The sequence below is a fragment of the Urocampus carinirostris genome, chromosome 11 (genome assembly GCF_059441175.1).
Source record: "Urocampus carinirostris isolate Australia breed hairy pipefish chromosome 11, RoL_Ucar_1.0, whole genome shotgun sequence".
NCBI lineage: Eukaryota > Metazoa > Chordata > Actinopteri > Syngnathiformes > Syngnathidae > Urocampus > Urocampus carinirostris.
Genome location: NC_142359.1, coordinates 27816327 through 28393042, shown reverse-complemented (window position 1 = coordinate 28393042; position 576716 = coordinate 27816327). Strand labels below are relative to the sequence as shown.

At 39.9% G+C, this 576716-nt stretch overlaps 4 protein-coding genes across 5 annotated transcripts; 1 reads left to right on the top strand and 3 right to left on the bottom strand.

Moving 5' to 3' along the window:
• Positions 1-5621: 5621 nt before the first annotated feature.
• Positions 5622-187385, bottom strand: LOC148356998 (phospholipid-transporting ATPase ABCA1). The gene is made up of 51 exons (XM_088347477.1): positions 187341-187385; positions 179764-179893; positions 169427-169520; positions 169210-169351; positions 169007-169134; positions 168254-168381; positions 167659-167856; positions 162113-162199; positions 161847-162036; positions 157513-157652; positions 156330-156446; positions 153422-153619; positions 151079-151284; positions 149594-149770; positions 135582-135804; positions 125693-125914; positions 109528-109732; positions 109324-109440; positions 107370-107541; positions 105140-105271; positions 97073-97212; positions 95387-95524; positions 87412-87588; positions 86406-86485; positions 86280-86364; positions 85385-85587; positions 75536-75587; positions 75366-75428; positions 75219-75251; positions 73192-73331; positions 63734-63861; positions 57098-57196; positions 52508-52697; positions 40849-40943; positions 40675-40780; positions 39305-39379; positions 35832-36001; positions 35596-35773; positions 35409-35524; positions 33944-34088; positions 30502-30625; positions 28969-29098; positions 28777-28897; positions 26942-27004; positions 25447-25553; positions 22780-22921; positions 22472-22606; positions 20062-20165; positions 19892-19984; positions 14682-14925; positions 5622-6038 (listed from the first exon to the last, which is right to left on the bottom strand). Exons 2-51 carry the CDS (start codon positions 179827-179829, stop codon positions 5928-5930), a joined length of 6729 nt encoding a protein of 2242 aa, XP_088203603.1. The 5' UTR covers positions 179830-179893; positions 187341-187385; the 3' UTR covers positions 5622-5927.
• On the bottom strand, positions 80836-82564 carry LOC148356999 (uncharacterized). The gene has a single exon (XM_088347283.1). It carries the CDS (start codon positions 82204-82206, stop codon positions 80836-80838), a length of 1371 nt encoding a protein of 456 aa, XP_088203409.1. The 5' UTR covers positions 82207-82564.
• A 40452-nt stretch (positions 187386-227837) lies between the features above and the next one.
• Positions 227838-510408, bottom strand: LOC148356997 (adhesion G protein-coupled receptor L3-like). The gene is made up of 28 exons (XM_088348691.1): positions 510216-510408; positions 462377-462442; positions 439971-440036; positions 417508-417682; positions 404618-404831; positions 374716-374825; positions 366680-366694; positions 362391-363191; positions 339578-339928; positions 336145-336248; positions 334094-334279; positions 332504-332542; positions 308857-309040; positions 305924-306046; positions 302612-302817; positions 300621-300797; positions 285866-286075; positions 276983-277203; positions 263609-263675; positions 258591-258682; positions 256120-256161; positions 251978-252004; positions 248027-248195; positions 247836-247958; positions 242531-242627; positions 234119-234244; positions 232108-232125; positions 227838-229554 (listed from the first exon to the last, which is right to left on the bottom strand). The coding sequence occupies exons 4-28, from the start codon at positions 417560-417562 to the stop codon at positions 228728-228730; spliced, it is 4584 nt and encodes a 1527-aa protein (XP_088204817.1). The 5' UTR covers positions 417563-417682; positions 439971-440036; positions 462377-462442; positions 510216-510408; the 3' UTR covers positions 227838-228727.
• A 9805-nt stretch (positions 510409-520213) lies between these two features.
• Positions 520214-574742, top strand: mpdz (multiple PDZ domain crumbs cell polarity complex component). 2 transcript variants are annotated; one of them, XM_088348689.1, is made up of 44 exons: positions 520214-520360; positions 523218-523304; positions 525624-525790; positions 530348-530461; positions 532062-532201; positions 532279-532429; positions 532498-532620; positions 534209-534400; positions 535484-535595; positions 535695-535783; positions 538309-538519; positions 540090-540161; positions 540227-540306; positions 540368-540514; positions 541426-541593; positions 541760-541927; positions 543059-543268; positions 545406-545540; positions 546167-546367; positions 550014-550119; positions 550230-550428; positions 552100-552141; positions 552341-552445; positions 555111-555191; positions 555260-555437; positions 555495-555605; positions 558552-558617; positions 558745-558816; positions 560407-560566; positions 561173-561369; positions 561426-561517; positions 562420-562498; positions 562755-562860; positions 563661-563806; positions 566266-566349; positions 566419-566612; positions 566706-566720; positions 568759-568906; positions 569808-569894; positions 569960-570032; positions 570101-570264; positions 573045-573149; positions 573225-573322; positions 574225-574742. In XM_088348689.1, exons 2-44 carry the CDS (start codon positions 523289-523291, stop codon positions 574493-574495), a joined length of 5475 nt encoding a protein of 1824 aa, XP_088204815.1. In that variant the 5' UTR covers positions 520214-520360; positions 523218-523288; the 3' UTR covers positions 574496-574742. The 2 variants fall into 2 exon arrangements, with proteins under 2 accessions (XP_088204815.1, XP_088204816.1); XM_088348690.1 differs by lacking the exon at positions 566706-566720.
• The last annotated feature ends 1974 nt before the right edge of the window (positions 574743-576716 follow it).

Below are 576716 nucleotides of genomic sequence, written 5' to 3'. Positions count from 1 at the left end.
TCAGTGGAAAAAAGATGCACCTGAGCTCAATTTTGAGCTTCATGGCAAAGGCTGTGAATACTTATGTAAATGTGATTTCTTAGTTTTTTTATTTTTAATAAATTCCAAAAAAGTTTAAAAAAAAACTTTTTCATATTGTCATAATGGTGTATTTTGTGTCGAATTTTGAGATAAGATTAAATTAATACAATTTGGAATGAGGCTGTAACATAACAAAATGTGGAAAAAGTGAAGCGCTGTGAATACTTTCCGGATGCACTGTATTTCAACGTGCAGCTTGTTTTTCTCTTTCGCTTCTCTGAGCGTTGTCTCGTGGGATTTAATCCCTCAGCGGGCCTGAATCGGCCCGCCTGTTTGACACTCCTGGTTTACAACATTGTCGCTATCGGCCAATCATGTTGCTGTTCTTTGATTGGTGGAGTACAAAAAGTGCTTCTACTACAGGTTGGAATATCTCGCCTGAGGTTTGGGTCCTCCTCTGTTCTCCTTGCAAGGTCAAAAATCCATTGATGTCTTTTCTCCTTATTTTGAGTGTCTACTTAACTATAAACTCATCCATTACACATAAGTATTTACGATTTGGTTTTTTGTTTTATTTGGGGCACCGGGCATTCTGAGCAAATCACCATGGGCTCCTGTCCCCTGCTGTAGGACAATTTCACTCGGCGACCTCCTCCTCAGAACCTATTATTGTCCTATCCCGGGGCTTCGACTGTACGGCAACTCGGAATTAGGTTCGCCGTCTCTCATCTGAGCGCAAAATCTCCGATTCAGTCAGACAAGTGGAGAGTCGCGAGGCGGATGGCGAGTGCATCCAAAAGTCTGTGCTTGGCCCGACTCCTGATTCGCACGGAAGGGTTAGGGCAGGCCTTTGCCAGGATGGATCTGATCTCAGAAATCTCTCAGGCGGACATTTTCTCAGCGCTTACATCAAACTCTAAGACTGTCACTCAACAGAATCTCGGCACTATAGACACTAATAGACGGAAAATCACTGGCGGAAATCGAACCAAACAAAAGGTCTGACTGTGTAGTGATTTTTTTTTTTAGAAAACTGCCTCTTTCGGCTCAGCTTTTCCGATATTTTTTAATAACATTACCGATAATAATCATGAAGTATTATGCACCAAAGTGATTAATAAATCATTTTCTCGTAAAACAGTAGTTGGCACATTTGCCTAACACGCGAAAGGTCTCTGTTTCAAGGCCAGGTGGAAACATTTGTTGGCCTAGAGAAAGATAGGCGCCACCGGGCTCTAAGATACATCAGAGGAAATAGTGCCCCTAAGAACTTAAAGGTTAAGGGGTCCAACCGCGCACCCCATTATGCTACTATATCAGTCACAAGTGCCGTCAGAGTGAGGGAGGGAGGGGTGCACAAAAAAAATAAGAGATAGAGTAGAAAAACATAAAAAGATGGATGGAAAAAACAGAGGGGGGAAGAATTAAATTGTCAAATAAAAAGAAGGGGCGAAAGAGAGAAACAATGAGTGAGAAAAAGAGATAAAGATAGGGCAAGAGAAAGAGAAAGTAGGAGTAAAAAGTGAGAAAAGAAGAGATAAAGAGGGACAGAGAGAGAGAGAAAGAAAACTAGATAAAGAAGGAGAATAAAGGAGAAAGTAAGAGTACAGAGAAAAAAAGTCATAGAGAGAAAAGGACAGAGAGAAAGACATAGGGTGCAAGATATATATATATATATATATATATATATATATATATATGTGTGTAGAGGGAGAGAGAGAGAAAGAGAAAGAAAAAAGAGAGAAAGAAAGAGAAAACAAGAGGGATAAAGAAGGAGAAATGGGATTACTGAGAAAAGGAGAAGAAAACAAGGACAGAGAGAAATAGAGAGAGGGGGAGATAAAGACAGAGGGTGCAAGAGAGAGAAAGAGAAAAAGAAGAAAAGAGAAAGAGGGAAAGAGAAGATAAAGAGAAAACGAGACAGATAAAATAGGAGAAAGAGAAAGAAGGAGAACATGGGAGTATGGAGAAAAAGAAGAAGAAAGAGACAGAGAAAAAGAGAGGGGGGGAAGAGAGAGAGAGAGATATTTAGAAAAAACAAAAGGGCTAAGGGAGCGAAAGAAAGAGAGTAGGATATAGTAAAAGAGGAAGAGAGAAATCACTTCACTTCACAGAGCCGCTTCTCGCCGTCGAGCCGTTTGGTTCACTATATCCGTGGCATGGGTTCAATTTCAATTACAGTACAGCATCACCCGATGTTTACCCGTGTTGGTTCCCTCACCACATGGTGGCGCAGCAGCTGGCAGCTGTGCCGTGCCCTCACCTACCTGCTATGGCAGAGCTGGCCAGGGCGGCCATTATTCATTTGGACAGGCTTTTTATGAGGCAGCAGGCTGCTCGCGGGAGGCCCAACAGATGCGTTCGTCCGTCATTGTTAAGAGCTCCACCTGTAAATAGAGACTGAGCAATATCCCCCCAAAATGTACTCGATTTTTGACCGCCCATTACTCTCGTACCTTTCGATTTTGCTTCAGGGTTAAAAAAATGAAAAAACGGCGATTAACTTTAGCCCTTCAATGCCACTGGGAGTCAAAAGAGGGTCACTAAGTGCAAAAGCAAACAATAAAGTCAATAAAAAGAGGAGTAAAATCTGAAGGAAAATGAAAGGGTCCTTGCTTGCTGGGAGCACGGCTGCAGAAAGAAAACATTATCATCAACACAGCCCAGACAATCTTTAGCAGCTCTCTGCCCAGTCTGGAGGACATTGCTGACAACATTATTTAAAACCATTTTGACTTTGGCCACCACCTCTTGGATCAGCTGCCCTCAGTCAGACTGAAATGTCCCTTAAGATAAACACTCACAGGGTCTAGAGACAGTTTCTTCCCCATGGCCATTACCACCCTAAACAAGTTCACAAGACTGAAAAAGTATATACTGTATCTTGCCAATGTATAGAATAAAAATGTCAATGTAAGCTATTAATTTGCTTCACAGCATCATGAGGAAATCAGATAAACGATTGGCTGAACTATCTCCCATTATGCCCTCATCTTTATTCAGTTCAGATCGTCATTTGCATCGTTTGCGCATAGGTGATACAATAGTGCACTTTTTTGTGCTGTTTATGTTCACAATGGATCTTAAGTCTAGCGGTAATGCTAAATGGAGAAGCAAAAACATGATATCATTAGAATTTAGGCTTAAAATAATCGAAGAGGGCACATGCGTCCTTACCCTCGCTAAGGGTTTTATCTCTTACCATTTAATGATGGATGATAATATTAAAAAGAAGCGAGAACATCGTTTTGAGGCATGACGATACCCTCAAGTAAAAGTTTTAAAATCATTATTGATTTGAATCTGCCGTCATCTGCATCCACCCGCCACTCCAATCAACCAGCTCTACACACGTCACACAAAAGGTAAATGAAGTCTGTATTTTTTTACAATGCTTTTTATTCATATGTACATATATCACAAGAATATAGTGCTTACCCTGTACTATTTTGTTATTTTAATGTTTTGATCTTGGGTCCAGGGGTTTAGAAAGCGTGAGCTAATTACCATAGGTTTCTATACCCTGCTAAACAGCAATTTCACTTTGCGAACTCCACCATCTCTGGGGTCTACTGTATTTTAGTACAGTGAAAAAAAATAACAACCACAGTACCGCTTAACCTCAACTGCAGTAAAATGGAATTCGACCTAAGCGTGAGCGGAATACAGAACAAGACGAAATCACATGGAATCCAGCAATGGCGTTGAGCACACGCAAAAAAAACCTCTTTGCTGAATCATTGGGAACTAAACGCACTTGACCTAAAGCAGGGGCTTCAAACCCATGTTAACTTGGGGCCCACACGATAGAAAAAAACAATCTTTCAGGTTCCGGACTAGTTCAGTAGAGAGAAAGAAAAAAAAGAGGGAGAGAAAAGGAGAGGGTGTGGGACAAGGAAAGAGAAAGGGGGAAAGAGAGAGAAAAAACGTGAGAAACAAAAAAGATGAATGGAGGGACGAGGAAAGAAAGAGAAAAAGAAAGAAATCCAAAGAGAAATAGAGAGAGAAGAGCAGAGAAAGAGAAAAGAGAGAGAAAACGAAAAAAGGAAGAGAGAGCAAAATAAGGTAAAAGACATACAGCGGAAGAGAAATAAGAACAAAGAAAGAGAAAAAGAGAGAGAGACAGTGAGAGATAAATAGGGAAAAGGGGAGGAAGAGAGAGAGAGAGAAAAAAGAGAGAGAGAACATGAGAAACAAAAGAAATAAATAGAGAAATAGTGAGAAAGGGGGAGAGAAAAAAGAATGAAATCCAAGAGGAATGGAGAGAAAGAGAGAAAAAAGGAAGAGAGTGCAAAAGAAGGTAAAAGACACAGAGAAAGAGACAAAGAGGAACAAAGAAAGAGAAAAAGAGAGACAGCGTGAGATAAAAAGGGACGAAGAGATAGAAAAAGCGAGAAATAAACAAATACAACTACAGCGTCTTTGTGAGAGGCACCTGGCTTTGAGTCATCAACACAGCCCGGTCAGATGAATAGTGAGGGAAAAACGGAGGAAGAGAGAAAGAGAAAAAAGAGAGAGAACATGAGAAACTAAAGAAATAAATAGAGAAATGGTGAGAGAGGGGGAAAGAGAGAAAAAAGAATGAAATCCAAAGAGAAAGAGAGAGAAGGATGGAAAGAGAAAAAAAGGAAGAGAGAGCAAATAAGGTAAAAGACACAGAGAGAGAAAGAGACAAAGGGGAACAAAGAAAGAGAAAAAGAAAGACAGAGTGAGCGAAAAAGGGATGAAGGGATAGAGAGAGTGAGAGAGAAATGAATATAACTACAGCGTCTTTGTGAGAGGCACCTGGCTTTGGTAACATCAAGCATACATGTTTCACCCTACAGCTCTTTTTTCTCTTGCGCTTCTCTGCACGTTGTCTGGCGGGCCGGATTCAATCCCCGAGCGGGCCTGGTCCGGTCTGTTCGACACCCCTGACCTAAAAGAATAAAGGCCGACCAGGCTGTCTCAACCTCCTCCGAAAGATGCGCTTTCTTAATTGGGCTTGCACAAAATGTATGCATCACCCGCTTTGTTGCATCACAGTGCCAATCCATCAGCGAGGGTCTTAACAGCCACGGGAGCACCATTGGGAATTTTCATTTTCTTTTAACATTCTCCAGTTCTTCAATCTTTTTGGCTTCCCTTTGTTAGGAATTAAATATTAAAAGGTACCGTTTACCAAATTGTTCGGATTAGTTATCTAACTCCATTAACCAAACACAACCTACATTCACCTAGCAATGCGTGCTCGTTTCTTGATGGAAAAGATGACCAAGAGACCGGCATTTCCACATGGGGTCAGATTTAATTTCTTAAACAATTTAGCTAAGTGAACTCCATCAAATATGGCCAAATTAGCCGAATTAGTGGTGCTCGAGTCACTGTCAAGCCTCCTCTCTTGTTCTCTCGCTCTCTTCTCTCGGCCCACGTTTTTCCGCAAGCTGGTGTGCCCGCTCCTCCCACGGGCGTACCACGGAAGCCTTCACGTGGGCTCCACCACCTCGCCTCGATGTCTCGAAAAACTCAAAACAACACGGAGCGTCTCTACGTCATCAGGGCCTTGTTCTCAAAACATCGCCTGCCGTCCTCCGTCAGAGTCCGGTTATCAAAATTCCCTAGTCAAAATATTCTGCATTTGGAACTGCGTGTCCTGTCATTGAACTATAATTTACTCTGAAAATCTTCATTGCACTCAATAAATGTAACTTGTATTCAATCGTATAAAATCCCTTATAGTCAAATGTATAAAATCCAGGAAGCATGACCCTGACGAGCAGTTAACTGAAATACACTGATTCGAAAAGGCACGTTTAATCGGGTGATAGTCATCAAAAAAATAAACAAAAAACAGATTCGTACTTAAAAATAAAATCATGGTACTGTCGGCCTACAACAAAGTGCAAGAAGTTTGGATTCACAGCGTGCTAGATCTTGTAGGCGGGCTTCATGGGGAGCTCATCGGAGGTGTCCACCGGGTTTTTGTAGACCCGAGAGTCGTCCTCGCCGTGCTGGTGGCGGGCAAAATTCACAAAGACCTGCAGGAAAGTACAAAGAAAACAGGAACTTGAGTGTAAATTAGGTTTTTGCTTTTACACTGACGAGGAATAATCCAATTGGAAACCGACTGTTAAGAGTAATGCAATGATGTAAAGCCATGTAAAAACACACAATAATCTAATTGAAGTCTTATTCCGAGTACTCTGATTGCAACGGTTGGGTTAGTGCTTTCATTTTTTGTTCATTAGTACACAAATTCAAACAGTGGCGGGCCCTGCATTTCACATCTAGGCCTTCATCCAGGCCTTAGTGATGTGGGTCTATGAGCCGGTTCTTGAGAGTGAACACCTTTGAGACACTTTTTTTTCTCTTGTGATTGGTAGATAACGTTGGTAACGTTTTTTTTCAGGGATTCTGTTGTTCACTTTAAATTTGTTGAATATATAAAAGTTTTTTTTTCTTCATGTGCAAATATGTTAATTTATGGTTGCTGTGATTTGAGGGATCATGTGTTTTACATAGAAAATGTAAATTGTGTATTTCATAGATTATTTTGTGTTGTTCTTGAAGGATTTTATACATTTTACTATAAAGGATTTTATACGATTGAATACAAGTTACATTTATCCAGTGCAATGAAGATTTTCACTGAGTGGGCTTCAGGTCACGCTGTTCCAAATGCAGGATGTTTTGGCTGGGGAAATTTGATAACAGGACTCTGACGAAGGACGGCAGGCATTGTTTTGATGAACCCTCTGCTGTTTCTCCATACATCGAGGTGGGGGGGTGGACCCCACGTGGGGGCTTTCCTGACACACCCATGGGAGGAACCGGCACACCAGCTTGCAGAAACGTGGGCCGAGAGAGAGAAGCAGAAGACCGAGAGAGGAGGCTTGACGGAGACTCGAGCGACACTAATTCGGCTATATATTCGATGGAGTTCACTTAGCTAAATTATTTAAGAAATTAAATAAGCCCCAGTGTGGAAATGCCGGTCTCTTGTTCATTTTTCCATCAAGAAACAAGCGTGCATTGTTAGGTGAATGTAGGTTGTGTTTGGTTAATGGAGTCAGATAACTAATTTGAACAATTTGGTAAACGGTACATTTTAATATTTAATTCCTAACACTCTGAAAAGTCAATATTTAAAATGAACATTTTATTGTGTATGAGTTGCTTGACTATAAAGTTGCTTAGTAGAAAAAAGTTCCAAGTTTGAATGAGTTTGACGTTCACCGTAGAGTGAAAATAGATTAAAAAAATACTGTAATAATTTAGTAGAATGATTTAGTTTAGACTTTGGTCCTTAAGCCTGCAAAAAAGACCCCCGATGTCGCCAACTCAAAATCTGATTGGCTAAACCAACAGCTTTATCGGACACTGATGTGATTGAACAGGGCCTTCGAAAGTCTTTGTGAAGGCCTCCAGGTAGATTACTGACCCTGGCAGCAAGTCATTGCTGACATGTAATTGGTTAAATATGGGCCTGCAACAAAGAATCACCAAGATAGATCAAAATCGATGATTCACATATTCAGATATTTTTAGCCCAGCATAGAAGGCTTTGCAGGCCCTGACGGCCCACCACTGCATTTAAATAGCCCAATTGTTTCTGCACTCATGCAGTTTACCGCATCAAGGATGTCTTAATGTCCCAAACCACAATGGGATGCATGCAAACTCCAGCTCACTCGCTACAAAGTCCTTTGTGTTTTGGTTGATCTCTCTGAGACATTTTAATTCTGTTTTCTTGAACAAAACTTGGGGTATTGAATCATGCCCATGATTCAACCGAAATCTCCTTGAACTGTAAAAAAATGATTAGTCATATATAATAAACGAAAAGTCCTTGTGTCTTAAATCTTAGTCATCGTTTTCTTGTTTATTGAAATACAGTCTTGGTTTTTATTGAGCATGTATGGGTTTTGTGCCATGTTTTCTGTTGCTAGTAGTTATTTTAGCTTAATGACATGGCACGGCGGTTGGGTTGTTAGCGCGCAGCCCCACGGTGCAGAGATTAAGGGTTCAAGTCGGGCTACCGCAACATCCAAGTATGGAGTTTGCATGTACTCCCCCCATATTCCCAAAACATGCATGTCAGGTTATTTGGCCGGTTTAAATTGGCCCTAGGTGTGAATAAACGAGAGAGTTGTCTGTATCTATGTGCCCTGCGACTGGCTGGCAACCAGTTCAGGGTGTCCCAGGCCCACTGCCCAAAGATAACTAGGATGGGCCCGCGACCCTACCAGGATAAGAGGTGCAGATAACAGATGCATGGACATTATATGCATATTCAGGAAGTGCTAGCAAGAAAGTTTTCAGTATTTTTCTTTCTCTTGTTTTCTCTTTAAGGCCTGAATACAACTTTAGCTGTACGTTTACAGTATTATTTGGTGTTTAAGAGCTGTACAATATTGATTTTATCATGTTATGGATCATTACATTTCCCTGCCCCCAAAAAACTTGTAGGCTAGTTGTTTTATTAGTAAATGTTTTGATGCTAATGTAGTAAAAACGGACCTCACGTGTTTTTTGGATTCAAACAGTTGATTGGTTTAGCTTTATCACATAACACAGGGAGTGCTAGTAAGAAAACTTTCAGCATTTTCGACAGATCACTCTTTTTTGACTTCTCTTTAGGCCCTGGTACTATGATAATATGAGCTTAATATTACGTAAACTGTACACCTTGATAAAGAAGAGCAAAACATTATCAACATTCTGTTCTTTTTATCAAAACAGTGCAGGATTTTAATTCTGTTGGGTGAAAACCTTTTAAAGAACACTGCACAGGTGAATTAACAGGTGGTAAGGTCTTTGACTCAATTTTTCATTGCAAAATTGAACACAAATGAGAAAAGAAACTAATTTCAACACACGCACTTAAGATGAATACAGCAGGCGACCAGATAAAGGTCTCTGCTGTGCTTCAAGTTTTAAGATTTCCACACATTTAAGTGAATGCAGCCAGCAACAAAAGACAAATGTCTCAATAATTTACTTCAAGCTCTTAGCCTCTGAAAACAGAGAATGGTACACAGTAAATGGAGGTATGTATGAAAAAAGACAAATCACGAATATGAAAAATATTCATCAGTATTATATTAAAATATTTGCACTTAGACAGATATGTCATATGTTTGACAGCCCTAGGTGAGGATGCTTATACCTACCCATAAAATACAACTGAATACAGTTACAGTGACGGTGACTCAAGCAAGGACAAGAACACGTAATTTCTCCCTACTGATATTCTGGTACTCTTCCTCATTCCTGTCAACCTCAACGGCTCCATGCCCTTACAAACTGTCGTACTTTCCCTTACAAAATAGAAAAAAATCTTACACCATATTTTTTTTTTCTGTACATATTCTTAATGATTAAAAAAAAATCAAAAAAACTTGTTATCAGCGTAACTAAAATATCCATTAATAAAACAAAGATATTTTTGGAGGTAAAAATTAGTTGGCATTTCTATTTTGTAAACCAAACTACAATATCAACCATTGATGTGTAGTGCCTAATTTCAACTCCCCTGCAAAATCCTCCCCCCTCACGTGAACGCGCATTCTGCTGCGCTTCCGACATTAGCTTTATTGTCTTAATAAGCTTATTATATAGAATACGAATGCTATTGTCGGAAGCGCAGCAGAATGCGCGTTCACGCGAGGGGGGAGGATTTTGCAGGGGAGTTGAAATTAGGCACACAGTAGCATCAAACGCTCACTTCGTTTGCAACGAAAAAAACCATACCAAGATAGAGGCTTCCGCGGCGAACTCGTTTTACTTGATTGATTTGCCGATTCGTGATAGTCGGTGTATACCGGATGGTACCCATAATTGACAAGTTTTTTGGTACAGATTTTTTTGTACGTCGTACACGTCTTAAGATGCATAATAGACGTACTTTGTACGGCAAAAACGTACAGGTTGACAGGTATGCTTCCTACCTTTTATACTGACATCTAAGTTGCATTTACAACTATCGAATAAAATACTAAAATCAGGGCTTTTATATGCGTATATTTGGTCAAGCGTCATTGTTTACGGTTGTTCGGCAGCGTGTGGTGAAGGGGTGAGGCTTATACTGAAACAACAAAATCGAATAGTGCGGATTATTGATCCTTTTTTTTTGTAAAATTATTTGTGCAATACACCATGCCTGGAAAAAAAAAGAAAACGTCTTGGACATGATCCTTTAACGGAGAAGGAAATATATTACTATTTAGCTGGTTTTAAGCAGTTTTAGGGGGTCTGCTTAACTCGATACATTCGTAGTAACACACTACTTTCGGGTGTCCGTAGCCTGGGGGGGTAACGCAATTAAATGAAGTAACTACTAGCTGTAACTAATTTTTTTTTCACCCCAGTAACCCATCTGATACGGTTCGCATACACCGTATAAACTAAAACATCCGTCTCACAAACGCGTCCTCATACAAAGCTTTAGCTTCGACTGGACGAGGAGAAGCCCTAAAGGTGTCAAAGAGCTCGCCATTTTCCTTTCAAACGGTCACTTTGCTCTTTGCTGCTGGAGCCTCAGTCCCAAGGATCGATTTTAATTGCGCCGTCAACTTGGCATTCTACATCAGGTCAAGGATCGCCGCTATCAATCATCGGCTGAGAGGTGACTTTTGGGTCCTCCAAACGTCATCAGGTCTTACTTGCGTTTACAAACCACGTCGACGGTGAAAGGAGGAGCTTGGTAACGTTAATTACATTTCAAAAATGACAACATTGGGAGTGAAACTATGTCAATACTTAAAATAGAAAAATCTTATAAGCCTATATTCATAAGGGACACCTATGTCAAAGACAAGGGCCGAGGTTTTCTTCAGCCCTTTAAATGATCTTGATTCAATCTTGTATTAAACACTAGAGCAGGGGTCAGGAACCTTTTTTAATGGAAAAGATATGAAAGCAAACATATTTAAAAACATTTTGAGGAGCCACACCATATATTTTTGAGACAAAACTCAACAAAACCGCCAAACCCTCTCTAGCCAAAAGCTAATTCTTTTGCTCATTTTATTTCACTGTGTGTCATTTGATGAAATCTATAAAATAATAATAAGATAGCCAGAGCTTGTGTCCCAAATCCATCCATCCATCCATTATCTGCACCGCTTATCCTCAGTATGGTCATGGGGGTGCTGGGGCCCATTACAGCAATCATCGGGCAGTGGGCAGGGGACACCCTGAACTGGTTGCCAGCCAGCCGCAGGGCACACAGGGACAGAAAAATTGCTTGCTCATTCACACCTAAGGACAATTTGCACCGGCCAATTAACCTGACATGCAATGTTTTTGGAAGGTGGGAGGAAACCGGAGTGCCTGGAGGAAACCCACGCAAGCACGAGGAGAACATGCAAACTCCACACAAGAGGTTCGATCTCATGACCTCAGAACTGTGCCGCACACGCGCTAACCACTGTTGCGCCGTGCTGCCTGTGTCCCAAATCAATATTCTCACAATGTGTCACCCTGCCTGAATTACTTGAGTATTGAGGCAAATTTTTGTCCTAAATAATGGTCTCAAAACAAGATGCAAGCAAATTTATTTTGTAAGAATGTCACAGAATACTCCAAGCGATATCCTCGTATTTACCTGGACCTAGCGAGAGAGTGAAGGTAGTTCCTTACACTGTGCAGGGATCCGACTACCTCCAACCCAATCAAACTGCTCTCAGTGGTTTTGGGGTGTTTACAATTTGTTGCGTGGGTTTTCATCATTAAATATCTCAACAATGAAAATACATTGTTTAATGAGTTTCCATTTATAGGATTTATCAGCGACCTACTGCCAAAACGGGGTATGTTGGTTTGGCACCCTGACTGTAAACACTAGTTAAGAATGCGCGCTATAAATACTGGACTGTAACTAGTGTTAACTTACTGTTGCCTCGGCTTCGAATGTACCAAAATCTTCATCTAACGATCTGACTTTGGATCGTTGTGGAGAATTGTTTTATGAGTCAAACATTGTCCCTAAACGTATTTGTGTACCAAAGCCATACGCCCCATGTGGGGGGGTGTCTTGAGTCCAAAACACACATTCACCCAACATGCATTCCCCTTTGCTCTTCCCAACCTAACACCGAACATTAAGGCCACAGCACAAGGGGTGAGTTGCTCTGCCAGTCACGAAAAGGGCCATAAATGGCTCGCGAGCCATATGTTTTCATGGAAAGAGCCTTAGGTTCCCAGAGCCTTGTACTAGAGGTAAGATCTGGCCAAAACAATCCAGCTCGGCTTGACCTGAGCCCGCAGGTATTAAAGCCCGACCTAACCCAAGTGTGACCAAATTACTTGATTTGCAGTGACAAACCCAAAACAAATCCAAAAGTTTAAGTTTTATTCACAAGGACCTGAGAAAAAGAGCTGTGAATTATTATAGCAATACAATTATTTGTTTTTAAGTCAGAAAGAGAGACCATCCCAACCCAAACATAATGATTAACACTTTAAGTTTGAATTGTAAGTTATTTCTTTTTACAGTTTATTTCATTGAAGTTTGGTCAATGATAGATAGTTATTCTTTAAAAAGAATCTAAAAAAAACTTGCTAAACTTAAAAATATAAGCTACTAATGGTTTTCTGAATAATACCAACTTTCATTTAATGTTCAGGTTTTGGTTATTTTTTTAAACAAAATATGTACATTTTTTGCTAGTTGAAATGTAAATGATTACTGACAGCACAGCAAGAAAATATTGCTTGAATTTATGTGCCAGCTTTTCAATAAGTTTAATTGGAATCAAAATACTATAGAGTATGCGTCATTTAAAAAAATATATACTTAGTCGGTCCGTCCGGCCCTTGTCTTGGAGGTTAATTTCTATCTATTTGACTTTCGGGAGGTGTTACGGGCATGTCCCACCGGCAGGAGGCCCCGAGGGCGACCCAGGACACGCTGGAGAGACTCTCTCAGCTGGCTTGGGAACGCCTCGGGATCCAGTCGGATGAGCTGGAGGAGGTGGTTGGGGATAGGGACGTCTGGGCTTCCCTTTTAAGGCTGTTGACCCCGCGACCTGACCTCGGATAAGCGGAAGATAATGGATGGATGGATGACTTTTTAATATAGAAAGTACGTATGTATTATATTAGAATAAAATCCCAAATATTATGATAAGAGTGGAGAAATAAGACTAAGATTATCTTAAAGAAGAGTTTAAAGCATGCCATACTCTTTTTAAGTTTAACCTTTTTTGAGAGGCAAACGTGTGTATTGTTGTATGCATAAAGTCATTGCAATTTTTTTTTCCAATTTTTTAAATTTTGAGACTTGAATAGATCTGTTTTTTGTTCTATTGTGTTAAAAGGAATTGTCTTTCATTCAGTACACATTGCTACGTGATACTTTTTTTTTATTACGGGTTGTACAAATACATATGACTTGACTTGATAAATAATATGTGCCTGGAGAGGGATGGGCGCAACCAGGCTGTACTTGCCCAAGACTAACCACAGAAAATGCTGCCCTATGACCCTAGTGGTTAAGGGATCCACCCATCCACCCAGGAAGGTTAGAACTGTTGTAATATTCAGATATGTCACTTAGTCAGGAGTAGATAATTTTTTCATCTACTCAGTCGTGATTATGCAACTTGAGCTGTGGTTTACTTTATGAATTGTACATTGCACATCTGGTTAGCTACTCTTCTTGCACTATCGGCACTATGGTAAAATACTATACGTAGCCATAATACAATACAACTTTATTTATATCTGTACATTCAAGGAAACTGTGGGGGTCAGATGCATCGACATTTCGTTCTGTATACACGTGTACTAGAATGACAATAAAGTAGATCTGAATCTGAATCTGAATCTGAATAGAAAATGCCTTGAATTCCATAGTTTTGACTATCACCTTACTTTTTTTAATAGAATACAGCAGTGTCTGAAACTCATGAAAAAAAGTTACCAGACACCAGGTCAGACAACTCTGAAAAGTTCCCTGCCCAGCCATAAGTTTGCCTGCCCCATTTTTCCCAACTTGAAACACAATAAGACAACTAATCGCAAAAAAAAATAAAATAAACCAAAAACAAAAAAACATTGTTGCAAAATATTATTATTATTAACAGAACGACACTTCAAAATAATTCATTCATTGGATGTATATGACATTGCTGTTTTCCATCTGCCATCAGTATGTACCTGTATTTACTCATCTTCATTTATGCAATGTTTCCATTGCATCGTCTGCGACAAGCCACGTGTACGTTTTGTAGCATCATACATTTTGTTAGCCTCTTTTGAATCTTTCTTCTGGAGCTGAGGTTTTTGCTTGATTCCCAACCACTTATACATTTAACTTGTGTTTTCTGTGCAGCTAATTTGGAAAATGATATGCAAATGCACGACCTTATAACACTCAGGAAAGTCCGAATGCACGAAGTTATTTGATGCAGGCTTCTGATTGGCTGCCGAGTATGCAAATTACCAAACAAATCGAAATTCCAAAATTTCCAAACCGAACGAAGATTTCAAAATCGAAACGTTTGATTTGAAGACAAATCTTTCGTTTTTGTTTTTTTCTCCTTGAAAAAGTTGTCGGACACCCGGGCGGAGACATTTCGTAAGTTGTGCGCCGTGACGCAAAAGATGCAAGCCCCGGGTGTCCGGGCATATGTTATTTCAGACACTGAATACACACAGTCAGGAAAGATTCTTGCCTGGTCTAGTGTCGTCTGTGACACGGAGTAGTCTTCCACATTGAGTGTCTGCCGCTGATCAGCGAATTGTTGGAAGATGTGTGCTAGTGCTCCCTGGCCAGCTGGGAGCTGGTACTGCAGAGTGTTGTGATGTTTCTCCTTCAGGACGCTACCTGGAAAAGTCCGTTCCACAAAGTCCTCCACGGGCTTCAAGAGAGGAGGGCAACCACCTATCCGGACTGTTACTGTGTAGCCGTCGCCGAACCTGCAATGGAAATTTGTGTCAGTGCAATAGACCGCCAGGATACAGCCTCCTTCCTTATGACGTTTTAACATTTTGGTGTGGAATAAGATGTTTTTTAGCCCCTCCCTATTGGATTTGCGCCACTATTAACATCAATAAAAAATATTTTGCGGTGTCTGTGTGTATGTTCAATAACATCCATACGATGCTTTTGTTTTAGTGGTTAAAGTCATATAAAATACTGGTCCACTAGTGAATCACGGCATCATGAAAACCCAGATATGCTATTGCCTAAAATACCTTCCACAATGCCTTTCTGTCTCTTTTTTCAATTCAGAATCCTGTATTCTTCATAAATACTTTGCAAGTCAGTGTATCATATTGATACGCTATGTGTCCTAAGGCTTGCAGTTCTACCCCTACATTGACCGTGATAACCGAGAGATTACTTTATGATATTCTTATATTTTGGTTACGTAGGCCGGTTAAAAAAGTTGCCCACGGTCTCTAGTTTGTCCACCCCAGTTCTAAACTATAAACTTCTAACCAACGCATGGGTGATAGCCCGAAGTTTGCACCAACTGTGTAACGTGGCCAGCAAAAACAGACACGACCTCGTCCTTAATTGCCTTTTCCGCTCATTAGCGGGCTGCCACGCCTCATGAAACATTAATCTCTGCGAGGATACGGCGACGCTTAATCGAGAATTATTCGACGTGGCGGCCTCAAATAAATAAATAAATACGTAAAACTGCTAAATGGATAGCGATGACGGGGCTTCAAGGATGGCACGGTAACAAAAGATGCATTAAGGAACACGTTTACAACCACGTGTAAAAAGTGAGCAAAATTGCAGCCGCCTCGTAAATGCACTTTACGGCTCCAAATGGACGAGATGATGCAAGGCTGAGCCGCTAAAACGTTTGCCCGTTGCCACTTTGGCAAACTCAGTCGAGATGTCTGACCAAATAGGAACGTTTATTGTAAGGTGAATGTTATGGAGCTTGTATTTATTTTCAAGACAGCATGTCCAAACTGTTTCTATTTATTGCAATATTCTCTTTTGGGGGGGGCTCCAAAAAAGGACAGAGAAGATGTTTTTGTTGAATTTTCAAGCAAATTCTTATGTTATAAAAAAGTATCACTCTGGGATACGCCAACCCCAGCTTACAACATTTTCAGTTGGTGTGGGATAAGATTTTTTTGGACCCTCTCTACCACATTACCCTATATTTTTCTGGTTCTCAACTGGTCCGACTTAATGACATACGATCCGCCTTTAATAGAAGCTGCGTCCTCAATCAACAAGTTTCCACTGCTCAAACGAAAGTAAATGTAAATGGTCCATGGTATGCATTTATATAACGCTTTTCAAGTCAGTGAAGACCTCATGGATTCAGTGTTTTGCCCAAGTACACTTCGACATATAACACGGAGAAGCCGAAAATCGAACCTGTCACCTCTTAATCCCAAGACGAACACTTTACTTCTGAACTAATGCCGCGCCCTGATGCCGAAAAGGATTGTGTTGTTTAAAACGGAGATCGTAGAATATATTCAACTTTTTTTCCAAAAACAAAATGACCAGCAAAACCAAAACGGCAGTATATACTCACATAAAGGCCTGTATTGCATATATGCTACCCCCTCAAATTGCTTTAAAAAGCCACATACTCAAATGAAATCTAAATATTAATAAAGTGTGTACCTAAACATCAGTAATTACAGTATATAATTGTGTTGTTAATAAAGATATACTGGTAAAAACTGAAAATGTACAACTTTCAACCATTGACTGTACCCTTTAACAGCGCTTGTACACCAGTTCCGTATTTTGCAAATGTTTCCTTCTTCGACTTGATCGTTGTGTCACTTTTTTTTCACTTTTCCTTCCCCTTATCCCTAACTTTCTTGGGACCCATTATTATGGATAGCAAAATGAAATAAAACCAACAAAATCAAAATAAGATGAGATGTGGTCCTTTTCAAATGGGCCGAATGACTGAACAGGTAAAAAAGATTGCTGGGCATTATCGCCTTCTACTGTTAAGGAGTGTATTTGACCCTCTGTTTTTTTCTTCACCTAGTTCTTATTTTACCAAGGCAAAGGCCTGCGACCCACTTCGAATGGGTCAGTGGCGATCTTTTCGGGTCCTAACCAACCAGTTGAGAAATACTGCTCTATGTGACATCAACAATTTCGGCTCCTATTCACAGCATAGGTCTGTTACCTAAAGAAAAGGGCCCACCAGTTGAGAAAAAACTGATTTAAGGTTCCTTAAACAAGTTGAAAGTAAAACTATTCCTCCACTAAGTATGACTTACTGAGTTGAAATAACCATCATGATTTTTTTTCCCCACTGCACCTATCCGTTTTTATCTTACGTTTATCTAAGCTGTTCAAGGTGGGACAGATTAGGTAGGAGGGATAGGGAACAGGGAATGGATAGTGACATACTCTTCCCCGCATTTTTTGTTGTTTTTTATTTATATTTGCTAGTGAACAGGGGAATGGTGAAAGTAAGACAAGGCCTGCCTCAAACGCTACCTGGAATCCCAAGAAAGATGAAATCAAATGTGTATTTTAGCACGCCAAAGAAATGCTCATCATGAACAAGACTACAGAGGCTGGAATGATGACGAAATCCAGAGGTGGTGGCCACGAGTAAAATAGCATAATTCCAAATTCTGTACGGCGCCTTTATTCATATGCACGTTACATTAGTCATCCAGTAATTTCTGGACTGGAAGCCGCAACTTTCGTCACACAATTTCAAACCTGCAGTTTAGGCAGGGATGCAATTTTAATGTTTTTTATCTGGAGTGTGCATAACCAAAGGCCCTTTCACGATGCATTCTCCAACTGAGAATAGATAATTGTCGTAACTCAAGGCTTCATATCTCTCTCTTTCTCTACGTATTATTTCATATTATACATACATACATATACATATATATATATATATATATATATATATATATATATATATATATATAATTTACAGGGTTGGGTAGGGTTACTTTAACTGGATTACTTTCAATTACTTTTGGATTACTCCAATACCAAATATGCTAATACAAGACAAAAGAAACTAAATATGAATAAAATTACAAAATTTTGTGCAGGCTTGGGGAGTAACGGAACACATGGAATGGCAAAAATGATGTTGGCAAGCTATTTGGATTTATTTTCATTTTGTTTCTGCCGCATTTAATGTTAGTTTTGTCGGAGATCAAAGAGATCAAAGCCAGGAGAGAAAGCTTACCACGCGTTGTAAGTGATAATTTTATCCCTCGGTTATCGCGGTTATGGGGACCGAGACCACCCGCGAAAACTGAAAATCCGCGAAGTAGCGGCGCCCCTCCAAAAATGCTTAAAAAACTGTATACAGGTATACAGTATATCCCCCTGCCATTAAACCGAAGTGATCGCTGGCATGATGGCAAGGAGTTATTGGGTGACTCATTCAGAACTCTTCACACTGGAACTGAATGTACCAAAACATGACCCATAAGTGTAGCCATGTCTTACATAATCAATTTACACGGAATAGGACTGCAGCGAAACCACTACGAACCATTCAGTATGATTGTATTAACCGCTCTCAACCACATGCAGCCATCGCAGCTTATTTTGCTTGTTAACACTACCGGTTACATATTGAAAATAAAAACAGTGAAAATGTGATATTTGATGAGTGTTTGTGAAGCGTTTAGGGAAACAACAGTTAAAAAAATGGTCTGTGTTCATTTTAATGAAACTGAAAGAGCTACCTTCTAACAATAACAACATACTTTAGCTAGTGGCATCGAACGGCTTTTACAACAAATACACGAAACCACACACAATTAGCCGTGTTTAAGTAGGACAAACAAGCACTCGCTTTTGGTATAATAAAGTCAAACCTGAGATGAAATGTGACAGAAGAGAATATACTTACGTCGCGTCGCCGAATTCCTCAATGATAAACAGCGCCACATAAGAAGGGGGTGAGGTGGGAAGAGTTGAAGGAGGGGGGGTGAGCGAAGCAGTAACTCACCATGACTATGCATTGTGTCAGGGCCTCCCCCTACCTTTCACAATAAGAGTGTCCACACCGTGTCCTCAGTTGACATAAGCTTGCGCTTGCTCAAGTCAATAAATGCTTTTATTGAGAAGGTATTTTTTAGACCCGCGAAGCTCTGAACCCGCAAAAGTGGAACCGGGAACTAGCGAGGTTCCACTGTATATATATGAAACCATGGATCCATTAACCACATGGGTCGTCAGGGGATGAACGAGAACGCAACACTGGACGGCCTTCTCCACTGACGGTCTTGGCAAATTCGGCGTCAGCCCAGTTCTGTTTTGGTCTTCCTCTCCTCGTTCCCCCTTGGACTGTGCACTGAAAAATATCTTGGTCAGTCCTGATGATCTTGTGATGTGACCATACTACTGAAGTCTCCGTCTGTGCACAGTTGACAACAGTTCTTCGTAGGGTCCATTGTGCCTTCTGATTGTGTTGTGCACCGTTTCGTTTGTCACATGGGCTAAGTAGGTGCTGCCTTAAAAATTCCTATAACATCGCATCTCCATGGCCTGGATTCACTTTTCCAGTTTTGCTGCAAGAGTGCATGTCTCGCAAGAAGATGGTAGTAATCAGCGCTTGCATGAATTTGATCTTTTTTCAAATCTGTGGTGTGACTGTGGTTTGAGTTATCCTGGCCATGATATCTGGTTCCAACCACTCTTCTGATATGACAGATCCCAGATATTTAAAGTTGGTGACAGGGTCTTGCTCTCCGTGATATATTTATAAATAGATTATATATATATATATATATATATATATATATATATATATATATATGTATATATATATATATATATGTTTGTATATATCTGTATATCATTATCTTTTTCTAGATGGGTAGAGATAGATAGATATACATCTTTTTTCCCAAAGATACATCTATTGGATAGGAGCCACAACAAAAGGTCACAAACCTGCTCTTGAGATGCTGGATGCTGCCGAGGCATTTGAAGTGTCCATTCACCATGATGGCCATGCGTGTGCACAGCGCCTCACACTCTTCCATACTTTGTACGCGACATAAAGATAACATTAATTTATCTTTTCTTCTCGGATGTCCTTCGCGTGATAATGGGTTGTGTACCTGTGTGAGGTAAGAACGACGGAGCGTCCTTCCTTTACCACGCTCAGGATGCAGTCCCACAAGAAGCGCCGGGCTTTGGGGTCCATCCCAGTGGTGGGCTCGTCCTGCCAAATAAATATTTGTTTTCACTTTCCAGATGATATTTTGGTTTGAAAGAGCTCTTTTTGCCGGATAATCACGGAAGACCGGTCCTTCCAAACGTAGAAATAAATGTATAAATAAATGAACGGAAAAAAAATACATGACACGTAAATAAATAAACGTATAAATAAAATATCTTACTAGAGTGCTTAGCAAAAGTATAGGCCCTCAAGAACATTTTGTCATATGGCCACATTTCAGGCTTCATACTTAAAGCTAAAAAAAATGAAACTATTTCCTAAGAATCAATAACGTGTTATACACAATTGTAAAGTGGAACCAAATTTCTTTCACATTTTTTATTAAATTTACAATGAAAAAACTCAAAAGTATCATGTGGAACAAGGTGCTCTGGTTAGATGAGACCACAATTGAATGCAAATCTTTATGTTTGGTGAAACAGTACCACTGCAAATTCCCATGAAAACACCCTCCCTACTGCCAAACATGGTAATGGCAGTATCATGCCCTGTGGTTTCTCCTCTTCGGTGGGTACTGGGAAGATCATTAGATTTGACCATAAGATGGATAGAGTCTAATAAAGGGCGATTCTAGCGGAAAATCTGTTCAACATCTGCAAACAACCTAAAATTGGGGCTCAGGTTCACCTTCCAACAGGACAGCGACCCTAAACATAAAGCAGAATCTACAATGGAATGGTTTAAAACAGGGCTGGGGAACACTCGGCTCTAGAGCTGCATGCGGCCCTTGGCCAATAAGAATGCGGCTCTTTGCCTCAGCATATTTTCTATATACTGTGGCTCTTTGCCTGGTTTCATGTTTAGTTTCCCCCCCCTCTTAAAACACACTCGAATCCATCAAAGTTAATAATAAATAATATTTTTAAAGTAATTTGGCAGATTTGTTGTTTTTACGCCGCTCCCGACACATAACTGACTGCCAATCATCTGCGTAGGTTACATCTAATGCTGGTCAGTGTGTTGTGTGGCTCTTTGACTCTCACAGTTAAAAATTTCGGCTCTTTGTGTCAAACTTGTTCGCCACCCCTGGTTTAAAACTATCAATATAAAAGTGCTGGAATGGCCAAGCCAAAGTCCAGGCCTCCATCTTATTTGCACGTTTGTGGAAAGATCTGAAAAATGCTGTGTACAAGCAATCATCATGAAACCCTAGGGAACTTGATTTGTTTTTTTGGGAAGAACTGGCAAATATTTAAACCTGTAGAGACATACCCGAAAAGAGGTTGTTTAAAGTATTGACTCAGGTGGGGCAATATTTTTACATTGCCTACTTTTTTTTAAGTGTGTTAGCACAATATAAAATTATTTTTATTAATAAGCCTGAAACATCGCAATATGTCGAAAACATCTGGGGGCCAATACTTTTGCAAAGCACCGTACATAACAAAAATGCAATTCATTGATTTATTTATCCAATATTTTATTTATTTTGTCAATTATTTGGAATTTTGTCATGTATATTGACATGTATTTTAAAGTGTAGTTTGTAGTGTTTTTTTCTATTTTTTTTTTTGTCCTGTAGTTTGTCCTGTGTTTTATCATGGTTTCTGTCATGTACAGTATACCGTCAGTTATTTTGTCACAAAAATGAATCTACAAAAAAGGAGGCAGCGCAGTTGACTGAGCTTCTCACTCATTGGTCGATCTATAATGAAGAAATAGTATTTGATTGTTGCACTCGTCGATCAACCAATTGGTGAATAGCTCAGCCAGTTTGACCTTCCCCACTCATTAGAATAACATTTAGTTGTGACAAAATACATGAGAAAATACACATCATAATAAATGACCAATACATAAAAAGATAAATAACAAAATACGGGACAAAATACACATCCAAATACATCACAAAATAAATACAAACATAAATAGATAAGAAAATACATGACAACATGCACGACAAAATACACGACTGAATACACATAAAAATAAATGACAATATAAATGATAAAACACCTTACTCAAAACGACAAACTACGTACTAGAATAAAGAAATGTCATCATAAATAACAAAAATGTATAAATAATATGAACTGCATTTATGTCATAATTGGATATACTGTGATTTTATACCTTTATTTATACATTTATTCCTACATATATCAGGATCTCCTCCATAGATAGTCTTCAAGTTCTGTGGTTCTGAAAGGACAGTACTAGTACCTACCAAGTAGGTACTTCATTTTGGCTTGAACTTTCAATTTCAGCATTATTTTTCCATTTAAAAGACATAAAATAGCAATGTTTAAAGATGTTGCGGCTTACTCATAGATTACAAACAAGCTTACCAGGAAAACGATAGGAGGGCAGCCAATCAGCGCCATGGCAGTGGAGAGCTTGCGCTTGTTGCCGCCACTGTAGGTACCTGCTGGCTTGTTGGCATACTTGATCAGGCCCAGTTTTTGAATCCCCCACTCGGCCACCTTTATGACATATAAACACCTGGGCATTAAACCCTGCGAAGACCTAACCACCCGTAAACGGCGCTACTGGCAATTGACATTTTGCTTTTGGCGTTGAATGTGCAGGGACACTTTTGGGAGGAAAATCTATACATTTCACCTTTCCCGAAACCAGTTATTACGTGTGCTGTTACCGTGGCGACCTCCTTTTCCGGTACCCCTCGCAGCCTGGCGTAGAACTCCAGATGTTCTCGGCCCGTCAGCTGGTCGTTGATAGCGTCGAACTGGGGGCAGTAGCCCATGTTCCGGTGAACCGCCCTCATTTCTGTTCTTATGCTGTGAGGAGAGAAAACTACTTTGGATGACATCCTACATGATCGGAAATCGTTTTAAATACTAAGGTCTGCAGCCTTTTAGAAAATGTTCTTGTATGTATTTAATAGACTCGAGATATGCCATTATTCCTTTTAGAGTGGGCATTGCAAAGTGAAATGGACCTTTATTGTTATAGTCATACAATTTAGTAAGGTTAGTGATTTGTGTGCTTTCTTATTTTTATTTATAATAGCAAGCTTCGTTTCAATGGTTATCATGTCTTTGCTTCCACCTTTAGCGTTAGCTTTGTTTCAATGGTTATCATGTTTTTGCTTCCACCTTTAGCATTAGCTTTGTTTCAATGGTTATCATGTTTTTGCTTCCACCTTTAACATTACTGCAAGCTTTAGGATCAATAACAAATACAGTACAAAAGTACTGTTTTGACCTGCAAAGTCTTTATAAGGCACATGCGATTTTGAGCTGAATGAAAAAAAAAGACATTGTGGGAAGTAACCATTTAGACATACATATATGGCCTGCATTTATATCACTGAAGACCTCCCTAAGCGCTTTACAATGTGCTTCACACTTACCATTCACGCACACTCACACACACAACATTAGCAGGGTCAGCAAGGCAATTACCTCCTTATCGAGGGCAGTGTCTTGCCCAAGGACACTTCAACATACAACACGGAGGAGCCAGGAATCAAACCTGCGATCTCTTAATCTCTGGACGAGTGCTCTACCTGCTGAGCTACTTCCAGCCCAATAGCAACAATAGCAAGTAGGCATCTTAGATGACATTAATGTAGTATGGTGGTGGAAATGCCTTAAGAAGGGGCTGTACACTATATTCTACATTAAAGAGTGAACATGTCGTAGGGCACGACCGGTGTATCCTGGAGTTCCATTTTACTTCACTTGATATTTTTCTGTTTATTTTAAAGGTGAGGTCCAGAATTTGAAAATTGTATACTCGCCTATGCCATCTTCTGGCTTAAGTCATGATTGCAGCCTCTGTCAAGCTCCTTATTGGGCACATGCAAGTATGTTTATTTTTTTTTTATTTTTTTTTTTTTGATGAGCTCAAATGAACTCTCCTATTTTAATCTTTTTGGGAATTTGGGTAAGCATAAGGAGTGTATTTGAAAATCTGGAAAAGAGCATGAAATCATTCTTCCCCTCTCATCACTCCATTCCTGCTTCCTTGCACATCCCAAACCGGGAAATCTGTAACGACGCACCCCAGCTTTAAACAGCTATTAAGATGGGAAAATAAAAATGAAAATATATCTCCTAACAGAACAAGAACACTCTATATTTAAATGTTTTTCTTTATTTTAACGGGAAGCACGGAGGTCGAACGAAGTTGAGTAAAGTTAGTAGAGTATGTCGAGAACCGGCTTCTTCGGCTCGGCTCACTAAAAAGGAACCGGCTCTTTCGGGTCCTAAACGGCTCTTCAGGTTGTTTTTGCTTCTTTAATCCCAACATGACCAAATATTATGTAAAATTACGCACAAAATGACTTAAAGGAAGGGGGGAATAGAACAAAAAAGTAAAAAAATACCAAAATGAAAAATTAGTGAAAAGCTGAGAAAAAAAGAAACAAAAGGAAGAGAAAAAAAAGAAGGAAACATTTAGAAAAAAGCCAGAAAAAAAGAAAATCAAAGAAATGTAGGAAAAAAAATAAAATACAGAACAAAAAGAAAAAAGTAACAGCTCGAAAAAAATAAACAAAATAAGATTTTTTTAAAGGAATTTTTTAAAAAGTAGAAAAAAACACGGAAAAAAGAAGAAAAAGTCTGTGTTGCATTCAGATAATTTCCAATTATATCAAGTAAATCTTGTTGCCAACATTGTACTTCCACTAAAAATGTGATTAAGTACAGTTCTGTATCGTACAACCGACTAAATAAGCCCCCAAAAATGTTAATATTATGCGACAAAATATATCAGGAAATAAAAAGAAATGGACATCTTGTGAAAGAATTGTAAGAACAAACGACGTTTGTAGGCCGTACAACCTTTGCAATAGTACATGAGTCAATTCATTCAAAAGAGAAAAATAATTTTGCATTGCCGGAAAATCAGCAAAATGTCACTTGATGTCAAGTTTTGGACATGTTTGATAATTAATTACCTTGCCACACTTGGGATTATGGTGGCTCACTGTTGTTTCAAGCGTTGCTCACCGACTTTGTGTGAACGCTCAGACCCGTGGAAAATTAGAGGGAACATTGGTGAAGAGGGTCCAAAAAACATCTTATTCCACACCATTAAGTAGAAATATCAGATGGCAGGGTCGCTGTATCCACGTTGTATACTGTATATATTTTTAAAGACCAATATTTGTGACGTTTTTGTAAATGTCCTACCCTAATGAACACCTCGCTTTGGTGTCAGGTGTAAGGGGGGAACATATTCAGTACCATGATGCGAGGGCACGAACAATGGACGCTGAGAAAATGCACTCTATAAATATGAACAATATCTTGAATTTTCCTCACACAAAAGATTTCCCAGTTATGCGTCGCCTCACCTGTATCCGTTGAGAAAGGCCTCGCCGCCGGAGGGCGGGATGTCGCCAGTCAGCATTTTGAAGGTGGTCGTCTTCCCGGCCCCGTTGATCCCCAGCAAGCCAAAGCACTGGCAAAACAAGACAAAAAGGGAATAAACTGCCTTAAAATTTTCAGATTCTCGCTAGAAGAAAGCAATTTTAGCACAATTTTGATAATGTTTAAAATCAGTGATTGCATTAAAGAAATACTATCAATCGCAAATGTTTAGGCCAAGGACGTCGATTAAGACGTAGAAGGCGACTAGGAAAAGGATGTCAAACAATATAGCACCCGTTATAAACAATACACATTGCACATATTGGTGGAAATACAATAACGGGAAAAAAAGGAGGCCGCCAGGTCCGTCGAAAGTGCACTCTGTGCGGCTCTGTTTGCAGCAATTTGCGATCAGGGACAATGGATCGCTGCTGGACGAGTGCAGTTCAGTTTTTGGCCGACAGAAAAGCTAACAAGAACTGAGAGGTCCAAGAAAGGCTTTCTGTCGGCAATATGCGATTGGAGATAACAGATTGCATGTTTTTCAACCTAGAGGCCGGCAATTACAAAATAGCGATAGATTACAGGACTCCAAATCAACATGGCCGACAAGAGCGGGGGGGCTCTTGCAGCTGTTTGGACGGGGTCTTAGCACCCGCCCAGCATGAATATTTGATCACTGCCATTCATGGATTGCACGACGGGGTCCTCTGGAATGTGCTAAGCGCCGTGTAAATAATGCATTGAAATGCGCGGCGGCCCGCCGTGAATCCCAATACCAATCTGGCATTTACACGGCAGCGCTCAGTAAACAGCGGCGGCGTGGATTGATGCGTCCAATCATGGCCGCCTGTCAGCGTCGGAGATGAAAGCTAGCAAGCGGTCGCACAATGTGTAATCAGGGCTGACGTGATCCCGATTTCCACGAACAGATTTCCCTTCCAAAGTTATTCATGACAGAGACTTCTAAAATCTTTTGTCTGGAAAGTGTGCCGGTCAGAACAAAGGAGTTGGACTTATAATATTAGATTAGGCCTCTCAGATACGAATTAGAAGAGTTGAGCTACATCGCCAGGTTGCTGTGACATGCTTTGTCGTCGTCCTATCTAAAAACACTCTTGCACACATTATCCAGTTTGAAGCAGTTAAGATTATTGGGTGTCACATTGAATTGGTGAGGTTGCGTTTCCCCCCATATAGCAACACCAACCCCCCTCAGCAAGGGATAGTTTCTAAGAAAGGATAAAACAAGGAACTATCTTAGATAAGACAGACTTCTTCTTTGTCATGTTAAAAAAGGTTCCAAAGCTGTGTATTCAATCTTTCTGACATCAAGTAAATATGAGAATATACAGTCTACTGATTCTTTTTTCTTGTATGGCAAGCATTCAAACTAAAAGGACCGGGCTGAAGTTCATGCCGAACCTTGCATGGAGTAATTTAAAAGAAAAAAAAACGTTGCAGCAGCATTTGGCTCACCTCTGCTGCAGGTATGCCCACACTTAGCCGGTCCACGGCAGGGATGCGCTTCCCCGGATACACCTGTGGGGAACACAGCCGGCAAACGGATGAGTTCATCAACAATATGAGCGTTAAAAAAAAATAATCACAGCAGCAGGGAAGAACGGAGGCGGGAAAACAGCGAAGAGTGTTTGGAACAATTAATGGTAACTCAGTGGGGGTAAAGGGGATTATTCAAGGACACTTTCATCACATATTTGATTCAATAATATTTAAAATATGAGCACTAAGTGAGAGTATTTTTTATAACATTAAAATAGAATGAATTAATGTAGGATATGACATTAATCCCATTTTGCACATGACAGCTACGATATTTTGTAACACGCCATTGGGGAAATGAATTATTTTTAACTCTTATTAAAGTTTTAAAGCTGTTCTTATTGTTAAAAGGACAGTGGGTATTATTTAGCACCTCCTGGTGGTAAGAAAAACATACAGTAATGAGTAATACAGTAATCCTTTGTGTAACAAGGTTAATGGGGGGGCAGAATGGGGCAGTCATGTGCTTGAACATAAACGCCAGGGATGCGGCGTTCGCTGGGTGGAAAAAGTGAGACAGAGAAGTCAGAGGCAGATGAGATCGAGGCCGGACAGAACAGATGGGATCGATACAGGACACATGGGTAGGTACCGGACGGGACAGACAGGATCGATACCGGAGCAAGATGAGACAAACGTGATCGATACCGGATACCGAAGACTGGAGCAAGTTACCGGACAGGACGAGGCCGACGGGATCGATACCCGATACTGGAGCAAGCTACCGAACAGGACGAGACAGGCAGTAACGATATCAAATACTGGAGACTGGAGCAAAATACCGGACAGGACGATACAGACGGCACCGATACCGGATACTGTAGGATGGAGCAAGACACTGGACATGATGAGACAGGCGGGATCTCTATCGGCTACTGGGGACTGGAGCAAGATACCGGGCAGGAGGAGACAGACGAGATCGGCACCGGATACTGGAGACGAGCGCCAGATACCAGACAGGACGAGACAGACGGGGTCGATACCGGACACTGGAGCAAGATACCAGACAGGACGAGACAGGCAGGATCGATACCGGATACTGGATACACAAGCAGGATACCGGAGAGAGTCAAAATACAAGTCTTGCGAGTGCTGAGGTTTTTTGACGGACTGACAAGGAGTGAATGAGAGCACTGTAGGAGGGAAGCCAATCAGGGCGCCAAACGGGCGGGGCCAAGTGAGGGCAATGAGCAACCGTGACACAAACCCAACAAAAATGTGCACTGCCAGCCCTAACTCACAGCAATTTGCAGTACGACGCGCAAATAATAACAGCATTGATTTAATAAACAAAAACGTATGAGCCGTAATATATATATTTTTTTTTAAATACTCAATGGTTGTGAAATTTATATTTATTTTACATAACATGAGGATCATCAATAGGGAGCTGGCATGCTTGTCAGCCATTTTACTCCTGCGGGTACCCAGAAACCTCAGAAAGGCTGCCCCCCCCAAAAAAAAACAGAAGTAAAAGGGTGTGGTGTTGTCACTTTGAGTCTGTTGTTTGTAATCTTCCTTTTGCTTTGAAGCACTTGTTTAGGGTGACACAACACCGCGACATCTAGTGGTCAAATAGTACACACTGTAGCTTTAGAATAATGTTCTTTGTAGAAATATAGGGATTGAAGTAATTTGGTCCAGTTAATCAACAGAATAATCCACGAAATAATCAGTTATTAAAATAACTATTGCATCCTCAGAGCAAACCTCTAAAATTGTTTAAACTTATGATTAAAATAAGAAAACACCTTAGTAAGATCGTAGATCCTCAAAAGGTCGTTCTGGGCCTTTCCAGCATATACCCGCTCCCTTTCATGGGCCACGTCAACATCTTCCTCCTCCCTGGAGAACGACTTTGGTAAAACGGACCTGGCAAAGGAGGGCAGAATAACATCAGAATTTTGCGCAGTCTCGGACGTTAAAGCCGAGCGAACCGTCACCTGGGTTTGCAAAAGAACTTGTACTGAATGAGAAGAGTGAAAACAAACATGACAGCTCCTTGGATGGACATGGCGCACAAATTCTTGCCAACCATGTCCCAGCTGAGCGGCTGCTTGAAGCGATCCTCGCCTTGTGAGAACACAAATAAACAATAGCTGATGGAGGGGAACACGAATCACAATGCCACTCAATTTCAAGATTTTTTCAAAATCTTTTAACATTCAGTTTAAACACACTCAAAAAAAGGGTAGAAGACATCATTGAATTTTCAACCCGAGACCAGGGAGAAAAGCCCGTTCTGGCACCCTCCCCTAAGCCTCTCATAATTAAATTTTCAAGGTACCAACACCATTGTTCGTTGCACTATTCTTCATTGAAATATTATTATTACAACTCAGGTCAGTTTTTCTAAGCACTATGTTGTAATTATTTTTTGGCCTGTTTATCCTGACAGTCTTTTATCTCTTTTCTCTTCAAAGTCTCAAATTAACATGTTTCACCTTAGAGTGCCATGTCTAATCTCGTGCATACGATGTTTGACAGCGTCGACATCAATGAAGATATTTCTAATTAAAAAAACAGATCAACCCTAAAAGGTGTGTTAATCAAAGAACAGCAACCTGATTGGCCGATAGTGATAATGAATAGTCAAAACAACAAAGGACAATGCGCAATAATAATCAAAATAAGGAATTGGCATTCTATGAAACTTCATATGCATTTGTCCAATATTAAAAACAGAATAAACTTATCACATGAGCTTTTCGGCCCTGCGCTCGCTGCAATTGTCGACGCGGTGCTGTTTATTTGAGGTGGAACAAATGGAAAAACACACATTTCACGTGACACAAACTCACCCTCTCAGCCCTTGTTCTAAGCAAGTCGACCTGGGATAATGGAACACAGCCAAAACAGTGAAGTGAATCAGGCGGTGTACAATGACACACTTCTGTCAGGTCTGGGAGCTTTTTTCTGCTGTTATGTCCACCAAAAAGTGAACAGCACTCGCATTGCTGCTATCTATTATCCCTGAATGCATATTGTTGTGAGCAGGGTCCGGCAAAAGGCAATTTTTCGGACCTGGTGGTTCTTTTTTGTCGTGTCTTTCTGTCTCTAATGGACTGCACTTATGTGATTACTATCCATAGTTCCCAATCTCATTTTGTTGCGAGCAGGGGAGTGAGAAGTCACTTTTCGAGATGCACGTCATTCCGGCCTGGCTAAAACGAAATGCATTATTATGGCCGTGATCTATTGTCCCCAGTTGACTATTTCTGTGAGCAGGAACTGAGAGAGCAGATTTGTGTCATGCGTGGTGGCTGTTTCTTCCGTTCGTTACGGCTAAATTTTACAGCACCTGTGCGGCCGCCATCCATTATCCCAGGTCGATGATTGCTAGGAGCGGGGGCCAGCAGAGTCCATATTAAAAATGCTTTAGGGTTATGGTTCCCATTTACAGCGATAAAAGGGGAATACAGAACTCCATTTCAAAATGTTTGATAGCCAGCATGGAAAAATGTTGTAAACCTCACCAAAATTGCTGAAGAGGTTAGCCATGGCCTGGTTCTTAGCCATGTCAATCAATCCTCGACCCAAGCAGAAATGAGGGAAGATGAGGAGCACTTGTTTCACAATGTCGTTGATGTAGGATACATTCTGCGGAGTCGGAAAAAAATGACACAGAGGTAAGATTCTTTTGTTGTGTTTTTGTACTTTTCAGAACCTACAACGGACAAACATTAAAACAAAGTCAACGGAACACGGTTGCCGTAGCTAATGCGAGATCAATAGGTGTAATTACGGATCTTCTTTCCGGTGTTTCATCTCGAGATTTCTCCTCAACGATGATGAAACACTCAACACCTCCCCTTCACGGCCATAAATCATTCACCGAATCTTTTCAAGTCGCAGGGGCTCTTATCTGACCTGCCGCTCGCCGCTTTCCTGTTCATGTTTTCGCAGATTTGAAAGTGGGGCGGGGAGGGATGGTAGGACTGGAATGGCTTCTGCAAATGTCTGATGGATCACATTTACGTAACTTAAATGTTCTCCAATTGGATCAAACAGAAAATGAGGTACAATACATGTACCAATCGATGACTTGGATAAATTGAATCAAAATATGTTTTGTACAAAAACAACACTATTTTTAAGAATTTTGCTGATAAAATGATACTGTTTGAGTTGTTTTCTAAATCCAATTTTAGGGGGTGGCTGTTAGAATGAATGAACAATCTCACTTATTTTTACAAGACCGGATTTCTTTTGTTTATTGCTCCCTTTTTGTCAGATTGATGTAATTTTGGGGAGTACGGTCCAGAAAAAAATAAAATGATTACTGAGTACTTTTACTAGGGAGTTTATTTTTTTCTAACATGTATTTTTTGTTTTTTTTTGCTTTGGTCGAACTATCATCAATTTGGAGTGCATCGTACAGAAAAAAAATGACAATACAACCATTTTGGGGGGGCTTTTAAAAACAAATGAACAAGCTTTAAGTAAAAAATTCACAATACATGGCCCCAGTTGTCCTCTCTTTAATGCAGTGCACTTGTCCTGTCCCATGTGCAGAAAAACACCCCCAAAGCACACCCATGCTACAAAGTAAGGATGGTGTTCTTCGGATTGTACTCTTACTTCTTCTTCTTCCAAACACACTTAGTAGAACTATGACAAAAAAGTTATATTTTGGTCCCATCCGACCCAAAAAAACCTTCTCCCATGACTCCTCTGTATCATACAAATGGTCATATGCCAACTTAAGACGGGCCTTGACATGTGCTGGTTTAAGCAGGGGAACCTTTCGTGCCATGCATGATTTCAAATCATGACGTCTCAGTCTATCACCTACAGTAACCTTGGAAATGGTGGTCAGGTCACCGACCAACTCCTGTTGTGTAGTTCTGGGCTGATTCCTCACCTTTCTTAGAATCATTGAGACCCCACAAGGTAATATCTTGCATGAGGCTCCTCTCCGATTGAGATTGGCCCTCATGTTAAGCTCCTTCCATTTTCTAATGATTGTACCAACAGTGGACTCTTTTTCACCAAACTGCTTGGCAATTGCTCCGTAGCCCTTTCCGGCCTAGTGGAGATGTACAATTTTGTCTCTGGTGTCTTTGGTCTTCGCCATATTACAAGTTAAAGTCTTACTGATTGTGTGGAGTGGACATGTGTCTTTATGCAGCTAACGACATTAAACTGGTGCATCATACTCAGGATGATACATGGAGTGCAGGTGGACATCTAATGGGCAAACTAACAGCTCTTTCAGGATCAGAATTCTAGATAATACACAGTTGTTCAAAGACTTATTTGCAGCAGTATCACACAATTAAATTGTTAAAAAAATCATTCATTGTGATTGATGGATTTTTCTTTTTAGTTTATCTCTCTCACAGTGGACATCCACATATGAAAATTTCCGACCCCTTCATGATTTCTAAGTGGGAAAAATAGCAAAATAGCAGGGTGTTCAAATACTTATATGAATATATATTAAAAAAGTTATATATTATATGTATATATATATATATATATATATATATATATATATATATATATATATATATATATATATATATATATATATATATATATATATATATTCTGTGTGTGTCTAAATATATTATACATTTTATAAAACCTATGCATAACTTTGATAAATGGTAAGTGACACTTTTATAGATACCACGCTCCGCATATAATTGCACAACGTATTCAGGTGCCAAGTTTCATTTAAAATGTCTAAAAAGCACTTCAGAAGCTAAAAGCGTGTGAACTGATTGACAGACATCCTTGAGACTGTGGACGCCAACGGTTTGCAACGAGCACCGATCTAGAGATGAATAATGACGCGGCTTTCAAAGAGAATGCTGGATGAAAAACTGGCGCCTTTGAGGAGGAAAGAAGTCTGTTACGATGCCCCCTGCTGGGCTGGCGCCTTTGTTTTCCGCTAACTTACAATTAAGCTTCAAACAAAAGCGCCTAGCAGCCTAGCAACAGTCCATATCGGGACTTTCTTCTTCAAAAGTTGTACTCATAAGCTATGCGCCATACAATATACCAGGGAATCAATGCTATTTATATGTGATATGCTGCGGATGCTAGCAGGTAAATTTTTATGTGCGCAGCAATGTATACTTTATAAGAGCGCTAGGGCACATTTTATAAGGCAACATTATTCATTATATACACTATGCGGATGCTATGCAGCAAACACTAAACAGAATTTTATATGTCGCTGCTATGCAGTGGATTTTGCGTTTCGGATTTAAAATACATTTTATACGTGGTATGTTGGCCATTGTCATCATGCTTTGGTATTTGTTTCATTTTATGTAATGTAATCCCTTGTTATTGCAGTTAATGAGATCCAGAACGAGCCACCATGGCACGCCTTTGGAGCCCCAAGAAAAAAAATGCAGCAGTAAAGGACTGGGGATAATGGATCATGGCTGCCCACGTGCGAGTTATTTGAGGCGGGAACAATGTAAAAACGAACTTCCACGCACGACCCAAATTTGGTTTCTCGGCCACCGCTCTCAGTCGACTGGGGATAATAGATAGCGGCGCAAACAGTTTAGAAGATTCTTGGCATGCCACAATGGCATGTTTCAAAATATGTGCTCTGCCAACCACTGCTCTCAGCAATATTCACCTAGGGAAAATGAATTGCTTTTAATTTTCGCGGAAATAATGCTGGTCTCTATTTGCAGATATCTGCTATTAGGGATAATAGATTGCAGCTGCATAAGTGCAGTTCACTTTTTGGTGTCAGATCTGCAAAAAAAGAGCCGCCGGGCCCGACAGAAATGCATTCTGCCAGCCCCCGCTCAAAGCAATATGCAATCAGGGATAATTGATCACCTCATATTTTTCAACCCGCCAAGTACGGAGTATGAGGAAGGGAGGGATCATTGTAAAGTCCGTACGATGCTGTGGCCATTTGTAACTTGGCTTTGCAGTACTCACCGGGTCATCAAAGAGCTCCATGACAAACGTGGCCACGCTTCCATTGATGCCAATGAAGAGGTTGATGCAGGTGAGGACAACATAGGCCGTGCTGGGCACACTAAAGACAAATGATGCCGGGTACATCATGGGTGTGATGGACAACCTGCGGCCAATGCAAACAAGTCACTGATTATGTGCAGAATAGTTTTAAAACTATTTGGTGCATTTTTTAGGTGATCTCTGTCATGTAAAAAATACTTATTAAAATTAAAAAAAAAAAAGTAAATACTCCATTTGTGTAGAATATCATTTATATATATATATATATATATATATATATATATATATATACTGTATATATATATATACTGTATATATATATATATATATACTGTATATATATATATATATATATATATATATGTATATATATATATATATATATATATATATATATATATATATATATATATATATATATATATATATATATATATATATATATATATATATATATATATATATATATATATATATATATATATAAATAAAGTGTTTTCCCATTTTTGGGAATTGTGAATTGTTTATGAATTTTGAAAAATACTAAATATTGAGATTTGTTTTTTCTTGTTTCACATTGCAAATATTCTTTAAATGTAAAATATGAAACCGACAAAAAATTTAGATACATAGGTAATACTATGAATGAATGAAAACTTTATTCGAACATTCAAATAAAAACAGAGCAAAAACAATAACAACAAAATAATACTACATTATATGTTCGAAAAGGGGTTGTCAGAAGCAAATGCTTATATTCCTCACACCTTCATCTTCCCTATTAAACACACCAATTATATAACAACAATTGTAATACTATTAACAATAACACTTTTGATATAACAACAGCAACAATAATACAAGTTAATCATAGTTCTAGATGCACTATTCCCAATCTCTCGCATTACTCTCGCATACTCCATAAAAGCTAACCGTTAAACACTAGTAAAAGTGAAATATTTTTAAATGTTTATATTGCAGACTCCATAGATGCAAAATACAAGTAGAAAATTTATTTTTTTTGCACTTATTAAAATGCATATGTTCCATACATGCAAATAATAGATCTATTTGCATTTTTACATTGCAAAAAGTTAAAAATCCTTGAAATTAAAGATTGTTTTTGCACTTTTTGAATTGCCTATCATTTCATTAATACAATATAAATAAATTCTATTTTTTTTACATTTTCTTTTATAAATGAAAAATAAAAAAAATGTTTTATTGTTTATTTTACATTTTTACATTGCTAACATTTCACGAAGCAAAATAAACCATAAATAAAAAATTAGGGTTTTTTTCTTTTATTATTTACATCGCAAACATTCGCAAAAGTGCAAAACAAGCCCCCTAAAAACATAAGAGATTGAGATTGTTTTTCTTTTTTTAAATTGCAAAAAAAAAAAAAAAGCATGTTTCATACCCGTAAAAAAGGAGCAGCAGTATCAGAGCGGGCAGGTTGGGTGGCGAGACATATGCCTCTTGTTGGAAGCACAAAAAGATGACTACCACGATGACACAAGGGATGGCGTAGTTACACTGAAAAAAAGCACACGTTTAAGTCCACTCCTTTGATCATCACCCAACTTTTTCGCGGAGCTTCTACCTACCGCGTCCCAGGCAAAATTGGCCAACCAATACACTGTTGGGTTGACACCGCTCACAAATTGCAGGTGTTTGGTTTTGCTCACTCGCTCCTGTATGAGGAAGAGGACGAAGCTGGCTGGGATGAAGGACATGGCGAAGATGACGCAGATGGACACCACCACGTCTGTGGAGCTCGAGGCCCTGAAGGAGAACCATAGTGTCAAGCTACGATTAAGGAAGCGACTCGTGCACCACTCACATGGCCGCCAAGGAGAGCTGTTCCTCGGTCCGGTTGAGAGGGTGGTTAGAAACGGAGATTCCGTAATGCCGTGCGTCCTCTCCATCAGGCAGAGAAGCTCTCAGGATAGCGTTGTTGGCCACGTTGAGGAAGGACACTGGGCTGTGCCAGGCCTTGTTGTAGAACCAAACCTATAGCAAGTCGTAGATCATGGGTTAACAACATGTTTGAAGCTGGGAGCTCCTTTTTGTTGCAAGATGGCTACCAGTTAGATATGTTTTTTTCAAACAACTCATGTTATTACAATGTTGTTACTATGTGAGGCAAAGCAAACTGGCCCATTTGGGTTTTGAATCCGGCCTGCCGAAAGAAAAAAGTATCAATACTAGAATGGATGTGTGCCATTAGAGTATTAGCCGCGTTTAGACGTGAAACCATTTTTGGATGGCATTTCCCTTTTTTGCAGGGTCTTTGGCATTTTTACTTCTAAAATGACCTACATGATTGCTTGTAAAGGCAAAGGACTTCGTGCCACGCGGACGTGCGACACGTTAAGCATGTCTTTTGTACAAAAACTAAGTTAAATAAGACTGTATAAACAGACCCAAAGAACTCCAATGAATGCATAATTTAAAAAAAGGTCAGCGAAAGAGAAGCTTAGTCCAACCCGCAAGTAATGATTGACATTTGAGACCCTACCCTGCCTAAATTTTGGATCGGGTCAGGTTGGGCTTGGGCTTAAGGATGGGGTGTGGGATTTGAAAATGTTGGTACTTTCTGCCGCCATCTCCTGGCTTAAAGTCATGATTGCAGCCTTAGGCAGCCTGCTCATGATTTGCATGCAAGTCCAAGCAATTTTTAGACGCTCATCTTCTTTTAGGTTTGGCTCGGGGTTTGGGTTAGTATTTGGGTTGGCGTTTAGAATGTACTTAAGTGCTCTTCTCACTTTCACCATTTTTAGGCTACACTGACTTTATAGAAATTGAAGAAATAACCTGCAGTGACAAGCATGGCGTCATGCTCCAGCACTACCACGAGTCCCCATTCCTTGAACCTAATGTATTCAACACCAAACAGATAAGCACAATGGAAAGGGAAGTATAAGGGCTCTTTGAACTCTGTTGGGCTTTGTTAACGTTGTTAAGAACACTTCAAACGACGCACCCCATCTTTAAGATCTTGTCTCTAGGTTGAAAGTGGCCCAATTATTTTTCCGCTCAAGAAGGGCTTGCTTGCTTCGGAGGTGTCAGATCTTTCGCTTTAAAATTCACGCAACAATATATTTTCTTGTGCTCATCGGTCTCTTCAAGTTAAAACGGTTTCTGGCGCAATAGCTTTGGTGCATTACCACCCCTTAGCCAATTATCGTCTCTGAAACCAGTGAGCTTTCCTAAGGCCCACTAGCAGGCGCTCAGACGCAAACTCGGAATCTGATTCGCTAAACCAACGGCTTCCTCAAAGACTGATGTTATGATAAACGGACTTCAGGATTTTTTGGTAAGGGGCCAAAGTACATTTCTGAGCCTAGCAAGCCTAATTTTTTGCCCAGGCTTTTACAAGGTTCCTGGATTTTCAGGTACCTGTACCAGTAGGATAGCAGACATTTGTATCAGCTCCCTTTGGCTAAGGCTCGTGTTACCTAAAATATAAATATCTTGACAAGTCGTTAAAAAAATGCATGTTTATGACAGTTCATGAAATTTCACTTATTATTCAAATTTATGTTGTTAGGCTTGGAAGTGCACAAAATAATACACACCGTCCCTCTGAGAAGGTTATATTAGTGAATGTAGCTGGGCCTTAGTTGTAAGGAAACCAGAAAATAGTACAATAACAAGTGGCAGCAACACTGTGCGAAATAAGTATGAGCAATACAATATGTATGTACGGTTTTGTGTGCTTGTTTAGGGTGGTGTTCAATGTTCCCTCTAAGCTTCCACGGGTCTGAGCAATCACACAAAGTCTGTGAGCGTCGCTTGGAATAATGGTGATTAACGTCAATCCTGCATGTGGCGACCAGTTCATTATTAAAAATGTCTAAAACCTGATATCAAATCAGGTTCTGCTGTCTTCTGTCTTTCCGGCTACAGTACGTAGTTTTTTAAATTGTAATGAATTGGCTAATGTAATATTGGAAAGGTTGCATGACCCACAAAACGGTTGTTTTTAAAATAACTTTTACCTGAGATTTCTGTTTTTAGAAAAGTATATTTTGTTGCATGATACTTTCTTTTTGTGGATTTATTTACTTAGTTGCACAATACAGAACTGTATTTAATCACATTTTTGTGGAAGTACAATGTTGGCAAAAAGATTAACTGTAATCTTTAAATTATTTGAATGGAACACAAGAACGATCAAAGAGATCCCCAAAAACATTGCTCCTGTTGTTTTCTTTCCTTTTTTAATGTATACCCGTTTTTCATTTTTCTCATTTTTCCTAGCCTTTTCCTATTTTTTCCTGCTTTTTTACTGTTTTTTCTTTGTTTTTATATATATATATATATATATATATATATATATATATTTGTGTGAGGACTCTGTAATGTTCTCCTGATGTTCCTGTTAGTCATTGTTCTAAGGAAACTGCAGTGTCTGCCAGAGTGCAACAGGTTAAAGAGGTGGGAAACAAAGTTAGAGTTTGTCTTCCACACTCTGCAGAGCAGCCGATGATTTTCTAGGCTGTTTTGATGACTGTGGAGTGCCCAGTCCATTCTTGTTGGAAAAAAAAAAATCACTACGTTGCTATCAATAACAAAGACAATTTCAGGATCTGTCTCGCAACATTTCCCCACAGGACGTCAACCGTGTTTGGAACTGGACACTCCTGTACCCAATCCCCCCCATACCTGTTCCTAATTTTCCCCAGACTTAATATCGACTGCTCGGCCAGCATACTGCATCGGGTCATTGCTATTGTCATCCTGGTTGCCATATCAATGTAATTTCTGCTGTTTTCCATTATCAGGTCAGATTTTTTTTGTTTGGACATTTTGTTGTTTTGTTACCACTTTTTTTTTTTACTTTGTACTTCTTCTTGTAATCAAACACCATCCCTCCATATGAGCTCGACTACCTCTGCTCTGCCTTCCCTGCTTTTGGGTCCACCCTCAAAACGCGACAGAAATTCAAATTGCAATTCCAAATAAGGAATCTATTATTAAATGTTCACATTTTGCACCTTTGGTCAAGAAAATACCGCATTCTTCCATGCTCCCATCTCGCGTCCATTCATGATAAAAAGTGCCTTTAAAAAGTGGGTCGAGAATCTGATGAGATTCTGTGATCCGGCGTGGCGCTCGGGGTGCAAAGAAACGGGAAAAAAAAGGGAGAGAATGGATGAAAGACAAGAGGCGGGGGGAGCAGGCGCCCCGCTGGTGCCACCACACTAATTAGGAGCATGCGGTGCTTGGAGTGTCGACTACAAACACTTGCCGCCTGACTTTTGCCAGCTCGCTATCTCACTTTCAGTCGACTTTTTTTCCGCAAGATACCTTTAGATTGTATTTGGTTCCCAGGTTCATCAGCAGCGTCTCAGCCATTTGCAGGAGCTCGTCCGTTACGTTGGCCTAACGAAGAAAAGAAAATACGATTTAATTGGATACGCTTTGCACACTCTTGTCTGATCCGGCAGGAAGGAAGTGGCTAGGTTCAAAGTGATCTCGCCTCCCTGGCGAGTACGAGAGTGGGTAAAATGAGTGGTTTTTGACTGGGCGCCGTTAACACGACACACTGGGTGTGTTTACATGCAGGCAATAATCAGATTGTAAACAAAATCCGATATTTCAAAGCCCTGTAAAGATGCACAATAGTCCGATGAGGGTTTTAGTCTGATTTCATCTGAAGTTTTTCAAATGCCATGGTTCGGTTAGTCATTTTACTTAGCGATTACAAAAGCATGTACTATAAAATTTGGACTGTAGCACCTGGGTATAAGACACACCCAGTACATTTTGAAAGGAAAAAAACATTTTGTACACACATATTTTGCACCTGGATATAAGCCACATTTGCTCATATTAAAACTTGAGATATTTACAAAGAAAAACGGTAAACAGAAAGAGTTTTAATAATATACGGCACCTTAAGCGCTTAACATTCCGCCGGCCCCCCCAGCGGGCAACCAGACCTTTTGATTAACAAATACTCTCTGTGCGATGTCACCAATCGCTGAAATATGTCATGGCACAAATCATTGGAAAGCTTAAACAACCCAAATGTTGAAAGAGCCATGTTGGACCAAAAAAAAACAAACTATTTTGTCAGGAGCCACAAAAAACAAAAATCCTCATTCAAGCTTTATCAGGAACACATTACATGCTGTATGTATCAATATTCGTCAACAATCTGAGATACAAAAACTGCCATTCGTGAAGAGGGATTACCTCATGTGTGGTCCCCTTCTTAAGGTTTCTTTATTTTCATCAATCTGAGGTTTTTGAGTTTTTCCTTGTCCTCATGTAGGTTTTAGATCAGGGGATGGTGTAATAATAGTCTGTAGTTTGCAAAAGTCTGTGGTCTGTGCAGCCCTTTGAGATTAAGGGCTATTCAAAGTAACATGACTTGACTTGTATTTGTAATGAAAATACACACAAATGTGTATGAAAGAAGTATTCTATTGTGGCATACCAAAAAGTAGCCAAAAGTTACCTGTGGAAAGATGAGATTCTACATTTTTAAACAATTTCTTATTTAAAAGGTATCTGAACCAATCATTTCTCATAAATATAGTTGCAGATAAATACGGTAATTAAGGACTGGTCTATGAAAGGATCAGTTGATGTTGAAAATAATTGAAGTTCAAGCTGTTTTTTTTTCTTCTTACAAACTGAGCGGTAAATGGTCGCCTGAAGGGTTTTCTTACCTGAGAATAATTGAAAAACCCTTTTAGGTCTTGGAACAAAGCTTCAATTGTTTCTTCGCTCAGACGGACTTGGGAGTTGACAGCTCCAACCGAGATCCCGCCATACCTTTTCCACGGAGATATTATATAACAAGCATTCATATCAAAAAACTATGTTTAGCAAGGTCATCTTACCTTGTTTTGCCAGACTTCTCAAAAGTCTTGACCAGGAAGTCAGTTATATTCCGGCCCGTTAAATCCAGGAGTGTGTCAGTTGTGTTCTGAATCCTCTGTTGAAAGATAAAAAAATATTGTTGAAAAAATAAAATAAAAAAAATAAAGCATTTTCATTACAGTCAATTAGGGTTGGTTGTGAGGGGATACAAATGCTGGCTAATGTCAAAGGAAGCTAATTAGATGCCCTTCTGCTAATAAATGGGTACATTGAAACCTCCAATTAGGAAGACACTGCGATGTGGATTCGCTACGCTGCATGAACCTGTTCATGTTTAGAGAGCGCTGGCACAATACTAATTAAAGTTTCGGCTGACTGGCTGAGGTGCACCGGACAGAGCAAAATGCTTCCACTTTGCTAGTTTACCAAACCTGTCTTGGTGGTGAGCTCAGATCGAACTAAAGATAAAGCTATTTTTCAAAATGAAGCATAGTGGTAGCACAATGTCAAGACTTTGTGTTTGAACAAATCGGTGTTTAACTCAGACATTTGACTGCAGTAGTCAAGGGGCTAGGAGAGGTCAGCTACTACAAACTGTAGTGGCTAAAAACATCAGATAGCATACATTTGTTTGAGTGGCTAGCAGGAAGTAGTTAATGTGGCTGACAAGTGTGTCTAACCGGAAATACATGGTTAAGCTAACATGAACATATGAAAAATGTCTCGAGCAGCTAACAAAAACAGATAGAAATAATTACAGTGATACCTCGGTGCTGAAAATAACATGAGAGGCGAGAAATAGCCATATCAGTTAACAAGAACAGATAGCAAAAACTAGCTAGGGCAGCTAACAAGACCCAGGCTAGCAAGACCAAGTCGGTGTGGCAAACAACAGTGTCTAACATGAGTTATCTTGAGACATGCTAGCAAGAACTATGTAAAATATCTAACAGTAACTTTCAGCATGAATTAGCCTAAGTTGCAAGCAAGAACTACCTGGAGCAGCTAACAAGAGTGGCTAGCGAGAAATAGCCAGATCAGCTGACAAGAACAGATAACAAAACTTTTGAGTGGCTAACCAAGGAGGCTAGAAAGCACTGGGTGGATAAGTTGACGAGCATAGATGGAAATACCTAGCTAGAGTGGCTAAAAAGACCTGATTAAGGTGTTGAAAACCCATGACCAGCAGTCTTTCTCAAGAGACTAATAGGAGTTGATGGCAAGAAGTCTCCAAAATGGCTAACAACGGTAACAGTTTACGTCGTAAGATATAACTCTCTAGAGCAGGTAACAAGAGTGGCCACCAAGACTCAGTTGATGTGGCCAAAAACAGAGCATGGATTGTGTTAGGGCCCGGGCACACAGCCGTTTGCGGCTGAATCACGGCCAGAAATTTCTGCCTGTGAGGCGGACGCTTTTGGACGCTTTGAGATCGCTATACAGACGAGATACAGCAGTGCTTAACACGTGGTCGGAAATTCACGCGCGGTTGGCAGCGCGAAAATGTTTTACGCTGCTCAATACTTTAGAGCACGGGTACACATCCTTTCACGGGCGTATCGAGGCTGAATCACGGCCAGAAATTTCTGGCCGTGAAGCAGACGCTGTTGGGCGCTGTTGGACGCTTTGAGACCGCCATATAGACGAGATACAGCAGTGCTTTACTCGCGGTCGGAAATTCACACGCGGTTGGCCGCGCGAAAAAGTTTTGAGCTGCTCAAAACTTTGAGCACGTGTTAACCGCGGGCGACACACGAGGTAATGACGCGGAAATGACGCGGAACAACGTGCTCTGGCCGCGGCCAGGGCGTGGTTACACATGGGTAGGACGGGAAATTTCAGCGGGTAATCGTGGGTGGAGCATGGTAATAGCATGTTCTGCGCCTGTATCGCGGTGTTATTACGTGAAATTAGCGTGTTACCCGTGTGACGGTCAAACGCCTTGCTCCGCGTATATACAGCGCAATTTGCCGAGCACACGTCAGTTGTGCTCGAGACGTCAAGGGGTGAACATGGATCCCAGTCACCGTAGTGACCTCGTCTTAATCCATTTTTATTTCTTGACATTTCTTTACATTTCATAACAAGATAATAAAATAAAAATGAAAAACTATTACAATAATAACATATTGGCTTCTTCGGTGCCATAGCTTGAAATCTTGATCTTCACGGGACTGTGTCTTGAGCGGTTATGATTTCTACAGCCCGGTGTTATGCCGAGAAATGCATTCCTCCCGAGATTTGCATCCCCTCGCTACTACAACCACTTTTACCTCGTTTTATCTCACTTTTATATCACTTTTAGGGAATGTAATGGCGAACATATAACCAAAACCACTTCGTCTTGCATTTGTTGGGAATGTAATACAATTTAAACCATTCCGTCTTTGTTTTTGTTGTGAACGTAATGCACACCGTATATAAAATCCTCTCCCCCTCGCGTGAACGCGCATTCTGCTGCGCTTCCAACAAAAGCGATCGTATTCTATATAAAACGCTTATTAAAACAATAAAGTGAGCTAATTATAACAATTGGGAGATCCTAGTCTATATAACGCGTTTATTTAAACAATAAAGTGCGATCGTATTCTACAAAATGCGTTTGTTATCGCGGATGAAAAAGTCACCAACGACAATGCACGCTTCCAACAAAAGCGAGGGGGGGGGATTTTGCGTAGGAGTCGGATTTGGGCACAACACCGGCTCGGGAGCTTTTATACCCGTGTTCCACACGAGAAAATGACGGCGGAAATGACGCGATGAGGAAGTGGAACGGTCGCCAGCGTCTGTTTTGCGGGCATACCACCGATGAACAGCGGGTTGGCCAATTTTGCGCATTTTCCATCGCGGGAAACCACGGGCAAAAAAAAAAAGGCAAAATTTTACCCGCGATACAGACGCAAACGGCTGTGTGACCAGGCCCTTATCTAGAGACAAACAGAGTAGCAAGAACTACCTGGTAAAGCTAACAAGAATAGCTAGCAAGACACACGCTGCATTCATGAAAAGTGGAAAGTCAGAATATTCCAACCTTATAATAGGAGAAAATATATGTACCATAATTTCCGCGACTAGGACCTTCCACTTCAAGTGTCATTCAAATGATCTTTTCCTAGTTGGAGGTTGGAAAACCCCGACTTCCTAATTTGAGGTCAGATCTGGTACCATCTGAGTAAGATAATCCGACCTACCAATTTAATGTAATGTAGCACTTAGGACTAAGAAGGCTACATGATCTAAAAGATCTGAGAACCACTGATTGAATGAAATAGCTTGAGAAGGAAGGGAGAGTTAGCTTAAACGGCTCAAATTGAGGTTATCAATAGTTACGAGTATGAATTAGCTAGAAAAAATTGGGCTGGCTAGAATTGCTATTAGCAAGAACCATTTGTACGGATCAGGCGGGAATAGCTAGCAATAACCAGCTAAAGATAATGGAATAGAATAGAATAGAATAGAATAGAATAGAATAGAATAGAATAGAATAGAATAGAATAGAATAGAATAGAATAGAACAGTCTCTATTGTCAGTGATTTCAACGTTGTGAAACATTATAGGCACTGAGATTAGACATGGCACTCCAGGGTGAAACATGTAATAAAGACTTTGAAGTGAAGAAAGATAAAAGACCATCAGGATAAATAGGCAAAAGGAAAAAATACCAGTAATTACAATCTTGTACTTAGAAAATTGTAATGATAGTTATATCAAATACAATGAAGAAGAACAGAGCATTTTGGGTATAGTGCAATGAAAATAGGTGAAATAACATTTAAAATGAAAAAAGAAATGCCCCAAAAGTGGATCTTTTTTCACCAAGGTGATTGGCAATTGCTCCGTAGCCCTTTCCAGCCTTGTGGAGGTGTCTTGTCTCTGGTCTTTGGACAGCTCTTTGGTCTTCACCATGTTACAAGGTAAAGTCTTACTGATTGTATGGGGTGTATGGGGTCTTAATGCAGCTAACGACTTCAAACAGGTGCGTCTGATTCAGGATGAAACATGGACTGCAGGTGGATTTCAAAAGGACGGACTAACAGGTCTTTCAGAGTCAAAATTCTAGATTATACACAGGTGTTCAAATACTTATTTGCAGCTGTATGTTAAAAAATCATGCATTTTGATTTCTGTATTTTTCTTTTTAGTTTATCTCTCACAGTGGACATGCACCTATGATGCAAATTTCAGACCCCTCCATAATTTCTAAGTGGGAGAAATAGCAAAAAAGCAGGGTGTTCAAATACTTATTTTCTTCACTGTATATATATTTCACAGTTTCATTCAGCAATAAGAAAAAGAGAAAAAAAAAACAAAGATACATGTTTACAGTCTTTAAAAAGGCTAGCAACATCAGACACCAAAACTTAGTTTGAGCTGCTAAACAAATTAGCCAGTGTGGCTGACAAAAGCAACTAGCAAGAACTACTTAGAGCAGTGAACAAGAGACTAGACACTTATAGAGGCTTTTTGAAATGCTTGAATGTTTTTTTTTTCACGACTAGAAAACGCTCGAGTACACGCATGTTGCCACTTTTGTATTGAACAAAATACCATCGGCCAAGCGGTGGTCTTTTATCTGTCAGGGGAAGAAGACATCGTACGACAAGACAAAGAAGAAAAAGGCAACTAGCCATCTGCTTCAGCAATCAGGCGACAAAGCAACCTTGGCTTATCTGTGAACACATACGCCAGCGAATGCAGCGTGCCTCTAATTATATTGGCTGGGCTCCATATGATGACATCTGTTGTTACAAAACGACTTCACATTCCATCCCCGGAAAATGCCAGGTATTTCTAATTCCGCATGTTTGTTTAATTCCGGGTAGAGAAGTGAAAGGTTACAAAAAAAAAAAAAAGCTAGGACGATGAAGAAATCCTCCGAAAGTTTTCTTTACAGAATATTCTGGGCATAAATCAGTCACAGACAATAGTTGAAAACCAGGGGTAACGAAGTGATTCTCACTGAGGGCCACATCAGCGTAAGCAGGGAGGAGGAGGGGGGGGATTATTTTTACATTATGCTCACATGAAAAAACAGAAATTATTGTGGAGGGCGGTACCAAAACAATTAATATTTCAACAAATGTATTTCATGTGTGAAGACATTTAGTATATCCCTTATTTCTAAGCACTCAATCCTACATTATGCATTGGAATACTCAAAAAGTAATATGGTGTATTTGTTTGCATTAAATATCTTGATAAATAAAATGACTATTTGCTATTTTTCTTTTATTATTTAGGGAAAAGGGTGCCCACACCAGGGAACAGAGTAGCACCATAGCGCTTTTCAAGTCAATGAAGACTTCCCAAAGCGCTTTACAATGTGCACATTTACCCATTCACACACACTCACACACCAATGGCGGTCATGCAAGGCGCCAACCTGCTTATTGGGTGCATTAGGGATTCAGTGTCTTACCCAAGGACACTTTGACATGTAAGCGGGGATTCGAACCTGCGATCGCTTGATCCCAAGACGAGTGCTCTACTTACTGAGCTAATGCCGCCCCATGCTACACATGTATGCTATATTATAAATATTATATACAAACTAATTTTAAACTATATTGTAGACTAATTATATCAAAATAACAAGTCTTTGACATTTTTGTGATCGCTAATTTCTAATTTCCACTTATTGGCTTTAATGTGGAATTAGTGCCGTGACATGTGCTGAACCATCACTTTGTTTTCATCATGACCACAGGCATCGTGGATTCATAGTTTTTAATATTGGACAAGTGCACAAGGAGATTGCATAGGATGTCCGTTCTTTATTTTTACAATTACCCCTCCACAGTTGTTTTGGACTGTTATGCTCTGTTCACATTATTATCACTATCGTCCAATGACGTTACTGTTGTTTGATTTTCACTCCCTGTCGGGCAGATCTACTTCTGTAATCTAGGAACTTTAACAAAAAGAAAGGGCTCAGGGGGGACTTTTAGAACAGGTTGGAATTTCTTGACTGAGGTCTGGATCATCTCCTGATCTCCTTGCGAGTTCAAAATGCATTGATATACATACATCCATCCATCCGTTATCTGCACCGCTTATCCTCAGTAGGGTTGCGGGGGTACTGGAACCAATCTTTGGGCAGTGGTCAGGTGACAACCTGAAACGGTTGCGAGCCAATCACAGGGCACACAGGAAAAGACAACTTACTTGCTCTTTCACACCTAAGGACAATTTAGACCAGCCAATTAACCTGACATGCATGTTTTTGGAGTGTAGGAGAAAATCGTAGTGCCCGGAGGAAACCCACGCAAGCACAAGGAGAACATGTTAACTTTGCAGAGGAAGGCTGGTAGCTGGATTTGATTACCTCAAAACTGTGCGGCCATCCTGCCCTCCACTGACACTTTTCCAACTTATTTTGAGTGTCTAGTAAACTATAAACTAATCAGTAGTTTTTAGTCAAAAAGCTGAATGTATAGCTAAATCGTATTTGCTACATAGCATTTTATATTATTTAGCGGCCCCTAGAGGTGAAAAACATTAATCATTAAAAGAAAACAATATTGATATAAATAATAAGCAGAAACCATCGAATAAACATGCATTCAAAACAAAACAAAATACTTATAGGTCAGGAAATTTGCATCCGGGGCGGCACTAGCTCAGGAGGTAGAGCGATCATTTTAGGATTAAGGGATCCCAGTTCGAATCCCGGCTTGTCCGTGTTACATGCCGAAGTGTCCTTGGGTAAGACATTGAACCCCCAATTACCCCCAATAAGCAGGTTAGCGCCTTACATGGCTGCACAGATCATGGCCGCTATTGGGAAATGTGAAGCACAATGTAAAGCGCTTTGGCAAGTCATTGACTTGAAAAGCGCGATATAAATGCAGATCATTTCATTTTGTTTCATTTGACATGACATGAGCCTCACCGAGAGGCAGCTGACATAACTGTCTGCCATCTTGCTGCTAAGGGTACAAAAAAACATATAAAAGGCTGGGCAAAAAAATAAGAAAAATAGAGCATTTTGGTCACTTTGAGTATCTGTAGTTTGTACTCTTCCATATGCTTTGTAGCACTCATTTTCGGTTGCATGACACAATACCACAGCATCTAGTGGTTAGAGCACTGTCATACTGAAGACGGCCTAGTCACCTTTGAAGGGCATCTTGCTTAAGCAGCTCATCCTTTGCCTGAGGGAATCGATTGTATTTTATTTAACAGCGATAAGAGTTGGAGTATGCTTGATGTGAACTTTCAGCCCCGTGCTGGTATGTGCTAGTTCAGAAATCCCATTTGGGATTGTGTCCCGTCAATGTGTTCAAAACTGTCATTCAATTGTTTGGATAAAAAGGAAATATGTCTAAACAAAGGGCAGATAAAATTCAGAACTTGAGAAAATCACATCTGCTAATGAGCTGAAATTGTGTTTCCTGTCTCCCATTGTGTTTTCTATTCGAAGAAGTAAGATGAAACACCATACAATGGCACCCAAAGGCCACGTCTTCCTAGTAACCAATACTATAACCCTACAACCCCAGAGTCTACAACTGGATTTATAGAATTAGAATGAAAAAATTGAAAAACGTATAGACATGTTTTACATTGAGAATCGCAAGTACAATATCAGCTTCCATTGCTATGCAGACGACACTCAACTATATCTTCCGTTGGAGGAATCTTCCACACTAAACTGTGGAAATTTGGAGGCCTGTCTCACTGAGATAAAAGAGTGGATGTCACTCAATTTCTTGCGTCTTAACTCTGAAAAGACTGAAATGTTAGTCATTGGTCCTTCTAAATGCCGGGACTTATTCTCAAAAACTGCTGTGAACATTGACAAATGTCACATCACACAGAGTGACTCAGTTAAAAATTTAGGTGTCATATTTGACCCTGATCTATCCTTTGAGATGCATGTAAAGCAAATTACTAGAACTGCCTTCTTCCATCTTCGCAACATTGCTAAAATCCGTTCAATACTGTCTCAGTCTGATGCGGAAACAATAATTCATGCATTTGTTACCTCCCGTCTCGATTACTGCAATGCACTACTCTCCGGTCTCCCGAAGTCCAGAATCAAGTCTCTTCAGCTAGTACAAAATGCCGCAGCGAGGCTCTTAACCAGGACAAAAAAGTACGATCACATAACACCGATTTTGGCTAACCTGCATTGGCTCCCAGTTAGCCAAAGATGTGACTTCAAAGTTCTCTTAGTATTGTACAAAATCATACATGGACTTGCTCCCTCTTATCTTTCAGATCTGATCTGCCACTATGTCCCGGTCCGAAGCCTACGATCTGAGAGTGCTGGTCTTCTGATGATCCCGAGAGCAAAAAAGTCTTCTGCTGGTTCGAGAGCGTTCTCCATCCGGGCACCGGTGCTGTGGAATGCTCTTCCCCCTGAGATTCGATCTGCAACCTCAGTGGAAATGTTTAAATCTAAACTTAAAACTCACTTCTACTCCATTGCATATGAATAACCTACTCCTCTTGTCGGTTGAAAATAGTTTGTGTAATACAGTGTAACAATCTGTGAAGCCCTTTGAGACTCTTCGTGATACAGGGCTATACAAATAAAAATGACTTGACTTGACTTGACTTGACAATTGTGACTAAATATATTTCAATAGAGGGAATTTGAACTTGCAAGGAGAACAGGAGAGGACCCAAACCTCAGATAAGAAATTCCAACCTGCTAAAAAAGTCTTACCATGAGAAATTTCATTTGATTAACCCCTTAGCGTTGCTGTAAAATTCGCCTAAATTCCCACTCTAAGACGCACCCAAAATAAATTGAATGCTGTTCTTTAACCAAATGGAGAATATGGACGGTCTCTTTTGAAAAGTAAGGCAGAAAAATGTTCCCAAACTAAAATGATTGCTAAAAGTGCTTCTCACATTGAGTAATCTAAATTAGAACACAAATAGGTTTTTATTCTTGCATGACATTTTATCTTTGCAATTAAATGCCTGCGGATGAGTGTAGCCGGTGTCTTAGGTGGAAAATAGGTGAGACAATAGCTTGAAGCCTTACCTGATACCTTGTGATCACAATCTGAAAAACTAAACATTGTATTTTAAACATTTTTCCTAGGGTAGGTTTAGGCGTTTAAAAGTGGCCATTTGGAGGCAACCACTTTACTACACTAAAAGGTTTGCAAATCTATATTTTACGCTGGCCAATTTTTTAGAAATCGTGAAAGAGTTTTAAATGTTTGAATTTTCTTTCCAGAAAAAAATCACGCTTGTGCGTGAAAATGTGGCACAAAAACGAATTACTCATGAGGTTACGCACACTTATTCCAGGGTGAATACAATCGGGACATCTTCATATCGATTTATTTAGAATTTCATTGGATGACTAATATGTCAATTATATTTAAATTTAAATAGGTCAAAGTTATTCCGAGGTAAAGAAGGTGATAAAGGCCCGTATAGGCTGATGCAGGTTGTGGACCGTAAAACAAAGCCTGCGATTGGCTAAAAAAAAAATGTGTCAATCACAAGTTCTGATCCCAACAGCCTATAAAAATATTGTTACTAGTCTGTTCATTTAATAAATAGCAATTATAGGGCTAAACAGATAGCTAGCAACAAGGAACGTTCATCCATGCAAGAATGCTTTTCTACTGATTTTTATTATCTGTCAGCGTAATCATGTGTTTTGGAGTAAATGTTTTACGCGCTTGGATTCACGAGACTCTCGCAGATGTAAACAGTCCACTGTTGCCTACCATCATCGAATGTGATGGTTGCGAGACGATGTCTTTTGTGAGCTATAACATTAAGGGGTTAAATAATATTTTTGAAATGAGATCCACCCGCCACAGGGTTTGGACATCAAAGAACAGTAACATAATTTGCCGATAGTGGCAACAATGTAAACAGTGCAGATTGGGCAAAACACCGAACAACAGTGAGATATAATAATCAAAGTAACAAATTGGCATCCTATGCAATCTCCTCAATCTCTGTGTCCTCTGAGTTTTCCGTCTCATTTTTACACAAAATAACGCCACTTATTCTTGGAACAGAATATTCCAAGTTCTCGCACTGCATATTCCTATATGTCTATGTGCGGGGCAAATGCAAAGAAGCCACCAGTAATCACATCTACCAGAACCAGATAAGAGCACGTTGTATTCTCGGCAGCACTTCTTTCGATTGCTCCGAGGCAAAATCCAAATGTTATCAGAAAAACGTCTTTAACATTTAAACATTCCGTGCATGGGCTTTGTGGTCAAGAGTTTCTCCGCAGATAAGATTTGTCTCGCGTGTTTACCAAATTGCTTACAGGCTTCAGCGCTTCACCGAAGCGTGAAGCTTGAGATGGGCTTTCAGTGGTACCGCAAAACGCTCGACACTCCCGACAAAAGACTGTTTCTGATTAAACTGACATTTTGAAGGAAAATGTCAAGAAGTTTCAAACACGTTTGGAACATGCACAAAATTCGCAAAAGGACGCTGGATCCGAGTAACCCTGGTAGCCCCTGGAGAACTTCACTCACACCGTTTGCTTAGACTCGGTTCGGAAATTCGCAAACAAATTCTGTCGCAGAGTCTTCATCTACGCCGGGTAGAGTCAATACCTGGCAATTGATGGTGGGCTTAGTGCCGCCTGCCATTTCCATGGAAACGATGATTTCACACCTCCCGGTGTGTGCGTGCCTTTTTTTCTCATCTTCAGAGTTCTCAAGGACGCCGTAGCGAGGACGGGTGGGATTAAAGGAGCCAGTGAAGAAGTGGGCACACTTTGTCATGATTAATTCAACAGGGGAAGGTTTGGGAGAAGGGAGGAGTGGGTCAAAAGATATTCATCCTGGCGATGTGCTTGGCTTTGCGTGGGTGGTCTCTGTCACTGACATCAGTCATGCCCACACGCTTCCCCCTAATCTATTCCTCCTCATTGACTGTCTAGTGGAAAAGATTATGTCGAAGCCTTCGTCCAATTCAATTATCAATCAGACCGAGATTCATTGGACCTTGTTTGCAACTAGTAAAGATTACTCCTGCCGCAAAACTGCCACTGAATAGGACAAATGATGAGTTATGACCTTCAAATCAACCCACGGCTGCACAGTGGATCACAGATCCTTTGCAGGTTCCGATTACAGAATATTTTGGGCACAAGCGAGTCACAGATAATCTTTGGAAGATGCAATATTTAAAATATTTGTTGAATAATCAGCCTGTTTTGGGGATGAGAAACCCAGATAGAAACACTAACCTTACACAATCTACATCACTTTTTTTAAGGACAGGTGCTGAAAAGTCCTTGCCGCACTAATTGCTATATGTCTATGTGTGATGCAGAGAAAAAAAAAATCATTGAATGCTTATTTGAACATTTGCTGTTTTCTGCTAACTTACAAGAACGGATGTGGTTCTATTTTGACAATTGAAGACCTTGGTACACCTACCTTACTATTAAAAGGTCCCAGGTTCAATTTCAGCTATCAGTTTATGCTGTTCTTCCTGTGGGTAAGTATTTTTTTTTTTCCAGAAACTCAGGTTACCTCCCACGTCCCAAAAAGACGTATGCTAGATTGAGTGGCAGGCCTACATCCCATGTATGAGTCTGTCTGTTTCCGAGTGCCCTGATTCTGGATGGTAACCAGTCCAGAGTGTCCCATACCCTGTACCTGAAAACAGCCTGGATGGGCTCCAGGACCCTTGCAGACAAATGGCTGGAAGAAAGAACTAAATCAACCTACCTGTGGAGGCGGTAGCCCCCCGGCAGCAGGTGGGCAGTCGGGCAACATGATTTGGCGTTGAGAAGTGCTGCACTGGCAGGAGGGGGAGGGGTTAGACATGCTCCAGTTACCCTCCAGGAAGACGTCGACCACTGACTGGTCCACAGATGGTGTAAGCCAATGGGAGGCACTGGAGACACAAGGTAGTCCCCTACGAGGATGGAAGGAATTCTTGTACTTATATCACGTCATTGTCAAGTGGTGTATTGCGAGCACGGCTGCAGACAAAAAACATTATCGAGTCATTTATGCAGCCCAAAAAATCATCAGGCTGAGCTCTGCCCTCAATGCTGACAACAGTATTAAGGGTTTCTCTCACCCAGGCTACAACTTTTTTCACCGTCTGCCATAAGTTAAAAATCCCTTAAAATGAGTACTAACAGGCTTGAGTTTCTTTGCCAAAAGCATCACTCCATAAACAAGCACACAAGCATAACGTAACTTGCTTAAGTATAGAATCGTTTTCCTCTTTCAAGTCTTTTATATGTTTACTCTGGAGTGCCACGTCAAGTCTCATTGTAAACAATGTTCACTTTATCAATGACAACAAAGACAATTCTAATTCATTAACCTGTAATTTGCAATTCAGGCACATTATTTCTCGGTTGCAGACGCTTGAAGGGAGTGGACCTTTCTATAACCAGACTGATGTTAGGTATTATACAGTATAATGTGAAATGAAATGTTTATTGAAGGTATTGTTGGATACATTAATCAAAACATGACACAAAGAAAAAAAACTAATGCTGAGAGTGAGCATGGCCAAATATGGTCACCTTACGCCCCCTCCCCTAAGGAAATTTGACATCTGTTTCTGCCAACCTTTGCTTAAAGGTTTGCACCGTATTTGCACTAATAACCCGGTCAGGCAAAAAATTCCAAATTTTTGGTATCCTGAAAGAAATAAAGTTTCCATGCAAGTTGCTGGTAGGTCTAGGCACCCGTAACTCATATCTGTGACCACGTAAACCATCAACACGACAGAACTCAAAAAATTGATCAAAAGACACATCGATCATTCCGTGCAGTACTTTGAACACAAAAACTAAATCAAATCGAATTCTACGGAGCTCCAAAAAGTCCAAGTTCAGTCTTTGTAGTCTTTCTGGATATGACAAGCTGTGCATCCCAGGTATCCGCTTCGTATACCGTCGTTGAACTCCTTCCAGTAGGTTAATGTCCTTGAGTAAGTAAGGGTTCCACACAACGCTGTTATATTCTAACCCGGGTCTAACATAAACGCAAAACATTCGAACTGAGAATGCTGGGTTCTTGTTGTAAAAGTGTCTGTAAATGTTTGATGCTATGTTATTGGCTTTGTTGGTAATTTTGGCGATATGCGTGATAAACTTTAAGTTTGAAGTAAGAATGACACCTAGATCCTTATGTTCAGTAACAACATGCAAATCATGATCATTAATGTTATACAGCGGAACAGAACCATGTAAAAACGACTGTGCTAAGCATTTATGAGATGACAATTGCAGTTGCCACTTTTCGGACCACAGAAAAACTGATTTAATGTCATTTTGAAGAGAATCAATTGTTCCTGTAACCTGGGTTTTTGGTAAGAAAGCCGACAGTTTAGCATCATCGGCAAAAATTGAGATGTCACTACTTTGAATGGCCTCAGGTAGGTCGTTCACAAAAAACAGAAATAATAATGGTCCTAGTACTGAGCCCTGCTGTACCCCACTACAAACTTCCGACCACGCTGAAAGAACATCATCAATTTTTACGCATTGTTTACGATTTGACAAATATGCTGTTATCCATTCAAGCAGTTTTCCACTAATACCATAGCATTTCAGTTTTTGTAAAAGCTTGTTATGAGACACTTTATCAAAAGCCTTGCAAAAGTCTAAGTAAACAACATGACCAGCCATATTGTGAACAAAAAACATACTGGTAATATTATTCAAATGAGCTATTAAGTTAGTCATGGTAGAATGTCCGGACCTAAACCCATGTTGTTTAAACGTAAAAAGATTGTGCTCCTGTATAAATTTCCATATGGCATCTGAGATAATTTTCTCAAACACTTTACAGACGCAGCTAGTCAAGCTAACTGGTCTATAGTTGGCTGCACTTGTTGTGCTGCCCCCTTTAAAAATCGGTATGACAATAGCACTAAGCCAGTCCTCAGGCAGCTGTGAATCCTCAAAAGATCTAGAGAACAGGTAAAATAATGGTTCACATAAAAAGTCAGCTAGCTTTTTAAGCAAGAAATTTGGAATTTTGTCAGGGCCGGCTGAAAATTTGCTGGGAAGTTTTATCAAGTATCTATGAATTAACTCCTTTGAAAGGTCCACAGAATTTAGAACAGCTAAAGTTCTGCTGGGAAAGTCGGGTGAAACACCATTGTCACGACCAAAAACACTGGCATACTGATCATTTAATATACGGACATTGTCAGCATTTTCTGTAGCAACGGTACCGTCAGATGCCTTCAGGTTGGGAATAGATGCCCTAGAAATTAGTTTACGGTTGATGTATGAAAATAATTTACGAGTATTATTAGCCTCTAAAACTTTATTTTCCTCAGCCACCCTTTCCCGCCTGATGGCCCTCCGCAGTTCCCTTGAAGCATCTTGATAACTTTCCAAGTATGCCAACTGATCACGTTTATAAAGCTTGTGAATAAACTGCTTTCGCCTATGCAATTCAGCTATATCACGGTTGACGTGATGTGTAACAGCAACTGAGGGTACGTATACAGATATCAAAGTGTAAACAACAGATTTAAATATTCCCCACATTTCTTCAATATTCCCACAATTATCAAATAAGAGATACCAGTTGACACTAGACAGAAAGTATCTCATGCCATGTAGATCACAGTCTTTAAAATTTATGTAATTCTGAGCAGCGGTGTCTTTTTTAAGAGCCAGGTTAAGTTGGAAAGTAACAGAATTGTGATCACTGGTAGAGAAACTCGGCCCAACGTCAATGCTTTTAATCAGATATCTGTCAGTGGAAAACACAAGGTCTAATACGTTGGACCCCCTGGTTGGTTTATCGACATGCTGAAAGAAACCTGCATTTGAAACCAAGTTTTTGAACATTGAAGTTAGATTAGTATCAGAATTTTGAAGAAAACTGTGGTGAAGGTCAGGAAAGTTAAAATCACCCATAAGTAGAATTTGCAATTTAGTATTAAAAATAGAATTCAGATGTTCGAACATAGCGACGTTGGCCTGAAAAAAGCTCAGACCAGAGCGATATACAAGCACTATTCTCAGCTTCACCCCAGAAATAAGAATATCCCATCTCAATAACTCAATTCTATCGAATTGATAATTAGCGACAGAAAACAGTTATACCATGAGAAACCATGAGCAAAACTCCTCCATGTTGAGCATTTTTACCGTCAGTTCTAATGGTATGATATTTCTCTATAGTTGGCCCTGTGTCACCAGCGGAGTACCAAGTTTCTGTAATTGCCAAAATATCAGGGGTGTAGAAATTGATGTACGAGACCAAGTCATCTGCCTTAGAAGTCAAACATTGGGCATTAATGAGATGAATCAAGGGGCTGTTCAATAAAGGCGAAGGCGACCTTAGGCATTTTCCGGCTTGACAATAATTTTCCCGTCCCGTATAATGATGTTTACTTCACCTTCGTCCCGACGGCGCTTAAGTTCGTCCTGTAGTTCCCTGTCGCGTTCCCTTTCTTTTGGTGTCATATCTGGACGAACAAATCCAGAAGACAACGTCGGAATGGTACTTTTCACCCGATTGAATCCACGGAGAAACGCCAGCCTTGATCTTGTATTCCGGGATCGGATATTCACAATCCTGGGTTTACCATCATTCTTCAGCCTTCCATCACGAAAAACTTCCAGAATGTCCTGTTTCTCTACTCCCGGGACTGCTTCGGCGACTTCCTGAAAGAGCTGGGTATCCTGGACAGCTTCACCATTTTCTCGATGTGTCTTTGCTCCAACCACCACGAGATTATGCTTCCTAGCCTCCTTTGCTAGCATTTCCTCCATTAGGCTAGTCGACATTCTGGCAACTTCTGGCATCATCTGCGTCATAATCTCTCGGACCAAAGTTGGTACCATGGCCTTCACGGTTTCACGGACAGTGGAGACCAAATCAGCAGAGTTCAGGGCACTGCACGGCCCAGACGACCCGGATAAAGGCACTGGAGTGCTATCCACGTAGGTGAACACTGTTCCAGAGCTACTCAGAGAGGCGTAAGAATCCTTATCATCAGCGGATAAGCCGGGGACGCAGGACTTGCAGATGTAAGTAGCTTGCTTATCTTGTATCGCGAGGCTTAGGTCCTGAACTGACAATCCAGAGCACTCGTAATGTATGTAGTGCTTGCAGTGACTGCACTGGATCATTGCTCCATGGTCCACGGCACCGCAAAAACATGGTTTAGAAACTGCCTTCCGAGGCGCCATATCGAATAAATCAAAAACTCAGTTCAATTATTGAGTAAAACAAAACAAAAACTTCGACTCGACTTCAAAATGCGGCATTTAGGACCCGCCGCTTGCGTGCCACTTCCCTATTAGCCACAGTCAAAAACATACTTACAGAATCGGGTCACTTTCCATGCAACGTGTTCCAAAGCCTGGATTGTTAACCAAGGTTTCCACCACTTTGGACATCGCTGCATTTTCGGTTGCATCATTACTGTGAAAAGAAAATGAAGACGTAATCACGAAAACATCTAGAAAAACCTAGGTAGATGCGTAGTATTTTCAAGGACTACGTAGTAAAAGCATCCAGAGCGGGATTGAACAACCATAACATGTATCAAGACTCGCATGTAAATTTGCTCTTTAGCCTTAGGTTTTCTCTGGTCAGCCTCCAGTTTGGTGACCACGTTTTGGAACAGTCCAGAGTAAGGCACCACGCCACAGGGTGGTACCACTTTTTGTTTTTGTGGTGGCACACTTTTCCCCTGGACTTTTAAATGAGTCCTCCAGCTATCGACCAAAGGGTCACTTGTATGCGACTGTAAAACCCTAATAGTAAATTATTTGGTCTTAACCATCATAAAATTGTCCAGACCAGCTTGGTTCTCAGCTTTCAATATGTGTCAGTTTTTGCTAAAGGCTAAACCCACCACCTGGTATCATTTAAGATTCCCTGAAAATGCATGTTTATAGAGACAATGGTATTTCAGTTGGACTTCAAGAAAGACGTAGAATGTGTCATCTACTGATTTTCCAGGGGCCTTGGAACCTAAGGTGATGAATTGAAGCTCTTAGAACTTACAAAACTAGAATTGCCTCGACTACAGAACTAAAGCGGGTTTTTCCAAGGACCATCTATCTCCGAGAGCAGGGATATTTTTGGGGCCTTTGACTTTTTCAGGATCCACAAAAGCAGACGAGCATTCTCTCCGAGCAATTTCTTCCTTTACGTTGGGTGAATATTTTTCCAGGCCATGCCAAATGCATGTTCTGTTGGATCTTTTAAATACATTTAAGAAAGAGCTGTTAGCTGAAGGAGTTTCATTAGGGGGTTTTCTTGGCGAAAAATGAGTTCAATATAAGTTCTTACGAGCATCAAATGTGGTTACACCAAGGTCGTACTTTTTCTCTGACCTAAACTGGAGGACATTGCCGACAACATTAGAAAAGACCCCTCTTAGACTTTTTCGACCTGCTACCCTGTGGCAGACACTACAGATTCATTGAAACAAAGACCATCCAAAACAAGCACAAGACTTTGAGAGAAATATATACTACCTATGTATAGAAAAAATATTTCAATGTTTTATCATTTTTCTATTTTTATTATTATTTTTTTTTTTATTACACTATTGTTTTGATACACTTACAACGTAGGCCAATCTCCAAGCACTATCTTGTAAACATTGCCCATCCATCCCAATATTGTTTGTTATTGTTTTTTTTTTCAAGTCTTTAATTTCTTTCATCCTGGAGTACCATGTGTAATCTTGTGAACAATGTACACTAAGTTGTAATCAATTACAATAAATATTTATATTGTATTTTGGCTTTAGACTGCGCTTGGTACTCTGTATCAACTCACCTGAAAAAAAGCAGCATTTCAAAAAACCTAGTTACACATCTTGTTCATTCAATGCCCGTCAATTATGACGAAAATACTCATTACCTATGCCACTTGGCTCGAGATCACACACGCTAAGCACATACGGCAGGTCTATAAAGACCACAGATCCGGTTCTCGGCCAACAATGACCACGAGCAAGTCGGCCGTGTGGATTATTATCGTAGCCGTTGTCTCATTTTGAGGCATCTCCATGAAGGTCGCACGGCCGTTTCCTTAGCCACCAGCGAGCGTAATCGAAGTGGTCTAGTTGTAAAAACGGATTATGTGCAGCCATCTGTTCTGCAATTAACAATGGCTGGGTTGCCACAGTGTTCCGAGGTAATAAAAAGCAGACTCGGGCAATGCATATATACACCGAAAAGGCGGAACTAATGAATCTGGGCACCAAGCAAGTGCTAGGCCATTAGGGAGAAGCTTTAGAAAAGCACAAGGCTGACGGACTCAGAGACTCAAAGGGTTCAGAACCTCTTCCATCATAATCGCTCATCGGTGAGAGGTAAACGGGACGGTTTATGAGGCACGCCTCCACGGAGGGACGTGGCCCGTGTAGTCGCTTTTAAGTCGGCACTTTCAAGGTCACTCGAGCAAAAAGACAATATTCGGTAATTGCTTGGAGCGAAGGTCGATTGGAATGGAGTTTGAAAACCACAGGTATGGAAAAAGTTGTGTTAAAACGGGCTCCACTACCATATCGAGGACAAAATGGGGGGACGTTAGCCTTGACTAAAAATTAATGTTACGGAGTACACCGTTACAGTGTTTTGAGTTTTTCTGCAGCACATTGATTAACGAATATTTTTCTATTCAACTTTACTACATTTGAGAGCATTTATATACAGAATAGATCCTCAAGGTACGGCGGCCCCACATTAAGAGTTCTGCACTTTATTGGTGTTGAATACAATGTTTCACTCCAACTTATGGCATTTCCCTGGCTTTATTACATCAATATCAAATTATTTTGTGTGCCCAAAAACTTCATGAGTGTTGATGCGTGTTCATGCGTATTCATGCACGTTCATGCGTGTTCATGACTATGACGCATTTCGTTGTTGGTCGAGGTCGGATGAAATGCTGGTCTTCTATTGATTTGCATCAGAGCAAAAACTGTTGTGTTATTGGCTAAACTACCTCACATAATGACTTTCTCTTCTTTATGTGTTTTGCAAAGATCCAACACTGTACATTTTATACTGTACTGTATACAAACTGTAGCTAGTGATGCTAAAGGAAGAAGCAAATAACATATTCATGGAAAATAAGCACACAATTATTCAAAAAATTAAAAAATAGAATAGAGTTGTCTTTATTGTCATTGACAAATGGAAAAAGAAAGTTAAAAAAAAGGAATGTTGGATGAATAGGAAAATACCTTGCTAAAGAATACGACTCTAACCAATTGACAATAATAATCTTTTTAGCATTATTCAACCCGCAGCTGTTCGGAGCAGACACATTAATGACTGCACAGGTATGTTGTTTATGAAATTGATTAGCTCTGAAAACGCCTCCTGCTCTAATGTTGATCTGGTGAACTCATACTCTTCTTGTGCTCTGAATGTTCTGGACACCATTGCTCCTGTTAAGGTCAAAATGGTAACAAATAGGCAGAAGACGCCATGGAGAAATGATGGCTCAGTCAGGGCACAGAAGATGGAGTGTCGGAGAGCCGAACGGAGATGGCGGAAGTCTAAGCTTCAGATTCATTGTGAGATTTACGAAGAACAGTTGTGTGTGTTCAACCAGATTTTACGTAGAGCTAGAGAGAGGTATTTTTCAGAAATGATTGCAAAGTGCAGTCACAACTCTCGTGTCCTCTTTGCGACAGTTAACAGGTTAACAAACCCTCTTGTTCCATTACCATCAGAACTAGTTTCCACATCTAAGTGCAATGAATTTGCAATATTCTTTAATGACAAGATTCAGGGCACTCAGTAGCCTAGATGGTAAGGCGCCCGCTTTGAGACTGGGAGGTCGGTGGTTCGCGCCCCGGCCGAGTCATTCCTAAGACTTAAAAAGTGGTCGGCGGCGCCCTCTGTTGGCTGCGGCTGCATCGGCTCGCTACAACGGGTCAGGTGCAATCGACATTTCGTTCTGTGTACATTGTTACACAGAATGACAATACAAGGAAATTATTATTATTATTATTATTATTAAACATTCAATAAATCCTACAACGCAGTTAACACTGCAGCCCTCCACACACCTAGAGCTGACACATTTCACACCTGTCACTGAAAAAAAACAGTCCAAGAGACCGTCTCCAGTCTGAGTTCAGCTACATGTTGCCTCGATGAGTTGCCCACTAAATTTCTAAAATCTGTGCTGAGCAGTTTGTTACCAAAACTCACTCATTAAATGAACATTTCACTCTGGTCTGGAACATTTCCAAGGGCCTTGAAAACTTCTGTCATTAGGCCTCTCCTAAAATAGAGTAGTCTGGATGCCACAGTACTGAATACCTATCGGCCCATATCAAACCTGCCGTTTTTAGGGAAAGTTCTTGAGAGAGTTGTTTTCCAATAGCTCAGTGATCTTCTTCTAATAAACAACTGCTTTGATGATTTCCAGTCAGGCTTTGGGCCCCATCACAGCACTGAGAACGCTCTGATCAAGGTGACAAACGACATCCGTCTTAACACTGATGCAGGTAAAGTCTCAGTCTTAGTCCCGCTGGATCTGAGTGCTACATTTGACACAGTCGATAAAGTGAACTTGTCGCAGAGGTTAGAGGACTGGGTAGGCATCTCCGGTCCTGCCCTGAAATGGTTCCAGTCCTACTTCGAGGACAGGAAGTATTTTGTTCAGATCGAAGACTATGTGTCAGACCAATTGGCAGTGACCTGTGGGGTCCCCCAGGGATCCATCCTGGGACCCCTCTTGTTCAATCTTTACATGCTGCCCCTGGGCCAGTTAATACGCAGTAATAACGTGTCCTACCATAACTATGCAGATGACACTCAGATTTACATCTCGCTGACAGCAGGTGAACATGGGCCCGTGAATTCACTCTGTCACTGCCTCCAACAGATCACTGTGTGGATGCAAAACAACTCTCTCCAACTAAAATCAGACAAGACTGAAGTCATTGTCTTTGGCCCACAAAAACCCAGAGAAAGTGTCATTAGTCATCTGGAATCACTTAGTTTAAAAGCGAAAAATAGGGTTAGAAATCTCGGGGTAATTATGGACTCAGACCTAAACTTTAACACCCACATTAAATCCATAACATCATCAGCCTTTTTCCATCTCAAAAGCATTGCCAGAATCAAAGGTTTACTGTCCAAACCAGACTTAAAGAGACTTATTCATGCATTTATCTCTAGCAGGTTAGACTACTGTAACGGCCTTCTGACTGGACTTTCTAAACGAGCTGTAAGACAGCTGCAGAACATCCAGAACGCTGCTGCTCGGGTCCTGACTAGAACCAGGAAGTATGACCATATTAGTCCTGTGCTCAGGTCTCTGCACTGGCTTCCTGACGTTTAGAGAATAGACTTTAAAACAGCTCTGCTGGTGTATAAGTCTCTCCATGGTCTAGCACCAAAGTACATCTATGACATGTTGGTCCCATATGAACCATCTTGGGCCCTGAGAACCACAGGGGCAGGCCTTCTGCTGGTGCCCAGAGCCAGGACTAAACAGGGTGAAGCTGCGTTTCAGTTCCATGCAGCTTAACTCTGGAATAGTCTTCCTGATGAAGTCAGACAGGCGTCTACTCTGACAGTGTTTAAGTCCAGGCTGAAAACAGCTCTGTTCAACTGTGCATGCAATTGAAAGGGTTCTATCTGCACTCTTCACTTTTACTTTATTTTAATTCATTGATTTTATTATGTTTTATCTGTGGTTTTAATGCATTTTAAAAACCATATTTTAAATTTTCAATGTCTTTTCTTCGATGTTTTAATTGAAATTATGTGTTTTTAACCTGTCTCTTTGCCATTTCTGGAAAGCACTTTGAATTGTCTTGTGTATGAATTGTGCTACACAAATAAACTTGCCTTGCCTTATTCCCGACTGTGGGTTAAGGAACATTTAGAAACAGTACCAAATAATGAGCCCCCCCCTTGTTGGTGCAGAGTCGGTGATAACATTTTGTATTATTTTTAATTGTATTTAATGACTTGGTTCAATTCAATGATGATGAAGGGAAAAGCAACCATTGACACAAAGCTTGCCATTATGAAAGAATACAAAATAATCCAATATTTTCTTCTTTACTTTGTTTTTCCATTTCTCATGACAATAAAAACAACTCTATTCTATTTTTTTTTTTTTTGTATTTCTTTATACTCGCGAGCTTCATTTCCATGGTTATCAAGTTGTTGTTTCTCCAATTAGCATCACTAGCTATTTTATAGATACATAACAAAACAGACAGCATTGTATCTTTCCGAAGTACACGAGATTCTGAACTGAATGAAAATACATTGTTGAAGGTACTTGAGCAAATAGCATATTAGCTTTTTTCATGATCCCATGACCCAAACCAATAGCAGACCAGATTTTTTATGGCGTCAACCAATAGCAGAAGGGGATATAGGAATGTAACTTCTTTCAAAGCACAGTTAGAGCAAAATCATTTGTATAGTAGGGAAAATGCTATTCCATATCAGTAAAGTGAACATGTTGTAAGGCGGGGTTTATCGTATCCCAGGGGTTTACCATACTTCAGTTGAGAAAGAGAGTACCTTTCAAGTCGCTATTAATCTGAAATGTGTCACTGCTGCTATCTTGTTTAGCAACTTTTGGCTTCGGCATAGTAGAACAGAATGATGTGCCAGACAGCTCCAATAGAATCACACTATACAAGCCAAAGCTAAAATTAATTGTGTTACAGTAACAACAGGGGAAATAAAATACCTGCAGGGTTGGCTAAATTATCTTTTAGATAAGACGTATTCTTTTAAACAAGTGATTGGCACTGAGTAATATGAAAATCCTTTGAGGTTCCACCCCGGAGAGAAGTGAGCGATCAGGCGACAGCAATATGCTAATCTGGTCCTGGAAGGATAGCGATGTTGGTGGTGAGAACTGATTGAGATGTCAACTCCTGTCTCCCGAGGCATCGACACTTATTATGAGACTGTTGGTGCGGGTTAAGAAACGGGAATGAAAAAACACCTGAAGAAGGTAGTCTGAGGCAAGCCATACATCCAGGGTTGAAGCTCCAGACTGGGATATTCTGAGAACGGCGGAACGATGAGCGAAAAGATCAGGGAGAGGCACACAAAAACGGCAGGTAACACCACCTGAGAACAAATAAATACAAACAGTGATACCTCCGCGATTGGAAGGGTTATTTTAAATATGAAATCCGATACAGTTACTAGTTATTGAAAAAATGTAATCAGTTAGGTAATACGACTAGGATAATATTAGAGTAATGTGAGTTACATTACTTTTGATTATTATTGGATTACTCCAATACTAAATATGCAAATAAAAGACAAAATAAATGAAATATAAATATAATTACTAAATTGTCTCTAAGATAAACGAACATGGTGACTTTGAATAAGAATTGGAATAAACCAATCCCAGGTAGTTTCTTGTGGTCCTAAAAATGAGCTTACATTTTAACCAATTTGCATAGTTTGTTAAGCAGAAATAACACTTTTTCTTTCACATGCCAGACAAGATAAGCTCCATTTACATTAAATGGATGCTGGGAAAACCAATCTTTTTTGAAAATCACACCAAATCTTCTTTTTCTAACTTTCCCACTAACTCTGGAATGTCTTATGTCCAGGTTTTGTTCATTTGAAATGGGAATGCTTAACCTCTCCACAATATTCAGATGGGCAGGATGGGCAGGGCATCCGTATGATGTGGCAGGGGTAAACCAGTGAAAGCTGTCGGGCCCTGCTGTTGAACAGAAGATTGTGTTGTGTCACCCTGACCCGAGTGACATGGCCGCTTTCTTGTGTCCCGTTTCTTCTAGTGGGATGAAAGCATGACCAACTTAGGCGCCAAAGTGCCTAACTTGTTTGGGTGTTTAGGTTGGCCATGGTCCAAAAAGGTTTTGTGTGTATTTTTTTTGCCATTTTTTTCCCCTTTTTATTTTCTTAATTTTTGTATGTGTTTGTCTTGCTGTCGGTCACCCCTCTCGAGGGACATGACCAGGGTAGATAGATGGAATAGAAAACATTCTCACAATATAACAACAGAGTGAGAGTTATATAATGATTTTCAACAACAATTAACTGCAAAAAAAGACAATCAATCATATTCACTAAATGTCCGTGAACGCATCACCATAGGGCAACTGCGCTGTCCTCACAAAACTGCAGGCTTACGCCAATTCAACAAAATGAGTTTTACCTAGAAGGAGAACTAAAATTCGGACGAATTTTTTATATTTTTATCTGCAACACAGTGTGACAAACATGCAATCTGCGCAACATCTCATCTCTCTGTTTCTCGAGTGTCAATGATTGAAATTATGATGGACACAATGCGTCAACTGGGAAATACAAATATAGTTTAAACAAAATTGTTATGCCGCGAAGTAATCGTTTTTTTTTTTAATTGAATTTACCTGTAATTCTATGATGTATTTTTTTTTGTAAGTGTAATTAAATAGTTACATTCTTTTGTAGAAGACTAAAGCCGTTACACGGCTTCCGTTGTTCCCCTAACTGTCATGATTTGTCAATTGCCCTGACTTCCCCGATCCCTCAATATAGCATTGTGTGAAAGGTTACGCATTTGGGTCCACTGCTCGTACTGGCCGTGACCCTAATACTAAATATCTTGGTCCTAGAACGGCGCTTCATTCAAATGAATGGGCATTTGGTATGTTGTGGAAAAAAATTAACAACAGTGGCGTGCAGTCCGGGGAGGAAGGTGAAGCACAACTGATTAAAATGGTTATGTTTATTCAGGGTTAAATTATTTTTTTTCGTACAATTGATGGTAGCTTCAGCAAGCTAATAGCAAGTCAAGCAACCCTGTTATTTGTTTCCCGCTGCATGGAGTTTTTTTAATGGAGTATTAATTACTTATCTATATAAGGAGCAGCACATCTACTTCATTTAGAAGTTACGACAATATATTTTTTCTAAATCATCAAAGAGGGAACTATTTGAAGAATAAACACCAGAGAGATGATCGTCCTTTGTCTGTAGTATCCAATTTTGACGAGAAAAAAAAAATCTCCGACATGAGCTCAAGTCAACAAAGCCAGCATGTGCCTGAAAGCATCTGACCAACTTTTTCCACGCCACACTATAGACCTATACTACAGAAGAAAAAAACAAAAAAATCCAATTCTCTCAGACATAATTCGTTTTCTCTCATTCAGTTGTTAAGAGCCGGACTTAAAGGTCAGATATCTTCAAAGCTTAATCACATTTGAGGGAGGGATGTTGGTTGGAAACGTGCACAATTAATTGGCCTGGCGCGTGAGTTTGCAAAATTCCCACAGTTGAAATTCTAAAACTCAGGGAGACGCAGAGGAGCGAGATAAAGAGTGGTCGATGAGACTGAAAAGCTAATGACAGACGCTAGCGCCTCTCTTTCGTTGGCTCTTGTTCTCCCTTATTCTCCTATTTGACAGTAATTACAGGTGACAGCTGGTAGTTCTCCTATTGAGAGCATAGCGAAAAACAAAGTCATTAAGTCTTCGTAAAAGCCAAAGCACTCGCTATGAACAATGCATGAGTTTATCAGGGATTTCAGGACGCAGGGGGGTGTGGATATGGAATGGCTTTGAACACAAAACCAGATTCGTTTTATGACATGCTTAAGTGTATTCCCATGACACATTTGCAAATGTTAGCATTGCACCGCCACTGGTCGCTAACTCGAGTGCGACCTTATTTACCAATTGTTGTTTTTTTTGTAATAGCCACTTACAAAACAGCGACATCTGCTCACAGAAGGATTTAGACGCCAGGATATGCCTCAGGGCTCCTATTTTTTTTTACGTGTGTGAATCAAAGACTGCATATGGTCTCATCATAGAAAAAGTCTAGCCAAAATAGTTTATATCCAATTTAAGCAACTGCAGACCTACCAATAATTGAAAATGGCATTTCAGGAAAAGTAAAGAGAATTTTGCGATTTTTCATTAAAGAAAAATCAGAGTAAGATTTTTTTTTTATTATTATTCAGCCATCTTTGTTTGAAGTTACTTCCTAGACAATGCTACCACTGAAAAACAGCAAACAGCAAATTAGTGACCAATGTAAAAGTTATCGTAACAATAAGTTATTAATATAACAATTTAATATTCATACCTGTCAACTAATTTAGTAATTAAATGTAAAAAGTTATGGACAACTGGAATTATAAAACACATATGATATTGATTCCTCAAGATCAGGGGTAGGGAACCAATGGCTCGCAGGCCATACATACGTACGCATGGAAAGAGTCACATGGCTTGGGGATAAATTGCTGCTAATGCAATTTTGCTTTGTAGGATTCCAATTCAGCATGGCTCAAAGTCAAGTTTGGTGCAAGCACAGCCAAAGCACTACTAACAAATTGTGCTGTTCAGGACATTACTTAAAGAGCACAGCCTCAAAACTAGAGTTTACAGCCAAGGTGCCACACCAACAGACCTCTTTTTAGCTCTATGTTGCTAAGGAATCCTTTAAATAGAACTGTTGAGACAGTTTATGATAAAAACCTACAGAGAAAAAAATTAAACACCCAAATACGCCAGCCAAGCACATAGACTAATTTTATTGGGCGAGTGATAGGCGTGGCCAGATCTCTGCACACAAAGCACACACCCGTCTCACCCGTGCTTCCAATGCGCTGAATGGAAATACATCAGAGAACTTTTAGTTAGCTTTTTTTCACAAAAAAGATGCGTTTACCTTGTTTTAAAACAATTATTTATGAAAAAAAGAAGATCAAAATCAGCCTCAAAGATCTTAAGTAATCGCGGGAGGGAGACATGTTTTAAGTTGTACATTTATATTGATATGGGACAGGCTCTGGCATTACTATTATTATATAATACATTTATTTTGTATTATGGCTCTTGTGATCAAAAGGTTCCTGACCCGGCTCTAGATGACACTCTTTGTCCAAAGATGGACTGGAAAATATATTGAACTAGCTATTTTGTTTAAACTAAGAGCGCCATCTAGATCGGTAATTTTCAGAGAGTGGGGCGGGCCCCCCTGGGAAGGCGCAAGGCTTCATCAAGGTGGTCACATTTGACCTTCCCATAATAAAGTGCAATTGCACTTCCACTACATAAGAAGGCAGTGAGGTTCTCAGTGGCAGAGCCATTTGTTTACATTTATTTTACATGCAGTGCATTAAGCACAGAGTATAAGTATTGAGTATGAAGTGTAGCCTCAAAGTGACCCCATGAAAAAATTTAATGCGGAGACAGCAGAAGAGAGACGGGTTAAAGAGATGTACAAAACCCAAAGCAAAGACCAGTGTGCTTGCTATATTAAATATGTAGGCAGCGGACTGCACAAAGCCAAATATATAAGCTGTTACTTAAATAACAACCCAATCATGCTGATAAGACGCTTGAGTTTTTTTTAAAGCAAATATGGATGGATGGAGATGATGTGTTTCCATATATTGAGCAACCTTTTGTCCCAACCAAAAATATGTGATCACTTAATAAAAAAAATTGTTCTGGGGGGCGTAAGAGGATGACTTCAGCTGGGGGGCGCATGAAGGAAAACAACTGAGAAGCACTGAGCTAGAGGTATAAAATGAACAGTGCTTATTTTTTTTCAATTTTTGTAGTTTTCATAGAAAATGCATATTTCATATTTTGCTCTAAGCTGGCATGGTAGACCACATGAGATTCCTCGTATTTGGTAACTTTGCAACAGTACGAAATTTGAATATTGTGATAAAGTTCTTTATTGTCTATAACACAAAAAACTACATACATTATAAATTCAAATCAACTGAAATAAATGAAGATCTTTCATTATTTTAATATAGCTTAAATGTCACGGTTTCCCATGGCGCCCAATTGGCCCCGCCCATTTGGCGCCAGCTGCGGCTCGTTGACTGATTGGCTTCTCTCCCATTTAAGCTCAGTGCTCTCACTCACCCTTTGTCAGTCTGTCAATGAACCTCTGCACCCACATGACGTGTGGTTTGACTCTGTCCGGTATTGATCCCGTCTATTTCGTCCTGTTTTATATATTGGTCTCCGGTCTCCAGTGTCTGGTATCGTTCCCGTCTATCTCGTTCTGTCTGACCTTTGTCTCCAGTCTCCTATATCTGTTATCAATCCTTCTCAGTCCCATTTTGTCTGGTATCAATACCATCTGTCTGGTATCGGCTCGTGTAACTGGTATCGATCTCGTTGGTCTCTGGCTTCCTGTTGTTCGACGCCAGACTTCTGTCTTTCTTCTTCCGCCCAGCGATCGCCGAATCACTGGCGTTTGTGTTAATGACTGCCCCATTCCAATAAAATAAAGCTTGTGTGAGAAACGTTACGCATGTGGGTCCTCCTCCTTTTCCGTTTCATGACACTTACAGGTTAATAGAATACTTTGTTTCATATTCTAATAATTTCAAGATGGGATATTTGAGTTTTGCCATGATGAGCATTTCTAAAGTAGTAAACGATTTACAATATTTCAGTGAATTTCTAATATATCTAGAACAGGGATTTCCCACAATTTTCAAGGTTAGAGCTACTTTTTGTTACTATTTAGCGCAAAGGGCACATAGTTTTGTATGCATTTCTAAAATAACAATGAATCATGTTATTACTGTGTTACTATGTTATTACCAGGTTAATTATTGGAAGTGGGGCTAAATAGATTCAATCAACCACTGAAAAAATCATTTTACTAGACAATCAAAATGACCCAGCTCTGGTGAGCTATTTTCAGAACAGGTCCGTGGGAACCTCAGCTCTCCTTAGGGGGCATTACGTTGGCTACCCCTGATCGAGAATGTCTGAATTGTCTGTCTATTCTTATTTGTATTACAGACAATAGAAAAGAACTGGTCACAATATTCAAATTTTCTAAGACAGTCCTGTATGTATACATATTTTTAACATTCTTGTGTGCTTGTATTCATTTTTTTCATACATAGGCAAGGTATATCTTTTTTAAGTCTTGTGTGCTTTTTTAAGGTGGCGATGGGAAGAAACGGTCTCTGAGCCATATAGTGCTTATTTCAAGGGATCTTTACTGTCTGAGAGAGTGCAGCAGGTCAAAGAGGTTGTGGCTGGGGTTTGGGAAGTCCTTCATAATATTTTCAGCAATGTCCTCTCGACTTAGCAGAGAGCTGACGATGATTTTCAGAGCTCTGCTGATGACTATTCTTAAGCTTCTTCTGTCTTCTGCTGTGTTCACAGCACACCACACTATATCACGACAAATGCAATTCTTCCATACTCAGGCAAGATTTTTTTCTCAGTCGTAGTGAAGCCTGTTAATCCTTGTTTCAGGGGAATAGTAGCACCAGAGGGCAGTAAGTCAAAGAGGTGGTAGTCAGGGTGAAAGGAGTATGTAATAATTTTGTAACAAATATCCTTCAGACAGGGCAGAGAACAGCCAATGATTTTCTGGTCTTTGTTTTTGAGTCTATGTAAAGTTATACTAGGATACCACACCGTGAAGCCAGTATATTCTCCACCGTGGCTTTGTAGGACACCAGCAGCTTCTGTTCTCAGAGTCGCTACCAGGCTTTTATCCAATGTCACATCCCCCGATTGGCAAAGTCAAACTTTTTTCCCCCTTTTATGTTGCATGCTAATCATGTGTTTTCATTAGTCGCATATTAAATACAACCAGGCCGTAATGGCACAGATGACAGGCAGCAATTAGCCCATTAAGTGGACCTCTGTATTGCTTCTCTTCTCTATAATTTCCGAAGTCAAAACCAATAAACAGCTTGCATTTCAAGAGCGTCAAAATTAATTTCGAGAGAGGTATCCGAGTCAACAAGGTACTGCAATTACTTCAAATGTTTTGATAAGTGCCATTGGATGTCACATATTCTGACAACTGCTTTGTGATGGTTTAATTGTAATCCAATATGTTGGGCAATTTTGCAAACATTGATTATTCTAATTATTTTTGGACTATTGAACTATGCAATTTCCCAGTTTCTCAGTTATATATATATATATATATATATATATATATATATATATATATATATATATATATATATATATATATATATATATATATATATATATATATATATATATATATATATATGTATATATATATATATATATATATATATATATATATATATATATATATATATATATATACAAACAAGACCCAGCATTCATATTCCGCACACTCCAAAGGCTGTGCAATTGGGCAAATAGTTCAAAAGGGTGTGTCCAGAAAAAATGCAGTGCCTGCTGTTGACTGTACAAACTTCAAAATATGTTGTACTTCCAAAAAAAGGTATAATTTAGCAATCCTCATATTTAGTCTGTGTGTCATAGAGTCAACCAACTTGTGGCACCTTTTCAGTTATTGCACTCCATGATTGCTTAACATCCATCCATCCATTATCTGTACCGCTTATACTCAGCAGGGTCTCGGGGGTGCTGGAGCCCATCCCAGCTATCTCCGGGCAGTGGGCAGGGGACACCCTGAACTGGTTGCCAGCCAGTCCAAGGGCACACAGAGTCAGACAACTCAATCACACCTAGGGGCAATCTGGACCGGCCAATTCACCTGAAATGCATGTTTTTGGAATGTGGGAGGAAACCGGAGTGCCCGGAGGAAACCCACGCAAGCACGGGGAGAACATACAAACCCCGCACAGGAAGTCCGGTAGCTGGATTTTAACCCATGACCTCAGAACTGTGCCGCAACAATATTCCACAATTCATTTGCATTACTTGTTTTTTCTTCACAAACAGCATTTTTGATATCACCCCACACGTTCTCGATTACATTGAGATATGGGGATTTGGCTGGCCACTCCATCACATTGATTTTATTGGCTTTGAACCATGACTGTGCTCATCTACTGGTGTGTTTGGGGTCTTGTTGAAACATGCATTCCAAGGGCATGTCTTCTTTGGCATAAGGCAACTTTTATTTATTATTATTCAGCCAGTATCAACCATCAACATGATATCTACCGGAAATCATTTTGTCACGCGAAGCTATCGACGTGACTCGTCGCCTTCGATCGGCGCCGGGTTTTTAGACCCAACTGCTGTGTTGGGAGTCATTAGGTGACCAAACCCCCCAATTCCAACCCTTAATGCCGAGCGCCAAGCAGGGAGGCAATGGCTACCAATGTTGTAAGTCTTAGGTATGACTCGGCCGAGGCTTGAACCAGCGTCCTCCCAGTCTCGGAGCAGGCGCCCTACCATCTAGGCTACCGAGCTGGTCTATAGGCCGGTCCAGATTGCAACATAATCTCTTCAAGTATTCTGACCTATGCAAACTGATCCATTATCCCTGGTATGCAATAGGTGAACCCAACACCGGAGTAAAAGAAACATGCCCAGACAATGATACTTGCACCACCATGCTTCACTGTCTTCAATTTGTCCTGAGGTTTGAACTCAGAGTTTGGGGGTCATCTCACACACAGTCTGTGGTCCCTGGATCCAAAAAGGAGAATTTTACTTTCATCGCTACCCTACAGAGGATAAGTGATATATATATATATATATATATATATATATATATATATATATATATATATATATATATATATATATATATATATCACGGTTGCCATGGCGCCCAATTGGTCCCCGCCGTGTGGCACCAGGTTCTGTCACGGTTACCACAGTGCCCAATCCGCCCCGCCCATGGACACCAGCTGAAACGCGTTGACAGATTGCTCCCTGACTACTTAAACGATGTCTGTGAGTCGCCTGGTGTCGGAGCGTCTGCGAAACTCCTACTAGACTCTATTGTGATATGTCAAGCTCTGTGTTTTTGCTCTAGTTTTGCCAAGCCCTGTGAATCCCCATTTTGCCTGTGTTTTTGCTCTAGTTTTGCCAAGCCCTATGAATCTCCCTTTTGCCTGTTTTTTATCCTGTTTTGTTCTCGGCCCGATCTGTTTGATTTTGATCACTTCCTCGTTCCGATCAATCTCCTTCCGCGACTAACGATCTCCGGATAGAGTGTGCACTCATTCTTCTTCTCCCCAATAAACCGTGAGTAACGTTACGCGATTGGGTTCTGCTACATATTTTACATATTAAATATTTTGCCCATGTAAAGAACAATATATGTTCATATTTAATTTCTTTACTCTTATCTTGGAATAGGAAATGGTATTGAACTGTATTTGAATTAACAATTGTTCGGGTGCACTTACTAGTTTGTAAATATTTGCCTATTTATCCTCATATTACTTTTAAGTCTGATATAACATGTTTATCCTGGGATGCCAAATTAAATCTTGTTCTAGAAAATGTTTAATATGATTTTGTCAAACATTAAAGACAATATACGTACATCATCATCACTTCTGGGAGAGGGGAAGGGGGGCACGAGTACGGCTTATAGACGAAATCTGCTCTCTCCATCACAAGAGCCATATTTTTCAGACAACACACACAAGATCCTCTAAAGCATCCCTCTCGCGTTCCCCTTCATTTCATCAACATGACAGACGGAGGCCATTACCTGGGCAATGAGTCCCTTGCGGCTCCTCCTGGCGTGATGCAAGCGCTTGATGAAGAGAGCCAAGAACTGCCTCATGATCAGTTCCCAACCGCCGACCATTGTGGAGCCTCTGCCGCCAATGCCGCCGTCCCTTTGTAAACCTGTGGACACGGACCCCCGACCGGGTTGTTTATCAAGCCCACGCGACCAGTAATGAGATGCTCGCGTTGTGCGTTAAACCACATATGTCTGCAATTTAAATAGTCTTGATATTGCTTTTTGTTACATTTGGACTATGTTTACTTTCAACAACACAGTAAAAATAATATGCTATAGTAATCCCTTGTTTACCGTGGCTGACGGGGCCAGAACCTCCCTCAATATGCAAAACTTTGTAAAGTAGTCCCCCTATTGTAAAAATGCGCTCTGGCAGCAATAGTCGACCAAGGGTATTTGATCGGGGCTTCTGCGGGTGCTGTTCATTTAAGCCACCACACATGACACGAATGTTCTGCACCCGCTCTCAGTATTAGTCCACTGGAGTTAATGAATTGTGGCCAAAACATTGCAGTTTGTTTGGACGTTCACAATATTGAGCAACCCCAAAACGAAATAAAACTCTGCCGGCCCATGCTCTCAGAGATAGTTGATAATGGATCTGGGCTACAACTGTGCCTTTCATTTTATGCAATCCAGAGACACTTCCTGACAAAAATGTCTTCTGCCGGTATCTACTCGCAACAATATAGGGTTCGAAGGAATGGGTTATGGCCTCAAACGTAGTTTGCTTTTTGGTGAACAGAATGGCCAAAAGAATCTCAGGTTGTGACAAAAAAAGTGCTTCGTTGGCCCTCAAACAGCAATAATCACTGGCTAAAATGGATTGCGGTTGGACAAGTTCTGCTCATTTCATGAGAAAAGAATGGAAAAAATAGCTGCTATGCATAGGCAACAATTGCAGAGCAATTTAGGTGGGCCACACTGGCACGCTTCAGGGGCCCTAAACGGAAAAACATGCGCTCTGCCAGCAACTTCTCCAAGCTATAATCCTCTGTAAATAAAGGAATCTCGCCCACAACTTTGCATTTCATTTTTGGTGCGCTCAAACAGCACACTTCCCGACAAAAAGTTCTTCTGTCTGTGCCAGCTCAAAGCAATATGCGATCGTGGATAGTAGATTGTAGCTCCACGGGTGCATTTCACTTTTTGGTGGACCAGTGCCGAAAAATCTGCGTTTTGCTTGCTCCAGCTCGCAGTAATAAGCAATTTTGGATAACATACCATAGAATATTTTTCAACCCAAGTTGCACTGAGGCCAGAAAGTAACAAGGAATTACATTATTTCATTTACATTGAAGTTGGTTAGAATTGATATAGGTAGAGCACTCGTCTTGGGATCAAGAGATCGCAGTTCGAAACCCGGCTCCTCTGTGTTTCATGTTGAAGTGTCCTTGGGTAAGACACTGAACCCCTAATGCCCCCAATAAGCAGGTTGGCGCCTTCCATGGCTGCAGGGCCGCTATTGGTGTGTGTGTGAATGGGTAAATGTGAAGCACATGGTAAAGCGCTTTGGGAAGTCTTCATTGACTTGAAAAGCGCTATATAATTGCAGATTATTTCATTTCATATCATATATTTAAATTCTATATTTACAATTTGGGGTCGTCTATAATTGATTTTAACAACCCCAAAAAATCTTACCTGATTGGCAACAAATGTTGCTTTTTCCAAGTTTTTTTTTTAGTTTGAAGGTATTTTGACTTGTTTTTAATGTAATTGGGGAAAATGTATACTTTGGTCTTACCAAGCAGCTGGTGGATCATTTTCAAAATCTTAAGAAATATAAAACCTCCATATTGGGCAGAGAGCAAGCAATGATTTTTTGGGCTGTGTTGATAACCATCTACACATGTACTGCAGGCTGCTAAAAAATAAATGCATACACTAACCGCTGCCATGTCTGCATTTATTCAGTTCGTATCGTTGTTGATTTCTAGTCAGTGTTAGCTATTTAAAGTAATAAAACATTTTTGGGGGAGCAAACTTACCTTCCACTTGACTGGCGAACATCTCCATCTCACCTGCACGGAAGCACGGAAAAGTAAAAGCATGCAGAGTGGACTAGCTGCATTATTGAATGCTTTTGCAGCCATTTTTTTTTAGCAATATTCTGAAATAGATGCAATAAGACATGCCTCTCGCCTGCTGTTCAGTTTGGGGATGGATGGCGGCAGCCGTGAAGCTGTTCCGCTTTGTCGCTGTGGGAATTAAAAATAAAAGATGCTGTTTTGGCCTGACACCATTAGAATTTAAAAATAACATTTAAAAAGTACACTAAAACTGTTGCCTGTGAAAAACGGCTTACTTGGAATGTCTGCTGCGTCCACTCCTGTGTCTTCAGCAACCTTTAAAAAAATCTGTACAAAGAAAGTTTGTCAGTGGAATCAGGCCTAACCACGTTTCCCCCTCAGGTTTGATTTATTTTATTTTTACAGATCTGAGTTAGTAAAATCCCTATCATAGACTTATAGAATCAGACACAGCAAGAACCCCAAAGCTTGATTATGTCATTGTAGGCTGCGGTGGACACCAAGTTTCTCCCAGAGATATGTACGACATTCACGTCACAGTTTACGGGTGCCAAATGATAATACCAGTAATGGTGGTGCCAGGCCAGACAGAACAGATGATCCTTGGCAGCAATGCCATCAAATATATTTTGACTCAATTGAAAAGTACCGATGGCTATTGGAGATTAGTTTCCACTCCTGACAACGGTCTGTCCGATAACCACAGTCAATTCCTGTCAATGCTTTCCAACACAGAGAGATGGAGAGGTGATTGCATTCCAGACAAGGTAGGGACAGTAAAGATCAAGAGTTGCGTGACGCTGAATCCACGGACCGAGTACGTTATTTGGGGCAAGTTACCTGAGTTGGCCGGGGCATCAGCGGGCAGCACAGTGGTCGTTGAGCCAACCCAATCTAAGGCTGCGCCCAGACAAGTCCTTGTCGGACGAGTTGTTACTCCACTCTGGGGAGATGGATGGGTGCCTGTTAAAGTCTTTAATCCCACGGACAGAGTTGTGGTGCCGAGAAGAAACAGGAAAATTGCAGATGTGTCTCCTTGTATCGCAGCGGAAGACCTGCCCAATGCAGAGGAGGTCAAGTGCAACGTGCAGAGTGTACAGAGCAAAGAGGTCCGACCCAGGTCAGAAGAGGACATGATGCGTGCATTGGAAGCTCTGGGACTGCAAGACATTGACCTGAAGTCATGTGAGGTTTCGCTGCAGTGTAAAGACAAGCTCCTTCATATCATCGAACAATTCGAGTCAATCTTTTCTCGCCATAAGATGGACTGTGGAGAGGCCAAAGAGTTTGTACATCGTATCCACCTTGTTGATGATAAGCCGTTCCGTCTACCCTACAGACGTATACCACCAAGTCAGTATGAAAAACTGAGGACGACTCTGAACGAGATGGAAGAGAAAGGAATTATTCAGAAGTCGACTAGCGACTATGCATCTGCGCTTGTTCTCATATGGAAGCGGAATGGAGAACTAAGGGTATGTACTGATGGTGTTTACTCGCCTTAAGGAACACAACCTCAAGCTCGCACCCAAAAAGTGTTTTTTCCTCAGACGGACTGTGAAATTTCTTGGGCATGTCATCAGTGAGGATGGAATTCGGACTGACCCCGAGAAAGTGAGAGCGATAAATGACGTACAAGTCGCTGATCTAATGGAGTCGGATGGCAAGACGCCATGCCCTAGTAAAATCAGATCTTTTCTAGGCATGGTGATGTATTTCCAAAGCTTCATTGAAGCATGTTCTGCGAAGGCAAAACCTCTGTTCAGGCTCACATCTGAATCTGGTGACAAGCATAAGCGCAAGAGAGACCGCAAGAAAGGTCAAGTGAAGCTGACGCCTGCAGATTGGTCCGATGCATGCCAGAACGCCTTTGAAACACTGAAGCACGACCTCGTGACAGGTGTCACTCTGGCGCACCCAGATTTTGATGCGCCGTTTATTCTGGCTGTCGACGCATCCTTTGATGGGATTGGAGCAGTCCTGTCACAGCTGCCACCTGGTGGAAAAGTAGCCAGACCAGTCGCCTTTGCAAGTAAGACGCTCTCTCGCTCCCAGCTCAACTACCCTGCACACAGGCTCGAATTTCTTGCCTTGAAATGGGCGGTATGTGATAAATTCAGCCATTGGTTGAAAGGAAGACACTTTACCACGTGGACCGACAATAACCCACTTACATACATTTTGACCAAACCAAGACTTGATGCGTGTGAACAGCGGTGGGTAGCGAAGCTAGCTGCATACAATTTTGACCTGAAGTACATTCCCGGCCCAAAGAACATCGTAGCCGACGCTCTGAGCCGTGAGCCATTTGTACGGTCATGTGTGGGTCATCGCCTTGTTACCGAGCCCTATACTTCGCTCTTGGACCAAGTCAACAGGGTGAACAACAGTACTGTGCAAGAGGTGTTCAGAGTATCCAACAATTGTCACGCTGTTGTAGACGAGAGTGCTGGGACATCAGACGAGTCAGTAAAAAGGGCAATTCCATCAGGCTCCAATGGTTCTGTGACATCAGAAGAGGTTGCTGCTGTCTTCAGTGCTCAGTCCACTGGTGGCGTGGGTCAAGTGATGGGAACAGACGCCAACTTCAATCTTCTGCAGAAGGGAGATCAGTCAACGGCACTCCCACAGAGTCAGCTTGTTGGTTTACAAGAACAGGACAACACAATAAGCAGGACCATGTACTTTGTGCATAGACACAAGAGACCTACCAGGCGTGAGAGAGCTGTCGAGTCGCCTAGTGTGATGAAACTACTGAAGCATTGGAGCAGACTCACCATACAGAATGGCATGCTCTACAAAATAAGGAAAGATCCTCACATGGCCAAGAAAATCTTCCAGTTTGTGGTGCCTGATTCATTGAAACAGAAAGTCCTTCAAGGTTTACATGACTCAGCAGGTCACCAAGGCCAGAACCGTACTTTGTCTCTGGTGAGGCAACGATTCTTCTGGAATGGCATGGAACGTGATGTTGTGAATTATGTCAAATCCTGTCAGCGCTGTGTAGTAGGGAAAACACCGGAACCACACAACCGTGCACCACTCGTGAACATAGTCACCTCTGAGCCTATGGAGTTGGTCTGTATAGACTTTTGGACTGCTGAGCAAGAGAACAAGTCTGTAGATGTCCTGGTCGTAACTGATCATTTCTCCAAGATGGCGCACGCCTTCCCTTGCAGAAATCAAACCGCCAAACAAGTTGCTCGCCGTCTGTGGCAGGATTTCTTCCTTGTCTATGGTTTCCCACGGCGTATCCACTCTGATCAGGGAGCTAATTTTGAGAGCAAACTGATCAAAGAGCTTCTAGAGATGGCAGGGGTGCAGAAATCCCATACCACTCCGTACCACCCCATGGGAAATGGCATCGCAGAACGATTCAACCGAACATTGGGAGATATGATCAGAACCCTTCCCCCTCAGCCCAAAGCAAAGTGGCCACAAATGCTGCAGCAGCTCACATTCTGCTATAACTGCACAGAGCATGAGACAACAGGGTTTGCACCGTTTTACCTAGTGTTTGGTAGGATCCCTCGTCTCCCTGTCGATGTCATGTTTCAACATGCTAATACCAATGATGCTGTTGTCAGCTACTCTGACTTTGTACGCCATCTGAAGAAAGATCTACATGAAGCTGCTCAAATTGTACAGAGGAATACTCTCAGAGAACAGACTCGTCATGCCAAGCTGTACAACCGTAGGGCCAAAGGATCACCTCTCGTCGTGGGAGACCGGGTGTTGATCGCCAACAGAGGTGTCCCGGGGAAACGCAAAGTTGCAGACAAGTGGGAGTCGACCCCGTATGAAGTCATATCACTCAAGCCTGATCTCAATGTCTATAGAGTCAAGGATTGTCTGACGGGCAAAGAAAAGGTAGTTCACAGGAATTTGCTGCTCTCTGTTAGCTTCTTGCCCTTAGAGGATGATCTGGCCAGCGAATCTGAACACTCAGAGTCTGACGCTGCTATGCATGGAAGTGATGTATGCCCTGATTTACCTGACGCGGTTGAAGACACTGATGTCCGTACAGTAAACTGGGTGATACAGGCAGGTGAAGAGCAAGTTCATCCAGAGGTAGAGGATAACTCACTAGACAGCAGATCTGATGCCCAGTCCGACTCTCGCAGTGTTGATACATCCAGTCGAGGAAGTCAGCACATCCCCGAACAAGATGTTGACCATACTTCAAGTGACAATACGGAAAGCCCATCACAGTGCTCTGAAAACATGATCCCTTTGGGTATGGGTCTCCCAGACGAGACCCCATTGAACCCTGACCATCCGGACGCAGACTCCCCTGATACTGACTGTTTAGACTTGACTGTCCCAGACCTTCAAGCTCAGGTTAATTGTGCTCAACCTGACCGTTATGGTCTTAGGGTCCGCCAGTCCATCAGGCCTCCTAGTCGTCTAATTTGTCAGATGAATGACCAGTTGGTAGGTGACAATCCTCTGTCTGCAATATCTGCTAGTTCCTAATTTAAGTTCAGTAGAGATACACTTTCAGTTTAAGTAACAAAGCTTGAGTAAGAAACAAGAATTGTGCCTATGTGAGCACTTACAACTACAGGAACAATGTTTGATATTTCAGAGATGTAACAGGCATCTTTGAGTCTGTGCTTAGATAGGAGTTTGATCGCCTCCTTTCTTTTCACACTCCTTTTTTGGGAGAGTTTTAGAACTGACATGCACTTCAGTTTGTTCCTTGTAATACTGTACCAGTTTTCGTGTCTTTTTCATCAGTATTTGCCGTTTTGGCTGTGATTTTTTTTTCTGTTTAGTGTAGCACTCCCATATTTAGCAGAATTTCAGGGGGGTGTATGTAACGGGTGTAATAATAACTTTTATTTTATTGAAATTCCTGCTAAAATATGTGTATAGTTTTTGGTAAATGTCCTGCAATGCTGAGTCCAACAGTGCCATCTGCTGGTATGGGGTGGGGTTTGGTTTTGGCTTCTAACATGTGACCAGGAGGCGGGGTTTTGTCAGTTTAACCAGAGTACTACAAAGGTAAGACATATCTTTTGGTGCTCCACAAAATAAGTTAATTTTAAACTTTATAACCCCAGCTGACAAATCTCTCACCATGCATAGTAATGTGATTGATATTGTCAAGCTGTTTAGGTTTATTTTCGTTTTGTTTCTGTTTTACTAAATCTTAATTCCCCTTGTAGAGATCAAAGAGATCAGACTCAGCAGAAAAAGCTAATGTTGTGACTCATCCATTTGCAGGTAAATTGTACCCATTTTTATACTCATTATTGTTTTTATTCCTATTTTTCATATACATTAAAAAAAAAGGATGATGTTGGTTAAAATTCAGAGTAAAGAAAAACATGTTGAATTCATTGTAAACGTTAAAAATCCACTATACGATCTCTTGTTAAAATGCAAAGATTTATAAATGTATTGTGATATTCTAAAATGTATTTTCTGTAAAGTGAAAAGACAGCTCTTTGATATGCTTTGTTGTCAGTTTAACCAGAGTACTACAAAGAGATCAAAGAGATCAGACTCAGCAGAAAAAGCTAATGTTGTGACTCATCCATTTGCAGAAACTGTAATAATAAAAACCTCATCATCCAGTCCAGCGTGAATGTGGATCTTTGGTGGGACACGTACACCGCGGATTCTCCATGTTGCTCTGTGGGTCACTGTTTTCTGGATGTTCAGGTGAAGGGTACAATAAGGGAGGAGTAGAATGTCCCCAGGCTGCCGAACGGCGAGGCTTTGGTGGCGCTTGGTGATCAATTGCTCCCATTTCGCTCTGTCGGTGGTTTTCGACTTCATCAGCTTTCTTTGACAGACGACTTATAGCAGGCCTACCTTCCAGTTCTTGCATCCGACTGCTAACCTTCCAATCCAATCCCTTCATTTTGTTACCAGAATCTGGATCTGTAGGATCTTTCCCATATATTGAACCACTTTCAGTTCTTGAAGTACTGTTGGTGAGGGTACTATAGTGGGAAACTGTGTCATCTGTCTCAAGATCGGATTCAAGGCTGTGGCTGAGTTCAGAGCTCGAGTCCTGAAGAACCTGACTGTCACCAGTGCTGCTGCTTGGAGTAGGTGAGGTTCTGATTGGGAGAACTGTAAAAACAGCTTGAGGTTTAGAATTGATCCCCATTGACTGTGGTTTCACTGTGTTTTTTACAGTGCTGGAAGAGTTTGTGGTTGATTGGGAGCTCTTTGTACGCAAAGCTAGAGAATATTTGTCCCTTTCTTGGCTATCTCGGATAGATGGAGCAGAAGGAGCAACATTGGAGCCCGGAGTGATGGAATCTGGATTCGAAGGAGGGGCTGGAGCCTTTCTTTTCTTCTGCTTACTTTCTGAACCGGTGCCCATCTCATAGCTCTCCAAATTACTGTGTGCCATGGAAGAGGTTATACGTCGTGACGGTGGTACCGGTGGTGCCGGTGCCCGCCTCTTCTTTGATTCACATTTGGGGGAATTGGTGAGTGAATTGTACTGGCCCAAGCCACTTGGTGGATCCTCTTTGTTGGAGAGATCTTGGACTGCGGATTGTACAGATCTCTGGTCTTCATTATGACTGATGTTATCATGAGTGTCATCCATGCTTAAAGATGAAATTTCTCCCTTGGATTTCCTCCTGCCAAACTGGAAAAAACCTAAAAGGCCTTTCTTAGACCCCCTGTCCAAACTGTTGGAGCTAGAGTAGATGCTGTCTGAATGGTTGAGGGATGGCGTAGAAGAAGTCCTTTTAGGTTGCAGAACTAGACTTCGACCATGAACGTAGAGCTCCTTGATTCCCAACTGTGTTAAAGATTGATCCAAAGGTAACTTTTGTCGGCTGACACCATCTGAAAGGAGCTGCACGCATGTAGGGTCAAACTCGCACTTTTCACAGATGGCTGGTATCAGTGCTTGCAGCGGTAGCAATGGGTTGACCCGAAGCACCGCTTTCTGAGTGCCGTGAAAGTTCACCATCAAACGCACTGTTTTCTCCCATCTTCAGTTACATATGTCCGGTATCCGTGTGGTAAAGTTAACTCAAAATCCACAGTGGGTCTCAGGATGTTCTCTTTTGATTCCATGACCAGTGCCCTACTTGTATCAGGCACATTGGTTGTAAAAATGTGACGAGGAGCCGGAAGAGGAGGTGGTGGTGCACGAGCCTTCAATCTCCTTCCCGCCATCAGTTCTGTGCGTTCGGTCATTGCGGTTAAATCCAATTTGAGGCGGAGGTTGCGGGTTCAACGATCCGCTACTTGACCCAACCTTTCCGACAATCCACCATTCTTGCACTTGCTCATTACTGTTTTTCCGAACATTGCTCGTCCCTGTCAAATCCACTTGATTTAATCTGAACACTGCCAGCGTTCAAGGAAGCCTCCCCTGGACAAGGTCTTGCCTCTGCTGGCATCGCTACAGAGAATCAGGGTCCGACTCCCCGAGGGGGACGCGTTGCGCTTCCTCATTGAGCGGACGGTACAGTGGCAGAACAGAGTTCAGCAGGCCTGTACAGATGGGCTACTGGAGGGACTGTCCAGGATGGGTAAAAACAGATCAAGAATATTGCAAAATAATGCCTACTACACGGAACACCAATGTGTACCAGTCCAAGCACTTGGCCCCGAGCTGGAGGATCTAATGGTGGAGGGGTTCTTACTTCAAGTCACGCTCCCTGAGACTGAGCAACTTTACAAATACCTGCTGTACAAACTGGCTCCCCTGCCAGCTCAGAAATCACCCTGTAGAAAAAGCAAAGATGACAACAAGCTACAGAGAGAGCACAGGAAACACCACAAAAAGAGCGGAGGGTCAAGTCACAACAAAGAGGCGGTGAGCATCCAGAGCAAACGGACCAAGCGGCGTAAGGAAAGCTCAGATTCACAGCACTCTGAGAAAGCCAAGAGGCATTGCAAAAAGAAGTCCAAGAGGAGACGAGAGCGGGGTGAAGAAAACCGGAGGAGCTGCTCCCCCGAAAACAGAGCGACAGAACCTGCCGCCACCGCGTCCACTTCTGACTCTGATGAGGACTACTCTTTGTGCGCCGCTCCCTGGTGCAGAGAGCCGGAAGGAGATGAGTTAAATTGGGTCCAATGTGATGGGAGCTGCAATCTGTGGTTCCACCAAGTGTGCGTGGGACTGTCCGCTGAGCGTGCAGAGACGGAAGACTATATTTGCATAAGCTGCACACAGCCAGACTTTGAAAGAGGGGACTGAAGACCAAAAAGTGACTTTTTGAAGGATCAGCACTCAATTTCCAGCACGCAGTACTTATCAGTGCACACCTGGACTCTGCCCTCTTTACTTTGCGGCTTGCACTCTGTGAACACGGTGCTAAACACCTGCAAAAAGATAGACTTCTGTCACAGTTTTCTTTTTCACTCGATCTTTCCGAAACTTTTCAGAAAAGAGGGTGCAGGGAGTTTTCATCCAGAAATCAATTGGAATCTCATCCTAATAGTAATTTTCGCATCACGGACTTCAAATTGAACCAGTAGAGTCAAAAACATTCAACACAGCAATAACTGGTTTCATTGAGTTCCATTTCGGTTTCAAGCGGTGTAAGGAGTTCCATTATTGTCCAGGTCATTTACTGTTAAGAAATTCATGAATTGAATTTGACGGTTACGATAAGCTTCAGGTAAAAGTTATGAGCAAAAATGTAAGGTCGTAAATGTGATTTGGTTTTGGAGAGTAAGGCTGATGAAATGTTCACTGGCGTCCCTTTACAGTTCTGACATGATTTTAGGTCAGTATCACTTTTCTTTTAGGTGACTGGGATAAATACGTCATTTTGTGCAGCATGTTGAATAACATGGCGGTTGCTAAGGAAAAGGTATGTGTTTCTGCCTGCATTTCTTATTCCAAAAACCGGGTCGATTATTCATAATTATTTCAAAAACTTGAAGTTCTAAAACTCAAAATTGTTGTCGGCAATTTATTCATAGTATGCCAAGGGTTTATATCACATTGTCATACATATTTCTATGATTGTTGAAGGATAGTAGGTCTGGTCTTTCATGGTTATTTTACTCGATTGTCAATCATACGAGCGTTTCTTGGTAACTAATAAACTGGCCCTAAGAACCTTGTTTTAGAAAAGATTCACCCATGTTTATTGTGAAGGAAAACAATATTGTTTTAACAGTTTTGACCACTTTGAATGCTATGTTTACAATTCACAGGCCAAAATATGTACCAGGTTTATTAAGGATTACTAGCTGTGAGATTTTATGACTAAAATTTCTGTGATAAAAAGCTCACCTTCCCAGATTTTTGGTCATATATGATTGCTAGCTTGCAGTGAAGCTATTATTTTATGTTGTTTATTGCAAGTTTCAAGTCCCAGTCAAGATCTAGTACATCTCCATCCCACAAGGGCACCAACAAATAGAAATACCTGAAACCTGTTAATTATTTCCTCAACTGACTCATCAGGAGAAGGGAATTTAAGGTCCGTGCCAATGGCAGAATCTGTCGGATTGTTGCTTGCCTTTTTTATGTTCCTGACTGCATATCTTTCTCGACCACTTGATACTGTTTTTGATCAATCCTGGTTTTCTCAAGTTGTCTAATGGTAAGTTTTCTCTGGATTCTATTTTGTGTTTTTTTCCTTCCTCGCATGTGCTGCGCGCTTTTTGTTGATTACCTTTGCACCCAATAATTTCTTAGCACTCAGCTCGTGTACGCTTGTGTCCGCCTCCCCAAAACGTAATACCCATTGTCTGTCCATCCTATAATTTAAATTCCATAGGTTCTTGTCTGCAATACCTTTCGATACATTGCCCAAAAATATTGCCTTCAAGATTATCTGGATGGAGAAGAATATATTACAATCGTAATTTTGAGTTCTTAACAGCTGTGAACCATATTTGAAGATTGATGGCATTCCCAAGAATATCCCATCAGTGAACGTCTGTTTGAAGTTGTGCACTCTTCCGGACAGAAAACAAAATCTGTGAAACCGTGAATATTTCAGCCTGAATACCTAGCATCAACATTGCTTGAGCCCAGTATTACAACACGCCAGTATCATAGCGCACCCATTACACAGAATATATCTATTACTATATGCCCCATCGACAACTTAGTGGTGTAGCATCTAAATCCTTATTAACATTGTGCATTGATTCACAAATCACAAAATTGGCCATACCTCTTCCAGTGTAGTGTCCGAGATGCCGTAGCTTGCTAGACCCAAATCTCCCATGGCCTGATCAAGTTCGCAGAAGAGCCGGGCAAATGTGCCGTCATGGGCGCCGTCATAGGGTAGGACATAAGTGATCTCCTGCCCCATGCGCTCCAGGAAGAGCGCTTGTGGGACGTTGCGGCGCACCAATTTGCTCAACCCAGTCAAATCTGCTCAAACATGAAACAAAAGTCTCCAAAATCTATTGATACATTTTTATCAAGGTTTATTACTATTAATTATTATTGCTGTTGAGCTTAGAACTATATCTTAGTCACTACTGTAATCCCTCGTTCATCCCAACTAATGGGATACTGTTACTACTGTTCACTCACCATTTTTAACATGTACACTGCTGGCTCCGCAATAGTCAACGGGGGATAATTGGTCGTGGCTACACAGATATTGCTCATTTTAGGTAGAAAGAAAGGAAAAAAAGACCTATGATGCATGACATGAATTTGCGTCCAAAACAGTGCGGTTTGTCTTCGGTGAGCAAAAATTTCATGTTGGATCGTGGCTGCACAAGAGCAGTTCATTTAGGCAGAAATAACAGCGAAAAAACAAATCACCAGGCCTAACAAAAATGCTCTCTGCCGGTCCCTACTTGCAGCATTACGGGATTGGGGAAAATAGATATGGGCCAGACAGGTGAAGTTAATTTTAGGTAGCAATACAGTAATGGATAAAAGGAGCCACAAGTCCCGATAAAAATGTGCTCGGCGCTACCAAACTCACAGTAATACCCAATATTGGATAAAGGTTTGCAGAATATTATTCAACAATGAGGCCGCAAAATACAAAAACGTGAAGTAGTGAAGGATTACAGAATAAGGAACAATAAATAATGCTGATCTTCTACCTGTAGCACGGACTTCCTCATAAGTGGAACTTTCCATGTTGGCATGCTGTGGGATGCTACGGTTCTTCGACGGACGGCGGCGCTCCTACCGGAGAAGCAATCGGATTAGAGGCAGAGAGTACTCGCCCACTTAGAATGATGAACGGCGACTCCTCCAAGACAAGTCTGAACTTTAGCTAACTGAGTAACTGCGGCCACGTTTTCCACTTAATGGCAGTAATTAAAGTTGAACGTGCCAAATGCGATCACTTTGATCTGGATTAATGATGGCCACGATATACCGGTCAAAAGTATCCAGATTTTTAAAGATTATATATATATATATATATATATATATATATATATATATACATCCATCCATTATCTGCATCGCTTATTCTCAGTAGGGCCGCGGGGGTGCTGGAGCCCATCCCAGCCATCTCCGGGCAGTGGGCAGGGGACACCCTGAACCGGTTGCCAGCCAGTCGCAGGGCACACAGGGACAGACAACTCGCTGGCTCATTCACACCTAGGGACAATTTTGACCAGCCAATTAACCTGACATGCATGTTTTTGCATGTGGGAGGAGACCGTAGTGCCTGGAGGAAACCCACGCAAGCACGGAGAGAACATGCAAACTCCGCACAGGAAAGTTGGTAGCTGGATTTGAACCCATGATCTGTGCCGCACACGCGCTAACCACCGCTCCACCGTGCTGCCCTATATATATATATATATATATATATATACATGCATCTAAATATATATACATACACACACATTTTTTATATATATATATATATATATATATATATATGATTATATAATATATTATCTGCACCACTTATCCTCAGGAGCGTCGTGATGAAAGTAAAATCGTCCTTTTTGGGTCCAGTGGCCACAGACTGTGTGTGAGATGACCCCCAAACTCTGAATTCAAACTTCAGTACACATTGAAAACAGTGAAGCATGGTGGTGCCAGTATCATTGTCTGGCCATGTTTCTTTTACTCCGATGTTGGGCCCATGTATCGCATACTCTATTCTATTCTGAATTCTGTATATGCATGAACAATCGGAAATAACTTGCAGTCGGATTTAGGTCCTAAATGTATTAATATGCTTGTTTGAAATACTTTTTCTCATCAGAATACTGATGTTTTTAGAGTGGTGTACCTTGACCAGCGTTAGGTAGTAACCAGTACCGAAGCGTTTCTTAAGGAACAGCGAAGAGCCGCAGCAGCACATTCTGCCGTGAGCAATAATGGCGATGCGATCCCCCAAGATGTCGGCTTCGTCCATGTGGTGCGTTGACAGAATGATGGTGCGACCTGAGGAGAGTATTGTTGTTTAATACAACAGCTTATCTTCATGGCAACAAAGCAGGCCGCTGCGCGTTGGCGTGAATTAAACATTTGAACGGAGACTGAGGTTACCATGCAACAGGCATTTTATTTTTGGCTCCACTTCTACTTGGAGAGAGAGAGGCATCAGACGGAGGGAGCAACATCATTTTATTAGCATTGCAGGGTTGAAGACTTATTGATGAGTCATTTGATGGAAAATTATTCCGGCACCGTACTGGAAAATGACTTCAATCACGAAATTGAGAAAAAAGTCATGATGCTTTTTACCTGAACTATCCATATAACCCCCTTCTCTCCCTCACTTATACAACATAGGTAATCAATACCTACATGTATACAATAAATTTGAGATATCTTTATTGTTTGTGATTAAGGTCATCTGAAATCGACTGCTGATGTCTTAAAGCAGGGGTGGCCAACCTGGTCCTCAAGAGCCACATGTCCTGCATGTTTTGGAGGTTTCTCTTCCCCAACTCAAGTGATGCAAATTTGAAGTTTGTTATCACGCGGTGTGGGACCTTGATAATGACCCAGGTGATTGGACTCACCTGTAATGAGCAGAGCAACTCCAAAAACATGCAGGACATGCGGCTCTTGAGGACCGGGTTCGCCACCCCTGTCTTAAAGGATCTTTGGGTCATAGAAAGTGTAACGCTCAGAAATTCTCAGGTTCCATTGCCCTCCGACCACACACATTTACCTTCACTCTCTTCTCTGTTTGTGATTGAGCAATCTGTGATTGATTGCTCATGTCCCTAAGGGCCCTTTGGCCAGAGCAAGTGTAACACTCGGTATTAGTATATCGACGTTGCTTTATTTGATCATACATTTGTTTATCCATCTCACAAATGTATTTTAAATCTTATTAGAGTTTGTCAGAAGTTCTAAGCTGTCATTGTTTAATTCTACTATCCATTTGCTCATTCCTCTCACAAATGTACAGGATCCTTTAGTTTTCACGGTTAATGGGGACCAGGACCTCTCATGAAAAATGAAAATCCGTCAAATATTGTCGCACCTTCTTTCCTTTTTTTGGTGGCCTTCATTAGAGCAGACTTGCTGACTTACTGAATGAGAGAGGGAGAGCGAGAGAGAGAGAGAGAAAGAGAAAGAGGAAGAAAAAGAGAAAGGGAAAGAGAGAAAGAGAAAGAGAAAGAGAGAGAGAGAGAGAGAGAGAGAGAGAGAGAGAGAGAGAGAGAGAGAGAGAGAGAGAGAGAGAGAAAGAGAGAAATAGTCCTCTTGGGTGGAGTGCGATTTGATCAATGCTTTGCCGACTGGCAGGACTGAGAGAGCAAACCAGAAAGAGAGATTGATGTATCGCTCATGTGAAACGACTACTGTGCTACTGTGTGGGAAACAAATTCTCAGCGAGATGCAGCGAACGCAGAGCAGGTGTCCTCTCACACAAAATACAGGATGAAAGACGCTATGATATGAATTGGCATCGGAGATCTCGTGGCGTGAATCTTTGCTGCAAATGCATCCGTTGTTTTTTCATCCAACTTTTTCTTTTAATTTGATACTTTTTCCTAATTATTATTCCTTTTCCTGTTAAGGAGTGAGCCGGTGATAATTGAAACGCAAATTAGAGGAGGTGTCTGTATTTTTAATCTCTTTACTGTTTGGGATCTAACAAACTAAGATTGATTGCTTATATCTCCAAGCGCCTTTGGGCCAGAGCAAGTGTAACATTTAAAAATTGTTGAATCGTCATAGATTTACTTTTAATGTCTATTTGATTATCTACCCCGTTCATAATAATGTATCTAGAGTCCCCTTGCATTTTTTGATTGAGCAATCTAGGATCGATTCCACACAGTTATCTGAAATATAAACGGTAGCCTATAATCCAAAATTGACTGTGTGACGAAGTTCTAAGACATAAGCAATCAGCCAGACCAGTAAAAAAGTAAGGAGATAAATTGGCACTTGTGAGATAGAAGAGCAAATGGATACTTAAAAAAACAATGGTAACATTTAAACTATACTGAATTTAATTACTATAATGGAGTTGTTCTTGCATAAGAGAATGAAGAAGAACTTTTTTCTTCACAACAAATTTATATTTTTAGCAGAAATGTCACAGTCTTATGTTGGAGAAATGTGTTAATGAACTCAAGGTGTGCTACGGTGTGAAAGGAAACTCCTGCCGCCTTTGTCATTGCACTCACTGTCGCGCCTTTGTATTGCTCCATTACGTGTCAAAAACAGGAGCAGAAAAATATAATTTGAAATCTTATTCCCGATAGCATGAAAAGAAAAAGAATAATTATAGCTTTGTTTTCACAGGGTTCCATTGGTGCTAAAACATTGCCAACGTGTAGTTTGACTGTGTCACGTGTCATCTGTTATTCTCGCTTGTCGTTGCTTTGTGCGTATATCAAATGTCGTTACTTGTGTTAAGGTCAGGTCCCGCGATATATGTGCACTTGTAAAGGACACACATACTAAATTCTGCTGATATGTAGTTTGAGGATCTGTTGTGGCATTTGTTTGTGTTGTATTCATTGCTGTTTGCATATGTCAAGTATCATTTCTCATGTCAATGCCAGCTGTTGTTGTGTATGTTCAAGTATGTTCTTTATAATGCTGTCATAATGCTTGATAATGCTGTTTGTTCAGGTGCATATTTTCGCTAGCCACTGTACAACTGCAAATTAAATCGACACAAGCAACGACACTTAACACATGCACACAGCAATAAATGACAACACTAACGGGCACCTTGTGTGTAGAGTAGTGCCCTTTTGCTACTTGGATGCATGGATAAGTTACAGACAGAATACCAAAAAAAGGACTGAGGCCCCTGGGAGCATTGGAGTACCAATACAAGCTACATACAGTACAAAAAAGAAGAAATATACCCCTTGTTTATTGCAGTAACAATGTCTTCTTATGGACAGAACTACACTTGTCTCTCTATACCCCCCTAATACACAGAACTAAGTCCGTTTCTCTTCAAGTTTGATGGACAAAACTACACCTATCCCTATGATTATTTAATTGACAACGTATCCTGATGGACAGCTTAAAAATTGTTTATCAATGGTTCACGAATTCAGATCCGAACGACGTTTATGAAAGATTATGAAAACACAAAGCAAGCCGTACGTCATTTTTAGGCAGCCCGGAGAAATGTGCGGACTTTCACAAGAACTCTGGCCCTACCGTACGGACAAAACCTGGAGAAAGAGGAAAATATGATAGCAGATGGATAAAACCCCCCAAAAAAATCTGAAAATGTGTGTTGGTGCAAAAAAAAACAAAAAAACAAATATTACTTTTTACATAACACATAAAACCATGGGCAGCACAGCGGCGCAGTGGTTAGTGCGTGTGCGGCACAGTTCTGAGGCAATGAGATTGAACCTCCCGTGTGGAGTTTGCATGTTCTCCCCGTTTTTTCGTGGTTTTCGCCTGGGCGCTCCGGTTTCCTCCCACATTCCAAAAACATGCATGTCAGGTTAATTGGCCGGTCCAAATTGTCACTAGGTGTGAATGAGCGAGCAAATTGTCTGTCCCTGTGTGTCCTGCGACTGCCTGGCAATCAGTTCAGGGTGTCCCTTGCCCACTTCCCAAAGATAGCTGGGATGGGCGCCAGCGCCACCGCGACCCTACTGAGGATAAGCGGTGCAGATAATGGATGGATGGATAAAACCATCAACCTCCTGCAACTTTACACCACTAAACAAAATCTGTAATCCACCTACCTCACCACCGTTCGAAACACCTAATTACCTTACAATTGTCTGCATTCACCTTCAGCTTCCTTCTCTTACACACTCTATCAAACTCCACTACCAAATCACTCAGTCCTGCAGAGTCAGCCACCAAAGCAATGTAATCTGCAAAGAACAGCTGATTTACATGCAACCTACCCTCAAACACTATACCTGCTCATCCTGCTCTTACATGCACCACTTCAACCGTATATAGATTGAACAGCCAAGGTGACATTACACACCCTGGCCTCAAAGCCACTCTTACCGGAAACCACTTGCTGACTTCACTACCCACTCTCATACAAGCTCTACTATCCTCATATAAGCTTTGCACAGCAAGCAGCAACCTGCTACCAACCCCGTATATCCTCACCTCACGCCACAATGCCTCGCAATCTATCCTGTCATATGTTTTTTCTACACACCAGCCTGTCACTTTTCCCTTGGTATCAGGAAACCACACATGCACTACGCCAGTCCCCTGGTACCACTCCAAGCACGAAACATACATTCAACAACCTTACAAGCCACACTATCACAGATTCAACACATCTTCTGATATGCTCTACCATAGATCCATCCAACCAAGCAGCCTTCTCTTCATCTGCATGTAATTACAGCGTTATTGTTACAGTGTTAATGTTACTGTGTACCTGACTTGTTAACCTGACTGCCCATTTTGCACATCTGGTTAGCTACTCTTCTTGCACTATCGGCACTATGGTAAAATACTATACGTAGCCAAAATACAATACAACATTATTTATATCTGTACATTCAAGGAAACTGTGGGGGTCAGATGCATCGACATTTCGTTCTGTATACACGTGTACTAGAATGACAATAAAGTAGATCTGAATCTGAATCTGAATCTGAATCTTCATTCATTGACCCAACTGCTGCTTCCACCTCCTTCCTCACAATCTTCCTACCATTTGATTCACCAAACTATCACAAGGAGTCTCAAAGGGCTGCAGAGACCACATATTTCTGCAAATAGCAGATTACATCATCCCTGGAGCTAAAACCTACATGAGGGCAAGGAAAAAATCCAAACCTCAACATGAGGTAAATGAAGAAACCTTGAGAAAGGATCACACATAAGGTAATACCCCTTCCATAATGACCAGGCAGCAACAGACGTTGCAGTAAAAAATAATACACGGATATTGTTAACGTGAAATGTAGGTCATTCATAAGCCATAGAAAAGAAGTAAACATGCCATTCTTATCTTTCACACTCTCCTCCCTACCTGTCTCCCCCTTCTTAGCATCTTCACTTTCGTCCAAAACATCCCTGTTATCCTCAAAACTCTCAGTCAACTTCCTGCCCATCTGTCATTTGCTGCCTTTTTCGCATCTTTACCACTCACAATTTCTTGTCATTTTATAATTATCATATATTTCCTGATCATCACCCTGCAACCATTCCTAAAATTCCTTTCTATTTTCCACAACTGCTGCTATCACAATCTCATTCCACCACTCACTACCCTTCTTACACCTCCGACAACCTTGAGCATTCTACATGCCTCAACTGTGCTTCAAGCTAACTTCAGACATTTTAGTTTCCATTTCTAGATAACTCTCCCTCGCCATCTGAAAACACTCCCTAACTCTTCCCTCATACTCACCCATCTTCGCATGCTTTTTCAACTCACTTATCTTCACTTCTTCTCTCGCATGCACTTTCTTTTCATAACGCTGCCACTTACCACACCCTCTCAATTTTAACTCCACTAGATAGTGGACAGACATTCTACCACTTTACCCATCAGTACATTCACATCCAAAAATCTTCCATACACATTCCTACTGATCAACAAAAAAATCCATCAATGCTCTCTTCACCATTCATCCATCTGCTACTCTAATCCATGTGTACTAATTGACATTCTTCTTCCTAAACATGCTATTTCCTACCATTAACTTCCGCTCCAGACACAGTCATTCGCCACTCTCATTCTCTCCAGGGACACCAAATCTTCCAATCACGCCTTCTATCATCACATCACCAGCTCTGGCATTCAAATCTCCCAGCACAACCACATGACAATTCACCCCAAACTCTGCAACACACATTGAAACATCACTCAATAAAACTATTCCATTCTTTTTCACATATCTAAAGATCCGGGCGATACACACACTTACATCTTCCTTCCCCAAATCATCTTAACCCACATTACATTGTAGTACTTTCTCTTTCACTATCTCACTCACCAATAAAGCTAAACCTTGCCAGCACTACTTGCACTCGCAACTGAGACTCTGCCCACCATATCGCCAAAACACACCTCACCACTCCCTCTCAACTTAGTTTTACTCAATGCAAATACATCCAAATTTAAAAAAAAACAACAACTTCCAATCTCACCTCTCATACTGTTAATCATACTACACCCTTCCACATTCAGCACCTCAAGTCTTCCATCCTCTGCACGATCTTGACTCTTTCTGGGAGATCGATACAGAGGAGGGGATTCCCAGCCCCCTCACTTTGCCCCTTATAGATGCCTCCTATGTCATGCAGTAGATACAATGGCAGAATTCTAGTTTTCTGCAGAAGCACATGAATATATGCATATGTACGCTGATCAGCCCTTCTCCTACAAACGAGGACATTTTAGTGATGTTTGTGTGAGGGGGGACATTTGAGGTAGAAAGTGCATTTTTCAACAAAACACTGCCTTTTTAAGACCCCCAAATAAAAATGATTTCCAAAAATCCACCTCACCCACAAGAACCTCTTTAAGGGCTCTTTTTGGTACTTTTCTCAAATCATGCCATCTTTTCGCCATCCTTCTCGCTTGCCCTTGTCTTTTTTGGTCTCTTGCTTCCTGGTTCTAAGTCCAACCTCACTCCTCATCTCACTTATCCTGATTACTCTCGAATCACACCTCTCCCGTCTCACTATTTGAACACTCCATTTTCTCGGCTATGTGCTAGTTTGTTGCCTATATTGTACCATGCTAAAGCCTTCTTGTCACAATCTTGTTTATCACAGTGTACCAAACCCTTGCCTGCCCTTCTGGATCTCGATTATTGCATGCTGCATTCTTGGACTGCCACCATAGTTCCCTGCTTTATCACCGACCCCTCGTCTGCCTCTTGAGCCACAACTGCTTCCTGTGGGATTGTAGATACTTTTGCCTCGATACCTGACTCCACGTGTACCGGACCCTGTCCGTGGTAAAAACAATGATACTTATCTGTATTTTGCATTGTGCTTCTGCACCTCCTGAGTGGTGTCGCTGCCTGTGTGGATGCTAAATGCCATTATATGTATGTTCTGTTCCGTTGTTCCTGTAAAACACGGCTTAAGGAAATATTTCCCTCTCTCCAAGACAAGGCAGACATACAAAATGGCAACTAATATCAACACTTAACATAATCATAGAGCAAGTCACATCATATTAAACTAAACTGCTGCTGCTAAACTGTACATCTGTTGGTTTTGTTTGACTTTTTGCACTACTGGCAGTTCTTTATAGCTAGCCACTCCTTGCACATCTGTTTCTCTGCACTATTGTACTTACAGCGTTATTGTTACAGTGTTATTGTTACTGTTTACCTGACTGCCCTTTTTGGACATCTGGTTAGCTGCTCCTCTTGCACTATTTGCGCTACTGTAAAATACTATACATAGCCATAATTATTTAGTATATTATTAGTACTCAATACTCCAAATCAATACAACATTTTATTTATATCTGTACATTCAAGGAAACTGTGCGGGTCAGATGTATCGACATTTCGTTCTGTATACACGTGTACTAGAATGACAATAAAGTATATCTGAATCTGAATCTGAATCTGAATATTAGAAATGTCATTGGGGCATGGATACAATGTTGGCACTGATGGGCCCCCAGCTATTTTCTAATGTGTAACCCAACAATATGGGATTGATTATAAAGACTGCATAGATTCTACCAAGATTCTACCAGAAAACGAGCGAGCGTTTGAGATCGGAAGAGCTTCACAGTCACGGCTTGAAAGGTGTAAGTTGAAAGGGCCGCAAGCTTCTGGCGGCATACCTTGTTTGTACTTGAGGAGCAGCTCCCAGATCCCCCTGCGGGCGTAGGGGTCCACCCCCGCTGTGGGCTCGTCTAAGATGACGACTTTTGATCCTCCTACAAAGGCGATGGCCACCGACAGCTTCCTCTGCATGCCGCCTGGAAACAAAAATATGCATGTCTGAGTCTGTCTGTGTCTGTGAGTGTTTGCATGTCAACACCGAGTTTCCCTTCATAATCAGAATGGTGGTCCGCCATCACCCGCTGCGAGTTATTTTAGTCGCCGTTGGTAACGGCAGATTTAATCAAATTCAAAAGTCAGACTGCTTATGGGCAAGTCAATGACTTGTCTTCCTGTATGTAATGATGTAAATTAAAATGTTAACATTCGATTGTATTGTATTGTCATACTCAAATTTAAACCTTAATCATGAGAGCATCGCCACTAAAGTAAACCTCCAGTTTCAACATTATTTTTGTTCTGGAGTGAAATTGCTGTGGATAATGCTTAGGTAATGCTTTCCGAACCCCTGGTTTCCCTGATAAGAATGTTAAAATAACAAAATGTCATATTCTAAAGCGGCAGTGTGTAGGATTTGACCACAAGACTGTATGGAGTAGTGAAAGCACAAAAAACACAAAAGCAGAGGGAATAAGACATATTACGGAGACTCAAAGTGACCATTTTAACTTCTCAATTTTTGGGTCAGCCTTTTTGACATTTTTGGGTACTTTTAGCACTAAAATTGCAGACAATTGCGGTATTTCCCTTTAGGAAAGGCTAATGTTATATAAAATAAATGCTAATTTCTTCACCTAAAAGTATTTTAAAAATGTATTTGTACGCGTTTTGCTTCTTGCAAAATTGTTTTTTAATGACTTTTTTTATTTTTAACGGGAGGTGCAAAATAATACACACTGATCTTTTTACATCCTATTTATGTGGACTATACGTACATATGATTAAATTCCATCATGAATATATATACAAGCAGAGCTATCAAAATTGAAAATGGTATTTCAGAATCAAATTTTTTTTAGTAGCATTAGAAATTGCTTCATCAGGATTGCACTCTTTGTTTGAAGCTACATAGATTATATACTGAACCAATATTGTATTTAAGTCAATAACACTATCTAGAGAAGTCAAAATTAACATTGCTAGATTTTTTTTTTTAAATTTTCCTAGTTTTCATACAAAATGTGTATAATGTAATTCGCTCGGAAATGGTGTGGCAAAATATGGAAGATTCTTAGTATTAGGTAGCTCTGTACGTGTAGCAAAAAAACAAAGTATTTACCTTTGGTGTAATGTGACCAGGCAAGTAGATTGGTGGGTCGATTCAGCGGGATGCAATCTATTTGCGAGGATTGTCATGCTCTCAGAAGATATCCTTGTTTTAATCGCCTCCCTACTTTTAAGATTATTATTCTTCGGTTTTGAGTCACTATCGTCGCCTGGTTACTACTACTAGATAACCGCAAGCTTGTTTCCATGGTCATCACATTTTTGCTTCTCCTTTCACTGCAAGCCTTGGAACTCATAGCAAATAAATACAGTACAAAAAACACGCTATCGTAAATGTTTACGAATTTCTTAAACGAGGGGGGCAGAAAAATACCTTATTCCACAACATAAAGTGAAAGTGTCAGTGGTCTACTCTATGATTTGAAATCAAAGTGCTGTTGTTTTGGTTAGCATCCCACCTGACAGGTTCTTAGCCAGCTCCCGTCTCTTGTGAGGCAGGCCGACGTCTAGGATCATCTGTTCCATCTCGGCGTCCATCTCTGCACGACTTCGCCCCTTCAGACGACCGTAAAAGTAGATGTGTTCCTCCACAGTCAGCCTGTGAATAGAAAAGGACAAAAAAAGTACTGTAATCTGTCGATACTTAATTCTTTGTACGTCACGGTTTCAGTGCATCGTGGGTTGAACAATATTCTGAGATTTATCATCTCCAACCACATGTTGCTGTGAGCAGGGAAAGACAGAGCTGGTTTTTGTTGGGCCTGGTGGCTATTTTTTCTATATTGTCCACTAAAAAAAGAACTGCACATGTAGGGCCATTATCCCAAAGTCCACATTGCTGCTAGCGGGGACCAGGAGAGGGCACATTTATCAGGCAGTGTGCCATTCTGCCCGGCCCAAATGGAAATGTACATTGTGGTTGCGATCCATTACCCCTGTTCGCCTATCACTGTAAATTGGGCTTGGAAGAGTGCAATATGCATTTCAGTTTTTGCCCACCAAAATTTGAACTGCACTCATGCAGCCTCGATCCATTAACCCCCAGTGTTGTTGCGAATTGGGACCAACAGAAGGCACTTTTGTCAAGAAGCATGCCGTTGCAGCCGGCCTAGAATGCACAGTTGTGACCATGATCCTATATCTCCGTTCTACTGCTGTTGGGAGCGAGCCTCGCGGAGCACATTTCTTTCAGGCCTGGAGGCTCATTTTTGCCGTTCTGCCCACCAAAAAGTGAACTGCACTTGTGCGACCGCGATCCTATATTCCCGATCCCATATTGCTGCTAGCGAGGACCAGCAAAAAGCACTTTTATTAAGAGGCGGGCGGAATGGGGAAATGGCAAAATAAAATACACGATTGTGGCCACAATCTATAATCCACAGTCGACTAAGAACATGTTGTGCAGCATATTAGTAATTTTAGGGAAAACGTAGCCTAACTATTATATAAATAACTGCAAAATATTATTTTTTATCTTGGCCTACTTGCCATTAGCACATAAAAACATTTAACAATACTACCACAATCAAGTCAAGATCTTGAGGGTACATATGTCAGGTTCTGCACGGTTGCCATGGCGCCCAGCTTGCACCGCCCCTTGACACCGGCTGACTCGCATTTACCGATTATTTCGGATGGGTCTGGCCTTGATGCGGCGAGGGGGCTTGCGTGTTCCAGTGACCCTGGAGAGCTATACCGTCGGGAGTTTGCTCCTGGTAGGGTCACCCATGGCGGGCCGGTCTCTGGGGTAGGTTCCAGACAAACAAAGACCCCAGCGTGTCGGTACGCTGTGAGGTGGCAGCCCCACCAACCAACTATCCTGCGGAGGGCTAACAACTCACCCAGGAGAAACCCCCTTTGTTATGAAACTGACCAGAGAAAGAAACCGGACTGACCAACACGGTAACGGACCCCAGCCTGCCCCCGACCAACGAGTACGGATCGACCTCCGTCATAAGACCCGTGTCGCCACCTGGAATGTCCAGACACTCCTTCGCCCCGGAGCTGCCACCCTGCTGTCCCGAGAGCTCTGTCGCTATAACATCACCCTGGCAGGGCTCTGTGAAGTACGATGGCAAGGCAATGGTGAAACAACAGCTGGCAACCATTGCTACATCTGGAGTGGCCCAGAGAGTCGGACCGGCCTTTACGGTGTGGCTCTTGCCATTCCAAAAGCCCTCCGGAGGTCCCTCATCAGCTGGACACCCATAAGCGACAGAATAATGTCTGCTCGCTTCCTCCACCATCACGGCAAGATGACAGTGATCGTCGCCTACGCCCCCACCGATGTCGCTGATGAGGATGCGAAGGACGCGTTCTTTGACCAACTGCACCAGGCTGTCGACCAAGCCCCACCACACGACGTCACCATCATCCTCACTGATGCCAACGCCACTCTATCGAGCAATGATTGGTCCCACCTGTGGGCACCACCTTCGTTGACAGCATAACAAACGACAATGGCAATCGCCTCCTCCTCCTCTGCCACCAAAACAACCTCTGTGTTGTTGACACCTGGTTTCCCCGGAAACGCATCCATCACTGGACGTGGTACAGCCCAGATGGGAGAACCAGGAAGGCATTGGACCACATCCTGATATCACGACGCTGGAAGTCGTTTGTAACCAACTGCTGGGTGTTCAGAGGAGCACAGCTTGGCAACACAGACCATCGTCTGCTGGTGGCCCAGCTCAAGCTAAAGCTCCGAGCCAACCAGCACAAGACTCTGCCTCGCCCCGACTCCTCCCGACTCAGTGACCCCAACATCGCCAGAAACTTCAGTTGCTCCATCCGCCGCACTCTCGATGCCCTGGCTCCTGACAAGCTGACAGACTGGGCGGCCTTCAAGGAAAGTGTCCTCCAGTCTGCTCACAATGTCCTCGGACGCCCACGATCCTCCCCGAGAAAGCCCTGGATGTCAGAGAGGACACTCAACATCATAATAATAATAATAATAATGCATTTTATTTAAAAGCGCCTTTCAGGCCACCCAAGGACACTGTACAAACAATGAAAGAAAAAAAAATACAATTTAAAAAGTTGTAAACGAAATAATAAATAAAAACAAGACATAAAATCATAAAAACATAAGAAATGGAGAAGCTATGTGTTGTAGGCAGTCCTGAACAGGTGTGTTTTTAGACGGGACTTAAAAGTGGAGAGAGGTGTGCAGTTTTGGAGGTCCGGAGGTAGATTGTTCCAAAGCTTGGGAGCAGCGCGACTGAAGGCTCTGGCTCCCATGGTGCTCAGATGGGCAGGGGGCACTGACAGTCGGAGGAAGGACGAGGATCTGAGGGAGCGAGTGGGGACGTGCACCTGGAGAAGGTCGGACAGGTAAGGAGGAGCCAGGTTGTGAATGGCCATATATGTATATAAGATGAGTTTGTAGCTGATGCGATGCTGAACAGGAAGCCAGTGTAGCTGTTGGAGAACGGGGGTGATGTGCTGCTGGGAAGATGTTTTTGTGATGATGCGAGCAGAGGCGTTTTGAACCAGCTGAATTTTATGGAGGGACTTTTGGGGAAGGCCGAAGAGGAGAGCATTGCAGTAGTCAAGGCGGGATGTGACAAGACTGTGGACGAGAATAGCAGTAGTGCGGGGGGTGAGGGAAGGGCGGAGTCTGGTAATATTGCGGAGGTGGAAATAAGCAGTGCGGGTGATGGTGTTGATATGTGAGTGGAAGGTAAGCATGCTATCCAGGATGACACCCAGACTCTTGACCTGGGGGGAGGGGGACACTAAGGAGCTGTCGATGTTGAGAGAGAAGTTGTTTACTTTGGATAAAGTGGATTTGGTGCCAAGAAGGAGGAATTCTGTTTTATTGGCATTTAATTTAAGAAAGTTTGTTGTGAACCATGTTTTGAGTTCGGAAAGGCAAGAGGTGAGGGAGGGAGGTGGGAGTATGGAGTTTGGTTTGCAGGAGAGGTAGAGTTGGGTGTCATCAGCAAAGCAGTGAAAGTGGATATTAAATTTGCGGAGGATATGACCAAGAGGCAAGAGGTAGACGATGAAGAGAAGAGGACCTAAGACAGATCCCTGGGGTACACCTGTGGTGACTAGGGAGGGCTTTGAGGTGAAGGATTTCAGCTGGACAAACTGAGTGCGGCCAGTGAGATAGGAATGGAACCAACTGAGGGGAGTATGGGTGAGACCAATGGAGGAGAGTCTATTGAGGAGGATAGGGTGAGAGATTGTGTCGAAGGCGGCGCTCAAGTCTAGGAGGATGAGGATGGAGACTAAACCGGAGTCGGATGCTATGAGGAGATCATTTACAATACGGATTAGGGCAGTCTCTGTGCTGTGGCGGGGGCGGAAACCAGACTGAAAGGGCTCATACAGAGAGAGTGGAGGGACAGGTGCGAGTGGAGTTGAGCAGCAACAGTTTTTTCAAGGATTTTTGAAATAAATGGAAGGTTGGAGATGGGGCGGAGGTTGTCGAAGTTGTTGGGGTCAGCACCATGTTTTTTAAGTGTAGGAGTAACAGCAGCGGTTTTGAAAAGTGATGGGACAATACCAGAAGAGAGTGAGGAGTGAATAATGGCAGATATGAGAGGAAGCAGGGAAGGGAGGCAGGATTTAACAAGGGATGAAGGGAGGGGATCGAGCTGGCAAGTGGTGGGCTTGGATTTGAGTATGAGGTTGGATAATTCAGCAGTCGTGGGTGGAGCAAAACTGGAGAAGAAGTGACAAGGAGAAGGAAATTCAGATGGGGAGGGAGCAGACAGGTTTTGACGGAGTTGGTGATGAATCTTAAGGATTTTGTGATTGAAGTACTCCATTATGGAGTTGCAGGTTGCTGTGGAGTACAGGTGGAGGGGGAGAGAATTTGGTGGCTGGAGGATTTTGTTCATGAAAGAGAAGAGAGTTCTTGAATTTCCTTCGTTGGAAAGGATGAGGCCGGAGTAGTAGCTGGATTTGGTTTGTGCAATTTGGTCCTTGTATTTAGCAGTATGGGTAGTATACATGTCCTTATGGATGGTGAGGCCGGTTTTCTTATAGAGTCGCTCAAGTTGGCGGTTCTTTGATTTCATTGACCGAAGAGCGGGTGTAAACCAGGGGGCAGATGTGGAGAATGAGGCAGTCCTGGTTTTCAGGGGGGCAAGAGAATTTAGAATATTTGTGAGGCAGGTATTGTAGTGAGTGGTAAGCTCATCCGGGCTTGAAAGAGCTTCTGGGGGTGGGGAACGGTCAATAATGGAGCAGAGGGTGTCAATGTTGATATTTTTGGTATTACGAAAAGAAATGAGACGGGAGGTTTTGACAGTAGAGAGACAGAGTACGGTGTTAAAAGTGAGGAGGACATGATCAGATTCAGGAAAAACGTTGGAAGTGGGCTTGGAAGTAGAGAGGCCAGAGCAGCAAACCAAGTCCAATGTGTGGCCTTTAATGTGGGTGGGGAAGTCAATAAGGCTGTGTATCCCGAGACTCTCCAGGCAGGATGTGAAGTCTCTAGTGAGTGGCAGGTTGGGGTTGTCCATGTGAATATTGAAATCTCCTAATAAAATTAAATTTGGCGAGAGAGTGGATAAATGTGTAATTAAGCTGGAGAATTCATTGATAAAATCACTATGTGGCTTTGGGGGGCGATAAATTGAAGCAATAATGGTTGGCGTGGGTCCGGGGAGCTTAAACACCAGGCATTCAAAGGAAGTCGATGAAGTGACGGAGACAGGCAAGACTTTCCACTTCTCGCGGTGAATTACCGCGAGACCACCTCCACGGCCGTTGCCACGGGGACGGCAGATGTAAACAAAGCCGGGAGGAGTGGAGTCATTCAGAGCAGCGAAGTCGTTTGTTTGTTGCCAAGTTTCTGTTAAAACGAGGAAGTCGAGTTTTCGTTCGGCGAGGACGTCTTGGATGAGGTGGCCCTTGTTCCTGAGTGAGCGGACGTTCAGCAATCCAAAGTTGACGGCGGAGGTGTCTTGTTTGACGGCGGCATTGCTGTTAGCCGACCTAGCTAGGCGGGCTAATGTATGGCAGTTAGCCCTACGGCCGCAGTTTATGGGAGGGCGTCGAGATGTGGACCAGGTCGAGGTGATTGAACCAGGGTTTTTATACTCGACGTGCCTGCGCGATCCGCGGTGAATGTAGCGGCGTCGAGGCGGGCGAGTTATGTCAGGATGGTGGAGCAGCTCCGGTGGCGGAGGCCCCCGCGCAATCCACCGGATCCGGAGAAGATCCGCGATAGAATACTGGAGCAATCCTGTCGCTGGATGGTGGCAGAACGTCAGGAGTATCAGGAATAATCCAAAAACGGCGAGGTTTTGGCACGCCATGACGAGGGAGAGAAGCCGAAAAAGTTTGGAAAAGTTTTTGGAGTGAGAAGCGGCGACATACACGCCAGCGTCCTCTCATAGACCAGCGGCGTGAGGCCCGGCTCCGAGGCGACCTCACGGAGTATCATAGACTGAACCGCCTGCGCAATGTGGCCATCGCTGAAGATAGGGAGAGGTTTTGGCAGGCAGAAGCCCAACAGCTTGAGTCCGCGGCCAACAACAACAACATGAGCCGCGTATTCAGTCTACTACGCCAAGCCCGTAGCGGCCCACACATAAAGACAGCCCTGGTAAAAGACTCAGACGGCAACCTCATCATGATAGAAGCCAACTGCCTCGCGCACTGGAAGGAGCACTTTAGCCTCCTCTTGCAGCACAGCACCATCCCGGCTGATCCCACCCCCCTAGTGGCTGCAAACACGGCAGCTCCTAGCGACGCCTGCTGCACAGACCCTGTAACACCCGAGGAAGTAAGAGCTGCTTCTGAAAAAGCTGAACACCAAGAAAGCCCCCGGCATCTGTGCCATTACCGGTGAGATGCTCAAGGCTGGCGGTGATGGCATGGTGGAGTGGCTAACCTGCCTATTCAACCAGATGTGGGAATCGGACCAGCTGCCCAACGACTGGACCAGAGGAGTCATCATGCCCTTCTGGAAATGCAAGGGTGACAGGCTTGTCTGTGGAAACCACAGAAGTATAACCTTACTCTCCATCCCATGCAAGGTCTTTACCAGGATCTTGCTCAGCTGTGCCCTTCCCGCCCGCACGTGCCAGCCCCGAGCATCTTCCTTGGTCGCACAACGCCGCACCCGCTGGTTTGGCCATGTCCTTCGTCCACCACCAGACCATCCGACACGAGCCATTCTCCAGTTTGACCCAAATGCCGCAGGCTGGAGATGACCACGAGGGAAACCCCGCACTCGATGGCTCGACGTCGTTGCGGGCGACCTCCAACAACACGGAGTTGCTGTAGAGGATGCAGAACAGCTGGCACAAAACCGCCAGCATTGGAAAAACCTGGTTCATCAACGAGCAATAATCAATCAATCAATCAATCAATCTGTGGGTACTTAAACGCGCTATTTTAAACTGCGTTATGCCAGATCGTTGTTGAAAACTTGTCATACTTGTTGATACCCATTTATACTTGTTGTGCTTGTTGGACTTTGGTGCACTTCGGTGTAACATTCTGAGAGATTCCTACAAGTTCTGATTAATTCTGGAGATGCCTAGTTTGTAGTTTTGCCTGTGTTTGACCCGTTTTGTTTTTTGGTCTGGTCCGTTTGTGTTTTGGACAACTTTTCTTTCTCAATTAAAGTGTGAGGACGTCTACGCAAATGAGTTCCTACTTCCTGCTTCCCGTTCCGTTTCATGACAACATAAATTCCATTGGATTACAACGTTGCCATTTTAAAATATGTATTTTTTATTGGAGTTGACAAATTAAGCCCGAAGGACTGTAGGATAAAAATGCACATTTGCATGAAAATACATCTGTTTCAAGTTATACATTAAGTGATATAGTAATTCCCATATATTATAATCACTGTCATGTGAAAGAAATCTTCAGAAATTTGCTTGTTTATGCATTGTTGTCCCTCAATTGTTGGTTAAAAAGTAGTTGTTGATATTGATCGTCTCATTGTTTGCATACGTCATGGTTCAGCGCCCGCAGTCCCTACTCTTCTCCAAGAGATGGCAGCATCACCCCTTTTTGCAATCACCTTCTCAACGATCCTGTCCAGGTATTTCCCATTAACTAATTAACCAACTTTTACCATTAACACTCTGGGCTCCCACCTTACGTTGCTGATACGATTTGAATTCTGCTCAAGTTATCCACTCGCCAAGACGACAAGCTTTTTCTGCCAGACATTCTTCTTCGGTTCCCTCCTTGTCCCAAGATTTGCACTCCAACCATATTTTTAAGGGGTACTTTCAAATTTCCTTTTCAAGATTTTCGCCGCCCAAAGTACCTCGCTAAAGTTTCCCTCTGAAGTCTCCCTCTCAATTTTTCTCAGCAGTCTCGGTTCAGCACTAGCTTCACTCGAGTGAAACTTGTTTTTTCTTGTTAAATGAACGTCTTGCTGTTTGGTTTGATCACATCCCTTGTTTTATGTCTCCTTGTGTCCTGCATTTGGGTCTGTCAGACACCTCAGGACAACATATATGATGCTGTTTCTGGGATTTTGGAGATAAATACTATTCACATGACAGTGACATTGTTAAGTGTATCTGGTTTTTGCATACTCATTGAAGAGGACGTTATGTTGGGGGCACATGCCCAAGTCCTTTCGGACAGCGTCCACGTCCGTGCGGATGTCGTGTCCATTGACCAGGGCTGTGCCCGACGTGGGCGGGAAAAGGCCTGTCAGAATTGACCTGAAATAAAGGATGCCTTTAGTAAAATATTCTCTACTATCAAATACACGAGTGCCTCTTTTAAAATATAATGAATATTATCGTAAATACACATATTACCAACTCTCCTTATACAAAATTCTCGCAACCCCAAAACCCCCTCTCAAGTTTTCTTCTCAAGTCTCCCTGTCAAGTTTTCCCTCCTCGTTCCAAAAGCTGCCGTTCCAGCCATTGTTTTAAAGGTATTCCCAAATCTCCTTTTTTGAGATTCTCACCAACCCAAGACCCCCTCAAGTTATCCCTCCTTAGCAGTCCTGTTTCCACCCTCTTATCCATAGTGAAGTCCCTTTTTGTTTATTGAATAAACGCCCCATATTGGGGTTTGATCAGGGTTGGGTAAAGTTACTTTAACTTGATTACTTTCAATTACTTTTGGATTACTCCAAAACCAAATATGCTAATGTAAGACAAAAGAAACTAAATATGGATTAAATCACTAAATTTTGTGCAGGCTTGGCGAGTAACGGAATACATGGAACGGCAAAAATGATGTTGGCAAGCTGTTTGGATTTATTTTCATTTTGTTTCTGTCGCATTTTATGTTAGTTTTGCCGGAGATCAAAGCCAGGAGAGAAAGCTTACCACGTGTTGTGAGTCATCATTTTATTCATATTTTGTTTCTTTTGTTTTTTATGAGCATATTTGGTATTGGAGTAATCCAAAAGTAATTGAAAGTAGTCCAGTTAAAGTAACCCTACCCAACCCTGGGTTTGATCAAAGCATCTTTTTATGTCTCCTTGTGTCCTGCATTTGGGTCTGTCTGACATCTCTTGACAAATAACTTAAACACAATAAAGATTAAAATATTGAACAACTTTAAAGTATTTACTGCTCTATTTAGCTTAACAAAGATAAAGCATAGAGAACAATTTTAAAGCATTAACTTTAATTTTGCAGCCTTAGGGCCCGGTCACACAGCCTTTCACGGGCGTATCGAGGCTGAATCACGGCCAGAAATTTCTGCCCGTGAAGCAGACGCTGTTGGACGTTTTGAGATCGCGATACAGACGAGATACAGCCGTGCTTTACACGCGGCAAGAAATTCACACGCGGTTGGCCGCGCGAAAAAGTTTTGCGCTGCTCAAAACTTTAGACCACGGGTAACCGCGGGCGGCACACGTGGTACACACGAGGTAATGACGCGGTACAGACGCGGAACGACGTGCTACGGCCGCGGCCAGGGCGTGGTCACACGCGGGTAGGACGCGAAATTTTAGCGGGTAATCGCGGGTGGAGCACTGTCATAGCACGTTTGTTCTGCGCCTGTATCGTGGTGTTATCACGTGAATTAGCGTGTGTAACGAGTGTGACGGTCAAACGCCTTTCTCCGCGTATATACAGCGCGATTTGCCGAGCACACGTCAGTTGTGCTCGAGACGTCAAGGGGTGAACATGGATCCCCGTCACCGTAGTGACCTGGTCTTAATCCATTTTTATTTCTTGACATTTCTTTTCATTTCATAACAAGATAATAAAATAAAAATGAAAAACTATTACAATAATAACATATTGGCTTCTTCTTCGGTGCCATAGCTTGAAATCTTGATCTTCACGGGACTGTGTCTTGAGCGGTTATGATTTCTACAGCCCGGCTCGGCAGCTTTTATACCCGTGGTCCACACGCGGAAAGGACGTGGAACTGACGCGATGAGGAAGCGGAACAGTCGCCGGCGTCTGTTTTGCGGGCATATCACGGATGAACAGCGGGTTGTGTGACCGGGCCCTTGAGTAGACTCTCGAACACCATTCTCATGTTTCACGATAATCTGTTTCTTCAACTTTTCATTTCAATTACTCTTTATCTGTGATCCATTATCACTGGAAAAAAGGGCCATAAAGTAGACAAAATCACAATGCTCAACACATGTTGATGAACTAGCTCTTGAAATTATGTTAGAGAACTGGGCAAGAGTAGCCAAGATGGCCGCTCACCTCACTTGGGCCACATATTTGGCTGTGTTTAAATATTTGAGTTCAGATATGGCACATGCGTCATCCAAAAACTAAAAACCGTAACCACTATTCCCCCCTTTTTAGAAATGCTTCTAAAAGGACATACATGGTTGTGGTTTTTCCAGCTCCGTTGTGGCCCAGGAAGGAAGTGATTTGGTTCTGGTAGAAGTTTATACTCAGCCCGTCCACAGCCAACTTTTTACCAGTCTTGTAGATTTTCACCAGGTTGCGAACCGACACACCCACTTTTAGACTCGGGTCTGATTTCTCAAGGTTTTCTTTGGACGGAGGAAGTACAAATATTATTTGAAATTATATATATATATATATATATATATATATATATATATATATATATATATATATATATATATATATATATATATATATATATATATATATATATATATATATATATATATATATATATATATATATGTATATATGAGAGAGAGAGAGAAAGAGAGAGAAAGAGAGAGAGAGAGAGTAAGAGAAAGGAATGACAGAAAAATAACAGAATAACAAAATAAATATATGAGAAAATGTATACAAAAAATCTTGTGCCACAGGCAAACTATTTTAAATATTATTTATATTTGTACTGCATTTTAAAATTGTCCTTAAAGTAAAATAAGATAATAACTAAAATGAGAAATCTGATACAACAGCTTTAGGAATTTTTAATCATGATTTGTCTTGTGCTTTTTACTCAAAAATAATGCTTGAATAAAAACCATATCTATGTATTTTCCCATTCAATAGATCATTTGCCCCTATTAATGGTTGTTTTTGTTATTTTATAGTTTTCTAAATAATCATTTAAATTAAAAAAGTCAATTATTAAAATTATCTGATAAATGGGCATACAATCTTTTGGTATTTGTATTCCTCGTTTTATAATTTTCTAAATAATTTTGAAAAAATAGTATTGAAATGAGCGAAATGACCTGATAAAGCTGAAACCGATAATTTTGGTATTTTGATGTTTATTCCTCATATTTTATTATTTAAAAATATATTCTTAATCCAACAATATAACTTTTTCACATTTAAAGACAATTCGGATTGTTTTATTTTGCTTATTTTCATAAGAATACAATTTTAAATGAGCAAAATAAACATATATGTCAGTTAAGCATCTTCATGTGTTTCAATGTGTTTTTTTTTTGCATACTAGAGAAATAATAAAAACAATGAGGGAATATCTTTTCTTTTTGTACGGATAATATTGCCTATCTCAATTTTTATTATTTTATAATTAAATAAAAAAATCACAACATTTTAATCATGATACTCTTCATCCCCTATTATGGATAATTCTGTCAAATGTAAATTATTTGTTTTAGTTCCACAATTTTCTATTTTATTCTTGAAATAAGAAAATTAAAATCTAAATGAGCCAAATGACCTGTTGTAGTAGAGGTAGATAACTTTGACAATCATGATGTTAATTTTATTTTCATTTTCATAATAGAAAAAATAAATATTCAAATTAGATGATAACACATAAATACAACCCCATTTCATGCGGCGGTATTTATATAATTATAAAAGTTCATCATAAAATAAGTAATTCATTTCAAAAATAATAATACTTTTCTTATTTTGTGGAGAATGTTAACTTTTTTATCAATATTATCTTATTTTTACAATGTTATAAATCATTCTAAAAGTGACAAACAAAAAATGCTACGTATTTCTATTTTTAGGTAATTATGCTTGTTTTATTGGTTTTTTTTTTTTATATATTTTTATTACTTTGATAAACGTTTTTTTTTTTTAAACAAGCAGAATTATTTGCAATTGGACATTATAATGTTGACTAAAATAATTATTTGAATTGTCTTCATGTTTCTCTACATTTTCTGAGTGCACTCTTGGTAACCTATGTCTCTAATGGGTAAAACGTTATTGGATGTAACACCATTGAAACACCAAGATAAAAAAAGACTGCAATAAATTTTGCAACTAAAGTGCCATTGCCACTTAGCTCTCGTATGTAAGGCGCTAATGTCAGTCACGTGCACGCCTTACAGTACAGTGTTTTTTTTTCTTCTTACCGTTGTCGAAGCTGACGTTCGTGTCCTTCTGCAAATAGTCGTCAGGCACAAAGGAGCTACCACACCAATAAGATGCCGTGAACGGGAAGTACCAGGGTCTGGGGATCCCATACTGACCTGAGACCAGGTCCAACATACATGGACAGTTGGCCGATTGTCAAAAAGCTGATCGTAAATTTAAGCATCGGATTCCAATCAGTGTACCTGGGAAGACGTTTTCGATGTACCAGGTGAGCGTCCAGTAAAGGGCAGCATCGAACAGCATCATGGCAATGGAGACGGCAAAAGTGTAACGCTCGCCCTCGTCCGGACTCCGGCCTATGTTGGACCACTGGATGCCGACGCCTTGTTCTTCATATTTCGAGAAGCTCTCGCAGCCGAAGCCGAATGCCACGCAGGACAATAAACTCTGAAAGGGATAAGGGTGGAGGTTGTCAACTATGAGGGTTGTTAGATTTTTAGTCAGTGTAATTGGAAATTGTCATGATTGCACAAGTTTTCCAGCTATTACATTCATTATTTTTTCATCACATCATTACTTTGATATTGGTGTTATTCATTGTTATAAATGCACCTTATGCCCCATATCTTTTAATGAAGTATTTACCTGGTTTATTCATTTGATGTTTCAATGTATACTCTCATTCAGTACTTTCCGAGCAATTCTTCTTACCATACCAGATGTGACTTCCTTACTTTCTGAAAAATCCCATCTCAGTAAGTTTAATTTCTCATTTTAAGATCACAGTTGTCAATTCACACCTATCTCCTATCAATGCTTGTTTTAGGGAGGACTTTGCCCTAATCAAAAGCCCAGAATATTCAGTTTGTTTCTTTGTATTACAAGTCCTGGAAAGAACTACTCTCTTTACTTCTTGTTCCTTTGTCCAAATACTTGGTCACAATCCCAGAAGTTGAATTGTACATGCGGCAGGACACTAGCGAACAAATTGTGCCCATAAGCTCAAATACATGTCGTACGAGCGTGTTGTGACACTTGCTGTGTGCATATGTCAAACATTCGTTGTTCATGACGAGTTTTCAATGTTTGCATACACAAGATACGTGATACCTAAAGGAACAACGAAACATAATATGTGCACACATACAATAGGAGTTAGCATCTAATCAAGCAACGACACACAACACTAACCAATGCCGCATGAAATGGGGGGTGTATTTATGCGTCCAAATAGCAAAAGGGTACCACTCTACTCATTAAGCGTACGTTAGTGTTGCGTGTCATTGCTGTGTGCATATATCAAGTGTCGTTGCTGACATAAGAAACAACAAATGACACTTGCACACAGCAATGAATACAACAATAGCGGATGTCGCACGACATCGTCAAACTACACTCTGACAGAATTTTGGAACTAATGGTACCTCATTTTATACATAACCAAAATTTTGGCACTAGACAAAACCCATTGTCATTGGCCGCATAGACAAAATTGTGGCACTAATGAAACCCAAAAGTACAAGTTTTTTATGCTGATATACAACGGCAGCTGACTTAGAAACAAGCAACGACACCCAGCATGACATTGGCAAACAACACATCGGCCACATTCTGGCGCTTATCAAAAACGGGCACATATACAACAGCAAATGCAGGACAAAGACTAGGAACCTTCCCGTGGTGTCGTGCGAAGGGCTCTCTCCCGGGGGAGCCTTACGAATCCAACTCAATCATCTCAGACTCGCTTTCTCTTTCTTTCTTGGTCCTCTCTCCTTCTTTGTCTCTCCTTTTCTCTCTTCCCCCTTTACACTCTTGTCTCTCATTTTCTCTATCCCTCTCTTTCCTACTCTCCCCCCACCTCTCTCACTCTCTTTTCCCCCTTTTTGCATTTTACTCTGTCTGTCTTTCTCTCTTTCTATCTGTCCCTCTCTTTCTCTCTCTTCTACTCTCCTCTCTCTGTTCTTCTTAGGGCGGGCGACTTCGAGAGCAACCCTGGCCCCCAGTCCAAATGCCAGTGGTGCTTTCGAACCATTCGCTGCGACCACACCCCAATCACCTGTACTACCTGCCCACGGGGCTTCCATAAATCATGCACCGGCCTGTCCGAACGTACTAAGGACTTTAGAGGCTTCGTCTGCTTGGTTTGCTTGGGTCGCACCCCGTCAGGCCTGGCGGCACAGGACAGTCGCAGCCCCCTCTCCTTCGGAGAACTACGGAGCCTCCCACGAGCGAGTCTGGCGCTACTATGGATTACCTTAGGCGCCTTGAGTGACTCAACGACGACGACGACAACAGCAAATACCATTTATATGAGCAGCGACACTTATATGCAAACAGCAGTGACGTACAGTCAAGGGTGGCAGGTGAAGCTGTGCTTCACCAGTCATCATGCAAACATAAAATTAAAAATATATTACATTGTTATATTTATTCATGTTAAAATTATTTCTAATCAACTTCACAATTGTGTGATTTTGTTTTTCAAAATGGCTGAATGGTCTCATAATTCTAAAAATACAATTACTACTTAACGTATTACTGTGCTAAACGTCTGCAGGGGCAGAGACACACAGTTATCTTATCTCATTGCAGAGGGCTATATAGTGAGAGCAAGGATCCTGTTTCAGTGCACATTCTCGCTCTAAACAATAGAAATACCATAAATTCCGGGCAACATTGCGGACCTGATTAAAATCTGCATCCTCAAAATTAAAAATGAACTAATTCAGATCCACTTTTTACAGTTTAGGCTAGGCGCTCCTGCACCTGATGCTGTTTTCCCCAGCATTGTTTTACAATTTAGCGCCATGTAATATAACTTGTTTTCGGTCCATTTGACCATTCAAGATGGCGATTACAAAAACAAGCACATATTTACTTCAGCGTTAAAAGAAAACGCCAATGTGGGCTGCGACTCATAATATGAGAGCCCCTATATTTATAGATGATAGTGCCAGGACAAGCACACTGTGGAGAATATGTGGTTTTTGTGCTATTGTCATTGGTGGTTGCCGCAGTGAAAGACCAAATTGCATTTGCTCGATCTTCAAGGATTAAAGGAAATATAACGACCTGACACTGTTGATTCATAAAGAAAAGTGTAGTGTTATTGAAAATTAACTTCCACTTCTGTTCAATTTGGATGTAAAAAATAAAAACTTGATATCTGGGTGAAAAAGTTTAAATATCTTGAGCAAGTTGTAAATATTGAATGGAGTACAGTCCTGTTGTTTCACGTTGTGTATTATATGAAAAATGTTGGCAATAAAATGGACGAAAGTCTCTTGAAGGGCGTCATAAATGTTCACAGACATCATAGCGATGTTTTGTATTTACTGTGCACACGTTGTGGAAAAAAGCTCACCGTCTTAAAATAAGCCACACTGTATTTAAAGCCTTAATGTTTAAAATGTTGCAAAAAAAGTCGCGGCTTGTGGTTAGGAATTTACATTACTGATATTTTTTAGCCATCCAAGTGATAACAGCACAATGGACAACAAAAGCACCGACACTTGACATATGCACACAGCAACAACACGCAACACTAGGGGACACGTATTTAACATCGTCAAACTACATATCGGCATAATTTTGATACCATTTGAATGTCATTTTGTACATAGCCAAAATTTTGACATAAATTGAACCCTATAGTCCTTGACTGTTTACAGACAGCGGAGCGCACAGGTACACCGCTTGTTCGATGAGGTGGCACATTCGGGAACCAATAAAAAGCGCCTTTGCATACTCATTGAAAACAAATCATAAATCCTACACGGAGGGGAAATTGGGAGTGACGCTTTTGCCCGTGAAACATTAGCCAGTGCCGCCTATCGCTCTGCATCATCGTGTAGCTTGCCAGCTGCCGCCTCACGCCTCATTTGCTGGCAGCATTGGTGCTCCGGAAGAAATATTTCCTGCAGCTTCCGAGGCCAACCGTCACAGAGTCTGACTGAGAGCATTAAATGGCTTGTCTCTTGCGCTGACAAACCTTTAACCCATCGGTTACGTTTATCTGGTTGTTGGACAAGAACAAAAAGAAAAAGTGCTAAGTGGCTCTGTTTTCTCATGAGACTGAAGTAATCCCTTGTGTTAGAACATGATATAAGGAAATTGTGAATGTTAAAAGTGTCGATAATAACTCTGAAATTGTTTAATTGATGTTGAATGAAAAAAAAATGTTAAAACGTCATATTGTCACGTTATATTGTCAGATATAACAAAATTGTGAATATGCTTGATTGCTGTTGAGATTGTCGAGAGGGGTTGTCCGAACCTCACATTGTTTGTTTGCTGCTGTTGGTGTCGGTGGATTTGTTCAGACCAAAAAACAATTGACTTTGGCCTGGACGGACCTATTGACACTAACAAAGATGTTACATAACGAAATTGTGATTATGCTTGATTGCTGTTAAGATTGTCGAGAAGGGTTGTTCGAACCTCACATTGTTTGTTTGCTGTTATTAGTGTCAATAAATTTGTTCAAAACAAAAAAAAAATCCCGATTTAGCTTTCACGGTTTTGATACTTCACGGATTTTCGATGTGCATTGTGTTCTGTATTTGGAGTGGCTAAACAGTTGCCATGCCTCTTCTCTGCCTGTGTCTGCCTGTGCCTCAATATCGCTGCGGTTTAAGTTGTACACGTACGTAAAACAGCTCAATGAAGCAAAATGTTTGTCAATTTCGAGTTATTTGAAATGCTACCATGTCAACAAAATAATCTGGACCACCAAAAGCACCAAAAAGGCAAAGAAAATGTGGACTTCACCACATGCTAAGGAAGGTAAAAGCATTTTTAGACCATATTTTAGTTTTCCCATTGACGTCTACATATCGACACAATATCATATAGTCAAGACAATTCATTTATTTTGTATAGCCCTTAATCACAAGAAGTCTCAAAGCGTTCTACAGACAACAGACTATCACAGACTACTATCACAAAATCCCCTGATCTAAAACCTACATGAGGGCCGTAAATATAAGTGTGTTTTTCAGTTTATATTTAATCACTTCCACTGAGATGGCGGATTGAATTTCGAAGAGCAGAGCATTTGACAGCACCGGGCTTAAATTTAGAGTGCTCTCGAACCTGCAGATTTCTTCTTGACTCTTTAGATCACTAGTTGACCATCTAAGGTAAAAACGTGGATTTTACGTAGCGCAATATAGTAGCAAGATGTTTTGAATCATAATTTGTCAGTAGAGAAGTTGATTGTAAAAAAAAAAAAAAGTTTGTAAAGTACGGTTTTTATTTTTTAATAGGTTTGTTTCGTTGGTTTCTATGTAATAGAATATTTAATGAAAAAACAAATAGAGCTTTCCATTTGGCAGATTTTGACTATCACTGGTCCTTTTTGGAATGCAAACCCCTGCGAAAAACTCTACAACCAACAAATGTAAAAGAATAATATATATATATATATATATATATATATATATATATATATACCGGAGCCATATCCCCCTAGTGGGAGGTGGCTAGAATCAAGAACACATTCACTATTCTGACTCTTTCTGGGAGATTCATACAGAGGAGAGGATTCCCAGCCCCCTCGCTCAACCCAACTGATGTGTTGGGTGTCGTTAGGTGACCAAACCTCCCCGATTCCAACCCCTAATGCTGAGTGCCAAGCAGGGAAGCAACGAGTACAAATGTTGTAAGTCTTAGATATGACCCGACCGAGGCTTGAACGGGCAACCTCCCAATCTCGGGGCGGGCGCCCAACCCCCAAGGTCACCGAGCTGCTCATAAATCATAAAATAAACATGAAAATTAAAATGAACCAAATAATCATACAGGGCACACGTAGTTAAATTGCATTGTATTTTTTTTCTCATTTTGTCAATTGCAAAATAATAATTGAAATGAAAAAATCTTTTTTATTTCATTCATAATTTTGCTTATCCTAAAGTGGATTTTCCTTGTTTTTACAATACTCTAAATACAAAAGTCAATTCCATTGAAGTTGGGAAAAAGTTTAAAATGTCAGTAAAATTAGAATAGAATGACTTGCAAACCTTTTCTAACCCATATTTAAATGAATACACCACAAAGACAAGATTATCCATGTTCAAACTCATAAACTTTATTTCCATAAGCAAATAATGATAAACTTAGAATTTTATAATTGCAACAAGTGCCAAAGTAGTTGGGAAAGGGGCTTCTTCACCATTGTGTTACATCACCTTTCCTTTTAATAACACTCAATAAACGTTTAGGAAGTGAGGAGACTAGTTGTTGAATCGTTGATAGTGGAATCCTTTCCCATTCTTGCTTTATGTACAGCTTCAGCTGTTCAACAGTCCGGGGTCTCCTTTGTCTTATTCTGCGCTTTATAATGCGCCACACATTTTCAATGGGAGACAGGTCAGGACTGCAGGCAGGCCAGTCAAGCACCCGCACCCTCTTACTACGAAGCCACGCTGTCGTGAGACGTGCAGTGTGTGGCTTGGCATTATCCTGCTGGAAGAAGCAAGGGCGCCCATGGTAAAGATTCTGTTTGGATGGCAACATACTTTGTTCCAAAACCTGAATGTACTTTTCTGCATTAATGGTGCCTTCACAGATGTGCAGGTTACCCATTCCTTGGCCACTCATGCACCCCCATACCATCACAGATGCTGGCTTTTGCACTTTGCGTGCATAACAGTCTGGGTGGTTCTGTTCTTCTTTGGACCGGAGGACACGACGTCCACAATTTCCAAACACAATTTGGAAAACTGACTCATCAGACCACAGAACACTTTTCCACTTTGTATCAGTCCATTTTAGATGGGCTCGGGCCCAGAGAACCCTGCGGCGTTTCTGGATGTTGTTGATGAATGGCTTACGCTTTGCAACATAAAGTTTTAACCCACACTTACGGATATAGCGTCGAACTGTATTGACTGACAGTGGTTTTCCAAAGTGTTCCTGAGCCCATGTGGTGATGTCCTTTACACATTGATGTCGGTTCTTAATGCAGTACCGCTTGAGGGCTCGGAGGTCACGGGCATTCAATAATGGTTTACGGCCATGCCGTTTACGCACAGTGATTTCTCCAGATTCCCTGAACCTTTTCACAATATTATGGACTGTAGATGATGATATCCCTAAATTCCTTGCAATTGTACTTTGAGGAATGTTGTTTTTAAACTGTTCAACAATTTGCTCACGCAGTTGTTCACAAAGAGGTGAACCTCGCCCCATCCTTGCATGTGAATGACTTAGCTTGTTCGGGTCTCCCTTTTTTATACCCAGTAACAACTCTCACCTGTTGCTAATTCATCTGTTCACCTGCAAATAGTTGGTTGATTTCCATTCATCCACTTTCTGAGTAGTTATTGACACCTGTCCCAACTATTTTGGCACGTGTTGCTGTCATCAAATTACAGAGTTGATGATTTTCTCCCAAAACAATAAAGTTTATGAGTGAAGACAATAAATATGTTGTCTTTGCTGTGCATTCATTTAAATATGGGTTGAAAAGAATTTGCAATTTACTTGGATCAATTTTTATTTGCAATTAACACACTTTCCCAACTTCATTGGAATTGAGTTTTGTAATTCTGAAAAGGAAAACAATTTGTATTCCTCTCTATAAATATTTTTTTCCCTTGTAAATTTCTAGTTTATTGTTACCTTAAGAATGATACAATTCCAAAAAGCTGATGATTTGATGTAGCAGAAGTATATATGTAACTGAGTATTCTATGGTTGATTTATTACTCATTTTTGTAAAAGAAAAATTAAAATGAATACTTTTTCAATTTTATAGATCGTTTTACCCATTTAATTGTTTGGGTTTTCTTTATGTCTACAAACGTCAGAATATTTACGGAAACAAAAAAATGTATTCCTTTTTGCAGATTTTCTTTCATGAATTTGATGTTAACTTTTCTTATTTCCACAATTTTCTAGATCATTGTTATTTTAAGAATATTAAAAATTAAAAATAGGCTCAGTGATCTAATGTAGCAGTATTTAACTTTGAGCATTTGAATTTATTTTTTATTATAGAAATATCATTAATAAAATAAGAAAACAATACCTTTTGTTATTATATTTTCTTATTTATTTTTGCTTATTTTTCAAATTTGTACAATTTTCTAATAATTCTCAAAATGATAAAAATCTTAGTAGTTCTTTTAAAGAATACTTTTCTTATTCTAATGTTTTTTTTTAATTTGTATAATATTTTAGATGAGTCCTACATTAAAAATACAGTAATACATTGTAAAATAAGTCGAATGATCTGCTAAGCAGAGGTAAGTAACTGAGCATTTTATAATCGAAAAAGCGTCATTAAAACGAGAAAATAATTATCTTGCTTTTGTTAATGAATATGTTTTGGATTTCTATATTTTCTAAAATATTCTGAAAATGAGAAAAATATAGCTAAAAAGAGCAGACTAATAAGATTAGCAGTTAGTTAATATTGAACCTTTGAAAATACATTGTATTTTACCTAAGTCTTTCTAAAAATAAGAAAAAAGATATTTAAAACAAGAAATTTGTGAATATATTCATTTAAAAATCATTTTGCAAAAATGCATACAGAATTGATTTAAATTATATAAGTTGTGAACAAATTAACGCTGAGAACGATTGATAAGAGACATAAAGGAAAAAACTATTACTGTACCGGTTTTACCCGGAAAAACCTTCGTCTCAATGTGAATAGTTTCCCTTTCACACAAAAAAACTAACCTGAGGTGTTTTGAATAATTGGGTAGAACTTTCCATATGAAGCGTTGCGAGTATTCTTAGACATAAAAAGATTGCTACCTCTGTAGGAGTACGAGCAAAATGCAAATACGCCTGAAGCTCTGGTTTTGGCAAGCAGCAGCCATCTGGTCGGCGGGAAAAAAAGAGAATCTACGCCGATTAAAGACTTCATTATCAGGGACAATGTAAGGGGAGAACGTGCATCCCTTGACACGGTGTAATATCCTCCACACTAGCAGAGAGAAGAAAAACCTCCGGCCTGATAAAGTACACGGATGGTCTGGATAGCAGCTCGGTCAGGGAAACATTGCTTATGCTAATTAGCGGGCTAAAAGGCTATCCGTCTTGGAGGAAATAAGATCTCAGCACTTTCTGGTGCTAGGGGTATTATTTATTAAGTGACTTTTTCGCTAAAGGCTAATAGTGAGGGAGTCGACCTCCCTTTAGATGCTGCCATTAATTGCGATTTAAAGCTTATTGGGCTTGATAACTGAATGAATCGAGGGCTGGGAAATGTTATAGATACTGAAAAGCACATTGCTAGAGAGTAAATATTAACTTTGACAGCTTACAAATTAACTACAGAAAAATTTCGGTACTGGACCACAATATGTTCGGGATCGGAGTTTGGCTAACGAATTGTTTGAATATTGAAACCTTTTCCTTTGTAAAGTAATGGTATGCATTGTTATACGTTCCGACACGTTCCGAAATACCAAAAATATTAAGACAACCATAAATACCCTAAATGTTAATAAAACATGTCCTTAAACAATGATTGTTATTTAAATGTGTAGGTAATACCAATTAAACATAATAAAGAGAAAAATATTGGAAAAAAAAGTTTCAAAACATTTACTGTGATGTGAACAACTGTTCAATGGTGGATACTTCTCTTGTGATGCGAATCACTTCCTTCTTCAGCTTAATAGTTGTTTACACTGTTTCTGTCCCATATCACAAATATTCTTGGACACATTATGATCAGAAAACAGGCAATCAAACACAATAAATCACAATACATTTTTAACGTTTGTTGGAATGATAATCTCTCTCTAAATTATTTCACCCAACCAGACTAAGTAGCAAAGATGACCACTGATCTCACTCGACCACTCGTTTTGCTGTTTTGAGTTGTCCGGGTTTGTTCTAATTCAGATTTTTCTTCCAAATACTACAGCAAAAATACGTTTTCAAAATTTTTCAAAAGGATGCTATCTGACTGGGCTAAAGTAGCCAAGGTGGCTGCTCATCATCTAGCCCTATGATTGACAGCGCTGAATACCATAAACCCCAGGAAGGCAACTGGCCCGGATGGAGTACCAGGGAGGGTACTCAGGGACTGTTCCAATCCGCTGGCTGGGGTCTTCACCACCATCTTCAACCGGTCCCTGTCACAGGCGACCGTCCCACCTTGCCTCAAAACCTCCACCATCATTCCCGTCCCCAAAAAGTCAGCAGTGGAAAGCCTCAACGACTACAGGCCTGTAGCTCTCACGCCTGTGGTCATGAAGTGCTTCGAGAGGTTAGTGTCCCGGCACATCAAAAACTCCCTGCCACTCACACTGGACCCCCACCAGTTTGCCTACAGGGCAAACCGCTCCACTGACGACGCCATAAACACAGCACTTCACACCGTGCTGAAACACCTGGACCACCGGGGGAGCTACGTCAGAATGCTCTTCCTGGACTTCAGCTCAGCCTTCAACACCATTATCCCGGAGATCCTGGTGGAGAAACTTGCACACCTAGGACTCTCTCCCTCCATCTGCCACTGGATAATGGACTTCCTCTCCAACCACCCACAGTCGGTGAAACTCGGTACCCACGTCTCTCCCACCCTAACACTGAACACTGGCTCCCCCCAAGGTTGTGCACTGAGCCCCCTGCTTTTCACCCTCTACAGCTCCGACTGCTCACCGACCCACCCCACAAACACTATTATTAAGTTTGCTGACGATACCACCTTGATCGGCCTCATCTCTGAAGGGGACGAGGCGGCATACAGGGATGAGGTTGAGTCACTTTCAACGTGGTGCTCGGAAAACCACCTCATATTGAACACAACAAAAACAAAAGAACTGATTCTGGATTTCAGAAGGAATGGCAGGAATCCAGCACCACTCATCATAAAAGGAGACTGCGTAGAGAGAGTCCACTCGTTCAAATTTCTGGGCGTGCACATCTCCGACGACCTCTCCTGGTCTGCAAACACCAGAGCGGTGGTAGGGAAGGCCCAGCAGCGACTGCACTTCCTGAGATTGCTCAGGAAAAATAACCTAAAACAGCAGCTGCAGGTGTCTTTCTACAAAGCCACAGTGGAGAGCATCCTAACATACTGCATCACGGTGTGGTATGCGGGGTGCACAGCAGCAGACAGGAAAAAGCTCCAGAGGATCATAAAAACAGCCCAGAGAATCGTCGGCTGCTCTCTGCCCAGTCTGGAGGACATTGCCTGCTCTCGCTACCTCAGCAGAGCAGAAAACATCGTCAAGGACTTTTCTCACCCCGGCCACCATCTCTTCGACCTGCTGCCTTCCGGCAAGCGCTACAGGTCACACAAAGCAAAAACGAACAGACTCAGAGACAGTTTCTTCCCCACAGCCATTACCACCCTAAACAGACACCGCACAAACAACTGAAAACTGTTGCAAAAAAAAAAAAAAATACCTCACACGTATGTAAAATGGTACTCGCGTACATGCTGTCTGCACTATGTTTGTTCACTGCTCAACAGACACCGCACAAAAACTGAAAACTCGTGCCAACACTACCTCATACGAATATAATGTTACTCAAGTCTTGTTCTTGCACATGTCGACTGCACTACGTTTAATGCTCAAATTGCACAATGTCTGACCATTTCCTTTTTTTGCACTATGATGTCTATGCTTGCACCAATGTATATGCGGACTATTTTTGCACCATGATGACTTTGCACCAAATGCAATATTGCACAACCGTTACGATACAACGTTATCACGACAACCCTGTATGTAACATCCCACATGCTGACATTGCTGTGTAAATACCATGTAAATTATAACTATAGCCTTATTCCCCTTGTTTTATAACATTATCTTCTCTGTTCCTTTATCTTCTTGCTCATACCCTCACTATGTGTAAAACTGGAGTGTCATGCTCAATTTCGTTGTCACAATATGTTAGCCCATTTGTAACAATGACAATAAAGGTATATTCTATTCTATTCTATTCTAAATGTTCTACATTTATATAGCGCTTTTCAAGTCAATGAAGACCTCCACAAAGCGCTCTACAATGTGCTTCACATTTTTCCCTTTTACACACTAACTAACCGATAGCAGCGTTAGCCATGCAAGGCAACTACCAGCTATTGGGGGCATTGGGGATTCAGTGTCTTGCCCAAGGACACTTCGACATATAACACGGAGGAGCCGGGAATCGACCTTGAACTTGCGACCTCTAGATCCCTACCTTGTCCTAAAACACGGATTGACCATCTTTCTTGATACAATGCTGCCCAACCTGGCTGGGGTATAGCCAATATGGCTCACTCAAGTTTACTCAAGTTCTGATTTTTCGTTTGAGGGTCCGCATTTATATATGTCATGTCCTGCTGGCCCCGCCCCTTGACACCGGCTGACCTGCATTTTCCCGATTACTCCTACGGGTACTTAAACGGCCCTTTTGGAACTGCCCGCTGCCAGATCATTGTTTAACCTTGTTGAAAACCTGTTCATGCTTGTTTGATCTGAGTAATGCCTAAATTGTAATTTTGCCTGCCTTTGAGCCTGCTTTGTTTTGTTTTTGGTCAGTTTTTGTGTTGGACAACTTTTCTTTCTCAATTAAAGTGACAGATCGTCCACGCAAATGAGTTCCAACTTCCTGGTTCCTGGTCCGTTTCATGACAGAATGATCTGGCCATCAAATCAGAACTCAGCGAACGATCCCAGCACAATTTGGGGAGAAGCTGGAGACTCCCTACGCTCTCCAGCAGTTGGACCGGACAGAGGACGCTGTCCGGCGATAGTCCAGTGGCGTCGCCACCCTTCAACTGCTGTTCCAGAAAAATCTACAAAGCATGCAGGAGCAATTAAATCAGCTGACTGAGCTCCAGTCGCGTCCGCTGTCGGCAACGGCCCCGCCTCCCGGGACTCTTTCTCCGGCTGCGTTGTCGTCTTTCCTGTCCACTCGAACCACGGCTCCGCCCGTCGTGGCAATTGCTGTGCCTCGAGTGGGGTTTCCGGAAAGACTTGGCGCCGCGCTGTCCGAGGTCCTCGTCGACATCAACGCCAGCCTGTCTCGACGTCCGTCCGTCCGCCTGCCTTCCCACCGGTCTCGAGGTCCGTCCTTCCGCCTGTCTCGACGTCCGCCCGTCCGCCTGCCTTCCCACCAGTCTCGAGATCCGTCCGTCCGCCTGTCCCGATGTCCGCCTGCCATGCCTGCTTGTCGACCTGTCCGCCTGCCTGATTCACCCGTCCCCACGTCTGATTCTTCTGCTCGCCACTCCGACTTGTCTGCCTGCCTTTCCGACTCTTCGACTCTCCTGCAACGCCCGATCTGTCTGTGGTTCCTGCCTCCTTGCCTGATTCAACCATTTGCCTGTCTGATTCTTCTACCCACCGGTCCGACTCGTCTGCTCGCCACCCCGATTCGTCTGCCTGCCATTCCGACTCTTCGACTCGCCCGTTCGATTCTCCTGCAACACCCGACCCGTCTGAGTCCTACTCGTCTGCTCGCCGCTCCGATTCGTCCGCCCCTGCCTCTCCCCGTTCCTGCGTTTTCGGAAGAGGGAGTGGGGTTGCCCTAATCGGGAGCGTCGACCCATTCTGGGGGACGAGGTATTTGTTTCCTTTTGGGACCTCGGGAGCTGTCCCTTTAAGGGGGGGTTCTGTCATGTCCTGCACGGTTGTCATGGGGCCCAGCTGGCCCCGCCCCTTGACACCGGCTGACCTGCATTTTCCAGATTACTCCTATGGGTACTTAAACGCGACTTTTGCAACTGCCTGCTGCCAGATCATTCTTTAACCTTGTTGAAAACCTGTTCATGCCTGTTTGAGTTCCAACTTCCTGACTTCTGGTCCGTTTGAAGACAACATAGCGCTTTTCAATTTGCTTCACAGTTACCCATTTACACACATTCACACCCCGATAGCAGTGACAGCCATGCGAGTCAACTACCTGCTTATCGGGGGCAATCTGCAAACTCATGATCCCAAAATGAGTGCTTTACCTCCTGAGCAACAGCCACTCAGTTTTATTATGAAGCAGACCTCACTTGAATTTCCTATCCCAATCCAATTTGTTCAAATACAGAGTCGTCCAACTACGGAGGTATATCTCTGAATCTAACATATCATGTTTTATTGTTGCTGTTCATATATAATCATTTTAATGCCTATTACGTAGAATGAAAGGGCTTATAACCTACAGATACTGTCTTTTAATGTTCACCTTACAGTGTGTCGCTGACTCGAAAATACGATTTAATAAAAATTCTCTCAATCGTTAATTTAAATTATTTTAGAGTAACTGTAATTTCTTTCTAAATCTCTCAATATCAAATTCATCATTGTGTAGTGAACCCGCTGCATGAAAACCAAACTCTTTGTACCCGCTTCAGACAGTACGTTAAAGACTGCTTCACTACTGTCTCTTGGGAGTTTTGGAGTAACAAAACACCCTGATGCAAATTGGCTGCACCAAAACAAGATCAAACAATAACGCCCCGAACAACAGAATCTCAGGTTTAATCAGGAAAAAACACTGTAATATAACGATATACAGTGTTATATAGGTATGGTCTAATCATTTGTACATTACGATATATGTAATGCCTGCCTCACCATACTTTATGATTATAAAATTCCTTAATCCTGGGTGTTTTAAATTAGGAAAAACTAACAATTTTTACCCTTTAGCTTTGAGAATGTAACTGTTTTATACTTAATAAGCTGTACGATAAATTTTCAAAGAACAATCAAGCTGAAGAAGCCTATAATTTTCACCCAACCTTACAACTTTACCATCCAACTTTTAGAGTAGATCCTTATTCTCAACTTGAAAAGTGGTATTATTGGCATTAGTTAGAATAAACACTGTTTATTGTAGCACTTAAATTAATGCGTGTCTTCCTGACCCAATTAATAATTCTACCACCAAATCATCGAACCACAAATGGGCATCACAACCTTTAGGATTATAAGATTGATTGTTCGTTGACTTTTATTATTACCCCAAAAAACAACATCGCCCTCTTCCCTCTACTATTTGTAAAAACGAAATAAACATGCTAACGTTGCTTTCATGTTAAAAATAATCCAATCCGTCAAATTCATTTTTTTTTCAATTTACCCAACGACTACAAATGAAGGATGAAAGCGTCGTCAGGTGCCAATAAAAATATTACCGCTTGTCAAATTTGATTCGGGCTATTTATTTGACTTATGAGAAAAATGTCCAAGCTAGTTGTCGGAAGGAAAAAAGACCCGGCTGACAACCTCTCCCCAACGACGGTAAGAATCGTCAAAGTCGTATGTCTTTGCCATCGGAAAGGACAGCTCGAGGATAAACGGTTGCGGTGCAGTCGCAAAGGTCACAGAAGAAAGCCTGAAAGGTGATCAATGGTTTAGCTCACAGGACGAGCACCACGAGGTTTTCCAAGGTATCGGCCAAAAGACCAAATTTGAAGGGACAGCGTATGTTTTAGCACCACTTAGTGGTAAAACAAACTGTATTAGATGTATATTAGATGTATTAGAACATTCTTTAATGGCCATCTTCCCTCAAATAAGTCAGAACACGTTTTAAGTTGACAATCGTATTTCAAAATGGGTACATGTGACTTCACTTGATTAAGAGAATTTTCAGATTTGGAATTATTTTTACAAGTAGCATTTTTAGGACCTTTTCTAGGTCAAAAGTGCTCTGTGGAGAATGTTATCACTTAAAAAATGCATGATTGATTCCTTCAGATGGGACTTTTTTGTAAGTGATATCTTGAACTAGATTGTTTAATTTTGGTTTTCTATGTTCGTAATTTTCACAGCAAATGTTTGTTTTGTCATTTGCTACAAACCGGCAGAGAAAACTACAAAATATGTTGGAACTATACATGCGAAGAAAAAAAACTGCATTTATTTACATTTGGTGTGATTGTCATGATTACTGATATGCTTCACCTGTGCCCGCTCTTTTGGCGCCAACTGCCTCGGACTCTGATTGGCTCTCTTTTCCTTTTAAATCCACTCCTATCTGTCCCCTGTTGTCAGTCCGTCTGCGAACCTCAGTTTACACTAGGCAAGCCTTTTTCTCGACCCTAACTCCAATCTGTTTTTGCTCCTGTCTGTCCCCCGGCTTCGACCCATTTTTGATCCTGACCACTTCTACTCTCCCGTCCCGTATCAGCATTTTCATGATTCCCATACGCAAACTAATTGCATTTTAAAAGAAAGTGCGTATTTTTAAATATAATGCAAACAGGCATAGTCAACTACTGAATATTCATAGCAATTGGTAGCACTGGGTACATATTTACATGATACCTTTAGTTTTTTCCTTCGAAGATCCTGAGGGACTCAATGTGGTCCGTAAGGCAGTAGTCTCCCGCCTACGGCCTTAAAAGTTTCGACCTTTTCTATTTTGGTGTCAAACATTTCTATATTTTTCACGTGGAAATCCTTAAGGTATGAGGATACAACCCTGGAGCCTTACCACTGCGACCTTGGTTCCGAAACCAAGGACATCTCTCCAGGCGTAGCAAAGAAGGTGCGGGAGGTAGAGGACAAAGTAGATGAGGCCGCCGCACGCCGCCGCTAAGTTGGCTTTGGAGAAGAAGACACTGATGAAGAAGCACTGGGTGATGGTGCTCAGGCAGAAAACCAAAAGGAAGATGAAAATGACACTCGGGTCACTGTACTGCAACACTTTGCCATACTGGGGGGAAAATAAAGAGACGTGGTTGGACAGCAGAGGACGTTGTGGATGAGTAGTAAACTTGAGGTAAATGGTAAATTGGTCTGCATTTATATAGCACTTTTCAAGTCAATGAAGACCTCCCAAAGCGCTTTACAATGTGCTTCACACTTACCCATTCACACACAAACTCACGCACTCTTGTCTGGGGAATCGAAAGGAGTTCCCAATCAGAGGTAAGATCAGGCCTAAAAAAAAAATCCAGCCCGACCCGAAACAGGCCAAAGGATACTAAAGCCCGAGCCCAACCATTTTACTTAATATGCAGGACCAGGCCTGAAGCATACCAGAAATGTTGTATTTTATTTGTGAGGATTCAAGAGGAAAAAATAAAGCCGGTCTTTTGTTACAAAAGTTAAACTGTATAAATATTTACATCTTTCATATTTCAGGTCAGCAGAGGTAACAATAACTGACAGTTTTTCATCATCAATGGATTTCTTTTTAAAGGGTGGCGGGGAAATTTTAAGCCTGTCTGTCATTTTGATGGGTTTGAAAATGGGTCATAAACTACAGCAGCAGTATATCCTTAAAGGTATGGTGTGTCATATTTCTTGCCTTCCAGTGGTACAAAAAACTTTTATTCAGTAAAAAAAAAAAAACATTGACTTGAATACCAGGCAAAATACATGAACCATCAAACCAATGTTATTTTTTTTTTTTTTTAATTCACAGATTGAGATATTCTTATTTATTCTACATAAGTGGAATCCCTACTTAATTTGTTGCCATTTTTGTTTTCCATGTTGTTGCTTACTGTGGCACTGGTTTTAGACAACAGTGCCATCTAGTGGTCAAATATTACACAGTAGGACTTTAAGAAGTGTGGCCCTTTAAAAGAGGCAGAGAGACAAAAAAGAAGAGTGATGGGTAGATAATAGACAGAGACAGGAAGGAGTTCCTTGAACTGACATTGCAAGAGTTTAGTACAGTACGTGCTGTGATGAGGCGACTTCTGTTTTTATTTTAAGTTTCATATCCCCCGCATTGTTTTAGTAAGTATTTTTATAAACATATTTGTTTTAAAAAGTCATCTAGAGAGACTCCCAGTGTTCTGAAATCCATTTCTATCCATTGAGATGTCTACCAACGCACACATTACAGTGCTAATAGTAATTTCTCGGTAAATAGGTTTTTGTCCGACCTATCAAATGTGCCTTTGACAACTTTGATACATTTATTTGGAAGTGGTTGGTACTTACAATTTTTGTTTTGGTTTAATCTTATTGAACTCTTTCACTGCTCAAAATACTGTTTTCTAACATACTTTTCAAGCCTAGCCTGGTTCTCTATGGTAGCTTTTTAGCATGGTGTCTGTGATCACACTGTGTATGTATGTAACACTCATTTTATATCATCAGTAGTTTGGAGTTCAGGTGTTTTTACTTGATTATAAAGAAAACAAGGAAACACCAGCCCAACCTGAATGTAATGATTGACATTTTAGCGCTAAAAATTCGGGTCTGGTCGGACTATTGCTTGGCTTAAGATCTTACCTCTGATTCCAATGGACTTTGTGCACAGATTGATTGCACATTCATGACTGGTAAGGGTGTACCGTCCCTCCTATGTGTAATAATTTCTTCCCCAGGGCTATCACCACCCTAATCAGGAGCGCAAAACTGTGGAAAAATAAATCATTTGCCAGGTGTATTGAAAATTTGGGGACTCGTTTCTTTTGTAATGACTTATTTGGGATTTTGTATTGATGCTAAATGTCATTGCACCACTTTTCATTGCATTATTACAGCGTATGCCATTCTACAAGCGCCACCATGTAAATATTTTTGCCTATTTATCCCGACGTAATTATTATTATCATTATTATTGTTATTATTCATTACTCTTTTTTGACTTTTGAGATTGTATTATATGTTTATCCTGGAGTTCCATTTCTAATCTCATTTGATACAAATTTCAATTGATGTTGACTCTCTTTTAGTATATGACCTACTTTGAAAAAGTATTTCTCATGCTTTATTAAGGCAAGGCACACTCTTTTTCAATTCAAAAATTGACGTTCAAAAATATTTTCAAACTGTCCGGCACCAGTTTTGTTTTTGGTCCGTTTGTGTGTTGGACAACTTTTCTTTCTCAATTAAAGTGACAGATGATCTACGCAAATGAGTTCCAACTTCCTGATTCCTGGTCCGTTTTCTTTTAAATTATGTTGACTAAAATGATTATTTGAAATGTTTCTTATCATTTTTGGTCACCTCTGCTTGAGATAATACAGGTTATTCTTTTAGTTGGTTTGAATTCTACAATATTTAATGCATTTTTCATGTTTCTACTATCTTTGTATCTTGTTTTTCTTGTAAGCCAATATATAATAAATGAAATTAATAAACGTTCTGTGCAAGATTATTACTGTATTTGATGTATTTTTTCAGTGCAATCTTAGACAGGCTCATCGAACTAAACATTTTTACCAAATACAAGTTAAAAATGCATATGAATCTGTTAAAGTATCTATCTATCTATCTATCTATCTATCTATCTATCTATCTATCTATCTATCTATCTATCTATCTATCTATCAGACATGGGACCAAGTCACACATGTGCAAGTCTCAAGTAAGTCTCAAGTCTTCACCTTCAAGTCCCAAGTAAGTCCCAAGTATTTTTTTCTTGGGCAAGTCAAGTCACAAGTCAAGTCCCGAGTCTTAGATTGCCAAGTCCAAGTCAAGTCACAAGTCATAAAAACAGCGACTCGAGTCGACTCGAGTCCAAGTCACTAAGTCTCAAGTCCCCATGTCTGCTATCTATCTATCTATCTATCTATCTATCTATCTATCTATCTATCTATCTATCTATCTATCTATCTATCTATCTATCTATCTATCTATCTATCTATCTATCTATCTATCTATCTATCTATCTATCTATCTATCTATCTATCTATCTATCTATCTATCTATCTATCTATCTATCTATCTATCTATCTATCTATCTATCTATCTATCTATCTATCTATCTATCTATCTATCTATCTATCTATCTATCTATCTATCTATCTATCTATCTATCTATCTATCTATCTATCTATCTATCTATCTATCTACAAACTGGTTTAAAAACACTGACCTAGAAAATAACTTAGTCAAGGTGATTGAGCATTAGAAGAAAAAAAATAATATTTTAGAGCAGTGAATCATTCAAAATACAGATATAAAAAATCTTAATTTGCTTGTTTTGTTTGCTGACAATATTTGTCAATTCGAGTTTTAATTAACGAAATACATTGTGTAAAAATGAAAGTATGTTATACGGAAGTCAAATTTGAATAAGTGTTAACACCATGACACAATTTTAATCTTTTATGTTGTAGTTTTTGCCAAAAGCTTTTTTCCATTGCATCAATTGCAACAGATAATCCCCGTAACATAATTTTAGCGGACATCCTGTGCATAAATTCCAGCTGTATTTTTGGACTCATTCCAACCAGCCCAGCAAAATCCACCATTAATCTCAGTGAATGATTGAATTGGAAGGAAGACGAAATGTCTGATTTGGAAAGAACAAATTATGGGGAGCATTCATCAAATTGGGTCATATTTGGTCCAATATTTGAGTAGCCTATTTTCATGACCATAAGGCGCACATAACAGTCTTGGAATTTTTTCAAATTGTGCGGCTCGTCCTATCCTGCAGTGCGCCCTGTGTCTCAGTCAGAAACCAACTTGGTGTTGTTTGGATTGGGCACCTGCCCCCGAGATCGGGAGATCACAGGTTCGAACCTCATCCGCATCATGATCTACAACATTTTAGGGTGAAATCTGATGTTTTTGTGAGATCCTTCACATTTTCAATTAAATGCGTAATGTATGCGATCTCCTGTGACTTTTATACTTTCTCCGATGTAAACGCCATACGTTTCCCACACCGAGAAGACGCAGTGTGATGTTTGCGGAATAGTAGCATATCTAGCAATTTAAAATTTATTGTTATTGTCTTGGTGGTTTGTTTCATGTCAATTTTCCACCCAGACCAGGACTATGGTGGCAGATTATAATGAAAAGAATGGATTGTTGACGCTTGGGCCAATGTGTCTACAGGGACTGTTGCTTCAGAAAGTGACTCTGAAAGTGAATAAAGTGGACCTTGTAATGGAGATTTCTGGTCAGAAACAGAGGATGAGGATTTTGACGGTTATGTTATGGATTACAGGTAAAAAATGTGAGTTCCAAACTGTTTTGCATCAGTTGTTTCTTTACATTTTATTTTATCTGTGTGTTTTACCTTGTAATCAAAACTGAAATAAACCACAATGAAACTCAGTTTCACTTCCGTTGCATTTTTAAATACGCATGTTGTATGCTTCTGTGTTTTAACATGGCCGCAGAGGGCACCAGTGCCTGACTGGGTGGTTTGGCCTTTGTATTTGTTACATGCAAAAATAGAACCAGCTACGAAACCTTCGCATTTTAATACCGTGCGCCCTGGAGCCATAAAAATCGGTAAATCAAATACAATGATACCCCTGTACTCAAACAACTCTGTATTCAAACAAATTGTTGTTCAACCCCCCAAAAATAGTTTTTTTGGCTTCTTTGAAAAATCGGAACTTCAACGAACCCAAACTTAACCAAACATAGCCACACGATATGGCCAAGTGAGATAAGTTGCCATCTCCGCTACTTTTCCCAAGTTGTATCAAGTATCATATCGAAAAAGATTGTCAGTCAGACAACCCGTTTTGAAAATGTAATCTAATTTAGTGCATTTTAATGCCTTTTTTAGCAGATAATATTAGGTGCCAAGAATGTTAGTGATAAGGTGAGGAATAAGGAAAACAGTTGATTCAAAGAACACATTTGTTGCAAAATATATAAACTAGTCTAACTGTGTATACAGTCAGTCAGTTGATCAAAGGTGTGGAAAATGCTTTCAAATGCATTTTTATTTTATTCTTTATTGTGTTTAATCTTTCTTATTGAATAGTTATTATTGTTTAGGTACACATTTAAAACTATTTCAGGTATTTATGGTTGTTTAGTTACACGTTTTATTTATATTTCTGGTATTTTGGAAAATGTAGGAACTTATAAAACAGATCATGTTCAAGTACAGAGGTATCACTGTTTTATCAATTTCGTCAATAGGTAATATTAATAAGTGTCTTTCCAAACCAAGACAAAAAAGACCCATATCATTACCAAAGATCACCTTGAGTATAAGAGCAAGTAGCAGCGAGCTGAAGGCTAATGGCAGGCTGCTGGAGACACCCCAGCTCAGCCAATAGATGGCGCTTCTGAGACCCATCATCTTCACCGTTTCTTTAACTCTGGCTTCTTTCTCTCCAACAATACTCTTAACCACCATGGCCACAGAGAAAATCCAGGCCAGGGTCATGTATAAGGGCAGTGAGCCCGCCAGCGACCGAAGGAACCTGAAGGAGCCACACCAAGACCCGACAATAACTTTGTTTATGCTTGCCATACTCCAGGTTTGAAGCTTTATAGTTTTAAAACAGGGATGTCAAACACACGGCCCGCCAACAGATGTTATGCGGCCTGCAAGGCATTGCTGAGAGATGCACAAAAGAAAAAGGGTAAAAACCGAGCTTTAGTTTTAAATACGTCCACTGGATGTCACAAAATCGACACTCCACTCCAAACCACCCACTGTAGCTGTATCTGCTGACTACCATTTACCAAACAGAGAACATTTGAGGAAACACTCATTCAAATGTTATTTGACTTATAATAGACACGCTGTTTAAGGCAGTGTTATTCAACCTTTTTTGAGCCAAAGCATATTTCTTTCTTAAAAAGATCCAGGGGGATACCAACAGATGGTTCCGTTGAATCTCCGGTAAAAGTAAATGCAAATTAAACATAGCTTTCGCTAGACTACAAAGGCACATGAATTGGAGAATATCCCATGGCACAGTCCAACAGTTAATTACTGTGCCACGACACTGGATCAGAGGTTGAAAAACAATGGTTTAAGGCAATTCAATTGCATGTCTGTCTTAACTAAAATAGTTGCTACTAAACTTTGCCTTAAACCTTTCTATGTTCGTAATTGATTGAAACCCGTTATCAACTGGATTACAAAATACCAAATCAAAAAATAGTACCTGGGATTCTTTACAGAAGTTTAAGCACACTTTAGCTCCTGTTTATAATATATGTGAATCCCAGCAGCAACATTCCAAAATTCAAGTCAACATTTTGATAAAAATAAATTACAAGCAGAAAAAGATGTTTAAATCATGAAAACAATCCTTTAAATTGGTTCCACTCAAATGTGTGTTTGTGTGCTATTTTACCCACTTTCCAGTTTGCATCAGTTTTTAACTAAACTGGAGTGGAAATAAACTCAACTATTGTTGTGTTTTTTTTTTTCAATCGCCTAGTTAATTATCATAACTAGGCATCAAATCTTAGTGAAGGAAAGAATCAACCTCAATCTTCTTACAATCCAGTCTTACACCTGGGAATCATTATTGTAGGCCTAATTCAATTGTAACCCTAAGAAAGATCCCCGGCCCTACAACTAAGGGATATTTTATGCCATTAATTATATCATATATATATAACATATATTTGAATAAACAATTACTAGTCCGGCCCCCATGAGAGTGCTTTTTTCCATCATGTGGCCCCCAAGCTAAAATTAGTTTGACACCCCTGGTTTAAAACAAAAAAACCTGATCCAAAAACTCTCTTTATGGCAATCACCATTTAATCTGCCATTATTATTAATGTGCTTAACCAAGCAGTCGGGATGCTCATTTAGAACTTGTGTTTTCCAATATTCATCTCTCCTCCAAGGCCCTTGGCTACATGTATTTATTGTTATTAATGTTGACACATTAGATAGTCGGCATCGGAATAATCTATTGGGGAAGTAACCATCATCTTTAAATCATGAACAATGGCGGCGCAAGGAAGGAGTCTCTTTTTCAAATCCATATAATAAGGCCTGCCGGAATTTTGCACATCGTCTCAATTTTTAAGACCAAAAGAGCCTTGCCGCCGCTGTTGTTGTTGTTGTTTCCACCAAGGTTCCTGAGGATTATCCTCAGAAGCGCTTGACTGGCATGTGGGAGGCTGAGAAGTTCGATTGTCCGACTTGACGATGATACCGCTCCAACTGCACCACACGGCACTGAAGGCAAAGGTGGTCGGGCATCTCTTTATCCTCGTCACACAGGCGGCACCACCTTTGTAGATCTGGGTGATGTCCATAACGGAAACGTATCGGATCGACGAGGTCTTTCTTCGTCAGCTCGGCAGTGTTGGGCAATGGGAATGAAGGGTGATAAGACAGGGATGTTGGGGATTAGAAAGGGGTGCAGGATCTGCTGATGATTGCATGTCTTGTTGATCTGTTCAGAGGTTACTCGGGTTGGGACAGAGTTTTGGTTGTTACCAAGGTCAATGCTTGGGAGGTCGCAGTGGCCAGGGACCCAGATGCCTTAGGTGGCCTTTTGGAGGAGAAGACTTTGGATTGACTGCTGGACTTCAATAATTGAGGGCCAGGCGGGTTTGGATTGCTGATTGTTTCAACCAGGGATTTACAATCAGTGCCGATGATGGCAGTAAAACCAGTTGCTGTTAGAGTGAAGCCAGGATACAGTCTCCTTCAAGGCGACCTTCTCACCATGGAAAGAGCTACTGACAGTTCCTATCTGTTCACGCCAGCTGTGAATCCTTTCTTCTCCAGGGTATGAAAAAACCCACATCTTCGTTCTGGATGCCATTGAGTGTGGAGCCATCGGTGTAGTGAGATCAGTCGGAGCGTGCATGTAATAGCGTATTAGAAACTGCCTTCAACTGTTGGGATGAGGATTTAAGAATTGGAGTAAAATTAGTCTAAGGAGAAGTTGGAAGAGGCAACGGGATGTTAGGAGTATGTGCATTTGCCATGGGCTTGGTTAAAATATTTAGGTGGGGTAGAACAGAATTGGTGGTGCTCGACCAATTGGATCATTGCAGTCTTTTGTCAACTCTTTTGTGGATAAGGGAAAATCATTATTATTAAGGGTTGCATTGCCGATATAAATAGAGGGTGACCAATTTGCTTCTGTGCTGTACATTATGAAGAAATCAACTTCCGTGTTTGCCGTGTTAAGCTTAAGGCTGGCCTCTACAACCCCAGCTGAAAACCTTTAAAAATGAGTCAAAATCCGAATCGCCGCCCTTGTTGCTCTACAAACGCCACGGGGAGATTGTACCACTGGCCTTCAGATAATCAAGCCTAAATGCAATCACCAAACACACGCAGTGCCAAATATCCACAGCTCTAATTGCATAAGGAAAACGCTGCTTGAAAGCCATGGTGATGCAACCGTGGGAAATAAACTGCTGCCGCTGTGATCTTATTTTTAATAAACTGCACTTCAGGTTGCAAGGGAGAAAAAAAAGATCATTTCCGAAAGTGGAGTTATCAGCGGTAATTATTTGACAGAGTAGCCCAATAATTTGTTGATTACCCAAACGCACGGCACACTCAAAAAACAGTTGGGGTAAATGTAACTTGTAATTTGGATCAAGCATGGGCCGATCCTTTACCTATGAATAAAAATGTCACTCAACTAAAGAAAATGAAAATGTTTTTATAAAAAAATTACAGAATGATAAGACGTATTTTTACGATAATAAGGGATATTTAACCTTTTTTTTTTTTATGTGCGCAGTGCACACTGTGTGTGGGTGTGTGTATGTGTGTGTTGTAAGGCGGACGTAGTAAAGGACACCATGGAATGGGGAAGTGTGGGCATTTCTTGTACATGAAAGAAGAGGTTAAAGGGGGAATACTGAGTGTTGATTATTAATGAAAGAACAAGTATGAGGGTAACACGGAACATTGTGGGCGTAGAGAGTGCACCATGAGAATGCTAAAGGGTGCAGATTGTTAAGGAAGCCCGCGCTCTATTTTCAGATCCACCTTGCGTTTATGTAAATTACAACAATGACACAAGTAACTGAGACTGTGCCTTTTAGTACGGTGCGCCACATGGTTGTAAAAATACAATTTTGTTAAAAAAATATTTGTATGTAATGTCGCATAAAAACAACCCTCAGAAATGAATTATTATTTACTATTTTGAGTCCACGATTCGACAGACCCAATTCAGGTGAAGCATTGACTTTACTTGGATTAATTTGATCCACCCTCATAGGTTGAACTGAAAAAAATTGTCTATTTGCTGTAAAAAATTAAATGAATTGAGTCAAAAATAAGGAAAAGAATCAAGACAGGATCCTTTAGCTATACTGTATTTTTTCTGAAAGTTATGACAATTTGTGTTAAACAACCCCAAAAAAGTGAGTCATGTTGCAAAAACATGGGTCAGGTTGCAAAAGTCAACAGAAAAATTGTCTCTCTTTATTTAAAAAAATCCAATAATAAGGGTAAATTCATACAAAATAACCCAGAAAGTCTATTTCTTTTATTCGAGTAATAGATCGGTCCATTTTTTTAACCAATTTTGGGTTTAAGTATTGACTGACCAATTACTTGGGTTTATTGGATCCAACCTCCAGGGTTATGGAAAAAAAAGGCTCATTTTTTTTACCCAACTGAATTTTAAGGTGCACAACCGACCAGATCAAATTTCGGGCGGCGGATGATTCGAAAACAGTCCCGGTCTTCATGCCTCGTTTGGACTGACCTTGACCATGACACTAAGTAGAGCGCACGGGACGGCGAGCAGAAGTATGTTCTCAGCAAACCTTGCCAACCAGAGGGCGGTTTCACACACCCCAACCGCCCTCAAGACCTCTTTGAGCCGAAGCTCCTTTTCCAAGACCAGGTCTTTGATGGTCATGCATGTGGTGTACATGAAGGCCAGGACCAGGAACATGGGGAGGATTCCACCAATGGCTCCGATAAAGCTGCAATAAATTGTTATCCATTGGGGACCACAGAGGCATGACTTTAATGTGCCTCTTTGGATCACAACATTGCGGAGTGGCCAAAATGTGAGAAAGATCCAACTGTGTGCTGCTGTTTTGGTTAGTGAAGACCCTTATATAGGAAGTTAACTGATCTACTGGAAGTAAGTTGAGTTCTGTAATTGTACTCATAATAGATGAGTGATAAATTCAAATACATTGGTCCTTCTACATATGAGATTAATTCGGACCTGGATCGAATTCGTATCTTGAAATTTTTGTATCTCGAAAACATCTTCCCCATAAGCAATAACCAAGAAAAGATTAATCCGTTCCTGACCACCCAGAATTATCCATGTTAACCCTTAAATAGCTATAAAACACATTTCCATTATCACTAGAACCATATTTGAAAATTAATTAAACATAGTAATACAGTTATAAGATAATTAAGCTAACATTAACAAAATATATGTGTCTTTATTGTAAGCACTTACCATGGAGCAAATCACTGGAAGCTAATGGAGGTGGTAGAGGAATGAGAGAGAACGAAAAACTGTTGATGATACTTTTACACTGCACACTTAAAAAATTATGTTACTGTAACTTCAGATTAACTTATTTTTTATTTAAATGCACTAGTCATACTTTAATCTTTTTCCCCGTAAAGTAAGATTAATTTGACTATATATATATATATATATATATACATATATATATATATATATATATATATATATATATATATATATATATATATATATATATATATATATATATATATATATATATATATATATATATATATGTATATATATATATATATATATATATATATATATATGTATAGATACATATACCTGTATATAAGGCAGCACAGTGCTTAGCGCGTGTGCAGCACAGTTCTGAGTTTGCATGTTCTCCCCATGCTTGCATGGGTTTCCTCCGGGCAATCCGGTATCCTCCCACTTTCCAAAAACCTGCATGTCAGGTTAATTGGCCGGTCCAAATTGTCCCTAGGTGTGAATGAGCGAGCGAATTGTCTGTCCCTGTGTGCCCTGCGACTGGCTGGCAACCAGTTCAGGGTGTCCCCTGCCCACTGCTAGATCATTTATATACTGGCCAATTTTTCCAGGACATTTCCGTTTTATTTATTATTTCCCCACTGCAAAAATTGCAAAGTTTTATCCACTCATGTATAGTGGATGTATCCATCCATATGTAGTGCAATTCTATTCTTTTTACTATTCATGTACAAGCACATTGTGTAAACACATGAGACGCAGTATTGGAGCTCACTTGTGGAGCATGGAGGAAATATGCACAGTACTTCGTGAATTTGGTACATAAAGAAAATGGTACAACAGTTACCTTACGTCGGGAGACGTGAGGATTTTATTGAAGAATTAATTCCATTTTGTACAGATCAAACATTGTCGTATTTTTCCAGAAATCAAATCCTATTTATCGGAATCACTCTGACGTCTCAGTCAGAGTAATAAAGAGATGGGAGCACTTTGTTATATTGGCAGTAGCCAGGAATATTGACATGGCATTTTGGTGGCATTACCAACGACCTTATTGCTGTTGTAACAGCGTAGTCGCTCGCTAACATGAGCTCACTTGCGAAAGGATTTGATTGACTTTACAAATGTTGGATCAGTACATCTTGTAAATAAGTACAGTGGCATTAATAGCAGCATTTCCGTCTATGGAGCAATGTCTTCGTCTTATTGCTTGAGTCAAAAACAGACAGAATAACATTGAGTCTTACAAGAGACATGAGCAGTGGTATCAACTTTTGGGAGACTTCGCCACTCCTTAAAATTATATTTTCTTCAGCAATGCACGTATAATAGTAATCCAATTAGTGTTTGTGTATACTTTTCAGTAACTTAATTTTAGGTAAGGACTTGGACGTCAAACGACTGGGACATTACTGGACAAAAAAACATTCCGAATACAGAGACTTTTTTATAATAATCCATCTCTGTACTACAAGACCCACAAAGCTTTTGGTCAGAAAAACACCTGGATAAGAAAAACTGTACGTGTACAAGCAATCGGATTAACTGAATGCTTATGCATATGTAATCAGAAAATGAAAGGACTACTGTAAATAATCCATCGATTGGACCACTTACAGAAAAAATTACAACCTTAATCAAATTATTGTAGTTGTTTACTTAGTTATAAGCTCCTTATGGTTTTATTAATTCATAACGTCTTCATTTATTCAGTCTAGGGGTCAGCAACAAGTATATCTGAAGCCGCATGTGGCTTTTTGGCACTCCCTATTGGCTCCTTGGCACTTTTTATATATTTTTTGAAAACTATATGGTTTCTGTAGGAGGACAAACATGACACAAACATTCTTAATGCTTTCCAAAGAATATATGCAGTATCTGTTGCCTTCCTTATAAGGCTTATATAAAGCTTTTAATTTTTGAGGCTACAAACATACTTTATTTTGTTTTTCAACCAATTTGGCTTTTACAAAATTTTATTCGGTCGTTATTAGCTCTGCGACTGGGAAGGGCTCCAGCACCTCCGCGACCCTACTGAGTATAAGCGTTGCAGATAATGGATGGATGGTCGTTATTTTTCAGGTTCTCCATTATTCTATTTCAGCGTTTTATTTTGTATCCAGAAAGTGGCCGTGGATGATATCAAAACTTATAACTGGTTTGAACAAATACTCTTGTTTGGGGTGATTTTCTACTTAAGGTTTTGTGTTTACTCATGGGCTGCCCTTCTAGGATAAAATTAATTGTCAGCCGCTTGTAAGCTCGTACAGCCATTGTTCTGTAGCTCATTTGTGTCAGAATATTCTGTAATAAAACCTTTGAAGGAACTGCTAATGGTTCTGCTTTTATTTTGACTAACCTACCGCGTTACAACTAGATGTTAAACAAACATGCGGGGGAATAAAATTCGCTTTTCCCCTTCACTTTTTTGTACCACTTTCCTCGACAAAAAACATATCTAACTTTACTCAGTTATTATTTTCAAATATCTTAATGAACCCCATAAAGTTTGAATCTTCAATGAAGCCAAGACCATTTCTAAAACAAAGGCGAGAAGAGGCAGTGTGAATGCTAATGCTTGGAGGGTCTCTAGAACAGCTGACGGCCTTCTCATTGCGTTAACTCCTTCGGCAGCGATTCCTCCATGCAAGACGCGTCCGACACCGCCAACCTTGCCACCAGATGCTCTTGAATTATGCATCGGGGGATCGATCAAAGGTGCTTAAGTAATAGAACTCCGCGGCCAGCGGGTTAGCGATGCGTTGCTCCTGTTACATTGGCGGCCTGACCTAAATTTAGGAATGCTGAGAAACTGCTTGTTGTTTTATTATATTATCTCATCGAATATAGAAAATTAATTAAAGAACTGCATTTAATTAGTTGTACGTCATTTGTCATGAAATCTCTTTTAAACTCACTTAAACGTTTTAATCTCAAACAACGTAGCGATCTGGCTTACTTTATTAGTTTCCTCCAGTCCCTGAATCTTGGTAAATATCACCAGTTTGCTAGTTGGCTTTGATGTAGAATGTAGGTCACTTTTAGAGTTAACCTGAAAAGATTTAGCAGATATTGCTTGTGTCACATATCTTAATTACTAAGAATTAGAATAGTCTCTGTGGTCATGAATAAAAACATAAAAAAATAAATCAAAAACTGCATAAATTGTATGTAATAAAACTATCGCTTGTAATTTAATCTCTTTTGAAGGTTACAACTAATCTTCCTTTGTTTTATTCACGAAACAATCCACAGCTGGAATGGGCAAAATTATGATATTAGTAAAAGACTTAAGCAACATGGTGATATCAAAAAAGATTGTATGATCATTATTGGGCTTATTTTATTCTGTTCCAACAGTCCCTGACCTGCATTTAGCTCATTTAATCACAAACTGCATCGGCAAATAGCATAACTTTGCTATTGCTGTTTTAGCAGCTAAGTCACTTTAGGCGTTAACACTTGATGATTTAGCAGCTATTGCTTGTGTCACAGACCTCAACTACTAAAAATGACAATTGTCTTTATTGAAATTTTTAACTACGTATTGTAAATTTTTTACAGATATTAGGAATGGCACTCCAGAATAAACATGTAGAAAAAGACTTTAAAGAAGACTTAAGAATAATATAAATATTAGGACCGGCAATATGTACAAGTTAGTGCTTTTAGACTGAGCAAATTTGTAATTGCATCAGACATTAGTGCAATAATACGTAGCAGAAATATTTTGCAACAAAAAAAGTAGTGACATAAAATCAGACTTTTCTTTGTTCTATACATAGTCAAGTTATTTTTCCTCACTTTTGTATGCTTGTTTGGGCTGGTGATAGTCCTGGGGAAGAATCTGTCTCTGAGCATGTTTGTCGTTGTTGTAAGGGGCCTGTAGTGTCTCTTAGAGGGCAGCAGGGTCAAAGAGGTGGTTGCCGGAGTGACAGAAGCCGTTTTTAAATTTATCCTCTGACAAGGCAGGGCGGACCCGATTATTTTCCTGGCTGTGATGATGAATTTCAGCAAACTTCTTCTGTCTGCTGCTTGGTTTCCAGCATACCACAACATGAATCTAGCATTGTGGGAACAGTTAAAGCTGCTACTGCTAGTGTCTGGATGCATTAATACCCAATGCTAGAGCATGGACATTTTGAATAAGAAAACAGTGTTGTGTTTCATTGCATTATTCTTATTATGCACTTATACCTTTTGCCAGTCTCCAAGATCTCTTTATCCTGACATTTTTTTAAATCTTATTTTTCTCTGTTAAATCAAATGTTTATACTGGAGCGCCTTGTCTAATCTCAATGTAAACACTTTTTCACTACAGTGTTTTCAATGACGATAGAGACAATTTCAATTCTATTTGAATTATACCCTGTCCAAAATCTTGACACATTTCTTTAAAAAAATATTCTAGTTTTTATTTCAGTATATTCTAAAAGGTGCCCAATGATTGGCTGGCAACCAGTCCAGGGTCTCTTTTGCACATTCCAAATGTCAGAGCTGAGATAAGCTACATCACCCTGTAATAAGGATAAGCGGTTTGAAAATTGAATGAATAAATTAAAACCTGGAAGGAAAATGGTCAAATGTACTGATTAGTCGCCCCATCATTTTATTTTCAAATGGACAGTGTGTGCTATTCAGCACCTACTTATGGTAAAAAAAAAAACACTTCATCATTTAAAAATATACTTTTGATCTAAACAATAAGCAAAATGAACTATCATATAAATCTGCATTTTCTACGAAGGGTACCCAAAAAACTCAAAAAGGCTGGCTAAGAAATGAAAAGTAAAATGGAACGTTTTGACCATTTTCAGTAGATTGTATTCTTCGTTGTGCTTTCTAGCACTCATTTTTGGTTGCACTACACCTTTCAGCGACATCTAATGGTCAGATAATACACAATGTCCTTTAAAGAAAGTTTTGAGAAAAACATTATATCATATAATATTTTGGCCCTTTCACCACTATTCTGCAGTCAATGTTATTTCATTACTGTATTTGCAATTGATTTAATTCTTAATACAGTGCATGCGGATGGGGAATTTGCAGTGGTAAAGAAAAGCTTGCTCTGCAATAAACGCCACCATAAATGTAAACAAGAACGCATAGCTCGCACTCTGACAGCACTACAACTCCCCTGCCCTCACCACGCCCCGGAATTTAATCACCAAAGCAAAAAAAACCCATCCATCAGAAAGAGCCAACCCAGCATATAATGGAGAACATCGTCAGATGTGAGAATGTTAAAGGCCCATTGATGGAGATGGCAGCCCCAGGATCCAAACAAGAGATGCCTGTGATTCCCGAGCGTGAGGAGGCACGGGGGCCACTGATAAAAGATGTGTTTATGTGCTATCAGGCCCCATGGGGGTCAACATTTATCCCGCCACATCATCACAGGCGCGGCCGTGTGCCGGTTCAATGGGAAGACAGCAGGAGCCGATGCACTTTGGTCATGTTCGGTGCAAAATGCCACCATGGGGGATACACGTGTGTGAAAGTGAGCGTGAGAGTGAGTTTGTGTAGAACTGTGGGATGCAGAGGGGTCAATTTTGGTTAAAACAAACATTCGTTTAGACCAGGGTTGGGCAAACTTTTTGAACCATTGTGCAATTTAAAGCAGAGATAATAAAATATATTCACCTTTAGAAAAAAAAAAAAAGACCAGAAAAAACAATATAACTTCAAGTACCGTATATACTCTCATATGAACCTACATCGCATATACAACACTCCCTGAAACTGCTTTAAAATCGCCACATATTTCAAAAAAATCAAAACCACAATAACTATTCAATTATCTAGATAATAAAGATTACTATGCCAGTAAAAAGCTAAAACCATAACATTTTCCTTCCCCTTATCACTAACTTTTTTCGGGCCAATTATTATAGCCAGAAAAAGGAAAGAAAACCTACAAAATCCACAAAAATGAGATGAGGTTCATCTCAAACACAATTGGGACGATACTGATTGACTAAACAGGAAGAATAGATAAATCAGGACATCATCACCATCTGCTGTTAAGGAGTATAACCGACCCTCTGTTTTTTCTTCTTAGCAAAGGCCCATGACCCGTTGAAAACGGGTCCAAGACCCACTTCTGGATCCCGACGGATTAGAAAAAAAACACTGCCATTGTCACGGTCGCCTTGGTGACCAGTCTGCCCCGCCCTCTGGGCAACAGCTGAAAGCAGTTCCACTAATTGTGGGTCTGTATTTAAGGCTACATTGTGGGCTCTGCGGTTGCTGGTTCATTATACTCTTATACACAATCCCGGTCTGTTATGCTTGTCCTGTTTTAGTCTATTATGCCTTGTCATGTTTTAGTCTGTTATGCCATGTCCTGTTGAGTTCGTGCCGGAGGAACTCTGTATTATTCTGTTTTGCCCCGGAGTATTGGGCGACTTTTATTTTATTAAATAAAACTTATGGATCGTCAACGCATTTGAGTTCTCCCTTCATGCCTCCTGCCTCCGTTCTGGTCCGGTCACCTTCCACGCCACCACGCCTCGTGACAGCCATAGACTGCGTAACATCAAAGACTTCAATTTTTTTTACACAGGAATTTTCGCATCTGGAACAATACAAGGAGGCAACCGCTGAAATATGTCATCGAGAGCTTACGATTGTTCCCCTCCGTTTGACTAGAGACTGCAGTTAAAATAATTACCGCCACGGTCCTTTCCCATCTCTCTGTTTCAGCCCATCTTCTTTTGTCTGATTTCTCTTTTAATTATTCATGAATGAAATAGCAATTTCAAGGGTTAATAATTTATCGGATTGCCCGTGTGGCAGCACGGGTGAGGGAGTAAATGGTGTTGGGACTGTGGGTATTGCACTACTTTATGGCTTCCATTTATCTTCTGTAATTATTAATCGGTCCACTCGGGAAGATGGAACGCAGTGACCGAAGCGGCCGGGGACTGACCGATTTGCTAACGTTACAGGACCGTCACCCAAATGCCTTCCGAATCAAAATCCTGCTGTGATTGGGCTATCAATTGAGTTAATCTGTCATGTAAACATGGTCAAAGATTGTTGGGGTTGGAAAAACGCTGTAAAAAAATACAGTGACTATGATTATGGATATAGAAATTCTTGAACAGCATCTTTTTGACCTACGGATTTGAAAATTGTTAAATACATTGCCAGTGGCTGACCGAGTCCATTTTAGACTCAACCTCCATCTATTACATAGTATGAATAAAATGGATGTATAGAACCAGAAATTGTAGCATGCTGAGAAACTAAAGTACCCTTTTTTAGTATTAATTATTCCCAATTGTATGCACTTTCCCCAAAAGAGGTGCATTGTTATTAAACAGCAGAACAAAGTCATGGTTTTTATGGTAGCTTCCCAAACATTCCATTAGGACGGCTTTATTGAAAAACTCTGCAATATAAAGCACATAATGCTCTGAAATTAGATCCCTAATCTCTGGAAATGGCAGCCCCAGCGGAGCTGAATTTTCTGCGTCGGGTTGTGGAGTAAGGGCACGGTGCTGTTAAATCTCCCCAGTAATTATCTTCAGGGTTTTTGCTTTATTAGGGAAGATCGTAATGTTGTGAGGTTGTGAGTCGGAAGATTTTTTTCTCCCTGTCGATACAGCGTTTAAGAGATGAAATGGGATTAAGAAAGGCTATGTTATGTAAACCGAGCGTCTCGATTTTTAAAATGCCCACCCAATGTAGGGACCAAAATAAATAATTCAACATCCTTTAGTTATTTGGGAATGTCCTGTGGTTTGTCAAAAATTGATCGTTTGGACTGACTGTATTCCTGGTCCCCTACTAGCTTGATTGAGTGGTCCTTTGTTTCTGTTGTTGCCTCATTCAGTGCCGCAACATTTTAAGAAGCAAAATTCCAAAACAAAAAAATATATATTTTTTAAAACTATTGTAAACGTGTCATAATTATCAGGCCTCATGGGATTATTTTGAATTAAAAATCACAATTAGACTGCAGGAGTGGCTTTGATCAAATCTTTGTCCACACATCTAGGGATCCCCAATTCCTTATTATTGCCCGCATGTGAGTAGGTGTAGTAAAGTGTGTTGAGAGAACAAGGTTTATTCCTTTAAAAGATAGTAAATGTTTTGTGCTCGCGGAAGGGAATGCAATTGCATCAAAATAAATGGATCACTTCACTAGAAATATCAAGCGCTGAAAAGTTCATGCATCGCTCATACATTAAGTTTAGTGTTCTTGCAATGAAATGCATTTTCCAAGCAAAGTGCCCTTGAGTTTATAGAAAGCATATATTAGACATTGGGAGTATTACAAATTTTAAAAAAAGGAATGAAATGAAAGATCTACTTGAACTGCATTCTTTGACAAACAGCCTTTTTTCTTCAACAGGTTTATTTTCCTTTATTCCTGGGTTTATGGTTAATAGTTTGGTGCCCACTTGTCCATTTTAAACTTTGTTCCTTGCATCTTCTGTTTCCGAGTTCGGTCTTTGTTTTTTGTTTGGACTGTTAGGTTGGAATTTTTTGACATGTCATTTGGTTTGTACCTCTATTTCATTTGTTACTTTAATATTTGTTTTGTTTTTGGTTTTGTTCATAAACACCATCCCTATTTTGAGCACACCTGCCTCAGTTCCTGCTTCCCCTTACTTTGGGTCCACCCATAAAAAACTAATATCTGTATTACGGAAAAAAGGAAAAAATAATTTGAAAATGCACAAACACAGCCGAATGCGTCACCGAGTGAAATTGGCCTCTATCTTGGCAACTCTAGTCTGGTCAGCTAGTAACATTTGGAAAGAGATCGACAGTTCAACCATTGGTCTTACAAATTCATTGTGATTTAGTGATTTTTTTTCCCTTTTTTGTCTAAAAATATAGGTCCTAAGAAATATTACTAGAACAGCTTTTTTTCCATCTTAGCAACATTGCTAAAATTCACCCATTGCTGTCTCAGTGGGAACAAGAGCCTTCAGCTGGTACAAAATACTGCAGCGAGGCTATTAACTAAGACAAGAAAGTTTGATTGCATTACCCCAACTTTAGCTAACCTGCATTGGCTCCTTGTTAGCTTAAGATGCGATTTTAAGGTTCTGTTGGTAAGTATACAAAATCATGCATGGGCTTGCTCCCTCATATCTTTCAGATTTATTTTCGCCCTTTGTCCCGGTCCAGAGCCTTCTCTCTGAAAATGCTAGTCTACTAGTGATCCCAAGAGCCAAGAAGAGATTTGCAGGTTCGAGAGCGTTCTCCATTTGGACCCTGGTGCTGTGGAATGCTCTTCCCCCTGAGATTTGATCTGCAACCTCAGTGGAAATTTTTAATCTAAGCTTAAAACACACTTCTATTCTATAGCATATGAATAACCTATATTTTATGTTGACAATTTGTGTTTATTATTTGTTATTGCAACATCCATTGCAGCCTGGTCAGCCTGGAAGGGGAATTACCTCATGTGCAGTCCCTTCTCAAGGTTTTTTCATTTTCCTCATGTTGAGGATTTTGAGTTTTTCCTTGCCCTCATGTAGGTTTTAGATCAGGGGATGGTGTAACAATAGTCTGTGTTTTGCAATAATCTGTGGTCTGTGCAGCCCTCTGAGACTCTTTGTGATTAAGGGCTGTACAAATAAACATGACTTGACTTGAATACAGAAAACTCAACGTTCGAAGACAATTGCAAAATATGTGAATGGTGCAGGAGTGTCAGCAATTGATTTGCTACTCAAAATTATTTTTCTTATATTTATCATGTTTAATCTTTACTATTGACACATTTAAATTATTGTTGAAGTTTAGGTACCCATTTTCTTAATATTTCAGGTATTTTGGAATGCGAAGACACATAGAAAAATATATACACATTATTTCTTAAAGAAATATTAGGGAGTAGTACTACAAATCGGTAGACAAACTGTCACGGTCGCCTTGGTGACCAGTCTGCCCCGCCCTCTGGGCAACAGCTGAAAGCAGTTCCACTAATTGTGGATCTGCTACTTAAGGCTGCATTGTGGGTTCTGCGGTTGCGGGTTCATTACTTATTATGCACAATCCCGGTCTGTTATGCCTTGTCCTGTTTTAGTCTGTTATGCCTTGTCCTGTTTTAGTCTGTTATGCCTTGTCCTGTTGAGTTCGTGCCGGAGGAACTCTGTATTGTTCTGTTTTGCCCCGGAGTTTTGGGTGACTTTTGTTTTATTAAATTAAACTTATGGATCGTTAACGCATTTTAGTTCTCCCTTCATGCCTCCTGCTTCCGTTCTGGTCCGGTCTTCCCTTCCACGCCACCACGCCTCGTGACAGAATGAACCCGCCAACAATTGAACTCAGCGAACGATCCCAGCGCGACTTGGGGAGAGCTGGAGAGCGCAGTTTGGCAGGCGCCTACTGAGTTGGCCTTCCCTGCCCGTTCGAACCACGGCCCCGCCCGTCGTGGCCCTTGCTGTGCCTCGAATGGGGTCCCAGGAAGAATTGACGCCTGCCTGCCCGACTCCCGTGCCGATTGCCTGCTATTCCCTCTCCCCTGCGTGCAAATCCGACTCCGACTCCGCTGCCTGCGTGCCAGTCCGACTCCGCTGCCTGCGTGCCAGTCCGACTCCGCTGCCCCTGTTTTGCCGGTTCTGATTTTGACTCTCTCATGCCTGGTCTGTTTTGATTTTGACCCTCTCATGTTTACCTGCCCTGATTTTGCCTGTCCTGTTCTCGTCGGTTCTGCCTGTCTGTTATCCCCTGTCCAGTTGCCCACCAGAACCCCTCCCTGCCGAGCGCCGATTCCGATCCGCCCGACGCAGATGGCGCCTGCCTCTCCCCGTTCCTGCGTGTTCGGAGGAGGGAGCGGGGTTGCCCCAATCGCGAGCGTCAACATTCCGGGGCGTGAGGTTGTAATTTTTTCTTTTTGGGACCTCGGGAGCTGTCCCTTAAGAGGGGGGCTCTGTCACGGTCGCCTTGGTGACCAGTCTGCCCCGCCCTCTGGGCAACAGCTGAAAGCAGTTCCACTAATTGTGGATCTGCTACTTAAGGCTGCATTGTGGGTTCTGCGGTTGCGGGTTCATTACTTATTATGCACAATCCCGGTCTGTTATGCCTTGTCCTGTTTTAGTCTGTTATGCCTTGTCCTGTTTTAGTCTGTTATGCCTTGTCCTGTTGAGTTCGTGCCGGAGGAACTCTGTATTGTTCTGTTTTGCCCCGGAGTTTTGGGCGACTTTTGTTTTATTAAATTAAACTTATGGATCGTCGACGCATTTGAGTTCTCCCTTCATGCCTCCTGCTTCCGTTCTGGTCCGGTCTTCCCTTCCACGCCACCACGCCTCGTGACACAAACAGCGATTTCAAATGGATTTTGGTTGAGTACCGAGGTATGAGTGTTAATATGATGTACATTTAACAATTACGAAGCAGACAAAGGATGATGGTAAATTGGCTGCACTACAGACAAAGTCGCTAGCGTTCCCGACTAGCAATGCACAATAGTTGAGGCAGTAACGGCTAATGTGGCTAGCCTCGCTGATGTGTCTGATACATTATCATTTTTTTCTGGTTTAAAATCCATCCATCTATCCATTATCTGCACCGCTTATCCTAAGTAGGGTCGCGGGGGTACTGGTGCCCATCCCAGCTGAACCCTGAACTGGTTGCTAGCTAGTCGCAGTGCACACAGGGACAAATAATTTGCTCGCTCATTCACACCTAGGGACAATTTGGACCACATTTCAAAAACCTGACATGCATGTTTTTGAAATGTGGGAGGAAACCGAAGTGGCCGCTGGAAACCCACGCAAGCACAGGGAGAACATGCAAACTCTACACAGGAAGGTTTGATCTCATGACCTCAGAACTGTGGCGCACACGCGCAAACCACTGCGCTGACTTGCTGCCCTCACTACACATATAATATATAAAATAAAATACAATTATAAATTAAAGTTATACCTCTCAATACGAGATATTTTAGATGAAAGTTGTCTTAAGAACAAAGATTTTGCCCGCCATACATGAATAAATAAATTATTACATAAAAAATGAAAAATAAATAGTTAAAGTTAGGAATATGGTTTCAAGGTTCCACCTTTATTATGTATGCCGGTAAAAAATATCATCTTTTAAGTACACTTTGTAATAATAATCTGGGTGATTTGGAATGCGTACAAATTGATAAAATGAATACTGTTTTTTTCCCCTCTTTCTTTTTTCTTGTTTTTTTTCCCTTATTCTCTAATTCCCTTTTTTGCTATTCCTCTCCATGTGATTCTATTTTCTTGCTTTTTTTTCTCTTCTATCCTTTATTTACCTTTTATTTTATTTTTTCCCTATTTTAATTACTGTATTTCTCATAATTTTCACAGTTTTTCTTTCCTTTTTTCTCTTTTATATTTGTAGTTTAGTTTTCTCATTGTTATTTTTCTGTCCAGCTCAGTGGCCCTGAGGTTATGGTGCCCGCCCCGAGACTGGGAGGTTGTGGTTCAAGCCTCGGCCGAGTCATACCTAAGACTTAAACATTGGTACCCGTTGCCTCCCTGCTTGGCGTTCAGTATTAGGGGGGTTTGGTCACCTAATGACTCCCAACACCTCAGTTGGGTTGAGCGAGGGGGCTGGGAATCCCCTCCTCTGTATCAATCTCCCAAAAAGAGTCAGAAATGACTCTAGCCACCTCCCAATAGGGGGATATGGCTGCTATATATATATATATTTTTTTTTTTTTTTTTTCTGTCCCTTTCTTTTTTTCCCTTTTTCATTTTCCCTACAGTTTCCTGTTTTCTTTGAAGATTTACTTTTTTCTTTATTTTTCTTTCTTGATATTTATTCTTTTCTTTTTATCTTTCTTAACAAAGGGTTAGGCAATAAAATGACACAGTAAATGTTGCATTTTGGTGACTTTGTGCCTCTGCAGTTTTTATTCTTACTTGTTCTTTGTAGCACCCTTTTTTCTGGTGCACCATACAATACAGCGACATCTTGTGGTCAAATATTACACACTGTCAGTTGAACACCAATCCTTCACACATATTGGTCACCTACAGAGGTATCACTGTAATGCTATAGTCCATTATATCCTAAGCTTATGCATTTAAATCATTATAAAATGATTTAGCTCATCAAAACAGCAGCACTAACCAGGTCACATATGATTCTGTCACAGTGGTCACTCCTCAATTTTGTTTCAGTCATTTTAGATACAATCTGTTTTTGTTCCATAATAGGTTTGGACAAATGAAGGACATTTTGTTGAAGGTCCCCCGTGTGGGGAGATGTTTTTTACTTTGTACTACCAGAAAAAATAAAATAAGAGCACTCACCTGTCATCCACGTAGCAAGGGTACGGCATTTGCTGAGCGTAAACGCCGAGGAGTCGGTCGGGCGACGTTTGCGCTCGTATGACGCCATGCTCCATCATGTCCTGCAGGTAAGCGAAGCCTCCCCGGATATAGCGAAGGTCATTAAAAGAGTTGTCCCGGGCCCCCGGAGACCATGACCTTATTAAAAGCAGACACATTGTCATCGGTGCTGGCAAAGGCCAAGTCGATGTCGGGTGAGCCGCCTCAGGGCTTTTTTTCGGCCCGACAAAAAGTGACAGTAGCACTCAAATTTACGATTTTGTTTTACGTATTGAGCTTTTTTTAACACTGGAGATCGTAAACGCCGTACGGCCGAAGATAATATGGGGAATTGTTTGGGTGTAAACTTTTTCCTATTTCTCCCCCTCATTAATGATTCCAGTTTCCCTTTTAAGTGATAATAAACCTTACAAACACAACACGGCACTTCCTTACTCACAGAAAGACAGACTATGTAGAATATCGTAACAAAATTGTTCTTTCTACGATGATGTTGTCATCTGCTATTAGTGACAGAAGATGATCTAGATTAGAGCACTAAACATTAGAAAGCAGTAGATTCTGTACTCTATTTGTAAGCGTGAATCACAATCAGTCGCCAGAAAATCTGCTTGATTAAAACCAGAAGTGTCAAATTATAACCTAAACAGAAATCTCATGCGATCTGTGGAGCAGTTTATTCACACACAGGAACCTAGTGTTACTTCAAGATAATGCAGCCATAGACGATAATACTCATCCAGAGTCAAGATTTTTCTTAAAAAAAAAAAATCTAGATATTTTTTTAAATAAAATAAAATAAAGTGGTAGTATAACACATCAAAATGGTGGTGTTGGTGATTATGGAAATGGACAAGACAAGCTTGGTCTATTTTTTTTTTACCTCGTACAAAATTTGATGTACAAACCATGTCAATCAATGCAAATGTAAGCACAAAATTTACTGTAGAAGTGTGTTATGTTTGTAAAAGTATTTTTAATACACACCATTCCTGGATAAAACAAAGAAATGTGTTGGGCAGTACCCAGAAATAGAAAAGGAAATCTTTGAGTGGTTTGGGTTTGATACCCTGAGACAAAATGGATATGGAGTATCTCTTTTAAGTTCTTCCTTTGCAAACTCTGAATATTGCACAAGCCAAGCAATATGAAGGTTTCCTTGCTTCCACGGGTTGATAAAGAAGTTGTTTTTCATTTCATTCATAATTTGGCTTTTGTGAAGCAGTTTTAGGGGGTCGACTTCAATGTAAGTTTAAACGGTAATTTGTTACTATATAGTTACGTTCGAAGTAACGTGCTACATTTTGGCATAAGTAATCTTAGGGGTGGAGTGCGGTTAACCGAGTTACTATCTAGTGGAGTAACTAGTGACTGTAACTAATTACTGTTTTTTAATCAATACGCTCAACACTGCAAACAATACGATTATAGTGCCGCAATACGTACCGTTCTTTTTTTTTGTTGGTGCGCTCCACCTCTTCGATGTCCATGCGGATTTTGTATTGGATGTGGGAAGGAAGTCGGCTTGCGTTGTGTGGAATATTTTCAAAAACTACACCGGCCCAAAAAGTGTTGTTCTCTAGGAGCGCCAGTGCTTTGCTCACAAGGTTGTTTTCGCTGGGGGCAGCTTGAAACTTGTTAAGGTCCAGGCACTGTAAGAAAAGAATAGTGTAGTACCTTGGTTGCCGAACGACTCTACATTCGAACAAAATGGGTGCTTGAATGAAAAAAAGAGAACCCAGACAAAGGTAAGTATAGATGAAGTCAGATAAGCGGCCATCTTGGCTACTTATCCCATTCAGTTAGCATCATTTCAAGAGGTTGTCAATACTTTTTGAGAATTTATTGTGAATTAGTTGTATTTATCACATTTTTTGTGAAAATAATGGTTCCCATGAAATTTAGTGATAAGGGGAAGGTAAAAAAACAATTTATTAATTATTTTAATGAAAAGAGTGTCAGTTACATAAATGGTGTAGCGAGTCTGCTAACTAACCTTTGCCTGGAGGTACAGTAGGACTGTTATTGGATAATTGTGTTTATTTTAAAGATTCTTATTTACTTATAAAATAACACAAACATTAGCTATTTTAGCCACGGTATTTGAACAAAAAAATTAGAACTTGAAACCTCGAAGCTGGCAACAAGAGATTGGCTGCCATCTCGGCTCCAACAGCTTGGTTGAGAATTGCTTTATGATTTTGTGTGGTTTACTGGAGATTTTTAGCTAATAATAGGGCTCAGAAAAAGTTAGTAATTAGGGGAAAGAAAAGAATAAACCTTTAAGAAAATATGTTTCTTTTGTAGAAAAAAAAGATTAACTGGATTATACTTTAACATATAATCCTCCAAAATAGATTATAATCCACTCAAAAACTAGGTCATTATTATTTTAAGTAAAATATTGAGTCACAAAACGAAACAAACTCAAAAGGGGCTTTTCAAGTCCAATTTTGTTCACAAAATCCTCAAAACGTTATTTTGCATACAGAGAAAGTATGATTAATTAATTCCAAGTAATAGAATTCTATTTTGGCCTCTCTTTGGGTTATTTTGACTTATGTTTTTTGAGTGTATACTGTTTTGAAAATGTATCTTGAAAGTGGCTGACCCAAATCCACAAAAACATAAATAAAAGACGTCGCGAATGAAATGCAATTATTTGCACGCGCATAATAAATGAGCTAACCGAAGCTACAATGATGACACAAGTCAGGAGATGGCGGCAGCGAGTAAAAAAATGCAAATTTCTGTATAGCTCCTTTAAAGACTTTCATCAGCCTACCTACCTCACAACTCACTACTCCATACTAGAACAACTATTTGACTGAATCCGTGCTGAACCAAATAATTCGAGTCACTTTTGCTGTGGTATTTTAATGAAAAATCTAAGCTCGATTAAAAACCCCGACACGGCTTAACGCATGGCCAGGTGATATGAGCGGCCATCTTGGCTACTCTCCCCTGGCTGAGAAGCATCATTTCAAGAAAGATCTTCAGTCTAACAACACATGTTGAGAATTGATTGCGATTTAGTGCATTTATTGCCTTTTTAGGGCCCCAAGAAAGTTAGTGATAATGGCTTGGAAAAGAGGAATACAGAAAGAACAAGGAACAGGTAGAAGGAGGAAATTATTGCTGAATATGAGATTTGCCTACAGGTGTCTGCCATCGATCAGCTGTTAAAAATTACAGTCAATGCTTTAAAATTGTTTAAACATTTTGTTTTTACTGTTTATTTAATATTATTTACACATGTAAATAATTATTGTTGTCTAGGTGCAAGTTTCTTTTACTTTTGGGGATATTTTGGAATGCAAAGGAACATATGAAAATAAATATGATTGAAAAGGGTTTGGTACTCTAACAAATTGGTCATCAAGAATCAATCCTGAGTGGATGATGGTCAAGTACCAATGTATTCCAGTGCAAGTTAAGGTGTTTTTCCAATAGTTTTCAGAAATTTCCCATTGACAAACTTTTGAAGGTTGAGTAAATAAATCCAGGAAAAGCAGCAATCGACACACCTGACTTTGAATTGTGAGCAAGATTCATCTTCCTCACGTGTTTGATCACACCGAGTCGAGAAAATGGTTCCCCGCCGCAAACTGTGCCATGGATCAATACGTCAACTGCGAGAGTGTGTTCGCACTTTACTCTACGCCATTAAAACTTGACAAACAGCGAGGATTCTCACCACAAAGAAATGAGTGAAAAGAGCTTTCTAGAGATCTGAATAAACAGCATCTGTAGTACCTAAATAAAAGCCACTGCATGATAGGTACGTACACCGAGAAAATCTGAAAGGAGGCGAAGAATCTGGGTGGTGGTGTTAAAGAGGTCACGCCAATCTCGATTGGGCATCCCAGCAGGTCGATCCTCCGGCAGGCCGTTGTAGAGAAAGTTGGAGAGCAGAGTGGCTGTCCAGTCGGTGCCGTTGAGTTGCTGGTCCAGGACGGTGGAAAAAATCGGACTGGACAACAAAGTCTGAGGACCAAAAGTATGTTTACAGTCGACTTCTTATCGTACTTATAGCCCCACGTACACCTGGTGCCACTGGCAATCGACATTTTTCCCTTGGCATTAGATGTGCGGCGTGACAAAATTTGGAGTGGACTCGCGTGAGGCCAAGGATATAGAGTATCGAATATGTTTCATAATTTTGGTACTTCTTTGCCAAATTGTGTCACATGTGTGGCTGCGAGTTGCTAAATTATACACATTGTCCAAAACAGATAACGGCGAGCTGCTCTTTTCTACAACGCATCGCTCTAAATACAAAATACCGCAGTGAGGTCTGAGTACATTTCAAACACCCTTAAGGGTGGATAAATAAGTTTTCTTATGCCAACGTTATTCATACAATTTATAACAGGGGTGACATTACTATATTCAATATTTACCGTATTTTTTAAAGTGTAGCGTACGCAAGGCCATATTGCGCATATTACCCCAGACGGTGTCAACCAGTTTTGGAGCACAATCCCCACCCACCTGACCCTAATCCTCCCAAGACGTTACATTGACTGCGTGGACAGAACACTGGAACGGATCACTGCATTTGTGACTTTCATTGTCAATTCTACTGTGTCTTCTGTTATCATTTTAGGTTTCATCTTGAAGTAAGACTGTGTCTTTGTGCGTGCATAAAGTCCTCCATCAAATGCATTAGATTTACATTTTGGTAAAGTTTGTCACTTCCGACTTCAAACAAGCACGTTTATTTGTTTGTTTTTTTAATATTCTTGTGACAGATTCTGTTTTGCTGGTAGAATTAGAGTGCGTGATAACAACTACCCAAATTTTGAATTCCTTTTTTAGGTAAAAAGAAATGCGCCAAATACTCTTATGAATACGGAAATATGTACTCACGATATTTATCTTTTTTCACTCACAAATCCAGCAGAATCGTAACTGAATAGTGGGGAAAGTTATCTAGCGAACACGCTACAGTTCCCTTTCGGTATCATTGGAGTAATTGTTCAGTCCCTAGGAGTTCCCTATAATGGTCGAGGCAGCCCTGATTTTATCTCCCCCTTCTGCACGATAGTAAAAGGCACAATATGGGCTTGTCTTTGTAGTTGGTATCTATATCTGTGATAGTAGCCATTTTGAATGGCCCCATGATCCAAAACTACTTTCTTTAGAAAAACTAGTCTCACCTTGTTCCGATAATTTCACGAACGTTTAACCGACAAGGCCCAGTCAATGGATTGTCAGGATCACAACTGTTTAAGAACGTCAGCTTTTTCAGTTATGATATGTACACATTGCCCGGGAGAGTTTTCAAGCCTCCTGTTCAGTATGGCAACAGAGTGATGGAAGTAATTATGGATAAGTACGGGATAATTTTCATCCTGGCAGAGGGGATTATCTATAGAAGTAAAGGACATGGACACTTTGCCTCCACCTCTATCCCTTTCCCTCCCTCCCCTTCTCTCTCTTGCAGTATTTCCTTGACACCGACATTACTCTAGTGTCACTCCAAATGAGCTTATAGGCAGCTGGAAGAAAGCAGACATGGGCCGCTCCGCATAGCCGCGGTATTCATTACCCTAGCCCTAACCTTTACACAAATGGGCCGGTATTCCTCCTTTGTCTTCATTTTCTTCGCCAGCACCGCCACCAGCAGGTGCTACCAGGCCACCGGCTCGGAGTGTGTTTTCGTCATCGCCGGTCGAGGTCTTTCAAGGTCGCAGACATGTTTTAGTTTTGATGGACCAATTACCGGGGCCGGCAGGTCCATCTAAGATCCGGAGCTGGACAAAGAGATACCGTAAAATAGAGGCACTAAAAAAACTGAGTGAACACAGGTCGGGAAGTTGTTTCCCTGTTCGAGTGACATCCAAATTGTCTTTCTGGTGGTGGCATAACCCGACCTGCCGCAGTTATTAATACACAAACCCTTACTTGCGGTTATTGTGACTTGACCCTAAGCAAATCTCAGTCAATTGATGTTGCCATTGGTTGCCATGATTTTTTAGCAAATTTTCCCTTCTAATTATTATAAAAGATTCCTTGCAACTGGACAATGAATCAAATGATACCGAAAGGGAACTGTAGTGTGTTTGATAATTTTCTAAATGGTCAAATTTAGATTTAGAGGTTTTGCTCCTGTTATAAATTACTTCAATCCCAGGCTATTGCGACTTCAGTTCACGACTTCAGTGCATCTTGGGTTGAAAAATATTCAGTGATTCATTAACCCCAGTAATATGCGATTGGGGATAGCAGCGCACATTTTTGTCAGGCCAGGCAGCTCGTTTTTGTCATTCTTTCATCCAAAAAGTGAATTGCACTTGTGCGCCCGCACTCTATTTCTTCCAATGCCATATTTCTGCAAGCATAGACCAACAGAAGGCCTTTTAGTCAGGAAGTGTGCTGCTCTGGTGCAACGCACAGTTGTGGCGGAGATCCATTACCCCTAGTTAACTATTGATGGCAGTGGGATTCCTGTCCTGCATGCATGCCCTATTTTTAAAGTTATTTTTACTTAAAAGAACAGCATCTGTGCGGCCGTGATCCATTATACCGAGTCAACGATTGCTACAAGCAAAATATCCAACAAGATTATGTGTTACCCTTAATGTTGGGCGTCTGTTATTTTCTGTCGACTGTCAATAAAAAGCTCTGTCCAAATGTTCTCACTGGTGATTGATTGAAATAAACATCCGGTGTCAACATAAATCAATCTTACCCGTATAGCGTTGACTTGCGGGCTGCCCTGAAGAAAATCCCAAACTTGTGGACCCAGTTGGTCCCAAGCATTGACTATTTCTTTGAGCATCGCTAGGGTGCTGAAGGTGCTGTTAGCCTGATAAACAAAACAACAACAACAAAGCTACACTGAACAGGTCGGTCACGATTATTAATTTTTTAAATATAAATTCAAACTTTATTTCTTCTCATTTTACAAAGTTCATCAGCATTACATTGATTGTGTCAAACTGGGGCCAGCAAAATCAGAAGTCATCTTTACCTATTAACTGCCCTTTGAGATGACGGTGTGTAATATTTAGCGCCGGCTTGTAGTGAAATCAATTGAATCGTTTAAAAAAACAAAATTGTTTTAAAACAACAAAATTACATGAACTATCAAATTAACGTGCATTTTTTTTTTCAAATACACATGGGTTGAGAAATTTGCATTTATATTATATTACATGGACCTCACCTAGAGGGAGCTGACCTAATTGTCCACCATCTTGCTGCTACAGGTGTCCCAAAAGAAAAAAAAGAGAAAAAAACTGCAGTTTGGTGACTGAGTTTCCATAGTTTGTATTCTTCTTTTTACTTTTTAAGCATTCATTTTCGGTTGCACTACACAATAAACTAACTTCCACTGTCCCTTTATCTATTTTTAATGGTGCTTTGCAACCTTCGGTTTTTCCTTACTAGGCGGCTTTGTCAGCTGCAAAAAAATAGCTCATAGTAGTAGCATCCTTAAAAACATCCTTAATTAGTAATGGAATGTAATTTTAAAGGGACTGTGTGAACTATTTGAAAATTAGATGTTGCTTTTTGTACTGCAACGGAAATAGCGATCCTACTAAGGATAAGCGGTGCAGATAATCAATGGATGGATGGACATATATATGATAACGTTTGTAATAATAAATGAAGTTTTAAATTACTACTGCGAGTTGCTAAATTATACACACCGTCCTTTTAAGAAAGTGTTCCCTAGATATTAGTGGTGAGTATTAGTCAATTCATCTGCACCAGGAATAACTTGTTATCTCACTAGCTTGAGCTGTTGTTGGTGCAAAACAGTTGACTGTCTCCCAATAAAAAGATCAAAGAAAAAAACAAATCCCTTTTCTCCTTTTGCTATCACACTACTCCGTGACTCGTTTCACCGCTACACGCATGTTTCTCACCTCTTTGACTATGAGTCGTGTTGCCGGGCTATCAGGTGTGAAAAGGACTTTTCCTTGAAAAAAAAACTTGAAGGTCCGCCAGATGTAGCGGAGCTCAGAAGTTGTCTCCAACATCTCGATTAAAGTCTGACAAAAAGAACCTACAAAAGCCAAGGTGAGACAAAATTTAATTTTTTTCATTTATTTTAAATTTCTTGCAACTTTATAGTTTCATCAGGCACCTGAAAAGAATAAGGGCTGATGGACTGAAGCCAAATAAAATGAAATTAAGTCCATACAAGGAAACCTGGAGATCAACGCGACACAATGCAGGAGGACATCACCATAGCACTTCACTCTGCGCTGAGCCACATGAAGCACCAAGGGAGTTATGTGCTGCTCTTCTTGGACTTCAGCTCAGCCTCTAAAAACATCATCCCATGGATCCTGATGCAAAAACTGCTGCATCTAAGCCTCTCCACATTCATCTCTCAGTGGATAAAGGACTTCCTAACAGATCCTCCACAATCGGTCAAGCTTGAAAACCATTGCTCCTTCACAATCACACTACAGTAGGCACCGGTTCTCCTTAACAGTGGTTATTGAGTCCCCTGCTCTTCACTCTCTATACATCCACCTGAACCCCGACCCATGCCTCCAATAGTTTGCTGAAGACACCACCTTGGTCGGACTTATGTCAGGGGAAAAAAAAGAGTCAGACTACAGGGATAAGGTAAAAAGAAACAACAACAGCGTGGTGTTTGTTGGACAACCTCCCAATGAGCACCAGAAAAACAAAAGAGATAATTCTAAACTTTAGGAAGGGCAGAAGAGACCCAGTCCCGCTTCACATCAACGGAGACAGCGAGGAAAGGGTCCACATCAACCGATTTCTTGGGGTGCGGATCTCCAACACCGCTGCGGCGATAAAGAAGGCCCAGCAGTGACTGCCCTTGCTGACAGTGCTCAGGAGAACCAACCTGGGTTATACGCGGGGTGCTTTGCAGCGGAGAGGAAAGCATTGCAAGATCATAAACACCACCCAAAAGATTTACGAGCTGCCCCCTGCCCAGCCTAGAAGACATTGCCAGCTCTTGCTATATCAGCACAGCTGAGCATGGCGATGCGGGTGCGGGTAGAAGGATTGAATCCAAAAAGAAAAAGAAAGAAAGAACGAAAGAAATAAGTAAGTCAGCAAAAAAGAAGCCTGGCCAAAACCAGAATGTAATGATTGACTTTTTAGGCCCGGACCGACTTTCTAGTGGGGCTCGGACTAAATATCTTACCTCTAGACTATATCCATAATTTCAACATTCTATCATTCCTGCTCTCGGCACATAGCTTCATTTTCTTATTTGGCCCTTCCTTCCATTTTGACTTTTATACAACTCACTTCTACTCTATAGCATTCGAATAACCTAAACTTCTTATTTGTAATAACTTGTGAAGCCCTTTGAGACTATTTGTGATTAAGGGCTATACAAATAAAAATGACTTGACTTGACTTGACTTGGTTTAGCTAATGCAATAAACAATCCAAATCATTTAGGTAGCCAGTGAAAAGTAAAGTGCATTAAAGTAAAGGTTCACTGAATACATTTTTCACGTATAAATACACATTTTTAAAAGTGAATATACTGTGAGAATAGCAAGCAGCAGTATCTGAGTCATTATTAATTTAACTCAACTGCCTGCAGTATATAAAAAAAAAAACAGGTTGGGTAAGCCGCGAGCGTGTGAAGCGAAAAGCAGCTGCTGCACTTCAATGATCTCCAGCATCAAGTGCCTCCAGGTCCACGCTTACCCTACTTGCTCTACAAGCTCGCCATTCCAAAACGCTAGCGCTTTCTCGAGTGCTCATCTTCACCAGCTTACAAAGTAATTCGTTCTCACCAGCCAGCAATCTCCGCAGGATCGATCTTCGTGTGTCAAACACATCACTAGTAGCATTTCTTGATGATTTTTGTTTCATGTGCTTAAAACAAGATTTTGTAGTGATTTTAAGATTTGCTGCTGGCAAAGAAAAAATAAGTTTAAAAATAAAGTAAAATAAGAAGACTCATTCTTAAAATGTGTGATTTTACTTAAGTAATTATTAACACGTTTTAGCTCGTTTGATGTTTCCTGTTTGACAAGAAAATAAGTTTGAATAATATAGCTAAATAACAAGAATAATTATTAGAATGTGTGATTTGAATTGAGTAATTGTTTTTACAGCGGTATCACTGTATTTTGAAACATAAATAGGATTGCATTCCAATCGGAGAGAACTTCTCCAAAGTACAATCTTTTTTTTTCCGTGGGTTGATTTTTTTTTCCTACTGACTTTTTGCCGCCATGCCCCTCAAGGGGAGATGTTAGCAGGCCTTTTTAGCGCAATTAAACGCAAGCCCTCCTGCTCGCCTCCCGCTCAACGCCTCTCCCAGGTGCTGCTGGGAGGTCGGCTCAAAAGAAGAGCTAATGGCCGCCCTCTAACCGGACCCCGGCCAGCTGTTCCCATCAAAGGCGGGGAACAGATGCCACTTTGTGGAATTGCGGCCCACCAAGATGAGCTTCTAATTATTAGCTGGCCATGGCCGTGCATGATACATTTTTGGATGAGAAGCTTCAAGCAAACCCATTTGATACGCTAAATCTTCACGGTGCCAAATCGTTCGGCACCGACAAAAATATTTTTTGCATGATACCGTCGATCTTTTGTGTATCTTTGATGAAAAGGAATCCCGACGAGCTACATAAATCCCCAAAGAGAAATACCCCCAGGAGATCCTGGGTGGGGGGATGGGAATATGATATACAATCAGAAGGACACAAGGATATGCCCTGCAAACTGACAGACTACTATTGATATGTATCTGCGGCAAGCCGTGCAAAATCAACCGCTACCTAAAAATCCATGAGGCCAGAAGGAAATGTTTGGAGCAGGAGAATGAGTTACAATGCACAGGTCCTGGACCTGGTGTGACACAGAAGAAACAAGCGTTGGCAGAACTGTACATCATCCTGCGGCTAATTGACAACTCCACTCAAAACAGAATGGCACAGGAGACGGGTAAGTGAGTGAGCAGGGAAGCGGGCCGCCTTCATTGCCAATCCCCTTCCATTTTTAAGCGGTTGCTTGGGGACAAGCACAGTGGCCGGCTTGAATGCTCAGGAGAAATGGTGAATCACTTCCTTCGCAATACAATAACCAGAAAACTGAGAGAATAAGAGCTAGGTTCCAACAAAGCTCTTATCAGCCCTGACCCACCAACAATTCAAGGTGTTAAAGTCAAACCTGAAGGAAGTTGAGGGAGTCATTAAAGCAGCCCGAGGGGTCCAAGTAGCAGAGAGATGGCTCATGTTAGATAAAAGTAATATGAATTTCTTGATTGACGATTATTTGAACACAATTTAATATTGTCTTGCTGTGGAATGTTTTGTCAATAAAACACTGCTGCAATAATTCTATTCTTCAAGAGATGGAATTACAAAAGATAGCTGTATAATGCCCTAATTATTATAGTTTCCAGTTACTTTTCTAAGTTCTTATCAATGACAAAAAGAAGAATACTAATTCAGAGCGACAAATGAGGCAAAATTCATTAGCATGCTAACAGATATGCTAGTAATTATTTTGTCTGTGCTTATTTGCTGTTTATCTCCTTTGCCAAGCAACTTTGATTTCTCAGGGAATGACAGCATCTTATTAAAATCTAATTGCGCAGCGCTCTTTCGTAGTGAAAAGGTTTAATGAAACATCCGATGGTAGATCTAATTCGGGATCTTATGGAATTAAACTGGCCGACTACAACGCCGATGGCACATTTAGTGCTCTGACGTTAGGATGAGGTAGAAAAAAATGTGTCTGAAATATAGAACGAGGCTTCATCCGCCTCAGGCAATTGCTGTAGAGTGCGAGGCTTTTGTTGAACAAAAATCCAGTTTGTATAGATAGATAGATAGATAGATAGATAGATAGATAGATAGATAGATAGATAGATAGATAGATAGATAGATAGATAGATAGATAGATAGATAGATAGATAGATAGATAGATAGATAGATAGATAGATAGATAGATAGATAGATAGATAGATAGATAGATAGATAGATAGAAAGATAGATAGATAGATAGATAGATAGATAGATAGATAGATAGATAGATAGATAGATAGATAGATAGATAGATAGATAGATAGATAGATAGATAGATATCATATAATATCATACATAAAGTAATGATTTTTTTTTTGCTCATCTAAATGTAATTTGGAAAAATCCTCAAAGTTAAACTTTAAAACATAGTGCTCCTGTTGACTGGTCAGGCTAAAAAATGCTGATGATATTTTTCAAATATTACGGAGGAGGCTTACTGGAAGTATTGCGCCTTCCGAAGATTGACTGCTCGCTAAACACTCCTTTGAGCGACAGGGAAGCCAGGGTCACATTTGTGGAATTGGAGTCAAGCCGCTTTCCGCACAGAAACATATTGACGCTGCCAATCACGTCCCTTTGGAAATCCAGCGACCCGGCCGAAATCATGGACTCTTGCAAACGGCTCACCTGCTTGCAAAAGGGGTGAAAAAACTCAGATACGACGGTATGAATAAGAGATCTCCTATGTGAGGGGAAGACTCACCCCTTGGATGAGTGGGAGAGCGTTTGCTGTGGTTCTTGCTAACAGCGTCGTCACTTTGACAGTGTCCGGATTCAAAGCTGACGGCAGCTGGAGAAATATAATATATGTATGTTGTTGAGTATTAAAGAACTGAAAAATGATCTGAAACAGAACCCTTGAGGACACTCAGGTTTATAATGCCGATATTGGGTATCGATGCTGGTAGCAGACTTTTCAAACGCTGCCTACTAGTGGCCATTTATTAATAAAGATCTGAAATGATGGTAAAATGCCAACAAGTGAATGCAATAATAAGGAAACATTTTTGTTCAGATGTTACAGACTTTCTTTAAAAACTTCAGTGATACTTTTTTCAGAGTCGAGGGTTGTTTATTTGTTTTTGTTTTGTGTTCATGTGTGTCTTTGAGTTGTTAAGTTTTAGCTTGTCCACCTCTGTTTTCTTCTACGCCTATTTGGTTTTGGCCTCAATCGACATTGTGTGCATTGACCATTTTTCTTGTTGGTCAAGTTTGTATTTGGTTGAAGGTTTTTTTCAGGTCTTGTCAGCCCATTGTTTTGTCTTGTTGTGTTTGAGCCCTTGTCTTGATGGGCAAATCTTGTCCGGCCGTTGTCTTGTCAGGCCATTTCTTGTAATTTCTTCTCGTGCCAACAGTTTGTCTTGTTAGGTCTTGGCCTTTGTATTGTTGTGTTGGGCCATTGCCTTGTTGGGCCTATGTCTTGTCTTATGAGCACACAGTTTTGTTTTGTCTCGTAGGGACATTGCTTTATCTTGTCGAGGCATTGTCTTGTCTTGTGGGGTGCCGTCTTGCTTGGCCCTTTATTGGCAGATGTGTCGTCCAGCCATTCTATTGTCTTGTGTGACCCTTTTTGGGCCCATGTCTCGGATTATGGTCTTGTGTTCTCCGGTCAGGCCATTGTATTGTTGAGGCAAAAGTCTTGTCAGGCGATTATTTGGTCTTGTCTTGTCCGGCCATTGTCTGGTCTTGTTATGCCCTAAGTGTCCCAATGTTTTATCGAGCCTTTGTCCTGTCGGGCTTTTGTCTTTTCGGGCCATTGTAAAGTCTTGTTTGGACTTTTTGGAGCACTGTCTTGTCGGCCATGATCTTGTCAGGCAAGTATTTTGTTTTTAGGCAATTGACTTGTCTGGCCATTTATAGGCCAATGTCTTGTCGGGCCTTTGTCTTATTGGGCTTTTGTCTTATTGGGGTTTGGTCTTGTTGGGCCATTGGTTTATTTTGTCTGGCAACTGTCTTGTGTTGTTGGCCGATTGTCTTGTCAGGGCATTGTTTTGTCTTGTCGGACCATTTTTTTTGTCTTTTCTTGGCCATTGACTTGCCAAGGTCATTGCCTTTCCTGTCAGGCAATTGTCTTATCTTACTTGGTTGTTTTTTCGTCTGCTTCCATGTTTCTTTCAGTGCCAAGGGACTTTTTTGAGACCAGGTCTTTAGGTGTTTCTTGTTTTAATACTTTGTCACTTAATTTTGGAAATAGGGTTTTTTAGAGTTGTGTTTGTTATTTTGCACTACATATTTGTGCCAATATCGGTATTGATGAATACTTGAGATTTGAATGTTACTACTAGTGCACAATTATTTGGTAACATCCATATTGATAACTATAAACAATTTTTCCGTGTTAAGTCTAACATTTAACGAAAAAAAACTGCCCAAAGTCAACCCTCAAATGCAAACTTGTCATTACAAGTCTGGGGGCGACCCCCAGCAGTTGAGCAAATTGCTGAAACTTTTGAGAAAAGACAAGGGCTACAAAACAAAAAAGCCAATTTGATAACGTTTGCTTGCTCCAGCCAGCTCGGTGATAAAGTCTGACCCACGCTCGCTTGTCCTTTTATTCAGGCTGTGGTTGTTAATTGCCATCATTCGATCGTCTTGTATTTTTGAACAACTGTCTTGTCAGGCCCTTACTTGACCTGTCTTGTTGGACCATTGTCTTGTCTTGTGTTGCCCTTTTTGGGCCAAGGTCTTGTCGGGCCATTGTCTTGTCTTTTCTTGTCGAGCCATTCACTGTCCTAGTCATTGTCTTGTCCCTTAAGCAATTGTCTTGCTGGACCCTTTTCTTATCTTGTCTGACCATTGTCTTGTCTGGCTCTATTTTAGGACAATATCTTGTCAGACAATTGTTTAGTCTTGTTTCTCCTTGCAAGTGTTGGCAATGCCATATTGTTTTTTTTAGACCGGATCCATACACCAGGTAATGTGTTTGCTTTAGTACTTCGTCAATTGATTTGGGATACATGTTTTGTTTAACTTTAAGTGTTACTTTTCACTATGATTTTGCAACTGAAATGGGTGTTATGTAATTACACTATCCCTATCAATGAATACGCAAGATTTGGTCTAAAATGATCGAGTCACATCCCCAATCATAACAGTTTAGTGATTTCTGTGTTCAATAGAACAGTTAACGAAAAACATACTGGAAAGTCAAATTTCACATGTGGACTCGTCATCACAAGTCTGGCAGGCAACTTCTGGCTGTCGAGGCAATTGCTAAAACCTCTGAGAAAGGACAAGGGCTACAAAACGGAAAAAAAATGCCCCTTTGATAACGTAGGCTTAGTCCATCCAGCTCCGTGATAAACTCTGACTCACGTTCGCTTCATCTTTCCTGTGGTTGTTAATTGCCATCATTCCGTCGTCGTTTTGGACAACTGTCTTGCCAGGCCTTGATTTGTCTTGTTGGACCATTTTCTTATCTTGTTTTGCCCTTTTTGGTCCAATGTCTTGTCGGGCCATTGTCTTGTCTTTTCTTGTTGGGACATTCACTGTCCTAGGCCATTCTCTTGTACCGTCAGCTATTGTCTTGTTGGACCCTTTTCTTATCTCGTCTAACCATTGTCTTGTCTGGCTCCTTTTGGGACAATATCTTGTCAGGCCATTGACTTGTCATTGTTTAGTCTTTTTTTCCTTTTTGTACCTGCTTCCATGTTGTGTCATTGCCAGATGTTTTTCGAGACCAGGTCCATACACTGGGTAATTTTCTTGCTTTAGTACTTTGTCAATTGATTTTTGAAAAGTTTTTTTGTTCAACTTAGTTTTGTTTGTTACTTTGCACAAGTTTTTTGCAACCAAAAAGGGGTTTAATGTACTAATACTATCCGTTATCTCTGAAAACTCAAGATTTGTGTGTCACTATTGGTCTGAAATGATATGGCAACATCCCTAATCATAATGGTTTATTGATTTTTGCATTAAATGTAAATGGTCTGCATTTATATAGAGCTTTCAAGTCACTGAAGACCTCCCAAAGCAATTTTCAACTCAACCATTCTCACACTCTCACACACCGATGGCAGGGTCAGCCCTGCAAGGCCACTACCTGCTTATTGGGGGCATTAGGGATTTAGCCCTGGCTCAAGGACGCTTTAACATATAAACCGGGGGAGCCGAGAATTGAACCTGTGACCTCTTGATCTCAAGCGCTTTACCTCCTGTGCTACTGCCGCCCCAGAACAGTTAACAAAAAACATTGGTTGAAAGTCAAGATTCACATGTGGCCTCGCCATTACAAGTCTGGTAGGGGACTTCTGGCCGTTAAGCCAATCGCTAAAACCTCTGAGGAAGGACAAGGGCTACAAAACGGGAAGAAAAAGTCAATTTGATAACATGTGCTCAGTCCATCCAGCTCCGTGATAAACTCTGACTCACGTTCGCTTGTCCTTTCATTCACGCTGTTGTTGTTATCGTCTTCATTCCGAATGCGGTCCTTTAAGCGTGATGGCTTGATGTACCGCTCTGTCCATTTGCTGACAGCACCGGGAGCTTTTTTTTTCCTCCTGCGCACTATTTTGTCCCAGGCTTTTCTTTTTATGGCGCCTGTAGGCTGAAATTGTTCAAATAATCTCCCCAACAAACTTCCTGGCCTTTTCACTTATTTATTGGATTTGCTAGGCCATATATTTTTGCTTTGTGATAAACTCAAGAGAAAACATAGGAGGAAGAAAAGCATGGGTTTGCATAATCCCAGCAGGAACTCTGGGATTTAAAAAGTGTTAAGGAGAACATCGGTTCTAATAAATATTTCTTGTGATGGCGTGTGTTTTTATAACATCACAGGGAGTCACAGAGGTGAGGCGTGTGGAAAAGAACACGGCAAGAAAATGTACGCAAAGCTTGTTTTAGTGCTTTGACCTTTCAATAATAATAATAATGAAGTAGTTGGGGCAGCACGGCGGCGCAGTGTGGTTAGCGTGTGTGCGGCACAGTTTTAAGGTCTTGGGAGCCTCCTGTGTGGGTTCAAATCCAGCTACCGGACTTCCTGTGCGGAGTTTCCTCCCACATTCCAAAGACATGCATTTCAGGTGGATTGGCCGGTCCAAATTGTCCCTAGGTGTGAATGAGCGAGCGTTTTATCTGTCCCTGTGTGCCCTGCGATTGGCTGGCAACCAGTTCAGGGTGTCCCCTGCCCACTGCCCGATGATTGCTGGGATGGGCTCCAGCAACCCTACTGAGGATAAACGGTGCAGCTAAATGAGATGAGATGAGATGCAGTAGTTGAAGTATTCATAATGGTAAGCACATTGGCCTTTTGGTGCTTTTATAAAAGGGGGGAAATATATATTTATTGTGTAAGTAGAGGGATTGTAGCAAAGTAAGATTTTTATAATTCTCTCTATAGTAAATAAATTAATAAACAAATAAATACATAATTGAATTAATAAATAAATAAATAAATGTTAAGGTGGCCATTATTCTTCAAACACTCCTTTTTTTATTTTGTACTATTTTAATAAAAATGTGTTTTATACTTTATTTAAATTTTTCCAGTCGAATAAAAGGCTCGATTTAGAATGTATTTTTCCAGTTTCATCACATTTTTTTGAATAATGAGAAATAGAATAATCCTTAAAAAGTATTCCTTAAAACAATATTTCTTTACTCATTTAAAAAAAACTACACATTTTTAATTAGATGCTAAACTTCCATTTTTACCATTTAAAAATATTTTTTTTAAAAATCATCATTCTTTAAACGAGTGCTTTATTTATGTTTTTCTGTCCTTAAAGCGGGAAGTTTTTTGATAGTTGTAGTTATTTATTTATTTTACAATTTTTTTTACAAAAGTTCATTTCAAGAGGTATTTTTCCGATGTGACTAGAAGAAAAAAGTTTGAAAATGTAGTAAAATAAGGAAAATAATTATTTAAATTCCTGTCTGATTTCTTATTTAATCATTAAAAAAATATAACTTTACTCATTTTAAATAATATTCTAAATTTATTAAGTTTTTAACACATTTTAAGATTTAATTTGTTTATTTATCTGACCAGAAAAAGAAGTTGGAAAAATACAGTAAAACAAGAAAAATAACTCTTAGAATTAGTGTGTCATTTTCCTCAAATTATATTTAAAACAAGCTTTTCTATTATTAATTTTTTTTCACAGTAAAATTTAACAAAGGTTTTTTTTAATTTATTGTTCCAACCCAAAAACAAAGTTTGAAAAATATAGCTCAAAAAACCTCCAAGACCCACAATTACAAAAAAAATCTTGAGAAATATTTTCATCAACTTTAAATAAGTCTGACCTGAGCAAAGACTTTACTCAGGTCCAGATTTTGCAGGAAGATTTGCAGGGTTTCGCTGATTTGCTGAGAGTCCAGAGTGCAGCTGGTGTTCTGGAATGCTTCCCTGGCTGAGATGTTGCTAAACTGGATATATCGGTCTAAGTCTTGGCTGGTGCAGAGTACATTCCCCAGGCGATCTGGTGCAGGGATGCCTGTGGCCTTTTGGTGGGAAAAGGCAATTTCCATGACAATTTTGATAAAATTGGAATTACAGGTAAAATAATTGGTCAATAAAAGTTTAAAGATAATTAGGTTAGCAAATAGCTCGGAAACACATATCTTATTATCTTCAAAACTGTAAAACACAAAATATATTCTAGTAACTCAGTGGGAAACTCAGTCTACTTGAAACCGTTGCAGGCTCTGTTAATCATTTACTGAGGATAACATCTTACAAAATTCAAATGAGAAGAATTTTCTGACACCCTTATTTGAGCAATATAAAATAATCAGCAGATTATTCAAATACTAAGACAATTGTTAGTTCCAGCCGTCCTTATAACAAATTGATCGTAAACTTTGTGAAGTGCCATTAAATTGTTATTACAGTACACACCAGGTTGAAAGGAATCCTGGCAGCCATGACGCTCTCAACCACCGGAAGCGGGACTGACAAGCGCTCCCTCAAGTGTTGCGAGAACGTTTGGTCGTTCCTTAGAATAGTCGACAGCTGGACTGGATGTCCTTGGAAGAAAGGAGCGACTGTTATGTGGAGTATTTCAGGGTGAGTGCGAATAAGATTATGATACTTTGGTGGAGTACTTTTCCATCCCAAACTTTTGCTTGCACCCGTTCCGTCGTTCTTGCTAATGACCTTTTTCGTAGTATCACCTCAGAAGACGCCTCCCATTAATTATTCTCCTTCTTGGATATTTGATGGATTTAATCTTGTATATTACAAGCCGCTGACCCCCGAAATGCAAATGTCCCCAAATGGTTGTTTGTTGCAAGACACGCCTCCCCTCTTTGCCTATTTGTAAATTAGATAGCGTAGGGGGCGGGTAGGAGTGGGTAGAAATCTGAATAGCGTCGGGCCAAACGGGCCTAAATGCAAAGCAGCAACTTATCAAGACAAATGATCTGTCAGTCGGAATGCAAAATGGCGTCGTAAATAATCACGCCACGTTGTTTTTGAGGGATAAAGGAGAACAACAAATCCTCTCAGGTGTCATCCCAACAACAGCAATACTTCTCCCAGCTGTCAAATACTTGACAAAGACGTAAGAGGCGGAATTGTGGCGGTTTTCCGTGACTCAATTCGTAGCTGATTATCTCGTTTGGATCGCCCGTGACATTCAAAAGCTCCTACCGTTGCTTGCGTTGGCTCTCGATATCACCGTGGCCCATTGGGCGACGTCGTCGGCTAGTTGCCAGGCTTTGTCGAGGAGAGATTGGTTACCAAGGAGGCGTTGGAGCTCAATCAGAGCCTTGGTAATTCTGGCGGACAAGGTCATTGTTGTTAGCTTCGGCGCTCTTAATGTGTCCTGTTATCAAGGACGTCATTTGGCTTACATTGAGTTGTTAAAATTGTTGACTTGTCCCGGCGTTTCCCCGGGTGTCGGACAACTCAGGCAAGGATTGTCAATGTTGCACACCAGACCTTGAATCCATGGAAGCACCCCGGCTGACGGCATAGCCTTATTTGGATAGTGGCCTGAAGAAACAGAGAGCCCGGTTATAAACTATCAAGACTTGTGTTTATCTGGGCCACGAGTGGACTTGGACTCACATTGGCCTTTGTAAGTTGGTTCGTTAGTAAAGCGAACCCAGACCAGAATGAAGAAAAGGAACAAAGGCCAAAGTATTTCCACCATCAAGCGTACCTGCAGGAGAGATTTGGATGGTTATTTTAATGTTGGTTGAGAATAAGAGAAAAACTTTTGATTTAATTTCAAGAACTAATGTCCATCAAACGTTCTAGATAATTGTTTGTGCAACGCTGCTCCTCCAAAATGCTGCCGGCTTTTTGGCAAGCTTGATCAGTGCCAGAAGACACGTTAGCCCAAGCATCTACAATCCTCCCAAAATTATAGCAAGCTCAGAGTCAATTGACTTCCCCTGTCTGCATACAGGGCGCCATTAGCAAGACGCCAATAAGAGTAGGTGCTGTCCAGAAACCAGAAGTAAGATCTTAAGCAAGAGCCTGGCCCAAAATTTAGGTCAGGTCGGGCCTATAATGTCAATCATTACGTTCGGGTTCAAGACTTGGTAGTCTTTTCTCCCGCTTACTTTAAAAAAAAATATCCACCCGTCGTTGTGCTTTTCTTTGTTTGTGTGTCACAAAGTGGATGATCGGTGTGGTGGATTCAGTCGCCCTTTCGTGCAGCACAGCCCGCATCCGTGCGCTTGACTAGTTTGGGGACACGCTCAACGAAGTCCGTGACAAGGAACTCGGCGAGGCACTTGGTGAGGCTCTCAGATCTTCTTCAGGCTTGGTCTCTCAAAAAAAAAAAATGGCCGGGCAAGGGCAGAGTAGGGCTTGAAACCCAGGGGCTCGGGTCAGGTCGGGTTGGAAGTTTTAGGGCTGATCTTTCCTCCACCCAGCACACAACACGCGATCATCAGAGATGCTTCAAGTTGTAATGATCACGTCTTGGATCATGTTACCAAGCATATTTTTTTCTGAAAATATGTACATGAGAGGTAATGGACACTAAAAGAAGACAGCATACCAATATGGCGTGGAATAGTAATGTCGTGATCGCAACACTAACTGTTGGCTATTGAGATGAACATGCATAAATGCAGTTAAAAATAGATGCTGATGTTTTACATAATGAACATACCCGTTCTTTTTTTTCGACCCCATTTTCATGGGATCCTTTACTCCAGGGGTCGGGAACCTATGGCTCGCGAGCCATATATGGCTCTTTCTATGAATATCTATGGCTCAGAGACAAATTTGATTGCATGCAAAATTTCTCCATCTTGTTCGAAAATTGAGTTGTTCATCCAATTCAGGTACACGCAAATCCAATCCAAAGCTAAGTATCCGACGTTACTTCGCAGTATATATAGGGCACGTTTTTCACTACAATTTACAGTCAAGGTGTCACACAAAAAAGGGGGGAAAAAACTCGTTTTGGCTGTACAACGCTAAAGAATCCTTTATATAAAAGTTCACTATATGATCCGTGTTCAGTGTTCAGATACCTTATGATGAATCCACAGAACACACTGTAAATACGCCAAAACACCGGAAGAGAACTTAGTCTTTTGATTGGGTGAGTGGGAGGGATGGGTGGAGCCATGCAAAAAGCGCAAGCACTCCTCCCATCTCTCGCCCTACGCCATCTGCGCCAAAAGTGAGCTCATCAGGCTCCCTATTTGCAGAATGTTGTGACGTTCTTACACAATAACTGCTTGCATCTGGTTTTGAAACCAATATGTATGAAAAAAAAAGGGTCAAAAGGAGTTTAACCGATCTTGAGTCATTGCAAGAAAGAGACAAGTTTAAAGTGGTATGTTTGTTGATTTTGGGACAGGGGCTCTGGCATTATTCTCTTTTCATATTTTTTATCAAATCATCAAAAATAAATGTGCTGAAGACTAAGCTTTTGTCTGGGGTGCGGGTTTAGCAATTTTGTAAATTTGTCTCATAATATATGGTGTGGCTCTTTCCCAAAATAAAATTAATATTTTTTGCTTTTATGGCTCTTTGAGTCAAAAAGGTTCCCGACCCCTGCTTTACTCCGTCCGCCTATCAACAACAACGGGCATATTTTAAATAAAATCCAATACTTTTAGGTGAGCCTTTTAGTAGTGATCGTCATGTATTGATTCTTAGCAATTTCTTTGTAATAATTTTCTATTTTGAATTAATACCTATATTTTTGTGAGACAATATTTCTTTAAATATGTTTACAAAAATAAAAACTGATTCAATGTTTTAAAAGTATAGCATTAATAATCCACAAATTAACCCCCTTAGGAAAAGCACACTTTTGCTTTATATTTGTTCTTATTCCTGTTCTTTTTTTTTTAATCACATCTGTTTTGTATTACCTGGTCTTTTTGTAAATAGTGCCTTCATACAATTATTAAGGGCTACAGCTGAAGCTCTAGCTATCTTATGTTTTGCTATTCAGTTATTTATTCAAATTGTTCATGACCGATCAACCAATAGGTGAAAAGTTTTTGTGCAGCTTTTGCAGAAGTCGCCGCTAATGTTAATGTTCCAACAGCAATTGAAACTCACCAGGGCAGTGCTAAGGTTTGTTTGTTAGGCTTGAATGTCAAAATTCCGCCAAAGCTGAAGTGGGTGGGGAAATACATTTAACATTTATGAAGTTTTCGCTAATGAAAACAGTACAATGAAAATATACATCCAGTAAATCCTAACCTTAACACTCATAATAACATACAAAACATAGCTCAACCATAAACCACACAACTTGACTAACTTAGGTGATATTAAAAGAGTACCTCCCCCTCAAAAATTTATGATTGGGTTTTATCAGTTCCAAAAAATATACCGGTATGCGGCGCACATAATCATTCATTGCTGTGTGCATGTTCCATGAAATCTACTCCAACACAACCCTATGTACATTTTGCATACATACAACGAAAGTTAACTTACTAACTATTGGTGAGGAATTTCTCTTTTTATATCTTTATTTAATTCAGAATCTAATTTTGTGGTTTATTATTCGGCCAGCAGGTAGTGCTCACGGTTTCCCACCCGAATTCGTTTGAAATCTTATTTGCCCAGCACCAAACAGTTTGTTGTGAAATCCTTTCTTGAACTACCCTTGAGTCAGACAAAGCATCATATCGGGGGAAGAAAAAAGATGTGTGTTTGTAGACAATCAGCATGAACAAAACTAACAAATGCCACATGAAATGACTACACATCAGCAGAATTGGGAACGTAATTTTATACAAAGACCAAATAGTAGCACTTAAAAAAATAAAATAAACATTGGCATGCACTAATGCATGTATAACTTCAGCTGACGTCAACACAAGCAACAACACCTATATACACACAGCGAGTCATGTTACATGTGCAAATGAGACGTCATTGGATGCTGTTAAGTTTAAAGTTTAGTGAACAGTTCACAGATCCCTTAACCGCATCTGTTGTCGGGGCACCACTGAGGATGGAACTCCGGACAACCTTCTCCACTGCTGACGGTTCCTAGCCTGTTTTGGGGTCATGGCAAAGTTGGCACCAGTCCTTTCCTTGATGTTGTTGGCCCAATTATATCTCGGTCTTCCTATCATTTTGTGCAGCTCCGGTTTGAGCTTTATTTCTATTGAGACTCCTCTTTTGATGTGTCCAACATATCTACATTTGCAGACAGGTTTAAGCTCTTGGTGGTCGATGGTATTATTGTTAACTTAGTTTTTTTTCTGTGCTGATTGCCATCCCATACCCGATTGATGCTTTTTCCAGGCAATAGAGCAGACCTCTGAGTTCCTGTTCTTTTCCTGCCAGTCCAGCAATATCTTCAGAAAATGGATAACGTTTAGTTGTAACTCAAAATCAGGAGTGACAACATCAATGGATTTTAAAGTTACAGGGACAATAGGGAGAGGGCCTAAACATCAGAAAAAAAGTTCCAACCTGTTCCAAAAGTCATCACCTGGGCTCTTTCTTTTTATTAAATCTCCTAGGCTACAAAAGTACATCGCCCCTTAGGGATGTGAGGATTAAAGAACAGCAACATGGTTGGCCGATAGCAGTGTCTTAAACTCATGACAAAAATTTACTAGGCACCAGGGCAGACAACGCTTAAAAGTTGCCTACCCAGCCATAAAGTTGGCTGCCCCATTTTTCACAACTTCAAACACAATAAGACGACTTATCGTAAAAAAAACCCCATTGTTGCAAAGTATTAAGGATTGATAGAATATATAACAGAACCACACTTTAAAATTAAGTTTATTATAAATGTACTTATAACATTCATTGCATGCATATGACATCGCTGTTTTCCATCTGTCATCAGTATATACCTGTCTTTACTCATCTTCATTCATGCAATGTTTGCGTTGCTTTGTCTGTTACAAGCCTCGTGAATTCCTCTTTCCATGGTGCTTTTAATGTACTTTTGCGTTTTGTAATGTCATACATTTTGTTAGCCTCTTTCAAATCTTTCTTCTAGGGCTGAGGTATTGGCTTGATTCCTAATCACTTATACATTTTTTTTTCGTTCTCTGTGCGTCTACTTTGGAAAATTATATGCAAATGCACGACCTTATAACGCTTGGGAAAGTCTGGAAGCATGAAGTTATTCGATGCAGGCTTCTGATTGGCTGCAGAGTACGCAAATAAAACGAAATTCCGAAATTTACAAACCGAACGAAGATTTTGAAATCGGAATGATTTGAAAAAAAAAAAAAAAAAAAAAAAAAGAAAACTAAATATATTCTTTTTTCTTTCTTGAAAAGGTTGTCGGCCACCCGGGCGGAGATTATTTCAGACACTGCCGATAGTGACAATGACGTAAGCAGGTTATAAGAGTCAAACCAACAAACAACAGTCAACGTTACACTAATGAACTGGCACCGTATGCAATTTTCTTAGCCAAGGTCTAATATTCCAAACAGAATTACATTATCAAGTGCATAAACATATTTTTTGTACTAATGGAACCCCTTTCTTGTGAGGAACAATTTTGGACTAAATGGGCCAATGCGAACAAACCAAGTGCATTTAAACGGTTGTGACACACATACCGCAATCTTTCCATCTTGATTGCGCTCGACTGGGTGCCCTTCTAGTTCACTTATTTATCGATGAAGCATCCAGCTGGATAGTAGACGTTGGGGAAAAAAATAGCAGGGAGGAGGAATTATATGAACTTCCTGAAAGTCTTTGGGAATTCGTCACCAGACAACCGCGCCTTTGTTGAATAGATAATCTCCTCCTTTGGAATTATGTGAAAGAGCGGACCATAAAATCAGCGCCGTGCCCGTTATAAAATGTTAAAATGCTTGGCGAGGCATTCATATAATTGGTCATTAACCTCTACAAGCCCTCCGCAAGCACTGTTGTCCTTGCCAACTCCCACCGCTTTCATCTAATAGTCGTTTTTCATGTTGACGTGGCGCAAATATACCGTCTGAGCACAAAACTCTCACTGTTTCCACGAAAAAGGACGGCGGCGTATTTATTTCCGCTATGGATTTGTAAAAGCGGAATTTTGCCTTAGGTTATTCCTGAAAAAAGTGTTTAGTCGAGGCGATGGGTTAGGCCCTATAGAGGACTGATCCTGTCATATGTAGGAAAGCATGTATGATTTAATAAATCCCAACAAATAAATGAGATATAAATAAACAAATAAATAAATCAAGTAATATCTAGATGTAACATGAATATAATCTGCTCATTTATGTGTGCCCTGTGACTGGTTGGCAACCAGTTCAGGGTGTCCCTGACCCACTGCCCACACCCCCGCGACCCTACTGAGGATAAGCGGTGCAGATAATGGATGGATTTTTATTTTTTTTCCATTTTGAAGTGTATATTTTTTACTTCTATAGGTATTTATTTACAAATTTTGTCTTAGATTTTGTCATGTATTTTGTAATTTATTTTATCCTTTTTTGTCCTAAATTTTGTTGGGTATTTGTCAAGTATTTTGTTATGTATTATATCATTTCTTTTGTGGTCTATTTTGTCATTTGTTGTCATTTATTTATTTCAGTATCTATTTTGTCATGTATTTTGTTGTGTGTTTTATCTATTGTGTCAGGTTTTTTGTTGTGTAACTTATTGTGTCTCACACAATTTGTTTTTGTAGAGTATTTCGTCATTTTTTAATTCGAGTATCTATTATGTATTCTATTTTCTCATTCATTTTTTCACAATAAAATGTTATTCAAACAAGGAAATGTCAGATTTGACAATTTTAGTGGGGATAAGGGAATCCAACAAAAAGTGCTCCCAAGAGGAAGTGAAATGGAAAAATAGAGACAAAAACCCAGTCCATTAAAAGGCATGGCTTGAACAAATACAAAATCAGCAGTGAAAAGAAGAGGGATTTTCTGAAAGTGGTGCAGATAGGCATCAATATCAGACAAATCAATGTAGAAAATCAGTCAAAGCTGTCCTTATACACACACTAGCATTCTAATGAAAACTAGGTGTGGCCAGTCAGTCAATTAGTCACCTTGGCGCACAGGAACCCAACAGAGGCACCACAGTCGCCTGAACTTTTCACCTATTGGTTTATCTTTAATGAACAAATCACCTACTAATGTCTTGCTTCCCTTATCCTTGGGGATAAAAGGCATTGGAGTCGATGGGTACACTCAACAATCAACCAATAGTTTAAAACTCATCCAGTTTGCCCTAATTTAAATAACATTTTGATACGATTGAATGCAACAAAACACACGACCAAATAAATGACAAAATATGGAATTAAGTATGTGAAAACATAAATGATCAAATGCATACAAGAAATAATTTTATTTATGTCATTTATTTAGGTATTACATAATTTACGTGGCAGCACGGCGGCGCAGTGGTTAGCGCATGTGCGGCACAGTTCATGACTTGGGAACCTCCTGCGTGGGTTCAAATCCAGCTCCAGACTTCCTGTGCAGAGTTTGTATGTTCTCCCCGTGCTTGCGTGAGTTTCCTCCGGGCATTCCGGTTTCCTCCCACATTCCAAAAACATGCATTTCAGGTGAATTGGCCGGTCCAAATTGTCCCTAGGTGTGAATGAGCGAGTGAGTTGTCTGTCCCTGTGCGCCCTGCGATTGGCTGGCAACCAGTTCAGGGTGCCCGATGATTGCTGGGATGGGCTCCAGCACCCCCGCGACCCTACTGAGGATAAGCGGTGTAGCTAATGAGATGAGATAATTTACGTGTTAGTGTGGCAGATAAGTGGTTAGTGTACAGCTAAGGTCCAGGGTTCAAAACTAGCTACTGCAGCCTCCCCATGCAGACTTTGCATGTTCTCCCTGTGCCTGCATAGGTTTCTTCCCATATTCCAAAAACACGCATATCAGGCTTATCAGCCAGTTCAAGTTGTCCCTAGGTGTGAATGAGTTGTCTGTCTCTGTATGCCCTGCGACTGGCTGGCAACCGGTTTAGGGTGTCCCCTGCCCACTGCCTGCAACCCTAGTGAGAATCAGCAACACACAAAATGGATGGATGATTTATGTGTTCATATATTTGTAGGTGTTTATTTATTTCTACACATGGCAAAATTGGTCCTCCGGAACAAAATAAATGTAGGCGGCGGCGACTCCAAGGTTACAGAGAGAAAAAAAAACACAAGACCCAAAAATGACTCTGACAAATGACCCTTGCAATTTGCTGGGGGATACGGGATGTTATCACCCGACGGTGCGTGACCTCTCATCCAATTGTGCTGATAATAGAGTGGCAATAAAATCTTTAATAGAACACTTGCTGATCATGTGACTTGACTAGCGCACATGGCGTGTCACGTTCTATCTCAAAGCTCCCACCGGATCTTTTTACATGCTGTAACTTTGCCTTTCCTCTAGCTTTTATTACTTGCTACTTTGCCCGACCAATAATGACAGAAGTGTCTCACTCCAATACACTAGACCCCCAGGATAAGGCTACTCCGCCTTACCATATTTTCACTTCACGACTTGAAATGGGATGGGATATTTCACACTGAACCAGATCAGCAGCACATTTTGCAAGCCTAAAAAAACAAAATAATTTCAACTTTGCGGTGTTCATGTGTATGATGCCCATGAAATGGCTGTCTGCTATTGGTCAATGCCATATAAAACTTTGGTATGCTATTGGTTTGTGTCACAGCAAACATGAAAATGTCAACATGGACAAGTGTCGATAGAGTATTACATTTTTTAACTTATTCATTCGCTATTCTAAGGTATGTACTTATGCTAAAGGTAGAAGCAAAAAAACATGATAACCATAAAAAAGAGTTCGTAATTATCGAGAAAGACATGGCATGCAAATGGTTAGATTGCATGGCCGTAAACCTTTCCTCTGGTAAAAGACAGACTAGCAATCCAGGGGAAGGCCTCATGCATGCCAAACGCACCAAATCTACCCTATTCCTCAATTATTTTGTGTTTATTTTAGTGTTTTGTTTTGTTTTATTCATTTTTGTGTGTATCTTTTTCACAACGCTGAGTTGTCGAGGATGGAATCAGTAAGTATCACTCTGCTACATATGACTTTCACCTCCGCTGGTCCCCTGACTACTTGAGTCAGCTAGGAGGCGAAAAATTGCAGGAATGGCCAAGATAAAGAAATAGGAGCTAGGATAAACAATCAGGGATCAGATACACTGATGTCCCTCAAAAAGAAAAAATGTGCAACTTTTTACAAAACCACGTTGCAGCAGTGATGCGGCCATAGTTACAGAACAGTCTTTTGAATCAGTGTGTGATTGCTTCGTTTCTTAGAGTTGAAGTAAAAAGAAGTGAAAGAAAATGATCGGATCGGTATCCAATCAGAAAAAGCATGCCACCCAAAAGGATAGGTCAACTTCTTTCCCGAGGAATTATTTTGAACTTTTCTTAGCCTGTGCTCCGAGAGCACAGTGTCACAATCGGAATTCCGTCCCTTTTAAGAGAAGTGTCTCTTTTTGCTCGGCTCACTAAAAAGAGTCAAAGTTAAAGTAAGATGTTTTTATTGTTGATTTAATTAGTGTATTACCAATAATAATGTAAAATTGTGCATGAAATGCTTCTTTAAACGCGTATTATACTACTATATTATTATGGTCTTTATTTTCCACTCTACAGTGACTTTTTTTTACTAAGTAACTTAAAGGTCAGGCAAACTAATAAATATTTTTCAGTGCAAAAACAAATAAATTATACATCCATCTATTATCTGCACCTCTTATCCTCCGTAGGGTCACGGGGGTGCTGGAACCCATCCCAGCTATCTTCCGGCAGTGGGCAGGGGACACCCTGAACTGGTTGCCAGCCAATCGCAGGGCACACAGACAATTCACTCGCTCACTCACGCCTAGGGACCATTTGGACCGGCCAATTAACCTTACATGCATGTTTTTTGAGGAGAGGTATAACTTTAATTTCTGATTGTATTTTATTATACATATTATATATGTGGGCAGCACGGCGGCGCAGTGGTTAGCACATGTGCGGCACAGTTCTGAGGTCATGAGATCGAACTTTCCTGTTTGGAGTTTGCATGTTCTCACCGTGTTTGCGTGGGTTTCCTCCGGGCACTCCTGTTTCCTCCCACATTCCAAAAACAAGCATGTTAGGTTTGAATGGCCGGTCCAAATTGTCCCTAGATGTGAATGAGAGAGTGAGTTGTCTGTCTCTGTTTAGGGTGTCCCCTGCCCACTGCTCAAACATAGCTAGGACTCCAGCACCCACGCAACCCTCCTGAGGATAAGCGGTGCAGATAATGGATGGATGGACATGTGTAGTGAAACTGTTTTCAATGCAACTGTTATGTTTGTGGCTTAAACAATTGATACATTCAGAGTAATTTTACATGAAGAAGAAGTTACATTTATTTTACATACCGATTTTATTTAGTCACATTTATAAGTTACATCAGGAGCTTTGAGGGTGGCAATTACGCTGATTTGGCCCTCTGTAAAAATGAGTTCTACACCCATGCTGTAGAGGTTTTCATCTATTTTATCATGCGGCTATTTTAAAGCAGTTTGAGGGGGTCGGTCTCCATAGGAGTATATACGGTAATTTGTAACTAGATAGTTACTTTTGGAGTAACGCCTATTCTCTGGTGTCATTAATCTCAAGGTATTTTTTCAATAAAGTTTCTAGTAATTCTAACTGTTTTTCAGTAACGCGCCCAACACTGCGCATGACTAACTGAAAGTTGGCAAGAACCGCAAAGTTACTGTGACCTTCAAATCAAATACGTCTCTCTGTCCATTAAGCCAAAGACAGACTTTGCTAAAACTACAATCAAGACGATCGCTCTCCACACCAACCACGTGTCTCCAAATTAAAGGTGACACTTTCAATTGGTCGGCATTAAGGTGAGATTGCTCTTGTTAAGGGCGGATTCCCTTTCTTTTGTCCTTGCATTACTTAAAAAGAAAAAAACTCAACAAAAGAAGGACGAACAGACGACACGGGGAGTACCTTTTGTCTTTTCCGAAGGGTGAAGTTCTTCCACAGGAGCAAAGCAAACTGCGTCAGGAGACCCATTACGCTTTATCCTGGCAATATCCTGCCAACACGTCTCTATGGCAACAGGTCCACTTAATAAACCCTGCAGGGGATGAAAGCCAGAGTTTTGGTTTTTAATACAAGACCAGTGCCGCATCTTGGCCTGGGGGGCTTTGGTTTTGCCACGAATCACTCACTTCTTCAGGCTTTAGGGCTTACTGTCATTATTATTGTCGTTGTTATCACATTACACTCCGAAAAACGATGGGTTTTAGTTCACTAGCACATTAAATGAAAACCTTGTTTGATTTATATTAACACAGATGCGCCAAATCATTTTTCGCCAATGTGTTTCAGATGACACCTCGATATGTAAATGAGTCCATACTCAAGCAAAATGATATCGGACACAAAAATTCAACTATTTTTTGCTGTGGTGTTTGGACGAAAAATCTGGAGGCGAACTAAGCCAAACACAAGGCAGATTAAGATGAGCGGACATTTTTGCGACTTTAGTCTAATTACGAGAGAGATTGTCCATCGATAATACGTGTTGAGAAATGATCAGTGTGCTTTATGCCTTTTCACTTTGATAATAATGGGTCCCAAGAAAGTCAGTGAAAAGGGGAAGGTAAAGTGAAAACATCTTAAGAAATTATAGCAATGTAGTGTGTTTTATTGCCTTTTTTTATGAGAATAATGGGTCCTGAGGAGGTTAGTGATAAGAGGGAGGAAAAGTTAGAACAACTTTTTAAAAAATAAAATAAGAAACAATGTTTGGAAAAATCGACATATATGTACAAGGAAGTGCTTGTGAAGTGATACCTCGATACTCGAACGGCTCTGCTTTCGACAAAATCAGTATTAGACCAAAGAATTTTGGTAATTTCAGTATTGGAAGGTAAAAAAATCGGAACTCGAACACACCTGAACACAGTTGAATTTGTAGCCGAGTGAGATGACAGCCATCTTGGCAACTCGGGTAGTATCATTTCAAAAGACATCGTCAGTCCGACAACACATATTGAAAACTATTCTTAATTTAATGCGTTTTATTGCCTTTTTTGACGATAAAAATGGGTCTCAAGGAAGTCAGTGAAAAAGTGTAGGAAAAGGGAGAAAAACTTAAAAGAGAAAAATATCTCATCTCATCTCATTAGCTGCACCGCTTATCCTCAGTAGGGTCGCGGGGGTGCTGGAGCCCATCCCAGCAATCATCGGGCAGTGGGCAGGGGACACCCTGAACTGTTGCCAGCCAATCCCAGGGCACACAGAGACAGACCACTCGCTCGCTCATTCACACCTAGGGACAATTTGGACCGGCCAATCCACCTGAAATGCATGTCTTTGGAATGTGGGAGAAAACCCATGCAAGAACGGGGAGAACATACAAACTCCGCACAGTAAGTCCGGTATCTACATTTAAACCCACACAGGAGGTTCCCAAGACCTTAGAACTGTGCCGCACACGCGCTAACCACTGCGCTGTGCTGCCCAGAGAAAAAAATGTTTTAGGAAAACATGGCAATTACTTATAGGCTAATGCATGTAAAGTGATACCTCGAACGACTCTGCTGTTGACAAAATCGGTATTTGACCCAAAAACTTATTAATTTCTGTATTGGGATGTGAGATCACAACTGTTTTAGCTAGTCGGTTAGTATAATTTCGAGACAGATGATCAGTCCTAAAACACGTGTTGAGAAATTATTGCAATTTAGAGTGTTTTATTGCCTTTTTCTATGAGAATAAAGGGTCCTGAAAAAGTTAGTGATTTGTGGAAGGAAAAGTTAGAACAACTTTTGAAAAAATAAAATAAAAAAGAATGTTGGAAAAAATAGACAAATATGTACAAGGGAATTCTTGTAAAGTGATGGCTCGGCAATCAAACAACTCTGTGTTCAAACGAATCTGTATTTAACCAGCAAATTACGGTAATTTCAGTTTGGGAATAAAAAAATCGAACTCGAACAAACCCGAACACAGCTGAATGCGTGGCCGAGTGCCATCTTGGCTACTCGAATAGTATCATTTCGAGAGAGATTGTCAGTCCGACGACACCTATTAAGAACTCATTGTGATTTATTGTGTTTTATTGCCTTTTTGACGATAATAATGGATCCCAAAAAATTGAGTGAGAGGAACAGATAAAAGATAAAAGTAAAAATAAGATAAAAAAAGAATGTTTGTAAAGTGATAAAGTCAACTGATTCTGTATTTAAACAAATAAGTATTCGACCAACAAATTTGAGGTATTGGAATGGATAATCGAAACGTAAAAACACCCATACACAGATGAACGCGTGGTTGGGGATAAAGCAGCCATCTTGGCTACTCGGGTAGTATCGTTTTGAGAGAGATAGTCCGTCCAACAAAACATATTAAAAATTTAGTGTGATTTATTGTGTTTTATTGCCTTTTTTGATGAGAATAAAGGGCCCCAAGAAAGTTAGTGATAAGGGGAAGGAAATAAAGGAAACCAGCGAGAAAAATGATCGAGTTGAAAAAGGAAATGATCGCCAAATACAAGAATGGTCTGCCATTGAAGAGCTGCTTGTGTATTTTGTACTCACGTTTGTTGCACCAAGGATGAAAAAAAGCCATTGTTGTCCCAAAATGAATATAAAAAATTTTGGTTACATGAAAGCAACTACATATTTAATCTTGACGCATATTAAAAGTTATAAAAATTTAATCAATGCTTTAGTAAATAATTAATTAAGGGTTTAGGTAATGAACACACAAAAACAACTTTGTGAAATACAGTTCCCCGGTAGTCGAATATTTGAAAAAAATCAGTGTTCAACTCAAAAATTTGCATAGTTATTGCTGCAGTGTTTGAAAATCTGAATTTGAACACACAAGCCAAACACAGCAGAAGGAGTGACCGAGTGTGATGAGAAGCTCACTTGACTACTTTTGCCCTGTTGGGTAGCATCATTTATAGAAAGAACATCAATCTGACAACACGTGATGGGAATTGTGATTTTATGTGTTTATTACCTTTTTCGCCAATAATAACGGTTCCAGAGAATGTTAGCAATAACTAAAAATACTGTTTAACGTAAACAATTCTTAAAATGGGCACAAATTAGTGTAGGTGGGTGCTGGTTTAAGGAGAATTAATTCATTTGGAAATAGTTAAAAATACAGTAAAGTAAAAACAATAAATACAATGTAAAAAATGACTTGACAGTAGAATTCTTTATAGACATATAGTAATACTTTGGTACCCAAACGACTCTACAGAAATTCCATATTTTAAACTTCCTTAGTTTACCAGTGCATAGCAAATTACATAATATGGAACTTGCATACAAAAATAAGTACATTTTTGTATTGAAAATGTTGATTGTTACAAATATGTTGATTTATTTTCCAACAAAACGTGTATCATAAAGTTATCAACGATGGCTACTATGATTTTACATTCTTTTACATTGCCCAAGAACAAATTTCAATTTAAAAACGGCGCTCTTAAATGCTAGTAGGAAAAAAATATCTTTATCCATTCTGAAATTTGATTTTAAATATTTGGGTGCTCCTCCATAGGGCCATCACCACCTTAAACAAGCACACAAGACTTGAAAAATATCTGTTGTTTATTGTTGATTTTTGAGTGGCGTCTAATTTTGATCCAAAAAATGTTCACTACGTTGTTATGAATGACAATAAAGACATTTCAAATTCCATTATCTGTCTTGACTACTACAGTCATGTTGCTTTTTATTGATTGTCATACTCTTGCAGGCAGGCGTCAACCTGAAAGATGTAATTTGAAAAAAATAAAAGGCTCAGGGATGGCCTTCAGAACAGGTCTGAATTTCTTATCCAAAGACTTCTTTTCTGTCATCCTTGTAAGTTGAAAATCCATTGCCGCCTTTTCTTATTTTGAGTGTCTACTAACTTTAAACTTTGAGTGTTTATCATTTCATTAAATGTTTGGGTATTTTGGATGTTTAAGTAGACGTTTCATGATTATTTCGGGAATTTCAGAATGCGTAGGAACGTATAGGAAAGAACACCTTCTGCTGGAATTTTTTAAAAGTTATTTCGACAAATTGATGGCTGAACAACTATCCTGAAGAGACTATAATCTAGTACAGAATTTTCAAAGTATTTCCAAGTATTAAATAATATTCAATTTCAGGACAGTTGCAAACTACTGCAAATATGACTTTGTTGAAGTGTTTTAACTATAGCTGAAATGATATTGAAATTATTTGTTTTGATTTTACTTTCCCAATATTTTATGAGGGAGTCTGGTTTATGATGTAAAAAAAAGTGTTTCTGAGTGGTGCAAAGTTGTAGGGGGACACTTCAGAATTGTACTGATATTTTATATGCGACAATCTAATAATTTATTTGAACATTTTATTTGAACGTGCTTTTGTCAAGCTTTACTTGAGGGTTGTAAATGTCTTGTAACGTCATCCTTTATATTTGATAGGTATTTATTGTTCACAGGCCAAAGGTTTATTCCCATATTTCACATGACAGTGAAAAGTCTGTGGAGTGTGGACACAAGGTGATGCCGATCAGACATTTTTTTTTTTTTTTTTTTTTTTTTTTTGGGGGGGGGGTGTTGGGGGGGTGGATGTAGCAGAACCACACCACTTAACGCTCCATTTCCTCTTCCTGTGGCCCCTTTCCCTCAGTGCATTTTTTTATTTACCGCAATGCCAGCCAATGTTTTATTTACCGTCATTTAGCCCTGTGACACTCTTGGTTCCCAAATGGGCAAATTATCACAGCGCTAGCCTACAGCGCCAATGGCTTTCTTATTGTTTGCATGTTGTCTGTGCACTTGTTTTTCTGTCCTCCGGGGAACTGGTATAAGACAGGGACAATAGGAAGATGTGACTTTTGTTGCAGTTGCATTGGAAACATGACACACCCCCCTCGGTGTGGGAATAAATTACTGCTACCGTATTATCGCTGTTATTTTAAAAATAGTCGTATCTCCATTTTATTTTTGCATCAATTTATGCAAACACAAAAATGACAAATTTGGAGATTAGTCTTAATTGATAGATAGATAGATAGATAGATAGATAGATAGATATCTATCTATCTATCTATCTATCTATCTATCTATCTATCTATCTATCTATCTATCTATCTATCTATCTATCTATCTATCTATCTATCTATCTATCTATCTATCTATCTATCTATCTATCTATCTATCTATCTATCTATCTATCTATCTATCTATCTATCTATCTATCTATCTATCTATCTATCTATCTATCTATCTATCTATCTATCTATCTATCTATCTATCTATCTATCTATCTATCCTACCCTGGTCATATCCCTCGACCAACAGCAAGACAAACATACAAAAACAAAGACAAAAAAATGGGAAAAGTAGCAAAAAATACACACAAACATTTTTGGACCATGGCCAACCCAAATGCCCAAACACCCAAACAAGTTAAGCACCTCGTCACCCGAGTTGGTCATGCTTTGTCCCTCCAGATGAAACGGGACACAAGAAAGCGGCCATGTCACTTGGGTCAGGGTGAAACAACACTCTTCTGTTCAACAGCAGGGCCCGACAGCTTTCACTGGTTTACCCCTGCTGCATCATACAGATGCGCTGCCCATCCCTTAGAACACGTACAACACTGCTACACTCATTCCTATCACCAACAAGAGCTCTATATCTCTACTCCCTAACAGACAGCAAGGCTTAATGGTAGAGCAGCAAAAAATATATTATACTATAATATCCTATATAATATGTCACAGCACATTATAGAATGTAACACTACATCACTTAACATCACATATACCACGTAACATCACAAACTCAACAGATTGAAATGATTTCATTGATCATAAATTAGATATATGATCTGGTATCCCACGATATATATAGAAATAAATGTGTAAATACATACGTATCTCGATATAGAACATTAATTCACTTTATTCATTTAGTTAAGCATTTGTCATTTATCCATTTTGGTATTTATTTTGTCATCAATTTTGTCGTGCCCTATTGTCCTGCGTTCTGTCACGTAGTTTGTAGCTGACCTTGGAGTGTTTTTTGTCCACTATTCAGTCATGCATTTTATCGTGAATTTTGTCAAGTATTTGGGCTTTTGCGAGCAAGGACCTGTGCCTCAAAGCACAGCGTGGCGGCATCCTGCAAGACAAATATGGAGGGGACCTAAGTGTATCCTTGTATTTTTTTTACAGAATGAAAGTTTTTTTTGTAACACTAGGAGGCAGTAAATATTACACACTGTCCCTTTCAGCTGCCCACCTATCAGTTAATCGGTGATGATCATTGGCTATAGGTGGAAAGCTCAGCCAGTTCGACATCACCCTCTCCCACATTTTAATAACATGTTGTTTTTACAAATACATGGCAAAACAAGATACAAGACAAAATAAATGACGAAATGCTGATAAATTAATACAATTCATCAATGTCATATATTTAGGTATTATGCTTTTTCCGTCCATCTGGAAGCGGATCGAAGGTCAACAGGCATCCAAAAGGAAAAGTGATGGGGAGTAGAGAACACATATATACGGTACAGATATATATATGTTTATTGACTCATATGGCATATAATTTTAGGTATTTATCTATACATTCATTTCTACAATAAAGCAGAATTGGTTCTTCATAAATATAAGAAACATAACATGATTTAACATCCCTTGAGAGTAATAATTAATAGAAGTATTGGACATAATACATTTATTATATTAATACAGCTTTTCTAAATTTGATTTATTATATCTTAAACTGACACATACACGTATACACACACACACACACACACACACATGGACTTATGAGTGTGTGTATATATATATATATATATATATATATATATATATATATATATATATATATAGATAGATAGATAGATAGATAGATAGATAGATAGATAGATAGATAGATAGATAGATAGATAGATAGATAGATAGATAGATAGATACTTTATTCATCCCCGAAGGGAAATTCACTTTTCCAGCAGCATCCCTAAGCTGAGAACAATCGAAAATAACTGAGAACAATCGAAAAATAACACGGGAGCTGCTGGAGTGGCTGCCATTCGTGACGGCGCCGGAGAAACGATTCAATTTGAATCATGTACAAACAAACAAACAATTGAATCATGTACAAGAAACGATTCAATCTGAATCATGTACAAACAAACAAACAATTGAATCATGTACAACAAACAAACAAAATATTTATGTTTCAATAAGTGGAGTGTATATATATATATATATATATGTGTGTGTTTATTGTACTGCATTACTATAATAATTATAGAAATGTTGAATACATATTAAATAGTGTATATTGTTCAACTTAAAATTTCTAAATATACGTCACCACGTGATGTGTAAATGATTAACAAGGAATCTAAAGTTCACCATGACTCAACATACACGTGTAACACGTTGGCAAATACAAGGGGCAAACATGACAAATTTCTTTGAAACATCTCCAAAATAAGAAGCCCAACAAAGCAAATGCTAAAAAGACAGATGGGGAATACCTGGATGGGGCTTACCTTTGGCCGCTTGTCTGTCCAGGCATCTCCGTTTGTCTCTTGAAGTCTTTTGCTTTTGTGCGGCTGGCCCCACTACTGTTCTGTCCTTTTCCCTGCACTCATAAAGTATTCAAATGAGCTTGGATGAAGGGAGACGCTGATGAGCATACAGGTAGCTTCTAGGGTTTCTGTGGCAACAACAGGTGGGGTTTATTTTCAACTGAGCTCTGTTCTATTAACCCCGCATGGCCCAAATATAGAAGATAACTTACAATAAATGTGAGTTTTAAAAAAACGCTGCATGGCATCATTGGTCTTTGAGGTGAGCAGGATTTTTGTACCTGTACTCACTTTGTCTGAATAAATATAGGATTGATTGAATACTTAGCCTCATAACAGTATAATATATATTATAGATATCAACCACACACCATGTTGTATTTTTTATGAATGAGTAATTTATTAGTCAAAAAAAATATCCAAAAGGTGACAAACTTTTTAGTGCCCTTGTTTGTCCATGTTCTGGCCTCCTCTCTGCTCCTTTTACTTCATTTATTTTAAGTGATCTTTCAGAAAACAGCTCTGTTCCATTGTGAGACAAAGGCAAGCATTGGATTTGCTACACTGCAGGATGGTGTACCCTTTAGCACAATGCATGCAGCGTCTTTTATTTGTGTTCAGTGGAAAATGTCCTATTAGGTGATTGCAGACATCCAATGGAGGGTCTTCACATAACTTTTTGGGTCGTGCACATAGCTTTTTGGCTGGTCTACAACTCCCATCACCAGAGGATGGCCTTCCTCTCTTTGTTATTTTGGTCAGCTCATCGGAACAGGCACAATCAATAAACATACAAAAATACATAAAGATTTATGTCAGAAATCATAGAAACCAACAAATATACAGAAATACTACGAACAAAAATGGATTTTCATCACTCTCATCACTGTATATCCCCATCATAAAGACAATGTCGCTATCTTGGATGGCAGAAATCGCATCCTGAACACTGAATCGATGACCTCTCTCTGCTCGTGGCATTCTGAAACAGAAGCAGTAAAACATATATTAACATAACAACGTACCAATCTTATTTGCATACCCCACATTCTAACAGTTGGTTACATCTTCCCCACCCTAACAATTAAAATCGCATCTCGGAAGCATTCCACTCGTTGGGCCATTCGATTCTCTCATCTGCACATTTTGACTACCACAAAAGCTCAACGATGCTATCTGGCAACATAATAGGCAGAAAATAACATTCGATGAATGTCGTTCATGGAAATTAAATGTGTACATTCTCTAGACATTGTAATAAAAACAGCAACACAATATCTAAGTCTTTTCACCTACCTGAATATGACAAATCTAGTCCAATGATCAAAGGCAAATTGAGGTCCAGACAGCTTGACACAACCACCATCCACTTGATTCGTCCATCTCTGTCTGTCCCTCACCCCCTCATACATCCCCCCTCCAGAGGAAAACAAAGCCCATACAACAAAGACAGTTAAAACATCTTCTTTGTTCCCTTATCTCTTTGTTTTCCTTATCCTCACTGTAAAATGTGGAACTGGAGTGCCACTTCCAATTTCGTTGTCACAATATATCCCATGCTGTAACAATGACAATAAAGGTATATTCTATTCTATTTTATAAACCTTTCCAGTTTGTGCATGCAAACTACAACAGGCAAAACAAATGTGCTGTACATTTTTGTGTGTGTACGTTGATTTAAAGTTACAGTGACTTACATTTTAAGTGTAAATATTCACAAATATTGTTTTATATATACTGTTCAACTGCTGCTAATAACATACCTATCAACCTGTAAGTTTTTGCCGCAAATTTGTCAATTATGGGTACCATCCCGCCTGGGGATTTCCCATCATGCACCATTCCGAAAAAAAAAAGTGGTGTAAAATTATTTTGTATTTTGTAAGGGAAAATACAACAGTTTGTACGGGCATGAAGCCGTGTAGGTTGACAGGTATGTAATAAGTATGTTCTTGGTTTACAGGTGTAAAATAAATGTTTACTTTTTTCAATGATTTATTTATTTGCCAGTGCCAGAAAATTTAACAAAGGTATATCGATGGATTTTTACACAATGACCGAGCACCGTGTTTACTTAAAATACGCTTAGCTGTCCTATTGAGCGAATGGTGGATTGCTTTGTAAAAGTTTTTTTGTCCAGTGTGTTTGGAAAATATTTCTTAAAATACCCTTCCAAGAAGACTGAATCTTCAAAAAAAAAATATTTTCTGACTACAAGGCCCACTGGATTATAAGGCGCACTTTCAAATTACTGGCAATTCCTTTTTTTTTGGGTGCATCTTATAGCCTGGGAATAGGGTAAGATATTCCTAATGATTTCAAAGGAGAAACTTCAATAGAGCGTCAGGACCAGAACGGAGACAGGACCCAATTGCGTGCGTTTCTGTGGGGAGCAGGTTGCTCAGACGCAGAAGTGGTATTTCCGTTGCGAGCGATTGCGGTGTCGAGAGCAGGGAAAAACAGATCAGTAGCCCGGACGCGGGAGCAAAATTGTAGACGGGATCAGAAAAGGGGTCGGAGCCGGGAACAGACCGGAATCAGAACAAGAGAGAGTCAGGGTCGAAGAGCTTGCCTAGCGCAAGCTGAGGTTCGCAGACTGACTGACAACCGCTGACAGAAAGACTGGGGTTTAAAAAGTGACAGGGAGCCAATCAGCGTCCGAGGCAGTTGGCGCCAAAGAAGCGGGCACAAGTGCCTCGCATCAGAAATCATGACATAGAGAACTGCAAGCTTGTGCTGTCCCTCGAGATGTAGTGCGACACACGTAGATGCTGTTTCAATCCAACAAGGTCACGGCTAGGATTTCTGTTCCGTGCCACCTGTCGCGAAAAAAAAGAAAGGAAAGATGACGGAGGAACTGAGGAAAAGCAAACGTCAGCCTCCCCTGTCAGATTCTTTTCACTTTGGCCAAACGCACGGATTGTGCACAGGCGGATCTGATCTTCTTTGCTTTAAAACCGCCCACTTTTGCAGGTATATGTTCCTATATCCCCTTTTTCATAGTTTGACACAGTCACTCCCAGAGAAAAACAACACCTCGATATTTGGACGCGCTCCATTCAACTCGACGGTGCCAGACACTTTTTTTAAATCATACACCCCCTGTCAACATTACTCTAAAAAAAACCAGAAGGAAAAAACGACAGGATCAAATAGAGAACGAAAAGTAAAAATACTTTTGTGTGCTGGGAAAGGGGGTGGACACCACAAAAACTCTTTTTAGGATAGGCATGCTCACCAATGGTAATACTGACTTGGCGTACGTTCACAAGCACTCCTTTGAAAATTCAAAACAAAGCGATGCTAGCGTCGGGATGAATTCAAAGATTTTCCCCACTTTGAGGGTAAATGGGTGCACCGCCTGGAAAACAGGTAGAAAATAATCGTGAGAAATAAACCAAAAAAGGCATGCTTGATTTTTAAAAATGAGCATTTTCAAAGCTTTCAATGCTGGAAGATCACAATGTATTTGGTGCACCCCTAAACTTCTGTACACCTTTTAAAAACAGTGCTGCTTTATTGATCCAAAGAAATTGTGCTTTGTAGAAAAACAATCCAAGAACGTTGGTGCTCCCTCTTCCTGTTTTGACTTGCACACCCCTGCAAAAAAAATGAAAAAACAACATACCAATAATATTAGTAAACATTTTGTTAAGTCTGGCACGTCCCTGCACACAAGCAAGCCCCTTAAAAGGTCGGGGACCACTGAAAAGCAGTATTGTATTGCCGGCTCGCAAAGTCTTTGAAAAGTTCATAAGATTTTGATGTGAATGAAGAGAAAAGTATTGCGGGAAGTCATTCAGTCACCCTGAAAGATACAAATAAACGCATGGCCACACATATTCAAAAATATTTGTCACGATGTTTAGTTTGAGCTTAGAAAAAGTGAAACAAAATTGTATACCGATTTTTAGTTCCTTTCTGTTTTATCATTTCTTGTACATTTATATCTATTACCGTGACTAAAAATAGTGTTATCATGAAAGAAGACCTATTAACTTTTCCTATGTCCTCTATGTCTTTGGTGGCCTGGTGGTCAGAAATCTACCCTCTGTTTCGAAAACACACTCCTGCAGATAAAAAACGGATCAAAAAATAACCTGAAAACATTTTAATATTCATGTTGAAAAATCTCCATTAAAGGGCCCCTATTTATAATTTCTCTCCAGACGTGACACAACGCTCCCGAGGGGGGCTGATTGAACGCCTCCCTGGCGCGGTTGACCTTTTAGCAACGCGCCAACGACGCACCGTTTGAGCGCTTTCAAACGACGGCGTTTATTTGAAGGGACGGCGAGGTCAGCGAGCTGTGTTCGCCATTCAGGCGGCATGAATAGTTTCACTCGGGCGCACAATGGCGGCCTCGTTCAGGAGTAATGGCGCACGCTGAATGGCCGCGCCAGGATGCGGGAAGATTTTTGTGATGGAATACTCGCAATGGAAGCGAGCCGTTGCCATGGAGACGCCGTACTGTCTAGCTCGACCTGCCCGGGGACAAACGCCGGTGGGGTCCTCTATTTGGACGCTTCAATTTCAACCGCAATGCACCCCCAATCTATTTTTTCTTTTCAGAAATATTGTGCCGTATTTTCACGACTAGAATGTGCACAAAAAGGTATTCGATTTTCTTCAAAATGTGCAGTGTTTTCTAGTGTGCGATGTGTCCTCTGTGTGCTGTTGTAAGCCGGACAAAGTAGAGGACACCATGAAAATGTTGTGTGGGTGTGGTTTGTGTATGGAAAAATCCTCTTACACTTATCTCCACTGACACAGATATTTAAATAAAGCATAACCAATGACTCTTTTGCTTTAGCTCTATTTCTAAATATTCACACTTTTTGTACGGCGGACATGGTAGAGGACACCATGAGAACATTAAAGGGTGACGTGTGGGTAACCTGTGCCACTATCATTAGGTGAGCTTTATGATTGTTTTAAAGACAGAAAATGGCACATATAACTGAAAAGTTATATGTGGTTCACTCTCTTTATGGTCATGAAAACACAGTGGTGATGACTTAGATAAACTCAATTTTGCTCCTGCTCTAATTTTAAATCACACATATGCAGACTTGTCTATGCTATAATGAAAGACGTAGTAAAGGAAACTATGAGAGTGGCCAGGTCAAAGTCTAGATTTTAATCCAAATGGGATGCTGTGGTATAACCCTAAAAGGGTAGTTCATGCTAGAATACTATACAATATGGCAGATCTGAAACAATTTTCCGAATAAGAGTGGGCCAATAATCCTCCAGAGCGTTGTGAAAGACTCATTACCAATTATCGTAAATGTTTGATTTCTGTTATTGCTGCCAACTGTGGCCACAAAGGTTCAGGGGGCTATTAGTTTTTCACATCGGGCCAGATAACTTTTCTCTTTTTGTGTGCCTTAATAAATTGAATCAACATTTAAAAACTGCATTTTGTACTTCCTTAGGTTGTCTCTGAGTGATATAAAAGTTGATCTGAAAACCTTTTGAGTGATGAATATACAAAAAAAAAACAGAAATCAGGAAGAGGGCAGATACCTTTTCACGGCAGTCGTGACTCTAAATGACAGTAAATGAAAATGTAAATGTTATTTTTAGAATGTATTTTTGACCTTTTTATTTTTTTCTAATCAATTGATACTTTATTTTACTATGAAATATGTATCATTTATTTGTTTCCTTTGTTTATATGAGCTCAATTTTGCTGTACTGCTTTGCTTTAGAAAACAAGGGTAAGAAATGGATTGTTTCGATTCTTTGCATATATATAATGTACATTTTTACATATTATAATGCGGTGCCTCTGCCGTGGGGATTTTCTGCACGAAGCAATATCATCCCTCAAAGAAGCAAAAACAAAAACAGCAGCAGCAATAAAATAAATAGTTGATGTGGCTGGAAATAAGGTAATATATGAAAGTGTCTTCATAATATATCAGTGCGGCCTTTGTGTATGCAAGCGAGAGTAATGCCACCGATCGTCTTCCACACGATACGACAACACCTTATTTAGGAAACCTCGAATGGGAGAAACAATAAATACAGCATTATTTTTCTCCCATAAAGCCAATTTTTCCAGGTAACGTTATTTCGGTGTAACAATGAAGGTATAATGCACAAACTCTTTAGATTTACAAGATACTAAAATTACAAATTCTGTCGGGGTACAAGCTATTTTGTCATTTGGACAGGGTGCGCCGCCATGCAAATAATCCACAAATGCACTCACTTGCATTTGCTGTGTGCCCTTCGTCTCGTCTAAATTGTCTGCCTATGAAGATAAAAAATAATTAAAAAAATCACACTCTTATTCTGTTTTTGTAGCTGGGTGAACTTCAATGCCCATTGACTCTTCTTTGATAGAATAGTGTATGTTGGTCATTAAAAACAAGTCTAAAAACACTTGATTTTGCTGTAGAATGTCCCTATTATTCCCTCGGATTAAAGAACACTGTACTGATATTGATTAAAAACCAAAACAACCAGACACTGATATGAATTTTCTTTTGGGCCAATATTGTAATTCACTATTCTGCACATTCTATATATTACCACAAAGTGCCCCAAGTCGTGTATGGATGATATTTTTGGTTTATAATTGCAGTAAAATGGGTTAAAAAAGAATACATGAATACATGAATCAATGAATACAAAAAAAATTTAACCAACAGATGTACTGCAAGAATTACATATCATGTTGCCATGTATTGGACTGAAGTCTCCTCTTTCTTTTAGAATTGCAGGAAAATGAGTTGAAATAATAAATAGACAAATAAACAAATTAATTCTGACTGTCAGGACCGGAACAGGAAACAGGACCCACTCGCGTAACATTTCTCAAAGTTTTATTGGGAAGAAGGGAAAAAAGTGCACACACGATCCGAAAATCGCTGGTCGCCGGGTGTAGGTTGCTCGGACACGGAAGTGGGGTGGAAGAGCAAAAACGTGGTCGATAAAAATGGGTCGTTATTCGGGATGGGAGAACAAACGTGGTCGAGATTAAACAGGTCGTAGCGAGAGAAAAACTAGGAGCAAAAATACATGACATATATAAAGATATATATAATAATAATAATAATAATTTCCTTTGTATTGTCATTCTGTGTAACAATGTACACAGAACGAAATGTCGATACACCTGACCCGTTGTAGCGAGCCGATGCAGCCGCAGCCAACAGAGGGCGCCGCCATTTTACCAATGCTATAAGTCTTTGGTATGACTCGGCCGAGGCGCGAACCAGCGACCTCCCAGTCTCAAAGCCTTACCATCTAGGCTACTGAGCTGGTATATAGGGCTTGCCGTGTAAAAACAGAGATTTGCAGACGGACCAACAAAAGGGGACTGACTGGACAGAGTTTAAATACTGACAGGGAGCCAAACTGCCAACAAGCTCCACCTGGCGCCACCCGGGCGGGGCCAATTGGGCGCCATGGCAACCGTGACACACGAGCGGGGAGAATCAGGCACCATGGCAACCGTGACCGACATACATATAGCTTGTTGCCATGCTTAAGACTGAAGTATTGGAATACACCCCACAGTCTCCACTTGACTGCAAAGTGCTCCTATTATCCCCTTGAATTTAGAAAAAACTTGTCTACTGATAATAATAATAATAATAATAATAATAATAATAATAAAAAACAATAACAACCATACACTGATATTATTTTACCTTAGACTGATACTGTATTTTACTATTCTGCACAGTCAATACTTTACTGTAAAGTGCCACGACTTTTCATTTGAATAGAAAGGTTTCTTTTAGAATAGCAGTAAAAGTTTTAAAAACAAAAATGAATAAATAAAATGAACAAACTTACACCAAGATGAATAAATCCAGTTAGTATGCTTCAGCTTCAAGCATTGGAATATACTCCACAGTCACCAATTTGCTGCAAAATAAATCTCCATTATCCTCTTGGATTAAGATAACCAATCTGATGACGCTAAATAAAAAACAATAATAACCATAAACAGATATTATTATACTTTAGTCTGATACGGCATTTTAGCATTCTGCTTATGTTATATATCCTAGCAAAGTGTCCCATGTCTTTGATGAAAGTGTTTCTTTAACAATTGCAGTAAAGTCAGTATACCTTGTTTTATAGCCTTTGCTCATTATGCAGTAGTTTCAATTACGCTTGGCTTTTTTTTTGTCTTGGACACTCGGATTGTTTTAATCTTTTGCCATTCTTTAGGAAAATATGCTAGTTGTGCAAGGTCCACAGTCCCTCATTTGCTGTAAAGTGCCTCTTGAATGGAAGATCTTTATTCGTAATTACAAAAATACACTAAACTTAGTTTGCATTGTTGTGCTTTAGCTGACAACCTAGATGTTTTGGCAAAACACATAGCAGCCCTTAATCTCTTAAAGGGATTACAAAATACAAAAATACTTTTGTATAAATAAGGCACAGAACATGACGTGTTCTTCTCTACAATCATGCAGATATGTTCCATAACATACCACGCGCTTTGTATCTAGAGAAAACAATACTCAACGTAAACAGTTTGACTTCATATAGCCTAGAGCTGTGACTTCACCGGAAGACAACAAGGAATCGAAATAAAGGCGGTCCTGTTGAAAAACATGGCAACTGTAGTAATCATTGATTGCATAGCGCTCATTTCTGCTTGGAGTAATTGGAACTTTGCTAACACTGTCGTTTGGGGACTTCTGACTATTTTGTCCGATCATCAAAAGCTGCATGAGGTGAATTTATCGGGGTGCGTTCCTTTTTTGCCTTCGCCACCTTTTAGGTATGTGATTGTGACTTTTCTTTTTGTGTTTTTCGCCGTGTGTCGTGCAATTAATAAAATATCTTGTAAATTTTGCATAGTGTCCATATTTTTATTGCAGATTAGATATTTTCTCAAACACTAGGACTGTTTCAATGTTTTATCGTGCTTTAGGATAAAATCATGTCTGTGCATGCTCCACAGTCTGTCCTTTGCTGTATTGCCTCTTGGATTGAAAAAATCTTTCCCTGTAATTACAAAAATATACTAAACTTAGTTTGCCTTGTTTTTTTTCCTTAGTTCACAGCACTAAAGTGTTGGTAATACACATATCTAAAGAGTTCTGTTATTGTCTTAAGGAATAGCATAAAGAAATATTTACAGTAGTTTATCCTGTTGAAGAAATGTTTCAGTAGCATAGTTTCCAGTCTCCTCTGTTCTGCACTGTGTCCTCTTTGATAATAGGTTCCAGTCCATAATGACAAAAAAAAAAAAAAAAACTAATGACACACCCCGGTCACCACTAATCCGCTTAGGTTCTTTTTGGATTAAAAAAACCCTTTATCCCGCCAATGTGGGTGCTTTTGAGCAAGTTTTCTCTTTTTTTGTTGTTGTCGTTACACAGAGAGCTTTGGTGTCAGATGAGACAAGGCAATTTGATGGAAAAAAAACTTCCACCCGGCGTACGTGGAGGCGTCTGGTACCAATTCATGAGCTCAAATAGAGTCCCGAAATCCCAGAGAAGCCGAGCGTGCACGGCGGGCGAGGTTAGGGGACGCGACGCGTCGGTGGTGACTGATGTGAGCGATGACGGTTGGGACTACTGATGATTAAGTTACACTGTAGGAGGTTGGACACTGTGGGCAGCCTGAATATTTTATCGTTCTCATTATTATGATGATAATGCAATAGAATTTTTAAATGGATACATTTTTTTACAGAAGCAAGGAAAACATGGCCAAATTCTACATCAAATGCCATCAAAGAGCCCTTAAAAAATAAGCAACAACTCTATATTTGAACAAATCGGTGTTGGAATTCCAGGCTTTTTTGATGCAGTATTTAGGCGTCCATCTTGGCTAATCTTGCCCAATCGGGAAGAATTATTCCAAGAGCGATCGTCAATCCAACAACATGTTTTGAGAATATATTGTGATTACGTGCAATTTATTGCTTTTTTGCCAATAATATGAGTCTCAAGAAAGTTAGTGAGAAGGGAAAAGGAAATTATTGACAGGAATGGTGTGCCACAATTGCAAGCTTCAGAAGCTCAGCTTTGCCAGCCCATTTCAGCAGTAGTCAACCCGTGATAATGGCTCACGGCCTCAATAATGCATTTCATTTTAGTCGGCCAGGACAGAAAATATCCTGAGAAAAAGTGGATGGTGTTGGATTGCAGCCAAAATAGTTTGTTTAAGGTGGGCTACAAAGGCATGTCAAGTCAAGTCAATTAATTTTTATTTGTATAGCCCTTAATCACAAATAGTCTCAAAGGGCTTCACAAGTTATTACATATAAAGTTTAGGTTATTCGTATGCTATAGAGTAGAAGTGAGTTTTAAGCTTAGATTTAAACATTTCCACTGAGGTTGCAGATCGGATCTCAGGGGGAAGAGCATTCCACAACACCGGTGCCCGGATGGAGAACGCTCTCGAACCAGCGGAACACTTCTTGGCTCTTGGGATCACCAGGAGACCGGCGCTCTCGGAACGAAGGCTTCGGGCCGGGACATAGGGGGAAATCAGATCTGAAAGATATGAGGGGCAAAGTCCATGTATGATTTTGTATAGTAATAGGAGAACCTTAAAATCGCATCTTAGGCTAACAGGGAGCCAATGCAGGTTAGCCAAAATCGTACTTTTTTGTCCTTGTTAAAAGCCTCGCTGCGGCATTTTGTACCAGCTGAAGACTCTTGAGTCTGGTCATCGGAAGACCGGAGAGCAGTGCATTACAGTAATCGAGACGGGAAGTAACAAACGCGTGAATTCTGATTTCCGCATCCGACTGAGAAAGTATAGGACGAATTTGAGCAATGTTACGGAGATGGAAGAAAGCGGTTCTAGTCATTTTCTTCACATGTGTTTGAAAGGACAGATCGGGGTCGAAAATGACACCTAAATTTTTAAGTGAGTCGCTCTGTGTGATGTGGCAATTGTCTATGTTCACAGCGGTTTTAGAGAATAAGTCACGGGACTTAGATGGACCAATAACTAACATTTCAGTCTTTTCAGAGTTAAGACGCAGGAAATTGAGTGACATCCACTCTTTTATCTCAGTGAGGCAGGCCTCCAAATTTCCACAGTTTAGTGTGGCAGATTCCTCCATCGGGAGATAGAGTTGAGTGTCATCTGCGTAGCAATGGAAACTGATATTACACTTGCGAATAATATCACCTAGTGGAAGCATATAAATGCTGAAGAGAAGGGGGCCAAGCACTGAACCCTGCGGAACACCACAAGTAACACTAAATGGCTCAGATGTCAATTCGCCATATTTAACGCAGTGTGTCCTATCTGAGAGGTAGGATCTGAACCATAAGAGGACGTTTCCTGAGAGACCAATCCATTTTTCCAACCGTTCTGGCAAGATATTATGGTCCACTGTGTCAAATGCAGCACTAAGGTCCAGCAGCAGCAAAAGTGATGATGCGCCAGAGTCTATTGCCCGTAGGAGATCATTGGTAACCTTAATCAGAGCCGTCTCAGTAGAGTGGTTAGCCCTGAATCCTGATTGCATTGATTCAAAGAGATTGTTCTTGGACTTGAAATCATTCAGCTGCTGTGCCACTACTTTTTCAAGTATTTTAGAAAGAAACGGTAGGTTTGACACAGGTCTATAATTACATAAGTTTTCTGGATCAAGGTTGGGTCGTTTCAGTGTGGGTTTAATGACGGCGGACTTAAAAGTCGCTGGAACTACACCTGAGGAGAGTGATATGTTTAAAATATTTAGAACTGAAGGTGCAAGAACGCCAAAGAGACCTTTAATAAGTGAACCTGGAAGCGGGTCGAACTGGCAAGTCGTCGGTTTGGCCGTATTCACCATCTGTTTAAGATTATCGAGTGACAGTTCACTAAAACGGGACAAAATCCCTGGACAGCCACCATGTCGTGCATCAATAGATTTGAGTGCTTTAGTATGTGTTGAATTAATACTGTCTTTAGCGATTTTTTCCTGTATGCTTTGGATCTTCTGAGTAAAGAAAACCATTATGTCGTGGGCAGAATGAGCGGAGCCATCTGGGATAGTCTGTTGCCTTGTAAGCGATGCTACAGTGTCGAAAAGGACCTTGGGATTGTTCTTTTGTGACGCAATCACCTTCGAAAGGTAGGCTGATTTTGCAGAGGCCAGGGCCGCTTTATACTTCAACAAAATGGCCCCTGCCTTCAGTAATAGTCAACCTGAGAGAATATATTGCAGCCAAAACTGTGCATTTCATTTCAAGTTGGCCAGAGATGCAAATCTCTCGAAAACAAGGCCTATTTTCGCCCCCTGGCTCTAAACAGTATTCGACCGGGGAAATTGGATCACGGACAAAACAGTGCAGTTGATTTTAGTCATGCAATAATGCCGCGCTTTAGCGACTCAAACTTAAAAATAATGAGCTCTGCCGGCCTCTGCGCTCAGCCATAGTTTAACTGAGAATAATAGATTGTGCCTGAAATCTGCATATAGGGCCTTTTGGCAGTCCTCGCTCGCAGCAATATGGAATATCCAACACTTGTCTGTGTTATAATAGAAATGTAAATGACGTTCATTTTAGGCGGAAATACAGCAAGAGCAAAAAATGCTGAAAAGCCAGACAAAAGTGTGCTCTGCTGGTCCTGGTCCTTAGCAATGTGCAATTAGGGACAGTGGATTGTGGCTATATAAGTGCAGTTCAGTTTTTGTTGGACAGACCGGCACAAAGAGCCCCCAGGCCTGACAAAATTGCACTCTGTAGGACCTTGCCCCCAGCAATATGCGATCAGGGATAATGGGTCGCGGAATATTTTTTTGACCCGCAATGCTCTGAGGCCGGAAAGAACGAAACCTGAAGGAGCAAGGGATGTTGTATATATTTTTTTTAAATCTTTGGAACGTTTGATCTTGACTATCTACACAACAAATAATAGAATTACCATTAATGTGTTTGGTATTTTGCTATACGTAGTAACATTTAAAAATAAATACTCTTCGGTGTATGACGCTCAACTACAGAGATATCACAGTATATACAGTGCGTACAGTTTATATAAAGCACTAAAATGTATTAAGAAAACACAATAAGAATAATTTTCTTTGTGCAGTGCAGCGAGCACTTGAGACAAACGCTGATTTTTTTTTCCTTCGGAAATTCTCCAAAAATTACTCCTATGAGTGTTCTGCCTCCACTACCTTTTTGGGAAGACAGTGATTTATTTATTTGATTGTGTCACTCACATTCTATTGAAAAAAAGGTCTGCTGCTTTTCATATCACTCAGCCTGATGGAATGCACCACTTGTACCTCCTTGGAGATTAAGCACCGTGAAATGTCAATTTTGAATAAAGCGGGCGGAGGGAACGAGGGGGGATAACGGAGAGTGGGGGTGTTGGGGAGATGAGTGCTTCTTTGTGCTCGCTGCCTCGGGAAAGACAGGAAGGGCTGGAGACAATATTTGCTGTTCACATTCAAAAGTATTAGAAGCAGCGGGGGCAATACACAAAGAGATACTGCGACTAGATATTTGTACTTGTTGAACTTGGACATTTAATGGTAATTATAGTGGTGGTCATGTTAGTATTATTTAGTATTAACAGAATGATACCGCTGCACTTGAATAACTTTATATGATGAGCAGCCATCTTGGCTACTCTAGCCCGGTCAAGTAACACAATTTTAGTGATTATAGTTGGGGTCACATTAGAATCATTGTTAAAAGTATTTATAGGAGTCATATACAGTTTACAATTCACTCTCCATTCAAAAGAACCTGTTTTTCAACCAAAATATTTGAGTAATTTTTTCACTGATTATTCGAACGAATAATCGGAACTTGAACCAACCTAAACACAGCCGAACGTGTGGGAGAGAGATAGCGTCCATCTTGACTACTCTTGCACGGTCAGGTACTATCATTTCAGTACCTATAATTGTGGTCACGTGCGTATCTTTGATAATAGTATTTATTGGAGTCATACAGTGATAACTCGGCACTTGAGCGATTATAATCCAACAAATCTGTATTCGACCAAAAAATTCGAGTCATTGTTGCTGTGATATTTTACGCAAAAAAACAGAACTTGACCAAACCGGAGTCAAACGACTGGACGGCCGAGTGATGTGAGCAGCCATCTTGGGTCCTCTGGCCTGATTGTGTAGCACAATCTCAATAATTTTAGTGGTGGTCCATATACAGTGATACCTCGGTACCCGAACAACTCGAAATAATCGGTGTCTGGCACAAAAACCTGATTTATTGTGACTGCATTTTTTGACCAAAAAACGGAAAAAAAGATATTAGAACACAGCCGAAAGTGGGGCCAAGGGAGATGAGCGGCCATCTTGGCTACTCTTCCCTGGTTGGGTAGCATTGTTACTGTAGCGATAGTCAAGTAAGAATTATTATTTACAGTTTTTATTGGAATCAAATACCGTACTACCTTGGTACTCCAACAACTCAATATCCGAACAAATCTGTGGTTGCCCCAAATATTTCAGTAATTTTTGCAGCAGTATTGAAAACTAATTGTTGGAACTTGAATACAGATGCCATTTGTTTAATTGAATAAATATTTAATTAAAAAGGAGGTTTTGTTGACTCAGCTTTTTTTCCCAGAAAGACATTTCACTCTCCTAGTTTGGATCAATGTTGAATATCTACACCATATTTTACTAGTGATCCGGTAGATTACCTGAGATGGAAAAACAGCCTAAAAAGGGGACTGCATAGTTGGCTTTGCTTACTGATGCTTTCTACTCGGTCAGGCCAGAGCAAGTTTGACCAGGATCACAATATTTTACGAGTAATCAGTTAGGTCACTCTAGAGGTGAATAACCGTGCTAAAAAGGTAAAAGCTGCCCAAAATTGGTTTCATGTCTCAACGCTGGTTATGCTCTAATGACGCAGAGCCATTCTAGTTTATATTGCCCTTCAGTGTTCGAACACTAACATTAGGGTAAAATACCGAGGTATCGCTGTACATTGATGTCATAAGAGTGTTACAAGTACTGCTTTGTTGTCTTAGCAGTAGAAGTTCAGGCGTTAATCAAAGTTGCAATATGACAGGTAGAAGTGGAGGCGTATTTATGTAATTTTATATGCTAGTCTACAGTATTTATCATCACTGCCTTGGCGGGGGTCCCCTTCAGTTGTTTTGTGAGTGGGGCGATAGATGGCAAAATCCTAGCGGCCGGCGCAGGAGGTTAATGATGCCACCTTTTCCCATCATCCCGCCCGCCCGTCGGGTGTTTTTACGGCACGCGAATTAATTACTTGTGACAAATACGACTCGGACGAGCTTGCCTGCCAGCCGGCCCATGAAGAAAAACATTTTCTCAGCCAGCGCCGATATATTAGCCGTGAAGTCGCCACCAGATCGCAAACTATCAGTGTGCCGAAACGCGGGTGAGAGGCAAATGGTTTCTCGTGATTACCATTTTTATTGAGGTTATATTAATGCTTTAACTCAGGGATGATTATGACTTTTCGGTCATACAACCCAATGTTTTTTAAGTTACGCATTTTTGGGGAGAACTTCCCCTTAAAAATTCTGAAAACCGTTTTTTTTTTTTTTACCCCAGTCACAGATCGCTGAACGAGGCTCCATCGCCTATGTTTTTTTTATACCAGTCTTTTATTATGTTACACAGTGATCTCTTACTACTTCATGGCCAAAACGCATCCCGGGTTGAAAAATATCTCCAATTGCATATTGCTGTGAGTGGGGATCGACACAAGGCACTATTGTTGGGCTTTTGTTTTGCTATTCTGTCCTTCAAAAGGTGAACTGCACTCAAGCGGTGGCAATCCATTTTACCTTATAGCGTTTTGCTGCACGCAGGAACCGACGGAGTGCGATTTTGATGGACGTGTCAGCTCTTTTCTGCCGTTCATGCATATTAACTCCATTCATGCAGCTGCGATCCATGATCCCCAATCCCATATTGAAGCAACCAGGGACTGTCAGAAAGGACTTTTGGTAGGCTTGATCTTCTGACACCCTACTAAAAAAATCATTTGCGGCTGTGATCCGTTATCACTGGTTGACTATTGCTGAGCGCGGTTGCCGAGACAGCAAATTCTTGTCAGCATGGCAGGTCTTTTTTCCAACATGGCGGCGCGACTACACGCAGCGGCTTTTGTCCCTCCAGTAAATCTTTTTACTTTAAGTGTTCTTTTTTCTCTCATCTTTTCTTTTATAAATACCTGTTCGGCAACTATCACCTTAAGTCGCCAGGAACTTATTAACCTGGGTCAAAGATTAGATTTCGACTCATTTCACGATTACAACACCAACAACAACATCCCAAAGGACATACGAAGACCACCGGGATCTCCCTGGGTTACCTGCCCGCCCATCAAGCGACGGAGACGGCGGAGGGAACGTAAACAAAAACGAGGCTCTCGGGGAGGCCTAGCGAAGAAGCTAAAAAGACGACCACACCGACAAGCGCTTCCGAGTATCTTCCTGACCAACGCCAGATCCATCGTACACAAAATCAGTGAGCTTGAGCTGCGGATAGCTACCAACAACTTCGTACGGAATAGCAACATTTTTGTGATTACGGAGTCATGGCTTGACCCGCGGATCCCCGACGCTGCAGTTCAGCTAGCAGGACGCACGCTACACCGATACGACCGCAACGAAGACTCCGGCAAAAAAAGAGGTGGGGGACTATGCATTTACGTACATAATGCGTGGTGCAATAACAGCAGAATTATTGATGCACACTGCTCGCCCGATCTAGAGTTTCTGGCGGTATCGTGTAGACCGTCTATATACCGCGAGAGCTAACTGTGCTCATTGTGATAGCTGTTTACATTCCTCCGGATGCTAACGCTAGCACAGCGCTAAACCTTCTACTCGCCGCTATAAACATCCAACAGCTTGCACACCCCGACGGAGCTTTCATTATCGCTGGCGACTTTAATAAGGCATGTTTAAGGACTGTTCTTCCAAAATTCTATCAATATGTGAACTGTGCAACAAGGGGTGAAAAAACTTTGGACCGCGTTTACAGCAACCTCAGAAACGCATACAAAGCTTCCCCCCTCCCCCACCTAGTAAATTCGGATCACCTATGCCTATCCCTTACCCCCTCATACACCCCCATCCGAAGGAAAACAAAACCTGTAACGAGGACAATACAAACGTGGCCTGAGGGAGCCCTCTCCAAGCTGCAGGACTGTTTTGATCAAACTTGCTGGGAGGTATTTGAACACCATGACCTCCAGAAATTCACTGACACGGTTTTATCCTACATCCGTTACTGCACGGATGAAGTCACAGTATATAAAAAAATCAAAAACTACCCAAATCAAAAACCCTGGATGTCCAGCGAGGTGCGCACCCTCCTCAAACACCGCAACACCGCCTTCAGGTCTGGAGACAAGGCTCTTTACGGGGTGGCCAGGGCTGACCTGAAGAGAGGCATCAAGGAAGCAAAAGCAGCCTACACAAGGAGGATCGAGCACCTCTTCGCTGGAAATGACCCGAGGAGGATGTGGCAGGGCCTCCAACACATCACCAACTTCAGAGGCCACAACCTGGCAGCTGTTGAGGCTGAGGCTTCACTAGCTGAGGACCTTAATCAGTTCTTCGCTCGCTTTGAAGCTGGTAGGCCACAAACAGCCACATCACACCTACCAACAACCAGCAGCAACTCTCTCACATTTCAGGAGCACGAAGTTAGGCGTGCGCTGAATACCATAAACCCCAGGAAGGCAACTGGCCCGGATGGAGTACCAGGGAGGGTACTCAGGGACTGTTCCAATCCGCTGGCTGGGGTCTTCACCACCATCTTCAACCGGTCCCTGTCACAGGCGACCGTCCCACCTTGCCTCAAAACCTCCACCATCATTCCCATCCCCAAAAAGTCAGCAGTGGAAAGCCTCAACGACTACAGGCCTGTAGCTCTTACGCCTGTGGTCATGAAGTGCTTCGAGAGGTTAGTGTCCCGGCACATCAAAAACTCCCTGCCACTCACACTGGACCCCCACCAGTTTGCCTACAGGGCAAACCGCTCCACTGACGACGCCATAAACACAGCACTTCACACCGTGCTGAAACACCTGGACCACCGGGGGAGCTACGTCAGAATGCTCTTTCTGGACTTCAGCTCAGCCTTCAACACCATTATCCCGGAGATCCTGGTGGAGAAACTTGCACACCTAGGACTCTCTCCCTCCATCTGCCACTGGATAATGGACTTCCTCTCCAACCGCCCACAGTCGGTGAAACTCGGTACCCACGTCTCTCCCACCCTAACACTGAACACTGGCTCCCCCCAAGGTTGTGCACTGAGCCCCCTGCTTTTCACCCTCTACAGCTCCGACTGCTCACCGACCCACCCCACAAACACTATAATTAAGTTCGCTGACGATACCACCTTGATCGGCCTCATCTCTGAAGGGGACGAGGCGGCATACAGGGATGAGGTGGAGTCACTTTCAACGTGGTGTTCGGAAAACCACCTCATATTGAACACCACAAAAACAAAAGAACTGATTCTGGATTTCAGAAGGAATGGCAGGAATCCAGCACCACTCACCATAAAAGGAGACTGTGTAGAGAGAGTCCACTCTTTCAAATTTCTGGGTGTGCACATATCCGACGACCTCTCCTGGTCTGCAAACACCAGAGCGGTGGTAGGGAAGGCCCAGCAGCGACTGCACTTCCTGAGATTGCTCAGGAAAAATAACCTAAAACAGCAGCTGCAGGTGTCCTTCTACAAAGCCACAGTGGAGAGCATCCTAACATACTGCATCACGGTGTGGTATGCTGGGTGCACAGCAGCAGACAGGAAAAAGCTCCAGAGGATCATCAAAACAGCCCAGAGAATCGTCGGCTGCTCTCTGCCCAGTCTGGAGGACATTGCCTGCTCTCGCTACCTCAGCAGAGCAGAAAACATCATCATGGACTTTTCTCACCCCGGCCACCACCTCTTCGACCTGCTGCCTTCCGGCAAGCGCTACAGGTCACACAAAGCAAAAACAAACAGACTCAGAGACAGCTTCTTCCCCACAGCCATTACCACCCTAAACAGACACCGCACAAAAAACTGAAAACTGTTGCAAAAAACTACCTCACACGAATGTAAAATGGTACTCACGTACATGCTGTCTGCACTATGTTTGTTCACTGCTCAAAACAGACACAGCACAAAAAACCTGAAAACTTGTGCCAACACTACCTCATACGAATATAATGGTACTAATGTCTATGTTCTTGCACATGTCGACTGCACTACGTTTACTGCTCACCTTGCACAATGTCTGACCATTTCCTTTTTTCTGCACTATGTTGTCTATGTTGCACCAATGCATATGCTGACTATTTTTTGCACTATGATGACTTTGCACCAAATGCAATATTGCACAACCCTTACGATACCAACGGTATCACGACAACACTGTATGTAACATCCCACATGCCGACATTTCTTGTGTAAATATCATGTAAATTATAACTATAGCCTTATCCCCCTTGTTTTATAACCTTATCTTCTCTGTTCCTTTATCTTCTTGGCTCATACCTCATTGTGAATGTGTAAAACTGGAGTGTCATGCCCAATTTCGTTGTCACAATATGTTAACCCATTTTGTAACAATGACAATAAAGGTATATTCTATTCTATTCTATTCTATTCTATTCTATTCTACAGGGAGTGCAGAATTATTAGGCAAATGAGTATTTTGACCACATCATCCTCTTTATGCATGTTGTCTTACTCCAAGCTGTATAGGCTCGAAAGCCTACTACCAATTAAGCATATCAGGTGATGTGCATCTCTGTAATGAGAAGGGGTGTGGTCTAATGACATCAACACCCTATATCAGGTGTGCATAATTATTAGGCAACTTCCTTTCCTTTGGCAAAATGGGTCAGAAGAGGGACTTGACAGGCTCTGAAAAGTCAAAAATAGTGAGATATCTTGCAGAGGGATGCAGCACTCTTAAAATTGCCAAGCTTCTGAAGCGTGATCATCGAACAATCAAGCGTTACATTCAAAATAGTCAACAGGGTCGCAAGAAGCGTGTAGAAAAACCAAGGCGCAAAATAACTGCCCGTGAACTGAGAAAAGTCAAGCGTACAGCTGCCAAGATGCCACTTGCCACCAGTTTTGCCATATTTCAGAGCTGCAACATTACTGGAGTGCCCAAAAGCACAAGGTGTGCAATACTCAGAGACATGGCCAAGGTAAGAAAGGCTGAAAAACGACCACCACTGAACAAGACACACAAGCTGAAACGTCAAGACTGGGCCAAGAAAAATCTCAAGACGGATTTTTCTAAGGTTTTATGGACTGATGAAATGAGAGTGAGTCTTGATGGGCCAGATGGATGGGCCCGTGGCTGGATCGGTAAAGGGCAGAGAGCTCCAGTCCGCCTCAGACGCCAGCAAGGTGGAGGTGGGGTACTGGTATGGGCTGGTATCATCAAAGATGAGCTTGTGGGGCCTTTTCGGGTTGAGGATGGACTCAAGCTCAACTCCCAGTCCTACTGCCAGTTTCTGGAAGACACCTTCTTCAAGCAGTGGTACAGGAAGAAGTCCGCATCCTTCAAGAAAAACATGATTTTCATGCAGGACAACGCTCCATCACACGCATCCAAGTACTCCACAGCGTGGCTGGCAAGAAAGGGTCTAAAAGAAAAACTAATGACATAGCCTCCTTGTTCACCTGATCTGAACCCCATAGAGAACCTGTGGTCCCTCATCAAATGTGAGATTTACAAGGAGGGAAAACAGTACACCTCTCTGAACAGTGTCTGGGAGGCTGTGGTTGCTGCTGCACGCAATGTTGATCGTGAACAGATCAAAGCACTGACAGAATCCATGGATGGCAGGCTTTTGAGTGTCCTTGCAAAGAAAGGTGGCTATATTGGTCCCTGATTTGTTTTTGTTTTGTTTTTGAATGTCAGAAATATATATTTGTGAATGTTGAGCTGTTATATTGGTTTCCCTGATGAAAATAAATAATTGAAATGGGTATACATTTGTTTTTTGTTAAGTTGCCTAATAATTATGCACAGTAAAAGTCACCTGCACACACAGATATGCTCCTAAAATAGCTAAAACTAAAAAAGCCCCACTCCAACTTCCAAAATATTCAGCTTTGATATTAATGAGACTTTTGGGTTCATTAAGAACATGGTTGTTGTTCAATAATAAAATTAATCCTCAAAAATACAACTTGCCTAATAATTCTGCACTCCCTGTATTTCTTCCTTTGCTGGGAGCCAGGGCGGGCAGAGTGCATTTTTGTCTGGCCTGGAAGCTCTTTTTTTGCAGGTTTTGTCCAACAAAAAGAGAATTGCACTCAAGCGGCCAAAATTCATTAAGCCCAATCATTGATGTGAGAAAGACTGGCAGAGCAAACTTTTGTTGGGGGTTTTGTTGAGGCCTGGCGGCTCTTTTTTTTTTAGCTGTTATTGTATTCCCGCCTAAACAAATTGCACCAGAGTGGCTGCGATGCATTATGTCCAATTCTATATTGCTTTGAGTAGGGACTGGCAGAGAGGATGTTTGCAAGGTTTTCTCTTTTGACCCAACTTAAATTAAATGCATGGTCAACTAATGCTGGGGGCTGGCAGAGTGCAGTTTTGTCTGGCCTGGCACTTTTTTTCCCATTCTGTCCACCAAAAAGTTAATTGCACTCAAGTGGCCACTATCCTTTGTTCCTAATTATGCATTGCCCCAACCGCAGACTGGCAGATATCTATTTTGTCCGTAGGCATGCCAATCTTGCCCGTCTAAAATTAAATGTATGGGTGTGTCCATGATTCATTATTCCCGGTCAACTATTGCTTCAAGAGGGGACCTGCATAGGGCATTCATGTCAGGCCTGGCGGCTTTTTTGCTGCTTTCTCTGCCCTAAATGTACTGTACTGTGTTGGTCAGGATCCAAAGCAGGGACCAGGAGAGCACATTTTTTCAGCTTGGTACCTGCCCACCATACTATTATACAAGTTTGACATTACTGTATGTTATACTTGTCTGCAATTTTGTTACTCATATTTTTCTTAACAGACAAAATTATATAACGAGAAACGAGTTGAGGAAAAATATAAGAAGATTAACAGAGTATGCTATATAGATCAATCAATTGTACTTTTATACAAAATGTATATGCAGCGTTATCGTTCATTCAAATAAAAGGCGACGTTTTGGACTTTGAAATATTGAGTTTTGGCTTAGCTGATGTGCCTCTATTATGTGCAAGTGTCAAAAAACGAGCAAGGATGTTTCTGACCCTACCATTTGTTCTCTGAAATTGCACTCGAGACAAGGCCATTTTGGAGGCGCGCCATGTGATGTGCTCTGAGGGGGGTTCGTCGCTAAAACGATACTCGTCTTGTTTAGATCCTCATGGGAGAAGAGAGAAGCACAAATGTGCACATCATAGAGAAAAAAAAATGAAGAGTGGAGCTTGTCAGTGGAAATAGGTCTCGACCATCAGGGGGCTCATTGCTTCGAGTTAGGATGGGGAGGTAGGGGGGGTTTGGGCTGAAAGACAAACGTTAAGAGATGCTTGAAGGTCAGGGCGATGTCTTGTCAGGGGACTTAACGCACGAGACCTTCGAAATGTCTGTTGAGATTAAAGTGCAATTTGAAAATATGTTCCCAGGAAGACGGGCATATTTTGTCACGCTGTCTTGAAGAATGCGACCCTTGGGATACGGTGACCCCGCCCTGTGATGTTTTCATTTTACAGCGTGGAATACGATGTCTCGAAATCATTCTACGCTATACCCCCTCCATACGGCGACCCGGGCTTAAGATATTTTACTTTCATCTCATTTTACAGTGTGGAATAAAATATTATTTTCGGCCCCTCTTTATAGAATTTTCCAAACTATACGTCATCAACAACAATTTTTTTCACATACCCAAAAATATATTGAATATTTAATTTTCATTGATAGCAACATAGTGAAACATTGTATGCAAATAAATTGGCCATGTCACTCCAGGGTAAATATGCCATCAAAAAAAAATAAAAAATAAAGACTATCAAGAAAAAAAAGGCAATCTATCATTTTAGGAAAAAAGAAAACATTTATGAGATGATATACAATAGTTTTACTTTATTTTATTTTTTCTCAGTGCAAAATAAAACAAAATAATGTCATGATTACTGATGTGAAACACCTGTTCCCGCTCATTTGGCGCCAACTGCCGCAGGTTCTGATTGGCTGCCTGTCAGTATTTGAACCGAGTCCTGTCAATCCCCTGTTGTCAGTCCGTCTGCAAATCTCCATCTATACAAGGCAAGTCTTTTACGACGCTGACCCCCGCCTGTCCCGTTTTTGCTCCCGTTTGTCTCCGGCTACAACCCGTTTTGATCCCGATCATGTCTGCTTTCCCGTCCCGGCGTACGACCCCTTTTTGTTCTTGACTACGTCTACTCTCCCGTTCTCGTTTATGACTCGTTTCCGACCCCTACCACGTCTTGCTCTCCCAGTCCCGGCTACCGACCAGCTTTCCGCCCCTGAGACCGCCATCGCTCGCTACGGAAGATCCACTTCTGTTGCGCTGTACCTTCTCCTGGTTAGCAACATGCTATTGTTGATGTCCCCTGTTTTGAAGAGCTATGTCAATAAAGCTCCCGTTTGCTCCGACATTTGTTACTCCGCCTCAGTCTCCCGTTCTTACACGCTACAAATCTAATTTTTTCCGTGTGAATATAAACGTGTGAATTCATGTTCAATCGAAACCGGATAAGTTATTGATGTATTTTCGACTAAACATCATTTTGACGTCAGGGGGTCTGCGAATACCAGACATCGGCTAATCCGATTATGCGGATAATTTTCCCGGTCCATTTAAATCTGGATTAACTGAGTATTACTGTTTAAAGAGAAAGGTAATCTGCTGCCATCTACTGATATGAATTAACATTACAGTTAATCAGCTGATCACTGGAAGAGAGCGAACATACTGAGTAATGAAATGCTTTTTTGCAAAGATAAAATTGCACAATTTCCTGCGGCACAAGGGCTAATGACACACTAGTGTGTCCTGGCACGCTGGTTGAAAAACACTGCAATAGATGACTATCATAAAAACAAGGAGCTGATTACAGCAATAACCTCTTCTAAAGGCTTAGCAAGTGGAAGGTTTAAAATCACTTTTATTTTTTAATCCGCCGTCCCTAGCCCTCCTCTGCCTCCACCTGCTACTCCACTTGACCAGCTGAAGTCACCTTACATCATATTTTATGTTTGTTATTTTACATGTATATTTAGAATGTTATTAAACTATTTACATGTATAATACACATAAGTTGCACGTTTGACATACTATTTGGATATTTTCACGTTTTAATGTCCGTGGCTTTGGAACGCATACGCTTATTAACATAAGTTTCTATCTCCTTCTATGCAGCTTTTCCAACACCCATCTCAGAACAGATTTATGTTGCATCCTGGGGTGTGGACTGTATAATTTTGTACATGAAAGTGACTTATACAAAATTGAAAAAAAAAACTTAGGTCAAAAACCGGATTAAAACAAACAAGCAAGCCCGCTGAAGACAGCTTGTCCTGCCGCATCCCAACATTTCACGGAGACAAACGGCCATTAAGGCTGACATTTGCACAAGCAGACACTTGACTTGGAAAATCAACACTATTACATTATATTGTATTTTTTTTTTTACCCTCTCAATCTGGCTGACAGTTCAATTTCCTGCGCAAAGCTTTTTCCGTCCATCTGGAGGCGGATCCAAGGTCAACAGGCATCCAAAAGGAAAAGTGATAGGGAGTAGAGAATAATATATATATATATAATATATTAAATGTAAACCAAGTGCTCTCTACGGCCAGTTTGTTCATGTGTAAAAAAGTATTCACTCAACTCTTAAAAAAACAACGTGAACAAATTTAATGCCAAACATGAAAATCTTTTCCCCCATAGTTTGTAAATTAATGTGTTGTTTTAAGAAAAGGTCCCTTGTCATCCATAATTATAATAGGAAAGGTAGGTTACTAATGCAGGCTGAATGATAAAGCATAATACTAAAAAACAAAGCTAAACATTTGGAAAATACATTATTTTACTGATCTGGCCCGCCTGAGAACTGAAAGTCTGGATCCTGCCCCAGAGCCAAACTGAGCTGGACATCCCTGCACTAATCCCTAAACCTAACTTCCTAACTTTAACCTTACCCCCTAATCTTAATTCCGACCACAACCCCTAAACCCCAACTCTAAATCCAAAACCTAACCCTAATCCCAACATAAGTACCAACTTTAACTCTAAAACCTAGCCCCTCACCCTCACCCTCAACCTTAAACCTAAAACCTAAAACCTAACCCCAAGTCTAAACCCCTATTCTAAAATCTATTCCTTAAACCCCTAAATGTGACATCAAAGCTCATACCATAACCAATAACACTAAAGGTCTTTCAGGTTTAATTCTCTAACCGGAAGTGAAACGCAAATGTCAACTATTGATTCAGATTACTCCAATCAGCGCCCAGAAATCAGAAGGCAGATCCCTGATTGGCTAGAGTGTACTGATGCTCTTAAATTGACACCGAAACATTGTGATGTACGCCAAAAAAAACGCTAAATAAATAAAGGAAAAAATATCTGCGATGCATCGAGGACACGAAAGTCGAACCGTGCTATGGCGACAGGAAAACTGTTTGATGAATAAGGTTGAATAAACACTGAAGAATTGTTTTCATTTTTCAGCATGGTTATCTATCACGGCGCACGTATTGATTGACAATTGCGCTTCAGGTAATAGCTTAAGGTCAATGGAGTGTTTTCTTGCTTCATTAAGGGAGAGGACAACTTTTCTCGTGTCGTCGTTTTGCGAGAGTTATTGACTGGCGAGTCGGCGATGACATTTCCCGACAGTGTGAGGCCACATTTCAGATCAACTGTTGTTCTGATTGCTTCCTGCCCTTTCGCGTCTTCCTGTAGCTTTGCCGCTTATTATGCGCTAGCACACGCTCACTTATTATTCCATTTTAATAGGTTTGACCATAAATATAGCTCAGATGTTAAGAATGATTTCCAACTCTGTTTGGAAATTGCGGGCACTGTGTGTCGCAGGTGAAAAGGGGTTGGCGTCAAGAGGTGGTTGAAAACTATCGTCAGGGGCAGAAAGGAATTGGTGGTACAAAGGGTGCGAGAAGTAGCTGAAGAAGCTTGTCGAATAAAGCAGCAGGGTTAAGCTCCCAGGAACGCTGGATGCAGTGGAAGGGGGCACTCGAGAGACCATTGTCTTGGAAGGAGCTCTGGGATATCGACCAAGGAAAACTAAACTTCCTTTTGCGTGTTGTGGCTGATTTCCTACCCACACCAAGCAGTTTGAAGATCTGGGGCGAGGAACAAAAGACATCCTTTAGTCAGTGTGGGACCAGCCTCCTCACACTGAACCACAAAGACACGACGAAGTCCTAAGCAAGGTGGCCAACAGGGTTGGGTAGGGTTACTTTAACTTGATTACTTTCAATTACTTTTCGATTACTCCAATACCAAATATGCTAATAAAAGACAAAAAGAACTAAATATGAATGAAATTACTAAATTTTGTGCAGGCTTGGGGAGTAACGGAATACATGGAACAGCAAAAATGATGTTGGCAAGCTGATTGGATTTATTTTCATTTTGTTTCTGTTGCATTTTATGTTAGTTTTGCCAGAGATCAAAGAGATCAAAGCCAGAAGAGAAAGCTTACCACGTGTTGAGAGTCATAATTTTTTTCATCTTTAGTTTCTTTTGTCTTTTATTAGCATATTTGGTATTGAAGTAATCCAAAAGTAATTGAAAGTAATCCAGTTAAAGTAACCCTACCCAACCCTGGTAGCCAAGTGGGTCGAACGACAGAGAGGCTACGCCAACAAGTAGCCACTAGTACCACGAGGCTCACGAGATCCCCACCAGCGGACAGTAAAGTCCCTAAGGGAAAACGGTCCGACCACCTACCATCAATACTCCACCACGCATTAGAATCGTAGCCGCGGGGATATCTCAAGAAGAAGCTGGTATTCCTTCAGGAGGTAGTGGCAACTAACCTTCGACCGGATATGATTTTGCTTCTTTTGAGCTCAAAGTCCATCATTTTAGCTGAACTCACTGTTCCCTGGGAAGACAGGCTAGCCATATCTCATCAGGCAAAGAGGGCTAAGTACCAGGACATTGTGGATGAGGCAACCATTGCAAGGTGGCATGCCACCCTCCACCCAATTAAAGTTAGCGCTCAGGGTTTCCCCGCCACATCAATGCACAGTTTCCTGCAGAAGATCAGACTTGATCCCAAACAAGTGTAGAAGGCTATCAGGTAGATAACCACACTAGCCGAAAGCAGTTCCAGGTGGCTGTGGCTGTAAAGAGGTTGTAGCTGTACTCCTTCTGCAGGTGAAGGCAAACTCCGCCCTTGATGCCCCACTCAGGAGAGTTTCACAGGTTAATGGTCGAAACACCTGTTACCCTGAGATACCTGCTAGTCTTTTATTACGTGTTCATTCTGCAGCGCTACGTCTAATTGTGTTGTAAACATTATTCACGTTCAATGACCATGAGGACAATTCTAATTAGAAAGAATATGTTACTGTAATTCCCTGCTCACGGATTCCCCCAAAACCAATAAAATACATTTTTCTTGCCTTTGTTTAGGAAAGTATAAATTTATATTTTGTTTCTTGACTTTTATTTTGAAAAACAAGTTGCTTGTAAAGTGATATTTTATCCGTTGAGACCAAATCGTACTTTCAACTTAGGCATTGCTGGCAAAAAAATTGTTTTTTTTGGCTATCATCCCGTATTCCAAAATGTATGGCATTTTCAAAGAATGCATATTGTGCCTGTGACATTTAAACGCGAGCGCTGGTTTTCCAAAGCGTCGTTTCCTGGCTTCAGTTCATGTAATTGTCATCAAATTCCGTCGTCGATTTATCACGCTCTAAAAATATGAAGTCTGCGGCGAGAACGCCATAACTCATTGCCCGATGCCGACGAGATTCCGCCGTCGCCTCGCTGCGTCCCTGCTCGTATTTCTTCTTGGCTGAGCCTAATCATTTTTACTGCTGTGTTTTTTGACGTGCCTGAACTAATCACGATAGGTGAGTAACAAGCTTTTTGTATATATATATATATATATATATATATATATATATATATATATATATATATATATATATATATATATATATATATATATATATATATATATATATATATACATACATACATATATATGTAGTGAACCAGTTTGCAGCAATATTAAACGTGGCACTCCATGATAAACCTGAAATAAAACACATTCAAGACAAAAAACTAAGAAATAAATAAATACATAGGCAACCTCTACACTAGGTAGTGCATGTACACTGGCCAACATGGTCCGTGCATGTAAGAATAGAGCAATAAAAAAAATTGTAATGACATTAGCTGCAAAATCTTTCAAAAATAATAGTCAATAAACAAAAGATGAATACTCATTCTCTTTACATAAACAAGATTTTTTCAGTCTTGTATTCTTATTTAGGGTGGTGAGGGCTCTGGGAAAGAAAATATATCTGAGCCTATCACTCTGTTGGATCAACAATTATGGAAAAGTACAAATAATACTCATTAAATATTGAAAATTACAAAGCACTGAAAGTATGAGAAAGTACTAAAGTGTATTAAAAAGTTCTGAAAAAGTACCAAAAAGTAATGGAAAGTAGTGAAAACGATGAAAAATTACTGAAAGTTGTGCAGAAAAATTGAAAAGTACAACAACTAATGAAAAAAAAGAAAAGTATGCAAACGTACTGAAAATTGTAAAGATATTAAAGGAGTAACATGTGTACAAAAAGTACTGAAAAGTTAGAAAAGTACAGCAAAGTAAGAGAATTACTGAAACATACTGTAAAGAACTGAAAAGTATGAAAAAAAGTAGGAAGAATACTGAAACATGCTGTTCAGTACTGAAACATATTGTACAATACTGAAAATTTCAGAAAAGCACAGAAAAGTATCCAAACCTATTGAAAACTAAGCAAAGTACAGAAACGTGCTGTGACAGTATGTATTGAAAGTATAAAAATCTACTGAGAAGAATAAAACTGTAAAGAAGAGTAGAAAACGCCCCGATGAGTACGCAAAAGTACTGAAAAGCAAAGGAAAGTCGCAAAAAGTGTAAATATGTACAGTACTGAAAAGTATAAATGATATACTGAAAAGTACTCAAACATAAGTACTAGAATGTATGAAAGAGGTACTGAAAAGTACAAAATGTCCTGAAGAGTACAAACAAGTAATGAAATGTACTGAAAAGTGGAAAAAATCTACAGAAAATTGTGTACTAAAACATGCTAGAAAGTAGAAAAGTACTGAAACTTACTCTTATCTGCTGAAAAGTATTGAAAAGTAATGAGAAGTATGAACATGTACTGGACATTATTACATGTCCCGGAGAGTACAAAACATACTGAAACATGCAAGATATAAAGAGTACTGAAAAGTATAAAAAAGTACAGAAAAGTACTGAACACCATAAAAAGTATTGATAAGTGTAAAACTGTACAGCAACTATATGATCAGTAATAAAGAGTACATAAGAAGAACTGAAAAGTACTAACAATTATAAAAAAGTTACTAGAAAGTACTAAAAGTAAGAGGGTGAGTAAAAAAACGTCTGAAACTATAGGAACTGGCATAAAGAGAACAGAAAAGTAGTAAAACATAATAACAAAAGACTAAAAAGTACAAGAGTAATGAAAAGGAGTAAAGTGTGTGAAAATATCAGCGTACTGAAAAGTACAAAACTGAAATTTCAGCATTCGAACAGCCTGTGTCCAATCGAAAGTGTGTTTGACCTTTAAAAAAAGTGGTCCAGAACGAATTAATGGTTTTACCATTATTTCTTGTGGGGAAAATAATTCAGATCTTGTCTGAAACAGTCAAGTATGAAAGCATATGAATAATGAAAGAGAGCAGACTGTAAAGAGGCAAGGTCAAGGGATGAAAAGCTCATCTGTGACCCATCAAAATAAAAGAAGGGCAGCTTACATTGTCCGCAAAGTATACGTTCGTTTTAACATTCTGCCAGTCCTGCTGCTACGCTATCGCCGCTTCCATCTGCAATATGCTGATTCTATCATAATAAAGAAAATTGGCTAGATCCCAGAGGAGAGGGGCCCTAATAGAAAATAATTCTGCCCTTGAAACAGTCCGGGGGCCGTGCGGGGGGTTGGCTCGCTTCAATGCGAGGGAAAAAGGTGGGGGGGTGGGGTTCCCGTGTCTTTGATGAGATGATGCTATCTTTATTTAGACGCCGGCATCTGGGGCCATGGCCGTGTGTTCTTATATTTAATTAAAATAACATCGCCTTTGTGGACAAAAAGGTTGCTTATCACGTCAAAAGTGTTTGCCTTGCCTTTGTTGCCTTTCCTTTTAATTCAAAAGATTATCTTTGTTGATTGGCTGCCGACGGGGACTCCAGAGACTCGTCAGACTGCAGGTCGGATGTCCGTTTTGCGAAAGTGTGACGGTCACAATGGGTAAAAGAACAAACGGACGAACACATCATGCGAGATAAACATTGCATTAAAAACACGAAGGTGAAAATGCCACACGAAATGCCAAGACCCAATTCTGTGCTTGATTTAAAAAGGTACTCAAACAATCAAATTCGAATGAACCAGTATTCAACAAAAAAAAACTATAGTTTTTGTTTCAGTATTTAAATGAAAAATGTGTTGCCGAGTGAGATGACTCACCTCTCCCGGTTGGTTAGCATGATCTAAGTGATTATAATCATGGTTATTATTATAAGGGGTGAACAGTGTTTATCGGAGTCATACACAGTACTCGAAAGACTCAACAGTTCAGGGGTTCCTGAGTACATATAGCTCAAAAATAAAAGAGAACTCGCACCATATTTTAATAGATTTTTGTATATGGTACAGATTATCACATGTGCGAAGCAGATCTAAACTTAAAGGGTTAGGTCTAAGGTATAAAGGACACAATTTTAGATACAGTTTACAGTCAAGGTGTCATTTGTAACTTGCTAAAACATTTTCTATATGGAATCTAATTACCGTAAATTCCGGACTATATGCTGCTACTTTTTTCCCAAATTTTCAGCCCTTCAGTGCAGCGGCTAATTTAACTTCAATGAAGCGGCTAATTTATGGAATTTTTCTAACGGCCACCAGCAGCGGAGGAATTTAAAAGGTAAAATTAAGACCAGTTGAATATGTGCGCCAAGAAAGACTGCAATCTCTAAGTTTTAGCATATAATTTCTGTAAAAATAAGGTACATTCCGATGCTGAGGATGATGCCCTCGATGACGATAGTTGTAAGAAGGAAGTTCAGGACAATTTGCCGTGGATTACACATTTACGGGGTGCCTTTATTTCACAGGAGTGTTTGATACTTGCGAGCGTGATCCTACTAGCGTGTTGGTACCTTTCAAAGGCACGGTTTGGGATGAAAGTTATATTATTATTATTATTAAAGCTTTGAAAACTCTCTCGGTGTACCGTCTTTCTTCGTAAATATGTGTAACCATGTATAATATGTATTTGCAACTGTATAGTTTTGTAATGTATTTATTTTAGAGATTTATTCTTTTATCTGTTCTACGGTCGAACAAACATAAGGGGCGAAGAAAACGCGGCCTGATGGGAAATGTGGTAAAGCTGAGTTACCGGTAGATCTGTCTGTTGTTGCAGCGGACAATAGTGGATATATATTTTTCCCACCCTTAACTTTGGAAATATACATTTTGTTTCCTTGAATTACTTTTAACGGGACCCCGACTTTAGAAGTCTGCATCATACCTTAATTACGGGTATCATTTATTATTTGTGATGTCAAATGTTTTTCTGAATTTGTATACCATCTATGAAGTTACAATTGTGGAATTTACAGCGTGGCCCAGCTTAAAATTATGACTGTGTCGCAAGTTTACAACGGGCGCCCGCGGCCTGTACATGGGTGCGGCTTGTATAAGTACAAAAGCGCCAAATCACGCTAAAAGTGGTGGGTGCGGCTTATAGTCAGGTGTGCTCTATAGTCCGGAACTTATGGTAAACCATGTTAGTTGTGGTGACACTTTATGATGAAAAGCCACAGAAGGCATTTCAAACACCTAGGAGCTCTACCAAAGCACATAGAGCAACATGTTCGTGTGAGCAGTAAGAATGGGGAGAGCTATACACATGGCACGCACACGCCTTCTCGCCCATCGCCGTCTGCACTGAGGGTAAATCTGTTGCTATCCACGTTTGCAGTATTTTGTGACCTTTTTGCAAAATAACTCTCACCTTGTTTTAAAAACATTATTTAGGACAAAAATAAAGGTAGAAATGAGCCTCAACCCCCTCAAGTAACTGCAGGAAGAAGACATTTTTTAGGTGGTTTATTCACATTCATAGATTTTATCAAACATCACAATGTGAAATAAAATGCGCTGAAGAATTAGCTTTTGTCTGGAAAGCGGGTTTGGTGCTTTTGTTGTATTTTGTCTTAAAATATATGATGTGGCTCTAAATATTAAAGAATAATACATAATAAATAAGAAATACATGTTTTGCTTTAATGTCTCTTTGGGTGAAAACGGTTCCCGGTCCCTGCTATAGTCGAACAAATCTGTTTTTGACCGAAAACATACAATAATTTTTGCTGTAGTGTTTGAACAAAAAAGACTTAAATACAGCACAAAGCACAGTGGATTTAGATAAGCGGCCATCTTTGTGAGTCTTTCCAGCTCGTGTAGTATAAATTCAAGAGATTTGGGTCTTTGGCGCCTCCTAGTGGCTTCCTAGAGCTCTTTCAAAAATCTTTGTTATGGAAAATGATATGGAAGACGATAATCAGACAAACATTATAATGTTTTCTAATATATATAGATATATAAACATAAATATTATATTATACATTGTGTAGTATGTGTTGCCTTCTTTATAAGGCTCATATAAAGCTTTTAAGGTTTTGCATCTCAAACTTTTTTTTTTTGCTTTAGGGTAAATTAAATTATTTCAAATGTTTCTATATTTTTATTTTTATGATGTTTCATCTTTATTATATTCACATTGAATTAATTATTTTTGTTTAAAGTCATGTTTAATCATTTTTTTCAGATTTTAGTTTAAATGTACGGTATTTTATGTTGCGTAGGAACATTAATACTGAAATAAAAACAGTATAATGGCCTAGTATGGCAAAAAAATTGTTTCAGTACACAGTATAATCCGGCGTCTGAACAACGTTCACGAACAATTATGGTTATCAGTGCATTTATATTTTAGAAATGCTTCAGTGTATTGCAAATAATCTTCAAATGTTTAATAATAACAGATCACTTGTCAACAAGATTTCAATTTTAAAAACTCTGAACATTCCGATTCCAGTCATCGTCAAATACCCTTTCGAATCGACATTTTCGTAACCCGATTTTCTTTCCCCCGTGTGCGTCCAGCAATCCCCATGTTTCGTATTGTTTTCCTTGACCTTGCAGGAAAACATCGCTAACTCCAAATCAATGTTATCCTGCCCGTGCCGCCCTTAAAAAAAAAGAAAAGAAACAAAAACGTATTTAATGTTGTTTTCCAGGTTGTCACAATTCACATAGGGCAAGATGACATTGATTCACCTTTGCTTTGGAATTCTGCCAGACATTCTCGGGGATCGATCCCTCTCCCACTAACCGTCGGCCCCCCACTACCCCCTTTTCCACCGCGGACAATATGACATATGTCATTTAATTTTTTGCTACAGTGTGGCCTCGCAACAAGCAGGTGTTGCTGGAGATAACGGCTCCAATCGAAACCAAGATAATGGTTGTTGCAGAGTTATTATTTTTTCACATCATATTAACAAATGAAATGAAATGGTGAATATTTTTACCATCGGGCCGTGTCCAAATGTAAGACGTAACTTTTTGCGATCAAGGTGTCACGTGTACATTCTGGCTAAAAGAAGGCCTTTGTTAGTGCTCTCATATCATATTTTAGTATTTACTAATTAAAAACAGAACATGTAATAAATAGTATACAGACATCTCATGTCCATTTCATATACAGTCCAGTATTTCAGTGGTCAGGAACCAATGGCTCGCGAGCATCTGGCTCTTAGTCATAATTCAACTTATGCAAATCGTCCCTCCATTGTTATAATTTAAAAACATGGAATCCAAAGTATTGGCAGCACGGCGGGGCAGTGGTTAGTGCGTGTGTGGCATAGTTCTGAGGTCATGAGATCACACCTTCCTGTGTGGAGTTAGCATGTTCTCCCCGTGCTTGCGTGGGTTTCCTCCCACATTTCAAAAACATGCATGTAAGGTTAATTGGCTGGTCCAAATTGTCCCTAGGTGTGAATGGGCAAGTGAGATGTCTGTTTCCGTGTGCCCTGCAAATGGCTGGCAACCAGTTCGGGGTGTCTCCTGCCCACTGCCCGAAGATAGCTGGGAGAGGCTTCAGTACCCCCGCGAACCTACTGAGGATAAGTGGTGCAGATAACGGATGGATACAAAGTATTGCATAGGCGCAGCTAAAGCAATGTTTGGTTAAGAGGTTCGGCTCACAATGTACAGAGCAGATTATCAACTACAATTGATAATCAGGATCTCACATCAGCAGATCCCATTTTGGCTGCACATCGCTAAGAATCTTCTGTATGGAAGCTCATTAAACAATGTGTGTTCACTAGTAAGACAGTTTATGACGAAAACCAACAGAACAAACTGTAAACACCATAAAATGCCAGGGCAGAGCAATGAACACAGAATGGTAACTTCCTTTTCTCTGCACTAAATGTAAATATGTAAGTATCCTTCTTGTTTGCAGTATTTTGTGACATTTACGTTATTTACGCCAGAAATGACAGTCAGATGAGTGTTAAGTAACTCCATGAGGGAGACATATTTTAAATGGTGTATTTGTTTATCGATACGGGACACAGGCTTTAGCATTATTATTATTTCATAAATTTCATATAACCATCAAACGTCACACAGTTAAATAAAATGCGCTGAAAGTTAAGCTTTTTTCTCAAGTGCGGGTTTGGCTGTTTTGTTAATTTTTGTGTTAACATATATAGTGTGTCTCTCTTAAAAAATAACAAATCAAAATATTTTGCTTTGTATCAAAAAGGATCCCAGCCACTGCTGTAATCCCTTGTTTATCATGGTGATTAGGAATCAGAACCCCACCACACACCGATTCTCGCGCTTGCATTAATAATCGACCAGAGAAAATGGGTGCAGTTCATTCTAGGCGAGAACAAAAAAAAAACTCTTTAGGCAAACACCATCTGCAATAGTTGACAGGGGATGATGGATCGGGGTTGTAACCATGCATTTAATTTTTAAGCCAGAACGGTACGCCAACTGAAAAAAAATCTGCTAGTACCCACTCGCAGCAAAATACAATTGGGGATAACAGATCGCAGCCACAACAGTGCATTTCATTTTACGCAGGCTAGAAGGGTACCCCAGTAATATGGGATTTTGGATAATGGATCGCAGCTGCATTAGTGTATTACATTCTAGGCAAGGCTGCAAAGTAGTGAGGGGGGAATTATAGAAAAATCTACATTTCGATATTCTCCATCGGGTGCAAAAAGATCTCCGTAAAGATCATTGGAGGAGAATTGGAGGTGAAGGAGAAAGAAGAAAAGGATGTCTACAAGACACACCACAGAAATGGTGCCCCTACGATCCAAACACCCACCCATCCACTACAACAACAAAAAAGGTAACGATCGTCCGACTCTAATATTTCTCCTGTGAGCTCATTTGATTTAGTGATGAAGATTGCTGAGCTGGTGGCCATTGCTCTTGTCTGCACGACCTTTGGATCAATGGGGCCATAAATCCACATTGTTCTGTACAGAAAACTACGAAAGAGAACTTGATTCTTTTCACTGACAGATGTTGCTTCAAAGGTAACGATAGCTAACAGTCTTTGCAGTGACCCGACCCACAGAAACAAGGTTTGAAAAGACCCATGCAGAAAGGATTTTGGGCCTAGGTGGATGGGTCCTTTATTGGTCACGGCTGTGCAAATGACGAGATGAAGGAGGGACGTGGTTTCACTTATTGTCCACACGGCCTGCAAAACCGCCTCTGGCTTTGCACTTCCACTGCGCTTTCGTCGACGGACTGAAAAAAGGTATCTCTGGATCAAGCCTCATCTGCTGCTTGTCTAGGACATCATTCAACAGAGGTTGATTCCACAAGTCAACCTGGGACCAGCAGACTTTTTTGGCCTCTCATCGCATCTAGAATCGATTCATCCATGACCCTGCTCTCGTGAACATCTGAAGTCCCGTGTACAAAACGTAACCATTATTAAAGTACTTTGCAAACGTAAAATTCCACAGCAGAGCCATATTATGAAAATAATTGTGATGAATCATTTAATGCTACATGAGCAACACATAACATCATTTAGTAATAATCAGATATTTTACATCTGTCGAAGTTTTTTAGTCTATCAGTAGTTCTATTGTTTCTATTCCATTTTGATAATGTCTGTGTGTTACGTGGATTACCTCATGTGCGATCGCTTCTCATGGTTTCTTCATTTTCCTCATGCTGAGGTTTTGAAGTTTTTCCTTGCCTTCATGGAGTTTGAAGATTAGTGAATGGATGGATGGTGCAATAGTGGTCTGTGTAGCCCTAATGTTTGTATTATACCTTGTTAAATTGGTAGGATGATAATGTAGGATTTCCTTTTAAATTTTATTGGTTCAGAGTGATATCCCTAATATAATGTTCAGATTTAATTGCGGTTCTTTAAATTCAACTCTTGAAGACAGGGAAATACATTTTTTCCAAAGTTTTCGTTTGAAGATATTAAGCATGCGCAGTTTATATTTTGAAAAGTCGAGCTCTTTGAAGAGCCCGAGAGAGGGAATTAAGATTATTAAAATAGACCACTGAGTATGTTGTCACCATAACATGAGTTGTCCAGCTATATTTGGTTTGTTATTTATTCATAGCAGCATTGCTTCAATAATATCATTACTCCTGTAGTAATTATAAATACAATTATGTTCATCCACGTATTTGAACGAAGTATTTACTTGCTGTATCCTTTCATGTCAGTACTTTCCCAGCAATGGCCTCTGCCCTTAACTTATCATACAACCTTCAAAATACAGCTGCGACCATTTTTAACAAAGGGCTCTTGAATAAGATGTGAGTTTTTTTCTTTGCCTGTTGAAGTTTCATTTTCTATTTTGCAAACCTACACCCCTTTTTTCCAATAAAAACTGTAGTTAACAGTTTCCGATACCTTTTTTTGACGGTTGGAACTGTCTCCTGATCAGACAGGCCCAGAGTACTGTGTTTTATCCTTATTCTGAAACGTTGCAATAAATGTCCTCAACAAAGATGCTTCTCTCCAGCTCTTTTTTTTAAAGTGTGAATACTCGGTCTGGTCCCGCAAAAGAACTCGTGGCGAGACATCAGAATGTCGTTTGCCTTCATTTGTGATAACAAGGTTCCTACAGCTTAAGGCAGGTTCAATATAAGAGTTTTAAAGACTTTTTAATGCCTTTTGAAATCAAGTTTAAGGCCAAGTAGACAAAAACACCACGATTAAAAAAAAACTAACCCCAAAACAATCACAAACATTACTTGCACACAATACATCGTGCCTCGGACACATTACCTGGCACAGCTTTCTGCTATCTCTTGATCCCAAGACGATCGCTCTACCTCCTGAGCTCATGCCGCGAAAAAACAACAACAACAACAACAATAAAACTCACCTACAAAATGAGGTCAGCCTCTGACCATTGAGTGATTTTCATAAAGCCTCCAGGGTGGAGTTGTTGCTTTTACACCAACCAAATCCATGACGATAAAGGAAAAGAAGTAAAAAATTCAGTAGCAGTTCCATGTGGCTAAAGCTAGCGGCTAATACTACGCTAATGATTCAATCAAAAACAGTGACTCTTCGGTATCAATATCTAACGATCAAACTGACTAAAATATTTAATAATCACTATTTCATTAGATATTTCCCATCATGAATATTTTTTTGTCGAGAGCAGCTAGTGCTATGCTAATGTTTCAATTGAAAACCTTATGGAATCAATTTTAAATGACTAGTCTTACACAATATACAATATATTCCTTGATAATACCTATTCAATAATATAATACACATTCTACGCAATTATTTTAGTCATTAGCTGTGCAATGTGGAAGAATATCAGGTAATAGGAAGCTAACGTTGCAATGGCAATATGAAATTATGGGATCAATCCAACGTTCTACAATAAAACACTCCATATAATATTCACTTATCAAGACTGCAAGTATAATCAATACTCACACAATTTCTTGACGTCTCTGTAGGTTCTTCAAATAGCCTTTAGGCTAGCAGCCATAGCAGCCTTTAAAACTGAAGAATAGGAAAATCAAATAATGACGCACATCAAGCACAGTTTGGTGCAGTTAAACAACAGAAAAGATGGAAAAAATTATTTAAGCTCTAAAACCCCAAATCCACATACACACCAGGAATAAATTCCAGCAGGTTTTACCAGTATTGTTGACTACTCAAAAATATTGACTTTTTTCTTAATATTCAGACTATCACCCATTTATACTTCCAAGAAAGGAATTAAACCTTTTATGTTATTTCCACAAATAAAAAACAATTTAAAAAATGTTGGAACTGAACTTTAATCGAGCATCAGATATTTTCTTGGTTTCGTTCAAATTAAAATTATGATCAGAAATATATTAATATTTTAGTAGTGGGAGATTCTCTGTTTGGAGCAACATTTCATGTCCGCATCGTTCTCTCACCCTAGTTATTCTCTAAAATCTGCAAAATCTTTATGAAAAGTACTTTAATTGTTCTTTTTAAGTGTTTGCAACAATTTAACCCTAAATACAACGCATTTCAAATATGATTTTGTATTTTAGAACGTCTTGGTGACACATTATTTCATTGTGTCGGCAGTCAACTTTGTAGGCCATACAATTATGAAATATTTTCTTCTTTTAATAATTTGATAAAGTAAAAAAAAAATGTTATAAATTTGTATTTATATTTGCTATTTTGTTTGAATTCTACATGTCCCAGGAGTAATTATCCACCCTGTTAGAATGTGGTAAATTTCCCAACGAAAAGACTACAATTCCATAAGAGCCATTTGCAGGAAGTGACATCATCTGATTTTGGTGGGCGTTCAACCATGGGAAAAGATGTAAGCTTCAACTTTTACTATCCTTATTTCATTCTAGTGTTATGTCTATTTTTTAAATATTAGATTTGGTTATTCAAGTTTTTGTTAATTAGTTCAAAGTTAGGTAGCTAAAAGTGGACCAGCTAAAGAGCTACATTAGCTAAAAAAGTCCCACCCTGTTAGGTCTACGATGAGTTGGGACATAAGAGGAGGGAATTTATTTTTAAAGAATACACATTTTCAGTAAAATGTTTGTAAGGAAATGGAAGGTTGATAAACATTCAGATACACTGTTTAGGGAAAAAACCTCTGATTATAAATGTATCCATCCCTGAGCTTAACCAGTGGTATCTCCTAGTTTTAAACATATTAGTGATGCAATAAAAATCATCAAAAATAAAACTTTGGATTTTTTTAAATGTTATGACACACAATGTTGCAACAAAAACAAAACCACCAGAGTATAAAAATAAATACTATAAAAGTGATACTTCGATACTTTCTTTTCTATAGCGTATGAATAACAATATCTATGTATTATTTATTATTGCAACATCCATTGCAGCCTGGTCATCCCGGAAGGGGATTACTTCATGTGTGGTCCCTACTCAAAGTTTCCTTTTTTTACGGATGCTCATGTTGAGGTTTTTGAGTTTATCCTTGCTCTCATGTAGGTTTCCGATCAGGGGATGGTGTAATAATAGTCTGTGGTTTACAATAATCTGTGGTCTGTGCAGCCCTTTGAGACAATTGTGATTAAGGGGTATACAAATAAACATGACTTGAGTTGACTATGATTGCACACTGTTCAATTCACAATACATTTTTAACAGCCATTTGGAATGACAATCTTCCTCAGAATTGTGCTTACCAACTAGGCTCGAGTAGCCTCACTCATCTCAATCAGCCAAGGTTTGGCTGTATTTTGGTTGGTTCACATTCTGATTTTTTTTTAAAATATCGAAGCAAGAATGACTAAAATGTTTAGGTCTAATACCAATTTGTTCGAATACAGAGTGGTTTGAATACCACTGAATTTTGTATGGAAAAAAATGTTTCGGTCCTCGGACAAAGTGGTGGTTGAACACCAATCCTGAACAGATTATGTTTGAGTACAGAGCTATTGTTTGATATATTCTTTTTTAAAATTCTTCATTACTCAAAAAAAATAGTGAACACCAATCCTATATAAATTATCGAGGTATTACTTCATTCATTCGAAAAAATGTTTAGGTATTAAACAAATGGTGATCAGACCTGAACGGATTATGGTCGAGTACCAGGCATCACAGTATAAGACGTATGTACTGTACACGAATCCCACTGACTATCTAAACTAGAACGATTTAATGGTCTCGATGAGGAAAGCAGTCATATCAAGTTTACGCCAACTTTATTCGTAAACAAAGAGAAGAGATAAAAGAAAACATCTTTTTGTATCACTCCAAAAGCTTTTTCTTTAATCAGTACAACAGATACTATTGTACAACAAGTGCCAAGTGCTCATCAGTGCTCAATTGTTGATTTTTTTTTACTCCCAGCACCGTGAACCTTTTTCGAGGGACACCTTCATGACAACCACTGGGACAGATTTCGTATCTACACCGAGAAGGAGCAAACAAACCAAAACCGGACCTGAAAACAGAGATTTCACAAATAACGATATGGTTTTTTTTTTTGTTTATGAGAACAGGGGAATGAAAATTGCTCACAGATACAGAGACATGGGCTCGGTCGTCCCAAATAAAAGATATTAGACTTATTTGTACATTTACAATATGAGTTTCTTATCGTCCCTTCTAAGAATCGACCGAAAAAAGGGCAGCAATACGTTGGTGTTTTTAGTCTTCTTCAGCCCCCCAAAAAAAAAAAAAAAAAATTGTGCCACATAAATCCTTGGAAAGAAAAAGTCAAGGTTTATAATAAAATAGTTCTTGCTTATAGTTTGGATTTGTTTGGGTCCGACTACGTTTTTGCACAGGTGGTACGCCGTGGGTGTGTGGGGGGATGACATTTTTAGCATGGGCCTCCTGGTTTGAACGTCTTTAGCTGGGCTTCCCCTGGTCCAGTGTCTTTAGCAAGGGACACCCTGGTTTGAACATCATTAGCAAGGACCTCCCTTGGTTATAATGTCTTAAGGGGCCTCCCGGGTTCAATCGTCTTTTGGTGGGGCCTCCCCTGGTCAAAGGTCTTCAGATAGTCTCTCTCCGGTTGCAATTTTTCCTCGGCATCAAATGAAGAAAAAAAATCGGTTAGGCTCAACCCACTATAGGCTGGTCACAAGGTGCGATGGATCCGGAAGGGGTTCCTCCTGGGAGAGAGTGTCTTTGTTGGGGGGTACAATGAAGCCGTCGCTGCTCCCTCGTCCCAGCTGGTAGTACGATTGGAGCTGGTGGAGGTGGTTCCCAGAGCCCAGGTTGGGCATGCTCTTGTAGTAAACGTCGTCCGAGCTGGCCCCAGGACTCTTGGCCTCGCCCCCTTCCCTGGGGGTGGCAGGTAGCCCCGGCAGCATCGGCATGCTGGTGTAAAGCGAGTCCCTTTTGCGTTGAACGGAGGGCAACGGTGGCGGGGAAGGCGAACCCTCGTCCTCCTGGGTGTGGTCATCATCCAGAAGCGGAAAGAAGCTTTCGCTGTTCTCCTGTGGGATTCTCCGCCGGCAGGACGAGGGTGGTGCAGCGGAATAGGGGCGGTGGGGCAACGGGAGAGGCGGGCGATCTGAAGGGGGAAGTGCTCTCTGGGGTAAGAGCGGCACGCTGGACTCCAGGGCCAGGACCTCGTCCGGGTCGCCAAAGTCCGATCTTAAACCAAAAGCGTAGCCGCTCTCCTTGGAACCGTTGCTGACGTTGTTGACCAACTTGTTTACCAGGTTTCGGTTGTGCTCCGCTGAATTGTTGAGGTAGGATGGGATGTAATTGGAGGCCAACTCTTTGAGGATCTTCTTCTCCAGGGTGGTCTCCTTGTGGTTGTAGCCCCGTTGGAGGATCTGGACGCAATCGCTCATGTAGTCGGCGCTGGCGATGCTGTAGCCGTGGTTACCATTCAGTGGTAGTGTATCCATGACACTTGTATCCCGGGCATTGTTCAGGATTCCCTCTGGAATGACAGACGGGGAGGGGGATTTGTGGGGGGCAAAGTGAGCATATTAAAAGCTGATAGAACGTAATTGGCGGGCAAAAAGCAGCCATCAAATTCCCCCGAGCTTTTAGTCTGAAATCTGTCCTGAACGAAAGAGCTTTTTGTCTGCAATTGGATGGAGTGCACTTTTGCAAAACAACGAGTCTACCAACATGCAAGTGACATCCTGAAAAAAAGGAAAGAAAAAAAAGACAGTTTTGATGCCCAATTCTATACAGTGGAACCTTTGATATTTGCCAATTGACCAAATAGAGCACCCAAAATACCCAGTGAGAGGGATGGATACATAAATACATACTGGACTGTCTCAGAAAATTAGAATATTGTGATAAAGTTCTTTATTTTCTGTAATGCAATTAAAAAAACAAAAATGTCATACATTCTGGATTCATTACACATCAACTGAACTATTTCAAGCCTTTTATTATTTTAATATTGCTGAATTTGGCTTACAGCTTAAGAAAACTCAAAAATCCCATCTCAAAATATTAGAATATCATGAAAAAGTATACAAGTAGGCTATTCAACTAATCACCTGAATCATCTAATTAACTCGAAACACCTTGCGAGGGTTTCCTGATCCTTAAAAACACTCAGCTTGGTTCAGTAAACTAAATCACAAGTATGGGGAAGACTGCTGATCTTACTGCTGTCCAGAGGACCATCATTGATACCCTCCATCAGGAGGGTAAGACACAAAAAGAAATTTCTCAAAGAGCAGGCTGTTCACAGAGTGTAGTTTCAAAGCATATCCACAAAAAGTCTGTTGGAAGGGAAAAATCTGGCCGGAAACGCTGCACAACCAAGAGAGATGACCGCAGCCTTAACAAAATTGTGAAGAAGAGCCGCTTCCAGAATTTGGGGGAGCTTCAAAGACAGTGGGCTGAAGCTGGAGTCCAGGTATCAAAAGCCACAGTTCACAGACGTGTCCGGGAAATGGGCTACAATAGCCGTATTCCCATGGTCAAGCCACTTCTGAACTCAAGACAACGGAAGAAGCGTCTGACTTGGGCTATGGAGAAGAAGCACTGGACAGTTGCAGAGTGGTCCAAAGTCCTCTTTTCAGACGAAAGCAAGTTTTGCATTTCATTTGGAAGTCAAGGCGCCAGAGTCTGGAGAGAGGCTGGAGAGGAGCAAAATCCAAGTTGCTTGAAATCCAGTGTGAAGTTCCCACAGTCAGCAATGGTTTGGGGAGCCATGTTAGCTGCTGGTGTTGGTCCACTGTGTTTCATCAAGTCCAGAGTAAATGCAACTGTGTACCAAGAGATTTTAGAGCACTACATGCTTCCATCTGCTGAAAATCTCTATGGAGATGAGGATTTCATTTTCCAGCATGATCTGGCACCTGCCCACAGTGCCAAAACCACCAGTAACTGGTGCACTGACCATGGCATCACTGTCCTTGATTGGCCTGCTAATTCCCCTGACCTAAACCCCATTGAGAATTTGTGGGGTATAGTTAAGAAGAAGATGAAAGACACCAGACCTACAAATGCAAATGAGCTGAAGGCCGCTATCGAAGCATCCTGGGCATCAATAACATCTCAGCAATGCCACAGGCTGATTGCCTCCATGCCACGCCGGATTGATGCAGTGATCCGTGCAAAAGGATTCCCAACCAAGTACTGAGTGCATCAATGGACATTTTCAAATGTTTGATTTAGTTTTGCTGTTTTAAAATTATTTTTTTACTTGGTCTGTGGAGGTATTCTAATATTTTGAGATAGGATTTTTGAGTTTTTTTCAGCTGTAAGCCAAAATCAGCAATATTCAAATAATAAAAGGCTTGAAATAGTTCAGTTGATGTGTAATGAATCCAGAATGTATGACATTTTTGTTTTTTTAATTGCATTACAGAAAATAAAGAACTTTATCACAATATTCTAATTTTCTGAGAAAGTCCAGTATATATATATACATCTCCATCCATCCATTATCTTCACCGCTTATCGTCAGTAGAGTTGCGGGGGTGCTGGAGCCCATCTCAGCTGTCTTCGAGCAGGGGGGAGAATTGGTTGCAGCCATTTGCAGGGCACACAGAGACAGACGACTGACTCGCTCATTCACACCTAAGGACAATTTCAAAATGCTAACTACAGCAGTTCCACTGTATTCCATATGGTTGTGATCATGTTTGTATGAATGGGAACAAAGAAACACAAAGCACAGCACAACAGCACAAACACACCACAAAAATAAAAATCAATCTAAACCCAGCCATATTGTCCCATACAAGCATTTAAACAACATTGTTCACCCAAAGTGCACCAACAAAGGCAGTGTGTTCAATATCCAGTGTCCAAAAACGTAAATCGACTCATATTGACATTTTTTGTGTTTTTTTGAAGATGTGTCAAAATAGCAACTGCTATTTTGAACGTGCAGACGGGCATAACACGATTGCTTTGAAGAACTGCCTTTGTTGTGTGACTTTGTCGGTGGTGCGTGAAAAGTAAGTATAAGCCAAAGTCAATTACATTTGATAAGCAATGTTTAGTTTGACTCCCATACTTGTCTCTCTGTAGGGCTCTTAAAGGGACAGCATGAGGGGAAGAAGAGAACACAATAAGCAACACGGTTCAATACAAATGCACAAAGCCAGAAAAAGAAAAAGAAAACACTAACACTGCATGGATAGTGCGCCTAATTCAGGGGTCACCAAACTTTTAGAAGCTAGGTACTACTTTTTGTTCCTAATTAGTGTGAAGGACTACTGCAATCCCTTGTTTATCGCGGTTAATCGGGACCAGAACACGCCCGCGGTGTGCAAAAATCCGCAAAATAGCCCTGAACCCCTATTATTAATAAGTCCCGCCAGCCCCTGCTCAAAGTAAATATTTGATCGGGGATAATGGATTGCAGCCGGTTAGGTTCTGTTTATTTCAGGTGGCAAAAATGCAAAAGAAGGGCCGCATCACATGAAACTAATTTGCTCTCCTAGGCCCCTCTCTCAGCAATAGTCGACTGGGGATAATACATCACAGCCAAGACTGGGCGGCTCATTTCAGACATAAAATGTAGCAAAAAACGACCCAGCAAGTCCAACATAACGGCATTATGCAGGTACCCGATTCAGTAAGAGTCGAACAGGGAAAATGGTTCGCTGCTGCACTGGTCAAGTTTATTCAGGCAGAAAGGAAGGGACAAAGAGTCGCGATGCAGCGCAAGATTTGCTCTTTCAATCTACGCTCTCAGCAAAAGTTGACTGGGGACATAAGAATGGCGGCCAAAACAGTGCAGTTCATCTTAGGCAGGCCACAATGGGTAAATTCAGCGGCCTGGAAAAAAAGCGCTCTGCACTCAGCAATGGTCGAGGAGGAATAACGAATTGGGCCAGAACCGTGAATTTAATTTTAGGTTAACCAGAAAGGCACACCTCACAAAAATAAAGGGGTTGTGAATAATAGATCCCGGCCGCACCAGTGCAATTTATTGTATGCAGAAATAAGGCAATGGCAAAAGAGCCAAGACCCAACAAAAATACACTCAGCTTATCCCAGCTTGCATTACTATGCGATTTGGGAAAATGGATCACATAAAATGTTTCAACCCGCGATGCAGTGATGCAGCAAAGTACAAAGTGCAAATTAGCAAGGGATTACAGGTTTATCTTATTACCAGGTTATAATAATAAAGGAGGGTTTAAGTAGTTGGTGACCTCTGGCATTGTAAATGGATGCTAAGCTAGCGCTAACACGACATCAGAGGTGTCCTGGTTGATATGCACTCACAATTACACTATTTTTTTTGTAATATGATAAATTGCAGAAACGTTCTTGTTGGACACCAGTGCTGGAGCTAGCGCCAAAGCATCCTTTTTTGTGTTTAAAAACATGCTAAGCTAGCGCTAGCACATCACCAGAGGTGTCCTGATTGCGATACACTCAAAATGACACTTTTGTTTGTATGTAATACGATGCATCGTAACCATTGAGAAATTCTTGTTCTTCTTGTTGGACACTGATGCTAAGCTCGCGCTGATGAATGAAATCTGCTTCTATGACCATTCTAAGCTAGTGCTAACACTACACCTGAGGAGTCATAGTAGCCATGCAATAAAAAACTCATTTTTTGATTGTATAAAATAAAATACATTTCAACGAATTGGAGAAATTTGCTCTTGTTGGACACCGGTGCTAGGCTAGCGCTAATCATGATTTGATTTGATTTTAAAAACGTGCTAAGCTACTGCCAACACAACACCAGATGTGTCCTGGTCACTAACCAGTCAAAATAACAATACTTTCTTGGTTTTCAATACAATAAATTGTAAATATTTGGAGAATCTTGATATTGCTGTACACTGGTCCTAAAATAGCGCTAACACATCACATTTATGTTTAAATAAATGCTAATGTAGTGCTTCCACATCACATTTCCTTTCGAGAACAATTAGACATGAAATACATTGATTGTCTCTAGCATTTCAATTTCAAGGCAGAATAAAAAAATGGAATTATATGAAAAGGTATTTTCATTGCATTTCTTCAACTGAAAGAAACAAAAATAAAAGCAAGCACACCTTGTGTGTTGTACATGCCCAGCGGGTTGTTATAGACTGCCGACTCCCCGAGCAATGTATTATACGGATTGTTAGTGCCATGAGGACGTAGAAGTGCATTAGGTATAAGATGGTTAGCCATAGCCCCTGCAGCAGCAACACAAGACAAGGGAGAAAGGAAGGGGTGGGGGCAGGAACAGGTACGGGTGGGTGGATAGATTAAGACAGAAGAGGAAAAAGAAAGAAAACACATATCAGTTGGGCAGATGTAACCGAGAGCCATTAACATCGTAACGATCACCAGATCATTAATGTCGAGGGAACATGGGGAGAGAGGGGGTAGAGGAGAAGGGGTAGGGGGCGGTTGGGGCGTCAAGAACTGGCCTGACAAAAGCTAATTCGACTGATGATACCCAGGCGCTAATGTTGCCCATTAGCGCGTCTGTGCAGCGGAAAAAAAGCAACAGCGCGGTTAGGGTATGCGCTAATCTAATGTAGCGTTTTAAAATACAAAATAACGAAAGAAATAGCATTTTTAGTTTTTCTTAAAAAATACATGCTTCAGTGGCCTTCGTTTTAGCCTTCGTTTCTTTGATAGCCTGTAGGAGGAGGCTACTCTTGTTGAAGTCCTCAGAACCAACTGTCTTTAAACCATGGGTACACAATATATCATCTCATCTCATCTCATTAGCTACACCGCTTATCCTCAGTAGGGTCGCGGGGTGCAGAAGCCAATCCCAGCTATCTTCAGGCAGTGGGCAGGGGACACCCTGAACCGGTTGCCAGCCAGTCGCAGGGCACACAGGGACAGACAATTCGCTCGCTCATTCACACCTAGGGACAATTTGAACCGGCCAATTAACCTAACATGCATGTTTTTGGAATGTGGGAGGAAACCGGAGTGCACGGGGGAAACCCACACAAGCACGGGAAGAACATTCAAACTCCACACAGGAAGGTTCGATCTCATGACCTCAGTTTATATTATATAACCCCTTATGCTGCTTTATGTTATGTTGAATGCTTTGGTCTATCAACAAAAAAAATACAAAAGCAAACAAAAAAATAAAAAATAAAACTGCCAGGCATGACACAAATTTGTTCTTTTGTCCCCCGCTTTCAGTGATAGTCGACTGGGGATAATACATCGCAAATAAAACACTGCTGTTCATTTAAGGAGGGCCAGAATGGCACACGTTTGCTGCCGGACCCAAAACAAAAAGTGCTTTGCCGTCCTCAGCTCTCAGCAATAGTGGACAAGGGATAATAGATCACAGCCATGACAGTGCAGTTTAGATGGGATGGAATGGCTCCCCACAAAAATGGCTTATGCTGGTCTGCGGTATATGAGATTGGTGATATTGACACAGGGTTATGTGAGTGTAGTTCATTTTGATAGTTAACAGGCCTTGGAAAAACTGCATTCTGCTGGACCCCGCTTGTAGCAAAATGCAGTTGGCGATAATGGATTGAGGAAACACAGGTTCAGTTTACATTTTGGTGGACGAATAGGCAAAAAGCAGAGAAGTGGTCTGACAATAGCTAATTCGACTGATGAAACTCAATGTTGCCCATTAGCGTGACCGTCTAGCGGAAAAAAGCAGCGACACGATTAGAGCATATGCTAAAGTAGCATTTTAAATTGCAAAATGACACAAAAGAAAAAATGAAAACCATAAACTTCAAATTAAGATTTGCAACTACAGATTTTGTCTCCTCCAGATAGCGCGGGGTCAAATTGGTGTACTCTAAGCACCTCAAAACTCCCTTAGCAACAACATTACAAAAGGGCTCCATTTCTAAAATCGGGCAAATTTTCATTTAAAAGGTTAATGCGTATCATTTAGTACCTACTTGTGGTAAAAAATTAAAAAAAAACTTTATTCATTTAAAAAAATATTGATTTAAATATATATTTTTAAAAAACACTTGCAGGTTGAGAAATTATCATTTACAATTCGCCTTCTAGTGGTAAAAAATGTGCAAAACTACATGACCTATCAATACAAATGTATTTTTTTAAAAGTCAATGGAGGAATTAGCATTTTAACATGAGCCTCAACTAGAGGGAAGTGACATGATTGACGGCCATCTTGCTGCTACGGATAGCCATAAGACCAAAATCCAGTCTTTTTCTTCTTCTTTTATATCTTTTATTTAATGTTCTTTTGTTTTTCTTTTTACCTTTTTCCTTTTTTCTTTTTCCTGTATTTCTTTTTCTTTTTTAATTTATCCCTGCCCTTCTTTTTTTCTCGTTTTTCTTTTTTCTTTCTTTCTTTGCCAAAGACTGGACCAAAAATAAGAAGAATAATGGTACACTTTGAGTTTCCGGGGTTTGTATTCTTCCTCAGGTTCTTTAGCGCTCGTTGTACTTTAAAGTCAAAATTAATGTAAAAAATATATTACTATTATAGACAGATTTAAAAGGACAGTCTATATTTTTAGCGCCTCCTAGTGGTCAAAAAATCAAAGAAAAACAATTGACTTATAAGCAAAAATGCATGAAGGATCACATAAACATTCATATTTTAAAATACACATTAGAGAAATTAGAATTAAATCAACAAAACATAAGCCTCATCTAGATGGAGCTGACGTAATTGTCGGCCATCTGCTACGGGTAACCAAAAACCTCAAAAAATGAGATGTAAAATGGTGCATTTTAGTCACTTTGGGTCTCCATAGTTTGTATTCTTTCTTGTGCTTTGTTTGCACTATAACATAAAGTGACATCTAGTGTTCAAAAAATACAGACTGTCACTTTGAAAAACTGCAGTTTATAAAAACAACAGCTAAGTCACACTGGAGCAAAAGTCTTTGGGTAGGAACCGTTTATTTTTAGACTCGAGGAAGATGTTTCTTGTTTTCAGAGTAAACAAAAAGACGCTTGTTCGCCTATTAGAAGACGGAGAAGCTAGCTGCCAGCATAGAAGAGGAGACAAGTTATTTTTGTTAAAATTTATTTTTTGCTCGCAAAGTTTGACGTAATACAAAAAGTGTTTCAACACTAGCAAAAAAGATGCCAGAGTAAAAGAACAACAAACTTGTTTTAAGCATAAACAAAGACAATATTTGCTTCTGCAGAAGTAGTTTGTATTGAGACTAAGAGAGGAAGACGCTGGCTGTTTGTGATGCTAACTTTTGACGTAAAAGAAGAATATATTTGTTTTTAACATCAAAGAAGATAAGGCTTGTTTAAAGTTTAAAATAAAACACTATCTACTGCACAAGAAGCACATGCTTCTTGTTTTGAGATGCTCTCGTAGATGTGGCTAATTTTGACGTAGATGAAGAAGGTAGTTAATTTAGTCAAGAAGATTATACTTTTTAAACATAGAAGAAGACGTCATTTACCGCTGTAGAAGAAAACGTTGTTTGTTTTGAGACTACACAAGTAAGATGCTGTTGTAGATGTGGCTAATTTTGACGTAGAAGAAGAAGGTACGTGATTTAGTCAAGAAGATTATACTTTTTAAACATATAAGAAGACGTCATTTACCGCTGTAGAAGAAAATGTTTGTTTTGAGACTACATGAGGGAGCGAGAGATGCTGTCATAGAATATGCTAACTTTTAATGGAAAGAAAATACAAATTTTTAGCATTAAATCATATGATTTTAGCATATTAGAAGACGCTATTTGCTGCTGTAGAAGAACACGTTGCTTGTTTTGAGACTAGACAAGAAAAAAGCTACATTCTGGTGTAGAAGATGTTTAATTAAGCATAGAACAAGATTTAATTTGTTTTTAGTGCATACGAAAATAATTTTTTTGACTGAGAAGAAGAAAATATTTGTCTTTAGCATGAAGAAGATTATATTTGTTTTTGGAGTAGAAGAAACTTTTTTATCAAAGTCAAAGGAGTTGCTTGCTTTGAAACTACAAGAGGAAAATACTAGCTGGTTGTTGAAGTGTGGCATTAACGTGCCTAAAATGAACAGCACTCTTTTGACCATGTTCCTCTATCCGCACTCGATTATAGCTGGGCCCCTAAGGGAGAACATTTGTGTCACGCTCTTTTTTCAGTTCTTTTGGCCTAAAAATGACAAGACAGGGGCCGATATAGAAAATTAGTGTCACTCTCTTTTTTGTTGTTTTTCCTCTTAAAATTAACAATTTCTGTGCAACCATGATCCATTATCCCCAATTTACTTTTGCTAAGAGCGGGGCCAGGAACAAATTTGTGTCATTCATCCCCCGTTCTTTCTGCCTCATTCCATATTCCAGGTCAAATATTGCTGCAAGTGGGATCCGAGGGAGCATATTTGTGACATTACTTTTTTTTACATTGTTTCGACCTAAAGTGAACAGTACCCCTTGAAGCCGCAATCTATTATCCCTGGTTGTCAATTGCTGAGAGCAGGGGCCGACAGAGTAAATTTGTTTCATGATCTTTATTTCTGTTCTTTCTGCCAAAGACGAACAGCACCCGTGGGGCCACATCCCATTATACCCAGGGAAATATTGCTGCGAGCGGGGGCCGAGGGAGCAAATTTGTGTCATGCTCTTTATTTACATTATTTCTGCCTAAAGTGAATGGTACCCGAGCAGCCGCAATCCATTGTTCCAGGTTGACAATTGCTGAGAGAAGGGAAAGAGAGAGCAAATTTGTGTCTTGCTTTTTTTTCACTTTTTTCACCTAAAATGAACACCAGTGCGCCTGAGCTCCATTATCCTCCGACTATTGCTGTGAGCAAATTAATGTCATGGTCTTTTTTTCAGTTCTTTGCGCCTAAATTAAAGAGCACCTGTGTGGCCATGATTCATTATCCCCTGCCGACCATTGCTGAGAGTGGAGGCCGAGTGAGCAAATCCGTGTCATTCTCTTTTTTTCCACCTAAATTGAACAGCACCAATGCCCATTAGCCCCAGTCGAATATTAAAAATTTTCCACTTGCCTAACGAATCTTGATGTCAGATTTTCCACAATGTTTGTTGCACTCCATTCAGGAAGGCCGACTAATGCACGCTTCCGACCATGGCCAAAACACAAGAAAAACGTGTCTGGATTTCAGCAATTAGCTGCTCTGGTCGTCGCTGTCAGCAACAGCTTTTAACTAGTCAACACGGATCCACCATAAAGATAAAAGCCACGCCTAAATTATTCACCGAATTTCTGACGAGGAGGCGGCGGCGGATTTCAAACCTGTCACCACATTGGCGTTTGCCCAGTTAAGGAGACGGGATAAATGCAGCACGCGTCAGATCGGAGGTGTTGTGTACTGTTTGTTGAACGTGTTGGAATTTTGGGTGGTGTTAAATTGTGAATACTTTAAGTATTAGAAAAATAGAATTAAAATAATAAGGCCGATAAAGCATACAATTATATATTAGCTAGCATTTTTTTTTTCCTGCAATTCCGGCTGACTTATCCCGTCATCCAACACAAACAAATCATTTGTGATCCGATAATGTGACTTTTTATGGCATTACAGCCAATACCGTGCTGAGTAAAATAGCACCCACAAAATCGCCATCTGATGGTCCCCGCTCGTTGGATATAATGGATTACTCAAGTGCAGTTTATTTTAGGTGGAAAGATCGAATAAAAAAGCTGCCACAACTGACACTAATTTGCTCACTTGGGCCCTGCTCTGAGTAATAGTCGACTGGGGATAATAGATCGCGGCCAAACAAGTGCAGTTCTTTTTAGGCCAAACACAATGGCATGCTTCCGTAGTATGAACCAAGAAAAAAATTGCCCTGCCAACCCCTGCTCTCAGCAAAAATTCACCGGGAATAAGGAATTATGGACACTACCGTGCATTTCATTACAGATTGGCTCCCCACAAAAATGCCTTTTGTTGATCTTTAATGAACACTGAAAGTGAACTCTTCTGGTCCCTGCCGCAGAAATATGCAATCAGGGATAATGGATCGGGACCGCACAAATGCTGTCCACCTTTTGGTGGACAGAACGGTAAAGGCTATTAAGCAGGCCAGACAAAAAGGCCTACTGCCTCTCCTCACTTGCAGTTATATGCGATGGGGGATAATGGATCGTGGACAATTTTAACTTATGATACCTATAAGCTAATTAGCATCGGTTTCTATCACCGGCAATTTCACTTTGCAATCCCTGCCAAAGAACAGCCTAGTGTCGTATCCTGGGCATATACTGTACACCTCTTTGAATTAGTACTTTCAAATAATAATTATTTACAAAAGCAAAACTGACCTAAATGCATTTTTATTTATTTTTTAATGAATTAACATCTTTTTAAGCAGGATTTTGCCATTGTTGTTTTTCTAAGTTTGACAACCACGACTCGGCCAATCATGATGGGGCAAAATATAAAGAGCTTGTTTCATCATAAATTGAGCTACACTATCATATATATATATATTACAAGACATCTCTTTAATTTGTCATTTCATCATTTTGGGTACTTAAATGGACTCGTAGTGACTAATACTTGATCAAAGCAGTCAAAATATTTAAAGACCTTTTATTGTTATGATAAAAAAAATCCGTTAGAAATGTGGTTACAAGCATTAATTTGGATTTTTTTTAAGATAAAAAAACAAAACTGTCAACAAAAATGTGTTAATCGTATCAGATTCACCCAAATTATTTTTTACAAATCCCAAAAAGTAGAAACACACTTGAATGAGAAATTTTTAATTTTATTTTTCCGCAACACAATTGACAAATTTACGGAGCGTTAGAGTAATCGATTGTTGAGGGACTGATAAGAAAATGGTTTAATGTTTGCTTTGGATCTGTGGAAGTGTATTTCTTTAATTGTGCTTGTAATGAAGAATGGTTATAATGCCAGGGAGGGTTGGTTTATTTCTTTGTTCATGTGAAATACAAACCGGGATACGATAAGAAAATATTTTGATGTTTGTTATATCTCATCTCATCTCATTAGCTGCACCGCTTATCCTCAGTAGGGTCGCGGGGGTGCTGGAGCCCATCCCAGCAATCATCGGGCAGTGGGCATGGGACACCCTGAACTGGTTGCCAGCCAATCGCAGGGCACACAGGCACAGATAATTCGCTCGCTCATTCACACCTAGGGACAATTTTGGACCGGCTAATCCACCTGAAATGCATGTCTTTGGAATGTGGGAGGAAACCGGAGTGCCCGGAGGAAACCCACGCAAGCACAGGGAGAACATACAAACTCCGCACAGTAAGTCCGGTAGCTGGATTTGAACCCACACAGGAGGTTCCCGAGACCTTAGAACTGTGCCGCACACGCGCTAACCACTGTGCTGCCGTGCTGCCCTGTTTGTTATATATTTGTCAAAATTAGTTTGACAGTATTTTTTATTCTGCTTGCAAAGAAGAATGCTTATAATACCTGGGTAGTTCTATTTTGACGATTAAAAGCTTGCCCAGTAGAATGCTTAAAAATGCCAGGGTTGGTCTATTTATTTGTTTCTGTTAAATAAAAGGGTGGGTATGATAAAAAAAATAATTCAATGTTTATTATACACTTATCATTTGTATTGTATTACTTGAGCTGATTTTCACTTTTATTAGGTATTAATTCAATATTATATTAAGTTAGAACTGTTATTGTGCATTTGCATTATATTGTCGTCAATGTCTGCGCATGGGAGAGTGTGAAACACAACTTCGATTCGTTTGTATGTGAAGCACATCTGAAAAATTTGACAAAGAAAATTAACTTTGATAATTCGTGGGTTAGTTTATTTGTTCAGTCTGTGAAATAAAAAGAAGGGATATGATAAGATAATCATTTAATATTTATTATACATTCTTTAAATTAGTGGTAAATTTGTTTTTAATTCGGCTTGCAATGAAGGATGCTTGTAATTGCGAAGTAGGCCTGTTTTGACTTTGAAACGCTTGCAAAAAAGAATGGTTATATGGGATATGATAAGACAATAATTTAATTACATATTTATCAGAATCATTGTGAAATACTTTTTTGTTCTGCTTGCAATGAAAAATGCTGATAATGCCAGGGTAAATCTGTTAACAGGAATAATAGTCAAATTTCAATCGTATTACTATGTTGCCTTATTTTTAGAATAATGAATTCAATGCTTTTTAAGACTTCTCAAAGATCCGCGGGAATTCTGATTAAACACTTGAAATGAAGAATGCTTATAATACCAGGGTTCTTCAATTGTTTTACTATTGAGCACTTGCTAAGAAGATTGCTTATAAAAGGGTTCTTTATTTTGACTATTAATGAGTGCTTAATTACTGTTGCTCTTTATTCTGACTGTTGAACACTTGCTAAGAAGATTGCTTATACCGACATTCTTAATTTGAGTATCATTGTCATTGATTAACCAACTAATAACTCTTATTGAGGGTTTGCGCACTGTTTGCATTTATTTTATTGAATAGAAAGGAAGATTTTAGTTTTTCATTAGAAGCACAACTGCAGGGCTGGCGGAGTAAAGAAAAAAATAATCAGTGGCATGTAAAAAAATAAACATAATAAATACCTCTGTTAAGCGAAGCCGAGCTGTTGATGTCACCGGTCATGAAAGACGACTCCGACTGTTTCCTGACGGTGTCGTTCCACATCCGGCGGATGCGACTCTGCAGGGACGACAGACGCTCGCGTTAAAATAGCCGCTCCATAATAAAGTCATCCGTCAGGCGATCCGCGTCCAAGACGGTTCGAGTTAATTACACCCAATTCCCGTGAGCTGTTGCGCTAGCTAAGGGTCTTTGCTCTCTGACAACAACGGAATCTGTGCCGCAGGCGCTTGGGATTAGACATGTATCAGTGTTGATGAGCTTGCAGGCAAATTCTACACTTTGGATACTCCGGATGTGCTGGAGCCGCCTTGAGAATTTAATTCAAGTGATCTTTAGTGAAAAATCAATGGTGTGAGTAGGACTAAAAGAAAAAAAAACAACTTGTGTGTTTTGTTATTGTGCAGAAAAATGTTATTTTTCTTTGACCTAATTTTATAGCCTTACATCTTTTCTTATCTTTTTTTTCTCTTTAAAGTCTTAAAACAGGACATGTGTATTTTGGAGTGCCGTGTCTAATTTTGTTGTTATGAATGTTCACCACGTTGTGGGGAATGACAATAAACACAATTCTAATTCATACTCAGTCATTGTGTTAGGAGTAGAGGTAAAACTGGGCCTACAAAATCTAGTCCAACCAGACCCAGTCCGCAGGCATTAAGGCCGACCCAGCCCATATACTCCAAATTAACTTAATTCAGGAACTTGCCCGAAGCAAACCCGAATTTTCACAATTTATTTGTGAGGACTATATGTTGTTGTGGCCGAGTGGTTAAGGCTATGGCCTAGAAATCCATTGGGGTTTGCCACTCCCAGGTTCAAATCCTGCCAATAGTGTAGGTCTCCTCTTATTTTAAATTCTTGGTAGTACTTTGGGGAACATCAGACTCTGTTTTGAGAAGGAAATTAAATGTTTTTGAGATGAAGTGTTTGAGGAGTATGTTAGGAGTGACAAGATTGGATAGATTGAGAAATTAAATTGTGAGAGACAGAACTGGAGTAGTAGTGGAACTGAGCAAGCGTGTGGATAAGAGCGTACTAGGTACTTCGTTTGGACATATGAAGATGATGGATGAGGAACTAATGTTGAAAAGGATCTACAGAGCAGAAGTAAATGGAAGGACACCAAGAGGAAGGCCGCGATTGACGTGGATGGATGGTGTTATGAGAGCACTGCAGGAAAGAGGGCTAAATATAGTGGAAGCTAGAGCTCTTGTTGGTGATAGGAATGAGTGGAGAGGTGCTATAAAAGGATAGTGGGATGTTTTGACGTGTTCTAACGGATTGGCAAGGTACCTGTATGATGCGGCAGGGGTAAACCAGTGAAAGCTGTCGGGCCCTGTTGTTGAACAGAAGAGTGTGTTGTGTCACCCTGACCCGAGTGACATGGCCGCTTTCTTGTGTCCTGTTTCATATGGAGGGACGAAAGCATAACCCACTTGGGTGCTTTACTTGTTTGGGTGTTTTGGGTGGCCATTGTCCCAAAATTTTTGTGTTTTTTTGCTTTTCCCTTTTTTATTTTCTTTGTTTTTGTATGTGTGTGTCTTGCTGTCAGTCACCCCTCTTGAGGGATATGACCAAGGTAGATAGATAGATAGATAGATAGATAGATAGATAGATAGATAGATAGATAGATAGATAGATAGATAGATAGATAGATAGATAGATAGATAGATAGATAGATAGATTTGTGAGGACTCGGGAGGAGAAGGGGTGCTCCCCCAAGCACGCAGACACGAAGTGCCTTACATGAGAAGGGGACGGAATCAATTTCACACAATGACAGGTGGATATTCTTTGTTTAAAAAGTCAGCGAGAGAGGCTGAGTGATTATTGCGTATGTGGTACAGTTCTGAGGACATGGGATCAAATCCAGTTACCAGCCTTCCTGTGTGGAGTTTGTATGTTCTCCCTGTGCTTGCATGGGTTTGCTCCCATACTCCAAAAACATGCATATAAGGTTAATTGACCGTTCCAAATTGTCCCTTGGTGTGAATGAGCGAGTGAGTTGTCTTTCTCTGTGTGCCCTGCGACTGGCTGGCAACCAGTTCAAGATGTCCCCTGCCCACTGCCCAAAGATAGCTGGGATGGGCTCCAGCACCCACGCCACCCTTCTGAGGATAAGAGGTGCATTTGAGGTTCTTTAAAATCTGCACATTAAAAACTTACTTTTCTTTTGGTACATGTTTTATAAATAGTTTGTGTATTTTTCATTGTTTAGGTCCATGTTCCGTTAATATTTTGGATATTTTGGAATGCGTAAGAATGTCTGAAAATTGCTTATGGAACACGTAGAATAGTACAAATAAAAATACCATTACTTAGTATGGCGAAAATGTCATAACTTGGAAATATCCATGTTCAAACACTGATCCAAAAAGGATTATGATCAAGTACCAAAATATCAGTTCAATTTAAATGACTTCTTTAAAATCAACACATTTAAATAATTACTGTTGTTTAGTGCCACATTTGGTCGATATTTACGGAGTAAGAAGGTATCACTGTGATTATGGTTAATTCTTTAAAATTGACACATTAAATTATAGTTATCCTTCTTTAGGTAGACATTTTGGAAAGGAATTGAGAGGTAGGAAAATCTGTTTGGGAAAAAATGTTTCATCACTTGAAAAGTTTTGTGTTCGAAAACTAAATAAGAGCAAGTTATGGTTGAATAGCAAGGCATCATTCAATGGAGTTCTTAAAATTCTACTGATTTAAATTACCACGAGTCCATGTTTTATAAAATGCGTAGGAACGTATACAGATAAATACCATTACTCTGAACAGGAAAAAATGTTTTGGTACTTGAAAAATTCGGTGTTCGAACACCTATCCCGAACGGATGATATTTTCGAGTACAAAATGTATTCCCTTTGTTTGGCCTTTTCTACTACTGAATCACAAAACCAGCCTCCAACTTTGACACATTGATGATGTCGTACTCACATAACTAATGACAAAAACTGAAATAACCAAACTAGGAAATAGCGAGGGAGCGTTGCATATTTAGAGAGAAGCTAATAACGTGCCAGGGACACCATGGCATCGCCGGAGAAGATTTAAAATGCCAATCGTGTTTCCTCGGGATTACAACGCGGCAACATGACAAGCGCAATACGATTCGCCTCTTCGTTCATAAGGTGAGATCGGCGTCTCCGCCAATGTTTTCTGTCCCGCTCGGATGAAAACGCTGCGTGTATAATTAAAGGCGCTGATCTGCATGCCGAATCCGACGGTTGGCCGCCACGCGCCACTCCGAGGACGATTTATAATTGAACGCCTTCCCGTTTTCGGGAAACGGACACGGTGTTCAATTACGGCGATTCATCTGACGTGTCGACGTGGGAGGAATGCGGGAACAATGTGGAAGACGGGGGAAATAAAGGCATCAACTATCTCGGATTGCCGTTCTTTAAAATGCTTCCTCTGCATTTTTAAAACTTAATTATTATAATTATTGATTGCGTCTTCCACTTGAGCCGGATGAGTTATTGGAAAGTATCGGCTGCGATTTTCTCTGGCTGGTAATGATCTTCTTTTAATAAACAGACGACAGCAGGGCGGGAATGTAATTAGCAGTGAGGAAAAATATACTTTGAGAAAATCAATAGGCATTTTTATCAATTAATTAAAAGTTAGTTAAAGATGTTGGGATTCGCTCGAGAGGGAGATGCATTTAATTGGACGATCAATTGAGCTGAATTACAAATGCTTGACTGAGCATAAAAATAAAAAAAAACAAGACAGAAATATTTCTACTTAATAGTTACGCCAATATAATTTTGTCACTCACTTAAAATATGTATTTATGATCTGGCTAGAAAGTGAATTATTTATAACCGAGGATAGCTCGATACCACATTTTCCGAACTAATACCAAAACTGTGATGGTGTGATATCCTCTTCTTTGCTGATAGAGATAACAATATTGTGGCCGTGTCAGTGAGTTGATCCCAAGCCATTGACTTCATCCGATTCTTTTGATAAACTGTGGATGCAATATCCTTCTTTTTATTTCTTAAATGTGTTATATACAGGGATCCTTCGGTTTTAGCAGGTAATAGGGAACAGAACAACTCGCGAAAAGTGAAGTGTCAAACATTTTTTGGGGCCACCTTTCTTAGAGCGGACTTGTCGACTTACCGACTGATAATGAAACGAGAAAGAGAACAAAATGAAACCCAGTACTATTCCTGTTGACTGGAGGGAGGGAGAGAGAACATAATGAAACCAGTAGATATTTTAAATAAGTTGCTGATTTTGGGGTGGGCGCGATTTGATCAAAAACCTGCTGGTAGTGAGAGAGAGAGACAGAGACAGAGAGAGAGAGAGAGAGAGAGAGAGAGAGAGAGAGAGAGAGAGAGAGAGAGAGAGAGAGAGAGAGAGAGAGAGAGAGAGAGAGAGAGAGAGAGAGAGAGAGAGGGACGGAGAGACGGAATGATGGAATGATAAGGGCGCGGTACACAAACTCTTATCAGTGAGATGCAGAAAACTGCAGAGTGGGTGTCCGGTTAAAATACAGTATGCAAGATGCTTTTAAATGAATTGGCCAATCAGAATCGGATATCTCAAGTCAAAGGGTGCTGGCCGATCACTGTAAAGATTGGCTGCCCTTTCCTCCACTATTGCTGTCTTCCGCAATGATCAGGAAAGCAGACTCCGCACCAGCGAGAGTAATTTCATGAGAGAAGTGCCGTCAAAGTGGGAAGCATTTGTTTTTTGCTTTTTTAATTGAATGGCCGATTGCCTTGAATCTTGGTTTCCTGAAACATTCCTCAAAGGTCCAAGAGTCATGTTGTTGTTCTTTTTTTTCCCTGATCCTTTATTTTTCAATATTTATTTTTTTCCCTTGCAATGTTGACAACCAGCAATAAGTGAAGCCTGAGGTAGCGAGGGGGCTTATGTTTAGAAAGTGAACTGCACTTGTGCGGCCAAGATCAAGTATTCCTGATCGCGTTTTACTGCAAACATGTTTGTTGGGCCTGTTGGCTCCCTTTATTTTTGCTTTATTATTATAGTTCAGGTACATGTTTTATTAATATTTTGGTTATTTTGGAATGTGTAGAAATGCAATGAATACCATTTTTTCTGAATGGGGAACAAATGTTTCTGTACTGGAACTAATTGTATGTTAAACACTAAAACCTGAACGAATCATGTTTGGTTACCGAGGTATCAGTGTAAAATTAAGGTTTAACAATCAAAGGGTAAACCCTTTTCTTAGGAGGTGGGAAAATACATTTGCTAATAAAGCAAGAACACAACCTGTGAGCCAGCAGAATAGCGTCCAGGAGCACGGGATGCGTTCCCCTTCGAACCGATGGAGCTTTCCATGCTTTTACTGCTGCAGCAATGCGCACGAAGGCACTTGCCAAACTCTTTGCGCACCTATACAATACAAAAAAAGGAAAACATGAGGGTGCATGTTGTAGGAACGTGACGCTCGGCCGCCTTACCTTTTTCTGCAGCACACAGTGGAAGATGAAGATAAACATCCCCTGCAGTGAGTTGAAGATGGTGAAGAGGTAGGCCATGACCACCGTGCTCTCGTTGACATACATCAGCCCGAAGGCCCACGTCAGGCCCAGCAGGCACAGCAGGGCAATGGCCCCGATCACCCACGATCTAAGCGAAAACACAACAAATACTTTGTTGACTACAACTTGGGATTCTAACATGCAAGATAGGCTTTTTCTGGAGAATTACAAGGTTCCCAGAAATAATTGAGCATGGGATTTTATAAAACTTCTCAAATTGACTAAATGTAAATTATCTGGATTCTCACAGTAAACCTACACTTGTATCGTTATTTTAAGATAAAAGACTGATTATATTTAATTCAAAAATAGGCAAACGTTAGATTTGACTCATTTGTATCCCCCTCAGCATTAGCATTTATATAGTTGTATTTGTACATTATAGTGACTCATACAGGCTGAGAAGCATTGAAAATCATAATTCATAATGGATAGAGAATGATTGGTTTGCATCACGGCAACGTGAAAATTCTGAAATGCGACTGCCTCAACTCCTTCCCACGATTTCTTTCTCACTCTTCATTCGGTTAATAATCTTGTATTTCCCAAATACTATGCGTGTCTGAGATACAATACTGTAATTTTTATATTGCATCTAATCGCAATAGGTCCCAAATCTTTGTGATACTAATTGTAAAACCAAAAACAAGATAACCATGGAGAGGTGCTCGTGATTATCCAGTAATAAGAAGAGGGCACACGAATCGCTACCCTTGCTAAGTTGCTAGGTCAGAAATAATAGAGCATTGGGACTATTATTCATAGCAATTATATCTTCTAGGGTGGGTCAGCTACCCCAGATTTTGGAAAGTTTTGTATATGTGTGTGTGTGCGTGCATACAATTTCTAAATAAAAAAAGGGGTTTCAAACATAAAATTAGTTGTTTAATGTTAAATAGCCGCAGGTTGCAGACGCCCATTCTGAGGGCATGGCAATTCAGATTCAGATTCAGATTCAGATTCAGATCTACTTTATTGTCATTCTAGTACACGTGTATACAGAACGAAATGTCGATGGATCTGTCTCCCACAGTTTCCCTCAGTGTCCTTTAGTGTACAGATATAAATAAAGCTGTATTGTGTTATTTACCATAGTGCCGATAGTGCAAGAAGAGACATGTAGAAGATTTACTATACAGTAATCCCTCAGTTGTCGCGGTTAATGGGGACCAAAACCACCTGCGAAAAGTGAAAATCCGCGAAGTAGCGACGCCCCTTCAAAAATGCTTAAAGAAAATAAAAAATAAAAAATAAAAATAAATTTTATATATATATATATATATATATATATATTTTTTTACATTTTTTAATTTTTATTATTATTATTATTATTTTTGGGACCTGCGAAGCTCTGAACCCGCGAACGTGGAACCACGAAGTAGCGACAACCCTTCAAAAATGCTTAAAAATAAATAAATGAATAAATAAATTATTTTATTTTATTATTATTATTTTGTAGGCCCGCGAAGCTCTGAACCCGTGAACGTTGAACCGTGAAGTAGCGAGGTCCCACTGTAATTTTATTTTTCAATGTGTCGTAGCAGGCTCATACCCCTGCATCCACCTGCCACTCCACTCCACCAGCTCAAGTCAACGTCACTAAAAGTAAATGCAATTTCATTTTTCCTTTAGATGTAAATGTTCTCATAATGTAAATATATGCATGAACATTACCCACAAGTAGTACTTAGTATGTACTATTTTGGTATTTCAATGTTTTTTATCTGTGGTACCGTCCTCTCCTCCTTTTGCATCCACCCAATAACTCGGATGTACCAGCTCAAGTTACGGCACAACAAAGGTGAATCAAATTTCATTTTTAGTTTACAATTCTTTATTCATTTACAATGACTTTACATACACATTAATATTTACAGTATCCAATTTTCATATTTTACCTGTGGTAGTAATTGGTATAGATTTCTATCCCTTGCTAAATGGCACTTACACTTTGCGATCCCCACCTCAAAATGGATATCTGCCGTATCCCGGGTTAACAGTCTTACATAATTGATCTTTCATCAAAAATGGACAAATTAATTACATATCAAAATAAAAGTTCACCTTAACATAGGTCAGGAGATTACCTCAAATATTCAGACATAAGGCTTGCAGAGTGTGGCACCAAAAACAAATGCAATGGCAACGGACGTAATGCAGTTTTTACAGTCTCAGCTACATTTATCGAACAGGCACAAGACGATCATAAAACGGCGACTCCATATATCGGCTAATGGGGCTCTATATAATTGGTAGCAAAAAAACAAATATATTTACTTTCACCGTGGGAGATTTAGGGCACGTTCCATATTTCATCCAGTTTAATTGGTTAAAGTGTCTTGTAATGTCAGAGCAAAGAAAGCAACGCCGTATTTCCTGTCCGTTTTTGTACGCTTGTTACTTTTATAAGATAAAGGGAAAAAACAATTCTCGAATGGATTTTTTGGAGAGGCGGCTATCAGGTCCTTAATTTCATTTCAATAACTTTGTAAAGTTGTTTGATTACAAGTTGCGGATGACCGATAAAGAAAACTTTTACCATTTTGTTACGTTAAATAAACCCAGTAAAGATTTGCTGAAAACAAAATCGTTACAAATTTCGGGGCAGTAACTTTCGCAAAATTACGGACAACATTTTTTCGTGAGGCTGCCATAGACAGTATTTTTCAGATCTTTCCACAAGCACCTTGTTCCAACTGTTATTTGTGTCTCTCATGTGGATCTTGCCAACACCAAATGGGCCCATTAATGGTAGTCTTTTAAAAATAACCTTCTTCTTGTCACACTTCCATAAAGGGAAGATTTAGGTAGAGTAAGACTAACAGTTGTCTTATGCACAGACTGTCCCACATCAGCTCTCCAATCCTGTAGGTCATCCAATGTGATAATGGGTCTACCGGTTGCTTCTCTGAATAGTTTTCTCATTGTTTAGGCCAAAACCTCCAGGTCTTGGTTGGTTTGCAGTTGTTTTAAGCTCTCTCAATTAGATATCATTGTTTGCAAGGTGCTTAAAAAGATGTTTAAATGTTGCGAAAGCTTTCTGTATCCAGTTCCTGATTTGAACTTTTCCACAACTTTATCCCAGACCCGCCTGGTGTTGTCTTTGGTCTTCATAATGCTGTCATTTATCCAGTGACTCCTTTCACAGACCTCTGAGCCCAGCACTGAGTAGATGCATTTAAAAGAAGATGTAATGACAGACAATTGCACTCAGTCATGGGAACTTATCAGAGAACCCTAGTAGTCAGTTGGCTGAGCTGAGAGAACAGGAGGAATATTTTTCTGACACCTAGTTTTTATTTTTTCCATCGTAAATACAACATAAAATGTTTAAATAATTCGGTTTGACTTCACGATTGTGTGTCTCACAAATGGTTGATTCGTAAAATATATTTTCAGTTTCTTTTATTTAAGTTTGAAGCCTGAAATATGACAAAACGTCCCAGGGGGTGGGCGTCGATACATCTGCTAGGCACCGTATGTACTGTAAATTGTACAAAGTGTTATATTACGGTATTATTATTCTTTCTAATAAATGTATACATCAGTTTTATGAGCTTGTATATTCTTAGGACTATATTGCTGGTTAAATTGACTATTTATTGAGAAAAAAAGAGACTTCTTACATGGGCTATAATGGAATAATGAGTTTACCATAATTTCTCATCGGAAAAATAATTTCAGGCCTCAATCACGAACCTGGATTCAGTTTGAAAGCTGAGGAAGAAATGTAAATAATACCTATGGTTCAAATGAAATTCATGATTTTATAAATAAAAGGGAAACAAGGATTTTGGAATGCAGTTTTGCAAGTTAGGGTAAATGAAGGAAAAGGGGAAAGGGTTGAAATTTTTCCCAAATGCCTCTTACTTTTTCTTCGGTTCATAATCCGGTGAGCTGGGCGAGAAATATGTGAGAGGATTAAAAAAAGTGTGTGTGTGACATGAAGATACAAACAACAACCACAATCCGACAGTGACGAGCGACGTTTCCGACGAGAGGACTTATTTGTGATTTACAGATGCTTGTCGCCATTATCTCCGCTCACAGGAGCATCCAGCCGCTGTCGTAAACACTGGCAGACCTTCGCGTTTAAAGTACTAATAAATGGGTCAGTACGCCGCCAAATTGCTGATTTATGAATTCCACATAATTTTCCCAGGGCTACCTTAATGACCTGGCGGTAGAGGGTACTTTATCAAAGCGGGTCGGATGCACACAGACCAAAGTCCTCTAATGGAGGTCATGGAGAACCAAAGACATAGAAACAGACACGGCAAGGACGCCAAAGCTTCCTTCTATAGACAGGGTTGGAACACCCTTTTATGGCCAAATTCAAGCACATTTTAAGGTCAATGTGGCCGACAAAATAAACTGCCAAGCATGGCGACAACCAGGTTTTAGCGTCTCGCTAAATTGAAAATGAGTTCATCAATTAATTTAGAAGAGCGCAAAGAAATGGTGATCACCACCGGGTGCTCTCTGAATTCTTATCAGGTCTTGGAAGAAACTGAGGCGTCTTCAGGAGAGAGGGCAAGAGTGAAACTCTGGGTCCTGCCTAATGCTACGGCTAGAACCCATACAATCAAATCTCTCACAAGCTACCCATGTGGAGCTTTAATCTCACAAACGGCCGATCCATTACCCATACAACGGAAGAACGAGAGCTACAACTTGTGGGAAACCGCCACATTTGGGACATGAGTATTTCAACGATCGCAGAGACCTGTTCCAATCCGAGGGTACCCTATGCTAGCCTGGAGCTTTTCTGCCACTTTCTAAAACAATTTCTTTCACTGAAAGAATAAACTTTCTAATTTCATTGTACTTTGTGAAATGACAATAACGACCATTCATTCAACTGCAATTCTGTGTTATGTGTTTTTAATTGTAGATGTATAGTTGCTTTATGTTACAGTTGGATACCCTCAGTTGGTAAGGACATCATCTTCAGGTAAGTTTGAAACTTTGGTACTTTATAAAGGGACGTTGTTACTTAGTTTTTGCGGGGGTCCTGGATCCCATTAACCTTCCCATATAGGTGTTCGGTAAAAAATACTTACTTGTCCCATAATAAAGCTCCATAATTAATACATAATCCTTGCACTAATACACATTTCATAGTGCCGTATTTAAGTGTAGCATGCACCTGACCTCCTCGACCTAACCCATAGGGCGGCGCAGTGGTTAGCGCGTGTGCGGCACAGTTCTGAGGTCATGGGATCAAACCTCCTGTGTGGAGTTTGCATGTTCTCCCCGTGCTTGCGTGGGTTTCCTCCAGACACTCCGGTTTCCTCCCATATTCCCCAAAAACATGTATGTCAGGTTAATTGGCCGGTTCAAATTGTCCCTAGGTATGAATGAGCGAGCGAATTGTCTGTCCCTATGTGCCCTGTGATTGGCTGGCAACCAGTTCAGGGTGTCCCCTGCCCACTGCCCGAAGATAGCTGGGATGGGCTCCAGCGCCCCCGCGACCCTACTGAGGATAAACAGTGCAGATAATGGATGGAAGTATTTCTTTCTCCAAAAAACAAGATACAATAACTTGAAACAAGAGAAACATATCAAAATTGAGCAAACAATTTTGCAACATAAGACAATAACTTATTTTAGGTATATTTTTTCATTTATCTCAAGTGAAATAAAATATCTGAAAACAAGAAAAAAAACACGTAGTCATTCTCAAAACAAGTCAAAGTTGAGATTCATGTTGTACATGAAGTTTTACGGTATTTTATTGATTAGTCAAAAAATATCACTTACCACTATTGCAAACACATTGAATACAATGGGAATCAGAACCGGTTGAATTTGAATCCTAATCACGAGACCACCGGTGATTTGGGTGAAATACCGAAAAGGCATCAGATCTCACTATCACGACTGAGTCAAACACTAAAACATCATGTCAGTAAGAAATCATATTGACTAGAAAATCGCAATAAGACTTCACTGGTGAGCCATTTTCAGAAACTGTCCGCTGGCTACTCTAGTGCCCGTGCGCACCACCTTGAAGTACCCCCGCATTACACAGAATGACGTCACCATCACGGGACGCCGTGTCTTGCCATTTTTCAACCATCGTTTAGCATGACTCGCAGTGCCTATTCCAATAAGCTAATGTCGAGAATACACACAAACACAAAAAAAAACTTTAAACAGCAAAATAGTTTGGGTACTCTGGTGGAGTCAATCTGTGAAAAAAGGACACAATTATACAAAAGAAAAACAAACTCTCAGCCCAATGCATCTTGCAAACTCAACCTGGTTTTATTGAGCTCATCAATGCACCGGAGCTCTAAAAATTGACAATTTGGTCCCACCAAATTGCTTTCGGTTTGTGCCAATCGTCGCTACAAAGAAACTTATTTCCGATACTAAATGGTGAGTGATCGGTTTGCATCACGGCAACGTGAAAAGGCTGATATGCTATTGGTTCAATTCCCTCCCACGATGCCTTTCTCTTTCTTCATTCAGTTCAGGTAGTTTTTCGTATTTTTTAATTTTACAAAACAGAATACTAAAATAAATTGTGAAATAATGAAAACAATTGGAGAAGAGCAAAATGATCCGCCAGTTAACAAGTTACCATTACTATCATGAGTATTATTTCCACTGTGTGTTTAGATATGCTAACTTGTTGTTGTAAGGTGGACGTAATATTGCATTCTATTGTTAAAAGAAAGTATTTTTCCCGCTCTTTTGTTGTGCTTGATTTAACCATGTGTTTTCATTAACTGAAGATCAAATAAGTTGGCCCTATTCTTGGATATTTAAATGAAGTTCAACCAAAATCTGTTTTACTCTCACTCTAGTTTTAAATATGCACCTTTGTATGCTTATGTGTGTGTGTTGTTTTTAGGTGGATACATTTTATTTTAGATATCCTAAAAAATGTTTTGCCCACTCTATTTTACTCTATTTTGATGCTTTATTTTGGTGCTTTATCTGTGTGTATTAATTATGATTACAAACAATGTCGGTCATTGATACTTACTGCTCCCGCTGACTTTTTAGATACTTACACTTGAAAGATTGTGTATGTTTTGTTGTAAGACACATGAAGAATTGTTTCCACCCTTTTATGCATATACTGTCACGGTTGCCATGGCGCCCAATTAGCCCCGCCCGTGTGGCGCCAGCTGCAGCTTGTTGACAGATTGGCTCCCTGTCAGTATTTAAACTCTGTCCTGTCAGTCCCCTTTTGTCGGTCCGTCTGCGAACCTCAGTTTACTCGAGGCAAACTTTTCGACCCTGACTCACTCCTGTTTTATCTCCCGTCTGTATCCCGGCTTCGACCCATTTTTTGATCTTGACCACGTCCACTCTCCTCTCCTGGCTTTCGACCCGTTGCTGATCTCAACCACGTTTTTTGCTCTCTTGTCCCTGCTACTGACCTGTTTTCCCCGCTCCCGACACCGCCATCCCTCACCACGGAAGTCCATCTTCCGCATTCAGAGCAACCTGCTCCTCGCGACCAGCGATCACTGAATCGTGTGTGCAATCCTTTCCCTTCTTCCAAGTAAAACTGAGAGAAACATACGCAAGTGGGTCCTGTCTCTGTTCTGGTCCTGACAAATACACTTTTATAAAACGCTCACTTGTGTGCTTTTGTGCATGTGTATTGTTATAAGACGAATGGAGTATTGCTCTCGCTCTATTTTTAAATATATATTTTAAATTTTATGCTTGTGTTAGTAATGTAAAGCGGACATAGCATTGCTTGCGCTCTATTTTCAAATACTCACCGTAAAATAGAAATTTTGTTATAAGGCAGAAGTAGTATTACTCCTGCTCTATTTTTATATACGCAAACAGGTGTGCGTATCGTGCGCTCTATGGTTGTTAAAATATAGTGAATCGACCAATTTTATAACATTAAAAAAACTAAAAATCAACTCTATGGGGGCTGGGGAGAAAAAATAAACAGCACATGGGGGGGATGGGTTTTTAGAGACACATCCAAACACAACAGGAACAGATATCGAGATTGAGAAAATACTGCATCTTACCAGCGCAACTCAACAATAACGCATCCGTCGTAATAGCGGTGGCTAAATTGAGGAAAGACAAAAATGAAAATGACACAAGAAGGAAAACAAGAGAAACAGAAACAGAATAAACTCAAGCAACAGGATGACATTGTGACCCAAAGCGTGACAGAAAGGAAACAAAGCAAATCATATTTTTAAAAAAAGAAGAAACAGGATGTCCCCACAACAAATAAGGTGTCATCCATGTTTAAACAAAAAGCGGAACAACCTTGACTCGGCCGTGATGAAATACAAGCACAGATTGGCGGCACAGTTGCTGTCATTTCTTTGAGTAATGGACTTTGCTTTAACAAAAGTCCCCCCAAAATATCAGATGAATGAGGGCTGCCGGTTTTCTCGTGGTTGCGGCAAACGTGGCCGACTGTTTCGAAGTCGCGTTAAGAGCGCGGCTCAAGGCGCATTAGGGGCGCTAGCGGTCATAAATCAGAACAGCGGCGGTGTCACATCGAAGGGAGAGACGAGCTCACGGATCACAATGGGAATCGCAGCATGAAAGCTGCTAGCGGCCCACATTGAAATGTAACAATTTCCAAGGATTTTGAAGAGACAGTGGGCGATATTTGACAAGAATTTGCCATTGTATGTGTAGTGCCACCAAAAACAACTGCTACAAAGCACAAATAATAATACAAACTACGGGGGCCCAAAGTGGCCATAAAATACATATTTCTTACTCTTTTTGCCAAGGCTTTCATAAGGCCTATAGTTTTTAATTGTCCCTGTAGTGAAAAGATTGGCAAAATTATGTCAGCTCTCTCTAGGTTAGAGTTGTCAATCTTTATATCTCACATGGTAGAAAATGTATTCAAATGGGAGCCAGACTAGTAAACGAATGGCATGAAACGGTGTCTTAGCTGGTGGTTTGGGGGTTAACAATTAAAATATGATTCAGGGTTTTAGATTTGAAGACATAACAATTAGTGAGACTTTTTTCCCCCCTCAATATTGTTTTCGTTCAACTTTTTTTATGTATTGAACGATCTTTTATTCGATTAGGTGATCAAAAATCCATATTGTTTCTTAAAAAGCAAATTCCGTTATTGATGAGGTGAGTAGGACATAATTTTCCTGTCATCCCTCGCTAATTTACGCTTCGTATTTCGGTCCCTCAATGCATAGCGGATAAAAATATGTTTCACCATCCATTTTTGCTAATCAAATGTTGCTGTGGGCGGGGGGGTCGGCTGAGAGATTTTTATCAGGCCTGGTTGGACTTATTTTGCTCTTCTGTCAACCACATAGTAAACTTTACTCATGCAGGGAAGATCCATTATCCCTGATCATAGATTGCTGCGAGTCTGTAAAACATTTTTGTTGGACCTATTGGCTCTTTTTTTGGCATTAATTTCTCGTACATAAACTGCTCTTGTGTGTCCGTAATCCATTATCCGCAATCTCATATTGCAACGAGCAGGGACCGGGAGGAGCCCTGCCATTCTGGCCAACCTACAATGAAATGCACGATCCATTATTTCCAGTCGCGTATTGCTGAGGGCAGAGGCCAGCAGAGTGCGTTTTTCGGTTCAGGTCACTGAACAATGCCATTGTGGTTTTCCTAAAATAACTATGATGGTCTGGAAATGATGTGTTATCCCCCGATGACTAGTGTCAAGAGTGGGGCCCAAGGGACCAAAATTTGTGTCATTTGTGGCGGCTCTTTTTTCCCTTTTTCTGCCTAATTTAACAAGCACCTGTGTGGCTGTGACCCATTCCCTAGTTGACTATTGCTGCGAGCAGGGGCCGTCAGAGTACATGTTAATAACCGGGGTGGAGGTTGTTTAGTTTGCGGATTTTTTGACATGGTGGAGAGATCCAGTCCTTACTTAACATGATAAACGAGGGATTACAGTATGTATTTTTCAATTGAAAAATTGAAAATACTAGATACCAAGAGCTCATTTAGTACAAAGATGATTTTTTTCCCCGATGGGTCCAGCATTTCATTAACAGGTGTCTAATTTTTTTTCAACTTTGCAATTTATTTTTTATTACCTACACATTCAAAAATGTATTGTTGTTTAGGTACACTTTTCATTCATATTTTGGGAACATGTAAAAATGAATACCATGACATTGTATGGGGAAAAATATTTAGTTAGTCCACATTTTGTCGGTCGAACACCTATCCCAAACAGATTATTGTCCAGTACTGAGGTATCACAAAACAATTGAGATGACAATGGTATGTAACCGTCAATAACTGGACATTGGCGCAATTGCCAAGTGAGCTTGGATGTTGCAACCCAAACTGGCCACTGGTTTGTCTGGTACAGGGCTAGTGCAAGTGCAAACTTTACATTTTAAATGATCTATTTTATATATATGAATTAAAATGATCAAAGAAAAGACCATAGACTGAAGCCATCCCTGTGGTTATGTGATTTCAAAGTGCAATTCCTTGCTAATGGTCCAAAAATATGGAGGCTTACTTGATGTTGTCCAGGCAGCCCGAGTCAGGCTTGAGGATGGCCGTGTGACGGAACATCTTGTAGAGCGCAATGCCCAGGAAGATCACGTTGAGCTGCGGGGAGAGAAGCCCACATGCATTTATTCATTTTCAATCGGACCACTTTGGAGGACACACTTTGCTAAACAGAGCGCAAAATCCTACGAAACCTCCATGATGCCCCCCCAACCCATCTTCGACGGACGCGGCCAAGGATGACAGATGCGTACTTGTAAGAGCGAGCCCTTCCACATGACTTATTATTCATATGCGTCTTGTCTTGGTCGCATGAGAAAAAAAAAAGCATTTGCGCACCTCAAAAACAACAGATGCCAGAAATTACCAGCAAAGAAAAATAACGGTATCACTCTTTTTTTGTGAATGGGAACTAAAACCTCCCTCAATATATCAAAAAATCTCCAAAGTAACTGCCATCCCTTCTAGCAGCAAGAATCGATTGGAGATAATGGATCACGGTTGCGCGAGTGTTCTACAAATCGGAAAAAGAGATGCAGCACATATCACAAATTTGCTCTCTAGGCGCTGCTCTCAATAAGTCGACTGGGGATAATGGTTTGAAGCAAAAAAGTGCAGTTTATTTTAGGTGGCACATAACACACAACAGAAAAAAATCATAAAAAAAAGGGCTCTGTCGGCCCGTGCTCTGAGCAATAGTTGACAGGGGATAATGGATCATAGCTACAGATTCAGATTCAGATCTACTTTATTGTCATTCTAGTACACGTGTATACAGAACGAAATGTCGATACATCTGACCCGCACAGTTTCCTTGAATGTACAGATATAAATAAAATGTTGTATTGAGTTGGAGTGTACACAACAGTGTATTTCATTTTAAATGGAAAACATGGCAATAGAGAGCTGCAATGTGTGACATTAGTACCTTCTGCCGGTCCTTTCTTGGAGCTATATGGACAACAAAAGGTGGATTCACGAGTGCAGTTTATTCCAGCCAGAGAAAACAGAAAAAAAAAGTGCTCTTCTGCCCCTGCACTCAGTAATAGTCAACAGTCATGATGGTTTGAGGTTACAACCGTTGATTTTATTTTAAGTTTGCTTAACGACAAAAGAGCCTTCTTGAATTGGGAGTAAAGGATCTCGGCCACAAGAGCTCAGCTCACTTCTTAAAATCCACATTTTTAGGCGGAAATAACAGGAAAAAGTGCTACCATGCCTAACAAAAGTATGCTCCGCCGATTCCTTTGAGCAGAAATATGCGATCCGAGATAATGGATTGTGACCACAAAAGTGTAGCTCACTTTTTAAAATTAATATTTCTCAACCCGTGATGCATAGCTGCGAAAGGGCAAAGGATTACAGTACTGTATTTTCAATACCATACGGGGCAAAAAGATTTGATTGTCTTCAGAATGTGCGATTCAACTTGTGTGAGTTTTGATGTTGTAAGGCAGATATAGGAGAGAACACTATGAGATCATCAAAGGGGAAAGTGTATGCTTGTGTGTTAGTGTTGTATAGTGAGGACTCCATGCGTAGTTAATAATGAGGGTGCGCGGATCGTATCTAAAGCCCCGAAATAAAACAATGGAACACATAACTGAAATCGCGCCTTATAGTGCAGTGCGCCTTATGGTCGTGAAAATGTGGAAGATCAGCTCACATTCGTCCGAAATGACGGTAAAAAAAAAAAGAAAGGAAAAAAAACGGCTTCACGTATTGTTTTTCACTAACTCGTTTGGCCTGAAATCTTAGCATCAAATATGAATTATATTCTATCGGATGAATATTTAATGCAGCACGTGGACTTCTAAGAGAAAGGGATGTACGAAATCGGACACGCTTATTTCTGGAGCGTGGAAGTAGTAAAAAGTAGAATGAGATGCTTTGAATGTTAGGGGTACGTGGTCTGGATTTTCATGGATGATTACGTCATTAAATTTGATTTTTTTGGGGGGGGATCCTTCATTAGACAGACCTTCAAAGTAAAAGCTTTGAATGGAACAAAAAAGACCCTTATTAGAAAATGTTGCTTTCTATTTTTGAGATTTTAAACAGTTTTAGGGTTAAAAAACAGTTTTAGGGTTAAAATAAGGACACAAACATTCGTAAAAAGGGTACATTTTCAGATAAAGGAGATGGTTGCATATGTTGCTAATATTGTTTTTTAGGTGGTTGAAAATTTTATGAAAAAGCTAAACCATCTATTATGCGCTTGATAAGACAACTTTGCTTATGTTAAAGAGGATCTATTTAAATAGCCAACATTTGGAAAGATTCTTGATTTAAAAGTTGTTGTTTTTCCTAGATTCAAGCCATTTCTTTTTTTTTTTTTTTTTTTTTACTAAAGTAAAATATTTAAACTAAACATTTTAAAACATCTTCCTTTAAGATAATTTTCTCTAGATTTCACTTGTTGTTTTTAATCACTTATGTGTGTCATATTTTGGTAAACCCATGGGGGTGATGAGAAACAGATTGGATCGATACAAAAAAATAAGATTCAATGAAACATTCTTTTATGTAGCTAAGGTTTTTTGTTTTTTCTTTTACAGAAAAATCTGAACATTATTCATTCAGCTTGAAAACAAACAGCACGCTTGCTGGCGTCCTTGTTGAGCTAATTCCAAGGATTCCTTTTTAGGAGCTTCTTTTAATTGGATTTGCGCTTCGGCACACCGACATTGATATTCTCCTTGCTCCATTGACGAGAGAAAGGAACATGTCACCGTGTTTTCTGTGTTTGTTGCGGCCAAAATTGCAGCGTGACGATCGTGCGCCGTGCCTTTCGGGATTTAGCTGGTGAGTCACGGCAAGATTGCAGATGGTGCAAGTGGGATGCGGCCTTGGATGCGATTGTTAATCCGTGGAGGTGAGCTTGGAGACGAACGTGGGCGTCCAAGAATAGTCTTTGAATCACAGATATGTTTACATGCAGGCAATAATCTGTTCGAAACAGAATATTGCCATTACTGCAATCCCTTGTGTATTAATGGTAATGGGGATCAGACCCTCTGCAATATGCGAAAATCCACAGAGTCGCCCTCCTATTTTCAACGTATACTCAATACTCAATAGTCCAACTAGGATATAGATAACAGCCACATATGGCTGTTCATTTTAGGCAGAAAAAAATTGAATGAAAACCTTCCATGCGTGACACAATTTTTCTCTCTCAGCCCTCCAATAGTTGACTAGGGATTCATTTTAGGCAGGCGACGGAGGCTCCCTTAAGTGGCTTGAACCCCCCAAAAATGCTCTCTGCTGCCCCCTGCTCTCAGCAATAGTCAACCGAAGATAATGGATCATGGCCATTACCGTACATTTCACTTTAAGACAGAACATTACACCTCCAGACAATCTGGAGACATCTGGCAGGCCCGCTCGTAGCAGTAGTGGACTGGGAATGTTTCGCGGCCACATGGTTGCTGTTCATTTTTGGTGGAAAGAAAGAAAAAAAGAGCCACCACGCATGACATAAGTGTACTTTCTTAGCCACACCAGTGCAGTTCAATTGGGGGGGGTGGGGCACAATGGAATGCATTGCCGACAAATGTACCTTCAGCAGACCCCTGTTTGCATTAATAATCGACCGTGGAACAAGGTCGCAACCGGAAATTCTCTTTTAGGAGAGCTACAACATGCGCTCTGCTGGCCCCGCTCACAGCAATAGTTGACCGTGAAAAATGGATCTTGGCCATAACTGTTCATTTCAGACCCGACAAGTACATTCTGCCACTCACAAAAAAATCAACCCGGCATAATAAATCACGGCCGCATGGGTACTATTTTTTTTAGGTGGAAATAATGGAAAAAAAAGAGCTAACACGCATGACACATGTATTCTCTCCGCCCCCGCTCTTTGCAATAGTCCACTGGGGATAATGTAATGTAGCCATGGAAGTGCAGTTCAAGCACCATAAGTAATCAAGGACTATACAAAATTGTCAATAAAAAAAAGGAGGATGCTTATGTTTTTTGGGGGGGTGGATTTTGGAAGTTTTCAAGGAAACTGTCATGGTTAGGCGCCCTATTTTCCAGCCCCTCCCTGTCTCTTTCCCCTCCCCGGTCACGGTGTTTCATTAGCCACCCTCTGCTATAAATATTTTGGTCTAGCATCTATGATGCTGGGTCATCGTTGCAGTCTTCAGACATTTCCATCCCTAGACAACAAGCTTTTTATCCCAAAACAGTCTCTTCAAGAGATTTTTCTCAAGATGGTAAATGGTCTGCATTTATATAGCGCTTTTCAAGTCAATGAAGACCTCCCAAAGCGCTTTACAATGTGCTTCACACTTACCCATTCACACACACACTCACACACCAATAGCGCCCATGCAGCCATGCAAGGCGCTGACTTCCTTATTGGGGGCATTCGGAAATTCCCCCAAGACAACCCCCCCATAGCAACTCTCCAGAAATCCCGATCCTCGCTAGTCCCGGTACTGCTTTTTCTTGTCAGTAGGATCTAAAAAAACCCTCCCTGTTAGGGTTCGATTGCAACCAAGTTTTTTGACTCCTTGTGTCCTGCGTTTGGGTCTGTCTGACATTAACTGACCAAAAGTTGCATAATATATAAACGGGCATAACTAATATACAGATAATTCCTGGTATTGATAGCACAGCGATCTGCAAAATGAGGTAAAAAAAAGAGTTACTGTTCCGTTATCTTGGCCCAAAGGCCTGGACTGTGCGTGCCCGCGAGGTGAGGAAGCAGGATGACGACGGAAAAGAAAGCGGCCAAGCCGGGGATCAATCATAATCGCAGTGTGGCTTACTATAACGCCGCCAGTTCTTTCTTCCTACCCGCATTCCGGCCACGATCGGTCTCCGCCGGCACTGCGGCAGAGTGACAAGCTGCAATTTATCCTCGGCGTCCGCTCATTCCTTTTCCCTGACGGTGCCCGCCGGGAGCGAGAGCGCTTAATGGCAGAAGGGAGGGTCCGCGTTCGCCGTTTATACGGTGACCCCGCGGGCCAAGTAGGGTTAATGAACACAAGGTTGGGGGCGGGTGACACTCACCATAATTATCAAGGTTGCCGGTCCGATGAAACTCCAAATGAAGTAGGTGTCAAGGCGAAGCCAGCAGCTGTAACGACAAGGAGGTTAGAGACAGATGCACGGGGGATTCTGAAAAATGTTTTTAAAAATAATTAAAAGTTGAAATGCTCTAGAAATGATACATTTATACCTTATCGGCAGTCAAATTGTCCTTATTTGAATACAACTGTGACACATTGTACTCGAAGGACTCAGTGTAAGACCCAAAAATTTGAGTCATTTCAAGTACTACATACGAGCTTAAGTTTTTGTTTAGGATCATGCTCATAGCTCAAATTGCTCGTGTAACGAACACATTTTTCCGATATGAAAAAAATGGGTCCGTTCCTGTTCTCACAAAAGCATCCACGTTAACCCTGAAAAGCCATAAAACACATCTTCCTTATTACTAAAAATGCATTCAAATAGTGATCAAACAGTGATAAGATGTATTAACAGAAGTAAGATGGTATTAATGTAAGGAAATGCGAGGTTATTATGAGCATTTACCGTGGAGCCCATCCTGTACTATTTTATATAGCTGAATAGTTTGCTCATTTGAGGTATATGTCATGATTACTAATGTGACTCAGCTGTGCTCGCTCTTTTGGCGCCAACTGCCGTGGGTTCTGATTGGCTCTCTGTCAGTATTTGAACCCGGTCCTGTCTGTGACCTGTTGTCAGTCCGCCTGCGAACCTCAGTGAACACTAGGCAAGTCTTTTTCGACCCTGACTCGCACCTGTCCTGTTTTTTGCTCCCGTCTGTCTCCGGCTTCGACCCGTTTTGAGCCGGACCAAGTCTGCTCTCCCATCCCGGCTTACGATGTCTTTTCGTCCCTGACTACGTCTACTCTCCTGCTCTGGCTTACGACTCGCTTCCGCCCCCGACGACGCCTTGCTATCCCAGTCCTGGCTACCAACCCGTTTTTTTCCGGCCCCGACACGCCATCGCTCGCTATGGAAGATCCACTTCCGCGTTTGGAGCACCATCCGAGTAAAAGAGCAACTTGCTTCCCCTGTCCAGCAAACACCGGATCGTGGGCGCAGCCTTTCTCTTTCCTCTAATAAAGCTTGTGAGAAATGTAACGCAATTGGGTCCTGTTTACATTCTGGTCCTGACAGTATATATCTCTTGTTTTAAGATACTTTATCTTGTTTCTACAATAAAATGGTCAAAAAAGTTAATATTGTATTATATAGCAGGATTGTTGCTCAGTATTATTTCTTAAATAAATGCTTAAAATAAGTTAATATTGTATTACATAGCAGACCTCTTGTATATTTGTTCTTATTTTAAGATATGTCCTCTTGCTTCTTGAAGAGCAAACTTGCTTGAAATAAGCAATCTTGTCTTAAACATCATATTATTTTGTTCATCTGAAGAAATATTTCTATTGTCTAATGTCTGCTTGATAAGTGAATATTGTCTATCTATCTATCCACCCTGGTCATATTCCTGAGGAGGGGTGACCGACAGCAAGACAAACACGTACACCAAAACAAAGAAAATAAAAAAGTACCAAAAAGCACACACTAAACATGTTTTTGGACCATAGCCAACCCAAATACCCGAACATGTTAAGCACCTCATCACCCGCTTTTGTTCCTTCCAATATAGAAAAATGTTTGCTAATTTGAAGTGTATGTCTTTTTTGTTTTTAAATATTTTATCTTTTTTTTTCCTGAAAAATGATGTTTAAAACGATTTAATTTTGTGTTTTATAAAAGGGATTTTGCTCATTTTAAGAACATTTAAGAACATTGTTTTAAGTGACTTTATCTTGTTTCATAAAAACACAGTAAATATGCTCAAATGAAGAATATTGTCTCATACAGCAGATTATTTTGCCCATTTTAAGAAGTATTTTCTATTTTATATTGGCTGAAACAAACTAAATTAGCTTTGCTGGAATTGAGTTGAAATAAGCTACTTATTTTGTCAATAGGATAACATTATGTTAAAAGGGTAAACATAACTTAAATGGACATTACAGGATGTATTATTTCGCGCCCCTAGTGGTAAAAAAGTGTACAATATTCAAATATACAATCATTTGAAAATAAGCAAGAGTAAATAAACTATCAAAAAGGTGGATGTTTTTAATACCCAGGTCAAGAAATAAGCTTTTTTTAGTTTACCAAACATGAGCTTCATCTAAAAGGAGCTAACAACCTTGTCTGGCATCGTGCTGCTACAAAAAAAACAGCGAAAGGCTGAGCAAAAAAAAAAAAAGGAAAATTGGGTTGGTCACTTTGAGTCTCCGTGGTTGTATTCTTGCTTGTTTTGTGACATAAAACAGTGACATCTTGTGGTCAAATAATGCACACTGTCCCTTTAAGGAGAAGATCTAAAAAAAAAAAAAAAAAAAAGACATTTGGTCAGCATTAAGAGGGAATCGCGAGCAAAATGTTTCCCCTTGCACTTAAAAAAAAAACACTACGGTTTGTCAAATTGGCTGACAAAGCGAAAAAATGGCCGTCGGACCAAACATAAAAGCAGATAAAGACCACAGCTCTGCTCGATTTGCTTTCAATTTGTCGGGTTAAGGTAGCAAATTACCGTCACAGATGATAATTTATGGACGATTCAATTAGTCCCAAATTGAATCCCGACTGTATCGCTGCAAAGGAATTGCTTCGACCTCGACCCGGACCCTCGGCGGTAAAACCACAGTGACAGAGCGTCTTACAAGCTCAGGGTGCGCGACACAATTACGACAATAATAGAAGCACACAATTCCCCCCTCAAACCCTTCGCTCTGGAACTATAACCTCCTAACACAGAAAACAGAGAGAAGTACAAGAATAGGAAGCAGCGAGTTGACAGATGCACAGAGATGGAATGTGACTCATGGTTTGAATTATTAATTGTCTAATCTCCTCTCTGTGCCGTAGATAGACACATACATTTTTGCCAGGTCTTAAATGACTTCCCCTTCACCATTCGTGGAAGAGTCAAGGGAAATGAACCTTAAAGTTCACAGTTGTGATCGCTGCGAGTAAAGCTGCTGGTATCCTTTCACAGAGACAGATTGGATACCATACTGGCATACAGTGAGGTATGCTGGACGAACCTTACAGGGAGTCATATACACAGCCAATAACATCATGAGCCATAGTCTGCCTAGTCCGAAATACTTTGCCGACAGCATTATTAATGTCTTCTGTCACACCAACCACTGCCTATTAGACATGCTGCCCTCTGGCAGGTGCTATAGCTTCCTTAAAATGAGGACTAACAGTCTCAGAGACGGTAACCGGTACCAGCTGGGAAGCCTAGATGGTAGGGCGCCCGCTAGGCTACCGAGTTCAAGCCTCGGCCGAGTCATACTTAAGACTTACAACATTGGTACTCATTGCCTCCCTGCTTGGCGCTCGGCATTAAGGGTTGGAATTGGGGGGTTTGGTCACCTAATGACTAAAATGGCTGCGCCCTGTTTGGCTGCGGCTTCATCAGCTCGCTACAGTTGAACTGTACGGGTTAGGTGTATCGACATTTTGTTCTGTGTGCATGGTTACAAAGAATGACAATAAAAGTAAATTCTATTCTTCCATTCTATTCTTCTATTCCTCAGGGCCATCACCAACATAGAAAGTCAGACAAGATGACAAACAAACTCTAAAACATTTTCTTTTTCCACAGCCATCACCCTCCTAAACAAGCACACAAGAGTAGAGTGGGACCTCGCTACTTCGCGGTTCGACGTTTGCGGCTTCAGAGCTTTGCGGCCTGTAATGGTTAAAAAAAAAAAATTCTTTTTTTTTTGTTTTTTCTTTTTGAAGGGGCGCCGCTACTTTGCAGATTTTCACTTTTGGCGGGTGGTTTTGCTCCCCATTAACCGAGTCTAAAAAAAATATATTAAAAAAAAAAAACATTTTTTTGAAGGTGCGCCGCTACTTCGTGGGTGGTTTTGGTCCCCATTAACCGCGATAACCGAGGTCTTACTGCACTAAAGGAACTTAAAGACAGTTTTTCCCCAGAGCCATGACCACCCTAAACAAGCACACGAGAAGACAATTGGACTAAATTTTTTCCTAGAGCCATTACCACAACCACATACGAGCTCTAACATACTTAAAGAGAGTTATTTCCCTAGGGCCATCACCCCACTAAAGAATCAAGAAAGAGAACTAACAGACTCGGACAGTTTCCTCCCAGAGTTATAACCACCCAAAACAAGCACACGCGACAGTGAGAAAATAGCTTGCCTATATATAAAAACTGAGTATTTTCCATAATTGCCAGTGCAATCTGTTACTTTTTATAGTTTCTAGTACATTTTCATAATCAGTGACCATGCTTAGGAATCCCAGTCTCATGTTTCTCTCAATTGGTAGAGGTAGCTCCAGAAGGTTCTTAATGTACAAACCTCCTAAGAGTTTGGCATTAGCCAAGGGTCTTTCCACTTTACTAGGTAATTTTAGTGACCATGGTTGAGAATCCCTGATTTTTTTTTTTTTATTACTAACAAGGTAGTTGCAGAAGGTACATAAAATCTGAACCTTCTCAGACGTTGGCTTTGGCCACAGGTTGTTTCACTCTACCCAGTATTAAAAGATGGTTAAGCTTCCATTGAGCAAATACATAAACCAAAACTAAAGCAGTTTTACTCACTCGACCTGGATTTGCTATCCCCGCCATCTAATGTCCTTTCATAGGGTAAAAACTTTGCCAGGATTTGGCCAGGAACAAATTGTTAAATTATTTAATCAACTGGGGGCTGGGACAAACTCGGAATGTAATACGACCAGGTTGGTTTATAATTTTTTTCTGTTTTGGGTTGGATTTTTCAATAGGAATACTCAAGTTTAAATATTACTATACATTGATAACCCGGTGAAGATACCAAAAACTTGGTATCTTGGCGTGCCAGGCTTTTAAAGCACTGTGGGTAAACCTGACCATAACTTACTCATGTTTTATTAGGTCAAGGCAGGCAAAAACAAATCAATATCTTTTTTTTTTTTTTTCACAAGTTCAGAGCAATGTTTGAACCCTGAATGTTTACAGTGTCAAACTAAAGCAGTCTGTCCATTTATTTTCTCTGGTGGATGGCAAGTGAGGATAGGGTAAAGTTAAAGGGAAATTAAACCAGACGTGTGGGCGACAGCGCTCTTCATCTTTTGTCAAGGGACTCGTCTGGAAATTATTTCAAAGGCTGGACTTCCAAGTTTTTTGCAAGTTTTTTTTGCAAAAAAAAGGAGCAACACTTGCATGGATTTGACTTGTAAGTAAGTTAAATGTAGAGTGATTTGTTTCTCCTGACTAGAAATCTCAATGCTGTAATACCAGTTAATGCGGACCAGAACACCCCGCCACACGGCTGTTATCCATTTTAAGTGGAAAGCGCGCAAAAAAAGAGCTTCCACAAATGCAACAATTTGTTTTTTTGCCACCCTCTCAGCACTGGTGGGCCGGGTATATGGTATAGCAGCCAACACAGTGCAGTTAATTTTAGACGGTCCACAAAGGCAGGCTGCAGCAACCCCAGCCAAAAAATAATAGGCCCTGTATCACATCTAGCACCTTGTATATCATAGATGTTTCTTATAACGGGCAAAATAATCTACCATGTGCTCGAAAAAAAAAACAAAAACAAAAACCCGAAGGATACATTTTGTTTTTTACTCAAAAACAAATTAAATTTCTGAAAACTAGAAAAAAACTTAACTTCAAATGAGCAAACCTTTCTGCCATTTGGTATGTTTTAAGTGCACCTACACACTGCAAAATACAATCTTAAATCATCGGCGGAAGGATTTCACGTGTCATTGTTCTAGTTTAAATAAATCCCAATATACTTTTTGGCTAAAATAAAGTTAGCAACGATGTCTTATAAGACAGTTTTTCTTAACCCAAAAGTGGGCCGTGGGCCTTTGCCTGGGCAAAATCATTATAAGAAGACAGTTGATGCCGATAGTGCCCTGCTCAACCCTTTCTTCCTGTTCAGTCAATCAATGCGTTTGAGAGAGACCACATCTCATTATATTGTGATTTGCTTTGTTTTATTTCCTTTGTCTGCGCATAATAATAGTCCCAAGAAAGAAAAAGATAGGGGAAAGAAAACTGACAACAAGTAAAAGAAGAAAAGGTTAAATGGTGCATGGGTGTCTGCCATTAAAGCACCGCTGGAAGGTACAGTAAATAGGTTAAAAATGTTGTATTTTAAGCTCTTCACCAGTATTTTTTCTTTTTCAACTACATACCTAACTAATTATAGATGTCTTAGTACATGTGTAGATAATAAAGATGACATATAATAAAGATACAAATCTAAAACTAATTCAAACCATTGACTGCAGCATTTCAATGGCAGACACTCGTATGTCATTCTCACACATAGTAAGCATATCCTGCTTCAATTCGATGGTTGTTCTCAGTATATTCCTCTGATTCTTCCCTTATCGCTCACTTTCTTTGGACCCATTATAAGCAAAAATAAAAGACAACAAAAATACAAATACTGATTGATAGGCATATAGTCGTTCGAGTACCAAGCTTTCACTGTACCTCATATCAGGAACATGTTCTACCAGTGAGGTACAAATTAAATTTTTGCAGTTGAGTCCATCGGCAAATAGGATCAAAGGCAAACCCCTTCAGGCACGGCAAAAACTTATAGTCAGTACTCCAACTCCACTAGTCGCCTAGGAATTTTAGCTCTGGTTTATTCCTGAAGAGAACGTTATTTAGTTCAATGGAGGAGCAATCCTGCTAATGCAGAAATAAATGTACACATGCATATATACGGACAACAATATGCCATATAAATAAATCAAAACATCAACAAATCACGCAATACCTAAATATTTGACACAAATGCGATCTATTCTGTTTTTTTAGGGATTTTTTAAATTTATTTATTCCAGTATTTATTTCAGTATTTATTTCGTCTTGTATCTTTTCTTGAATCTTGTCATTTGTTTGGTCATGTATTTTGTTGTGTATTTTGTTTTATATTTTTTTTTTCTGTGTTTATTTTGTCATTAGTTTGAATTTGTTATGTGTCATGGTTGCATTGGGGCCCAATTGGCCGCACCGGTGTGTGTCACGGTTGCCATGGCGCCTAATTGGCCCCGCCCGTGTGGCGCCAGCTGCAGCTTGTTGACGGATTGGCTCCCTGTCAGTATTTAAACTTTGTCCTGTCAGTTCCCTTTTGTTGGTTCGTCTGCGAATCTCTGTTTTACACGGCAAGCCCTTTTTCGCCTATCCCGTGTTTTTGCTCCTGTTTTTCTCCCGTTACGATCTGTTTGATTTTGACCACGTCTGCTTTCCCGTCCCGAATTACGACTTGTTTTGAAATCGACCACGTCTGTTCTCCCGTCCCGAATAACGAACCATTTTTTATCTTGAACAAGTCTACTCTCCTGGCTTTCAACTTGTTTCCGATCCCGATCACGTTTTTGCTCTCCTATCCCGGCTACTGACCCATTTTTTCGTTCTTGACACCGCCATTGCTCGCCACGGAAATACCACTTCCGCGTCTGAACAACCCACTCCCTGCGACCAGCGGTCTCCGGATCGTGTGTGCAATCCGTTCCCTTCTTCCTAATAAAACGTTGAGTAACGTTACGCGAGTGGGTCCTGTCTCTGTTCTGGTCCTGACAGTTATGTACTTTGTAAAGAATTTAGCCATTTATTTGTTGTGTATTTTATCATATATTTTGTAATTAATTTTATATTTTTCCCCATTATTTCTTGATTTATTTTTCTAATGTATTTTGACACAACAACATTTTACTCAAATGAGATGGTGTCCGGGTTTCTTGCGGTTTTCACTTATTCATTGATCTGTGATGAAGAAAGGCCTTGCAGTTGATAGTTGCACTTGTTAATCGACCAATAGGTAAAAAACTAAGCCAGCCCCCTCAGTTGCATAACATTTTGTTCCCATAAAATACAAAAGACAAAACACACAACCAAATGATTGAAAAAAATGCATAAATTAATGAATAAATTGCATTGATGTCATATATTTAGGCATTACATGATTTATCTATGTGTTCAACTATTTATACGGCATACGTTTGTATTTAATTATTTATAAACTCTCGAAATTTCAGAATATGTCCTCAAAACCTTTCTTCGGAAAATAAACTGACACTTTCAAAAATCTTGCAAACAACGTGTTTACGCCGGTTGGACATTTTGTCTCCCGAAGGCTCGACGGCACTTTTCAAAAGAGAGAACGGCTTTATCAAAAGTGACAGACATTGATGACGAGGGCCAGGAGTAAAACACACACGCATGGCGTCACCGAGAGGAAAAGCCGCACAAAAAGACACGCTGGCACCTCTTCAAAGCCAAACGGCGTGTGCACTTCCGTTATAAATCGCGAGGAAGGTGTTGTTTTTCGCTTTTGCCCTCCCTCCTTCCATCAGACACCAGACAGATTTAACGACTCGGTGGGTGGCAGGAGCTGCAGGCATGCCATCTTTTTCTGCCTCCACCAGGTAGACTTTTGGAGAGCATCAAGTTTTTTCTACCCCCTAGCCCCCCTTGTTACTTTTTCCAATGCATATTCCTTCAGTAACCAGAAAAAAGGTGGGCTGTTTGGAACTGTCTGTTTTTTGTTTTCTAGGAATGTAAACCTGGAACAAAAGTTCGTGCTGTCCATCAACAGAGCAACAATGAAAAGCATACGGCATCACAGTGAGTTATAATGGGAAGACGGCTGCAGTGGTGCAATGCCGATAGCGGTTGGCATTTTGCTCCTGGCATCAGGTGTGCGCAGGAGCATTTCGGAGGAAAATGGCGCGGCGCCAATGTCGCCAAGTATCAAACATTTTTGTTATGGCGCTTGGTTGCCATCATCTTTAAGTGTGCGGGCAGGCGAGCAAAACGACGATTTGACGCATGCGCTCTAAATACGAAACACCGAGGAGACGTCTTTGACCAGTTTATGTCATGATTACTGAAGGGACTCAGCTGTGCCTGCTCATTTGGCGCCAACCACCGTGGGGTCTGATTGGCTCCCTGTAAGTATCTAAACCCAGTCCTGTCTGTCCCCTGTTGTCAGTCCAGCTGCAAACCTCAGTGAATACTAGGCAAGCGTTATTCGACCATGACTCCCACCTGTCCTGTTTTTGATCCCGTCTGTCTCCGGCTACGACCTGTTTTGCTCCTGACCATGTCTGCTCTCCCGTTACGACGTACGACCCGTTTTTTGATCCGACCACATCTGCTCTCCCGTCCTGGCTTACGACCCGTTTCTGTCCCCGACCACGTTTTTGCTATCCTGTCCCGGCAATCGACCGGCTTTTCCGTCCCTGACACCACCATCGCTCGCTACGGAAGATCCACTTCCGTATTCGGATCACGAGTACAAGAGCGATTTGCTTCCTCCCTCCAGCGAACACCGGATCGTGGGCGCAGCCCTTCCGCTTTCCTTCAATAAAACTGGTGAGAAATTGGGTCCTGTTCCTGTTCTAGTCCTGACAGTTTACTTTAACATTTGATGAAAGGAATAGTTCGTAGTAGAGTTGGGAATTTCAACTCTTTCTAAGAGGACAGGATTTTTCTGCTTGGCTCACTAAAACGGTTGTTTTTGTTGCTTTAATCCAATGTTACGAATTATTAAGTAACACTATTCATGGACTGACTTATCAGGCGGAATGAAGAAAAAATAAAAGAAAAAAGACAAACATGAAAAAAAGAAACAGAAGCCGGAATAAATACAATGAAAATGAAAGAAAGATGAAAGAAGAAAAAAAGGAAATCACATTACCAACAATGATATAACATTATGCACAAGATGAAATCATATTTTTGCAGATGTATTATTCTACAAAATTATAACAGCACGTTTTTTTCCAGTAAACTTTTAACTAATTTTCACTTGAAACATTTTTATACTAGGAAAATTTCAATTCAAGCAACTCCAAATCTCTCAAAAACACAACACACTCATTTAAAACTGTAGACTGCAACATTACATGAGCTATGAAAAATGACAATAAACTCCTTTTTTTGATATACCACTGAAAAACACAGGAAATATATGTGATACAATATTTATAAATTTGCAAAAAATAGTAAAAGGAAATTGAAGCTTTTTTTTACCTGACAAATTTATAGTAATCAATTTCAAGCAGGGTGCTGTTGTGGCATTCGAAAGCTGAGGCAACGCTGTATAGTTTTACTCTTTAGTACTTGTTTGTACTTTTCAACACTGGTGCTTGTTAGACCACATCAGTATGTTTTAGTACATTTTTGAATTTTTTTAATTCACACGAGACATCAAGGTATTTTAAAACAAGTACATTTTCACAGTTTTCTGTACTTTTTATCATTTTCAGTACTTTTTTGTACGTTTTGATAACTTTCAGTACTTTTCACACTCATCAGCACTTATGTAATCTTTACTAATTGTTTAGTACTATTTGTACTTAATCACATGTTTTAATCAAACAGGCTAACACGCTCAGAGACAGTTTTACTTTCCCAGGGCCATCACGACCCTAAACAAGCAAGACTGTGAGCAGAAAACCTTAGCCTACCTTAGACAACCAAATTTTACCATGTTCAGTAATTTTCCATAGATTTGAGTACAAGACGTCATAAAACATACTGAAATTTTAAGTCCTTGTTTTATACTTTAGAATAGTTTTTTAGTACTTTTTGTAATTTTTCTAGTATTTTTTCAGGGCTGTTTGTGCTTTTTCATACTTTTTAATGTCACGGACTAACAGGCTCGGATACAAATTCTTCTCCAGCACCATCACCACCCTAAACAAGGACACAAAACTGTGAGGAGAAAAAGTCCTATGCATAGGAAATAAGTTTATTTTCACACTTATCAGTAGTATTTAATATTACTCAGACCTTGTTTGTGCTCTATGTACTTATATATAATTGTTCATATCTTTAGTGATTTTCAGTACTTTTTTGTACTTTTTTAAATACTTTTGTGTAATGTTTAACATCTTCAATGATTTTTGTAATTTTTAGTACTTCTTCAGGAATATATGTACTTATTACTATTCTTTAATCCAGCATATTACCTGGTTTATAGAAAGTTTTCCCCAGGCCTATTACCACCCTTAACACAAGACTGTGAAGAAAAGTATACAGTGTTTTCACTTTTCAGGAGTTTCACATACTTTTCAGTATTTCTCATTATTATTTGTACATTTCAGTATTTTTTTAATACCTTCACAAGAATGAAAAAAGTATATGTCTAGCCTCTGTATAGAAAATAAATATTTATATTTCATTTCTCAGCTCTTATTTTGGAATTGTGTTGCTGATAATGTCATTGAAATCTTTTTTATTTTATTAATGTTCTAAAGCATTGACGATTTAGTCCAGTCTACATAACTACCATGAAAACATTCTCCTATTCTTCTTAAAATTCTTCTTTATACTATATTTATTACATGTTTATCCTTGAGTGTCACAACTAAATTCATAAACAATGTTCACTTTGTTGTTATCAATGACAATAAAGATCATTTAAATTTGAATTCGAACACTGTAGTTTATTGAAAGTAACAAGTCATTGAACGACTTCCCCTCATCCTTCAAAAGCCACCTGTAATTGTTCCACCAATGGCGGGTATTAAATATTCACATGAGGGTGGCAAGCAGTCATCGCCGTCCATCACCACCAAGCGAGGCTCTGCCCATCTCGAAACTAAGCAGCTTGTGTGAGCCATTAGTGGGACGTAAACGACACGGAGACTCTCACAAGTAATACCATATGTGGTACCACATTATGAGCGATAGGAGGAAAAGTTTAAATGACAAGCCCAGTAAATACTGTAATCCCTTGTTTGTCGAGCTTAACGGGGACCAGAACTCCCTGCGGAATGCGGAAATCCGCAAAGTAGGTTCCGTAAAACCCCTCGCCCCATTTTAACATGTGTTCTGTTGCCCCCACTTGCTGCAGTAGTCAACCTTGGATAATGGCTTTCGAACACAAAGGTGCTGTTTATTTTAAGGAGAAAGAACGGAAAAAAGAACCACCACGCTTAACACAAATTTGCTCTGTCTGCACCCTTCTTTGCTTGTCGACTAGCGATAATGGATCGGGACCTTAGTGGTGCATTTCGTTTTAGGTGGGCTACATTGGAACAATTCAGTGGCTTCAACCCAACCCAAAAACCGTACTGAAAGCCCCAATTGACAGCAATAGTTAACCGGTCACATGGGTGCTCTTCATTTTAAAAAGCAAAATGGTGCAGTATGTTTTAAGTATGTCACAATGACACACTTCGAGGGCTTTAACCGAAGAAAAAAAAATCAAAAAAAAAAAAATCATACTGTCAGCGATAAGTGATCGCAGCCAAAACAGTGCAGTTCATTTTAGGTGGGCCGGAGTTGCAAACCTTCCAACAAAAGTGCCTTTTGCCAGTCCCCCGCTCGCAGGAATATGGTATTGGAGATAATAAATATTGCAACAGCAAAAATGAACCACCAGGCCCAGCAAATGTGCCGCTTGAAGTTTTTGCTTGAATACCCAGGAGAAATCGCTCAAATTTGTGGGCGAACACCGATTTGTCAAATATAGTGTCATTCAAGTACAAAAGTATAACTGTATACCTTTACTTAAAACAAATCAAGCTAAAATCTTAAAAAAGGAACAATCAACTTATAAGTACCTTACATTTCTGCCGATAGAGTGATAATGTATACCATTTTTTTGCATTATAAGGTGAACTCCCCCAAAAAACATTATTTTGTCATATATTTTTCAGGGATATGATGCACCAATTGAGACTATAGTAAGCGCTATGTTTTTTTAATTTATAAAAAATTGTTTGCAACTGGAATCAAACCCGGATCGCGGCAGTGAGGTCGCACACTCTTAACCAGATACACCATCAGTGGTAAGGATAACAAACGATGCTAACCACTCGGTTCAATATGTATAAATACATAACAGCTTGTATAGTATTTTGTTGTAATATTTTCTGTTTTCTCCATTCTCTAACTTTGGTTGGTAAAGATGTGGAGAGACTGTTTAATCTATCAGAATGCACTATGCAAATCAGTGTTTTTGGCAACGTAAAATATGTGTGATAATGAGATAAGCTCTAATGCCTTTTTGTATGTCTGGTGGTCTAATGGTAAGGTGTTGACACAATCTCTGCAACCATCTGGATTCAAATGTTTTGCTAATTGGGCCAGTGATTATTATCGATCGATCAATCATTGTTAAAATTACGGAAGTATACCGTAAAACTCCGTGCAGTAACACACACATATAAATACTGTGCGCATTTCCAATCCTATCGATCGATTCTGATACATCAGGTACATCAGATTTTATGGCGCTCTTTAAAATTTTGGGCCGATTTGAGTTAGCAGTGTGAGTCAGGCATTTATTGAAAATATTCTATAGTGATACTCACGCTTTATCCGTGCCGTAACTTCTGTAGTCCACGGCCGCTGAAACGGCCACGACGAGGGCGGGTACGCCGTAGCCGACCAAGTAGAAGTAACGTCGACGAGAGTGCTCGCTCTCGAAGACCTCCACCAGGAGGATGTAGAGCTGAACTCCTTCCAGGAACATCCACGTGAACGCCGCCAAGAAGAAAAAATGGAGAAGGGCGGCAAAGACGGCGCAAGCGATCTGAAAGAAAAGAAAAGGGGACAAAATACATCATTTCCATTGTCTTTTTTGTCATCAAATACCCCAATAACTTCAACAGGTTGATGTTTCGTGATAATCCAATAAGCTCAAGAGAGAAAATGTGTCGCGAAATTGAGTCCACGAAAATGAGACAGGATTTTAACTAAATAAAAAAACAAATAGTATAAGCAACAGGTAATTCAAATGTATTTTTTTCCGGTTGGAAGATTTGTATTGTAAGAAATGTAGGACATTTATTCTTATCTTTTCTAGTAAAATAAGTAAAAGGAAACCTAAAACACTTTTTTCTCTCTAGTAGATAGTGATTTTGATAGAAAGTCAAATATTAAAACAATCACCATCTGATAGATGGTGACAATTATCCTAATTGTATTTATTTTAAAAACTAGGTATTAAAATCTCACAGGGCACAAAGTTTCACGAGATCAAGTCCATATAAAAGAGACAGAAAAGATTCGGCGTGAACTAACTTTCTTTTTTTTTTTTTTCAAAAAATAAGATTTTTTTTTTTTTTTTAGTACATTACATTTGAATTGTCTTTATTGTCATTAATATAAACGTGAAACATTGTATGCAACAGGGTTAGACATGGCACTCAAGGGTAAACATGTAATAAACACTTTAAAGGGAAAAACATGAATACAAAATATCTGGATAAAAAAGTGAACAACAGAAAAAAAGTGCAATATAATTTAGCAGCAACACACACACACAAAAAAAGGAGTCACTAGGTATATATATCACAATTTTCTCCAATGGGATGTATTTTGACAGTTTCATTTAGCAGGAAAAAAAAGTAAAACAAAATAAGTTGCAATATTTGTTTTCACAGTTTTGTGCAGACGTTTAGGGTGGTGATGGCCCTGGCGAAGAAACAGTCCCTGAGCATGTTTTGAGGAACCTGTAGCGCTTTCCAGAGGGCAACAAGTCAAAGAGGTGATGGCCGGTGAGGGAATTGTCTTTTATAATGTCAATAGATCTGCTACAGTATCGCAAGCCGACAAAGTCCTCTACACTGGACAGTATGAAAATACATATGTTAATATGTAAACCTAAAAAAGCACATTTTCCTGTTCAGCAGATAGTAGAAAATATCAGTTCAACTTATTTACATTCTGATAGCATGTGATTGAGGATTATGCATCACTGCCGCATGAGTGATTGACAGTTTGGCAAAAGAGAGCCACGAGCTATGACAGAAATGCGCTTTTTCTTGTCCCCGCTCACAACAGTATACAATCAGGGATAATAGATCACGGCTGCAGGAGTGTAGTTCACTTTTTAATTGAGATTATGGCAAAACAGAGCCACTGAGCTAACAAAAAGCGCTTTGTTGGTCTCACTTCGCAATTATATGTGATTAGGGATAACTTTGATTGACAGAACCGCAAAAAAAAAGCCACCAGGACTTTTGCCTTTTTGCCGCCCCGCGCTCACTGTAATACACTGGTTGTCCGTGCTCCAAATTGAGCTCCTTTGCTGAGTATTCTGTGTTTGCAGGATGTGCTCATACGTATCTAGTCCAAAGCGCAGACTTACACTATATAAGAATGGATGCAACTGTAACTTCAGCTATAAAGTACACTTTATAGGTGTAAACCTACGCCATTTTTGCTGTGGGTCAAAAGTTGGAATGAAATTGTCCCAGATATATCACTACATAAGGATCTTTTTCCAGAAAGCTGGAGAAACATGACAAGACTCACACAGGCATTTCCAAAGTCCAGCCGGGGGCCAGTTACGGCCCATGATCACATTTTTACTAGCCTGTGGCCACTGTCATAAAATGAATACTATGTGACCCGCCAGTATGAAATACATTTGTACAAGAACGACAATAAATCACCATTTCACCAGATGATGGCATTCACCCCTTGACCACCCAGCCCTTTGGATTTCTGTAATAATTTAGGCCCACCCCATTTTTTACATGGCAACTGTAATAAAAAAGAAACTTGACTGTAAAGGGCCGACACTTCCTGGACAAGTGGAAATCTAAGTATGTTTTCATCAAAATCAGAAAGAACTGCAACTGCCTAATTTGCCAAGAGACTTTGGCTGTATTAATAAAAATAATATCAAGAGTCACTGATACATGCAGCTTCCAAAAAAGTTAACCCACTTAACACTCTGACGGCCGTTACCAAAATAATGTGATTATTTCAAGATGTAGTGATTACAGAAACATCATGTTTACTCTGAAATGAAATCTACCACACAATATAAAGCCAGGGAAGCTCACCATTAGGTCCAATGGCAGCTCATGAAATCGTTATTTGCAAACATGGATTCTTTATATCCAGTTCCGTCCAGTAAATCCAACTATGTAAAATATTTACTTCAAAACACACGATAATGCACGAATACATCAAAGCCATATCCCCTTAACGGGAGGTGGCTGGTGTCAAGAACATCGATACAGAGGAGGAGATTCCCAGCCCCCTCGCTCAATCCAAACAATGTGACACACACCTATTGTTGGGAGTCATTAGGTGACCAGCAGGCTTTGTGTTTATAGTCCACAGCCGGTATTAGTCTATAAGGGCCTATATTTATAAATGCGAGATCACCTTCTTTAGTTCTGAATACCTTAAGCCATTAGTAACCGATTCAAATGATTATTGGCACATTGCTTAGCCAATAAAAACTGAAAGGAATAATATGGAGATTTAGGAAGTGCATTCACCCATGCTGATTTCATCCAAAGGCATTTATTTGTAAAATAATAAGTAAAAATCAGGCGAGAAAAAAACCCTTCTATTTCTGTTTGTTCCAACTCAAATTCACTGATTATTTCAGTTTGGGATTTTAGGCTAACTGTACGGGAACGTTAAGGGGTTAACTGAAAGCTGTTTTAACAACACAGCATCACTTTTTCACGGGACCCGACGGGTCAGCATAAAATGCTACAAAGGCGAGCTACAAGTTTGCAAAGCTGATCGCCAAGCACTGCAAACCTTTGACAGAGGGTGAATTCAGTAAAGACCGTTCAAAGAATGCCAGACTGAATAGTCGGCCACTCACACATTTTCAGTTTAGCAAATCTGGCCCGTTCTCTATAAAGTTTGTACACCACCAATTTTTTTTTTTTTTTTTTTTTTTTTTTTTTTTAACATGGCGGCGCGACTATACGCAGCGGCTTCACGTGGCTCTCCAGTAAATCTTTTTACTTTAAGTGTTCTTTTATCTCTCATCCTTTCTTTGATAAATACCTGTTCGGCAACTATCACCTTAAGTCGCCAGGAACTTATTAACCTGGGTCTAAGATTAGATTTCGACTCATTTCACGATTACAACACCAACAACAACATCCCAAAGGACATACGAAGACCACCGGGATCTCCCTGGGTTACCTGCCCGCCCAACAAGCGACGGAGACGGCGGAGGGAACGTAAACAAAAACGAGGTTCTCGGGGAGGCCTAGCGAAGAAGCTAAAAAGACTACCACACCGACAAGCGCTTCCGAGTATCTTCCTGACCAACGCCAGATCCATCGTACACAAAATCAGTGAGCTTGAGCTGCGGATAGCTACTAACAACTTCGTACGGAATAGCAACATTTTTGTGATCACGGAGTCATGGCTTGACCCGCGGATCCCCGACGCTGCAGTTCAGCTAACAGGACGCACGCTACACCGATACGACCGCAACGAAGACTCCGGCAAAAAAAGAGGTGGGGGACTATGCATTTACGTACATAATGCGTGGTGCAATAACAGCAGAATTATTGATGCACACTGCTCGCCCGATCTAGAGTTTCTCGCGGTATCGTGTAGACCATTCTATATACCGCGAGAGCTAACTGTGCTCATTGTGATAGCTGTTTACATTCCTCCGGATGCTAACGCTAGCACAGCGCTAAACCTTCTACTCGCTGCCATAAACATTCAACAGCTTGCACACCCCGACGGAGCTTTCATTATCGCTGGCGACTTTAATAATGCATGTTTAAGGACTGTTCTTCCAAAATTCTATCAACATGTGAACTGTGCAACAAGGGGTGAAAAAACTTTGGACCGCATTTACAGCAACATCAAAAACGCATACAAAGCTTCCCCCCTCCCCCACCTAGTAAATTCGGATCACATATGCCTATCCCTTACCCCCTCATACACCCCCATCCGAAGGAAAACAAAACCTGTAACGAGGACAATACAAACGTGGCCTGAGGGAGCCCTCTCCAAGCTGCAGGACTGTTTTGATCAAACTTGCTGGGAGGTATTTGAACACCATGACCTCCAGAAATTCACTGACACTGTTTTATCCTACATCCGTTACTGCACGGATGAAGTCACAGTATATAAAAAAGTCAAAAACTACCCAAATCAAAAACCCTGGATGACCAGCGAGGTGCGCACCCTCCTCAAACACCGCAACACCGCCTTCAGGTCTGGAGACAAGGCTCTTTACGGGGTGGCCAGGGCTGACCTGAAGAGAGGCATCAAGGAAGCAAAATCAGCCTACACAAGGAGGATCGAGCACCTCTTCGCTGGAAATGACCCGAGGAGGATGTGGCAGGGCCTCCAACACATCACCAACTTCAGAGGCCACAACCTGGCAACTGTTGAGGCTGAGGCTTCACTAGCTGAGGACCTTAATCAGTTCTTCGCTCGTTTTGAAGCTGGTAGGCCACATACAGCAACATCACACCCATCAACAACCAGCAGCAACTCCCTCACATTTCAGGAGCACGAAGTCAGGCGTGCGCTGAATACCATAAACCCCAGGAAGGCAACTGGCCCGGATGGAGTACCAGGGAGGGTACTCAGGGACTGTTCCAATCCGCTGGCTGGGGTCTTCACCACCATCTTCAACCGGTCCCTGTCACAGGCGACCGTCCCACCTTGCCTCAAAACCTCCACCATCATTCCCGTCCCCAAAAAGTCAGCAGTGGAAAGCCTCAACGACTACAGGCCTGTAGCTCTCACGCCTGTGGTCATGAAGTGCTTCGAGAGGTTAGTGTCCCGGCACATCAAAAACTCCCTGCCACTCACACTGGACCCCCACCAGTTTGCCTACAGGGCAAACCACTCCACTGACGACGCCATAAACACAGCACTTCACACCGTGCTGAAACACCTGGACCACCGGGGGAGCTACGTCAGAATGCTCTTCCTGGACTTCAGCTCAGCCTTCAACACCATTATCCCGGAGATCCTGGTGGAGAAACTTGCACACCTAGGACTCTCTCCCTCCATCTGCCACTGGATAATGGACTTCCTCTCCAACCGCCCACAGTCGGTGAAACTCGGTACCCACGTCTCTCCCACCCTAACACTGAACACTGGCTCCCCCCAAGGTTGTGCACTGAGCCCCCTGCTTTTCACCCTCTACAGCTCCGACTGCTCACCGACCCACCCCACAAACACTATTATTAAGTTTGCTGACGACACCACCTTGATCGGCCTCATCTCTGAAAGGGACGAGGCGGCATACAGGGATGAGGTTGAGTCACTTTCAACGTGGTGCTCGGAAAACCACCTCATATTGAACACAACAAAAACAAAAGAACTGATTCTGGATTTCAGAAGGAATAGCAGGAATCCAGCACCACTCATCATAAAAGGAGACTGCGTAGAGAGAGTCCACTCGTTCAAATTTCTGGGCACTTCATGACCACAGGAAAAATAACCTAAAACAGCAGCTGCAGGTGTCTTTCTACAAAGCCACAGTGGAGAGCATCCTAACATACTGCATCACGGTGTGGTATGCGGGGTGCACAGCAGCAGACAGGAAAAAGCTCCAGAGGATCATAAAAACAGCCCAGAGAATCGTCGGCTGCTCTCTGCCCAGTCTGGAGGACATTGCCTGCTCTCGCTACCTCAGCAGAGCAGAAAACATCGTCAAGGACTTTTCTCACCCCGGCCACCATCTCTTCGACCTGCTGCCTTCCGGCAAGCGCTACAGGTCACACAAAGCAAAAACGAACAGACTCAGAGACAGTTTCTTCCCCACAGCCATTACCACCCTAAACAGACACCGCACAAACAACTGAAAACTGTTGCAAAAAAATAAAAAATAAAAATACCTCACACGTATGTAAAATGGTACTCACGTACATGCTGTTTGTTCACTGCTCAACAGACACCGCACAAAAACTGAAAACTCGTGCCAACACTACCTCATACGAAAATAATGTTACTCAAGTCTTGTTCTTGCACATGTCGACTGCACTACGTTTAATGCTCAAATTGCACAATGTCTGACCATTTCCTTTTTTTGCACTACGATGTCTATGCTTGCACCAATGTATATGCGGACTATTTTTGCACCATGATGACTTTGCACCAAATGCAATATTGCACAACCGTTACGATACAACGTTATCACGACAACCCTGTATGTAACATCCCACATGCTGACATTGTTGTGTAAATACCATGTAAATTATAACTATAGCCTTATTCCCCTTGTTTTATAACATTATCTTCTCTGTTCCTTTATCTTCTTGCTCATACCCTCACTATGTGTAAAACTGGAGTGTCATGCCCAATTTCGTTGTCACAATATGTTAGCCCATTTGTAACAATGACAATAAAGGTATATTCTATTCTATTCTATTCTATTCTATTAACCCAATCGTTGCAATCAGAAAAGGTATATTTGGACTAAGACCCTAATTTGATTATTGTGTGCATTCATATGGCTATAAATAATACTGTCTATATTCTGTTTCCAATCAGATTATTGCCTGCATGTTAACGTACGCAGTGTTGTTACAATTTACAACTGCGGCCAAATAATCATCGTAATCCCCGGTAAAAGCCATTGAGCTAAAATGCTTACATGGGCGCCTCCCTCTCTAACATTATATAGCGCGTACACAGCGCTGACTAATTACGTGCGCAGTTGAACATTACTAGCTTATTTTGTCCCTGAAATTGATTCAATTAAATTGAGTAAAAGCTTGAGTGGACATTAATTGTGGTCCATGAGTGAGTCATGAATCACACCCATAAAATCTTGTGGAAAGTAAAACATAGCAAAAGATACTTTTTAAAGGGACACAATAAAGACAATTGACCACTAGATGTTGCTGTATTGTGTAGTCCAACCGAAAACAAGTGTTACAAAGCACAAAATGAATAATAACTATGGAGGGACCAAATTACAAAATTTTTATTCTCATTTTTTTCACATCCTTTCACAGGGTTTTTGGCTTTTGGGACTACTCGTATCAGCAAGATGGGCGACAATCATGTCTGCTGCCTTTAGGTGCTTGATGCTATGCCAAATAAATAAGTTCTCAACCTAGAGTATTTTAAAAATGCACACTTATACGATGGGTTGTGTATTTTTTTGGCTTATTATTAAATTAAATATTGACGTTTTACCACTACAGTTTGCAAAATAGCACAAAAGAAGTTTCGAAATATGACTTTTAGAGAGGTATTTAGAAATTACATTTCATTTCTAAAAATTTCTTTGAGGCGTTTGTAGTTCAATTGAAAACATTTGCGAAACCAAAGCAAGCACAATCTACATTAATGACTAGATTTTCCGAACTGTAAGGAACAAACTGAAAATCCCAAAATTGCCAGGCATTAGAAAGTCTGGTATGCCTTAAAATCTGGAAATAACAGCCCTTAGTATATGGAGGATGATTTGGGTTATTTTAAGAAATATATTCCCCCCAGAAAACACACTTAAATTTGCCAAAACAATCGAAAATTTAGCATATAAGACAATATGATGTGTTTTAAGAGACATTTGTTTACTCTAACACAAATTAATATTATATTTCTTTAAAAATATTTGATTAAAAAGAGAACAACTTACACTGCAAAATTTTACTGACATTAAAGTGCACTTTAAATCTCCCAAAATTGCCAAAAACTCAAAAGTGCCCCCTGTAGGCCATGAATAAATCACTTCATTTTAGTTGTAAACCAGATTTACCAATCGTTTGTATTATAAAAAAATATATATTTTTAAAATGTTCAGACTTTTTTTATGCAACCTTCACTCTTACTGTAGAATGTGCATTATAGTCCAGTGTGCCTTATACATGAAGAATCTTTAACAACAGATTATTTAAGAGGTGTGCCTTATAATCACGAAGTTCATGGAATTTGATTAAAGTGTTCAAAATATTTATTGAAAGAATATAAAATGCCAGTAGTAACACAAATTGGTATTGATGTTAGTGACTACTTAAGATTCATAATAAGCAACTTCTGTACTACAGAGCCAAAAAATGCAAATCATCTTTCAGAATGGATAGAGATAAATTTCAGGTTTGAATTTGTTTCTAGCATTTAAGAGCGTCATTTTATAGGTTAAAACAGTTTATTTAACGATTTCATGACTTAAAAGGAGAGAAAAGCAAAATGGAAAGATCTAAGAAAAAGAAAAAAGAAAAATGGGTGAAAATACACACAATGTACGTTATATAAATGAATCTAACCGTTTAACATTTACAAAAATGGAAATTACCTGATTGTATTGTTCAATTTTCATAGTTTTTAAAATACATAATGTGTAATTTGATATAAACTAGCGTAGTAACTACATAATATTCTTGCTATTATTATGTAATATATTTTTGCAAACATTAATTATATAAAGTGACAATGTAAAACAGACTTGAACTGACGATTTACATATATAGATTTTTTAAACTGTAAGATATTAGTCTTACCGGCTGGTCGGCCCGATTGATCCCCACAAGGAAGAGCGACTCGGCGACAAAAAGGCAGATGCACAAGTTCTTGTGGATGGTGTTGCGATCGCTTTGGAGGCCGCGGAAGAAGCAGAAGGTGAAGAGACTGACCAGCAGGCACACCAGAGAAAGGAGGATGCCCACCCAGGTGATGACATCCAGGAGCATGTCGTGGACTGGGTTGGTGTTCTAAACGCGACAAAAAGAAAACAATGGATGTTCACAACCAACAGCATTCATTTTTACTCATTTATTTAGATGCAAGGTTAAATGACTTTAAAATCCAAAACATCACGATTTCATTGAATTGAAAACAGAAAGAAAAAAACGGGTTCCGGTGCTCTCAACTCCCTCGTTCATCTCAGTTAACAGGGACCAGAACCTACTCAATATGCGAAAATCCGCAAATTTGCTTCACCCTCATGTTTAACATGCGGCCTCTCCCTTAAGCAATAGACATAAGTCAACTGTGGATAATGGATCGCGGCTACAACTGTGCCACAATGGCACGCTTAAGCGGCTCAAACTGAAAAAAATAAATGTGTTTTGCCCACCAATGCTCACAACAATGGTTAACCAGGGATAATGAATCGTAGCAACAACCACGCGTTTCATTTTCGGCAAGAGTGCCTTCTGTGGTCCCCGCTCACCTCCATATGGGATTAGGGACAACAGATTGCAGCCTTAGCAGAGCAGTTCACTTTTTAGTGAAGTTAACGTGAAAAAACAGCTGCCAGGGCTGACAAAAATGCGCTCTGCCAGTCCCCACTAACAGCAATATGGAATTGGGAATAATGGATTGCGGCTAAATTTTTGGGGCAGCACGGCGGCGCAGTGGTTAGCGCTTGTGCGGCACAGTTCATGTCGTGGGAACCTGTCGTGGGTTCAAATCCAGCTCCAGACTTGCTGTGCGGAGTTTGTATGTTCTCCCCGTACTTGCGTGGGTTTCCTCCGGGCACTCCGGTTTCCTCCCACGTTCCAAAAACATGCATTTCAGGTGAATTGGCCGGTCCAAATTGTCCCTAGGCGTGATTGAGCGAATGAGTTGTCTGTCCCTGTGTGCCCTGCGATTGGCTGGCAACCAGTTCAGGGTGTCCCCTGCCCACTGCCCGGAGATGGCTGGGATGGGCTCCAGCCCCCCCGCGACCCTAATGAGGATAAGCGGTACGGCTAATGAGATGAGATATATATATCATGTATTGAGATTTCTGGATTTCTTTTTAGTTTATCTCTCATATTGGACCTACAATGAAAATTTCAGACCCCTCCATGATTTCTATGTGGAAGAAATATCAAAATAGCAGGGTGTTTAATTACTTATTTTCTTCACTGTATAAATACTTAAAAACATATATACACTGTGCTGTAAATTCGCAAAAACTTTTCTTGCTACATTACTTTTTAGACTATTTCCTCCATCCGACAAGACAGGCTTACCAACCGAATTAGTAAGTAGTCTATACAAAATAAATATCCCACAGTAGCATAGGGGCTTTCATGACCGTGAGTGAATGCAAAAAAAAAAAAAAAAAAAAAAGACAGTCGCCTGCTTTCAAAGCCCCTCTAAGGACTCCTGTCACCGTATATTATTTATTTCTATTTTTTTTTCCTTGAGCTAGGGTGTAGATTGCATCATTTGACAGGGTATAGGCGGCCCCAGCCCCCTTTGTTCCCCTTCAACACAGGCATAGTGGCTGGCGGCCACCCTCCACCTCCAAGAATAAAGAAATCGTTTCACAGTAAATCCATCACCGAGGTGTAGATACACTCGCTGCCCTTCACTGTGTTTCTGCATCAGCCTTCTCCTGTGCATTCTCTTCCCCCCGCCCCCCTTTTTTTTCGATTGAAGGTCAGAGTGTGATGGATAGAACTTGTACAGCTCGCTAGGCCCCGAGACCTCGAGGTCCTCGCGCTGTGAAGCTAGCGTCGCCCCACGCAAAAACACACAAACGTGTTCAGACTTTGCTGTTACACTGCACACATTATACACACTGGAGATCAAAATTAAAGAAAAAGTTATAGAAAATTGAATAATTATTATTGATAAATAATATATATATATATATATATATATATATATATATATATATATATATATATATATATATATATATATATATATATATATATATATATATATATATATATATATATATATATATATATATATATAATTTTATATATATATTTTTTTAAAAACACACTTATCAAAATTAGAAAATAACAATTCCTTTGGTATCGAAAAATAAAATCGGAATGTTACAAGAGTCAGAAATTAGTAATAAGTGTAAAGGCTTTTGCTGTGAATGACTAATAGCACCAGTTTCTAACACTGCTCTTGTGTTATTTTGGTCCATTCTTCTTCCAGACTCCTCCACAGTTCGGTAATTGTAGTGGGTTTTTGTCACCAATAATTTTCCATAAGTCCTATACTGAGGTAAGATCAGGACTGTGGGCAGGCCATGCTATTAATTCAAAGTTTTCACCTTCAAAGAAATTATTTACCCATTTTGCTGTGTGACATGGAGCATTGTCCTGCATGACGACTGAAGGCTGATTGGTCGATGAATGCAAATAGGGAACCATGTGCTGTTAAAGAAGGTTCTAATAAACATTTGCATTCACTTAGCCTTGTCGCTGTACAAGGGGCCCTACTCCTGCTGCAGAAAATATGCCCCAAACCATGACACATTCTTCTTCACCTTTCACCAATTTTTTTACACAATTTAGGTTTAGTCTAATCCAATATGTTGCAGAATACCATGCTTGCCATCAGACCCACATTAAATATGCTTTTAACACTGAAGTGAACTCTGGACCAGTTCTCCCCTTTCCACACAATATGCTCCTCAGCAAAACTCAATTTAGCTTTTTTTTTTTTTCCCTAATTAGAGGTCCGGTCACTGCAGTGTGGGCCTTCAGTCCCGAATGTTTATCATGTTCAGCACTGAACTGGAGAGCAATTCCAGCTTTAGTGTGCAAACGATTACCCGTTAAAATCCTCCGCAGTGACCTGTCTTCTCTTGCAATTGTTTTCCAAGGAAGACCAGCCTTCTTGGGCGACTTGAAGTAGTTTTACGTTTTGTAAAGATTTAATATTTTTGAAATCACAGATTTGGAACAATCAACTTGTCTTGCTATGGCTAATAAGGTAATCCCTTTCCTTTTCATCTGGGCAACTTGATGATGGAGGTTTTCAGTCACTTTAGAATAGCCCCCCATTTTGCGAAGTCCAGTGGATTAACAGATAATCAATCCAAAACTGGTTGCCAGCCCGTCGCATAAAACCATCCACATAAAACCATCCAAACTCTCATTCGCACCTAGGGACAATTTGACCGGCCAGTTAACCTGACATACATGCTTTTGGAATGTGGGAGGAAACCGGAGTGACCAAAGGAAACCAATACAGGCACATGGGAGAACATGCAAACTCTGCTCCGCACCATTAGGCTACATGCTATTCACCCATCTGCCATGCCGCCTTGTATAGAGAATGATCACACTTTATTTGTATAGCCTTGGGTAAATGTTTTTCTTATTTTTTTAATAGTTAAGTGCCAGTATTCGTCCATGGACTCCATGTCTCAGGACACGCCATATTGCTTCATTACGCCTACTCCTTATATGGCTCCGCCTACACCCTCTTATTTGCCGGATATAGGAAGTGGGCTTTATCAATGTTGGGACAAATATCTGATCAAAGCCACTCCAACCATTTATTTATATATCAAACAGAAATCACCCCCAAAGGGTTGATACTCACTGATGAGCAGCACCAAAACCTTGATGAGTTTTTAAAAATAAATCAAGGCAAAAACATATTTTCACGTTTGGGCACTAAGAGGCAATGCTTTAGCAAACATATTTATCCATTATGGCATAGAATTATTGAAAGGGACACTGTGTTATATTTGACCACTAGATGTCACTGTAGTGAAACAAAAAACAAGTGCTGCAAAGCACATTCTGCGGTGATTCAAACTGACCGAACCGCACAATTTTTCTTTTTTATTCTTTTTTTATATTTCGGTATCAAAGCAGCGATATGGTAATTAAACATGTCAGCTCCGCGTGATCAAGATTGTCTTTATACTGATTGATATCATCGTGAAACATTGTAAGCAAACAAGATTAGACATGGCACTCCAGCATAAACATTTGATCAAGACTTTGAAGAGAAAATAAGATAAAAGGCTGTCAGAATAAATAGGCAAAAATAAGTACAACGTAGGGCCCAGAGAATGGCCCAAATGATACTCATAGTGCAATGAGAAACAATGAATCGTAAAAATAGCGCTATGAATAGTAGCGCAATAACATTTAGCAGTGACAACAATTCCCAAATAAGTCGTGTGCCCTTGTTTAGGGTGTTGTTAGCTGTCTTTGAGTCTGTTTGTTCTTCATTTAAGAAACCTGTAGCGCCCACCAGAGGGCCAGAAGTCAAATCAGATTCAGATTCAGATTCAGATCTACTTTATTGTCATTCTAGTACACGTGTATACAGAACGAAATGTCGATGCATCTGACCCCCACAGTTTCCTTGAATGTACAGATATAAATAAAGTTGTATTGTAATTGGCTACGTATAGTATTTTACCATAGTGCCGATAGTGCAAGAAGAGTAGCTAACCAGATGTGCAAAATGGGCAGCCAGGTTAACAAGTCAGGTACACAGTAACATTAACACTGTAACAATAACGCTGTAATTACCATAGTGCAGAGAGCAATGTGCAATGAGTGGCAAGCTATAAAAACTGCCAGTAGTGCAAAAAGACAGATTAGCAGCCGTTTAGATTTAAGTTAACTATATGTTAGATTGACCATTTAACAGTCTAATGGCCAGGGGGACTAGACTATTGCGGAGCCTGGTGGTCCTGCACCGCACACTGCAGAACCTCTTCCCAGAGGCTAGCAGAGTGAACAGTCCATGATGGGGGTGAGAGGGGTCCCCGGTAATGTTCTTAGCATGGGATAGGCAGCGCTTCTGGCCAATGTCCTGAATGGAGGGAAGTGTAGTCCCGATTATTTTCTCTGCTGTCCTCGTTACCCTCCTCACACTACCCCAGTCGGTAGCGCTGCAGCCTCCACACCACACAGAGATACAGCTGGTCAGGATACTCTCTATGGTGCCCCTGTAGAATGTGATGAGGGAGGGTGGGGGCAGGTGGGCTCTCCTCATCCTCCGCAGGAAGTACAGGCGCTGCTGTGCCCTCTTAACCAGTGATGCAGTGTTCACGGACCAGGTGAGTTTGTTTGTAATGTGCACCCCTAGGAACTTGATACTGCTGACAACCTCCACAGCCTTGTTGTTGATGCAAAGTGGGGCATGGTTGGGCTGGTTTTTCCTAAAGTCGACAATGATCTCTTTAGTTTTGTCAACATTCAGGACCAGGCTGTTGTCCCTGCACCAGCCCACCAACTGCTCCACCTCCTCTCTGTAGGCTAGGTCGTTGTCATCCCTGATGAGGCCCACCACTGTTGTGTCGTCAGCATACTTCACGATGTGGTTTGTGGCGGACCTAGGGACGCAGTCGTGTGTCATCAAGGTGAACAGCAAGGGGCTTAGGACGCAGCCTTGGGGGGAGCCCGTGCTGAGGTAGATGACATCTGAACTGTTCTGACCTATCCGCACTGATTGGGGTCTGTCACAGAGGAAGTCCAGCAGCCAGTTCCGCAGGGGGGTGTTGAAACCCAGGAGTCTCATCTTGTCTACCAGATGTTGTGGGATGATGGTGTTGAATGCTGAACTGAAGTCCAGGAACAGCATCCGCACATGGGTGTTCTTCTCCTCTAGATGTGTCAGGCTCAGGTGAAGCGCAGAGGAGATGGCATCCCTGGTGGAGCGGTTTGTCCTGTAGGCAAACTGAAAGGGGTCGAATGAGGAGGGGAGACTGGAGGTGATGTGCTCTTTAACCAGTCTCTCAAAGCACTTCATTATGATAGGAGTCAGTGCAACGGGCCGGTAATCGTTGAATGATAAGATCTGGGGTTTCTTTGGCACTGGGATGATGTTGGCAAATTTGAAGCATGATGGTACTTTGGCTTGGTCTAGCGAGGTGTTGAAAATGTCTGTTAGTACACAAGCCAGCTGATCGGCGCACTCCCTAAGTACCCGCCCCGGAATGTTGTCCGGGCCTGGAGCCTTCCTTGTGTTGACCCTTCTCAGGGTCTTCCTCACGTCAGATGAGTCCAGGTGGAGTGCTCTTTCGTCCTGATTTGGAACCGCTTTCGCTGCAGTGGTGCCGTTTTGTGCCTCGAACCTTCCAAAGAATTTGTTGAGGTCATTCAGAAAGTCCATGCTAGTGTCCTGCACTGGGGCGGTGGTTGGCTTGTATTTGGTAATGGCCTGAATGCCTTTCCACATATCCCTGGTGTTGGTTTTGTTGAGGAAACGTTCCTGGATTTTTTGACTGTACGTTCGCTTTGCTAGTCTGATAGCACGGTTCAGGTTAGCCCTCGCTGATCTCAGCGCCTCCATGTCACCAGATTTAAAGACAAGGTTCCGTACTTTTAGTTGTTTGCGTATCTCAGCAGTCATCCAGGGCTTCTGATTGGCACGGGTGCATATAGTTTTGGTATTGCTGACGTCTTCTGCACATTTACTGATATAGGCTGACACAGAAATGGCGTACTCATCTATATTTATTTTGTTGTTGTAAGTGGCAGCCGATTTAAACATGTCCCAATCAGTGCAATCAAAGCAGTCCTGTAGTGCCTCCATTGCCCCCTCAGACCACACCCTCACCTGCTTCTCTGTAGGTTTTTCTCTGGTCAGCAGGGGCTTGTATGCTGGAATTAGCATAACAGAAAGGTGATCTGATGAGCCAAGGTGGGGGCGGGGGGCTGCTTTATATGCACCTTTGATGTTTGTGTAGGCCAGGTCTAATGTGTTCCTACCTCTTGTAGCAAAATTTACATGCTGATGGAAATGCGGGAGAACTGTTTTCATATTGGCCTGGTTAAAGTCCCCCGCCGCAATAAAAATGCACTCGGTGTAAGCATGCTGCAGTTCACTCACAGTTCGGTAGAGAACGTCCATTGCCTCCTTCGTATTAGCGCTGGGGGGCACGTACACGGCAGTAATGATGGTCGCGCTAAACTCCCTCGGTAGGTAGAATGGTCTGCAGATCACCGTCAAAAGTTCAATGTCTCGTGAGCAGTGATTCGAGATTATCTTCGCATTTCTACACCAGTTGTTGTTTGTATAAATGCATAGACCGCCTCCCTTACTTTTGCCGGTGAGCTCGCCGCTTCTATCGGCGCGGAAAGCAGTTAGCCCCACAATGCTAACAGCGTCATTCGGGATAGATGAGTTTAGCCATGTCTCCGTCAGAATTAAAGCACAACAGTTCGTCAACTCGCGGTTCGATGAGAATTCCAATTGTAAATGGTCCAGTTTGTTGTCCAGGGAGCGGACGTTGGATAGGAAAATGGATGGTAGAGGCGTTTTGAAGGGTTTAGCCTTCATCCGAGCCGTTAGCCCGGCCCGACAACCTCGTTTCCTTCCCCGGTCACAGCGCTTCCGCTTGCCACTTTTACTCGCTGCTTTGTAGGCCGCTGTGTTATGTTGACGTAGCACTCCGAGGCTAAGTAAACACTCCAGAGTGATCGTCGAAATTTGCGCTGGAATTCTGGATGTTCGCATATCCAGCAAAAAACTGCGATCGTATACTAATCTACAGTTAGAGTTGTCTTTGTTCGCCCTCATAAACTGAGTCGAAGATTGGGGTTTTTGACTAGAATGTGAGAAACTGTCGGGAGCAGATCCAGCCGCCGCCATAGAGGGCGCGGTGGTTGTTGGCGTGAGAATGGTCCCTTATAATGTTGAGTGCTTTGCTTTGTATCGCATAATTAATTGATGTTTTGTTTTGTTTTACGACCTGGAGGCGCTAAATAATAAACAACATCCCTTTAAATAAATATGTGTATGGTGACGCTTATTGTTTTATAATTGGACTAGTCCAGACTGAATGATCAAATGGAAATTTTTCAAAAAGTGGTGTAATCCTGTTTGCAATCTTAGCTATGAGTAAGGGAGAACCATCATAAACATGCACAGACATTTGGGCTCGTAGTGGCCATTTTGAATTCATCTCCTTCAAAAACAAACTTTAGTCCTAATGCGAATAAGTTGACGTTTATTTGTTGTTGTTTTTTTGCTCGATTGTTTAACATATCCTTCAGGGTAGACAAATCCCGCGTAAACATAACTGTGTCTTCCAGATTATTAGTCTCTTCCTTCCGGAAGGATCAAGTTTCGACGACGCCACTTTTGATGTCTCGCTGCCGGCACTAACCTTGAGATGTCCCGTCGCCGGCCTCGGGACGGAAATGTTTGAAATCGGTGATAAATAATCACATTTGGCTGTGGGATTCGCAGCTTTTAAAGATTTGTCAAAGAAGTCTACGGGGATTGGGTGAATGTCAAACAACACACCACAGAGGTGGAATCTTTTTTTTTCATCTGGCACTGCTTTTTTCAAGCCTACAAATGAAGCCTCATTTGAATTCCAAATATGTATTTGAGACCATGTCTGTGTGTGAGAGGAAATATGATTTGTTGAGGCTCATCATACCAGATAACAATGGCGAATGGGGTGGTGTGGAAGTAACATTGGTGTGATAACATCGGTATGAGCGTTCAGAAAATAATATCCTCATTGTTATCTATCTACCTACCTACCTACCTACCTACCTACCTACCTACCTACCTACCTACCTACCTACCTACCTACCTACCTACCTACCTACCTGCCTACCTACCTACCTACCTACCAAGATCGCCCGCCCACCCGCCCGCCCGCCCGTCTGTCCGTCCGTCCGTCCGTCCGTCCGTCCGTCCGTCCGTCCGTCCGTCCGTCCGTCCATCCATCCATCCATCCATCCATCCATCCATCCATCCATCCATCCATCCATCCATCCATCTATCCTTCTATCTATCAACCCTGGTCATATCCCTCAAGAGGGGTGACTGACAGCAAGACAACACATACAAAAATAAAGAAAATAAAAAGGGAAAAAATAGCAAAAAAAAAAAAAACACACAAAAACGTTTGGACCATGGCCAACCCAAACACCCAAACAAGTTAAGCACCTCTGCACCCAAGTTGGTCATGCTTTCGTCCCTCCAGATGAAACAGGACTCAAGAAAGCAACCATGTCACACACTCTTTTGTTCAACAGCAGGACCCGACAGCTTTCACTGGTTTACCCCTGCCGCATGATCCAGGTGCCTTGCCCATCCCTTAGAAGGCGCCCAAACATCCCACTATCCTTTTACAACACCTCTCCACTCATTCATATCACCAACAAACATCATCATTAGTTTATTCAATAAATTAATTAACTATAATTAGTTCATTAAATAGAGGACACTTGAAAAAACGGAAAAATACAGTCCTCATCCAGGCAAGAACTTTCCCGATGTTCTATAATGATTTGATGTCCGATTTCTTTGACGAAGATTTGCATAAGATTTTGCTGGTATAAAGTATTTTTTTGGCTATTCAAATAGATTTACTCCTGTTTCTTCAAAGACATTTTGTGATCAGGCGTGATCAGAAAAAAATCAAATCAAATTAGCAAAAACCCCACAATGTGCTAGGTAAGATAATTTTGCCTCTTTCGAGATTAAAAAGTCTTATTTTACTTAAAATATAAATTAAAAACACTTAAAAATGCATGGTTGAATGATTATTTTTGCTTGGTATTCAAATACATATTGTTTTTGATATGAATGCTAACTCTGTGCTAATTAGTGAGGCAGAGCTTAATCTTGGAAACAGTTTACTCACAAAGACAATCACAAGTATAGTGAGAGACAGACTAAAAAGCTGGCAAAACTCAAATTCTGTCTGATAAGTGTTTTAAACGAAAGAGACAGAGTAAAATCAAAAGACAGAGAGACCGAGAGAGTGAAATACATACATTGACAGACCGGGAGACAGACAAAGATCGATGTGCCGGGAAAAACAGATAAAGAGAGAACTCGAGATAGAGAACGGCAGAGAGACTGGGGAAGAGATAGTGAGAAAGGGGGATGAGGAGAGAGGGGACAGAGAGTGGGGGGTGATATAGAGGGAGAGAGAGAGAGAGAGAGAGATAGAGAGAGAGAGAGAGAAAGAGAGAAAATGAAAGACAAAGAGAGACAGTGAGAGACAGTGAGAGACAGAAAGACAGAATCAGCAAGACAGAGACAGAGAGACAGAGTCAGAGACAGTCAGATAGATACAGCGTGAGAGAGAGAAAAATAGAGAGAGAGAAAAAGATAGAGAAAGAGAGAGAGACAACAGAGATGTTTTTTGTACTATTCAGGGATTTTTCATCCTTTTCAGTACGTTTTGTTATTTTTAGTACCAGTACTTCTTCATTAGTATTTGTATTTGTATTCGATTTTCTATATGTTACAGTACTTTCTTTTGATGTTTACCTTCAAGTCACTTTAATTTCTTCTAAGTATTTTTAGGTACCGTATTTTCCGCACTATAAGGCGCACCTAAAAGCCTTTATTTTTTTCAAAAGCTGACCATGCGCCTAATAATGCAGGGCGCCTTATATATGGATCAATATTAAGTCGCAAAGTCTTGCAACTAATGCAAGCAGCCGCCGACTAGATTTTCCCCCAAAGGCGAAGTCGTCCGCGGTGTATGCTGGGATTTATATACCGGCGTTTCATTTCCTAACCAATGTGTCAATCATCATTTGAATCGATCACTATTGGCTAAAGTTATTCGGAGGTAAAGGGGGCGGATCCTTTTGATCATTTACAGTCTCGCATAGGCTAAAGGGGCGAAACAAAGCCTGCAATTGGCCGAAAAAGATAATTGTGAATCACAGGTTGGGTTGCACTACGGCATATACTATTCTGTATTTGTAAATATTTTACTCTCCTGGATTTACTACACTCACGGTATTAAGAAGACCATAGTTACGTGAAGGCTGCAAGAGAACTTAGGTGAGCTATGTGTATTTATATTTTCCCGGTATCTTGTTTTAGAACGATCTTGATGTTTCTGTGATGAGTCTCTTTTTAAACTAAATTCAATTCAAAGTGTTTATTGTCATATGCACAGTAAAGAACCCTGTTTCCCTGCACAATAAGACTTACTTTGCTGTCCACAAAGTTGCCAGCAAGAAATAAAATGGAAACTAAGAAATGTTTGTTTGGTGACATCGTACGGACACCGCATCCGCACGTGTCTACGACACGTATTTGCTTCTTTGCAAGCTTTCGGAATGTTAAGGGGGTAATAAGTTTGACTGAACTATCTGACTGTTTTGTCCACGTTCCCATTGTAGCGCCTTATAATCCGGTGCGCCTTATAGTGCGGAAAATACAGTACTTCTTTTACACTTTTCAGTAATTGTCTGTATTTTTTTGCACTCTTCAGTACTTTTTATATCATTCAGTAATTTTTGAATATATGTTTTCATTGCTATTTGTACTTATTCATACATTTCAATTAAACAGAGACAGCTTTCTTTCCCAGGGCCATCAAGACCCTGAACAAGCAGACAAGACTTTGAGGAAAACAGAGCTTGCCCAAGGATAGAAAACAAGTATATTTTCACACGTTTCAGTTAATCTTCCATTTCCGCGGCCTCCTTTTCAGTATGTTCTGTTTCATTGTCATTTTGAGTACTTTTTATACTTTGAGTTTTTTGAGGTAATTTATTTTATCCTTTCAGTACCTTTTTTTGTACTTTTAACTACTATTGAGTACTCATTTACAACGTTTCAGTACTTTATGTAGTTTTTAAGACTTACTATTTATACTTATTAATATATTTTAAATGTAACAGACTAACAGGATCAGAAATGGTTTGATTTCCCAGGGACATCACCACCCTAAACAAGCACACACAACTGTGAGGAACTAGTATATTTTTACACTTCTCAGTAATTTTTCATAGTTCTTAGTACTTTCCATTACTTCTTGTATTTTAAGGTACTTTTTCATAATTTCACAAGATTGTGAAAACATACATACCTATGTATCGAAAATTATTCATATTTTATTTATCAACTCCTGTTTAATTTAGTTGTTGCTTATGTCATTGCACTATTTTTCACTATTGTTGAGATGCACTTACAACTTAAAAAAGTCTCCAAGAAATACCATTTAAATGTTTTCCTATTGATTACCTAATATTTTTCTGTATCTTATTGGTCTCTTTCAAGTGTTTTATGTTTATCCTTGAATTTCACGTCTAATGTTGTAAACAATGTTTATTACGTGGTCATCATGACACATAAAAAGGAAACTCCACTGCATTTCTAATGCGCAAAACGGAAGCTTCTATTTTTTCTGCATTGAAAGCTGCTTTTCAAACCTCACTTTTGAAATTCAAACGCTCCTTTTGTGACCATTTGTGAAGACGCCTCTTTGAAATCCACTCTGGATATAATATAAAGCGGTTAGCATGAGCCCCGGTGGGAGAAAACGGCTCTACCTCAAAGCGTCGCTCTTCTCCTCGAACCAGTAAGTCTAAATCAGAGGCACATCCCGGCGGATGATGGAGGGGGCGATATTTGGGGAGCATCCATCACTGTCGGTGCAAGAGTACCTTCGGCGCTGTGGCGGTGGAGCGAGGCGGCCACGCCAAAGGACAGTCAAGGTTGTCTTTGTTTGCACGTACGGTGGCGATGACAAGAAGGTTAGAACGGCGAGAGCTACGCCGATCGCCGGTGCCGTCCCGACAGCTGCCCCGCCCGTCATAAATCGGTGGACTGGGTCACTCGGCGCCTGGGTGTATATCTAGCCGGAACCGGCAGATTTACGCCCTGCCAATTGGATTGGCTTCATGCTGAGAGAGAGCCTTTGCGCTATTAAAAGATGAATTCTGTTTCAACAGTGCTTAGCTCCAAAAATGCCTCCTAGTGTCAAGAACCAGACCCGGATCAGGACCCAAATGCGTGACGTTTCTCACACAAGCCTTTTATTTTACGGTAAATGGCGAGTCGTGTACGTTAGGCAGCAGTCTGGTCTGGAATGATGGGAAGCCATAGGCCGACGAGATCGATACCAATTGCCCAAGCAGATATGGGGCAGATGGGTCGATACCGGGCAGGACGGGACAGACAGGATTTGAATCAGAACAGGATATCGAAATTAAACACGACAAACTAAACGGGAACGAAACTGGAAACATATATTAAAATACAGGACAGACATAATTGATATCAAAACAGGATATCGAAATTAAACAGGACAAACTGGACAGGAACAAAACTGGAAACCGATATAAAACAGGAAAAAATAAACGGGAACCATACCGGACATGAAATACAAACAGGAAACAGGACTGAGTCAAATCCCACGTCTTGCGGGGCAGATATTCGTTGACTGACAAAGGAAGAGTTAGAGCACTGAGCTTAAATAGAAGGAAAGCCAATGTGTCAACGAGCTGCAGCTGGCGCCACACGGGCGGGGCCAATTGGGCGCTATGGCAACCGTGACATCTAGAAGTTTAAATCATCAGATATGGGGAAGTCAAGGAATAAGGCATAACATATTTAGGATTAAAAAAAAATGGCATTGTACTTTATTACAGTTACAGAAAAAATACATAATCAAATTACAGGTATATCTAGTTAAAATAAGAGTTGCTCTACAACATAGGTGTCAAACTTACGGCCTGGCGTACAATAATATCCGGCCTGTTATATACATTTACATACATCTACTATAATGGCCCAGGTCTATCAAACACTACTCAAACTACAGATCCCACAATGAAGCGCTTCTGATGCTGCCGCAAGACTTCCCGAAAATGTTCCCGCATCAGTCGAGTTAGCTGTAGCCTGACGAGCACAGACACTTTTAAAACTATCTACTGAAAAACAACACGTCGCCCAGTTGTAAAAGAAGACCGATAGGTGGATTAATAGTGGGTCTTTAGTGTCAGGAAGCGGATACGCAACGCCCAGGGGAAGAAGTTCTATCCATCACGATGTAATAGAAGGCTTAACGGAGAAAAGCAGGGTGATGTTTCTGTTACTGTAGATTACTCGGATGCTAAACCCTCACAATGGCCGAATAAAATGTTGATTCGGAAAATAAAGCCTTTCAAAATCAAGGAGAGGCTGAATATTTGTTAACTGACATTGCTGTCCATTTTTGGCAATCATCTCAATTTGGCCCAAATGAGTGAACTATGCACTAATGCTATTAGTGTGGCAATATATTACCGTTATTTTTTGCAATTTGTGTTGGGCAGGGCATATTATAAATGATTTAAGATTAATTCTGAATATTTCAAAACTATTCACTATACTTCAGATGCTATTTTCTTGCCATCATGTGGACGTTACTGGGAAAATACTTTTAACTTCCTTTAGCATGTGTAGAAGTCCAATTTTGTTGGTGATAGAAAGCATCTTCCTTTGTCTTTTGGTGCTTTTGTGAGTCCGGAGCGATTTGTTGACATAATGGCTTTTAGAGAAACTCATTGAAAACTATTTGCATACATAACGTAGGTTTGTTGAGCAGTTTTACATAGATGTACAACTTAGATCTCAATGCTATTGACGCCCAAGCGGACACAGGCAGAAAAGTGTCAGGGCGACTGTTTAGCTAATCAGAATGCAGAACACAATGAATGATTGAAATGCGCGAAGTAGCAAAACTGCAAAAAGTAAACAGTGAGGGATTACTGTATTTCTGTTTCCTAGTGAATAAACAAAACAGAATATTCTCATTCAGAGGTACAAACGTTCCCAAAGTCCTACCTTTACATCTACGTGTGCCATGAGGACGGCGAAGTTGGTGAGGTGCGTGCAGGAACAGGTGGTGTGTGTCATGTTGCCGCCCAGCAGGCGGCAGTCTTGCGTGGACCAGTAGCCGGTCATGGTGCGCTTGGAGTAGCTCCAGAATGAGCAGTTGGGATTAAAGTTCTGTTCAGATTGCTGCCAGGAGTTAGAAGGTAAAAACAACCATTACAAAAATGCCACTGCCATATTCGTTTTTAAATGCAAGTTTGAACATCAGAGCAGCCAAATATTGAAAATCATACTGTAGATTGGAAAAATGTCAATTTTTTTTTTCTTAGTCACTTTTAAGAGTGCCATTTTTATAGCTTTGATGCTATTACTGCATACAACTAAATAGCTAAATAGTTATTAATACTTAACTTTGTAATAGTTGTAATTATACCTGTATTTGTAAAAATCAACATTTTTAATACAAAAATGAACATAAGCTGTCAGAGCCCGAACAATCGGAGGACCCAGACGTGTAACGTTTTCACACAAGCTTTATTTTACGGAACTAGGGAAGTCATGCGTGTGAACACAAACGGCAGTAATTCGGAGATCGCTGCCGCGGGAGAACAGGAAGCCAGAGGCAGGCGTGATCCAAACCGTACAGGACAGACAGGATCGATACCAGATACGGGATAAACGAGCAGATACCGGACAGGACGGAACAGACGGGATCTATACCAGATACGGGATAAACGAGCAGATACCAGACAGGACGGAAGAGACGGGATCGATACCTGATACAGGATACACGAGCAAGATACCGGACAGGAAGGAGCAGACGGGATCGATACTGGATACACGAGCAAGATACCGGACAGGACGGGAAAGACGGGATCAATACCGGATACAGGAGCAAGATACTGGACAGGACAGACAGGATCGATACCGAATACTGGATACTGGAGCAAGATACCGGACAGGACGGGACAGACGGGATTGATACCAGATACTGGTAGCACGAGCAAGATACCGGACAGGACGGGACAGACGGAACGAAAGCGGATACTGTATACTGGAGCAAAATACCGGATAGGACGGGACAGACGGGATTGATGCCAGATACTGGAGCAAGATACCGGACAGGACGGGGCAGACGGGGTCAACACCGGATACTGGATACACAAGCAGGATACTGGACAGAGTCCAACTACACGTCTTGCAAGTGCAGAAGTTCGTTGACGGACTAACAAGGAGTGAATGAGAGCACTGAGTTTAAATTGGAGGGGATCCAATCAGGCAACGAGCAACAGCTGGCACCAAACGAGTGGGCCCAAGTGAGGGCAATGGCCCACCGTGACATAAGCAGATTTTGAATATGCATATTTATTAATTTTCAAATAGTTTTTCGGCTCAGGCTGGTGAAGTGTGCCACAATGACGAGCCCGAAACGGACTGCACTGAGTGGACACAATCCAGCATGCCCATTCAAATGTTTCAGAAAGCGACGGTCGAAAGAGCACATTTTTTTGGGACCTGTCTCCTTTCTTTTTTAACATTTTGTCCACCAAAGAGTGAACAGCACTCATGCGGCCAAAATCTATTTTCCCTTATCGCATACTTCTGCAAGCAGTGACCAGAAATGGACCTTTTTGTACACAAAGGTTAATGGTTGTATATTAATAGATTTGAGCAATGATTGATCAGTTGAAATATATCGCTGAGCACATTTGCACAAAATTGGCTGCAACAGGACTTAAAAACTGAATCACGGCAGTGAAAGTGCATAATTTTAAGCAGTATACCACTAGGGATGTGGATGACAAAAAAAGGCATTAAGTTTGATCTCATTATCACACTATTTTTATTCTATAACACATTGTTGATGTTATTATTGAACCGGGCCGTGATGATATTGACATTAAACTGGTCTATGGTAAAGAAGGGTGGAGACCGCTGTTTTCTATTAAATCTACGGACGATTCTTAGTATTTGGTAGCTCTGAAGTGTTTTGAGAGTACCTTTAGATGTCTGATGGTAAAGATGACGGGGTCGGAGAGGTACACTTTATTGGTGTCCTTGTTGATGGCGGCGGTGATCACCGGAGAGTTGACGATGACTGAGTAATTGGCGGCTATGGCGTCTCCACCAAACTTGATGCTAGCATTCTCCGTGGACAAGTAGGCCCCAATGTGTTTGTAGAGCACGAAGGCGATGCGGATTTCGCCTGCGAGGGGCCCACAAAAATTCAACATTCATGTCAAGGCTGCCATCTACAAGAGATCAGTTCGTCTTTAAGGCTCTTTCCCAATTTGATATTCAAAGAAAACTGGGAGAAACTGTTTACGACTACTTCTTTAAAATTCTGATGTACATATTGGTCAATGGGATTGAACAAACAGGATTTCAGTTGTAGGACAAAAAAGTTACCTATATTGCAATCCCTCACTGCATCCCAATTTGTACTTCGGGGCCTCATCGCATCCCAGGTCGAAAAAAGATCCCCGATTGCCTGAAGTGAACTGTACTTGTGTGCCCCCGATACATTATCCTCTACTACAGGGACCGAGAGAGAACATTTGTGTCATGCGTGGCGGCATGAACAGCATCCGTGTGGCCATGATCCATTATCTGTGGTCAACTATTACTATTAAGTTAACGGATTTTTGCATATCTGGCCCCTATTAAATGCAATACACAAGGGATTACAGTATAACAACATATATTCGAAACATTTCCACCATGTATCAAGAAATAGTTTTTGGAATATAATACCAGACAAACAAAAAAAAAAAACTCTAAAAGTAACCCAAATTGGGTCGACAATTGGCCAAACGAAAATACATACATAAAATATTTTGAACAATGGAACCCCTTTTCAAGTTTTTTTAGGGAGGTTTTCAACACTAGAACACAATTGTGCTTTTCGTTTGGTATAAAGAAAAACATGGGGGATTACGACAAAAATTATACTTTTTAAGGGCCAATTTAAATAAATAAACAGACATGGAGGGCTTTAAAATTGGTGTGATCATTTTTGTGGGGTATCTCGAATAAAATGACAAAATGTAATCTTCAAAAGTTTTATCTTGGTGTTTTTCGGTCACATAATTACATTTATCTTAAATTTTGTACACAATTTAATTTTTTTTTTAACCTGTGCTCTTTTGAACATAACGACCATTTTTTAGGTATGTTTTTGTATAACCGAGTCGGTTGTGGGTTGCATTTTGTAATAAGTGAGAATAATTTTTTTTATGTCTCACTTTTTCTTTTTTTTTATATGCAAAACAATCTAAAAAGCAGGGTCATATTAACTCTGAAAACAGAGAAGTTCACGTTTGACCCAAATTGGGTGATTTAAGGCTATTTTGAACGTGGATGCTTTATATTTGTATCCCAGAAAGAAAACACAAACCCCAAAACTGTCAGAACCAGAACAGGAGGAGAACCCAGATCTGTAACGTTTCTCAAACAAGCTTTATTTTATGGGTATGGGGCAGTCACGTTAATACAAACGCCAGTGATTAGGCGATCGCTGGGAGGAAGAAGTAAGGCAGATGTCCGGTGTGGAACAACAGGAAGCAAGAGGCCGACGAGATCAATACCAAAATCTGGAGACTGGAGTCTGATATCAAACAGGACGAGATAGACGGGAATGATACCCGATACTGGAGATTGTAGCAAGGTATCAAACAGGATGACACAGACGGGGTCGATACTAAACACTGGAGACTGGAGTCACATATCAAACAGGATGAGATAGACGGGATCGATACCGGACAGGATACACAAGCACTATACCGGACAGACAGTCAAAACACACGTCTTGCGGGTATAAAGGTTCGTTGATGGACTGACAAAGGGTGAGTGAGAGCACTGAGCTTAAATAGGAGGGAAGCCAATCAGCAATGGGCAAACGTGACAAAAACCTTGTGAGATGTGCAGATAAAGCGCTGGAGTTACGGCCAGGCTCATCGAACTTATTTTGTAAGTTGACATCAGAAAAGATAGAAAGACATTTTTGCCCCGACAAAAATCTATTTGAAATAACACGTTAGTGCGACCGCTCGTACATAAGGCCTAATGAAAAAGAGAGCCCATTTTCCTTGTAGATCATCTCCCACCCAGGCTCATTCATATTCACTGGCCAGCTCCTCCCCTCCATGGCACTTTTCTGCAGCAGTGTTACCCCCCGCCGAGGTTTCGATCGCTCAGCGAGATGAAAGCAAAACAATTTGGGTCATATAACACTGCATGGCGGCCAGAAATATATCCGCCAGAGCTGACGGCGTCAGAGGCGGAGGACTTTTTTTTTTTTTTTTATCCCGCTGAGTGGCGACTGCATTTGAATTGAACGTGTTCTAAAAATGGAATTGTTCTAGCTACTTTTGCACATCGTTAGCGACGGGTGGACCTTGCCAGTCGATTCCCAGTTCAATCACCGGGTACGTTTACATGAAGTCGATACAGCGATACCTTGGAACATGAAAATTATTTGTTCATGATTGGTGTTTGAACACTATATTGTTCGAGCACCAGCATTGTTTCCATATAAGCAAATTAGAGTTATTTGTATACCTTTGCATTCTATAATACCCATATTATCCTTTTTTTCTTGCAGTGTTGGTACGTATTAGAGGTAAAATCGTGTCTAAAATGTGAATCATTACTTTGGGTTCGCAGGCTTATATATATATATATATATATATATATATATATATATACACACACACATATATATATATATATATATACATACACACATTCATACATACATACATACATTCATACATATATATATATATATATATATATATATATATATATATATATATATATATATATATATATATATATATATATATATATATATATATATATATATATATATATATATCCCTCACATATATATATATATATATATAGTCTTCCTTGGAGCAAATATTCCACCGGAAAAATAACATAAATGGGCCGCATCACTGAATAAGCCGCAGGGGTGAACGTTTGGGAAAAAAGTAGGGGCTTATAGTCCGGAATTTACGGTGTATATATAAAAAAAAAAATAAAATATATATATATATATATATATATATATATATATATATATATATATATATATATATATATATATGCTCTTTCATTCACAAACATTGCACGAATATGATAACTTAAGGCCATCTCAAAGTACGATGTTTTAAATATATTTATGCATTTTTTCCTGATTGTATTTTAGCTTTGTTTCCCTTTAAAGTTTTTAGTATATATGTACCTTGGAGTGCCAAGTCTATCCTGGTTGTAGACCAAAAAAGACAATCCAATTCAATACTTGCCATTTCTTCCATGTTGCTTCAGGGTGTTGGCCGACAGGTGAATGGAGCTGCCCTGGCCTCCCGTTTGAGGAAATTTTAAATTGGGTAAATTCCCGTCAGTACTCATCCGTGCCACCTCCAACTCTGCAAACACAATTAAATCAATTATTTAAGAAATTAGGCAAAGCAGGCCATTGTGATTGCAGAGAGATCTATTTCGCTAAAAGTAAAGTGATACCCTGGTTCTCGACCATATATATTGGAGTACCAAAACATTTTTTTGCCAATCCAAATGAATGGTACTTATTTTTTATAAATAAATAAATAAATATATATATATATATATATATATATATATATATATATATATATATATATATATATATATATATATATATATATATATATATATATATATATATATATATATATATATATATATAATTTAATCTCTTATCTCAGAATTCTACACAAAATACTCCATTATGACAATGTGAAAAAGTTTTTTTTTTTTACCTTTTATATGTATATGTATATGCATGGAGAGAACATGGTAGCTGGAATTGAACCCATGGGGTTGCGCCCTAACCACCCATCCACCATGCCGCCTTAAGATTAATCATAATAAAGATAATAAATATTCTTGTCATGATATACTTTTTATTTTATAAATCATTTAAGACAAGAGCTTAAACAAAAAAACAAGAAAAAAAAATTAATGGTACATATATAGAACATAGTATAGTATAATAGTATAGAACATCACTAGCTGCTGATGACTTTGCCCAGAATGCTAGCCAAGTTAGCATTATTATTATGCTTCCTCTTTTTAGTTAATTGACAATAACATATTCAATTAACAAGTACAGTGATACCTCGGGACTTGACCATAAGCTGGTCGGGATCAGTGTTAGAACACCTAACGTAGTATTACCAGTATTCCGATGAGGATATTTCTTTCTTCAACTCGATTGTTTTTTTCACTATTTCTTGGGACCAGTTTTCATCGGAAAAAAAGGCAACAAATGGCACTAAATCAATTATCAACATCCGACTCACGATTTTTTCAAAAGCCAAGACGGGCGCTCATCTCACTCGGCCATGTGTTCAGTTGTGTTCGAGTATTCAAGTTCCGATTTTTTACTCAAATACCCCAAGCAAAATGACTAAATTTTTTTTCGAATATAGAATCATTCGAGTACCTATGTATCACTGTAAATGGATAAGAAGTGGCAGTAATAAGTGATGTTTTAACGTAAGGCACGAACAGCGAATATAAGAAGGGTGAAGCCTGGTAAACATGTCGCCGGCTCGTAATTAACAAGCGTACCACCACGAGATGTAAAGTCTCCCTCGGCTCGAGACGCTGTCGTCTTATTCACCCTCCGAACAAGAGCGGATTCGCCCTAATACCCGCATGAATTGCACGACGGATATAATAAAATCCATTTTATTAATTTGCCTCACGCTTGCTTCCTTACAAGAGACAAGGCCTATGTTTTATATTTTAATGTTACCGTGGGAGCAGTGGAAGACGATGATGCAATCTTTTTGTTGTGGAAGATTCTACGTAGAAATTTTATTTTATCTAAAGGTCGACACATGTAATGATATTTTTCTTATTTTCCTATAGTTCTAAGTTATTTTACAAGAAAATTATCAAACAATTGTACTAATTTTACTTTTTTTTTACTTATACAATGCTTTTAAATTTTTTACCAGGAAAATAATTGTATTTGTTTTGTGTTTTTTTATCATTACTATATACTTTGAATTTATTCTACTTGAAATTAATAAATCATTTTATCAATTTTATGTATATATTTTTTTTTCATTTTACTGGACACATATAAAACAATCATGCTTATTTTTTTTATTACAGTACTTCGCTCAATACCCTTCTTTTGTATTCTTTTTGATCGATCATATTTTGGACTGCTTTTACGTAGAAAGAAATTATTACTCTTTCCGTGTATTTTTGTTATTATAGTATATTTTAAACTTATTATATATATGTATATGGGCAGCATGGCAGCGCAGTGGTTAGCGCATGTGCGGCACAGTTCATGTCTTGGGAACCTCCTGCGTGGGTTCAAATCCAGCTCCAGACTTCCTGTGCGGAGTTTGTATGTTCTCCCCGTGCCTCCGGGCACTCCGGTTTCCTCCCACATTCCAAAAACATGCATTTCAGGTGAATTGGCCGGTCTAAATTGTCCCAAGGTGTGAATGAGCGAGTGAGTTGTCTGTCCCGGTGTGCCCTGCGATTGGCTGGCAACCAGTTCAGGGTGTCCCCTGCCCACTGCCCGATGATTGCTGGGATGGGCTCCAGCACCCCCGCGACCCTACTGAGGATAAGCGGTGTAGCTAATGAGATGAGATATATATGTATATGCCAATTACCAATGGTTAATAAAGAAACATTTGGAAAATCAGTTGATAGATTGTTTAAAATGTCTTCCTCTACTCAAATATTGACGTTTTGTACGGATAGAAAAATAGTTTACAAAACAACAGAATATTCTATACATATTTGCAGGTGTGTGGCATACGAGCACATGTATGCCACACACCTGCAAATATTTTATTATTAATTTCGGAAAAAAAAGAGAGGCAACATGTGAGAATGCGAGGACTTTGTTGGATGTTGATTTCTTGTACATTGGACGTTTTTATACGCTTTGTTTTCGGTGTCTGAAAAGTGCTATATAAATACATTTGGATTAGAATCAAAATTACCTCGTGCATCAAAATATGGTCTCCAAGTGTCTATTACAAGTTTGTCTCGAGATCAAGAGGAAATTTAATTAAACATTTGCAATAAATTAACACGCGGTGTGGCGCATATATTGCACGACACAACAACTCAATTATCTTATTGTTTCGTTGCTGCAGCCCTCTTATAAAATCCAAATTGAAAATATGAGGCATCCATCGGAGGTTTGTAGGATACTCACGTATATTGTCGGTATTTTCCTGCACTATGTCTGTCTTGAGCAGGTTGTCGGCCAATACGAAGGCTCCCTGCTCAACTGTATCCAGCAGTGTGGTGGCGGCCCTCAGCTGATCGCCTGTGCTCAGTTGGCGCCACGCTGCCTGTGCCTGCGGCTGAAGCAGGTTGTTCACCGTCTCCACCATAGCCTGCCAGGAGTTGGAGTTACAAGGATAATTGGTCAAAGGTTTCACATTTTCTATCATTAACTTTCAAATCAGGTTAACCGATTCCTGGAAGTCTCATGTGATAGCTGATAGCAAGTTTAACGTTTGGTAGACATTTAAAATAAAGACAGAACACGTCAATGGGTTTTCAACTTGAGAGGAAAACAGGGAAATATGACTTCAGAAAGTCAAAAAACGCAAAACTTTTATTAACGACCTTTCCCAAGCTGTTTCTGTTATTACAGACTAGGTTGAACAAGCAGATCTGCCCTAAAGGGTGTGGAAATCAAACAACAACATAATAAACCATTAGTGACAATGATGTAATAATTAAAACAACAAACAAGAGTGTGCAATAATACTCAAAATAAAAAACTGTCATCCTATGAAATCTCATTTGCATTTGTCCAATATTAAAACATAATATACATATTATTTCCCCTTTTTTATTTAACTGAAACAAAAACAAACAAACTTCAGTATTATAAGCATTACCAAGCAGGGTGACTCAGCCTCACTCATGTGCCAATCTGCAACCCAATTGTCCTAACTAGAAGATTAGGTGTTGATAGGAAGGCACCAAGAAAGGAGAGTCATAGCAACCTAGCAGGTTAGCTCACGTCTTCTTTCTAATCGCTAAACTCTCTGAGAGGCCTCATATAACAACGCCCTGTTTTGGATGGTCTTAAGGGTCACTTAATAAAATGTGAGCTTTTGATTGTAAGTTTTTAACTTCTGCTGTTGAGCAAGCCAAACATGTCAGCTCGTCCACCCTTGGAGTATGTAAAACAACTTATATATGCACATGGTCCCCTACAAGGTGTTACTGCTCATGATCGGTCCACTCCGCTCAGACCTGGCATATCAAATGCCCACAATTTCAGGTACCAAAAGATGTGGTGCAAACATCTTGGACAATTAAAAAAAAATACAACAAAAATATGTGACTTAAAATGGGCGGTGTGTGTGTTATTAACTGGCATACCTGATTGCAAGCAGGAAACCTGAGAATAGCATGAGCAGGGTTGGGTAGGGTTACTTTAACATGATTACACTCAATTACTTTTGGATTACTCCAATACCAAATATGCTAATAAAATACAGAATAAACTAAATATGAATAAAATTATGACTCACAACACGTGGTAAGCTTTCTCTCCTGGCTTTGATCTCTTTGATCTCTGGCAAAACTAACATAAAATTTGACAGAAACAAAATGAAAATAAATCCAAACCGCTTGCCAACATCATTTTTGCTGTTCCATGTATTCCGTTACTCCCCAAGCCTGCACAAAATTTTGTAATTTTATTCATATTTACTTTCTTTTGTCTTTTATTTGCATATTTGGTATTGGAGTAATCCAAAAGTAATTGAAAGTAATCAAGTTAAAGTAACCCTACCCAACCCTGCGCATGAGCAACCAAGATCATTTGAATCAGTAATCACTAATCTAATCCCCTAAACTAATTTATTCTTTCAGTCCTGTTCATCTTGGAAGTTCAAGGGCACTTCTGGCTATAGCATGAAGCATGGTTGAAATGAATTGTATAATCACAACTAAATAAATGAAGTTGTGTAATTATGAACAAATAAATGAAGTTATACAAGTCTGATAAATTAAGTTGTAAAGACACCTAAAATTACAGTAGACCATGATATATTGTAATATTAGAACCACCCTTTTAGCATTATTCAGAACTTGTTTGTTTCAGGTGGGGGTGTTCTTTTTATTTATTTCTTAAATTGTGCTATTCATAGTATGAATACTAACCTTAATGGGGCAGCAATCCATGTTAGCATTAGCAACTAAATGTTGTAGCATTTGTACAGTGATACCTCAATATTTGAACAATTCTATATTTGAACGATACTGTATTCAAACAAAGAGTTTGGGACGTTTTTATATCAGTGTTTTAACAAAAAAACAAACCCTGACACAGCAGGTGAAGTGAGATGAGCTGCCACCTTGGCTACTTATTTTGAGAGAGATTGCCATCAGTCTTGGAGATGTATTCCGACTCTGCTTTAAACACCCTTTTCCCCAAAAAAAGAATGGGTTGGAAAAACATTCTTGAGAAAATAAAGAAGAGAAGATCGTTGGGGACAACAGTCACAATGAATTAGGAAATGATTACCAAATCTAAGATTTTTATGTTTTGAGCTTCAAAATTTACCTGAAATCTATCAAAAAGGTAGGTTTTTTTAAAAAGTAATTAGTAATAGATACTCTTTCAAAAAGGAACTGAGTTAGTAACTGAAATACTTTTCAGAAAATGTAAGTAGTTACCAGGGAAAATAACAATTTGTGTCACTTCAAAGATGAGTTAATAGTCAAATAATTTGACATGGCCGGATCTTTCGGGTCGCAAATGGCTCTTCTGGTTTTTGCGTAGCTTTAATCCCTACATTATTAATGATTATGTAACATTATGCACAGAATGACTTAAAAAGCAGCATAAATAAACAAAAAAGACAAAAAAGTAAAATAAACTAACTAAACAAAAAATACTATCTATCTATCTACCTTGGTCATATCCCTCAAGAGGGGTGGCAGACAGCAAGACACACACACATACAATAACAAAGAAAATAAATGGAAATAAATAGCAAAAAAAAACACACACAAAAAAATTTGGACCATTGCCAACCCAATTGCCCAAACACCCAAAAAAGTTAGGCACCTCGGCACACAAGTTGGTCATGCTTTCGTCTCTCCAGATGAAACGGGACACCAGAAAGCGGCCATGTCACTCGGGTCAGGGTGACACAACACACTCTTTTGTTCAACAACAGGGCCCGACAGCTTTCACTGGTTTACCCCTGCCGCATCATACGGGTGCCCAGCCCATCCTTAAGAACGCGTCCTCAATCCCACTATCCTTTCACAACACCTCTCCACTCCTTTCTATCACCGACAAGAGCTCTAGCTTTTATTATATTTAGACCTCTTTCCTCATGAAATACACTAACAACAATTAAAAAAAGATAAAATAACAAAAAAACATAACTTTCAGTTTTTATACAAACACATTAACATTAACACAGAGTCCCCCACTCAAAAATGCATATTAACCAATTATAAGAGAATAAAGGTGTCCCGGAGGAACCCAGATGTTTCTTTCGTTTAACAAAACAAGTCGGGTACTGTCAAAACTCACCCCTCATTTGCTTTTTCTTTCGTCACATTCCTATAAACTATATTAGTAATTGCTATCTAACTATATAATAGTCACTATTTTGAATAGTGATTTGATCTAAAAAGACGTGATGTTTACAGAGAGCAGAAAACTGCACTGCTAAACACAGCGTCAGATTTGTGAGGGCAAGGCACTTTTGGCGTTCTACAGCCAAAGTAACGCACCGCTTTTGTACGCTAGTAACTGTAGCGGCATTGTAACGGCCTGAAAAAAAATAATTAGTTAGATTAACCTGTTACTGAAAAAAGAATGCTGTTATGTAACTGTGTTGTTTGTCAGGGCGTTATTCCCAAAACTCATGGCAACAAATAAAGTTTCAAAACGCCGAATGTATCACACTATTGGATTGTTTAGAAAATTAAAGAAAAAAAACTTTTTGCCACATTTTAAGATTTATCGTCACAGCAACTACTATATAAATAAATGCGTATTCCACAATGAAATCGCTCCAGGCTCCTTTCCTTTGTTGCTTTGATCAGGCATTTACAGTGGTACCTCTACTTACAAATGTCTCTACACACAAACGTTTCAGGTTACAAAGTACCTGAACGGAAAAATATTGCCTCTAAATACAGAAGTGTTTCAGGACACCAAGTCAAAAATACAGTACAGTATGCACTGTTATTAGCCGCACTTAGTTTCCCCAACGTAAAATAACGGTCTGCGTGTATCCCAACATGCTCTTCGGGTCACCGTCACAGTTAAGAGTTCAAAGATGAGAAGGAGGGGTTCCGGCATGATGGCAGGGAAGAGGACGCAGCTATCATTTAATCAGCCCAAATTAAAGATATTTCAGCAACATTCCATGAAGTCTCGTAATTTGTGAAAGGAATCATTTAGAAAAAGTGTTGACAAGTTGGGCTATTGTTTACTATGATGTCCGCCTTGTGTGTTTCTGACAGATAGTGAAAAACAGGCAAAAACATCTGTTATTAGATCAGTTTTTTAAAAAACGCGAGGCAAAAAGGTAGATACATATCTTTTATTATTTCTTTTATTCTTTGTTGGTTTGTTTCAAATTATTTGCCTCTCGTTTTATGTTTATTGAGTGTTAACCGAAACATCACGTATTTGTTTCATGTTCTGATGCTCTTTTATGATTTAATAAAACAATTTACTGTACTTTTATGTTACTGTAAACTGATTATCACATTTACATTCAAATTGCGTCCCTACCTACGAAGATTTCGGATTACCAAATTTCCTCCAGAACGAATTAAGTTCATAAGTAGACGTACCTCTGTTTTATGATTGTGATTTTAACAGAAAAATATAGAATGAGTAGATTATTTTTTCTGTTAAAAAGCTTAAAAAATATCTATAAATGTAAGATAATAATACACATAAAGAGTATAATTATTTGATAATCTGGTAGTAATAAGGGTTACAAATATATTTAACTAAGAATAGTCATACACAAAACAAGTCAACTTATTTGATCATATCCCAGTAAAAACATTTTAAATCATGGGAAAAAAATGAGTACAAATAATTGGGAATTTTTCTAGAAAAAAATAAATAAACATATAGTAAAATATTATGTTAAATACAATGAGAAAATAATAATAAAAATAAACAAGTACAAATATTTGATCATTTCCATGTTAAAAGGTTTGGCATATGGAACGAAAATAAAACAAGTTTAAATAGTTACTAAATTTATAGTATAAAGGATTAAAACTATATAAGAAATAAATGAATATTTTTTAGAAAAAAAAAGAAGGAATAAGTTATTTGTATTACAAAATAAAACACATATAATACATAATATGAAGATACATATGTTTAATATTTCTTTCGTAAAAACATAATAAAAAAGAAAGAAATAATGCACAAATGACTTTACTTTGTTGATAATGTTCTGATAAAAAAAGTTTAAATATAGTTATAGACGTCCTTTTTAGTAAAAATGATTACAAATTGAGTAAAATAAGAAAAAAAAATCACAAAGTAATTACAATAATTGATCATTTTCTTTCCATCTTAAAACTGGATTGCTTTAGAAGTACTACATTTTAGCATAAAGAACAAAATGTTTGATACAGTTTTTTGGTGGACAGGGCATCAGTTTGCTCAACCGTCACACGAAAATCGTTAAAAACGAGCAACCTGTCTCAAATAAACGCCAGCTAGTCTTTGGTGAGAAAATCCCTGCAGGTTTCTTTCCATTGCTGCTTTGATCAGGCATTTACTACAATTCTGCTTTATCAAGTTTGACTTCATCCCCTTTTCCCACGTCATTTCACAAAGTCGCTTTCATAACGCGGTGATTTCCCCCCCAAAAAAGAAAAGAAAAGAAAAACGTTGAATGAGCAAAAAGGAGCTCTTTCTTCCCCCTGACACGGAATCGGTCGGCCTATTGGAATGAACAGAGTGAGCTCCACCAATTAGCATTCGACGCTCGGATATCGCCAATGGCATTTTTAAATCTTTAATGGCTCTTAATTTTTCATCTTGTCTTGCAAATGTTCCGGTTTGTTCCCCCGCTTTAGCCCGCCACGGCATTGTTGTTAGCCGATTAAAGCCGGGCGTAATGGCCGCTCGCTGGCATTAACGAGCGACGGCGGTAAATAGCCGCTTCCTTCTCTAGCCGCCTCGCCGTAGCATTTTTCACCCCGGTGCCTTTTATGTGATGGGAACGCCGGCACGGGAGAAAATCCATCACAGCCGTTAAAGACTTGCGCCCGGATTGCATTTTCTTGCTAGTCTGAGTTACGCATACCTCATTTAACTTGGCTTTACACTCCAAAACAATAGGTCACAAAAACAGAAAATAAGAACATACTTAAGTTTGGCAACATTTTCTGACAAAGGAATAAAGACTATTTGGTGTACTGTCGACTGCAAAGAGTCCAATCTCAGCCCATTTGTAGTATTTTGTAGCTAATTTCAGGTATAATTTAGCTCAGTGTTTCTCAACTATTGGGTCCCAGATCCATATAATAATACGACAAGAAAGAAAAAAAATAACTGAAGTTCAGGTATACAAATTAACTGTAGATCACAATAATAACCTGCAAATGCGAGATGAGTTGACATACTGGATGTCATTTCAAACCGGATAAAAATACTAATAAATATGTTTTAAACATGTTGAGCATTGTCAAACGTCGATAGAGCAGACATTATATGAGATATTGATTTTATTATATTGAAGAAGATGAAAGGAACAGTCTTTATTATTTGACTACTAGATGTTGCTGTGTAGTGTAGCACAACCTAAAATGAGCAAAATAAAATGAAGCACAAGGAAGAATAATGAATACGTAAAATCAAAATGACCAAACCGCACCAAGTAAGAATACAGCCCCTAGCAAAACATATGGAATCACCAGTCTTGGGCCAGCTCTCACTCAAGACATTTTATTCTGTGGAAAAATTGAGATCATAAACATGAAACAGTCGTAAAGACATTCCAAAGTGCAACATGTTGGCATTCAGAAACACTAAAAGCAAAACAAGAAAATACATTGCAATGGTCATTAAATGCTACTTTTATAGAGCAAGTACAGAGAGATAAATATTCAATCACTCCATTCTGAGGAAAACAACATGGAATCAAGAAAAACATATAGAAATAACAATCAAAACATGTCATTAGTATTCAGTTGCACCACCTTTGGCTTTTATGACAGCTTGCAGTATGTGAGGCATGGACCTGATGAGTGACAAACAGTATTTTTCATTATTCTGGTGCCAATTCTCTTTGATTGCAGTGGCCAGATCATCTTTGCAGGTTGGAAACTGGCTGTGGACAACTTTTTTTAAAATTTCCACTGGGAGTTTTCAATTGGTTGAGCTCTGAGCTATTTCAGGCCATGACATTGACTGGATGCGTCTTTCTCCAGGCAATTGTTTCACAGTTTTTGCTCTGTGGTATGATGCATTGTCATCTTGGAAAATGAGTTCATCATCCCCAAACATTTTTTTTCTATTGAAAGAATAAGACAGCTGTCCAAAATTTCAATGTAAACTTGTGCCTTTATTGCAGATTTGACCACCGTCATCTACCCAGTGCCTTTGCCTGACATGCAGCCCCATATCATTAAGGACTGTGGGAATTCAGATGTTTTCTTGAGGCAGTCCTCTTTGTAAATTTCATCGAAATGGCACCAAACAAAAGTTCCAGTAAAATCAACTTGTCCATTGCAGATTTGTGACTAATCACTGAAGAACACCTTCATCCAGTCAACCACAGTCTATAATTGCCTCTCCCATTTCAGTCTTGTTCTTTTGTGTTTACGCGTCAACAATGGTTTCCTTTTAGTTTTCCTATATGATAATCCCATTTCATTGAGAACATTTTGCACAGTTCTGTCACATACATAGACTCCAACCTTCTTCCATTTTCTCTTCATTTGTCTTGTTGTGCATTTTCTGTAATCAATACATATGGCCTCTTGTTGTTTGTCTTAATGCCTACATGTTTTCTTTGACCTGTCAGTACACTTGACTTTAACAACCCTCCCATGCTGTTTGTACTAGCTCCAAATATTCGATACAGCTGACTGAAGAGCCCACATCTTTGGCAATCATACAAAGAGTTATCTTTTAAAGAAGTTTGATGGTCGTGTCTTTGGTCTCAAGATACATCTCTCTTGTTGGAGCCATTATTCTTACACTTAGTCCAGGAGCCCTCCAAGGTGTGATAACAGCACTGTTTTAACTGCTGAATAACAAGCAGAACAAGCCAGGTGCCCCATTAAGGAAAGGAATTTGACAGGTGTAAGTTGACTGTTTTTGGTTGCGTATTTCTCAGACTTCCATGCTATGAAATTAACCTGTTTTTATATTCCCAAATATAAAAACAATCATCACACACACACAAACATAGTCACTTTTCAAAGATCAGTCTAATTCCATTATTTGTAAATACGTTTCTCAATTCTATTTCATTTTAATGTGAAGTCGCGCTTATGTGTGACTTCATTTCCTGTTTATGTGTGACCACGCCTACTGACCGGATGTTGTCAGGACATCCTGGGCAACCGGGGAAGATGGCGGCTGGGCCGTGCTCGCTCCATTCGCGAGGGAGGTCAAACCTCAATAACTGTTTTTATCTGAATAATTCTGCCAACAGAGAGTTTATATCTTGTATATCTCTCACAACAGGGTGTGTCGTTATTTTCTACTCAAAATGCACTGATTCCATTTTTTTCCCCTCCAAATTAAGTGATCCCATATTTATTTCCCTGCACTTGCTTTATAAAAGTAACATTTACTTACTATTGCAATGATTTTTTCTCAATTTATCTTAGTTTTCCTAAATGCCAATTGAATGACCATATAATTGTTTCATGTTTGTGATCTGTGTTTTTTTCTTTAGAATAAAATGTCTGAGTGAGGGCTTGCCAAAGACTGGTGATTCCATACTTTTTGCTAGGGGTTGTATAAACTTTAGAAATTCGCCATAAAGCAACATTTTTCCTTTCTTTTTGATTTAGCCTTTTCACCATGATTTTTGGTTTCAAGGGTACGCAATGCAGCAAGAGTATTTAAAACAATAAACATATAAATGTTAATTTGTCTATTTTTGCAAGTATTTAAATCAATATTTTTTTTTAATAAATGACATTTTTTAACACTAGGTAGGACTAAATAATACCGTTGTCCCTTTAGGTGCAGCCCTAGCAGATTATTAATTAATTAATAACTGATTGATACATTTTCAAATTAATTCTTAAAAAATATATATTCTTAGATCTTATTTTGTATAGATAATTGGAAAATATGATATTTAAGAGCAGTAGAATGATTTTATCAGCATTATTTTGTGGAAAACCCAATTTGATCCAACCTCACCCAGACCCTAGCTCCAACGGCCCCAGATGAAACTGAGTTTGAGACCCCTGGGTTGGAGCGAGATTTTTCTCTTTTTTAATCACCCAGTTAGATGTATAATGTAGGTTGAAATTTGTCATTGATCTTCATCCTGGTTTGCCGACAGAAACGCCTTAGCAGCGGGCATCATTTGGTTTTGAGGAAATGCTTACTTCCAAGCCAAAGACGGATGAGCTAGTGTGAAGCACGCAATGTGTGCTTCATTTGAATGAGACAAACCGGTTGCCTGGCGCCGGTCCAGGATGGCCTGGGCCGTGTTCTCTTCGATCTGTGCCGTGTTGATTGATGAAATGAACTAAGGGGTCCGTGGAATTGATTTCTGATCCTCTCTTCCTTACACCCCTGGAATCCTTCATTCAATTTTTTGCCGTGAAGAGGAAAGGTAAGAATACATAACCGACCGAACCAAAGGGACAACTAATGGAATATTAAAGTATTGAAGGATAAGAGTTCTCCAAATTCCATGAACTGTGTTCCCACGTTTATCACACTTAATGGAGAAAATAACTCCCTGTGATATGCAACCCCATTTAAACATGCGCTCTCCCGGCCCCCACTTGGAGTGATAGTCGGCCAGGGATAATGGATCACGGCCACACTAGTGTTGTTTATCATAGGCAGAAAGGACAGAAAGAACCGCCAAAACACATGACACACAACTGCTCGCTCGGCCCTACTCTGAGCAATAGTCGACTTGGGATAATGTATTGCAGCCAAAACACTGCCTTTCACTTTAGATAAAGAGAAAATAAAAAAGAGCTGACACATATGACACAAATGTGCTCTGTCGGCTCACAATCGCAGCAATAGTTGACTGGAGAGAATGGATTTGGGGCATAAAAGTGCTGTTTATTATAGGCGTAAAATTGGAGAGGAAAAGCCACCACACATGACACAAATTTGGTCCTTCAACCCCGGATCTTATTAATAGTCGACATGTTTAATGGCCAGACTAGAACTTTGCATTTTATCTCAGTGCAATGGCAAATTTCCGCACCCCAAACTGAAAGAAAATTCACTCGACTTGCCCCTGCAAACACAAATAGTTAACCGGGGATGGATTTAGAGCACAACCATGCATTTTATTTTCATGCGTTGAGCCGCTGCCCACTTGCAGCATAAGGGAATTGGGTATAACGGATCATGTTTATCAAGTGCAGTTCATTTTAGGCCTGAATACTGTAACAACAAAAAAAGTCCCACCCGGGCCTAAAAAAAGAGGCACTACGCCAGCCCCCGCTTACACAATAGCCGATGATAGCTACTGGCCGCACAGGTGCAGTTAACTTTATGGTTAACCGTACGGCAAAAAGAGCCGCCAGGCCCCCAAAAAATTCCCTCTGCTGGCACCCCTCAGCAATATGTGATTGAGGGGAAAAGCTTTAAATTGGTTTCATAATTTTAATCTTTAATGTATTTAATCTTAAATATCTGCAGACTTAGATATATTACATTGTTGACGTACATGATGTATTCAAGTTTTGGAATTTTGGAATGTGTAAGAATGTATATAAATACTATTACTTCATAGGGGAAACACATTCATCTAAACGGACAAATCGAATCAAAATGGCAGACATTTTGTGTGATTCTGGGCTAGCTCTTTGAGACCATTTTGAGTGTGTCTTCTTCCACTATCGAGTCCCATGCAACCCAAAATATCCGGCCAACTTTTGTATGCTGTTCTTTAAAGGTGGGGTTCTTAGTTTGAGGTATTGTAACAAAAGTTGAAAGTAGGAAAATTTATCTATTATGTATTGTATTAAGTGTTAATATTGCCCAATTGAGTTCAAGAAGCCCTTATGTTTTTTTGCACCACGAATATCTCACTTTTATGTTACTGTTAGCACAGCTGTTTGGGATTGTACACATTTGGTATGAGGAACTGGGATGGTTTAGGGAGTGGTGCAGAGTAAACTTTGTTAGTACTGTGTAGCATTAGAATGGTGAAAGTAAGAACATGCCTGTTTCAGGTACAGTCCAAAAGCCAACTCAATTTTAAAGTTGAAGAGAGAAGCGTTTATCTTAGTCAGGGTTGTTGAACAAGTTTGACACAAAAAGCCAAAATTTTTAACTGTGAGAGCCAAAGAGCCACACCATGCACTGACCTGCCATGACAGACAGACAAACACAAACAGACACAATTAAAAACATTATATTTCACATAACACACTCTTCTACTTATAATACAAGTATTGTTCTTGTGTTGAGTGTGAAAGTGTCCACCCTCAATACACACAAAAATCAAACTAAACATGAAACAAAGCAAAGAGCCACAGTATATAGAAAATATTTTGAGGCAATGAGCCACATTCTTATTGGCCAAGAGCCGCATGCGGTTCTAGAGCCGCGTGTTCGCCACGCCTGATCTAAGTGCTTCTAAAAAAATGCATGTACTTGTACGCACATACGGAGCTTGACAAAAACTGCAATGAAGAAGCAAGCCAGAAATGGTGGCAGCGGGTAAAAAAGTTCCAAATTCCATACAGCTTCTTCAAAGCTCCCTAGCTTCAGAACGCGGCATGTGACATCTCTGGCCGTGTATCACAGCCAATTTAATGCTGCTTGAACGTGACAACAGAGCATGTGACAATCACCTCGCCGTGTTGCTAACTCCCCTTTTGATTTCGAGCTAATGCTGTAAAAATCAAGCCCGCAGGGGATATTAATGGCGTCCAATTACGGCGATTGCGTGTTTTTCAACCGGCGCCTTCCGAACACTTTCTTCCGTTCCTTGACGGGAAGTTGAGGCCGCGGGTGAATTCCGCCACACAAGATGAAAAACGTCTCACTAGGAAGCTAGCGAGTGCGACTACGTAGGGTTTTCAAGCCCCTCATTAAAGCGACACCTTTGTTGGCGAGGATGACCGGAGGGAGTGCCGCGGAGGGAGGCCTGACCTTCCAGGGAGGCTGGGTGATAAAAGAAGCGCACCCCGCTTCATATACAGGACACCACCAACCCAGCAACGAATCAATTTGTCGGAAGATGAATATATCCTCGTAAACACAAAGCTCATCCAGCCTACGGTATCAGAGATCTGCCTGATTCACCAAAGTCTAAAAACTAAGGGAGGGCAGACTAGAGGGTCTAAATGTTCCAGCCCATGGGTAACAGAGCCCGACCCAACCCGAGCCTAACCAATTGACTGTATATGTCGGGCCTAGCCTAAAGCAAACCTAAAGCAAATCAAAATTTTAAGATTTTATTCTGAAAGACTCCGGAAAACTGCCCCACCTATGAGCACGCCTACGAGCACGAGAGCGAGACAGAGGCCAGTGTGCGGATCCTCTTTAAAGAATGAATGAATGAATGAATGAATGAATGAATGAATGAAAACTTTATTTCGAACATAAAAATAAAAACAGGACAAAAACAATGAATCAACAACGAAATAATGTCACACATGTTCGAAAAGGGGTAGTCAGAAGCAGATGCTTATTTTTCCTACCCCTTTATCTTCCCTATAAAACACATTTTATATATAGCTCCTCTTATGTCCAATACAACAAAATCTCATGGATATACTTATTAAATAGGTCAGATATCAATAATTATAATAGTTACAATAATCACATATTTTATACACTAATCTTCGCAATACCCATCCCTCAACGTCATAATGCGCATAATGTCACTGCGGCACCAGTGATAATATCAATAAAAATAAACACAATACTTATAACAGTTCTGATGTGATAATAGAACAATAACAACAAGTTAGCCATAGTTTGAAGTGCAGTATTTCCAGTCTCCCTCATATCCCATTTTCTTCATCTCTGTATTTCGCCAGTAATGCTTTTTTATATTTAAATTTGAACACATGTATATTTGGACATTGTTTGATTTCATTTTGCAAATTATTCCAAAGTCTGACTCCACACACAGACACACACATACTTCTCCTGGTGGTTCTCACCTTTGGGATTTTGAATTCACCACAGCCCCTCAAGTTATAATTTCCCTCTTTCCGAGTGAATAATCTTTGTATGTTTTCTGGCACTATGTTTTTGTTGACCTTAAATAACAGTTGTGAAGTGAAACATTTTATTAAATCATCCAATTTCAATAAATTGGACTGCATGAATAAAATATTGGTATGATCCCGATATCCTACCCTGTGTATGGTTCTTATTGCACGTTTTTGAAGGATAAAAAGGGGCTGTAGTGAACTTTTGTAATTATTGCCCCAGACTTCTGCACCATAGGTTAAATATGGCAGAACTAGAGAACAATATAATAAATACAATGCATTATAATGTAAAAGAACTTTGGTTTTATTAATTATTGAAATGCTTTTAGATACCTTTGTTTGTATGTGTCTGATGTGTGTTTTCCAACTTAATTTATTGTCTATTATGACCCCTAAAAACTTAATTTCTGATACAATGTCTATCGTGACACCATCCATTTTTACTTCTAAATCTTGATTTGCCTTACGATTACCAAAGAATATTACTTTGGTTTTATTTAAATTTAAAGATAATTTATTTATATCCATCCATACTTTTAGGTTAATTAGTTCACGATTAATACAGGTTACCAAATCCATATAGTTATCATTTGAATAGAAAATGTTAGTGTCGTCTGCAAATACTACTATTTTCAATAGTTTTGAAACATTAAAAATATCGTTAATATATAAATTAAATAGCTTTGGTCCCAGGATAGAACCCTGTGGTACTCCACAACAGATGTCCAAATATTCAGATGAAAACTCTTCCATTTTTACATATTGCTTCCTCCCCGTCAAATAACTTTGAATCCATTTCAAAGCCACTCCCCTGATGCCATATCTTTCCAGTTTTTTTAATAGTATATTATGATTAATGGTATCAAATGCTTTTTTTAAGTCAATAAATACCCCGACTGCGTATCTCTTCTTTTCTATACTGTGGGTGATTTCTTCTACTGCATCAATAATTGCCATTGTTGCTGATCTGTTTGCTCTAAAACCATATTGACTTTCATTAATCAATTTATGTTTATCTACAAATTGTTCTAGTCTATTATTGTAAAGTCTCTCTAATATTTTAGAGAACTGAGGAAGCAGAGATACCGGTCTATAGTTTGTAAAAATGTGCTTGTTCCCATTTTTGTATATTGGTATAACTTTTGCTATTTTCATTTGATTTGGAAATGTGCCTGTTAGAAATGATAGATTACAGATGTAGGTCAATGGTTTCACAATGCTGTTTATAATTTGCTTAATTAGTACCATATCGATGTCAAAACAATCCATAGACGTTTTGTTTTTACAGTTGTTAACCACGTCTAAGATTTCTGATTCCGTAACCCCGGATAAAAACATGGTCTTGGAGTTCATTTTTATCAGTGACTCAAATTGTTTACCACTGCACTCTGGGATATTTGCAGCGAGCTCTGGTCCAACATTTACAAAATAACTATTAAAATTCTCCACAACTTGATTTAAATTATAATTTTCACTGTTCTTATCAATAAAATAGTTTGGATATGCATTGCTTACATTCTTTCCTTTTATTATACTATTTAATATATCCCAAATACCTTTAATATTACTTTTGTTATGATGTAATAAATTGGTATAGTATAATTTCTTGCTTGCTCTTAATATTCCTGTCAATTTGTTTTTATACGTTTTATACCGGGTTTCGGCTTCATAGTTCTTAGTTTAATAAATTTTCTATATAAGTAGTTTTTTTTCTTACAAGCATTATGTAAACCCTTAGTTATCCATGGATGGTTTACAGATTTATTCTTAATATTAATTTGTCTCATTGGGCAATTTTTGTTGTACTTGTTGGTGAATATTTCCAAAAATATGTCAAACGCACAATCCACATCATCTGTACCATATATATCATTCCAGTTTTGTTTAACTAAGTCATCATACAGTGATGTAATAGTCGCTTCAGTTCTAACTCGTTTGTAAACATAATCCTTAATTGATTCTTGTCTAGTAACCTTTTCATCATACACTGTAAATACTGGTAGGTGATCAGAAATATCACAAACCATTAACCCGCTGACGTTTGTAAATTCCATATTATTTGTAAATATATTGTCAATGAGTGTTGCACTGTGTGAAGTGAATCTACTAGGCCTTAATATAGTTGGGTACAAACTCATACTGTACATCATATTAATATAGTCATCAATGTTTTTATGTTTGTTTGGATTCATTAGATCGATGTTGAAATCTCCACAAATGAATAGTGTTTTGGCGCTTATTGTTGAATATGTTTTTTCAGCCCAGTTTGTGAAGGTTTCCAGATTTGAGCCCGGTGTTCTATACACACAACTGACTATAATATTTTTCCTTTTTTCATTTATAATTTCTATTGTAATACATTCAAGTAAATCGTCAATAACAAATGACATGTTTTGTAATATTTTCGATTTTAATCTTTTGTGCACATATATAGCTACTCCACCTCCTATTTTGTTTGTTCTATTTACATAGTTCAGATTATAGTTGTTTAATTCAAAATTTACACCCCTTCCCTCACTGAACCACGTTTCAGAAACTGCAATAACACTAAACGTGTTCTCAAATTGTTGTAAGTATTCAGTGATGTCATCAAAATTTGTGTACATACTTCTACTGTTAAAGTGTATTATTGAGAATTTGTCTTCAGATTTAACAAAGGGATTGTATTCATTTCCAGTATAATATTTGCAATTGTCTGAGCTAGCTGATATGAATTTGTGGTCAGGATCGAAGTCATCTAATCTTGAATTATTGGAGTCAGTGTGATTAACAATGCTCAGTTCCGGTAAATCATGGCCTAATATATTATGATGGATTTTTTTATTGTGATCTGTAATAAAGGTGTCCATATTGTCAGTCCAGGATGCCATTGTTACTCTTCAGGCAAATCTGTCCAGCTCCTGCATTTCTCGAACCCATAATATTTTTGCTTGTTCCGGGGTGCCGTTTAACTTTATGTATACTCTGCAGTTTGAAGTCCATGTTCCTTGTATTTTGTTCGTTTTCCTCAAAAATCGAGCCTGTCTTGCAATGTCAGAGTTTTTTTTGCTTAAGTGTTCATTTAAATAAACATTAGTCCCTTTTAGTTTTTTTCCTTGCTTAAGGATTTCATGTTTCCGTTTTCTGTTAACAAACCTTACGATGGTCGCTTTGGGTCGGTTGTCACCTCTTGTTAATTGGTGGCATGCTTCTATGTCCTCAGCATTGATGGATATGCCTTTTTTACTCATAAAAGCAATGACCTGTTGCTCAGCAGAATCCTCATCAGCATCTGTTGCAATATTTGTATTTGCCACAGCCTTGGCATAGGTCCGAGGTTTGATGTCCAGACCGGTGATAATGATGTCATTTATCCTGGTATACTGTTCCAGATCTGCTACGCGCCCTTCTAGTGCAATAATCCTCTTTTCTTTCTCAATGTTTTCGTTTTTAAGGTCTTTGATTTCAGCCATTAAACTCAAAATTGTGTCTTGTTGTCTGGTGACGATATCCATTTTATCCATTAAAAAGCCGAGTGACTTTTTAATTTCCTCGAGTTCCTTATCTCTGCTCGGCATCTTGAAGACTTCACGTTACTCTTACGGCACCGTCCGCTGATCGCATCACCCGATCGCCCGCTGAGTCTCAAGTTGTTATTTTCGCCGGACTTAGTTTCCCCGACTGTTGGTCGCTATACAAGTAGCGCCGCCATGTTTGCCAGCGTCAACAATGGCCGATGTCGGAAAGCAGGCGGATCGGCCTCCTCTGTCTATCCGCCGAATCAACGTCAACGTCGACTCCGTGCTTTAGGTTCTTTTCAAAAACCCACAGACGCCAAAATCGTGTCATTCAAGTGGCCATAGCAGATTAGCTTCACTCATTAGCTTCACTCGCGGTGCGGTGCGTTCACGTGTGCACGTGTGTTTTCTCACAAGTGCATTAAAGAAAAATAAACAACGATGGCGAGTGGATAATTTAAAAAAAAAAAGTCAGCGAGAGAGAAGCCCAGCACGGCGCAAGCACCAACCTAATAATTGACGTTTTATGCCCGGTCCTACCCGAATTTGAGGCTGGGCTCGTGCCCAAGATGTTCTCCCTAGGGCAGATTAATCCAAATATTAATATTAATACTGAAGTAGTACTTGGATTGTATCAATACTATTGTCCTGGGATGTTTTCCTGTTTTAAAATAATGTTGTTAGTTGATTGTAAGATTATACATGCAAACAAGATAACTTTCAAACTTTTAAATGTAATCAAATTGTGTTTCCAGCAATGGTGGGCCATCAGAGCCTTCAAGACCTTCTATGTTGGCCTAAAAATATCTTAATGTGATATTTTGTCCATGATTACTTGTTAAATAATTACACACTGTTTGTCAGCTTCTTTTTGTTGCTTTCTACTTGGCTGAGCTGCTTCCAGATGTGTGCTTTAATATTTAAGCATTTAGTCTACGATATTTTTGCAATTGGCTGCTGTCAGGCTCAGAAATCTGCCTGGAGGTCTTCAGAATTGTTTATGAAGGCCCCCTGTATCCATAATAGGTGTCAATAACACTGTCGATTTAGCCAATTCAATTTGGAGTTGGCAAAGTGAGAACCATCTGGAAGGCCTGGGGAAATGACAGCTAGGCGGCAGTAATCCACCAAAGTCTAAAATATTTTTTTCTCCTAAATTATATTAATTTTTTTTACCCTACAGTGAACTTTTGAATTATTTGAACGTTTCATACGAAGCAATTTTAGTGTTAAGCAACTCATAATCTGATATTAAAAATACTGACTTTTCAGTGCAACAACAAAAAATTTACTAAATACAAGAATAACCTTTACATTTGTTTTGTAAAACACATGATCCTTGAAAACCACATGGAAGTATTTGAAATATTTAGGGATGAACAAAAAAATATAAAAAATACAAAAAACATAAAACCTTTTTTATACTCAACAAAATTAAAGTCAAGACACAGCATTTCAACTAGAAGCAAATTTTGTTTGGTGGGCTAATGAGGAGACACCCACTTCTAAGAGCTCATAGACCCGGTTAATGCGGTAACGGCGCATCACTGAAGGCCATCAATAAAGGGTTAGATGATAAATGCACTGCCTGCCAAAGATTTTGACTTTATTTGAACTGCTCACTATAATTTCAAAATGTTTGTCCTGTTAACATTTTTATACAGTATTTGTGTAATAGTTACATAGCATATCGTTACATTATTTTTTATAATACTTGAGGTTGTTATTTTCTTTTACATTGTATTGTTTAGTGTCACGGTTGCCATGGCGTCCTATTGGCCCCGCCCGTGTGGTGCCAACTGCGGCTTGTTGACAGATTGTCTTCCCTTCTATTTAAGCTTAGTGCTCTCACTCACCCTTTGTCAGTCTGTCAACAAAACTCTGCACCTGCAAGACGTGGGTTTAGACTCCTGTTTCCTGCTTGTGTTTCCTGTCGAGTATTGTTCCCGTCTATTTTGTCCTGTTTAATATCAATCTCCAGTTTTGTTCCCATCTAGTTTGTCCTGTTTAATTTCAATATCCAGTTTTGATATAAATTCTGTCTGTCCCGTCCTGTCCGGTATCGACCCCACCTCTCCAATATCTGCTCGTGCAATTGGTATCGATCTCGTCAACCTCTGGCTTCCTGTCGTTCCGCCCAACAACCGCCAAATCACTGGCGTTTGGGTTAACGTGAATGACTGCTCCATTTCCCGTAAAATAAAAGCTTGTGTGATAAACGTCACACAATTGAGTTCTCCCCCCTGTTCCAGTTTACCCTGCAGTATTTGCACTTTCTAACTCAATTTTCCTAAAGTATTGTGCATACGGTTAAATGTGTAATTGTCATGTTGACATTGTTATATTTGTATTGTAGTAGCATCGGTGCTTTGTTGGATTGACTCTCTTGACTTGTTTTAGGAATCAGTTGATTTCTAATAGTATTTTATTTTTGAGGTTGGTGAAGGTTTTTTTCACATTGTATGGTTTACACTTTTTGCACTCTGACAAAAATATAAAAATAGTTTCCAATGAAAGGTATAGTTGTCATGTTGATATTGTTATATTTTTATTTTAGTTGAATCTGCACACTTTTTGGTTTCGCTTTGTTGACTTTTGTTATGAATCAGTTGATTCATAATAGTATTTTTCATAGTGTTGATTTTTTTTTTTACATTGTATTGTTTACATTATTTGTGTATTCTAACTTTATTTTAAGATGTTCACCAATGGAAGACATCTGTTTTAAATGCTGACATTATTATATATATATTTTAGTTACGTTGCTGCTTTTTGGGTTGACTTGAATTTTGTTTTAATACCGTTGTAAGAGGAGATTTTATATATATATATATATATATATATATATATATATATATATATATATATATATATATATATATATATATATATATATATATATATATATACACACAGTGGGATCTCGCTACTTCGCGGTTCCACGTTCGCGGGTTAAGAGCTTCGCGGGTCTAAAAAATAATAAAAATATAAATATATATCTATATAAAGAAACTAAATATGAATAAAATTATGACTCACAACACGTGGTAAGCTTTCTCTCCTGGCTATGATCTCTTTGATCTCCGGCAAAACTAACATAAAATGCGACAGAAACAAAATGAAAATAAATCCAAACAGCTTGCAAACATCATTTTTGCCGTTCCATGTATTCCGTTACTCCCCGCGACCCTAATGAGGATAAGCGGTACGGCTGATGAGATGAGATGATATATATATATATATATATATATATATATATATATATATATATATATATATATATATATATATATATATATATATATATATATATATATATATATATATATATTCATATTCATACTGCTAATGTAGTTATTAATTAACAAAAGTGAAAATATTTTAATCCCTCAAATCTTTGTACTGTGGACACGTAATTATTGTTATAATGATCATGACATTTTCAAGCCAAATGCATATTTATCAGATTGGTCTCAATCAATACTTTGCATTTGGTTGGATCAGGTCGATACCAAAATTCTTTGGATCGCCTCCCCATACTGAAAATCTTTTTTTCTTTTTCTTTTTTTTAATATGGCGTCATCTTTCATAACATATTTTGTTGGAAGGTGGATTTTACACAACATTAAGCCGGGCTGAGTGAGCTGATGATATTGACATGAAAAAACTAGCCTGGCGACAGTTCAATAAGAAAACCCTCCAGCACTTTCTCTCAGCATTGCAATTTGGCATTTGTGGGCCAAAGAAATAGCTAACGTTTTGAAAACGGATAATTTGGGGATAATGGATCCCTTCCGGCAATTTTTACTCGACAACGGTGAACTTGTCGTTTCCAGACACGTCCCTCGTTAGTAGAGACACAAAAACATTCCCAAGGGTCTAAACACTAGAACAAACACAAAGTTAGCTATTACAAGTTTACCGTCATCTAGGCCTGCAGTAAGATTGTTACTTCTCGATGAATTGGGTCATTATCATTTTGATTGCTTTTATAAACAAAAACTGGATTATTTCTTAAACCTGTCTAAGATTGCTGTTAGAGTATCTAAACATATTTAGCCCTACAAAGTAACGGTATTTATTTTTGTACGTTGTAGGGATTCCACAATGTCCACAATCTTAAAATGTGTCTCTAAACAACCATGAATGCCAAAAACCTTTATACAATGTCAACTATCATAACTGTGGAATGAATATAAAACAATTTGTAACGAGTTACTGTTACTGTTACTTGTTGTTAGACACTATTCTCTATATAGTAGATACACCATTCTCATTATTTACAATCATTCCCTTTTTCAAATCGATCGTTGTTCTCACCGTTTTCCTCTTTTTCTTTCTGGTATTCCAAACGTTATTTGAAACCATTATTATTGGAGAAGAAATGCATTCAAACACAATAAATCACAGTGAATTTTCAGCACGTGTTGTCAGACTGACGATCTTTCTCAAAACGATGCTACCCGACAGGGCAAGGGTAGTTTGAGTTCCAATTTTTTGGTTGAATATCAAACTAAATATGACCTTTTTTTTGTTTCGATGCCTGTGTTCGAATGAAATGTCTTCATACCATTAGTTGTAAAAACCATAAGTTGTAAAAACAAAAACAGAAGTGAACCACTTTTACTCTTAGCTACATAAAGTACAGTGCGTACAATGATTAGAACAGAAAGGGATTTTAGTTGATTTTTTTCATGTTTGGGAAAGATTAAAAATCACGCCGTCAAAACTAAGACAAAAATATTTTAAGAAATTGAAAGAAATAATTGCCACTTATGCTGCTGCTTGCATTGGCAATTGCTGATGCTCTTTAGTGCCAGGGCTTGAAATGGTTGCAACCAAAGTGCTTCTAATGCTAACAAACATTTGTGTGTTGCTAATGCTTGCTGTTCGCTCCTGCTTGTTTTCTTCTACCATTAGCAATTGTACTTGGTGCAAAACAAATAGTATTAAAATTTAATTTGAAAAATTGGCACCGCTCTGAAGGTGACAAAGCTACATCACTGCTAATGCTAATTAGCGTTTGGGACTTGCTGATGATAATTTAGCTAATGCTTCTTTTTTCCATCAAACAAGGTTATTTAGAAGGAAAACTAAATAACCTTTCAAGGTAAAATGTTTTAAAATCTAATAACAAATATACATCGGTTTTAATGATCTTTTTCATATTTGGAAAATAAAACAACAACAATCAGATATGGCAATAACTTGTCAACACTAAAAATATATTGGAAACAGGCAAAAGGTGATTAGTTTTGTCAATGTCCTGTATGTTATATAAGCTCAACTTGACCAAAGTTGCTGACATATTTTAAGGAAAAAATGATGACGACAAAAATGTCATCCGCGGCCAGAAAATCACGCAAACTGTCAGTGGCCTTGAAAAGTAGCTGAGATGTTTTTTTCCCCCAAAATTGGGACACTCATTAATTATGGATCAGGACCAATCATAACATGCCAGGACTTTAGCTGACTTTGCTATTGACTTACTTTGCCATCGACCGATAAAAACCCTCAAAATCTCCACAAAACTTTTTTCAAATTGGCGTGAAAATATATACCAATGGATGGCAATAACATCAATACGAAGATATTGGAGTAAACCCCAGGATATTGCGACCCTGCCTTATAAAGTCTTGGAATACAATGTTTTTGGTCCCAGTGTACAAAATAAATAACACATCATTTTACCCCAAAACGGTATTTGTGTGTAAGACAAATTCTGTCTCTAAGATGTATGTCTGCTATAGTCAACGTCATAAAATGCTGTTATGCTATTTGTTTCAGCAGGGTACCTTGAGAATATAGATATGCAACTGGCTGAACTACCTCCCATATTCCCTTCCCCTTAGTTCAGAATCTTGTGTGTTTTGTAAAGACAGTAAGTGGGTGATACGATATTGTATTTTCTGTATTGCATTATTTTGCTATGGGTCTAAAGCTTCCAGTGATAGTAAAGAGTGAAGCAAAAGTAACCAAAAGTAACCAAGCAAACACAATTTGTGATTATAAAGTTAGGCACAGAACGCACAGGCAGAGTTAACTTTGTAAAGGAATATGGCCATACCATTTGATGATTTCGACATTTATTAGAATTAGGAAGCAATTATTGCGATAGTTGTATAAGAGTATAAAAATCCCTGCATCTGAAAGTTTTAAAATTCAGTTAATTGTAACTTGTCGTCATCTCCTTCACGCTGCATCCACTCGCTGCTCCACTTAACCAGCTCCAGTCATTTCATGCCTTACTAAATGTGTTTTTTTACATGTATATTTATTTATGTTATTTAATGTTATGCATGTACATATTACACTTATGCATTACTGTAATCTCTTGTTATTAGCCAGAACCGAAAATGAAAATCCTTGATAAAGCCACCACGTATTACACAAATGTGGTCTCTTGGTTGCTGCTTTCAGCATTAGTTGACTTGTGAGAATGGATTGTGACCACAAACGTACATTTCATCATAGGCAGGCCAGAATGGAACGCCTCCTGACAAATTCGCGTCTGCAGGTCATATTAAGCAAAATAGATCGTAGATGCACAAAAGTGCAATATGCAATCACAAATAATGGATCAGGGCTGCACGGGTGTCATTCACTTTTCGGTGGACAGAGTGACATGAAAACAGCCAACGGGCCCAAGAAACATGGGCTCTGTTGCCCTCGGCACACAGCAATATATGATTGAGGATAATGGATTGGAGGATATTTTTTAACCTGTGAGTCTGCAAAGTATGACACCCAAAGTAGGATTGCAGTACTTCATTCTATTCTTTTTTTGATGTTTTTATCTGAGTGGTTTAGAGCTAATAACATAAGCCGATATCCTCCACTTTACAGCAATTTCCCTTTCAAATTGCCACCTCAGAACGGATTCATGTCGTATCTCGTGGGTCAACCATACACTCGGAAAATAGATAAAAATCCACGTACCTGCACGTAAAAGCGGCAGGAGCGTTCTCTCTTCTGCAACTGTGAGAAAAAGAGTGGTAACGTCAGACGAAAGGAGACATTCGTCGTCATCTATCATGCAGCAATTGGAAAAACTTCACAGATCAGAGTTGCCAACAAAACACCCGAGTGACTTACACTCACGACTCTTTCATTCCTACAAAGTAAAAGCGGAGCCAAGGACTCAAAGCCATTCGAAAGTCAATCACATTTTTGCACCGCTTGCTTGTCTTTACATTAGCTGAAGAGCAAAGTGAGACTTTTATTATTAAGAGGGTGGGGGAGGGGCTATTCGGTTATTGGTTGTGTTGCTCTTACCACTCTCTGAACTGTGACGTCTGAATTCCAGGGCAGGTGTTATTCCTCAAGATGGCTTGATGCTTGACTGCCAGTTTCTATTCACTTTTGGCCACTAAGAGATAACTGCTGAGCTGGACGATTATTTTTTGCAAGGGATGAGCGTATAAAGGGCAGGACTACCTCAAACTGCTTTAAGGTCGAGCTTTGTGGTGTCGAAGACAGAAAAAAACAGGTCGATAGCCGGGACAGGAGAGCCATAACGTGGTCGGGATAAAAAAGGCTCGTAGCCGGAGACAATCGGGGAACTCAGGATGGGTGCAAAACGCGGTCGTTTGCCCATCCTTAGACAAGCACTTCTGACCAGAACACTAACATTAGCCGGCACTGGCAACTAGTATTGCCGACCTGGTTGCTACATTAGTGGCAGTGCTTTTCGGTTTCTAAGATGACTTTAAATGCATTCAGAATGGCCTTAATAACATTCTGTTTGCAAAATATCACTGACCTGGTTACTTGTATATATCAAAACGGCGTTACCCAAGGTTCGTACACTTTAATCATGACCAAATTCAAGCACTTTTAAATGACTTTTGAAAGCCAATTTTCCAATCTCCCCAGTACTATTAAAATAAGAAATCCGGTCCAAATCATGTATTATGCAGATCCATACATATTTCTGCAATTTACATGAGTGACTTGCGTAATCTTGCGTGTGTATTTATCGAGAGATCATTTTTTGATGTTGAGTAAAGTGCAAATGCAGTATATTGATGGATTTGAACCAAATGAGAATAAATATTTTTGAGACAAATCTCGCTCCGTATGGGTGTTGGGTAAATTTGAAGCTTACATTTTCAGTTGTAGGATGTTCTTCCTATTACAAGGTACCACTGGGATACACTACCTATATTTTTTCATGGTCCATAATAATTATCACTAATTGATACAATCCTTGCACTCACAAATCACAAATGTCATAGTGCCCTGTTTCGGTGTATCATTTAAATGTTCTCTTGGGTGTGACCCAAGGAGGGTGATGAGTCCTCGTAAGATAATGCTATACAAACTAATGCCAACTGTCGTTAATAACGAGGAAAGAAGAAATGCAATGGCAAAATGAAGCCACCAGAGAGCAATCTAGACTTGTTGAGAAACTTGGTAATAATTTCAAACATTTACAAGCACAAAATTAAAGTTTTTTACAATCCTTGAAAACAGATCAAAATTCAAGCATTTTAAATGATTTTAAGCACCTGTATGAATCCTGGTTACCTTGTTGAGGCTCCGTGCAGCGCTGTCCTTTCCGCCCGGCGTGAGATTCCGCAACTGAACATCAAGGAGATCCACCAGCTGGACCATGGCCCTCACCGTGTACGTGATGTCACCTGCCTGGAGGTTACCCTTGGTCTGCTCGGCCAGTTCCCGCGCGATCACAGCCGCCGTCTCGCCAGCTTTTAGCTAAAAAAAAAAAACGCAGGCAAATGAAGAAGCAACAAGCGATAATGAAACACTGCACCTGCAGGAATGGACGCCACAGCTGCTCGTGATGGATGGTGAGCAAAAAAAATGCATGGCCCTGGCAAATGAGCGCAGTTTAGCCTTTGCGTTTAGCAGAGTGACCGTCTTACATAAACTCTTTATAATGGCGTTTGTACGCTGGGGGTAAATTTGCGTGTAATTAGTGAGGGCTTTCCCTTGATAACGTTATGCTTTTATGAAAGTCATGAACAAAAAAATGCTTCAGGGAGAAAGGGGCTTCTGTGCATTTTAAATTTGACGACATATTGTTCATTAATTAATGCGTGGGAGGTTGTTGTCGTGGAGCTTTGTTTCTTTTCCCATTTTAACACGAAACAATAACTTACAGTTAATTGCAGTTTTCCTTCGCCATATTGGCATTTCACTTCCATTTGCATGTCATATTTTGTTATTTTACTGTCTATTGTTTGATCGGGACCAAGAACTAACACAAATGCAAAAATCTACAAAGTAGCAGCTCTGCTCATTTTCAACATAAGTAAGGGCCCCATTAGCGACAGTAGTCGACCGGGAATAATGGAACGCGACCGCTTGGTTGCTGTTCATTTCAAGCAGGAAAACACAAAATGAGAGCTGCCAAGCATTACCCAATTTTGCTCTCAGTTCCTGCTCTCAACCATATTCAAATGATGAGAATTGTTCACGGTGCCATTGGATTATTTTGTTCTAGGTAAAAAACTGAAAAAAAAGAGCCGCCGTGCATTATATAAATTTGCTCTCTATGCTCCCAGCAATAGTAGAAGGTGGATAATGGATCATGGTCAAAACAATTCATTTTAGATGGGCCACAATGGCATGTTGAAGCTGCCTGAACTGATGCGGCCCCCGCTCCTTGGCTCACGCTCTCGGCAGATGTTCAATTAAAAAAAAAGTCAACTGGGAATAATTAATCTCAGCCACGGTGTGTTTTATTTTAAGCAGAAAAGAAATACACACCTCCTGACAGAAGTGCCTTCTGTTTGTTCCTGCTCACAGCAATATCAGATTAGGGATAATGGATTTTGGTACGTGGTTGCTGTTTATTTTAAATGGAAAGAACGAAAAAACTATCAGCTTCACTTGACACAAATTTGCTCTATGGCCTCTGCTTTCAGCAATAGTCGAGTGGGTATAATGGATCCATCCAAAACAGCACATTTCACTCCAGGCACACTCCAATGCACATTTCCAGACCATGATGTCAGCAGTAATCAATCAGGGATAATGGATCACAGCCGCAACAGTGTACTTTATTTTAGGTGCCCCATATCAGTACACCTCCCAACAAAAGTGCCTTCTGCTGGTCCCTGCACAGACCAATATGGGACCTGGGATAATAAATTGCGGCTTAACAAGTGCAGTCCATTTTTTGGGTGAAATGTAAATGCAAATTAAAGCTCTATTCTACCATTCAGGGATTGTACAGATTTTCAGTTATGGAATGCATCAATTACTCAGTAAATTAATAAAAAAAATAGTATAGATTATTAGCTATTAAAATAATTCAACATAACACTCCCACATATAGCTTTGCTCATCAATGAAGCTGATAAATGTAAACAAATCACTCTGAGTCATTTATTTTTTCTTCTTAACCGAGCTGTCTATTTTTTTTTTTCAAACCTCAAGCGCCCGCACACAAGCACCTCCCGTGGGCACCACTTGCAGCTAATCAATAACATTAATTGACCAATTAAGAACAGACAAAGCGAAAGGAGCCAGAAAATCTCGAATCCTCGAGGATCTTTGATTGCCTTCGTTTCCTTAAACGCGCGGACGGGACTGGAGGTTATTGCCATGGATACCTTGTGACTGATGATGTTGACCCAGGGGGAAGTGCAGTTGCTCAAGTCAGGCCCTTGGGGGTCCCAGTAGCCCTCTGGGCCCAGGCATGAGTAGGAGGCCACGCCTGAGAGTGGAGGAATAAGAAGACACTCAGCAAAAACAAGCAGCAAGACCAGGGAGTTTTCAAGGCCGAGAACATACGGCAGAACGCACATACATTATACATATATATATATATATTATATTGGTCAATTAATTTGTATTTACAAAGTTACTTTCTGGTGTCAGTAATCTGGGAGGATAGGAGGTGGTTGGTTAACTAAATTAAGGCACACCTAGTGGCACAGCGGATCTGTGTTAGCGCATCCGCAGCACAGTTCTGAGGTTATGGGTTCAAATCCAGCTACCAACTCTCCTGTGCGGAGTTTGCTTGCTCTCCCTGTTTCCTTCCCACATTCCGGTTTCCTTCCACATTGCAAAAATGTACAGGTTAAATGGTGACTCCAAATTGTTCCTAGGTGTGAATATGTGTCCCCAAAAAGTCAGCGACCCTAGTGAGGATAAGCAGTATGGATGAATGGATGAGTCGCACCTGAGTATCCCAATTAGGCCAAAAATTTGAAAGCGTGTCGTGCAATCCGGTGAACCTTCAATACTACAAATACGGTGAATAAAATTGGGAATTCATACTTTCAATTAAATTAAACAGTATACGATAACTTTTCTGCCTTTGAGAAAACTATGGAGTGGTTTTTGAGTGCCTTCGTGTGGTTAACATTTCAACCAATGATGAAATGGGTTCTTAAAAACAACACGCAACAATAGTTTTGTTTTTGTGTCCTTTATCTAATTGTCGGAGCTCTGTCAAACATTGGAAAGTATTTTATACAATAGTTGATATATGTTTAATTGTGAATGTTAAACCTATTTAAGTCAATGTAAAATCGGCCAAAGGTCCCAATCCCAGACGTAAGCAAAGTAAAGTGAATGCTGTTCCTGAACTGTTTGGAGAATATGGACCGTTTGTTTTTCTTTTGAACGGTAACACTCTGAAGTTTTGTCCCCAACTGAATTAATCACTGCAAGTGCTACAACCATTGAGTAATCTGAATTGGAACACACATACATAAAGGTTATTATTGTCGCCAGATTTTTTTTTTTTTGCAATCCCATGCCTGCAGAAGAGTGTAGCATGGACATCTTAGATTGAAAACACCTGGGGCCTTGCCTGGTCAAATTTGATCACAATCTGAAAAACTAAACATTGTATTTTAACATTTTTTTAAAGGTAGGTCACATTATTTATTGGTCATTTACTGGTCATTTGGAGATTACCAGTTCACAGCTCAAAAACTTTTGCAACCATGTATTTGATTTCGGAAAATTTCTAGACAGCATTTGTCCTTTTTTAACTTCTCTTTATGGAATCTAGCACGGATTGAGCACATTTACGCGTAAAAAATTATGTTGGGAGTCTTTTGGGCTAACATTTGTGTTAATCATAGTTTGAATTGGTCACTAATTACAAAAGATAATCATAGCCAAAGTTTTGTGTTTTTTTTCAATAAAGGCCTTTCTAGGCTATTGCAGGCTATGGACCGTGAAAAAAAAATCTTGCAATGGGTTGAGAGTGGTGTCAATTAAAAGGTCGTAGGTTAATGGCCATACTGGAAATAATCTGACAAGTCAGTTTATTTGTGCAGGGGAATTACGTAGCGAAACGAACTGATCAGAACGAGGATTGTCAAACAATGCAGGAATGCTTTTAGGCTGACTTTTTTTTTTAATCTGTCCACATTATCGTGTGTTCTGGAGTAAAAATTTGACAAAGTTGGATTTGTTGGACTGTTGCAAATGTAACCGAACCATGTTTGTGAAGAATCGTTTTATCAGTGGAATATTAGGACACCTTTTTGGTGAGTTATACCAGCTTTATAGTTTTCGGCTATCTTCTTTCAGATTGATCGTGATGTTTCTGTAGGGAGGACATTTTGAAATGGTTATCATATCTTGAATCCCAAGATTTGAAGCTTTTCAATGATATGTGTGATGTATTAGAAAGACGGGTGACATCGTACAGACATATTCAGGAGTTTGACGGCCCATCGGGGGGCCCTAAAAATGTTAAGGTTAATCAAAAATATATGAATAATGTTTGGTTCACAATCATTCGTGACAGTGTGAGGTCACAGTTCTGTCTTTGAGAAACATATGTGTGTTTCTTTTGGTTGGCAGCACAAACGCTGAATTTCGAATGCTCTTTGTCAATATTATTGTTGTTGGACGTATTTTACTAGCTGCGTATCTGGTGAAAAAGGAGATACTTCGGAGTGAGGACAGCACATGAACAATTTATGAATGATTGACTTAATTTTAGTGGTGAAACTAGAAATCTAAATACTTATAATTGTATTATTTAAAAATATGAATTTAAATCTGTTTCTTTATGCAACCCAAGATCTTACGATGGTTTTGATTCCTTGCGCCCAATAGTCCAGTGCACCTTACATATGAAAAAATCACAAAAGACTATTTATTGGGCACCTTAAAATCCAGGGGGCCTTATGGTGCAGAAAATCACTATTTTCAGTAACACGCGCAACCGTGCCCAAGGGTCTACTGTAAACGGAAAACAAAGGTTGAAAAAAACTGTAACAGGTTGGAAAGATTGTTTACATCGACTTCAATGAACAATGCATTCAACCAAAGACGTAAAAGAAAAAGGGAACAAAGCGACTGTGGCGCGTCCTTGTTTGTTCTTGGCCTCTCAGATGCTATAACGCATCATTTTTTGATTGACATATAATTTCCTTCCGCTGTCCACCTTTGGCGGACTAACGTTTGATAGAATCATGAGATAAGAGGAAAAGGAAGTGAGGGGAGGTGTACTCTCCATGATATTTAGAGGACAGAAATCGACTATTTTTCTTGGTATGCTGCAAAAGCTTCTTGATCAAAAGTTGAGACACAAGTAGGCTGACCAGCTGAAAAAACAAAATAAATACATGAATGTATAAATAGTTAAAAATAAGCAAACTGAATATTAGTATAATACATTTTGGAAAAATGAATTGGTATGCTATTGGGACTTTTTGTTTTGAAAAGCTACACAAAATTGGATCAGTATATAATGCAAATAATTGATGAATACATGAGTAATAATTAATATGTTTTTTGTTGTTTTTTTTGGAGCAAAAAATAATACTTCTGAGCTTCTGCATCATTCTTATTTGAAATAAAAACATAATTAAAAAAGCTTTGTTCACAGAGCCAATGGAGTAAAACCATCCTTATTTATGGTTCACAGTGAATAACTGTTATACAAATGTGTTCAGAAATCTCATGGGTTCCCCCCTTCGATCTTTGACATATCCAAAATGCCACACTGGAAACCTTTTGAGAATCTGTGAACTGTATTAATAAACAAACAAAAAAGAGAAAAAAAAAGCTCACCTATGGTCCCAGGCGGACAAGGCATCTTGGCGACCAATCCCTGCCGAGTTTTAGGCCACAAGAGGTCAAACATGAGCAGAGGATTGCATGATTCCACACTGAGGTTAGGGAGACCGGAGGAAGGTGGCAGCTGCTCGTGGTCCCCCGTCCCCAGAGGCCCCACCGGCGTCTGGGCCCTCGGTTGGGCAGCGGCCCCGGTTGACGTGGCGACTGTAGCAGTGGTGGCCATTTTGGTGGTGCCTGGCCTGGCCGTTGTGTAGGCGATGGCTGCGGTGGTGGTAGTAAACCGTGTGGTTGTCCTGGAGATGCTGGTCGACGTATCCATGTAGACCATGATGGAAGACGAAGATTCTGGGAAGAAATTTAAAAGAGGGAGAGGCACTTTAGTCGATTAACGCAGTGGTCATCAAGCACTAAGCTGCAGACCGGTACTGGGCCGCACAGAAAGAAAATAAAATTGACCTATTATTTGCTCATAGCGTGTGTTTTCGTGTATACACACACACATGCTTTTAAACCCAAAAAAACTGAAAGTATGAGTGCACTTTACACAGGGGGATTCATGGTAGTATATTAACATATTTGAGCAATAATTGATCAGTCGACAAATACCGCTGACCAGATTTGCTCACTACTGGACAATTAGTATTTATTGTAATAGAGCATTATGGGAAAGAGTTCAGCCAAAACAATGTTGTACAATATAGTACTGTGTGTAAAGCTAGTGAGATGATGTGTGGAAATATAATGTATTTTCTATGTCATCTAGCTCCCTAGTGGTCTTTAATCACACAATTAATTCAAGAGTACAGACGCTCCTCTCCTTACGACCATTCGTCTGTAAGTATCTACCCTAAACGGTAGATATGGAGATTTTTTTCGGTATGTCGAAAAATATCCGGACATTGCTGTAATTTAGATTTTGTATTGTGTGCACCTTTTTTCCCAGTTTAGAACAGTGCTGTAGTACTTCTTTCTGCCGCGTGGCGCTGTGAAAGGTCATCCAGTATCCACCCCAAAGAAGAAATCCAGCTTCTACTTCTAAGTTCGTGTGTAAACAAGCCGCACTGTATCTCTGGCACGCTAAGACATTTGACATTTTTATTGTTTAATATCTCATGCATCCATTCAATATGGATGGTGTGTATGAAAAAAGGCGAGCCATTTCTTTTGAAATAAAAGTGAAATAAGAGAGCTTGATGCAGTTGAGAAAATGGTTGGATCGCTTTTTTTCGTCCCCTTTTCACCATAGAGGAAGTCGCCTTATTCTTCCAAAAGTAAGTTAAACTTAACTTTATTTATTTTTAAAGTCAAGAAAAGTCATGTTAATTTGTATAGCCCTTAATTAATCACAATGAGTCTGAAAGGGCTTCACAGACCACAGAACGCCAACGCCTAAATGTGTAGTTTTGTTTTTCAGTACTATGCTTCATCATTCAGCCTTATTTGTAACGTTATAGAGCATGTTATTTTATTAATTGTTTATTTTTCTGTTTCAAATATATACAGGTTATATATACAATCCTTAAACATACTTATATAAACCATAAACATACATTCCATACAAAATATAGCACTGAAGCGACTTACGAACAAATTCAACTTACGAACGATCATCCGGTTCATAAGTAGGGCAGCGTCTGTATTGTTCTAATTGTTATTGTTATTATTACTGATGTAAGTAGTGATACCGGTCGCAAAAAAATTGTCAGAAAATGTTGCGAACAACGACAGGAATTAAATACCTTGTTACTAAAACAATATTTATTTAAAAAACATAAGACAATATTCATCACAAATTTAAACCTTGCTGCCTGTGAACTGAATGCATGATTGCAAAGTAAATGGTTTATTTATTTTTTTATTTGTTTATTTGATTATTTGATTGATTTTTTACGGTTGGGGCCGCTATGTAATATTAACAGTCGACTCCTGCTGGAAGCAGGGATTGACAGAGCCAATTTATTTTGTGGAGGGCTCTTTTTTCTTTTTTTCTTCTTCTTTTTTTCTTTTTTTTGCCAAAACCATACAGCACTGTTGCGGCTGTACTGTGAGGCTGCAATCCATTAGCCCCAGTTGATTATTGCTTAGAGCGGGGGCTGCAAAGCTCATCTTTGTCAGGCGTGGTGACTCTTTTCTGCTGTTTTGTCAACCCGAGAGTGAACTGCACTCGTGCGGCTGCATAACACTATTCCTAATATTATACTGGTGCGAGCAGGTCATTTTTGTCATGAGGGTTTCTCTTCTGAGCTACCAAAAATGAAATGCATAGTTTTATCTATGATCCATTATCCCTGTTTGACTAATGCTGAGGGAGGGGGCCAGTGGCAGAGCACACATTTGTTGGGAATTCTGGACATCTTTTTTTGCTGTTACTGTATTTCCACCTGAATAAACTGCACCTGTGTGGCCAAAATCCATCATCCCCGGTCAACTATTGCTGAAGGAAGGCATTTTTTGCTGTTAGTGCAATTCTTCCTAAATGGAACTGTACTCATGTGGTTGCAATCCATCATCCCCAATCCCGTATTGATGAGAGCAGGTACTGGCAGAAAACATTTTTATCCGGAGGTGTGCCGTTCTTGATTGCCTAAAATGCATGGCTGTGAACTATTATCCCTTGTCGAGTATTGCAGAAAGAAGGACGCCGGAGCTAAAACGTAGTTCCTGGAGCCCACTTCAGCTTTGTTGGCCTCAATTACTTATCCCAGTCAAATATTGCTGAGAACAGGGGCCGTAAGAGCAAATTTGTGTAATACATAAGGTTTTGTTTTTAATGTATTTCCGCTTAAAAAGGACTGGATCCATGCAGCAAGATCTGATATCCCCGGTCGATTATTGCTGTGAGCGGTGGCCGGCGTGGTACATGTTAAAAATGTGGGTGCCACATTGCATATTTTTGCATTTTGCGTGGGGGTTTTGTCCACATTACCCACAATAAACCACGGCTCACAGCATTGCATTTATGATGACAATAATTCCTAACTATTTTGTGCTTCAGTTATCACTGTCTCACTGCTTTGTGGATTTTGAATTAAATAGTCATTGATTTGAATGTATCGTGCTAATAGGTTGTTCTTTGGATTAACCAAGAGCCAAAAAAGTTTTCTGCTATGAAAAGAAAATTGTTACAAGCATCAAACTTGCACATTGACAAACTGAGAAACATCTTTTTTACAAAAAATGCATGTCAATATGACTTGGTGAGTGTAATTCTGCGGCATTGACACACACAAACATGAGGCTAAGTAGAAAAAGGTCGTGCGAACTTCCCTGCGGTGTGCTTTCCCACTTTTCCTTTCTTTTCTGGACACATGCTTGGCCAATAATACCTATAGACGCGAGGATCATATACTGGACTGTCTCAGAAAATTAGAATATTGTGATAAAGTTCTTTATTTTCTGTAATGCAATTAAAAAAACAAAAATGTCATACATTCTGGATTCATTACACATCAACTGAACTATTTCAAGCCTTTTATTATTTTAATATTGCTGAATTTGGCTTACAGCTTAAGAAAACTCAAAAATCCTATCTCAAAATATTAGAATATCATGAAAAAGTATACAAGTAGGCTATTCAACTAATCACCTGAATCATCTAATTAACTCGAAACACCTTGCGAGGGTTTCCTGAGCCTTAAAAACACTCAGCTTGGTTCAGTAAACTAAATCACAAGTATGGGGAAGACTGCTGATCAGACTGCTGTCCAGAGGACCATCATTGATACCCTCCATCAGGAGGGTAAGACACAAAAAGAAATTTCTCAAAGTGCAGGCTGTTCACAGAGTGCAGTTTCAAAGCATATCCACAAAAAGTCTGTTGGAAGGGAAAAATGTGGCCGGAAACGCTGCACAACCAAGAGAGATGACCGCAGCCTTAACAAAATTGTGAAGAAGAGCCGCTTCCAGAATTTGGGGGAGCCTCAAAGACAGTGGGCTGAAGCTGGAGTTCAGGTATCAAAAGCCACAGTTCACAGACGTGTCCGGGATATGTGCTACAATAGCCGTATTCCCATGGTCAAGCCACTTCTGAACTCAAGACAACGGAAGAAGCGTCTGACTTGGGCTACGGAGAAGAAGCACTGGACAGTTGCAGAGTGGTCCAAAGTCCTCTTTTCAGACGAAAAGGGGCGGCAGTAGCTCAGGAGGTAGAGCGATCGTCTTAGGATTTAGGGATCCCAGTTCGAATCCCGGCTTGTCCGTGTTACATGTCGAAGTGTCCTTGGGTAAGACATTGAACCCCCAATTACCCCCAATAAGCAGGTTAGCGCCTTACATGGCTGCACAGATCACGGCCGCTATTGGGAAATGTGAAGCACATTGTAAAGCGCTTTGGGAAGTCATTGACTTGAAAAGCGCTATAGAAATGCAGATCATTTCATTTCAAAGCAAGTTTTGCATTTCATTTGGTAGTCAAGGCTCCAGAGTCTGGAGAAAGGCTGGAGAGGAGAAAAATCCAAGTTGCTTGAAATCCAGTGTGAAGTTCCCACAGTCAGCAATGGTTTGGGGAGCCATGTCAGCTGCTGGTGTTGGTCCACTGTGTTTCATCAAGTCCAGAGTAAATGCAACTGTGTACCAAGAGATATTAGAGCACTACATGCTTCCATCTGCTGAAAAGCTCTATGGAGATGAGGATTTCATTTTCCAGCATGATCTGGCACCTGCCCACAGTGCCAAAACCACCAGTAACTGGTGCACTGACCATGGCATCACTGTCCTTGTTTGGCCTGCTAATTCCCCTGACCTGAACCCCATCGAGAATTTGTGGAGTATAGTTAAGAAGAAGATGAAAGACACCAGACCTACAAATGCAAATGAGCTGAAGGCCGCTATCGAAGCATCCTGGGCATCAATAACACCTCAGCAATGCCACAGGCTGATTGCCTCCATGCCACGCCGGATTGATGCAGTATTCCGTGCAAAAGGATTCCCAACCAAGTACTGACTGCATCGATGGACATTTTCAAATGTTTGATTTAGTTTTGCTGTTATAAAATTATTTTTTTACTTGGTCTGAGGAAGTATTCTAATATTTTGAGATGGGATTTTTGAGTTTTTTTCACCTGTAAGCCAAAATCAGCAATATTCAAATAATAAAAGGCTTGAAATAGTTTAGTTGATGTGTAATGAATCCAGAATGTATGACATTTTTGTTTTTTTTAATTGCATTACAGAAAATAAAGAACTTTATCACAATATTCTAATTTTCAGAGACAGTCCAGTATATTTGGGTCTGAGTCTAAATTATGACTTTTTTGGCATTTTTCATGCCACCAAACCTCTTACGAAGCGGCAGAGAGGGCGTAGGGATCACAAACAAAAGTGGGGCTGTCACATTACCCCGATTTTAGCTAAACTGCATTGGCTCCCTGTTAGCTTAAGATTTTGGTAGTATACAAAATCATGCATGGACTTCCAGATATGATTTCCCCCTATTTTGCAGTCCGGAGCATTCGCTCTGAAAATGCTAGTCAACTAGTGATCCCAAGAGCCAAGAAGATATCCGCAGGTTCGAAAGTGTTCTCCTCTCAGGCCCCAGTGCTGTGGAATGCTCTGCCTACTGACATTCGATCTGCAACCTCTGTGAAACTGTTTAAATCTAGACTTAGAACACACTTTTATTCTATAGCTTATAAATGACCTATATTTCAACATCCGTTGCAGCCTGGTCTTCCTAAGCAGCAAAACAACACTCATGGGCTTCCCCAGGGCAGCCTGTTTCTCACCAAAGCCAGAGGTATTACAAATGAAACAGATCACCTGTGAGTAAAACTAGTGTGGGGATGAGTGAAAATCTCATATATTTTCCTATGTGAACGTGCGGGAAAAAACGCTACATTCAGGATGGTTACATATGTAATCATCGTGGAAACCTGGCTCACTCTGAGGGTACCTGATGCCAGCTTGCAGCTAGTCAGCCACACTCCAATCATGTTCTTAAAAGCCCTCCAAATTTGTTCTACATTTGTATAATCAAAATAAAGAACATTCATTGAACTGCAAATCGGTGTTGGGTTTTTATTTGTAAATATATAGTTGTGATTTTCTTATAGTCCTATATTCTGTCGGTAAGAATGTCATCTCAAGGCTTGTTTGACCCTCAGGGGCTTTCATGATTGTGCGACGCTACTTCGCAGATTTGCACATTTCACTAGGGGTTCTGGTCCCCATTAACCGATGCATGACTGTTTTTTCGCAAGCAGGACATGACTCCCCTTGCCACATCCAATATGGTGGCATGAATGGATCCGTGATGTGTGAACCCGATTTGTCTTCTGTTAGCAGACGCCTGCTGGCATAGCGAACACGCCTCCAGCTGTGTTGTCGGAACACATCTTTGGATACTGCCATTTTGTGCACCTCCAGACATGACACAAAGAGGGACCTTGGTTTTCTGGTTGTGATGGCCACTCCAGGGGGCGCTGCTAATGAGCATGTTTCCCAGAGTCGATCTGCTGTCCTGGTAAGTGCCGACAAATGTCTAGGTGCACCGAAATATGGCCCGAGGAAAAGCTTATAGTGGAGCTATTGCCGTCTGTCGCAAACAATATAAATATTTGATTGATCAGTGGTATTTCTAGAATAAGAATCACAAGTCATTATCGTCTTTGATAACAACGTAGAAATCGTTGTTTAAAATGAGATTAGGCGTAGCACTCCAGGATAGGCATGTCATTAAAGAAAGAACAATCAGATAAATAGGCAAATATCTACAACAGACTTGCCTAAATTGTAAGTGCACAAGGAAAAGAGTGCAGTAAGATTCGCACATTTCCAAAATAAGAGTTATGAAATGGATAACACTCTTTTTTCTATGGTTTTGTTTCACAGTCTTGTGTGCTTTTTTAGGGTGGTGATGGCCTAAGGAAGAAATTGTCACTGTGACTGTCAATTAATCAATTAATGAACCCAAAACATTGTTTCTAACTCTTTATTGTAATATAAAAAAAATACATATTGCAAATAAAACACAAATTAGTAACAGGTGAGGCTGATAATTTAACGGAAAATTGCTAAAAATGGTGATTGCTACTAAACTAATACAGTGGAACCTCGGTTTTCGAACGCCTCTCAGTTCGGACAAATCGGAGTTCGACCGAAAATTTCGAGAAATTCTTGCTTCGCTGTTCGGTCAAAAATCGGAGTGCGAACGCCGGTAATGCGTGAGTGCGTACGCTAGGGTGCGATGCTGTGCGGCGTAGGGGTGTTTTAGCCCCTAATTATGCCTCCGAAAAAGGTCGGTGCAAGCAGGACAGGTGAAAAAAGAAAAGTTGTTCGTACAACTATTGTATTTATCGATACATTTGATTCATGAATTACTACGTTGTGCACCCAAGAAAAATACAAATTTGCCAGCAATTTGAATATATTATAATGCGGATCATTTTACAGGTCTGAAATATGCTAAATAAAATTGCAAATACATAATTGTGATAAAAGCTTCGACATTCACTAATCAGCACATATACAGGATTGCTCACTTGTCTCTTGGAAATAATTCATTCAGATTGTTCCAAAAATGGCCCCTCCATCAACAAGCTACTTCACATACAAGAAATTTTCGAGATCAGAGAGGTCTCTCGAGAAACAATCCCGCCTGTTAAAAGAGATACAATCCAAGTTATGAGACTTTCCAGACACTACCACTAGAGGGAAGACAGCTTGAGAACTTTTTCTAGATTGTTGACTTAGTTACGATAAATTTGAGATACGACATGTCTTTCGAGCGGAACTCATGTCTGACATCCCAAAGAAAATACAAGTTACAAGAATTTCCAGACACAACCACTTAAGTGTTGAGTGCTTGAGATGGCGTACGTCCAGGATCAGCTCGTTCCCGTGTAACAGATATGATTCTGCACACCTGCACCGCATATACACATATCATATAACTCATCTGTATTTCTATGTTCAAATACTATTAAACCCTTGGATGCACACTTGGGGTCGAAAATGACCCAATGCGTCGTTATTTCTTGAATAAAATATAAAGATAAAAGTTGAAATATTGTCATATCCCTGGTGTTACTCTTTAGACATTATTATGACGTGATACAATTCACATTTTTATTATGTATGCACCCATTTTAGGAAATAACTGTTTATTTTTTAATCACTACCCTATTGCTTCATAAATTGGGTCAAGGATAACCCCAGGCATTTTCTGTGGAATCTTCGATGAACCTTTATTACTTACCAACAGTAACTTTCATCTATACATGTACTCTACCACATTCGTATCAGATTTAATCAGTTTTACCACCCAGGAGCTCATTCTTACACGGGAACATGCATGTATTATCTTTATTTAATAATAATAATAATAATGATTTCCTTTGTATTGTCATTCTTTGTAACAACGTACACAGAACGAAATGTCGATACACCTGACCCGTTGTAGCGAGTCGATGCAGCCGCAGCCAACAGAGGGCGCCGCCATTATACCAATTAGGTATGTCTCGGCCGAGGCGTGAACTTCATTATCTTAGGAATTATTTTTCATGGAGAGTATATTGTGTTATCAAAATAGCCTACTTTCTTGTTAGCTAACAGTATGGTTAGCTATAACACACACACACACACACACACACACAAACAAAGTCAACAAAGTCCTACTTAGCGAGCTCCAAGGTTGGCTCATGATATATAAGGTAGTTTAGGAAGGTAAATATGTATATGTCAAAGAACAAAATAGTATTTTATTGTCTGGGAAACCTTTACAAAGTTTCAAATGTCCTTGTGACAAATGCTGTGTTTTAGCGTCAATAATATTTGTTTTAAAGCTATTTAGGGTGAACTCCGATGATTTTGGGAGGCAGCGACAGATTCATTAGTTTTAAGGTATTTGTTATGGGGAAAATCTGTTTGAGTGAAGAGAAATTTAAGGTTAGAGCTTGCTCCGTAAACCAATTCATCTCAAAAGTAAAAGGGCCACTAATTTATATTTTCCAATCGGATAATTGCCTGCATGTAAACATACCCATGGTAGTGGAATACCCTGGACCTACACAGCATCACACACCCAGACCCAGAGAAAAACCAAGCCCGCAACGAACCTCCATCATCTCACCAGAGAATTTTGACAGTCCCACCCATCACAAGGACGTTAATATAAAAGCCTCAAACATTTAATATAAATGACGACATCAGCACGCAGATTGGCTGAGCATCCATCTTGCCCGGGCAGACAAGCGCTCCCCTGCCGTCTCTGCAATAAGTCCATTATTCATGAATGGCCACCGCACATTTACATTCGAGGAAGGGAGGAGTGCAATGACGACCTCAAACAGAGCGCATCCGCTCCCGGTAAATAGCCGCGTCAATTTGGCCGTAATTGAAATGTGCCGGTGGCATTCGTGTACTGTGAATGGGTCATTCCAGAAACGAAGGACGTTAAGATGAAATTTCCGATAATTCATGCAGAAAATTGAGAAATACGGCTTTGTTGTGTTAATCGGAGAGAAGAAAATGAAGCCGGGACGCTGAGGAAAGAAGAAGAATTGTTAAGAATATATATATATATATATATATATATATATATATATATATATATATATATATATATATATATATATATATATATATATATATATATATATATATATATATATATATATATATATATATATATATATATATATATATATATATGTATATAAAGTTGGACTTTAATACAAAGAAAGAGCTCCATGTACGTTCTCTCTGCGTCATTGAAAGTCCTCTGATCATTCCGACTTTGCTTTAATGGCAGCAATTACAAGAACAATAATTAAAAAAAACACACACACACATATAAAAGAGCTTCGTTGCTCGCCCCCACGCAGAGATTTGCTCTCTGTTTCAAAGCACGATAATTAGCCTTGTCGCTCGCTATCCCAAGGCCTTTGGCGAGCGCAATTAGATAAGCCGGTTCCATGCAGCTCCGAGCAGAGAACGGGGGGATGAATTACCCGGCCTCTCCGCCGCAAGTTTAAAAAAAAATACAAAAAATAACAGCAACTTCAAAATGGGTACCGTAAATTCTGGACTATAAGCCGCTACTTTTTTCCCAAATGTTCAGTCCTACGGCTTAATTAGTGAAGCGGCCAATTTAAGTAATTTTTCTAACAGCCACCAGCGGCGCTAGAGTATAAAAGGTAAGATTAAGACCAGTAGAACATGTGCGCCAAGAAAGACTGCAACCTCTAAGTTTATGCATACATTGTCTGTAAAGTTAAGGTACGTTCCGATAATGAAGAAGACGCCCTTGATGGCGATAGTTATGAGGAGGAAGTTGAGGACGATCAACCGTGAATTTCACAATTGCGGAATGCTTTTTTTTTTTGATAGGCACATTTGATGCATTGCGACCGTGATCCTACTAGTGTGTTGGTACCTTTCAAAGGCACGGTTTGGGATGAAAGTTATATTGTTATTATCAAAGCTTTGAAAACTCTCTCGGTGTACCGTCTTTCTTCGTAAATATGTGTAACCATGTATAATGTGTATTTGCAACTGTATATTTTCGTAATATATTTATTTTGTTATGTGTTCTTCGGGCGAATCAAAAAGAAGGGGCTGAGCAAACGCGGGCTGATGGGAAGTGGGGTAAAGCTGAGTTAGTGGTAGATCTGTCTGTTGTCGCAGCAGACAATAGTGGATATATATTTTTCCCGCCCTTAACTTTGGAAATATACATTTTGTTTCCTTGGATTACTTTCAACGGGACCCGGACTTTACAAGTCTGCATCATACGTTTATTACGGGTATCATTTTCCATTCATGATGCCGATTATGGTTGTGGGATTGTGTACTATATAGTTGGATTCTGGGAGTGTCGTCATGTGATGGTCGGGTTGTTCGAGTCTAGTTGTGTCGACATGTCTACTGTGATTCTGAGAGTAAGTGTCCCGGGCACCCAGGGCTAGGACCTTAGCTTGGCCTTTTGGCTGAGAGTAAGAGTCCCGGCTCCTAGGCTTTGTCGCGTATTATGAACTGACCGATAACGGATAATGGATAATGAATAAAGAAGATAGAACAATAACCCTTAAAAAATCCCCCCCTCTAGTTACAATTGTGGAACTTACAGCCTGGTCTGGGTTAAACTTGTGATTGTGTCACAAGTTTTAATGCGTGCGCACGCAGCTTGTAAACAAGTGTGGCTTGTGTAAGTACAAAAGTGGCAAATCACTTAAAAAGTGGTGGGTGCGGCTTATAGTTAGGTGCGCTCTATAGTCCGGATTTTACGGTCCTAGTGGCTCTTTTTTGGCATTATTCTCGCCTAAATTTAACTGAACACTCGCAGCCACAAACTGTTATCCAAGCTCGCAGATTGCTTTGAGCGGGGGCCAGCAGAGTAAATTTTGGTCTGGCGTAGCAGCTCTCTTTTGACATTCTGTTTGCCAAACAGAAGATTCCAATCGTGCAGCCACAATCCATTATCCCTGATTGCATAATGCTGCAAATAGGGACAGGCAGAGCTAAATTTTGCCGGGCATGGCAGATCTTTTGTGCAGTTACATCCATCAAAAGTGAACTGTACTTGTGCGGCTGTGATTGTCCCTTGATTGCATTTTGTTGGGAAAGGTGACCGGCAGAAAGCACTTTCGCACTTTATTTTCTCGTTATTTCCGCCCAAAAGGAACTTCACCCATGGGGTCCTGGTCCTTTACCCCCGCTCACATCTTGCTGAAAGTGGTTGCCGACAGAGCACACTTTTGCCTAGTGGCCTTTTCTCAATTTTCTTTCCATTAAACAGTGAACTGCAATTGTGCGGCAGCAATCCATTATCCCTGGTCTACTTTTGCTGTGACCAAGGACAGGCAGAACACACTATTGTCTAGCTCGATGGTTCTTTTTCCTCTGTTGATTCTGCACCCATGTGACTGCCATCCATTATCCCCAATCTTACTGCATTGAAAGGGGACTGAGAGAAGGCACATTTGTCAGGATGAGTGCCTCTTTGGCCCACCTGAAATGACTCAGCCACCTTGCGCCTGACCCAGCCGCTGCACAACACAGGTTTTTGCAGATTAAACGAGGCTCAGGAAGGGCTTTCAGGGGTAACGACAAATTCAAGTATCTCTCTCAGGACCCAATTACCTTTTCATTTTAGTATTTTAACCTTCACATGTAGATGTAATCGACTAAACTTTTTTTTCTATTTTAATTTGTTTCGTCACTTAACATTTGACTTTAGAACAGCGGGAAATGCAATAGTCCTCAAATCCAGCATGTGCCTTCCATGGACGATTAAAAAATAGTCCTCAACCGTCTGTTCAGCTAGGCTTGGTATTGGAGAGCAGAAACATACACATTTTTAATTACCACTTGAAAATCCGTTAAGCTTTCTTTGCTCTGTTCAGAGGTGCGTAAAACATTATCCATCCATTATCTGCTCCGCTTATCCTCAGAAGGGCCGCGGGGGTGCTGGAGCCCATCCCAGCCATCCTCGGGCAGTGGGCAGGGGACACCCTGAACTGGTTACCAGCAAGTCGCAGGGCACACAGGGACAGACAACTCACTTGCTCATTCACACCTAGGGACAATTTGGACCGGCCAAGTAACCTGACATGCATGTTTTTGGAGTGTGGGAGGAAACCAGAGGGCCCGGAGGAAACCCACACATGCACAGAACATGAAATCTCCCCACAGGATGTTTGATCTCATGACCTCAGAACTGTGCCGCACACGCGGTAACCACTGCGCCGCTGTGCTGACCCCGCGTAAAACATAAAAACTTTTTTTTTAAATCACCACAGGTGTTTCTAAACTGTTTGTAACATTTCCCACACAGCGATATCTCGATTTTTCAACAACTCTGTATACAAATAATTTAATTATTGAACAAAAATGTGGAGGACGTTTTACTTCAGTATTCAAAAGAAAAATCAGAACTCGAAAAAAAAAACATCACGAGTATCGCACCTGAGCACAGCCCAGTGGTAAAAGCAGCCATTTTGGTTAGCAAAGTGACCCGACCACCAAATAACCCAACGGGAAGCTTCCACAGCCCTGTCTCAGTGGGGAAGACAAGGTCCTTCTCTACCCTGTCCCGGGGAGGGACCCTCAACTAAATATTTTCCTGAAAACAAGATGGATGTGCCATTTCCATGCCAACTTTATCTTGCCTTCTGTCACCATGTCAAGTTTGTTTTTTTGTTTCAGGTTTGGACAGTTTTGGACACAAATTGTTTTAAGACCTGGTTTATTTTTATTTGTTGTTCCAGGTTTTTGTTAATGAATACCATTCTATGTTGAGCACATCAGCTTCCATTCCAGCTCCCAACATTTGGGTCCAAATGTGTAAAGTAAACATTTTGAAATTGTTTTATATTTTCAAGGGATATTGGGTATTATTTTGTGTTTTCTAGTGGTAAACAAATACAAATAAATAAGCCTTTATTAATAAGCAAAACTAAATGGATTCTCATAAAAACGTGGATTTGTAATTGTTTTACGTAACTTGAGGCTCACCTAGAGGGATCTGACAAAATTGTCTGTCATTTTGCTGCCAAAAAACCAAAAAGATGTAAAAGGGTGGGCAAAAATAAGAGAAGACAAATGGTGCTTTTTGATCATTTTAAGTCTCCATAGTTTGTTATATTTCTGTGCTTTGTAGCACTTGTTTGGTGTGTTTTTTACAGTAGGTACGCATTTCATTGGCATAAGTCTTGGAGTCCATAAAAAGGTATGGAAATAAACATGTTTATGTCTTATGGTGGGGCAGCATGGCGGGGCAGTGGTTAGCGCGTGAGCGGCACAGTTCTAAGGTCTTGGGAACCTCCTGTGTAGGTTCAAATCCAGCTACCAGACCTACTGTGAGTTTGTATGTTCTCCCCGTGCTTGCGTGGGTTTCCTCCGGGCACTCCGGTTTCCTCCCACATTCCAAAAACATGCATTTCAGGTGAATTGGCCGTTCCAAATTGTCCCTAGGTGTAAATGATCGAGCGAGTTGTCTGTCCCTGTGTCCCTGCGATTGGCTGGCAACCAGTTCAGGGTGTCCCCTGCCCACTGCCTGTTGATTGCTGGGATGGGCTCCAGCACCCCCGCGACCCTACTGAGGATAAGCGGTACAGCTAATGAGATGAGATGAGATGAGATGTCTTATGGGAAAAAAAGAGTTCGGTACTTAGACAAATTGAAGGTCTAACAATCCGGAATGCATTATGGCCGACCGAGGTATGACTGTAAATCGGCAGGCAAAATAAGTGAAGTTACGCATAAAATATATCAACCTGGATCAATGAATTTTGTACGCATGCAACTGTATCGTCCTGACGTCATGGGAATCATTGTTATTATTTCAATGCGGCGTTATCAATCAGTTGCTGTGGAGGCGGTGGCTCAATTATGCAGCCAGACATCCGGTAATGCTCTGATATCATCTAACATGATGAGAGCCATAATGGAAAGGAGCCATGCATTGTTTGCCAATTAATTTCTCATTCCCGAGCTCTCGTCCCAGGACTTGAGAGGGCATTTAATGGAGGTTAGAAGGCAATGGGGGAGAAGGGCAAATAACAGCCGCAATAGTTCGACAAACCAGAGCCATTCCTGGATACACTAGCTTCTTATGATGAGAGCATTAGGAAAATGTACCTTTTCCTTTCTAGGTAATTAGTTGGGATATTTCCTCCTAGTTGACTAGGTTTATGACGTACAGTATACAGTAGATTTTAGGCTATGACATTAATCATCTCTGAGGTGGGGAGCATAAGGTGAAATTGTCATATAGTGGGGAATAGAAACCCTAGGTCATTAGCTAATGCCTTCCAAACCCTGATATCCCAGATAAAAACATAAAAATAACAAAATACAATAGTATATAATTATTACTACAATATTTTTTGGTCAACAAGGCGGACCAAAAACCTCAAATTGGCCAGAAATTTGAAAGTGTGCCTAATAACTCAGTACACCTTATCGCAACATATGGTGGATACCATTGGAAATTAATTTGTAGGAGTGTGTTAGGTATTTGATTTTTCAATTTTCAATAATCATGACTCAAATTGCAAACATTGTATGCGATGGGATTTGAACCCAGTGGCGGTGAGGGCTCCAGCACTTTATCACTAGACCACCAGTGGAAAACACATCAGAGGATTTCTTATTATCACACTATTTCTACTCACCTTGCCCAAAACACTGATTTACACAGTGTATTCTGTAATTTACTCCAGTATTTTACCAACGAAAGTTAGAGAATGGAGAACAAATAAATAATTTCGACAAAAGATAATACAAGCTGTTTTATGTAAATATACATAATCAGGGTTTGTACTCATTTTTCAAGGCCAAATTCAAGCACTGTTTAAGGACTTTCAGACTAAAAATTTCAATGTATCCATTACCATTACACAGTGGTGTGAATCGTAATTTGCTTTTTTGGCAAGGCCCATAACCATAATTGATTTGTAATCATTCACTATTGCACATTTAAGAAACAACAACACCATACAAACTAATGCCAACTGCCGTTAATCACAAGGGAAGAAGAATGCCATGGCAAACCGAAGCCACCATTGAGCAGTCACAGTGTCATTTTTAGGGACACATAGTAACAATTTTAATTATTCATAAGGACTTTAACCAAAATTAAACAAATTTTCAATCCTTGAAAACACTACTTTACAATTCAAGTACTTAAAAGAATTTCAAACAGCAATATGATCCCTGCATATTAAACCGCAACATTATTGACACACAGGTGAAGCAGTGGAAATACTGTTAAACTATTCAGATTGCAGAACACAATGCACTAAGCTAATCAGTGTTTCTGGCACCATTAATAAAAACAGTGTGGTAATAACACTCTGATGTCTTTTCATATGTCATCTGTAGCAGTCACAGGTGGTCTAGTGGTAAGTTATTTTTCCAAGACCTCTGGTCAAACAAAACAAAAACTGTTAGCCCGTGGACAGGACATGGAGGCGTTCTCGAGGATAGGCGCCGACGGAAGCCGTCGGAAAACATCAGAGCATTCGAGTCTCTCGGCGATTATCTCGCCGACACGCTCTTGCCAAGCCCGACATTTATCTTTTCGACTCTCTTAATCAGTTTAGTGGGCGAGTGAGCCAACACATGGAGTGTCCCGGGCACGCTCTCTACTCCGAGAGCCTGCGTTGCACGGCGCCTGGCATCAGGCCTTTGCCAGATGGCAACATGTGGCAAACAGACAAAAAAAAGGCCAGACGGTGAATGGATCTCTGACACGGACTGCGTGGAAACATCTTGGACCCAGGCACCAGGTTTACATATGGCGCTAGCGGCTTTGCTATTCATTCAGAAGAACTAACACCTCCATGGATGGACCGTTGTTTACGCAATAGAGATTCAAAGAAAAGCAGCAATCAAGCAGCAAAAGAATCCAGTCACAAACATGAAAAAGAACCACAAATAGGCACAGCCAGAATGGTATTATGGTAATAAATGCATGTTCACCACTTCTATGCGCAGATTACAGAAGAAAATGATCTTCAAAATGTGAGGTGCGCTCTGCCGTGTGGTGTGCTCTGTGTGTGTTGTGGAGTGAAGTAGAGGACACCATTAAACTTTGAGGAGAAGCGTGAGCGAGTGTGTATAAGATTGAGTGTGCTCATATGTAAAATAATGTAAATGTGTGTATCAGTATGTGCTATCAGTATTAACATGCGCTGTCAGTAGGTGCATGTTTACAAGAGTGTAATTGTGAACCGCAAATTTATTTTTTAAAAGGAACCATATTATTAAATTGTTTATTTATATAGCTTTTTTCTGTTTTTTTCTTGAAAGAAGCATTTCGCCACCAGTACCCCCCAGTTATGTGTTCCTTTAAATACATAACGAATTTGAATGTCGAGCAAAACTATACAAAACGCAAAGTATGTTACCGGACAAAGCCTTTGAGCCCTTAATAGCTCACAAAACCAAAGGATATAACATCGGTATCACAAAATATGATTTTCAAGAAAAAATATGAAAGCCACAAGAGACGCAATGTGCATTGTACGATGTGAATATGAACAAAAAGCCAAGTCTAAGTTTCGAACAAATAATTTTCCACTAGTGATTTAGGATCTAGTATCAGAATTACCACACTGCTGCCTGTCAATGCCGAAGTCTGGCTCATCTCTGATGAGCGGGGTGCCGCTTTACACCAAAAAACAACGACTGAATAATAAAAGTGCTGTATATGAGTTAGATCAGAAGGGTTCTCAGTTGTATGTGCATGAGAAAACCCATACCCAAAAAAACAGCCTGGAGAGGGACAGCCAAAACACCCAACAGGAAGTGGTGCCCTTACGAACAAGTGGTTAAGGGATGTGTGAACTGTGATTTGTGTATCAAATACTTTTTGTAGAACATCTTGAAATATGATTTATTCCATGCTTACCGCCGTATAGTGCCACTCGGCGTCCCTAGCCCAAGCCTCGCACCCATTTGACGCTATCAGCAAACACGAATACGAGTTGGTGAAACTTCCCTGTTGCAATCAGGACAGTACTTTTCCATGGTATATGTATGTACTATAGCATCACTCCGTATTGAGACAAAACCAAACCCGGTTCAGCTCTTGCTATATTTTTAAATATGCACTCTTGCAAATACGTGTATGTGCGTTGTTGGGTCTAAGCTGGGCGTTGTAGAAGACAGCATGTTACTAAAAGGACACACCACTAACAATAAGTGCTGGTGCTAAGGGGTGATGTGTTGGCCTGTTGATTGTACATAAAGCCCGCGCCATGTCATTGGGTGCATCTTGTATGTGTGCAATAAACAACAATGGCACATATACTTAAGACACAATTCGCAACAGCTTCAATCTTCAAAAATCAAGTGAAATAACTCACATGCGCATCGAAATAAAACATTTTCTTAATCATTTTCTACAATATAAATCGGAATCGCAAAAAGACAAATCTGAATCAAATCAATATGAGGCTTTTGCCAATTCACAATTTAATTTTGAACCATAGGAAAATTATAAATAATCCATGGGCTTCCGTGTAAAAGTCAGATATGTTCAATATCACATTCTTTTCAGTCCCACAAGGATCTTTGACTTCATTATTTTTGTCATCATTGGAGCCTAAAATGAACTGTACTGTGGCAGCCATGATCCTTTATCCCCAATCCCATTGTGCCATAAGGCACTTTGGTCCAGAGGAGAGATGTTCTAGACTGCCTAAAATAAAACACATAGTTCTGTCCATGATCCATTATTCTTGGTTGACTATTGCTGAGGGCAGGGCTCAACATTTATGGTTTGGGCTGCATTGGGGCACACCTAAAATGAAAGATCCTGTTTTGACCGCGATCAATTATCCCCCAGTAACTTATTGCTGTATGTCAGTTATTTTCCCCTGTTCTCTCTCCCTAAAATGGCCACGATCTTTTATCCTTAGTCGACTATATGCGATCAAGCCTGGCAATATGAAGTTGAATTGTTTGTTTAGGCTAAGCTAAGCATAAACAAAAACAATTCTACCATCCCTTAATGTTGTATAATGATAATATAGACATTTATGTTTTATACACATGCATTTATATCAGATATTTCCAAATTAAAGTTTGGACGTTAAAAATGGGCATGGTGGGGGTACTTTGCGGATTTTTGCACATCGCGGGGGGTTCTGATCCCCATTAACCTCAATAAACAGGGATCAATGTGTATAAGTATCTTCCTTTTCAAAAAATGGTTGTTTTACAAAAATTACATCTAATTCCCAAAGTAATACTGCATTCAGTTTAAGTATGGCAATGTATTAACCCTCTATTTTTTTGTTTCCAGTTTGGAATGTTGTTAAAAGGGCTTCCATCTGTAGCGATACCTGGTACAGGTCCATCCATCCCTGCTTTATATGCTTTGTAGAATACTCGTAACAGTCCTAGGAATCGAAATCCAAATTACCAGAATTTTAATGTATTTTCAGAGGCGGGACAACATTGGGATATTTAGTCTGTAACAGTTTTTTAGCATCGTTGACTACTCAAATATCTGTATGGAAAGAAAGCAGTATTGAACATCTCTAATGCTCAGACTCACGAAATAAATGAATCTATTATGTTTGCACATTAAAAATACACACCAAGAAATCAACAAACATGACAAAAATATTATTCTGCATCATAAACTGGCTTTCTTTCTCATTCTATGAACCCCAGCAGATTAAAAAAGCATGCATTTATAGAGTGCTAAATAACCGGCTGCTGTAAAAATATTACACTGAAGCGATAAAAGTCAGTAAAGGCTATAATACGTGAAAGACGAGCACAGAGGGAAACAATAAAATAAGCGAATAAATAAATGTTTTTTGTTACTGCTCTTTAACGACTCTGCTAAAGTAACTTCATAATGCATTTTTCTCGCCCTTAAAAATTCCCTGGGCAATACATTTTCGGATGCACAAGGAACTAAATTCTGATTAAATGCTAGAGGTATTCCGGGAGTACATATGAGTTTACCAGTATATTGAAATAATTTTCTCCAAAAGGCGTTTTCTTCTTTAAATACTATTATCCCTCCCAAATAATTGAATATTTTGTTCTTCACTTGAAAAAAAAGCACCACTTTAAATATTGACGGATTTTGAAAAAGATGATGGAGAGAAATAGAGAGATGGAGAAATAGAGAGATGGATAGGGGGTTTTAGTGATATGAATAAAAAGATAGAGATAGTGTCACGACGCGGGAACGGAGACAGGACCCAGTAGCGTTTGTTTACTAGGTTTTATTGATGAGAGGGAGAGAAGGGCTTTCTTCCACGATCAGGAAAGATTGTCACCATGAAAGATATTTAGAAAAATATTTACGCTGAAAAGTGGAAAAGGTATATCTTAATAAATGTACTCAAGTCAGGTACAGACACATGAAAAATAAATGCAAAAAGTTTATAAGTACTTCTAGGGACTTTTACACAGTACATTTAATATGCTTTACGCCACAAAAGCGTATTAGGCCGTGAAGCGGAAAACGAAAGTCGTATTTTTCTCCCCACTAGAAAAAGTGACATTTACATGCATCGTCAGAAATCCGGTCAAACAGCTGCCTTATTACACCGCAGATGTATTTTTTCATGTACTCCCCGTTTTTCCCGTTATCCTCACAATTCAAAATGCGCTCCATCTGTCCACTAGCGCGGACGTTTTACGGTCGCTATCCGTCGCAGGTCGTCTGGAGAGCCGCCGATTTTACACGGCGACCCGTATCCAATAAAAGGAAAGACACACGAGCTCTCTCTTATTAAGCACAACAAATTATATTACTGTCGGCTGTGTGTCGGCCAAAGCTAACGCCCTGTTAGCGCGGTCACGGAATATCTGAATTGATTAGCACAGCGGGAGTAGAAAAATATTTTGGTTGGAGTTGGAGAGCAGCAGGTAGCGGCTTTTCGGGGGAAAAAAACAAAACATTTTTGTTTATTAGCAACATGTTGAAAATGGTGCCAATTGCATTATTAGAATTCTAACAATGGCAACCAAGCAGTGCTTTTGAAACATGAGACATTTTAGTGGGATGCGGTTTCTATCCACAACAAATGCAATAATTACTATCAACTTGAGAGCTTTCAAGTACAAACAGTCCTTGATTTGCAAAATAGGTCTGTTATTAGGCTGCTGATGTGACCTGATTTCACAGTTACTCAAAATACAAATAAAATAATGATGTGTTTTGAATATAAAACAAAAACTGTTGGGGGATGGAAAGCAGGAACTATAAGGGGTTCTTAAAAAGAGGGATGGAATTTAATAACAAAAGGAGATACAAAGTGACAAACAAGGGTCCAGAAAACAACAGTAGGTCCAAACGAAAACAAACCCGGCAAACCAAAAACAAAGATGAAAGCCGGAAATTGAAAATGCAATATATGAAGTAACAAACTAACTAGTGGCTACTGAACCACTAAAGAAATGTCCAAACAAAAAACCAAAAACAAAATAAAGCAGACCTGGTGTGGCAGAGCAATGAAAATGACCCCACGACATGTGCTGTCCAAAATATCCTTGTACTGAGTGGGGATAATAAAGGACAGGTATGTGTATATTGGCTAAACCTGTGCCTCGTTCCTTACCCAATTGGCACCCCCTGGAGGAAGGCGCACCAGACTCTACCAAAAACATCTGTATCTGCAATTGCCCAACCATAAATCACTCCAAGGTCTATGGCTCAATCCCATTACTCCCTTTGCCCCTTTTCAGGTGTAGAAAAGGGGCTATTCATATCTTGTTCATTAACTTGTTTTGGAATCATATTACTGCTTAAGGTTTTCTTATTATTTTCTATAGTATTATTGTTACAATGCACTTCTCTAAGCACTACCATCTAAACATTTTTACTTATTTAATTTATCCTGACATTCTTTTTGTCTTATGTTTCTTTATTATGTCTTTATTACGTGCTTATCCATGCGTGTAATGTCTAATCTTTTTGTAATTGCTGTTTATTACATTATCAACCACAATAAGACAATTCCAATTCCAATTTTACTCCTTTCTCTGGCAAAGCGGATCACAAGGAGGGTAAGCCTGAATCCTTAGAGTAGAGTATAGAGTAAGATGGAAGGATGAAGGAAACACGCTCCGTTTACACAGAGTCAACTCGGGAGGGTCGAAACTTTTCTCGAGCTACTCCCCTCGGCGTTACCAGCCAGCTGAATGTAAATTAAAGACACACATAACCAATTACATATATATATATATATATATATATATATATATATATATATATATATCATTTCATCTCATCTCATTAGCTGCACTGCTTATCCTCAGTAGGGTCGCGGGGGTGCTGGAGCCCATCCCAGCAATCATCGGGCAGTAGGCAGGGGACACCCTGAACTGGTTGCCAGCCAATCACAGGGCACACAGGGACAGACAACTCACTCGCTTATTATATTGTATTGTATTGTATTATACAAATTCATTGTATATTCCAACAGAAGGTTATGCGAGACAAGGGTTGCAGGAAAGACATAGAACAATAGGTCATAGAAAAATAAACAAGAGTGATGTTAAGTACTCATTTGGGATCATACCTAATGCATTTTTGGGCCATAATGCACATATAAAAATTGAGAGAAATTTTAAAGTTTTGCACGCCTGATAATCAGGTGCGCCCTATAGGCTGGATAATTTATTTAAATACAATTCGAAATGCAGCATTACAACAAAAAAGTTACTACAAACGGTAATCATTTACGAATGAATCCATTAGTTTTCGTTGTTTATGCTATGTGAATGTATTTTTTTACAGTAGTTGTAATTACAAGCACCATGTATATAAAACTATTTTACGAATGGGTACTTTTTGATGATTTTTTTTTTGTGTGTGTCGTTATATGGTTGCATGGTAGTTTTTTATTACTTTTTGAGTATTTTAAATCGTTTTTGTTCGTTTTTGGTGTCGTTATTTGCTCGTTTTAGGTTGTTTGTTTTTGTCGCTTTAGTTATTTTTTTGGTCGTTTTGAAGTAATTTTTTTCTTCTTTTGGGGTATTTTTTTGTTTGTTTTCGGGATATTTAAAAAAATGTTTTCATTTTTTGAGTGTTTTCTTTTAATTTTTCATTTAATTTCATTTTCGTCATCTTTTCTTGATTTTGGGGCACATATTTGTCACTTTTGGGGCAATTTCTTTGTCTTTCTTTGGACGCTTTTGTTCTTTATTGTTTCAATTCAGGCCGAGATTTTTTGGCCGTGTATTTGGTCATTCTTTTAGTTTTAGACACAGACGCAAAAGTCTCGGACTAAACTTCCCAACAAACAAAGGAGCTCACTTAAGCATTTGGGTGCGGTTGTGTTTTTTTGTGTGCTCTAAGCTCCTCCTAAACTGTAATAACAAGTAAACTTACCAAGTCTGTTGTCCAGCACACCAAAGTCGAGGGAGTACTTGACCACGTGGTAATTGTTCCAAACGTAAAGCAGATTGTCCCTCGGGTTATAATCCACAGCGGCGATGTACTGGTATGAGTTCGGAAAGGGGATGTCAAGAAAACCATCTTTGCTGAGTTCTGTGTTGTAGATGTAGTCGATCTTGTTCCCAGTGGCCTCATTGTCGTCGTCCTCGTATACCGTCTTGACCACGTAGAGAACGCCGCAGATCATAAAAGCATTGGATGCAGAGCGCTTGTCATACGCCGTGTCCCACGTGCCTTCCACCCGCAACGTGTACGGATTAAGCTGGCTTATCACCATCCGTCCATTGTTCTGCTCTGTAGCGTAAATCACCCACAAGCCATTTTCATCCACAGCCAGGTCGATGTCCGACTTGCCGCCCCAGCGATATGGCGAAGTGTCGTGATAATTGGCGTTGGCGATAATGGCCTCTCCGCTTTTAATGCGAGTGCGAAGGTCGAACTTGACAATGTTGCGCGTTCGCTCCTTGTTGAAGAAGAGCGCCCCATCGTACACTACAAAGCCAGTGCCGTCCACGCGATGCGGAAGCTTGTAAGTGGTGGTGGGCCTGCCGGCGACAAAGTCCTCTTTGGAGGAGTATTCGGTTAATGTGTCAGTGCGGTAGGGGGTCCAAGGCATGTAGTAGATCTTATCTGAGGCTTGAAGAGGGTCTTTGCACCACGCTCCGGACTGGTGGTCCGATTCGAAGAGATGCTCGCTCTGGTATACCCTGCGTAGAAGCCCTGGGCACAGGAATACTGAGGAGCCAAAATAGGGAAAAAACAAGTACAGAGTTACATTGGCAGGTAACGGTAGCAGGATTGTTCATAGACACAAACTTAAGCCCGGTTCCCAAGGGGGGGTCGGAAACTCTGATTCTAGAGACATATTGTCTGTTTTCTTACTGATTTGATGAACACAGTCCATAGGGAGGGGCCCATTGAATTGGATTGGGGATTGTGTCTGAATTACTGAGCTTGGTCACATTTCCAACTAAATGCAACTTAAATGTGATCTCCTGTGTGAACGCCAAAAATGTCCCGCATGCGGAGTAGAGGACACGTTATGTCACATGCAATGTGCTCAGTGTTTGCAGGAGTACTCATGATGTTAATGGCAGATTGTATCCAGCAATTATAAAGTGATTGTGATACCGGAGGCTGAACAGAGTAATCACTTCACTTTCCATTTATTTAATTTTCTCTGTGTATGTTTTTGCCCAGAATATTCTGTAATAAAAATTTCTTAGGAGCTTATATTATTCTGTAAATAAAACATTTGAATGATCTGCTCATCTCTCCATCTTTACTTTGATAACTTACTTCCTAGCTACCCGGAATCACACAGAAGAAAAAAGGCGATTTATAACGCTTTTATTTGGAAGCTGATTAAACAATCTACGTTCATTCTTGAGACACTTTATGCTGAAAATCCACAAATCCAACTTTACCCAAAACAAACTTTTTTACCCAGAAGCGCTAGCAAAGCACCTAGAACAATTTGATTGGGTGAGCGGTAGGAATGGGTGAAGCTATATAAAGGACAGGACGCACTGAATCATCGCCTAGCGTCGTCTGCACTAAAGGCAAATATGTTGGTGTCCTCGTTTAGAGTATTTTGTGACAATTTGGGGCCTTTTTACAGAATAACTTTGCTTACACCTTGTTTTGAAACCATTGTTTAGAACAGAATGAGACTCAATAATCTCAAGTAACTGCAGGAGGGAGACACATTTTAAGTGGTATATTTATATTGATATGGGACACAGGCTCTGGCATTACTGTTATTTCATATATTAAATCAAACATAACAGTGAAATAATATGTGCTGAAGAATTAGCTTTTTTTTGGAGTGAGGCTAAGGTGGTTTTGTTTAGTTTTGTCTTAAAATATAAAGAGTGGGTCTCTCAAGATTAAATACAGAAACAAAATATTTTTGTTTTTATGGCTCTTTGGGTCAAAAAATAATCTTGACCCATGCTGCAGAGGTTTTTCGGGCATGTCCCACCGGTAAAAGAACCAGAGGACAACCCTCGGAAAGACTTTTGTCTTTAGTCTAGCCTGGGACACTTTGGAATCCCATCGGTTAAGCTGGAAAGTTTTTGGCGATAGGGAGGTCTGCGGCTGCTGCCCCCGCGACTCAACCCGGGATAGGCGGAAGCAAAATGATGGATCCATTTCATTCGTTTTCAGAACTCACTGATGAGCAGCAGCTGTGTCGGAGGAGGAAGCATTGAAAACAGGCAAGACTATGTCTCTCAAGGACAAGGGTTCTTTACCCACAGTGGGGCTTCTGATTTATGGGGCTCCAGGCGGTAACCATTCCATAACTTCCAGCTGCAGTTTGAAGACTCAATTTTGAATGTTTAAACTATATTTCAGTTCTGAGTCTGGGTTTGTTGCTTAGCTCCATGAATCGACGTGTTGACATTTTTTTTTCAAACTGCAAAATAGATTTACCCCAAAAAACTAACTAAAGGTTAGAAGACATAGAGTACATTTTGCCTTGAACACATTTGTGTACTACGTACTACACATTTTGTTAAGAACCACAACACTTGGCTGACCATAGCAAAGGTGTGGACAAACAATGCGCTGCGGGCCACATATTGCCTGTAAGGGCAATTTAATCCACCCAAAATATCACTATACATATATACATTAGATATTATTATGAAAAAAGTGTGACTCATTATACCGTGCTGTCGCCTGGGTTCCTTTGTGTGTCTAATACAAAAATACTTTAAAAATAAATATAAAATTTAGTGCTTAAAACTGTGACCTATATATTACTTTCCCTTAATTCTGGAAAGTAAAAAGAAATACTACAAAAATATAAATACAGTGATATTATAATACAAACATGCTACTACAGAAATACAACAGTAACACTTAAAAAATACCACTGCGGAGATACATAAATACTACATAAAATAATATTGCAGAACTACAAAAATAATGATGAATACTACAGAGATACAAATATATATATATATATATATATATATATATATATATATATATATATATATATTTATATATATATATATATATATATATATATATATATATATATATATATATATATATATATATATATATATATATATATATATATATATATATATAAAATACTACTACAACAACACTACCAAAATATTACTACGGATATACTACAAAAACCTACTACCACAGAAATATGACAGTAACACTACAAAAATATAACTACAGAAATACTTCTTCTGAATTACTACAAACATGCAACTACAGGAATACTATGACACAAATACTACAAAAGTAAAATTACAATAACACTACAAAAATACTCTTACATAAATAGTTTAAAAAAACTACTACATGTACAACATGAAAAAATCTGACTAGAATAAATCTAATGCGGGGAAAATGCAGAAACACGACTACAGAAATATGACAGTAACACGACAAACATATTACTACACAGATACCCTAAATATAACCACAACAATGCGACTAAAATATTACACACATTTTATAATGGTTAAACTAGAAAAAAATACTCCTACAGAAAGATTACAAAAACATTACTATAGTAAAACAACAGAAGTATGAAATTAAATATTAAATTAAGTGCTTAAAAAGGGTCCTAACATATATTTTGCTTTAATTTTGTGAGACAATAGCAAACGTTAATATATTCCAAAACAAATCTAATAATAAATATAAAATGCATATGTCTGCATGTACTGTATGTTTATTCATAAATGCGAATTATAAAAATCTGGTAGGTCTCTGGGTCCGAGCCTCTGGACAAATTTTGGAAACCATGCGACTCATAAATGTAGCTAGGTAGGAAGACAACACAATTTGCAAGACACATTTGGAACCATAGCGTGCAAACGAAGCCATTCGTAGGGATCTTGTTTACTCGTTTGTGCTGATAAGCTATGAATATGGCGACTATGATCTGTCTCCAATATTGATTAGCGAGACCCTGAAGGTTATAGCCATCATCATGCGAGGGCTGTAATCCAAAAATGCTGACAGCTTATTGGACAAACTATTGATCACCCTTATATAGCCAGCCTTTGCTTTACTAGTATGCAACTGATAAGGCTGAGCCGAGATAAGCAGAAGGTGTATTCGCCCTGCGAGTGGCATTTCTTTTAACGTGACACACTATGTAATAACACAATAATAAATACTTTAAAAGGTGGAAAAATGCACTACTGTAAGAAGGGAAACGACAATTGTTGGCATTTAGTTACCTTTTTGCTCCACTTCTGCATGTCGGCATGATTGGAAAGAAAAGGAGGGAAAACATAAATAAAGGTTAATGCATAATCATCCCGCTCTAGAGGAAAAAACAAACATATGGGTGAAATTCATCCAAGTAATCAAAAGTTAAAATATGTGTTTGGAAAGTATATCTCTTTAATCCTTCTTATATTGTGGTTAATGGGGACCAGAACTCCCTGTGAAATGTGAAAAAACAAAACAGAGTCCCCCCCCACAAAATAACATTTATTTTACAGATGCAATAAAATATTGGATCACAATCACATATGAGCTGTTTATTTCATGTGAAAAGAAATTGAATAAAGAAACTGCCATGCATGACACAAATATGCTCTCTCAGCCCCCATTCTCAGCAATAATTGACTGGGGATAATGTACTGCGGCCAAAAGAGAGCAGTTCATTTTAGGTGGGCCACCATGGTACACTTGAGTCACCTTTTCATTTCAGGCAGAAAGAAATTGGATAAAAAATAAAATTAAAATAAAAAAGCCCAAAAGGATGATCTCAGCAATAGTAAACTGGGGATAATGGATCACAGCCAAAAAGGGTTCGGTTCATTTTAGGCGGGCTACTATGGCACACTTTAATGGCCTGAACCGAGGTGCCAGAATGGCAAGTATCCCGACAAAATGACCTTCTGACTGTTCCTGCTTGCAGCAATATAGGTTAAGGGGTAATGGCTCATACCCATTATGTTCATTTTGACAAAAGAAATGGAATAAAAAATATGTCATGCATGAAAAAACGTATGCCCTCCAAACCACCGCTCTCAGCAATTGTGGACTGGGGATAATGGATCAAAACCAGTATAAGCAGCCCAAATAGAAAAAAAAAATGGCTCTCAGCAATAGCAGACCAAGGATGACAGATCACAGCCACAACTGTGCATTCCATTGTAGGCCAGAATGGCATGCCTATTGACAAATGTGCCAGTTTCTCCTTGCAGCGATATCTAATTGGGGATAACAGATGGCTGCCACACAAGTGCAGTTCACTTTTGGTGGACATTAAGTCCTTGTTCAGAGCAATATCGAATTGTGGATGGTGAATCACAGCCGCATATGTACAGTTTGTTTTAAGCAGAAATAATGGGAAAAAGGACCTCCCAGGCCCGACAAAAATCCCCTCTGCCGGCTTATAGCAATATGCGAATGGGGATAATGGATGGCGGCAGCACGGGTGCAATTCACTTTTAGTGGACTGAGCAGCAAAAAAGAGCCAGTATATGTTTCTGTATGAATAATTAACGCTCGCCAATTTCACACTCATGAAGACAAAGGCGCCATCATTAGCGGCTAATAGAGATTCATTGCGGGGATGGCGGCCATTTCTTTCCTCCGAAGACAAGAGTGAGAAAGGCTCTAACGCCGTGCCATCAGCTTTTTAATTAATGAGGCAGATTACGGAGCTTTGAATAGCATGCGCCTGAGGATGAGGATGATAGCAACCAGGCTGGATTCTCATCTCCAACTCAGTCTTTTTTTTTTTCATATCGTCTGCTTTAGTAGTACATTTTGTAGTGTTTCCTCGATGAGTCAACTTTGCCGCTATCTCATAACCTTGACAATGCAGGACGCCGCTGTGACGATTTGGCGGCCCTCCCGGACCCCACGCTGGGGCTGGCGATGGGGGGAAGCAGAGCCAAGGACAGGCCAAATGAAGAAGGAAAAACAAAATATTGTGTTTGGTGTAATAGTCCTTGTAGCAAAAAAAAGTGCTGAACATCCCAAAATGACTAGAACTTTGAAAGTCCGCCTGACAATCTGGTGCGCCTTGATATTCCGGAAAATAAGATGAATACAATTGAAATACATTGTAACAATGATACTGCATGGGGCAATCTGCCTTTGAGTGACATACGTAAGGGTCTTAAAGTGCCCTAACAAAAAAGAGAAGTACAGAACTTGAACGGCAGCTTAGACATCAAATTTTGAATGCCCATTGCAAATCCTCTTTTGGTGTTACATTTGGACAATAACTGTCCATAAGTATCAAACATATTGTGATTATTTGAATAAAATTGGCTGTTTATGGTTACATTTTGTGCAAATAGCGTATTCTTGTGTAAATTGTCGTAAATATATCTTAGCTTAGAATGTATCTGTATAGTCAGCAAACTAACAGGCCTTTTAGGTACCTTGTTTTTAGTTTGAGGTTATTGGTTGAGGTTATCCCTGCGACCCTACTGAGGATAAGCGGAGCAGATAATGGGTGGGTGGATGGGTTGAGGTTATTGAAACAAAGAAACAGCAACTTAAGAAAATAAATCTTTTTTTTTTTTTTCGGAAGTTGCTCACTAGTTCTCAAGCTGGCGACAAAATGGAAACTTCTGAGTAAGGATGACACAGCTGGGCTACCTCATAGATTTTGGTGAATCTTTTTATATATATTTTTTTTTTTAGTTTAGTTTAGATTTTTTACATGACATGAGCTTAGAGGGAGCTGACATAATCATCTGTCATCTTTTTGCTCTGTGTACCCGCAAAAAAACGGAAAGGATGAGCAAAAAAGAGAAGAAATATGGTGCTTGATGGCCACATGAGTCTCATTAGTTTGTATTCTTTCTTGTGCTTGTCAGCACTCGTTTTCGGGGACACGATGTAATAAAGCTAAATCCGGTTGTCAAATAATACACACTTGACCCTAACAAAGTGATCAATGACATAACCTTTGCAAAAAAATATGTACACATTGAGAGAAAACTTTTAGAATATTATTGATTTAATTCTAGACAAAAATAAGAAAAAAATGATCAATTTACATTATCAAGTTACATTATCTGATTTGTAAAATGAAAATCCTGACTATTGACAAAAAACTTTGTTTATTTTAAGTTCCCCCCATCATTCGGAAGGTTGAAGTCTCGGGATTCAAGAAATGCCAAACATTTCTATGTTTCTATTTTCTTTTTCGCTCGCAACTTTACTGTGCATATGACAATAAACACTTGGAATTGAGTTTAATTCACTCAACTCATCACAGCAACATCAAGATCGTTCTAAAACAAGATACCGGGAAAATATAAAGCCGCATAGCTCACCTAAGTTCTCGCGTTCAATAATGATACGCAATCATGGTCTTCTTACAACCGTGAGTAAAGTAAATCCAGGAGAGTAGAATATTTACAAATACAGACTAATGAAACATGTTTCTTTATGGCGTACTTTAGCAAGCTTGCTAAGCTTGCTACGCCATTGCTAAACTCGGCCGATTGCAGGGTTTGTTTTGGCCATCTAGCCAATCCGAGGCTCCGAATAACTTCAGCCAATAGCGATCGATTTAACGGATGATTGACACATCTTTTTCGGCCAATTGCAGGACTTGTTTTGGCCCTCTAGCCAATCCGAGGCTCCGAATAACTTCAGCCAATAGCGATCGATTTAACGGATGATTGACACATCTTTTTCGGCCAATTACAGGGTTTGTTTCGGCGCTCTAGCCAATCCGAGGCTCTGAATAACTTAAGCCAATAGTGATCGATTTAACGGATGATTGACACATATTTTTCGGCCAATTGCAGGGTTTGTTTCGGCGCTCTAGCCAATCCGAGGCTCCGAATAACTTCAGCCAATAGTGATCGATTCAAATGATGATTGACACATTGGTTAGCCAATGAAACGCCGGTATATAAATCCCAGCATACACCGCGGACTACTCCACGTTCGGGGGAAAATCGAGTCGGCGGCTCTTGAGTAAGTTGCGAGACCTTGCGAATTTAATATTGAGCCATATATAAGGCGCACTGTATTATAAGGCGCATGGTCAGCTTTTGAAAAAAATTAAGACTTTTAGGTGCGCCTTATAGTGCGGAAAATACGGTACATTAATGTTGTATCTCGGTGGTCTAACAGGATACAAATATTGGAAAAGAGTCTAGAAGTTTAAAAGAAAAAAAAAAAGTATCCTATAAATCCTATTTACAATTGAACTTGCAAACCGAGAGGTGACAAATAGGAAAGGAACAATGCCACCTGTGTCTCTTGGCAAAAGTGTGACTATCCAATCACAGGCTGAGCAAATCCCGATGGATTAGCAACCCCGGCTGTATGGCGAGTTTAAAAAAAAAAAAACTGCACGGCAAATCGATTTTGCACTTTCACCCGCCAGTCCAGAAAATGGCCCACACGGCCCTTGCCAACAAGGCCCGCACTCGTAATTGTAGCTGAGAGAACAAGGCGCCACAAAATGGCTTATAATAACAGTATTAGTGTTATTTTAATGATACTGTAATTATTACAAAATCAACGGCAGTGAGGATGGAAAAAGCTGCTTTTGTGAGAATGGATTTTAAGACATTTTTGCAGTCCGTTATAGAAAAGTAAAGAAAATGAAACATCGTTAAGTAGGCGAGCATTGCTACAGTTTCAAATGTATTTGTAAAATATATCAACTCTTACTTCATTTGCAGAACACCTTGGATATTTTAGTGTTCAAACTATTTTAAGTTTTATTGTTTCTTAGAAAAATCTTCCATACAATACCATAGGTTATGTTCTACTAAGACATTTGTATACGGTGTTTGGCGGAAGTAAGAATTTCATCAAATGGTAACTGACATCTGTTTCCAGAGATCTCAACTATAGAAACTCCTATTTGAGAATAGATTGAGAAGGGAAAACTCACTGAGGCCAGAGATAAAAAGATGGGTGTCACTGAACTTCTTGCACCTCAGCCCTGAAAAGACTGAAAGGTTAATTACCGGTCGATCTAAATGCTGTGACTTGTTAATTTCCCCATGCAAAGGTGTTGAGATTTTCCTTGCCCTCATGTAGGTTTTAGATCAGGGGATGGTGCAATAATAGTTTGCACAACCTTTTGATACTCATTGTCATTAAGGGCTATACAACTAAGCATGACTTGTCTGCAGATGCAGAGTGAGGCACGCAATTCTCTCGCCCTTAAGGCAGACGGCGGTCATGAAACATAGGATTATGATTTGTTTCAGCCCTAAACAGTAGAATTAATGACAGCATTTAGCAGGCTAACAGTAAATCAAGCCATCCTGTATATAACTTTGTTTCATAATGAAGGATTACCTACATACCCCTTAAGGTAAGACTAAAGCATTTTTTCTGTGCTTTAATATATTGCTTTCTTGCTCTACCAATCAAATGAGGAATAAGATGTGTACCCATTACTTTTAAATCTGACTGGCTACCCGCACCTCACTGGTTTGTAGTTCTCCAAATGACAAAAGAAGCAAAAAATAAGGAGGAAGCAGAGACTAAAAGCTCTTAAAGGCGGTAACTACTCTGAACAAGACAGTTAACAAATCCATGGCGGAGCCAGGTCACGAAAGGCTCCTTTCCTTCCGTTGCGTGTTAACAGAATGGAAAACCCACTGAGGAGATGTAAGAACTTCATTACGGCCGAGCAAGAACAGCGCCGAGGTCAACCCACAAGAGCGATGACCTCTTCCGGGGCTCGGCCTACGGGAAGGACGGCTCCAGGAAAGTTGAGCTTTTTAATAAGGCTTGGGAAGTGGATGTGAAGGGGGCGGACAGATGCCGTCCGTCAGACGTGTTTACGAGGTTTCGTAAGGGTGGTCTCATCGCTTTGAGCCTGAGGGGAGTCTCGCTAATCTGGAAAGTGCACCGAGGAGGCGGTACACAACCAGCATGGGTTCAAACGTAAAGCTCGCAGCTCTGTTGGTTAATTAAAAAAGTGGTGTTCTGCAATCCTCAGGACTTCGCGTTTTGGTCCATCGCGGGTTGAAAAATATTCCATTATTATTGTTCCTGATCGCATATCATCTTAAGAAGAGTCAGCCTAGTACATTTTTTAATGCTGTTCTGTCCAGCAACAAGTAAACTGCACTTATGTGGCTACAATTTATCATAACCAATCGCATATAGCTGCAAGTAGGAACCAGCAAAGCACACATTTTTTTTCTGGCTTGGCACTTCTTTTTTTGCCATTACTGTATTTCTGCCTAAAAAAAACTACCGTAATTTCCGCACTATAAGGCGCACCTAAAAGCCTTTATTTTTTTCAAAAGCTGACCATGCGCCTTATAACACAATGCGCCTTATTTATGGATCAACATTAAGTTTTCCAACTAACTTGCAGCCGCCGACTCGATTTTCCCCCGAACGCCAAGTAGTACGCGGTGGATGGTGGGATTTATTTACCGGCGTTTCATTGGCTAACCAATGTGTCAATCATCAGTTGAATTGATCACTATTGGCTAAAGTTATTCGGAGGTCAAGAGGCGGATCCTTTTTATCATTTACAGACTGCCATTGGCTCAAACGGCAAACAAAGCCTGCAATTGGCCGAAAAAGATGTGTCAATCATCAGTTGAATCGATCACTATTAGCTAAAGTTATTCGGAGGTCAAGAGGCGGATCCTTTTTATAATGTACAGGCTGCCATTGGCTTAAACAGCGAAACAAAGCCTGCAATTGGCCGAAAAAGATGAATGCGTATAGCATGTGGCCGATGGCATAGAGAAAGCATTTTTTTCTATTCTGTATTTGTAAATATTGTATTCCCCTGGATTTACTACCCTCACGGATATAAGAGGACATTGCCTGCACATTATTATGAACACAATGACTTCGGTGAGCTATTCCCGGTTTTATATTGTCTTGTTTCAGACTGAACTCGATGTTTCTGTGATAAGCGGTGCAGATAATGGATGGAATGGAGTGTCTATTTTTAAATTAAACTCAATTCCAAGTGTTTATTGTCATATGCACAGTAAAGTTGCGAGCGAAAAAGAAAATAGATACGAAGGAATGGTTATCATTTCTTGAATCCCAAGACTTTAACCTTCCGAATGATGGAACGATGCATTTGTGTGACATCTTACGGACACCGCATTCGCACGTGTTCTCGACACGTATTTGCGTCTTTGCAAGCTTTCGGAATGTTAAGGGGGTAATAAGTTGGACTGAACTATCTGACTGTTTTGTCCACGTTCCCATTGTAGCGCCTTATAATCCGGTGCGTCTTATATATGTCAAAAATAGGACCAAAAACTATTTTTTCGGGGTGCGCCCTATAACCCGGTGCGCCTTATAGTGCGGAAAATACGGTACACGCATGCAGCCGTGATCATCATCCCCAATCACATATTGCTGCTAGAGCTTCTTTCAAGCCTTGCAGCTCTTTCTGGGGGCGGCAGTGGCTCAGGAGGTAGAGCGCTCATCTTGGGATCAAGAGATCGCAGTTCGAATCCCGGCTCCTCCGTGTTACATGTGGAAGTGTCCTTGGGTAAGACACTAAACCCCTAATACCCCCAATAAGCAGGTTAGCGCCTTACATGGCTGCACGGCCGCTATTGGGAAATGTGAAGCTCACTGTAAAGCGCTTTGGGAAGTCTTGACTTGAAAAGCGCTATATAAATGCAGATCATTTCATTTCATTTCTCTTTCTTTATCAGTTTATTTTACCTGAAATGAACATTACTGTGCGGCCGCAATAAAATATCCCAAACAACAAAAGGTAATTTTGTCGAGCCGCCTAAGATGATCTGTACTGTGTGGCCTGAATTTATTAACATCAGTCGACTATTGCTGACAGTTTCTCTTTCCATTAAGTATCTAAAACGAAAAAACCAGTCCAGCTGCGATCCATTATCTCAGTTTGACTATTAATGAGAGTAAAGTTCAGCTGAGCATGTTTTTGTTTTCAATTCAGGTCGTTGAAGCAGGCCATTATAGATTCCCTGAAATAAACTGCACTGCGTGGCAGTGATCCATTATCGCCAGGTGACTATGCTCAGAGCGGGGGCAAAGAGACAAAATACGTCCCATATGTGGCGGCACTCTTCATTCCTCCCACACTCTTGCGACCGCAATCCACTATCCCTGGTGGACTATTGATGCCTATCACCGGGGGCCATCAGCAAATGTTAATTTTCAATAATGGGTACTAGTCCCCATTAACTGTGATAAATGAAAGATTTCAGTATATTTCAGGTTACGCGGTGATATCGTACACATTTTCACACAGCTCTCAAAACTTCCGGGTGTGGAGATTGAATGCAGGTATACATACTGTAAGGTACACATTCATATTGGACTTCCAGATATTTATAAGTTCCTGGGCAAGGGTCCGGAAACACGTCTGGTCCAGCCACCACGGCGCACTGTGTCCGGTTATTACATCTGAAACACACAGAAAGGTGGCACGTTAACAACAAAGATAACAATAAGAATGTTAGACTGCACCTAGAAAAGCAAGACATCAGATCTAAACAGGGGGAACAATGACACATATATAATATTTTCCCTGGGAATAAATGTAACAAAATGATTGTACAGTGAAAAAACATGATAAAGTTGGACCAATATGCTTGCCAACACTTTAAACATTCTCATGGTGCCCTCTACTATGTCCACCTTACACCAACAACGCACACCTATATTAGTACAAATAGAGCAGGAATACAACTTTGTTTGGTTGCACTTTATTAAAAAGACCATGTGTAATAGCTGACCACTAATTGTCGCTGTATTGTGAGGTGCAACTAAAAATGATTGTTACAGAGCACACAGTGAAATACAAACTACGGAGACTCAAAATGACCATAGTGCACCATTTTACTTCTCATTTTTTCCACAGCTTTTCACAAGGTTTTTGGTTATTGGAGATACCTGCTATAGCAAGATGGCCGACAACCCTGCCAGCTCCCTTTAGCTGCGCCTCATGTAATGTAAAATAAATATAAATTTAATTATCTATTATTTTCTTTTTTTAAATTCCATTTATATGATAGGTCATGTATTTTTCATAACATTTAAATTCATTTTTTTTTTTTTAATATATTATGTTGTTTTTTACCACCAGGAGGCGCTTAATAAAAGCAGTGTCCCTTCAAGATATATTTCTGCAAAATAAATAAGTGCTGTGTTGGGGTATATTGCATGACTCATTTAAATCGGAAAATTATTTTTTTCCAAGATTTTGATTCACTCCATCAATAAAAGTTTCCAATGAGGCTTAACTCTAGTAGCTTGTAGCTGACCTTAGAAATGTCCTCTGATATATTTCAGAAATACCCACTTAATGAACTTTTTTCTTAGCTACTTGAGGAAGACATATTGGACGGCTTCAAGGTTCTTGCGGGATACGAATGTTACCGTGCCGTCTACCTTATAGGATGTGATGCTTACACAACCTTAATAGCAGCGGCTGAAAATAAATTGGAAGGGGAAAAAAAAACCGAAGCTTGGCTGTCGGATGCTTTTTGATGATGAAGGATAGCGGGGATTGTGTGGACCAAAGAGAGAGACTCCAAGCCCAGATCAAAGATGGTGGATCTGAAAGTGGCGCTTCCTGGTCTTATTGCCTGCTGAGGCCGCCGTCACAATCATCTCGTCACCTTGAATCCCAGATGGAGTTTATTCTACCTCCAACTTGAAACCTGGCTATCATTTGATTATTTTTTTGGAAATGGCATATTGATGTGTGTTACACAAGCTCGTATGAAATGAGGGGTTAGGAATGACCTCAACTAACTGGTGTTTTTCTAAAGAATTTCGAAAATGCAAAACAATAAACTAGCCCAGGCATGTCAAACATACAGCCTGAGGGCCGGATGCTCGAGGTCACAGGTCTCCAACCTTTTTTAAGCCGAGAGCTACAATTTGTTACCACAAAGGGCACCAAGTTTGATATGGATTTCTAAATTAGCAACTTGGCTACATGGCTTGCTATACAGCTAAAAAGGTTTCTTTGTACTCAGCAAGAAAGGTAAAGTCGTAAATAAAACTAAAAGGGAGCTAGATAGCTGGCTAAATAGCCAGATAGAAATCTTTAAAAAAGGCAGCCAGCTTATTAACATTTAGCTTGATACCAGCAAAAAAGATAAAATGTTAGCTAGATAGCATGGGAAAAATGTAAACAGCCAGCTAGATAGCTTGCTAAAAAGCTAAAACAGCAACAAGGTAGCTACAAAGCGAAAAAAGTATCCAGATAGCTTGTTAAAAGGAACTGCATACTTTTGCTCATTTGTGTTATAAAGGGACCGGGCCTCAAATAAATTTGAAGCTGCACTTCGATGCTGAGGTGCAGCGCCGAAGTGCAGCACAGAAGTGCAGCACAGAAGTGCAGCTCCAAAGTGAGGCTTCCAGTTTACTTCAGGCTCGGTCCCCCAAATCAAGTGTACACTTCAACACCGAAGTGTTCTAAGCAAGTAAATGTATTGTTACTTCAGAATCATATCACTAAAGTAAAAGTAAAACGTAGTCATCCAAATAATTACTTGAGTATAAGTAAGTGCCTGTTGTGCAGATCATCCACAAAAAAACAAGGAAAAACAACTGCGAGAGAGAAGCCCGGTCCGACTAAATTAATGACATTTCATTTTTTTCCTAGCTCAAACTAAACGTTTTCCTTAACAATTGAATATGTGCGGCCATGGGTTTATATCTTTCAGGGAGACCAATTTGCCTCCCACAATAGCTTTCTCTTCATTGAGTTTAGTCTTCTTAAAGACTGCGAGTCGGCGATACAATACTGTATTTCAGTGGTCCCCGAACTTCACTGTACCACGGACCAATTTAATGTCCGACAATATTCCCGCGGTCCAGCCCAATAATAACATCAGAAATGTGGCAGAGTGACTAAGAATAATTGGATGATAACATAAAACCTTACACATTTTTAAGTGTCGTTAGTATCCCTTGTAGTTTATTGGTTAGGATCTAGCGCTCTCCCTGCCTTTAGTCGTCTAATTTTCCAATTGTGATCAGCAATATATTTTCAATTGATCAATGGACAAATATGGTACTCATTTATATTTAGATTAACCCTAGCCTTTGCTGTAGGTTCAATCATGTATACCTTATGGTCTGGCGCACCTTGTAAACGAAAAGTTTCAGTTAATGTCATGTATTAATTCATTTCAGGCAGTTCTTTTATTTGTGTGCACGTGCAAATATTACCTAAATCATAACAGAATGTCTGAAAGGGTTTGGCCTAAGAAAAGTTAGAAAATGATCACAAAAGACTAATTTTGGGGGGTACTCTTTATAATATGTGGGCTTATAGAGCGGTATATATGGTCCACGCATGCAATACTAATTTGAACCGGAATATTACCAGTATTTTGATGATGTAAAGCCATGTAAACATTTTAGTCAGACTGCAAGTATTTCTATTGCAACGGTTGCGTTAGTCCTTTCATTTATATCATTATCCGTATGTCCCAATGCACTCTTGGACTTGTAGTACAGAGCTAAATGATACATGCAAACTCCGGCTTACTTGCTAAAAAAGCGCCATGTGTATTTTTTAGACACTTCAATTTGATTTTCCATTTATATAATAAAGATTAAGAATCAATGCTAAAAACATATTTTTCAAAGCATTTACTGTTCCTTTTAGCAGCAGTTCGATGGCAGACACTTTTAGATTTCTTAAGTTGATCGTTGTTCTCACTGTTTTTCTGTCTTATTTCCCCTTATTCACCCCTTATCACTCACTATCAAAATGCAAGAAAACTCACTTTGCTGGTCCCGCTATCAATAATAGGCAATCGGGGATAATGGATCCGGCACGTACAAGCGCAGTTCACAAAATAGCACTGTGACATTCCCACTGGTAGCAAAATGCAATCAGGGATAATGGATTGTGGAATATGTTTTCAACCCATGATGCACTGAGGCCTCCAAGTACAAAGTGTTAAGTAGCGAGGGATTACTGAACTAAAACTGTGGTAAATAGCATAATTAAGACCTTTTTTCTTTTTGTTGTATTTGTTTGGAGGGGCCAGTAGGGGGTGGGGGGTTTTCATGAAAAGAGGCGCATCCGTCACTGGTGTCTGCAGGAGATAGAGTGGATTGTTATTGTAGCCACCTTTATCCCTTTTGTACGTGTGCAGTAATTAGCGGCTTAACACCCTCCTGCAAGCTAAGCTCAGCGCGATCCGCCACGCGTTTCGGGGAGCTCGACAATTCGCCGGCCGACCCCGAAACGGACACGGGGAGTTTCCATGGCGACCGTGGCTGGAGATGAAGGATCGGTGCTTAAAGGCAGGGGAGTGAATGTGAAAGAGAGAATGGATTGTGTGTGTGTGAGAGACTTTGTGATACACTGCATTTATTGATTTGTGTGTGGATTGGAATAGAGTACAGTGGATTGAGTCCACCTTTAACTGCCCGAAATGGATAATATCCTCAATCTTGGTGGGATTTTTTTTTTTTTAACCTTTTTTATTAAACATTGCATTACAAACAAAATGAACTGTGTAAGAAAGTAAAACAACAGAATATCGATATTTTTTAATAAGCAAAAATACATGAACTATAATAGAGAAGTGTTTTTTTTTTTAAATACTCATAGGTCGAGGAAATTGTATTTATTTTAAAGAACATTAGCCTCACCTAGAGGGAGCTAACAGAATTAGAGGCCATCTTGCTGCTACTGGTACCCAAAAACCTGAAAACTGCTAAAATAATAAGAATAAAAATGGTGCAATTTTGTCACTTTGAGTTATTTGTATTATTCAATTGTGCTTTGGATTAATTGCTTTTGGTTATTAATCTTACAAAATGTGCCTTTATTAAAGCATTTTCTGCTGTCATTTTAAACATGTAAGTGGTGTTGATGCCGCTCTATTTAAAAAAAAAATGTGTGTGTGTGCTGGACGTAGTAGAGAATACCATGAGAACATCAAAGGGTGATGTATTGGCACATGCATTGTATTCTTCCCTGTGCTATTCTTCCTTTTGTTTTCTGTTTCACAACACAATACAGTGACACATAGTGATCAAATATTATAGTGTCCCTCTAACTCAATACAAAAGGGGAAATCCTAACTAGAATATACAAAACGTGTGCATTAGGATTGTGATCACATTTAAAGATCTAACCCCAAAACATTTTAACATTTAGTTGTTTTTGATAACATTGAACCTTTCACTAGTCCTCTATCCAATAATCAAGAGTTATTCATAGGCTAAGAAGTGTACTCCCTCTGTAACCTACGTTTTGTATTTTACAGCCTCAATGCAAAGCAGATTGAACATATCCCACAATCCATTATCCCTGACATAGGAGCGAGTGCGACCGATCCAATATCCCCGATTGCGTATTGCTCCAAATGCAACCAACAGAAGGAACTTTTGTTGGGAGGCCCCCAGTCGACTATTGCGGAGAGCAGGGCCCTGCAGAGCACTTTTTGGGGGGGTGTTGGGTCGCTGAAGCATGCCGTTGTGGCCTGAATAAGATGAAATGCACTGTTTTGGTTGCAGTCCATTATTCCCAGACAGCTATTGCTGAGAGCTTGGGGTCGAGAGCAAATTTGTATCAAGCGTGGAGACTCCTTTATCCTGTTCTCTTCACTTAAAATGAACTGTAGTGCGGTGGCCAAGAGAGCTAATGTGTATCATGCATGTTTCTTTGTTTTCCCATTATTTCCATTTAAAATGAACTTAACTGTTTTGGCAACAGTCCATTATCCTCTTTCGACTATCCATGATAGCCAGGGCTGAGAAATTAAATTGTGTCATGTGTGTTGGTTTTTGTTTCTGTTTTTTGCCACCTACAATGAACTGCACTGTCTGGATGGAAGTTCATTTTTCCCAGTCAACTACTGCTGAGAGCCGGGACCGAGAAAGCAAAATTTTCGTCATCCGTGGCACCTTCTTTTTCTCTCCTTTTTGCATGCTACTTCATGGATTTTCGTGCATCGCATTGGAATCTGGTCGCTATTAATAATGATGAACGAGGGATTACAGTATCCCTTTTCTCGAGTAAATCAAACTTGTCGACTTTAAATAATAAAGTTTGGACACTCCAATCTTAGGGGCCGGTCACACAGACATTTGCGGCTGAATCACGGCCAGAAATGTTTGCCTTTGAGGCGGACGCTATTGGACGCATTGAGAACGCCATTCAGACGAGATACAGCGGTGCTTAACACGAGGTCGGAAATTCGCGCACGGGTGGCAGCGCGAAATAGTTTTGCGCTGCTCAATTCTTCGGAGCGCGGGGACTCAGCCTCTCACGAGCGTATTGAGGCTGAACCACGGCCAGAAATGTCTGGCCGTGAAACAGTTGTCATCGGGCGCTGTTGGACGTTTTGAGACCGCCATATAGACGAGATAGAGCAGTGCTTTACTCGCGGTCGGAAATTTTCACGTGGTTGGCCGCGCTCAAAACTTTTGAGCTGCTCAAAAGTTTGAGCACGTGTTAAACCGCGTGCCGCACACGTGGTCAACACGAGGTAATGACGCGGTAATGACGCGGAAATCACGCGGAACGACGTGCTCTGGCCGCGGCCAGGGCGTGGTTACACATGGGTAGGACGGGAAATTTCAGCGGGTAATCGTGGGTGGAGCATGGTAATAGCATGTTCTGCGCCTGTATCGCGGTGTTACTACGTGAAATTAGCGTGTTACGCGTGTGACGGTCAAACGCCTTTATCCGCGTATAAACAGCGCGAATGCCGAGCACACATCAGTTGTGCTCGAGACGTCAAGGGGGTGAACATGGATCACCGTCAGCGTAGTTTCTCTTCATTTCGAATAAATCTTTCGGTGCATTCTCAACGGTCGCAGCAAGGCATTAATGCTAGGACCTTAGCTTGGCCTTTTGGCTGAGAGTAAAAGTCCCGGCTCCTAAGCTTTGTAGCGTATTATGAACTCATCGATAATGGATAATGAATAAGGAAGATAGAACAATAACCCTCAAACCCCCCCCCGTCAGCATAGAGACTTTGTCTTAATCCATTTTTATTTCTTGACATTTCTTTTCAAGATAATAAAATAAAAATGATGCCATAGCTTGAAATCTTGATCTTCACGGGACTGTGTCTTGTGCGGTAATGATTTCTACAGCCCGGTGCCAAGATATGCATCCCCTCTCTAATACATCCACTTTTTCCTCGTTTGATCTCACTAATAGGGAATGTAATGGCGAACATATAACCTAAACCACTTCGTCTTGCTAATGTTGGAAATGTAATACAACTTAATCCATTCGGTCTTTGTTGTTGTTGTGAACGTAATCGAACGGTAAATCCTCCCCCCCTCGCGTGAACGCGCATTCTGCTGCGCTTCCAACGAAAGCGATCGTATTCTATATAAAACGCTTATTAAAACTATAAAGCGAGCTAATTATAACAATTGGGAGATCCTAGTCTATATAACGCGTTTATTTAAACAATAAAGTGTGATCGTATTCTACAAAATGCGTTTGTTAACGTGGATGAAAAAGTCACGCGAGGGGGTGGGGCGGTGTGGGTGTTGCGTAGGAGTCGGATTTGGGCACAACACCGGCTCGGGAGCTTTTATATCCGTGGTCCACACGAGAAAATGACGCAAAAATGACGCGATGAGGAAGCGGAACAGTCGCCGGCGTCTGTTTTGCGGGCATACCACCGATGAACAGCGGGTTGGCCAATTTTGCGCATTTTCCATCCCAGGCAACCACGGGCAAAAAAAAAACGCAAAATTTTAGCCGTGATTCAGCCGCAAACGGCTGTGTGAACGGCCCCTTAAATCATATCCAATTTCAAATCTAAGGGAGACCAAAAAAAATCCAAGGAGGAGACACTAGCATTTAAGTATCATATTTTCAAGACTAAAAGAAGCACCCGAAAAACCCAAATTGGCCAGAAATTTGAATGTTCGCCTTATAAGCCAGGTGCGCCTTATATGCGAACTTAATCGGAAATGCGTTACCATGCTTGTGCAATTATTGATGAGATAAATATTATCGATGTTGGCAGCGGGTTGCCATCCACTCGACCCCTATGGATACAGACGGAACATGAAAAGACATTGGGTCTTATCTCATTATCACACTCTGTTACAGTAGAGAAAAGTTGTTTCAATTTTTCTCAGCTCAAAATAAGCATTGTAGGTGACAAACATTTTGAGTATGTGCGGCCATGTATTTCCCAACGACCAAATTACTTTTCACAATGCCATTCCCTTCATTCAGTTCAGAACAACCAAATTACTTCCAACAATGCCCTTATCATCAATCATTTCAGAGCAACTTGGCACCATGACTAAATATAGCATGATGATGAGACTAGACCTAATGTCTTTCCACACCCCTTAAATAAGGGATTGTAAACTCAGTGAGACTCCATGGCTCAGGACTTTCTGTTCTCCGGCGGGCCAGATCAGTAAAATGTCAACTTAACATTTTTAGATTACTGTTGTTTGTCAGTTATTTTGTGTTGGCATTCAGCATCTACAATAGTGAACTACCCTACATTTTATAATCTTGGATGACAAGGGATCTTTTATGAGGATAAAACATTTACTTGCAAACAATAAAAAAACAATGTTAAAACAAATTATAAGAACAGATGAGTGAATGCAAATGCAGTTTTACACATGAACCAACTCTATACAAACTGAAATGGGAGCTATGAGAACAAATGTATTGTTTGCCTTACTAGTTTGAAATAAATAAAACAGAAGGACAAAATAAATATTTTAGCAGGGCATGGGCGATAAGATAAGAACACATCAGCTCAAACTACTATAAAATGATGGGCCTAATACAGAGTAGAGTTTAAGCTCCACTGCTCTCCAGCAGCCAGAGGGAACATTTGGTTTGCATTTATTTAAAACATCATAACTTATGAAAGGAATGACCTGGACACTTACTTCTTATTTTTGACATACTCAGAAATGTATGGCGGGCTAAATTAAATCATCCAAAGGACTGGGGGCCAGGGGGTGTATGTTTGACGAGCTTGTCTTAAAGGCAATTTCAAGTCCATGCATAGAAACAGCCCGTTTGGGCTTCTTCACCTTACAGCTTGCGTGTCAAATTATCATTTCTCTTTCAATAGTTGTCACGTTAATATTCATATCCCTGCGGTTGTTGAAAAATATGGCCAACACGCCCGTCTCAGTCTCCCCTACCCCCCAGAATGAGATTAAAATGGGCCTGGGGGGTGCTAAATCCCAGGGGGGCTTTCTTGCCTTTGCAAGATAAATCAAGCGTCAGCAGCCAGATAGGGAGCGGCGTGGTTTGTTGGCAAGAATAGAAAAATTCATCCCGGAAATCGTAAATCATTAGATGGGCAGGCCCCAGCGAATAAGCCTCGCCCGCCAAACAAATCGATTCGGGAAGTTATTGCGCCTTCCCGAGCAGGTGCTCCCCAGAGTTTGGATTTACATGCGCAGAACGGAGAAGTTCCACTATCGTTGAAATATTCAAATGAGTCGGGACTCCATGCATATTACGAGCAGTGTGCTACGCTAGTTTTTTATTTGTTGACTTTTTTTATAAGGTGGGAAATTGTTTATTATGTTGGCGTGACAGCATTGCACACGTTTATTTGTGTTCAGGCATGAAAAAGACTGGAAAGAATGAATTTTATTTTAGTTTGGCCAACATTCTTTTTTTATTTTTTTATTTTGCTGTTTTTAAAAATGTGCGCTGATTCAGAGCTGCCACATATTGAAAATCAACTTTTGCAATGAATAAAAATAATTTGTACATTTTGCAAATGTATTCCTAGTAGCAATTAAAGGGACACTGTTATTATTTGGCTACTAGATGTTGCTGTAAGGCAAACAAAACTAGTGCTAAAAGGCACAAGGATGAATAGAAACTAGGGTGATTTGATGTGACGAAACTGATTCAATATTCTTCTAATTTTTGACCCAGGCTTTCACATATGTTTTTTTTTTTTTTTTAAGTACCCATAACGGCAATACAATCATTTCAGCTTCCTGCAGGTGAGGTTCATGTATTGTAAAATAAATGCAAATGTCTTGACTTAAAAGTACAGTATGTCACAAAAAGTCCCTGCAGATATTTCATTATGTTTCATAGAACCTCACTGAATAAACATCATTATGACGCAATTAAAATAAGGCTGTCAACTAAGTCAGTGGCTTACTGGATATATATCCTCTGGTCTTTTGAGAGAAAGATTAATGTATTTGGTCACATGGTGTAAAGCTAGTGCGTTGGTAACCATGTTTGTGCCGTGACTAACGTCAAGTATTGTGTTAGGAATGTCATGGTTTGGGGCGTCGTGAGTGCAACTGGAGATTGGGATTTGCATTTCATTGCGGAGAGCATAAATGTAAGCATTCACTGTAGAATACTGGCGCAAGGAACAATCCCCTCCCTCCAGAAACTGGGTTGCAGGGCAATGTCCCAGCCTAACAATGACCCCAAATACACTTCTACAATGACCGGGGATTTTCTAAAGGGGCTAAGAGTAAATGGGATGGACTGGGGAAGCATGTATCTAGATCTAAACCCAATAGAACATCTATAGGACATCATGAAGGATAAGCAGTGCAGAAAATGGATGGATGGATGTTGCGTCTGTCATAGGGCAGCAGTCTTAAGAGGGGGTGACCGGAGTGAGAGGGATCCTTGATAATACACTAGACAGAGAGCAGCTTATGATTTTCTGAGCTGTGTTGATGAGTCTCTGTGAGGTTTTTTTTTTCTCTGTCGCCATGCATACCGGCATACCACGCCGTTTTCTGTCTCCCGCCTTGCATACCACACCGTGATACTGTTTGCAATATCAATATTTGTCAAATATTTAGGATTGTCACTATTTATTTTGAATAATTTTACTTTTTTATATCAATGAGAGAGGGAATCAAGGGATTTTAGCAAAGAAAAAAGCAGAGAACTTTACAGAACAGAATACTCATATAAAACATTCTAACTTTTTTTAAAAGGTCCCCCACCCCTAAAGCCATTTATTTTTAATAAATCCCTTAGGATACAAAATGCATATCCACCCTAAAGGGAATGGAAATAAAAGGACCGCAACATGATTGGCTGATAGTGACAATGATGCAAACAGTTCAAAATAATCAAACTAATGAATATCCCTGGCCTCCTAAGCAATCTTCTTTGCCAATGGTAAAAACAGAACAACAGCATTTATTGTAAGCAAGCAGAATAAAAACATATCTAAATAAGCATCAAATGATTCACTCATCAATGGGCATAAACTTGGGTTGTATTAACTTGTGCCTATTTCAAGTTTCATTTCAAGTCCCTCCTGAGACCCGTGTTCCAATTCTACGAGCTTATCTCCTGACGTACAAAATTAGAGAGCAGGATGGAAACATCTTATGAAATGCACTAATCTGCACCAGTGGCTGAGAAGGATTAGGCTTGTCGGGACGCAGAAATCCCAACAAACAAAATACAGAAAATCTATAGGACCAGTCGGCTTTGGAAACAGAGGATTCTAAACATGGTGGTTTCAGAAATGGGGTTTGTTTTTTTTGTCAGTACTGTGCATAGCTATCATTGTTACAGTGTATGAGCTACTTTAGTTACGAGAATATTGAGATAAAAATCTTGGCCTATATACTGCATGAGAGAAAAATCCAAGTTTTCAGACGCTACAACTAGAAGGCTGGGTGCTTACCGCCTGCATCAGCTCGTCTATATACAGACCTGATCCCGTGCTCTTTTTTTACGTTCCCCCCACTGTTTTATCAACAGTTCTTAAGAACTCCGCCATCTTGCAAACACTGGGAACTGATTAGTTGGTTTTAAGTTATTTCTAATGGGAAAAATGTGTTTGAAATACGAGAAATTTTAGAGACTAGGTCAAGACAGGAGCTACAGTCATTAATCTGTTTTCAATCATTTATGGGAGAAAATTTGTTCGAGATATGATAATTTCATAATATGAACTCAATCTGTGGACTATATAATTTATTTTCAGTTATTTCATCTCATCTCATCTCATCTCATTAGCTGTACCGCTTATCCTCAGTAGGGTCGCGGGGGGGCTGGAGCCCATCCCAGCCATCTCCGGGCAGCGGGCAGGGGACACCCTGAACTAGTTGCCGGCCAATCGCAGGGCACACGGGGACAGACAACTCACTCGCTCATTCACACCTAGGGACAATTTGGACCGGCTAATTCACCTGAAATGCATGTTTTTGGAATGTGGGAGGAAACCGGAGTGCCTGGAGGAAACCCACACAAGCACGGGGAGAACATACAAACTCCAAGCAGGAAGTCTGGAGCTGGATTTGAACCCACGCAGGAGGTTCCCATGACATGAACTGTTCCGCACATGCGCTAACCACTGCGCCGTGGTATTTCATATGAGGGAAATTTGTTTAAGATACGAAAATTTTGAAATATGAGTTTGATCTGGGAACAAATTAATGGGTTTTCATCGTTTTCTTAAATGGAATACGATTTAGATAAAAACTTGACCTGGAAACAAATTAATTTAATGTGTGGAGGGGCCACTGTGTTAGAATGATGGGTCATTTCTCATTTTATTTCAACAAAACTGTCCCCGATGTAAAACTCGCTATCAACTTTTTTTCAAGAGTTCTATTCATGACACTATCATCAACAGTCTCTCATGCTCCCTCACTCCTCCTGCACTTCTTCACGCCACACAAACACCTGCGTTAGTAAATGCCAACTTCCTCTATGGCAGGTCCTCATAATAAAGTCAAATTTCATTTAGCTAATATCATCCTATGTATCTTCTTACTGAAATATCTATGTTCAGTTACTATTTGAATGTGTTTTAAGTGATCAGTAACATGTGTATTAAAGCTATTTGCGGGTAGCTGTGATAGTTTTGGGAGGCCGGCGTAATAAATGATTTTCAGTTATTTCGCATGGGGAAATTTTTTTCAAAACACAAGAAATTCTTGATAAGAGCTCATTCTGGCAAATTAATAGATTGGTTTTCAAATATATTTTTATGGGGAAAATGTGTCTGGGATACGAGAAAGTAGAGTTACGAGCTAAATCCGAGAACTAAGTAATTGTTTTTCAGTTTTTCTAATGGAGAATTTTTTTTTTAAATACGAGAATTTTAGATAGATAGGTCGAACCAGGAACAAATTAATCTGCTTTCTTATTGAGGAAATTTGTTCGAGATACGAGAATTTCTTAATATGAGCTAAATCCGGGAAAAAACTAATTGGTCTTCGGTTATTTCAAATGGGAAAAAATAAATACTTTGAAATACAAAAAAATTATAAATAGGATCTCGATCCGGAAACTATTTGATTAGTTTTCAGTTATTTATTAGGTGGAAATGTGTTTGAGATACGAGAATTTTACATACAATTTCGATCCGGGGACAGAAGTATTGGTTTATAATTTTTTCTTATGGGAAAAATGTGTCTGCGATACGAGGAATTCTTAGTACAAGCCTATTCTGGGAACTAAACAATTGTTTTTTATTATTATTTCTAACAGGAAAAATCTGTTCGGTATACAAGAAATTCTAGATACGAGCTCAAAGCAGGAATTTATTAATCTAGTTTGTAAATGGGTCATTGTTTTCAAAATTTGGGGCATTTCTTCTTTTTAGTTCAACAGAACTGGCCCCCATTATAACTGTCTGTGTTAGTGTTGCGCTCTTCAGACTGAGTTGTGTGTGTGTGTGTTCGTGCGAAGTGCCAAGCGACAGGTAGAATGAGAGAAGATGGATGCGGCGGCGGCGTGCAGCTGGGAAACATAATGAATGAAGTAGACGGCGGGTGGCGAAGACCATCACTAAAAGCGTAATGGCTCCCTACAGAGGGACGAGGATATTGACCCGTCCGTCACTTTTTCTTCCCCGCCTGCCCCGTTTCCTTAGAATAAAAACGCGAGTGGCTGCACATTGCTGGTCGGACCTAGAAAAACAAGATGCGGGGCAGCTTTGTGTTTTTTGAGCACCGCTATGCGTTTTTTGATGGGCGGTCTCATCAAAGAGATATCGACTACTGCTCGGAAAGCTTAAACCTCACAAAACATGTCTGCCAGCAAAAATAATAATCATGGATGTTCAATAGCAATTTTTTTCAGTCCAATACCAGCATAAGTACTGAACTCAATGCTTGGTTAGCCACTGACAGAAGGACAAGGACAAAAGCTGCTGAGCTTCACAGCAGCAGACAGAAGAACCTTACATTAAAACCTCCAAAATGAGCGTATGTCATGATTATTAATGCGAGGCACCTGAGTCGGCTCTTTTGGCGCCAACTGCCTCGGACGCTGATTGGCTGTTTATCTCTTTTTAAACCCCCTGTCACAGATCGTCAGTCCATCTGCGAACCTCAGCTCATGCTAGGCAAGCCCTTTTCGACCCTGACTCTATCCTGTCCTTATTCCCGTTTGATTCCCGGCGCCGACCCCTTTTCTGAACTCGATTACGTTTCTGCTCCACCGTCCCGGCCATTGACCTGTTCTTACCCCGCTCTCGACACTGCCTTCGCTCGCCACCGAAGTGCCACTACCACGTTCCAAGCGATCTGCTACCCGTGACCGACTATGACCGGATCGTGGGTGCAAGCCTTTTCTTCCTTCTAAATAAAGCTGAAAAAAAAACAAACGCAAGTGGGTCCTGTCTCCGTTTCTGGTCTCTGACAGCGGAGTCTTTAACTAAACCCCACAAATTAGGTCATTTCAATTCGAAGCTACACAAAATGGTATCTGATATATTTATAATTTAGTAAAAAAAAAAATAATAAAGAGAATAGAAATCAATGGATTTTAAACCTGCAAGGTGAACAGGAGAGCAACCCTCAAAGCATAAATTGAACCTGTTCTAAAAGCTGTTCCTTGAGCTCTGTCTCTGTATTAAATCACCTAAGTTATAAAAAGCAGATTTACCATAACTAATGCAATCAGTGCATAATACTACACAGTAGAGATAAGATCGGGACTAAAAATCCAGCCAGATCTGACCCGAATCGCGTATCATAAACCCGAACCCGCCAAAACCCGACGTATTAACTTAATTTGATGAACCCAGCCCGAAGTAAACCCGAAGCTTTACTTTGCCGCCGAAGTAAACCCGAAGCTTTACTTTGCCGCCGAAGTAAACCCGAAGCTTTACTCTGGCCCTGTTTACTTTGGGTTTACTTGGAGCCAAGTTCCTCAAATCAACTGTGCACTTCGAAGTGCAGTGCCGGTTTAGAGGAAGCCTTGCGGGGCCCGACTTAAAGATTTAAATTTTAAGCCCGAAATCCGGCCTGGGTTTGGTCCCATGATTTTACCTCTACTACACAGTGAGGTATAATGGTCACAATAACAAACTGGCATCCAATGTAATCTCATTTGCAGGTGTCCATGTTTAGAAGGACAATTAATTTATTAGTGTCATTTGTTTATGACAACTTACAAACATGTTATTTTGTCAAAACTCGAACCTTTGAAACACACATAAAAAATATACATTTACAACAAAAAATAAAGAAAAAAAATAGGAAAATTAAAAAAGAAAGAAAAATGAAAGGAAACGAAGGAAAAAAACTAAAAGAAAATGGAGAGGAAAAATATGAAAATAACAAAGCAATAAAAAAGAAGCTTACGTCAGCTCCCTCTTGATGAGCCTCATGTTGTATACAATAAATGCAAATTTCTCTGTAGAGAAATACAGACATATCTCGACCAAATCAGTACTTTTATTTTCATACACATAAAAAAATCTGTGACCTGCCCATTATTACTGCGCATCAAGCCATTTGACAATCGGCACTGTGGAGCTGCATTTGCCGATTACAACGATTACACATTGTGCTTACATGCAGCCTCAGAGCTGCGACGCTGCTTAGCTAGCTGGCAGCCCCGTTTCTAAATCTGCCCAACAACAGTACAGGAAATACTACGGCTGTGCATATTCATAAAAGGGATGGACTGCAGCCAAACCTTGGAAGAGGGCAGGGTTAAGAAATGGCCATGTAATACGTTTGGGGTAGGATATACTGGGAATTTCCGTATCAATCCAATTCAAGTACCGTAAAATTCGGACTATAAGCCATGACTTGTTTCCCAAGATTTAAGTCCTGAGCCTTATGCAATAATGCGGCTAATTTAAGCATTGTATTCTAATGGCCGCCAGGGGCGCCCGATCAGTAGAGGTGAATGTGAGACAGGTGGAATAAACTTGCACACTGTGTGCATGAATAAAAATAGCGTGAACACACCCTAATCATAGAAAAAGGTGGTAATCGAAAGTGGAGGGCTAACTACCATATTGGGAATAATATTTTGATTCTGTTTTTGTGAAATTAAAAATAATGTCGCGAAACAAACGGATAACAAGAAACAACACGTCCAACGAAACAGAAATGTTTCAGGCAGATTCCTATTTATCCGTCTGCATTATCGTGTGTTTTGTCAAGTCAAGTCATGTTTATTTGTATAGCCCTTAATCACAAACGAAGCAATTTTTGCGGACATTCAAAGACGGCCAGAGGATGTAATATTGGATTACGCCTACTTTATAGTTGTTAGGTATTTTGTTTAAGACTGATCGTGATGAGTATATTTTGAAATGGCCATTATATATTGAATCCCATGAGTTTAAGCTCTCCAATGATATGTGGCATGACATATTTCAGTGGGAGGTGACATCGTACAGACACATATTTGTTTATAAAGGTCCGACGGTGTCACGGTCGCCATGACGACCAGTATGCCACGCCCCGAACTCAAGCTGAAGCAGATCAGCTGATTGCTGTTCTGCTTTTTAAGGCTGGATTTTGGGTTTGGCGGGTGCTGGTTCATTACTCATTATTCACAATCCCGTTCTGTTATGCCTTGTCCTGTTTTAGTCTGTTATGCCTTGTCCTGTTGAGTTCGTGCCGGAGGAACTCTGTATTGTTCTGTTTTGCCCCGGAGTATTGGGCGACTTTTATTTTATTAAATAAAACCTATGGATCGTCAACGCATTTGAGTTCTCCCTTCATGCCTCCTGCCTACGTTCTGGTCCGGTCACCTTCCACGCCACCACGCCCGTCCGTGACAGAATGAACCAGCCAACAAATAGAACTCAGCGAACGATCCCAGCGCGACTTGGGGAGAGCTGGAGAGCGCAGTTCGGCAGGCGCCTACTGAGTTGGCCTTCCCTGCCCGTTCGAACCACGGCCCCGCCCGTCGTGGCCCTTGCTGTGCCTCGAATGGGGTCCCGGGAAGAATTGACGCCTGCCTGTTCAACTCTCATGCCTGCCTGCCCGACTCCCGTGCCGATTGCCTGCTATTCCGTCTCCCCTGCGTGCCAGCCCGACTCCGACTCTGCTGCCCGTCGGGCCGACTCCGACTCCGCTGCCCGTCGGGCCGACTCCGACTCCGCTGCCTGCCAGTCCGACTCCGCTCCTCCTGTTTTGTCTGTTCTGATTTTGACTCATGTTTTGTCTGTTCTGATTTTGACTCTCTCATGTCTTGTCTGTTCTGATTTTGACTCTCTTATGTCTTGTCTGTTCTGATTTTGACTCTCTTATGTCTTGTCTGTTCTGATTTTGACTCTCTCATGTCTTGTCTGTTCTGATTTTGACTCTCTCATGTCTTGTCTGTTTTGATTTTGACCCTCTCATGTCTTGACTGTTCTGATTCCGCCTGTCCTGTCTGAATCGCCACTCTGAACCCGAACTCCCTGAGTCTGACTCTTCTGAACCCGAACCCCCAGAGTGCGACTCTTCTGCATCGGCCTGACCTGAGTGCGACTCTTCTGAACCCGAACCCCCAGAGTGCGACTCTTCTGCATCGGCCTGACCTGAGTGCGACTCTTCTGCATCGGCCTGACCTGAGTGCGACTCTTCTGCATCGGCCTGACCTGAGTGCGACTCTTCTGCATCGGCCTGACCTGAGTGCGACTCTTCTGCATCGGCCTGACCTGAGTGCGACTCTTCTGCATCGGCCTGACCTGAGTGCGACTCTTCTGCATCGGCCTGTCCTGTTTATCTGTCCTGATTTTGCCTGTCCTGTTTATCTGTCCTGTTCTTGCCTGTCCTGTTTATCTGTCCTGTTCTCGTCGGTTCTGCCTGTCTGTCATCCCCTGTCCAGTTGGCCACCAGACCCCCCCTGCCGAGCGCCGATTCCAATCCGCCCGACGCAGATGGCGCCTGCCTCTCCCCGTTCCTGCGTGTTCGGAGGAGGGAGCAGGGTTGCCCCAATCGCGATCGTCAACATTCCGGGGCGCGAGGTAGTAATTTTTTCTTTTTTGGGACCTCGGGAGCTGTCCCTTAAGAGGGGGGCTCTGTCACGGTCGCCATGACGACCAGTATGCCACGCCCCGAACTCAAGCTGAAGCAGATCAGCTGATTGCTGTTCTGCTTTTTAAGGCTGGATTTTGGGTTTGGCGGGTGCTGGTTCATTACTCATTATTCACAATCCCGTTCTGTTATGCCTTGTCCTGTTTTAGTCTGTTATGCCTTGTCCTGTTGAGTTCGTGCCGGAGGAACTCTGTATTGTTCTGTTTTGCCCCGGAGTATTGGGCGACTTTTATTTTATTAAATAAAACCTATGGATCGTCAACGCATTTGAGTTCTCCCTTCATGCCTCCTGCCTACGTTCTGGTCCGGTCACCTTCCACGCCACCACGCCCGTCCGTGACAGACGGCTCACCGGCAGGCCTTCCGAGCGTTAAAGGGTTAAGGTGCCGTTTATAGTTAAAACTTTCTGTGTACCATATTTCTTTGTAAATATCTCATGTGTCAATGGGGGCACATGTGGCTCATAGTCAGGTGCATCTTATGTATGTACAAAATGTACTCGGTACGGCTAATAACCCGTTGCGCTCTATAGTCTGAATTTTACGGTAAATACATGGAAGTACTAATCGATACCATTCCGACTGTTACTCAGTGAATAATTAAACCCTTCCCCGTTCAAGTAAATTTGGTTTCGTTTGGGCATTCCCTTGTTTTATATCCACGGTTTGTTTGTCCCTTTGTACCTCATTTTGTTAATAAATGCAATCCTTATTTTTGTGTAACCCTGCCTCAGTTCCTGCTGCCCACACGTGGGTACATCCCCCAAAACTTAAGACTGCAAACTTGAACAGTAAAATAAATTCATAAAAATATTTCTATTACACTTGTTTCAAAAGAAAATCCAAGCGACACAAACAAAATAAGCAGCAATTCAATGGCAGATACTGTATAACTATGTCAGCAGGACAACAAATGTACCTTCCATTGCAATATATTTTAAAAATAAAGTCAGTAATCTAAATAGTCAAATCGCTCTCATTGGCCCATTTGCCATAGTGACAACGACTGTACATTTTTTTTATTCAGGAACAGTAATATGTTTAAAGGTTTAGTTGCAGATTATTGCTCGTTATTTTGCATGTGTTCATGTACATTTGTGATGTTGCCACAGTAACAGACCACTTTACCACTCAAGTTTCACCTAGCATTGTCTTTCTCTGTAGTTGAAATAATAATACACAAGGTGCTATGCTTTTCTTTTTCCTTCTGATTTTTAGCATCAGATAGGGAGGGGACGATAGATGTGTACCTCTTTTCTGCCTGGCAGGACAAGTAGGGAGAGGTGCTGAAAGTGTGCCTGACAGGTACAAACACTGGCATTCAAAGTCTTAAAGGGTGGTCAATGACGCAGGGGGGAAAGTAATTATTGCGTTATTTACTTAGTGAAGCAGCGGTTTGAGGAAAATGGTGGAGGAGCAAAGTATCAACCCGAGGTCAAAAGTATTGATCTGATTCTTGTATCCGCTTAGTATCGATAATAGCAATGTTTGGATACATCTGCCTACCCCTTAGGACCATGTACTCAGTAGCTAACGGCGTATGTCGTTTTGTTAAAAAAAATGTCAGGCACCACATTAAAGGTTTATGTTTTATCTCCAAGGTTCAAAAGGCCACCGAAAAGCCAAAGAAAAATTTAAACTTTATGACCAGAGCTGTGGCAGTGATAAAGAGGATTGTGCATGTAGGTCAAAATGAAGGCTTCCGGATTAAAGTGCACAATCATCCCATCAGATTCACATGATGTCGCTTAATCCCTCAAGAAGAATGTATGACAAACTGTGATTGTTTTCAACCATCAGATGTCACTGTATTGTACTGTGAAACCGAAAACAAGAACTACAAAGCACAAGGAAGATTACAAAATAAAGAGACTCAAAATACTACAGACATACTACAAAACCCCACCTGTTCAGATTAGCCTATCAACCCATCTAATCGGAGACTGCTTCACTCCTCATTCCTTAACCTATCTAGTCGTGTCACTCCACACATACTACGCAAACATCCACCCATCCATCCATCCATCCATTATCTGCACTGCTTATCCTCAGTAGGGTCGCGGGGGTGCTGGAGCCCATCCCAGCTATCTTCGGGCAGTGGGAAGGGTATACCCTGAACTGGTTGCCAGCCAGTCGCAGGGCACACAGGGACAGACAATTTGCTCGCTCATTCACACCTAGCGACAATTTGGACAGGCCAATTAACTTTACATGCATGTTTTTGGAATGTGGGAGGAAACCGGAGTGCCCGGAGGAAACCCACGCAAGCATGGGGAGAACATGCAAGTTACACAGGGGGTTTGATCCATAACCTCAGAACCGTGCCGCACACGCGCTAACCACTGCGCCGCCGTGCTGCCCACTACGCAAACATCTTATTTTAAAAACATTTAACCTATTACACTCATTTAAACTCAAACCCCACACCTCTGAGCCATGCATCACTGTTGGTACCACCAAACCTTAATACAAACCTCACTTTGCATCCAATTGCAAATGTCTACATTTGAACAATGTGTTTATCAGACTCATTGCACCCAATATATCATCAACACTTGCCACAATGCCACTTGATCTATCTTGTTAAATGCTTTCTCTAAATCCACAAATGCCCAATACACCCCATTATTTTGCCATAAACTGTTCACGCATGTGCCTTGCTGCAAAAATCTGATCAGTACATCCCCTTCCTCTTCTGAAACCCAAAGTACTCTTTCTGTCTTATCCCTTATTCTTCCAATCAAAACTCTGCCATCAACAGACTTATACCTTTTGGATTAATACACACCAGCCTGTCACTTTTCCCTTTTGTACAAGGGAAACACACACGCACTACGCCAGTCATCTAGTACCACTCCAGGTGCAAAACATATATGCAACAATCTTACATGCCACATTATCACAGATTCACCACCTCTCCTGATATGCTCTACCATGCATCCATCCAACCCAGCAGCCTTCCCATATTTCATCGACCCAACTACTGCTTCCACATCCTCCCTTACAATCTCCCTTATAGATTACCAAACAAAGGCACCTGTCTACCACCTTCCAGGCACAATACATGCCTACCTTACATCACTCACATTTAACAGCTAACTAAAATACTCAGCCCATCTTTTACGCACCTTCTGCCATTCTGATCTTTCATACTTTTCTCCCAGCCTGTCTCCCACTCCATCATCCTCTTCATTTATTTCCAAAACATTCATTTATTCTTCTCAAAACACTCAGACAACTTCCTGCCCCATCTATCATCTGCTGCCATTTTCTAATATCTTACCACTTGGTTTACACAATTTATTTCATTTTATACAGCCCATAAACTTCCATATCATCATTCTGAGACCATTGTTGAAATGTCTTTCTCTTTTCCACAACTGCTGCATTCTCATTCCACCACTCACTATCCTTTCTTCCACCTCCACCCACCTTGCGTATTCCACATACCTTAACTGCATGTCTTCAGAAATTCCCACTCTCCCTTCAGTCACCCTGCAGTTCTTTAACTTACCATCTCAAAACACTCTCTCATTCTTCCCTCGTACTCACCATGCTTATCTCGATTCTTCAAGTCAGTGATCATCACTATTTCTCTCGCATGCCCTTTTTTTCATAACCCTGCCACTTAGCACACACTCTCAATTTTGCCGCCACTGGATAGTAGTCAACATTCCACTCTCAGTACATTCACATCCAACAATTTCCTACACACATTCCTACTGATCAACACAAAATCCATCAATGTTTTCTTAACTCTTCGTCCATTCGCCACTCTAATCTATCTGTACTTATTGAAATTATTCTTGCTAAAACATGCTATTTCCGACCATTCATTCCCACGAGACACATTTCAGTCAGTCTTTCGCTACTTTCATTCACTTCTGGGACACGAAATCTTCTAAACACACCGTCAATCCCCTCATCACCAACTCTGGTACTCAAATCTCCCAACACCATCACATAAAACTTCAGTCCAAACTGTGCAACACCCATTGACAAATCACTCCAGAAATCATTCCTCTCTTCCTTACATCTCGCATAACTCAGCACCTGGACCATACACAATCAGAAGCACCCACATCTCGCTTCCCCACTTCCTTAACACACATCAATCGCGAGGAAACCTGGAATGGATTCCAGTACTCTCTCTTTCACTCTCTTACTCACCAAAAAAGCCACAACTTCTCCCTGTACTTACACCTGACACACTGCCAAAACACACGTCACCAATCCCTCTCAACTTTGTTTCTCTCAATGCAAAGACATCCAACCTTCTTTTTAGAAACAAACCTTCAATCTCACCTCTTTCACTTTTGATCATACTACAACTATCCACTTTCAGCACCCTAGGTCTTAGGGTGTTTAAGGGTATCCCTCTTACACCCTCTGTGTGATCTTAACTTCTTCTAGGAGATTGACACAACCATCTCCCAAATATACTACTGATATACGAAAAAAAAATGACTAGTATGGAAATATTATAATAAATAAACAATACTAAAAAAAATACTACTACAGAAATAATACAGAAATACAACATAAATACTACAAAAATACTAGTATGGAAAAAATATAATGAAAACAAAATACTACAAAAACACTCCTGCAGAAATACTACAAAAATACTACAAAAATACTACTTAGGAATACTACAACAATGCAGCTACAGTAATACCAAAGTATGTATCTCAACAAGGCCCTATACAATAAAGGTGTGCTCACCCCTGGAACTGGTTTGAGCTGTTTCATGGACCCATAAAGTGAAGACACTCCAGTGACCATATCTCATTACTGGCTTGAAATGAGAACCCCCCACACACACACTCCTCAAACCGGGCCCCCTCCACCTTCATTGGTTCAATTGATTAGCAGCCAGCCAATCAATGTTAATTAGAGTGTGGAGAATCTTTTGATTGTGCGGTATGAATCATGGCGTCGGACCCCCACCTTGACCTTCGCGAGCGGCCATCACGTCACTCAGCGGGGAAATAAAGTGTTTCGCATGTTGCCAGATAATCATGGGCTGAAAACGAGTATGGATCCAAAGGAGGAGAATGGATACAAACAAAAACGATCCCACTGCTGCTCCATTCGAGGAGGAAGGCTATTGTCAACTTGCAGAAGAAACAGGGCAATCTCTGTTGTACAAATCAGAATGTGTGAACCAAAACAAAAACATTTAATGTTTATTCTGAGATTTTGTTTTTATTTGACTTCCTTACAATGAAACATGTGGTTCTATTTTGACTATTTAACACCTGCAAATAATCCCATTTGGTGGCATAGGTGGGGTAGGGCAACCCGCGCCGAGACTAAGAGGTAGCTGATTTGAGCCTCGGCTGATTCATACCTAACACTTACAACATTGGTACCTGTTGCCCCCCTGCTTGGCGCTCGGAGATAGGGGTTAGAATTGGGGGGGTTTGGCCACCTAATGACTCCCAAAGACAGATGTTGCGACAGATCGGTTGAGTTGAGCGAGGGGGCTGGGAATCTCATCTTTATCAATCTCCCAGAAAGAGTCAAGAATTAGAGTGTGTTCTTGACTCTAGCCGCCTCCCACTAGGGGGATATGGCTCCGTTATAAAAATACAACACCCGCAAAGAGGATTGCTTATGAAGTCAGAGTTGGGTGTTCTTTGACCATTATTGTGCACTGTTGTTCCCAATTTTATCTATTGAGCATTTGCATATAAGATGGCTATTATGCTAGTGTTGGGTAATTTTTGACGATAATTGAGCGTAAAGGCACTGTTAGTTTAGTTGTTGAACACGTGCAATAAAGAATGCTTATCAATGCTTCTCTTTTAAGTTAATACAGGTTGTAAATGGTATTATTAAATTTTTGAATGGAGAATTATTTTTGAATGTGGTTCGATTTTTACTATAGAACACCTAAAAAGAAAAACGCTTATGAAGCCAGTCATTTTTAGTTAGTGAACGCTTGCAATTAAGAATGTTTTTTTTAATTAGTTATATTTAAAGTTCTTTAATTGTAAATGGATGATTTCAAAACCCTTGTGAAATTATGTTGGCACAGCTGGAAACAGTTACGCTGGATAGAGAATCTATAAGATTGACCTTTCCTTTGAACTAGTTGAGTATCTGGAGCATCACGTTTGTGCGTGTGATAAGGTCTTGAGAATGGCCCAAAAAGAAATATTTCATGTGAAACTTGACAGTCTATTCTTGTTTCATGAAATGAAGGCTACTCCAAAAAAAGTGACTATATCCTACAACAGTGTGTACAACACCCTTCAGAGAAGAGCAAAAGCTGGCTCCAGTAGAAGGAGAAGTAGGAGGCCAAGCCAAGACAGGGACATTCGAGTCTAACTTGAGTATTAGATTCCTTACAGGTCCTCAACTAGCAGTTTGGTTAAGTAGTACCCGCAAAACACCAGTGACAATATATACAGTGAAGAGGCGACTGAGATGCTGGCCTTCGTGACAAAGTGGCAACGAAAAAGCCACATCTGAGACTGGCCAACAAAAGGAAAAGATGAATAGAACATAGACATTGGACGATAAATTAAAGTATCTGGGTAACCCCAAAAAAGGCATCATGGCAAGTGCCAAAAGCCAGTGTCACAGTGGACAGAACTGCACGTCTGTGTAACTAACAAACAAGACTTATGCCAACATAGCAGCAATTATGATGCCAATCATTAGAACGGCATTGCTTGGAATTGGAAAATCAAACCTCTTCTTTTATTCGTAGACTCTACCAGCTATGGTGTGAAAAACCCGATCAAGATGAGCATTTGAGAGTGTATATATATATATATATATATATATATATATATATATATATATATATATATATATATATATATATATATATATATATATATATATATATATATATATATATATATATATTCCGCACCCACTGCCATCTACAATACCTTGCGGACTGCATGTCAGCACTCTGAAAGGACACAAAGTGCTTGGAGGCACCAATCTTCAACAAGTCCAATGCAAACAGAGAATGGGAGGGGACTACCAGCAGCACCCCTTTGTGCCGCGGCCAGCACTTTTTTTTTTTCCTCGACGGAGTCACGGAACAACCACGGTCCAGTGGCCACCAAGGCCATCTACGGAATTAAGACTCATGAATAAGAATGCGGCACAGGGTGACGGAGAGCTTTCCAGCCGTTCGGTATCGACACGCACACCTGCTCAGAAAATAGCCCGGCATAATTAGCTCTCACAGGAGAGCGGCAGAGGCCACTCTTCAAAACCCTCGAGAGCGTGCGCCGCAGACGTAACGAGAAAACGCCGGCGGCTGAAGTCGGTAGGACGGCTGAAGAAGAGAAAGCGTTATTTGGAGCACGGCGTGAGTCGAGGTTGATTGCACAAGAACGGTTTTTCACTGTTGGAACTTCAAACTGGGTCTTCAGTCGTGAACTGTAAGTGCTCTGCAACGAAATCCGACTGAATCCCTCCAGATAACACAACCACCTGCCGACTTTTTATATGGAAATGACAGATGAACATCCCATGAATAATCAGTAGCACGGCCTACTTTAAATGGATGGACTGGGTGGATAATTTAGCACCTCCTAGTGGTAAAATTAAACTTTGATCATTAGACAATTTTACTTATTTGTATAATAAGTAAAAATACATGGACTATCTTTATTAACATGGATTTTTCAAAATACTTATAGGATGACAAATTTGTACTACTCTATTTATTTGTGTACAGTATATCGCGCACTCATGTATACAAACGTGCACCCATAATATTCTTATTAGAAACCGGTGTAAAACTGTTTCACGTTTTCACAGCTCAAGCATTGCAATTGGAGGCACCCGGGCCGTGGAAGTGATGACGCTGGATTCCAATTACTGTTAAAGGCAGTTGTTTTTATCTTATTGTCACACTAGTTTTGGTCACAGTACTAGGGACAAATGTCAGTTTTGTTGTGCATTTCACATGGAATAACTATAACATATATTATATCCTTGTACCTGCAAGGACAGGGTTTGTTATCATTTCCTGGGACAGGGATCATAGACGTTCAAGCGACCTTCTCTCAGCCGCTGGGACAGAATTTTTAAGCGGCCGAGATACTTTCTCCTTGCCACAGGGACAGGGATTGTAAGTGACCTAGGGACCTCCGCCTCACCGCCAGGACAGGGAAAGTAGCAGCCAAGGGAACTTCTTGCCACCAGGACAGGGAACAGAAGCAGCCAAAGGACTTCCTCCTTAACGCCAGGCTAAAAATCAGAAGTCGCCGAGGAATGTTCTCTTAGTCCCTAGAACAGGGTGAAAAAGTGCCCAAGGGAACTTCTCGCCTCTAAGACAGGGATGTGAAGTGGCCAAGAAAGGTTCTGCTAGTCGCCAGGACAGAAACATAAGCGGCCAAGGAAACTTCTTACTCCCAGGATAAGGACTAAAATTAACTGAGGGATTTTGACCAGTAAACTTGACGAGTAATCAATATTTGGTAATGAAGCAAACTATCTACCATTCATCAAGTAATTACAGACTCATAGAACGCTTGGCACTACAGTGAGTGGACTAAGGCACATTTTTCTTTAAATGTCCTAAAATTGATGCTACCATGTCTGAAAAAGATGTCAGGCATTTTGTTCGGAAAGGTTTTTCATCACAGATGTTTTGCCAGCAAACGTATTAAAGTGTTGAGAAAGGAGCATGAACCCGATTGCTTGGGGGCAGAAGTGTCACGCACTTGCTGTCAACTTCTTCCTGCCAATTAAACACCCGCAGATGAAGAAGAAAAAAAGCGAAAGCGACGGCGCAGTACAGGGGGATGAACGAAAAGCCGATTGAGTGCAAGGAAAGCAAATATCAGATGGGGGAAAAGGCAAAAAGAGGCAAGTTGGTGGGGAGCGAGATGACGGACCACCTGCTCCTGACTGAATTAGCTCTTTCTTTGACGCTTAAAACATAGCTAGCTTTGTTAGCTTAGCTGGCTAAGCTTGATATAAAGAGGCCATATGTTAACTTTTGCAAAACTCACTAAAGCAGAATTTAATTCCACTTGTAGGGTGTGAAACTGAGGAACTTTATACTAACCAGCGAGTATTGTTAGCTTAGCAGGCAAAGCTGGATGTAAGGAAGCCAAAATTTAGAATTGAGAAAAACACAACATCATACCAACCAGCTAAGTTCTATAAAAGGACGCAAAATGTTAACATTTCAGAAAACCAACAAAAAATGAATTGTATTTTACGTTCAACAGTGTAAAACGACTTAAATTCATTTTAGCCGGCTAAAGTTGTTTGCCTGGCTGGGTAAGAAAGGGTGCACATTTTTGGTGTTTAAGACAACGGAAAAATCTAAATTGTATTTCACCTGTATAATGCAAAACAAAGAGAGGATGTAAGTTCAATCTGACCATCTCGCAGTGTTAGCTTAGCAGGCTAAGGTCCTTTTAAAAAGGCAAAAGGGATGTTATTATGAAAACCCACTAAAACATAAATGCATTTCACATGTATAACATCAAACGGATAAATGGCAACTTCAGACCAACTAGCCAACCTTGATAGCTTAACCCCTTGACAGTACTGTAAAATCAGCCTAAACTCCTACCCAAAGTAATTAGAATCCTGTTTTTGAAACGTCTGGAGAATGACAGTTTTGGCCTCTGTTAAACAGTCTGGAGTTTTGTTTTAAACTAAGTAATTTGAATTGGAACACACAGAAATAGAAGAATTTCAATTTTGCCTGGATTTTTTTTTTTCTATTATTATTATTTTTTGCAATTAAACGTCTGCAGATGGGTGTAACATGGGTATTTTAGCTGGAAAACAAGTGAGACAATAGCCTGAAGACTTACTTAGTACCTTGTATAATTTTAACATTTGACACCAGTTTTGGCCAGTTTTCAGACATTGTGATAAGTTGTAAATATTTGACTAATCTTTCTAGAGGTCAATCATGGATGTGCACACTTGCGCGTAATACTCAAGCATAAAAATGGATCCTGGGTTTCATTTTTTCACATTTTTTTTCAGCACCGATTTCAATCCAGCTCGTAAAACTGCATGAAAACATGTTGTAAATTTCATTGGTTATCCAATGTGTCATTCTACATTTGGATCTTTCACTATTGGCTTAAGAGTGTTTAAGTTGATTTGGTCATGAGGTTTTTTTTTTTCAACATAGGCCCTCATAGGTTGTAACAGGCTAAGGACTGTGAAAAAAAGCTTGCAATTGGCCAAGAGTAGTGTCATTTAAAATGCCAGAGGATTACGGCTATGTCATGATTACTCATAACACTCACCTGTGCCCGCTCGTTTGGCGCCAGCTGCTGCTGGTTACCTGATTGGTTCCCCGTCCTACTTAAACTCAGTCCTTTCACTCGCCCGGTCAGCGAACCTCTGTTTCCAAAAGGCAAGCCTTTTATACTCTGACTCCGGTCCGTCCCGTTTTGTCACCCGTTTTTCACTCGTCCGTTCCTGATTTCCCTGTTTGTCTCCTGATACGACCATTTTTTTGACCCCGACCACGTTCTGATATCCCGTCCCAGCTAACGACCCGTTTTTTGACCCCGACCAAGTTCTGATCTCCCGTCCCGGCTAACGACCTGTTTTTTCCGTCTAAGTACGCTATAATCTCCCGCTCCGGAAGATACACTTCTGCTTTCGGAACACGCACGGATCCCGTGAGCGGCTTGCTTCCCACGTCCAGCAAGCACCGGATCGCTGGCGCTGCCTTTCCTCTATTTTTCAATAAACTTGTGAGTAACGTTACGAATTTGGATCCTACTTCTGTTCCAATCGTGAAAGGCCATACCGGAAGTCATCTGCCAGGTCTGTTTAGTTTTAACGGGAAGTTTTGGAGCCAAACCAATGATTTACAACAATGATCTATAAAGGAATCAGGAACGCTTTTAGGCGGCATTATCTAAGTTTAGGAGTAAATCATTTCAACATTTGGATTCACTGGACCCTAGTGAATATAACAAGACCATGTTGCAACAAATAGTTTAACGACTTTTGGGTGACTTATACCGGCTTTAAAGTGTTTGAGTATCTTGTTTCAGACTTTTGTTTCAGACCAGCATTCTAAAATTAAAACAATTAATTTTTTTCCAAAAAGTGGGGTAAATATTGTTTTTGTAGTTGACTTTCCTCAAATTACAGTCATTGGGTGTCATTGTTCAGACTTACAATGATTGTGGGTGGGAAATTCCTCTAGAAGCCTGGCTCACCGGTACAGAAGTGTCATAATCTGCAAAACTTTGCTACCTTGGAGCGGACTTATCATCGTATAATAACATTTTCATAAAACTGGTTAAAAGAAATGTATTTTATGCTTTTGTATATCTGGGTCTTACAGGGCTAAGCTTTCCAATGATATGTGGCATATTACAGTGACTGGTGACATTCTACAGACACGTCTTTGCCTCTAAACAGTCCGACAGTCCAGGGGTTAACTAGTTGTGCTCGATATATTAGGAAAAACCCGCCTCAAACAGAATTGCATTTCTGGTGTATGACATGAAACGGACAAAAAAACAACTTCATACAGACGAGCTAATCTCAATCTCTTAACTGGATTAGCTTGATATAATCCAGACAAATATTAGCATTTAAGGAAACCCGCTAAAACCAGAATTGCATTCCACGTGTATGGTGCGCAATGGACAGACGGCATAACATTATACCCACCAGCTAGCTTTGTTGGTTTAGCTGGCTATGCCCGATATAAGTAAGCAAATTGTTAACCTTTAAGAAAACCCAATGAAAGGAGAGTTACATTCAACTTGTAAGATGAGAAACAGGGTGCAACTTCATACTAACCAACAGGGCTTCTTACCTTTGCTTGCTAAACTCCATATGAGTGGGCCAAATCTTAGCATTTGGGACAACCCTCTAAAAATTGATTTGCATCCCTCGTGTGTGAGGCAAAATACAAATGCAAATGCAATTGATGACACACATACATTTGAGCTCTTACAAGCATGTTGTTTTGTTGTTACTGTCAGCCTTTACCTTTGCGACATGATCTTGTATGCATCGGGCAAGTAGCATCTGGTGTTTTCCATCTGCGCCGGGTCAGCGTCGCAGATTTTGTCGTCAGTGCGCCCGTAGTTGGCACTCTCAATCATGATGACGTCAGTGCCCGGGCAGCGCAATTCAATTGGGTAACCTTCGCACGACAGCTCCCGCCGCACCACTGCCATGGGGATGGGCGCCCGGCTGAAGGCTAAGAGAGAAAGAAAACAAAAGATAAGTACTGTGATCGCAACTTAATGGCTCTAGCGCATTGCAGGTTGAAAAAGATTCCATATTTCAGAAGCCAAGATTGCAGATTGATATGAGAAGAAGACAAAAGTGTTTTTTTATGACGGGCCTGGTGGCTCTTGTTTGTCAATCCACTAAAAAGTGAACTGCACTCGTGCAGTCGCAATCCATTAACCTCGATCACATATTGCTGCATGCTGGGACCAAGAAATCGCATTTTTGACAGATCTGGCGGCTCTTTTTTGCCATTCTGTCTTTAAAAAGGTGAATTGAACTCGTGTTGCGAAGATTTATGAACTTCGATTACAGTACATATTGTTGTGAGTGTATTTTTGTCCTGTTTTCCCATTACTGTATTTCCACCTAAAATGAACTACACCTGGATGGCTGCAATATATTATTACAATCGAGTAGAAGGCGCTTTTGGCAGGAGGCATGAGGTTCTGACCTGCTTAAAATAATATATATATTTGTGGCCATTCGCTGTATTGCACTGTTTTTACCACGATCCATTATCCCCAAAACATTATTTCTAGTAAACAGGGAGAATCCAAAGGAATGCTTTTTCCTAGGTGTGCTGTTGAATGAAATGAATAGTTGTGGCCATGATCCATTATGCCCAGTTGACTGTTGGTATGAGCAGGTGCCAGTAGAGTTAATTTTTGGGAGGGGGGTTCAGGAGGATTCTTTGAAGCTGGCCATTGAAGCGCACCTCAAATTAACTGCACTGTTTTGTCTGGGATCCATTATCCTCCAAAGCATATTGCTTCGAACAAAGGCCAACAAAGCAAACTTGTGTCCTTTTTGTATTTGTTATTTCCGCCATAAATCAAACTGCACTGTTTTGGCTGCAACCCGTTATCCCCAGTTGATTATTGCTGAGAGCTAAGCCTAGGAGAGGATATTTGTGTCATGCGTGAATGTTTTTTTTTTTTAGTTCACTCCGTCTAAAATGAACAGCACCTGTGCTGCTATGATTCATTATCCTGGGTCAATTATTGCTGCAAACGAGTTTTAACACTTTACCCATTGAAATAACGAAATACAATTCACGTTACGGTCCTTCAGAGCTATGTAACAAATTCCTTTCTTCAGCTTAATAGTTTACCCTACTTTTGTGTCCACAAAAATATAATGCAGTACACGTTGAAATTGGAACGCTTCATAATCCCAACATGATCATTAAAAAACCATCAGAGCATGAGGCGGCCGTCATCAGCACCACCAGCCAGCCGGCACTCCCCCGGCGGAGGGGCTCGTCGTCTCCGATTACCCGGTTAGTCTGAAACTGTCGTGTAATTACATCTGTGATTGATGGTCTGGAAGTGGGGATAACGGCGCTTGTCAAAAGTGCAGCACCCCCCCTCGAAAAACATCCTCCAAAGTGCTTACCATTGTGTGAAAAATAACCCAATTTGGGTCAAGTGGGAAATGTCACACCTACCGGGTTCCTTTGACCCAAAAACAAAAGTGGTTTATTTTATTTTGAATATGACCAAAATGTGTCCTTTGAATAACTATGCGTTCATTTAAAAAAAAACAATGGCATTTACAATAAGTAAATACAGTTTTTCGAGCAGTGTTCTGAGGCATACTTGTGTTCCATGAAACCTTGTCCAGTCTGCCACGGGAAATAGCCCAAGTTATCTTTGCAAAATGCTTGCCATTGTTCATTCATTCATTCATTCATTCATTCATTCATGTATTTATTTATTTATTTATGTATTTATGTATTTATGTATTTATTTATTTATTTATTTATTTTTGTTATTAGCCCGGGAACTGTGACATTTATCCACATCAGTAGGTGGCAGCAAAATGCTACCCCTTTATTTTTACAAATCTGCTCATGAGGTGGAACAGCAGATTTAATAACTTACACATGATTTTGCTGACTTTAATTATTTCTGTATTCTATATAAAAACATGAAATAAATAGGATGTAATAAATTATGTATTGTTTTCAAGTAACAGATACTTTTTTTCCCATTTTAAATCATGGGTCTCCATTGTGCTGCCCACCGGCACCAGGGTGCTCCATAAGGAGAGCTGAGGAGCCCCCGGACCAGTTTCTAAAATAGCTCACTAGTTCTAGGTCATTGTGATTTTCTAGTAAAATTATTTTTTTAGTGGTTGACTGAGAGAATAAACCCTACTTTCAAATAATTAACCTGTTAATAATATAGTAACAATAACAATAACATGGTAAGTTGTTATTCTAGAAATGCTTATCAAACTGGGTGCCCATCATGCTAACTGGTAACAAAAAGTAACTCTCAGCTCGAAAAATATTGGAGATCCATGTTGTCAAAATTGTTTTGGTCATATTTATTGACAAAAACTAAGTGAAATGTACCCCAAGCCTTGAAAAACTCGATAAAAATGTAATAAAATACCAAATTAAAGCAATAATATTCAGCAAACTCAATAACCTGTATTACCTGCCTTAGTCTCAGCAAGAGAGGTACTCTCTCTTCATTTGCAAAAGCTTAGCACCATAACATGTTATATATGAATTGTATTCATAATATTCACCATACAATGTAAAAATTCTGGAATTTTGAAAATGAAAATCCCCAAATTGTGAAGTCTGATCAGAAAGAACAGACTAGATATAACAATTTTTATTTTTGTATTTCCTCCCCTGACTGCACATCAACTGCTCCTTTCAAATTCCTCTCATCTGGATCAAGAGCCGATTGTCTCCGAACAAAGTGAAAATAACAATGACATTTAAAAGAGCATCATTAGTGACTTAATAGGAGCCTTACGCGTCAATGAGTCTCACATGAAAACGTGTCAAGAGAATGTAAAGGTCAACCACCAGATAACAAAAGTGACAACTTAAATATCTTCAATGTCTAAAGAGAATGCAGGGTAAATTCAAGCACTTTTTAAGGACCTTTAAAGCCAATTTTTCAATGTATCCGGTACCATTAAAATAAGAAATCCGGTGTGAATAATGTATTTTGCAGATCAATCTAATATTGTATATCCACGATTTACAAACGTGTTTTTAAGGTACTCAAATATGTTCGCAATAATCATATTACTTTTTCGGGTACACAAATATATTCACGATTTACATATGGGATTTTATCAAGACCTGATTTTTAGATCTTGAGTAATTTGCGAATATATTTGTGGATCTGAACAATACGTGTACAAATATTTTTGAGACAAATTTCTCCAAATATAGGTGTTGGGAAAAATGACAATAATTTATAGCTTAAATTTTGCAGGAAGTTTTTCCCATTTCAATTGACCGCTCCCTTAAGCTTTTACATAAACTATAAAATGTCTATGATCTATACGTAATCATTGCACGAATACAACTTTCATCTTTCATATTCCATAATGCCCTGTTTAGGTGTAACTTGTTGCAAACGGTTACCAAAAAAAAAAAAAAAAAACATGTATAAGCTACCGTTAGTCATCTCCTTAAATTTCCTTTTAAATGAGTCTCCCATTGTGAATAGTCGCATCTCTTTTTTCCTACTTTACAGCATGCTTGTGTATGGATTTTTTCCAAGTTTTAGCTATTGTTTGCATTTTCTATTTTCTAGCCAACATCCGCAAAAACGTCAGCTTCTAGATATCTTGATCTGATATACCTGCCCTTTTAGGTGTGGCGCTAATGGGTGATGATGCTTTACACGACAACCCCATACAAGCTAATGCCAGATGACGTTAATCAAGAGGAAAGAAGAAATACATTGGCAAAGCAAAGCCATTAGAGAGCAGCGTCTGTGTCATTTTTAAGCAGACTTGTTTTTTCCATTTCAGACTGCCGAGAATCATGGTAACAATTTTAAGCATTTACAAGCACTTCACCCAAAATTGAAGCGCTTTAAAAACCTTGTGAACATAACATTAAAAGTCAAGCATTTTTAAGGGTCCCACGCACCCGAACGAACCCTGAGAAGTAGAACAGCTAAGCTAACCGTGTGTGTTTGTGTGTCGACGACTTCATCAATTTAATGGAAGAAAGATGGAAGACAAAGGCAGAGAAAAGACGGGGGAAGTTGATTCAACACGTCAACCATCCAGACGGGTACCGCCCCCACGTCGAGTGATTGATCGGATTCGATTAGACCAATGGGAGCCCGTCACGCCCACTTCCTGGTTTGTGGCGTTATTAAAGCGAGTAGCTCATTTGCAAGAGTACTTTGAAAGAAGGGGGTCTTTGAACGCTTTTTCAATAATGCATGAAGGATTATTTATCTCAGAGTGGGAAACAGTTCGGGCAAATTGTTCTCACGAGCAAACGATGTTTACATCTGGCCTCGGGCATCACCACTCTCTGAGGGGTTTTTCGCAGAGCACAAAATTAGCCAGTAAGTGTTGTAAAGGAAGGACGAAATAATGGTGAAAGGGAATAAGCTGCTCAGTGATTATTACATAATACTTTTTTTTTATTTTTACCAGACACAATTTGTCATATTAGAACTGTTCAACTAAAAGTACAGTGAAACCTCGGTACTCAAACGACTCTGTATTTGACTAAAATGTTTTGGTCATAATCTATTACCCCCAGTCAAGTATTGCTGAGAGGGCAAAATGTTTTTTTGGTACGGGGAGCTCAAGTGTGCCATTGTGGCCTGTATAAACTGAACTGCACTGTTTTGACTAACATCCACTATCCCCTGTCAGGTATTGCTCAGAGCAAATTTTGTTCTGTTCTCTCTGTCTAAAATAAACAACACCTGTGCAGGCCATTATCTCTGGTTGATTATCAATGCGATATTGAGCCTGCAGATCACTTTTTAACAATACGTGTGTGAGGAGGAGGGGGCGCTACCTCGTGGAATTCTCCATATAGCAGGGTTCTGTTTCCCATTAAAGTACATAAACAAGAGATTACAGTACCATTACTTCATATGGGGGACACATAGTAAAAAGTATGAGTACTCACTTTCAGTTACACGTATCATATGATAATAAAGACACACACCAACAGAGAGAGACATTGGCTAGATAGATAGTTTGCTCCATAGCTTTGTAGAAACCCTGGATGCTCGCTAGATATCCCAGTCGCTTGCTAAATAGCTGCCATGATGCCTCTATAGCTCCTTAGTTAGCTCAATAGCTTGCTAGATATCTAAATAGCTTGCTAGATTGCTTGGCAGCTTGTTGGATACCTCAAAAGCTTCCTAGATAGCTTGTTAGATGGCTCAATAGCCCTCTAAATTGCCCCAAAGAGAGAGAGAGAGAGAGAGAGACTCAACACAAACGGTAATTAAATACAGTTTTTGATATGTAGGTTGCAACACGATTAAAGAGAACAATGATTCAAATCAGTTGCACTCAATGGACTCACAATTGTATTCGACTTAGTATGAGTTTGCAAGGTAGGGATACAATTATTTTGTTGTTACCATTTTACACACTGTATCTGGGAATTAAATTGTAGATTTTGTAAATCTGACGTTACCTGATATCCAAGGTATGTTAAATAAGAGACAAACTAAATATACCTATGTGTAGAGTAAAAGTGTATTGATTCAAATCAATGCACTTGAGTGCATATTTCAAAGTAAGAATTCCCACATTTCCATAAATAAATATCCCAGAATATTGAGATTGAAGGTAAAGGACAATAATCACTCTCATGAACTCGATATTTCATCACAAACTAATGCAGAGCAAAGGGCAAAATTGTAATTGAAAGTGACATTTATGAAATGAAATGTCCAAAATAGCTTAGGATGGTATGAAAACACCTGTCCTGTAGCGCTTATAGATTTCGCACAACGCGGCTACGCTTGACCTCGGCGTCGATACCCGTCCTCATTAAAGAGCGCTCGGGCCGATACCCGCCGGCTAGTACGATTTAAACGGCATCACTCAGCGCTTTCCGGTGGCCGGGAGATGCTAATTCATTTATCCGAGAAGATATATACGCGAGGCGCCTATAAAACACGCAGGTGTTTAACCCCGCCCTGCAGCCCGCAACGTTCCTGTCAATCATCGGTTGACGCCGGCGACTTCTGACAGCAATTTGGCGATGTAACGCCGTGACAAGATGCGGCGGGGCGCGGAGGCCATTTTTCCCGTGCTCCAAATATCAAGCCGGTATTGATTTTGCATCCATTATGGAAGGACATAAAAACAGAAGGGATTTGTAGGTGGCGTGCCAAATGGAGGTGTTATTGGGAAGTGGGATTTTAACGTACAAGACGCTGTTGCTGTGCCACAAATAAATGCCTACGCTGCCATTTTCCTGTCAGAATGAAAGAATAGTGATCTCATTATGGTTATTAAAGTATCCAAGGATGTGTCCTCTATCAGCTGTTGATTTGTATTACAGAGTGCTGTTTATTTTAGGTAGGAATATGAAAATATAGATAAAATGTGCGCCAAACAAGACATAACTTAGTCTCTGGGCCCCCACTTTCAGCAATAGATGACTGTGAATAATGGATTGCCGTTTAAACAGTGGCGTTCATTTAAAGTGGGCCACAATGGCATTTTTCAGCTGCCTGAACTGAAAAAAAGCATTCTTCTGGCCCATGCTCTCAGCAGTAGTCGATTGAGGATAATGGACTGGGACCACAACCAAGTGCCTTCTGTTGGTCCCAACTCAGAGCAAAATGGGATTAGGGTTAAACTGCAGCCACATGAGTGTAGGTCATATTAGTCGGAAATACTGTAATTCCAAAAAACAGCCGCAGAGCCCGAAAAAAGTGTGCTCAGCCATTGCATGCTTGCAGCACTATGCGATCAGGGATTATGGATCGCGGCCCGATGAGTGTACTTTACTTTTTGGAGGACGGAGGGTAAAAAAGGAAAAACCAGGCGCAACAAAAATGTGCTCTGACATACCTGGCTCTTGGCGGTGATTGGGGATAATGGATCGCGGCCCCAGGGTTGAATTTCATTCAATCTTTATCATGTACACATTTTATTAATATTTGGGGTATTTTGGAATTCACAGGAATGGATATAAATAAGAATTGATTATAAATAACATTACTGTTTCTTCAGCACTTTGAGTTCCATTTCATTGTCTTTTTCATTTGAATGTGCATGGGGATTGAGGGAAAAAAATCCATACTGGTAATCTCCCAAAATATTTTAAGACTTTCATGAGTGAGTCCTCAAAAAGATCAATAGAAGTAGGCCAGGGGATTAAAGTGAATTGGCATGAAGAACGCAGCAGCCTTAAAGTGACGCCTATTCAAGGGCAAACCATCTTGAGATCGCACCAGCGCCGACTTTTTCTCCTCTGTCCCTTTGTGTGGCCTCGCCGTGACAGTTATTACATCAGCGTATGAATTTAAACATATGATGAATTCATCTCAGCGTGGATGGATTGCATGCACGCCCTAGCGACGTATTCACGATATTAAAAGCCGGCCAATGACTTTATTGCGTGTGAGGGGAAAGGTAGACTCAGAATACATTTTGTATGCTTAATAGCTTTGCCGAGAATGCTCGTCTCTCAATATTGCCGATATATGGTGTAATTTAGGGGTCTCAAACATGCGGCCCGGGGGATATTTGCCATCAAATGATAGTTTGAGGTACCAGTCTGAAAGCCCGATGTTTAATATTTGACAACTATATGACATTGTGTTGTCTGGTGGGAGCGAGGGTCAGAGCACAGCATGGCAGCAGGATAACGGACACACGTGGCAGAGACCTAAGTGGGGATTCCACTGCATAAACGAAATACAAATAGCTTGATCTATATTTTTTTTATTAAAATTTGGCATTGGTATCAAAGTTTATGTATTTTTGCCTAATATTCAAATCAATGTGGTTTTTTTTTCTTTAAATGAATGAGTTTTGTATTACTAGGAGGCACCTAATATTACACACTGTCCCTTTAATGTCAAACACTTTTCAAGGACTTATAAAGCCAATTTTCCAATTTCTCAACCACCATTAAAATAAAAAAATCTGGTGTGAATCATGTATTTGGTAGAACGACAAATATATATCTGATTTACATATGTGACTGTATTCATCAAGACATATGATTTCAAGATCTTGGGTAAGTTATTTGAGGATCATAAAAATAATGTGTAAATATTTTTAAATCAAATCTCCCCCTACATGGGTGTTGTGTAAAAATGTCATATGTAGCTTATATTTTCAGTTGCAAGTTCATCCAATTACAATTTACCACGGGGAAACGCTGCCTTAAATGTCCATAATTGATGCATAATCCCTGCACTAACACACAATTCAAAGTGCTCTGTTGAGGTGTTACATGCGCCTGTTCTTTTGGGTGCTGTACAAACTAATGCCAGCTGTAGTTAATCAAGAGGCAGGAAGAAATGCAATGCCAAAGCGAAGCCACCACAGAGCAGTGTCTGCGTCATTTAAAAGCAGGCATGTTGAGACATTGGAAATCATTTCAAGCATTTACAAGCACTTCACCCAAAACCAAGGCTATTTCATATCCTTGAAATGACAACATTTAAGCATTTTTAAGGATTCCATGCGCCCGCAAGAACACTGTTTGAAGTACCTGTAGGCCTGTAAATTTTCATTTTCCCTAACATGAGGCTTATTTTGAGAGAGCTGACTCAATTGTCCACCAACTTGCTGCTAAACGTTTTAAACAGCTTTGCAAAAAATAATAATGAAAAATTGTGCAGTTTGGTTACTTTTGGTTTTGTAGTTTGTATTCTTCATTGTGGTTTGAAGCACTTGTTTTTTGTGCTATACATAATGCAGTGGTATCTACTGGTAAAATAATACACATTGCGTTTTAAAAAAAGGTGTTTTCATAAAATGATTGTCCAGCATCTTCCTGCTACGGCTACTCAAATTAATAAAAACCTTGTAGAAGGATAGCCCAAAAATCCCTGTAGCTTGTATTTATTTTCAGCACTTATTTTCAGTTGCATCACAAAATACAGTGACGTCTAGTGGTCAAATATTACACTCTGTCCCTTTAATGTAAGAGCAGCCGATTGACCGATTAATTTCATATTATTTATGGGTTTTTTTTTCTGTTTACGTAGAACCTAGTAATATATTTTTGTTTCACTGGCAAATTTGTTTTTGTTCATTTTAAATATTATTTTGATTGTTTATTTATTTATTTGTTTGGGGGGTATATAGAAATAGAGTGGGACTTGAAAACAAAGGTAAACATGGAATAAAATCCCCAAATTACATAAAAATCATTGACCAGAATGAATAAGCTGTGCTACGTCCAAAGACACAGTAATAACAAAAATGTTTTACAGATGCGCTCCGACTAAAGACCATTCGACTTACGTGAAACGGTAGATACAAAAAATTTATCGGGGTGTCGAAAAATATCTGGACATTTCTGTAAGTTAGATTTTGTATTGAGTGCACCTTTTTCCGAGTACAGGACATTACTGTAGTGCTTCTTTCCACCGCTACCGGCGTGTCGTGGCGCTGTGAGCGCTCACCCAGCATCCACCCCAAAGAAGAAATCCGGCTTCTACTTGGTAGTTCGTGTCAAAACATACAGTAGGTAGGTGTACTGTATCTAGCGCGCTAAGAACTCTGACGTTTAATGGATCATGCATCCATTAAATGATTGGTGTAAAGTGTAAAGAAGAGGTGAGCCGTTTCTTTTGAAACAGAAGTGGAATAAGAAAGATTGATGCGGTTGAGAAAATAGTCGGAACGCTTTTTTTCAGCCACTTTTTACCACGGAGGAGGACCTATTGAAGCGCATCTTTCAAATGTAAGTTAAACTCAACTTTATTTATCTTTATAGCGCATATTATTTTAGGAAATATTTATTTATTTATCAAAAACAATACAGGTTACTTATACAAGCCTTAAACACACTTATATGAACCTTAAACATACAAAATATAGCACTGAAGTAACTTACGAACAAATTTAACTTGATGATTGAGGAACGATCGTCCGGAACCTATTTCGTTCGTAAATTGGGCACATCTGTACTCTCAAACTAGGCAACCTAATAATTTAAGCTTAAGTAAAAACATGAAATGGGTACCAGCAATTACATTTTAAATACTTTCGACAGACAATGTGCTTCGAGATATTTTGATGGAAAAAGTGTGCCTTGGCTCAAAAAAAGGTTGGGAAAAACTGCTGTAACTGGTGACCTAAGTTTAAATCCAAAATACTAGCTCAATGGCATCTGTAAATAAAAAAGTGATGGAGAGGAATCAATCAATATCATGGCGGTTTATGAAGCTTCACTTGTGTCATGATTACCCAAGTGGAGCCACCTGAGGTAATCATGTGGCGCGCTGGAATGTGCTTCCTGATTGGTTAATGCTCCCTTTTTAAACGCGTTACGCGGAGAACTCTTGGTCGGAGGATTACCTTTTACCCCGTTTGACTCGCCTGATTTTCCTGTGTCTTTTTTTGACTTGTTTACCTGATTCTGCATGCCTCCGATCCGACCTGTTTCCGTTCCATGCTACGATCTTCTCTTCAGTCCCGGTAAACTCGACCTGCTTCCGTCCCACGCTACGATTGGCTACGTGTCCCGAAGCTGTCTTCACGGCGTTGCTGCTGACGTTCGACGGTCATCGCGTCTCCCGCTAACCCTGTACGCTTCCCCAAATAAAAGACTTGTAACGAACGCTCTGGGGTCTCCTGCTCTGTTCTGGTCCTCCTGACACACTTGTACACTGCAATACTGTATGTTTGTTGCTGAGGGTTGCAGATGCTCTTTATCTCAAAATTCAAACAATGCATGTTTTGCGCTAGTTAAAAACGAGCCCCTTCCAAGTCTCACCAATTACCGTCAATATTTAATTCTGAGCATTTTTCCCAAAATGACTGGGGAGAACAATGCCATTAGCAAGAATGTTTCTGTCTCACTCATCTTTTGAAGACATAACATCATTAGGGTGAATGAATGCCTCTCTGCAATCACTATTACTCTCTCGGCAATACAATTCTGCTGCACGATATCAGCTTACAATTGTCAACCCTAATTTTCTATGAGTAATGCAATCGCAGCCCATGTTTCATTCTTTTGCAAAGAAACCAACAGGTGGCGCTGATTTGTGGAGGACGTGATCAGTTTACCAGTGCTCAGTCTCAGATTGCAGCGGACAGTATTAGGCGGAAATAATAAGAAATCTGTCCTGGAGTCTTTTACATGCGCTGAAACACATGATTAATGTGCTTTGCTGTTTGCCGCATAGATTTTTCTATTGTTATTCACTGTGACCAAAAACAATGAAAACAGAGAGGGGGTGCAGGATGGCTACTTCAATTTTGTGCATTTCGCCCTGGTGACGATAGCTTTGTTTTTATCTGTACTCTAATTTAAAACTAAGACACCCCTCCCTTTGCATGTCCATTCTTGCAGACAATAGGGAGAACGGAGATCGCAAAGTAGGCCGGTGTTCTCTGAGGTACGCCTCACAAGGGAAATGCCAAGGTGGAAAAATTTCCCTCTGCACTGTCTTCCCTTCATAATAGTGTTCTCTAGATGTAAGGGTTTAATCAGTTGTTTATATATTCAAGATGGATAAGTAGGTAGGTAGGTAGGTAGGTAGGTAGGTAGGTAGGTAGGTAGGTAGGTAGGTAGGTGGGTAGGAAGGTAGGTAGAGAGTAAGGTAGGTAGAAAGGATATTTGGGAGAGCTGTACTGTAGGTAGGTACCTAGGTAAATAGGAAAAGAGGAAAGTTTCTAGGTAAGTAGGTGTTATTATGGTATTAGGGAGGCATGTAGGTTGATAGCTAGGTTTGTAATTAGGTAAGAACGTTTGTAGGTAGATTGAATTGGTTGGTAGGTTAGGTAAGTATGTAAGGTAGCTAGGTAGGTTATGTGTGTAAATGGAGGTAAACGGACAGACGGACGGACGGACAGACAGATAGACGGCATGACTTATTTCAGTGACTGGTCACATCGTGCAGACACGCATTTGTTTATCAAATGTCTGGCGGCCCACAGTCTTCCTCCAGTCATTTGGATTGTTCCAATCAGCGCACAGGAAATAGAAGGCAGTTCTCCGATTGGTTTAAGTGTAATGGCGCTCTTAAGGAGATGCCAAAATTCCACAATGTTGCGCTGAAAACCGCTTACCAGATCTAGGTATTTTTTAAGTAAAATACATTTTTAGTTGATGACAGAATCTATTTAACCCTACTATCAATAATTCACCTGGTAACAACATAGTAATAACAGAGTAACAACATAATAATAATATGATTAGTGTTGTTCTAGAAATGCATATAGAACTGTGTGCCCTTTGTGCTTATTGGTAAAAAAATAGCTCTTGCATGACAAAAGTCGAAGACCCTTGCTCTAGATATTGGCAATAGTGCAAAATGACAATGCTTAACTCATATTTCAGTGTGGGGGAGACGAGGAAAGAAATGAAGATATGCCTCGCCTCTGCACACAAATCGTCAAGGTTTACCATATTTATTATAAAACATCAGTGCAAGTAATTTTTTATTACTAGAAATAGAGCAAAGGAATCATGTGGATCAAGAGATATGGTTGCATTCAGTGTTTTACGATTGTGGTCAGGAGTATTTTCAACTGATACATCATTGCACAATAACAGTATACAACAAACAATTAAACGATAACTTCTTTTTTTGGTAAAAAAAAGAAAATGCGTGTTATACACAAATAAATACAGTATATCTTGATACACATTGCGGACGCCCTAAGCGTTCCAATTTATGTATGGTACATACCTAGGGCAGCTGGAGCAAAGAGGCTGGCGAGAACTAGCAGGCGTGCGGTCCACATGACCTCCCCTTCGTACCGCCCGCCGCTAATGTTGGAGTTCCGTACTCAGGGCTTTGAGGTCAGTATAACACTTTCTCTCTTTTGGCATTCGCAGCGCTACCTGATTATGGTGAAAGCCTCCTGAGAAGAAAAATTGAATACAAAAAATGCATGTGAAAAGGACTTTGCATACTATGAAAGGGATTAAGATCATGTTATTGTTTTGTCAAGGGCAATTTATCCACCATAAGCACCAGAACCCCCTGCAATGCATGCTGACATTGTTGTGTAAATACCATGTAAATTATAACTATAGCCTTATTCCCCTTGTTTTATAACATTATCTTCTCTGTTCCTTTATCTTCTTGCTCATACCCTCACTATGTGTAAAACTGGAGTGTCATGCCCAATTTCGTTGTCACAATATGTTAGCCCATTTGTAACAATGACAATAAAGGTATATTCTATTCTATTCTATTCTATTCTAATATGCAAAAATATTTTGTAATTTTAATATGCGCTCTGCCAGCCGCTAGCAACGATAGTTGAGCAGGGATAATGGATCGCGGCCGCACGAATGCTACACATTTTAAGTGGAAAGAATAGGAAAAAAGAGCTGCCACTTATGACCCAAATTTCCGCTCTCTGCCCCAGCTCTTAGCAATAGTCGACTGATGATAATGGATTGCTGCCAAAACATTGCAGTTCATTTCAGGCGGACCACAATAGCACGCTTCAAAGGCCCGAACTGAAAAAAATACACTTAACCAGCTCTTCTCTCAGCAATAGTCGACCAGGACTAACAGATAGCGGACAAAAGTGTGAATTTCTTTTTAGGCGGGCTAAAATGGCCCTCATCCCAAGAAAAGTGCCTTCTCATGGTCCTCACTTGCGGCAATATAGTATTAGGGAAAATGTATCTTGGTCACATGAGTGCAGTCCATTATAGTAAAAAACACCAGAAAAAATAGATCAGCCATGCCTGACAAAAGCCAATTCTTGCAGCAATACACGATAGGGATAATGGATCGCAGTCACATGAATGAAATGAAATGATCTGCATTTATATAGCGCTTTTTAAGTCAATGACTTCCCAAAGCGCTTCACAATGTGCTCCACATTTCCTAATAGCGGCCTTGCAGCCACGTAAGGCGCTAACCTGATTATTGGGTGTTTTAAGGGTTCAGTGTTTTACCCAAGGACACTTCGACATGTAACACGGACGAGCCGGGATTCGAACTGTGATCTCTTGATCCCAAGACGAGCGCTCTACCTCCTGAGCTACTGCCGCAAAAAAGAACTGCAAGAAATGACTAATATGCACTTTGCTAGCCCCCGTTTGCAGCAATTATCGGGGATAATGAATATTGGTATGGCAGCACTGCAGTGGTTAGCGTGTGTGCGGCACAGTTCTGGGGTCATGAGATCCAACCTTCCTGTGTGGAATTTGTATATTCTCCCCGTGCTTTCGTGGGTTTGCTTTGGGCACTCCAGTTTCTTCCCACATCCCAAAAACATGCTTGTCAGGATAAGTGTCCAGTCTGAATTGTCCCTAGGTATGTATGAGCAAGTGAGTTGTCTTTCTCCGTGTGCCCTGGGACTGGCTGGCAGATAGCTGTGATGGGCTCCAGCACCCCCGCGACCCTACTGAGGATAAGAGGTGCAGATAATGGATGGATGGATGAAAAGAGGTATATTTTTCAACCATAAATGCACTGCCGCGAAGCAGAAAATGCAAAGTAGCGAGGAATTACAGTATGTTCTATGAACATACTATAAAAACGTTTAACTGGTCTGTAAGAAAAAACGAAAGCCCCCATTAGTGGGCTATTATGTTATCTGCAATGATTAGGCACTCTATCATCCTAAGGTACAGACAATCTGTTACAAAGAAATAATCCTGTACGGGTTGACCCGATCCCAACTCAGCAGAGAGAGTGTTTTTTCCTCAAATTACCCGACAAGTTGTCGGGTCATTGCCCCTCCCTCCCTCGGAAACCCGAGACATACCAGGGCACTGATTGCATTGGCATGTCGCGATTTTATAATCCTAATCTCGATGAGTCCCCAAATCCCAGATTAGTGTAATCAGATTGTTTATGTTGGAGATAATGAAGGGTTTATCAAGAGGGCAGCGATAACGGATCTACGGTGGAGCTCTTAAACCTGCACCGGTTTGATGATTGAGGATTTGTGGAAATCATGGTGGGGTAACCCAGTATATGGTTTGGATTGGCTTTTAAGGGTTTAGGGTCGATTGTTTAAACTGTGGGTTAGATTATATATATGGGATATAAATTTAGGACAAAACATTAGGGTGTTGGGTTACTAGGTACTGTAGGTTCAGTTTTAAAGCAAAGAAAATCAGTATTGGGTAAGTTCATCTGGTGAAATCGGACACTGTGCAATATTTGACTACACTGTGTAATACAACATAAAACGAGTGCTACAAAACACACGTAAACATACAAAATAAGGAGACTCAAAGTGACCAAAATGCACCATTTTTCTTTTGTTTATTGTTTGCCTGGCCGTCTGCAGGCTTTATTATTTGACCACAAATTGTCACAGTATTACCAAAAGAGGGGATGAAGGTAGCTAGGTAGCTAGGTACATAGGGGCGGAGGGCATCTGCATGTATATTTATTGTTAAATGGACATTGTATCTTATATACTGCCGCCCAAAGGTAAAATAAAATGAATTATTAATAAATAGAAAATCTTGATTTGAATAATAAGCAAACATTCATGAGCTACCATACAAACAGGTATTTTTTAAAATACTTAAATGTCAAGAAATTTGTTTTCAAGGCTGTGCAAAAGAAAGAAAAATTGTGCCGTTTGGTTACTCTGAGTCTCCTTATTTTGTATGTTTCTGTAGTTTGTATTTCCATTTAGCTTTTTAGCACTTGTTTTCTGCAAAACTACACTATATAGCCATATCCAGAGGTCAAATATTACAGGGTCCCTTTATATGGATATTAAAAAAATGGATATTGTTTTTTTTTTTTCATGATTTGCAAAGGTATCGGAGACTTGGGATCGGTAGTAATATATATATATATATATATATATATATATATATATATATATATATATATATATATATAATATATATTTTTTTTAAATTTATTTTTATTTTTATTTTTTTTCCCCCATCCTGGCCCAGCCACTCAGCCAAACCTGAACGCGTCCCACCAGTCAAAAAGTTTCCCCATTAGGGAAAAATACAAGTCCTGTTTTTTTTTTTTCCCAAATATCAATGAAATCTCGAGAAGACCGTCAGTTGGGAAATTCCCACTCAAAGACTAGACTACGACGGTAGTTAATTTGCTCCGTAAATAAACGAAAACAAGAACGGTACATGAAAAGGCAGCCAAGAGAGCACATCATAAAATATATATTTATGAGAACAGCTTGGATGAGGTTTAAAAAAAGAAAAAAAAAAGAGCAAAACAAGATAGTAGCCAACTTGTCTTGTATTCCAGAAGGAGTCTTGTGTGATACATTACGCCACTGACGTTTCAAGGGTACCTCTCTTGAAGGGATTTAAGATAACTCCTTTGGATACTACAGCCAACGTTTAGCATGTCCAGTGATAGCGCTTCCTAGCAAGGAGGCTACTTTATCAAATGTCACCATTGCATTCCTGATTTTCAAAGTGTGAGTGGGTTTGGTTCACTTTGTTTTACTTCAAAGTCATTCATTCGTGTATGCATTGTGTCCTTCATAGATAGATAGATAGATAGATAGATACTTTGTTCATCCCCGAAGGGAAATTCACATTTCCAGCAGCACCCCTGAGCTGAGAACAATCGAGAACAATCGAAAATAACACGGGAGCTGCTGGAGTGGCTGCCATTCGTGACGGCGCCGGAAGAAAAGATTCAATTTGAATCATGTACAAACAAACAAACAATTGAATCATGTACAAACAATTCATGTTTCAATAAGTGGAGTGTTAATAAAATGGGGGGAAAATAATTTCTGATACTGATATAACCAGGTAAAACTAATTTTAAGTTACCTGTCCAAATGAATTAGTCAACAAAAGAAAAACATCCAAGGTACTTTATTGGATTATGAGTTGTACAATACAACATCACATTTATTGCTTTGAAAAGGTACAAATTTACAATAACTGTGCTTAGTTTCTTAAATATGACACCCTTAAACTGACATTATTACTATACATGTCCAGTCAAGTCATGTTTATTTGTATAGCCCTTAATCACAGGAGCCTCAAAGGGCTGCACAGACCACATACTATTGCAAGCTACATTATATTACACCATCCCCTGACCTAAAACTTACATAAGGGCAGGGAAAATCTCAAAAACCTCAGCATCCGGAAAATGAAGAAACCTTGAGCACGGACCGACATGAGGTAATCCCCCTTCCATGTTGTAATTTATGTATTTATGTATTTATTTTGACGTGTATTTTGCCATTTTTTTTGCCATTTATTTATTTTTGGTATTTATTTTGTCATGGGTTTTTGGTGAATTTATTTTTTATTTTTGGCATGTATTTTGTTATTCTTTTTTTTATTTTGCCATGCATTTTGTCGTGTATTTTGTCATTTTTTTCCTGTTAGGGTCTAGCACGCCTCTGTCCACCAGAGGCCATCTATCAGTTTGTAATTGGGTAAGGGGTTTCTAATCAGCCAACTCCTGTCTTATTAGCACAGTTTGAATATATGTGGGAGCAAGAACATTGTGGCCATAAATAAGTATTTTGTGTACATGTTACCTGAGGTTGTGACTGGGAAAAAAAATACTACAGTATTAATCATCTTGTCAGACCGTCCTATGATTGCTTCTGTGTTCGAAAGGGCTACATTTAGGCCTGTGCAGGCCCAATGTGTTAAGTGCGATCAGAAGCCTTTTGTTTGTACCTTATATTTTCCTTACTTGTGTGTTGTACTAGCGGAAGCCTTTTGTTTGAATCTTCCGACATTTTGGATAGCACCCAGTGTTGGGTGACACCAGCAGCTTCTGTATATTTAACCCTAATATAGATGTTTTGGGGCAGTACGGCTGCGCAGTGGTTAGCGCATGTGCGGCACAGTTCTGAGGTTGTGAGATCAAACCTTCCTGGGGGGAGTTTGCATGTTCTCCCTGTGCTTGTGTGGGTTTTCTCCGGGCACTCAGGTTATCTCCCACGTTCCAAAAACATGCATGTCAGGTAAATTGGGCGGTACAAATTGTCCCTAGGTGTGATTGAGCAAGTGAGTTCTCCGTCTCTGTGTGCCCTGCAACTGGCTGGCACCCAGTCCAGGGTGTCCCCTGCCCACTGCCTGAAGATAGCTGGGTTGGGCTCCAGCAGCCCCGCGACCCTACTGAGGATAAGCGGTGCAGATAATGGATGGATGGGTGGATAGAAAGATGTTTTGTGACCCGGCCAGTTGATACTTTTATTCTGTTTTTGATATGGGACATCTGAAAGGGATAATGCATAGGATGCCCGTTTGTTGTTCTGACTATTATGCACTGTTGCTATTCCCGAACCTTTAGAACAGACCTGCTTCTTAACCTAGGAGATTTCATAAGAAGATCGGGCTCGGGAATGGCTTTCAGAACAAGGTGGGTTTTTTATCTGAGGTTTGGGTCTTCTTATATTTTTGCAAGTTGAAATCCATTAATGTCTTCTCTTCTTATTTTGAGTATATACTAAACTATAAAACTTACACTATTACACTAGTCCAGACAAGATAACCACCAACCACACAAAAAAAAATGTCCATCATGAACAAGGAAAATTGACTTAAGACACACAACTAGCATAAACACACATCCGGCACTGTGCTCAAATAAAGGGTCTGTGGACTCAGTTTCAGTAGCTGGAGGACAAAAGAGAGGTTTCGTTTGCAGAAGGGCCAGGCCATAACAATGCCGCGGCCGTAAACTCGATCCTCGACGCTATCTGATGGGGTCGCTTACTCACACATGCCGAAAGTCTCTGCTGTTTATGCAAATTAGGCAGGTAATGAAGGTTCATTGGCTCAGGGATTTCATTGACGAGCGCTCGCAAGGGAAATCTTCCCCGCCAGGTGATTAAAACCCAAACGGGTTGGATTGATGAGGGACTGTTGGAGGAGCCTCAAAAACGTCAAACAGGAGAACAAGTATTTACTACTCCAGTTGTAAACTTGTTTTTGCAACATAGCAGTTGTCAAATATTTATTTCAGCTAAGTACCTCATGTCCCGTTTCATCTGGAGGGACGAAAGCATGACCAACTTGGGTGCCGAGGTGCTTAACTTGTGTGGGTGTTTGGGCATTTGGGTTGACCATGGTCCAAAAATTTTGTGTGTGATTTTTTTGCTACTTTTTTCCTTTTTATTTCCCTTGTATTTTTGTATGTGTTTTTCTTGCTGTCGGTCACCCCTCTCGAGGGATTTGACCTGGATAAATAGATAAATAGAAGTACCTCAATGCAAATGTTGGGGGTATAGCTGCTAGCAATGACATTCAGAGTGTGTCTCTTTGTTTGCGTTTTTTCCACCAAAATCAAACTGCATTGGTGCAGCTGTAAACCATTTTTCCCAACCCCAGATTGCTGAGAGCAGAGTTCAGCAGAAGACACTTTAGTCAGGAGGTGTTCCCTTTTCACCTGCCTTAAATGAAAGGCCAGTCAACTATTGCTCAGAGCAAAAGTGCATTTTTTATCTGTTCAGGCAGCTGAAATGAGCCATTGTGGTCCGCCTAAAATGAACGGCACTGTTTGGGCCGAAACCTATCATCCCGGGGCAACTATTGCCGAGAGAAGGGCTATGCAGGACCAACTTATGTCATGCGTGGTAGCTTTGTTTGTGTCCTTTCCTTCTAAAATAAAATGATTGCAAAATACGAGTGTTTGCGAGGGAACCACTCCTCAAAAGTAGAGAAAATGTTTTAAAGGAAAGATCTGTAATATTTCACCACAAGATGTCACTGTAAAGTGTAAACTAGGGGTCTCCAACATGGGGCCTGCAGACAGGTTCCCCCTTAAGGACAGCTGAGGTTTTCTGAAAATAGTTCACCAATACTGTGTCATGGTGATTTCCCAGTAAAAATACTTTTTTAGTTGTTGACTGAATTTATCTAACCTTTCTTACAATAATTAACCTGGCAATAATATAGTAACAACAAAGCAATAACATAATAAGTTGTTATTTTAAAACCCATCTTTCCTTGAACCTGGACTTCCTGTTTTTTTTTTCGTACCCTGTTTTGTGTTTATCGTTTTCTCGCTTCCTCAGATGTGTGGAACACTTTTTGTTAATTACCTTTGCCCCCCATAAACTCTTCTTACTCAGCCCACATGTCTGCACCAAAACAAAACACAACTCTTTATTTTAGGTATTTTGGAATGCATAGGAACATAAAAAGGGAAATAGCATTGATTTGTGTGGAGAAAATTTGAAAGTCCCCCGAAATATGGTGAGTACTGAGGTATCACTGTATCACCATATCAGAAAAAGGTTGTCAAATCTACTTTCCATCCAGAGCCCAAAAATAAGTATAAACACTTTTTCTTATATTTGCAATAAGATGGGGGTTTACTTTATCGGAAATGAAGATTTAGAGCCCGTGACATCCCCCAAGCTTGGAGACGAGCTTAGCAATTGGCTACCCGCTAGGGACCTCGATGCAGCCAACCAATGACAGATAATAGTGCTAACTTTAGCCTGCTTACTCACTGACTGCTCCTTCATAATCAGCCTTGAGTGTGACTGTTGGCTCGGCCTAAGTAATGGGATGCCGCACTCCCTTCCCTAAGAACAACCCGATTGACCACAAGAAGAAACATGTGGAAAAAAATGCCAAGTACCGTCGAGATTATCGCGTAGCATAATATTTGAAAGTGGGGCAGGTTACAATGGCGAACGTAATAAAATAAGCACAAGATGGAGTACTGCTAAGATGGTAAAACTGGTTTGACCTCAACGCGAAATGTATTTCAGGGTCGATATATCGCCGGGCTGTAGCGCCCACGCAAGCGTATCTAAAAACGCAGATCTAGCTCAATGGCATCTGCAGAGTTATTTGCTTGATAGATGTGTGGACCGGCAAATCTTGACCTCACCTATGTCGGCACAAGGGTCACAAAATATATTTAGAAGATGTGCGATTGCTAGTCAGGAAAGCTGGACTAGTCCAACCCAGAGCTGCCAAATATTGAAAATTGTATTTCAGAGTGAAGGTGTTAGAGGCTATTAGGGTCTGGCATACCTCCCACCCCCACAGTGCCCCAAATGGTGTTTTGAACTGGACACATGTGTGTCAAATTATTGCACACATGAGCCAAACAATACTCATTTTGAGTTATTTTGTCATCCTAGGTTCCATTTTCACTAACATGCAAGGTTTGGTTGTTATCTGGTTTCTTTGTTCCACGCATTTTCCATTTTAAGTTTTAGCCGTTGTTTCTAGTTTGAACTTTGCCAAGTATAGTTTTTATTTCTAGTTTCTTGTTTGGGCATTTTGTTATCTGTTTAGTGCCAACTTGTTTGTTTTGTACTTTGATTTTGATAATAAATGCCATCCTCTTTTTGACAACATTTGCCTGCAGTTCCTGCCTACCACACATTGGTTCATTCACAACCAAGCCTTAACAGGGGGCAACAGAAGGCTCATTGGCTAACCCCAGGTTAACACTTCTCTCAGTGTTGTTAATAACGCGTTACTAAGGAACTTGTTTTTGGAACTCAAATACTTATCTCGTAATAAGTACTGTAACGTATTATGCATTCAAATATAGTAACTCAACTGTCATTGCTGAACAATTCTGCATCACTCATAATGTCACATACAATCCCTGATCCACTAGTAACAATGGGTAGGCATGTTTATAAAACACAGCTGTGTCATTTTACAAAGACGAGCACATGTTTACTACTGCGCCGAGAAAGCAAACGCAAATGAGGACTGTGTCGCATAAAATGTGAGCCCTGTATTTCTGGAAGACAGGCCCAGGGCCAACATACAGTGGAGAATAGTGCCAAATCGCAACACATACGTGTATTTTTCTGTTGTTGTCACTGGTGGTTTCTGTGGTAATGGACCAAATTGCATCCTCTTGTTACCTTTTGAGGCCTGAGCTTCTTGTTTGGTGTGCATTGATGTCCACGCATGTGTATGCCAGTGACCTGATATGGACTCTGATTATATGGAATGTGAATTGTAGTGTTTTTGAGAGAAAACTTCCACTACTGTTCAGTTCGGATGAATACATTGAGGAAAAGGAAGTATTTTTCTTCCCGTTTTGACAACTACACTATGGATTACTTCTATCCTATGGACATGGGTTTTAGCGCACAAAAATGGGTGTATTCAAGGAATCAACTCCTTGCCCTGAAGAATTCTCGTGCCGGCGTGATGAAGGGGCCTATCGTGGAAAAAGAGCCGGAGCTAGCTAAGCAGCTAGCAGCGTTATAAGTCTTCGGTACCATCCGTAATCATGGTAAATGCGAACTCACGACCAAATAAGATCACCGAGTGCTGGTGGAAAACATCGAAGCGCACAGGGGGCGCAGTTGCTGTGTTTTGCGGAAACGTGGCTCACGTTTAGCATTCCGGACGCTAACGTGTAGCCACCCGGAGCTATCCAGCTTCAACGCCGCTATACAGGGACACGAAAGCCGGGGGGAATCGGAGAGGAGGCGGACTTGCTAACACGAGGTGGTGTATCCCTGGATTTTCACAAAGAAAAGATTTCCATCTGCCGCAGGGATGTCGAACTTTTGGACTAGCGTGACGTCATCCACTCCTCTACAAGCACCCCTAGCACCCTCATGTTAATCTGTTAATTAAACAACGGGAAAGACTGCTGGAAGTGTGAATTTCCCTACGGGGATGAATAAAGTATCTATCTATCTATCTAAATAACGTTAGTATGTTGTATATATTAAACAATCAACTGTGAAAAAAAAAACAGTTAGCTCCTGGTATGTTTTATATGAATAATGTTGGCAAAAAACCATGGACTAATTTCTATAGAAGGGTTCCAATGTCACCGCAGTCCTATGTATTTAATGTTTATGAATTGTGGAAAAGAGCAGCTCGACATTATCCTCCTTGCGGCACGACACAAAAATAAAGGATAAGCATCACTGTGTTTAAAGCTGCAATGTGTAAAATGTAGCGGAAAAGTTTACGGTGAGTAAATTGTAAGCAAATGTGTTCATATTAAGGTATTTAATACAATGATGAATCATTATTATAAAGAATGTTGTGTTTAAGACTTGCTAGGCAGATACATGTTTTATTGAAACAAAATGAAATGATCTGCATTTATATAGCGCTTTTCAAGTCAAGACTTCCCAAAGCGCTTTACAGTGTGCTTCACATTTCCCAATTGCGGCCGTGCAGCCATGTAGGGCGCTAAACTGCTTATTGGGGGTATTAGGGGTTCAGTGTCTTACCCAAGGACACTTCGACATGTAACACGGAGGAGCCGGGATTCGAACTGCGATCTCTTGATCCCAAGACGAGCGCTCTACCTCCTGAGCCACTGCCGCCCCCCCAAAAAGGGGACTTTTCATCTTAGCCAGAAGGAATTAATGAGTTGACCATTATTTCTTAATGGAAAAAAAAATCTGAACTCGACCCAATCAGACCTGGACCACAAATATGAAATTGATTAAATTCAAGAGCTGAAGGACCTCTGTATTTGTATTTTGACTTCAGGTCTCAATTTCCTCCTAAATGACACACCACATGCATCATTTTTCCACTTCATTCACAGTCAGATTTGAAAAGGAAGAAAAAAACAACAGCACACAAACATCAATTTCAACTCCGTGCACCAATGTCAATAGCGTCGATCCCGACGGCGCGTTCGCATTTCAATATCATTATCTGATGCCGTGCACAAAATCTAATGAAATCTTTAAAACAGGAATTGCACAGCGTCCACCAGCCAGGCGATGCACTCAATCCAGAAGTGATTACCACGTTAATACCGCCTTCCATCTGCTCTCCGGGAATATTTGTTTTGGGACAAAAACACGGCAAAATAAACCAGGAGGACACATTGGATTCATTTCAAAAGCAAAGCATTATTTTTTTCGATCCAAATAAAGATTGCGCGCCCTCAAGCAATGTCTAATTGGAGTCAACAATGGTGCACTTTCTACCACCCTGCAAATAATACATTTCAACCTTATCGGCGGAAAATAATACCAATTTTTTACTTATTATTTACCTTGCTTTTCAAATCAAATATGAAACAGTAATCATTGATATCAGCTGAAAAAGTAGAAGATAGATCCTTTTCATTTTAAGAACTGCTTTCTACTGAAAATACAAAGATAACTTAAAATATAACATACAAAGATTATTTCTCCAAAAGGGGTAATATTTTGTAAGATACAAAATTACCTCTTTGTTTTTTTTGTCAGAAAAACGATCAGCCATAGTTTGTTTCAATTATGAATTTTATTTTTCTCATACTTGCAATACTATACAGTATACAAAATATTAGGTACAGTAAAATAAAAATAAAAAGATAATTAAATAAAAAACTGAAGGAGTAAGATTTTGTTATATATGAATAAAGTACCGGGTTGAAATTTTTGTTTTATAAAAATGACGCCGTATTATCTAAGCAAATTGGAAAAATACTAATAAAACATAACATAAAAGGAGTAAAATATTCTGCCATAATTTGTTTTTAGTAGTTTTTCTCATTTTACCAGTTAAATATTTAAAATCATTGGCTGGCAACCAGTTCAGGGTGTCCCCTGCCCACTGCCCGATGATTGCTGGGATGGGCTCCAGCACCCCCGCGACCCTACTGAGGATAAGCGGTGCAGATAATGAGATGAGAAATATTCAAAATCAGGGCGGCATTAGGTCAGGGGGTAGAGCATTCGTCTTGGGATCAAGAGATCGCACGTTCAATTACTTGTCGAAGTGTCCTTGGGCATGACACTGAATCCCTAATGCATGGCGGACTCCATATTGGTGTGTGAGTGTGAGTAAATGGGTAAGTGTGAAGCACATTATTAAGTGCTTTGGGAGGTCTTCATTTACTTGAAAAGCGCTATTTAAATGCAGATAATTTAAACATTTAAAATTAAAGAATAATGTAAGATAAAAAAAGAAAATAGTCGACAGTATATTTCATTGTCAACTTTTGTCACCAGACAAGTTTTTCAAACAGAGTGAGGCATCTTTAAATGAGTACAATCTTTGCTGAGAGTAATATACAGAAATGACATGTCAACATCAAGTTTAAGTACCACAACAAGCAATTTTGCCTAAAATGACTACTTGCAAAGCAGACTTTGCGTATCATGACGGTAGAACGGTGATGCAAAAACCTTTAAAGAGTACATCGCATAGTTGAACAAAATGGAGTCTGACTCATCTCGGTAAGTTCCAAGTAGCATTCGAGCAAATACAGTTTTGATGACATGCGTTGTAGATTTTATGTGAGTTTATTTTGCCATAGAGAGAGCTTGTAAGTTGTGCGAGATTGTTCTTGACAAACATATTTGAAATCAGAAGCTTGCAGGCCAATGAACGAACGTCAGTTGCCAAAACGCTGAAAACGACAAATGTCAAGTTATTCTGTTTAAAACCTTGCAGTCCATCGCTGAATGTAATTCACAGACTGCACATAATGCTTTATTTACTGATCTACTGTTGTTAATGAGCCTGTTCTTTGTTTGCAAGGATAAAAAAATATGTTTACTTGATTTTAATTTATTATTTATGTGTCTGCCCCTAAAAATGGAAAGACATTTGTTAATGTATTTATGTCTCTACTGACCGAGCACTGTGCCCAATTGGTTTTAGATAGGGAACTTTTATTTAATTGTTGTACATGCAGTATGTTCAATAAAAGAAAATAGATTTCACGGTATCCATTATTTTGTTTTATTTATGTTTCCAATTTCCACAAAAATTTAAGAAAAGAAAGATATGATCCAATTATTCAACTAATTGGTCTAATATTGTCTAACATTGTAATATTGTATTGTGAGTATCAAACTATTAAAATAGTCGTTAGTTGCAACCCTACCCCGACGATTAAGTACATCAGAATATGGTCACAATATCACAATATGTTCAACCTCTAAGATAAACCTTCTCCAGATGGGAAAAATTGAGCTTAGAGAAAATGAAAAAAAAAAACATCATCTCAAACCATCTCTCAGGCCTTCACAGTAGCTAACCCATCTCCCTGAGGCTCTCCTCCAGAAGTTCACAGATAATCATCTTTAAAAGGGGGGGTATGTATTTATTTTTTATTTTTTTGCGTGAGTCGCAAAGATGTGGAGCCTGCAAAGCGTGCAAGTGCTGAGAGCTCGGCGAACGTATTCGGAGACGTGAATGGGGTTTGATTGGTCTGGGCAAACATCCTCTTGGGGTCTGTCTCAAAGAGAGTAACGCTCGCCTCTATTGTCAAAGCTCTCAAAGCTGTGAAAGAGAGGAAAAAAAACAAAAAAAAATCACCGCCGCCGGCCTCGAGGTGCCTGATCTTAACGAGACCTCAAACAGCCCATGATAGATCGCTTTACTTCTCGAATTCTAAGCAAGGTTTTCTCTCTTCTTTGCTTTTTCTGTGTTTTACCGTTATTTCCACCAGTGTCATAGACATAATATAATCCTCCGCTAATCAGAAGAGGGGTCAGAGCAAGAAATCTTGGCCAGGATAGCTCAAACCACAGCCCCACTTGCCAGACTTAATCCCATCTGGAAGGACAAGAACATAGCAGTGAAATTAAAGATCAGTCTTATGCAAGCGCTGGTGACTTCCATCTTCCTCTAGGCTAGCGAGACATGGACTCTCACAGCAAAACTGGAAAAGAAAATCCAGGCCACAGAGATGCGATGCTACAGGAAACATCGAGCCTATTTAGCCGATGTGACAAACGAAACACCATCAAAGGACACATTGGACCCTACGAAAAACTGTTGTCAACTGTGTGCAGATGGTATGGTCATGTCAGAAGATCATCAGGACTAACGGACATATTTCTCCAAGGCACAGTTAAAGGGGGCAGGAGGAGAGGAAGACTAAAAAAAAACTGGGCCGACAACATTAAGGAATGGACTGGTGGCAACTATTCCACGACCCAAGAACAGGCTAGGGATCGTCAACAGTGGAGAAGGCTGTTGCGTCCTCATTGGTGCCTTGATGATCCATGCAGTAAAGGGATCCTTGAACGGTGAACAGAGATTCGTCCATCATATTTTGTGGCCTCAGTGTAAATATTATGTGATCCATTATCCCTAATCACATATTGCTGTGAGCAAGAGCCGAGCACATTTCTCTCAGGTTTGTCAGCTTTTTCTATGATGCCTACTAAAAAGTGAACTGCACTCGGGCAGCCAAGATCCACTATACCTGTGTATTCCTTTGAGCTAGCAGAGCATATTTCTTTCAGATCTGGCAGCTTTCTTTTTTCTGTCCGCGGGTAATGAACTGTACTTGTGGAGCCACAATACATTATCTCCAAACGCAAATTGCTGCAAGCATGCACCGGCAAAGCACATTTTTCTCAGGCCAAGCGTCAGTTTTTCTGTTTTGTTCACCAAAAAGTGAACAGCACTCGCAAGGCCATGATCCATTGTCCCTGATCACCTACCACTAGGGATCGGAAAAGTGCATTTTTTGTCGCTGGCTCTCTTTCTACATTGTGTCCACCCAAAAAGAAACACACAGTAGGATTTTTTTCTTTTATGTAATTAAAACAGCAGATTAATTCCGAAAAAATTAATCTATTTGTCTTAGATTCATTAAGTCGTTAATGAGGAGGTGCAAATAATTTATTACAAAATTTAATGTAGCCCACTCTACTGTCGCCAAAGGTAATGGATTAAACAAATTAATGTCCACTTCAACGAGTTTTTTATTTAACAAGAAAAAAACACTCACTCGACAGAAGTGTCTGAGTAAAAGCACTTGTAGTGCGCAGTAATCTAAAGCCGCGCTGCCCTCCAGGCTCAAAAGAGCCGAATTAGGCCCTTCTGTTACAACGGCTGCCGTTAAAAATGCACAGCGTGGATTTGAATCGACACGAACGAGGGCTGAGGGATTAGACCGGAAAGAATAAAACGCGTAATCTTGTCCGTGGGGGGAGATACATATGACGCGCTGAAGTACATTTGTATTCCGAGCCGGGTGGAACCGTCACCGGTCCAAATCTCTAAATTGCAAACAGTAGGTCTTGGACTTGTCCACTTTTTCAAGAAAAACCTATAAGTAAAATTCAGTAAAATTTAGTGGCAAATCTTTTTCCGTTCTGTCCACCAAAAAGTGTACTTATGCAGGCGTTATCTGTTATACCAAATTTCATATTACTAAGAGCGTTGATCGGCAAAAGGCACTAAGGCCACAAACGAAATGCACATTCGTGGCCGGGATACATTATCCAAGGTCAACTATTCCAGAGCAGGTGCTGTGCAGAGCTTTTTTTTTTTTTTTTCAGTTCAGGCCGCCGAAGCTTGTCAGTTTTGCCAAAAACTTACTTTTGACCCTGGTGGCACCATTTTTGGTTCTTTCATCTTTAAATAATCCATTATCCTCAGTCGACTAATATTGCAAACATGTTAAAATGTGGGGACTACTTAAGGGATTTTCCCATAGTGCAGGGGGTCAGGAAGAACACATTTTTGTAAGGCCTTGCAGCATTTTTTTCTCCATTCAGTCCACTAAAAGTGCTCTTGTGCAGCCAATATCCATTATCCCCAATAATATTTTTCTGCAAGCGAGGACTGGCAGGACACACTTTTGTCGGACTCTGTGGCCCTTTTTTTGTCACTGAAGTATCTCCACAAAAAATGAACTGAACTCGTGTGGCGGAAATCTATTATAGTGTTTCCCATATTGCTGTGCGGCAGGAATCTATTATCCTTTGTCCCATATTGCTGTGAGTAAGGACCAGAACAGGTTTGTTCCCATCTAAAATAAATTACAATAGGTGGATTTCTATATTGCAGGAGTTCTGGCAACCATTAATTGGATAAAGGATGTATTGAAGAACAATTTGAAAAATACATTTTCCAATAAGACTTAAATTGACTCATAATGAATCTGTTTTTTCTGACTACAACTGGACTAAATCCTTTTATTTCCCAGGCCACTTTCTGCATTTGATGGCTTAAGCAAGCAAATTGGTTACAGTTTGAAAATAATGACTAAAATGTTACCATACATCACCCAAAAATAAACAGATAAACGACTAAAGATTCTACACATATGCGAAAAAGACGATTTTGTTCGTAATTTATCTTATTTTACAATATTTCTTTTCACTTGTTTCAAAGTAAAATGAGGCAAACTCCAGTTAAACTAAGCAAGATGGTGTACTATTGCCGATGGCTGATCATTTTACTCGTTTTAGATGTCTTAAGAATGTTTTTTATTTAATTTAATCATTTAATTTAATTTACTACACTTTCTATACTGTTTTTTCATGTAAGATAAGAAGAACTCAACAAAGATGAAAATATAAATTTTATCCAGACAAACACCTTGGAGATGTAACTTGATGAACACCAAGTTTTAGGTATGTACGTTATCTAGCACAAGTTGTTATTGATGTCATAAAATGGAGAAAATAATGGTATTCCATACAATAAAGTAAAAATATCATAAGGCTGGGATGCTGTATCCCGGGAGTCTACTGTATTTGCTTTTATTGTTTATGTGTTTACTTCCACTGGCCTGCTCGCCACGGAAATATTTGTATCTTAATTTGCCCTAGCTGGATAAATAAAGCTTTGATAAATGCATGTTTTAAATGTCCTAGTCCTGTGGGCTTGTAGCCTGTCTTCATCCCAGCAATGAATTGCCCAAAAACAAGTTTCCAAATGGATGTGACTAGGGTCCCCCACGCCTCCCCTGCGGGGGCAAACCATCACTCATTTTGCAATCTCGTGGAGGGAGTATCCATCACTGCGGATGGCGTCGTTCAACTTTGGAGAAAAAAACTGACTTTTAGCGGGACGGGTTTTAATTCATCCTTTAATGAGATGTGGCTATCATTATTCTCTTGGAGAGGTTTTATTTATTTTTTTATTCTGATGAGTGGCCACACTGGAAATGTGTCTCCACGCTTCCTGCCACTTGCATATTTGCCTCAGAATGGGATGATGCCGTTGCACGTGCCAGCCTGAGGCGTCAGCTGTGTGTGTTGAATGCCAGTTAGAGAATTGCCTCCCCCCCACCCCTCAAAAAAAAAATCAAATAGAATCTACCACCAACTGGTTCCTAACCAACTGCTCTCAGAATTCAATGCCAGTCGCTCAGTAAGATCCAATTTGAAAGAGAGCTGCCATCTCACCAAATTACTTTAATTCTCTGTTGTTGTCAAAATAGTGATAGCTCGATACTCAACCATAATCCATTCCAGATTGGTGTTCACACTGAATTGTTTGAGTAGAAAAACAGTTTACCATATGAAATGTATTATTATTCCAACACATTCCGAAATGAATAAAATATGTACCCAAATGACCTTAAATACATAAAATATTCAAAAAAATGTTTACCTTGAAAATTATGGTTTGAACATGTGCATATTAACCCCTTAATGTTCCTGTACAATTCGCCTATAATCCCAATCCAAGACATACCCAAAGAAAAATCAATGCGGCTCTTGAACCGTTTGGAAAATATAGACAATTTTGGTCTCTTTTGAAAGGAAAGAATCTGAAGTTTTGACCCAAACTGAAACAATACTAACATTGAGTTACCTGAGTTGAAACACACAGAAATAGAAGGTTTCATTCTCGCCTGCAATTAACTCCCTGCAGATAAGTGTAGCATGGACATCTTAGCTGGTAAACAGGTGAGCAAAGCTTAAAAAGCTTCTAAGATTGTTAATACCTTCTCATAACAATCAGAAAAACTAAACATTGTATTTTACACTTTACTCTAAGGGTAGGTTTAGGGTGTTTTCAAAAGTGGAGACAACCACTTTTCTACACTAACACGTTTGAGATGTTTGTATTTTACTTTGGCCAATTTTTAGAAAGAAATGTAAATGTTTCATTCCTCTTTCATTAAGTCTAATTGATGAGTGTGCACACGTATGCGTAATAATGGTACATAAAAACAAATCACGGATTTCCTTGTGCACGTTATTAATGGCTCTAATTTTAATATACCCCTGGAAAATTGAATAAAATCATGTTTTTATTTTTATTGGCTAACCAATGTCCCAATCATTATTCGATTTGGTTACTACTGGATGAATATATTCGGATCTGTTGGAGGTGGTCTCCGTTTTATATCCGTTTTATCAAACAGGTCCGTATAGGCTGGCTGTGGACCGTGAAAAAAAAGCTTGCGACTGGCCGAACAAGGTGTCAATGGAAAGGGGAGAATATAACTACCATTTTGTGAATAATTTTATAAGACTATTTATAAAGAGGAGTTTTGGAAGAAAACGAACGAATTTCGAGAAGTAACGTCCAACAAAGCAGACATGCTTTTAGGCGGATTTCTATTCATCAGTCAGCATCGTCGTGTGTTTTGGAGTAATATTTTACACATTTGGATTTTATGGCCTTTTTTGACATTCAAAGAAGTTGAAGACAGCCAGGAGAAGTAATGGGTGAGTTACGCCGGCTTTATAGTTTGCGCATACCTTGTTTCTCACTGATTGCGAGGTTTCTGTGATGAGTATATTTTGAAATGGTCATCATATTTTTAATCTTAAGAGATTAAGCTTTCCAATGATATTTTGCATGACATAATTCCTTGTATAGACATGTACTGGTTTATCAAAAGTCCAGCGGCCCACCGGCACATTGGTTACAAAAAGTCATGTTGTCACAATGTCACCATTAACTGAAATATGTCATGCCCAATATGCTTGGAAAGCCTAAACTCTGCGTTAGAGAATGATGTTTTATCAATTTTGTTGGTCTTTCTTGGGTGAGCGTTACCTTAAATTCTGGTTGGGTCAGACCTAAAATGTCAATCATTATGTTTTGGTTCGGGCTCGGCTAAGATTCTCTCTTGCTGACTTTTTTTTGTATTATCCAACTGTCATTGCTTTTTGTTTCTTTTACTTTATGGCGGATCCACATGATGGATTTTGTCCGCGCACTCAGCATATCTGCGCAAAAGGGGACGAAATGCATTGCACCGGATGCTGAAAAAAAAAAAAAAAAATCTTTGTTTTTGATTTTAATTTATTTTTATAATTTTTATAATGTGTGGCTAACTAAAGGGAAAAAAAAAGTCATCTTGCTCCCGAGTCCTCAGATATCATTTATGGAAATGTGGGTTTTCTTCAGGCTCGGTGCCTAAAATCAGTTAACAGTCTAAGGCTTGTGCTGGTTCAGGCTTTAATACCCATGGGTCGGGCTGGATTTTATTAGGCCCGATCTTACCTCTACTCCTCAAGGCCTTAACATTGACATCTATTGTGCAAGGAGACGGTTACCCCGGATAATGGAGCTAAACAAAATGAGGATGCAAAGTACTTCTCTTTTTTTGTCCTGCTGTGACCTAGAAGGAGCGAAGCATAATGGCGCCTCAGATTTCAAGGTTGCCACCGAAGTCGTTCTCTTTTTAAAGCGAGAAACCGGAGGACTGTTTGACATTGTGTCGCACCGCAACCGGATATGTCAGACATTGTTTTAGCGGGACCTGGGCGAGCTGGGCTAGAATCGCTCGGGGCCGTTAGAAAAAAACAGATTTACGCCGACACGTTTCTGTGGCCACACCTGAATGGTCGGCGAGCAGTTTTATGCGACTCTCCCTGAGGAAACGTCTGCTTTAGGAAGCCTATTTCGCTCTGCCAGAGGCCAAATACGGTCATCGAGCTGAGGCCGAGATTGCAGATTTGAGAATTATTTACTACTCCTTCGCTTACGGAAAAATGGACCCTTTTCTATCCTCTCTTTTTTTCCACATAATATTGAATTTTGATTGACAGCGCTTGGTCCTGCAGTAACATAATGGTAATTCTAGGAGCTGTATAGCCAATGCCAGGATAATACATACACTCTTCTATTGCTTAATCAATAGAACCGACTTATTTTGCTATTGCCCGCCAACACTTCCCAATATAGTAATACCTCGGTACTGAAACTAAAATATTTTTGGACCCATATTTACCTTTTTTTTTTTTTAAGAAAAACAAATTAAAAACATTCTTAAAATACACCTCATTTACAGCATTCAGTATCTTTGGTACTTAAAATATATTGGGGTTTTTTTCATTGGAACTGAAAAATCTGTACTTTAAAGGGACACTGTGTTATATTTAGTTGATCCTAATGGTCCAAAAAACTTCTATTTATCTGATTTGAATACTAAGAAAAACACATGATAGTACATGTTAAATGTTAAATTTCATTTTAAAAAATCATAGGTCAAATTTCAAATTTGATTTCTTTCACACAATGGAATCCCTACCGCCGTCATGTTTGTCTGGCATCTTGCTGCTATGCTGTGCTCTGGAGCACTGGTTTTCATTGGAATTAAACAAAACAACACCATTGAGTGGTCCAATAAAACACACTGGCTTTAAATAAGTAAAATAGTCTGTCATATTTTATGTTTTTTTCTTGTACTGACTGCAAAGATACACATTTTTACCTCATCTGCCGATAATCTTGTTCTTTCTGAGGATTATAGATATTATTTTACTTAACTTAAACTCGTTTAATTAGGAGAAAGAGGAAAAGTCATCATTAGAATGAGCTAATTCATCCAATTTAGCTTTTCTGAGTTATGTTCTACTATGATTAGAGAATTGATTCCCTAAAACGAGCCAAATAAACAAATTAGACGAGCCGCAATAGGAATAATGTTTTCTGGGGTTTTATGAGCAGGCCCACGTAACGTCTATTTAGTTAAAAGGCCGACTGTCATTAGTCAAACAGTCATGAAGGCTTTGAATAAAATATGCAAACTCTTTTTTTGTCCTTCTGCCAAACAGCGCATCTACTGAATAGTAATGACAAAAATGTACGCACATGCCAAGTATCAAGAGCAAAGACTGAACAGCCTGATAGAGGAAAAAAACAATAATATAAAATCGTCATGATTCAAACATGTACTTTTACTCCATTTAAAACTAACATAAGTATTAATAAAGAACAGATCAGGAAAGAAAATTGACTAACTAGTCCTTGATTTTAAATTCACTCAGCGTAATATGAATGATCCCACTGAGATTACGTTTTGTTGTTCTATTTTTATTAAGATGAATTGTACTTGTGCGGCCCCAATCCCATATTGCAGCGAGCGGGGTCCGGAAAGAAGGCACTTTTGTCAGGAGCGTGTCATTGTGGCCGGCCTAAAATGAAAGTCACCGTTTTTGCAGTGATCCGTTATCCCCGGTCGAATATTGCTGAGAATAAAGGCCAGCAGAGCGCATCTTTTTTGTTCGAGCCACTAAAGTGTACCATTGTGGCCTACCTAATATGAACTGCACTGCATTAGCCATAGTCCCTTATCCCCAGTGACTATTGTGGGGGCAGGGACCGAAATCCTATTTGTGCATGCTTTGGGGCTCCTTTTTTCTGTTCTTTCCACCCTAAATGAAATGCATTTATTTGTTCGCAATATATTATCATCAGTTCACTATAATATAGCAAAATTGTTTAACTCTTGGTGAATTTTAGTTCCATTTTTTCTGGCTAAAAAGAACTGCACACATTTGGCTGTGATCCATTACCCCCAGACAACTATTGCTAAAAGCAGAGGCCACAAGATCAAATTTTTGTCTCCTGTGGCGGCCTTCTTTCCCATATTTTCCCCCTAAAATGAGCAGCGCCCATGCAGCCGCAATCCATCATTGATGGTTGACTATTGCTGTGAGCGGGGACGGGCAGAAAGCAGTTTTGACGGTAGGCATGCTGTTCTGGCCGGCCTAATATCAATCCATTATCCCTGGTCAACAATTGCTCAGATTAGGGAAAACTCTTTCCCTTCAGTTAATGCCACTGATGTGTGCCATTGTATCCATCCTAAAATTACCTGCACTGCTTTGGCCACAATCCATTATCCCCAGTCAACCATTTCTGAGAACAAGGACAGAGACAGTAAATTTGTCTCATGCTCTGGGCCTCCCTTTTTTTCATTATTTTCGCCCAAATAAAAGAGTTGTTCTGGTAACCATTCATCATAATAAATGAGTGATTACAGTCGTTCATTTTTGGATGACATTTTTTCTGAAAATAATAATAATAATTCCACTTTCACATTTTAAGGGGGATTCTTGTGATCATTCGTCATAATAAATGAGGGAATGCAGCAGTTCATTTTTTTCTGAAATTAAAAAAAAAATCACATTTTGTAATGTTAGAAATAGAACCAACTATGCCAAATATCAGTGTGTTTAAATTTTTAGCTTGTTTGATGAAATTGAGTTTTAAAAATGCAACATTTTATTTCCCATGACCTTGTTACCCCGTGTCTGAAGTCAATCCACCCCTGCCACAACGGATGCAATCGCCATCGATTACCTTGTTTGCAAACGTCCGTCAGGACAGTCAACGTCCAATCAAGTGGCTCCCGGCATGCTTTTCATTCTGGGAGGGACAGAACAAAAAATATGAAGGATGAATCAACACATTTCATTCGACAGCCGGAGGGATAACGTCCAAAAGCAAGCGCTGAAAATCCTTTTTTGCATTTTGAATTTCCTTTGGGTTTCCCTGATTAGACCAGAGAAATGTTGCCATTTGAACACATTTCCCATGTCGCCCGTCACTTGGCCAGCAAATGAATGTATTGATTGAAGTATTTATAGTAAATTCATCTGCCAATCATCCGGATGGCATAATTGAATCACAAAATGTGTGTGTGTTAGTGTGTTTCATCTTAATTTATGCAAATTAATTCCATCAATGACAGCACTAAAACAAATTATCCATTTGCTAAAATGCATGTACCTCAAATCATGCTATGCAACGTGCACAATAGGTTACACACAGTTATGGTATGTTACCAACAAAAGATATATACAGTGATACTTCTGTATTCGACCATAAACGGTGTTCAAACACTCAATTGTTTGAAACATTTTTTTATGTCAAGTAATTGTAGTTATTGTTCTACAGTACATTCTTGCACATTCCAACACACCCAAAATATTACTAAAATGTGCACCTAATCTGCCAAAAAAGCTAACAGTGTAAGTCGAGTGACACCCTGGGCCACAAGCAAAACGGGCTAGTGAAAGCTTGTCAGACTGACATCTTTCTCCAGAGGATGCTTCCCAACTGGGCAAGAGTAGCCAAGATCATCTCACTCGGCGTGCAGCAGTAATCGGGTATGCTTATGTCTGTTCCTCCAAATACTGGGTCAAAAATTATTGTTTTTGGGGGTTGAGAATCAATTTGTTTGAATACAAAGTCCCTAAAGTATCGAGGTATCACTGATGCCATGAAATTCGTAAAGATCATCAATCATGACTTGAAGTGTCCAATGACGAGACACAAGATGTCTGCCACTTTGAACCACTTGCCCCCTAAAATGTCAGCGATTGCCATTGTTGCACAGCAACAATTGGAGACAGAATGAGCTAAATTTACCCCGAGTAGGCAACAGGATTTTGTCAGAGCGGTAGACCAAATTTTTAACATTAGAAGCTAGCAGGACCAGCTACTTGACCAGGAACAATGTTAAACATGCATTAAACTCATGGCCTCCCATATCATGGTATGTAGTTTGTGAGACAATGTTGATAAGCACAAGACAAAAATGTCCCACAATGACCTGCAATTTTAAAATATCTCCATTAGGCGTTGCAATTGTATCAAATATTCAATATTATTTTGCTCATTGTAGGTATCCGTTACCTAATCTTAGTAGAAAATAATTAATGAAAACATTACTTAATAATAATGTCAGAACCCGAACAGACGGGGGACCCAGACGCGTATCGTTTTCACACAAGTTTTATTTTACGGGAATGGGGCAGTCATGCGTGTGAACACAAACGCCAGTGATTCTGTGATAGCTGGGCGGAAGAAGTAAGACAGAGAAGCTAGGCGCGGGAAAACAGGAAGTCAGAGGCAGACGAGATCGAAACCGGACAGGACAGACGGGATCGATACCAGATACAGGATACACGAGCAGATACCGGACAGGACAGGACAGACGAGATCGATACCTGATACTGAATACACGAGCAAGATCGCGGACAGACGGGATCGATACCGGATCCTGGAGACTGGAGCAGAGACCGGACAGGTCGAGACAGACGGAATCGATACCGGATACTGGATACATGTGTTTCATGAAAATATTTAAGTTTGAACCAGGCATAGTAGAAGATATTCACGTTATTTATTCAAACAAAATGACCAACAAAACGAATCAACTAATAATATTGCTTCTAAAGCAACAACGTGTTTATTATACCGCATTCCAGTGGTAAAAAAACTGAATTCATTGTAAAACCAATGTTGATTTAAATAGCATGTAATACATATCAACATGTATTTTTTTTAAATACTCCTAGGTTGAGAAATGGAAATTTATTTGACATAACATGCATCAAACCTATTTGTCAGCCATTTTTCAATGATGGGTATTCAAAAAAAAAAAAAAAAAATGTGGTTTGGTCACTTTGAATCTATGTAGTTTGTATTTTTCTTTGTGAGTTGTAAGGGTCAGGAACCTGTGGCTCGCGAACCATATAGGGATCTTTTCATAAGGACAAATGGCTCGGAGATAAAATTGACCTATAATTAAGGTTCTATTGTTTTGTCCCGATTTCGGTACATGCAAAGCCGAAGCGACACTGTTTAGTGTGTTGGTTCAGTCCATGGTGCCCCTATGTGCTTTACTGTTGAGATACTTATAATGAAAACCTACTGATCAAACTATAGATAAATAAAATTTCCAGACAACCGTTCAGAGCAATTTCATTGGATGAGCGGTAGAGATGGACGGACCCCTGCATTCAGCACACTCTTAGCTTACTTGCTCAGTTCAGTTTTTGCTATCCTTATCGTTTGCAGTACTTTGTGACATTTTTACAAAAGACCTTTGCTTGCACCTCGTTATTACTACTATTTAGGACAAAAATAACGGTCAAAAAGAGCCTCAATACCTTCTTAAGTAACTGAGGGCAGGAGACAAATTTTAGGTGGCATATCTATATTGATAGGGGACACAGGCTTTGGCATTATTATTGTTATTTGATTTATTTGATCAACTCATCAAATGACAAACTTGACTAAATTGTGCTAAAGAATTAGCCTTTGTCAGATAGCGGGTTTGCCGGTTTTATTTAATTTCATCCTCAAATATATGTTGTCGCTCTCTCCCAATTTTTTTTTTTTTTTTTTTTTGTGCTTCTGGGTCAAAAAAGTACCCGACCTCTGCAATACACAATATAGCAATGTTTAGTGGGCAAAAAATACATACTGTCCTTTTGATACCCAATTAGCTGCATTTTCACTTTCAATTAAATCCAAAATCCTTTAATTAATTAGCTTCGTCTTCAATATGATAAAATCCACAGGTCGTATATTCAACGCTATATCTGAGTTTGGTGATGCTCAACATGAGGAAACCAACTTTACCGGTCATTTCCTATTTGTTGGAATTATTTTAGCATTTTGTGCCAAAGTAAAGGTCCGCTGAAAACGGGGCCAACTGGCTCATTTGTGAAGCGAGCGCCAAAAACAAAAGATGAAGAAAACTCCTTTAAATTATTTTTCATGTACTTGTTCTGTGTGTGGAGTGGAGGTGGTATAATATCCCTTCCATAATTGGGTGGGAATGAAACACTTTACGTTGGCCTCCGGTGAGATTGGCACGAATTTGCCGAGCTGCAAACGGAAAAACTTACGCCGGCGCGGCATCCGGCAGATTGATTGAAAGGTTGAGAGGGGCTTGGAATCGTTCGCCCGCCATCTGCTGCTTTCCGGAACTCGCCTTGCACCTGACGGCTAACAGCGTGCGTGCAGATGCGTCAATCTCAACTTACTGTACCTTCTGTACAACTTCTGTACTCTTCTGTTGAAATCAAAACACGTATTCGGATGCAAAGTTTGAAGGTGAATAACAAGAAAAACAACATAATTCTATCTTCCAAATTTCACTAAAAAACTAAGGTTGCAACTAAAGACTAGTCATTTGTATCGAAACGATTATTTGAATAATCGGATCAGTGGTCATGTATGTATAGCATGTAAGAAAAATACTTAACGATTCTTCACAGTTTAAATATCAAACGGTTTTATCAAAACGGACTTTGGTTGTTCTTCAGACGGCAGGCAATGCATTTGTCAGGAACAGTCTGGCATAATTCTCAAGCTCTCTTTTATAGCGAAATCTACCCGTATACAATGTACAAAATGTATCAAATTGTCAGAACCCGAACAGGAGGAGGACCCAGATGCGTAACGTTTTCACACAAGCTTTATTTTACAGGAATGGGGCAGTCATGCGCGTGAACACGCCAGAGATGCGGTAATCGCTCGGCGGAAGAAGTGAAACAGAGAAGTCAGAGGCAGATGAGATCGAGGCCGGATAGAACAAATGGGATCGATACAGGACACACGGGTAGTTACCAGACGGGACAGTCGGGATCGATACCGGATATTGGAGCAAGACAGGACGAGCAAGGCAGGATTGATATCGGGTACTGGAGACTGGAGCACGATACCGGACAGGAGGAAACGGATGGGATTGATACCGGATACTGGAGGCGGGAGAAAGATATTGGGCAAGACAATAGGGGCGGGATCAATCTCAGATACTGGAGACTTATACTAGACAGGACGAGACAGGCAGGATAGATATCGGATTCTGGAGACTGGAGCAAGATCCCGGGCAAGAGGACACAGACGAGCTCGATATCGGGTGCAAGATACCGGACAGGGTCAAAACACAAGTCTTGCAAGTGCACAGGTTTGTTGACGGATGGACAAGGAGTGAATGAGATCACTGAGTTTAAATAAGAGGGAAGCCAATCAGGCAACGAGCCGCAGCTGGTGCCAAACGGGCGGGGCCAAGTGAGGGCAATGGGCGATCGTGACACAAATGTATTGACTTGAATATTACTTTCATCTTACTGAGGCGAGTCAGACTCCATTCCGTTCAACTGCCGGATAATGTTTCTCTTTAGATTTTTTTGCATCACCGAGATACTTTCATTAGATGTAAAGTCTGCATTGCAAACTTTGCAAGTAGTGTTTTTATACACTACACGCAGGCTAAAATGCTCCCAAACTTTTGAAATTTTGGTCCATGTACTTGATGTTGACGCCTTCATTCCTGTATTTTACTGCGCATATAGCAGAGATAATATTCATGCAAGTTGTCTCACTCTGTTGAAAAAAAAACTGTCTGGCGACAATAGTCAACAATGGAATTAATTGTCAATAAAATATATTATTGATTTTTGTCGACACCGTTGACTAATCGTTTCAGCCATAGATAAAGTAGAGTAATACCTCGGTAGTTGACCATAATCTGTCGGTATCAGTGTTCGTCCATCAAATTGTTCGAATACCTTCATTATTTCCCATATGAAGTAATTATATTTATTTTTACACATTCCTAAAACTTGGAAATAACCAATAACAATGTTTTAAATTTGGAGTTAATGACGACATAATAAATACTTGATAAATGTAAAAAATGTCAAACAATCTTTATCAAATTAGTGTACCACTGTAGGTTTAAAAATCCTAACTCCAAAAAACTCCAACATACATGTGAGATTGTCAGTCCAACACAACTCGCATGTTTTCACTAGTTTCTCCCATTTTTTCTCCCACTAGCCGTTCTTACTAGCTTCAATAGGTGTCACTTATCTTCCTCTGCTAACTGCTAACTATTTAAACAGCTTAGGTCGGAATTTTAAAATTCAAAAGAGCATATAAAAATAAACACCATTATTTTGCATGGGAAAAAATGTTTCAGCACTGGAACAATTCGGTGTGCGAACACTGATCCTGAACGGATTATAGTGGAGTATTAAGGTATCACGGTATATACCAGGGGTCGGGAACCTTTTTGACTCAAAGAGCCATAAAAGCAAAATATATCAATTTTATTTTGGGAAAGAGCCACACCATATATTATGAGACAAATTTACTAAATTGCTAAACCCGCGCCCCAGACAAAAGCTTAGTCTTCAGCACATTTATTTTTGATGATTTGATAAAAATTATGAAAAGAGAATAATGCCAGAGCCCGTGTCCCAAAATCAACAAACATACCACTTTAAACTTGTCTCTTTCTTGCAATGACTCAAGATCGGTTAAACTCATTTTGACCCTTTTTTTTCATACATATTGGTTTCAAAACCAGATGTAAGCAGTTATTTTGTAAAAACGTCACAACATTCTGCAAACAGGGAGCCTGATGTTCTTATCTATGGCGCAAACGGCGTAGGGCGAGAGATGGGAGGGAGTGCTTGCACTTTTTGCATAGCTCCACCCATCCCTCCCACTCACCCAATCAAAAAACTTTAAGTTCTCTTCTGGTGTTTTGGCGGATTTACAGTTTGTTCTGTGGATTCATCATAAGGTATCTGAACACTGAAGACAGATAATATAGTGATGTTTTATATAACGGATTATTTAGCGTTGTACAGCCAGAACGAGTTTTTTTTTTTTTTTTTGTGACACCTTGACTGGAAATTGTAGTGAAAAACGTGCCCTATATATACTGCAAAGTACTGCCACACTGTTAACTTTGGTTTGGCTCTGCGTGTATCTGAACAGGATTAGTAGCTCATGTTTTGGACGAGATGGAGAAAATTTGCATGCAATCAAATTTGTTTCTGAGCCACAGGTACTCATAGAAAGAGCCATTTATGGCTCGCGAGCCATAGGTTCCCGACCCCTGGTATATACTGTAGCTTCCGTTAGTAACATAGCATAGCTTTGTGGTTTATACCTAGCAGTGGAACGATATTTATTACTAGATTATCCTGCTAGCTGCTAATGTTAGCCACTGAGCTTCAAAATACTGCTTTGACAAACTCCTGTTAGCCACTCTTGCTAGATACTCCAGGTAAATTTAGCTCATACTGTCTTTCCTTGTTGCTTGGTTACAGTGGTTCAGACTTTTTAGTCTAAATTGTTCATTGGTTTAAAGTGGCAGACATTTTGTGTTAAATTTTTAGATACTTGTAATCATAATCGATATTTCCAATTGAATAGCTGAGCAGCAATTTTAGCTACTCTTGCCCGGTCGGGTTGCGTAATTTGGAGAAAGTTTGTCAGTCCAACAACACTAGCATTTTTTCAGTAGTTTCTTTAACTATAAGCTAGTTAGCCATTTTACTTTGGCTTATGGCTTGTTGCGAAACGTTTATGCTAGCCGCCCTGGGGGTGACTCTCCTTCCACTGCTAGCTTTATTACTAGCTTCTCATGCTAGCTGCTAAAGATAGCCACTAGCAACAGTTTACTGCTTTGACAAATTTCCTTAAGCCACTTTTGCTCCATGCTCCGGGTAAATTAAACTCACTTTATCTTTCGTTGTCGCTTGGCAACAGTGGCATTCAGACCTTTTGGACGATAATTGCCCATTAGTTCAAGGTGACAGACATCTTGTGTCTAGCCATTGGATACTTCAACTCACAAATTATAATACTTCTGAATTTCCTGACATCAAACGTTGATTTGTTTTGATGTACTTGAAGGAATGTATTTGAAAAAAATAATCTGTGTTTGACCGAAAAAATTGAGTTATTCTTTACCCAGAAAACAACCAAAGACTAGCTATTTTGGGTAATCTTGCCTGGTTTAATAATATAATTTTGAGATAAATTGTCGGTCCGGCATGCAGTGTTGGGAATTGATTGTGATCTGGTGTTTTTTGATGCCTTTTTGCCAATAAGAATGGGTCCCAAGAGAGTTAGTGATGAAGGTGAGGAAAAGAAGAAAAGAGGAAAAAAGTGCGAACAATTAAAATGATAGAAAAATATAACAACAGTATACGCGTGTCTGCTATCTAACAGCTGCCCAAAAATGGAAATGTTTTCATATAATTTTATATATTTTACCTTCATTAAGTGTAATCTTTATTATCTACACATTTAAATACTTTATTTTCTTTACTAATAAAACACAGCCAAAAAAAGACCCAAATTGAACAGAAAATTTAAGGTGCGCCTTATAATCTGGTACTACTTATGGGTGGGGGGATCCCGTAACCACTAGTTGTAAGGGCACCAGTTCCTGTGATGTGTCTTGGGGAAGTACAGCCTGGTGGTGCCCATCCCTCTCCAGGCAGATAAATGTTTCCACCCGGTCTCAGATCGGGGACCTTTTATGTGTTGGGCGAATGTGCTAACCACTGCACTACGGAAACACATATGCAGTTCAATTGGAATTGTGTTTCGATATTTGTGCAATTGTTGATCAGTCAATTTTATCGCGGACCATAATTGCACAACAATGGTGCCAACAGGGATCAAACTGGATAGCAATGGTAATAGCACCAAATCGTAACCACAAGTCTGCTTAAAACATGGGAGGTAGTTCAATATCAAAAAACATTGGATGAAACCTGAATGAAAGACAGACTGTGGCAGGGAAAGCGCTGTGTCCTGTCGACTGGACCACTAGGGATACAGTTGAAGCATGAAAAGGCATTAAGTCTCATCTCATTATGAGACTACTTTTAGTCATGGTACCACATATGTTCGAGAAATCAGAAAACAGAAAAGGATTAAAACTTTGTCACTTTTTTCATTAAAACTAAAAATTGTAAGTGACAAAGGTGTTGGATATGTAAATCCATGCCTTTATTTGCGTATCTTTCAGGATGACAGAATTTCTTTAATTACTCTTCATTCAGTTCTAAACAACCAAATTACTTCCCACAATGTCATGCCTCCCCTTTCAGTTCAGAATCTCATGTGCTTTGTTAAGACTTTGCAAGTCAGCAATACAGTAGTGTATTTCAGTGGTACCCAAACCTTTCTGTACCACGGGCCGGTTTAATGTCAGACAATGTTTTAATGGCCCAGCCCAATAATAATATCGACAATTAGGTGGGTGGATGTATGTCTCCCTTATTCACAAGGGCTTGTAGGGGCATCATTTTCTCTGGTGTATCTTGGGCAGGTACAGCCTAGTGGCGCCCATCACCCTCCAGGCCAACAAACATTTCCACCCAGTCTTCAACCAGGGAGCTTTCGCATATTATGCAAATGTGTTAACCACTGCACTATGACGAAGACATAAAAGAAAATGCCTTTTCATGTGTCGTCTGTCTTCCTCGTGGTCTAGTAGACGGGAACCGGTGTGCTACCCGCTGCAATCTGGGTTTGATTCTTGTCGGAGCAGCCGCACAGTGTATCATCTATGCACAATGTTATGCTATTTTGGTCAGAGGTATATTGTATTCCGACTCATCATCCAATAAACAAAAACAGCACTTATTTATCATGTGTGCAATCCTAACCATTACTGTAGTTTCAATTTAATTTGCCTTAAAGTCCGGTGCACCCTATAGTGCCAAAAAAATAAGGTGATTATCTTTCTTTAGGTAAGCATTTTCTTTATATTTTGCGTATTTTGGAATGCATAAGAATATAATAATAAATACCATTTCTTCATATAGAAAAAAAAAATGTTTCAATACTCAAACAAATAGTCTTAAACTAATTGCGGTCAAGTACAGAGGCATCACTGTATTTGTCTGTACTCATCCATCCCTACTCATTGCCATTATTATTATCATTCTGCATAAGAGTTTCAAAATAAACAGCGGCTCGTGGTGTCGTTTCATACCGAGAAAAGCCGAGAGCGATTTCCCGGCCGTGTTTGTCTGTGGCCGCAAACAAAGCAGGTGCGAAGTACAACAAAAGCGAAAGAATTCTTGCCTGTCATCACGGGCTCACGCTGCATACCTATCAAAAGATTGTTTTTACACCCTCGATGAGATTAGCCATGTGTGCTCTCCACAGAGCGTGTACATATCGTGCCACGTTTTGTTAGTTAACGGCACTCGATGGGAATACAAAAGCCGGCGCCGGTGACTAAATGTTTGCGCGGGGCACATCAGGCGTGCCCTGTGTGTGTTGCAACACCTGCATTCAGGGAAAAGGCGTTTTTGCCAAAGGGAATTAGCAGGATTGCCGTAAACGAACAAGACAGACGTGAGTAACCCCGGCCCCTGATATACTGCTTATCTGAGGGCTTATGTGGTACAAAAGAGGCCTGATAAGCTCAGTGGGAGGAAGCATAGTAAAGCGAACAACCCGGGTTAGGACCTGTTTTTGGTAAGACATTGACTATAATATGTTGTAAACTTATTTTATAGTATATAGTTAAAATAAAGATTAACCATCTTATTTTGAACTATATTTACATATAAAAAATGTGCTGATAGAAAAATTGTGTCTATCATAATTTCAATCACTGTCACTCTAGAGACAGAGAGATAAGGCCCACGAAGTAACCTCCGTCTCTATTGCACAGATTGTACACACAACCAACTCATATACTTTGTTGCACTTCTCTTTTTGCCTGTATTTTATTTCTCTTTCATGTAGCACTCATTGTGTTAAATTGGCATGAGCATGCAGTTTTGTGAAGGCAGCACAGTTGTGTGCTAGTGACGTGTTCGGGGACATTTAGTAAATATGGTGCATTGTCTTCTTTTTGTATTTTACAATTAATTGGTCTCCAAAATCACTATAAGATCACATTATTGTTAAATTTTAATCATGTTTTACCTACAAAACCTGATTATTGTCAAGATGTTTGGCATCCCTCAAAAAAGTCAAAGTTGAACTTGGACAAAAGGCATTCAAGAGTCTGTTGGAGATTTAGAATGCGAATCTTTGGATGGTGTAAAATCAGATTTGGTTGTTAATATGCTCTTAATGCGAGCTAAAACAAATCATATATTGTCTACCATGTGCAAAAGAAAGTTTGATTTTTGCCTAATAGCTACATGGTTAAACTTTAAGCACTTTTTTGTGAGACTGCAATAAACTTCCTGACTTTGGTTTGCAGTTCGTTTTCAAGGTTACATTGTTCATTTATCTTAAACAAATTGAGTCATTTTATTTATGTTGTGTTTATTTTGTCTTTTATTAGCATTTTTGGTATGGCAGTAATCCAACAATAATCTAAAGTTATAGTTATTTACTGCAATTTTATAGTATTCAGATTATGTATATTATGCAACAGTAACTAGTATATCAGACGACATGTTTTAAGTAACCCTTCCAACCCTGTTTACAAGAACGTAGTGAACATTAAGGCGAGATTAAACATGGCACTCCAGGATAACCGTCAGCGACATTAACTCAAATTCATTTTTTTGTGTCATTAACAGTGGTCTTCAGACTATGGCCCACGAACTGACGCTGGCCTACCTCCAAATTTGGTATGCCCCCTCACGATACCAAAGAAGATTTATAAATAACTGGGTGCGCGCTTTTAGTTGTAACAGGATTCAAACCCGGGTAGCGTCAGTGAGAGGGTCGAACATTTACAACTAGAATACCATTGGTTCAGGTGAGATATGAAAAGCCATTGGAAAGAACTGTCTCTGAGCCGGTTAGTCCTTGTTTTAAGGGAGTTGATGACAAACACACAACCCTAATCTAGCTGTTTTGTACGGGGGACACAAAAGGAAATACTGTTTTCTCAAATACTATTACTGCAGATATGAGAAAATCGGCAAAGTGAAAATTTTTAACATGCTCTCTTACCTAGGGCCCTCAACACCTGAAACAAGCTCACAAGACTGTGAAAAAAAACACATATTGTGCACAGAATAAATGATTATTCATATTTTATCTCTCAACTTTATTTTGGGGGTTTTGTAGCTGTTCAACATGCGTGTAATATTTGTCTTTGCACTGTTTCCGATGCACTTTATCCTAATATTTTATCTTATTGTATTATTTGACTACATGTGTATCCTGGAGAACCAAGTCTATTCTCGTTGTAAACAATGTTCAATACGCTTTTATATGAATGATAATACATTTAATTCTAAAAAACACGTTACTGTCATTATTTTACTTTTTACACAAAAATAATTAAAATGCATGTGTCTTGTCTATATATAAAAAAAAATAGTATTCATATAGTATTTCTCGACAGCTAATGTCATTGCACTTTTTTTTATCTTGCAATTTTGATGCACTTACCATTCTGCCCAGGCTCCAAGGACTACCTTATAAGCACTTGCCTATTCAGGGATCAGAATCTTCCGCGGATCCGCGGATTTCCGCTGTTTTTGAACCCCAAAGGCATTCCGACTTTTTCACTTTTTCTTTTGCGTAGCAAACAAATTCGACTGTCTCACTCTTTCCTTTATTGCTCTGGCGCACCCTGGCGGCCGTTAGAAAAATTGGCCGCATTGTCGCACAAGCTGCAGGGACTGAACTGCATTTGAACTTATCTTGCAGTATTTACAAAAAAATCAGTTATGTGGGCAAATTATTTTAATCTTCTAAAAATGTTACTTAAATGATAAATATAAGCATGGTTTTGGACAAGTAAATTGCCTAAAACCCAGGTTTTGGGGGGGGGGGGGGGGGGGGTGGCGGCGTTGGGGGGGGCTCCGCCCTGGTTTATTCCTGGACGCTGGCTATTTCAGCTGAAAATGAAAATCTCCATTCTGATCCCTGCCTATTTTACCTAATACAGACGCTCCCCTACTTACGACCATTGCTTAAAACGGTAGATACGAACATTTTTTTTGGGATGTCGAAAAATATCCGAATATTTCTGTGAGTGAGATTTTGTGTTGTGTGCAGCTATTTCCAAGTACAGGGCAATACCGCCATGCTTCTTTCCGCCATTACCGGCACGTAGCGCTGTGGGATGTCACCCAGCATCCACCCGGAAGTAAAAAAAATCCGCTTCCTCCCTACTTCGTGTGTAAACATCTCCTTCACCTGCTCGTAATCCCATAGCTGCCAACAATGTAGCGTGTCGTTTTGTGTGGGTGATGGATTGCTCCTCGTTCACGAAAAAATACTCGGAAACACTTAAAGTCTCTTTGGAGAGCGACAACCGTCAGCACCTGTCCATTGTAGACACACCGAACTCTTTCCAAAACTAAACTCTTGCGCTACCCTACACTCTCGCACCAACTCTCGCGACATTCGTCGCCTTGCTGACATCAGTCATAATAATAATAATAATAATAATTTCCTTTGTATTGTCATTCTTTTGTAACAATGTACACAGAACGAAATGTCGATACACCTGACCCGTTGTAGCGAGCCCCTCACATTATATGCCCACACTATCTCCAGGGCACTAAGCACTTTGACATTTTTATTGTTTAATATTTTGTGCATCCATTCAATCAGGTTGGTGTAAAGAAGAAGCGAGCCGTTTCTATTGAAATGAAAGTGGAATAAGAAAGCTTGATCCGGCTGAGCAAATGGTCGGAACACTTTTTTTGAGCCACTTTTTACCACGGAGGAGGACCTCTTGAAGCGCATCCTCCAAAAGTAAGTTAAACTAAACTTTATTTATCTTTATAGAGCATATTATTTTATGAAATGTGTATTTTATTTTAGTACAAAACAATATAGGTTACTTATACAAGCCCTAAACATACTTATATGAACCTTACACATACAAAATATAGCACTGAAGGAACTAACGAACAAATTCAACTTACGAACCATCATCCGGAACTTGACTCGTTCATAAGTCGGGCAGCGTCTGTATTCTATTTATTCTTTAATTGGTTTTCTTACAAGTTTAACCTGAAGTGCCACATCTAATTCTGTTGTGAAACTAAAAATAATTTTGATTTTACACAACATTTAAAAAAAAGAAATAAAGAATATTGGACTACTTGTGATATATTAGGAAGTGCTAGCAGACTGGCCAAAGTTTCAAGTGAATCACAACAATGGACAATTCTAATTATGCTTCTTATAGAATTCATCTCAAATTCCCCCAAATATTTTATTATGCTTTTTGGTAAAATATATATATATTCTCAAATCAGAAAAATAGCAAGCGACAGCCAGCGCGAGACCAATGAAATTCCCCTAGCCTGTCACGTTGCATTTAGGCAGATGAACCGTCAAAATGTCCTCCTTAAAGCCGCAAAAAGCTTTTCTTTGAGGTTGCATATTTGCCTAAATACGTCGTGACAGGCCAAGCTTGAATCACTTGCCGGGGATGACGGAAAAGCCAACCCCCAAAGGGAAAAAAAAACAGGAAAGAAAGTCAACAGTGCATATTTCTAGCGAAAGGCAAAGTGTAAAGTTAGGCTACTGGGCAGGACGTTGATCATCGGGCCGGACGGCTCTATATATTGATTAAACCATCCATCACCTAAACGCTACAAGACATTATTTCTAATTAAAAAGTAAGTCATAAATTGCACTCTTTATTGCCAAGCTGGGCTTGTAAATAAAACTCCGGGGGAGGGTGGAAACAGATTGCAGTTTCCTCCTCTTGCGCAAAAAGAAGGAAAAAAAAAGGAGAAAGACAACAGATGTAAATCAATCATTGCTGCAGGTAGTTGTTTTTACGACTTGGAGAACAGGCAAATTAAACAAATATGGAAACGTTATGTAACGAAAACAAGACAGAGTGGTTGGACAAAAACAGCATTTGCTTAAAAGAAAAAAACTCAAAAGATGCCCCAAGAAGAAAAAGAAAGTAATTGTTTAAAAAAAAATTTCAAGAGATATTTGAGTACCAGATTGTAATTAGAAAAAGTAACAGAAAGTGAAAATCAAAGAAAAAAGGACAGATGGTAACTTCAGAAAATGCTAGTGCAAGAGCTAAAAAGATACAAATTGAGAATTTCTGCAGGTAGTTGTTTTTGTAGCTTAGGTTTCAGGGGCATCAAACAAATATGAAAATATTATGTAAAAAAGGACCCTGACCATGAGGTCAAATGCCTTAGTCAAGTCAAGTCAAGTCATGTTTATTTGCATAGCCCTTAATCACAAAGAGTCTCAAAGAGCTGCACAGACCAAAGATTATTGCAAACCACGGACTATTATTTCACCATTCCCTGATCTAAAACCTACATGAGGGAAAGGAAAAACTCAAAAACCTCAACATGATGAAAATGAAGAAACCTTGAGAAGGGACCACACATGACGTCATCCCCTTTCCGGATGACCAGGCTGAAATGGATGTTGCAATAACAAATAATACACAGATATTGTCAACATAAAATATAGGTTATTCATATGCTATAGAATCGAAGTGTGTTTTAAGCTTAGATTTAAACATTTCCACTGAGGTTGCAGATCGAATCTCAGGAGGAAGAGCATTCCACAGCACCGGGGCCCGAATGGAGAACGCTCTCGAACCTGTGGATCTCTTCTTGGCTCTTGGGATCACTAGTAGACCAGTGTTTTCAGAGCGAAGGCTCCTTACCGGAACATAGGGGGAAATTAAATCTGAAAGATTCGGAAAAATATACAGTGCATCCGGAAAGTATTCACAGCGCTTCACTTTTTCCACATTTTGTTATGTTACAGCCTCATTTCAAATTGTATTAATTTAATCTCTTATATCAAAATCCTACAAAAAATACTCCATTATGACAATGTGAAAACGTTTTTTTTTTTTTACTTTTTTTGAATTTATTAAAAATAGAAAACTAAGAAATCACATTTACATAAGTATTCACAACCTTTGCCATGAAGCTCGAAATTGAGCTCAGGTGCATCTTTTTTCCACTGATCATCCTTGAGATCTTTCTACAGCTTAATTGGAGTCCACCTGCAGTAAATTCAGTTGATTGGACATGATTTGCAAAGGCACACACCTGTCTATATAAGGTCCCACAGTTTAGTGTGCATGTCAGAGCACAAACACCAAGCATGAAGTCAAAAAAACTGTCTGTAGATCTGCGAGACAGGATTGTCTTGAGGCACAAATCTGGGGAAGGATACAGAAAAACTTCTGTTGCTTTGAAGGTCCCAATGAGCACAGTGGCCTCCATTATTCGTAAATGGAAGACATTTGGAACCACCAGGACTCTACCTAGAGCTGGCCGGCCTTCTAAACTGAGCGATCGGGGAAGAAGGGCCTTAGTCAGGGAGGTGACCAAGAACCCGATGGTCACTCTGTCAGCGCTCCATCGTTCCTCTGTGGAGAGAGGAGAGCCTTCCAGAAGGACAACCATCTCTGCAGCAATCCACCAATCAGGCCTATATGGTAGAGTGGCCAGAGGAAAACCACTCCTTGGTAAAAGGAACATGGAAGCCCGTCTGGAATTTGCCAAAAAGCACCTGAATGACTCTCAGACCATGAGAAACAAAATTCTCTGGTCTGACGAGACAAAGATTGAACTCTTTGGTGTGAATGCCAGGCAACATGTTTGGAGGAAACCAGGCACCGCTCATCACCAGGCCAATACCATCCCTACAGTGAAGCATGGTGGTGGCAGCATCATGCTGTGGGGATGTTTTTCAGCAGAGGGAACTGGCAGACTAGTCAGGATAGAAGGAAAAATGAATGCAGCAATATATAGAGATATCCTGGATGAAAACCTGCTCCAGAGCGCTCTTGACCTCAGGCTGGGGCAAAGGTTCATTTTTCAGCAGGACAACGACCCAAAGCACACAGCCAAGATCTCAAAAGATTGGCTTCAGAACCACTCCGTGAATGTCCTGGAGTGGCCCAGCCAGAGTCCATACTTGAATCCGATCGAACATCTCTGGAGAGATCTGAAAATGGCTGTGCACAAACGTCTCCCATCCAACCTGATTGAGCTTGAGACTTATTGCAAAGAAGAATGGGCAAAACTGCTTAAAGATAGGTGTGCTAAACTTGTGGGATCATATTCAAAAAGACTTGAGGCTGTATTCGCTGCCAAAGGTGGATCAACAAAGTATTAAGCAAAGGCTGTGAATACTTATGTAAATGTGATTTCTAAATTTTCTATTTTTAATAAATTCAAAAAAAGTAAAAAAAAAAACGTTTTCACATTGTCATAATGGAGTATTTTGTGTAGAATTTTGAGATAAGAGATTAAATTAATACAATTTGGAATGAGGCTGTAACATAACAAAATGTGGAAAAAGTGAAGCGCTGTGAATACTTTCCGGATGCACTGTATGTATATTCAACGCCTTAAAAGACGGTTTGAAATTATTTCCCGAGTTTAAATTCTGGCAGAAGAAGTAAACTGCAGGTAGTTGATTTAATAGCTTGGAGAGAAGGAAAAATAAATGATTTAATGTGATCAATAATTGTAATTATTAATTGTATGTAAAAAAAGGACCCATGACTATGCGGTTGGAAATGTTAAGAAAACAACAAGATTTATTGTTAAAAAAATACATTATATATAATAATACCTTTGAATACCAGATTGCAATTCATGCCCAGGTTTAAATTATAGCAGAAGAAGTACACTTAGAGCGAGAGGAGCAGGGAAATTAAACAAATATGGAAATGTTACGTAAAAAAGGCACACATTAATATGTGGTCAGATGCCTTGTGACCAAAATATGTCTTTCTTGTTTGTTTGTTTGTTTGTTCTTTAAAAAGGCATGAAAACATGTTCATAGCTTGGTGAGCGGGGAAATTAAACAAACATGGAAATTCTATGTAAGGAAAGTGCCTATGAGGTCAGGTGACTTAGGAGAATAAGAGGTTTGTTGCGGGATTGTTTTTGTGTTCCTCCAAAAAAAGCCTCAAAAACATTTGATTACCAGATTGCAATTCTTGCCCGAGTTTAAATGCTAGCAGAAGAAGTAAACTAGAGGTAGTTGTTTTGATAGTTTGGGGACCAGGGAAATTAAATCAATACGGAACTGTTATGTATAAAAGGACATATTTTTATGTGGTTGGATGCCCAAGAAAAAGAAAAGATTTGCTTGTTTGTTTGTTTGTTTTTGAAAAACATTTGCATACCAGATTGCAATACTTGCCCAAGTTCAAATGTTAAAGGAAGAAGTAAACTGCAGGTAGCTTTTGTAACTTGGCGAAAAGGGAATTAAACAAATGTGGAAATGTTATGTCCAAAAAGGACCCGCGACTGTGAGGTTGGATGTCTTAAAAAAAAGGAAATGATGCATTGTTGGAAAAAAAAAAGGTCCTAAAGAAACAATTGCAATTTTCACTCGAGTTTAAATGCTAGCAGAAATTTCAAGGAGTTGTTGTTATAGCTTGGGGAGGGGTGAAATTAAACAAATCTGGAAATTACATGTAAAGAAAGGAATCTTGATCAGTAAAATAAAATGATTTGTTTTGGGTTTGTTTTTTGTTTTATTTCTTAATTCATTTATCGTTTCAAAGGCCTTAAAAGGCATTTGGGTACCAGATTAGTGTTTTTAGAGTGCATGGATTGGCAAATGCTAGCGGAAGAAGTAACCTGATGCAAATACCTAACGTCTTTGTGTAAAACGACCCAGGAAACTGGGTCAAATTGACCCAAGTGTTTTTTCTAGAGTGTACATATTGGCACCTTCGGGAATTGCGAGCAGAAGAAGTAAACAGATGCAAATCAAAAATTTATCGTCGCAGTAACGTAAGGACAGACTCTTTAGCCAGACAAACAACCGTTTTGTCAACCGAGACGGCATTTATCGTCCCACTCGCTAACGGCCATCAAGGACACTTCACAACCGACAGCTCCTGATTACCACCGCTTGTCAAGCAAAACCCCTGCAGGTTCCTCAGTCGTGGCGGAGTGGCAGGCAATTTTTAGAGGGGAGAAAAAGGATTTGGGATTTCTCACCTTGGAATGAAAGAAAATGAAGGATGTCACGGGCAAAGCCAAGCATCGCAATCGTTATTCGTTTGGCTTCCGTTGCCCCGATGGGCAGATTTTTTTCCTGCTTTACATGTGAGCTGAGACCAAACAACCTTATTTTTTCAACCTGACAAAAAAGCAGAGGGGATCAAAAGAACTCTTGCTAACCATAAGCAGGATAGCTGTACAGCATTGCAGTCATTAAAAAAAAACAGATCTCTGTATTTTTTTCTACATAGGCTTTAAAAAAGGTGTTAAAAACGATCTGAAAATAACCCAATGTGTCTGTTGATATTAAGTGTATGGTTGCTTTCCAAGAGAAAGAGTGAGAAGACAGAGAGAGAGGGGGAGAGAGAGAGAGAGAGAGAGAGAGAGAGAGAGAGAGAGAGAGAGAGAGAGAGAGAGAGAGAGAAAGTCAGAGCAAGAGAGAGAGCAAGAGAAAAATCGAGAGAAACGGAGCGAGAAAGAGGAAGAAAAGCAGAAACACAGAAACAGTGAATTAGTAAAAGACAAAACAGCAGAAGTGAGGGGAGCGCTAAATAGACAGAGAGTAAAAGAGAGAGAGAGAGAAAAAAGAGATTGAAAGAGAGAGAAAAACAGATAGAAAAAAGAGAGAACAAGATTAAGACAGAGAGAGAGAGAGGCAGTAAGAGAAAAAGAGTGAGAGCAAGTCAGGAGAGAGGGAAAGAGAGAGAGAAAGAGAAAGAAAGAGAGAGGAAGAGAGAGAGAAAAATAAATTAAGACAAACATATAAAGACAAAGAAAGAAACAAAGAGAGACAGAGCAAGAGACAGAAAACATAAAGAAGAGAGAGAGAGAAAGTTGGAGAAAGAGGGAGAAAGAGAGAGAATGAAAAAGATAGTGACAAACAGAGAAAAAGAAAAAGAAAGAAAGAGACAAAGCCAGATAAAGAAAGAGAAAGGAGAGCGAGCGAGAAAGAGAGCAAAAGAGAAAGACCAGGAGAGCAAGAGAGTGATAGAGAGAGAGAGAAAACAAGAAGGGAGAGAAAGAGAACGAAATAGACAGTGTAAATATAAAAAAGGGAGCAAGAAAGAGAGTGAAAGCGAGAGAATATAAGAGAGAGAATGAGAGAGACATTAAGAGAAAAACAGACGGACAGACAGACTATGAGATAATATTAATAAAAACTTAACGGTAGTTACAAAAAGTGATTTCAACCAGGTCTAGCAAGTCTGATGTGACAACGTTCAAGGCCATTTCTGGCTGCAAAATAGAGGACCACTGAATAATTAGGAAAGAAGTTATAAAATTATGACTGAATGAGTGAAAAAATCATACAGTCATGACCAAATCCATGCAGTGACATATTTCAATAAGACAACACTGCCCAGAGAATCCAAAAACGGTGGGGTTAGAAAGGTGTCATTAGTATTAACACGTAGACGACGGGGTGCTCCAACGGTCTGTCTGAATGGCCCTTCCAAAACCCGGTCCATGGTGGTTACTCGGGTAATGGCGCGAAAGCGGCCCCCGGCCACCCCCCATTGGCTCCCGTCGCACGGAAACCAAATCGGTGGTGGCAAACCTTCTAAGTGAACGTGTTCCTCTGAAGGCACAAACGCTTAATGATGGGCAACGCTCGTCGATGCGCAAAGTGCCATCGCCGTGACAACAGCAGCAAATCAAATTACGCCGTTTGTGTTTGTTGTGCCGGAAAATGGTTGGTAACGGCTAGAAATGTGTTGGCGCGCTTAGATATTATTAACCGTACTTCCCGCGTATAAGGCAGACTCAAAAAAGTATTTTGTGACACATGTTTATATATAAAGAGCATGGAATTAAAATTACTGTAATGTGCAATAAATTTAAAAAATATATATATATATATAAGTACATCTTTAAAACACCTGTGTGTCAAGAAATTAGCATTCTGACAGGAGTGTATGCTATAATGCTACTAACCGTGATAGTGACGCTCGATGTGATACATGATAGTGTTGACTGGTGATTAGCATTAAAAGCCAGCATCACTAGCCTGGCCACTAGCATTATTGTAGAAAATTGTATTGTTCATTTACACTTGCACTGAGGTATTTTAGCTCTCATGTTGACTTAGTTACAGTTTAATTACAATTTCACGGTTCCAAGTGGAATGTCCCGGTTATGTAGTTCTCATTTTAGATTTGAACAGTTGATATTAGAGATGAATACTTTATATTTTTCTATTTATTAGTCTTTATATTATATTTATATTTTGCCAACCGGAGTGTAATCGTGATTCCGTTGTAGCAGTACAATGATAATAAACGTAATTCTGATTCTGAAAATGGTGTCAGCCCCCTCGGTACTAACTACTGAGAATACACATCATCCCTGAGTGTAATATTTTGTGCCTCCTAATGGTACATAAAAACGTATATCCAGTGAAAAAAAAGTTGATTTGAATACTAAGCAGAATACATAAACTATCATAGAAATGTTAGTTTTTCTGAAAAAAAAAAAAGGTTGAGAAATGTGTATTTATTTTTCCCCATAGATTTCATTTTTAGATTGGCGCCATGTTCTTCCGGTATCCTGCTGCCACGCTCTGCCGTGTATCACTGACTTTTGATTGTAACAGATAACACAGGGCCATCTAGTGGTCAAATATTACACATCGTGGCTTTGGGGATCAATGCTAGTCGTTAACATAGTGACTGGTATTAACAGCTAGAATTACTAACACGACCACGAGCGTTAATGGCTAGTGCAGCTAGCATTAGCACCTGCTGAAAAACTGCATGGATCATTGTACATTCTTATGGATCCTAGCTAGCAACTACAACCATGACTGGTCACTTCTATCGTGATTAGCATGAGTAGCTAGAATCACCATTGTGGCCACTAGCATTATCAGGGTTCCTAAAGCTTAAGGCAAGTTAAATCCAAGTCTTATTAAAACTTATTCAATGCCCTTTGACATCAAATTTAAGACCAAGTTGGAAAAAAAAATCAAACAAACAAAACAAAAAGCACCACAAGACATAGAGGCAATTTTGAACAATTAGTTTTTTTATTTTAAATCACATTTTGGTATAGTTGAAAAATGTCCATCTAAAAAACTGCAATCTCCAAAGTTTTAGACATGGAAAACAAAAAATAAAAAGGATGTTTACAGCACTTCATGGATCCTCAGTTAAAACTGTCAGAAAACTACAAATTTAAAAGCACTATTCTGCTACATTCATAAATCTTTTTTATGATGCATGAAAAATGACTTTTATGTCCAGTGTAAAACTTTAAAAAACTTTAAAAAACACAATTCTGTTATATTTATGACCAATTTGGACTGTAGCTTCATAAAAACACGTGCTTGGAAAATAAAAAAAAAACGGTGTACTCCCTGGATGTGGACCATTGATAAATAGTACAAAATCTTTGTGTTCACATTTTCAAGATTTATAAAAATGGTATATAAGACATTTGAATGCTGTTTAAGGCTTTATTTCCGGAATAATAAATTCAATTCCTTATAAAAAACCTGATTGTGGCGTACAATTACGTCAGCTACCTCTAGCTGAGATTCATGTTATGTAAAATTAATGCTATTTTTAAAAATTTACTTCCATGTGCTTTTGCTTAATTTTGATCTTTTTTATCCGTAATGACTTTTTTTGTTTGCCATTAGGATGCGTATTACACACTGTCCCATTAAAATTACTTTCCGCTAGCCTCCCAAAGGGTTAATCAAAGAAGTCTTTTTTATGGGCATCTAATTTTTGGGCGAGGACGAGACGACGGATAAACTTTTGAGCAAATTTACGGTCGCCTGCCGCTTTCAGGTTTTATTCAAATGTTTTATTCCCACCTAGCGCCTAATGTCATTACTCCTGTGTCAGCAACATTTACCTCCCTCGCTCTTTTTTCCCATGCAAATGAATTTGCGTCTACTAATATGGGATTACCCCAGAATGCAGCCGAGCGTGGGTTAACCCCCTCGGCCGCCCCTCGGCCGCCCCACGCTGTCGTGAAAACACAATACGATCCCCGGCAGACTTATCAAAAGAGCTGATATGGCACTTTTGCCCCCATCCCCAGTGCCGGTTTTTATGCCTCGTTCCTGTTGAATACGGCGTCATAAAAAAACAGGCATAAAAAGTCAATGGAGGGCTGAGGGAGCAATGTAAACAATGTATGCGGCTCAAATATGCACGAACAATGGGAGGGAGCCGCAAATATAACCGAATCTTGCGTGGGAGTAACTAACGAAGCGGAGAATGTTCTTACCTTGGCACAAGCTAGGCGCCTCAGTTGCCCGACGATACCCTTCGCATCATAAAGCCATTATTCCTCCTAAAAAGAACACACGGAAAGAAACATTGTCAAAGCGACTTTTTTTGCAGTTCAGTCCACATAAAAGTGGAATACAATCGTGCGATCCATTATCCTTGCTTGGTAGGCCTGGCGGCTCTGTCAAAAAAGATTTTAGCTACAATTGTGCGGCCACAATCCATTATCCCTGATCACATAATGCGCAGAACAGGGACCAGCAAAGCACGTTCATGTCGGGCCCAGCATATCTTTTCTGCATTTCTGCCTTCCAAAAAGTGGACAACAATCATGCATCTGTGAACCATTATCCACGATCGCATATTACTGCAAGCAAGGGACCGGCAGAGTGCACTTTTTTGGGGTCTTTTTGCTTTTTTTGCCATTCTATCCACCAAAAACTCAACTACAGTCATGCATCCTTAATCCTTTATCTCTGGTTGCATATTGCTGTGAGCAGATATTGGCAGAGCGTACTTATGTCGGGCCAGGTGGCTCTTTTTTGCTGTTGCTGTATTTCCACCATAGATAATCTGCACTCGTGTAGCCACGATCCGTTATCTCCAATCCATTATTGCTGTAAGCGAGGACTGGCAGAAGACACTTTTGTTGGTAAGTGCCTAAAATGAAATGCATTGTTGTTACCTAATCCATCCATCTATAAATCCGTCCGTCCGTCCGTCCGTCCGTCCGCCCGCACGTCTGCCCGCCTGTCTGTCTGTCTGCCTGCATGCATGTCTATAAGACTACCATGACTTTGTATGGGAAACAATAATTCTGTATTCAAACATTCATTGGTCGAACACTAATTACGAACGGATTTTGTCCAAGTAACGAGTTATCACAAACATCCATCCATTATCTGCACCGCTTATCCTCAGTAGGGTCGCGGGGGTGCTGGAGCCTATCTCAGCTGTCTCCAGCCAATGGGCAGGGGACACCCTGAACTGGTTGCCAGCCAGTCGCAGGGCACACAGGGACAGACAACTCACTCGCTTATTCACACCTAGGGACAATTTGGACCGGTCAATTAACCTGACATGCATGTTTTTGGAATGTGGGAGGAAACCAGAGTGCCCGGAGGAAACCCACACAAGCATGAGGAGAACATGCAAATTCCACACAGGAGGTTTGAACTCACGACCTCAGAACTGTGCTGCACACGCGCTAACCACTGTGCCGCCGTGCTGCCCTATCACAAACATATATCAACAAAATATTTAGAAATATATACAAAATATTTAAGATTACCGTAAATTCCAGACTATAGAGCGCACCTGATTATAAGCCGCACCAACCACATTTTATGAGGAAAACCGCTTTTGTACTTACACAAGCCGCACCTGTATATAAGCCGCATGCGCCCACATTAAAACATGTAACACAATCACAAAATTAACCCAAACCCGACGTTGAGACTCGCGATTGTAACTGAATATAAAGTACACAGTCCAAAAACCACAGCCGGAAAAATGAATTGGAAAATGATATCAGTACTTAAGGTTTGATGCAGACCTGCAGAGTCCGGGTCCCGTTGAAAATAATCCAAGGGAAAAAAATGTATATTCCCAAAGGTAAGGGTGGGAAAAATATACATCCACTATTGTCCGCTGCGTCCACAAACACGTCTCACTTTTCCTCCACTTCCCATCAGCCCCCGTTGATTTCGCCCCTTCTTTTTGATTCGCCCGTGGAAAACTTATCAGAATAAGTCTCTAAAATAAATACATTACAAAAATATACAGTTGCAAATACATATTATACATGGTTACACATATTTACAAAGAAAGACGGTACACCGAGAGAGTTTTCAAAGCTTTAATAATAATATTATGACTTTCATCCCAAACCGTGCCTGTGAAGGGTAGCAAAACGCTACTAGGAATACGCTCGCAACACAGTAAACGGGTCTGTTAAAAAAACATACCGTACATGTAGATATCACGGTAAACCGTCCTCATCTTCCTCCTTATGACTGACGTCATCAAAGTTGTCTTCCTTCAGTATGGGAAAGAGACTTTGTCACATAGACGTCGTCCCACGCTCCCTTGTTAAAAAAAACGCTAGCAACACGCTCGCAAAGTAAAGTTTACGTGCAGCTCTGTTTCCTTCTTTATCGGACTGCTCGATTGCGTTTAGCTTGAAAGCTGCGTCATGTGCCTTTCTTTTTGCAATACGCATGATGAGGATATGTCTACGCTAATTTAATTTGTGCACAAGCCAAGAAGTTGAAGTCTTCCTCTGCGCATATATTCCACCGGTCTAAATCTTACCTTTTGAGGTAGCTGGCGGCTGATAGAAAAATTACATAAATTGGCCGCATCACTGAATAAGCCGCAGGGTTGTACGTTTGGGAAAAAAGTAGCGGCTTATAGTCCGAAATTTACGGTAATACATTTGCTGTTAATATTTGCAGTAATTATGATGCGTCCTCCTCCCTGCAAATTTCTCTCCGTTCTCACTGCAATGACAGCGGCGCCATGCAGGTTGTGTAAATCCCGGTCACATCGTCTTTTTAATAGCTGATTCATTGAAGCTCAACGGGAGCTTAGCGATGGGCCTCAGCGACAAAGAGCTCCTTCCAAAGTGCATTACCGCCACGCAGTAAATATCCCGTACTTCGTATTAGCATTTTAATGGCGCCTGTCCACGCTCACCTTTGGGGTGCCGTGCTGTTTTCCTTCACTCCGTTCGCATCAGCGTAAAGGCATTATCAATTTTAGTTTGTGTTACAAAAAAAGCTGACTTAAAAAAAAACTTGCTCAACACAGCATTATGGATAATATTTGCTTATTATATTTTCTATGGGGGACTTTTCGAGTACTGCAACCCCTTGCTACTTTCAGTGCATCGCAGGCTGAGAAATGTTCTGCAATACATTATCCCTGATCTTATATTGCTGCAAAAGTGGCAGGCAGAGCGCATATTAATCAGGCCTTGTGGCTTTTTTTGCTCTTCTGTCTACCCAAAATTAAACTGCACTTTTCCATGATCCAATCATATATTGCTGCAAGCAGAGATCTGCAGCTCATTACAGCCGTTATTGTATTTCCATCTGACATGAACTGCACTTATGTGGCCGCACTTTATTATCCCCACTCCCATATTATTGCAAGCGGAGCATTTTGTCAGGCCTGGCGGCTCTTTTTTGGCAGTACAGTATTTCTGCGTAAAATGAACTGCACTCGTAGGTTATGATCCATTATGCTAAGAAACTTCAAGCGGAGGCAGGCAGAGCGCATTAACAAAACTGCCTTTCTGCGGTCGTGATCCATCCCAAATCACATATATATGCGGGCAAGGACCGCCTGAGTAGACATTAGGTGGACCTGGCTTTTTTGCCATTACTGTGTCCTGTCTGAAACAAACTGCACTCATGAGGATGTGATTCATTATCCCCAATCCAATATTACTGTGAGTGGGAACCAGCAAAAGACACTTTTATTGGGATGGGTGCGGTTATGACCCACCTAAATTGAAATGCACTGTTGTTGCTACGATCCATTATTCCTGGTCAAATATTACTGGGAGCTGGGTCCGTAAGATCACATTTTTGTTTATTTTTGGGCCAGTAAAGCATGCCATTGTGGCTCGCCTAAAATGAACTGCACTGTTTTGGTCCTGATCAATCATCCCAGTTTAAAGCGAAGCAATATTGAGTGATGCATGACTCTTTTTTTCTGTTCTTCTTTCCTAAAATGAACAGCACCAAGAGCATTTTTTTAAGGCAGCTGAAGCATGCCATTGGTAATGGCCTAGAATTACCTACACTGCTATAGCACCGATCTATTATCTCTGGTTAGAGCAGGGACTGAGAGAGCAAATTGTGTCAGTTGTGGTGCCTCTATTCGCCTGAAATGATCAAGCACCTGTGCAGCCACAATCTATTATTAACGGTCATCTTTATCTTTAAGCGTGATTTTTTTTTTATATTATTTTGACATTTAAGATTGGTTCACCTTTGAACCGAGGTATATCGCAGAATGGGAAATTTACCTCACCCTCACTAAGGCTTGGGGAGTAACAGAATAATGACTGTGTTATGTAATCAGGATACAAAAAAGGTATACATTTATTCCAGTGCAGTTACAGAAAAAAGATTTAATCAAATTTGAGGTATATTTTGTAAAAAAAAAAAAAAGATTACTTTGCAATTTTATTTAGAAGGATTTTTATGTTGCACACTACAGGGGAGCATTGTGAATTCTGCTGTGCGTTAGTTTGAACTCTTTTCATTATTTTCCTCATTCGCATTAGCTTTACTTACATTTGCCATGTCAGGTCGCGCCTCTCTCTCTCACGCTCTGCAGTCTCATTCATTCCACACATACACACAGCACAGTCAGTGTGTTTAAAATGATAAAGGGTTCTTGATGTGCTCTTTATATGAACAAGCAAGTATATGATCAACAAGCAACTATATGATCTTGGTTTAAGTCAAGTCACGTCAAGTCATTTTTATTTGTATAACCCTTAATCACAAAGAGTCACAAAGGGCTGCACACTATTTCTTTTACAAGGTTACATTGATCTTAAACAATATTTATTCGGGTTATCTATATTCAGTTGATTTTGTCTTTTATTATCATATTTGGTATTGGAGTTACCAAAGTAATCGAAAATAATCAAGTTATATTACCTTACTGATTCCATTTATCAACAAGTAATTAGTCAATATATCGGATTACACTTTTAAAGTAACTCTACCAACCCTGCCCATAGTTCGACACAAGCGTGACTCACCAGTGATACTAATCCTCGTCTGGCGGCACTTTTGTGGAGTGCATCCTCCCTGTCTGGTCTCGTATCTCCACGGCCTTGACCGCCGACCCTCCGTCCCACAATCAAGTCAAAAAGCGGAATGCTAAACGCCTGATTGTAAATGCGCTCGACGCACAAACCCACAACCTCCCCCCGGCCCCATCTCCCCATCTCGTCAAGGACCCCGGGTGTCAAGTCCCACTCGTTTCACCCACAATTTTCCCCTCTATTGACTTTTATGCTCTCCTACAAGGTTGATTATAGTGCTCGGTGTATGCACGTAATCAAAATAAAGACAAATGTGACTCAAATAAAAATATTCTGTCGAGTGTTTATTTTTCACACAATTGTTTTAGTGATCGTGTCAGAGAAGATCCCGATTTCCCTCAAAAATTATTTATGGGAAATGGCGATACATTATCAAGTCACAATCTTTATAAATATTTTCAATATAAATAGTAAGTACTGTTTTACTGTGCTGAGAGTCTACAGGTTCAGAGTCAGTGTTTCCCATACCGTTAAGTGTCTATGGCAGGCCCCCTAGGGTTTAATTGGCCCCCTCCAGAGTCTCTTACATTTGTATTATTATAAAATAATATTTTAAAATATGTTTAAGTGCAAAGTTAATCAAAATAAATGTTCGTTATATAAAAGATCGCAAACACCATGGTGCATCCACTTGCATCCTTTTTGTCCTCTAACTCGCTTTTGGTGCATTGGTTGATTGGCTAATATCAGTGTCTGAAACTCATGATAAAAGGTTACCGGACACTAGGCCAGACGACTCTGAAAAGTTGCCTGCCCAGCCATAAAGTTGCCTGCCCCATTTTTCAAAACTTGAAACAGAATAAGTTGTCAAATCGCAAAAAAAACAACAACAAAAAACTATCGTTGCAAAGTATTAAGGATTGATCATCAGAATATATAATAGAACAACACTTTAAAATTAAATTCATTATAAATCATTCATTCATTGCATGTATATGACATCCCTGTTTTCCATCTGCCATCAGTATGTACCTGTATTTACTCATCTTCATTCATGAACGTGATTGCCATGGTGACCGAAATTGTGTGATCACATCACCAGAAGCATTGGGCACTGAAAGGTGTTTGCAAGGTTTATGCATCGTTCATGGTTTAGTGTTTTTCCAATAATTATGGAAAGCATTGTTTAGATATTGGGGATTACACAAATGCAAAAAAGAAAAAGCACTAAAGTGAAAATTCTGCTCTAAATGCATTCCTTCACAAAAAGCCGTTTTTCTCAGAAGTTGAGTTTGAGGATTAAAAATGAGTATTTTCAAGAAAGTTAGCAATGTTCAACTGTCGTTCAATAAACAACGGTAAAAGACGGAGCTATGCTTATACAGCTACCAATCTATATTTTCTGAAGGCCTTCAAAAATGAGTCAAAATAGCAAGAATTGGCTCTTCCCATTTAAGAGAAACGTATGGCATTGAATGAGTTAAGAGTCACTTTCTTTACCCCCAGTGATAAAGGAAACATAATTAATTTGCAAAAAACAAAAACAATATTTGTCCAAATAATAATCAAAAACACATAAACGGTCACATAGACGTTAATTTTTTTGTTTTTCCTAATACTCGAAGGTCAAGAAATTAGCGGCACAGTGGTTAGCGTGTGTGCGGCACAGTTCTGAGGTCATGAGATCAAACCTTCCTGTGTGGAGTGTCATGAACCTTAACAGGAGCAGAACCCAAATGTGTGACGTTTCTCACGCGAGCTTTTATTTTACAGGAAATGGGGCAGTCATGCACGTTAACACAAAACGTCAGTGATTAGGCGTTCGCTGGGCGAAAGAAGTAAGACATGGAACAACAGAAAGCAAGATACCAACAAGAGTGATACCAGTTACACGAGCCAATACCGGACAGATGATGTCGATACCGGACAGAACGGGATTGAAAGGATTGATAACAGATTTAAGAGACTGGAGACAGATATCAGACAGAAAGAGAATGACGGGCACGATACCAGACACTGGAGACCGAAATCAAAACAGGACGAATACCGGACAGAACGGGATTGAAAGGATTGATAACAGATATGAGAGACTGGAGACAGATATCAGACAGAAAGAGAATGACGGGCACGATACCAGACACTGGAGACCGGAGACCGAAATCAAAACAGTACGAAACAGACGGGATCGATAACGGACAGGATTACCAACTGGGATACCGGACAGAGTGAAAACCCACGTCTTGCGGTTGCAAAGGTTCGTTAACGGACTGACAAACGGTGAGTGAGAGTACTGAGCTTAAAAAGAAGGGAAGCCACTCTGTCAACGAGCCGCAGCTGGCGCAAATTGGCCGCCATGGCAACCGAGACAGGAGTTTGCATGTTTCTACCGTGCTTGCATGGGTTTCCTCCAGGCACTCCGGTTTTCTCCCACATTCCAAAAACATGCATCATGCATCAGATTAATTGGCCGGTCCAAATTGTCCCTAGGTGTGAATGAGCGAGTGACTTGTCTGTCTCTGTGTGTCCTGCGACTGGCTGGCAACCAGTTCAGGGTGTCCCCTGCCCACTGCCCGAAGACAGCTGGGATGGGCTCCAGCACCCCCGCGACCATACGGATAAGCGGTATACATTGCATGAGACTCACCTACAGGGAGCTCACATGATTGTCCGCCATCTTGCTTCTACAAGTACCCACAATAACCAAAAACGTGAAAAAAAAAAACACAAGAAAGCTGGTGCTTAATGGTCGTTTTGAGTCTCTGTAGTTTTTCTTTTCCCTTCTGCTTTGTAGCACTTGTTTTTGGTTGCACCACACAAGACAGTGACATCTAGTGGTCAAATATGTGTCCCTTTTAGAATCACAGTGTTTTTTGAGGATTAACTAATACCGTACGATGATAGTCAAGTTGTAATCTTTATTACGAGAAAGAGGCAACATGACAGGAAATGGTAATGGCTTTCTAAGATTACGTTGTACTCAAGGTAATTGGTTGAATTGGTATTGATAAGTGCTTCAGCAGCTATTGGTAGGTAATTTATGGTACAATCATGCCGTTATTATGCTTTTTGTTAAGTGCAACAAACCTGTCATTTTGAGCGTGGTATAACAGGAGTGTTTATTTTGCCCATTTAGTGCCTTTCATCAAGAGCTATGAATAACTGATGCTGCCATGAGAAAAAAGATGTATGCATGAATAAATTACTACAATTATATGACATATAAATAAATGAACACAAATAAATTAAGCACTACCTAAATATGTATATGACATGAATCCAATGTAATCCTTTAGTGATGCATTTTGTCATTTCTTCATTTAGTTGTGTATATTGCCCTGTATTTTCTCATCTATTTCTTTGTCCTTTTTGCCGTCCACATTGTTGTTAGTAAATATTTTCTTGTCGTTGCTATATTGTCGTTAATATTTTGTCAATAATAGTCTGCTGTGGATATTTCGTCATAAATAGTTTGACGTTATTATTTGGTCATGTTTTTTGCCGTCTCTTCTGTCATGTAGTTTGTCATTCATTTTGCTGTATATGTCAAGACCAGAACAGAAGGAGGACCCAGATGTGTAACGTTACTCACAAGAGGAAAGTCAGCGCTAGAGATCTGGTGCTCGCTGGACGAGGGAAGCAAGCCGCTCACAGGATTGGGGCGTGTTATGAATGCGGAAGTGGATCTTCCGTAGCGGGAGATCGTAGTGTGGTTAGACGGGAAAAACAGGTCCTTAGCCAGGACAGGAGATCAGAACGTGGTCGGGGTAAAAAAAACGGGGCGATAGCTGGGATGGGAGATCAGAACGTGGTTGGGGTCAAAAAACGGGTCGTAGCCGGAGACAAACGCGGAAACCAGGAACGGACGAGTGGAAAACGGGTGACAAAATGGGACCGACGGGAGTCGGAGTTAAAAATGCTTGCCTTGTGTAAACAAAGGTTCGCTGACGGACTGAAAAAGGGCGAGTGAAAGCACTGAGCTTAAATAGAAGGAGGAACCAATTAGGTAACCAGCAGCAGCTCGCGCCAAACGAGCGGGCACAGGTGAGTGCAATGAGTAATTATGACACTATATTTTGTCGGAACGTTTTTTTTTTTTTTGTGCATTTTGTCTTGACTTGTGTCATTTATTTTGTCAAGTAATCTGTCGTGTATTGTGTCATGTGTTTTGTTGTGTACTGTGTCGTGTACTAAGTCGTGTATTGTGTCTTGTATTTTGACGTGTGTTTTGTTGTGTGATCTGTTGTGTATTTTGTCAAGAATTTCGTCAGGTATCTATTCCGATGTCTGCCTCCTTCTGTCTCATCTCTCATCTCATTAGCTACACGGCTTATCCTCAGTAGGGTCGCGGGGGTGCTGGAGCCCATCCCAGCAAACATCAATCGCAGGGCACACAGGGACAGACAACTCACTCACTCATTCACACCTAGGGACAATTTGGCCAATTCACCTGAAATGCATGTTTTTGGAATGTGGGAGGAAACCGGAGTGCCCGGAGGAAACCCACGCAAGCACGGGGAGAACATACAAACTCCGCACAGGAAGTCTGGAGCTGGATTTGAACCCACGCAGGAGGTTCCCAAGACATGAACTGTGCCGCACATGCGCTAATCACTGCGCCGCCGTGCTGCCCGCCTCCTTATGTATTTTATGTATTATGTATTATATATTATGTATGTATTACATCACATATTACTCCGCCCTTATTTTGCTATGTAATTTGCATTTTGCAGTGTATTTCGTCATTCATTTAATTTTTGTTGTTGTTGTTGTCGTTGTGTATTATGCTATTCATTTACACATTTAGATTGTCGTGTATATAGTTGTATACTTTGTCATGTACTTTTGTCCTGTAGTTATTTAGTTTATTTTGTCGCGCATTTGTTACAATGGAAAGTTATTCAAATTATGGGGTAGCTCAAACTGGCTGAGCTTTTCACCATTTGGTTGATCGAGTGCGAGTTGAGGAACGAAAGTCATTGCAATTGATCGATACACTTGTCGATCAAAAAATAGGTAAAAAGCTCCGCTATTTTGACCCAACCCTTCATTTAAATTACATTTTGTTGTGACAAAATACACCACGAAATAAATATGTGAAGAAACAAATGACAAAATAAATGACACAATGTATAAATTAATGAATACATTGTCTTGATGGCATTTATTTAGGTATTCATGGTACAAGGATCCCTTGACCACTCGGGTCGTGGGGGCACCACTTCCTTTGGTGTGCCTTGGGCGAGTACAGACTGGCAGCGATTTTTGAGGTAGGGGTTTGTTCCACCACATTAAACGGATAGTACTGGGTTCCATGGATACCATTAGAAGGAGAAGCCTTCTGATCCGACTCAGACACAGCACCTTCATTATCTGGTCTCTGTTGTTTTTCGGCGAGTCATCCTGCTCTTATAGAGTATTAAGTGGTTGTTTTTAACATGCTCTTTTATGTATATGGCACATACTTATAGGTATTAATCTATTCATTTATTTTTACATATGGAAGGGTATACACTCCAGTTTAGCAGATTGTGGATATTCTGCAGCCCCCACCCGCTAGCCATTTGCCTTCCGCCGCACATTTTCTACAAGGATGATAAAATAAGCTACACTTTGATGAGCTTTTGGCGAGCCGGATGTGCTTATGGCTCCGTAAATGCTTTTAAAGAGAGATTCACCGCAGGCTCTTGACCAGAATTGGACGCATAGCGCGTTCTCATGTTTTCACATTTCTTGAGTAACTTGACAGAAGCAGCAAAAAATATGAGTATTTGCAACTTTGGCCCTGAGGCGATGAGTATTTGCTTGAAAAGTCATGCTTTCGTTTCTTCTTGATAGTTTGACTACGCCGTGTCCTTGATCCGAAAAAGGCTTTTAGACTATTGAGCGTGCGAATGGCACTTTTTGTAAATTTTCTGCTACGCTGCAGAGAATAAATACAGTCATGCCGTTTTTTCCATCTTCCTTTTAAAAATATGTTCTTTGTTTCTTGGAAGCCTTGGCATTCTATTTATTCAGGCCCCTGAAAACAGAAATTTGAAATATCTGTTATTCAAAATCTTTCATCTTGATTTACTTTTCAATGCATTTATTTAAAGGGACGATGTGTATTATTTAGCACTTACTACTGGTAAAGGAAATAATAATTTAAATAATAAGCAAAACTTCATGAACTTCCACATGAACGTACATTATTATTATTTTGTCAATACTTATTGTCCGAAAAATGTTCATTTGTTTGACATGAGCCTTACCTAGCGGGCACAGACATGATTATTGATGGCTAACTTGCTGCTACGGATTCCGGCCAAACCCAAAAAATTGAAAATACAGATGGGCTCCAGCATCCCCGCGAACATTCTGAGGATAAGCGGTGCAGATAATGGATGGATGGAGTCTCTAAAGTTTGTATTCTTTCGTGTGCTTTTCCGTTGCACAACAAAATAGAGCAACATCAATTGGTCAGCACATACATGTGTAAATCAGAGGTCACCAACCATTTCAAAGTGGAAAATTCCTTTTTGTTACTGATTAGCACTAAGTGCATCAAGTTTGATCTGCATTTCTAAAATAAAAAGTAATCAGGTTATTACTATGTTGTTATTGTAAGAAGTTTGCTTTACTTTCTATCTATTCCGCATTTAGAAATAACTATTATTATTCCGAATCGTCATGGTAACAAAAAACAAAAAAACACACAACCAGAAGGATGGACAGAAAATAGAAGGGGAAATTGTGGTTCTGACAAAATGAAGGCATACGTAGTCCGATAATCCAGAAGAAAGGGAGTCTTTAAAAAAAAGGGGGGGAAATGTCTTGGGAGTTAGGGAGGTGTCTTAAGGGTCCGTGGCCCAACATAAAAAGGGACAAAAGAAGAAAGGTGTAGTCGTTGTTGTGATGGGCTTATTTGCCCTACATTATTAACAGGTTGTAATAATGTAATTAAGTGCAGTTCATTTTGTGCTGGAATATCAGCAAACAAGAGCTGCCAAGCCTGACAAAATTGCACTATGGTGGTCCCTGCTTAGAGTAATTTGCGTTCAAAAAAAAATCACGACTGCAAGAGTTCAGGTAATCTTAGCTGGGAATAAAAGCAAAACAAGAGCTGCCAAGATCGCCAAAGGTGCACTATGCCAGTTCCGGTTGCAGATGGGATTGGGGATAACAGGTCACTACCACTCGAGTGCAGTCCATTTTTGGCAGAAATACAGTAACACCAAAAAAAGAGCCGCCGGGGATGAAATCTTGGCCGCAACTGTGCATTTCATTTTAGGAGCCTACCAACAAAAGTGCCTTCTACCAGTGCCTGCTTGCAGCAATATACTATTGGGGATAATAGATCACGTTGTCATGAGTGCATTTATTATAGGCAGAAAATCAGAAACACTCGAAAGAAAAGCCACTCGGCCCGTCGAAAAGTCCCTGCTCGCAGCTGTATATGGAATTGGGGATAACGAATCACAGCCATTAAAGAACAGGTCAGTCTTTGTTAGACAGAAGAGCAGCCACGTCTGGAAAAAGTGTGTTTTGTCAGTTCTCGCTTGCAGAAATATACGATCGGGGATAATAGATCACAGAACATTTTTCAACAGATGATGCATTTCGAAAGAAGGATTAAAGCAGTGTTTCCCATACCATATACACAACTCTGGCGGGCCGCCAGGGTTTAATTGGTCCATGGCAGCGTCTCAAACTTGTATTAAAAAAATAAAATAAAATAACGCCCTCGGTCACGCCCCCAAATTTCTCATCGACTGTTTACCCACTGGGGTCACACAAAATTATATGGGAAACACTGTACAGTATTTAAATATTGTGAGTAACGAATGTAGAACTAGACGTTCGCAATAACACACAGACACACAAAATACTGATTAAGAACAAATGCAATCTAGAGGCAAATACTTTTAAGACGAAGCCAGCGAGAATGTCAGAAAATAGACTCATTATCACTGGCACACAATAAAATAAATGAAGTCAGAGGAGGACTGGAACGTTTAATTGGAACAAAGTCGTGATTTGGCAAGGAAAAAAAAACAGTTTGAGGAGGACACAACTTATGAGAAATATGAGAAAAATGTTGCTGTGCCTGTCAAAAGAAATTGTATCCGGATGAAAATATTACAGGAAATTCTATACTAGAAACATAATTTCCGGGATCTCTTTGTAGCCGTGACTATGTTTTGTTAATCCACTGAAGTTAAATCTTAATTAATTGCAGTTCAGAAACTCAAATCCATTTAAAAATGAATGCATAATTGTCAACTTAAAAGGGACAGTGTGTAGTATGCAGTGCCTCTTAGTATACTACACATTTGTACTTCCTATAAACCATTTTGTTATTATAATATTTTCACCTGGGCTACCAGGGTTCAGAACAAATTACCATAGGTTTTTATCCCCCACTTTAGAGCAATTTTACTTTGCTTTTCTATTCACCGCTATGCAGCAATTTCACTTTGCGTTCATCCCCTCCTGCTATACAACAATTTCACATTGCTTTTCTAAAACCAACTAAATTGCAATTTGTGTTTCTGTTCCCTGCTGTACCAAATGTCACTTTGCTTTTCTATCCCCCGCTACATGGCCAATTTAGCTTTGGGTTTCTATCCCTCCAGTATAACAATTTCACTTTGTGTTTCTATATCCCACTATACAGCAAATGTACGTTGCTTTTCTATCCACCACTATACGATTATTTCACTTTTCAGCAATTCAACTTGTTTTTTCTACCGCCAGCTATACAGCACTTTCACTTTATTTTACTATTCCCCACTATATGGCAATTTCAAATTTAGTTTCTCATCCACTATACAGCATTGTTCACTTTACTTTTCTATCACCCGCTGATAATGAGAAACTAAATATGTTGGCATGTGATGGTCAGGTCGAATTCGCAATGATCGCAGCAAGGCTTTAGGGCTAGGACCTTAGCTTGGCCTTTTGGCTGAGAGTAAGTGTCCCGGCTCCTAGGCTTTGTAGCGTATTATGAATTGACCGATAACGGATAATGGATAATGAATAACGAAGATAGAACAATAACCCTTAAACCCACCCCCCACCCCCCCCCCCCACTATATGCCAATTTCACTTTACGTTTCAATCACCCGCTATACAGCAAATTCACTTTGCATTGCTTTCCCCTGCTATCCAACGCTTTCACTTTAAAATCCTCGCCTCAGAAACAAGTCATGTTGCATCCCGGCGACCTACTGCATGTTGCGTCAAAATGAGAACTTGATTTTGTACAAATTATTAAAAATTCCAACTTAATTTGACACAATGAACTAACCAAGCATCTAACATACCCCTCCCGATCAAATCCCTTCCTCTTTTCCCCCGCCTTACAGGTTTTTGTGCAAAATCTCGGTTGCCTCCCTCTGGGTCTGAATAGGCGCATTGTGCTTATGCCGAATGTAAATTTGTGGCCCTCCGCACACACCTGTCAAGCCATGTCCTTGGCGCCTTGAACCCCTCCCTCCAAAAATGTCCCCTCCCCATTTCTTGGCTTATTGAACCGACCTCCACCCCCCACCCACCCCCCCGGCACGCGCTTACTCAGATAGAATCAAATAAACACAAGTACATGCAAGCATTATTGGAAACACACGCCGATGGGAGGCTCCCGTCGGCAAAGGTTGCCTTTAGCGTACTTTAGAATTTGCCGGGGTCATGTTGCATTCACGGGGAGGGGGATTTCGGTGGTTTGGAGCAATGGAGGGCATGCACGCGCTGGTGAGAGGAAGACACGATTTAGGAGTAAACGACTCGTAACTCGAGACTGGCACTAAATCATTTGCAGATTCTTTAACCATAGTATGGGAGGGAGGGGGATAGGGGCTTTGTGAGTCATGCACCAAAGGGGAGTAAAAAAAAGCGTTATCTTCATTCGGGCGAATGGAAGATAAATGGCTTCTTATTATTCTTATACGGCTATTTATTTATTTCAATTTCAGACAAAATATATTTTTGATTACACAAAAGGTTCGTACACCTTTTTATGGCCGAATTTAAGCACTTTTTAAGGACTTTCAAAGCCAATTCTCTATATTCTCCAGTACCATTTAAAAAAATTCACGTCCATTTCTTACATTTAAAGAAAATCAGCAGGGAAATGTCTAGTACAGAAAAGTAAAAGTGCTGCTATTAGGACCATTATTTGCGGACTGTTAATCCCAATCAACTAGCATAGCAGTCAATATTGATTAAACATCATAAACACGTGGCTTGGAATATTTTGTAACAACTAGTGTCAGCTGATTTACTATTTTAATTTGGCAGCAGGTGACGATTTAGCAACAATAATACTATATAACCTTAGTTTGTAGCTAGTGTCTGCATGTATTTCTTTTTTTATGTAATAATAATAATATTCGTCTTGGAGGTAAGACTTCAGGCTCAAGACCAGCCGGAAATCCGGATTGGGGTCGGTCTAAAATGTCAATCATTACGTTCGGGTCCGGGCCGGGGTAGGCTTCTTCCTTGCCGTTTTTTGTTTTTTTGTTTTTTCAATTAATTGTCCACCCTAAGGTATGATTGAATGTAAGTATCGTTAAATACCAATGGATGTAGCTATCACTTTAAGAATGAGTGTCAAGGCTTGTTTATGGCAGCGACAACAACCTTCTTTGACTTGTTGAAATCCAGGTGTATGTGATGCCATCTTGGTAGTTCCGAGAGTTAAAAAAATAGTGGATCGGTGTATTTATGAGCCACCCGTCATTGTTCTTTGTTTATTTTTGTTTGTGGATCATCTACGTTATGCATTATGTATTTCTCTTTGCTGGATGCTCATGGGCGTGCTTGTGGATGCGCTGGCGTCAACACTGTCATACCTAGAAAAGCAAGCTTGCTTCACCCCTCTACCCACAGAGTCCTCACAAATAAAATATGAAATGTCAGGTTTGCTTCAGGCTCAGTCCCTTAAATCAAGTTAATTGGTCGGGCTCGGGCTGATCCAGGCTGTAATACCCGCAGGCCCTGGTGGGGTCGGGCTGGATTTTTTATTTTTATTTTATTTTTTTTAATTTATTTTTTTAACCTCTACTTGGTCTCTCCTCTATCACTTTGTTGTCGCCTGTCACAATAAGTGTACAGGCTGTTGTGATTGTACGGGCTTCTGAGTTTTAGTCAGTACAGCACATTGAATTTTGTTTTTTGGAATGTTGTATTCACACTCGTGCGTGTATGTAAATGCCAATTTTGCTGCGCTAATTGATTAAGATTGACAGATAGGGACACAGCACACAAACGAGTGTCTTAATCATGACACAATGTATTATTTTTTTGTACTAGATATTTGTCCGCTGACTCTGCCAAGATTGCAGTCTTACTCCAGAGGAACAGTGCGGATATCATTCATCCATTCATCCATTCATGCACGTCACCAAATAGATGACGAATCATTTGGCTATCAAGGGGAGTCGAAGTTACACCCCAGCCGTTTACCTGCACTGCATTGAATTTCCCCACTTTGACATACAGAGTACTTGGCAGGAATCACAGCACGTCATCACCTACTGCGTGCCCCCGCAACGCTTTGTTTTAATTAAACAGTAAGATCCGCCTGGTCCGCACCAGTTCTACGCCTGCCGGACGGGGTAGGGATGAATAATTAAGTTGCATCGTATTGTAAGGAGCAGTGTTTAAAATGTAAGAAAAAAATTGTGGCTTAAAGTCTTAAATTTACAAAACCTGTTTTTTGAATCAAAACAGAAAAATTATCTTTAAAGGGACAGAGTGTATTATTTTACCACTAGATGCGGAGTGTTACTGAAAAGGAGTGCTAAGAAGCACAAGAAAAAAAAATCAAACAGAAATATTACAGAAGAAGTACATAATTACTAATGTGGTAATACCAAAACATACTACTACAGTAATACTACAACACAGAAATACTACAACACTTCAGAAATACTACTACACTCATATTACAGAAATACTAAAAAAATAGTGCGACAGATATGATACAAAAATGCATCTACAATAGTACTAAAAAATACAACAGAAATACTACGAAAATATTAATATGGAAAAAAGAAAAAAATGCAGTAATGCCGATTACAGAAATACTATTACAGAAATATTACAGAAATACATATATAGCAATGCTATAGAAATACTAAAAAATGCATATACAGTAACACGACAACACTACTACTGAAAACTACAAAATCTTGCGACATTAACACTGCAAAAACAACTTGATAATTATTACAAAACTAAATATCAAACCGAGTGCTTAGAAAGGGGACCTTATATATTAATTTGATGAAACTAATGTAATGAAAAAAATATATAACAACAAATGTAGAATATAAAATATAAATACCTAAATAGTTTCATAATTGAGAAAAATTGGATAGGATTTCCAGGACCGGTCCATTGGCTGGATTTTTTTATGCGTGACTCAAAAAGTGTGTTCTCAAACCAGAAAATAAATCCACAGTCGCAGATATACATGAATCTTTACCCAGGGAAAATACGATATTTATCTAAATGAAAATCAAGCCCACTCCGACATCTAAATTAATTATACATGCATTATGGAAAGAAGTACTTAATGATGTCACTGGCTGGACTCTAACCCTCAAACCACGACATCCATTTGCACATGCACAACATCAAGAGACAACCTTCACCTACATATGTTGCCTGCCTCACACTACAAACCAGAGAGAAGGGCCAGATGAAAGCTCAGAGCCCCAAGGCTATCTGTCCACTAAATCATATTTGTAGATCCATATTAAACATGCAGCCCTGAGGAGAAGTCGAAAACGCGGCGGGGAATGATAGGCATCGTCGTTCCTCAGAAAGCCTGCGCCGCATTACTGCCTACAAAGGAGCCATCTTAAAAGCATCTGCTTCTCAGTAACTGGGAGAATCGGGTTAAAATAAAAGACCGAACTGGTTTGACTCTCTAAAATATGGACACCAACAACAGTTGTGGCCGTGATCTATTATCCCCAGTTGACTATTGATAAGAGCAGCCGCCGACAGGGCGCATTTTTTTACGGTCTGGGCCACTAAAGCGTGCCATTGTGGCCCGCGTAGAATGAACTTCGAAGTTTCGGCCACAATCCATTATCCCCAGTGCTGAGAGTAGGGACAGACAAAAAGCACTTTTGCCAGGAGGCATGCTTTGGCCCGCTTAAAATCAAATGCATGGTTGTGGCTGTGATCCATCATCCCTGGTCAGCAGCTATTGCTGAAAGCGGAGGCCGGTAGTGCGCTTTTTCTTGGCCCGGCTAAAATGAAGTCTGTTTGTGGCACGGCCGAGTGAGATCAATGAACATCTTGGCAACTCTAGCCCAGTCGGGTAACATCATTTTGCGAAACAGAGTCATTAGGGCAAATTGTGTTAAAAATGCATTGTGATTTAGTCAGAGTTACTGAATTTTTCCTGCCGTGATCCATCATCCCCACTCAACTATTGCTGCGATCAGGAGGCAAGAAAGTAAAGTATTCATGGGAGCTTTGTTCTGCTCTTTCTCCCTAAAATGAACAGCCCCCATGCAGACGCTTTTCCTCATCACCAGTCAACTATTGCTGCGAGCAGGAATTGGCAGATCGCACTTTGACCCTGCTTAGCTTTCCAAGATTGGGCGTTCTCAGGGTGGTATGGCTGTAAACAGGTATTTCCACTTAAAATGAAATGCTCTCATACAGCCGGGATCAATTGTCCCCAATCCCATATTGCTACAAACAGCGACCAGCAGAAGCTACTTTTGTAGAGAGTCGTGCCGTTTTGGCTACCCCAAAATGAAATGCACTGTTGAGGCCGCAGTCCATTACGCCCAGCCGACTATTGCTGAGTACAGGGGCCGGCAAAGCGGTCTAATTTTTCAGTTTGGGTCACTTAAGCGTGGCTTAGTGGTCTGCCTCATACAAAGTGCACTATCTGGCTGCGCTCCATTATTCTATTGCTGAAAGCGGGGGCTGGAAGTGCAAATTGTTGTTTTATGAGTAAATATTCTTTTCCCTTTTTTTTCCGACCAAAAATGAACAACTTGTGCAGCCTTGATTTATTATCAGAAGAGCACACTTTTGTCGGGCCTGGGACACCTTTTTTGCCCCTACTGTATTTGCTCCTAAAATAAACTGCACTAAACCCTTGTTCCCAATCGCCTATTGCTACGCGCGGCGACCTGCAGAAGACACTTTCTTTAGAAGATGTGCCGTTTTGGCCTGCCTAAAATCAACTGCACTGTTTTAGGTACGATCCATCATTCCCTATCGACTTTTGCTGAGAAAAGGGGCCGGCTGAGGTTGTTTTTTAGGGGGTTAAGGCCGGTGACACCGGCACTGTTGGTGAGACCCATTATCCCCAGCCTGCTGTTGGTGAGAGCGAAAACCAAAAACACTTTTGTATCTTGAGTGGCGGCTCTTTTTTCTGTACTTTATACCTAAAATAAACAGCACACCTAGTGGCCACAATGCATTATAACTGGTTGACTACCCCAATAAGCAGTAGCCGGCAGGGCACATGTTAAAAGTTGAGGGGGTAATTTCTGAATTTTTGAATATCGCGGGGATTCTGGTTCTTATTAACACCAACAAATGATGGATTACAGTACTTATTTAGGCCAAATGACAAAACCAACCGGGGCTACCAGTGAGCCTATGGCATTTGGAGCTAGCGAGGTGAGTGAAAAAATGCTAGTAAAGGTTTTTGATAGCTTTGTCCAAGACTTTGACAAACTCTAGTGTGAGAACAACCTTAAATAACTCCACCCATCCGTTTCCTTGACCACTTTTCATCACGAGAGTCGTTGGTGTGCTGGAGCCGACCACAGCTGACTTTAGTCCGTGGAGAAGGAATGACATTTAGTAAACCCCATCTACAATACATATAACAGAGCACCCAGAGAAAACCTACTTGGGCTATTTAAGGTAGCTACAACATAGAGGACATATCACTCATCAGTAGGCCTGCTCTCTCCGACCTGGTCGGAAATGAACTTTGGGAATAAAAGTTCAAGGGTCATGTGATGTGTTGTGCATACTTTGCATGCCATTAAAGCTGTAGCTAAAACAAATTGCCATGGCGCGTTAACAGACGCGCTGAGACAGATGGCCACCAGAGTGGAGTTTCTTCTGCATGACAAATCCACGCATCTGTTGGCGTGACTGTGGTCAGGGGAAGTTCTCGGGGAAACAGCCGGGCATTCGCCGGAAAACAAACAAACAAAAGCCATGACCGGCGTCTCATGTTCCAAGTGTGGAACCGGGGTGGTTTGGCCACAAAAAAAATTTCGAATTGTTAAAACTTATTGGGCTATGATATAAAGGGACAGTGTGTATTATTTAGCGCCTCATCTAGTAAAAGAAAACTTATTTAATATTTGATATTCTTCCTTGTGTTTTGGAGCACTCATTTTCAGTTGCAAAACATAATAAGCATTATACTACGCAATAGAGCAACAGCTAGTGGTCAAACATTACACAGTGTCCTTTTAAATACTTTGCCATGAAATGACAACAAGTTTAACCGCCATCGCCAACAAACGTTTTTAAGATCTGACAAAACTCAAGTTGAGGCATCCAGTAAATGTAATTATGATGTATCAATTTTATTAGCAGGACTCCCGGTAAATATGCCACACCGAGTTAGAGGCCCAATTTCCAATTTCCAGTATTTTTTTGTTTTTTTTGTCATGATTTGCCAATTGCCCTCACCTGCGCTCACTCGTTCAGACCCAGCTGCCACTCGTTCCCTAATTAGTCCTACTCCTATTTAAACACGTCATTCTTGTTCACCCCTGGTCAGTCCGTCTGCGAACGTCAGCGCATGCAAGGCAAGCACTTTTGACTCTGGCTCCCGATTTGATCCCGACCTGTTTCCTGTATCGATCCCCGATCCAAGCTCCGTTCTCCTGCCCCGGCCACCCGTATCCTGATTCTGTTTCCTGTATGTATCCCAGATCCAAGCTCTGTTCTCCTGTCCCGGCTACCCGTATCCTGCCTGATTCTATTTCCTGTATCGATACCCGATCCCTGGCTTCCCGCTTGTCACGGCTACCTGATTTGTTCTGATCTCCGACCACGCTCCATCTCCCGTCCCGGCTGACTTACTTGTTCCGATCTCCGACCACGCTTTGTTCGCGAGGGCTTCCCGCTCCCCCTTGCCCAGCGAGCACCAGATTGCTATCTTTTTCCTCTCGCCCTGACTTCCCCCGATCCCTTAATAAAGCATTGTGTAAAATGTTACGCATTTGGGTCCCCTGCTAGTACCGGTCGTGACAATTTTAAGTGTGCCTTACAGTCTGGATGGTGAATAAGATAACTTTATACAAGGAATCTGTTTACTTGTGCACATTTCCCTCATCCAGGATAATTTCATGCTGCAAAGCACTTTGTACTCATAGTAGTGAAACGAATGACATATGCAAACTTCAGCTTACTCACTAAAAAATCCTAGGTTGATTTCCCCAAGACATTTAAATTTTAGTTATTGCCCCAAGGCAAAAATGCTTTAGTCCATATATAGTGGATGCAACAGTTTTATCCATCCATATAAAGTTTTTAGTCCATGCTTTTGGCACACCACATACAAACTGGAGGATCTTTCTTTTACATTTCTTCTTCTAGAGTAGGGGGCTACGATGTTTCACCCCCCTGAGGACAGTTGAGGTGCTGACCTGTTCTGAAAATAGCTCACCAGTGCTTGGTCATTCTGATTTTCTAGTAAAATTCTGTTTTTTATTGGTTGACTAATTTTATTTAACCCTATTATTAATAACAACCTGATAATAACATGATAAGTTGTTATTTTAGAAATTCAAATAAATTCCTGTTAATGAGCTTCATGGACCAAAAGAAATCTATTCAAGAACAGAAATATGTTGAGGGAGCACAAAATATCTATTCAACCTTTACGCCTAAAACAATATTCAACACTTTTAATGGTTCGAACACCTTTTTAATGGCCAAATTCAAGCACTTTTAAAGAACTTTCAATGTATTTTTTCCAATGCCTCCAGTAGCATTAAATGAAAAAATCCAGTGTGAATCTGGAAACCAGATCCACAAAAATATCTGAGATTTGGATGTGGTTGTGAATGGATCCCTTGATCACTAGGGACGTAGGGGCACCATTTCCTTTGGTGCTTTGGGCACGTAGAGCTTGGTGGCGTCCATCCCTTACCAGGTCAACAAATGCTTCCACCCGGTCTCGATGTACATATGCTATTTTTATCTTGCGTAGGCATTTATTTAGAGGAAATAGTAATATATTTGGGGAGCTAAAGAATATGTGTGTAAATATTTTTAGACAATACTCTCGCCATTTAGGTTTTGGCTGAACAGGACAGTGCTACGTAGCTTACACTTTCAATTGTAGGTTTTTCCATTAAACATTAACGTATTTTTTAAATGGACTGTTATAAATGTCAATAATTGATGTGTAATCCTTGCACAATACATATTTCATAGTGCCCTGTTTAGGTGTAACATACACCAGTTCTCTTGGGCACGATGCGTAGGGGATGACGGTTCATAGGACAATGCTACACAAACTAATGTAACCTCAAGTCACATTGATTTATATAAAAGAATGTCTCAAAGGACTGCACAGGCCACAATTACAATATCCCCTGATCTGAAAACATCATGTGGGAAAGAAAAAACTCATAACCTCAACATGAGGAAAATAGAAAACCTCGAGGAAGGACTTTACAAGTCGTAATCCCCCTTCCAGGATGACCAGGTTGCATTAGATACACAACATAGTGAACATCTATAAAAAAAGCATAGCTACAACTCATCACAAGGGAAGAAAAAAATGCGATGGCAAAGCGAGCCCACCCGAGCGCAGTGTCGGCGTTATTTTTAAGCAGACTTGTTGTAAAACAGGGCAACAATTTCAAGCATTTGCAAGCAGCTCATCTAAAATTGCACCAATTCTCAATTATTGAAATCATAACATTAAAATGTAAGCATTTTCACGAATTTTAAGCTCTCGAACGAATCCTGCATAGTGGCTCAGAAGCCAGTAAGAATTTGTCAGCAACCGACTGAAAATGACACAAGAGTTTTGAGGTGATTGTGTTTGTCCGGATCCGCATCGATTACTTCTTATTTCAACTTTATTCCCTACTTGGATCCAAGCGAGGTCTGACGCACATTCTGTCCCCCTGCAGGTGGTGGTGGGGAGTTGTTAAGGTAAGCCGTAAGGAAAAGTCCCGAGCCCCCTCAAAGCCCTCCTCCCTGTTTGCCTGCAGTGCAGCAATAGAGAAGGTTACAATAGTCTCTCCCTGCCTGCTTGCAGTGTATACGCAAACCGAAACGGGCAAAAATCGATGAGCAAAAATCGCCTCGTTCCTGCTCAATTTTATCCCGCCAGGATAATTAAAAGTCTCTCCCCAAGCGGGGCCCGTTCGGAAACACTACAACGTAGTGTACGCAGATGTTCCAAGCTTTGGATGCTCACTCGCTAACTCATTAGACACAATTCAAGAGATGCATCAGAGATAAGAAACTACATCCGTCAACAGCGAGTTTGCAGTCTTGTTATCGTTTTACGCAACTTTCCAGCAAACAATAACGCAGACCGAGAGGCATAAATTAGTAAATTATGTCTGTGTCACAACTGAATCCAAGCTGCAGGACCAATTATTTCTGCCGTGCCGCAACTGCGGGGAAAAAAGAGTTCTCCAGCTGCGCTCCGACACAAAGCTGGCTCGCCGCGCCAACCCCCAAAACGTAAACAAGATTACAAGAGCCAGGCCTTTCGCGGCGCTCATTAGCGACACCTTGGCTAAATGGACCGCTGCTGCCGAGTTGCCAGAAGTGGAGCCCGGGAGACAATTCAGGAAACGCCTGAATAGATAAAGAATAAAAAGGAACAAAGCAATCCTTGTTGTCTTTGCCAATCAATGACGCGCTGTTCATTAGGAAGGCCTGTTCCGCACTGGGAATTCAAGGAAAACTTAACAATGGAGATTACGGATAACTCGGGCGTTCTACTGGCGAGAACTACATGAACCGTATTAATCATTACGGGCAGATATTCCATAAAGAGGTTGACCTCCATTGACCCGTTCATGGTCGTTTGGCATGCGTTGCAGTCGATGCGCTATCCGATGCCGGTTTCCTCTCTGCCGAGCTGACTTTTAACAACATTTATTATGTATGAGAGGGTAAAAGGGGTCCATGAGAAGATTATAAAAGCTTAACATTTTGATGAGATTAATCCCCCTATCAATCGTCGCCTCGCATACAATAGCGAGCTAATTACAGCACAGCAGTCGGTGAGCAAATAATATTTATATCGTCGCTTCTGAGAATCGTAAAAAGATATACGTTCGTATTGCCGCTATTCAAAGGGTAGTAAAGAAGGGAAATTCAGCAGTGGGCTATGGCTATGGGACTATTGTTATACTCCAGTTTCGGTTCCAAATAGATCCAAGAAGAAGTCTTTGGTTTTTGACTCTCTCGTGGATCACCTTAACTTTGTATATCTACATAAGTAGGAAAATGCAATAGTTACACATTACCAGACCTGCCAAATCAAATATCAGGATTAAAAGACAGAGAATTTTCAGATTTGGTAAATATTTTTCAAGTAGCATTTTTAAGTTGAAATGTTTTAGAACATATTGTCACTTAGAAAACTGGAAACAACAAAGTAGCGATCATTAATAACTTTATTGTAGAAATTCTGCATGAATATAACTGTTTAATGTTTGTACCAATCAACGGATTTTTTAAAAATGTCTAAAGTTATGGATGGATGAAGATTCGATTGATTCCTCTAGTTTATGGGTGGACAAACCTTTAGAGTCCCAGGCCACATTGTGTTCAGAAATTTGGCGAAAAGGCAGGTCCTGGAGCCCCATCCAATGTTTCTCATTAATGAATAAATATAGATGCAGACATCTACATGTTATATTTCTTTTTAGAAAGATTGTTCTCATCAAACTGGTTTTGAAATGTTTACAACTAAAGCAAAATATTACATTAAGTCCCTGTTTTTAAGCATTAGATTTGATAACATTGCAGTATTTCTGTAGTAGTGTAATAAGCCTGTGTTAAATTATCACTGTAGTAGTGTTTTTGTAGTATTCCTGTAGTATTTTTTTTCTTTTCCAAATAAAAGCTAAATAAGTTCCCTTTGTACGCACTAAATTTCCGTTCAGTGGGCCAGATGAAAAGCCAGACGGGCCGCGTGTTCCCCATGGGCCGTAGTTTGCCCACCCCTGCTTTAGATTGTACCCTGTATTTTTTTGGATCGGATCAATACCAAAAATCCTAGGATCGCCCATCCCTATCGTTTGTGAAACGATCCAGAATGTAAAACTTGTTTTGATCACATTCCAGAAAACAAAGACCAGTTTTCTGAGAAAATCCTGTATTTCGGAATGCAGAAAATTGGATCCACGCACGCATTTCAGGATTTGTCCTTTATCAAGATGGAGTTACTTGAACAAATAACTTGCAATAGCCTCAATAGCATTGAGAATTCCATCCAACTTCAAGTCCTGTTTTATGCCAGTCGGGGCTTTGAAGAAAATCCAAAATATTCAGTCCAATGCACGGCAAAGAAAATGAATTGAGGTTCCTGAGTGGAAAGCGCCTACGGCGGGGCTCTCGCTACCTGTGTCATCGTGTGCGCTGCTTATTATTTGGCTGAATGAGCTGCAGTGATACTCTCGGGGCTTCGTTTTGACATAATGACTGATTACGGTCTTGTGGCGCACAGCTTTAGCGATCTTGCCGGTCGCTGTTGCATCATCTGCACAGCAAATGCGCTATCCGATGTCGGTTTCCTCTCCGCCGAACTGTTCTGCCGGTTGATATTAGTCAATATTACACATTGTTACGAACGGCCGTGAACTGAAACGCAGATTTATATAATGGGAAGTCGATGTCCTTCTGTCGCTTTAGGGCTACCGCAGCTTCTCTGGTTCCCGTTAATGCGTAAGTGAGCAAAAACAAATTTAAAAAAAATTGTGTCTCGGACTCAGAGACCTCCGAGGGTCGAGAAGAGGATATCAGGTGAGGGTTTTTCTTAATTTTTCTTCTGAAATAAGAACATGTTTCAGTTATCACCTCAACAATCAAATGACTTTGTATTTACACAAAATGACATCTGACCCCAACATTTGAGTATTGTTTTCTTCAGTATAGGGCTGCAACTAACAAAAATGTTGATAATCCATGAATCGGTCGATTGTTGTTTTTTTTCTTGTTTTAACACATTTTAATTTTCTCCGCTTTTTTCAAATATTAAAGATTTGCACAGATAGAAAAATAGTGCACAACAGGATGTTTTATAATATGAAACAATAAAAAAAATCCAAGTGTTTTTCGAATACTTAACAATCAAAAAGACATACAAATGTATACTACACACCTGCAACTATGTGAGATATTCCTACCACATTATCCAAATATCATATTACATTTGGACATATGCTAAAGAAAAACAAAGAAAGAGCAATACATTTCATTTTATGTGCAGAAAAAAATGTTCTCAACAAAAAAAAGGAAACCTACTTTTTAAAATTATGTCCAAAAAAATATTTTTATTATATCTCTGAATATGATAAATATTCGCAATGTGCAAATGATACATAATATGCATAAGAATATTAGCCTTGTGTTGAGTTGAACATTACTTCTTTATTATTTTTCTTACTTTTTACTTTATTCATTTTAATTTTCTGATTGTTTTTCATGTGTTTCTGCAGCACTTTGTGTTCCTTTGAAAATTGTTAACCTTGTAGTGTTTGACTGTTTCATTCCAATTTTCTTTTTAATGGTGCAATGTTTAATTGAAAGGATTTTTTAAAAAAAATGTAGATCTTTTTTTTCACATGAACAGTCTTGAATCAACCTCTTACTACAACGCTCAACGTCACTTTTGCATTGATTCAACATGCTTAATGGCTAATAAATTGTGCTACACATGGAATTAATGATGAATTCAGTCTCCAATGATTTTAATAATTGATTTTTAGCGATTTCATCGACCTTTTTAGCCCTGCTTTGGTATTCTAACAGATAATTGGAAGTTAAACAAACCAAATGCAATCGAAGATGTGGCCATCTTGGCTACTCTAGCACTGTCAGGTAGCATAATTTCGAGAGAGATCGTCCGTCAACAATGCGTGTTGAGAATTGATTGTGACTAAGTCAATTTTATAACATTTTTTTCCTGAACCTGTATGGCCGCAATCCATTATCCCCTGTTAACTATTCCGCAAGCAAGGGCCAGCAGAGCACACAGAATGAAGGGGCTACTCTGTGGATTTTCTATATTTGTGGGGGTTTTGGTCCAGGTTAACCGCGAAAAACGAGGGATTACAGCAGTAACATTTAATATATAGTGAAAGACACATATTTGTAAGACATCGAATGTTAGTATGAGGTAACAAGCAGTAGTAATGTATTTTTGAGATAGTGATACCTCGGTACTCGAACAACTGTCTTCAAACGTATCATCATCAGCTGCACCGCTTATCCTCAGTAGGGTCGCGGGGGTGCTGGAGCCCATCCCAGCAATCATCGGGCAGTGGGCAGGGGACACCCTGAACTGGTTGCCAGCCAAATGCAGGGCACACAGGGACAGACAACTCACTCGCTCAGTCACACCTAGGGACAATTTGGACCGGCCAATTCACCTGAAATGAATGTTTTTGGAATGTGGGAGGAAACCGGAGTGCCCGGAGGAAACCCACGCAAGCACGGGGAGAACATGCAAACTCCGCACAGTAAGGCCGGGAGCTGGATTTGAACCCACGCAGGAGGTTCCCACGACCTCAGAACTGTGCCGTACACGCGCTAACCACTGCGCCGCCGTGCTGCGTATTGGCCCAAAATATTGAGTAATCTATGTAATTTCTGCTTCAGTATTGGTGTGAAAAACCGAAACTTGAACGAACCCAAACAAAGCCAAACACGTCGTGGAGGAAGGTGAGCAGCCATCTTGGCTACCCTAGCCCGGTCAGGTAGCATTATTTTGAGAGCGGTCACCAGTCCAACATATGTTGAAAGAAGATTGTGATTTTGTGTTTTATTGCATTTTTTACACAATGCAAATCAGTAGAAGAGCAGGACCGCAAAATGTAAACCGTGTTATAATAAGAGTTCGCTATTATTTTCCTTTGTTGACGGTACCAACATAAAAAAACGCCGTAAGAAACGCGGAACAATATCAGTTTGCAGCCCGCATGTGCGGACAAACAAAAGACGTCAGCGCTTTTCAAGATGTCGGCTCCCGGGCAGTCAATTAGTCCCAAGGTGAGGCCAAAATGCACAGTCCTCTAAGCGGCTTCACACTACTGGGGCTGCGCATCAATGCTGCCATCCCCTGACAAAAGGCCGACGTGGGGATGTATAGTTTTTGTGGAAAAAATACTGCAGTATGGAGGGCCCACTTTGCCATAGGTAGAAATAACTACATTTAAGGTGGCATTTCCCTTTTGTGCAGACTTATTGGCACATGTGAATGGAAAACTCAAAGCGAAAGACTGAGTCTAGGTGGAGATGGAGACTAAAAACCTGAAATTGGGGTACAAAGAACCCAAATACGTAAATGTCTACATACTGTACATATATATATATATATATACTGGACTGTCTCAGAAAATTAGAATATTGTGATAAAGTTCTTTATTTTCTGTAATGCAATTAAAAAAACAAAAATGTCATACATTCTGGATTCATTACACATCAACTGAACTATTTCAAGCCTTTTATTATTTGAATATTGCTGATTTTGGCTTACAGCTGAAAAAAACTCAAAAATCCTATCTCAAAATATTAGAATACTTCCTCAGACCAAGTAAAAAAATAATTTTATAACAGCAAAACTAAATCAAACTTTTGAAAATGTCCATTGATGCACTCAGTACTTGGTTGGGAATCCTTTTGCACGGATTACTGCATCAATCCGGCGTGGCATGGAGGCAATCAGCCTGTGGCATTGCTGAGGTGTTATTGATGCCCAGGATGCTTCGATAGCGGCCATCAGCTCATTTGCATTTGTAGGTCTGGTGTCTTTCATCTTCTTCTTAACTATACCCCACAAATTCTCGATGGGGTTCAGGTCAGGGGAATTAGCAGGCCAATCAAGGACAGTGATGCCATGGTCAGTGCACCAGTTACTGGTGGTTTTGGCACTGTGGGCAGGTGCCAGATCATGCTGGAAAATGAAATCCTCATCTCCATAGAGCTTTTCAGCAGATGGAAGCATGTAGTGCTCTAAAATCTCTTGGTACACAGTTGCATTTACTCTGGACTTGATGAAACACAGTGGACCAACACCAGCAGCTGACATGGCTCCCCATTGCTGACTGTGGGAACTTCACACTGGATTTCAAGCAACTTGGATTTTGCTCCTCTCCAGCCTTTCTCCAGACTCTGGCGCCTTGACTTCCAAATGAAATGCAAAACTTGCTTTCGTCTGAAAAGAGGACTTTGGACCACTCTGCAACTGTCCAGTGCTTCTTCTCCATAGCCCAAGTCAGACGCTTCTTCCGTTGTCTTGAGTTCAGAAGTGGCTTGACCATGGGAATACGGCTATTGTAGCCCATTTCCCGGACACGTCTGTGAACTGTGGCTTTTGATACCTGGACTCCAGCTTCAGCCCACTGTCTTTGAAGCTCCCCCAAATTCTGGAAGCGGCTCTTCTTCACAATTTTGTTAAGGCTGCGGTCATCTCTCTTGGTTGTGCAGCGTTTCCGGCCACATTTTTCCCTTCCAACAGACTTTTTGTGGATATGCTTTGAAACTGCACTCTGTGAACAGCCTGCTCTTTGAGAAATTTCTTTTTGTGTCTTACCCTCCATCAGGAGGGTATCAATGATGGTCCTCTGGACAGCAGTCAGATCAGCAGTCCTTCCCATACTTGTGATTTAGTTTACTGAACCAAGCTGAGTGTTTTTAAGGCTCAGGAAACCTCGCAAGGTGTTTCGAGTTAATTAGATGATTCAGGTGATTAGTTGAATAGCCTACTTGTATACTTTTTCATGATATTCTAATATTTTGAGATAGGATTTTTGAGTTTTCTTAAGCTGTAAGCCAAATTCAGCAATATTAAAATAATAAAAGGCTTGAAATAGTTCAGTTGATGTGTAATGAATCCAGAATGTATGACATTTTTGTTTTTTTAATTGCATTACAGAAAATAAAGAACTTTATCACAATATTCTAATTTTCTGAGACAGTCCAGTATATATATATATATATATATATATATATATATATATATATATATATATATATATATATATATATATATATATATATATATATATATATATATATATATATATATATATATATATATATATATATATATATATATATATATATATATATATATATATGTATATATCATTTTGAAAAGATTAACCTCAATATACAAAGAAAACAAAATAAACTGGTAGTTGAAAAGCAGCTGTCAGCAAGTGAAAGATCGTGGTCCTATCTAAACTCCTTTACCCTTTTCTTGGTTGGGTTTTATTTTGTCATTTATTTGTTTCGGTATTTATATTGTCATTTTTTTATTTCTGTATGTATTTTGCCACCAACAAAATGATATCCAAATAAGAAAGCAGCTCAGTTGCCTGAGCTTTTCACCTATTGGTTTATGTTTCAGATTGAATTTCCCACAGTGTTCCAGTCCGGAGCCTTCGCTCTGAAAATGCTGGTCTACTAGTTATCCCAAGAGCCAAGAAGAGATCTGCAGGTTCGAGAGCGTTCTCCATTCGGGCCCCGGTGCTGTGGAGTGCTCTTCCCCCTGAGATTCGATCTGCAACCTCAGTGGAAATGTTTAAATCCAAGCTTAAAACACACTTCTATTCTATAGCATATGAATAACCTATATTCTATGTTGACAATATCTGTGTTTTATTTGCCCTCGTGTAGATTTTAGATCGGGGGATGGTGTCATAATAGTCTGTGGTTTGCAATAATCTGTGGTCTGTGCAGCCCTTTGAGACTCTTTGTGATTAAGGGCTATACAAATAAACATGACTTGACTTGAAACATGACTCAGAGATGAACAAATCAGCTACAACAACAATCAACTGATGGGTCAAAAACCCAGCTAGTTTGACCCGCATCCTTATTTAAAGGACATTTTGTTCTGACAAAATACATGACAAAATATACGACAAAATTCATGACAAAATATGTGACAAGATATAACACAGGATACACCACAAAATACACAAACGAAATAAATACACTACAAACTACGTGACAAACTATGACAGTAAATACAGGACAAAATACACAACAGAATACACTAACAAATATGTAACAAGATACGTGACAGTATAAACCAACAGACACATAACCAAAATAAATACTCGACAAACAACGCAAGTAAATACACGGAAAAATACACAACAGAATACGCAACAAATTACACGACAGCATACGTGAAAAAATACGTGACAAGATATGCAACACAATACGTGACAACAAAGCCACAAAATGGTTGGTTGAATTCCTTAACAACTAGGGTCGTAGGGGCACCAATACCTGTGGTGAGTCTTGTTAAGTACAGCCTGGTGGCGCCCATCACATAATATGCCACAAAATAAGCAACAATTTTGTCAAGTAAATACACTCTAAAATACATGAAAAAATACACAACAAAATACGCAAGAAGATACGTCACAGGATACGCCATATAATACACAACCGAAATAAATATGCTTCAAAATACGCAAGCAAAAACAAATTACACAAAAAATACACGACAAGATATGCGACACAATCCGCAACAAGAAAGTTGAATCCCTCAACAACTAGGGTTGTAGGAGCACCATTTCCTGTGGTGTGTCTTGGTAAGTACAGCCTGGTGGCACCCATCAGATAATATGCTACAAAATACGCAACTAACTAGGCAAGTAAATACACGGTAAAACACATGAAAAAATACACGACTAAATATGTGACAAAATCTGACGATATGCGCCAGAAGATCTGCCACAAGATACGCCCAAAAAATACACGACCAAAATAAATACGCACGAAGTACACAACAAACTACGCGAGTAAATAAACAAAAAAATACACGACAAAATACGTGACAAAATACGCAACACGGTACACCACAAAATGTGGGTGAATACACGACAAAATGCGCCACAAAATATGTAACAAGATATGTGACAATAAAATGAATGACATAACGCAAAAATAAACAAATATATTGCATTTATGTTATATATTTAGGAAGTGCGTGGTTTATTTGTATGTTTATTGATTGACATGGCATACAGTTGTCTGTATTTATTCATATGATTATTTCTCCATATGTCAGGATTGCGCGTCCATACTGCAGCTCAGATGGCAGCGCAGAACATGCGACCAGAACAGCAGGTGTTGGAAAAATGCTCTTTTGTTCTTCACTCCTCGAACGAACTGTCCTGGAACCACCGTGCCGAAATCCAATTTGAGGTCATCGATTGGTCGAATCAATTTGCTCCAAAGCGCCGCAATTCATTCGGAAGCTACAATTGGAATCAGATTCTGATAAACTGGACAAGCCTTCCTTGAATGCATTTCAAATGTACCTCGGCTTAATTAAAGCGAGAAGAAAAGGCCGTGCATAATACGAGATCCATTGTCGCCCTTTCCACTTGCATGAAAAGCTTTTAATTACCTGCCCACTGAGGCACTGCTGAAATCAGTACATCTTCTCGAGTGCTTCTCAACCTTTAATGATGTATACCCAATAGTATTTCGTCAACCAAGAACTGGTGCAGACCATTTTTGGTTAGAGAGACTCGTATATTCTAACCAATCCGCGACCTAGGCTACATAGCCTACAAGCATCTAAAGTGGAACCTCGGTTCTCGACCATAATCCGTTCCAGAACCCTGTTCGAAAACCAATTTGTTCGATCACCGAAATCATTTTTCCCATTAAAAATAATGTAAATCGTTTTAATCCGTTCCAACACCCTGAATGTTTACCTTGAATGTTTAACATAAGCATAAAGCTAACCCAGGCTAATCGTACGTTCGCGTTATCGTAATCTTCCGTAAGAAAGATTCCCCTAACATGAACATGTAAAAATAAAAAAATCTGGTTGTTTACAAGTCATTTAGCACCCGGGTCTCCACAACAAGTGGTGAGCGGTTCATTGGATTGGGGGCTCCGTTACAACACCCTCAATGTTGGGCTCCGTTACAACACCCTCAATGTTTAGATAGATAGATAGATAGATAGATAGATAGATAGATAGATAGACAGACAGACAGACAGACAGACAGACAGACAGACAGACAGACAGGCAGGCAGGCAGGCAGGCAGGCAGGCAGGCAGGCAGGCAGGCAGGCAGGCAGGCAGGCAGGCAGGCAGACAGACAGACAGACAGACAGACAGACAGACAGACAGACAGACAGACAGACAGACAGACAGATAGATAGATAGATAGATAGATAGATAGATAGATAGATAGATAGATAGATAGATAGATAGATAGATAGATAGATACTTTATTCATCCCCGGAGGGAAATTCACATTTCCAGCAGCATCCCTGAGCTGAGAACAATACAATAATAAAGCAAAAAGAATACAATATACAAATACCCAGTGTGACGTGCAAATGCCCACTGTAGCGTGTTATATGGAATATCTAAATAGTGCTACACAGAATACATATTGCAATAAAATTCGGTAATATGCAATGTAGGTGGAGTGGTTTAATGTGGGCTTTTACTCTGCCGGGTAGAGTTAAAGAGCCTCATGGCATGAGGAAGAAAAGATCTCTTCAGTCTGTCCGTAGTACAAGACAGTGACAGCAGTCTGTCGCTGAAACTGCTCTTCTGTCTGGAGATAATGCTGTGTAGTGGATGTGATGAATTGTCCATGATTGACCGCAGCTTTTCCAGTGCCCGTCTCTCAGCTACTGTTATGAGGCTGTCCAGCTCTTTGCCCACAACAGAGCTCGCTTTCCTAGCCAGTTTATTGAGAACGTAACGTAAACTTAAAGCTGACCCAGGCTAATCGTACGTTCGCGTTATTGTAATTTTATGAATAGGAAAATTTTACCTTTGTGGTGGTCAGCAGAAGGCGCTCACACACCTATTTGGCTATTATTTCTTTCTTAAATGCAAATTTTCTTTTTTCACCTGTAGCAACTTTGCTGCTTGCACTGACTTTCTTCTGAGGCATAATAAGAGGCTAAAACACCCGTACGCCGCTCAGCATCGCACCCTTGCGTACACACTCACGCATTACCGGCGTTCGAACTCCGATTTTTTGACCGAACAGCGAAGCAAGAATTTCTCTAAATTTTGGTCGGACACCGATTTGTTCGAACTGAGAGGCGTTTGAAAACCGAGGTTCCACTGTACTAGCTAAATCTAAACTCTGCGTCTTTCCAGTCCAACCTTATTCATTTTTTTTCTGGTAGCACCAAAGAAAAAGGCAAGCCCTTTTTTAGAATGCATGCACTCTAAACACAAAACACCTCTGTGACGTCTGGAAACATTTATGACGCTTTAAGAGAAATTAGTTTTTGTCAACATTATTCATATAATGCATAACAGGAGCATAAATGGAAGGTTTATCAGTACTTAATTGAAAATTTACAACGTACACTAATCCCTCGCTAATTTGCACTTGGTGAGTGCTGGTTCATTGCTTTGCAGATTTTGAATATAATTGTCTTTATTATTAATTATATTAACATTTTGCATTATGTTTTGCAGCAGACAGCAAATGCTACCATGAGGCAGGTTACAGAAAGCTTTTGTGTTGCGTGGGCGTGACTGTGTGAACCACTGTGAATGACTGGCGTGTCAGTTAAAGAGCAGGGAGGGCGCACAAGTCAAAGGGTCCACCAGGAACAAACGGCGACAGCTAACTTTTGGCAGTTCGTTAAATTGAAAATAAAATTCATCAACAAAATCGTACTCTAAGAGAAGTCAGAGGAGCGCAAAAAAATGGTGATCACCAGCGCGTGTTCAGTGGATTATGATCAGGTCTGGGAAACAACTGAGGCGGCGTCGGGAAAGAAGGTAATAGCAAGGCTGTAGTTCCTGCCTGCTGCGGCGAGGCTACTTAACAACTCCCAAAAAACACCCCTGCTGAGCCTGTATCCCACCAATGCCAGGTCCATGACCTCGAGTTAAAACTTGAAAGAAACAGCTACATTCGAGACGGTTATATTTTAATCATCACCGAGACCTGGATCAACTCAAGATGCTAACGTGCATCTACCCTGCCGCTCTCTAAATCGTTTTATTTCACTGAAAGTAGAAGCCCTCTATTTTTGTTTGTAGTTTTGGACAACTGAGGTTTTGTGTTTTTGTTGTTCTATAGTTGTTATTTTGTTAGATTTGTATACTCTCAGTCAGTAAAGACGTCATCTCTAGGTAATTGGTAAATGGTAAATGGACTGCATTTATATAGCGCTTTTCAAGTCAATGAAAACTTTAAAATGTGTTTTAAACCCATTCACACACACCAATAGGGAGTGAGCCATGCAAGGCGCCTTATTGCTTATTGGGGATTGGCGCTTTAGGGATTTAGTGTCTTGTCGACACGGAGGAGCCGCGAATCGAACCTGCTACCTCTTGATACCAATACGAGCGCTCTACCTCCTGAGCTAATGCCGGGGCTTTTACAATAGGGCGTCACAATTTCACAGATTTTCACTTTTCACGAGGCTTCTGGTCCCCATTAACCGCGATAACCGAAGGATTACTGTACTCATAATATTTCAACTATTTCACCCACAAATCAAGTACTCAAGTAATACATCAGAATAAACAGTAGTGGAAGTTATCCAAAAACGGTAAACGTATCTTTTTTTATTATTGGCGTCAATCTCGCGTTTTCTTTCAACCTCAACAAACGATAACAAGCAAATGCAATTTGGTCCATATTAGAGGAAAACGCCAATTACAAGAGCCAAATAAACGTCTGTGTTGCAATCTTTCACTATTCTCCAATGTCTGGTTGCCTGGCGCAGTACTCTAGGAATATAAGGGCTCACATTTTACGCAACGCAGTCGTCATTCACGTTTTATTTCAGCGCGGTAGTGAATATGTGCTAATTTTTGTAATGGCCATCTTGAATAGTCACATGATCAGAAAACTGTTGACATACAACTCGGAGCAAAACTGAAAAGACGCAGCTAAAAACGCCATCCGGTGTACACAGGCGGGGCGCAGACGACATTCTGCAGCCGAATGTGTCGACGCCAAATTCCCCACAGGCTTAAAATGTAACAAATGTTCATGCATTACTTCTTTTTTAAGTCTCTTAAAGCCAGCTTAAAATCCTTTGCGGCTTGTACAAAGACGAGTTTTGTTCTTGAATTTGAGCATGTAGCTTTTAATCAGGTATACTTTGAAGTCCAGAATTTTCGGTAATTTTTACTAATGGTAAGAAACACAGCGAAACACAGCCAAATGCATGGCTGTGTGAGATGAGTGGCCATTTTGTCTACTCGAGCACCACATCAAAAGAGAAGGTCAGTCTGACAACACGTGTTGAGAAATGATTGTGATTAATTTGTATTTTATTGATTTTTTTGGGCCAAAAATAATCCCTAGAAAGTTAATCATAAGATGTAGGAAAAGACACAAGTTGTGATAACATTAATCAAGTTGAAAAATGAAATTATTGCCAGATAAAATATTGTATGCAAATGTCTCCCATCAGACCACTGCTCACAGGTACAGTTATTGAGTAAGAGTCCACATTTGTTCATTATTAGCCGCACCTGACTAATCAGTAGAGGGGTATTTAAGGACTGTGCCAAAAAAATAAAAAGGTGTTAGACCTTTGCTTCCTTTTTTGATGTTTCTGCCTGTGTATGTTTCTTAAGTCTTTGATACCCGTCTTTCCTCGATTTGGAATATCTGATTTTTTTTTCTGGCATATGTTTTGCATTTAATGTTTTTTCCGGTCTTTGCATGTGCGCATTGCTTATTATTAATTACCTTTGCCCCCAATAAATTCTTACCACTCAACTCACATGTCTGCATTTGGGTCCCCCTCCCCAAAAGACAACACGCGTTACATAAGTTTCTGTTTCAGAGTGTGTAGAAGTGTGTAAAAATAAATACAGTATATTTATATGGGAATAAATAATTCGGTACTCGAACAGTGCAGTGTTCGACCACTGATCACTGATTATGGTTGAGCACCGAGGTACTGTATCACTGCACTTTGTAATAAGTAAGACAATTTATGCTAACGTTTTGGATGTTGTATATATTTACCCAAAAGTTGCATATCCCAATTTTTGTTGGTTGTTTTAAACAAAATAACTTTGTTCTTGTCATGTCCCTTTTTCACTGATTAGACTGCTAACAAATGCACCTGATACGTGCAAATACAGCAGCCCATTTTCATCTCTCCTTGCCAGGAAATTAGTGGTCAGATCAGGAGGTCCCAACGGTTTCAGTGATGTGGTGGGGGGGCTAAATACGAACCACCGACTCCATTCATTTGTATGCGGCTGCAGGTGCAGCGTCTTATTTTGCATTCAAGCCCCAACCTGCCTCCCAAACAGGCCATAAATTAACTTCCCTTGGAGCGCCAGTCGCCAAGAAGCATCGCGTCTTTGTTTCATTTTGCCTCTTCGGTCAGAGGTTGGCAAGACAAAAGACAAAAGGTCAACAATATTCCTCCCAAAAAAACAAAATAAACTGACAGAAAAACCCAGGAAGACAAATATATCCGACTTTTACAGGCTCATAAAGAGCTTGATGGAAGGCGGTTTTGTCAGTTTGATCGCTTTTGGATACCTTGAAACGCTACCGAGACCGTTAAATGCTACGCTGACATTTTTGGGTCCAGAGACCCTCACATCATCTAATCAATAACAGTGGTAGTTATAACTTTGATGATGTTTGAGCACCACTATCTAAGACTCCTTAAAGCATCTACATCAATCTCGTGGCCCGGGGGCCGAATGTGGCCCGTCATATCATTTAATGTGGCCCGCATCTGAAAAGAGTGTCACTGTCACTACAAAACCTACAAAGTGACAGCTTACTGATACTACATGGCAATAAGTGAAATTGTGAGGTTATCCCAAAGATATCCATAAATATTTTGTTACATTTCATTGCATTTAGTAGTTACCATAGGTCCACTAAGGGAACCCATTATGCTGATGTGCCCCTTAGTGAAAAAAAGTTTGACAACCCAGCCTTAAAGGGACGGTGTGTATTATTTATCGCCTCCTATGTGTTAATTCATTAAAAAGCAATATTGATGAGAATAATAAGCCAAAATCAATGAATTATCAGACCAATGTTTTTTAAAATACTTACGTTGAGAAATTGACATTTATTTTACATAATATTATGCTCCATCAGATGGAGCTGACATAATCGTCTGCTATCTTGCCACTATAACTACCCCCAAAAAACAAAAATCTTGTGACAGGCTGGTCCAACAAATAAGAAAAATGGTGTGGGTTGGTCACTTTTTGTGTCCTTAGTTTCTACTATTCCTTGTGCTTTTTAACACTTGTTTATGATTGCCCTAAACAGTGATTCAAATATTACAGTGTACCTTTAAGCCCTGCTAAACCCAAATGGAACGCCACTGGCAATGGGCATTTTGCTTTTGGTATCAGGTGTGCATGGGAACTTTTGGGAAAAAAAACGGCGCAACGCCAAAAGCATGAGGTATCAAACATGTTTTATCTATCTGGCGCTCTGTAGCCAAATTGCTCACGTGTGCAGGGCACAGGAGATAACGGCAAGCAGCAATTGTCTACAAGGCATGTGCTCAAAATAAAAATGCCGCGGTGGTGTCTGAAGTCATTGCAGACCCCCACCAAGGAAGATAAGTGATTTATTTGCCAACAGTATTTATCTGGAGCAAAACCGGATATTTGGTGGTTCCTTAATAGGGTGGTCCTTATTTTTCGACTTTTAAAATTTCATGCTCTGACCCCTTGAATATGTTCCAATATATACAAAACGTAATTAGGCAAAGTTTCATCAAAATCAAAGGATATTTAGAGGTCGCTCAAGGCCTCTGAAATTTCGGTATGAAAAATAAGGATTTTTCGCACATTATATCAGACCTAGTGTACAAAGTTACTTGTAACTTTTCTTGTGTTACAATTATAAGCAATGGACTGAAATTGGATGTTCTAAAACGCCGTACACATAGGGTTAAGATTTCCGTTTTTTCTCGAAAATTGCCAAAATTTTACCATTTTGGGAAATTTCAAAGTCGTTGAGCTACCTCTAAATATTATCCAAATTGTTCAAAATTGCACACAGTGTGTTTTTATCGATATAAGAACATATGCGGGGGGTCAGAGCCCAATATTTCAAAAAAAAAAATTTCGACCCCCATTAAGGACCACCCTATTCCTTAATTAATATTCATAATGTTTTCACAATATTTTAAATCAAGACTTCAATTCACACATCCAAATTGAACAGCAGGGAAAGTTAAACGCCACAGATTTTTTCTGGTATCATCAGGGTCATCATCCATTAACTGGAGTTCCCTTTATTCTTCAAGGAACGATGACAAACAAAAGCAATTTGGTCCGATACCTTGGCAACCAACAATGACAACAACAGAAATAGACATCTTCGTCTTTGCTGCAATCTGGCCCAATTCTCCGGTGTGGTTATTATAAGGATATGAAAACAACCCTGACAATGAAAACACGTGACCTAGAAAACATAAAAGGGAATCGAAAACAAAGCAGTTAAAAACTGCTTTAGGTGTGTCCGGAGGACGTTGCTGTTTGCATTCAGAATCCAATGGCGTTAACTAGGGCTGCAAGAAACCAGTATTTCAATAATCGATGAACCGGTCGATTGTCAAATAGTGTTTGTCAAATAGCCTAACAATAAACAAAAATACATACAAATTTTATTTCTGATATTTTTATCCTTTACATACATTGCAAATATAAACCCTCGAGCGTTATACTTGTTTCGGCAATAAAGGCTATTCATTCATTTGTTCATTCATTTAGACAGTCATCCATGCATCAAAATACATTCTCGAGTCACCCTCAGCTGGATTAAAGTGGTACTACAAGCATGTACCCTCTACGTCATAGAAATTCAATGCACTCTTGTTTGCATTGAATTAACTTGCCGAGTGGTGCATAAATCGCGCTTGGTGCATAATAATTGACGCTTTCAATAATCGATTTGAATCGATTTTGACGATTTGTTGTTGCAGTCCAAATTCCCCGCGCTTATAGCGTTGACTGTGCTCGTAGCCTCAAGGAAGACTTCGAAAAGTGTCATGTGAGGCAACTCGGCGGATGAATGAAAAATATAGATTTCCTTCAAAGTGCTTAACCACACCACCTGCCTCGCAGCTCCAATTTTAACAATGACCGACTCTGTCCCGAACGTGAGCGAGCGAAGAGCGAATGTAACAATGGACATTTAATTAGCGTCTCAAAGCAGATTTCATGGTCAACAGGCAGTCTGGTCGGCCTGCATACTAACTGGTCTGCGAGTGAAGGGTGATTTGGATAGCTCTCGAGCTCCTAGCGGGTGGAGACACGACACGACGAATAATGCTGAGTTTTTATCTTGTTTAATAATTGCTTGTCCATCTATGGGTTGGAAAGCTAACGAGGGAAAGGATGATGTCATAGCATGGGCTTAAAGAGACAATGTGTATTAATTGACCTCGAGATACTGCTGTAATGCGTGGTGCACATGTGTCGAACTCGTCGCCCGCCACATCTTTTAACGTGGCCCGCGATACAATGCTGTGAGAAGCACAAGAAAATCATGAGTTGCATCACGTCAAACAATGACTTGCAGTTTTAAATATGTCCACTCGCAAGGCAAAACCTCGGTTTCTGTGTTTGCTGAATACCATGAATCAACCAGAGAACATTGAGAAAACCCATTACAATATTTGACTTAAAATTCACGGACGCGCTGTATAAAGCGACATGAAAAATCTAAGATTTCAGAAAACAGCATCTGGGTTTCTTTACAGAAGTTTGAAGAAGATCCTTTCTATAACAGATATAACATCTAACAGTTCCCATATTAATGTAAACATTTTCATAAGGAAATACCAAATACAATGCAGACAGACTTTTAAACCGATAAATAAACTATATATATTACCGTTTGTGTACATTTCTTGTCACTTTTCAGTAAGCATGAGTTTACTTGAGTTAAACTGTAATGGAATATTGCAGTGTTGTTGTTTTTGTTTTGTTTTTTCAAATGCATAGTAGATAACACTACAAAATATGTTTTATCATCAGATTTAACATTCCTGAATCATAATTTAATTGTGAGCCTCCAAAAAATACGCATCTCTACAGCTTTGGCAAACTTTTTATGACACAAATTTTTTTAAATGCACATTTATAAGATTTTTTTCTTGATATTCAACCAACCAAACACGATTGTTTTTTTCTTTAAGAGAATGAGATATTTTCATTCCACTAGGAAATATTAAAGAATACCGGGTCCTCTTTAAGGAGTGTGTTTTTTTAAATCTTACAACATAAAAAAAATCATATTGCTTCTTATGTAAAAACAATAGCTTCCAAATTATTTTTGGGAACTAATAGCCTCTTATCCTCCTCCTAAGAAAAACATATAAATATATTAAGCACCAACTAATAGAATTTCAAATAAAAATATTTTTTTATCATTGAAGAAAATTTTTAAATATCTTTTGAATTATAAAGTCTCCAAAAAGTAATCATTTGATTTCAGCATAAGTTAATATTCATTTTTTTCAGCTGAATACTAAAAGACAAAATTATGTTTGACGAATTGAAATGAAACATGGCTGGAAAAAAAAATTAGAGTGATATTTGTTTAAATGTATAAAGATTTTTGAAGGGGTAAAATATGTCGGACCATTTTTGTTACAAAACACTGTTACTTATAATGAAACATACAATCTAATACAAAAAGATAAATCTGAAACATTTAATAAAGTATATTTCAAAGCCAGTCGGCAGGCTATGTTCTCAAGGTAATTGTGGCAACACTTGATTTACCTTTTTGGATGTTTGTTATTGCCATACGAGAAAATAATATTTTTTACAACTAATCCTGTATTACTTTTGTATATCTCAGAGAGATTGTGTTATTTTTTTGATATTTATCTGTTTAGCAACATTATTTTGAGCTAATGCTAAGTAGGTGCTGCACGATTAACCGAAATCTGCGATAGTTTAACAGCAGAATACTGCGTTTTTTTTCCTCAGGATTTATAGTTACATCTTGTTATATGAGTGATGGAGTGTTCTGACAGCAAGAATTGTCTCATTTTGTGGTTAACTGCGCCGACCAATCAGAAGCAAGTTCTAATGGCACCAACCAATTAAGGCCGAGCAACGTTTGTAAGACTTTGATAGGCTGGTGTAAGCTCTCAATCAAACAGCCGGGTGCACAACTGGCTGCCAAAACAAACGCGACAGCTTGTAACTTTAGCGGCTCGTCACATTGAAAATTAATTCATCATCCAAATCGGACTCTGAGGAAAGGCAGAAGAGCGCAAGGAAAAGATGATCACCAGCAGGTGCTCTCTGGATTTTTATTGCGTCCGGGAATTGACTGAGGCAGCATCGGATGGGAAAGCTAACAGCTTGGCTAACAGCTTTTAAGCCACCACTTCTGAATCTGGCTAGTCACCAAACCAGATCCATTACTCAAAAAATGGACGACTTGGAGCTACTACAACAGTTTTTATTTTGTTACAATCATATACTCTCAGTCTCTAAGGACGTCATCTCGAGGTATGTTTGAATGTCACTATGCTTAAGTTCTCCCCAAATACAAAACAAGCAGAGAAATGCATTTTTATTTTACAATGGAAAATCGAATTGAAATTGCAATTTCTGGTTGGAAAAATCACAATTAATTTTTTTACAAAATCGTGCAGCCCTAATGCTGAGCATAAAAAAGGCCAATGTGCTTGTATGGATTGTGCGCATTCCCTGCAGGAAAAAGGCTTACCGTGGTGGTTGCCATGGCGATCCACTTGTTTGCAGGATTCTAAGCTCTTTGGAATGCTTTTTAGAAAGGCCAAACATGTTTGGAGATTTATTTTGTATTACTCTTGAACAGTGTTAGGAATAATGTAGTTACATAACGCCGTTACTAACGGCATTGATTTTACAGTAACAAGGTAATCCAACTGATTACGTTTCCCCCCTTTACAACACCGTTAAAATTAATGGTGGTCAAAACCAGTGTGTTACTTTGGCTGTGTTGTTCTTTAAATTTGTTGAGCATAAAAAAAGGTTAAAATTGTTTTGTATTTATTTTTTTGTAGATTCTGAAATATTTAAATTTTATATCCTGTGTTTTTCATTGTCAATGTCTTTATATTATCTTTTCTTCCTTTATCTCTCTGTTTTCCCTTCGTTTTTGTATTTTTGTTTCTTTTGTATCTTTCTTTTTTTATTTAATTTATTAAACTCATTTTATTTTGTATACTCTTTATCACATTGCTCATGGTTTTTTTTTGTTGCACGTCAAGTGTAAGATAAATCTGTTGCTGTTGAGGTTCAAACAACCTGTCTGTTCTCTATTCAACCGACCCAAATATTGATGAGACGGCAGGCAGGCAGGCAGGCAGGCAGGCAGGCAGACAGACAGACAGACAGACAGACAGACAGACAGACAGACAGACAGACAGACAGACAGATATAGCGAGCTAGATAACCAAAGAGAAAGCTAGTAATAAGAGATAAATGATTGCCGGATACATATAGACATAAATAATACTGATGTATAGAAAAATTAAATAATTCTCTCACTGTTCAGTTCGCACCCAAACAATTCTTCTTTAGATCATTATAATTAGCAATTGCTGCAATGTAAATGTCTTGAACACCACCGTCCACCAGAGGGCAGACAGACAGGAGGACCCCACCTTATTCTAATTAGTAAACGGGTAATTAAGGACTCTGCCAACAGCAGAAGCTGTCAGATCGTTGCTTGCCTTTTGATGTTCTGTCTTTGATCGATCCCGGACTTTATGAGTATTTTTCCAGACTGCGTTTTGCGTTTGTTTGCTCCCTCGAACTCGTGTTTTGTCCGGAAGGGCAATTTAAGGGGAACGTTGAGAGTTGGATGCTGCACAAGAAGGAAGACAAAAATTCTAGTTGGGGGACGCGATGAAAGTTTTTAGGGCAAGATGTTTACTCTGACTTTGTGGAGCTTAATTATTTATCTCCAAGTTCGTTTTTGAAATACCTGAAAATAGCAAACTAGCTCATTGTGAGGTGTTGACCTCCAACCATGATGGATGCTCACAACTTGTGACCTTTAATATTCGCCTGGAGTTGAGATAATTAAATGCAGAATGTTTTGTAGGTTACAGTTTTCAAATGGTGTCCATGAATGCGATTGACATGCCACGGAGACAAGCTATGACCTGGGATATTTGAAAATAACCAGGAATAGGATGCTTTGAATTCGTCACTGAAATATTGTATTTTCACTAATCTCTTCCTTTGTTGCTCTTTGTCTCTTTCTCTCTGTGTGTCTTTTAACCTCTTTTGCTCTAACTTCCTTTTTTCCTTCTCTTTTCTCTTTCTCTCTTCATACCCTTTGCACTTTATTTTCTCTTTTCTCTCCTTCTGTCTTTCTATTTCTCTTTGGATTCCTTTCTTCCTCTCCATTTCTTTTCCCCCTCTCTCACAACTTTTTATCTTTTTTTCTCACGCTCTCTCCTTCTATCTCTTTTTCTTTCTTTGTCCCGCTCAGTTATGTTATTTTATTTGTCACTAGGTGGCATGAGTACTTCATGTTAGACATTGTCGGAAGCAAAGATGCATTTCTTTATATAACGACTACTTTGTCTTGGACCTTAAATAACCTTATAACAAAGTTTTCAACGGTTTACTGCGGGTTGCGACACTAATTTCGGCTATGTTCATTGTTTTGCCACTATGTGGGATGAGTACTTTATGTTGGACATTGTCATAAGCAGAAGTGCGTTTCTTCATACAACAGCAACTTTGTCTTGGACCTTTAATCATTTTAAAACCAATTTTCAACGGTTTATCATATATTGGGACATCCGTTTTGGATCAGGTCATTTTTTGCCACTAGATGGCATACATGTTTATGTTTGACAATGTTGAAAGTACTGGTGTATTTTTCCTTTTATATGAACGGAGACCTTATTTTGAAGCTAAAATAACCTTGTCATGGTAAAAAAAAATGACCCTAAAGGCATTAGTGTTTCATGTTGAACATTGACAAAAGCACAAGCACAAGCACAAAGCAGAAGTACATTTTTATTTTAATAGCAGTGACTATATGACCTTATGACACATTTTCCAAATGTTTATCACAGGTTGAGAGGTTCATTTTGGTGATGTCAGTTATTGCAACTCCAAGTATTTAGTCTTTCATGTCTATCCTCTTTAAGGCAAGTGTGCATTTTTTTAAAAAATAACTATATTGAACCTTTGGCTCAATGGTGAGGGCAGTTTCAAGAATATTGAAATTTAGTTTTCAGATTTGTTTTCCTTTTGGCCCTTTTACCTTGTTTTGTTGTGTGCATACGTGTGTGTTTTGGATTGTTTAAATGTTTGAAATAAATACAATAGTTATTTTCTTTGCAGAAACGCAATATACACCACAATTATTTTAATGTGGCATGTCAACATTGTCAACCCGAATCACTTCAGGGCAAGGATTGTAAAATAGAGGGTGGTAATCATTTAAAAAACATAATATAATTATCTCAGTTAACACACTCCTTTTGAGACTTCAAACGAAAAATATCTGTCTTTTGGACGTTTGGTTTTGAATTTATGGGAGAATCTAGTCCACCAAAATTCATGTTGCAACACCAACCAGACAGTTAGAGATAATATTTTGGGTGTAGATCCTAGAATTGTGTTTTACGGCATGTTTTTGTTTTTAAGACTTCTTTAGGGTTCTGAACATAATAGACATAATTAATACAATCCTCCAAGTGTTGGGGGCAAATCTCACATCCATCTAGCGTACTGTTCAAGCCCCTCTCACAGATGTAAGTATAGAAAAGCCTGTGCTTAAAAAAGCAAAGCAAATTTCCGGACTGTAAACGTTGGCTTTTATCATACGACACACAAAAGCACACATTTTGCTACCAGCCGCGTACATGAACCTCTATTTGGGCTGCTGAATGTGAATAAAACGGTCTCGATTTGAGAGTTGTGGAAACAAAATAGATCTAGTAGTCAGGAAACCAGACTCTGAACACAAAAAAATTGAATTTTAAATATCTTGATGTATAGAATGTTATTATTTCAATCATCATTGATTAAGATTGGAGATTGTTTACAGCAAGATTAGACATGACACATGAACATTTAATGTATAAACAGGACAAAAATATTAGAACAGACAATTTTTACTAGTACTTGGAGAATAGTTTATGATTTTTATGATAATAACGGATCCCAACATAGTGATCAGGGAAAGGAAAAGAGAGACCAAAGATGGAGTTGAAGGATTGCCAAATTGATAATTGCCATACATGAGTATAAATTAAACACATACACAACTAAGCTCAAAGTTACGGTAAATAATTTAAAGTTGTATCTTATCTATATCTTATTTATGTTTATTTTTTATTATTTACTCATTTGAATAATTATTGTTGTCTAGGTTCAGGTTTTACGAATATGTTGAGCATTGGAGTGTATTAAAATAAATCCCATCACACTTTGAGTGAGATAAAAGGTTTCAGTACTTAAACAACTTGGTTTTCGGACACCGATCCTGAATGGTTTATGGTCCAGTACCAAGGTGCCACTGTAATTCCATTGTGGTTACGCCATGTTGTTGTTCTCATTTTTAAAAATCCAACAGCAAACTGATTAATCTCCGAACTAGTTTTAAAACTGTTTAATCATTTGAGTACCTTCTCTGAATCTTCAGCATGATGATGTTTTTTCATCGATCTACTTTCTACAGTCTTTATTTGTTTTGTCCTTTATGACATTCAAATTGCCTTTAGTGCCATTGATGACAAAGTAGTGAACAATGCTTACCATTATCTTAAATGTGAAGATCCAGGATTAACATGTAATCAAACATTTTAAAAGGAAAAATAGGAAATAAAAGTGTTAGGATACGTGGCAGTGCTTGGCGACAGGCCCAAGAGCGTCGGAACAATGAGAAATAATGAAAATTCATTAGCAGCAAAAAAGTTATTAAGATGAATGCACATCATAAAAAATATTTTTTTGCACAGTCTTGTGTGCTCATTTAGGATGGTGATGGCCCTGGGTAAGAAAATGCTTCAGATTCCGTTATTCCTTGTTTCAAAAGAGTTACCATTAATATATTTCAGTTGTTGTATTTTTACCATTAGTTTCTTTGATCATTTGTTTTCTTTTTTTCAAATATCATTAGTGGGTAAAATACAAAATAGTGTTAAGATAAAATTCTTACTTACAAGGTAGTGCTTGGAACCTAAGTTGAGAGTGCATCAGGACAATAGTGGAATAAGAAATAATGAGATGACATATCAGAGGCTACATGGTTGAAATGAAAACACATGTCCCTGTATATAAGATGTTGTTTTTACAGTCGTGTCTGCTTGTTTAGGGTGGTAACGGACCTAGGTACGAAACTGCCTCCGAGCTTGTTATTTCTTGTTTCAGTGGAGTTACCAATAGTGTCTTTGAGGTTTTATTTTTTTGTTTTTAGTTTTTTTTCAGGGCTTATTTAGGGGTATTTGCACTGACTCTGGAAAAACACCCACCTTGTCTAAACACGCCAGATAATCTATCGCAATTATCTCATTACGCTTCAAAGCAAAACCCGATCTACACAAACGTCCAACCGAGGTCATTTTTCATTCCATTATGACACTATAGTGACCGAGTCAAGATGTTTCGCTTTTACAAGCAACTTGCACTCAGTGCGGATTATCCGAAGAAGGCAGCTGGTCCTCTTTCCTCCTTCATGGAACTCTAAAGCCACCATAGTGATGGAGATCATACAACACCACTGAATCAACCCACGACCACGCACAATCGCAAATATCAGATTACACTTGAACACACAGGCGGTTGTAAACCTTAACGGCAATTATTTGAAAAAGGAGAAGGGCAAGAACGTCATACTCACCCTTCGATGGGGAGCAGTTCCGAATGGGAATCCAAAACCAGGTCGATACCAAGCTCCGGTGCATACACTCGCCTTATATCCCACGTGCCTCAGAAAATAAATTGGATATCCAGTTTTAATTTTGAATTCATTTATGTCATCCACAATGCGCGTTTGAGGAGGAACGAAGCACGTTGTGCGCACTAGCTGGGTCCAATCCAGCAAAGACATGGGGGGGGGGGGTAGTTGAAAGCGCGTGAGAGAGAGAAAAAGAGAGAGAGAGAAAGAAAGAGAGAGAGAGAAAGGAAGTGGGAGGGGGGAAAGCGTGCACACTCTGTGGACGTGGGCAGCCGCTTTCGCCATATACTTGAGCGTCACTTAGTGGCAAGTTTAAGACCTGCCATCTTGCGCTGCACTACACAACTGAATTGTTTTCTCTCAAATACTGGATAGAGAGGTGGGCCTTGAGGGCCTGCAAGGTCTTCTCTGCTGGCCTAAAAATATCAGAATGCTGTGATGTTAACTCATACAATGCGAGACGTTTCTCCCAAATGCGAAGACCCGATGCAAGCAAATTTTTGCGATTTAGACTCATTTTTTAAGGCCTAAAAATGTAGTTCTGTCGCTATATCAGCAAAGGACATATCAAAATAAAACTTTATTAAGAAAGTATGTATTTAGCTTTACTATTGTTTGGTAAACAAAGGATGCAGAATGTTTATTTAGATGCTCTATTTACGTTCTCACACCTTCAATATCTAAAGAATATTTACATTAACACATGAGCACTCTGCTCGCGAAATAAAATGTTATTGCAAGAACACTTAAATCATGCAAGTCTGGCACGGAAGACGAGTGGCTGATCAAAGCCTCTCCTGCCATCTAATGGTCACTTCACACGCTGAACTCTTTCCCAGAGGCTTGATACCTACTGGTGAGCTGCTCAGAATCCTTTATAATATTTTCTTTAAAGTCAAGTCAAGTCAAGTCATTTTTATCTGTATAGCCCTAAATCACCCTTTAATGTTACCTGTGGTGTTCCGCAGGGTTCAGTGCTTGGCCCCCTTCTTTTCAGCATTTACATGCTTCCATTGGGTGATATCATTCGCAAGTACAATATCAGCTTCCACTGCTACGCAGACGACACTCAACTATATCTTCCGTTGGAGGAATCTCCCACACTAAACTGTGGAAATTTGGAGGCCTGCCTCATTGAGATAAAAGAGTGGATGTCACTCCATTTCTTGCGTCTTAACTCTGAAAAGACCGAAATGTTAGTCATTGGTCCATCTAAATGCCGTGACTTATTCTTAAAAACTGCTGTGAACATTGACAAATGTCACATCACACAGAGTAACTCAGTTAAAAATTTAGGTGTCATATTTGACCCTGATCTATCCTTTGAAATGCATGTAAAGAAAATTACTAGAACCGCTTTTTTCCATCTTCGTAACATTGCTAAAATCCGTTCAATACTGTCTCAGTCGGATGCGGAAATTATAATTCATGCGTTTGTTACCTCCCGTCTCGATTACTGTAATGCACTACTCTCTGGTCTTAAACAAAAACACAACATATTTTTACGTGTTGGCGCTCTGAAACAATGCTTCTGAAAATGTATTAATACATGAAGGCACTGAATTTATTATATTTTGCCTATAAATACGTATTAAATCATTCCAAATCTTCAACATTTTTCAATGTTTTTCCATGATGGCACTGCTTCCAGATGAATACTTTAATAATTAAGCATTTAACCAAATCACATTTCAGCCATTAGTTGTTGCTAGGCTCAGAAATCTACACGGAGTCCCTCATAAAAAATCCTGAAGATCCTGAGGCATTATATCGGTCTTTGAAAAAGCTATGTGTTTAGCCAATCAGATTCCGATATGTTGTCTGAGAGCCCTTTAGAGGGCCTTGAGAAACATCAGCGGTTTTACAGATTATAATTGGCTTGGGGACAGTAATCTACCAAATTGATCGCGCCATCAGCTGTTAGAGCTGCTCAAGAAAATACTGTAATCGTGCAACTACTCCGAAGCAAGCTCTTTTGTCTGGCACTTTCAACCTAGCAGTAAGATCTTAAGCCCAAGCCCGACCCGCCTCGATCCAAATTCGAGGCTGGGCGGGCGTAAAACGTCAATCATTATGTTCGGGTCAGGCCGAACTTCTCTCGCTGAGTTGTTTTTTTTCCGGTAATAACTACCCATCATTGGTCTTTTAATAAGGTCCTGTTTACAAAAGAAGTTTAGTATGTAGCATTTTACTGTGCTGATCAGCTGCAAAGTGAGGCATGGGCGATAGTGAGACCAAGGTTCCTGATTTGGCGCACGCCACTTTCACCTCTATCCCAAATCATAAAAATAGTATGTTTTAATAGTATTGGCAAACGAACAGTGAGTCGAACCTTTCCGTATTTTTTTGTTGTTGCATGGACTTTTTATCATTAGGAAGTCATACACACCAACACTAACTGCCGTTTTATGAGTTAGACCACCGCTTTTCTCCCCTTAAAAACGCCTACCAAATTTATTTTTAATCTACTGTTTTTTTTTTTGTTTTTGTTTGTTTATTTAATATAAACAACAACAACAAATCCTGACTCAAGTCACATATTTAGTCCACGGATGCTTGATCTCGAAGCATGACTGAGTCTTTGTTTCTTGATTGCATTAGACCTCCATTTTGGTAATAATTTGCCACTTTTGGTTTAAAACAAGGATATGTTGGTGTTGTTTATCTTATATTCTTGAGATGGATTGTGTTTTGTGCCTATGAATAGAAAATGCAATACAAATCTAATATTATTTTATGTCAAAAGATTTGCATGCATGCGATCGTGAGACCAAGGATACTGAGTTGGTGCACAAATCAGCCCCATACCAGGAGGATAATGATAGCATTAGCAAGAATAGTGCGTTTGAAACCATTCAGTAATTTTTTTTCATTGCTCAGACTTTTTTCATTACGGAGGATTACATCTATTTATGCTATTATTCATTAGGAGCAGCGCATAGACTTCATTTATAAGTTAAGGTAAGAAAAATGAAGTATCTTTTTCAATGCTGCAGTCTCTATATTGCTGTCTTGCTCCAACCATCAAATGATGAATAAGATGGACTGTATTTTTTTTTTTTATTAGTCCGACTCTGCCTCACCAGACGTCACTGTTGTTTCTATTTATATTCCTATGTACTCATAGGCTGCCTATGTTGGGATTCTGCTTGGCTGCAGAAGCAGATCTCATAAATATAGATACCAAGAAAGATTTTAGGAAATTATTTATACACAGAAAATGAATCAATATTGGATAGTGTATAAAAACAGAACAACGAAGTTAACCATGATCTCCAGAATTCAAATCCGTCCGAGCTACTCTAGCACAGGCTCGACGACACGTGCTGTTCAATAATGTTGAAACACTCACTTGATCTAAGTGAACAAAACGTGAAAATACCTGAATGCAGACGAGATGTGATTGAACCAAAAACATGAAAGCAAGACAAAGCAGCACATGTTGCATTTTAGAACTGTAATCAAATGAACAAAACATGAAAGACAACGCAACATATGTTAGAACACTGGCAAAATGAACACAAATAATAAAGAAAGATGACGCAAAGATAATGTTTGAACGCCAACAGTCTGGTATATCTATATAACAACAACAAAAAATAAAACTCTTTCAACAGCAAATAAGCAACTCTCCACTCAAGTGTTCTCAATTAATTAAAATATTTACTCTTAATTATTTTTTATTTTTTTCGTAGTTACAACTTTTTCGTGGCTTTATATCATCAATTTTAAAGACAAATATTCTGATTTTTAATATTAACTTTTTTTTTTAAACTTCGGTTGAAAGAACAAGTACTGGATTTTCTTTACACACATCGCTGATGCTACCATCTTTAGTTGCTAATACTAAGACTTAGATAGGTACATCATTGGGGTTTGCTTGCATTTATTTAGTCATAATTATATAACTTGATTGTTGTAGCTTATACAATTTTCTCATGATTGTAGTTGTGCTTTATTTTGTTACCAGAAATGGTCATGAACTTTATCATATCAGACTTGCTAGAATCGATTTAGACTAAGAGGCATAGTGCAGTGGAAATGTTCATTCTACTATACCTTCAGTTTCGTTTTACTCAAGGTTTTAGTTTTTTTTAAGCCTAGAACCGACCTGTCAGTATGTGAATGATTGTAAGCCGTTTCCTCTTTGCACTTGTGATTGTCATCAACCATCGTCTTCATTTCATTTTTGCCCAGAATATTCTGTGGATAAAACCATCCCAGCCTTTATTTTGATAAAGATTTGATAGTACTTTTTTATATTTGATACTATTACGACTACTGCTTTCCTGCTACTTAAAAACAAGCAAACACATAAAAGAAGAAAAAGATCATGTCCTTCAATGCCTGGAAAAAAAACTCAAAATCCTGGTATTTGTTATTTGATGCCCAGGCCTTGAAAGTGAAAAAAACTGACACGGATCTTTACCCAAATTGATTTGTTTTTCCTTTAGCAAAGTCGTGCCTGCCCACATGAGATGTTACATCACTGCGCCTACCGTGCACAAAAATGGAATAAAAGACGCCCATACTCTCACGAGTCAGCAGCTTTTACCTCAACATTATGATTCCAGAATACGACTCCCATCATTTTATTATTGATGCAGAACATCAAATATGGAAAGTGACGATCCAACAGCTTCTGCTGTTGGCACAGTTATCAAAGGAGGTTCTTAATGAGGGTCAGGTTTTTCATGTTTAGAGGCAGGTGTGAAGTAGATCCTCCAATCAATTTGTCCGTTGGCGCCTTTTGAAGGACGGTGGTGTGCTGGATCCGAACAGATTTTTTATTAATCTTTTTTGAAAAAAAAAAAAAAAAAAAAAGCTGCATCTTGAAACAGCTCAAACAAAGACAAATATGCAAAAATATAAATACACAAAGGGAAGATAAATGAATAAGTAGTGAATACGTAGACAAAGATAAAATCATATCCCATTGGCATTCCTATATACAGGACTGTTTCTAAAAAAGAGAATGTACAGGACTGATAAAGTTATTTATTCGTGTATTACAATTAAAAAAGAAAATTGTGTGTTCAGTATAGAAGCAAAAAGGTCACCTCTTCTGTTATCCTGCGTACTTGAGTCTGCTAGGAACGCTGGATTGTTCTACAAATGTAAACAGGACTGACCCACAGATGAAACTATTGTGATAAGGTTCTCTATTTATTCCAATGCAATTTAAATAAAGAAAATGTTGTGTTCAATAAGGAGGCAAGGGAGCCAAACTAGAGCAAATAAGTCACTTGTTCTGGTTTCCTGACTGCTTGAGTCTGCTAAGAATGCGAGAATGGACAAAGTTCTATGAAGATATATAGGTCTGACTCAGACAATGACAATACTGTATTGTGATAAAGTTAGTTTTTTCCCATGTATAACAATTAAAAAAGAAAAATGTGTGCTCAGCATAGGAGCCATGGTAGGCTATGTAAAGCAAATTGGTTACTTCTTCTGGTTTCACGACTATTTGGGTCTTCTGGGAATGCGGGAAAGGACAAAGTCTATGAAGATATACAGGACTGACACATAAATTAAGAGTAATGTGACAAAGTTATTTATTTTCGCTAAAACGATGTAAAAAACGGAATTTTGTATCTAGTATAAGGGCCATGGTGGCTGAACTAGAGAAAATAGGTCACTTCTGGTTTCCTGACGACCTGAGTCTGTGAGGAATGCGGGAATAGAAAAATCTGTCTGAAAATACACAGGACTGGCACAGACAATGACAAATATTGTGATAAAGTTCTTTATTAATGTATAGCTATTGATGAAAGAAAATTGTGTGCTCGGTATAGGAGCCATAGTAGCCTAGCCGTTGCAAACAGGTCACCTTTTTTGCTTTCCTGAATATTTGGGTCTTCTAGGAATGCGGGATGGACAAAGTTTTATGAAGATATACAGGACTGACTCTGCCAATGAAAATAATGAATTGTGAAAAAGTTCGGTATTTTCTGGGTAGCAATATAAGAAATATGTGTGCTCAGAAGGGCAGCACAGCAGCTGGGTGATTAGCACGCAGCCCTATGGTGCAGATGTTCAGGGTTCAAGTCCAGCTATCACAACCTCCCCATGTGGAGTTTGCATGTTCTCCCTGTGCCTGCGTGGGCCTTCTCCGGAAACTGGCTGGTCCAAATTGTCGCTAGGTGTAAATGAGACTGGCTGGTAACCAGTTCAGTGTGTCCCCTGCCCATTGCCCGAAGACAGCTGGGATGGGCTCCGGCTCCTCTGCAACCCTACTTGGGGATAAGTGGTGCAGATAATGGATGGTGTGTTTAGAATAAGAGCCATGGTAGCCTAGCCAGTGCAAAGAGGTCACTTCTTCTGGTGTCCTGACTACTTGAGTCTGTTAGGAATGCGGAAGCACATTATTTTTAATGCCTGACTTGAGAATGTATAGTACCAGTATTAAGTACTAACACCAGTGTAGAAGCTTTGCACAATTGGACCAAATGAGATTTTTAGCGGTAGCAATCGCGATATCACGCCATCGCCGGGCTGTTATTGCATGTCAGCCTTTTGTGAATATTGACTGATTTGCTGGCGATGAATCAAAAGAGCCGGCAGACGGCGACGCCGGCGTATCTACTTTAATTCAATCATCGGCGTAGACATATTGAGCTCGCAAACCTCGGGGGCACGTCTTTATTGCATCGTATGACTTCATGCACTTAACCGCCAGTCGCTTCCTCCTCCGCCGAGGAGGACAAGTCATTCACACAAAAGAAAAAGACGGATGTCTTTTTCTTGTTATCAACCACGCTAAGTGAGCGTTACCGGAGGTGGAACGATTACCGTACTTTAAAGTCTACTGCTGTGACATTTTGTCAGGAAGGTGTGTGACATTTAGGGATTTTAATGGGAAATGAATGCACCAGCCCAAAGTGTTTGACACATAAAAATTAGAAAGGCATTCTGAAAAAACAGGACAATTCAAACTATTTGACACTAAAAAATACTCCTATCAGTCTTATACTGCCCCCAGGTGGGGAGATATGTCGCAGGGAAGGCCTAGCACCAGCTCAAGAAAAACATCCCAGAACAGAAATTGCTGGTGCCCCTCTACAGAGCCACAGTGAGAGCATACGAAGTCACGATGTGGCATGCTGGGAGAACCTAACGGTCATTAAGATAACCCTGATAATCATGGGTTACTTACTGCCCAGTCTGGAGGGCATTGCCAACAACATAATCAAGACTCTTCTCACCAGTTGCACCACCTCTATGACCTGGCGCTACAGATCCCATAAAACATGGACCAATAAGCTCAGGGACAGTATGTTTACCATTTTTAACATGCGCTCTGCCTGGTCCCGCTCATTAATAGGCAACCGGGGATAATGGATTGCAGCTGCTCGGGTGCTCTTCATTTTATGCGAAAAGAATGGAAAAAAGAGCCTCCAAGCATGACACAAATTTGCTCTCTCAGCCCCCGCTCTCAGCAAGGCGAGTGGCGATAATAGATTGATTTGAGGCGGGCCACCATGGCATGCTTCAGTGACCTGAACTTAAAAAAAGTATTTATATGCTGGCCCCTGCTTTTAGCAATAGTCAACAGGAGATAATGGATCGCGGCCACAACTGTGCATTTCGTTTTTCGTTTCGCCGAAACAGCACGTCTTCTGACAAAAGCACCATCTGGTGGTCCCAGCCTGCAACAATATGGGATTGGGTATAATGGATCGAAGTTGCACAATGCTGTTGATATTCAGCAGAAATACAGCAACAGCAAAAAGAGAACTGCCAAGGATTTGCATCAGTGAATCGTCAATCTCTTACCACTGGACTACCAGTGAAATAGATGTCTTGAGAAGAGACGGTAGAGTCTATCTCATTATCACACTGTTTTTAGTCATGGTACCAGGGATGAATGTTAATTTTATTGTGCATTTCACGTTACAACATTGTAAGCTGAGTAGAAAACGCACTTGAAACTCAACGAATTGCGAGAGTTGCCTTTGGAAAACAACATTTTGCAACAAAACAATGATTACATGCTCACATGGAGAGTCACCGGCCGGCAGACGGTATCCAATGCGTGCTAGGGTCCTCCTGCGGCTAACTGCTCACTGTCTCCGGTTGAATAAACTAATAAAATAGGCGGTAGCATAAAACATTGTAACATGTGAAATGCACAGCGAAATTAACATTCATCTCTGGTACCATGACTGAAAACAGTGTGATAATGAGATAGACTCTACTGCCTCTTCTCAAGACATCTATATCACTGGTAGAGTAGTATGGCCAAATATAGTGTGATAATGTGATAAAAAATTCTGCCTTTTCGCAAGTCATTTGGTGGTCCAGTGCTCTGACCACTAAGCTCAACTTGGACCTGTTAAGATTTTGGAAGGCACTACAGAAAGTTTAAGTTCCATGGGTTTTCTTTCTGAGAACAACCCAAAATTGGTTATTATTTATTACATAAATAGTGTCTATTTATTTTCCGAGTTTTGTTCTGTGAAGAATTTAAGAGAGGGTTATTTATCTATTTCATTAATAAAGTTGTTATGTATTTTCCGACTTACGTTCTGTGAATAATTAAAAAAGGTTCTTAGATTGTGGCTTTATGGAAAACATTTTTTTTTATTTCATTCTGCAATCGTACACTTTTTTCCTGTTACAAACGGACTCCTGACCCTCCTAATTGGGAAAAGTTATGTGGCCCACACAGAAAAGTTTGGGGACCCGTGGCGTAAACTGTGTTAACTACATTATCAAATACAATTCTATTCTAAAGAACGAACTTGAGAAATATTTTCTTTTTGGGGTTAGCGGAAGGGGGCTTTAAAGTTTTTGTTCATACCTTACATACCTGTCAACCTGTACGTTTTTGCCATACAAAGTACTTTAATTATGCATTTTAAGACGTGTACGACGTACAAGAAAATATGTACGGAAAAATGCAAATTTGTCAATTATGAGTACCATTCTGTACACACGACTATCACGAAACGGCAAATCAATCAAGTCAAACGAGTTCGCCGCGGAAGCCTCTATTTCGGTATCGTTTTTTTCGTTGCAAATGAAGCGGGCGGTTTGATGTAGTGAAAGGAAGTCCGTCTCTTTTTCTTTTGGGCTCAACTCATTAAAGAGATGGCTCTCAAACGGCTCACTTGCTTTGATGCATTATATTACGAATTAATATGTTGTATAAAGAAGTTAAGAAAAAAGGAAGTATAAAATGAGAAAATGAAAAAAGACGGGTTTGTGTTTTTTTTTTAATCAGTATATTACGAACAATAATGTAATGCAGAAAATGAATTAATAATTTGAATAAGAAAATGTATTCTCATCTCTCATCTCATTAGCTGCACCGCTAATCCTCAGTAGGGTCGGAGCCCATCCCAGCAATCATCGGGCAGTGGGCAGGGGACACCCTGAACTGGTTGCCAGCCAATCGAAGGGCACACAGGGACAGACAACTCGCTCATTCACACCTAGGGACAATTTGGACCGGCCAATCCACCTTAAATGCATGTCTTTGGAAATAAAATGTATTATTCTACTTAATTATATTTGCATGTATTTTTTCCTACTACAGTGAACGTCCAAGCTACTTAATTTTTGAACTTTTTTTAATAAAAAACCTCATTCATGTCAAACAACTCAGTATCTCACAACAAAATGTTAATTAACAATGTATATGATATAACGAAACACATGTACAATATAACACGTCAAACTACATAAATAAACACGTTTGAAAAAAAAATATGGTGTAAGATTATTTTGTATTTTGTAAGGGAAAATACGACAGTTTGTAAGGGCATGGAGCCCTGGAGGTTGACAGGTATGCATTTATTCTTGAGACGATTGACAAGTTCGAGTGTGGTCATCCTTTCACAGTCACCTCGCCATCTTTGCAGTAGGCAACTCCCGCCACCAGGGAGCAACCTCGAACCCGGAGACTCAGCCCCTCCGCCCCTTACTGAAGCGCCCGTCCCTTTCCTAGCGGAACCACCTAGGGCAGGATCCATGAACGCTACCGCCTCTTTTATTTGTTTATGAAGCCCAAATCAGTGAGACATTAGCCGCGGGACCAGCCCAACTCGCGTCGAATATAATCTGCCGGGCCAGCGCAACTCCATGTAAGTAGATAATCATTGTTTTGTTGAAAAATGGCGTTTTCGGAAGGCGACTCTCGGGATCCATTGAACGCAACGATCGAGTTCGGAGTGTGGTTTTTACTCCGATCACGTCGAGGACTTGTTTTTGGCGTCTGGGTTTTTGTAGATAAAAGTTAGCCAGGAGTTTAGTTCTCCGGGCAGCCTGTTGCTTTTCTCCCCGCGGATCGGATGAGACTCTGGGCGGGGGAGTGCGGAGGGGGAGGAGTCGAGAAAAGCGGATTGTCTTCGCTTTACTATGGGACACTAAATAACGCTGATTGTTTACATTTGCACACAGTCGGGAACGCATTGTTCTTTTTTTTTCTTTTTATTTATTTTCTTTGCTGGCCGGGACCAGGAAGGGGGCAGAAGATCCCCTAACGTAACGTTACTTCAGCCTACTTGCTGTAGCGAGCTAATGAGTAAACGTCTATGGATCATTGTTAGGTTGTTGTGCCATGGCCGTTACTTTGACATCACGGGTCTTAAAGGGACAGTGTGTATCATTTAGCCCCTCATACTGGCAAAAAACCCTCTACTTTTTAAATGCCAGACATTTCTCTTAAATGTGAAGGTTGGGTGCCAGTCATATTTGGCAATTTTGACAAATTTTTGAAGGCCTAAAGAAAATGTAGTTCCATAGCGGTATAGGCATAACTCATCAAAAGAAAGCTTGAACCCTCATCTCTCATTAGGCGAAAAAGATATGTCTCTAGCTTTTATTTAATGGATAAGAGTTGAATATTGTAAAGTTTTTTGAAAATACTTAATCTATACATGTTTTTTTTTTTTTTTTGGGGGTGGGGGTGATTTTTTTGTTGTTGATTTTTTTGCATCATTGATACCTCCAATGTCTAAACAATGCTTTCCATAAATATTTTTAGCAAGAACACTGAACTTATGGATGAACGATGCATATCCTTTTCAAGAACTTTACAGCGGTCAATGTTTCCGGTGACGTGGTCACAATCTCGGTCAGCTTGGCAATCGCGTTCCTGCAGACATACACAAAACGTCACCCTTCCCTACTGTATTTTTACGTTTTGGCACTCTGGAACAATGCTTCTGATAACGTATTAATACATTATGGCAGTTTATTTATTATATTTTTCCCATCAATACTTTTATTAAATCATTTTAATTTGTCAACTTCCTTTCATTGCTTCTCTGCTGTTGCACTGCTTCCAGATTTATGGTTTCATTAAATGTATTGAATAAAATATCTTTTACATTTTGTCTAGGGAAAATTATTCTAAAAACGTGGTCGTATGTTATGGCATTAAATGAGTTAATGAAGTTCTTATCAATGTCACCTGAGGTCAAAGAGCCTTAACATTTTTCTCCCAATGCGCCTATCTGCTTTTATCAAACTTTTAGCAACTCTGTTTTGGGACGTGAAAAACATTAGCTGGTAAGAAAGGGGGAGAAGTTGGGGAGGCTCCATATTGACTTTATGGTTACCATCGCAGTTTTTTCTTTACGTATTATTATGAAAATGGTAAAAGTAAGGAAATACAGTCCAAACGCCAACCCAAACCCCCACAAAGATTAAACGAATGAGCTGACTGGGCGTGCAAGAGATGGCAGCAGAGAGTACCAGGAATTGAGTCATGGTGTCTGGAATTGAGTATCAAATTCCAGACACCACCTTCAATATAAAATAACTCTGAATTTATTACTTATTGATCTGAAATGATCTGCATCTTATATAGCGCTTTTCAAGTCAATGACTTCCCAAAGTGCTTTACAATGTGCTCCACATTTCCCAATAGCGGCCTTGCTGCCATATAAGGCGCTAACCTGCTTATTGGGGGTATTAGGGGTTCAGTGTCTTACCCAAGGACACTTCGACATGTAACACGGACGAGCCGGGATTCGAACCGGGATCCCTTGATCCCAAGACGAGCGCTCTACCTCCTGAGCTACTGCCGCCCAAGTTGATCACACTACGGTTGCATTGAAACAAATAGTCTTTTTTTTCCTCATATATGTGTATATATATATATATATATATATATATATATATATAAACGATGTGAATTTTTTTGTTTGTTTGTAGGAGCTGCCGTATCGGCAAGAAGGCAGACAATTATGTCAGCAGCTTCTTCGTGAGAAAATAAATGCTAAAAATGTATTCAGCCATGTACAATGACAATGAGTGCTTTACACATACAGTGATACCTCTGTACCTTACCATAATCTGTCTTCGAACACCAAATTGTTCAATTACCAAAACATAATTCCCATATGAAGGAATGGAATTTATTTTTATACGTTCCCCATGTAATCCAAAAGACCAAATATTAATACAACGTGTAACCCAATGTTTATATTTCTTTACTAATTGTTAAAATGTTATACTTTTTATTCTTCATTCAGGCCAGTGGTGTCAAACTCAAATAAACAAAGCCCCCCCCCCCAAAAAGAAAATAAATACTTAAATCAGATGCAAACTGACCGTTCCAATTTTGTGGATGTCGGCAACCGCAATGAGCACTACCTTGACTTGAGGTCGGTTTCCTACTGGAGGGCATTATGGGGTAATTAATTAGCGCTTCAAATTGTCATATCCAATCCTGAGTAGTTTACCAAAAATACACAGCCATTACTGTGATATAACACTGTAATAACTGTGGTAGGGTTGTCGACTGACCGACAAAAGGAGCTCCAAGGAATGTTGGTTTAATAGATAAAAAAAGGCAACTTCAGCCAAAAGAATGAACCTACTCACTCTCTAATGTATGTTTCACAAGCCATAACAGAGCCGTCAACGTCGGACCACACACGGATATTCTTTAACCCGCCCTCATGGCAGCTAACGTTCCCTTTTGCTTTCCAGGCCTCGACGAGCGGATCGAGTGTGAAATTGCTTCTAATGGGGAGAAATCCCGGCCGGCTGGAGCTGTAAAAATGATTGAAACAATGGGTGAGTCGATACTGTTCTTAATGGAAGCCTAATGCACTCAGCGGAGTCGTCGCACGGCAAATGACGGTCCCGAGTGTCGACTCTCATCTATCAAGCGTTACTTGGGCGTGATCGCAAAGTACGGCAATACCTCTGTACTTGGCCATAATCAGTTCGGGATCGGTGTTCGAACCAAATCGTTTGAGTAATGGTGTTCACTTTTATATATACGTTTCTAGGCATTCCAAAATACTGAATGTGCCAATAAATGCGTTCCCTATCAACCTTAAACACCCGAAATATTAATGAAACTTGTACCTAAACATCGATAATTCCTGAAATCTGTACATGATAAGATAAATATAATAAAGATGAAAAATGTACTATTTTCACGCCCATAATGTTCAAGAGCATTCTCCATTTGGGCCCCAGTGCTGTGGAATGCTCTGCCCTTTGAGATTCAATCTGCAACCTCAGTGGAACTGTATGAATCTGGGTTTAAAACACACTTACTGTATATTCTATAGCTTATAAATTGCCTATATTTCATGTTGACAATGTCTGTGTATTGCTTGTTAATGCTTCATCAATTGCAACCAAGTCATCATTTTTATTTTATTTATTTTTTATTTTATATAATACTATTTCCATTATCTGCACCGCTTATCCTCAGTATGGTCGCGAGTTGCTGGAGCCCATCCCAGCTATCTTCGGGCAGTGGGCAGGGGACACTCTGAAATGGTTGCCAGACTCAGGGTACACAGAGACAGACAGCTCACTCGCTCATCTACACCTCGGGACAATTTGGACCGGCCAATTAACTTGCTAAGTTGCAATGGAAAATAAAGGCTCTTTAAAATTTTGGTGGGCATTGTTAAACACATCCTTGACCAATAAAATATTAACTTTCATCTCTTTCAAGACATCTCAAACATCGCACCCCACATTTAACTTCAATACGATATAAATTATATAATATTAATGAATTAGTTATTTTTTTTCTACTTTGTTATGAAGTAAATGATGAAAACTAATTCAACTTAAATGAATGAAATCATAGGCTGTAACTCGCAAACAAGCATCGCACTACTTTTTTAATATCTAATTCAATAATGAATTGTCGTAAAGTACATTAACCCTCTTTATACCATGGGGGCGCCGGCACCCCTGTTTTGCAAGCGCCATTTAAATTACTGTAACTCCGCGACCATTGGGCTCACAAGAAAATTCAAACGGTTACGGAAGAAGAGAAGATGGGCTTTGTGGCGTTATAAAAAATTCAATCAACGTAGATCTCCAAAACACCCACAAATCGTCAGCAACCTCCCACAACAGTATCTCACTGGCATCCATATGTGGCAACAGACCTAACACCGGCAAGAAATTACAAAGACGGGACATAATGACTAATGCATTTTCAAAAGCATGTTCTGTTATATTTAACCCCCAAAACATTTGTATCCTTTGAACATTACTCTTTTTACTTTTATTGTCAAAAGTCAAGTCAAGTCATGTTTATTTGTATAGCCCATAATCACAAGGAGTCTCAAAGGGCTGCACAATTGATTTTACTTGAGGAAACACCGGAAAGTTTTGCCTTGGTTGATGCAAGGACTCTTGGTCGAGTTTTCTCCCAAGTCAATCCAACAACAGGGCAATGAATTGGGTTGCTGATGGGTCATGTATGATATGGGTCTCTGTCTCCAAGAATTACTTCACTGTTTACCACACAGACCCATAAAATGCCTGGTCATGGTGGAAAATAGTTGACAATGTATGGACAATTGTGAGAGCAAGACTAAAAACCTTTTTTTTGTACTTTGAATTTTTATAACAGTTAATTTTTTCAGTTTGTGTTGTCTTACAATGTGTTCATGTTGAGTTCCAGTCTCTAATTCATTATAATCCTGAAAAATTGAGCGCCGCTTTGTTTTGTTTTTCATTTTCAACTGTTATTACATTGTCTTAGCACATGTTTTTGGTAGATAAACAGGGACAAAATTAACATGATTTTGAAGTAAAAGTCAAATTTATTGTCAATTATGCAGCATAAACAGAGACAAGTGGACAGTACGACACAGAATCAGTGCAGAGTGCGGACACATTAATCATAAAGTGCATATGGTACCTTTGTAAACAAAAGGGACTCCTTCATGGCCAAAATAACAAAATCAAATCCAGGCAGCCTATATGATACTTGGGTAATAATTGGTTAAGTACTCCTATACATGATTGTGTTTTACACAAAAATTATGGTAATTAAAATTCGAACAAAGAATAATTACTCTGCTGCTTCTCCTATCTTTCCCGTACCCGACATACGTGACTGGCATTTCTCAGACACGCAGCGTGCCTTGCTGGCGGTGGAGCGGCTCCAGGCCAAGTTGAAGGAGCGAGGGGAAGTGCCCACCGAGGAAAAACTCAGCCTCCTCAAGTCGGTTCTCCAGAGCCCCCTCTTCCACCAGATCTTGGCCTTGCAAAAAACTGTGCAGCAGCTCAAAGACCAGGTGAGCTCAAATCCAGGCCACAAATAATTATGCTGTTACCACATGTAATGCCAAACATGAAAATCCTGTTTGCCAATTATTTGCGAATAAATGTGTGTTGAAAAGATTCCTTGTCATCCAAGATGAAATATGTAGGGTAGGTTAGTAATGTAGGCTAAATGATGAAGCATAATACTAAAAAACAAAGGTAAAAATGTGGAGTTGAGACTATTTTACTGATGTTGCCCACCAGAGGGCAATCAAAGACCACTCTGTGTCTTCCAAAGGCAGAACAATTACCGAAAACTTTGCATTTCCAATTGTGTCCACCTTATTTTCTGTTGTATAAAGTGCACCGGATAAGGCGCATGTACAAATCTCTGGTCAATATAGTCCTTTATTTGACTTACAGTATCTTAGTTTTTTTTTGCGAGGCAATCTTGAACAGATCTTTGATATTTATATAGAATAACCCGTTTTACCTCATGAGCAGATAAATTGTGTACAAAAAGAAAAAAAAATAGTAGTGTGCTGCTAAATACTGATATGGATGAATGTTAAAGTTACTCTGCTGATCACTGTAAGAAAGCAGAGTTGCTGAAAAATGGCAAGCTTTTTATTTCCAAAACAAAAATGGGCAATTTCCTGCAGCAAAGCGCTCTTAAGGGGGAAGTATGCGAGAAATGCAGGGGGAGGCGAGAGGGTGGGCCGGTTGAGAGCGTAAATTCTTTTAAAGTCGCGCTTGGTAACGGTCCGTCAGGGCCTCGGTCAGCCCGTGTTGCTATGACAACAGCAAAAAACCTGAGACCGCGATGGTTTGTGTGAAGTGGGGCGGAAACAATTTTTTAATTGTGCAAGGGCCAGACTGGAACTTTAATCCTCTTAGTTAGCCAGCACGTGCATGCTAGCAGCTACGCTAACGTCAACCAGGCCCAAGAGGAATTTTAGAGTCTGGTTGTCATGGAAACTGCACTCAAATGACTTTAAAGAAGGGTTGGCTACTATTTAGTCGTGGGCCGCATTGGGTTAAAAATGTGTCCAAGGAGCCAACTAGAGACCTATTCATTCTTTTACTTTTATGAATAATTATATACAGTATACAGACATCTACATGTTATACTGTATGTCTTTATAAATATTTTTCTAAATAGATGAGTTTCATCAAGCTGGTTTTAAAACACTCACAATTAGAATAATCTATTAGGTCTCTGTTTTAAGTGTGATATTTAGGTTTGTAGTATTACTTGTCTTTTTTAATTGTTGGAGCATTTTTGCTGTCTGGCTCTTGTAGACTGGGAGGTCGGTGGTTCGCGCCCCGGCCGAGTCATTCCTAAGACTTAAAAAGTGGTCGGCGGCGCCCTCTGTTGGCTGCGGCTGCATCGGCTCGCTACAACGGGTCAGGTGCAATCGACATTTCGTTCTGTGTACATTGTTACACAGAATGACAATACAAGGAAATTATTATTATTATTATTATTAGTATTTTTGTAGTATTCATGTAATTGTATTTTTGTAGTATTTTTGACGTAGTTTTGTATGAATTGTGTGGTATAATTTTTGTAGTATATCGTTAGTATTTCTGCAGTATTACTGGAGTTGTATTTTGTAGAATTTCTGTTGTAATATTTCTGAGGTACTATTTTTGTCTGACAGAAATACTGCAGTGCTATTTTTGTAGTATTTCTGTATAAGTATTTTGCAAGTATTTACATAGTAGTATTTCCGTAGTATTTTGTAGTATTTCTGTTGCAATGTTTTTAGTATTTCTTTAGAATTCTTTAATATGTATTACATCAGTTGTATTTTTTGTACTATTTGTGTACAGTAGTATTATTTTTGTATTTTTATCTTTTCAAAATGAAATCAAAATAATTCAATTAATTCCATGGAGGTATTTTTGAAGTGTCTTCCATAGTCATATTTTTGAGTATTTCTGTTGATTTTTTTTATAGTTTTCCTATATGACTATTTGTGTAGAATTTCTGTATCGTTTTATCATAGTATTACAGTATTGTTATTTTTGTAGTATTTCTGTGGAGGTATTTTTGAAAGAATTTCCTTAGCAGTTTATATAGAATATTTCTGTAATATTTCTGTGGTAATATTTAAAACTAAACTAGTTTAATTTTTGTCGTGTTTCTGATGAAATATTTCTACAGTAGTAATTATATTATTACTGTAGACGTATTGTTGTCCTATTTCTAAAGTATTTTTTCTTTTCCCAATGAAAGCCAAATACTACATTAGATCCCTATTTTTAAGTACTAAATTTGATGTTTCGTTTTTGTCGTCATTTTGTAGTAATTTTTTTCTATGTCTGAAGTAATATTTTTTTGCAAACACACAAAGGGACAATAAGGACAAAGTTGGCACCCCCCAAAAATTGTCAGCTAATAGGACTTAATATACTATTATATGTATTCAAGTCAAGTCAAGTCATTTATTTTTGTATAGCCCTAAATCACGAAGAGTCTCAAAGGGCTTCACAGATTGTTACACTATATTACACAGACTATTGTCAACCGACAAGAGGAGTAGGTTATTCGTATGCAATAGAGTAGAGGTGAGTTTTAAGTTTAGATTTAAACATTTCCACTGAGGTTGCAGATCGGATCTCAGGGGGAAGAGCATTCCACAGCACCGGTGCCCGGATGGAGAACGCTCTCGAACCAGCAGAAGACTTCTTTGCTCTCGGGATCACCAGAAGACCGGCACTCTCAGATCGCAGGCTTCGGACCGGGACATAGCGGCAGATCAGATCTGAAAGATAAGAGGGAGCAAGTCCATGTATGATTTTGTACAGTACTAAGAGAACTTTGAAGTCACATCTTTGGCTAACTGGGAGCCAATGCAGGTTAGCCAAAATCGGTGTTATGTGATCGTACTTTTTTGTCCTAGTTAAAAGCCTCGCTGCGGCATTTTGTACTAGCTGAAGAGACTTGATTCTGGACTTCGGGAGACCGGAAAGTAGTGCATTACAGTAGTCGAGACGGGAGGTAACAAATGCATGAATTATTGTTTCCGCATCAGACTGAGACAGTATTGAACGGATTTTAGCAATGTTGCGAAGATGGAAGAAGGCAGTTCTAGTAATTTGCTTTACATGCATCTCAAATGATAGATCAGGGTCAAATATGACACCTAAATTTTTAACTGAGTCACTCTGTGTGATGTGACATTTGTCAAGGTTCACAGCAGTTTTTGAGAAGAAGTCACGGCATTTAGAAGGACCAATGACTAACATTTCGGTCTTTTCAGGGTTAAGACGCAAGAAATTGAGTGACATCCACTCTTTTATCTCAGTGAGACAGGCCTCCAAATTTCCACAGTTTAGTGTGGAAGATTCCTCCAACGGAAGATATAGTTGAGTGTCGTCTGCGTAGCAGTGGAAGCTGATATTGTACTTGCGGATAATATCACCTAATGGAAGCATGTAAATGTTGAAAAGTAGGGGGCCGAGCACAGAACCCTGCGGAACACCGCAGGTAACATTAAAGGGCTCAGATGTCGTTTCACCATATTTCACACAGTGCGTCCTATCTGAGAGGTAGGATCTGAACCACGAGAGGACGGTTCCTGAGAGACCAATCCATTTTTCCAACCGTTCTAGTAGGATATTGTGGCGCACTGTGTCAAAAGCAGCACTAAGATCCAGCAGCAGCAAAAGTGATGAAGCGCCAGAATCCATTGACATTAGGAGATCATTTGTTACCTTGATCAGCGCTGTCTCAGTAGAGTGGTTAGCCCTGAATCCTGATTGCATCGATTGTCATTATGTTTTGACCATTTTTGTTTACGGGCCAGATGAATAAGCCTGACGGGCCCCATGTGGCCCCCCGGGCCATAGTTTGTCCACCCGTGTCTTAAAGGGGCATTGTGTATTATCTAGTGTCTCTTAGTGATGAATAAGTTGAATCTTTACAAAAACAGTATATGTTTGAATGATAAGCAAAATACATAAACTATCATAAATGCTCATAGGTCAATTTTTAAAAAAAATATTTCACAAGTAGGAGCAGACGAAATTGTCTTCCATCTTGCTTCCAAGGGTACTTCCAAAAACCTTTTGAAAAATGGTACGTTTTTGTTCACTTTGTCTTTGTAGTTTGTATTCTTTGTTTTGCTTCATAGCACTCGTTTCGCTGGCACTACACAATAGATTGAATAAAGAGGGCTTTGGGTTTTGTTGAATCGCTGAATCTTTTCCTCTCCCCATTTCCAATGTAAATAAATTGCATCGTTGTATTTATTCTTGACTTAAAAGAGGCTCCCCTAAGGAGGGCCATAAATATTTTTATGTACTGCACCGCTTTGTCTTAGTTCATCTGTCACGGCGGTAATTAAAAGGAAAGCGCACTGAAGCATCCAGATGGCCCTCGACAATAATAGAAATATTATATTTGGAGCCATTGTAGGAAAAGCAGCCTTTGTGTTCTGATGAATTAGGTGGCTTTTGATGGGGCTAATCACGGGGGATAACGAGCTTCGGGAACTGGAATATTGGACTGAAAGATCGTCACACTTCACCAAGTATGGCGCGGTTCAAATTAGGATTGTGTGTGTTTTTTTTTCTAACAGGGAGGCGATGACGGCGTCACAGAAGCGCAACACAACGGCAGCCATGTGGTATCCTCGGACATTAACGGCAGTAAAATGGATCAAATGGATCAGATTATTCAAAATATGGCACAGGTACACATGACTGTGACAATTGTATGTTTCTCAGATAAGTTTAACCGCTCCAAATATATGTGTGTTTTCAATTTACGAAGCACTCGACATTTAAACTTTTCGATGGTCATGCTTCGTCCACCATTTTGTATTCATCGCATATTTTTAACATCTATAAATAAGCATTTTTTACTTTGTCAGAAGCTTGCCTTATCTTATTCCATGTTGCGAATAGTGCTTATTATTCTGCTTATTATTCTATTTTTTTTCTCTTTTGTTCTTTGTCTTCTACGCTGAAATCAAGCATTATTTTACACTTGGTCTGAAGCTAGCGTCATCTTCTTTGGTGAAAAAAATGTTTTCCATACTGATAAAAGTATACTTCTTTTTCTGATAACAACGATAGCTTTCTTTTTTTGCTAGAGGTTTATGCTACTCTGAAAAAAATGCTTCTCGTAAGCTTCTTAAAGAAAACAGAAGATGAAAACCAGCAAAATGTTGTCAGTAGTTACGGTCAGCAGAGTCCAACCTGTAAAATATGCCTTTTTTACATTTTACATTACACTTCTTTTTTTCTGGATGCTGGAAAGTGTGCTTTCTTTTTTGTCGCAAGCTAGTTTGTTCCTTTACTCATCTGCTGAAAACAAGCCACATTTTTTACTTTGCTAGAAACTACCTTGTTCTTTTTTCTCCCCGCTGAAAACAATCATCATTTTACACTTTGTCTGAAGTTAGCGCGATCTTTTATCTATTTCATTTTGCTGTACACAACCATCACTTTTTTTTTATTCTTTATTTTTTTTGCCATAACCTACTTTGTTCTTCTACCCTGTAAGAAAGCTCTACCCTTTTCTTGAAGTTACCTTCTTTTTCCGAGATAAAAACAAGCAAAATGTTCTACTTTGGCAAAAGCTAGTGTCACATTCCACAGTGCAAGATAGGCCTCTTCTTTTTATACTGAAAAAAAGTATCTTTTTCACTCTATGCTAAAAAAATGTGTTCTTTTCACAGGAAGCTAGCTTTTGGTCTAGACTGTAAACAATCTTTGTGTTGCACTTTAAATAAGCTAACAAGTTGTTTAATGTTAAAATCAAGCTTTTTTTTTTCACTTAGTCTTAGTCCACGCTGCAAAAAGTTCTTCCAATTAACTCTGAAAAATAAAGTTCTTCTTACTCTACACCGAAAAAGGTGCCTTTTGTTCTTAAGCTTAAAACAAGCATAATTTTACACTTTCTCTAAAGGTAGTAAGATCTTCTATTCTGAAAAGTGTATTTTTTTCGTTGAAAACAAGATTCTACTTTGAATTGTTGTAAACAACCTTCATTTTGTTTTTATTAGAAGCTAGTTTGTTATTTTTCTTCTACAGTGAAACAATGTTTATGTTGTACGTTGTTGGAAGCTCGCTTCTTCTAACATGAAAACAAGCAAAATTGTGTACTCGGTCATCACCCACACTGCAAAATGAGCCTCTTATTCTACACTGAAAAAGTGTTGTCCTATTATTATTTATTTAAAAATGTGTTTTCTTATTTTACCCTTGAATACTTGCATTACTTTACAATTTGTCTGAATTTCCTGTAGCTAAACTTTTGATAGTGATGCTAAACATTTATCGTGGCAGGGACGCTACGTGGCACATGTGGATCTTCAGAAGCCAGTGTCGGGCGGGCTGGGATTCAGTGTGGTGGGCCTGAAAAGCGAAAATCGTGGCGAGCTGGGCATCTTCATACAAGAGATCCAAATGGGAAGTGTCGCTCAAAGGTACGCCAATGCTTACCAATCGGTCTGAAAGAAATCATGTATTCTGCCGTGAGTTTGATTCTTCCCCCACACCGTAGCGACGGAAAGCTAAAGGAAGCCGACCAGATTTTGGCCATCAACGGGCAGCCCCTGGATCAGACGGTCACCCACCAGCAAGCTATTGGCATCCTGCAGAGGGCGTCAGAGAGGGTCCGGCTCACTGTGGCGCGGGGGCCTATACCGCAGCTGGTAAGCGCCTCCTTGTACCAGTTAGCAACGACAGGGCAAGCTGACATTTTTGTAATCTCAAATCCTAGTGGCAGCATGTGGAGACAATCGAACTGGTCAATGATGGCACTGGCCTAGGTTTTGGCATCGTCGGGGGGAAGACGACTGGGGTTATTGTCAAAACAATCCTACCTGGAGGGATCGCCGACCAGGTGAGTTAGTTTGATTCAAATTATGAGTTCTTTCTTAAAGTTTAAAAAATCCAGTACTGTTCAAGGTCGTGTCTGTAACTTCAAAATATTGTACTGCCTGATGTCATCTTCTGGCTAAAATTATTGCAGCTCCTTTTGTTGCCTGTGCGAATATGTGAAATTTGTAGATGCGCTCAAATAAACTTTATTTTTCTTTTCTGTTGTTGGGGTTGGCATTCCGTCTGTATTCTAAAAACACTCATTTTCCTACTTTCACCATTTTCATCGTAGAATAAACAAAACCTACCAGCACGCTCATGAAATCGATCTTCCCCTCCCTGTCCCCCCGCCTCGATTCCCCTGGCGAATGCACTCCGTGGCCAGAGAACCAATGGTGAAAGTAAGATTAATGTGTATAAAGGCGCTGTAAAATAAATAAATAAAGGCTCTTTGAACTCAGTTGGGCATTGTAACACATACGTAATAGAGAGAATAGTATTAATAGTTTTAACTTTTGAAGGACACCTCAAACTACACACCCTACCGTTAGAGTGGTGCCTCAGCTGTTAGAGGTTGAGGTATGTATTTACTTGTCCCATAAGAAGTAATGGTGAACTCATTAATTCGTACTGGCCCTTAAGAAAAGTTAACTTTTTTCAATTAAATGTTAATCTAACCAACAATTTAGTCCTAAACATTTCAGATGTGTATAATACTGATATGTAATTCGTATTGAAAATAATAATAAATCCTTAATATACTTAAATCCTTTGCTACGTCATGACCTCGGTGTCTGGCAGGGTGGATAATATTCCGCAACTGGCAAAGCTCACATTTCTCAGGCGTAGAGGTTATTTTAATGTTATTTCTGCTTAAAATGAAGTGCACTTATGCGCCCGTGATAAACTATCCCCAACCTTATATTGCTGTGAGCACACTTTCGTCGTGCCTGGCGGCTCTTTTAATGGTGTCATTTCCTCAGATGAACTACACCCGAGTAGCCGCAGTTCTTTATACACCATCCCACATTGCTGCGACTGGGGACCGGCAGAGCACTTTTCTGCCAGGCTCTTTTTGCCGTTGTTTCCCCCCTAAAATGAAATGCACTGATTCTGTGTCGTCTGTGCATTATCCCCAATCTCATATTACTGTGAGCGGGGACTTGGTGAGCACACTTTTGTCTGGCCTGCCAATTTTTTTTCTGTTATTTCCTGCTATAGTGAATTGCACTTGTGTGGCCCGATCCATTATTCCCGATTGCAAATTGCTGCGAACAGGGACATTCAGACTGCTTTGTAGTTGGGCCTCGCGGCTCTATTTTGGCATTATTTGATTTTAAAATGAACTGCACCCCCCGCAACCCTACTGAGGATAAGCGGTGCAGCTAATGAGATGAGATAAGATGAACTGCACCCTTGCAGCCGTGATCCATTATCCAACTGCGAGCAGGAGCGCATGTTTAAAATTTCCAGTTTTCCGTATACCGCCCGTGCTCATTAACAGCGACAAATGAGGGATTTCAGTATTTTATTCTTTTGATCTTGTAAATCTCCAAATGTTGGCCACTGACAGCAATTTTCTCATCTTACTTTTCTCTTTGTCTCGGAAGGACGGCCGTCTAAGAAGCGGCGACCACATCCTACGCATCGGTGACACTGACCTGTACGGCATGGGCAGCGAGCAGGTGGCGCAGGTTCTGCGCCAGTGCGGAAATCGGGTCAAGCTTGTCATCACCCGGGGGCACGTGGACGAGAACCCATCCGTCTCCACGTCCACGCCAGCGCCGCCTTCACAGGACAAGGTAGGTGTGCTAGGGAAGAAGTCACCAGTATCGTGTTGACAACAGCGTCACATTTTTTGTAGGGCTAGCTTGTCAAACCTAATCCAGGGCGTTCGATAATTCTGTCAGGCTCACCATGAATTTCTGAGTATGACAAAGAAAAAAGCGATTCTCTTGGTCATTTCTACCAAAAGTTATCTTTTAAATAAATGCGTACCAAATGCTCTCTTTGGCCGCGAGAGGACAGCAAATGACTTACTTTCAGCTTTAGTAAGCGCAGGCTAGTAGTTTGATCTGACGTAGTTGAAAGGTGGGATGCGTCATTAAAAAGTTGAAAGTAGAATATTTTCTCTATTCAGTAAATATTAACAATGCCCAACTGAGTTCAAAGAGCCCTCAGTTTTATTTTCAATCGCGCCTATCTGCTTTTATCTAACCTTTATTTGATATATTAGCGGCGGAAAACATTAGGTACAAGGAATGGGGCCTGCGGGGATTGCTGGTGATTGACGTCATGCTCGATAACGCAGTTTTCTTTTTTCAATATAGCATGAAAATTGTCCAAACCCCAACAAAGATAAAAAAAACAATAGCGCTCTAAGAAATGCATGTACTTAATTGCGCATCACAAACGAGCTGACCAAGGGTGAAATTATGACTTTAAGCCAGGAGATGGCGGCAGAAAATTTCAGATCCCGTACAGCTCCTGTAATCTTATTGCCCATGCAGTGTTAAAGCTTTTATTTTGTATTTTCTACTTTTTTCAAACCAGTACGACAATTAAATGAAAATTATATATTTTTCATGGCTGCTGCTTGAGTTTGTATTGCGAGATAAGTTGGTTCAGGTGTAAAACTGTATTCACTAAATTGCTAAAATAAATAAGGTAACGCATTCAGTGCCAAACCTGAACATCATTTGTTGCTCAATTTTAAACGTGTTATTCTCATAGAACATCCTTGTCATTCTGATTATAATATCTAAGGGTAGGCTACTCAAGCAAAAAAATGAAAAACATTTTTTTTTGTACTTATTCGGCCCGCCTGATAAAGAAAGTCTGGATCCGGCCCCAGAGCTAAACTGACTTTGACATCCCTGTCGTAGGGCGATGAAAAGGAAGAAAAGGAAGACGACGGGATGTTTGATGTGACCCTCATCAAGAATGCACAGGGGCTGGGAATCACTATCGCCGGTTACGTTGGGGATAAAAATTCAGGTGAGGTGGGCATCGTCCCCCTTTTCTTTTTTTTGCTTTGAATATATGACAGTATAAACAATAGCTAACCCTATTCTAATCGCCATTTTGTTTATTTAGAACCATCTGGGATATTTGTCAAAAGCATCACAAAAGACAGCGCTGTGGATCAAGATGGTCGTATTCATGTGGGGGATCAGATTGTGGCGGTAAGTGGCAAGATGAGGTTAGGGATGGGCGAGAACCCATACCAGGGGTCAGAATCATTTCCTACAATACCAGCTTTTTCAAGGTACCGGTAGTCAGCATGGTACATAGTTGGCATTTTGCCATACTAAGGAAAAATATTGTATCTGGATTGAAAGATTTTCTTCTCAAAATATTATCTTAAGATGGCAGCCATCTTACTCATAGTATCTGTATGCAGTACTGCTCGTTATGTTTTGGTCAGAAAAAAAAGGTACAGAAAATCCCTATTTCCAATTAAAATTGGATAAAACACATACAATCGTTTCTTCTGCACAGGAAAGACAATTTCATATACTATTGGTATCTGTACATGGTATGCGTATTGTTGAGTAAACCGCTCAGCCAATCAAACTGCACTAAATGCTTTGCTAGAGCTTGTGGGTAAAAAAATTGTTTTGGGTTAAAATTGTATTCTGTGGCTTTTCATCATAAGGTATCTCAACAATTAATATAAATTGTCAATGAGCTTGTATGCAAAGTATTATTTCGTGACTTACAGACAAAACGATGTCCGTTGGTATGACACCCAGATTGTAAACTGTGGTTTGAATTATGGCCTATATATACTGATCCATACCCTCTTCAAAGTCAGTATTGTCTTGGCTTTTCATGTGTGTCTATTGACTCCAGCTGTAACTGTATGACAAATTTTTATGCCCCTTTGACTTTACCTCGGAGCTATATGTACTCATTAAAAGAGCCATATATGACCTCCGATCTATAGGTTCCTGACCCCAGATCTAAACAATGGACCGAGGATTGATATTTTCTTAGTTTAATTATTGGTGCTTTGACAAAATCATTTTATCTACTACCGTAAATTTCCGATTATAAGGCGGACCTGATTGCACGCCGCACCCAGTACATTTGTAAAGGAAAAAAACATTTTGTACCACCTTGAATTATGAGATATTTACATAAAATATTTACATACACAGAAAGGGTTTTAATGATATACAATACCTTAACATTCCGCGGGTGGGCCACCGGATTTTATATGAACAAACACGTGTCCGCACGATGTCACCAGTCACTGAAATATGTCATGATACATATCAATGGGAAGCTTAAACCCTTGAGATTCAAGATATAATGACCATTTCAAAATCATCAGAGAAACATCGATATCAGCCTGAAGCAAAAAAACTGTAAACTATAAATCCGGCATCACTCCCCAGTACGCACCCTGCCGTCTTCATCTTCTTTGAATGTCCGCAAAAATGGCTTTGTTATAACAAGAACAATCCGTAGAATCCAACCGTGTAAATTTTTTTTTATTCCCAAACACATGATAATGTCCACTCCGCTACAAGCACCCCTAGGGCATCATGTTAATCTGTTAATAAACAACGGGGTAGACTGCTGGAAGTGTGAATTTCCCTACGGGGATGAATAAAGTATCTATCTATCTATCTATCTATCTATCTATCTATCTATCTATTATTTCCCTCTACAAAAAACATACTTAAAATTATTCCCAATATGGTAGTTAGCCCTCGCCTTTCGATTGACACCTTTTCTATGATGAGGGTCTGTTCATGGTAATTTCATCATGCTCAAAGCGGGCGAAGTGGAATTAAACTTGGTTCTTACTCGACACCTATATTCCACGTGTCCTACTCTCACCTTTACTGCACGGGCACCACTAAATTAGCCGCGTCCTTGCATAAGCCGCAGGCTTGGGAAAAAAAGTTTTGGCTTATAGTCCAAATTTTACGGTAAATCACGTGTTGGGGATTCTTGAACGCCCCCCACATAGCACCACTGACTGAAAACATTAATTATCATCATTACCACTCGTTGTACAGGAACTCTTTTAGGTGAGCTTTCCACTGGGAACAATTACTATAGTCACTCTGTAGACTTTCTTAATTTCCAGGAATTAACAATTCGTGGCACATTTTTTCTGTGGTAATAAAAGATTAAACACGATGAGCTATCGCTTTCCTAATGACTATTCATTAAATGTTAGTTTCAACTCAATATAAGTGCAGTGATACATGGGTACCTGATTATAATCTACTCAGAATCTGTGTTTAACCACCTATTTGTTCCAGTATGTTGATGACCCATATCAGCAATAAACAACACTAGATCATAGTCTATTCTCAAAACATGATGTCTGACAAGATCTTTCATCACATCTTAGTCTTTTTTAAAGTTCTGAGTTTTCATTTGCTCACCGCAGCAAAATTAACTTTTATTTTTTAATTTTTTTGGGGTTCAACACCAATTTGTTTGAATGTAGAGCCGTTCGACTACCAAGGTACGATTGTAATCGTAGCCATAATACAATACAACTTTTACTTATATCTGTATATCTATATACTATACTTATATCTGTACATTCGAGGAAACTGTGCGGGTCAGATGTATCGACATTTCGTTCTGTATACACGTGTACTAGAATGACAATAAAGTAGATCTGAATCTGAATCTGAATCTGAATTAATTCACAGTTTTTTGCTGGAATCTCCATTTATAGGTGGATGGCGTAGACATCCAGGGTTACACCAACCAACAGGCCGTGGAAGTCCTGCGGCACACTGGCCAGGCCGTGCACCTCAAGCTGATACGTCGTGGGTCCCCGGCCTACCAGATTTTGCCGGCCATTGCGCCCTCTCTCCCCATACATCCCCCGATAGCTGCCGTTCTCAATGAGCCGGACGCTGGGAGACAGATGGACTTGAAACAAGGTTGGCTAATTGTGAAATGAATAAATGATCTTTATTGTCATTATAACGAAATTGGAGGGCTCCTTGTTTCAATGCAATTTTAACAAATTAAGAAGATAAAAATGTGCAAAACAATAAAAAAACGTTTAAAAAAACCCAATATATAAATTATATATATATATATATATATATATATATATAATATAGTAAAATAGTAAATTTGTGCATACTCACAGTGGCAGTTGTAAAGTACATTGGCAACAAAGTAAATCAAGGAACTTTATTTTGAATTATGTCCTGTGCTCTATTCTTGTGGCTGTTAGGTGATTTAAAGTAAAGCGACATTGTGTGTCATTGAGTACCTCTAAAGCTTAGTTCATTTAAAAAAAAAAACATCGGTTTAAATAATCAGCAAATATACATGAACTATTATAAACATGTGCACTTTTTGAAATACTCATAGGTAAAGAAATTTGTATTCATTTTTCATAACATGAGATTCACCTCGAGAGTGCTGACATTCGTCTCCGTCATCAGAGCCGGGGCAAAAAAATAAGAATAAAAATTGTGCATTTTGGTCCAATTAGGGTTCCATGGTTTATTTTCTTTCTTGTGCTTTGTAGCAATTGTTTTGGGTTACACTGCACCACGGGTCTCTAACGTAGCTCCCTCTAAGACAACCTGAGTAGCCCGTGTACTGGTTCTGAAAAAATAATCGTGGGTCATTGTGATTTTCTAGGAAATTTGTTTTCTAACTGGCATGATATTTAGGGGTTGGGTTTTCCTATTTTAACCTGTAAAAATTAAATAATTTTAGTTACATGATAATAACATAATAATAACCTAGTGATAACAAGTTATTTTCGAAATGCATATGAAACGGGTAGCACTTTGCGCTAATCGGTAACAAAAAGTAGCTCCTAACTTTTTTTTTTTGCGCTCACCGACATAATTTACTACAAAAAAAGGAAACAAATGGAATACTCTCACGAAGTATTAAGATCTAGATATGGATTATGTTGTATAATTCTGGTCATTTAAAATTGTGATAACATTTTGTTATTTTCAATATTTATTTGTATTTTAGATGTAGATAGATAGATGGATAGATAGATACTTTATTCATCTCCGCAGGGAAATTCACATTTTTTTTTCATGGTTGGTGGGGACCATATCCATCCTTGACATTTTTTATATTTCTGTTTTTATTCTATCTTCAAAATTTATTTAATTAAAAAATAATATTCAGAATTAAAATAATAGTAAAAAATATTATGTGAGTTCATTTTCATTATTTTACAAAATTTTACAAATGATTTTCTTTAGTATTGGGGTTAAAAGGGAACTTTGACGCAAATGGCAATAAATGAGCTAAATATTAAGTATTGATAGGCCTTTGCTGAAACATACCATTGTGGCCCGTCTAAAATGAACTGTTTTAGCCGTAATCCATTATGTCCAAGGCTACATCACAGATTTTTAAATATTCTGGTCCCCATTAATCACAAAAAACGGGGGATTGCAGTACTTACACACCATCTTTTTTAAACATCCAATCTAATGGTCCTCCTCAAATGTGCCATGTGCTCAGATGAAAAGCAAGAGCAGACAATGAATGAAGAACTGCCTGTCATGTTTGATGCAGATCAGCAAGACAAACAAGGTAACAAGCACCAGGAATGATGTCTGTTGTCCAAGATTGCTTTGTTCACCTTTTTTCCTTTCAAGGAACAACTCTGTTGCCCTTTGAAGAGGAAGAACTAGTGAAAAAGTGGCAGGAGATTCTTGGGCCGGACAACGAAGTGGTGGTGAGGGTCAGACTAGAGGACTGTTTTTTTTTCTTTTGCGGAGTGTTGACGTTATGCACAGGTGGCTCAGGTGGAGAAATTCAGCGAGAGCAGCGGACTTGGGATCAGCCTGGAAGCCAATGGCGGGCATCATTACATCCGATCCGTGCTGCCTGAAGGACCTGTGGGCCGTTGTACCAAATTATTTAGCGGGGATGAACTAGTAGAGGTAAGTGGAGAGCACACTGGCACATGGGATTAAAGTTTAGTATGTAGGGTGCAAAGCAGCAGACAGGAGAACCATACAAAAAGTAATTAACGCAGCCCAGAAATATCTGGACTGCTCTCTTCCCAGTCTGGAGGACATTGCGCTGTTACCGGTCACTTAAAACTTGGACGGAGACAGTTTCTTTCCCAGAGCCCTCAACTTCCTAGACAGGCAAAGAAAACGTGAGAAAAATATTTTGCCAATACACTGTAATCCCTCCTTTATAATGGTTGGTGGGGACCATATCCATCCTTGACATTCGAAAATAGGCAGAGGCATGCAAAAGTCTCCCCCCCATTTCAACATGCGCTCTACCAGCGCATGTTGGTAGATAATCGATTGCAATGGTGGTGTTAAGCAGAAAAAACAACTGCCACGCATTACACAATGGAGCTCTTTTGACCACCGCTCTCGGCAGTATCCTGGGGATAATGGATCGCTGCCAAAACAGTGCAATTCTGCCAAAAAAGATGCTTTGCCAGTCCCTGCTCTGAGCAATAGTCGACTGTGGTTAAGTGATTGCGGGCTGCAAGGGTGCTGTTCATTTTAGGCTAAAAGAATGGAAATAGAGTCACCATGTATGACCCAAATTTGCTCTCCCAGAGTCCTCTCACAGCAATAGCTAACTGGGAATAAATGATTCATGCCAAAACAATGCAGTTCATTTCAGACGGGTTATAGTGGCATGCCTCTTTGGCCTGAACTGTAACAATTGGGCTCTGCAGGTCCTTGCTCTCATCAATAGTTGACCGGGGATAATGGATCACACCCAAAACAGCTATGTTCATTTTAGGAGGGCTTGAATTGCACGCCTCCTGAGAAAAGTTGTCAATAACAATAAAGACAATTCTATTTCATCTTTTTTGTCTCAGGTCAATGGTATTTCACTAATAGGTGAGACCCACAAGGATGTGGTCCGAATTTTAAAAGAGCTTCCACTCAGTGTGCACATGACGTGCTGCAGACCTGCCCCTCACCAGGAGGTTGACATTGGCGCTTCAAGAGTGCAGGAATATGCATTTGCCAGATCCCAAGTCACGGTAATATACTCTTCTACGGTGACCCCTCTGGGTCAAGTTTCTGCCACCATACCGGCTGGAAATCCGATACTTAAAAGCCAACTCAAGGCCTATGACAACATTGTGACCTATAAAAATTCATAGTGTTTTGAATCTTTTCTCTTTTTTTTTTTTTTTTTTTTTTTAGAACCAAAACGATTTAATGAGTGTGGAAGAGGAGGAAGCGACAAAACCGGAAGATGATTCTACTCCCGAGGCAACGGGGTCTTCTCTGGCAATGTGGGAGCTTGACATCCAGAATATCGAGTTGGAGAAAGGACCAGGCGGGCTCGGGTTTAGCATTCTGGACTACCAGGTAAGCGGACAGAATAAGGCCAAGTAATACACAGTAGACCCCTAGGATACGGCAACCCCTCAATCCCTCCTTACGGGATTTTGCCCACTATGAAATATCAACTAAAAATAATGTTTTGTGTTTAAAAACATTTACGATTAAAAATTTGCTCTATTACGTCTTGCCTGTCTGCTATTGGTTAACGTCATGTAAATGATGGTGTTCTATTCCTGTACGTCTCGGCAATATGGAAATTCCGATATGCTACACTGCTATAAACCGGTATTTGCCCCCTCTCTGAATTCTGTGTGTTTTGCCCATTTATTACTCACAAACTCAAGGTTTCAGATCATTAAACCAATTTTAATATCACACAGAGAAAACCTAAGGAAATACAAAACGCATTTTTAATTGTTAATTGCATCTATCAAGGCCCAAAAAATCTAGGCCCATCTGGCCCTATGTGAGTATGTGGTCCTACTTGCTACCAGGTTCAGGGGGCAAATACTTATTCACTTAGAGCCAGAAAAGCGTTGACTTTTTTGTGCCTTAATAATCAATATTTCAAAACCAGATTTTGTACTTCCTTGGGTTATTTCTTTGTAATATTAAACCAACCTTTGTGAGTGATACATATGAAAAAAGAAAAAAAATCAGGAAGTGGGTCAAGTACTTTACAGCACTGTTTATGCCATACTTTTCATTTGTTTCAGAATCTTCTGTTTTTCGTAAATACTTTGTGAGTCGGCAATACCATACTCTATTATTTTACTTTATTTATTCCAAAGTTTTCAGTGATGTTAAAGGGCGAAGTTCAAACATGATAACTATGGAAAAAAAGCTTGCGATTACAATGAGATTTGATGCACACGGTAAACGTCACTAATTGGTCACGGCCATACAAATCGAAAATCGGGACTATTGTAAACATATGAAGGCAATTAAAGCAAGGAAAGTTTCTAAACGCGTGACAGTACTGACAAGTGGAAGTTTTTAAATCTGTTTCATTTATAATCCACTGGATCTATCCACTTGTGCAGCCAACCACTACTCCACTCTACCAACCTAAGTCACATGATTTAATTATTGATAACAACATTTTTATTTCCTGACTGTAAACCCGTTTGTGTTTGCCCATGAATCCTACCATAGGACCCACTGGACCCAGCCAAGACAGTAATCGTCATCCGCTCCCTGGTTCCCGAGGGTGTGGCTGAGAAGGATGGACGACTACTGCCAGGGGACCGTTTAGTGTTTGTCAATGATACCAACCTAGAGGGGGCCAGCCTGGATGATGCCGTCCAGGCTCTCAAGGGGGCACCGTTGGGTGCCGTGAGGATTGGGGTGGCCAAACCCCTCCCCGTGAGTCTTTGGGATCCTTCATTTGTTTGTGATATATCTGGCTTTGGAAAATCGCCCTGAAATGTGGGAAAAAACATTATTATTTGTTATCCGGTAGGTAATACAAATTGAAATCGCCGTATATCCTGAAATGAAAACCCATAATAATTAGCTTTGAACCCCTTGGTTCCCCGGAAAAACATTAAAATAACAAAATAAGAAGTATTACTTATATGTAATGTATGTTTTTGGGTTCAAATAGCCATTACAGATGAGAAGACATGTCAAGAAAAAAAATTCAATTTTACATACGTTTGACTTGAACTGGTACAGTGGAGTTAGTGGTTGAATGAAAATGGGAATGATAAATGTAAAAAAAATACATATCTTAAAGAGACTAATAATTTTCTTCAGGAAAAAAAGAATTAACAAGTCGTACCAATTCAGTCAACAACATGTAAACTCCCAATAAGAATGTCTACAACAGGAGTCTCAAACTCAATTTGATTTGAGTCCACCTAACCTTGGGTATGAGCGAAGATGTGTCAAATCTAGTTTCCCACAATCAAATTGCTGAGAAAAACACTCCACTTTTCTCAAATATTGTTCCTAAATTTCCTACAACAAATAAGATTTAAACATAAAAAGGTTAGTAATTTGATGTAAAAATCAATCAATCAGAAGTAAAAGAATCCATAATCCACGTTGGCTGCACAGGACATTGCCTCCTAAAAAACTGTACACATTAAATAAACAATTTAGGTTTAAATATTAGTTGATACACTTTTGCTTATCATATTAATATGCATGTTTAAATTACTCGTAGGTAGAGAAATTGGCATTTATTTGACACACTATGAACCACACCTAAAGGTTAGCTCACGTCAGTGTTCATCATCTTGCTGCTATGGGTACCCAAAAATCCATGTGCTTTTCAGCACTCATATTCACTTGCACTACACAATACAGATAGAACTAGTTGTCAAATAATGCGCACTGTTACCATTAACTTTCGGGGCCTCTAACTATTTTCCTGGGAGCTGCAATCGACCCACCCACCATAGGTTTGAGACACTTTGTCTCCAAGGTCACTATATAACAGCCCTCAGGACTGTAAGGTTTAAGCCACCAATGAGTGCAATTCACATCTTTCGCTCATATTGCCTCGGCTTACTGATTGTGGGGGTTACACGGATAAGCGGCCTTCACCAGTATTATCATCTCTCAAAACTGAGCCCGACAATCGTAATCTTCAATCGTAATACACTGAGAGCATCTTTTCACTTTGCCCCAAAGATAAGTGGGCAATTCTCCTTACAGCAGCTTTATGGTGGGCATACTCTCCCGCTGCTGTGTCAGTCAGCTGCTAGTTTCAAGCTTCGCACTGGTGCTTCGAATCCTTGAAAATGCTTTAATTTTATTGCTGTGTTTTCAAGGATGGAAAATGTTTGAATTTTGGGTGTAATGCTTGTAAATGTTCAAAATTATTGCCATGTGTCCCAACAAGTCTTATTAAAAACGCCACAGACACTTCTCACTGGTGGTCTCGCTTTGCCATTGGATTTCCTCTTCATGCGTAACTAACAAGTGTTGCATTAGTTTATATGGCATTGTCTCATGAAGCATCATAAAGCGTTATCGCCCCCTACGGGTCGTGTGGGAAGAACTTCCTGCGCCTAAAAATGTAAAGCTACATATTACTGTCAATTTTACACAACACCTATATGGGATAAATTTGTCTCAAAATATTTTCTCACTTATTGTTCAGATCCACAAATATATTCCCGATTTACACAAGATCTAAAAATCATATGTATTAATAACTGCACACGCAAGATTAAAAATCACAAATGTAAGATGTATTCGTGGATCTGCAAAATACATAAGTCACGTGCTTCCTCTATTGATATTACTGTCGAAATTGGAAAATTTAGCTTTAAAGTCCTTAAAAAGTGTTTGAATTTGGCCTTGAAAAAGGTGTACAACCATTTAGTTTGCATGGAGACAGACAAAGACGAAATGCCCGTTTAGTCTCCTTTCAGGGCTGACCAGCATTCATAAGTTATCATTTAAAAAATAAATCTAAGAAAGGGTGCAGAAAATATTTAAAAAAAAATGTGGAATTTTCAGGTTCAAACTGTTTTTTTTGTCCTGTCAGGTGGACACAAGTGAAGTAGACGATAAGGCCTTGGAGCGTTCTTACTACGGTAGAGAGGACATTTTCCAGGCATCCATTGTGGCACTTCACGGGAGTAGCACAGACTTGGATTTCCCACATTCATCCACAGTGGAGGTGAGCAGCAACACAAACATCAGATGCCCAAGCATCCTTGAAGGCAACACCCATTTTTCATTTGAGCGATGATTCATTTTCAAATAGAATCAAATTGTATTTGTAAAACACTTTTCAGCCAAAGAATTGCCACCTTTAAGTGCTGTATAAAAACATTCAGTGTAACAACCCACAACACCGAATACACAGAGGCACATTGGTCAAAATCAAAACAAAATAGATAACGACACAGTTAAAATTATAAAATAAATACACCATAAGTGACTAACGAAGTGAGGAAAGGGACCTGAGGTAGGCTCATCCACATTGATAGGGAAGGTAGCAGATAGCCTCAGGAAATGATTCTCATCTGTCAAGCCATACCCTTCAAGAGTGAATGAATTTTCTTATTTAGGTTAATAAATAAGTAAGGTTAGATAGGTTAAAGAAGACGTAAAATACCCTGTAAAAATAAATAAGTTCCAAAATAAAATTTTAAAATAAAAAAATATATAAAACATGGTTCTAAAAAGAAAATCTTGAATTTTAATAAAAAAAAATGATTTGAAACTGTATAAAAAAAAATGATTTGAAACTGTATAAAAAAAAAGAAAATAAACAAATGAGCAATATCATGCTTCACACAGACTCCCACTTATCTCGACTTCCAACCGGCATCAAAAACTTCACATGAGGATCTAGCGACCGCTGAAGAAACATTGGAGCCCTACAGGCCGTTGATCGACCTTCACACAACCCCTGAATACCATCGTGACCCAGTGGAGTCCTTTCAATGTCAAACAGAGGAGCCTGCCGTCATGTTACCAGAACTGCCCATCTCTACCGAGGTAACATAAGAGGGAATACTCTGAACTTCTGCTGAAATGTGCTTCATGGTCTCACTACTTTACTGATTTGCATCGTGCATTGTTCTGTCTTCTGATTTGCTAAAAAGTCTTTCCATATCTTCTCTAGTCATCGCATACCGATATTGCGGTATAGTGGGGAAAGAATCCTATAGTAAGCAGATGTACTGCATTCCGAAACCCTGGTAGCTCAGATAAAAGCATTGAAACAACAAAATTGTAGATAGTAAGTACTCACGGTTCACGGATCCCTTTACGGCATGGGTTGTCGGGGTACCAATGACAACACGCTTCTGGGCAGCTTTCTCTGCTGTTGACGGTTCCTGGCCCGTTTTTGTGTCTTGGCAAAGTTGGCACCAGTTTTTTTTTTCTTATCTTGGCCAGTCCTGATGATCCTGTGACATGACAATACCATTAAAGTTTCTGTCTGCGCAGAGTTGACAACAGTTCTTCGTAGGGTTTAATGTGCCCTCCAACGGTGTTGCACACCAATTACTTTGTCACATGGGCTAAGTAGCTGATGCCTAGAAGTTTCCTGTAGCATCCCATCTCCATGGCCTGGATTTTCTTTTCCAGTTATGCTGTGACAGTCCATGTCTCCTAGGCAGAGTGGAAGATGGAAGTAACCAGCGCCTGCATGAGTCTTATTTTGTCTGCCCAGATGGGTTTAAGTGCTGCTGTGGTTTGAGTTATCCTGGCCATGATTTCTGGTTCTGACCCCTCTTCTGATATGACAGCTCCAAGATATTTAAATTTGGTGACAGGTTCTAGCTCTCTGTGGTTGATGGTGAAGCTTCCCTGTCACAGGCGACCGTCCCACCTTGCCTCAAAACCTCCACCATCATTCCCATCCCCAAAAAGTCAGCAGTGGAAAGCCTCAACGACTACAGGCCTGTAGCTCTTACGCCTGTGGTCATGAAGTGCTTCGAGAGGTTAGTGTCCCGGCACATCAAAAACTCCCTGCCACTCACACTGGACCCCCACCAGTTTGCCTACAGGGCAAACCGCTCCACTGACGACGCCATAAACACAGCACTTCACACCGTGCTGAAACACCTGGACGACCGGGGGAGCTACGTCAGAATGCTCTTTCTGGACTTCAGCTCAGCCTTCAACACCATTATCCCGGAGATCCTGGTGGAGAAACTTGCACACCTAGGACTCTCTCCCTCCATCTGCCACTGGATAATGGACTTCCTCTCCAACCGCCCACAGTCGGTGAAACTCGGTACCCACGTCTCTCCCACCCTAACACTGAACACTGGCTCCCCCCAAGGTTGTGCACTGAGCCCCCTGCTTTTCACCCTCTACAGCTCCGACTGCTCACCGACCCACCCCACAAACACTATAATTAAGTTCGCTGACGATACCACCTTGATCGGCCTCATCTCTGAAGGGGACGAGGCGGCATACAGGGATGAGGTGGAGTCACTTTCAACGTGGTGTTCGGAAAACCACCTCATATTGAACACCACAAAAACAAAAGAACTGATTCTGGATTTCAGAAGGAATGGCAGGAATCCAGCACCACTCACCATAAAAGGAGACTGTGTAGAGAGAGTCCACTCTTTCAAATTTCTGGGTGTGCACATATCCGACGACCTCTCCTGGTCTGCAAACACCAGAGCGGTGGTAGGGAAGGCCCAGCAGCGACTGCACTTCCTGAGATTGCTCAGGAAAAATAACCTAAAACAGCAGCTGCAGGTGTCCTTCTACAAAGCCACAGTGGAGAGCATCCTAACATACTGCATCACGGTGTGGTATGCTGGGTGCACAGCAGCAGACAGGAAAAAGCTCCAGAGGATCATCAAAACAGCCCAGAGAATCGTCGGCTGCTCTCTGCCCAGTCTGGAGGACATTGCCTGCTCTCGCTACCTCAGCAGAGCAGAAAACATCATCATGGACTTTTCTCACCCCGGCCACCACCTCTTCGACCTGCTGCCTTCCGGCAAGCGCTACAGGTCACACAAAGCAAAAACAAACAGACTCAGAGACAGCTTCTTCCCCACAGCCATTACCACCCTAAACAGACACCGCACAAAAAAACTGAAAACTGTTGCAAAAAACTACCTCACACGAATGTAAAATGGTACTCACGTACATGCTGTCTGCACTATGTTTGTTCACTGCTCAAAACAGACACAGCACAAAAAACCTGAAAACTTGTGCCAACACTACCTCATACGTATATAATGGTACTAATGTCTATGTTCTTGCACATGTCGACTGCACTACGTTTACTGCTCACCTTGCACAATGTCTGACCATTTCCTTTTTTCTGCACTATGTTGTCTATGTTTGCACCAATGCATATGCTGACTATTTGTTGCACTATGATGACTTTGCACCAAATGCAATATTGCACAACCCTTACGATACCAACGGTATCACGACAACACTGTATGTAACATCCCACATGCCGACATTTCTTGTGTAAATACCATGTAAATTATAACTATAGCCTTATCCCCCTTGTTTTATAACCTTATCTTCTCTGTTCCTTTATCTTCTTGGCTCATACCTCATTGTGAATGTGTAAAACTGGAGTGTCATGCCCAATTTCGTTGTCACAATATGTTAACCCATTTTGTAACAATGACAATAAAGGTATATTCTATTCTATTCTATTCTGCTGATACCTTGGGGATTGTTGTTCATTACTTTTGTTCTGTCTGTGCTGATTTCGATCCCATACTGGCGTAATGCTTTGTCCAGGCAATTGACCAGATAGTAAGTACTACTTTTGTGTAATATCAAATAACTAATGAATACATTTAAATACTGGAAAAATAAAATTGTATCTAAATTGGTGTGACGTGAATTAAGCTGGTTGGGGTGGAGTAGTGGGGGGCGGGGGGTTGGGAGGCAGTGGGTTTTATTGAAACGGATTTAAAAACCTCCACTTGTGAGGATTGTCATGCTTTAATTGGCTACTTATTTTTCATAAACGATCTTTGATTGCCATGGGCCAAGCAACTTAGCGAGGGTAGTCTACCGTGTGTCTTCTTTCTTATTATCTCAAACTTTGTTCCATGGTTTTTGCTTCTCTTTTTAGCATCACTGCAAGCCTTGGGACCCACAGCAAATGAATTAAGTACAAAAAAATACAATATTGTATCACGGACGCGCAGTCTTTACAACACAGATTCTTAACTTAATGAAGGGAAACTAAATAAATGGAAAGTAATTGTGGGAAGTAGTTCAACCAAAAGCACACCGTAATCTTTTTAATGCTGTGACGCAAACCAATCTCAGACCATTATTTTTTATGACCTTGACCAATAGCAGACAGGAATCTTAGAGAGGTAACTTGTCATACCATGAACACCACAAAGTTTGAATATCTTACATTTCTTGGGGCAAGTAAAATTGATGTTGATGTCATATAGTGAGGAAAATGCTGTAAAAAAAATCGCATTCCACACTTTAAAGTAAAGCATTGTGAGGTGGGGTCGTTGTAACCCAGAGGTCTACTGTATTTGATTGTTTTATATTTTCTACAAAATTAAAGATTTCTATTTCACGGGTTCTTTTTGGAACGTAGCCCTCATGATAAACCAGTGTTCAATGTTATTTGGATATCTTTTTTTTTCAATGTCCACTGATTTCGTTGCTGTCTTATCAAAAGACAAACAAGGAGGTTGACCCAGGAGAAGACACCGGCGACCAAGCGGCAATCTCTGGGAGCAGTTTCGAAAGAACAATCACAGTTGTCAAGGGCATCTCTAGTCTCGGTTTGTAATAATTGTTTTGTTTTTTGGGGGCAGCTAAAGCCCCTGACTTCAATCCAAAAAGCAATTTTGCTTTAATCTATACAGTACCTGGGATTGTTTCTTATTGGCAGGTATGACAGTGAGTGCCATGAAAGACGGCCTGGGGATGCTGATCCGGAGCATCATCGAAGGTGGTTCCATCAGTCGGGACGGCCGCCTTGGCGTGGGCGACCTCATCCTGGTCATTAACGGGGAGTCCACCGCCAAGCTTACCAATGCTCAGGCCCGTGCCATGCTACGAAGGCACTCTCTGATCGGACCGGACATGGGGTAGGTGCATCAATACGACTAAATATGGGGAATGCCCATTTAGTGTAATAATATGATTAAAGTGTTCCAAAATTAAATTCCAAAATAAAAAAGTTGCATACAAAATCACATTTATTTTTGTATAACACCCACCTCTAATTTTCGATTAAAAATCAGCATAAAAATTGTGTTTAACTTTTCCTCAGCTCAAACTAAGCATGTAAGTGATAAATGTGCTGAATATGGGTGGCCAAGATAAAAACAATTTATTGACAATGTAAACTTTGAACACAATACAAAAATGAAATTTACAATATTCAATGTCCTTCAAAGTCCGATTTGGTGTTATTTGCCTATTAGGACAGCTTATTGTTTTTCCATTCTCTAACATGAATCGCTTTTACCAAAGAGGTGGCCGGACAAATTTGTCCAATATAACTTTGCAAACTCTTTTTGAAAACTGTAAGAGAGATGGAATTGGTGAGATTTCAGAACACATTTAACTGAAATAAGCAATTGCACTTAGATAAGCTTGCAATGTCTTTTGACTAATACTTACCCGCACAGAACTCATATCCAGGATGGGTTAGATTGCCATTCACGTTTGATGTTGAGTCAGGAGATGTCAATGATGTATACTTTAACAAAATCATTGAAATTGATTTGAACTAGGTTCAACAACAACAACACTCTCAAGGTTTTGGTGTCAACAACTGGAATAGTATCCAGTGTTTGCTAAGAAAGCCCTGTAGTATTTTATACTATACCATTTGTCACAACATATTTTTGTGGGTAATCCCTTTCAAGGATTCTGAACATAAAAACAACAAAAGTGAACATACTTAGCTGTGAAAATTAGGTTAGAGTAGCACCTGCCTGGGTGAAACCACACATACCCGAACCTTTCTCTCAAAGGGAACATCATAGGACACTCTTGATTTCAGTGCTGTAATTTATTGCGAGTTCATGCACTATGTTGGGTTTGTTTTGCATGGTCCATTTTGGGCATCAGTTGAAAAACTAGATGTCAGCCCCATAGTTAGGAGGTCCTGGGTTTAAATCTAGCTACCGGCCTCCCTAATTGAAGTTTGCATGTTCTCGCTGTGCCTGCATTGGTTTCCTCCAGGCGCTCTGGTTTCCTCACACATTCCAAAAAACATGCATGGCAAGATTGTCCCTAGGTGTGAATTAGCAACTAAATGGATGTCTCCATGTGCCCTGCGACTGGCTTGCAACCAGTTCAGGGTGTCCCCTGCCCACTGCCCGAAGATAGCTGGGATGGGCTCCAGCATCCGTGTGAACCTACTGAGGATAAGCAGTGCAGAAAATGGTTGGATGTATATTACTTTACATGAAAGTAGGGTTCGGTGAATCCACTGATGAAACTGGTGGGGTTCGTTAGCTGCAGCAAGATTAAGAACCGCTACTTTTACCATTTGCTGTGATAAATGAGGGATTACAGTAGTTCTAAACACACTAAACCATGTTTAGTAATCACGTGATGTAATTACTTATACTTATAACAGTAAAATAACACCTCTTGCACAGTCATTTTGCTGCAGAGTATTTTTTTCTAATAGCATGCCATTTGGGTTTAGTCAAGAAACAAACCGATGAGTTACTGAATGCTTAGCCGACTAAAGAAAAGAACAGTTATTATGGCTGCCTAAACGCGAACTCTCCACGTTCTAGATCTGCTTGCTCACCAGAGGATGATCTGTGCCCATTTTATGTGTGAGTATGACTAACGTTCGATATCGTCCTGGTTTCTAAAGCCTTTTCTCTTCTACCTTTCGTTCGTCCTCTGTCTGCATGCAGTCATCGCTTTAGAACGACTTTAGTACGTCACGAAACACTGACCGCCTTTGTCTTTGATAACTCTTGTCGCCACATTAATTTAATTCTTTGTGCGTGTGTGTGTGTGTCCGTCCAGCATCACGTACGTTCCAGCGGAATATCTGGAGGAGTATAAAAGCAGCCTGGAGCAGAGCCACAAAGACGACATGTTCCCTGAACCGACATTCATTCCTGTTCCGAGGTACCGTATTTTCACAACCATAAGGCGTAGTCTCAGTTATATGTGCCACAGTTGTATTTAACACACACAAAGCGCACTTGATGTGAGGGAGCGTGGTTGACATACAATCCGCGTGATAACACTTCACGCTTTAAAATTCGCATGGTGTCTTCTACTATCTTCACCTTGAACCAGGGATGTCAAACTCAGTTTTGGTCTGGGAACGGATCCAGAGTTGATTTTCTCAGGCGGCCCAGGACAATAAAAGAGTGTCAACTCTTTGTTTTTCAGTATTATGCTTTATCATTTGGGCTAAATTAGTAATCTACCCTACATGTTATCATCACGTTTGAGAAGAGATCCTTTAAAAACAACACACTTATTCACATACAATGGAGGAAAACGATTTTGTGTTTGTCATTGAATGTGTTAACTGGTTAATTTTAACAGTTGAGTGAATGCAGTTTTAAACCTGAACTAACTCACCATGCTATACAAACTCAACTCTGGCCTCTAACGGCCTGAGAGATCATTGGGTTTGCATTCATTTTAATTTCAAAATTCATTTAACATTATGTTTGATATACCTGCCTTAAACCAACAATGCACACACACAAGCAAACACATATACGCACACAGAAGCATTTGTATTTAAATAACAGCATGACCAACCAAGTGTGTTCATTTGAAAATTGAGTGGAAGCAAAAGTATTGATGACAAAGTTTTAAAATGTCTTCAATCAAAGGTCATGGGCATGATATAAAAATATGGATGGAAGTTTTCTCTTGATATGTACATGAGAAGTAATGCACGCTACAAGAAGACAGAATGCCGATGCAAAAGATACTTTGGAAAGGCACTGTATCAATTGCAATTCTGGGAATAACGAATGCACCACCAACCAGCAAAACAAAATGCCGATCGTTAGTGTCAGAAAGACCAACCAAACATCGACGCGTGGAATGTGTTCTGCGCTTTGCATACCAGAGATACTCGTGTTTTTATACATAATTGAGCCCACACCATCTCCTTTAGCGTTCCCATGGTGTCCTCTACTATGTCAAGTCAAGTCATTTTTATTTGTATAGCCCTTAATCACAAAGAGTCTCAAAGGGCTGCACAGGTTATTACACAGACTATTTTTCAGACTATTATTACACCATCGTCTGATCTGGAACCAACCTAGGGCAAGGGAAAACTCAAATACCTCAACATGAGCAAAATGAAGAAACCTTGAGAAGGGACCACACATGTGGCATCCCCCTTTCAGGATTACCAGACAGCAAAGGATGTTGCAATCACAAATAATACAGAGATATTGTCCACGAAAAGTATAGGTTATTCATATGCTATAGAGTAGAAGTGTGTTTTAAGCTTAGATTTAAACATTTCCACTGAGGTTGCAGATCGGATCTCAGCGGGAAGAGCATTCCACAGCACCGGTTCCCGGATGGAGAACGCTCTCGAACCAGCGGAACACTTCTTGGCTCTTGGGATCACCAGAAGACAGGCGCTCTCAGAACAAAGGCTTCGGACCGGAACATAGGGGAAAATCAGATCTGAAAGATATGAGGGAGCAAGCCCATGTATGATTGTGCATAATACTAAGAGAACCTTGAAATCACATCTTAGGCTTACAGGGAGCAAATGCAGGTTAGCCAAAATCGGCATGATGTGATCGGACTTTTTTGTCCTAGTTAAAAGCCTCGCTGCAGCATTTTGTACCAGCTGAAGACTCTTGATTCTGGACTTCGGGAGACCGGAGAGTAGTGCATTACAGTAATCGAGACGGGAGGCAACAAACGCGTGAATTATAAACTCCGCATACGACTGAGACAGTATAGGACGAATTTTAGCAATGTTGCGATGATGGAAGAAAGCGGTTCTAGTAAGTTTCTTCACTTGTGTTTGAAAGGACAGATCGGGGTCAAATATGACACCTAAATTTTTAACTGAGTCACTCTGTGTGATGTGACATTTGTCAATGTTTACAGCAGTTTTTGAGAATAAGTCACTGCATTTAGATGCACCAATAACTAACATTTCGGTCTTTTCAGAGTTAAGACGCAAGAAATTGAGTGACATCCACTCTTTTATCTCAGTGAGGCAGGCCTCCAAATTTCCACAATTCAGTGTGGCAGATTCCTCCAACGGAAGATATAGTTGAGTGTCATCTGCGTAGCAGTGGAAACTGATATTATACTTGCGAATAATATCACCTAATGGAAGCATGTAAATGCTGAGAAGAAGGGGGCCAAGCACTGAACCCTGCGGAACACCACAGATAGATAGATAGATAGATAGATGGATAGATACTTTATTCATCCCCGAAGGGAAATTCACATTTCCAGCAGCATCCCTGAGCTGAGAACAGTACAATAATAAATCCAAAAGAATACAATATACAAATACCCAGTGTGACGTGCAAATGCCCACTGTAGCGTGTTATATAGAGTAACTAAATAGTGCTACACAGAATACATATAGCACTAAAGGTAACACTAAAGGGCTATGTCTGCTTAACAACAATACATTTACAGGACACAGTGCAATATAGGGCATGCCACACGTTTTAATTTAAAACAAGTACATTCATGCGCACCTTTTATAGTTTTGAAAATACAGTTGAATGAGGTTGTGTATTTTTTTTGGGGTGTGCGTGTAAAGCATTTTTAAACCATTCAGAGACATCCCTAATCTTCCTGAACGTGAGGATGGCGAAGGAGAAGAGAGCGTATCTTACAGCAACTGGAACCAACCCCGACTGTGAGTACATCCTGCAGACGTATTAATTATGACCGTCATATACCGATTTTGGGTAGCTCCGTCCTCAGAGTGGAGCTCCTCCGACAACCCGGCAAGTCCCTGGGCATCAGCATCGTAGGGGGTCGTGGCATGGGCAGCCGGTTGAACAATGGCGAGGTGATGCGGGGCATTTTCATCAAGCACATCCTAGAGGACAGCCCAGCTGGGCTTGATGGGACCTTGAAAACTGGGGACAGGATTGTGGAGGTAGGAAACAAGTGTCCTGTAAAGACTGGTCAGCATATAACGAATATGACCTCTTAGGTGGATGGCGTGGATCTGAGGGACGCCAGCCACGAGGAAGCGGTGGAGGCCATACGGAGAGCGGGAAATCCCGTCACCTTTCTGGTGCAGAGTATCATCCACAGACCCAGGGTAGGACTCAAGGGTGATAAAATGGATGTTTTTAACGAAAGCCACCCTCAAGGGACATGTTTTGAGGATTTAAATGCAGAAAAACCTTGCATGCGACATTGAGAGGTGGGGATCGCAAAGTGAAATTGCCATATAGTGGATCATAGAAACCTAGGGAAATGCGTATGTCATGCCTCCTGAACCCACAGACTCCAGATAAAAAACATCAGAATAACGAACTAATATATAGTAAGTACTACTGATGAATAAAACATGTGCGTACGATTAAATAACAGAAACAAATATGCATGTAAAGAAAACATGACATTTTTTTACCTCTGGTGTGACTTGAGCTGGTTGAGTGGAGAAGCGGGTGTATGCAGCGCGGGGAACAGTAATGGTTGATTAAACATAAATCGTATTCCAAAAACTTCCAACTGGAATGATTGCCTTGCCCATCAAAGATTTCCTTGCTTCAAATGCCTCCTTATTTTCAATAATAGTCTCAATTATGCAATTTAGCAAGGTTAACTATCTTTGTGCCTTCTTGGGCTCACTTGATGATTGCAACCTCCGTTTCCATGGTTACATTGTTTTCAAAGCGTAAGAACTCCTTGCAAATAAATATGAAATGAAGGTATTGTTGGATACATTAATCAAAACATGACACGAAGAAAAAAAAAAAACTAATGCTGAGAGTGAGAATGGCCAAATATGGTCACCTTACGCCCCCTCCCCTAAGGAAATTTGACAGATCTGTTTCTGCCAACCTTTGCTTAAAGGTTTGCACCGTATTTGCACTAATAACCCGGTCAGGCAAAAAAATTCCAAATTTTTGGTATCCTGAAAGAGATAAAGTTTTAAATACAGTACAAAAAGTAGTGGGAAGTAGTTCAACCAATAGCATATTGGTATGTTATGATGCAAACAAATAACAGACCGGCATTTTAAATTAGGTGGACCAAATGTAGACAAAATGAGAAACAAAATGATTTGTTGTTGATTTTGTATAGTGAGGAAAATGCTGTAAAGATGGGTTTGATGTGAAAATAATATCAAGTGGGGTCAGTGTATCGCTCTACACACACACAAAATTCATGTGAAGGATGTTTTCAGCAAAATATTACAATACACTTATCATCCAGAAAAAATGCCTACTTGTCCCTTTGTTTTAAAGTATAAAGACATTCATCTGATCCTATCTTCAACCGCCGCTCACCCCCTCGTCCCAACGTTGTCTCTAATTAAGATTATGTTACAAAAGCGGGAGCTCCCTGGACAAAAGCGTAGAAAGAGGCAGGAAAGAGATAAGGCAAGTGTGATTGATGTCTTATGTAATAGAAACCAGGGAGACAAAAAAGAAGCGAGATGGATTACTTGGCGTGCATGCCAAAGTGGTGCGGGTGCGTCCCGGCGGAACGAAAACTTGATGAAGATCTCCAAAAGCTGAACATTTGTTAGCTCGTCCGTAGGCCCCGTTTGTTACTATATGGAGTTTTTTGTGTTGGCCGGGATTCAGTGCATTAGCAGAGAGCGTCGCAGATGTTAGCATTAGCAGCTAGCACCACTCTGTTTGTACAATTAAAATGTCTTTATTGTCATTGATAACAACGTGGTTAACATTGTGTGCAACAAGGAGCCTACATGATTACAAACCCATTTTACTAACATAAATTTTATCTTTGCAAAACAGCATGCCATTGTTTTTTATCCCTGCCTTCTTCCAGTTACAGTCATTCATATCAGTAGGTGGCACAGATTACTATTTTTCTTCTTGTTGTATACGCATTCTTTCTCATGAGGTAGTACAAGAAAATAAATGTATTGACTTATTTTGTTTAATGTTGCTTTTTAAGATTGCACTGCAAACAATAATAAAAGGAGTCAAATCAAGTAAGAATCTTTTGTTTTACATAAAAATGATAATAAATGAACAAAAAAGGTTTGTAGCGTTGTTTAAGAGGTGGTTCTTCTGGCAGATAATTGTTGTTCATTTGGATTTATTTTTGTTTTTATTTTTTTAAATGAAAATAACCCTAAACCTTAAAAAACAGAATACATCCAAATTATTATCCACAATGACTGACCTGTACTATCTGCTAAACTATGGTGACAAAAATGATGAGGTAAGTATATGCTGTCAATTCAGTTAACAAAATAACTTTAAAAATAAATGTGATTCCCGGGAGTTAATTTTTTTTCGATGGACGGTGTGCCTAGAGATTTTTTGATGAAAAAAAGTATGCTTTGCTTTGCCTCAAAAAAGTTTGACAAACGCTGCTTGAGGGTAACAGGACAAAGAAGTGGTGGCTGGAGTGAGAGGAATCCACATTAATGTTGTCGGCAATGTTCTCTAGAGTGGGAAGAGAGCGGTCAATGATTTTCTGGGCCGTTTTGATAAGGGTTTTCCATGCTTCCAGCATACCACACCTTAATGCTGCATCCCAGTCGGCTGTCCAGATTTTCGGTTCCATAAAGTCAAGATTTTTTTGTTTTTACTTCCTTATTTTCTTGTGTGATAAAAATAATTATATTTTTAGTTGGTCTGGGCATGGTGACTACTGTCAATTTTTAATGAACTCATTTCATGGCAGAAAATTTGAGTTACTCCGTTGAAAAACATGATGTACAGTGGCCAATCTACATACAAACTTGTAGTTCAGAGGAATTCAAAATACAGAATGTATTTCAAGCAAATAATCTTGCCCGACATATGAGAGAAGATCCAAGTAACAAGAATTTCCGGACGCTATTTAAGGTTTAACCCTGATTATTTTGGGAAGCTAGGAACAAATTAATTGGCTTTCTTATATTTCTTGAGGGGAAAATTCCTTCGAGATACCAGAAATTATAGATACAAGCTCAATGTAGCTACTAATTACCCTTGTTTGTAGAGAGGGGTCCACTGTACTCAAATGAGATGTGACAGCCGCGTAATGTAAACAGATGTTGCATTTTGCCACGCAGGCGTTGACGAGCGCCGAGTCTATCGAGGACAATGTGGCAGCTCCATCTGGTGACAAGGAGAAGAAGGTAGGTGATGTTTCGGAGCAGCCGTTTTTGTCTTTGCACTGTGTTTGGAAACAACGGCGGGTGAAGCTATTTGGTGTCTCAATGGTGTCATCGTCTAAAGTTGTCGCCCTTTGTCTCTTCTCTATAGGAGGGTGACAGTCACAGTAAACTTGTCCTCCGCCTCCCCCCAACTAACCCTTTCACTCCTACCCCATTTAAGGTTTGTGGGTCTCTCTGTTGTGGCCTTCCTTTTGGTGCATGCTGCGTGGTACTATGGGGCTTTTTGCTTCAAAAATCTGACCCTCATGCAATGGACAGACTAAAATCCCCCTACCTTCAGCCCATATTTACCAAAATGCATGCTCGTGTAGCCCAGCGTCTTCATTGTTTGTCTTTGTCCAATGTTTGTTTTCATACACATAGTCATAGACTTGGCGAGGACTCACAAGCTTACGGTCATAGAGGAAATGACGTCATTCTATTTAACATTTTAAACAACATGGCTTTAATAAAGGAAAGGGATTTTGTGCGATCCTTAACTTTTCGGATTGCTGTCTGAGCGCTAGAAGGTGTCTGCTCAAAAATTAGATATAGTAATCTCTCGGTTATCGCGGTTAATGGGGACCAAAACCACCCGCGAAAAGTGAAAATCCGTGAAGTAGCGACGCCCCTTCAAAAATGCTTGGGAAAAAAAAGAGTATTATTATTCTTTTTTTAAATTATTTTATTTTATCATTGTTATTTTTTAGACCTGTGAAGCTCTAAACCCGCGAACGTGGAACCACGAAGTAGCGACGCCCCTTTAAAATTCTTTTAAAAAAATAAAAATAATAATATATATATTTTTTAATTTTTTTTTAAATTATTTTATTTTATTATTATTTTTTAGACCTGCGAAGCTCTGAACCCGCGAACATGGAACCACGAAGTAGCAACGCCCTTTCAAAAATGCTCAATTTTTTTATTTTTTTTTATTTTTATTATTATTTTATTTTATTATTATTATTTTTTAAACCCACGAAGCTCTGAACCCGCGAATGTGGAACCGCGAAGTTGCGAGGTCCCACTGTATAGGGGTGATTACCCTCTTCCCAAGCTCCTGTTTGCTTTATCATAAAGAATGATTATACTCTTGACCAATTTTAATTCAAACACCTTCCTGGATGTTCACGATTTGCAAAATAGTAACAGAAAAATTAGCAAACGGGTCATCCTTTTCTCAGCAAAAGATACACCCGCAGTTATTGTAAAGAATCTCATCTCATCTCATTAGCTGTACCGCTTATCCTTATTAGGGTCGCGGGTATTGTAAAGAATGATATTGTTTAAACAATATTGACCACTTCAAATGCAATTCATGCACCAAAATATGCTCCAATAGTTTTTTTTGTATTGCTAGCTTTTTCTTATGATAAAATAGCATGTATCAATATTTTGGGGTAGTTTATTATTGCTAGCTCGCTGAGATGCTATATTTTTATGATTACTGTAATCCCTCAATTAGCGCTGTTAACAGGGACCAGGACTTCCCCCTCAATATGCACAACTCACATATACATTGTCTTGCAAACTTGTTCTTTTATAGATAATCAAGGCCCACACTTTCCCCTTTAAAGTTCTCTTGGTGCGCTTTATTACGCCGGACTTATAACAAAACTCGCGCCGCAAAGTTTGTAAAAAAAAAAAATATTTGTATGTACGACTTTATAGCTGTGAAATTTTGGTAGCTTGAAACCTTCAATATAAACACTTTTAACAATTATTTGAAATTCTCACAGCCTTTTATTAATATGGATTTTGTCTTTTCAAGCCAAAGAAGCGCAACGCCGCGAAGATGGCGCCTGCCAGTGAGGCTCTCGCCCTGCCGGTTGTCCCCCACGTGGGGGAGACAGACACTGACTCCCCCCAGGCTGAAGCAGGGCATGTGGTAGATGATGTAGAAGAGAAAGAGGAGTCGAGACACAGCTGGGGTAAGATTCTTGTCACGTCTGTTATATTATTGATGATGAAAACTGGTGCTTATTTACGTATTCATCAAATGGTCACGGTGTGTCCAGGGAATGTTAGTTCTGTTCCTTTTATGTCCTATTTAAATGTTTTTAGTGATCATGAAGCTATGTTTTTAGGCTATGTAGGCTTAACTTTGATGCAATTAGTTTTTAATTTTTTTCATATCAAGAACATTTGCTTGACATACGAGTTTTAGCTACGAGCATGATCCTGGGAACAAGGACCACTGCATTAAGAGAACAGTGTACAAGTTCCTGCCATCAAAACTAAAAGTACAGAGTAAATCGCTATTTTTTTTAATATTTATCTTTATTATGTTAAATCATTATTATCTCCACTGTTAAATAATGAGGTACACATTTCATTGATATTTGTAGTATTTATGGTTCTTTACTCATATGTTTTAGTCATATTTGGGATATTTTGCAATGCGTAGGAACGTCTGAAAATAAATACAATTACTTCATAAAGATGTTTCGCCACTCGAACAATTTGGCAGTCGAACACCGAAGTCAAAAGTATTATGGTCGCTTACTGGGGTGTCACTGTATTTTGTCACATTATAGAGAGCATTGTCCAGCGCTATGGCAACCTCCAGGGATCCCTCCATGCAATTGAATTGGAGAAAGGCAAGACGGGCCTGGGCCTAAGCCTGGCCGGCAACAGGGATCGCGCCCGCATGAGCGTATTTGTAGTTGGCATCGACCCGGCGGGGGCTGCCGGGACCGACGGGCGTATGCTGATTGGTGATGAGCTCCTCGAGGTGAGACAAACTGCTCACCATCTCGGACACATCTGATTGTTTTTATTGTTTTTTAGATTAATGGACACGTTCTATACGGCCAAAGTCACCAGAACGCATCTTCTATTATCAAAAGCTCTCCATCGAATGTCCAAATCGTCTTCATCAGGTACCTTGTAATATTGCAAGACATCCACTCGGGGTGATGTTCTAAAACAATAGCCAAATCTTCCGTTCAAAAGTAGATGTTTGAAATACAGTAGACCCCCCCGGGATAAAACAATAATCTGTTCCGAGGTGTGGATCACGAAGTGAAATTGCCTCATATTGGGGTATAGAACCTTAATTAGCTATGGACCCGCAATCCCCAGATAAAAACATTATAATAACAAAATAGTATATAGGAAGTATTGCTTAAGTCATAAATTAAAAAAATATGTAAAGGAAAAATGAAATCAATTTACATTTGGTGTGACTTGATATGAGCTGGTGCAGTGCAGTTAGTGGGTGGATGCACAGGGGTAAGGAGATAGCGGTTTCAAAATAAAGCTGACTTTAAAACTTCATGCAATTTTGCAAGTTTGGCCATTTGTGTGCCTTATTTGCATTTCTTAATAATCACAAGCTAAAATTCTATGGCACTCATGTTTTTGCTCCTCCCTTCTTTTATCAGTGCACGCTGTGGAACACATAGCTATTCAATAATGTACAAAAAATATAACAGTGTATTGCCAACACGCAAAGCCCTTACAAAACACATGAGATTCAAAGCTGAATGAATACAGATTAAGGTGTTGTGAGAGGTAGTTCACCCAAAAGCTTAGAGGTTTTTTTTTATCTGACATCGACCAATACAGGTCAGGCATCTTAGTGACATAATTTGTTGTTGTTGTAGTAAAGTGGGGGAAATTTCATAAAGATGGGCCATAAACAACTTATTCCATACGACAACAAGAAATGTTGTAAAGCTGGGGCACCGTATTGTGGGGGACTACTGTATTTAACTCCATTGTTAGACCAAATTTTGTTTTAGCTGGTTGTGAATTATGTGACCTGACATTTGTCCTACAGGAACACAGAAGCCCTGGAGCAGATGGCAGTGGGACCTGTGAGAGAAAGCGAAGGAAGTATGGCAGAGTTCCACACAGAGGTAACTAAATGAATGTTTTAACACATGTTAGGCAAGTGGTTGAACCGTCAAGCCATGCCAATACGTTGGGGGTGGGTAGCATTAGAAGGAAGCTAAAAAAAACAGGAGTTCTTCCATTTAGGTTGGAACTTTCAAGCATGTCATTTTCGCATTTTATGGGCCCAAAGGTTCAGGGATTTTGTCCAGATTTGAAGCATGGCCACTGAGAGCGCATAAAAAAAGATAATAAATCACATTTCACTCATTTCCCAAACAGGAAGATGTTGTGGTCAGGGAAGGTCCCACGGAGGACGAGGCGACTGTCCAAAACGAACAGGAGGTCAGCACTCTGCTTTGTGTCAATCAAGCAGAGACGTCTTCTAGTGAGTCACATATTTTCGACCCCTGTTTACGGCATCATATGACGTCAACAAAAAATCATTTATCCTGCCCAAAAACTTTGTGTCTGACTGATTGACATTCTATAATATACTGGCCTGCTATTGGTTTGCGTCTCGGCATCATGAAAATGCCAATATGGCATTGGCTAAACTACCCCCCACAGTGCATTTTTATACATTCAGTTCAGAATCTTGTGTTCTTGGCAAAGACGTTGCCTGTCTATGATATTGGACTTTTTGGTACTGTATGAAATCTATATTAGTTTCGAGGCTTGCAGTATCTCTAAAGGGAGAAGCAAAAACATGATAACCATGGAAACAAAGCTTGTGATTATCAAGAAATACAAAGAAGGCACACAAAGGGATACCCTTTTGCTAAGTTGAATGTCTGTAACCAATCAGGAGTATTTTTAAATTAAGTAAACGGTTGGAAATCTCTTCCGGCCGGGTAAGACGATCAGTTTCATTTCAATCCATCATCACCGTTTCCTCCCCCTTTTTCAATCACCTGCTAACTGTCCTGCACCATAGCTTTCTGTCCCCTACTCAACAGTAATTTCCCTTTGCGTTCCCTGCTTCATAATGGATTAATGCTGTATCCCATGGGTCTACTGTATTTTATTCAGTGCCATTGACATTGACCAATTAATCATTCTCTGCTTGTGCCCTTACACATAACCAACCTCAAATAGAAAACAGAGGATTGACATTGGCATTAAATTTCAAACGGTTTATGACCGTCAATGAGCTAAAGAAACTGTTTTGTTTTTTGTTTTTTTCAGGTCCCAGTCGGTCGTCAAGCCTGTCCGCATTGGCCTCTGACCCGACCACCTGCCCTATCATCCCGGGCTGCGAGACCACCATCGACATTTCCAAAGGGAAGACGGGCTTGGGGCTCAGCATCGTCGGGGGCTGCGACACTCTACTGGTGATGAAAATTGCTATAATTTATTTTCAAATACAATGATACCTTGGTACTCGATTCACTCTGTATTCAAACAAATCGACTTATGGGGGGAAAAAAACGTGAGGAAATTTTGTTTTAGCATTCCTACGAAAAAACAGAACCCGAACACACCCAAACACAGGTATTAATGGGTTGAGAAGCATACACAGGCAAGGATATAAAGATGGCGAGGAAAACTTAGTCGGCTTTAGCTGTTGCCACAGTCCCTAAATACCCCCTCTATTGATTGCAGTCAGGTACAAGTAATTTTGAGTCCTTCGGTCCGTCTGCCTGCTGGCACCCTCTCAGGACCGTGGCGTGCTCAATCTTAAAAAAAATTTGCACGCTTAGGAATGCATAAAAAATGATAATTATTTTTTATTTGGCAAAAGTGGTTTGGCATTTGAACAAAACAGTGATCGATCACCGATTTCGACTGGATTATATCAAGTACTGTTATGAGATGATGAAAGTGCTGCCCAAGACTTACCAAAAGTGGTTCCCCTACGACCTTGGTGGTTAAGGGATCCGTGATCGGAAGGTTATTATTGTTCTGTATTACATATAACATAATGTCATGCATTTCATTATGATGGCCAGCAGAGGCCAGTGGCGCTCTTTGTTGCTTTATTCAAATGAGGCAACCGGTTTACTTCATCATGGTAACTGGATTCAATAAAGGCAAGTATAGAAGTTGTATTAATATTCTGTGTATATATGGTTGTTTAGGTCCGTGTTTTTCAACTAATGTTCTGTTCAACTTTATTTAGAGGATTGCAGGAAATTGCCAATTGTTTTATTCCCCCCCCCCCAAAAAAAAAATCATGCCATTGTTCAGTATCTTTCCTTTCTTCCAGTTATCAGTCTTCAGATTCATCCATATCCATTTAGAATTTCTGGCTAATTTTGGGGGTCTAGCTGCGCCTTATAACCTAGAAAATATGGTAAAAATTCAATATTTTTGACGGACATGGCATTTCGAGATTATTTGTTGAAAAGAGTGTCCCTTGAATCCAAAAACGTTGGAAAACAATGGTTTAGGTACACGTTTTTTTAATACTTGGGGTATTATGTTATGCATTGGAACATATACAAATAAATACCAATTACAGAGACCCCTCACTACTTTGCACTTCAGTAATTGCTGGTTCAGTGAATTACAGATTTTGAATTGAATGTAATCGTCTTTATTGCCATTGATATCAATGTTGTGTGCATTTTTTTATAAGCAAACAGCATGCAGAAAATGTTATCATGGGGCAGGTTAGGTAGGGCTTGAGTGTGACTGTGCGCAACTGTGATAGGCTGGTGTATGCTTGTATGCCGTCCGTTAAACAACAGGGAAGGCACACAAGTCAATGAGTTCGCCCGAAAACCAATTGGGAAACATGGTGACAGCTAGCTTGAAAATGAATTTATCAATTAAATCTGACTCTTGAGGAAAGTCAGAAGAGGGCAAAGTAATGGTAATCACCAGCGGGTTATCCATGGATGTTATCGAGTCTGGGAAGCGATTGAGGCGGCGTCGGGAGAGAAGGTAATAGCGAGGCTACAGATCCACAACCCTCACAAGCCACCCTTGCCGAGCCTCTATCTGCTTTTTAAATTTGCTTTCTTACACTGAAAGGGGAAACCCTCAATTTGGTTGTACCACTGTTTAATGCCAACAAAGACCATTTTTTTAACTGCAGTTGTCAAGAACCAGTACAAGATGAGGACCCAAACGCGTGACGTTGCTCACACAAGCCTTTTATTTTACGGCAAATGGGGAGTCATGCACGTTAGGCAGCAGTCTGGCATGAAATGATAGGAAGCCAGAGGCCGACGAGATCAATACCAATTGCCCGAGTTGATATCAGACAGATGGGGTCGATACCGGACAGGACGGGACAGACAGGATAGATAATGAAACAGGATGTGGAAAATAAACAGGACAAAAATAGACAGAAACAAAACTGGAAACCGAAATTAAACAGGACAAAATAAACAGGAATAATAACGGACAGGAAATACCAACAGGAACAGGACCGAGTCGAAACGCACGTCTTGTGGGGCAGAAGTTCGTCGACGGACTGACAAGGTAAAAATAAGGATAGGATAGGAAATCTGTCAATGAGCCGCAGCTGGTGCCACACGGGCATGGCCAATTGGGCGACATGGCAACTGTGACAGCAGTATGTGTTCTGTGTTTTTATTTGTAGATCTATTGTTACTTTTTTGTTACAGTTGTATACTCTCACTCAGTAAGAATATCACCTCGAGGTTCTTTTGTCCCTTGTTGGCTTTTATGAAGGTGTTACGCAGATTTCCACTTTACGCGGGAGCTTCTGGTCTTCGTAACCATAATAACCGAGGGATTACTGTACAAGCACCCATCCTAAAGAGATTCTGGTCAAGTAATGAGGGATCTATGTATTTCAACTTTTTATTCCTATCCGCAGGGGGCAATTATCATCCACGAGGTTTACGAAGAAGGCGCAGCTTCCAAGGACGGAAGGCTTTGGGCTGGAGATCAAATCCTCGAGGTCAGGTCACTATAACAAACCTTCTTTCACTTCATTCAAACAAATTCCTCCCTAATATCAACATGGCAGGTAAACGGCACCGATTTGCGAGCGGCAAGCCACGACGAAGCCATCAATGTATTGCGGCAAACACCGCAACGAGTCCAGCTTACCGTCTATAGGGACGAGGCCCAGTACAAGGAAGAGGAGCTGTGGGACTCTTTCCTCGTTGAACTCCACAAGAGTCCCGGACAGGGACTTGGTCTGAGCATCGTGGGTAGGAGGTAACCAATGAAATATCCTTAACGCCTGTTCAAATCTGATATTTTGTAAATCCACTAAGCTGTCATGACTTTTTTTTTTCTTTTGTGCCTCAGATCGAGGGACCGAAGGTAATTTTGTGCTCAATAGGGGAGCAGTGATAGCTTAGCTAGAGCAAAAAGGTCACCTAGTCTGGGTTCCGCACTACTTGTGTCTGCTAGGAAGCCAAAGTTCTATGAATATATATATACAGTACTGTTCCAAAAAAAATAAAATATAGTGAAAACATTTTGGATTTTCTGTAATATAATTTGAAGAACAAAATGTTCTGCTCAATATAGAAACAGTCTAGAGCAGGGGTCAGCAACCTTTTTGGTGTGGAGTGCCACTTTGAAATTTCCTTGTAAATCAGTGTGCCACACCAAAATTAATGACTCGCACATATTTTTTTATATCCAACAGAGCTATCATTTTACACTAGTCCAAATATACAACATGGATATACATTGAAATAATATAACTGACCAATTTATCTTCCACTATTATTGATCATTAGTAAACTAAAAAAATGAATGTGAGCAACATGTAGACAAGCCTGTAGACATCCATGACTTCAACTTTTTACCACAACACTCAACCATTCTTCATCAACAATGAACTACAGTCAAAAAACAAGTGATATGGACAGCTACCATACCATTCATCAATGAAATCTTATTGCAGAAAATATCAAAACTTGAAACACACTCACACACACACAGACGCTTCTTTAATATATTCGCCATCAGTAAATGTTTTTCCATGCTTTGCTATGCAGTGAGCAATGTGATAGCTTCTGTTATTAGCAGTGACAACGGTTTTCAAGGTCTGTGTTTGTTTGCCGTACCTGGACACAGCTCGTTTTAATGTCTGCGCCTTGTCAGACTCATCCTTGTTCATGTTTCGTCTCGTAATTACGTTTAACACTTGATGTGCGAGGTACTACGCTCTCGAAAAACAATGCACAAACAGCGCGGTCATATTTTTTTGCACAAAGCCCCAGTCATCTGTCCACGCTGGCAGGAAAAGAGGATTTTTTTTTCGCTGGAGCAGCGGTCATGATTCATTCGTTTGTTGCACGCCGGTGTTTCTGTGGCAGGGTTAAAACACGGATCTCCTCCTCTCCTCGGAACCACTCACAGACGGAGCAGAGGAGGAGGGGCGCTATCGTAAAGCCTTTAAACAACACGACGCGCAACTGAAAATGACTCCATTTCAGTTAAAAATGCGCATTAAAAAAGATCATTATTATTTTGCCATGCACTTGCGTGCCACTGGTTAACACTCGTGCCAGCAGTGGCACGCGCGTCATAGGTTGCCGACCCCTGGTCTATAACATAGAAGTCACCTCTTGTAGTTTCCTGACTACTTGAGTATGCTAGAAAAGTGGAAATGACCAAAGTTCTATCAAGATATTCAGGACTATCCCAGGAAATGAGGATACAGTGATAAACGTCCTTACTTTCTTTCACGCAATTAAAAAAAAGTGCTCGGTACAGGAGCCACGGTACCCTAGTTAGAACAAAGAAGATATACAGTACTGTCTAAGAAAATGTGAATATCTCAACTACTATGTGTGTGTGTGTGTGTGTGTTCATAATTGGCTTGCAGGCTCAGAAGCGGCTGAACCTATTTTGGTGAAAAGTAACACGGTTGTTCTGTAGGCAGAGTGCCATCTGGAGGAATTAATAAACATTGCAGTTTTATAAAGCGATAACATTGCCTAAAAACACTTTCAAGTTAAAATGGCTCTTTTAAATGCTACTCGGATTTTTTTCTTTCAAATCTGAAAAATGTTTCTATCCTTTAGGACAGGGGTGGCCAACCCGGTCCACGAAAGCCAAATGACCTGCATGTGTTTGGAGTTTCTCAGGTCCAATACAGGTGATTCCAATCACCTGGATCATTATCAAGCTCTCCCAAAGCTTGCTAACAAGCTGGACATTGGCATCACCTTCTGTTGGAGCAGAGAAACCTCCAAAAACATGCAGGACAGGCGGCTCTCCAGGACCGGGCTGGCAACCCCTGCTTTAGGAAATACAACTTTCAGTATTTGGCAGCTCTGCGTGTGGAACTTCATATCACAGATTATATTCTGGAATCCCTTCAAACTTTAACTGTATTTTCTAGGAACGATACCGGGGTTTTTGTGTCCGACATCATCAAAGGAGGTTTGGCGGACACAGATGGCCGACTGATGCAGGGCGACCAGATCCTGACGGTCAACGGAGAAGATGTTCGTTCTGCCACCCAAGAAGCAGTGGCCGCTCTCCTCAAGGTTTGAACACATGGGGGCGTCGTCATCACATCGGGGTATTTACCAAATTACTATGGGTCACACCTGAAATCCCCAAATTGGCCAAAAATTCGTGAGTGTGCCTTAAAATATACTATACTGGAAAATATGGTGGATTGGAAATGCATACAGTATATGTTGGTGTGCATTACTACTCTATTTGTAGAATTGCAAAACATTGTATGCAATGGAAATCAAACCCGGGTCGTGGCGTTGAGAGTGCTAAATCCTAACCTATACACCAGTGATATAAATAATCTACAAAAAGGCCTTAGCTTTCATCTTATTATCAGACTATTTTTTTACTCATGGTACCAGAGACGTGTGTTAGAGAATGGAGTAAACAGAGAGTCCTTTTGAAGCAAGTCCATTTCATCATGAGAATAATGTGTTTCCCCTATTGTTCTTCTTTGAGTTTATTTCCAGTATATCTTTCAGGACGGCTTGGCACCATGAGTAATTTGACTGTGATAAAAAGATTAAATCTAAGGCCTTTCTCTCTCTCTCTCTCTCTATCTCTATCTCTCTCTCTCTCTCTCTCTCTCTCTCTCTATATATATATATATATATATATATATATATGACGGGTGGTCGAGTGGTTAGATTTCAGCCCTCTCGCAGCGACCCGGGTTTGATTCCCATTCCATACAATGTTTTGCAATTTCTGTCTGCGATATTTTTTTTAATCAAGAATCAATGATTGCACTAATTAAGTGTATAAAATGCACGTATAAATATGGCAGCTCTTACTGTAGTTTTAATTCTATGCGCCTTATAGTCCAGTGGACCATATATGTATGACACAAGAGGGTGCAGCACTGCATTTTTTTTAATCCAAAGCGCCTTATAGTATGGAAAATATTGTATTCATTATTGTTTTTAGTGCTGTGTGGGCTCGCTGAAAATGGACATCGGCAGGTTTAAGGCTGGCCCCTTCCACTCGCAACGAAGGCTGTCCCTAAGTAGCCAGGTAGGTCGACACCTTTTTGTGGTTATTTCAAATTTCAACTGAAGGTTTTTTCTTGGGGGGTCCAGATGGAACCAACGAGTGAACCCTCCAGCTCCAAGGAGGCCTCCGGAATTTCTTGCGAGGATGCCGGTCAGCAGTGTATGTGAACTTAAAGAAATACAGCACGGCTCAGGATTTTATATTTAAAGTCTTTGCTATATTCCTAGCTCCGGATCTCCAGGACTTGAGATCGGTAGAGTTTGCCAAAAGCCCCGGTGACTCCCTCGGTGTCAGTATCGCTGGCGGAGTGGGCAGCCCTTTGGGGAACATCCCCATTTTTATCGCCATGATGAACCCCGTCGGATTGGCGGCGCAGACCCAGAAGCTCATGGTGTGAAATTTTCCATTTTGTAAAATCAGTTTTGCCGGTTTGAATTTTGCACCAGGATGAAAAAGCAAGCAATTAAGTGTTTAGTAAACAGTAGACCTCTAGCATACAGCAGCCTCGTCTTACAAGGTTTTTATCTTTACAGTGTGGAAAAAGGTGTTTTTTTTATATATGTTCCAGCCCATACAACGTCTACAACAGATTTTCTTGAATGCGGATGACAGGTTGCGTCTCTAAGATGCCTGTCTGCTACTAGTCGAGGTTATATAAAATGCATCATAAAAATTCTGACATGTTATTGGCTGATCTACTTCCCACAATAATTTTTTCTTGCTTCATTTAGTTCAGAATCTTCGCAAAGACTGCGAGTCGGCAATAGAAAACTGTATTTTTGTACTTCGTTTAATAGTTATAGGTCCTTAGACTTTGATGCTAGTGGGAGAAGCAATAACACATTTACCATGACAACAACGCTTGTGATCTTAAAGTAGTAGTAAGAATTCAATACTGTGTTCTTTGTATGGTATTTATTTGCTATGGGTGTAACGCTTGCAGTGATGCTAAAGTGAGAAGCAAAAATGTGATAACCATGGTAACGAAGCTTGTGATTATGGACAAAGCAAACAAATAGCCACCCTTGCTAAGTTTGCATATTGTAACATTGGACGATCGGGACTATTATTAAAGATAAGGAAGCAATTAAAATGAGGAATTGTAAGAGCATGACAATCCTCGCAACCAATAGTTTAAAATCAGTTTAATTTTTAATCTGGGCTCACTGTCTCTCGCAACTTGAATTTGAAAAGAATTAATCAAATTACATTTTTTAGGAATTTAGTGCAGCTAAACAGAAGTAAAAACATGATAATCATGGAAACCACGAATCAGACACGTGAATGTTTACCCTCACTAAGTTGCATGAGCGTCACTATTAAGAATAAGGACACGATTAAGGATAAGAAAATCCCCTAAAGAGCATGAAAATCCAGCAAGTGGAGGTTTTAATAAACGGTACAATTTTTAACATCTGACGTTGCCGCCCTCCCCCTTCCCTTTGCATCCAACCGCTACTCCATTTAACCAGCTCAAGTCAATTCACATCCAATTTAAAATCTAATGTCATTTTCCTTTGTGTATATTTATCTATAAAGTTATTCAATCATATTCAAGTATACTACACATACGCAGTACTTACTATATTCTATTGTATTTTTTTAATGTTTTCATCTGGCGTATCGTGGGTTTGAACACTTGAACTAATTCGCATGGGTTTCTAATCCCCGCCATACAGACATTTCTCTTTGCGATCCTCACCTCAGGACAGATTAATTCCATATCCCGTGGCTCTACTGTAGTTTGATCCACCGCCATTAACCAATAAAAGTTAAATACCTCCCGAGGGTGTCGGTATCACTGTCATCTTTATCCGCCCTCCAAATATGCATACCAGTCATTCCGTAACGAAGCAAAAAAATTCTGATGGGAGCCCGCGAGCCAAATGGGCGGAAGAAAGGCCACGTTGACAATCGCGGGCCGTCAGAGTCTAATAAACGTCCCACGCTGAAATTTAGACGCCTGGGGCTAACAGAAAAACCCGGTCGAGCACAATCGGCCTGCTTTGTTTTACGGGATGAGTGTGACCTTGTAAAGTGACGGCCTTCGCCCACATTCAGAATTTACTTTGCAAAATGCTCCGTCAACACTTTAAATCTAGAAAGAAAACAAATCTTGTGTGGGGATACAGCCAATAATCAGATTGGAAACATAACATTGCCCATATTAGGGCTGCAACAACGAATCGATCAAATCAATTTAAACCGATTATTAAAAGCGTTGGCATCTAATTACCTCATCGATTCGTCGTGTTGTGCAATCTATAAGCCACTGAGCACGTTAATGCAAATATAGGGATTTTTCTATTTTTCATTTTAGAAATCGTCAGGATTGAATTATTCTTTCCTGCAATCAGTAATTGAATTTGGCTCTAGGTGTTGCTTGTGCTCTACCATAAATAATTGTATCTTTCTGAAGGATGCTAGAATTTCCTATACTGATAAAAATGTAAATTACTTTGAGTTTTTTCAGTTCTGATATGAATTACTAATCCCAAGAAAATAGATGAACCAGGCCAATTAAAATAGAACACATACTTTATTAACACAGAGAATTAATCATAGGGTGGAAACAGGGGAGGGGAAGGCACTGGAGATTAGGGGAGTTTTCGACCACTGAAATTTACTAAAACAAAAAGAAAGTTTCCCGCTATATTGCTCGTCAATTTTGGGTAATTGTACAGAAAACGGCATGACGGTTGTTTGAAGTTGCTAAACTTGTTAGAAAGCCAAAGAAGTGAGAATTTTGCGTAATGTTCTGTACTTTAGAATGCCCCTCCAATCGACATAATCACGTACGGTGAGAACATTATGTTGATCATACTCAAAGATGTAGTCCAAAGAACAAATTTGTTGACAACAGTTTTAAAAGGGGTTTACATTTTTTATATTTTTGGGCGGATACCAATTTTGCTACACATAAAATTTTAATTTGGTGCAGTTTCTTCATTTTTGTTTTGCTTGTTAAGTGTAAATGTAATATGATCTTTAAATAAGGTGGTAAGAAAAAAGTATCTTAGACATTTGCGGGTGTATTGCATACATTTGTATGTATTTTTTTTTGGTTTATTGTTACTTGTCAAACACTTGTTTTTAAAAAATGGTTTCATATCTAATATTCAGTCCAATCAGGTTCTTGCCTACTTATAAACAGAGTCTCTTTTTCTTCAGATCGGGGACCGGATCGTGAGCATCTGTGGGACGTCTACCGATGGCATGAGTCACTCTCAAGCTGTCAATTTGCTTAAAAACGCCACCGGGACGATACAGCTTCAAGTAAGGCCATGTCAGGTTATTTTTTATTTTGTTTTGTTTTTCTCTTAAGTGCTCACATCAAAGTGCGCTGTTTAGGTAGTGGCGGGTGGCGATAACACGGTAACCGACGCAGCTCAGGAGCAAGCAAGCGGAGGCCTCCAGCCGCCTAGCTGCATCTTCCAGGACGACATCAGGTACTTTGAAGCGTTGTCTCACTGAATAGATTTTGGAATCTTTCATTTGTCTTTATTCATTCTGGATACTCAATGTTTATATTCCTATTTACATTATTATTACTTCTTTTTGCTACTGAATTTTTATTAAGTTTCATGATTATTTTGATAGTGTCGACCATTTCTTCCTGTGGTAAATAATATATCAGTAGTGTCAAAACTACGGCTGGGTGGCCATTTGTGGCTTACTGACTCATTTTCAGCAGCCCACAGCATACAGTGAAATAGATAATTGTAGCTAGAAATGAGTTTGCAGCTTTATTAAAAATGTTGCTACTTTGTGTTTTGACTCTGCAACCTCTGTGCATTGTGGGTTGAAAAATGATCCGGGATCCATTATCCTAGATTGCATATTACTCCCATCACGAGCCTGCAGAGCGATTTTTATTTTTGTGGCTGGCCTGGCAGCTATTTTTTACCGTTCGGTCATAAACTGCATTCGTGCGGTTGCAATCCATTATCCCTGATCCTTTATTCCTGCATGCAGAGACTGCCACAAGACTTGTCGAAAAAGAGTGCCATTCCTGCCAGCCAAAAATCCCCCTTTAACAATTGCTGAGCGCATGCAAAGCACATTTTTGTTATGGTGCTGTAGTGTAATATTGTGGCCCACTTAAAATAAACTGCATTTTTTCAAGATCCATTATCCACAGTCGACTATTTGTAAGTAAATGATGAGCTCTGTTTGGAACAGTCTTGGTCATTACCAGTGACAGATATTGTATTGGCAGGAATTGCTGTCCTGCGTGGCGGATGCTCTTTTTCAGTTCTTTCCTTTGTCGATTCTTGCCTACATACTAATCACCGGATTTTTTTTTTTATCTCTTACGTGGCATTTAACCGATCCTGCCTGTCCCCACCAGCCCCCCTCAATACAAGAGCATCACGCTGGACCGAGGGCCGGATGGGCTTGGCTTCAGCATTGTGGGGGGCTTCGGCAGCCCCCACGGAGACCTCCCCATCTACGTCAAGACGGTTTTCAGCAAGGGAGCAGCAGCTGAGGACGGACGCCTGAAACGGGGTGACCAGATTATGGCGGTCAACGGACAACCACTAGAGGGTGTAACCCATGAAGACGCTGTGGCCATCCTCAAGAGGACCAAAGGAAGCGTCACACTCACTGTGCTTTCCTAAAATCTTTTTTTGCAAGCTTCAGATTAAGTTCCTCACTGGTGCTGCTCAAAGTTATATAAGTGTTCCCCCCCTTCACGAATGTATTAGCCCGAACCAGTGTGCCAGTTTTTTGTTGTTTGTTTTTTAGTCCAATCACACTCTTTGATTTCCAAAGATTTATACATGTAAAAGTAATCACTAAACACACAAAACTCAGAACTATGTCGAACTCAACTCAACGTAAATCATTAAAGAGTTTTTTTTTGTATTTGAGTTTTTTCTGTTTTTATTTCAGACGATTACACACAATTTATGAACAAGAGCAGTGTTTCTCAACCGAGGGGGTCGGGACCCCGTTTACAGTGAGTTGCAGCCCATTGTTTTTGCTAAATAATGCTAAATGGGAAAAAAAAACTCAACTGAGGATCATTTAATCTCCTTAAAGTAACTGTACAGATTTTGGAACTTTGTTACACCCTGCCGCTATCCCCTGGCTTAAAGTCATGATCGCAGTCTTAGGGCCCGGTCACACAGCTGTTTGCGTCTGTATCGCGGGTAAAATTTTGCGTTTTTTTTTTTTGCCCGTGGTTGCCCGCGATGGAAAATGCGTAAAATTGGCCAACCCGCTGTTCATCGGTGGTACGCCCGCCAAACAGACGCCCGCGACTGTTCCGCTTCCTCATCGCGTCATTTCCGCGTCATTTTCTCGTGTGGACCACGGGTATAAAAGCTGCCGAGCCGGCAATATGCCGAGAAATGCATCCTTGCCGAGATTTGCATCCCCTCGCTACTACAACAACTTTTACCTCGTTTTATCTCACTTTTATATCACTTTTGGGGAATTTAATGGCGAACATATAACCAAAACCACTTCGTCTTTCATTTGTTGGAAATGTAATACAACTTAAACCATTCCGTCTTTGTATTTGTTGTGAATGTAATAGAACGGTAATGCACGCCGTATACAAATCACTTTTGAGCAGGTAACATGTTTATTTTGCCTTTTTCTATTCAAATCGCTCGTATTGAAACTGTGATGCACTCTACCGTAAAGCTTATTTCTGCATAATAAGCTTTACGGTAGAGTGCATAACAGTTCTCAAAAGTGATCTATATACGGTGTGCATTACCGTTCGATTACGTTCACAACAAAAACAAAGACGGAATGGTTTATGTTGTATTACATTCCCAACAAATGCAAGACGAAGTGGATTTGGTTATATGTTCGCCATTAGATTCCCTAAAAGTGAGATGAAACGAGGTAAAAGTGGTTGTAGTAGCGAGGGGATGCAAATCTCGGCAGGGATGCATTTCTCGGCATAACACCGGGCTGTAGAAATCATAACCGCTCAAGACACAGTCCGTGAAGATCAAGATTTCAAGCTATGGCACCGAAGAAGCCAATATGTAATTATTGTAATAGTTTTTATTTTTATTTTATTATCTTGTTATGAATGAAAAGAAATGTCAAGAAATAAAAATGGATTAAGACGAGGTCACTACGGTGACGGGGATCCATGTCCACCCCTTGACGTCTCGAGCACAACTGACGTGTGCTCGGCAAATCGCGCTGTATATTTGCGGAGAAAGGCGTTTGACCGTCACATGCGTAACACGCTAATTTCACGTAATAACACCGCGATACAGGTGCAGAACATGCTATGACCATGCTCCACCCACGATTACCCGCTGAAATTTCGCGTCCTACCCATGTGTAACCACGCCCTGGCCGCGGCCAGAGCACGTCGTTCCGCGTCATTTCCGCGTCATTACCTCGTGTGCCGCCCGCGGTTAACACGTGGTCTACAGTTTTGAGCAGCGCAAAACTTTTTCGCGCTGCCAACCGCGTGTGAATTTCCGACCGCGTGTAAAGCACTGCTGTATCTCGTCTGTATGGCGATTTCAAAGCGTTCAACAGCGTCTGCTTCACAGGCAGAAATTTCTGGCCGTGATTCAGACGCAAACGGCTGTGTGACCAGACGCAAACGGCTGTGTGACCGGGCCCTTAGTCAGGTCATTCATGATGCGCGTGCAAATACGTGCATTTTTTGGATGCGCTCGAATAAACATATTTTTTTATTTTTTTCAGGTTTTGGGTAGTCATTTGAACTGTACTTGAAACAAGCCTTTTCTTACGCTCTCCATTTTTATGCTACGCTCACAAAAAATCTGCGGGGACGAGCATGACGTCACTCTCCAGCAACCCCTTGGCCCCCATTCCTCGAACCTAATTTGTTCCACC

Excerpts from the sequence above, each read along its gene's own strand:
- LOC148356999 (XM_088347283.1), bottom strand. The coding sequence starts at position 82,206 with ATGGTGAACTTTCACGGCACTCAGAAAGCGGTGCTTCGGGTCAACCCA.
- LOC148356998 (XM_088347477.1), bottom strand. The coding sequence starts at position 179,829 with ATGGGTCTCCTGACGCAGTTTGCTTTGCTCCTGTGGAAGAACTTCACC. Across the intron at positions 157,653-161,846 it reads CGGAAGGCGCAATACTTCCA|GTTCTTTTTGTCAGACTTTA; the intron begins GTAAGCCTCCTC and ends TGGCTTTTGTAG. Across the intron at positions 27,005-28,776 it reads GGATCTACGATCTTACTAAG|GTGTATCCGGGGAAGCGCAT; the intron begins GTGTTTTCTTAT and ends TGTTCCCCACAG.
- LOC148356997 (XM_088348691.1), bottom strand. The coding sequence starts at position 417,562 with ATGTGGACCGCACGCCTGCTAGTTCTCGCCAGCCTCTTTGCTCCAGCT. Across the intron at positions 258,683-263,608 it reads CGGCAACCTTGATAATTATG|CTCAACGTGATCTTCCTGGG; the intron begins GTGAGTGTCACC and ends CTCTCCCCGCAG. Across the intron at positions 252,005-256,119 it reads GTTATTGTTGAGTTGCGCTG|CTCACCGGATTATGAACCGA; the intron begins GTAAGATGCAGT and ends TTTCTCGCCCAG.
- mpdz (XM_088348689.1), top strand. Across the intron at positions 525,791-530,347 it reads TGCAGCAGCTCAAAGACCAG|GGAGGCGATGACGGCGTCAC; the intron begins GTGAGCTCAAAT and ends TTTTTCTAACAG. Across the intron at positions 535,784-538,308 it reads TGGGGGATCAGATTGTGGCG|GTGGATGGCGTAGACATCCA; the intron begins GTAAGTGGCAAG and ends CTCCATTTATAG.